Consider the following 521,608-nt stretch of genomic DNA (forward strand, 5'->3'; position numbering starts at 1 on the left):
AAGCTTGAGAAGGGAATTCACAAATTCTGTTCTGGGCATAAGTTTGAAATGCCTATTAACTATCAAAAAGATTCATCTGATGAAATATTTGAGTGATGCTGAGAGTCCTGAGCTCAAGAAGTGAAAACTGCAGGTAGGAATTTGAGAGTCTTTGGCTCCCAATGATGTAGGTGGTACTAAAAGTCATGTAACTGGATAAAATGTCCTTGATATGCAGGGTAGACAGAAAAGAAAGCCACCCAAAAGTGATTTCTTTGTCTCAGATGTTATGGTGGAATAGAATAAATTCCTGCTAACATGATCTGCTTAAGACTGTCACAGTTACCTTATTAATGTGATTTGTACTTTTCTGCTCAAAATAGTCAGCAATTCCTAAAAAAAAAAAAAAAAAAAATCAAACATATTTCCTTTCTAAGTCCTCCATATACAGGATCAGTGCTTGGCTTAAGGATTCACTGACCACTTTCCATGTGATGGACATTATGAGACAAGATTTGGTGACTACACAGATTAAAACAAAATTTTGTTCTCATCCTTAAAGGGCACACCCAGTTTACATTAACAGTGTATGTGTGAATAGGAGACAACAGAACTTTCTAGAAACAACTAGCAATACAAAGTGTAAAGCTAAAGGATGTTAAGATGCAGAGGAGGATGGCTAACTGGGACTAATTCATCACTGAAGCACCAAAAAGAAGACAGGGACAGCTCTGCACAGGTGTAATTATTCTGGTTGTTCAAACAAGGATAGGCCTAGAAAAATAAATAAGTAAATAAATAAATAAATAAAAACAACTAAAAAGAAAAAGAAAATGTTGGAGGGATGGTGAGGAAAAGCCTAACCCATAACATGGCACCTCCTGGCCTCTAACTGGTCAATTTCTTTGATGTTTGCAACTTCATTTAACTTTGTTATCCTTTTAAGCACTGGTTATAAAACATTACTATATCAATTTACTGACATGCAAACTAAAGGACATTGACACTTAAGTGACATATCTAAAGTTGTGCCCAAATGCCAAATCTATGAAAAACACCTTTTTGAGTACTATATTTCCACACACTGGTTGCTGTGCAAGACCTTTTAATTTGATTCTCAACTCTTGTCATCATTTAGCCACCATTTAATCATTTTAATGAAACATTCCTTGAGAGTGCTTCTCAGGGATAGATACATTAAAATCAGATTATTATTATTATTATTATTATCATCATCATCATCATTTATTTATTTATTGGGATGGAGGGTCTTGCTATGTTGCCCAGGTTGTAAACTTGTGGGTTCTAGTGATTCTCCCTTCTCAGCCTCCAGAGTAGCTGTGACTACAGAGGGGCACCACCATGCCTGGCTTATTATTTTTGCCAAGAAATAACAGATCACAAAAAACAATAAAATACTAAACCAATATGATCAGAACAAATGTAGTAGTTTGATAAGATTATAGTGTGCCGCAGTCTGACTGGGCACAAAATCACGAGCCACTCAAGCAGGAACAAACATTATTTCCAAAACTCCCGCGAACACCATGCACGTGGCCTTCTTCTGGGACACACCACACCAACCAACCGGCAATCCCTCCTCCGGAAATCCCTCCTACCGCACTTCCCCAACCAATGGGAACTCTCTGGGAGTCCCACAGAGCTCCAAAGTAGCAGGCTGAGGCGGACAGCAGGGGTCTAATATCCAATTGAATGCACATCTTAACATAATCATTATCATCTCAATGGCTTGCTGGCATCACCTTTCAACCAAAAATGCCATGTGTCATTCCTACTGGCTATGGCTCTTAGCAATAGTGTATAGGGTGGGAAGAAGTGTATAAAATATCTTCAAACTATGTATCTTTGACCTCCCCCCTCCGTGAGTAAGCAGATAAAGACATCTTTAACTAAGGAAGTGTAGTCATGCCAGAAACTCAGTTTGGAAGCAAGGAAGGAAGAGGACTTTTAAAAGTGGTTATTAGTGATTTATGGGCTTCTCTGCTTATAGAAATGTTCATTTTCAAAGCTAAGCTCAAATGCTAACCTTTACCATGAAGGTGATCTCATGCATCAGTTATTCTTCACCAATTCTTTAGATCAGTTTAAGCAATGCTTTGAAAGGGAAGCTGCTTTCAGGCAGCTGGGAGATGAAAAAAGCCCCTCAGTAAACAGCAATTGGTTCTCCCTTGAAATCACCAGTCATTGGGGATTTTTAGAATAATAAACAAAGAAAACCTTCATTCCATTTCTTTCAGCAAAACCAAGAAGGTCCATTTGGTGTTTTGTACCATGCAAGAAATGGAAGCAACAAACAAGATGCCCTGTTTGAGGGAGGATTAGGTCTAATGAAGAGTCTGAACTGTACAATGTGATCAACTCACGCCATGGAGGAAGCACAAGGTCTAGACAGGTGATTAGCTCTGCCCTACTTATTCTCCAATACCACTGACCTCATCTACATTTCGTCATCATTTCAATCCAGGTATATTTGGGTTCTTTGAACATGCCAAGAATTCTTCTACCTCAGGGCCTTTGCACTTCCTAATTCCTTCATTAGTCTATTCACACAGGAATCCACAGGGCTTACATCCTGTTTTCATGCAGGACGCAACACTTATATCACCTCATTAGAATAACTTTTTCAGACTACTCGATAAAAATTTGCACCATCCCTCTTCATCACATTTCTCTGGACCTTCTTATAGCTTATTCTTCATAATTCTTAATATTTTTGTTGTTGTTGTTGTCTGACTCTCAAAAGAATGAAAGCCCCAGGAAAGGAAGGACTTTCTTTTTTTTTTTTTTAACCCACTGCTAAATCTATGTAATTTTAAAGAGTTCCTGACTCTCAGTAGACTTTCCACAAATATTGATTGCATAAGTAAATAAATGGGAAGAGATGAAGTGGGATTCAGGAAAGATTTTACAAAGGTAAACAGAATTTAGAAGAATGTAAGGAATTGCTTTCAACAAAGTAGGTAGAGGTTCATTCAAAGATAGAGAATTAAAACCACATGGCTTGTTTAAATAACAGGAGATGGTGTGGAATTGGTGGGGTGTAAACACTTCCACCTTTTCCTTGAGGGAAAGTTAACTGCTTACCACCCTCTGTCTTTCTCAATAAACTGAGAGCTTTTTAAGGGCAATCCTGTTTTACTCATGTCTTTATTTTCCACCATCTTAAACATAGCAGGTACCAATAGACTGTGGAATAAAGAAACAATATTTATTCATTAGAAAACACACACAAAAAAGTCTGTTCATTGATTTGTACAATCAAAATAGATTTCTTTCTGTTGAAAAATGAGTATCCCACTTGAAATTTGTAGAATTAAGGGAATATTAGAAATATCTAATTCAGCTTTCTCACTTTGTAGGTTGATTACCCAAGGTCATACAACCAACTAGTTAAGAACTGGAATTCCATTTTTAACACAACCAATGTCATCTTGAGGCATTATTTATTAAAATAAAAACTACCCATTCTTATGATCCAGCTTGAGGAAACACTTGGATAAAACTTCAAGAAACCACAAGGATCTTTATTGTAGGATTTCTTTCTTCTGGCAAAAGATTTGAATGCAATCATGTGCATCAATAGCAAAGTAGCCATACTCACTTTGTGATAGCCATGCTACAGATTTTTATCAGCTTAAAAAAAGACACATACTAGGACTGGGGTTGTGGCTCAGCAGTAGAGCACTCGCCTAGCACATGTGAGGTCCTAGGTTCGATATTCAGCACCACATAAAAATAAATAAAATAAAGATTAAAAAAAAAAAGGCAGGGGACATATACTAAAATTAAAATGATCTTCAAGACTTTAGTAGGTCAAAAAAAAAAAAAAAAAAAAAAAAGAGCAAGTCGCAGGATGTTAGAGTACTACACTATGCCTTTTAAGGCTCAACTTCAAGTTCTTCCAACAAGACACCTGAAGTAAATGTAAGAAAAATTTCAGAACAATGCACAACAAACAAAAGGGTGACCTCTGAAGTTGAGGGTAGTGGATAAGGCGGTCTTTGACCTCGACTTCAATTATTATTATTTTTTAAACAAGGAGAATGTATTTTTCATGACAATTTTTCTTCGCTTGGCTTTTTAAATTAATTTTTCGAGACACCAAATGTAGATGATTTCTTCTCTAGTGAGCAACTTTGGCCCGACAGGTGACAGTGACGATTCGGTATCCTGCGTGCAACATGTCAAGAATGAAACAAAAAGCCTTTAGGAAAACTTAAGTAACTAAATGGGACATCAAAGCAAACAGAAGCAGACAGAAAACAAACAATGGAGTGGCAAAAGCCCAGAGCGATTGGAGGGAAGGCTGGGGGAGGGGAACCAAGCGGACGCAGGACGCCCGCGAGAAAGCCACGCCGAGGACGCCGCGGGCCTCCGTCGGGGCGGGGCCGACTGCATTGCGCATGCCCAACCGGGCCCAGGTGCAGCCGCCGCGGAAGCCCAGCCACCTAGAGACGCTGCGCCGCTTAAGTGCCGCTGCGCGTGCGCAGGCGGGCCGGCGCAGGAATCTTCATCTTTGCCGCCTTCGCCACCGCCTTCCTTGGATTTGAGTCTCGTGGTTTTTTGGTTCGCTCACCTCTGGGTTCGCGCCTGTCTCGTGCCCCGGGACAGCGAATCTGGGGAAGGGGTTGGAGGGGGCTGTTGATCGCCGTCTTTAAATTGTGAGCGGGGGCGGCCATGTCGGCCGGCGAGGTCGAGCGTCTAGTGTCCGAGCTGAGCGGCGGCACCGGAGGGGATGAGGAGGAAGAGTGGCTGTATGGCGGTACGGAACTTCCTGTCCCTGTCTCTCTCCCGGGTCTCTCGGGCCTCCCCTCTCTCGGCCCGCAAACGGCTGGCCTCCCGGTCCCTCGCGCCGCCGCCGTGGGCCTCCCTGGGAGCCTGTCGGGCCTGCCGAGGCCGAGCGCGGCGTGCGCGCCCCCAGCCCCGCGGCCTCCTCCGCGCAGCCCCGGTCCTTGACCCCCTGTGCACCACCGCGGCGGCGGAGGACGTGGGACCCGGGCCCAGCTCGACTGTGAGTCCCGCTCGTCCGCCTCTTCCCCGGGCCTCCAGGCCGCCTCGCCTCCTCTCCCTTTATTCTTGATTTTCCTATCGATTTTGGAGTGTGTTTGGTGCATCTCTTGGTGCCTTCTTGTCCCTTGCTTTCAGAAACAGTCATTCTGTAATGATAGCTAAATAAAGTTAATGCTGTGAAACTAATGTCTTGTTTCTTGATGGTCAGTTTGTATGGAATGCACCTGCAAGGGTACCTCCTTGTCTGAAAATCGTACTTTAAAATTATCATTTAAAAGACAGGAAAAAAAAAGAGATGGAATGAATACATTATGGCCCACAAAGAAAATCTCTGTCTCCTGTGTTAAGGTGAAGTTTTTCTTTTTTAAGAGATTACTCTTTAATCCACATCATAGAAGTTCATGACCCTTGGGTTTATAATTTCCGGTGTCATCTCATGTATTTTCTTTCTCCTCAAAATAATGCATCTTGTACATTTTGAAGTGGACTTATTTAACATCTGGTTTTAAAAGTCATAATCCTTGTCTGGTAGTGACTCCAGATTTGAAACCAAACATTTATTCCTTGACTAAAAGGTAAATTCTCTATTGTTTTAGAAGAGTGCATTAAATCTGCATGTTGGGCACCATGCAGCTCCTCAATGATGTAACTTTGATAAACTTGTAAAAAAGTACATTATCTTTGGTGGAGAGATTTAGCTTTAATACTTTGAAATGTGAAAGTGTGGAATTTCTTTTATGAAGATCTGGAAATCTTCAGTACCTCTTAAGCTTATTTTTATAGCAGTAAAGTCTGATTTTTTTTTTTCCATAAAAGACGTATCTTGTTTAGTGATTATAAGGTGATCTAACTTTGGATATGCTTATAGGCCCATGGGACGTGCATGTGCACAGTGATTTGGCAAAGGACCTAGGTTAGTGCTTGTGATGATCACTTCAGATTTTCATAATACTGCTTTCTTTAAGCTTGGTTTATTTATTTATTTTATTTTATTTTATTTGGTAGACGAAAATGAAGTTGAAAGGCCAGAAGAAGAAAATGCCAGGTTAGTGAAATTTCCTGCTGATGCTTGTACAGATTGTGTGCTAAAGTTGTTCTATCAACAAATTGTCAAGATTGTTATGATTATTGGCTTGACTATAACATTCTGACTAAAGGTTGGAGGATATTCAAGACATAGTCTTACACTAATTCCATCTTATTTGCTAGGATAGTTTTTAAAGTTGGGATTTGAATACGTTTTAAATAACTTTTAAGTGAGCTTAATAGTGGTGTACACAGCATAATCACTGCACTACTGAGGAAAATACTTTAACATTTAAAGAAACTATGAAAATTATTGCTTTTATAATATTTTTAAAAATTTCAATGTTTTATTTAACTTCAAAATAGAATTGACTAATTTTTGGTAAGGTTGATTTTCTTTGTTAAATTATCAGGAAGGTATAAATAACATTTGTAGAATATATTTGGGGAACAGAAATTTACTCCAAATTTCAAAGCACCTCATGTAAGTACATGGTTATGCTGACTGTACTCTGACAGTACCTTAGTACTCTAAATCATGGAGGGAATAGTTTTAAAAAGAGCACTTAAGGAATATTTGGATTTTAAAAATACAAGGAAATAACTACCCAGTAGGATGGCTATAAAACAAAAAGATAAAACAAGTGTTGGTGAGGATGTAAAAAAATAGGAATCCTCATTGTTCCTTATTAAAATACCTCTGATGAGATTATAAAATGGTCCAGTTACTTTGACAGTCTAATGGTTTCCTCAGTGAAACAAAGAGTTACCAAATGATCCAGCATTTCCACTCAGAAGGTAAAATATACATCCACACAAAAACATGCATGTGAGTGTTCATAATAACAGCCTTATTCTTTGTAGTCAAAAATTGGAAACAATCTAAGGATCCATAAACTGATGAAATGATAGGTTAAATGTGTGTGACAGTGAAAAGAAATGAACTATTGATATATGTTACAACACAGAAGAAATTTCACTTCTGTGAAACATTATAGCAAGTGAAAAAAAAAAAAAAACAGTCACAAAGGACAACATGTTACCTGATTCCATTTATATGAACTGTTCAGAATTAGCAAATCCATAGAGACAGGAAGATTAATAGTTGTAGGCTTGGGGAAAATGGAAAGCAACTGCTGATACACAGAATATTTCTTTTGGAGGTCCATGCACATGTTCTAGAGTCAAATAGTTATGATTGCACTGTGAATACGTTAAAACTCATATAATTATACCCTTTAAGTGGATAAATGTGAATTATATCTCAGTAAAGCTGTATAACAAAAAAAAAAAAAAAAAGGATAAGGAAGAAGTGGAAGTGGAAATAGTTTAGGAAGAGCTGAAATTACAGTTTTTCCTCACCCAAATATACCCCTATATTTCATTCAATTTGTTATGTGAAATTTAATCATTTAGTTTTGAAATTTATGTATTCAGCTCAATTTCAAATCCTATTCCCAACCACAAAATTGGGATTAATATATAGTTATGAAAGTGATTAAATATTTCTTTAATTAAGGAAGCAATTAGTTGATTACTGGGTATAGAGCTGTAATCAAATATAGTCTTCATACCATTGTTTTTTGTTCTTAGCTGTAATTCTCAAAATTTCTTTTTGAACTTTAACTCTCTAGTATACAGCTTGATAAAATTTATTGAAAGAATCCTACTTGCTCTTAGTGTCACTATTATAATTTATTCATATTCTTTATTAAAACTTCATTTGGAGAGCTAATGCATTTAATTCATCCTGTTGGGGATGGGACCTGACCATTTTAATGGTGGTGGTTAATTAAAACTTCTGAGAGAAGTCCCTCGAAGAAAGGAGTTCTGCCAAAACTAGTATCTAGCTTGGTACATCACTGCATTGTTCTTCCTAGGTCCCTTCTATTGCAGTTTGCCCCCACTTCTTTGTGACTGGTTCATTGCTGAAGCCTCTGCCCTTAAACTATTACATTACACTGTCTCTGGTTCTGTTATGTTTTATCTGTCCAAGTTTTGACTGAATATAGTATCCTGTTTTGTGACACAAAAAGCAAATGAGTGTTCTCTCTCCTGTGCATGCATGCACACACTTATATACACCAGAAAAAAACAAGTAACACTTATGTCTATTTAGAAATTTATTTAAGCAGGAAGTGGATATACTAATGAATTATAATGGAAATGTCTTAGAAATGCTACTAATTTTTTCTGGGATTTAGATCAAATCATTTCACTGCTTTGTGCTTTAGTTTTCCTATCTATGAAGTGAAGTGGTGGCTTGTTTCCACTGTTGAAATCATAATTATTCAATTACAGAGTATTGAAAGTGTTATTTGTTGGTTAATGGTCATCTTGAGTCTCTTGACAGTGTGTTTTATTGTTACATTGTATATAGTTTTTGTTGTGAAAGGACAAATTCAAGTATTAACTGTCTATATAAAAGACTAGGCCTAGGGGCTGGGGCTGGGGCTGGGGCTCAGGGGTAGAGTGCTGGCCTAGCATGTGCGAGGCACTGGGTTTGATCTTCAGCACTACATAAAAATAAATAGAATAAAGGCATTGTGTCCAACTACAAAAAAATAAAAAGACTAGGCATGGGGCTGTTAATAATATCACATTGGAGGACTGTCTTGCATGAAGATTAATTTTTTTTAATATTAGAATTTTGGCTTTTATATAACAAAGGACATATCCAATAAGACTGATGAAACAGGAAACCAGGCAGATATGTTATATTAACTGGATACTAAGAGGTATCACAAATTGAATTTCATGGGCACGAAGGAAAAGGAGAAATTATTACACAGCTCTTGGCAGTTATGATATTACCTTGCACATGAAATGTACCATAAAGATTTATGATAAGGAAAGTTGATTAAGTGTGCTTCATATTTTCAAAATCTAAAAATTATATCCCATCATCAAATTGTAATTTATTAACAAATTATCGAGGCATTTCCGTTTCCTACTTCTGTTTTTCTTATTGGTGGTTGTGATGAGGGATTACACCCAGGGCTTTATGATTGCTAGACAAAACTTTAAGCTACACACCTAGCTCTTTAATTGCTGAGTACTGTTTTATGCAAGATATTAAGAATAACCCAGAATAAGACAGATTTTATGATCCTTATTCTTATCATCTATTGGAGACATTAATTTAGAAAACCTTATCAGGCATTGTGTAAAAATATTAATATAATGTATCTGTATGTTAGTATAATCTCTCTGTTCTTGAAAAACAGTATCTGACATGTACTTATTTTATCTGTAGCGCTAATCCTCCATCAGGAATAGAAGATGAAACTGCTGAAAATGGCGTACCAAAACCGGTAACATAATTATAAGGCTTTGAGATCCATTTACTTTCCTGTTTATAATTTTTATCAGTAACTTCACAATTGACTTAAAAATAAAGCCAGCATTTAACATAATGTGCAGTATCTTGTGTGATTTGGCCTCTCCTTGCATCTGTTACTTCATCTGGTACCATCAAAAGTATATGTAGGAGTTAATGAGGAGAATAAATAGTAGGAAGAGACTTCAGAGGAAATAATAACATGCAAAAGGCTTGATGGTTATTGCTTTCAAAGAAATGAATAATAGACTACCTGAATAGATAATAATTTGATTTTTTTTTTCTCTCAATTACTTTACTTTTTGGCAGTGCTGGGGATTGAACTCAGGGCCGCACACATGCTAGCCATGCACTTTACCACTGAGCCACATAGTTTGATTTTCAAAGCAAACATTGAGTCTCACAACCTAAGTTTATTGTGAGTTTTTAGCAGTGCCTTTTTTTTTTTCTTCTCCATAGATGTGATGGTCCCTGACTTCATGCCTATCAAATTGGTATTTTGGAAGGTCTTATGAATATTTGTACATTATATTAATATTTTGCTTGGGTGATATGCTTATTTACTGTTATGTAACTGTGGACTTAATAGTCTTTTAGAGCCATAGTAAAACCTTTATAAGTGGACCCACTTTAACTCAGCGGAATAGGATGTTCCCTCAAGCATCTTTAGGCAAGAGCCATTTTAGGTATAAATGAATGCCAAGAGTAATCCAGCTGCTCCTGTACTATTTGGTACTTTTTAAGCTTGACACTGAATCTTAAAATTATTTTCCTTTTATTCATATTTTTGTTAAGAATACTTTTTAAGGGGCTGGGGTTGTGGCTCAGCTAGAGTGCTCGCCTAGCACATGTGAGGCCATGGGTTCGATCCTCAGCATCACATAAAAATAAATGAACAAAATAAAGGTATTGTGTCCAACTACAACTAAAAATTATTTTTTTTTGAAAATACATTTAAAAAAATAATTTTGTGGATCTCTTATTTTGCCTTAGATTCTTTTTATAAGAAGGGCAGTCATAAATAGTAAAACAAAAATGAGTTGTTATTTGCCAAGAGAAGGTGATGCTGAAAAAAAAGACTTTTATTGTACAGAACACCAAAGTTATAACTGAGTTGAAATACAGATATCAGCTTTATAAGCTTGTAACTTTTTTCTCTAAAACTATATCTCAAACAGGATGGTTTTATTTGTAGTTATTAAAACAGACCAAGTAAAAATAGTAAAATAAAAAAAATTTTGTTGTAGACTATTGAATGTACTTTTAAAATGTTTATGTTGGTTATAGAAAGTGACTGAGACAGAAGATGATAGTGATAGTGACAGTGATGATGACGAGGATGATGTTCATGTCACTATAGGAGATATTAAAACAGGAGCGCCACAGTATGGGTAAGTTATTTTTAATTAGGTAATATTTATGTGAAAGCTGTATAGCAAAGATATATGTGATTATATCAAGTTGTCAATGGTTGATTTCACTGTTTTACATTTTCTATTTTAATGTAATATGAAGGAACTCTTGTTACAATTTTACTGTGAAGATATTTCTTTCCTAAAGATTAAGTTAATTAGTTACATGGAAGCAGTAGTTTTGATTCATGGCATTTAAAGTATTTTCATAAAAGAATTTGAATGCTGTGAATTTGTTGGCTATAATTGGAAAATTTTGAATTGTAATTTGGCATTAATTCTTTCATATTATTACTTATCCAAATCTTAATTTAGGTTTAATTTTTTTTGTCTAGTAAAAACTGTATCGAATGATTTTATTCTTTTATTGCTGAGTAATATTCCATTGTGTATATATGCCACATTTTTTTATTCATTCATCTATTGAAGGGCATCTAGGTTAGTTCCACAGTTTAGCTATTGTGAATTCTGTTGCTTAAACATTGATGTGGCTGTGTCCCTGTATGCTGTTTTTAAGTCCTTTGGGTATAGACCAAGGAGAGGGATAGCTGGGTCAAATAGTGGTTCCATTTCCAATTTTCCAAGAAATCTCCATACTGCTTTCCATATTAGCTGCACTAATTTTTGCAGTCCCACCAGCAGTGTATGAGAAATCATGGCATTTGCAGGTAAATGGATGGAGTTGGAGAAGATAATGCTAAGTGAAGTTAGCCAATCCCAAAAAACCAAATGTTGAATGTTTTCTTTGATGTAAGGAGGCTGATACATAGTGGGATAGGGAGCTGGAGCATGGGAGGAATAGACGAACTCTAGATAGGGCAGAGAGATTGGAGGGGAAGGGAGGGGGCATGAGGTTATTAATGATGGTGGAACATGATGATCATTATTACCCAAAGTACAGGTATGAAGACACGAGTTGGTGTGAATATATTGTGTATACAACCAGAGATATGAAAAATTGTGCTCTAAATGTGTAGTAAGAATTATAATGCATTCTGCTGTCGTATATAAATAAAAAAATCAAATGTATTTCTTTTTGTTTTTTGTAATTATTTTTCAAATTAATTATCCATTATATTTCACAAACTGGACCAAGTAAATGACTGTTCCTGACTCATTGAGCACATAAGGAATATGAAAGGATTGAAAGAGAATGCTCTAAAGTATAGATTGAGATTTTTAGTTACGCTGGTAGAATTAAGAGTCAGTATTGTTTGTTTTTCAGATTGTCTACATAATATGATTACTAAAGCTTGTACGTTGGACACATAAAATAACCAAATTAATTTTACTTTAGTTTATTAAGCAGCCTTATCTGGAATCTGTATCTATCTATATACTTTATAATACTTGTTCAGTAGAGCCATTTTTTACAAAATCTTTAATTTCAGGAAACTTGAATGTTGAAATTCAGTAATTGTCATAGATAGCTTTGCATTATGATAATAGCTACCTATTTGGTTTAAAAATCTTAGCAGCTTTTTAGGAAACAGGGTAGAGAAGAGACTCAACTGCTTATATTAATGCTGGAAAGTCATTCCCACTTGAGAAAGTAAATAATTACCGGTGGACTGTAATACAATACTAGTAGGTCTTTGTTCTAGTACGTTTTTACTATCTGCATTATGATAATCATTGTATATTTTGTAGATTTTGTTGTATTGTCTTATTTGTAAGTTAAATCTGAGTAGCAGTTTTTGTTTTGTATTTGTAAGATAAATCTGAGTAGCAGTTTTTTTTTAATATTATGAATGTGATCAGTTTTCTTTTTTAGTAGGAATTGCATGCAAATATTAAATGTACATATATTTTCATAGTACTTTATCAGAACTTTATTCCTCATAGTACTTCTTAGTTTCATGAATTAATAGTTATGCTTGTATATATTCATCACTTTTAGACAATCAACTCATTTAGAGTAGAAATTATGTTCTATGGATTTTCCTTTTCCTCACATTACCTAATATATAGTAAGTATTCAGTAGATGTTTGTTGAATAAATTGACACTGTCTCTAGATTTTTTCCCCCTGCAACATTTGATGATGAAAATTTTCAAATATTCAAAAACCTGAAGGAAGGAATTGACCTTTGAACATTCACCCATCACCCAGATTGTACAATGTACACTTTTCAATGTTTACATTAAGTCATACATGTTTCTGTCCTTTATCTATTTGTTAGTCCACTTATTTTAATGCATTTCAAAAGTAAGTTACAGACCTTTATGAAGAGTGCAGTTTGCTTAACTTTAGTATCTGGAAATATAATATTATAAGATGAAACTTAAACCAGTTTAGTATTGTCCCTTAAACACAAATTGCCTTTTAAATTTGCTTTTAAGAATTCAGTGCACAAAGTATTATTTTCTTACTGGCTTTCTTTCAGTTTTCAAGGGAAATATTTCTAGATACTGAAATAAAGCAAAGTAGAAAGTAAAAAAAGCATTTTTTAAGGTAACATGTTTTTGTTACAAGTTCATTCTACATATAAATAAAGTTTAAAATAAATCTAAAAATTAGAATACTTTATCTTGTAAGGGAAAATAATTTGTTGGCATTATGTAAAGTAATATAGAGAGTGTGCCAACATTAAACCATCAGTGGTTGATTCCATTGTTTTTACATTTTCTATCTATCATGATACAAAAAAAAAAAAACTCTTGTTGAAGATTCACCATGAAAAATTTTCTTTCCTAAAGATAAAGTTACCTATTTAGGTAAGGAAACAACAATTTTTGATTTCTAAATTTATTAACTGGTGATGGAAATACAAATTTAATAGGTTTTTTAAAAATTTTCTAGAAGTAGGGAGGAAGACAGATAAGTAAGCAGATATTTTCAGTGCAACATAATGCTGAAATAAGCACATAATAGTGATTTGAAAGCTTTGAGAGGAGAGTTGCTGAAAGCCACAGGTCTTGAAGAGATGATCCTAGAGGTAACAATTGAACTTACTTGAGTGATTCTTGATAAGTTTTAGAAAGAGGGCACTGCTAATAAAATAAACAAAGTAGACTTAGAGGAACTATATGGTTGGAAGCTAAGGTTGAGGAAAGGGATGGTTGAAATGTCCTTTGGAAGGAATTAGGATAGTTTTGCCCTGCCCTTGTGAAGCCTGTAAAGGTTTTTAGGCAGGCAGAAAATGTGAAAAGATAAATCTGAGTAGCAGTAGTTGGGATGGATTTGATAAGAACTTGGCTAATGTACTTGTCCAGGTGAGGTGATAAGCCAGCAGCAACAGTATAGAGATGAATAGGAAAGCAAAGTATATTTGAGTGTGATAAAGAGAATTACCATGATTTACTGGTTGGTTGTGGGTAAATTAGAGACCAATGACTCAGTAACTTAAAGGTTTTTAGAGTTGTTAATTAAGTACATATGGAAGGATCAGGTTGAAACACACTTATATGACATTAACTTTGAAGATTCTTGAGAAAATGCAAGCCCAGTGGATCCAGCAGTTGGTGTAGCCTGAGACTTGTGGGAGTAGGGACATGTATAGATTTGCTTAAGTGCAATTTCCCCTACAGCTAAGCTCCTTTGCACATAATGATTTAAAGACTTGGTGGCTTAATAAAGAAAAGTGATGTTTTAAGAGGTAAAACGTAGGAAACAAAGAAGTTCATTTATAAGTTCATTTATTGAACACTTATGGGTAAACCTCTTATAAATGTTTTTCCTGTAGCAGACCTGTTAGAGGATAGTTTAAAGACAATCCTTGATATTTGTGCATTAGTCTTTGACTAGAAATTTTATACATCATACTGTACATAAATGATTATATTTCTAAGCTACCATTACTGTGCTGAACTTAGATTGTTGAAATGTAAGCATCATGAAAACTGAAACCACATTTATCTAGCTCCTCATTCTCCCTCTTTAACCTAAAATCAATTGGGCTTATTTTTATGCTCAGTAAACATTTATTAAATGAATTGATCAGTTAAAGAAGATTAAACATTGCTAATTGTTAATGATAATATTGCTTGAGAGTAACGGTTTAATTTGGGCTACTTTATGCTTTTTTGCATTTATATCAACGGAGCTACAATTATTTGTGTATATTATTGCATTTGGACTTTTTTTAAAAAATAAAAACCAAAAATAAAACTGCTAATGTAACTAAACCCAAGTTCCATAAATTTAGTAAATTGGAGACAAAGATGCAGATAATTATTAGGCAGATCAAAAGATATGAATCATCACAAGTCGACTTGGTTGAGCCTGTGAGGGAAAGAGCACCAAATTAAATAAACGGTGAATACAATGTGAAAAAATGTATCATTTAAGATATTATCTATAACAAGAAGTCTTCCTGATATCTTTGTTCAATATGAATCTCTACAGTCTCTTCTATTCCCTTTTCCTTAATCTCCTCAACTATATGTAAGTCTGTTTTAGTTGGTATATTTGATATTTCTGCTTATATACATTTCATGCTTTATATAGAAAAGGAAAAAATTGTAAACTTACCTTACATAAATTTTATACAAGGTTTATAGGGTCTGAGAGACTGGGCCAAAGTTATACAACTAGTAGTTGATAGAACTTGTATTTGAATATGGGTTAATCTGACTTTTTATATCACATGTGTGACTACATTTCAAAAGGTGCTGTTCAATAATTTTTTGAAATGTATGCATTCATGTAACCTCAACCCAGATCAACATATGGAATGTTAGAAGCATCCCAGAAATTTTCCCCTTTTTCCTTCTCAATCGTTAACCATACCACCACCAGCAGACCCTGTTCTGCTTTTATCCCAGTCTTTTTTTTTTTTTTTTTAATGGTACCAGGGAATGAATTCAAGTGTGCTTAACCACTGAGCCACATCCCCAGCCCTTTTTATTTTTTGAGACAAGGTCTCACTAGGTTGCCTAACTGCCTTGCTAAGTTGCTGTGGTTGGCTTGAAACGTAAAATCCTCCTGCCTCAGCCTTCTGAGACTCAGGGATTATAGGCGTGTGCCAACATGCTGGGGCATACTCATTTTAAAATTCCATATAAATGCACTCATTTTTATGACAAAATATGTGAGCATTTGAAAGAGGTTTTATCAACAGTACAAAATGTGGAAAGCACTAAATTATTTTATTATTTTATTTTCATTTATCTTATGACCACTGGCTTTAGGAACAAGGTGGAGAAATTTCACTCTATCAGAATTGCTATATGTTAAATAAAACTAGGAGACAAGAGAATTAAACAAAGGCATATAAACTATTCTTTGCTTCCCAGCCAAATTTCTGGTAAAGTTTGCAACAATAGGATATCGACTTAGTGGCAGGGAAACTTTTGAGATGGAAACAAATCAGATATGTACGAAAATTTTTTCTGTATCTTTTCTTAAGCAAGTGACAGATTTTTAAATTATTATAAAGTGTTTTCTAAAATGTTTTGAGTCTGTCAGCTTATGTGGGTACATAACACATTAAATATTGGTGTGTGTACTTTGTTTCTCAGTATAATTTTTATTTTGTTTTTTAGGAGTTATGGTACGGCACCTGTAAATCTTAATATCAAGACAGGGGGAAGAGTTTATGGAACTACAGGTAAAATTTATATTTGCAGTTGTATCAGTAGGAAAGTAAGTCACATTTGCAAACTTTTTCTGTAAAGGACCAAATGGCAAACATTTTAGGCTGTCCTGACTATATAGTTGTCATTTATTTTTTCTTTGATTTATTTTACAACTTTTAGCAAAAGTAAAACTTTTCTTTACTCCCAGGCTATACAAAACAGTGATTTCAAAATGGAAATTTATGTTATGTTACTTCCTATTAGTATAGTAATTCCTTATAAGTAATAAGTCCCAAAGTTTTTCATCCAGTTAATCTTATAGTTACACCATAAAGCTTGAGGTCATCTAATTTTTTTTTTTTTTAATGGTGAACATTATTCTAATGTTTGTTTGGAACTTTTGCCATTTTTTTTGTGCCAGGAGTATAAAAAGGTGCTAGTGTTTTCTGTTGGTCTATGGTATCTCCCATGTTCTTGCTAATGTAGCTCCTTTACCATTTTATATTTCTGTGAAATAGGAACAAAGGTCAAAGGAGTAGATCTTGATGCACCTGGAAGCATTAATGGAGTTCCACTCTTGGAGGTAGATTTGGATTCCTTTGAAGATAAACCATGGCGTAAACCTGGTGAGATTATTATGTGTTATGTTGATTTCAAAAAATGTATTGTTTGATGTTATCAGTAAAGTATTTTTGAGCATCAACTTAGGTTATTGTTTTTTCAAGGTTATTTTTATTGTGTTAAGCAAATGATGAGTAATAAAGACTTGTATTATTAAATTTGCCTGTGGTCTAGCATAACTATAAATGTTGACATGCATGTTTATTATAATGCCAAATAATTTTGGTCAAAATGTTTTGTAGTCTTTTTGTTTTATGGTGGTAATTTTGAGAACTAGTAGAATAGAAGGGGTGGTAAGACTGCTAGAATGTTAAAATTTATGTTTTAGTACTTCATTGTATTTTTTTTAAAAAAATATTTTTAGTTGTAGATGGGCACAATACCTTTATTTATTTTATGTGATGCTGAGGATCAAACCCCTTGCTTCACACATGCAAAGCATATGCTTTACCACTGAGCTAGAATCCCAGCCCAGGTCATTGTATTTTTGCTGCTGTATAGCATTTAAATATTTGCACACTAAAAATATTTTTTGTCTTTAGGTGCTGATCTTTCTGATTACTTTAATTATGGGTTCAATGAAGATACTTGGAAAGCTTACTGTGAAAAACAAAAGAGGATACGAATGGGACTTGAAGTTATACCAGTTACTTCTACTACAAATAAAATTACGGTAATTAGTAAATATTCCAGAATATGCCTACCTTTTTTACTGTCCCACTTTTACTCCCCAAATAAGTCACATTTTCCCTATGAAGGTGGTTAAAATGCTACATGATAGTTTAAAATTTTCATTCTCTTCCCTGTTTCTCTTCCTTTTCAGAGTTTCTTATTAATGATTATTTTTGTTCTTAGTTTCAAGTCACAAACTAGCTACAGCTAGTTTGTCTTTATATGGCCTATCAATTAAAATTTGTGTGGTATCTTAATGGGGAATATGTTATCTAACTTAGGCCGAAGACTGTACTATGGAAGTTACACCAGGTGCAGAGATCCAAGATGGCAGATTCAGTCTTTTTAAGGTGAATTTTAGTAAATTATCCTTGGTTGCTCTCATTTTTTGTTCTTGAGACTGCTCCATACCACTACTGAAGGGTCAAATTTAAAGTAGAAATAGCTATCTTTTTTCCTAAACCTTCAGCTTCCTGGTGACTTACAAATTTGCTGATTGTTGTTTTATCTCCACTTTTGCAAGCGTGTGAATTTATAGCCTGTCATTACTAACAAATGCCAAGTTAAACTATTCTTCACTGTATTTTGTGGTTTTATTTTGAGTACAGCACATGTTTATTTATAGGAGGTGAAAGTTCATGGTAACAGGGTAAGCTGTCATTTTGTTTTGTAGCTCATGCTCTAAGTTTTATAAGCAGAATTAGGCTTATTTTTCCTAATTTTCTTTAAAAGAAAAAAAAAGGTAAGAATAGTGCTATGGTTTTTTTCTATCTGTTTGACACTGAAATTGTTGGTGTGATGTCTCTTGTAGATCAAGGTGTTTTCAAGAGTTTTACACATTATCTGAGAGTCTCTAAGATCTCAACAAAAGGGATAAAGCCATTGATTTTTAAAATTAATACTTAAAAGGAGTCGGTTTATGTGAGAAACTTGAAGGATGATATTACCACTTTAGATATCAAGTCTGTCTTCTGGCTTCTCCATGCCATGGTAGGCTCATACCCAGTTCAAAAGTGAATATTATATTTTCATACTTGAAATTCGGTTGGGTAGTCTTTTCTTCCTTTCCCTTAATATTTGATTCTTAACATTGGGTGTCAGTGTGATAAAGATTTGGAGTGGCTTTTAGACTGGCAAAAATACTTAGGAAACTTATGATCTGCCTATGGAACTCTGCCCCTTTTGAGACTGCAGCGCTGTCTACCAAAATACTGCCTTATGCAATGCGTGTGCTATATCTGCAGATGTAGTTGCTCTGTTGGGCACAGTTCTGTATAGAGAATCAAATTTTAAATTTACATCCTACTATGGGTAAGTATTTGGTTCTTGTTCTGTTGCAAATATTTTGAAAGTACTTGATAAGATCTACCATATTTTAAAGGGTCATCAGGTTCTTTTTGGTAATGTTGTCTACTTAGGTATTGAATATTTTGTTATACTTGATTATGACGATGAGATAGAAAAGTTGTCTTAATTACCTCGATTGTTTGCAGTGGTGCTTTTTTTCTTCTGATAGAAATGAGACTTGTTATAAACTCAGCTTCTGGGTACTTTTTCATTTCTTTTATGGTAGACTTTTAAAAACAGAAAAAAATTCATAGGGGCTGGCTCTTATGACTCTTACAGATGGAAGCCTGCTGTTATATATTTTATTCCCAAGAAACTTGGTATTATGTTTGCATCCCATTGTTTTTGTAGTAATGCAGTGTCCCCTTCCCCTCACGAATACTAATGATTATGCTTATGCTTGTGTTAGTTATTTATTTTTTTTCCTGAATAGTTTGTTTTCTTCAAGTTGGTTTTTGATGTTATTATTGACTTCTGACTTCGACTTTTCTCAAATGTTTATTGATTGTTGGCCATTCGCTTGTTTAAGAGTGGGCTGCTAAAAGTCAACTGGAAGTTCCTGTAGGATTAAGTTTTTTTCATGTTAGTATCTTTAGATTGTTTGCTTCCCCCCCCCCCCCCTTATTTTTGTGATAATATGACTTTTCAGAGAAGGCATTCCAGTATTGTGCCTAGAGGATATGTGCCTGGTTGATTCAGATCTTCTGGGAGCTGGAGTTGTCAGTTTCTGAGCCTTTTGGGTCCTGCCATGTCTGATCAGGATGTCTTTGCTTTCTTTTAGCAACTCGGCATTCAGCTTTCTGTTCTGCTCAGTTACTATTTTCCTCATCTTTTTTCAAAGTCTTAAATGTCATTGCTGTCCCAAATTTTTTGTTCTTGTGGATTGAAACAAATTGTGATTATTTATGGCTTTGCCCTTTTCCTTTATTCACCCTAACATTATTTGGTAAATGTTTTCCTAGGTTATAGGAAAAAATATTAAAATTTTTTTTAGTTCTAATTAGTTATACATAATGGTAGAATGCATTTTGATACATCATACATGGAGTATAACTTCTCATTCATTTTATTGTACATGATAAAATTTTTTGATAGTTATAATTTTTTGCATAATCTACTATTTGAGTATATCACTGTTTTCTAGGTTTCTTTTTTAAAATATTGTTCATATTAAACTTTTATAAAAATGCTGTAACGGACTAAAGAAACATTCAAAAAATAATTCCCAAACTTTGGTTCTTGGGTAGCATCATTTGGGTGAATATTTAACTTTTCTGGTGTATAGATTTTAAATGAACTACCTCCCCAGCCCTTTGTTTATTTTGAGCCAAGATCTGAGTAAGTTGCTCAGGCTGGTCTTGAACTTGTGATTTTCTGCCTCATACTCTGAAGTCACCCAGCCAAAATTACATTGGTTATAAACTCCATATCTTTTGAAGGAATTTGAGGAAGTGATATTTAAACTAAGCCCCAAAGTCAAACATTTATTAGAGTTCTTATTGAACACCAGATACTGATCTCTAGTTACTTTAGATACAGATTTGTTATACATAGTCCATGTCTTCAGAGATCCTGTAAACTGGCAATAGACAGTAATCATAAACAAAACAAGATACTTTCAGATAATGATACTAGTAAGAAATTATGGGGAAAAAAAATGATTGGGAGTGGTTAGGGAAGGCCACTCTTAACGAGCTAATTGAATAAGACAGGAATCCTCCTATATCTGAAGGAACACATTGCAAGACCTTTTGGGTATTATAAAAGTTTCCATACATACCCAGGATAATGTTTAATGTGTGAATTAGGAAGAGCTAAACAATAATAAAATAGAATGATTATAGCAGTATATTGTAATAAAAATTATGTGAATGGCCTCTCTCAAAATATCTTACTATATTGTAGATCTTAGTAACTTCAGAATACTTGTTTTTTCTTTGCTTACTGAATCTAGAACATTTACCTTTTCATTTAATGGAAGCACTTTACAGCTTCTCTTTGCATATCCAAATTGCCAGTATCACTACTCTTGTTTTGGGGGACTATTATTGAGTAAAATAAGGGTTAGGAACACAAGAACTATGATACCACCAAAGTCTTTCCAGTGTTCCAGACAGCTAAATGTTTAATGTACAGGTAGCACAGACAGGATGTACTAGACAAAGGGATTATTCATATCCTATGTGGGATGAAGTTAGAATGTTCAGAATTTTATTATGCTACTGTCATTGCACTGTTTAACTTACAAATTGTTTATTTTGGAATTTTTCATTTAATGTTTTTGGTCTGCTTTTGACAAGTGGTAAATGAAAATACAGAAAGTGAAACCAAAGATCTGAGATAGGGAGGCTACTATTCTTGATTAGAAGGAGAAATCCATGAGTTCTATAGAGAGAGCATTCCAAACAGAAGGGACATGTAGTATAAAAACCCTGGGAGGCTGGGGTTGTAGCTCAGTGGTAGAGCACTTGCCTAGCATGTGTAAGGCACTGGGTTCCATCCTCAGCACCACATAAAAAAATAAATAAAAGTATTGTATTCAGCTACAATTAGAAACATTAAAAAAAAAAAAAAAAGCCTGACAAATTAGTAGCTTATATGTTAAAAAGGACAAGAAAAAAAGACCATATGATTGGACATAGTAAAGATCAGTTGGGGAAGAATAGAGGAAAACAATGTCAGAGTAGTAAACAGGGCCCATGCCAAGTAGTCCTTGTAGGCTGCCAAGACATTGATTTTTTTTTTCCCCCCTAGTTGCAGTAGGAAACTTGGACAGTTCTGAGCAGTGAAGAGACATTAGTTGATTTAAACTTATATTTTAATAGATTGCTTTGGCTGTGTATGGAGGATGGATTTTAGAGAGGTAAAAGTGGTGAGACAAGTTCATGTAGCAGAATGGCTGAGATTATATTGGTGGGTTTGACTTTGGGGGCAAATAGACATGTTGGGCACTGTTTAGTATAATAAGTGATCTAACTGTAAAAAAGCAAGATTTTTTTTCACATAATGACCTTTGGAATCAAATCAGTGGTTCAAATATATTAGAGTCAAATATCTAAGATTCTCTTTGTCTTTTCCTTTGGGAAAGGTCAGTGATGCTGAATTTAGATGGAAAGAGGACCATAGAATTTAGGGCCTAAGATATACTGTGATGTTATTTAAGTGGAGGGGGCTTTATAATAAATGGTGGGATTTTTGTATATGTTGTAAAGGTTAAGTTGACATATTGTACACTGACATGTAGTTAATACTTAGGTGTTTGTTTTCCTTGAGTAATTTATGATAGAAATGTATGATGATAGAGCCATTTGTTTATATGAGGAAGACTCAGATAGGATCAGATTGGGGAAAATCAATAGTTTTTTGGCCAAGGCATCTTCGAGATTTCAATTAGACAAGTCAGATGTTGCATATAAATTATTTGTGTTCATTAGCACTATAATGTCAAGTCTGAGTATTCCTGACATCCCTAGACAGAGCAATGCATTTTTTTAAATTGTTTCCATAGCATCTTTTGTCTGTATTTTTCATAGCATTTATATATTGCATATTTTGAGGTCTGTTTTTCCCTGAGGTTTGAGATACATTGTATTTTTCTCTGATGTCTCAGCTTCTGGTATATAGTATGTGTTTTGTGGTTAATAAATGGTGAATGAATTATGTTCTGTTTTCCAGTCACCAAATCCTATCAGTTTTACTTATCACATGCCTGTCAGTTCTACTTCAGTTTTTCTGTCTCCATTGCCTTAGTGTTGATCCTTATCTCCTTAGGATCAGTACATTTTAAATAGACGTGTTGGGTGCTATTTAATGTAATTAATAAGTGATCTAACTGTAATGGCTTAAAGCAAGATTTTTTTTTTCCACATAATGACCTTTGGAATCAAATCAATGGTTCAAATATATTAGAGTCAAATATCTGAGATTCTCTTATCTTTGCCTTTGGGAAAGGACAGTGATGCTGAATTTAGATGGAAAGAGGACCATAGAATTTAGGGCCTGCGATATATTGTGATGTTATTTAAGTGGAGGACAACTTTGATTAAATTTAATAATTTGATGATTATTTTAAGATAGAAGTTGAGATAAAAGCAAAAGAGCATAGACACCAGTCTAAAGGAGTATAACTAGACCATATTCAGAGGATCTGATGGAAGCAGAAAGCATGGGCAGACATGCTTTAATAATAATAGACAAATAATAGACTAAATGGATACCTGGTTTGGAAATAAGTATAGAGACTGAAGAAGTATGAAGGAGACAGAAGATTGATGATAAGTTTTTAGATCTATAGAACTGGCAGATGGTGGTACTGACAGTGTGATGGGAAAATTGAAGAAATGGTATGGATTAGGGGCAGATTATTTGTATTTATGTTGCAGCAAATCTAAATAGAAAATGGTCAGAATGGCTAAAATGGCCACTAATTGTTTTGAATGAGGGTAGTGAACACAGATGGAAAAAATTCTTCAAGGCCTTTCTTGAACTCTGACAATTGGAGTTATACTGAGTATTTTGAACTCATTTATTGTATATCAGAAATAATTTGTGAAAGTTCCAAAGAGTTTTAATTTCTTGAGTATCTATGTGACAAAATTAATATTTTAGTAGTTGGAACATTTTGATCCCATAATCCATCTTGATGCCTTTCACTTAAGACTAATAAAGAAGTTAATTTTAATAAATATTCAGCCATAAAAATTTTTATATGTAACTTCATATAACATTTATAAATTTATAAATGTTATAAATTTAACATCTTAAGTATTTTGTGTTTTATATTAAATAAATAAGCTAATATTCTTGAATGTTTTTGTTTAAAGGTACAGCAGGGCAGAACTGGAAATTCAGAGAAAGAAACAGCACTTCCATCTACAAAAGCCGAGTTTACTTCTCCTCCATCTTTGTTCAAGACTGGACTCCCACCAAGCAGGTTAGTAGAAGAGTTGTAACTCAATTATTGTAAGGCATTGGTGTCTTTTATATTTAATTTGTGCTATATTAAGTATAAAGTTAGTTTCCCAGTGTTCTACCAACAAAAACTGGAACTTTGTAGTTCAAAATGAATTCTTTGTGAAAATATCTTCTGGATGCTATTGCATCTGGAAGAAGTAAAAGAAAACCTGGGTAAGCAAGAAATGAAGCACAGTATAAAGTTATGTGTATATATAAAGATAGTAATCTTAGTAAAGGTGATAAAAATGATCTTGCTCTTGTCCGTGTATGTTATTTTTAAAGATATTTGGCTTCCTACATCTAAGGGTTTTGCTGATCTTAGTAAAAGAGGTGGTAGAAATTTCATTCTAGACATCTTTCAAATTAAAAGCATTTTTTTCCTCTTTGATTTTAGTGCCAGTACCTAATTTTGTTCCTTTAGTTCACAAAGTGCAAGATATAACTTGCAAACGTGGAAAATGTCCTTTTTACTCAATTGTGACAAATGTTTATCTGTTTCTCCATTACAAGGATAAGGGCAAAGGATAGGCTAAGGCTTGAGAAGTTTGATGATGCTGGCAGTTTAATCTTAGGTTAGATAAACATGTCTGAAATCTGGGCCTGGAACCCAGCAATTTCTAGTTCTCAGCCAAGTTACTTACTATTTGTGTTACTTGTTTAAATTTATTTTGTACAGTTTTCTGTTTTTAATTGTATAATTTTTTATTGTCAAAAAATATTATACTTAATAATATACTAATGCAGGAAGAAACCTTATGGGAGCATATAGTTTAACCCTTAGGTACAGATTTTTTATTTTAGCCAAAATTACATATCAGAAAGTGGTCCAAAATTTTTATGGATTGTCATTGACACATTCAAATGTGATTATTTAAACTAAATGCAATCTCATAGATTGATAAGAACTTATGATAGCTAAAGGATATTGATTTTTGTAATTCATAGTATTCCTTTAGATCTTCCTCTTTTTTTTTTTAAGGGAATCAATTTTCATTCATTGAGTTGCTGATGATTTGTAGTATAGTGTTATGAGCTTGGAATATGGAGTTATACTTCAAGGGTTCAAATTCTGTGTCTGAAACTTAATAGTTGTTTGTCTCTGGGCAAACTCCCACATCGTTTTAGGCTTGGATTTCCTAATCTATAAAATACTATAATAGCACTTCCTTCATTACATAGCTGTATATGTTAAATGCATTCATTTATGTAAAGTATTTCAGAACAGTGTGTGGTACGTAGAAAATATGCTGTTGATGTTTGCTGTTTTAATTAACTATTTAAAAATAATTAGCAGGTTTTCTGTACATTGCTTTTTGTTTATTATTTAAATTTAGGTCAGATTATATAAGACCTTATCCCATTATAAGAGCTTTGGCTTTTCCTGTCATTGAAATAAATGGGAAGCCATTGTCAGATTTTGAATGGAATAATTAGATAATCTTATTTAGGTGTTAATTTTCTGTTGAGCTGCTTTACTGTGAACATCCTATAGAGTAATTAAGGGAGGAAATGGTCCAGTTGGGAAGTTAACAGCAGTTATTAAAACGAGAGAGTTGTGATTTGGACTAACATGATAGTGGGGAGAAATAGTCAAATACTGGCTATATTTCAAAAAGTAGACCAGTAGCCTATTTTGATGGATTATGTATAGATTTTAGAGAAAAATAAATCAAGCATGAATACAAGGTTTTTGCCCTACTCAAGTGGAATAATGGAGTCCTTTTTATGGAAACAGAAAAGATTACTGGAGGAGTGACTTCAGAAGGGGACGACTAAAAGTTCAGTTTAGGGCATAATAAAACTGAGATGCTTTTTCAACATACAAATAAAAATGTGAGTGGGAAATCGGATATGTGGGTTTGGAGTACAGGGGAGGAGTATTGGCTAGAGATATCAACTTGAGATGAACACTGTTCAGTAGTAAATGAAGCTATGAAATGGAATTTGAGCATAAAAGAAGTATCAATAGAGAGTAAGAGAACAGAACTTTGAGGTATTCCTGTGTGGATTAGAAAAATAAAGGAACTCAGAAGGGACAAATAAAGAATAATGACTATTGAAGAAAACCCAAAGAAAAGGGTGTGTTTTAAAAAGAAATGATCAACTACCAAAAATTAAGAAAAGGAAGATTGAGAATAACTATTAGATTTTTATATGTGAAGGTCATTGGTGATCCTGACTGGGATCACTTTCAGCCATTCAAGGTAAAGTTAAAAGACTAGAATGGACTTAAGAGAAAATGGGAATAGAGGAGTTAGAAAAAAAATCTTAAAAAAATTTCAAGACTTCTAATTTTTTCAGTGGGGGCCAGTGCCAAGAAATGGAACAGTATTTGAAGGGAAGTGTGGCATCAGGAGGTGTTTCATGGTGAAAGTCATTGGAGCATTTTGTATACTTAGGGGTTGAGTTACTAGAGGAGAAATTGATCATGCAACAAGTGAGAAGGGGTCAGTTGTTGTAACACAGTCCAGAGGGCATGGACTATAACATGCTGAAGTTATCCTTAAGTAGGAGCATGGACAACAGACAATTTACTCATAACAGGAGAGAAAGTAGGATACAGGGCCCCATTGCATGTAAGTAGGTAGATAATGGAAATGGGAAAAGTTATTTCTCTCATCTTTTTCAAGTATGTGTTGAAGAGTAGTTAGGGTTCTAAGTGTTGAACTCGCGGGTACTCTGTAACTGAGCCACATCCCTAACCCTATTTTATATTTTATTTAGAGACAGGGTCTCATTGAGTTGCTTAGTGCCTGTCTTTTGCCAAGGCTGGCTTTGAACTCATGAACCTCCTGCCTCAGCCTCCCAAGCCATTGGGATTACAGGCATGCGCCACTGTGCCCAGTGTAGCTAGAGTTTTCTCACAGGAGTGTAGGTTGTACCAGGTAAACATGTACTGAGCAGGTACTCAAGGGGTTGATAATAATGATGGACCATGGATCTAAGTAGAGATGGAGACAGTAAGGAGAGATGGGAGAACACAGATGGGCAAGGAACAAATAAAAAGTAGGTAAAGAAAGAATGGAAAAATTAGCAGGCCCATCATGACTAAAGAAAAAGTGAATAATTTATCTCTGCAACCTGTAGAAACTAAAATTACCTCGCATATCAATGCTGTCACTTTTGTGTATAAAGGACACTATTTACTAGAAAAATTGCTTTCTGGATTTATCTTCAGTTGACCAAAAGGATATTTTCTAGTCAATGTGAAATATTTTTTAAAAAAATTAATATAATTTTTATTCATATTTGTGGAGATTGGATAAAATCTTTGAAAATAAAATTTTATTAACTTTAGAGAGAAGAGGATAATTTAGGTGTTAATTTTCTGTTGAGCTGCTTTACTGTGAACATCCTATAGAGTAATTAAGGGAGGAAATGGTCCAGTTGGGAAGTTAACAGCAGTTATTAAAACAAGAGAGAGTTGTGATTTGGACTAACATGATAGTGGGGAGAAATAGTCAAATACTGGCTATATTTCAAAAAGTACACCAGTAGCCTATTTTGATGGATTATGTATAGATTTTAGAGAAAAATAAATCAAGCATGAATACAATGTTATTAAAACATAGTAGAGGCTACAAAATAGGCATTTGAGTAATTAGCTGCACTGTTGATGTAATTTCTATATTTCCATTGCTAAAATCTTAGATTGCCTTACAAACTTATAAATGTTGATATGCTTGCATAGAACCTTATTAAAGAAAATTTTTGGTACCTTATCTGAAGAAGTACTGGGTTTCTAGTTTCTTATACTGCCCAGCAAATTGTTATACTTTAGTGAAAGGTTAATATTTAATATATTAGAAATTCTGCTTGATCTTCAAAAGATTTTGTATTATTTACCTCTTTTGAAGTACATACATACAGAAAAGTGACATTAACAATTTACACCTTAGTAAGTTTTCACAAACTGATCATACTCATGAAAATCATTACATAGATCAATAAATAGAATATTACCATTCTCCTGAAAGTCCCTGTTTTACCTTCTTCATTTTTATTTTCTTAATATTTTTTTACAAAAATTCAAAATTCCAAAGAGTTGGAAGAAAAATACAAAAAACTTCCATATACACAGATTCACCAGTACTAACATGTTGTCATATTTGCTTTAATTTCTAAGAAGTGTTTTTCTTCTGAACCTTCTGCATGTTAATTGTGAGCTTTACTTCCCTCTATCCCTAAATATTTCTGCATGTTTTCCTTAAGAGTAAGGACATTCTGTTACATAATCATAGGGCACAGTTATCAAAGTGAGAAAATTTTAATAATAATTGTATCTACATAGGTTATAAATTTTACCAATTATTCCAATAAGCCCTTTATTGCAGTTCTTTCCTTTCCTCCTGGAGTTAGAATTCAGTCTGGGATCATTCATTATATTTAATTCTTTTATCTCTTTATTCTTTTCAAATCTGGAAAAGCTGTTCAGCCTTTCATTATTTATATTGTGGTATTGAATTTTAGAAGAGTACAATTCAGTTGTTTCACAGATGATCCTTCAATCTGGGTTTGTCTAATGTCTCCTCATTATTAGATTTAGGCTTTGCTTTTGGCACAGTAGTAATATGTAAGTGATGTTGTGTCATTTCCAGTGCATTACTTGGGGATACATGATATCACTTTGACCCGTTATTTTACTAATGATGATAACCATCACTTACCTTGTGGGTGGCACCCTTCAGATTGCAGCACTGCACAGTTGCTGTTTCCCCCTTTGTATTTAATAATTTTGTGGAGAAACTGGGTGTAAATACCTCATTCCTTTACAGACTTCCCAAGAATTTTAGCATCCATTGATGGTTTTCATTTTAATCAGTTACTACTGTATTGGCTCAAATAGTGATTACAAACTATTATCTAACTATTTCTCTTCATATTTATTAGTTGGCATTCTACTTTTAAAATGAGGTTTCCCATCTACCTCACTTACTATCTCTTCGATTTAGTAATTCTTTTTTTATGTGTAAGAGAGCATGTATGTATGGCTTATAAAGAAGGCTTTTTTGTATATGTAGTGTATAAAGTGTATGTATGATTCATGTGTACTCTAATTCATTTTGATGCTCAAATTGTACAGGTTTAGGTCAGTGGGAGCTCTCTTTAAATAGGCTTCTGTAACTTTTTAACGTGTCACCATTTTTTTTTTTTTAATATTCTTTATTATTTGTCATTACTAAGACGTTCCAGGCTTACCTTGTACTTTCCCTCAAGAAGCAGTCATTTATTGAAGGCACTCTCTACCTCTTAGTGGGAAATGGTAATTAAAAACAAAGACCAGAGTGCTGGCTATGCTTATTGTACTGAAGAACCATTATTTCCAGGCCTTTTCAGTACTCAGGAAAAAATAATTTCAATATGAAATTGTCTGTATGCATGTTCTTTTTACAAAATTTTAATCATGAAATTATATTTCTTTTGCATTTAGTTCAACCCCAGAGTTCCTAATTCTCTTCTCTTCACCTATTCCATGTTACATCTCCCTTTTCTCACAGAGAGAACTTAGATCTCAACAGTTTTATAAATTTTCATTTGATTGATGTTCAAGTACACCTAAAATAGATTCAGAACTTCTCTACACTTACATTACAAAAAGCAAACCCAATAGGTAGAGTTCAAGATTAGTTTGCATTTCTTTTTTTTTTTTAAGACTGAAGGTGAATAGTCAAAGTATTGCGTTCAAAAATATCCTTCAGTGGTTATGTTATTTAAAATATAATTTGTTTCATTATATATGTTTTCACTTTTTTAAAATGTTTTTTTTAGTTGTTGATAGACCTTTATTTATTTATTTTTATATGTGGTGCTGGGAATTGAACCCAGTGCCTCACATATGCCAGGCAAGTGTGCTACTGTTGAGCCATAGCCCCAGCCCCTAGGTTTTCACTTTTAGCATTTCTTTTTTTTTTTTGCATGGTTACTGATAATTTTATTTTTTGCTTATGTTAAATATTGAAAATAGCTTCAAAGACAAGAATATCCAAAGGTATATAAAGACTTTGTCATTCTTGTTTTATTATTATGAGATTTCATTCCATTTTGTTTATGGTTTGTTCTTGTGTCCCTTTTTACATAAGTAAGCATATATATTTTGCTAGTTTCTTTGCATGAGCATTTTATTAGACTTTTAAAGGGCTGGCAAGAGTGTAAATAGCTGAACTTTTTATAGAGTATGTCACTGGGGGATAAAATTAACTTTGCAGTTTTACTGTGAAATAGTTGTTACTTTGAAATGGAATTTTAATAAAATATATGTATTTAGTATATCGGTTCTAAATACATATATTAGTGTATATGAAAATAATTAGTATTATTCTTAACTGGTTGCACTAACAATACCTATATCTGTTATTGAAAAATGTAGGGAAGGAAATACCAAAATTTTGAATAAGATTTTGTGAAACTATAGAAATTAATGTTATTCATTCATAGTCACGGAAATTTATTTTTTGATAATTTATTTTAACCTGAAACAAACGCTTGGTACTTTTCTTATTTCTACATTTTGACATCATGCTATGTTGAATATTTCTAAAAATATTCTTGAGTTATAATATATTGGTAATACTAGTATTTAGATGTCCCTAGTAGTCTTAGTTCCACAGCAGGTATTTTATATGACTTGAAAAGGATGATACTATAGGAACATGTTAAAGAACTTTAGCAAAATCATGTCAAGGAAAAAAAGAAAGAAACAGTACAAGGGGGGTCAGAGACAACAATATGTAAGAAAAAACATAGAAAATTTATCTCACCAGAAACAGCACCTCTTCTCAGTCTCAGACAAGTACTGCCTCCAGAAAAGCCAATTCAAGCGTTGGGAAGTGGCAGGATCGATATGGGAGGGCCGAATCACCTGATCTAAGGTAAGGCTATTTTTAAACATTGGATAATCCCTGATGTTTGGATCATCAGTGTTGTTTTGTCTCATTAGTAAGATAAGAAATTTCGATTAGTCTACCATATTTTTACCCCCCATATTATGCTTTTTTAGAGTATAGTTAAGGGTTTTTTAGTTACCTTATTAATGAAGACCTAGCATGTATCTTGCCACTCATCCTTCTGGCTTTTTATAATACATAATAAATTGTATTAAACCACACTAAAGGGTGGTCAGTAAATATTTTACTCTCCCCCTTGCTGCAGGTTATCTCTTCTTTTTCATATAATATCCTGTTAAAATATTCCCAGGTGCTTTTTACCACCTATGGAGTAAAATCTAACCTTTGAGACAGTATTTAGAGCCTGTAAAATTTGACTCCACTTAAATCTTTTCAATTTTTACACCCAACAGTAGTGTATAAACCTCTTATTCCATTAAGTGGGTCTACTGTCTGTCCTGGTTTGTACTATTTTCCTTATTGTTATGCTTTGATGACTTACCTCCATAGAATTTTGGTTTGTTTTCTAAATTTTATATTTACAAAGCATATAATCTTTTATCATTTCTCTGAGCCTGTGAAATAGAAGTATAACTTTATTCCTAAGGGATATAATGAGAAGCAACTGTGTTAGTATGTGAAAATGCGTTACCAATATTAACCAGCCTGAGAGATTATGCTTCAGTGCCTGAAATGGGAATAAAGACCAAGATAGCTTCCAAATATAACCATAGAAGTTTTAAATAACTGTGGTATTGTAAGGGTATTTGTTTTTGTTACAAATTATTAGACTTTCTTTCTATACAACTTATTTTTTAAAGTACTTTTTGTATCTTATGATGATGGCTTTGAATTAAATAGTTTCATAACACCTTAAAATAAGCAAAGGGAAGAAACAATTTGACTTCTTAGATTTCTTTTTCTATGGAGTCTTAATTATATATTTCCCATGAGTTGTAAGAATTTCTAGTCAATTTACTTTAATAGAATTTCCTGTTAGGAGAGAATAAGCTTAGACATTGTCAAAAGTAGGTATTCCTCTCAGTAAAAAATAATTTGACTATAAAGAGTATTAAAACTACAGTTTAGTAACTAATACAGATAAAAATGTGTTATCTGTGTTTTCAGTGTAGTGTTACCTGTGTTGCTTTAGCAGGTTAAAGAATGAAAATTTATATATCTTATTTTAACAGTACTTTTTTTCATATGTATTGTATACTAGAAATGAAAAATTTCCAGAGCTGTTTTAAGGAAAGAAAACTTTAACAAATGTGGACATGAACTTTTTCACACTTGTCATCTCTATGGAATCCAAAGTGTTAAATGCTCACTAATATAATTTCTCTGTTACTAACTTTATTTAGTGCATGGAGAAATACTTGGAATTGTCTTTAAAGTGATCAGTAACATCAGTAGCCCATTTAATTAGACAATAAGAATTTTAGTTATAAAATTATTATGCTATTGATAATGAGCCATCTTTGTATATAAAGAATAAAATTTTCTTAACAATTGTCTCATGGCTAAGTATTGGATTTGGATCTTAGGTGTAGTTTTGTCAGTAACTCCCTGTGTGAATTAAGTAGAGTCTCTAAAGTCTATTTCTTCATTACCACTGTGTAAAATATTGGGGCTAGACTATGTAATCTGGAAAGCTTCTTCCTTTGGTCCTGAAATTTTTCTTATTTTCTGGTTAGTTCCTGGTTTATGATGAAATAGAAGATCTTGGGAATTAGGGAATTTGCCCCAGTTCACAGGTAGTTAAGCAGCAAACCCTGGGTTAGAATCCCTTCACTGTAGGCAAGTTATCCTTTGTAGGCAAAGTGTCATAGGAATACATTAAATCCATTATTTTTTAATTTTAAAGTTTATATTTTTTTGTACTGTTTGAACATCTGAAATTTCTTTTATATCAGTCATTTACTTAGAATTTTAAAAATTTTGTTTCATTTTTTATATAATATTTTATTTCTTGAAACAATTTGGCTGGTTTATGGGAGAATATTGGTTCTCCTACCTGAAAATGATGCATCTCAGTGCTTACTCTATGTAAACTTCCTCCACACTCCCTTCTCCCCCTTTAAAAAAAAAAAAAAAACAACTTTGGAAACAAAAAGAACCTCTCCATTCTGACTTTGTGATTATCTTGGGAAATATATGTAATAGGAAAGTGAATACTGTATTTTCAGTGCATTTTTTTGTATTTTTGAAAATTCCAAAATCCCTAAGTAAGAGCTGTTTTTCTCTTTTTAAGCATTGTATAAGTGTGTGCATGTGTATGTAGAGTATATACACTGTATGTGTATACACACACACTTAATGTTAAAATAGAAAGCTAGATTTCAGCTTTTTTTTTTTTTTTTCTGTTTTGTTTTATGTGTGTATGTGTTGTGTTTTTTTGGCGGGGGGATGCCAGGGAATTGAACCCAGGGGTGCTTAACCCCTGAGCCACAGCTCAGCCCTCCCCCCCCCCCTTTATTTTATTTTATAGTTTTTAGCTGTAGTTGGACACTTGCCTTTATTTAATTTATTTTTATGGGGTGCTGAGGATTGAACCCAGGGCCTCACATGTGCTAAGCAAGTGTTCTGTTCCTAGACCCCCTTTTTATTTTTTAGGAGCTCTGTTCCTAGACCCCCTTTTTATTTTTTATTTTGAAACCAGGTCTTCCTAAGTTGCTTGAGGTCTTGCCATATTGCTGAAGGTGGCCTTGAACCTGACATCCCCTTCCTTAGCCTCCAGAGTTACTGGGATTACAGGAGTGCACCACTATCCCCAGCTCAGCTCTTATATTTAATGTAATTGAGAAATGTGGACTTTGAGGCATTGCTTAAATCTGAAGGTTGAAATTCTTTTAATAAGCTACTATATTTGAAGCCTTGGACTTCTTACCTCACACTAATAACTCTTAATTTGCATAACAATGTTTTTCAAACATTTTAAATAGTATTCTTTAAGCTAATTTGGTATCTATAACAATGGCATTTTATTAAGTTTGCTTCATAAATTCAAATTTGTAACACTTAGAAAACCAATTAGAAGATTGGAGCACTTTTAGAAAATAAACAGAAAATTAAAATTCATATATTATCATTGATTGTTGGCTATAACCTACCCTAATATCCAGTTTATTTCTTGTTTCCATTTTATAGTATCAAATTCTTTTAGATAATGAATTTCAAATTCTGTTTTTTTTTTTTTTAAACGCTTATGTTCCTGTATCAGAATACTTTTTACCTGATTGAGATTCTTCAATGAGGATTGGTAAAATTGCTTTTCAGTGTTGAATCACTAATATATTAAAACCTACTTATACCTTGTATAATAAACAAGCACAAAACTTGTAATAAAACGGGATGTTTAATGCACATTATGTCTAAAAAAATCACTTCTTCATCTGTTCTTAAATACCTATTTTATGTGTCAATGAGACAGACCTTAGTGTATTTGAGCACTCTGCATGCTTCTATAATTTATAGCTTATGAGATTTTATGTGATTGGATGTATGAAGGCCTTTGTTATTTTATAAAAAGTTTCCTGGAGAGCTGTGATTTTCCTTGTCAGTGATAAATTTAAAGGCGTGAATTTAAGCATAAATATTGCAGGTAAAACTTTATTGCAAGCTCTGTACAAAAATGAATAAACTTGATTGCATTAATGAACACTTTCATGCCTTCCAGTGAGTCAGTTTGAACATATTTCATCTTTAAGCATTCAAGGCCTTTTGTTTTGTTGTAAATAAAGCTTAAAAAGTAACAATATTTCACTAATTCAGGTCCCAGAAAATTAGCGTGGAAATTATTGGTTTTTGGAAGAAGGGGAAGGGCATACTGAGTTGGGAAAGGCATACTGTAAAGGAGTATATGGAACCTGAAACATGGTACTGCAATTTTAGTATGCAAAAGAGCCTTTTGGCTCATCATAAAAATGAAGTTAATTGAATTTATGCCTCATTTGCAATGTTTTTCTTTATGGCTGAGTAATACTCCATTGTGTATATATACCATGTTTTCTTGTTCGTTCCTCTGTCAAAGGTAACATAGGTTGGTTCCATTACTTGGCCATTGTGAATTGTGCTGTTGTAAACATGGACGTGATTGCATCCCTGTAGTATGCTGATTTTAGATCTTTTGGATATATACTAAGGAGTGGGTACTGTGGATAGAACCTGGGACCTACTATCACTGAGCTACATTCCCATCCCTTTTTAGTTTTTATTTTGAGACAGGGTCCACTTAGTTCCCTGGCTGGTAAGGAATTTTTGATCCTGCTGCCTCAGCCTCCTAGGTTACTAAGATTATAGGCATATGATACCACACCTGTAAATCACAGGTTTTATCCATCTCTTTTAAAATTGGTGCTAAGAGGAAATAAATCACACCTCCTTGAAGATGTTTTAAATTCTGTGATTTGTATTTTGGATGTATGTTATTTTTCTAGTTAGGATTTTTGTTTAATAAATCCATCTGAACACTAGAAAATATTAAATTTTCTTTACAAAAGTATGTAATGAGTTTCACCTTATGTTAATTAATAGGCCTTGATAGTATGACTCTATTGAGCAGTAAAGCATTAAATATTAATTTTCAACAACTAACTTTTTTCAAGAAGAAAATCAAATGCCTGTTGGTCTCTTCTTTGAATATGTTCTTTATGTTGTAGTCTGTAGTCTTCACTTTGACTGTTTGTTGGAATTACTTGGGAGACCTTAAAAAAGTATTGATACTTAGACCTTAAAAAAATATTGATACTTGTTTTAAATAGTGTGATGTGCACTCTGGGCATCATGGTTCTTTCTTTTTTTTCTTCTCCATATTTTATTGGTGCATTATAGTTGTACATAATGATGAGCTTTGCTGTTACATATTTGTACATACACACAATATAACAATATAATTTGGCCAGTATCACCCCCAGCACTCCCCTCGCATCAATACTTCCTACCCTTTAATTCCTTTCATCCTCAAATCTCCCTTTGTTTTCCATGAGATCTGCCCCCAGTTTTCTTTTCCTTTTCTTCCCCAGCTTATGTATATCAGAGAAAACATAAGTCCCTTGACCTCTGGGTTTGACTTACTTTGCTTAGCATAGTCTCTAGTTCCATCCATTTTCCTACAGATGACATAATTTCATTTTTCTTATGGCTAAATAAAATACACACCATATTTTCTTTATTCATTCATCTGTTGATACACACCTAGTCTGGTTCCATAGTGTTGCTGTTGTGAATTGTGTTGCTATAAACATGGGTATGAATGTATCACTATAGTATGATGACTTTAATTCTTTAGGATAAATACTGAGGAGTGGTATAATTGGGACTTAATTATGGTGGCCCCAAGCCTAGTCTCTTGAGAAACCTCCATACTGATTTCCATAGTGGTGGTACTAATTTACAATGCCACCAACAGTGTAAAAAGTGTTCCTTTTTCTCCACATCCTTTCAGCATTTATTATTATTTCTATTCTTGATGATTACCATTCTGATTCGTGTGAGATGAAATCTCAGGGTAGTATTAATTTGCCTTTTCCTAATTGCTAATGATGTTGAACTTTTTTCCATATATTTGTTGGCCATTTGTATTTCTTCATTTGAGAAGTGTCTTTTTAATTCATTTTGGGCATAAGGATTCTTAAAAGCTCCCCAGATGAATGATTCTGATGTACAGGTAAATTGAGAATCATTTTAATGTGAAGACTTAATTCTGGCTGGGCATAAAAATTAAGATCAAATGCTGGCTGGGCATTTTGGATTTTGAAGTAAAATGATAGATTTAGCTATAATGAACTGACATTTGCATGGCGTTTTATAGCCTCATTGAGTTCTTTATGGGCTTTTCATTTAATTTATATTCTCTGCCTCTTTGGAAAGTCTTTTGGTTGGTAACCATTATCAGGTGAATTATGCTGCTGGAAGCAGAGTGCTAAATAATATATTTGCCCAAAAGAAATCCTATATATAAAAATATTTTCCCCATTTCAGGCTTTTCCCTCCATTTAAAATGTCCTTGCTTCTCATTGTCTAAATCCATCCTATTTGTCTTTCAAGGTTCATTTCTTTCCTACAGTAGCTTAAAAAGATGTTACACTGATTTCTGTGCAGAACTGTACAGCCATATCTTTAAATACATGATCTGATTTAGACATCATGCCAATTGCATCTGTCTTGGGAATATGAAAATACCACATTCTAGTTTTTCCCCTAGAGAATAGACCTCTGTACTGTCTGCCACTCAATTCTCATTAGAAGCTCTATTATGAGAAAAATAGATTTCCATAAGAATATGCGATTCATCCTTTCTTTTAAAATAGCGATTCTCAACTTTTCCTTAAAGTAATAATCTTTTTGAAATTTTGCTGCAAACCATGGTCCCTTGTTTGAAATTTACATATATACACATGCATTTATTTAGGTTCAGGGCCTCTTGATTCTTCTTAGAGAACCATGTGTGCTAGTTAGGAACACTTGCTATCAAAAACATAGTAAGTCCTTAGATCAAGCCTGACCATTCAGAGGAATAAATACTCAGACCACATTGTTTTGCTTGCTTTTATTTTAATTGCTTCTTATTGTTATGCTTTGTATAGATAGCATCGAGGAAGATTTTGAGAAATAGCTCCGAGATTTACTTTTGTTTTGTTGTAATGTTGGAAACTTCGGAGCTTTTCAGAGAATGGAGTTACAATCCATTAGTGGTTATGAAATCAATTTGGTAATTCCTACCAATATATTGTTTATTTTGCTTTTTTCCTCTTATATATAAATATTAACATTAAATTAGAGTTGATTTTAATATTTTTTCTTTATGGTAAGCATTATCTCGTGAAACTTTTTCTTTAGGTTTTATATACTATCATTATGTTCTGAATTGCCATGCAAAATGTATTTCTCACTATGTTTTTAAAAACTCTTCAGCTCTCATACTTTCTCTTAAGTGGACTCAAAGACCAAAGTTTTTCTCCTTATTATCATATATATGGAAATAATAATATTTATTATGAGGAATAAACATATGTAAAACCCTTATAGAACAGTGTTTGTCTAACAGAGTAAGTGCTTAATAAATACTGCTATTACCAGCAAAAGCAAACTTCAGAGGAAATGATTTTTTATCTTATGTACATTAAAGATTTTTATATCAAGGATGTTCTTTGCTTTGATTGCTAAAAATAAGTAGCTCAGAAATCAAATTATGGCAAAAGATTAACAATTAACCTTTTTACTATCTTTGCTTGGCCCCAAGTTTTCTATTAAAAGTTTTTGTTGCATCTCTGCAAGCAGCCCTTAAACTTTTTCTGAGATATCAGAATCATAAAAATATGATATTTTAATTTAATTCCATTATAATTTTAGAGATATTTTCATATTCATCTGTTCCGTGAAGCAAGGTAGAAACTCTTGTGAACTTTCATTACCTGTTTAAACCGTAGACTTGACTTGGATATCCAATGTAGTTAGTTTCTGTCTTAAGATTTTACTAGATGGTTGAGTTCAATTTAGAGAAGAGAATTGTTATAGTGGCATTAGCTATCTAGCTTATTGAACAAGTTTGTAGACCCCAATTCAACCTTTAGTACATCTTAAGTTATAGATTTCCTCATATTGAAGCTCTACTAAATGTTTTTATGCAATGAAATAAAAAGCTTTCCTTCAAGAACTTTCATAGAGGGCTGGTAATATACCTCAGTGGTAGAAGTCTTGTCTAGCATGCCCAGGATTTCATCCCTAGCACTAGGAAGGGGGAGAAAACGTTCATGGGATAATACAGCTCAATATTGTTTTCCAAATTATAACATCATAATAACATCAAATTTTTAAATTATTTGTGTTAAATATTATTTGCTTTTGGTAACTTAAGTATATGTTGTGTACCTGTCATAAGACATTTGCAAGTAAATTTCATTTATCATTAATTAAAGGTAAATCTGTGAATGGTAAAAATGCCTGTGCAAAGAGGTCTTAATGAAAATGTAGGAAATTGGAATTTTCTGAACTTCACTGTAGGAATATACACTTCTTAAGAATGCTTTCTTGTATCCTTTTAGAAATAGTATCTGCCGTTTTGAATTTTTAGTAATCAGGCCATTTAAAGCTGGTGGGGGGAAGCGAATTTCTCTGACCATATTTAAGACAAATTTTAAGATGAATATTCTTGTGTGTTCCAGGTTTTTTGAAAACCTAAGGCCCTTAAAGATCGGTGGTAAAAGACAGCTAATTGAAGTCTTTCCCTTTAACAGAAAAGTTGAGAGTCATGTCTAGATTTGATTTTTATTGCTTTTAACAACTTGGGAAATTCCAATCTAAATTGTAAACGTAAACACAGTTGGGAGAATTTGGTCTTGACAGAAATAAATTTAAACATGGAAAGGGGACAAATTCTGCAACTGGGAACAGGAAAGAATAGGAAATGAAATAGTATAGTGAATATACAAATTTTGACAATGAAATCTAGGTATCAACAATAAATGATGAAGGAAATCCTGGCTCACTGCATACCTGTATCGGGTAGGATGTTAGAATCTGAGAAGTATATGTATCAGAGCAGATGGTGTGTACTTTGATGGGAAGTTGTGGCAGGCGTAGAGTTAAAAGATTTAGGATAAAAATTGGAGAACTTTTCTTTTTTTATATTAGAGGTGCTTGGAATTTTCCTAGATGTGAATGTTAGGATGGTTCCTCAGTTATATTAGAGCATATAAGTTAAGTGAACTCACTCTTGGCTTTTGAGACCATAAGGGAACCTAGGAAGTTAGGGATCCAGGCATAAAATTAGGAAGACTATAACTTTTATTTAAAATTGTAGAGAAGGGAAAAAATTGGCAGGAGATGGTATTGACTATGTACTTGATATTTCAGGTGTCATTATATACTGGTAGTAATAGGGGTGTCTTTATTTTTATGAGTAAAAATATTATTTGTATAGCTAAACTGTGAAACCAACCTAGATGCCCTTCAGTAGATGAATGGATAAAGAAAATGTGGTGTATATATATATATATACATATATATATATATATATATATATACACAATGGAATATTACTCTGCATTAAAAGAGAATAAAGTCATGGCATTTGCAGGTAAATGATGGAGTTGTAGAATATAATGCTAAATGGAGTAAGCCAATCCCAAAAAACCAAATACCAAATGATTTCTCTGATATAAGTATGCTGATTTATAATAGGGATTGAGAGGGACAACATGGGAGGAATAGATGAGCTCTAGATACGGCAAAGGGGAAGGGAGCAGGCATTGGGGTAGGAAAGGCAGTGGAATGCGATGGACATCATTACTCTTACTCTAAGTACATATATGAAGATCCAAATGGTGTTTTTATGTTGTGTACAACCAGAGATATGAAAAATTATGCTATATATGTTTAATATGAATTGAAATGCATTCTGCTGTCATATATAACAAATTAGAATAAATTTTTTAAAAATTATTTGTGGAGTGTGTTAAGGTTCATTTGAGATAGACTTTTGCTGATCCATTATTTCCAGAAGAATTTTAAATTTCTCAAATGGGAATTATTTTACCAGAAGATAATATAGCTCAAAGGAAAGGGTTTTAGGCATTGAGATCTGAAAGATTACAGGTTTGAAAATTACTTTTGCCATTTAATTATTACTTGGTGACTTCACTCTCAGCCCCAACTTTATCATATCTAACTGTACAATAATTTTTAAGTTGAGGATTTTTATGAGGTTTTTTTTTTTTTTTTTTTTAAGAGAGAGAGAGAGGGAGGGAGGGGGAGAGAGAGAGAGAGAGAATTTTTTTTTAATATTTATTTTTTAGTTTTCGGCAGACACAACATCTTTGTTTGTATGTGGTGCTGAGGATCGAACCTGGGCCGCACGCATGCCCGGCGAGCGCGCTACCACTTGAGCCACATCCCCAGCCCTTTTGTGAGGTTTTGGTATAACAGGTTAGGCATTCAGCAAATAATAGCTGTTGTTTATTATTAATCATTTTAGGAAGCCAACCTGGTCACTGGAAGGGTCTGTGGTATTTTTAATTGCTTCACTTTTCCTAAAATGTTTTAAAGGTGGAATTGTTTAGAACTGAATGATGAAAGAGAAATTCCTCTACTTTGTACTCACTTCTCATTGTCTATACCTGCAAGTAATTTCTGTGTCTTCTTAGACATATATACTTTTAAAAAAATTTGTTCAAATTAGTTATACATGACAGTAGAATGCATTTTGACATATCATACATAAATGGAGTATAACTTCTCATTCTTCTGATTTTACATGATGGTCATGTAGTTATATGTGCACATAAGCATATATACTTTTATGGAGTCGTTCCTCAACTATACAATAGCTTTTAACATTTTATTTTTAAAAATTTAACTTACTAGGTTTTCCTATTAAATTGACAGCATTGCTTTGTGGTAGACTATTTCCTCATATACTCATTTATTTAAATTTCAAAGGGATTGTAAATAGAAATAAAAACAGGGCGGACTTTTTAAGTATTTGAATTTTTCTATCTAACGGCAAATTATCAGTAGTGAAAAACTGGTTTTCTAATGCTTGAATATATTATTAGGGATAATATCCTCTTGTATTGAAATGAGCATTATTTCTTTTTAAACCTTTTTTAGGGAACTTTAAAAGTTGGTGTTAATGGAATTAAGATATTTGTTCAACAAATTTTAATTAAATATGTCTAGCATTTGCTATCTGATCCAGTTTCTTGAGCATGATTCAGGTGGAGACTTAAAAGATAGAAGAAAAGCTATACAAATACTTAAAATATAACATTATGGTCATTGCTGGATATTGAGAGCTAATTCAGTGAAATTCTTTCACTGTTTTTATTTTAAAAATGTATTGCAAAAGGTTTTAGTTTTATTTTTCACTTAATATTTTGATTATTTTTCAAACATATAATTTAGGAGAAACTGAGTTGATCTAATTTTTATGTTACAGGAGATTACCTGGAGCAATTGATGTTATTGGTCAGACTATAACTATTAGCCGAGTAGAGGGAAGGCGACGGGCAAATGAAAACAGCAACATACAGGTTTAGTATTTGAAGATCAATTATATTTTAACTGAGGGATTATAACTGTATAATAATTTATTTAATGAATATTCATAATACTGTGCTATGTGTTAGGTGCTTTACATTCTAGAAAGAGATTGAAAATGTGGAACTACTCACCCTTATAATTATTACAAAAGCTTTTCCATTTAGAATTTATAATCTGTGGGTCTTTCTTAGTAAGGTTTTTCTTTTTCCTTATTATAAACAATATATATTCCTGATTAAAATTTTGGGAAAAAAATCAATAATTCTATTACCTAAATTATGTCACATTTCACATTCTGGCACAGCTCTTCCTTATTGCTAAGCAAAATTGGGATGCTATTATTATTACATTTTCGCATGTATTTTTTTCATCTAAAATTATTTGTATTTTCCCAATATTAATCTTAAAAATATGAATTAATATCTTTTTATGAAAGCTTTATTGTATGTGCCATAATTAATTTCATATGACATTTCTGAGGGAAGCAGAGTTTCTTTGTTTCCAAGTGGAAGAGTGAAATGAAATGAGTTACGAGTAAATTGACAAGTAATGTTAGAACTTCAGTAATAGACTGCCAATTGTTCAGCTTGGCTGTGCTTTTTCATTATTTGTTTGTTTCTTTTCAATACCTTAAAAAATGTCAAAAGTGTTTTGAATTTTAATCTCTAATTAATTATGTAAAATATTCTTTTTAGTATTCTTAAATGTAATTATTTCTGAAATGAAAAGTAGCCTCTTTTTCCTTCTTCTATCATTAAAATGCCATGACTTCTTAAAATAATTCTGTACCTGTTTTAAGAAATGTAAGTTATGAGTGTAAGCCTTACAAAAATTACTGTATTTCAGTATACAAAAACTTAACAAAAGAGATTATATGTTAAATGATATGCTTTAGTTAACCAAGATTCAAGAAGTGTAAATTCTGTTTAAAAAATAACATAAAAAAATTGCTATTTTCCAAACCTATTTGAACTTGAGAATCCTTTAGGCAACTTGTTAAAAGTCCAAATTTCTAGGTGTCATTTTGCTTGCCATTGTATTTCAGTAAGTTTGGAGTGCTTCTGTTGGTGCATGACTCTTAACCTGTTTACACAGATTAGCATTTTGCCAACACTGCTTTATTTTTCAGGAATGAACTTTAGTTTAAATTCATAGGGCTTACATGAAAAAGTAGTGTACATGTATTACTGTCTGTTACTTGCAACCTGTTGATGGATGCTTTGCTTTGCAACCCGGTTATGATGATAGGCCCTGATATGGTGAATTTCTGACTTGCTGCCATGTTAATTTCTCAGGGCTAGTATCTGTATCTGAATGATTATGTTTCCTTAATTTGAACCTTTTAACTTTGGTTGAATAACAAATATACTTGCTACTTTGTATTTACAAGGTTCTTGTTTGGAATGTTTTTATTGTTTCTTTTTCTTTTTTTTTTTTTTTTTGTAGATAAACATAATACCTTTTTTTATTTATTTTGTGTGGTGCTGAGGATCAAACCCAGTGTCTCAAAAGTGCTAGGCAAAGCACTCCACCACTGAGCCACAACCCCAGCCCCATTAATTGTTTCTTATTAAAAGTTTCCTTGGTGCCAGGCATGGTGATGCATGCCTGTAATCCCACTGGCTTTGGAGGCTGAGACAGAAGGATCCAGAATTCAAAGCCAGCCTCAGCAATGGTGAGGCTCTCGCTAAGCAACTCAGACCCTGTCTCTAAATAAAATGAGAAGTAGGGCTGGAGATTTGGCTCAGTGGTTGAGTGCCCTGAGTTCAGTCTCTGGTACACTCGCACCTCCCCCTGTCCCCCAAGAGGTTTTCTTGGTGATAATCTACTTACTTTTCCTAGGCTTTCAATATGAACTTTTGAAAAATGAAATGCAAATGTTATAAATGCATATCATATACATAGAATTATCACCCCCCCAAAACATATATGTATATGAATTAAACTACCTTTTATTTTATTTCTTAGATTAAATGAAATTAATTTATTAAGATTAATCTTAGATAAGAATATTTAATCATCTTTCTAATGAACTATGCTTTAATTTTAGGTCCTTTCTGAAAGATCTGCTACTGAAGTAGACAACAATTTTAGCAAACCACCTCCGTTTTTCCCTCCAGGAGCTCCTCCCACCCACCTTCCACCACCTCCATTTCTTCCACCACCTCCAACTGTCAGCACTGCTCCACCTTTGATTCCACCACCAGGTAAATAGCAAAAAAGGCATTTGACTTTGAAAGAAAAATAACCGTGTTTCTTTTAGAAGTTCACAGTGAAAATATATATTTGAAAATAATGTTTTGATTGATTACATTAATATAATAGATACATTTATTATCTTTAACAGATGCACATTGAAACATATATATATATATATATATATATATATATATATATATATATATATATATGTCTTGCTATTTTGGCATAGCAGAAACAATATTCTAAAATAGAGAAGAACATACAGATACTAAGATTGACCCCAAAATATAGTGATCCCCAAACTAAAGTTGCTAATAGTGTATGTATAAATCCATACTGAAATGTAAACCATATATAAACTTGTTTTGAAAAAAAAAAAATTAAAGATACTTTCACAATTGGAGTAGGTCCAAAAAGTTTACATCCTGTGAAGATATTATAATTAAAATTTGTCTGGCAGTCTTCTTTCTTTGTGTGCTGGTTTCCTTTTAGGAGACTGCTACTGGGTACCAGGTACCTGGTATTTACTACTTTTAAACAGAAAAGTAATTTTAATTTTTTATTATATTTTTAACTGCTTTAGATTATTAAAAACCCTTTCAGTGGTAGTAGAGAAAAATTTTACAATCCCCAAGCTTCACATTTACTTGTATTTTTGATCTTTCATGCAGTGACTTTTCTCTTTCTTTCTAGTAAGTTTCAGTTTTTGTCCTTTTAGCCAACTTTATTGAACAAGATTGATAGAGATTCTAATTATATTGTTCTTATAGAAAGTGCCAGTAGTAAATGGTAACAATGCTGATACTAATCAAAATTACATGGCAACATGTATTAGAATTTGCTATTAGTAAAATCAATTTATACTAGACAGAGTCATATACTTTCACTCACTTTACATTTGCCAGAGAGCTGTTTTTGCCTTGAGATGCTAATTGTAATCAGAGCACAGAACCAAAGGGTTTGCATAGGCCTTCCCTGATATTCTTCCCTTGACCTCTGAATGTCAGCTGTGCCTTCTACCCTTTATTCTCTTACCACCTTTGATTTCCTTCCATCCCTCAACCCTCAGAAAAGTTGAGAAAATATTACAAAAAATGATTCGTGTCTTTTAGTGAATCTCTTTTCTCCAAATAGAGGAAAAGAAGACCAGGATAGGTTAGATGTGCTTATTACTCCAGACAACCTAGTTTCTAGAGTTCAGTGACTTTCTTATTTAAACAACTGAATTGAACTCAACAGTTATGAATTGGAATGAGACCTATGATTCTTGGGTCTTACTGTGCTGAGAACTAACCAAATGAAAGGGGACTTAGGTGATTCATACTTAATATGATTCTTAAATGAATCTTTTGTCCTCTGGAAAAAAAGAGATAAAGTGTACAGTTTTGAATGTATTTGATTAATAAGACAAAAAATAATTAATGTTTATGATAATGGTTCTTATGCTGAATTGCTTTATAATCTTAAACTTTAGGTACTAAAGGGGATTTGAAATAATTTTCTTAAAAAATTTTTAACTCTTTAAAATTTTACTTATTTATTTTTAAACTTTTTAATTATACATGGACACAATATCTTTATTTTGTTTATTCATTTTTATGTGTTGCTGAGGATCGAATCCAGTGCCTTACATGTGTGAGGCAAGCGTTCTGCCACTGAGCCATATCCCGGGTCCTAAAATTTTATTTTAATAACAAATAATTCTACATATTTGTGGATACAGCATGATTTTCACTATGTATTTACATTGTGAAATGATTTTGAGCTAATGAACACAGTCATCACTTTATATATTCATATTCTGTGGTTTGAACATTTTAAAACCATTTTTTTAGCAATTTTAAAACACATTTATTAACTGGTCACTATGCTGTACGATAGATCTCTAAAATTAATACTTTCCTGTTTGATTGATACTTTGTACTCCTTGAACAGCTTCTCCCATTTCCCACCCTCACCTCAGCTTCTGGTAACCTCCATTCTTCTCTCTACTTATATGAGTTTACTATTTTTGGATTTCACATATAAATGAGATCGTGTGTATTTGTCTTTCTGTGCCTGGCTTATTTCACTAAGCATTGTGTTTTCCAGGTTCATGCATGTTGTCACAAATGATAGAATGAAAGAAATTTTCTTATTTATTAGCTAATGGTTTGTCTTCAGATGGCTAACATTTTTATATGTTCAATATTAGCTATTTAGGAGAAAAGTAGTAAGAATTGAAGAAAAAATAAATACTTTGCTAGTATTAGAATATTCAGAAGCTTTCTATAGGGTATTGTTGATAGGCATTGGATTATCTAGAATTGGCATTACTGTTTTTTCAAAACCACTCCATTTTTTTGCCATGTAATTTGTTTATAAGAATAAGAAATCTTTTAGATTGGCCAAGTACTCAAAAAAAAAAAAAAAGAAATCTTTGAATAATGTTTAGGTTATTGATGACATTATGCTATAGAATACCATTATCTTTTTTGCGTAGTCTGTTTATCTCCTGAATATTAATTCTCAGCTCCGTGCTTCCTATCTAGATTTCCATTAATGCTTATTTTTGGATTATGTTTCCCTTCAGTACTGTCAGTATTTAAGGAATATAGATTCAAGTTGAATTCTAATGCTGACTTGCATGGTGCCATGCTAGAGGTGGGGAGAATGTCAACTTTTATTAAAACTGAATATTGGTTAGTTGAGACTATCTGAATTGCTCCTTATTTTTACTAGAGTATGGGTTGTTGGAGAGAGTATAGGCTATTATTTTCATCTGTTTTTCCCTTGGTACTAGTCATAATGTCTTGTGTACACATCATGTTCCCTAAATGTTAGCTAATTAACAACATATTTATTTTTTACATAACACCAGAGGTGATTTTCAGATTAACAATTAGTACATTCAGTCCAAATTTCCACTGGCTCTCAACAGCAGCATGGCTGCATAGACAAATACCAGCTGAATGTAGACCCTGCTGAAAGCTATCAAGTTGCTCTTGGCCACAAAACCACATAAATATACCATGGTCTGTAGTTTGTTGTAATTTAAATCACCTTCAGGCTCATAAGCAGCCAATGAAAGAAAGCTGTGATTCAAGAGTCTTTTAAAAAATATTCCCTTAAAGGAATTTTTCTTAGAGAAACTCTGAGTTTCCTTTTTTGGTTTCTTTAAAAATATTGAAAAGAGGAAAAATTTGACAGGGAGATGGTACCAGGGATTGACTTCAGAGATGCTTAACTACTAAGCGACATCCCCAGTCCTTTTTATTTTTATTTTGAGACAGGGTCTCGCTAAGTTGTTGAGGCTGGTTTTGAACTTGTGATCTTCCTGCCTTACCCTCCTGGAGTCTCTGGAATTACAGGCGTGCGCCACCCACCAATGGGAAAAATCCTTTGAGAAATGATTTAAATGTGTTTTAATGTTGACTTTGTTAATGTTAGATTTCTAATGCATAACTTTAAGACTAAATTTCTATATATGATAAGATACACAGAAGTGGTGTATTACATCCATATTTTAGTTTGCTGCCAGTTTTGTTTTTATAAGTAGGGTGACTATACATACAAGTTTGCCTGTAACAGACCTACGTTACACATTCTGTCCCACCATAGTTATTGCTGTTAATTCTCAAACATGTCCTCATTTGGAGGACAAAATTTATGGTCACCTCTGCTTGGAGGTTTACAGATATAACTCATCACATAACAAAATAGTTCTTTTTTATTTTTATTATTTTTTTTAATTGTAGATAGACACGATACCTTTATTTATTTTTATGTGGTATTGAGGATCGAACCCAGTGCTTCACATGTGCCAGACGAGCACTCTACCACTAAGCCAAAATCCTAGTCCCCAAAATAGTTCCCAACAATTATGAGATGAGGAAACAACTCTTAGTCAAGATTTTTACTGTCAGTTGACAGAGATGTATTGCCTCTTCTCCCCATAAACACATATCAGCAAACATGAAATCTTAATAGTAAACAGGGAGGACAAAGTATTTCTGGCCACAATAGATTTATATGAAGATTGGAGGAGATTTTTGTATTAGAGTACAACAAAGATGAAAAATACCTCTGGAAATATGGTTCCTTCCAGCCATACTGACAGTAGCTTGAAAGTAAATACTGGCAAATTATGATCTTCTGTTATTTTCATTTTCGAGTGAACCAGAAAATAGAACCTGTTTTTAAGTTGTTTTTTTCCCTTCAGAAACACATTAGAGCAATTTTATGCTTTTTTTCTGAGTAATAATAGAAATATATCTATTCCTTCCTAAAAGAACATATTCTGTGTATTATCTTATTTGATTTTAGAACAATTATTTCTGATTTTATAGATGAGCAAACTGGGGCTTAGTGAATTTAAATAATAACTAGAAATAGAACCAGAATTCTAATCCAGGCAGTTTGCTGGAAAGACTGTTTTCTTTCTTAACTATATTGAAATGGATTAGTACCTCTCAAAGATATTATTTATTGGCTTATGTGTATTTACAGCAATAATGTTAGGGACACCTCACTACCCCTTCCCCAAGCACTTCCATGATGTTGAAATGCATTCATATATATTTCTGGGTAGGGAAATAACCAGAAATTAGTTTTACGTTTTGTTTTTAACTTCAGTTAACTAAAGTTTTATTATTTGCTTGATTTGTGTTAATTTGTCTAAGCCTAACTGAATAAGCAGCTTTAAATTCTTGTTCATTAGAAGAAATACTATATAAAACTGAAAGGATTGATATCATACATAGGCTAGGTGATCTGGTTTATGTTGTTTATTTTAACCATTTAAGAGTAGAGGTCATTGTGTAACCATCACCCATCACCCATGATCTATATCTAAAACTTCTTCATCCCCCCCCAAATTTTTGTGACTTTTAAACATTATCTCCTCCCCAACTCCCACCCCCCCACCCCTGAAAATTCCCAGTCCCTGTTAACCTCTATTGTAATTTCTGGTCTCTCTGAAATTGTTTACTCTAGTACCTTATATAAGTTGAATTATAACAATGTTTGTTCATCTGTCTCTGGCTTGTTTTTGTTTCTAAAATAAAATAATTTTCATGATTTGAACTAACTGTATTTATGGTAGGCTATAATGTAGGCTTTTAAATGTTAATTTACTTCAGACATTAGTGTCATATATTTGTTTTTGATAATGAAGCATATTGGAGGGATAGAAGGCAAGGTTAATTTGACGCATTTTTTGTTGCATTAACTAATATTAGGACTATTCTTGAGAACAGTGGAAACAGAGCCCAAGAGTAGAATTCTTAGGAGTTGACAAAGGCTCTTTGTAGCTCAACTATTCTGAATAACATTTTATCACTGATTTAAAAGCTGGATGTGGAGTTTACTTGTTTATGTAGAATTCAAATATTAAAAAATTCTACATTTTAGAAGACATTTGATTCCTTCCTAAAAGATTGTTGTCTTATAGATCAGTATCTTACCTAGTCATTGAGTACTGCTAATTGTATGAAGTTAAAATTTTTGTGCCTTAAATATCTTGATTTGGGGTTCATCTGAGATGTTTTCTGCATTTTCCAAAGGTCTGCATTCTCTTTACATGATTTCTTTCTTACTACTATGGTTCTTTAACATTATAAGCATTTCCGAAACTTTGGTCACACACTTCTTTGAACTCCTAAAAATTACTGCAGACCCCAAAGACCTTCTATTTATACATGTTGTATCTGTTTTTTTTTTTTTTTTTGTATTAGAAATTAAAACTGAGAAATTAAGGTATTTATTAATATAAAAATACCTATAACCCATATGTTAACATAAAGAACGTTTTTAATGAAAAAGTAGTAATTTTTTTCTTAGAGCAATTAAAAAATCCTCTAGTTAGAATAAGTGGTTTTAAACTTAAAGAAGTTTAAAAGTGGTTTTAAAACTTTTGTAAATCTCTTACTATGTGACTTATTAGAAAAAGTGGGGCTCTCCTATTTGTTTCCTGCATTAAATCGATAGTGACATCACAAGTTCTATAGCCTTTAGAAAACTTGACCACACATTTTTAAGAGAATAAACATTGAAGGCAACATATTAGTATTTTTATGAAGGTAGTTTAGACCTGAGGAAGATCTCAGAGACCACCCCCTGAAATTCCTGGACAAAATTTTGGGAAGTGCTGCTTTGGCAGAAGGTTGGCTTACATTAGATGAATATTATCAGCACTCTTGAGTTTTGTACTTTTAATTGAGAAGTTGTTTTCTGGATGTAGCATTCATTAAGCTATAGTGTGATAGCTTTTGATATTACCCAACAGATTTCATATTAATTGGCACTATTTGCCAGAATTACCCTTGAAAAAAAATTTCTTGAAATCTTTGAGAACTGTATTCATTTTCTCTTTTGTTATTTTGCTAATTATATGTAAATAATAGTATTTTTTGAAACAATTAAAATTAACTGTAAATTTCATGGTGATTACAAGCCTCTTTAGGATGTTGGTTTTTCAATGTCTTTTCCCCCATTGATGTTCCCCTTATAATAGTTATAGTTTCTTCATTTTATAATATAAAATTATCTTTTTTTACTTGTTTGATATGCTGGCAACTTTTTGGTTGCTTTAAGTTTTGTGACCACAGCATTTTCTAAATACATTTTTTCTTGTAATTAAATCTTGAATCATTAAGAAATGGTTTAGGGTATTTTACACTTGATGTTTTTTTAAAAGAGTAGTTAGTAGATGGTGTGTGTGTGTGTATCTTATTTTTACAATCATGATATATAGAAAAGCATTTCTTACAGAAGGTGGTATCTTGTCAACAGCCATACTACCTTGAATGTGCCCAATCTCGTTTGATAGAAAGTGGTATTTAAAAATTTTTATAAATCTGTCTCTTCACTCAATTTCTTTGTGCATGCTTTCTGAACTTGATGTTTGTGAAGTAAAATTGTGGCTTTAAGTGATCAGGGTTTTCTACTCCTTACACACTAGTGCTGATGGTATTTGAAATTTACTAGTGAGAAATAGGAAGCAGAATTCATGTTATTTTGCTATTTTCTTTATTTTGAACTTTATTAATAGAGAAAATATAGTTATTATATTGTTTGCTGTGTCATGAACCACCCCAAAATGTAGTGACTTAAAACAACATAGGGTTATCAGCTTTTCTTAGTCAATAATATAGGAATAATTAACTGGGTTCTGTGCTTCACAGTCTTTCAGACCTCGCAGTCATCTCTGAATATTTGGTTAAAGAACTGTACATGTAGCTTACTCACTTGTTTATTAAAAGGAGTCAGTTTTTTTCTAGCATGTTGGGATGAGAGGGTTTCAGTTCCTCACTGTCCGTGGGCCTCTCCAGCATGACAGCTTACTTCATTAAAGCATGCAAACTGAGGTGGCAATAATAGAAAGAGTGTCATCAAAATAGAAGCCACTGCCTTTTATAATCTAGTTATGGAAGCGATGTACTATCAGTTTTGCTATTTATATTTCATTCGTTAGAAATAAGTCACAACATTCAGCCTACACTCAAAAGAAAGGGCATGAATATCAGTGATTTTACAAAGGAGAATATACCAGGAGACAGAGATCATTGAGAGCCAAGTTAGAAGTTGCCTATCACAAATTGATGAAGGAATACATTAAGAATGAGCTTATTTATAGACAATCTTTGTTCAGTTTTGTGGTGGTTTGGGGGTGAAAAAAGAGAAACTGCAGCCCATATTAGTTTTGTGGGAATTTTCAGTATTGGTAAATTCTTCTTAATATTATGTTTAACAGGATTAACTGCCTTTCTGTTTCCTTGCCTTAATTCCCCAAGAAAGATTTCAGGTTTCCATGTCCTAGTACTCCACTTACACATTTCGGAGTGTATATTATGAACTAGAAAAACTAAATCATCTTTCCCCTCTCCCTCCTTCCTTCTCATTGTTTGAGAATGCTGGATAGTATAGGTTGTAATATGGTTTTACTCTTTGTATCACATGTAGATGCTTTAGTAACAATTTACAAATATATCTAGTAATTGTTACTAGATATATTTAATCTATTTTGAGTTTCTCAGCAGTGAAATTAGAAGAGAAGTTTAGAATCTAATCCACTAATTCTCAAAGTATGGTCCCAGGTCAGCAACATGATTATCTCCTGGGAAATTTGTGGGGATTCAAATTTTCTGGAACCACTCTAGACCTACTGAATCAGAAATTCTAGGAAAAGAGCTCATCAGTGTTTCCAGGTGATTCTGATACAGGTTGTGATTTCAGTACAACTAATTATTCCTTTCATTAGAGTTTGAATTACTTTTCCAAGAGGCTTTGGTCAGTATTAAAAACCTTATTTTTACTACTGTTAAATAAGGATTCTCAGGAAAATAAATATTTTTTTCATACTTATTTTACAGATAAAGGATATAGAAAAGAAACTCAATAAGTTTTTCAAGTCTGTTGGCTAGCATAGGCAGTTTGTGTGTTGGCCAGGAACGTGGAGGTGTTGAATGGAGAAAGCAGGGATTTCTTTTTTTAATTTATATATGACAGCGGAATGCATTATAATTCTTATTAAACATACAGAGCACAAATTTTTCATATCTCTGGTTGTATATAAAGTATATTCACACCAATTCATGTCCTCATACATGTACTTTCGATAATAATGATCATTACATTTCCACCATCATTTCTAACCCCATGCCCCCTCACTTCCCCTCCAACCCCTCTGCCTGCCGCGTCCGGCCAAGGGAGCCGAGTCCGGCGAGGGACGGCGAGGTTAAAAGACACACAGGACACCAAGGTTCTTCATCCAGGAGTCAATAATAATCTTTATTGCTAACACACCTTTTTTTATACCCCAAGCAGCAGAAGTGGAAAACTACCCAAAAGCAGGAGGGAGGGGGGAGAAATTTAGTTTCAACATCTATTATTGTCAGGTACCGAAACCTCCCTTAACAATAAGTCCATCAGACCAGAAAAGGTCAAGGCATTCCCGTGGGATACATATGTCTCAGACGGACAAGCAGGAACAGAAAAACCGCAAGTTCGCCATGGCCTTGTGAGCTGGCCACACTGGCATGCAGAACAAACTAGTGGAGGTAGGGCTCCAGGGGCCAGGGTGGACCTGCTGCCAACATCTGCCCTATCTGGAGTTCATCTATTTCTCCCGTGCTCCCTCTCTGTATCCCAGCCTCCTTATATCAAATGAAATCAGCCTCCTTATATCAAAGAAAACATTAGTTATTTGGATTTTTGGGATTGGCTAACTTCACTTAGCATTATCTTCTCTATTCTGTAGTTCCATCCATTTACGTGCAAATGCCATGATTTTATTCTGTTTTATTGCTGAGTAATATTCCATTGTGTATATATGCCACATTTTTTAAATCCCTTCATCTATTGAAGGGCATCTAGGTTGGTTCCACAGTTTAGCTATTGTGAATTGTGCTGCTGTAAACATTGATGTGGCTGTGTCCCTGTTTTTAAGTCCTTTTGGTGTTGATTGAAGAGGGGCATAGCTGGGTCAAATGGTGGTTCCATTCCCAATTTTCCAAGAAATCTCCATACTCCTTTCCATATTGGCTGCAACAATTTGCAGTCCCACCAGCAGTGTATGAGTGTACCTTTTCCCCCATATCCTCGCCAACATTTGTTGTTGTTTGTCTTCATAATAGCTGTCTTTCTGACTGGAGTGAGATGAAATCTTACAGTAGTTTTGATTTGCATTTCTCTAATTGAAAGCAGGGATTTTTGAGGTGGATTTTTGAGATGAATTTCCTCTCCCTTACATTATTTATCTTGTGGTTAACAAAAATCAAATACTAAATAGTGATTTTTAAATGAAAATGTTATTTGCACAATATTGTATCAGATAATAAACTTAGTTGTAGTTTGAAAATGTACTTGATGGTTGTTAAGGAATTAGTTGTATAATATTTCAACTTTATAATCCTGTTTCAATGAACATTTACCAATAAACATTGAAATAAAATTTCAGGCGAAATGGAGGTCTCACAGATAGAACTTTCTAGAGTTCATGCCAACTTTTTGATGTATATAGGTATTTTTTTAAATCTATATAAAACATGATTTTTCTTTGTACTTAGTTCCAGTTGACTTTTTTAAAAAAATCTGTCCTATGATACTACTAAGATGAAACTTAACGGCAAACTGTAATTTTAACTTCCTTAATTGTATATTTAATTCAGTTATATGTCTTTCATCTTTGTTTTATGGGCATTTCACAAAACTTGAATGCTTTTCAATCTTGAAGGGGCTAACTAGTGATTTCTTGATTTTTCTGCACAAATTCACATTTTAGTAAACTGTAGTAAACACTAACTGAAGCGATACGTGCTGCTCGCATATTATTCAGGTAAAGTTATTAGGTTCATAGTATGACAGTGGATGGCTGAGTTTTGTATAGTCTTTTATTTCACTTACCAAAGAAAGTAAATTTAAGTGGGGAAACTAGGATAAAAAAGTGAAGTACAGTAGTGTTCTAAAAACTCTGTACTGTTCTAAAGAGAATTATGTAATAGTATATATTAAGAGCATTTGATGCTTTGTCTTCCTTATTTTTCCATTTAGTTTGGAATCTGGTACTCTGTTAGCTTGTCATTGGCTGCTGGATTCTTTTAGTTCTGTGATTTGGGAGCAGCAAGGTAACCTCATGATGGATGAGAATTGTCATTAACTGTGGGTTAGTTTGGTAGATTGTGGAAGCCTAATGATTTTTGAAACATGGGTGTCTTACCTGCCATTTTTAGTCTTGTTGATTTTTGTAAGCTTAGCATATCCTTTGATTGCATAGGTGGTTGTATCAGGTTGAATCAGGTCTGTATTTTAAGGCCATTTGCTGTCTTAATATCTTTTTCATATAAACCTCTTATTCTGATAAAACAAGGGTATCACAACATTATAAACTAAACTATTAGTAGGTATCCATTTTCAATAAAACATCTGAAAGTGATTCTGTTTTCATTTTTTTGCATGCATTTATTTAATGAATTTGATTTCCCCCCATCTTTTGGACTAATTTTGATGTAGTTTTTAAGATTTAGTAAACCACTCTAATTGTGTTGAATTTATCTGTGGTATAAAGCTTTTTCATGAGAAAGTTGTTTTAAATTTTTTCCTATATTTCTACTTAGAAATCTTACTTTTCTTCAACTGAAAGTAGTTACAATTTGCATGCCACATAAATTGCCTTTCTTGTATCTCTTAAATTTAAAATGCAGAATTTAATTTTAGTTCTTAGTAAATCAATTTTACATTAGGATTTAAGGGCACATTTGGCCAATATAATCTGAGAATATTCACATATAATTTATTAAAGTTTATAATGTGTGCAAATAATGAGTTAGAATCACTATATTTGATGACACTGTTAGAAGTAAATCATCCACATTTATTTTAATGTGCCCATATATACATATATATACATATATACATGTACATATATATTAATTTGCTATATTCCTTTTTATATTCCTACAAAACAAGGAAAATATTAAATATTGCCCCACTCCTGCCAATACTAATAAAACATTTCATAGTAAAACGATGTCTCATCAACTTTATATTCCATTCATTTGAATGGCCCACATTGAGCTTTACAACAGTAAATAATATTCATAATCATCAGAGTTGTCTTGCACTTCCTATAGTATTAAAGAAGCTCACTGATCAGTTTTTCTAATAAAAGATTAAGGTGCTAAGATCAGTCATTGATTATCGAATTTAGTTAGAATCAATATTTTGGAGTTTGATATTTGTGTATGCACAAGGGTGCTTTTTAACTTATTCTTAATTTCATTTGTGATTACAGCTAGTGGGGGAAATTTTGTTATCCAGTTGGTAGAATGGGTTTTCATCAGGGAAGTTGGATGTTATACTGAATTGTTGGTCTGCAAGAAAACAGAATTCTTTTCTTGAGTGACTAAGCCAGGATAATCAGGCAAGGGGTTTTATTTCAAAGTTTGTTTTGGTGATGGCATAAATACATAACAGGTTCTGAAATCCAGTTACTATATTAAATTTCATCACTTGTTTTTTAGGTATTCCAATAACTGTACCACCTCCAGGTAAAACTTTTTTCATGTTTTCTCCATCATTGTTAATGAACATGAAATTTCAAGCTTATAGGAGGGACAGTGTTGATGCAGTTAGAATATGAATAGGCTATTGGGATTTCAAGGTCCTATTTTCAGCTCTGCCTTTGCTTCATTCCCGTTTTAAGATACTTAGTTTTCTTATACCTACCTGTCTTACCCATTTCTGTAGAAATAGAGATTCTGAGAAAATTCTCTCCTTATCAATTGGTGAAGAAAACAGTATGGGATATAAAAAAAAATTTATTAAAAGTCTTTTTAGATTAATGACATTTTTATATGATGAAGTGACTATAAGAGAAGAGAAAAATGATTTATCTTGACTTTATCACGGTTTCTGATTTCTCTACCCTTGTGGCATAACTCGGTATCATGAGAAAATATGTTGTGAGTCACACAGCAATTAGAAGGATTATTAACTGGTCAGGTGGGTGTTCTCAGACTGGTGATTTGTTGTTCATTGTTAGAGTGGTATGGTCAGTAGGAATTTATGTGTAGCCCAGTTTTGTTTTGTTTTTTTGGTCAGTTATTTCTTTTTATTTTGTGAGAGCAAACCCTATTAGTAATCATGTTTAGTAAGTTCAGTATTTTAAAAGCCAAAGGATATAAAGAAAATGACAGGTGATATTGCTTGGGTCTAAATTCAGAATGGCCTAAATAAACGGAAGTAGTGAAGTTGAGATTGCAAAGGATAGTGTAAATATTTGCATATGTGATAGTCACTGATTGTGTATGAATGTGGCTAAAAAAGACTTATCAGAAATCAAAGTAATTGGTGTGTCTTTTTAGTTTAAAAGGCAATGTGATTGTGAGGCTGTGTAACATAGGATTGTGGACTCTAGGACTAATGTGGCAATGGCTAAACTTTTGGTTATATTGATACGTTTTATAGAGAAGTTATAGACCCTAAAATTGTATACAGTGGAAAGCATGATAAACTTGGAAGTAGTTTAAAGCAGAACGAAAAAGATTTACATGGAGTTTTGAGAAGGGATAAGATAACAGGGATTCATTTTTACATAGACTATTAAAAAGGAGGCTTAATGGAAGAGTTTTCAAATATGTAGAAGATAATAGATAATATGACAGTAGAATACTTGTCCTCATCAGGACAGCAGATGAATTGTGTGAGGAATTTCAATTATATAATCTAATGCATTTCCTAATAGTGAGAGTTGTTAAAACTTGGAAGGAATTGGTATTGTAAGTTGTGGAATCTTAAAGTCTTTGTTGTGATGCTATATTGCCTATCTGAATTTGAAAGTGTAGAGTAGATTAACTGTTAAAATCCCTTTTAGCCATATTATCCGTGGTATTTCACTTAAGTATTATAAATTATTGAGAATGCAGACCTCATGATATAAAGGTGCAAATTATTTTCCTCCAAACAAATCAAAAACTCCATTATGTGCCTTTCTTTGTTAAGTAATTTGTTGGGGTTGTGCTATTTAAAGCATATTTAATGGCGGATGTTCTCAGCTTTAAGTAGTTATATATTTACTGGTAAGATTTGATTTAAAGTTACACATTTTTAAAGGAAATTTTTATACATGTAGAACTCAAGCTATTTTTTAATAGAGGTAAATGCTATTTTATTTGCTTTTCTTCTAAAATATTTCAAGTATAATATATCTGATGGCAACACTACTACTGTTGTTTATATGGAAAAGGTAAGGCATTGAGACTAACTCTCATACTCACAAAATGGGCTGTGTGTGGTGCTGAAAATAAGACCGGGTGTCCTGACTCCCAGTTTGTGTTCTGTGTTAGGCCAGACTGTATATGGAAGTTTTTATTGCTCCAGAAATCTGTTTATAAGTTTAAGCTCCATTTTTTTTCCTGTCCATTTTAACATAGAAAAGCACGTTTATGTCCCCAGAGAAATTTAGTGGTACTCAGCAACTTTGTTTTGCTCTTTACATTAAACATATATTTTGTTAATTTATTTTTTATTTTTTTTGTCTTATGATTGAATGTTTCAGGTTTTCCTCCTCCACCAGGTGCTCCTCCTCCATCTCTTATACCAACAATAGAAAGGTAAATCATTATAAATACTGTAAATTTTTTATCATTGTGATTGCCTTTTGACAGAGAATCACGTACATGTCTTGGTAATATTTTCAAAGATAATTTTATAAACACAGCACCTGCCTTTTAATTTATAAGATGTTAGACCTACAGCCTATTATCAAAATAGGGCAAAGGAAATGAAATCATAATATTTTGAAATAATATCTTTGGTTTCTGATACATTGGTTAAAGAAACTGCTAGATGGTTAAAAACTTTTGAGTATCATCAGTTTTATGGGAAATAGAGTTTATTGGAAATAATGAATAATGCCTATCTCTTAAACAGTTTATATCACCTGGAATGCTGTACTGAAGAATATTCTGAGTAATATTGAGTCAATATTGTGTTTAACAGCAGAGGGTTTAACAGTGTATTTAATAACATTGAAATCACAGTGTTGCCAGGCAAATTTCATAATCTTATTGAGACTTAGTTTCCCTTTTTACTATACAGATTGATAAAGTTGTGAAGATTGAAGCTCTAGCACAATTCTTGGCAGATAGAAATCATTCAGAAATAAACATCTAGCATGCACAAGTCCTGGGATCAGTACTCAGTACTGCAAAACAAAAAATAGGTGTTAGGCTTTTTGAGGTTAAGAGCCTGTGTTTAAGTATTTATAAATAAAATTATAGCATTAACATATATCAGAGTTGAATAAAAGTTTTGCCAGGCACAGGGCTGCATGCCTGTAGTCTGAGGTATTCAGGAGGCTGAAGCAGAGGATTTCCTGAGCCCAGGAGGTGGAGGCCATTCTAGGCAATTTAGTGTGATCCTGTCTCAAAAATTAAGTTATAATTTTACCTTGCTGTTTTTCCATTTGTACCAAACTATTGAAACTAATTTGCAACAGATGTAAAAATACATTTTTTTCCCTCAACAGCGGACATTCCTCTGGTTATGATAGCCGTTCTGCACGTGCATTTCCATATGGCAATGGTAAGTTGTTAGTCACCTAGATTCAGATTCATAATTAGTTGCCCATATTTAATTTGATTCAATAAAGTACATAACTATTTTAAAGCAATAAAAATGTGTTTCTGTGATTTAAAATAACATCTTAAAGAGAAGTGAAAAAAATTATCTGAAGAAATAACTAGGTTAAGTATCTGCCAGGTTACTTAACAAAATAATTTTTATTTATTTGTTGATTTAAACTTTGTTTATTTGTTGACTAAATATTTGTTGATTAAACTTTTAAAGATTAGTAAACAGTAGCATAAGAGATATTTGTACCTTTTCCTAAAAGGACTTAGGATTTGTCACAAATTTGTCTTGTATCCTTGTATGAGTCATAGTATCCATCTAATATTCTTATTTTTCCCCTCGCTACTTTAATTTTTCTTGTAAATTATCTGTAGGTCTTCTTTTTTGTTCATGTGTAATGACTTTATTCAAGTTTTTTTGATACCACTTTATTCATTTATTTTAAAAATGCTGTGCATTGTACTAAATTTTAAGGCTACAGCGAGACGTGGTAGTCACTCTCATCAATAGACTAGAAAGGGGATGGCTTATTAAAAGTGTCATGGGAGTTTGGTGGAAGGGGTCTTGCACTCCAGAGGGGTGTAGTAGTAGATGATTTGACTTCCATGTAGTTCAAATATAGGGGATGTGAGAACATGATAGGCTTCATGTAGGGGAGTACAGGCATGTCTGAGAGATGTTACACATTTGATTCTGAATGATTGTAATAAAACAAATGTTGCAATAAAATAAGTCACACAAAGTTTTCAGGTTCCTAGAGCATGTAAAAGCAATGTTTACACTATAGTTAACAGTCTATAGTACACTATAGTAACAGTGTTCAATAGTATTATGTTTAAAAGAACCTTGATTTAAAAATACTTTATTGCTTTTGAAAAAGAAAGAAAAAGAAAAAAATCACCTGAGCCAAATCTTAACATCTTTGCTGGTGCAGGGTCTTGCCTCAATGATGATGACTGCTATTGGTAGTTGCTGAAGGTCGGGTGGCCGTGGCAATTTCTTAAAATAAGACAACAATAATTAATTTAGTCTTCCTTTCAGGAAGAATGCTTTGTAGCTTATGATGTTATTTGATAGCACTTGATCCACTGTAGGACTTATTTAGAAATTGGAATCAGCCCTCACAAACCCTGCTGCTGCCTTCTCAATTGCATTCATGTACTATTCTAGATCTTTTGTGATTTCAACATTTTTCTCAGCATCTTCACCAAGAGTAGATGCCATCTTAATGAGGAGCATTTCTCATGCATTAAAAATTTATGATGAGATTGCAGTAATTTCATCACATCTTCATTTTTTGTTTCTAATTCTAATTATTTTCCCATATTCATACCTGCAGTTACTTTGTCCACTGAATCCTAACCCCTCACAGTCATCCAGGGAGATTGGAATCAGCTGCTTTCTAATTGTCATTAATGTTAATATTAACCAATAAATCACAACTATTCTTAATGGCATCTAGAATGGTGAATCCTTCCCAGAATTTCAGTTCATTTGCCCAGATCTAGCAAAGGAATCACTATGGCAGTTACAGCCTTAGGAAAGGTATTCCTTAAAGAAGCTTGAAAGTCAGAATTACCCCCTTAATCCAAAGACTACAGAATGAAAGTTTTGTTAGAATGTAGGTAAGCAACTCAGAACTCTTGATATTTTGAAAGATATATTTTGTTTTATAAGGAATAGGTCTTCGTGTGCTTAAAATAATCAATAAGCCATGTTTTGCTGCCATGCAGGCTTTGTTGTTTCATTTACAGAGCACAGGCAAAGTAGACTTAGTGCAATTCTTGGGCCCTAAGATTTCTGGAATAGTAAATAAGCATTGACTTCAACTTAAAGTCATCTACTGCATTAGCCCTAATAAAAAAGCCCACCCATCCTTTGAAGCTTTGAGGCCAAGCATTGATTTGTTCTCTGCAACTATGAAAATCACAGGTGAATCTTCTTCCATTAGTAGGCTGTGTTTAGTTTACATTCAAAATATGTTGTTGAGTGTAGCCACCTTCATCACTGTCTTAACTAGATGTTCTGGATAACTTGCTACAACTTTTGCATCAGCACTTGCCACACCACCTTGCACTTTCATGTTATGAAGATGGCTTTTTTCCTTTTTCTTTTTTTCATTAAATCTCATGAACCAAACTTTGCTAGCTTCAAGCTTTTCTTCTGTATCTCTTTCACTTCTTTCAGCCTCCATGAAGAGTTAAGTCCTAGCTCTAGGTTAGGCTTTGCTTAAGGGAATATTACAGATGATTTGATATTCTTTACAGACCACTAAAACTTGCTCCATGTCAGCAATAAGACTAAAACTGTTCTCATTATTTGTGTTTACTAAAGTTTCCTTCAGGAACTTTACCTTTGCATTCATAATTTTGCTGTCTGGTGCAAGAGGTCTAACTTCTGACCTAAGCTTTTGATGTGCCCTCCTTCACCAAGTTTAATTATTTCTAGCTTTTACTTGAACACTTAGAGGCCAATTTAGTGTTATTAACTGGCCCAATTTCAATATTTTGTCTTGGGGAAGAGGGAGGCCTGTAGGAGAAGGGAGAAAGATAAAATAGGCTGGTCAGTTGAGCAGACTGAACACACATGTTTGTTGATTAATATTGCTTTATTGGTGGAGTTTCATGCCTCAGAACAATTATAGTAGTAACAAAAGCTTATTGATCACAGATCCCCATCATAGAAATAATAATATTGAAAAGTTTGAAATATTTTGAGACTTACCAAAATGTGACATGGAGACATCAAGTGAGCTCATGGTGTTAGGGAAATGGTATCAATAGATTTGCGTGATGGAGGGTTGCCACAAATCTTCAATTTGAGAAAATATCCACAAAGCACAATAAAGCAAAGATCACTTAAACAAGCTTTGCTTGTATAGCCATGCTGTGGAGCTTGGACCTCTTAGAGCATTGTGAAGAGCCAATTAGTTTTTTAAGCTGAGTTGTGAAATTACGAGATTCACATTTGAAAAAGTTCCTTTCTGCCTGTTTACTGTGAAGAAATTGTGGATTTATAGGGTGTGTATTAAGGTTGGGATTGACAAGTGTTACCTTCTTGGATTAGGAGGAAAATTAGAAGTTGTTGAGTGTGTAGGTAGGTCAGGGTAAAAAATAACTTTCTGTCTACATAGATGACTCCTCTAACAAAAGACAGATTAATAAGAGAAAAAAAAAACAGGTATGCTTCATGTGATATAAGATACCCAGGAAATGAGTAGTTCTCGGAGAGGTGACTTAAGAAAAAAAAAAATCTGGCATAGATTGGCATCTACAACAAAGAAACGGAAAATTTTAGAGAAGTGACAAGACAAAGGATCCAATGCTGGGAATGCAGTATATATAGTAGACAAAGGCTAGTTGGTCGAGATTGTTATATAATTTACTCTGGTGTGTTCTCCAGTGTGATAAGGGCTTAAAGATATCTGTAGATCAGTGTCTTTCTTGGTAGAGAGGGTAAGAAGGACACCTATGCCTTTTGTAAAATTTATTTCATTTCTAAGCAAATGGGGGAGGGCAAAGAACTTTTCTTTTATCTGCTTCTCATTTACATTCACCTCAAAATAATCCTTAAACCCATTTATCATTGCCTCTCTCCTTTTCCCCACTGTTTTGTTTCTCTTTATTTATATGCTTGACCTCTGTTACATGTGTCGTCAACCACTACTAGGTAGAATATTAGTGCATCTTTGTTTTGTTTGGCTGGACATGCACTTAGAATATTTACATTCTGTCCTGGAACCCCAGTTACCTGTACTCTTAACAGATTTTTTATTCTAAAAGCTGAAAAATAAATAATATTCACATTGTTATGGCTCTGTAAACTTTGGGCACTGCGGAGATAAATTATAACACCTAAGCCCCTCAAAGGAGATAGATCTTATAGCAAGTATGTAAACTCATCTTTTCCTTAATACTTCATCAATTGTATAAAGTCATATTACATCTTACTTTGGTTGGTTCATAGTTGGATCATAATTTTTTCTACCTCAAGTACATAAAGATATTCTTTAATGCTTTTATTTCTTCAAAAAAAATGTAAATTTTGTTTTTCAAATGTAAGTCCTTAAGCCATCTGGAATTAAAGTGTCCCAGCATCATTTATTGAATAATCTGTTCCTCCTGGGGGACCTACAATATCATCTTCATATATCAGATTTCCAAATATGAATGAGTCTGCTTGGGAGCTTTGTAGACTATTTGGCTAATTAAATTGACTAGTTATCTACTAATAATGCTATAACCTCTTAATCACAAGTTTCATAATGTGATATCTGGTGCAGCAATATTTATCTTCCCTACTCTGCTTCGTAAGTATTATACTTTTCCAAGTTCCTTGAAAATCTCTGTTGTGGTTTTGATTAATAATTAATAATTAATAACATTAATATAGTGTTATTTGTAACACTGTTCGGAGCAATTTGATTACATTAACTTACATTAATTCACATAGTCCTGACAGCCTTTAAGTAGATAGTACTGTTATCTTCATGCTTCATATGAGGAAATCAAATACCAGGTTAATTAATTTCCCTAGATCGACATAACAAATGGCAGTGAGAATTTGAATTCATATAGCCTGGCTTCAGAGCTCTTGCTTTTACTAGACTATATTAGAATTACATTGGTGCTATAGATCATTCTGTGTAGAATTCAAACCTTTGCAGAAGTGCATATATCCCTCAGCGAAAACTCTTCATTTATACAGATCTTCCTTAATGTGTTTTGATAAGCTACTATAATCATATCTGTACACCAGCATATTTTGGATTAGATATAGTCTGTAGGTACTTAATACAGAGTTGCTTCTGCAAATGGTATATACATTTGAACCACATGTTCTATTTATGTTTGCTTGAATTAGTAATAGAATTGGTTGTTTTTTATATTTATCTTGTAGGCATTTACCTTGCTTAAATCTCTCCAATCTATTCAGACAGTAATATCACCTATAGATCATGACAGTTTTCTTTTCAGTTACTTATTTCCTTATCCTCACCCTCCTATTTTTTTTCTTTTTTTATTTATTTTTAATTATTGTTATGTTTACTACTAGTAGTAGTAGTTGTAGTAGTTGTTGTAGTAGTAGTAGTAGTATTTAACTTTTGTTGTTCTTATTCTGAATAGGACCTTCCATATAATGTTGAAGTACTAGGAATAAAATTATCCTTTTTCTCTTTAAATGCCTCTGGATTTTTACTATCATGTTTTTAATGGAATCATATCAGATTAAGAAAATTTCCATCCTGTCCTACTTTTCCAAGGGCTTTAAACTGTAAATGGATTTTGAATTGAATCAAGTGCTTTTTGAGATGATTATAATTATTTTTCTTTTCTGATCTGTTATTTTGAGAAATTAGATTTCTGTGTTATTCTAATATTAAACTACTGTTGGTTGCTATGATTAACCTAACTTGGTTGTGATTGATTATCTTCTTTTGATTAAGCAGTAATTGCTAATATTTAGAATCGGGGCGTCTAAATTCGCGTAAAACTGACCTATGATTTTTCTTTATCTGTATCAAGGTAAACAAGCCACATGGGAAAAGTTAGGAAATAATCTCTTCTTCCCTCTATTTGGATAATATTGGAATACTCTATACCTTATAAATTATTGGAACTCACCTGTAAAAGCTATTTGGCTTTGTGGGAAGATTTTAAATTATTGATTCAATGTCTTTTATGGTTATGAGATTATTCAAGATTTCTTTTTCTTCTTGAGTCATTTTTGTTTGCTAAAGTTTTGTTTTTGTTTTTTGTAGGAACCCATTTCAGCCATGTTTTACACAGTGCATTGTTATAAAGTATATAATGTTCTCTTTATTGTTTAACTCTGCAATATCTAGTTGGTAGTCTCTTTTGGTTCTGATATTGTTTATATGTTCTTTTTAATCTTGTTAAATGATTGTCATGTTTTTCCTAGTCTTCAAAAACCACCTTTCAGCTATTTACTTTAATATGGTGAATTTTTATTTACTTGATTTCAATTCTCTATCTCCCTTCTATTGGATCATTTTATTCTTAAGTTTGTAGGTTGGAAGCTTAGCTCATTAATTTTCAGTCTTCTCTAATAGTGTTTTAAGACTAGATTTCCTTCTAGAACAGTTTGTCTTCCTAAACTTTCTATAGATCATATTTTTTTGCCATAGGTTTAGTTTATAGCAATTTAAATTTAGGAATTTCTGTAACTGATGTGATTCTGCAATCTGTGTATGGGGTGAAGGTGGGAGTTCATAACCCACTTGAATCAAAGTGTGGAATATGATATGTCAAGAAATTTGTAATGTTTTGAACAACCAACAATAAAAAATTAAAAAAAATAAATAAATTTAGGAATTTTTTGGACCCATGAGTTATCAGAAATATGTTTTTAATTTGTAATGTATGGATGTTTACCCATAACTTTTAGATTTGACTTTTAACATAAATTGCAAGGTAGTCAGAGAATATGGCATTTATTATTCTTATCCTATGCATGTATATTTTAAAAGTTTCTGGGTGCTTGAGAATAAGTACTTTTTCTTAAGGTTAGTATCCTATGTCATGTTCATTAATTCAAACTTAATATAATCTTTATAAACTTTTTTGTCTGCTAACCTAATATGTCGATAATTGAAAAATTATCTCCCATGGATTTTACTATTTCTACTTGTGCTTTCATCAGCATTCATTCTAAAATTTAAGGTGATTTTGTTAGAACAAATTTAAACTTTCAGGGATTTTCTTGTTGGTGAATTGCATTTTTTCATGTAATCATTTTTTCTTTCTCAGGTAATGATTTTTGTATGAATCTGCTTTATCAACACAACTAATCATCTGGGAGATTCAGAGGGTTTTTTAAAAGTATAAATCAACAGTTTTTATCTTTGAACTGATGAATTCAGTCCCTTTTTATTATTGTGATTTTAAGTCTTTTGAATTGACTGTGTTTTTTGGTTAATTATTTAATTTCATTTTTTCCTATATTGTTTTGAAATAGTAAATTTTTTCTTATTTCTTTAGTGGATCCTCTGGAAATTTATTATGCGTAGTTAAATGATAGCTGAATCCCCTTCTTCATCAATAGAGACCTTAGGACACTCTTCTGACATTCTATTGTGATTCATTGTTATAAAAAAAATGAATTTTTAAATTTTATTCTTAAAAAAACTCTACTATTGGTTAGCATATTTTATTTGTATATATGATTACCATTTATTTGTTCAATTATTTCCTCCTCTGATTTTTTTTTAAATCTTTAAAATTTGTTTTAATTAGTTATACATGACAGTAGAATGCATTTGTTCACTTTGATATATTATACATAGATGGGATATAATTTCTCATTTTTCTGAGTGTACATGTTGCACCCTCCTTTGATCTTACAGCTTTCTAGAGTAACTTCTTTTACTAATTGTCTTGGATCTTTGTAATTCACCTTTTTTTTCAAAGTTTGTCTAATAGTATATCTTGTTTTCTTGAAGACTTTTGATACTGTTTGCTTTTTTTGTTTTATACATACCATTGTTTTATTCTTTTTTATTTATTTTTTTAGTTGTAATTGGACATAATACCATTACTTATATATTTTTATGTGGTGCTGAGGATCGAACCCAGGGCCTCACACCCAGGGCCTCACACCCAGGGCCTCACATGTACTATGCGAGCACTCTACTGCTGAGCCACAACCTAGCCCCATCATTGTTTTATTCTTAAAATATAATTTTGTTGAGTATACCTTTGTAGAATAATAATTATTTTCCCTCAACACTTTGAAGATGCTCCAGTGTATTCTGATTTCTACTTTTTATATTGGGAAGTTTGTGGTCTAATTCTGATTCCTATTTACCTTGCCAAATGAATGGACTTTAAGATTTATTAGGTCTTTTGAGATTTGTTGCTAGATCTTTATTTAATATCAGGGGTATATGCCATTTGATATTTCTCTTTTAATCTTGTGACACGTTTTTTTGGGGGAGAAGTTTTTTTGTTTGTTTGTTTGTTTTTTGGTCTTTGTTTTTCAAGTACCATAACCTTTGTTTTTAATTACTGTGGTTTTCTTTTTTTTTCCTTAGTTGCCTTTCCCCATCTTACTGGTTCTGCTCCTTCATGGCCTAGTCTTGTGGACACCACCAAGCAATGGGACTATTATGCAAGAAGAGAAAAAGACCGAGATAGAGAAAGAGACAGAGACAGAGAGCGAGATCGTGATAGGGACAGAGAACGAGAACGCACCAGAGAGAGAGAGAGGGAGCGTGATCACAGTCCTACCCCAAGTGTTTTCAACAGGTTTGTTGGGTGTGCATGAGTTTGTACGTGCATATTTCATTTAATCTTTCAAATTAGTATTTGGGGTAAGGAAGTGAATTCCAATTAACTTGGAGAAAGGATGCTTGAAAAGTAGTTAATAAACCATTTAAAATCGGATCTGTTCCATGCTTACAGGCTTCCCATTACTTAGAGCAAGTCTTCAAATTTATTTGGTCACTTATCCCTTAAAAGAATTTCATACCTCCTTGCAAATTTGGATCTTAACCATTTAAAATTTTAGTTTAAATAGTTGACAGTATATTACAAATATACCTTCCAGTACATTGTAACTTCCAGTGTATTATAAATGTTAATATTTAAAAATAAAAGTGTCACTCTTTTAAATGTGTCCCATGGATTAAAAATATTGTGGTTTGCCAAACACTATCATCCATTTTTAAAAAATGAATAGATTCTCTTTAACAGTTGGAAATTTACCTTGTTTTTTTATGCTTGAATTTTCACTTTTGTGTCACTTTTCCCAAAGAATGTTTAGTCTTAAAAATTTTTAAATTAATTATCCTATCTTTTCTGCAATATATGTGTGTAAATTAAAATATTTAAAGCAGCTTTTTTCATGACCTAGGTATCTGAAATGGTTTTTCAAAAATTTATCCTGATTTTAATTATTATTTTCCTTATTATAAATAAATATACTAAAAACAATGTAATGGAAATATATCCCATAAATGTGATGGAAGAACTTTTCCTCATCCCCAGTTAATATATGTATTCATGAATGAATATTATTATTGTTAATGACTAAATGGTCTGTCACTAGCTTTTTTTTTTAATATGTAGAGGTAAGCACTAAGAAGCCTTGTTTACATATATTAGGGCAGTCTAATTCAGTGTGATCTCATCTTAACTTGATTATTTATGCAAATATCCTGTTTCTAACTAAGGTCACATTCACAGGTACCAGGATTAGGACTTGGCTCCTATTTTTCTAGGGCTTGCAGTTCAGTGCCATACATATGGTCAGTAATAAAGTCTTTCACTTTCTCAGTTTCTTGTAAGAAGTGGCAAATTTATTAAAAGACTACCAATTATATTTGTTAGTCTTTCATTTAAAGACAGTGTAACTTGTTTAACTTAGAAATGGTTGGGAAGACCAAAATACTACTAATTTTAGTACATATTTGCTAAAATATTGTTAAAAAGGAAAACAGTGTAATATGTGTTAAAGATTTATTTTCATGAAAACCTTGGAACTGCAAATTTTCCTCATTTCACTTACGGAAAAGAGCTACAATGCAACTTAATTGGAAAAAGATATTTCTCACTGTCCAGCCAACCAGTTCACAATTTCTGTCAGAACAAAGTCTGGCTTCATTTTTCTGTTCAGATAAATGAGTTAATCTACATTGAGTTAATCTGTGTTCACTGTCAAAGATGAATGCCGTTGTCACAGAGCCCAAAATAAGATGCTGAGTACCAGCACTTAGTTTTGCTTTGCTTCGCTTCTGCTTTGTTTTGTTTTCCTGGGACTATCCTCCATACGGATTTTTTTTTTTTTTTTTAATTTCTTCACTACTGAATTTAGAACAGCTCAGGAGGACATAAGCCCAAATACTCCATTTTGTACTATTTGGCATTGATAGGAAGAGCCAAAGCGCTATGGAAGTTTTATGGTTCCTTAAATAAAATAGTTCTCACTGAAGTTGATACTTTAAATTAAAAAGAGTTAATTTAAAGTGTACTTGGTGGTTTCTGTAAACTGGACCACTATATGATGGTAAAATTGGTGAAAGAAACGTCTTTCTTTTCTAAAAGGATAAGATGGTGATAGAGAAGAGATTGCTAGAGAAGTGGTTAGTATCTATAGGCAATTGAGAAAGTACTTTTACCTCTAGAGTATACATATTCAAAAGTAAGGAACTTAGTGCAAAAATTTAATATGAAAGAAGATTGAAATGAATTGCTTTGGTATAACTCATATTTCTTTGCATAAATATGCTGTATTTTGAAGATTTGAGGCTAAATTATTTTATTTCAAATATGCACATGCACAGATGTTACTGAATTTTTTTTGAAACTTAAAAAGTGTTAATAATAATGCCAGGCGCAGTGTCACACACCTGTAATCCCTTAGCAGGCTAAGACAGGAAAATCTCGAGTTCAAAGCCAGCCTCAACAAAAGCAGGGTGCTAAGCAACTCAGTGAGACCCTATCTCAAAATAAAATATAAAATAGGGCTGTTGATGTGGCTCAGTGCCCTTGAGTTCAATCCCCAGAACCCACCCGCCCCCCCCCCCCCCCCCCCCCGCCGCAAAAAAAGGTGTGTGTGTGTATGTATGTATATGTCTACACACACTGTTAATAATAGTTAAAATTAGGTAGGGAATTAGGAGTCATTGTTTACCTAAATTTAACTAAAAGCTTAAGGCCAGACAGGCAAAAGGCAAAGGAATTTTATACATTCTAAATCATTCTAGGAAAAAAATTGCCCTCTAGAAAAGCCGCATGAAATATATTAAGTAAAAGCCGTTTGTTTCTGAAGACTGACAGAAATATCTAAAAAGCAGTGTGGTATGTAGTATGTGTTGCATTATAAATTACAGGGTCATTGTTTTGAAAATTATAGGCCAGTTTTGACATCTGTTTTTTAGGCAGCTTAATTGTGGGCCAGAAAGAAGATTGGTCATTCTAGAGTGTTTCAAATGGCTCTAATTATTTCCAGACCCAGAGAAATGTTTATGTTGAAGCCACTTACCAGAAAAGGGATGAAAGTAGGAGGGTCTTCATATTTTACCTATAGGACCAATGCCCCTACGTTCCTGTCATAGAGCTGTGTCTTCATAATCTAAAGGCTATAAAGCTAACAAGAGTTAGTTTTAGGATAAGAGGGAAAAGAGAGGGATACAAATGACAAATTATGAGATAATTGACCTTAATTATTTTTATGTAAATCTAGTTGGGAGTCATTACAAAGACAACTTCATTTTTTGAGAGGGTTTAATTATTATATACATTGGCTGTGGTGCTAGTTTTTCTACTTCAGAGATAAGCAATTCTTACAGGGCCAGTAACCTTTATAAAAAATATTCTGCTTCTGAAAAATTAACTATTAAATCCACCCCAAACTCCCATTTATTGAGTGACTACTCTTATACCAAGCACTTTATTATCAAATGTGCAAAAATCCTGAAAATGATTATTGCCAATTTTACAGGTGAGGAAACCAAGGTTTAGAGAGTTTTAGTTATAGCCTGGGTCCCTCGTTTAGTAATTGCTAGTCAGGATGTGATCTGGGTATACTCTGCCATATTCTTTACCCTGCCTGTCATGGCTTGTTGCCTTCTAGTTGACATGTTTCCAGCCTTCCAAGTATAAAGCATGCTTAGGAAAAAATAGATACATATATGTATATACATATGCATATGTATGTAATGTGCATTTTCTATTATTAAACACTTTGAAAATTTAATATGTCACAGATAATTTGGTAGCAGTGTGATTTGGCATTAAACCATACATAGCATTATTGGAACATTACTTTTGCTGGGAGAACACAGATGGCTTGTTCTTTTATATGGCTTATACTTTGACCTGATTTCATTATATCCCACCAAGATTCTTGAACATTGCAGTGCTTCATGAAGATTAGTAGTTTGTATTAAACATATTTCTACAAACTAAACCTCTTGGATACAGTGTTCTAAAAGATAAATTTATTAGATTAGTGGACTAGAGGAAGGAGATTGAAGGGAGGTAGGAGGTATGGGATAAGAGAAGAATGGTGGAATGAATCTTACTTTACTTTGCTATGTTCCTAAGAATATACCACAGTGAACCTCACCATTCTGTATATATCCACAAGATACTAATTTTAAAAACAGTGTAAGTAAGTAGCAGGAAGGGGAGTAGAGTAGAGGGAAGGAGAAAGAAAGGGAAAGGGGGAGTACTGGAGACTGAATTAGAACAAATTATATTCCGTGCTTTTATAATTATGTTAAAATCAATCCCAATGTTTTGTATAGCTAAAAAGAACCAATAAAAGTTTTAAAAAGATAAATTTTTAATGTGAGAGAATTTACTGATGTTATGTTGTAGAAAGTTATGATTTCTATGTCAACCTCCCCACCCCACTCCCTAAAAAAAGAAGACTTGAAGGATAAGAGAAAGATCGAGTGAGGAGTGTCAGTTAAAAGACATGAAAAGAGTGACAGATCTGGGAAGGAAAAGAAAAACTACTCTTTAACTCTGGCCATCAGTTCCAGTTTCCAGTTTATGTAATTCTGTTTAAAATGAAGAGCTGTAGCTTACACTTATGAATTCAGCATTATTAGCCATGTGCAAACAAACCCCCACCCCTAAGAGTTGTAGTATGAAATAATTGGGAATGCCAGAATGCAGGTATGTCCTGTCTTCATGTATTCTCTATGGGTGTTATAGAAGTTGGTTTGATGTCTCTGTTCTTCATATTTGTACCTCTCTGCTAGTCGAATGTATTTTCTATAATTGATAAGCCAAATATTTAAGATCTGCTTTCTACCTTGTAGGCATTGTGAACCATATATTTTTAGAATCCTTACTGTGTGTCCAGGACTTTACAGATAATGTAGGAATTTTGATTAGAAATCTGATATATACAAATATGCTTTTAATTCTAAATGGAGCAAAAAGAAACTTGCTAATTAAAATTTAAAGGAGTTAATAGTTCCCATTTTTTAAAATAAATACAAAAGTATTACATGAAATCTATGTTATAACATTTATGACAGCACAGAATAGACATAATGTGTAATTATCATATTTTGTATTCTTACATTAGATCTAGTACTAATTTGTGACTCTCAGTTCAACAAATACTTATTCCCCACCTACCCTGTGAGATGCCAATATGCAGGTTTCTGTTGGACTTCAGAGTCTCTTCCTTTGTAATATGCAGTAATGAAGAATAAATAGTCCAGTGTCAAGAAAACTTGTTTCCATTTCTGTTGCAGTGATGAAGAGCGATACAGATACAGGGAATATGCAGAAAGAGGCTACGAGCGTCACAGGGCAAGTCGAGAGAAAGAAGAACGACATAGAGAAAGACGACACAGAGAGAAAGAGGAAACCAGACACAAGTCATCTCGCAGGTAGGGAATTACTTTGAAACCAAGATACAAACTTCAAAAAGTAAAAGCAGATATTTCCAAATATCCAGTAGAGTACATGTTCCTAACTGGAAGACTGAGGATATTCTGTTGAAATAGTTGTTTCCTCATGAGCTTCAACAAAGATTTTTAAATCTTAACACAACTACATTTAGTAAACAAAATCCATAATTTACATGGAATAAAAATAATCATGAGAGAGTTGGGTTTATTACATTATCTCATTCCAAGGGGGGGAATTTTCGTTTATGAAACAATTCTTAATAGTAAGTATTATTAATCAAAGTAATGTTTGTTTTAGAGAAAAAAGTTAGGGCTTATAGTTGAAAAAAAATCATTAAATTTTAATACCTATTGTTTGCTGAAAATCAGCCTGATAGCATTGTACTTCCTGTTTTGATAAAGTGCTTCCGTTGCCAATTTCTATTTAGTCTTTCAGAATAAAGTAAATGGGAATCTGGGATATTACCAGTGAAGATGCCCCTATAATGTAATCTTCATGAAAGTCTCATCAAAACTGATTTCTTTGCAAAATGCGTTTAAGAGGGAAAGAAGGGGTTAAATTATCTTAAACCTAGTTCTGAATTATGAATTCACTTTAAATGGGTTGATTTTTGTCACTACTTGTGTTTTTAAACATTTTTAAACACAACACTCTTGTTTTTCTTTAGTAATAGTAGACGTCGCCACGAAAGTGAAGAAGGAGACAGTCACAGGAGACATAAGCACAAAAAGTCTAAAAGAAGCAAAGAAGGAAAAGAAGCTGGCAGTGAGCCTGCCCCCGAACAGGAGAGCACTGAAGCTGCACCTGCGGAGTAGGCACACTTTTCGCCTTTTGTGTATATGAGTGCCAGAAATAGAAACTATAAATCTAGTTATTTTTCTGGATAATGTTTAAGAAATTTACCTTTAATCTTGTTCTGTTAGTATGGAAAGTTTAACTTTTTTCCCAAAATAAACGTGAATTTTTCATGTTAAGTTAAAAATCTTTGTCTTGTAATATTTAAAAAAAATAAAAGACAGCTATGACTTTATATTCAAGAAAGTAATGTGAATGAGTCACTTAGCAGGGAATTTAAAGAGCTTTCTTTAGCTTATGCACATACACAGTAAGTACCTGATGGAGGTCAAGGATCCACTTTGGCCACAGGCTTCTTGTAAATGCATCACCAGTCTCATAAGAGGTCGCACTGCAAAGGCATTAAAAGGCCCCCCTGAGTCTTTAACATTACTGCTATGGCAGTCCTGCTTAAGCATACTAAAGAACTTGTACACTTTTTTTATATTATAATTTTTTATAACAAGTTTTCAGCATTATAAATTTGTGTCCATGGTAAAACTGAACCGGATACTTTTATATCCAAATTAATGAAATCTAGAAAGCATTTGGGTGACCTGTAAAGTAACTTTTCTCTGTGTAGTTTTTAGCAGGCACATATAGATACTCGTCACTGTGACACAAAGTTGAATTGCCTCATGGCCAGCTCTGAGCCAGGGTCAAGCCGGTTTCACCTTTCTTGAGGTGTTTTCCAAGGCTTATTGATAGAGTAGTATGTGGATTTTTTAATACCATTACTAACTATATTGTGAATAAAAATAAACTTCATGATAGGAGATTTAGATTAGTCATTTCTTGTTAAAACTAAGAAAACAAAAGTGAAACAGAATTTTAGGGATAACTTTAGAAGGCATTTATAAATTGTGGTAACAACTTGGTGTTTCAAAGATAGAATTACTGGGATTTTTTAAATGGATGATAATAGAAGTAAACAATAGAATCAAATACAAAGACAACTATGATTTTTGAAAAATATTTTATTTCTCAGTTGATGAAATAAATGTTTCTGAGCAATGCATTTTTTAAAAAAAAATCCTCTGGCTTTTGAATTAAAAATCACCATATACACTCTTTCTAAAACTAAGTATGTACCAGATTTTTTATTTAAATCACTGATTTGAATTCAGTGGGGCATATAAACCATTTCATTTGGACTTTTTAATCAAGTGTAAAAATATAAACTTAAAGTTGTAATGATAAATCTTCCACACTGAATTAAAAACTATTAATAGTGGTTTTTATTTTGAGAATATTCTCTGAGGTGTAACTGGCTTTCATTAGGTCATTTTTTTTTTTTTTTTTTTTACATTTTTACAATGTATTCTTTAAATATAAAACTTGATAAATACATTGCTTCAACTTAGCCTATTTGTGATTTTTGTTTTTCTGAAGCCCATCATTGATTTTATAAAAAAGTGCCAGGCCAAGAAACAATAGTGAGGGTAATTCTTCCTTTAAGTTCTTTCAGCATCCTTGCCAAGCAAGCATGTATCATGCCTGATGTACTTCTACCATTGACAGCAAGAAGAATATCACCACATCTAAAACAAAACAAGATAGATTATTAATATTTTAGTCCATTGCTTAAGTTTTTATTGGTCCTAGTTTTTGCTATATCTGTTCATTTTAATTACATATTACTCTAGTTGAGGATCCCCCCACCCCCTCAAATTCTCCAAACTCACTATTCATTCAGCTTGTGTTAGAAGGGATGCTAAAAGTACAGGAAGTTGCAGTACTGGGACCAAGAGGGCGTGTAATTTTGAATTTCTTAGAAATTAAATGCTACACAATGTTTAATTTCTTATACCCCCCCCCCCACAATAAGTACAGTACCTACATACTTTGTTTCAAATGGGTCCTTACTTTTGCATGTAGAAAACAAAATATATGAATGTAAGTTTTTTGTTAAGTAGTTGTCATTACCTAATTCTTCCATCATTGTATGCTGGTGTTCCTTCAACAATGGATTTGATAAAAAAAGGTTTGTTTCCATTGTATTCTTCATAACCTCCTACAATGCAGAAGCCCAGGCTTCCAGCTGTGTTTCTTCGTAATACAACATCTTTACAGTTATATAAGTACCTGAAATAGAATGTAATCAGTGTATCTGCACAGTTAAAAGTTTTAACTGTTAATAATTGTGATTTCATCTCCCGTTCTTTTTATTGGCATTTTTTTTAGGCCAAGTAGCACTGGAGAGGTCCCATTCAAATTCTCTCATAGCCCAGTCACCTTCATACCTTAAGCCAGCTCTTTGTAATTGATTCTCTGTTTTCCATAGCTGAAGACCCTTAAAAAAATCACGTGTTATGTTCAGTTTTTATGTCTTCTGGGAAAGATAATCATAATTCTGACAAGTTTGAATATGCATTAGTTGAGTATGCCTGAATCCTTATTGATAAACCAAAGTGAAACATTCCTGTGAATATCTTAATTTTATGTACTTGTGGATATAAATTTTTAATGAAGGCAAAGATCCTTTGAGTAAATGATTATTATCAATGAGAAAAATTTAAACTTACACTAATTAATGAAGTTCTGCAATTTTCTTGGTCTTTGAAAAATATTAGTTGATACTAATTTAAGCTCAGAAGCATGCAGGCATGAAAAGAATAGAAATTGAGGCACATTTAAAGATTATAGGAATAAATCATATTGGAGGAAAAACAACCTGGCATAAACTGAATTAGAAGTTATCAAAGGAATGGGAGAAGGAAAGACCACATCTTTTCTGTAAATGACTAGAATCCTCAAAATAGAAAATGAAATTAAAGAGAATCTTTTGCTATTCAGTGCTCATCAGATCAGTGTTCACATATGTTCAGGCCAGGTGCAAACTGTGTTCCAGTTACCATAGAGACAGGTGTGTCAGGAGCTAGAGTTTATTCTGAAATCCCCCTGTCCACCTTGTGTAGCTGTAGTTCCAGAACTGGTCTGACAGAAAATTAGCATTTTCATTTTGATAAAAATCAAGGTATGAATGTTTTGTTTATAAACTGTACCTTAAAATATTCATTAACTGTTTTTTGACACCAATAAAAAGTCTCTTGTAAAATATTTAATGAAGTTGGTCATTACATGTGCTACTGACCTTGCTTGTCAATGTAACCTAACACTTCATGATGTTGCTGACTTTCAAAGGCTTTGGGATTGGTTTGATGGATACTTTTAAAATGTGCTAAAATTCAACACCATACCCAATTTTGATTTGTATCCGTTGTCCTACAACATTTACAGTAATTGATTTTGTTCACCAAGATGACAGCAAAAAGTATGAGTGAATTTCATTAAGTGAGAAAGATGCCTTTTTTGTTGTAAAATATTTGCTCTGTTTCATAGTAAACCTTGATATCAGTAGCCAATTCATCCTATAAGAGCTGTGGTCTTTGGGTACACATCTAAAAGAAAAAAATTTTTCTTAGTTGTCAGTGAACCTTTATTATATGGTGCTGAGAATTGAACCCAGTGCCTCACACATATTAGGCAAGTGCTGTACCACTGAGCCACAACCCCAGCCACTTTGGATACACATATTACATAATGGTCAATGCTCAGTACAAAGCAGGTAATCACCTGTTCCCCAAACCCCTAGCATTATACACCAACCTGGGTGGTTGTGTGCAATTTTGGGGAGAAAGGAAGCTCAGAAGCGTGCAGGCATGAAGTGAATGGAAATTGAGGCACACTTAGATTTTAAGGATAATTCATATAGAAGGAAAAACAAATACTTAGATCTGATTCCAAACAAGCTTGGGTGATTTCTCTTCCAAAGTCATGAACTATTATCTGTTTTAACATTTCCTAGTTGTGATTCTTTAATACACACACACACGCACACACAAACAGAGCACTACTTGAAACTGCAGTGTTTCTCATTCTTTTGTCTGCTGCTTATGGTTGGTTGGTTTTTTTTCTTTAAGTATCTCCTTGGAAATTATTTGACCCTTAAGGAATATTTTATTCCATACAAATAAACAACCATCTAAAACTTAACATTTTCAACCTTTTTTAAGTCACAAGTGTGTTTATTTTTCTGGACTCCTTCGAAAGCAGGTGTCTTCTTGGGTCATTTTTCAGATGTTTGACATTTGGATATTGCCATTCTCTAGATACTGGGAGTATATTGGTGAATAACACAGAGATTCTTGCAGCATTCATTCATCTAGGTATCAGGTTAATAAGTTTGTTTTGTTTACAGGGTTTTCATTTGTGTTGTCTAGTACTTACCTTTGTTGTATGTAGCAGCAAGAGCTCAGTATATTAAGTCCTTTCTAGTCAGGCCCTGGTTAGTTGATACTTAAGGGCATTGTTTTCTTAGGTTGCATTATTTTACTTCCCAGTGGAGAAACTGGTAGCTGGGTTTTTTTGTTGTTTGTTTATTTTTTCTTTTTCTTTTTTGTAGTTGAACAGCATGCCTTTATTTTATTTTTATGCAGTGCTGAGGATCAAACCAGTGCCTCACACGTGCTAGGCAAGTATTCTATACTGAGCCACAACCCCAGCCCCTGGCAGCTGTTTTTGATTCAGTGGTCTTTGGGATTAAGCAACTTTACCATCTGAATATAAATATGAGCTTTTTTCCTATTCTGAATTCAGTCTCTAAATTTAGGGTTAAGACATGACATAGTATAAGGAATAACAGGGACTTCGGTCATTTTTTCCCAGTGAGAAAATATGATTACCTCAAATATAAATTCAGCTCTATTGAATAAATTGAGTATGGGGAAGTCTCAAGTGGCTCAGGAAACTCAGGAAGCTAAGGTTTTTCTAAATTTTTATTTTCTAAATTTTCTGTATTGTCCTATATGCCAATTTATTCAATAAGACACTTGAGAATACGAGCCTGGGTAATTCATGGTGTTAGAATAGCAGAGATTGGAAAGACAGTGAGTGAATGAAGGATATTTATTTGGAGCTTGCCCTGAGTGCAGGAAATTCAATCTATAACCAGTATTTGCCTTTTAACAAAACAGTTGCCTTTTAACTTTGCTACCCCTGTTTGTTCAGAAAGGTTTTAACTTTTTAGCTTGAATTGCGTGTAACCATTACTAGTAACTCAATGAATTTGAGTGTACAGTACAGAGCCTCCTATTACTGATTAACTTTGTTTATCCCAGCTTCTGAAACAGCTATGTCTCAGCCAGTGGTGAAGGATCACCTTTTGTTTATTTATTTTTATTTCCAGCTCACATTTTTATTATATTTCAATGTAAAAGTATTTCAGTGAATCTAAAACAGAATGAATTACAAAAACAATAGTTCACTTAAAGTGTTTAACAGAGATTTACCCATGATTTCTCAAGTTTTCAAATCTGAATGAAATTAAACACAGGTACACTAAAATAGGTTGGAAATAACCCAGAATTTATATGTTAATATTATTACTATATTGTCATATGCTATATTTTTATTCTTTTTAGGCATACATGACAGTCAAGTGTATTTCGACTACATACATGGAGTATAACTTATTCTAATTAGAATCCCATTCTGTTATGTGCTATATTTACGTTTTTATGGGCGTTCCACATATTGGACAGTGGGACAGAAAGGATTAATATAGATGACCATTGTTACAACTTTTTATTAACTCAGTTACTTTCCAAAAGTTATGAGAGAAATAGTATCCATATTGAATGCCTTTGTGCACCCCTGGAACAAATGTATATAGCATTTTAAGTATGAGATCACCTTATTACTAGGTTGTCTTAAGGATGGTGCTACTTGCAGTGGATAAAGGATATTCGAACTGTATTTTTACTACTGTACTAGAAAAACCAGCCTCAGATGTGTTCATGAGAACAAGAAAAAAATCTAAAGCAATTTTAGTAAGCTTGGATTTTAAAGTTGAATAAAAAAGATAAAGCAGATGATAATTTAACTTCAAGGTTTATCCATTGACAGGGCTGAGGGCTGGGGCTCTGCGGTAGAGCGCTCGCCTAGTACATGTGAGGTGCTGGGTGCGATCCTCAGCACTACATAAAAAGTAAGTGAATAAATAAAATAAAGTTATGTCCAACTACAACCAAAAAAAATTTAAAAATTTATCCAATGATAGTTGTTATAACAATAAAAAATTAGTTTTATCTCTCAGATGATGTGAATTTTAGATTCATGAATTTCCTTTTTATCAGTTTTCTGAAAAATCTATAATTATCAAATCTGTAAGATGTTTGACGATAACATTTTGCAGATGTGCAATATCAAAACTTACCTCACCACCTCATTGATAATTGCTGTTAAATTACATCATGACAATTTATGGAAACTATTCTTCTAAGCTTCTAACTTTCATTTGCCCTTTGATCTTACTGGCCATTGAAAAACATCTTGAATTTCTTCCTTGCAGGAAATATTAAGCTCAGTAAAAATACCAAAGATAACCTGGCAAATAATAAAGTTTGGCTATCCAGTTTACATCTTTAAAAGGTGGAACTAGACTGACTTTCTAGCTTACAGAAAAAAAATAAAGGTTCAATCTCTGGTCCAAATATTTTTGAAAGAACTTTTCTTTCTAACCCTCTTATTCAGAATGTGATAACTGTTCTTTATGATTAGTTTCCTTATTTCATAATAAAGAGAGTAAGTTAGAATCTAATGCATTATTAGCCTTTACAGAGCTCTCGGTTGTTACCATATCCCTGAACACATTGTTCAGGTCAGCTGACATCTTTTCTCATAGCAGAGTTTCTCAAAGGAAGCATTGTATCAAGTACATTCATTCAGGTGCAGGTTCTTTAATCTGGGTAAAGACTTCAGAAAGTTTGCCAATCAAAGCATTTGCACCAGCAAAACATAGTTCTACCTAAAATGTAAACATCCAGTTCACTGACAAAAGTAAACTTTTGATGGTGGTATATGGTTCAGTTAGTTATGTTTATTGCCAAAGAATTTTAAAAAGAATTCTCACATCACAATTATGTTTAAAGTTTACACCTACTAAAAGATTTACCAGCATAATAATGCCTGTGCACCAATGAAAATGAAAAATATGTTGGAAAAATAAATAAAATAAAATAAATAATAAAATCATAAATAATAAAATAAGTAAAATGAAAAATATGTTGCTGGCTTTATTCTTCTATAAGTTGGTTTTCTATAATGGTTTTTAGCCCCCAGAAAATGGTACTTTTTCTTTGACCACAGATTCACCCAATGTTTCTAAGCATACGGCTAGTCTTCACAAGTTCCTTGACAATATATTATACTTATTTAAGCTTAGTAACTCAAAATGCTACTTCTTGACTTTTTAATCTAATACCTTTTTCTTTCAAAATTTATTTTGGTTTTGAACTTATTTTGTGTATAAGTGGCATTTATTTATTTCATTGCGTCATCAGCCAATACCTCTGTAAGTAAAGTGGTTTTACCATATTTCTAACAACCTCAGGTACAAAATTAAAGTTCCATAAATAAGTAAAAGTAATATGCACTTTGCCTTTATTTAAAAAAAAATCACTTAGATCATTTGAAATTACTTTTACCATTTGTTTTCAGAAAAGTTATGCCTTGTCTTAACAAAAGTCCAGTGAAACATGATTTATAGTCAACTAGGAAATTTACTTCCTTAATTTGGCTCATAATATTAAAACACGTTTGATTTTTAAAAATTCAATGATTGCAAAATTAAAATCTTATCATCTCACAGGTTTTTTCAAAGATTTTGTTAACAACTGAAAAATTAAAGTTACCGTTGGTGGTAGGGTGGGGTCCTGCTTTGCCTAACTAGTATGCTTGCACAAGTTAACTCACCAAGCAAGTTCAAGATGAGTTTGCTGGTCATATGCCAGAATAATTAGCCATGTCAAGTTGCTATAAAAATTTCCAAATGACCTCAATTTCTGCTCTTACCAATAATGTAGTTTGTGTATCAAGCACTGGTCTCACCTACTGCTCTAGATAATTTTTTGAAACTGTAAAATACTTAAGAAATATTATGCATTTCTTTAAAAATTTCTCTAGATAATTTTTTGAAGCTGTAAAATACTTAAGAAATATTACACATTTCTTTAAAAAGTTATTCTTAAGGAAAAATGTTAGACTAAGATTCTGCCTAAACAGGAGGATAAAATTTAAAATTCTTTGTTAGATAAATTTTACTGTAGTATCTGTTCATCCTTATTTTTATCATTGCCAGTAATGACTACTCCCCAAATTCTCATTTCAAGTATTCCATTCTGACCCCTTCTGTGATCTTTCCAAACTGTTTACTTAGTGCCCCATTCTTACAAATGTTTGATTGCATTTGGACGGCTGCCTACTATCGTCTAGGTAGTTAAGAAAGGGCTCTAAAGAGATGCCAGTTAGTCCATCACCTGAATCCCAAGAAGTAGGTGAAGCATGGCAGAGCATTCCAGGAAGGAAGAGTCTGGACCATTTTACATTTAGGAGAAAACAGAATGTGAACTAAAACTTATAAGAAGAAACAGACCAGGAAGATGAATTAACCTGTGTTTGAGATAATCTGTAACAGGGCTAAACTTGGAAATGCTATCTTAAGTTTTCTTCTAGTGGTTTTCTCATTATAAAAAATTATAGCCTCTTATTCTTAAAATTATATTCAAATATTGTATGCCAATCTATATTCAGTATTTCATATTAAAATATTTTGGGGGCTGGAGGTGTAGCTCAGTGGCACAGCATGTGCTCAGTTGTTTTTTTTTTTTTTTTTTAAGAAAAACCATCTTCCAGATGGTTCTACCTTGTTTATTTTCTGGTTTCCATGTTCCCTTGGCACTCACTTTGTTCCAGATTATATAGAGTATGCAAAACTGGATTCTTTCTCACACAAATCAGAAGGTTCTGGTGTCCTGTTAAACCTAGTTCACGGTCATAGCAGGGAAGCAATGATGTTTGGAACCAGGAAAAGATGTACCACGAGCCATCCCCAAATCTGACTATGCTCAGTCTTCTACCACACTGTTTTGAAAATGCTTTTAAAGCCAGCATTTTTACAGTGATGTGTTTTGACCTCTGAAACATATTTTGGACATTTCCTTGCAAGTATTTCTATTACATCAATTTTGGTTGTGAGACCTGAGCTTTAATCATTTAAAAGATTGAGCCAGGGCCCAACGACATTGTTCTTTAGTAAGTTAATCAGATTAGTAATAGACATTATTACTTTATAAAATACAACTAGAGATCATAATACATGCATGGAAACACACTGAATTCCAAAGCAACAACCATGAAGATAGGCGCTCCTACAAAGTTGTGGTCTCCAACTTCTAGTAATTCTTGGAGTCTCTACTCAGTTCCTTCTTCTACGTCACCTGGCCACAGTCTGCTTCTCTGAGGTTCTCACACTTCTCTCGCTCACAAGTTCTAGTCACAGTCTTTTTGCTATTGCTGGTCTATGCCAGGTCGGTTCTTACCTTTAGCTTTGGTGTTAACTGATCTCCTGTGTGGAATACACTGCCATGCTCCACATGACTACATGTGTCAGTGATTTGATGTTCACCCACAGTGTCCTAAGACCTAGGTGTAGGTTTGGAGAAAATGTACACCATTAGATAATTCTGAGGGTTGTGAATCTGCCAGGCAGATGGTCCAAAAGGGTGGTTAAGAAAGGACTCTAAAGAGATGCCATTTAGTCCATCACCTGAATCCAAGAACAAGGTAGCTATGTGAAACATGGCAGAGTCTTCCAGGAAGGAAGTGCCTGGATCATTTTACCTTTAGGAGAAAATAGAATGTTAAATGTGGAAAATACTGATTAAAAAAAAATGGTTGCAGCAAGTGTCCAAATCTAGTGGATATTTTCCTGTTCTCTTGGTGTCCTTCAAGGCTCCCCTTTCCACAGTCCCCCTACTCAGTAGACCTCAACATTCCCTAAGTCCCTATCCTGTACTATCGGGCCACCATGATCAGGAGCAGAGCACGTAGGAGCTTAGCACGTACTCTTACCCTTGAGCAATGAAGGTGTGGAACTGGCTTCCGCTTGGCAAGGAAGTGCAGCTCTGGGAGTGGGTGTCCCCCAGTGGGACTGGGCGACACCCCCTGTTTGCTGTAACACAATCCCTTGCCTTCTTTAGGTGGAATATTCTCAAATGGCTTCTCCCAATAGATGGGAGAGTTTCAGGCATGCTCTCTTTCTTTTGCCTGCCTCTCTTGCCTCCTTTGTGGGAGCTGAGGTCGAGCAGCCGTCACTGAACCCCCCAAAAGGTATTTTCTGTCTTGGTGTGGTTATTTAGTAGCCGATCAGGTACTGTGCCATCTGCATATTGATCCTGCCCCGATCTAATTTTATCTTAGACTTTCCTCCAAAGTGTGATCCCAAAGTATGTGCCTTTCAGGGAAGATAAAAATAATTTTCATAGTAGATATGATCTGCCTTTTTTACTCTCATTATGAGCACACCAATAGTATTTTCCAGATGGTGGGTGATATGACAAGAGACTGAACACAGAAGAAAACACAAAAATCCAGTTATCATCTATTACACCAAGCATTAAGAGGTCTTCAAGTAACACAAAACAATGCCACTCTCACTAATTTTTTAGAAAATATTTTTCTCATAAAGGTGTTATTAAAATATCCCTTAGACTTATTTGTAGTAAGGTAAATATGAGATACACATAAAGAAAAACTCTTTGTGATAATAAATACCTTTTTATTTAAGAGACATTTATGTATGTCTTGTATGTCCCACTCAAAATGTCCTGAACAACTACTATCCCCTCATTCTTCTCTTTTCTTTTTGGAACTAGGCATTGAATTCAGGGGCACTCAATGACCACTGAGCCACATCCTCCTATGTTTGTATTTTCTTTAGAGACACGGTCTCACTTAGTTGCTTAGACCTTTGCTTTTGCTGAGGCTGGCTTTGCACTTGGAATCCTCCTGCCTCAGCCTCCAGAGCCACTGGAATTACAGGCATGCACCACCGCACCCAGCCTCTCATTCTTTCTTAATGTGACAAAATAATTGCGCTAATGGCCCTAATTCTTCATACCACCTTCCTTGTGTCTATGATAGTTTGTAGTGTCCAACTGCTTTGTTTCTAGCTTGGCTATAAGAGTATCAGTGGGATGTTTGCCTCAGCCAGCCAAAGCCTAGACATCCAAGCATGGCCAGATAGGATCACCAGCAGTGCCATCCAAATGACCCAAGAACAGAGCATAAATATATGTGCAAGCCAGTCAAGATCAACCAAGCCTAGCCCAGGCCAGACGAACCCCCTAGACTGATTGATAATCAAAATGATTCTTATATTCTACCAAGGGTTTGCAGCTGGTTGTTATGTAGCACAACTGTGAAAACAATTGGTATTCCTGCTCTCCTCTTTTGGTCATATCATCCAACAAGATGACACAGACCACCCACTCCAATGTCTTGTCTAGTTTCCTAAAGTAGCATGTGTCTCGCAAGCATCCATGAGTTTATGATAACTTTCACAATTCATTATTTTAAATAATTTATGATGACATTTTGTTATTTACTTCATTTGGTTTAGAATAAAGTTCTTGAAGGTCATTCCTAGTATACAGTAGATTACTTTATTCTTTCATTCAACAAACGTTTGTTAAGCATAGCCACTTAAAGACCTTCAGGAATATTAAGCATTCTTTTCTGTTGGAGGCTCCACCCATTATTATAGCAAATGTCTTAAAAGAGAATTTAATATCTCATATTAAATGTAGGTAGGTTTGGGCTGGGGATGTGGCTCAAGTGGTAGGGCGCTCTCGTAGCATGCATGGGGCGCTGGGTTCGATCCTCAGCACCACATACAAATAAAATAAAGATATTGTGTCCACTGAAAACTAAAAAATAAATATTAAAAAAATTCTCTCTCTCTCTCTTTCTCTCTCTCAAAAAAAAATGTAGGTAGGTTTGGGGCAGATATTAAAAAAATACTTTAAGAAATAATTTTGCTCTTGAAATGATTTGGCCATGAATAACTAACTCATTTGATTTTTGATTGATAATGACTTACTAATAATCATCCCATAGGGAAGGTGATGGGGTGGGGGAAGTGACAAGAAATTTGAGGCCTAAACTGTGAGCAATGACAAAAGCTATACAGACTCTTCTGGGGCTGTTATAAGAAACACCAGGTAAATGACAAAGACTGTGTCATTCATATTCCTCCAGAACTGGCTTTATGGTAGAGAAAAAAACAAATGACATAACTCAAATTATTAAAGCTAAACATAGGCTTAACATCCTATTGGGAATGCTCCCCAAACTTATTAGTGCACAGTGCTTAAAATTACATAGACTTCAAAACAAAACTGGTTGAACTTCCAGCTCTGCCTTTTAATAGCCACACAACTGGGCAACTTAACCACTCTGAGATTAGATTATGTTTAGTGTCAGGATGCTCTTAATATCTAATTCACAGAACTGATGTGAGTTGTCAGTGAGTGAAAAATGTAAAACATGATGCTCTTGGAAGAGTGCCTGGCACACAGGAAGCATTAGCCACCGGGCCTCTTTGTTAGTACTCCATGACACGGCTGTGCCTGACAATGTCACTGTCTCACAATCGAATGTGAAAGATTTTTGGCTAAAAAAAAGAGAATCCCTGATATCTGCTGCTTTGCTAGTCACTATAGACAATTGTGATTAAAATGCTTTTAAGAGTTTCAGAAGACTAAAAGGTTAAATTCTAAGGAAGAGGAGAAATGAGTTAATGCATATTTTTATCATACTAGTTCAGATGAGAGCATGAATTGAAAGCCTTCCAGATGTGGGTCACAGGCCTTGAGATCCAACAAAGAAGAAATCAGAAAGCCGTCAATGTTTTCTGAATCGCCTCCTATTGGATGGGAGCTGACAACTTGTATAGCTGGGAGGCAACGTCACTTCTGGCACACAGTGCTCTCTCAACAAGGGCACTATTGATAATGCACATTTGCCTTGAGCTTTATCACTCATTTTTATGCTCTCTGCCACCGCCTGTATCTTACAACAGTGGCTCAGCAGAGATACTTGCAGCTCATTGTGCCAATGTCACCTTCTTCTGTGTATTCTGTGTATCTAGCTTGGCTATATCATGAGGACATGATATACCCGAGGACATGATATACCTGAGGACATGACTGCAATGCTTTTCCTGATTCAAGACCTGCAGACATATTATGTTTTCATGGAGAACCTTAGGTAACTGGCTGAACCACACAATAGGGAAAAAAGCTATGTAAGAGTGTATATGCTACCACAGTGTGTGTGTGTGTGTGTGTGTGTGTACACATACATACATGGACCAGACTCAGCAAGTGACAGCCCAGCATACTACCTGAATTTGTTAAGAAAGCTTTATTAAAACATAGAGCCATTCATTCACAGATTAAATATGGCTGCTCTTCAGCTACAACAGCAGAATTGAGTAGTTGTCAAGAGACTACACGGCCCCCAAAACCTTAAGTCTCTGGCTCTTTTCAGAGTCTGCCAGCCTCTGACATAGGCTCTCCCTGGGAAAAGTTCACAAGAAATTGGTAACACTGATCACCTCTGTTGAGTGGATCTGAGAGGACCAGAGTGGGAGGGAGACCCACTTTCCACTCCCCCCATACTCTTTGAACCCTCTGAGTTTTGTACTGTTTATTATATTACTGCAGGAGAGACAGGAATGAAGGAAACAAAGACTTTCCAGAGTCCTGGAAGTCAGTGCTGTCTGGGCTGGCATTACAGCACCTTCCCTTCGGCTCTCCTCTCAGAGGAAATGAGCAAATCCAGCCTTAATCCAAGGCCAAATGACAGAAAGCGAAGAGAGGAGGCCATCACTGGGCTGTATTTGGAGAGAAAAGCACTCCACACGGACCTGCCTTACGAGAATGAACCACGGGGGACCTTGACTACATGACAAAATCACTTTCAGACAAAAACTAAAACATGACTGAAGATTCAAGTTTCAGAAACTTTTTTAAAAATAAAAATTTTTTGAAGTATTACTCTCTTCTACTCAGCTTCGGCTGTAAAATGTTTCAAGATTTAAAGTGTCAATACCCGGTTTTCAACTTCTAAGCATTTTTTTAAAGTGTACTGTTTTAAATTAATTTATCATATCGTGAAGGTTCAAAACGAAATCTAGGTCAGTTTGTATCTGAGGCAGGGAAGCTTTTAACATTTAAAAAAAAAAAATGAAAGGGACCTATCTCCAGCCTCAAGAAAAAACATTCTAAAACCAAATATCTTCCAGTATCTTGCTTTCACTCATTTAATCCTGTGCCAGTATGTCATCTTCAGCAACTCTAATATTTGATATTTAAGTCACATATTGGAAATCAGTAAGGTCGTCTTCTGAAGGTCAGTGTTTACTCCAATGCAGGTGAGCAAACACTGGTTTATCTGTCCTTTGCATATTTAATTTCTGTACAGAGCTATTTAGTGGGGTGTCTCAAACCTCTCACTATGTGAAATGACTTCATACTTCACTTATGTCCCACTAAAATGACAACAGAAAGCTTCTAAAATGCTTCTCAGGAGCAGGCACTAAGGAGGCATGAGCTGAGAAGCATCTCAACCAGCAGATGCTTGGCTTCTGGGCAAAGGCGAAGTGTTCTGCTGCTTGTTGGCTTTCTGTATTAAAAAAGGCTTTATGTACACCCAGGGTTTGTGTATTCCTGTGGCCAACTGAAAGAGGCAGTGGCAAAGCCACAGTCAGCCTCCATACAAGTTCCTGGGAGTGCCAATAGCAGATTAGGCAAAAGTGAAGCTTCCTCTGGGCAGACGCAGCTCAGCTCCCAAGTGTGTAAATGCAGACTTGAAGTCTACTCGCTTGTTAGAGTCTGTAAACAAGTCAGGATGGCGCCTGGCAAATGTTAGAGTCTGTAAACAAGTCTGGATGACGCCTGGCATTTTGCCAGGGGAATGTTAGAGTCTGTAAACAAGTCTGGATGGCGCCTGGCATTTTGCCAGAGGGAGTGGTTTGTGAAGTAACTCCAGCGAGCCATTAAGTGTGGAGATTCCTTATTGGTTGACTGATGTATCTAGTTTATGCTAATTAAGATAAGCTGTGTGGAATGTATAAATACCTCTGTTGTCCTGCAATAAACGGCTCCCACTCCTGCTGTATCAACGTACACAAGTTGTTCGTCACCCCCCAGGCTATTTTGCCACAGCCCGATTGGTGGCCCGTTACGGGGAGCCCCGGGACACTTGGGGGTAAGTGACGAAAAAAAAGCTGCCTGTCCATAGATAGGACGGGAGCAAATTTGCTCATCCCTAGGCAGATAGGGCGAGAGGAAAAATGGCCATTTTGAGAAAATGGAAAAGAGTGATACAGTATGTTTGTGTCTTGTTTTGTCTTGAAATGTTGTATTGTCTTTGTGACGAAAATATGGAAGGGGTGTTAAGTAAATTACTAAGGGAAGGAGGCACCCCAGTGGAACCAAGAGCAGTTAGGGCATGTGTTGATAAGAGCCCAGGAACTCTAGTCAGAAAGAAAAAGAAAGTTCAGAAGAAGAAGGATTATCAGGAAAAAAGTTGCAGCAAAAGGCTATTACTGAATACTTTTCGTTACCGGAGGGTGCGTGAATTGGTGTAGCAGCCTCCACGTGCACGAGCCAGTCATGGCGCAGCAAGGACTTTCCAAGCAGCGGCAGCCGACTCTTCCCTGCCCCCCACCCGGGGAGCGGGACGCCACTGCGAGAGCCCAAATCCAGGCACAGTCTCACAGGCTCTTGCTCCCTGTGCCCGGAAGCAATTTGAGACCGGGACTCTCCCCAGGGCCATCTGGGGCTGCCCGGGATGCTACAGCCGCACCAGCGTCCCTGATGTTTGGTCATTTTCAATGCCAATAACTAAGCTATAATGGTTCTCCCACACCTGGAGGCTGATGAATAATGAGCACTATTAAGGCTTATTTCAAATGTAAAAAACCTTGAGATAATGTACTAAATTGTTCAGAAGGTTGTTTTCTTAGTGGAATGCTACAGGATTTTCTTTAGCCATCTGGAGTTCCTGCCTTCATCCCAGTGCCAGTGAAGACGAAGGTGAAAGAATTTCCAGTGTTGCTGAGAACCGGACGAAACTTCAGATCGAGCTAAATGCCTGCAGAACTCACCTGGACTGTGATTTAAGCTAGCTGCCTGCAGAACTTACCTGGACTGTGATTTACCTGGACTGTGAGTTAATCTATTGAGACACTGCTTTACCTGGACTGAGACAACAAACTGTAATCTACAACAAAATGTAACTCGGTATCTTTGCTAACAGTGTCATTGCTGGTATAATTTTTCCAAGGGCTTCTTGCATGGAGCCATCAATTGGCTTGGTATTGTGGCATTGTGTATCCTCCCCTTCTGCTTGTAGCAGATTGTTTGTGGTGTTTGTGTAAAAACCACTATGGTCGTTATTTAAATTAAACAAAAGGGGGAAAGTTAGAGTCTGTAAACAAGTCAGGATGGCGCCTGGCATTTTGCCAGAGGGAGTGGTTTGTGAAGTAACTCCAGTGAGCCATTAAGTGTGGAGATTCCTTATTGGTTGACTGATGTATCTAGTTTATGCTAATTAAGATAAGCTGTGTGGAATGTATAAATACCTCTGTTGTCCTACAATAAACAGCTCCCACTCCTACTGTATCAACGTACACAAGTTGTTCGTCAACCCCCCCCCACACACACACTATTTTGCTGCAGCCGGACTGCCAGCCAGCCGGGCTGTGGCACTCGCTCTTGCCTGTCTGCTGAACTGCTTGTTGCATGAACAACATATACAGATGTACATGGCACCTCTGCAAATATTCAGTGTGAGTGCCTGACCATGTTTGTGTATCCAGACCTCTGTCCCTGCCTTAGGATCACTACATCGTGCATTTTCAGTAACCAACAGGAAGACAGAATTATTTCAAACAATCCCATAACCACGACTAGGTCTCATTAAGATGCTAGTGCCATGAATCAGCCCAAGAGAGTGAAAACAGTGGTTTAAGAAATGGAATCATTTTTCCCCCGTCCCCAGAGGGATGGACTGTTGAAACTCACCGTGGTAATTCCAGCCACATGACCCAGGATGGGGCCCAGTCACCGGGTGGGGTCAGGTTGTGGTTGGAGTCCAGGGCGGCTGGGTTGCTTCCATCTTCTGGGGGCTCCTGTTCTTTGACTTCCAAGGCTCTGAGTACCACCGAGGAGGACGTGCTTTTCAGTAAGGCAACCGCCTCGCTCCTGCTGACTTCTGTGAGCTCAGTCCCATTGACACTCAACAAAATGTCACCTGATGGCCAAACAAGCAGAAGCCATGTTTAGTGAGTGCAAACAGGGCCCATCTGCTTCAAGGGCAAAGGGACAAGGATGTGGGACATGCAGAGGGCATGCGTGTATCACTTGTCGCTGGCGTTGATGTGAGGCTGCTCCTCACAGAGCGAACTCCCTCCGTACTCTTTGAACAGGGGAGCAATGCTGTTTGTTTGGGGTTATCTAAAGACTATCTATTGGCGTTTGGCCTTTGCTTTAAAAATCAAAAAAACCTCTACTTTTCATTCTTTTTGTTTGTTCTTAGCATAAAGCGGGAGCTCTTGGCCAAAGCTCCAGCAACGCTCAGAGCCTGGCATAGAGCCCAAGCCCAATAAATATGGAAAGACCAGATGATAAGAAGCTACCCCTGATGGCGCTGGCAGAGGAGTCCAGAGCAGCTAAGTAAGACAGGGTCTGGACCTGCGCTCTTAGGTGGAAAAAAGAGTGAACGTTTCTGCTGTCTGTCGAGGGATGCAGCTAAGCACCTATGTGTGCAGGACCATGTCCATACACCCTGGGTATCGTATTCCAGCTCGTATTCCCTCAGTGATTCACTTCAGTTGGATTGCGTTGTTCTGCACGCAGGCTCTCGCAGAAAAGCCAGAGAAATGAAAATACAAACCTTCCCTATTGTCATTTTCTATTCTTTCATCTCTCCTGTTCTTCGGCTTCTCTTCTTGATCATCTTTTTTTTTTTTTTTTTTTCATACAGAATAACCACAGCAGGAGTCAATAGGTAAGGAAATACAGATGGAAAGGCCTGGAGTCCTTGCTGATGTGTCAAGCATCCTTGGCATGGCCGACTGAGGTCTTAACACGCCAGCCCCCGGGGTTCTCAGGCTGAGCAACTGGTCTTCAGAAACTTCACATTTTTCTCTCTTACCGCTTACCCTTCAAAGGTGGAATTGTCCATCCACCTAAGCTACCCCTTTGTGGGCATTGACAATACTGTTACCCCTATGTACTTGTAGAAGTAATTTTTTAAAAATTTATTTCTTTCATACGTGATAATAATGGAATGCATCACATTCATAACTATCCATTCACAGCACAATTTTTCATAACTCTGTATATGAAGTATGTTCATGCCAAATTATGCCATTATACATGAGCTCTCTTATTGATTTTTTTTTGCCTTACAATTCTTATTATACCTTTATACCATCATTTATCATATCTCTGTATATAAGGTATGTTGACATCAAATTCACATCTTCATACATGTATTTTGTATAATGATGACCGTCTCCTTCCAACCACCACCTCCCTTCACTTAAAGTAGCCCAGGAAATGTGTGATGAAGGAGGGTGAAACACTTTTTCTCTAATGAGAAAACACCTAGTGCAATACCGCTAAATCAAAATCTACCAAATAATTCCTCTTATCCAACCCATAAAATGGAACAATTCATGAATTAATTTCGTCATAGGATCAATCCAATAAAGAACCACTTAGAATGAACACAACCATTTTATATAGGTTTTATATATATTAGGATATATAACCAAATTATATCCTAGAAGCAACTGCCTCATAACGACAGCCATTGCCTGTTCGTTCTTGGCACAGCCTGGTGGTTCTAGCTTTACCGGCAGGCTAACCGGCTCCTAACAATCCCTATGGACAAAGGAGTGAACCCCGGTCCAGCTGCTTTGTGCCAACTAATCATGGTCAGCCCCTAACTGATGTCCTAGCCAGATCCCACTCACATTGTCTTGGTAATTCTTGAAATCAGTAACCTAGCCTAGCGAGCTTTAATTTCCTCTTAGAGCTCTGCCACCCCAGTGTCTTAATTCTCTTTGCTTTTTACCTGTTTTTATTCTTCCATCTCTGCTTATGACTCCTCCAGGTTCAACGCTGATGACGTAGATAGGCAAGTCCCATTCCCGATGCGATGCTCCCCCTGAAACGGTCATGCCGAGAGATTCACTGGGGTCTTTTCGAACATTTATCACTTTCTCGTGACAGGTGGCTGCAGGATGGAAGGGCTGAAGGCACAGACAGAGAAAAAAAAAAAAACATGGTGCATGTATTCACAAGTGGGTTGTCTTCATGCAAAAATGACCAAAGTTGCATACGTTATGAAAATTGAATCAATACGATGACGGTTCTTGGGATCACAGAGAAAGACACAAAAAAGGACTGTCATTTTGCATCCCTCTACAGCAGGTACATTATCCCAAATTCTATAGGCGAACTCAGAGAGAGTTTCCATTTGAAAAGGCAGTAGTAAAAATGGGGGGACAGCCAGGTTGGAGATGAGGGGAGAAATCTGAGGTATACAAAGTGAACTGTATCTCAAATTGGTCAAGCAAGTCACCCATTCCGGAGATGGTGAGTCAACATCTCAAAAACCCTCATCCTTGATGAATATCAGGAATGTTTTGTAAGTTGAAAAACAAGTGACCCTTGCTTCTCTCTTCTCGGTGCTTACTGCACAGCCTTGTCTGCACTCAGCGAAGTTATGATTAACTGAGCATCGAGGGGTTCAACAGGATGAACCAAAGGAACACCACACAAATGAAATTTTAGTCAGAACATAAAAAACTAAGACATCAAACAAGCCATTATGTCCACGTATGTCCATGTGTCCTGAATCTCCATTTGCTCTCCTAATCCGAGAGAGGTCCTAGGCAGTGATGGAAAAACCCAAGTCTCTCAAAAAATCCTTCACATAGCATTTCTGATCCTGGGGAGGGGAGGAGGAAAGTATGATGGAAATAATCTTTTTTATTTTTCTTTTCTCCCCACTCTTCCTTCCATACTTTGAAGACCTTGCAATGTTCCTTAATGCTGAAAAACAATTTCTGATGAAATAGTTCAAGCAGATTAAAAATAATCATACTGCCCAATACTTGGTCAGCCAAGGATTCATCACTCAAGCTAGACAAAATAAATATATTTAAGAATATTTGCTCTGGATTTTTAAAGTAAAAATTTAGACACCTAAAAAAACTGTATGCAGAATAACATCCCAACCTACCATGCACCCTGCAACCCGAGGTGAAAACCAAAGTTCCGCATATGGTTAAAGGGCCCGAGTCCCCCCCCCCCCACATGCCTTTTCCTCTCCCCCAGAGGTCATCCTACGCCTATTATTCCTTGACTTTCCAATGGACCCAAAGCTTTTCTGTTCCATAAATCCTGGCTTGCCTCCTGTGGTATGTCTTTGAATCATTTATGCTCCTATTTTCAAAATGCCACACTGTTTCTTTTTTTTTTTTTTTTCACACTGTTTCTTAAATCAAGGGAAAAAAAAGAACTTGAGTCAGAACATAAAAAAACTAAACCATCAAACAAGCCATTGTGTCCTTTAGTTTTATATTAAATATGCCACTCTTTTTGTAAGGACATTTCAGAAGGCAGAGAGAACTACACAGTTTCCCAGAAGGCCAGTGTGGAAGTGTTTCCAGGAATTCAGACACAGGACAGAGGGTTGTGGCAAAGTGGGCAGACCCTCCTGGCCTTGCCATGACTCGTGGCAGGTGGCAGGAGGCCTCCCTTCTAGTGGTTTAATGAATTAGAATGTAATATATTCTACTTAATTCAACTAAAAACAGTTAATTATACAAAAAACTTTAGTTAATGAAGCCAATACACCAGTTTTTCCATTTTTAAAAACTGTCAGTTTAATTTAAACATGTTTAGCAGTGTTTATTAGCAAGAAAACATCAGGAAGTTATTATCTAGAAAATGTTTTAAAAGATTGTATTTGGTCTGTCTAGGTTTCTTATTATAAACATGGAATTTAAGGATCTATGGGGCATAGCTGGCTGGAGATTGGGGAAGAGGATGTAATCATATAAACTCTGGAACAATATAAAGCAATCACGCTCTTTAATTAAATTTTTGAATATTGTTTCTGCATACATTGCTCAAAAACTCAATTTATGGATATATGTGTGTATGTATATATTAAAATATACATGTATGTGTGTATGTATGTATATATGGAGAGGTTAAAGTGTGGCCTCTCATAGAAGCTACAGAGAGAGCAGCACAAGTTGGGTTGAGTCACCTCACTTGAAGGGAGGCTGCAGACTGGTGGCCTGAAAGATTCCACCCACAGATCCATTCTGCTTGATCCAGAATGTTTTAAGATTTTTCTGATTTTTCTAAGATAGGACATGTTCTCTGGTTTGCTCCAATCCCCACCACTCCCTAATGTTCCATTCCATGAGCTTCAAGTGTTTAAATCATCTTCCTGGGTCTGTTGTAAAACGTAAACATATTTAAAATAGCAGAGGAATAATCATTCTTTATTTCCAGTCAGACTGGGAATCTTAAGAACCAGAAACCAAGCAAACCTCTTGTTTCATTTCAAAGTAAATGGAAAACAGTCCTTAAACGTAATGACTCTTGGTAAGAACAAGACATGTATTTGGCTTAGACTAGAAATCAGGTCCCCACATGAGGTCTACTGTAAGAGCAGGTTTTAAAACTCTCTTGGCCCCTTCCTTGCTCCTGCTTGGATAGGAGACACCTGTTATCTCACCAATCAGATGATGGGACTCTGGCCCTTAAGTTTTATAGGTGCTACAGTGTTTCTGTAAGTGACAAAGTCCAGAGGTGACACTTTGAAGTAATAAAGTGAGCAGTTTTCCCAAGAAACAGCTCCTTGCAGGAGCAGCGGACATGCCCGGGCTGGGCCTCACCTTGGGAGTGTTGCTCCTCTCGCCTGGGCCTGGGGACCAGTTGCCATTGCTGATCCAGCTGGCTTCCTGAAGGATGTCTGGGCTGTGCTGTCGAACCTGGCGGGACATGACGAGGTGGACGCGCCTTTCGCTGGCCTGGGTGGGAAGACACAGCTGTTAGCCTCTCTCAGAGCTCATGTGGACAGCATCTGCTCTTCTTCTCTAGCTTGGATGATGGGAGCTGGAGGTATTAGCTTTCTGCCCGCCGTGGTCTCAGTGTTTATTCCAACCAAAGCTCATATGCTGAAATCCTCACCGACAAGGTGATGGAATTACATGTGGAGACTTAAGGAATGAGATTAGTGCCATTATAAAAGAAGACTGAGGGAGTCTGCCTTTCCACGAAGTGAGGACACAGTATCTCAATCTTCAGAACTGTGAGGAATAACTTTCTGTTATTTTTAAGCCACCTGGTTTAGTGTACTTTGTTACAGCAGCCAAATGGACTAAGATGTTCCCTCTCTTCTCTTCCTTCCCAGGGCACATAACCCGTATCTCTCAGGAACCAAGCCCTTGTTTAAAAAACTTTAAGCAGTATGAACCCTTGGCAATGAAATTATTTCCATGGTTGTCTAACACCGATCAGCCCAAATCTTTATGACTTTACATTCTTATGTTAATAAATCTCTCTTCTCAGGGCTTTCTCGAACCTCAGGGGTCATCAACTGGATGGTTGTAAATTAGATGGACTTTTTAAGATAAGATTGCTAAAATGCAGTGAGTATGTTGAATGTCAGTATCACAATGGATGGTCATTCAGGCTGAGGCAGGAAGGTCGCATGTTCAAGGCCAGTCTCAGCAACTTAGCAAGGCTCTAAGCAACTTAAAAAGACCCTGTCTCAAAAAAAAAAAATAATAATAATAATAAAAAGTGCAGTGGTGCATGCCTGTAATCCCAGTGGCTCAGGAGACTGAGGCAGGAGGATCATGAGTTCAAAGCCAGCCTCAGCAACTTAACGAGGCCTTAAGCAACTTAGTGAGACCGTGTTTCTAAATAAAATATAAAAAAGGGCTGGAGATGTGGCTCGTGGTTAAGCATCCCTGGGTCCAATACCCAGTAGAAAGAAGGAAAGACAGAGAGAGGAGAGGAGAGGAGAAAAAAGAAGAAAGGAAGGAAAGAAAAAAATCCTACTAAGAATGGGGTCCAAAAAGTAAGTTTGAGTCCTCAGCGGGCTCTTCTTCACCGGGCCCAGCCATCTCCTGCCTAGTCCTGGCCTCTATGCCCTCCCTTTGTTCGCCTGCCCATCTTGCATTCCCTGGTGTTTCTCATCACATAGAAAGCCTGTGTCAGAAGAGAGCAAAAATAACAAGCCTAGGAAATAATCATGAAGATGCTGACATGCAGAACTACGGCATTAGCCAACTGTCGATCCTTGGAATAATAGCTGTGTCTCTTTCTTTGGCCTGTAAGCCTCTGTCATCCTAATAAGGTTATCTTTGGGAACTCTCTGAAGCAAAAATCACTAAAAGATAAGCAGCAGCAAACAGTCAGGTCCAAACTTCAGTCACTGAGCCTGAATCTGCTCTTATCTTCGGGGAAATCCACTGTGGCGCAAGCTCCCGGCAGCCGGTTTGTCTCTAGGCCCACGAACCGTCCCAGGTTCATCTTTGGACAAGGAACAGGGCATGATCTAAGCCCCTCATAAGAACTGAGAACACTGGAGACGTACGCATGGGGTCTTTTTGCCAGGCAAAATGGATGTGGCCAAGGAGCAGCCTGCGAGAGCTATTCAATTCACATTTTCGAACACAGATTTCTCACTGTGTTTTCAAAGGCTGGCTCTGGTATTAAGTTGTTGGCAGGAATAATGCTCCAATAAATAACTCTGGTATCAACTTACTTGGAAATAAATTCTCTGTGAGGCTGGATCTGTGGCTCTCACCAGCCACCTTGTAAATTGCTCACAGAGAGACTATTTGAGGCACTTTCTTTTGTAGTGTTTGAAGATAGAAGGTGGAAAATGGGCTAATGTGTTTGTCCTGGCTCTTACCTCTCAGGAACAGCAGGATTAGGGTAGAGAAACAGCCTGGCCCCAGACTCTTTATTTCTCCCCCACTAGTGAGAATGTGATGTGGGTATGAGAAGATGGACCAGGAGCAGAACAGGGTGAAGGAGAATGCTTCTTTTTCTTTTTTTTGGTACCGGGATTGAACTCAGGGGCACTTAACCACTGAGCCACATCTTCAGCCCTTTTTAGTATTTTACTTAGAGACAGGGTCTCACTGAGCTGCTTAGGGCCTTGATAAATTGCTGAGGCTTTGAACTTGGGATCCTCCTGCCCCAGCCTCCTGAACTGCTGGGGTTACTGGTGTGTGCCACCATGTCTGACAGGAGACTGATTCTTAATTTGATACCTATATAATAAGTACCAGGAAGATGGGTACAGTGGACCTGTTATTTTAATGATAAATAATGGCTAGAGGGCCAGCAATGAGTTCAGGCAGAGAAAAAGTTGGTAGATCATCTGCACATGGAGGTGTTTGCCTCTCACCTAGCCAAGGGCTTTTCTATTCATGTGTTAAGGAGGACAGGAGACAAGCTAGATGTACTTTTGGTGCTTTTTTTCTTTTTATTGATGCTGAAATAAAATGCTAACTAAAATGTATTTAATTCGTGTTGTTTCATTCATTGTCTTTCTTCTACTAGCTTTATAAACTCTCTTTCCTTCTTAAAAAAAAAAAAAGAAAAAGAAAAACACTTCAAATTAAGAGTCACTCCCTTCCCCCAGCATGCTGCAGGGCATCTTTCTATGCAAACAACCTGAAAGGGAGACTCCAAATTGATAGTGGGACCTCAGGATTGTGTTGCTTAGAGTAGGAAGAACAGGGACACAGTTCTCTGTAGAGTGCAGTCTAGGTCCACAGGAGGTTCACCAACTGCATGGCTCCCTGATACAGGCAAGTGATGGCAGGGGTGGGACTTACAGTGTCTGCTGCCTGGAGAGCTGGTCTCTATTAATGTTCCATCCCTTAATATCAGAAGTTTTAAAAAATGATCATCTTTTAAAAAACCAAATTCATTCTGCATTCCCCAATGGCTTCTTTTCTAAAAATCTCAGGCTGAGGTCATCTGGCTCAACTGATTCTCAACATAGGCTTGTGGGGCTGGTTCTTTCTATCCTGAATGGCTGCCCCTTTTAGCTTCCCTCCCAGCAAATTTCAAGAATCATGCTCAGCTCATCCATCTGTGCACACGGAGCCCAGGGGGAGTGGGGGAGCACTGATTATATTTAATTAGAAAGTCACAGATATGCAAGAGATGTCAGACATCATCTAATCCAACATTTTCCCTCTAGCCCATGGTTCGATTTCCCTACAACCTCCTTGCCAGTTGTGACCTAGCTCATGAGTCAATGCCCCCAATGACAGGAAGCTCACTGTGTGCCCATTTTAGACAGCACTAATTAGAAAATTTGCCTTTAGGTTAATCTTAAATTTGTCATTTTCTCCCTTGCCTTTGGTTAGGCCCTACAGGATAACCCCAAATAAATTTCCAAGTGACAATCCTATTTTAAGATGGCTCTCATCGCTCTTTCTTAGTTCTTCTTCTTTCCGGGTCAGTTCTTTCTACTTCCTGCAATATTTAATGTTTTCAAATCATCTCAAAAGTCTGGTGAACTCTGGACTCTAATTATAAAGTTGGGTGGAGGTGGGGTGTTTAGAACCGGGCCCAGAGGCTGAGTTCTACTTTGACCAGTATAGCAAGGTTTTTTGGCTGATGGGCCAGATGCACAGAGGACCTCGTCGATGGAACTCCCACCTTGCATAGAGGATTGTCTATATGTTTCATTGGACCAAGAACTCCATAGATTCCTGTCTTGATCATTATTGATTAATTAAAAGATAACAGACAGGACTGCACCACACAACACATTCTAGCAGCTCGGCCTACCTCTGAAACCGTGGATGGGACACAGGCCTTACATGACAATATGGACAACTAGAGGCATCAGACCCAAATGATAAGCTAGAAAAACAACAGAGTTCAGTCACTCCTACTGACTGCATCACATACTACATACTACACAACAAGGATTGGAACAAGGTCCTGGCCCTTACCCTTCTCTCCAGGGAGCAAGAGAACTTCTGGGGTGGGAGGAATCCTTCCCATTGAGCAAAGAATTGGAAACTTCAGAAATATAACTCGAGAATAAGCTAATGGTATGTGGCAAGTTGATGTTCCCTATAAAATGAGCTTGATGAAACCAAATCTGGTATGTGTGGATTTGTTTAGCATTGAAAATTTTAGCATCTAGCACAGGGCCTGGCACATTATAAAGGCAATTCATGAATGGCTACAGAGGTGGCATCTCTTTCAGTGAATGAAAAGCAATTAGAGTTTGGATGATGAGAAAGGAAATTAAGGAGGTTTGAGGAAAAAGTGGGGAAAAGATTTTTGGATTTGACCAGGGTAGCAAGAGAAAATTAGGATAGCAATTTGGTTTATTTTTTCCAGTGTACTGTAGCTCACCCCCTATTCCCAGAAACACACATCTTTAAGGTATAAAGAAATTAATGATGATGATAGTACAGATGGTGACTTAGGCAGGGTCATATGGATGTCAGTTCCAAACTCAAAATAAGCATTTAGTTCCTGCGTTGCTGAATCTGCTGATTGTTGAGTCCATAGAGTGAACCTACTCCTCTGCCTTAAACACCATTTCTCTTAAAGTGTCTAGAGGTTACTTGCAGGATCAACTCTGTTCCATGGTTTAAAAAAAGAGAAAGTGCATGTGGCCAGTAGGCAGTGGTACACACCTATAATCCCAGCTATGCAGGAGGCTGAGGCAGGAAGATCATAAGTTTGAAGCTAGCCTGGACAACTTAGGGAGAACTTGTCTCAAAATAAAAACAATTTTAAAAGGGTTATGGATGCAGCTCAGTGGTAGAGTGCCCCTGGGTTCAATCCCTAGTCTTTTAAAAAAGCAAAACAAAAATATGCATGTGGAGGATGTGTGTATTGGAGAAAGGGTAGTAAAGTGTCCAGATTCCTTAACATTCAGTGTAGAGCTGTGCCTAAGATTTGCATTTATAAAATTCTAGGTCGGAAAGCTGTACAACTTACCAAGGCACAATTTCTCAAAAAACACATGGAATTTGGAGCTGTATATAAAAATCATTTGGACCTTGAGAATTCAGCTAAAGGAGCTTTAAGAATCTATGTATAGTTTAGTCTATGTGTATTAAATTTACTATAGTACCATGGAAAGACAATTTTAGTAGGGATTGGATTCCATATTAGCTCGGCTGATATGTAGAAGTCACACATAGACCTATCAGGTCTTATTTCACTGGTGATTCTTACTGGCTCCACGGGACTTGAATGTTTAAATTACTGCAAAAGTTTTGCCTTTTCTTTTTTTCCAGGTATGTAGCAGAACTCATGGATTTAGAATAAACCTAGGTAATATGATATTACTTGCCTTCTGGCTTTGTCTAAAGCCCTGTTGTATTCTTTTTAAAAGTCTGAAGTGCCTGGTTGTCAGTTTTTCTTTAATAAAATAACTCTCCATTTAAATATTAACTCTTCTGAAGAACAAAAGCACATGTCAGTATTCATGAAAACCCCTCGTTTTATCATCTCTACTAACGGTTAAGAATTTTTTTTAGTGTCTACATCAAGTCTGGGGTTGTCAAAAGACAAAAGCCACAAGAGGGATGCTCAAGTTTGAAATTCACAATTACCTTCTTTCTTTATTAATTATATACATGAATTATATTTGCTTTCTAAATAAATATGTATACATGAATCTAGAATTGCCAAGAAATGAAAGCATCTCAAAATAGGCATACCTCTCAGAATAAAAGACTCATGCAAACGGGGTGGATGCATGCTGACCTCCTAGGTGTGGGATGTTGAGACTTCTGTTCTTCCTTGTGTCTCAATGCTTTAGTCCATTATTTATTTGTTCTATTATTTTGGTATGACATCAAACAGTTTCCAAAACACTGTCTCTTATATACAGTTAGTCCAATGAGAGTACTCAAAACACTTGAGAAATTAACAACAGTGAAAAACCAATTTGTACTCATGAAGTCAACTGCTCTGTGTTGGACGTTTCTGTCTCTTTAAGGTTTTTCTTCTCAGTGGGGCCTGACCATCTGTCTAACACTAGGGTCTGGTTAACCCAGGCTGCTGCTGAATAAGCTGAGGTCAGGGCTCAACATATGTAAAGTTGGTCAGATTTAAAACAGTTGCGGTCTCTCTGTAATAACTCTTCCCTGAAGTAATGCAGAAAAAAGCAGAATGTGGGGTACTGTGGGAGAGAACATGGTCAAGAGGACATGTTGTCTGGGAATTTCTCTGTAAGGCAAATGTGATTCATGGAGTAGACATACGAGGGCTGCAGAGCCAAGGAATGGGTGGAAATCTGAGTCTCAACCTTTGAAGGGCATTTAGTTTAATCCCCCCAGCCTGGTGTGTGTTACAAGTAACACATAAATAAAATCCATTCTTTAGAAACAGCAAGAGATTGCTTGGCTGAGTTTTTCCAGCATTCTGTTTTTTTCTTCATTTCTTTTCCAACTAGCTTTGCCCTAGTTTTTTTTTTTTTTTTAAAGAAAAACTTTTCCTGCTTATAAAGCACATTGGCTTTGTTTAGTAAGCAAAAGAATCTTTTAGGAATTCCCACTGTTAGGCAAGATTTTATTTCATAAATTAACTTTCTCAGGGAATTTTTTTGCTCTTCTGTTATTAATCTACAAAAGTAGATTGCCACATGCAATCAAGGTTTTTCCAAATAACATGAGTAAGAGCTTTTCCTTTGCCTCTTGCGAAGTACAGTTGGCAACAGATCATGTTCAAAATGTGAGTTCCCTTAATTGACCTGCAGAGGGCGCTAACAATGTAACGTGAAAGAAACCTTGATGATCTCCTAAAAGTTCTCCTTTTGGGAGAGAAAAAATAATGCTAAGAATGGAGTTCCTTGATGGGAAAAATAAAACAGACTCTTTTTCATGCACATGGTCTATTTTGTGTTTTCACCTACTGGCTTATGCAGACTAGAGCCACACATCTCATGCTGACTTATACTTGAGATCAGAGTCAAGAACGGGTGCGTTCCAAGCGCTATAGGGCCAGGAACTGCGTCAGTCTGGTTTGTCACTATATTGCACATCTCTGGGTACACAGAAGCTTCTCAAACAATAATGTGAACAAATCCAAGGAGAGATTATATCTTGGGGAAAAATAGCATGTAAAAGTAGATGCACTTCTTGTTCTCTGGTAAAATGGTTTAAAAACAAGTCCCTGTGAGGTGGAACCCTAACCCTAACCCTAACCCTAACCCTAACCCTAACCCTAACCCTAACCCTTTCATACATTTACAGATTTATAATTTGACTCCATTTTTCAAATTCAACAAAAATTTCAAACCGTAAGTAAATGCTTATTAGAGTGCCTGCTCTTGCCAGGCACTGGGCTAAGTGCTTGGAATACAACATTCCACCATATTATGCCACCCTAGACTGGCAGGTAATCATAAAACAGCTGGTAGGAAAGAAAAATAGGTGAGATGACGGACTCTGTGTGTGACAGGTCCACTATTCTAAGTGAGATTGTCAGGGAAGGCTCTCTGAGAAGGGGAGACTTGAATGAGGTATGGGGGTGAGTCTGACAGACATGAATTTTCTACAAAAGATTCTTCTAGGCAGAGGGACAGCAAGAACTTGGGCTCGGAGGTGGAAAACTTCTTGAAATATGTGCAGAGTGGGAAGAAAGCAATGCAGCTAAAAATGGTTAAACTAAGTAGAGAATACCAGAAATTCTCCCCTTTGCTTGAGAAATGAATCTGGAGAGAGAACGAAAGGCCAGAGTATGTCTGTGTCTGCCCACCATGCCAAGGCTTTGTAATTTTAACCTGATTATCTTGAGAAGGCCCAGAAGGCTGAGAGCAGGAGAGTGGCTTTGCAAAGAAGTCATTCTGCAATTGAGTGCGGAAGCAAGGAGGCTGGTTAAGAGGCTCTTGCAGTGGGCGAGCCTGGCTGATGGAGGCCACGGAGGTGGTGAGAAATGAACTGGGAGAGAAGGATGCTCAAGTACGTGAAGACTCCTTTTGGCCAAGTAACTGGGGAAATGGCACCATTTCTGGAGACTGGAAAGAAGAAAGGGGAGAAGGTTTGACCATGGATGGAGTGTGGAGAAGTCAAGGGATCAGTTTTGGACATGAATTTTGAGATGTCTTTAGACATTAACTTTATTTATTTATTCATGGGTACTGGAGATTGAACTCAGGGGCACTCAACCACTGAGCCACATCCCCAGCCCCATTTTATATTTTATTTAGAGACAGGGTCTCATTGAGTTGCTTAGCGCCTTGCTTTTGCTGAGGCTGACTTTGAACTAGTAATCCTCCTGCCTCAGCCTCCCGAGCCACTGGGATTACAGGTGGGTGCCACTGCCCCTGGCTAGACATTTACTTTAGATACCAAGTAGACATGTAGCTAAGTAAGTGTGGTGGTCAGAGATGTTGGGGCCAGGTAATTTGAATTCTGGTGTAAACCCCGAGAGGATATGCCTCTGGTAACCCTGCTTTTTTCCTCCACCTCCTCCACAGGGTATGAGCTCAGGCCTTCTTGGGCAAATGAACATCCAGGGGGCTGAGCATTACCTTGGAACTGGGACTCCCACCAAGAGCCACTGCTCAGGGCCCAGGCACCAGGTGTGTTTCCTGCCCTCATGAGCAGAGGGAATAGGGCAAGTCCCCATGCACCCTCTGCCCCTGGCTGCCCAGGTTTCAACTGGCAAATATACAATGTACTGCTCAATTCTCCTTGAAGAAGAGGGATAAGCACACACACAACTATGATCAGAGTTGCTGTCCCTTGGAAGAAGTCCATGAGTAGGTGCCAAGGGGAGAGGGAAGCATGAGTGCTTGATGATCAATCAAGTCTTGAGGGCAGCTCTGAGCCCTGCAGGGTTCAGATTCTGCTGCTGACTGTCTATCTCTCTGAGGACAGATCTTTCTGGAAGATTCACATCACCTTCCTTCCTAGAGCCATCCAATGATATTCCATGGCTTTGGGGTTATTCTTGGCCTTAGCCTGGCTCATAATGCTCTCCATGGCCTGGCCCTTGCCTCCCACTTCTTCCTTGTGTATTTGCTGCTATTTTGAACCCACTAGGCTTCAGGTATTAGCCATTACTCTGATGGGACAGAGGGAAACGTTCTTCTGTGTTGTATCTCATTAGAATGATTCTCGCTGCTTATCCACCTAGAGAACTTCTGCTCATTCCTGAAAGCTCCAGTTCAAGACTTTCTTCTGCCACAAAGAATTCCTAGGTAGGCCCATCTCAGCAAAGATCTCTCCAGCACCTGCACCAGCCGGACTTTAGTTCTCCATGGCAGAACTATCACACCATATGACAGTTGTGAAGAGAAAGTCCACCCTGTCAGAGAGTGGGCTCCTTGGGGAGAGCAACACCTGCCTGTTCTCTGCACCTAACCCAGGGCCAGGTTAGCAGTGGAAACTTAATACATGTTTGATAAGTGAAGGGAATGAATGGGTTAGAACCCAAGAGCTCAGAAGAATATCTGTCCCTTTAAGAATAAAGCTGTCAGCTCAGGCAACATTACTGAGATACCCAACTATCTGAAGGAATCTTCAGAAAATTCAAATGAGTGAGAAAAGTCAATCACAAAAGCTTATATACTGTATGATATATCTAAAAAATTTAAAATTCAAAATTACAGAAACGGAGAACAGATGAGCAGTTGCCAAGGGTGAGGAGGAGGCGGGGTAGGAGGGAGGCAGATGTGGCTATAAAAGGATCACTTTCATAAGGATCTTTGTGGGGATGGAAATATTCTGCATCTTGATATGTCAGTGTCAACAGCCTGGTTGTGATACTGTACCAGGGTTTTGCAAGATGTTAACACTGTTGAAAAGAGAAATGTGGATAAGGGATTCCTCTGTGTTGTCTTTTACAACAACCCAGAATTATTGTTTTTTTTTTTTTTATTAATCCAGAATTATCTCAAAATAAAAAGTTTAATTACAAAAAAGAAAAGGAAGAAAATTCCATGGTGATCCAACCACAGTCAATAAGATGCACACTCATCTAAATGAAATCACACCGATCAGAAAAATGTATTAGTGCACTGTCAGGCTATTGTGAACTCTTTCTTGAGGGAGTTAATACGATAGGCTGTCTTGGAGGTTTCCAGAGGTATGGGAATGACTCCTAGGTCTGCATCTAACACACTGGGTACAAAGATGACTTGACCCTGCTAACCTTCGGTGACCTTAACCTTGTGAGGCTGCAACACACAGCTGCATGCGTTCAGTTGCATCTGGAACAATGCACAGGGAATGCACTAGACCCCAAGGCACATCAGTTGCTTGCATAGGTTCTTACCTGGGCGGAAGCTTTGGCAACCCTGGCCCTTCCACTTAGACTGTCTGAAGGGAGGCACATGCTCTGCTCAAGCTGGGGGGTTCTGACTGTGACCCACCTGAATCAGATGAGCCGCGCTCTCTGGGCTGCCATATCGGAGGTCATGTCCATTGATGGCCAGCACGCGGTCGTTCTCCTCTAGCTGGCCGTGTCGGTCCGCCACGCCCCCATCCAGCACATTGAAGATGAACACCCCAGGTTCGTCCACTTTGCGCACCAGTTTTATTCCCAGCTGCTCCTCGGGGGTGCTTTTGTTGAGAATCACATGGAAACTGTCATCCCGAGGTCCGTAGGAGTCCAACACCTGTCCATTGCTCCTGCTTCGGAACTTCTGCTCTCGCAGCACGGTGAGCCGCAGTACCTGGCAGGGCTGTCGCAGGAGGCGCAGGGCGTAGTTGTGGGGGACGTTGCTGATGTCCATTCCGTTGACCTGGGGGAATGGAGCATCTGCAGTCAATAACCCCTGCCATCACCCTTCCGCAGAGGCCCACGCTCACCTGTTCAGGGCCCTGGGTGAGATGCTGCAACACTAAAGAAGTTAAAGGCCCAGGACCTCAGAAGACCCAGGGTGCTGCTCCCTTAGAGACTTCCCAGGCTCTCCCCTTATCCTGTGTCCAAAAATCCCCATCTTCCCATGGTACCTTTCAGGCCTCTGTGAGTGGGCACCCTCTGTCTACAAACTTGTCCTCACACAGGCTGCCCATTTATTTACTGAGTTCCAACCTTCATTTCTGTTGCCTTCCAAGCTTAGTTTAGCTGGTAGGAGGGGAGGGAAGAAAGAAAAAGTAGGAAAAGACAAAAGAAAAGGAATCTTCCCATCCAGCTTTGTCAAATGATTACATAACTAAACTCTTATTCTTTTTTGTGATTTTTTTCATGCATGCTAAGCACATGCTCTGCCATTGAACTCTACGCCAGCCCCAAACGATAACATTGATGGCCGTTTAAACCAAGCTGAGTTGACATTTTCTTTTCAAAATTCTTCAGTTGGATTTTTCTCCCTGGTCACCCATACTGGAACTTCTTTTTCCCATTTCTCTCTCTCTCTCTCTCTCTCTCTCTCTCTCTGTGAGTGTGTGTGTGTGTGTGTGTGTGTGTGTGAGAGAGAGAGAGAGAGAGAGAGAGAATATATAAATCTGAACGTGTGCACGTGTGCATATGCGTGAGTATTGTTACAAGTGATAGTGCATGTGTGTTTGAGAATGTGCATATGTGCATGAGGGTGTATGTATAAGTGTGTGACAAGTGTCTAAGTGGTGTGCATGAGTCTGTTTCCAAGTGTGTGAGTGTGGTAGTGAAAGTAATAGTGTGTGTGTGTGTGTGAAGACACTAAGGTGCTCATCTTGTCTGTGCTTCCCCCCAGCAAAAATGTGGGGAGAAGTCCTTATACAATTTCAAACACACCAACGTGAAAGGAAGTTTCTGGGCTCCCTTATTGAAAGGCTAGCTCACCTCACCTACTTAAGCTTGGCCCTCCCATTTGTGCCTCTCATAACAGCATGCAGGGCTGTTGCTGCAGCAGGCTTTCTGGTTTTAATTACTCCAGCTCGCAGGTCCTGCCTGGGGGCTGCAGCCCCCAGCGTTAGGCACCTCTCTGGAAGAAACCAATTCAGAGGAGCCCTGCACTCATTTCTTGAGGAGGGGGCCCATGAAGGAGCCACAGCCTTCTTGAATTTCTCGAGTTTGGTAAGATTTCTTGTACTTGCAGCCAATTGTTAGAGGCGCCTTGGAATGAGCTTCGGAAAAACCTTCCTGAGGGACAGTCACCCGTTCTCTGCTACAGCTCCAGAGAAGAGCAGGGGCTCCCCATGCAAACACAGGCCACCTTTGTCCAAGCACAGGTGAGCAGAGTATGGGGCCTGCTTTCCCCATTACACCCAGGCCAAGAGGTCAGGGTTGCCTGCAAAGAGTGCTGGCAGCCCTTTTGCCTGCAAGTGCCAGCTGAAGACCACAAGAATCAAAATGTTTTCTTATGCAGCCCTCCCAGGCAGCAGAGTTTCCACTAGTTGGGGAGGAAGCCATGCAGAGCACTGCAGATTGCACTGCTGGCGGCCCCCTGGGGTTGCTTCCCACCTCAGAGGCCAGTGGGAATGTCAGCATTTCTGCAATAACTGCTTTAAGTTATTTCTCCTCTTCTTCCAATTAGTTTGCCAAACAAACAGCTCACAGTGTGACAAGAGCTTGTCCCTTAGCAACCTAGAAGGGGAGGGATGCAGCCGTTATCTGAGTATCAGGAAGGGAGGGATCCCTCGTCACTTCTGGCACACATTTGACTTCTGTCTGATAAACAACTCTTACTTTATCCTTTCTCCTGAAAAGTCCTCCTTGAAGTCCCTCTCCTCACCCAAGTCTTGGCGGACAGTGTACCCAAGACAACTCACTCCTCCATGTGTCTCCCCTGCAATGTCTCTGAGTTGGTAAAAATAGCTGAGGGATTGTTTTTATTTTCATGGAGAACCATTAAACCATAGGAAATTTACTTTAGAAGAATATCTGGATGTGATTAGATAAAACACAAAATGTTCCATTAATCTGCTCTAAAAATAATTTAAGAAAATATATGTTCCAGTTTTATATTACTTAAATGCTGAAGGAGAAGGAGGGGGAAAAAGAGAGGTAGAGAAGGGGAAAGAAGATTAAAAAGTAGCAGGGAGAAGAAAGAGAGGAGAGAAGGAAATAGAGAAAATAATACAGGAACAGAAATATTTACAAACTGGAAGGGGAAAGAGAGTGAGAATGAAAGACTTTCTCAATTATGATAAATCTCACATGAAGAGTCATATGACAACTATGGAAAATGAATGTCCACATTTATTTTGCTATTTTCTCCTCATCCATTCAACCAACCATCCAACCACCCATCTACCCACCCACCTGTCCATCCGTCCATCCAACCATCCATCCACCCACCCATCTGTCTGGCCATCCATCCACCAACCTACCCATCCGTCCATTCAACCGTCCATCCACATCCATCCATCATCTGCTCTGAAGGGTTTTTATAGGAAGGGCCTTGTCACAGCCCCACAGCCACAGTCTCTACCTTGAGGATGATGTCTCCTGGCAACAGCCGGCCATCTCTAGCAATCACTCCATCACGATAAATGTGTTGGATAATGATATGGACCAGTGGGGTTTCGCTGCCTCCCACAAGTCTGATGGAGAGGCTTTCGTTGGGATCCACTCGATTGATTTTGATGCTGGTAATTTCACCATCTGGAATCAGGTGATACAGCCTTGGAAAGACTGAAATGGGCAAAGATAGTATTTATTTAAGACAACCACCCAGGGGCATTTCCAACCGCTTTTTTTGCCAAATTAAACTGTTCATTGTTTCTCGAGTATGTTTTCTACTTTTGCTCCCTTGGTGCCAGGGTGAGTTGCTCTGCTGGAATGCTTTTCATCCTGGGCCTAAAACCAACTTTTCCTACAAGGCTGCATGAAATGATCCCTTCCAATTACACTCTACCCTGATCCCTCTTTCCCTTGCTCTCTCTAAACATGCCATTTCCTGTAAGCCTTTCTCTCTATTTCTTATGGCATTCAACCTTCTATTACGGATATTCATGCCCCTTTCTTATATTGCCCACTTGACACCAAAATCCTTGAGGGCCTGATTTCTGGCTTCTCCTTGGTTCTGTGTACAGATCTCTGCATGCAAGAGTCTTCTGCTGATATTTACTGGGTGAACAGGAATGGATGAGCGAATGAAGGAACATCTTTTACAGAATGGACTGCAGTGTCAGCACCTGCTGATTTAAGGACAAAAATAAAACAAACCTGCTCTTCTGCCTTCTTTGATCATTTTAAGGATTCTTTCCTCTCAAGACCCGGCTTTTTAGGGTTGGGGGAATCATCAATCCTCTCTGTCAGATGCCACTTTCAATAGTTAAAGTCACAAGAGCTATTTCATAAGTAAGAAGAGTCCAAGGCTTAGCTTCTGGAGGTTCGTCCCTGATCTGCCTCAATCACTGGATTCAGAGCTAAGGAGATTTAATGATTATGTAGGCTGGTGTTTCCAAACTTATTTATTTATTTTTTTTTTAGCTGCAGAATCTGCTTTCCCCATGAAACCTTTAGTAGTTCCCTCTTTCCTACCCCTTCCCATCCTGCTATGACCAGGTAAAGAGAAGCAGCTAAGATGGTGGCTGTACGGCCTTTTCTGCTCCTTAGCTTGTTCCAGCAGAAAGGGGAAGTGAACCAACTAGCTGGGGGCTGCACAGTCAGGTGACCCTCAGAGCCAGGTCTGAACCTGGTGCCCCTGCTGACTGCTGACTGCCTCCATCAGGCTTCCTGGAACCAGGTATTCACAGCCAGGTAAGAAGCCACAGGGACTTGTCCTAAGGAACCATAACCCAGCAGGGGCACACTTTTCCATTTCAGCTTGAATTGAAGTGTATGGAGGAGAAACCATTAAGTGCTGGGACCCAGCCTCCAGATCAGGCAGGAAGAGTGGCTCTCCTGGGTAGCCTGAGGCTGAAGTTAGGGTGCAGAGGGACGAGCTTCTGCCTCCTGCAGCTGCTCACAGCTGTCTTTACCCTGAGAATCTCCTTTAATGTTGTCATCTGGAAAACTGGAACACTGCAGGCCTGATTCTAGATAATCCATTTTTTGTGACTATTTTCAAAATCTATGACTTCAGTCCATTTTTCCTAATAAACCCAACTCTCCAGGAACCATACATTAAAAAAAAATCACAGTTATTTCTAAGTATTACAGAGCATGGTTAACAAGGTAATTTAGTGGCCAGAGCAAGCCTGAGACATTGTAAATGTGTGCCCTTAAACTCCGCTCAGATTTAATTTAATGGAAATGACTGGCTTTGCTATAAAGCAGCCAGTAGCTGTCTTAATCTGTCGGTTCTGGTGCTAACAGTACTTGGGTGTTTGAGTTCAATCAGTGTTTCAGCTACTCTGATTCCGTTAGGTGGGCTACCCCACAGCAACTGTCAGGACATGTCTAGGAACAAGGGAATGGCGAGTTCTTAAAAAAATTATTTTGAGCAAAGAAAGATTTGGAAATAATCATCAAAGCTGCGGATCCTCCCTCCCTCTGTCCTCTCCCTTGCTACCTCATTCCCAACAGAGTTACAAAAACCATACTCCCAAACCTAAACCGCTCAAGGACATCTGTTTTCATAGTCTGAAAGGACAGACCCAGTCACACTCGTAGTAACTGATGTTAATTAGAGCCACACCAGCGAGACCCTAGTGACTCCAATGCATTAAAGTCATTTCTGAACTGTCAAACTTGCATTAGTCTGGAAAGAAAAGAATTTATTCAAAATTGCACGCTCCCCAGAGGACCAAAGTATTTGACAATTATTATTGTTTACAGTGAGTTCATTGTACAGTGGCACTGAGCTAAGCAATTTGAATGGGTACTTTGAGGTCTCATAATAATAGCAGTAGGGTGAGGAAAAGAGGTAAAGTACGTACAAGACCGTAAGAGTCTCAGATTAGTTTGAGCGCACGCGCACAAATACACACACACACACACACACAGAAACAGAGACACAGGAAGAGAACACACACAGGGTAAGGGGTGGTCATAAGTAAGTAAGAAAGAAGGGGCATAATGTACCTCCTCAAGAACCTTCTGAGGGCATAATAAATATGGTGGTTTAGGTTCCACCTTTCAACCCCCAAGAATGAAGGGCAGAATAACTTAGTGGTTATCAGAGTAGTTTCTGGAGCCAGAGGATCTGAGCTAAAATCCTAGTTCTACCATTTCTTTCTTTCAGCTGGGTGACTCTGGCTTAGTTGCCTAATCTCTCTCTCTAGTTTCCTCATCTACAAATTGGGAATGATAACCCTCGTTCCTTAGCATTGTTGTGACATTTAAATGGCTCAGAACTCTACTTGGAACACAGAAAGAACTCATCTTTTATTTAAAAAGCTATTATTATTACTACTCGAAACTTCTAAAATGAAAAGAAAAGAAATGGGTAAGACGGTATTTCTTCAGCTCCCTTTAAACTGCCGAAACCACATAGGATCTACTATCTACCTAATGACTTTCTTTGCATGGATTCTAGAGCTGTATTCAAAGTTCAACAAGATAAGCTGGAACAAGCTACGTAACATCTCTGTGCCTCAGTTGCCTTCACCTGTAAAACAGGGATAATAATAGTAACTTCTTCATTGTGTGGAGGACTGAGGAGATGCACGCAAAACACTCAGAACCACACCTTGTACACAGTTTAATGAGAACAAATTAATATGTCATTTATTTTGTGCCAGCACTCTTTTAAATGCTTTCCATTTATTAACTAGGATTATCATTCTTCACATGCATTAAGCTAGCTCCTTTTTGTTTTTTTAAAAGAATTTAACCTTTAGTTTATTCATTTGTTTTTATGTGGTGCTGAGAATCGAACCCAGTGCTTCACCGGTGCTAGGCAAGCGCTCTACCACTGAACCACAGCCCCAGCCCTCAGCCAGCTCTTAAAGGTAAGGGATCTGACACCTTTCCCTCACCTGTAAAAAAGGACAGCATTCATTTCTGACTTCAGTTACTTACAAGAGAAGGACATTGATCAAGGCGAAAAGTATTTTGTAACCTTGGGAAGAGAAGGTCGGTGGTGACCAGGTTGTCCTCACCCTGAATTACCCTGGGAGCCCACCCAGGTCCAGCCTCCTGGGGGACTTCACTTACCTTCAGGGGCAGTGGGATTTGCAGGATGTTCCCTGCCCTGGTCAGTTTGATTAGCAACTGCACTCCCACTCTTTGTCCTTCGAAGAACACTCAAAGCTCGGTTAATTTTTTTAAAAGATCTACTTCGGATAGTGGATCGCTCAAAGGGCCGTGCTGAGGAAAAGCGAGGTGATAGAACCAGTAGTTAATAGAAATCATCTTTCATGGACACATCTGATAAAATACATGAAAACCTGAACAGTGATGACCTCTAGGTAGTAGGATAACCTCTAGGTAGAATCCGCTTACCTCTGCTTTCTAAATTTTCTACAGTGAAATACATGTGGCTTGTTTTAAAATCAGCTTTCCCCCCTTGGGAGAAAGTGAATGTAACAGCACTTTTCTTGAGCAGGCAGGGAAGGCCCTGGCACTGGGGGAGTGATAAATCATCTGCTCTCCCTTCACCCCCTTTCACCACGTCCGAGTACACAGTTCTAATGACCTGAGGTACTCCTGGTTTCATTTCACTTTGGAGAATTGGACACGGAGTGGCTGCCAAAACTACCAGAACCATTTCCCTTACAAAAACATTTCCAGAATTTTCCACAGTGAGTATTCCGTAGAGGGCAATCCCAAGGAAGGCCAAGAGCCCATTCCCCAACACCCACCCATTTGACTCACCCCTAGTCCGGTTGCTCCGGCCAGAGTCCAAGGGACTGTTTGCTGGCTGACCATCCTCGGCCGTTGACACGTAGGCAGGGTTGTCTAGGCCAGGCTCGTCCATCATTAAGGAGATGGTGGCAGCCGCAGAGACCTCTGGGGAGAGCGCCGTCGCTGTGAGGCTGGCGCAGCCATCTGGGCAGCCATCTTGTGAGCGCCTCTTCCTGTCTTTGGTCAGGCCATAGTGGGAGGCACCTTTACAGCTGAGACAGGAGGAGTGGGGAGGTCAGAAAGGGGTCCCCCCTGTGGTCATTGTTCAGTCAGGCCTCTTCAAACACATAGGCCGGCCCTATGCCCCCTTCCCTTTTCACACGTAGGAACTCAATATACCAACATTGCCACCAAATGGATTAACAACCTGAGAAAACAATTAAAGGGTTCTTATTGTATTCTCCTAATGCAGCCTCTACCCCAGTTGCTGGAATGCAAACCTATGAACATTCTGGTGTCTACGTGACTAGGGTTGGAGGATGGTGATCTTTACCTGTTTGGACTTGGTAATTTCTTCTTGCTGGTATCTATTTTGACCATGAAAGCTCATAGTCATACTCTCACTCCTTTCTTTTGGGTTTTGCTCCCACAGTATTGAACATAAATACAAAGCTCCTCCCAGAATCCATATTTAACTGTCCATGGAAACCAAAGCACCATTGCCACAAAGCCACAGGAGTTTTCTCAGTATCGCTATTCTCTAGGGGCAGGCTTGGTGGCTTCCATTTCTGCCTCTGGGCTGGTCTCCAAGGACCTCCCTTATTGCTCAGAGAGGCTAGGACCAGGGATGTTATACACTGGAAAATGTCATTCATGGTCACATTTTCTAACATTAGGAGAATAAAATAGTTTTTATTTTATTTTATTTTTTAACAAAAACATATTTGCTTCTATCCATCCATTTATGTAAACCTATTTGTTTTACCATCCATTTATGTAAAAAATCAAACAAACTAACTCTGTAAGACCAGTCATTGATGTAATAGGGAGAATTAGAAAGAGAAGATGATCCCTAAGCTTGGGAGTCCAAGGTTTGAGCTGATCTAGGCCCCTATTTTGCCATGACTGCATTTCTGTTGTCACTGGACAAGTCATTTCCCAACCAGAACCTTGCTCACAGGCAAGGTTCTGGTTGGGAAATGATGATGATTTAACTATCTCATTGCACTGTGGTGAGGGTAGGCAGCTCCCATAGTTGAAAAAACAGAAATCATTCCCATGAGTTCCTTTAAGAAGTGGCCATTGGCATGTATTAGACATGCTAATTAGAAGTTATTCTGATCAATTAATTATAAAAAACCCTATTTGATTGAGCTATTTAAAAAAGACTTTTGTGATCCTGTGGGAAATGATGCTTCATTGGAAGAAAAATCCTGGAAAGGAACAGAATCCAATGTTGGTCTACAGTTGATCTGCATGCATGATGTCTACTACCCTTATAACCATAGAACTGGCAGGATAGAAGGCCCTATTGTCTGGATCAGAATCCTTGCCCTTAAATTTACTGAACTGAGGGATGTGGGGCAATTTTTTTAACCTGGTTAAAAAATCTACACTTACTTCTTGGTATGAAGTTTTGTTGATACTGTCTTATTAACAGTTTACCTTGCTCCTTGGAAATGGAGACTATCATGCTAAGAGTTTACCTTGCTAGATACACAGTAAATGTGAATTGTAGACCTTTCCATTATTTAGCTATTTTTAAATGCTTATTTTTTTCATATTGTAACAAGTGTGATTGATGTGGGTACGTGTTTGTTGCCAAGGAGCAGTCACAATATGGATGTCATTGCCTGAGAGTGGCCACACAATCACAGGTGTCTTTCTTGTCATTTCTGCTGTGTTGGCCTCACTCTTGGCACTACAACCCTGAGTTTAACTGCCACTTAAGTATCTTAGAAAAGCTTACATTATGAATCAGCACTGAAATGAAAAGCTACCGTACATATAGAAAGTCTCAGAAACAGAGCAGAGGGGTATACATTGGATATGGATAAAGCAAATATTCATCCTTAGTAGATCTGAAATCCCACATTTTCTTGCAAAGGAAAAAGTAAATGCTTTATTTGCTTAGAAAGACACCTCCAAGGAGATGAAAGGTGATGTTACATTTTGTTATTTAGATCTTCAAAAAGGATCAACTATGTCCTATCAAACAACACAACACAGGGAAGGAGAAGTTGCCAATTCTGCCTTAAAGGATTTCAAAGCACAAGAGTCTGTTGTGAACAATCCAGTCACCATGGGAACAAACATCTTTAAAGATGTTTCAAGATCTTTTAACCAGTGGAACTTCTAAAATTTATGTTTCTTTCAAGCACTTTCAGTATGATGTTTCTTAGAATTAGCATCTTAGCTATGATGAAACATGATTTTAAATCTTAATGGAAAAGAACTAGGATTATACAACTGTGTACCCTCATCTTCTAGAAGAAGAGAAAGGCTGGGACAAGGCCCAGTTCATACTGCTTATACCGCCCACCTGGGAAGAGTTCAAGCTCCTAATTGAGTCAGTGAGATTTTATCATACCGACCAGCTACTTTGGCTTGAAAATATTCTGCTTAAAAATAGCAAAGTGGTTGATATGGGAAATTCAAAAACTGGAAGAAACATTGTGTGATGGAAAAAATAGAAGCCAGTGTGCATTTGAGCAGCTCCCAAGTCATAAATACATGAGTGGAACACTTCTATGCAGGCCAGCAATATTTGGTCAGCAAGGCACAGGAAGGAAGTTCCTAGACTGCTTAGTGGGTCTGGAAACAGCCTTTATTTTTGGGGGGCAACAGTTGCCCTTGACCATATGCCCTGCCAGAGCAGGAAATTAATTTTCCAATTGGACAAAAGGCTGGCAAAGGCACAAGCAAGCTCTTATTGGGGAGGACATGGCATATCCCAGTAAAAGAAAGTGGCATCTTATTCTGTTTCCTGATCACTGAAGATGGGTGAAGCATTCCTAAAAGTTCTGAGTCCCCAAGACTATGCCATGAAAGTAGCATTGCTATTTCAAATTCCTGGGGTTCCAGGAAAGGCAAACTTCATGCAATGGGTAAGGACCTTCCCTTTGGCCCTGGGTCACAGCTGTTCTTATGACTGGGGAGGATGCAGAATTAAGAGTGAAACAGACTCATAAGCTTTGTTTGAAAACAAAAAATAATCTTGTTTAAGTAACTCATCCTTGTGCAATGTTAGCTTGCTCCAACCTCTTGGCTAAGCTGGAATCTAAGGCACAGAGTGATGGATGGAGGGAGCAGCTTTGTACTTACTAATTATCTCTTTTGTGGTGACTAATACTGGGGCCTCTTGATTTACAAGCACACAAGAGGGAAGGATAGAGGAAGAGCTGGTTACCGTTGGCCAGTTCAGGAACATACTGTGAGCCCTGGGTTGTGTTCAAAGCAAGCAGGATTTATGCTCTCTTTCAGTTATCCTGAGCTTGCTAAGTGCTCTCAGGTGGTGATGGCTCTGAACTTGAAGGATGAACACAAGGAACACAGAAAACCACTTTCCAACTGAACCACAAACTCTGGATGTTTGAACGTCCATTAAAACAAGCAATTCGGAACACTGGTTGTCTTGGTGATAATGGAGTAGGGGGGGCCTGCGCTCCTTTATCACAGCAAGCAGAGGCAAATCTGGAAGAAATCTAACCCTAGCTCTGCTGCGATTTTTGTTTCTTTTGTGGGGAGAAAACAAACCCCTTTCCTACAAAATTCCTTGGTCTGTGAATTCACTGTTAAAAGTGAGTTGGAGATGAAGCAGGACAGATTCCAGACACAATTCACAGAGGTCCTGAAGAGTGTCCTCCTGGTTAGGCCAACCAGGCAGCAGTAGCCTATTTATAGGGAATGGCAACCTGCTATGGTGAACTCATCCTCTTATGACAGGAGAGCAAGAGTTGTCCACAAGAAAGTGACCTTCAATACCTTCATCACTGTCATCGGAGCAACTACCTAACCTCCCCTCAATCTAACTTTTATTCTTTCTTTCTCATTTCACTTTTATACCAGATAAACAACCAGTTTGCTCCTCTCTTGGAGTTCATTAATCACCCACTCTGACCTTCCTTTAAACCTGGGCTTGCAAACTCATAGTGCTTTGAGGACAGGAGGGAGGAGGGACTGGGTGGGGACCATGGTGAAGACTGCTATTGGGAGTAGGACCCAGTGGCTACTACAGAGCTTTGCTGATTGTAGCCTTATGAAGGCCAGTCCCGTGCTGCTGGAGCAAGCATTTTGCATGCCAAGAATCATTTTTTAAAAATGTGAAATCTCTCTTGATTTTTAAATGTTGGCCACAAATTCAAAAATTTAAAAAAAACACTGCGTGGTCCAAACAAAACACATATGTAGGAGAGATCTATCTCAAGAGGTGGCACTTTCCAATCTCTGGTAATAAGAAAAAATGGCCAGGTGGGTAGGTTGGGTCCTTTTCTCTTTTCAGTGCCTCAGGCAGCAACACTGCCCTCCTCCTCCTCTACCCCCAATCTCCCTTTCTTCCCACCTGTGTAAGGTATGTGGGTGAGATGTGTGTGTGCCTGCATAGGCGTGTGTGCATGCAGAGGTGAGATGGCCCCTGAGGGCGGCATCCCTTTCATTACCTGCCCCACCCCCATTTCCAGTTCATTCGGAGAAAGAGGCTGAAGTCTCAACTGCTTCACTCCTGAGAGAACGAACAGCTTTCCGGAAGCTAATATTTAACTGTAAAGGGAGACATTAACCCCTTGTGGATGTGCATGTTCTTTCTCTCAGGCAAAGGGAACCAGGATTAGGACACTCTGGAGAGAAGCGGGTTTCCCTGCCAAGAGCTGAGTGTGAGGCTCTTGCTGTTCCATAGAACAGGATGAGTGATTCTGATGGGAGATGGTGGCTGGGGGAGAGAAGCGGCTCTTCTCCATGTTCTCGGGAAGGCAACTGGGAAACAGGCTATGGGAGTCTCAGGGACTCACAGGGCTGGGGCTCAGAGAAGGTCTTCATCAGGGTTCTGGTGACCCCAGAGACTGAGGGTGGGCCTTAGTGTGCTCAGCCCCTAATTCCTTCTCCAGGGCCACTGCCTTTGCCCTAGTCCTCCTGCACCACACCTCCTCCTGAACCCCCTCCCTGTCCCAGGTCTATGTCCCCAATTTCCCACCATCCAGTCCACTGTAACCACACTAACACCATTTCCTTTTACTCATGGGCTTCCCTTGGAAATGTGTCCCACTGCTTGCAGGATTGGGTCTCACCTTCTCATGCTGATGTGGGCCTTTCCTGACCCATTGCGTTGTTCATGGTTTCATCTACAGGGTCCAGCAACCCAGCAGGAGGTTGCAAGAGGAGACGAACATCGCTCACGTCTCATCTTGTAGTCTGCATCATGCTTCACAAATGAGGCCTTGACTACCCTCCCACCTGCTCCCAGCTATCCTGAGGCATCGGTTGCACCACCTCACTTTATAGATGAGGATACAGAAGCCAGAGGGAGAATGAGTCCAAGTCCACAGAGAGGAGCTGGGATCTGAATCCAGAATGTGGGTTCCATGCTTTCTCCCTGGGCCTCTGGCCCAGAGCTTCCCTAGGACTTCAGACTTTTTATCAGAGCACCCACTGCACATCTTCACTTGGACATCTAACAGGCATCTTCAACCTAACACACAACACTCCGACTCTCCCTGCCAAACCAGCTCTTCCCACATCGTCCTTATTTTACATCCTTCCTTTGTTCAGCCCCCAAATCTTAGGCTTGTCCTTGATTCTTTCTCTCTCTTGACACCCAGATATCATCCAGCAAGAGATATCCAGAACTCCTTAAGTTACTAGGCCAGCTTTGAACTTGTGATCCTCCTGCCTCAGCCTCCCGAGTTGCTTGGATTACAGGCCTGTGCCACTGTATCCAGCTCAATATAGAATATGTGAGTGAAAGAATGACTTTCCCTAATAAAAGAATTAACTCAGTTTCTAGACTGTAGAGAGAATCACACGTTGCACAATCCTGATCAAAAAGCTCCAAAATCTGAAGCATTGTCAGCATTGACATAATGCCCCAAGTGGAACATTTTACATCTGAAATGTGATGGGGTCCAGTCAATGCATGTGCTAAAAATACTGAATAAAATTACCCTTGGGCTATATGTATGAGGTGTATATGAAACAAACAAATTTTGTGTTTAGCGTTAGGTCTCAACCCCAAGATATCTAATTATGTGTATGCAAATATTCCAAAATACTAAAAGAAATCTGAAATCCAAAACACTTTTGGTCCCAAGCATTTCAGATAAGGTATTCTCAATCTGTATCTTAACTGGATATTTATATTCATCAGATGACTCAGGTCAGTTGTGCTTCTACCCAGATGAAGTGCCCCTTGGCACTGTACCATCTCAGTGTGAAGTCTATACCCCACCACTGTGGTACTCAGTCTCTGCAGGCTAAGATCCTAACTCATGAATGAGGCCAGATGTGAGATGCTGACCTTCATGGTGAACATTCCTTGAACAATTAGTCCAGGCACATTCATTTTTAAAATTATTGGGGGGAACAATATTTTAAAGCCTAAATATACCATCCAAACAACAGATTTTGTGACTCAAAATTCCAAAGCAATAACAATTATTATACCAAAAAAAAAAAATCTATGATAGGGGAGCATTTCACAGAGAGATTGGAATTTACTAGTCTATAATTAAGTCAATGGAGCCAACCTCTAAAAATGGCAGGCTCGCTCTCTAGGACTGAGGTGGCTTCCTCATCCTGGTGCTTGGGAAGAACAGGCTCCTAGATTCCCATGTGTTTCATGGCCACCGGTCAAGACACATCAACTCTGCTAACTGGTTAGCTCTGGGCAACCACAAGGCTCTAAGTAAACATTGGTTGAATTGAACTGAGTAACAGTCACCCCTTTTAGTGTTCTGTTTGTTGAAATTACCATGTTGGGGATTTCAGGCTGCACCCACATGGCCCTGATAACACATAATTACTTGTGGGTGATTGTCATACCGATGGGCATCTCCCTTTCCCTCAGCAAGATCATCATTATTTCCTTTTCATTTTCATGCACTCCAATCCAAGGCCAGAGAGAGGGGTGGGGGTAGGGGTGGGAAGGGAAAGGTAGATTTTTTTTTTCAGTTGGTCTTCCTTTTGTTCATATACTTCCCTTAAAACTTTCATTGGATTTTATTTGCTCTGGGTTTTAAAACCTGGGACTAAAGAGTAATTATTGCCATATACTGTCCCCTTTGACACATGATGTTGGTTCCATAGGGATTTTTTAAAGTGATACTGAAATATAATTTTGGATTCAATGAATGCTATAGAGAGCCTCCTCAGAAAGATGGTACGGTGAGATGGAAATAGTGCAGGCTTTCAAGTTTAAAATACCTAGGTGGGAATCCTAGGTCTGCCATCAACCAGCTCTGCAAAGTTGGGCAAATTCCTCAGTCCCTTTGTACATCATTTCCCATCTGTAGAATGGACACAATAATTTTTATTTACCATGAGTTTAAAGATTCATTAAAATTGCCCAGCTGTGTAGTAGCAACTCATTAAGCAGAAACTAGCATAATTATTATGCCTTGAGGCATATTCTTAGGCTGCATCTTCTTGAATAACATCTCTTTGGGCTAAGAATATTAGGTGGAGTCATTCTTCCTTGTTCAGATGGCTTTTTGTCCCCTTCTAGGTTATAATCCATGTTCCCTGGGATAGACCCTCATGGCCACTTACACAGGTATCAGAAACCGTACATGAAAACACCCCCAGCACTTGTAGTCACGGGTGACCTGTCAGTTAATAGAAGAAATCATCAGCTCGGCAAGCCCACCCTCTGGGAGTCAGCTTAGATCCTGAGTATGAGTTTGATTCTGAGCAGCCCCTGAGCTGGAGAACCATTGTTTCTCTTACATCACCCCAGCCACACGCTGCCTCCCCTCATTAGCCCCTTTCTTCTGCCTCCAAACCACTGGGGAGAAATGTCCCTAGTGGGCATATATGTTCCCAGTTCTTCTAACCACCTCTGTTTCACTTGCTGATGAACACCAGAACACCAGAAAGGGAAAATTCAAAACAACCTGGAGAGGTATGCGAAAACAAAGGCCAAGTTAGGGGCAGCTGGATCCGCTGTTTCGTAGCTTGGTGGGAAGAGGAGCAGAAGGTGCAGCGTGTCCTCAGGATAGAGTTCACTCAGGTGACAAATGGACCAAGGCCAACTTAAGCAAGCACTTGACTCAGGTTTGCCAAGATACTGATGTTTGCAGTGGAGGTATTATCCAGTGCTGGGCAGGTGTGAGAAACAGCTGGCCAGTCTCTGAACAAGGCCAGTTTCTACCTTGGAGGGTAGAAGGGAGGGAAAGAGGAGGTGAACATTTTTCCAGCTAATGTTAAAGATGTCCTTTCCTATCTCTCTTTTCTATTAGTTTACAGAATTAGCTTCTGTAAGAATCTGTGATTCCATCTGTGATGGTTAGGATGTGAGGTGTCCCAGAAAAGCTCACGTGAGAAAATATAAGAAATGATTGGGTCATAGCCTTAACCTAATCAGTGAATTGATCCCTGATGGGATTAACTAAGTGGTGACTGGAGGCAGGTAGGGTGTGGTTGGAGGAAGCAGTTGATTGGGGGCGTGGCTTTGGATAATGGAGACCTCTCTTTCTGCTGCCTGATCACCATGTGAGCTGTTTCCTTCAGCCACATTCTTCCACCATGTTGTTTTTCCTCATGTGGAGACCTGAGGAATAAAACTGGCTGTCTATGGAATGAGAACTCTGAAACCGTGATCCCGCAAATAAACTTTTCCTCCTCTACAATTGTGCTGGTCAGGTCTTTTAGTCACAGTTGTGAAAAAGCCAACTAAAACCTCATCTCTTATCAAATCTCAACCCACAAATCAATGACCACATAGTTATGGCCAATATTTCCAGTCCACTTATTATCATCTATGGACTAAACCCTGTTTTACACACTCTGTACACATAAATCCATCCAGTCCTCACCCCATCCACTCAAGGGAGATCCTGTTACATGCCCACTTGGCCTATGAGAAATCAAGGCACAGAGGGATGAAGTAACTCTTCCGGGGTCACATGGTAAGTGGAAGGTCTGGGGTCTGAACCCAAGGCAGGCAGAACTTAACTGGGTGCACACCCCAAGATGCCATGTAGACTGATGGCTGATAATTGGGAGGTGATTGCAACATGGGAGGCAGAGAAAAAGCAAGGAAAATTAGAAGCAGGTTATTTATAATTTTAGACTCTTTGCTTTTGATATCGTTTGCTGCCAGTTACTGAGTGGCTGCTATGGGGAACACAGGAGGCACAAGCTGTCAAGCGTGGCCTGTTCTTATCCAGTTGGCATCTTGGGGCCTAGGGTGACAGGCAAGAGCTAACTGTGACCATTATGCTGCCTCTGCCTTCATGTTGGCCCTGTCATCAGGGCCATTTGTCAGTGGAACATGTTGCTGGGTCCCCGTGTGCCCTCGAGCTTGTTTTCTCATTGCCATTCTTCCTCTCCAAAAATAACGTAATTATCTCCAGGATCAGGCGTGGCCTCTGAATCCTAGAGATGGAGCCTTGAAAGGATCCTGTGGTGACGGGGAGGCACAGGGTGACTCCTCTGTGTGATTTATCCATCCACCTCTAGGGGGAGCCCGTTAGTCCAGGCATTGGCATATTCCTGTGTACTCGTAACAGCATCTGCCCTGGTTGTAAACAGTGAGGAGAGGAGGCCAAGGTGACCATGACACTAGCTAGTACACTATTCTCTCTCTCTCTCTCTCTCTCTCTCTCTCTCTCTCTCTCTCTCTCTCTCTCTCTATCAGAGATTGAATCCAGAGGTGCTTATCCACAGAGCCATATCTCCAGCCCTTTTATTAGAGACAAAGTCTTACTGAGTTGCTGAGGCTGTCTTTGAATTTGCGATCTGCCTGCCTCAGCCTCCCGAGTTGCTGGGATTACAGGCATGGGCTGCCACGCCCCGGTTGCTCCTTTGAATCACAAGGCTCATCAACTGAGCTATTGTCTGCTATTTGATCTTTATTAGCAGGCACAGTTCTGGGGCTTATCCTATTAAACACGGCCCCAACTGGGTATATTATCCCCATTTTACAGGTGTGGAAAAATGAGGTTCAAAAAGGTTATGTAATTTACCCCAGATGGCACAATATTAAAGCAAAACCTGAAAGTTAGACACAGCTCTGACTGTTTTTTTTTTAATATTTATTTTTTAGTTTTAGGTGGACACAATATCTTTATTTTATTTTTATGTGGTGCTGAGGATAGAACCCAGGGCTTCACACATGCCATGCAAGCGCACTACCACTTGAGCCACATCCTCAGCCCCTGACTGGGTTTTTATTGCTGATTTAAATTCAATACATATGTCAGGTCTCAACTAACACATATACACACAGGCCTTAACCTGGGTCAGGTTGGTCTTACCCAGTTAATTCTTCCAACAATAACCTAATGAGGTAGGCATGATCATTACCTCTGTTTTGCATATTTGAAACAAGGCATAGGTTAACTTGCCTAGTTAGCATCTAGGATGATGAGCAGTCCCAGACCTGGTTTTTGAGAGGTAGAATTTTTAGTATTAAAATTGGTCAGTCCCAGGCAAAAAACAAGATGGTCACCTTATAAGTGGCAAAGACAGAGTTTGGCATCAGAGTTATGACTCTGAATAGGACACTCTTAACCATGATTCTGCAGTACATCTTCTGTCTTTTCCTATGTTTTTGCTGGAAGATTTAAGAGAAGCAGAAGCTGGTTTTGGAGGGGACCTCATGCACCTCCCCAGCACAGGATTCTAAGCTGCTCTGTTAGATGTTGGGTTCCAAAATGCCATCCCCAAATTGTCTCAGTGCAGCCCCTCACGGCAACCCTGGCTAGTCCAAACCTTACACAATTCCAGAGCTTCCAGCAACTAAAGGAATTGAACCCACTGTTTAGTTTAGGAAGAGCTGAGCTGATAGCCAGGAGCGCCTGATAAATACCAGTGCTGCTCCCTGGGCTGAGGCTGAAGAATTCCAAAGCCGAAACCAGATGTGAGGTTGACAATGGTTAATGAGGGAAGGTGGAGGGCTTGGGCACAGTCCACATGCCAGGTCCATTCTTCACAGAGACGTCAGAGTAGTTCATCCGTTCTGTGATTCTCTGACATCTTTGGGGTCACTGAGTTCTTTCCCTAGACACTTTGGGGGAGGGGAGCAGATAATTCCCATGCTACAGATGATTTGAGTTTTCTGTCAGCTGCCATGGATGGATTCAGGTACGTAGGTGTTGGGGGTGGTCAGTTTCTTTGGGGTTAACCTTTGTTCCCTGCAATTCCTGTTTCCATTCTGAGTGATTGTACTTAAGTTTTTGGGAGGTTGGAGTATCGGGGATTGAACTCAGGGGAACTAGGTTAGTGAACCACATTCCCAGCCCTATTTTGTATTTTATTTAGAGACAGAGTCTCACTGAGTTGCTTAGTGCCTTGCTTTTGCTGAGGCTGGCTTTGAACTCATGATCCTCGTGCCTCAGTCTCCTGAGCCACTGGGATTACAGGCGTATAACAATGATCCTGGCCTGAACTTAATTTTATAACACTTGCAAATGACAGAAGCTTGGCTCAGATCAACTGTGCTTTCCATTTCAGGATTGCTCAGGAAGGATTTTTAGGGTAACTGGAAAGGGTGGCTTTTATGGTGGTGAAAATTTCTAGACATACTATCATTGAGCTTTTCTGATCAGCTTTGAAAGCAGCCTTGGTGTGCAGCTTCCTATAATGTTTGTTGTTTGTTTGTTTTTGAAGCCTTTGTGTTTCTGTAAGGTCTTTACCATCCCAGGGGCTGCTCAGAGTCTGTCCCAGCTCAGTGTGAAGATGGAGTGTGGGGGAAGGTGGTGTGGCACTCGGGAGGAAATCATTTCCAGACGTATAAAAACATTTCCTTCAGTCCTCCAAGAGCATTCCATTGCACTCCTAGGATAACTATGAAATGCCAGAGTTTGTCCAAACCTTTTCAGGACTGGGTGTCAGACTCTTACATGCACTACCCGACACTCGGATATTGAGAAATTGTGTTCTTCCTCCTCTGTGTTTGAGAAAATGTCATGCAAAGATATTCAGCTCCTTTTGCCAAATCTTTTTGCATGAAACAAAAACTCTATTTTTCCAGTCATTTTGTTTGCTAAATGAGCTTCCTCCCCTTTTAAATTTTTTTTAAAAAGCCTTTTTAGTTGTTGGTGGACCTGTATTTTCTTTATTTATATGCAGTGCTGAGAATCAAACCCAGTGCCTCACAGGTGCTAGGCAAGTGCTCTACCCCTGAGCCACCACCCCAGTTCTTCCTCCCCTTTTAATCTATTCAAAACAAACAACCTTCTTCCTCCTTCTGTAAATCATACTTTATTTCTTCTACACTGTGTTGTGTAAATGGTGGGGAGCAGAGTCATGCTTCTCCTGTTGGCAGGAAATGCCAGCTCCATGTTGACTTGCTGGATAACCGAAAACCCCTTCTTTCTCCATCATTTTTCCACCTTTTGGCTACTGTTCTGCTCAGTTCCTTTCATTTGGCACAGTCACTGCATATTTTTGTCAGCTTTTTCGCTGCTGTGACTAAAGGATCTGACTAGAACAACTGGAGAGGAGGAAGAGTTTATTTGAGGGCTCATGGTTTCAGAGGTCTTAGTCCATAGAAGGCTGGTTCCATTCCTCAGGGACCCAGGTGACGCTGAACATCATGGTGGGAGAGTGTGGCAGAGGGAAGCAGCTCACATCACAGAGATCCGGGAGCAGAGAGACGAGACTCCACTCTCCAGATACAAATATATACACCAAATCCACACCCCAATTCCCACCTCCTCCAGCCACACCCTACCAGTTCAGTTACCACTCAGTTAATCCCTATCAAGGGATTAAATCACTGATTGGGTTAAGACCTCACAACCCAATCCTTTCTCCTCTAAACCTTATTACATTGTCTCCCATGTGAGCTTTTGGGGTCACCTCATATCCAAACCTTAACGCTGCACTACATAGGCTTCTTTCAATCAGGCACAGTAACAAACGGTCTCTCTTCACCTCCAATCCATCTCTACCATAGGTCTTTGCCCAGGCTGGACTCTAGTGGCCACCATGCAAGTTCCACCCATGTATCCAAAGCCTACCTCAAATCTTGTTCTCTCTGCTGAAGCTTCACAGTACACCAGCCCCCACTTATCACCTGGGGATACATTCCAAGACCCCCAGTGGATGCCTGAAACTTCAGAGGGTACTTAATCCTATGTATATTATGCTCTCCCTATACATAGATGCCTATGATAAAGTTTGATTTATAAATCAGGATTGGTAGAAGATGAACAATAACTAAAAATAGAACAGTTATAACAATATATTGTGATGAGAGTAACATGATTGTGGTCTCTCTAAACATCTTATTGTATTGTACTCACCCATCTTCTTTTTGTTAACCATGGGTAACTGAAACTTTGGGAAGGAAAACCATGGATAAGGGGTGGGGGGACTGTTATAATCTCTCTCCTCTTGGAACTCATTCATTCATTCATTCTAATTTGTTTTGGGGTACTGGGGGTTAAACCCAGGGCCTTTCACATGCTGGACAAGCACTTGACCATTGATCTACATTTGTAGTTCTTTCGTATATTTAATTTTGAGATAGGGTCTCCCTGCATTGATCAGATTGGCCTCTAAGTTGCCCTCCTGCTGCCTCAGCCTCCCAAGTAGTTGGGATTATAGATGTGTGACTCAATACCTGGCTCATTTCATAAATATTTAAGTGGCTAATAATATCTACTGAATGTGGGACATAGGTTAGGTGCTCCTAAGACTCTTGCTGGGTGTGGTCGCCCATGCCTATATTCCCAATGGCTTGGAAGGCTGAGGCAGGAGGATCGCCAGTTCAAAGCCGGCCTCAGCAAAAGCAAGGAACTAAGCACCTCAGTGAGACTCTGTCTCTAAATAAAATACAAAATAGGGCTGGGGATATGGTTTAGTAGTTGGAGTGCCCCTGAGTTTAATTCCTGGTACCCTCATCCCCCCAAAAAAAGGCTCTGCCCCTGTAGTAGTTAGTAATCTAGCACAGCACTAAGATAGGCAGATAACAAGGACGTGGGAGCTACATAGTCCTCCACTTCCACAGGTTCCACAACCAAGGAGTGCACCAAGTGTGAATCAGATATATTCAGGGGAAAAAAAATTCCAAAATATTCCAAAAACCAATCTTGAATTTTCCATGTATTGAGTGCTACACTGAATACACTTGAATGTACTAGATAAACTACAGGCGTACGATGCTGTAGCCCCCCTGCCTCTGCTGGCATGTCAAAGGTCAAACTCCCTGCAACCACGTCCTGTATGTCTTCTCTCAAGAATAAAGTATTGTTTTACGTGGAAGCTGTTTATAAAATGCTTCATTGGTTACATTAGAGTCAAATAGAAATAGCTTGTTTTGTTCTGATTTCAAAACTGAGGTTTAGGGAAGAGCCAAACATTTTTGAAAATATGGAAAAATAAAAAGAAGAAAATAAAAATAATCCATAATTCCATCCCAAAGAAAACTGCTGCTGCTCTGTTAGTATTTAGCCTTTCAATCTTTTTATATGCCTAGACACGCACATATAGGTGTTTATATTTTTGTATTTTCCTACAACTGGACCAAAAGAAATGCATATTTTTAGAGACTGTACATTTTAAGGTATATTGCTAAGCAACTTGACCATTGTTCTATCAACATGCCTTTTCTATCAAGCAAGGCATAATCTCTGGGTGGGTCTACTATACACTGGTATTTTTGCAAAGTCCCCCAGGTGATTCCAGTGTATAGTCATGTTTGAGAGCCACAATCCTAAAGTGTTCCATCCATCTCATTTAATTGACTGAATTACATACATGTACTTAAACCTAACTGCCCACTGACCAATCACTGCTCTGTGAATTCTTGAAATCATTCATTTCATTCTTCAAGGCTGGGTGACTAGGTGTCCGTGCTCCCAGGGCAGTTACTAGGCTATTTTCCTTATCCCAGGCTGTGTGGGAACTGTTCATAAATAAAGCATGAGGTACTGGGTAGTCCCTCTAGGAAAGAGGTAGAATGGGTGCTTTTTCTTTTTCCCTCAACTATGGGACTACTTGGACTTGGAAAAAGGAAGAATTCAGGCTCACTGCCCTCTCTTCCACTAGAGAGCATCCACTTACCCTGACCTTGGACAGTGCCAGACTACACAAAGCAATGTATTCTCTAAATTACTAGAAGTTGACTTCTGACAGTTTTATTATTTGCATGATACCGTAAGATACAACCAGGCAAATGACCCATCAAGAGGGGCTGATAGGATCACAAAACATTCCCCAAACTTATAGATAGCTCAAGGTGTACATTTCAATAAGCATAATGATGGATTTCTCTGGCTTAAAGCAACCCTCATTAAGGGTTTCATTTTTTTCCATTTTCTTAAATAATTAAAACTTTCAAATGAGGTCTACTGGACCCTCTGCCAGCTCTAACTATAAGCCCAAGATCTGTGCAGGGGACAATGGTGATGCTCCAAGTGCAGCAGATTCTCAGGGAACACCTGTTCAATGACGATGCAGGAATAGTTCAGTAATTAGGTTCTTGATTCCAATTCCTGACATAAAAACTAGTCACTCTGTTCCTGATTCAGAAACCTCACTTAAGAATTGAAATAATTTAGCTAGACATGGTGGCAGACACCTGTAATCCCAGTCGCTTGGGAGGCTGAGACAGATCACAAGTTCAAGGCCAGCCTCAGCAACTTAGCAAGGCCCCGAGCAGCCTTGACATCCTATCTCAAAATAAAAAATAAAAAGGGCTGGGGATATTGCTCAGTGGTTAAGCACCCCTGGGTTCAATCCCCAATACCAAAAAAAAAAAAAAAAAAAAAAATTGAAATAACTTTAAAAAATACCCTCATAATCTCATTTACTTTTATACTCATCTTTACATACACCCTCAAACCATGCACACTAAGGTTATAAACTTCTCAAGGTGGGTAAATGTCTTAAAATACTACTTGCCCACCATGCATATTAGGGTGATTTCTATAAGCACAGTGGAGGTTTTGCACACCTGGTAAAGCCTCTGTCTTTACTATGAACTCTTCAATAGTCAGTGTTTAGTTTTGATTCCTACTATTCTGAATCCTAAACATGGCCATACCTATTGTTTTTTTTTTTTTTTTTAATCACTTGTGGGCTAAAAGTTTGCCTTTTGGGTCTCCACCCATTTCTTTTTCCTTTCACTTTTCTAGGAATTTAATAGCCTTGTGGAAGAGATAGCAAAGAACAGAAAAAGAAAAAAATGTGTAAGTGAAACATAGAGTCTGGCCATCTGCCAACCACTCAATTCATCACTCAACTTACTCATAACTAAAATCTATCACCAGAGAACGCACTGAGATCAATGGGGTCAAACATTTCAATCTGTCCAATTTTTCTAGAAGGAGTAAACAGCATCCCCAGATTTATTAGGGTGCCATGGACTTCCAAGTTGTTCCAGTCAAGCTTTTGCCCATCTGCCAAAAATGGAAACAGGAGATGGGAATGCGAAGCTGCAGGGGATTAGGGCAGTCAGCAAAGACGCAGTCTCCATGTGGTGGATTTTGAAGCTAACATCCTTTGGATCTGAACTCTCCTAGATATTGTAAATTTTTATTAAGATGTTAGACATTTCATTTACTGTGAGTTGTTTATGATAATATAAAACAACTGCACAGATCTCCAACTACATTAAAGAATAGGACCCTCTAGGAACATCCCAAGGAGACCCCAATCTAGGCATGCGTTTATGTTCCTGACAAAGACTAAGGATTGTTCTAGTACTATCCTGTGAATCTTGGAAAAGATTATCTCAAGTCGTGCAAGTTTTCGAATATAAATGTGCACATTTCATTCAAACCCAGACAGTGCTCTGTGGGAAAGAAATTTTCTGATTCACAGGTGAACTTGGAACTATAGTTTGTGTATCTCCAAAAGAAGACAAACCCAGGTAATGGAGACAGGCCTAGGTATATTACAGAAATCATTCTGCATCCGGGTAATTTAAGGTATTTGAGACAGTTTGCAGCCCCTTTTACTTTGCTAATTTTTTCCTAACATACTCAGTGAGGGCTCCACTCTCATTATTCCCCCATCATCCTGCTTGCCTGACAGTGAGAGGATCTGGTTAATTGCAGGAGAGGACTGAGTTTCCACACTGAGAACTAATAGTCAGAAGACAGTTTCTTTTCCATTGATTTAACTGTCATTGGCTGGTCAGCCTTTTCTTAAATTGACCATCAATCTTATTATATAAGACTGACATTTCATATAAGTTTTGTTCCTCCAGAAAACCAGGAGATTTGGACTCCCTGTCTGCGCTCTTAATGTTAATGGTAGGGGGATGTGTTTTCAGAAAATACAGTTTGATAAGCAACAGTCTTATGGTTTAAATTAAATAAATAGTCAACAGGCTTTCACTGGACTTTGATAGCAATATGGTCATGTTCTTGTTGAAATTATGATGGATTTGTAGAGCTAGTGATTGAGAGTGGAGATCACCTGTCTTAAAAATAAATAAAGAGCTAATGGAAGTGGCAGACATGGCCCTCAGTAGAACAAACATTTGTTGACCCCTATACCCTCATCTCATAGATGGTATTTATCACATTTAATACTCACCACTAAATCTGAGGACCAAGGTGGTGCTGTTTTTCATTTAGTAAATAAAAAAAACAATAGATTCAGAGAAGTTAAGTTGGTCATCCAATGTCATACAATAGCAAAGATTTTCCTTGAAGACTCAATTTAATACAACTAGTAGATGGTAAACCAAAATATGGGTAATAAGCCAGTGTGATAGCAAGCCCATGTTCTTTCCATCAGTCAATGTCACATCTTGGGCTCATTCAATTCCTAGAAAGTCAGCTGCATTTCTGAGGAGAACATACGTAAGATTTAAGAAAAGTAAATACAGTTGAGCAATTTGGGTCCTGCACACAGGAGTGCAGCTGAGGAGTTGGGGGGGACTCCCATCCAGCCAGTGCCCTGCTTCCCAACACATGTGCCAGCAGGGGATATGTCTACCAAGAGGATGGGCCCTTTCTTGGCAAAACAGCTCTGTTCATGCTGAAGTATTTTTTTTTTTTACCAATTTCCATGTGATCTGAAGGAGGCCTTGCATGGAAGAAGCCTTGCAGTGTGCAGCTGGAGATTTGTGCATGGTTTTAGAAGCTTCCAGAAAGCTTTTGTGTACTGCTAGGTAGTACTCTAAACTTATTAGCCCTTTGCAACCACAGAGCCTTCTAATATTTACACATGCTCACCCTTCAGTTCCACTCTCATTTAGAATTCCCGAAGCTACTCAGCATGGACAAGGTTCCCCAAGTGACAGATTTTTAAAACTCCTTAAAATCTCTGTTACTTGTTCAAAGTCAAACTGCTGGTAAACCAAGAGAACACAAGCCTAAAACTTCTTACCTCTTTCATTCTGCTTTTGCTTTTCCATGGTTTCAGCCCAACCCACCTTATCTAGCTAACCACACAGATCAAAAAGACATTGGCCCCCTGTCTGCAATTCCAGTTCTCTGGTGGCCTCAGGAGATCTAAGAACTATATCTGTTCCATCTACAAAGTCCACTGGCCATCATCCACCATGAGGAGAGAACTGTAGGACCCGTAGATAGAGAGAGCTCAATACTGCCATTTCAGTGCCTCAAAACTGCTTAAAGGTAGACTTGGTCAAAGAAGGTTCTTCCTGGATCAAAAACATGGCCAGCAATGCTACTGAGCTGTGGCTGAAATGGCAGGCCCTGCCAGGGAGAGCACTCCTGGGGCAGGGACAGGGCTGGGGGCGGGGCACTGGCAAGCTGGGCTGCTAGTTAAAATAATGAAGTTCTTTGTGAGCTCAGCCCCATTTTTGGGAAATACCACCTGAGCAGTGCCAGCCTGTACCCTGTCATTTAATAAAAGGGGCAATTTGCAAATTGGACTCTGCAAATTGCCAGTATCTATCTAATTATTGCTTAATCAGAATAATTACTTGGTTATTGGCACTCCATTTTTGAAAATGCAGGCTATTTGTCTGGAAGCTGCATAAAGGAAAAGTATTACAGCAATTCCTGACTTATAAGAGTTCAAATTAGAGTTTTGGGCTTTTGTGATGATATTAAAAACAAGATGCATTCGGGAGGATTTGGGATTTTGAAGTTTGATCTTTCCCCAGGTTCTCTATATGTGGTCCCGTCTTCTCTTGAGATGCTAGGTGGTGGCAAGCCTCAGCTCTAGTCGCCACGTGATCACTGAGGGAAACCACGGACACTCAACAGTACAGACGGTACTGTACTACTGAGCAAAGACACATAGGGTTTTGCGTGTGGCAAATGCATTCCCAATTTACAATGGGTTATCAGGTTGTAACTCTATCCTAAATTGAGAAGCGTCTGTATACCCTATTTTTGGGACTTTTTAGGAAAGAAAAAATATGTAACAATTTCTGCTATTATGCATCACATTGATCAAGAGGCCTCTTTCTGTTGGTGATACCAAAAACCAAAACCCCCTCATTGGACAATTGCTTCAGTACACATTCCTAAGTATTCATCTCCATGTTCATATAAGAAATTGAATTTTGGAAGTATATAAATCTTGACATAAAATTATGTGTATTGGTTAGTGCATCAACAAGACATAACAACTACTTCTGAACTATCTCCTTAATTCTGAATTCTTGTGTCTGAATTTCCAATCGATTAAGCCATTAACCCCTGAAATGCAACATAACATCCTAATGATTACTTTTAGAAAGAAATATTAAAGCCCAATGAAAGCATTAGCCAAGATGCTGGTAAAGGTATTCTGAAGGAATCCATGGCTTCCCACAGTCCCTGTGATGAGGGGTGCTTCCCTCCAGCCACACCAGCCACCTGCCCTCCTCCTGACACCAGCAGCCACCATCTCAGTGCTTTTCCATCTGCTCTTTCCTTGTCATTGCCCAACAAAAATCTCCCTTTGCATCTTCAAGACCCAGCTCAAGGGTCATCTCTTAAAATCTTTTCGTTAAGCCCCAGGGTAAAAGCCCAGTAGGCTCTCCACATCTGCAGATTTAACCAACCTGGCATTGGAAAAACTCAGAAAAAAATGCATCTGGACTGAACTTGTACAGACTGTTTTTCTCTTCATTATTCCCTAATCAATACAATGTAGCAACTATTGACACAGCAATTACATTATATTAAATATTACCAGTAATCTAGGGATAATAGATATGGATGAATGTATATGGATTGTGTACAAATACTATGCCATTTTATTTTATTTTTTATGTACTTTTTTCCCAGCCACTTAAATTATATATATTTTTTAAATTTTAAAATTTGTTTTAGTTTTACATGACAGTAGAATGCATTTATGCACTTTGATATATCATATATAGATGAAATATAATTTCTCATTTTTCTGAGTGTACATGTTGCAGAATCACATTGGTCATGCAGTCACATATATACATACAGTAATAATGTCTGTTTCATTCTACTATCTTTCCTATACCCACATCCCTCCCCTCCCCTCCCATCTCTTCCCTCTACCTAATCTAAGGTAATACTATTCTTCCCTAGTGCCCTCTGCCTTATATGCTGTTTTATGTAAAGGGCTTGAGCATCCCTGGATTTCAGTATTCTAGGGAGGTCCTGGAACTAATCCATCACAGATACTGAGCAACAACTATATTTTTTCTTTTTGAATCTCTGAACCTCTGACATTTACCAGTTGTGAATTTGTTACCACTTAAATTCTAAGCCTCTTATTGGTAAACATGGTATCTTACAATTTTTATATCTCCAGCAGCTGACTTCAAAGAAGGCTCATAGAGTTTGTAGAATGAATTAAAATACAGAGCAAGGAGCTGGGAATGTAGCTCAGGGTGAGCTTTTTCCTAGCATGTGTCAGGCCCTGGGTTCAATGCCTGGTATCAAAATCTAAATAAATAAACAGACAAAAAAATTCCCCCAATACAGAGCAAATTTCTCTTTGTAAGCTATGCAGTCATCTTTCTGAAGTAATAGAAAATGATATCTAAATCAGGAGTGGGGAATTCATTAATTAGACACCATATACATGGTAGGTGAAAGAAGTTTTCAGACTCCTTTTTTTCCCTAAAGACAAAAAACCCACCCCCCCAAGCAGAAACCAACCCTAATAGTGTTTATAGACATCAACCATGTCACTAAGAATTTTAAAATGCAGTTCTATATTGTCAGCACCAAGATTAACTTCATTTCATCCTGGCATACTAATAACAAAAATTTCAGTTAATGGTACTTTTATATCTACACGTTCAATGAACTAGATAGGTTCAAGGTATAAATAAGTTATTTTTCTAAGTCAAGGATGACTTACTTATCCATTGTAATTACTTCCTTCTAGTTTGGGAATCTGTTTGCCTTTATGTGTTTTCCTAATTTGCAGTGGTGCTCACTATCTTACAGCTTCACAATCCTTCTGAGAGGGGCTGAATCCCTCACCCCCAGAACAAGTTTCCACAAGCCTGGTGCTGACTGGTTATCTCACAGGTTTTAGCTTGAGGCCACTCATGGCCCCACAGGTTCTTGTAGGTGTGCTGCAGCCTCTTTCACACATGGGGTTCATGCATAGGAAATGCTCCGACTCCACTATACTTTCCCACTGACAGATTCGGTATCTTCCCAGACAAATAAGGGAAGAAGGGGAAGGATTTTTCATTGCAGTCCTATTCCTCCCCACCCCTGTCCGTGCTGGGAATTAAACTCAGGTGTGTTACCCCTGAGCTACACCCCTAGTCCTTTTTATTTCTTATTTTGAGATAGGGTCTCTCTAAGATGCCCAGGGTGGCCTCAAACTTGGGATCCTCCTACCTCAGCCCCCCCGCGTTGCTGGGATTACAGGTGTGTGCCACCATGCCTGTCACAGTTCACTTTTTCATTCATTCATTCAACCCCCAAATATTAATTTTGATCCTATTATGTGCTGGGTCTTATGTTTTCTAAGTTAATCTAACATTTGGGATTCAGTTCAATTGTTTTTCCCATCTGTCCCCAAAAGTCCTCATAACAATGCAGAAATTGTTGCATAGCCTTTTGTGTTTATCTGCTAGGTATATTTGCCCTTTGAAAACTGCTCCTCCCCACCTAGAGGAACTATCAGTCAATCACGTGGGCTTGCACGGAGGTGATATACAAAATATTTTAAAAGCAAGTGTATTCTGGGCAGAAACTAGTGAGAGCAGATAACTGATCCAAGCTGGCCTGCAAGTACTTTATCTACCTCTGCATCACCTTCCTTGGAAGAAAGAATAGGTGGGTAGAGCATGTGATATAATCTAGCCAGTCAGGACATCTAAAGAGATTTGTTCTAGTAGGGACATGTGACAGAGATATATTCAATCAGAGTTGGAACCATTTACAGTTGTGCCTCAATATCCTGGGAGACTGGTTCTAGGACTTTCCTCTGATACTAAAATCCATGGATGCTCAAGTCCCTTATATGGAAAGGCACACAATTTGCACATAACCTATGTATATCCTCCCATCTACTTTACATCATGTCTAGGCCACTTACAATTCTTAATATAATGTAAATGCTGTGCAGATAGTTGTCCTACTATATTGGTTAGGGAATAAGACAAGAAAAAAATCTGTACCTGTTTAGTACAGATGTGATTTTTTTTCCCACGAATAGTTTTGGTCTATAGTTGGTTGAATCTGTGAACTCAGAACCCATGAATATGGAAAGATAACTGTATGTTTCAATGGTGGAAAAGAAGCCAGGACAGAAAAAACCTAATCTGTGAGGTGGCAAGGGAGATCCATGCCGATGGATTCCAAGATCCAATGATGTCTAGATGTTTCAGTCTGTGAGACATGCTATCTTTGCTGGCTTATTGGCATCTGCAGCTTAAGAGTCCTGCCCAACACGCGTGCGTGCACACACACACACACACACATACACACACACACACACTATAGCATAAGAAAACTTAAAACACCAAAACTTAGACAATGCACTGACATAATCTAGGAGATGGGGGTGCTGGAACTGGAGCTGGAAACCCCACAGCTACACTGCCCCATGAAACAGAAGAGATTACAGCTGGTTGGGGGTGGGTAGGGAGAAAAAAGAAGGTGCTTCTTCTATGCTCCTCTCTGCTCCCTGGTCCAGAGACCTAGGCAGGGGTTTTCAGTTGAAAAACAGGGAGATGTGGATTTTTAAGACAGCATATTAAGTTATTGCATTCACATATTTCTATACTCGTACAGAGACTGTATGCACAAGAAACAAGAGAATTAAAAGTCAAAGGGAAAAGGGGCAATAATGGCACTATATCCTGAAAGGGATGGTCTGCCAGTAAGGCATGAAGCTACTGTCCTTGTTGACAGGACAGATGCAGGGAGGCTCCAGGAGCAAAGAAGCACGACACCAACAGCTTCACGTACATTGTGAGTGCCAGAACTGGCACTGCAGCATAAGAGTGTGGTACTCAAGCTGGCACTCACAATGAGAACTGGGAGGCTGCAGCAGCACAAGACTCAGTAAGGGAGACCTTCACTGGAGAGGACCTGCCACATGAGGGGATGAACTGGGCTTAACCAATTCAGTAGCTGTGGGCCAGAGGCCACATGAGCCCTGTTGCATGATTACCAAGTTCATGATTGGCAAGGGAACTGGGCACACACTGTCCAGGTCACAGTCTTCAAAGGACTTCCCTAATTTATAGATGGGCAAAGAGGACATGATTTACATGGGGCCTGTGAAAAAGAGCTCAAAGATTAGGAGAAAATGAAGTGCACACTCAATACAGAGAGTCTCAATAGGGTCACCTCCATGTAGAGAACTTTCTACTTTTCAAAGAAATGCAAGAGATCAAAGTTGGCATGTTTAATCGAGCAGAAATTACATGCTTCTCTCCATCTAAAAATGTTCTAAGCTGTTTGCAATTATGAAAATCATTTGCCTTCGTATACAAAAACTAGCAAACAATAATAGTTGTGTTAGAGTGATGTGGTTACAGATACTTGCACTCTGCTTTCCAAAAGACTAAATAATGTTTTAAGACATACAGAAAGACGCTGGGCACTGTGGTGCACACCTGAAATCCCAGTGGCTCTGGAGGCTGAGGCAGGAGGATCATGAGTTCAAAGCCAGCCTCAGGAACTTAGTGAGGCCCTAAGCAACTCAGTGAGATCCTGTCTTTAAATAAAATACAAAAAAGGGTTGAGGATGTGACTCAGTGGTTAAGTACCCCTGGGTTCAATCCCCCATACCAAATTTATATATGAAAACAAACAAATAAATAAAATATACAGAAAGAATAATAAGTAATATTAAAAGACTGATAACTATTGAAAAACTATTTGTAACATGCATAATTAAACAACTAATATATAAAAATATATAAAAAGTATATTAAATTTTAAACTTTAACATATAAAAATATATTAAATTTTCCCTCAAAAGCCACCAATGGCAACTAAGAAATATTGAAGAAATGGACGTGGCAAAATTTGCACTGGATGCCCCTGAAATCTTACAGTTGTGGGCCCCAGCTGGCTCAGACCTGTGTCCTTTTCATATTCTCTACCCAGAGGTCCCTGGAAGAGGCTCACAGAAACAGGCAGTGGTCGGGACAATATTTAGTTTTAGAAAAGTTTTTAGTGTAAATTATTTTAGCTTGAAATTAGTTGTTAGGTTTTGCCAACTCTGATGCTTCTCCACCATGTAAACATATAAGCTCACGGAGAAATGTAAAGAGAGGCCTAGGAGCTAAGAATCATTGTGTAAACTGTGAGCAAGGACTCCATGTGAGACTGAAAAGCTCCACGTTTGCAATACGTTTGAACCGAGTTGCTGTTAAGCCCACCAGTTTTGCACTTCATTTTTCTTGACGTTGGATCATAATTAATGCTCGGAGTTCTAAGAGGGAGCTTGGGACCCTTAATCTTTGGGTGTTGTTGCTCTTTGCTCTATCACAACATCCTGGTGATATATTTATTTCTCTCTTCAGGAATGTTTGGGGGACACAGTGTGGCTGCTTTGCAGGTTAGAAACCACTTTCTGCCTCAGTTGCTCTCTTCTCTGGAGTTCTCCAGCTCTGGTACTGTTGTAAGAAACCCACAAGCCAAAAGCTGACACTGTGAGCATCTATTCAGTCTTCCAATGAGAAACAAGTAATGACATTATTTCTAAGTACAACTGTGCAAAAGCTTATGTCCTTAAGAAAGAGGTGGATCAAGGATATAAATGTCATCAATATATTTAGTGTCCCTTTTAAGAAATCACCTATGACACAAGTCATCAGCTGTAATACCTGGAAGTGCCAAGGGCATCCACAGATGGGAATCGCTTTGGCTGCCTGGCTGCACCCAGGCTTATTTTACACAAAATGGTCATTTCCATAAAGAGCCACACGGAAGGCCCTTCCCTATTGAATGGAGCAGCCCTTCCAAGCACAGTCTTTTGATAGTGAAATTCTCCTCACTCCAGTTGGAAAATAACATCCCCAGTATGACCATTTGGAGAGGAAGTTCCAACCACAGGAGACAGACTAAACAACAGAATTCCTGAAAGCACTGGAATCACTCATGCTAGAAAGGCAGGCATCAGATTGGGCTTTGCTAGGGCCCAGCTTCCACCAGACCACAGGGAGATGGGTTCCTGCAGAGGTGGTCTCACCTGCAGGAGGGATCAGGTCCAGCCTTCCTTCAGGAACACTCTGGCTGCCCAGGTGATCTGTGCCTGCTGAGCTGAGATCTTCTGCATCCTTTCGGGATCCAGAAGATCCCAGCAGGGGTGTGTATGTAGTTTTTGTGGGTTATATAACAACAACATGGACATTACCTTCAAAAGGACCCTGTCATTAAGCATAAGTGCTTCTGAGACACAAAAGCAGCCCACTTAGCAGCAGACAGCATGGTTTTGTTCACTGGGTCAGTGAATTGCCTTCTGGGTAGCTCAGTGGGCCTAGCCTGGGAAGGACAAACTGGGCTTTACCATATTAGATTGCTGTTAATCCTAGAGGTGGCCGCAGAAGAAGGAGCAGGAGCACATGGGAGCACCGAAAGGGAAGAAAGGCCCAGTATGCATAAGGGATTACACTGGCTGGAGGAGCTGATTAAAAATAGAATTCTGGGTCTTCCTCTCCCATTAGGGATTACAATCCCTAAGACAGTGGTTCTCAACCCCACGGGACCTCTGAAAATGTCCAGTGTCTGATTGCCACTACTTGGGAGAATGCTGCTGGCATCTACCCAGAGGCCAAGGATGCTGCTAAACATCCCATGGTGATCAGGAGGACCCTGCCCTTGCCCCAGAACAAAGAATTACAGGATCCAAAATGTCAACAATGCCAAGGCCGACTGCTCTGTGGAGGAGAGGGAGATCAAGTGTCTGTGTTTTCACAAGTTCCCCAGGGTGCACTGAGGTTTGAGATCTCTGCCCATGCCTTGGCAGCCAGCAGCCAGATCAGGGTGAGGGTGGTGCTGGTGGACAGCTGTGTTCATGGCAAAAACATTAGCCCTAAATACAGCATGGCTCGCTTTGCAATTGTACCCATGAAAGTCTTTCACCATGGGACCGTGTGTTAGCACTGGGTCCAGTTATCCCATGCACGAGGGCCAGCATGAGCTGAACAGCTCAGAGATGTCAACTTCACTGCTGATTTTCCCACCAGTGCTTCGACAGCCTTGCTAACTGGCTCTTGGAGAGCATGTGAATCCTCTGGCACATCATGCTTCTGAGTAGGACCTATTTCCAGTCTCAGCTATTACCAGCTGATAATGGAAGAAGGGGAGAGAATTCTAGACCCTGCATTTCAGTCACTTGGCATGCAACAGAAGAAAAAGATGTGCAAATGTTTCCTAGAAACACCTCAACTGTCGTCTAATGCTCAAGAAAGCACCTGTCAAGAGCCAATGATGTGTGGTCTTTTTTTGTGTCTCTAATCACCAGGTGAGTCCTCTGGATGTCTGGGGGCCTCAGTGTCCTTGCCTATTGCAAGGCTTGACCTATTACCTCCCAGTGACATTGCAAGGATCACTCAGAGAATGTTGGGTAGACAGCCTCTTAAGGAATCACAATGAAAAGAAATGATTGCTTGGAAGCAGAAGAGACTGACACCTCAGCATTAACCGGTTAAAATGGAAATGTTTTCCTGCTGATGATAGGAAGTGTTTATCCTTTTTTTGGAATAATTATAACCCTCAGGGCTGGAAGGAATCAGGAGAAACATAGAAGCACATTTTTCTTTCTGCATCGGAATTTAAAGTTTTAGATTTTTTTTTTTTTTTAAGGAACACAAAAGATATAACCATAGTCATGTGAGACCCACCAACATTGCTATTTCCATTATAAATTAAGTCATTTAACAGAGTTATATAGACCCCATAAACAACGGAGACACTGTTTTGCTGTTTGGGTTGCTTGAGGCATGACTCTTTTTGTCCTTTTTGCAAATTCTACTGTAATGGTTATCTTTTTCTTGCAATGTTATTATTTCCATGACATATCTGCATCATTTTATTTAAACTTTTATTTGCATTTATCTGATGGCAAGTTTGTTCCTGTGCCACAAGTTTCTGTTTCTCCTGTTTCTTTGGGGATATTCTTTTTTTTTTTCCTATGACCTTCCTCTTCTGGTTTATGAACAATTCTTCCTTTTCAGTAAGATCATCTCAACATAGCAAGGGGATCTTACGTATGGGATAATAGGACCATGAGCTCTGTAAGAATGGTGGTATATCTTGGCTGCTTTTTCACCTGGATATGCTCAAATGACCAGAGACTCCAGACCTAAGCTCTACAGTGCAGCGTTCTTCTCTCTGTGTTCTTAAGCATGTGCAGCAAAAATTCAGCACTCTTTTTGGGCCACTGACCCCATGCAGGTTGCTATTTGGCCTGGGCACAACTACCAACTCCACATTTCATGCCAGAATGGCACACATTGCTTCTTTAAGGTGACATCTTTCATATACTGGTGGCTTTTTGAATATGTATAACTTGATGGCCTGGGCTTCTGGATTATGTGATTTTATAGGCTATTCCAGGTCCAGAGAGTAGCTAACCAGTTTCACAGTTGATCTCAAGACATCTACAGGCAGAAAAACCTAAATCTTAATGTTGCCATAAATGAAATATTGCCCCTTGGCCAAAAAATAACAAACTATTTTCCTCTGCTTCCCGACAAGGGAACATGAAAAATTAGTCCAGCAAAACAAATGGGCTCACTTTGTTGTAATGAAATTGAACAATAGTTATTTTTATGATTACTTTTATCATTCTACTCCATTAAGGAAAACTTTAAAACACTGTGTTAGGGCTGGGATTGTGGCTCAGCGGTAGAGCGCTCGCCTAGCATGGGCGGGACCTAAGTTCGATCCTCAGCGCCACATAAAAATAAATGCATTATATTGTGTCCATCTACACCAAAAAATAAATATTAAAAAACTGTGTGTTAATATGCTCAGGGTAAACGTTACCATCAATTATGAAAACTATCCCAATCCCTTGATATAGGTTGAAATGAAATATGGGGTGAGAGCCAGGAAGATGGGTTGGGTTTGCTTGGCTCGTGGTCAGCCTGGTCCCTGATCAGAGTAACCAAGGCCATTTCTACATAAACACAAGGCCCTCTATGAATGTACCTTCTACATTCTCAAGGGCAAGTCAGTCTCTCAGTGGGAATCCCATGGGAAATGCGTACTAGAATTTCTTTCAGTGACCAAAGCTCAAATTGATGGACAGATTCCACTACACACTCCTTTGGAAGAGGCCTCTAGCACAAAGGCCACAGCCACCGGAGGTGTCCCCTGAGGAATTTGTAAGAAACAAAACAAAAACAGCCATAGTAAAGCACCCAGAAGAGGTACTGAGTGGAACAGTGCCCAGGCCACAAGCAACTCCTGGCTATAAAGTTTTTCTCTTTATCCTCGAACTTAGTCCTAGAACACAGTGTGTTCTACAAAGGCACACTACAAAAAGGAGTTTGGCAACCCTGAAGCACCAACTCTGGGTTAGATCTCAGGGCCACTATGTTCCCAGTCTGGGGCTCCCATTCCCACAGCACTTCTTTATAAAAAGACGTACAGATACCCAAGTGATACAGCTTCCTCCAGTGAGTGTTCCACAGGCCTCCCCAGAGTCTTTGGTCACTGGAGGAAGCACAATGTGTTCATGACAAGTCACTCCTTTGTGTGTCTGTAATTAGTTGATTCTCTTCTTAATTCTACACTTACTGATGTATCATTTGGTTAAACAACAACACAAAAGCTGTGATCAGCTGCATTCATCACAATATGCTATAGATATTAACATCAATGTGGAATTTCTGCTCCAATCCCGGGATATTTTTTTTCTCTGTTGGTAGCAAAATTCAAATATCCCTAACATGGCGATAACAGTGGTCAGTTTCTAATTACAGGAAATCTGCCTTTTTGTTTATTGCTTTTTCATAGCTTGAGCCATTCCCCCATGCTGATCGGTGAAAGGACTCACCTCTAGAACTGTATTCTTTGCATCCTGGGGTGGTAGTGGGGAAGGTATACTGATTTTCTTGTCAAAGTTAATATGCCTGAAAACATATGATAAAGGTGGACATATTAAAAAAGGGGGGGGGGGAAGACAACTGCCACGAACATCTGGCACCCAGATGAGTCAAACACCCATCAGCTGAGTGCGGTGGTGCATGCCAGAAATCCTGGTGGCTTGGGAGGCTGAGGCAGGAGGACTGCAAGTTCAAAGGCAGCCTCAGCAATTTAGCGAGGCCCTAAGCAACTTAGTGAGACCCTGTCTCTAAATAAAACATAAAAAAGGGCTGGGGATGTGGCTCAGTGGTTAAGTGCCTCTGGGTTTAATCCCTGGTACCCAAAACAAAAAACAAACCACCCATCAAATTATAAAGGAAGGAACTATGAGCATGCCGATATGTGTTTTTTGTTTTGTTTTGTTTTTTGTTTTTAGTACTGGGGATTGAACCCAGGGGTGCTTACCACTAAGCCACATCCCCAGCATTTTTTTTCTATTTTATTTAGTGACAGGGTGAGAACTGGTTGCTTAGGGGTCTTGCTAAATTGCTGAGGCTGTCTTGGAACTCGTGATCCTCCAGCCTCAGCCTCTGGAGCCTCTGGGATTACAGGGGTGCATTACTGTGCCCAGCCCTATATGTACTTTGATAATGGTGAACAGCATCCTTGAAGTCCACAAGTATGATCCATCGAATCTGTTGGCTGAGGCTGAGTTCTAGTCCTCCCTGCATCTAGCCTTGTTTCTGGGTAGAGGAGGGAGGGAAATTAGAGTGTTTCTATGCCAAGTAGTCGGGTGCAGGTTCTGGGAAACATTGATTAGTTTTATTCCTTTCTTAGTTAAATAGATGCGCACACGGGATAAGTACTTACAAAGGAGAGGGATATGGTCACTCTGTTCATTTAGTTCTCTCTCACTCCAACTTTACACAAAACACCAGGCTCTACTGCCAGACTTGGGAGGCTCTTGGTACAGCCTGGGGCCTACACACGTGGACGGCCCTGGGCTCCTTTCTCTATACTACTTGTCCACCTGTCATTGGCCTGTCCCTAAGTCTCAGGGCAGCCTACCCAACCCTCACCCTATAACACCAGGGAAGGGAACGGCTTTGACACTGACAACAGAGAGGGCAGTTTTCCACGCGTTGCTCTCCTTCCTTGTAAACACATAGTCTGGTCCATCCAGTTCCTTCTTTTCAGAAAGGAGGGGTTGTGGGGAGGCCAGGGGAGCTGTGCCTGCACCTCCCTGAGGGAAGTCAGAGTATCCTAAGGCTGGGCAGCCTGTCTACTGTCAGTGGTTGCTTCTCAAATTATTCTCCTTCTGAATATGAAATTGTAGGGGACACAAAGTATGTTAAGGAAATTTGCATACATTTAGTTTCAATCGGCCATTGGCTAAATTATAGATTTCTTATTCATTTATTTGTTTATTTTTGTGGTGCTGGGGATTGAATGCTGGGTTTTGCGGGTAGGTAAGTAGTCTCCCTGCAGCCCCCTAAATGCCTTATTAAAGAGAAAAATTGATAATTACAAAAATGCTATGAAAAGTTCACTTCCAAGCAAAAACCCCAGAACACAGGAAGGGTAATGTGTCACACGCAGGGTGGGCTTTGGGCTGGCTCCTGGGGATGGGACTGCATGCCCTTCCACTAGAGTGGCCAGGAAGCTCCTGGGTTGAGTGGGCCCTCTTGAGCAAACCAGGTCAGCAGCCACAGTAAAACCTCTGGTGCAGTGTTTTCTGCAACCTAGAGCAGCTTTCCTTGTAAAGTTGTGCCACATCTGGGGCTCCACCACCCCCAGGGGGAACCCGGGCAGGAGGCATGTAACGTGAGGTGGGGTGTGAGGTGGGAACCCCAGGCTTCTTTTCTGAATGAATTGGGGTCATCTCTGAAAAACCACTTAACTGCACTTCAGAAACAATGAATCTGAGCCTGGCCTAAATTTTGGAAATGTCAGAATCAATCAGCTAGCTGGCTCTGTCAGGTGGCTTCAGTCTGATGCATGGCATGTGTTTGGTTAAAACCTCCTCCCTGCGTAGCCTGAGTCTCGCTTGATGCATTGGTGACTCCAAAGCTTGATTGAAAGTACCTTCAGACACACAGGTGTTCAGCTCACTGGGGACACTACATGACAACTCAAAATGCAGCAGCCATTAGTGTCTGGTCTCATTATTTTCATGGCCAGGAAAGGCTGAACACGGACACATCAGAATAAGAGCCCTTTTGGAGGCGCAGTGGGGAAAAAAATGGTAACTGAAGACCCTCAACAGGGACAACATGTTCTGCCCTTCTGGAAGTAATCAGAGGAGAAGCCAAGCAGCCGATTAACGTTCTTGCAGTCTTGCACGGCCAAGTGCAAGAGATCCGAAGAGTTGAAGGGGGTCCAGAAAGAGGACTAAATCAACTTGGTTCCACTGAAAGTGAGTCAGGTCCAAGGGCTTAATATGTTTCAAGGGTTTTTGTTTTTGTTTTACTTCAACTAAGTTAAATTTCCTGACTAAAATCCGATCAGTATGCAATCATTCTGCTACATCAAAGAGGTTCACGGTGCTTTACATCGACTGCATGGGTCCAGGGCTCCATCAGCCACCCAGTGGGCCACGAGGACCCCTGCCAAGTGGAGCTGCCAGATGCCCAAGGTCAAGGTCTGGACCAAAGGAACGTCCATGTGTTCCTTTCCTTAAAGATCCCTAGTGGTTGGTTCCTATCCTTCTAGTCCTCTAATTTTACAAAATCTGAGAAGTAGGAAAGTTATTTTGCCCTTTGCTTATAAGAATAATAATAGAGACTATAGTTATTTGCCACTGAGTTCTATCTGGGTTGTTAAAATGCCTAAATATTCCCAATCTTTCTCTTTCAAACAACTTGTTTATTTTTAAGATTTTTAGTACTTTGAAAATATTTTAAAATTCTAAAGTTTCTTTGCTACTAACATGAGCACATGATTTATAAGACTATTCTTTTATTTGAAGAAAATAATCCAGTTCTAACTTGCTGGGTTTATCCCCGTGCCAACCTCTTTAAAAATGGATCTACACTGAAGTCTCAACACCAGGACTATTGTTATCTAAAATCCACACCATGTAAGACATTGCTTACTGCCTATTTCCCAAGTGTGCATTCAGAGGACCGGGACAGTGGCTTCCTGTGAGCTACCGGGGGTGAGGGTGGGGGGTGTTCCCCACAGCAAGGCTGCTCTATCTTTGAAATCAGCCACCAAGTATTTCATTTCAGCTGTTTGTGCCTAGGCATCCTTGGCAAAAGCTGATTTGGCCACACATTTAGAAGCAGAAATTTAATATTTTGGGTTGTTCCAATTGTTTTTGCTCTAGCTACTAACGATACAAAATCTAATGCTATTTGAATAAAGCAAAATGGCATAACAATAACCTTGTTCCTGCTAACAGATGACAATGAGACCACTTGAGCACACGCCAACAGCAAACCCAAGCCAAGTGTCACTCCACCTTGTAAAGACACTTGTTAAGAATAAGAGTTATTGCATTAGAGACAGAGCCTTCTACTGGAGTAGTCATCAACACAGAGTGGCGACAGGTTTAGATGTCCTCACGTACTGGGGTCAAACATTTGTTTTTAGTAAAATAAGGGCATTGGATTAGATTCTAAAAATAAATGGCAGGAATTCATTCTGTGATTTCAGGATTCTCCAGTGAGTGGGTGGAGGTCTCAACCCAGTTAGGATACCATTAGCAACTGAATAAACTTCTGCAACATGCTCTCTAAAATAATGTGGACTTGGCAAGGTCGTGTTGAAAAAGAGGCTGGGTTGAGTAAAACCATTTCTCTGAGGAAAGGTGAATAATTAGTGCCAAGCTGTTCACCTCGTGGAAAGTTCTAGGCTTTGAAAGACTTGACAGTTTCTACAAAGCTGATCTGATCAGCACATTCCATTGCTTTTTTTTTTTTTTAAAGAAATTTATAGTACATGTTTTTTTCATTCTAGTTTCTAACTATTTATATCAAGTAGAAAAAGTAGGCAGCTATTCAGTCATGTGTCAGAAACCCTTAGGATCAAGGAACAGTTCCGAACACTGGAGGCAGGAACAATCAGAGGCCAAGACAATGGGCTGCATCAATTAAGCTCAGCAGAGAAAAACACATGTGTTGAAACAAAACATCTTAACACATTAGCAATAGCTTTAAAATCCATAAGCTCATCCTGAGTCATAAAAAATAGGCCAAACCACTTGATAGAATGCAGATCTACAAGTAAAAGAGGCAAATGCGGGAATTAAAACCCCCAAATGCTAGAACTCTTTCAGAGGTACAAAGAAGTGAAATCTGGAGAATTATAAACTCACATAGATAAGTTTGGACAACAACAAAAACAATAAGTAAAGGAATATTTGGCAAACATGAGCACACATTAGTCAGCTGGACACACAGCCCCAGGGAATAAGAGAATTTGACTAATATGCTTACTGAACAATGGTGTAGTAAAAATGAATAATTATCTCTGAAAAATTACTTCACACTCAGGGGGACGTCCGAAAATTGGGAAAAGACCAACAACATGTGATAGTATGCAGAAGGAAAACAAAGAAGGAAGAGTGAAAAATTATTAGGTAATATAAGTAATCGTTGGTTTAAAAAACTTTAGAATTGTAGGGAAGTAAAATTTTAAATGTTCAGAAAGCCAAGATTGAATGAACAGAGGACAATTTGCATTTAAATTACCAAGACAAGTTCCTGGGATTATCTTGAAGACCATAATACTGTTCTTGATGTAATTTAGAATATTAAAGGATTGGAGGTGGTGGTGGTGGTGGTGGTGGGGTGAACCCCTCATGCAGTGGCTTGGGCAAGATTTTATTTTTACTGTTAGAGCAAAGATACAGAAGGAAGGGGTATTGCTGAAATGGACAGAAATCACGAACCAAGGTGGTATGAAGCCCAGTCATGGGAAGGCACTTCAGAGGCTGTCACAACAATCCACCACCTCATCTATCTCAACACCCCGACTGATGACCTGGGAGTAAGTGTCACAAAATTTATGGATGACATTCAGGTGGGAATACCCCAGAAGACAGGAGAGGAGGTAAAATAAATAAACTGGATTAGACCCAGACACATCTACAATTAGACAGCACATACTGAAAACACAGATAGGAATGGACTGGAGAAATTTAGAAAGCAGCACAATTTAGAGGTGAGAAAATGCAACATGAATTCACACTGAGCAGGGATGCCAGGGAGGCAGGGAGGTAGGCCACAGGCATCTTCTGCTCCATTTAAATCTGCATGCCTCTCCCCTGCTTCTGGAATAATCCAGAAGAGGTGAAAGCAAGTGGAAATAGCAAAGACTAACATTCAAGAGCAAGACCCTTCTACATGTGTCTCGTCTGCTGCTCACATACATCCTGTGGTTGGAAGCCATTATTGGCACCCTACAGATGTGGACCTAGGCCACAGAGTGTCCTGATTTCCCGGCTGCATTGGCTTGTCCTGACATCAGAGGCCTCCACTGGCGCCTCCCATCTTCCATCTGGCACCTGCCCCAATGCCACTTTCTCACCAGGCCTTCCTATGTAACAGCATCCTTTACTCTGGCTACTTTATTTCAAGCCATTTATTTCCATCTGATGTACTATATGTTTTCTGGCCTTCTCTCGGGGGTAAGCCCCAGAGCCCAGAATATGCCCAATATCCTGATATTTCACAAGCATTTGATAAATATTTACTACTGTTATACTCTTCCCAGGAGTGAGTGTTTTTGTTGTTGATGAAGGAGTGTGCTTGCTTTGCTTTGCTTTTCTTTCTCTTTTTTCATTTTTTTTTTCTTTACTACCTAAGTTTAAACTCTTTGTTCAACTACCAGGAGGTTACCTGTTTAGAAAACAAAACACTGAAGACTTTCCAAGAAGTGGAAAACAGCTTGCTGATTTTTTTTTTTTTTTTGATGCCAGTGTTTTTATTTGCCATTTAAACCACCGTTTCCTCATGCTGGCCTGACAGCACCAGAGGTATAGGACAGGGTGCTGGCCTATGGGTGACAGTAGTAGCCAGCAGATTAGGGCAGATGTGGTGAGGTGCTGCATCTGAGTGTCTGTTGTTTGATTCCCAGGAGAATATCATGCAGGTCAGGTACAGTGTTAGATCAAGAAGGGCTGAGGCAGGAACAGTCTGTGTCTTCTCACTCTGGTAAGAATGGGTATCACGTGGTGTAGAGCCCAGGGGAAGCCTCCAGGCCAGTACCAGTGGCCTCTTTCCTTCATTTATCTGTGCAGGGCTGCCTACCTCAGGCCTTCTGTCTTCACCTCCCAGGCCTTTGGCAAAGTTCCCAGGATTCCTGGGGAAGATCTTGCCATTCCCAGCCCTTTCCTGGCATCAGTGTCTGATCTGGTGAAGGTAGCCTGTGGGGTTTGGCTTCCTCCAGTTGTGGCGGATCCTGGCACTTGTCCTCCTGGAGTTCTGGTGCTGTTCACTGAAGGCTGTCTTGGAGGCACTGCTCTGTGCATTGGCCAGTGGAGAGCAGGGCTCTGGATTCTGAGCCAGATGCAGTGGTGGAGTGAGTGAGCCAGGGGTTTCTGCCTTGGGGATCTCTTCCTGTGCAGCCTCCTTAGGGCCTCCACCACTCGATAGTCCCCTGTGCACTCCCAAATGATTTGGAGAGACCACTTCTTGGCCAGCTGGTTCCCACTGTGCTGAAACAGGCCCTGGATCTGCAGCAGGTCAGCATCCTGGAAGATGTGGCTGAGGCCTGCTTACGACCCCGGGCCTCAATGGGGGCTTGCCAAGGGAATGGCTCACTCACCACAGAGGCTGGGGTGCCCATCGTGGGCGTTCTGGTTGCCTGAAGCAGGCTGCACACAGCCCCTGATTTTTTTTTTTCAGAACATTAACTTGCTTCCACTGGACAAGAAAACCTGTTTATGTTTTACAGAAAGTGTAAAATGCCTTTTGATTCACAGAATTCCCTGCCTTTGCTAAATCAAACAATGTCAAAGAAATTGAAGGAGAATCAAATCACTGGATTCTATGGAGGTCCCCATGCCTCAATTGAACCCTGCACTCCAAAAAGAAAAGGAGGGAGGGGAACTTATGTCCAAACAAACCTTAGCTGAAGAGCCATAAATCAGTCACCCTGATGCTTCTTTAAATGACACCAAACAATTGAATGGGATGTTTTTAAAAAATCAAATTGACCCTATTTCTGGTTATTTTGTAACTGAAGAAATAAACTGGAGTCCAGAGAACACTGGGTTTCTTAGTCTCCTTCACTCCCTGGTCATATTTTTGAGCCCCAGACATCACTCCTGTCTAGTAACCACTGGGCTTCCAAAACCTCTGAAGCAGATTATAAGCATTTGGAGGTCTCTTCGTGGAGAATTAGCACTTCTCAGGGGGTCTCATAATTCTTCTATGATGTTTAAAGAATCCTAATTCACTGATGAGTCGAGATGCTGTCCTGAGCAGTAGCCAAAAGTGGGCATCTCAGGGAAGACCCTCCAATAAGTAGACAGCAGTGTCACTGCCGGATATCTCATGGATGTCTTTTCCAAAGAGGAAAGTGCACAGGGAGTGAAGAAAGGAAGCTGGGCTTGTACAATAGCAAGCTGGAAACACAAATAGCTGGCAGAACTATTGCCACCAGCCAGGCACCCACTGGGGCTGCATGTGCATGATAAGTTCTCGAGCGACCTTAAGTTCACTTAAGTTCTCTAGGGACCTCCACGGGGCTGCTATGAGGATCGTCATGATTCAGAAGTGGTGGCAATTGCCCGAAGATATGCACCCAGTGAGTGGCAGAGCCACTGGCTCAAGTTCATGCCGTGATCATACTGCATGTCCCCAGTGACACCTCGGGCCCATCAGGGATTCTAACAAGGGGAGGAGAGACTTCTGTACCTCTGATGGTGACTGGATTCATTTTCTAACAAAACAGCAGTGGTATCTTGGAAGAATTATTTCAGATGCACACACAGTAGGAAGCCTTTGATCCTCTTTAATCTATCAGCAATTAGTCATTAAACCCAAAATGTTTTTGGCTGACCACTTTTTAAAAAATGTCTTTGGGACTTCTTATAGTCTGCTCTCTTAGGTTACTTCAGTGGGAAGCTAACTGTTCAAGCCAAAAAAAGCTCCGTCTTCAGCATAACTTTAACTGGTCAAAGAAACAATCTAAACATTCTACTAAATTATCTACTATTCTAATCTATAAAGCAATTACTTATCTGGTTCATAATCTGTCTCTCTCCGATAACTCTCCCGCCCCTAGCAAATTACAGGTCTGAAGCAACACACACCCCAGTGATGCCATCTGTCACCATGGCAACAAAGTGTGGTGCAGTGGGCGGGAGGGGGGGGGCCTGGTCCTGCAGTCAGGGTGCCTGCCTTCGAGGTTGGCTAGGTCATTTAGGGGAGCTTCCTTCAACTCTCTGAATCTAAGTTTTTCTCATCAATAAGATGGGAATTCACTGCTTTTGCTGTGAATTTATTTATCATCACCATGGCTACTGTTTATAGGATGCTTACAATGCTCCTGGAGTCTACTAAGTGGTCCATGAGTAATATATCTAGTTCTGACCCCCACGAAGCAGGTACTGTCATTAAGAGCTCTGATTTAAGAATGAGAAACTTGAGGTGCAGCTGAGGCTGACATTAATATAAACAGGGTTACACAGCTAGTCAGCCACCAGCCAGGATCTGAACTCAGGTTTAAGTGACTTTAGAGGCTGCATTTTTAATGACTACAAACTAAAGCTGCTTTATGACAGGACTCTGCCCTTCCCCTTTGCTGCAGTCCTTTGTATATGAAACCCTTAGAATCCTGTCAAAACCTTGGAATGCCACATGCAAATGTAAAAGCTTTATTATGGTCAAATGGCCCCAGGTTGCATTTGTACAAAACTGGCCAAAGAAGTGCCATGACACCATTCTCTGAGCATTCCCAGGAGGTCAGACTCCTTCAGGGGACACTCAGCTCCTAATGGGTGACATGCATGGTCACATGTCTCACTGTCTCACATCTATGGCATTGCTTTGCCTAAAGCTGTTAGTTGAAATTTTAACAACTAGCTCCAGTTTTATTGCTTCCCGAGGTCACATTTCATACAATAATGAATGCATTAACATTGTTTCCAATAAAACATCATGACTTGTTCAAGGTCACATAGCCTAATACTGATAGAACTGAGTCATTTGAGTACACTACTGTGCCTCAGGTTCTTCACCTATAAAATGGGAAGTTTGGTCTAGATCACCTCCAAGGTCTCCTGAAGCTCTAAATAGCTCTGGTTCTGGACCATAGACTCCACCTGCCAAATGACACACTGGGCTGAGACTTCTTCTTCAAGTGGAGGAAGGGGGAAGCTGGACAGGAAGGAGGAAGTAGGAGCCACAATGTGAGGGTAGCTAGAAATGAGCTGAATAGCTAAGGAATGACTCCTGGGGAGGAGGGCTGGCAGAGGTAAGAGTCAGGGGCAGGTGTGGTCAAGGCTCCTAGGAATCTGCTGAGCAGGTGTGGACCTTGTTTGTTGCCAAATGGCTCTGGTAAGAGGCCAGACTTCACCTAACACCCCTTTCTCAGCTCAGATAACTTGCCTGCCTCTTCAATGAGAGAGGGAAGAAGGGACTCTGTGGTTTCAGCAATTCCTCTGATTTCTGTCCACCCATGCTCACTGTGGATGAAGTTATCACCAAATTTCATCAAGTCCAAGACTCCATCTATTATAAACTGTACCATTATTTTATATGTCATCAAGATAAAAAAGAAAAACACAAATGGTGTGACCACTTTGCGTACAACCAAAGACATGAAAAATTATGCTCTATTTGTGTAAATATGAATTGAATTGCATTCTGCTGTCATATATTACAAATTAGAATAAATAAAATAAAAAAAGAAAAACACAATCAATTTTCTTTGTATTCAGCCTCCTTTCAGAGATATTAAAGTTTGTCTTAGGACTAATGACATACTTTCTAGTAACTACCGACCATTACTAATAAAACTCACAATTTAAGGGTTTCCTATGTGCTCAACACTGTAATAAACTTCAGATAATTTTATTAAATACTCATGACAACCTGTGAGGTAGGTGTTGTTACTCCCATTTTAGGGCAAGAAAAATTCAGAGGCTAAGTAATTTGTCCCAGGTTGCCCAGCTGGCAGAGACTGTATGAGGGATCTGGGGGTGTCTGCCTCCAGAGTTTGCCTGGTCACTCTTTCACAAGGTCATCTCACCTCCAACCCTGAAGTGGAGGGTCACTTGATCACGGTTGTTCGGGTGACCAGTGGACTCACTTGCTGTCTCGGGGGCCTGGCCCCTTCCTCTCCTACTGCTGTGGGTAGAGCTGCTAATGAAGGAAGCGGGTGGGGAAGGACACACAGCACCTCAGGAAGACTGTTCTGGCTCTGACCATGCAAGAGTCGAATAGGAGAAGAGGGCTTTGAAGGGCACCAGGACTGCAGCGCTGCTTCTCTAGGGTCTGTACAAGAAGGACACAAGGGGAGTCAGAAGGAAAGTTGAAGTTGAGACCTGAGAGCTCTGGCAGGAAGCAGGATGACTTCAAGACTGATGGCCATGGGTCCAGGTTCCGGGCATGTGTAGGCCCCACCCAGAAGCAGCAAGGGGAACTACCAGTTATGGACTCTTCTTTAAATGAAGGTTTTAAATGATCCAATATTTCAGGTTTGGCAAACCTGGCTCCTCCCAAGCCCACCCCTGTGCCATCAGGGGTGGTGGAGAGTGGGGTGGCCGTGGAGAAAGCAGATGGGCAGAGAGGGACAGGCGGGCACATAAAATAAGGATATTCCTTTTTTTCTCTCCTGAAAAGGGAATATGACTAAGAGAAAAGGATGTCTGTTCCTTTGGCCCGCAAGTTTTACTTGGCCTGTGAAAGTGGGCCATTTCCTGCCCCATTCCTTCCAAGACCAACTCCGCAGACTGACAGTAAGAATGTCCTCTGTTAACATGGAAACCCTTGTGTTCCTACGCCAAGAGTTCAGAGGGCTTGTTTCTCAAGCAGCAGTCTCCAAAGTGTCAGGAACCGGGGGAGACTTCACTAGAATGCTAACAGCTTTTTCTCAGCCTTTAAAAACACTTTAATGCATGTCCTATAATGGATATATTAATGCACCAGTACATGTGTGTAATTTATAGATAACTATACATATGACAAAAATATAAGCTATACATATGTATATGACATACATAAATCAAGACTGACTATATATATATAATACATATGAAATATGTATATGTATGGGTAACTATACCTAACTACATACAAATACATAAATATACACATGACAGGCATACAAACAGGTAGCTTTATTGATATAGGCTTATGAGAGATAAACTTGGGGAGATAAAATCACTCTAGGGAGAAGACACTTCTCCGTTGTCTTTAAGTCCTCCCCTGAAAGCACCTGGGGACAACGTCATCAAAAACACTCACCTCAGGTAAAACTGCAGTTAAATTCACAAAGGCTTTAGTATTCAATGTTTTCATCTCTCTCTCTTAATCATTCCCTCAACTTGGATGTTAAATTAAAATCATTGTTCTATTTTTCTCTTTCAGTTTCTAGTCTAGTATTTCCAGTTTTCCAAAGCTGGATTCCTCAAAAATCTAACTCCAGATCTTGTCCGTGTCAGTGGCATACAGAAGAGAGAGGAAGAGGGGGAAAGAGACTTAGAGCTATGCCAACCGATTGCAAGATCATATTTGGCACACGTTTCAAACAAAGCGTAGTAAGAAAAATTATGAGACTATAGGGAACTTTTGAACTGACTGGTTATTTGATATTTAAGTATTCAAATTACCTTGTTCTGGGTTTGAGATTAGCATTGTAATCACACTTCTTAAGAATCTATCCTTCAGCGATTAAATGCTGGAATTTTTGCAATTTTTTTTGCAAAAATTTTGCAAAATTTTTGCAAAAAAAATGATAGGATGAGTCTGGCTTCAAAAATAACTCAAAGGGACATAGATGAAATAAGATTGGCTGTGAAGTGGTAAGTGTAGAGATGGTTGTAAAATACTTGGGCATTCATTATGCTTCTATTTTTGTATTGTTTGGAATTTTCCATTATAACAAGTTAAAATAAAGAAGAAAATCAGTCAATCAAACATGAATTGATGAGACTTTTAAAGAAACTCCAACCTTGCCCCTTCACCTGACACAGCCACCGGACTAGACAGGAAACCATTGGCCACACACAGGAGACAGGGAGTCAAACTGCTGGGTTTTGATGGGGGTAGGAGTTTTCCAAGGGAGAGCATTTTAAACCAGAAAGTGAAGAGTTTGGAACTGGAATTGCCTCCCTGCTGGCAAAAAGGAACTTGTTGACTCTGAAGGAGAAAAAAAAAAAAAGACCTTGAAACAGGATCACAATGCTCTTTGGACATCAAAGAGTCATTACAAAGCAGCATTTTGATGAGTTCAGTGTAAATAATCAGGAACATGCAGCTTCAATTTCCTTCAAAATACACAAGTCTAAAAAGTTGAGGGAAAATGTCCCATTAAAACACGTGCTGAACCGAAATACTTCCAAAGACACTGAGAGTCACTGAACCCAAACGAGCCCTGGCTTTGTCCCCCAAGACTGGACCTCAGTCCTGTCTTTACCCCATTTCCTCTGTAAACTCTACCTCTTCCCTGATCCAAACTCGACTTCAGGTGCTCAAAACATGACAAGAAAAATCCAGAGATCTGTAGCATTTTTTTTTTCCCTATTCAATTTTGGCAGAAAAGGAACACATTCTTTGAGACTCAATTTGGAAAACATTTACCGGCAAATCCACAAAGCTCCCCTGGTTTGTGTGAACTTTGAAAGCATCGGGGTTAGCACAGTGAGACAAAGTGGGAGGAAACGGTGCTGAGGTAATCCCACTGCATCCCTCATTAGTCCTCCTCTCCCCGGTTCACAGAAGAAAGAAGAAAGAGTGCAAGGACGCAGAGAAGCCCGTGTGGCTCTCCATTAGGATAAAACGTTCAGAACAGGCGCTTCCCTGGGGATGATGTAGTTTGCGGCCTGACACCTGACCCAACTCTGGCTAGTTTTGCTATAAGGCCTTGAACTAGAAAAGGAAAACTGAGAAGCTAGATTGCCTAAAGAGTGACATATAAAAGGTGAGCCATCTTCTCACCTGAAGGCCCAGAATGCCCCGCTGGGTTTGATTTAAGGCTCTCTTTGACCCGTGAGCCCCAAAGTAATGTCCTTGTGCATGAAATCAGTACAAATTGCCAGAAGTGTGTTCTGCAGGTTGGTGTGAGAAAGTCCTCCTAGAGAGAGGTGCTGGGTGGTTGGAATCCTTGGCCCTAAGACACTTGATGAGTGCTGCGTGTCCTGGCTCCTGAGGCTGACCCCAGTTTGCAGGAAGGATGCACACAGAGCACCCCCCACAATTCCTGCTGCTCTTGGCAGTTTCTCCCGGAGTCCTCATCCTTGCACTGCCCTGAATAATTCAAGCAGAATTGGAATCACTCATTTTCATTTTCTGAGTACAAAACTCCAGTGGGAAGAAGCCATCCCCATTGGGAACTGTGATGACACAGGGGTCAGGGAATAAAGTGTAATTTTTTTGTCTCCAGATTCTGGCATGAATACTTTTCATAGTGATTCCACTTACAAACCAAAAATATTTATCCGACTCTAAGCTAGGTAGATTGCCGGCACTTCCTGGCTTCCCAAGTCACACAGCTAGGCAGTAGCGCTAGTTTCCGAGACTGGTGATCCTCCAGCAATCACGCTGAGCTGTACTGTAGATAAGCAAGGCCCAGCTTACTGTGTATCCACTCAAAGCTCATTCAGAGCCTGCCCATTAGGCACGAGCAGGTCACAGTGCCCACAGAAATGACAATGAAAAGTATTCTCAAGAGTGATGAGAATTAGAAATTTGAAAGGTGAAGGAAATATTTAAAAAATTATATTTTTTGTAAATGGCTTTCGTGGGTTTTCTGGGTGCACCATGAAATGTATCATATGCTGCTCCCCATCCCAATACCAGTGTTTTCCCCATGGATGTTTGCTAAACTAAATATTTAAAAGTACAGGAGATACTGACCAGGGAAATGACAATCTTACTTACTCAAGTACAGAGCTGCATTCTGAGACATTAAGCTGAGGCTAGCTTGGATTGTGATGAGCAAGATCCACTCTCCCTCCCATAGAAACCAAACCAGAGTCTCCATTATCACAGCTTGCAATGACTACAAATTGGCTAAGATGTGAGGCAAATTCATGTCACTCAGTTCAACCTAACTAATTGAGTGCAGAACTTGGCATGTGACAATCTCTCAAGCCCTCCTAAGAACTCACCAGATAGAGTGGGAAGACCATGCCCAGCAAGGAGGACACACTGAGAGGAGCAATAATTTTCAACAGGAAGTCAGGATGCTGGCATCTTAGCTGGAGGGAGGGAGTCTTGAAATCTAGGGCCAAAGAATCACCTGGGGAGCCCTTTTGGCCTGGTAGTGGTGAGCCCCATATGAGTCACACAAAGAGTTCAAGGAACAACATGGTGGCCCCACCCCTAAAGACTGTAATTTTAGTGGGGTTTAAGGTACAAGAATCTGAATTTGAAAAACAGACTCAGCCCCAATTCTGATGGAAGTGCTCCTCTGAACCTACACTGTTCTAAGGCCTTCACCTGCAAGTTTTCATGTGCCCGGCCCTAAGTAGGCCAGAAATACGAGGAGGTTCATTTCCTGCTTTCTCTTTGGGATCTAGGAAATTCAGAAACAGAGCTGGTGGAGACTGGGGGTGAGGGCCTCAAGGGTGAACGAGCCGGGCCTTTTCCCCATGGCATGCCCTGTACAAAGTCTGGAGCATCCCAGGCTCCTGACCCTTACTTGACGGATTGGGACTCCATGCCAAAGACTCTAGTTTAGACTGCTTCTGTCAACTTACTCTCCTTTGGATCAAGGCACCAGGTGACAAAGGTCATGTTTATTGAAGGAGCTGCTCAGGGCCATAAACTATGGGCCCTCAAGGCCAAATCAAGCATGCAGAAGTGACCTGCTGAGTTGAAATTATCTTAATTTGAATTTGAATGAGATATATATATATATCTCCATCAACCAAAGGCCTCACCATCTCTTTTGTCTTATACTTGAATGATTCACATTTTAAAATATTTTTTGCCTGCCTCCTGCAGGCATCTGAGTTTAAGAACTCTGGACTGCAGGATGAATTTGAATCTGTTTCCTCCTAGCTTCAGTGTTCTAGCTGGATCCCAAGGAATGAAGCTGAGAGTGTCTTCTTAGACAGAAGGGAAAATGCAAGAGGGGTCTCTGGCTCTGTAAGCACAGGGGACACAGGGCAAGTTTCACCCAAGGTCAGGGCTCAAAGCTCAGATGAAAAGAGAAGGAAGCCTGGCAAATCCACTGAGCTCTCCTGCCTTCAAGATCCCAGTGGCCCACAGTAGGTAAGAGAAAATCTCTCAACTCAGGGACCACGCAGCCCCATTTATTCTTGAAGTTGTTTTTCAAAGCTTTGGTGGCAATTACAACCATGCTCAGCCTTTCTGTCAATGTTGTTTATGCTGCTGCTGCTGAAATGCTTTCCCTTTTACTCTTAATTCTGCCTAATCTAGCTCCAGTTCAAATCCCAAAGATCTCTAGGAACTGGAGGTGGACAATCTCCACCTCCTCTTCTCAATGGACTAGCTACTCTACTTTGAAAAGGCTTATCCCTTCTGCCTTGGCTCATTGTTTCCATTTCTTATGTGTATAAATTTCATCTCTTCAATTCGATTGTAACTCCCACTGAGGGGGTGGATACAGCACCAATATTCTTTAGAGCCACTATACATGAAATGTGTCATTGATTCACCGATTTGTCAATGATCACAGCAGCACCAGGCAGAGGCTTCATGGAATTCCCTCACCAAGCATCCTCGGCAATTGGAAACTTCTAAGAAAGTTCTGTCAAATAAATTTGGGAGTACTGTCCTGGACAATTCCCTAGCATCATGCTTTCGGGGTCACATCACAATTTAGACCTGGGTGTTCACTCAGTTATTCAGCAGAAAAGTTCCCTTTGATTCATGCACTTGCAGAAAAGAAAATTGTTAAGGCAAGATAAATTCTTTCTTCCATGAGGCTATGAAACTGGAAGTAACTAAATGGAAAGGCCCTGCGGTAGCAAAAGATTGAATTCGCCTCTAGTCTCCAATTCCTGGAAAAAGATATGCCCACCAGAACTGTGAATGCTACCTTATTTGGAAAAGGGTCTTAGCGGTGCAATTAAGTTGAGGATCTCAAGATAGCATCATCCTGTAGGCCCTAAATCTGATGACGAAAATCTTTGTAAGAGGAGGAGACATAAACAGAATTGGACAGGTGCAGATGGAGGTGGAGAGTAGAGTTAGGCAGCCCGAAGCCAAGGAATGCCAGAAGCCACCAGAAACTGGGCTGCAGGGTTAGATTCCCCTACAGCTTTTATGGCAACTGTGGGCCTGCTGACATGTGGACTTCAAGCTTTTGGATTTTAAAAGCGTGAGAGAAATATCTAGACAACCAGCATGTGGTGATTTGTTACAGCAGTCTTTGGAACCAACACAGCAACTAACAAGGGTGGTGGAGGGGCATGGGAATGGGAAGGACTGCTTTGGTACTGGACTGCAGAGATCCATACTTCAGCATCCTTCAGGAGAGAGGGAGGAGCCTTGTCATTATCCAGGTAACCCAGTTAGCATGTATTTCTAGAAAAGCTTCCATCGTGGCATCATTTCCCCCAGATGTGCTCATGATTTGGGCTTCAGACACCTTCTCTTTGAGAGTTCTTATCTAAGGTGCACTGGAATTGTTTTCCAATAAGGGGACCAGATAATGCTGAGAGGTAGAGTCCCCCAAACAAATGAGCTGTCTCCAAGGACCTATCTCTATTCATCAAGCATTTATTGAGCAGCTACTGTGCTAAACAAATTGGTTAGTCTAGCTAATTACAAAAGAGGCACTGGCTGTCACCACCCAGTCACGGGTGGCATCACCATCTAAATATGACAAACCATGTGTTTCTAATCAGGGTTCCATGAACTCTGTTTAGAGTTCCTGTTTTCATTTGCCCACTGACTCTCATTTATACCAATTCTTGCTATTTTCACCTGCCTGGTTAACAAGGAGGAATACATCTTTGTAAATGCTCCAAACACCGAGGTACACACAGCAATACGTTTTTACGTGATCCCTTGAAACTGTTCACCCCAGTCTGCAATCCTCTTTCAAAGCTTACTAACAAAAGGAGCCAGAAAAATGTTTATTTTAGAGAATGGGGACATGAGCTATTTCCTCTCATAAAATGGACATCAATTGTGTAGAAAAATGTCTTTGATTTGGAGATGTATAGTGAAGTATTTCAAGGTGAAATGTCATGATGGCTACAATTTACTCCAGACCATTTTTTTTATCAGCAAAAAATAAAATATATGAAGCAAATGGAGCTAAATATTCATCATTAAATTGAGGTGATGGGAATATGGGTGTTCATGGCATCATTCTATATTTCCCATGTGTTTAAAATGATCAAAAATAAAAATAAAATGGATATGTGTGTGTCTTTCAATCATCTGTCTATCTATCTACCTACCTACATATCTTATACATAGGGTTTTTTTTTCCTTTACTGATATACCTGTTCTCAGGTATGGAGACCCATGCATGGCTCAATAAAGGGATCATGTCCCCAACCTCTAAAATAAATTTATATTTTTATTTATTTCTGTTCTCAATTACAAATACCCTATGGAAGAGGGAGAGCTATTCATGGCAGCTCTGTTCTTAACTGCTACTTGGGTTCTATTTATGGGCAGAACACACATCTATTGAGAAAAAGCCGACTATGTAAAAAGCTGCGTTGGCACAGAAGCAGAAAAAAAAAAAAATGCTGTGCTGAGAAAGCACCTCGCCCAGGAAGATGGTGTTTTCCTTGTTAAATCACAGTGAGCGGCCAAGCTGCCGGAGGGGCATCATGCTCGAGCGAGTCCAGTGGATGGAGAATGAATTCCTCCAAACGGACAAACCAGCCAGGAGCAGACTCAGGTCCCACCCCCGACACCCCGACACACAAACACAGGCAGGCAGCAGGCAGGCTAAGAGAGGGGACTCACAGTTCTGAATACAGGAAGTGCAGGTTGCCCACATTGTCAATGTAGTTGGCAGGACTGAGCCAGGGCAGGACCAGCAGCAGGAGCGCCTTCATCTTCCCAGCAGGGTGCCGCTTTCTTCCTGCCACCTTCCCTCTGACAGCTGCAGGGCCGTGCCAGCCCAGCCCCTTTAAGCAAACCTGTTCATGTCCCCACAATCAGTAGATCATAACGAATCTGACTTAGAGCCTTTAGATTAAGCGACGCTATAAATCATGGGCCTGTAAGAGGATTATGTCCTCTGATTCTCAGATGAGATGATGGGAGATCGGAGGGACCCACCATGGTTGGCAAGAGGGCTTAGGCAGAGAGCAGGCAGGCTGATGCCCGGCAGAGGGCCCAGCCCCCCTGCAGGATGCGGACTGGTTCTTGGGGAGCAGCTGGTACATTGACATCACTGGCCTGGAGCTGCCAGGCTGGGGGTGAAGCCGTGTCGGAAGAGGGCAGAAGCATGGCATATTCAGAGCCCACAGTGTGAATGAGCAAAGAATCAAATCTGTCCTACAGTCTGCCAGAGCAAGACAGCGGAAGAAATCAGCATCTTTGGAACACAGCCTGGAGGGCCGCCGAGCTCAAAGTGAGTCTCAGACACTGCGACACAGGAGTGGCTCAGATACAAGCCAGCTCCCCCTCCGGAGCACTGCCTGTCTATCTAGAACTCGTATTGATGACATTTTACCAACCACCATCCTGACTACACTGATGTGTGTAAGGGGTGGGATGCTCCCTTGCCACTTTTAAAAATTGTCTCTGTAGAGGAATTGAATCTGTCCTTCTCTTTGAGGAGGACAAGGGCCTGACAGGCATGAAGTTCTGTCCAAACAACACACAGGTTGCTGTTCTCCTCCCCCTCCTCCTCTGTAACAGGATGGAGCTCTGTCACAAGCTGGATGACCATCTCATTGAAGCTCCTGAGTCCCAGTGACCTCGTCTTTGTAATGGGACTAATAGTACCTGGTCCAGCAAGGACTGGGCCCCATCATCTCCTCCAGCTGTAAGATCTGCACTTGGAGCCTATGGAAGCTGTCCTACCAGACTTCATTGCGTGTCTATGTTCTGGAATGACACAAGGCTCCCGGACTCCCCTCATTCTGTCCCATATTTAAGAAGATTAAACTCCATTTTACCACGTTGAGGCTTAAATCTTAATAGAGATGGGTCACAGGGACAATTACACTAATGACAACCGAGCAATCCCAGCAAACTACCCTTGATAGGAAGAAGACTAGAGAAGTCTACAGGATGAGACCAACTGCCATCAGAGTGTAACTAGAAATTTGACATTGAGGTTCTGCAAGGACCTGAGGCAGGAAACAAAGAATTTAAATATAATAGAGCCCTGGTTGGTGCAGATTTAACTTCTATAATTTAGATAAAAGATAAGCAACCTTGATAAAGCGTGACGTAATAATTTATGATATTGTTGAGGCCCAAATTTGAATGGTATTCCAGTAAGGCTGGAATGCAAGTGTGAGTCAGAGATGGTAAAAAACAGTAAAAAGGAAGTCAGGTTTGGTATTTGGGTATTAGAGTCAGAGAAGCTTGAGCTTCTGCCACATACTAGCTGTGTGACACTGGGTAAGTTGCTCAACCTCTCTAAACATCCGTGTCCTCCTCTATAAAAGAAAGACAATAATAACAGCACTAAGTCAGAGTATTGGTATGAAGGTGAAATGAGATTATGCCTGTAAAGAACAGAGTCCTCACTGAATATTGTTATTAATAGTTATTAATACTAGGGAATGAGCCTAGCTGGCAGCTCTTCACGTATCTCCAAAAGGCTTTAATTATTCTCATCCCTTCTTTTCCTTCTATATTATTAGGAACATGACATGTAATATAGTCTTTTCCAAAAGTGGAGTTTTACAAAGTTCTGGGGACATGCTCTTCTTGAATGTCCAGGAGCTAGTGCCTAGCTCATAACTCACAGGTGACTTGACCTGAAACACAGGCTGCGCACTTCATAATGGTTTTGGGTTGTACCTCTGGCAATCTTAGACATGTCTAAGATTGAACCATGAACGTCATGGTTCCTGATGTTCAATAGGTCCTCTACAGAAGAAGAGAGTACTCATCATCTTGCAAATCAAGGGGATAAAACTAGTTAATGAACATGGATGCAATATAAGTATTAAAGTATTGTTTTCAGTTGTTATTTTACATCACTCTGCAGCCACTGCTGATTGCCTATCCAATATCTCATCTCTCCTTCTTTCTTATAACAAAACCAGGTTTTGTTCACTGTAGCCCCTCTGCAATGGGTCATGTGACAAATATTAGCCAATGAGATACAAGCAGAAAATACTAAGTGAGGCATCCCAGAAAGCTATTTAAAGGAGTGCCTCGGTTTGCACATTGGGTGTTTTTCCTTTCCTTTTGAAAATCATGAGGTGACAAACTTGAGGAGGGAAACTTAACTGAAAAGCAGAAAGAGCCTGGATTCCTGGTGGCAACATGGCTACCTCATCCTGGTCCTAGGCTTTCCACCACAAGACTTGTGTTACGGTTTGGATGTGAGGTGTCCCCAGAGCTCACGTGAGTGACAATGCAAGAAGGTTCAGAGGAGAAATGATTGGGTTAGGAGAGCCTTAACCCAATCAGTGAATAAATCCCTGGTGGGATTAACTGAGTAATGACTAAAGGCAGGTGGAGTATGGCTGGAGGAGGTGGGTCACTGGGGCATGGCCTTGGGCTATATATTTGTATCTGGCCAGTGGAGTCTCTCTGCTTCCTGTTCAAGATGTGAGCTGCTTCCCTCGGCCACTCACTTCTGCCATGATGTTCTGCCTCACCTCAAGCCCCCAGGATTAGAAACTGCTGTCTATGGACTGAGACCTCTGAAACTGTGAGCCCCCAAATAAAATTTTTCTCCCCTAGACTTGTTGTTGTCAGGGCATTTAGTCACAGCAGCAAGAAAGCTGACTAAAACACTTGGTGTTACATGAGAAAAATAAAACCGCTACCTGGTTAAACCCATATAACCCGGATACACCATCACCCACCAGATGTAATCCCAATTGGCACAATACCCTGGGACTAAAGCCCCACCTTCCAGTGATCATAATCCAATGATCACGGAGTGCTCTCTGGCTTCCTTGCCAGTAAACAGCCCCTACTGTTGTCCTATTTATCCTTAAATGACACCTTGGACATCACCTACCACCTCCTGTTTTCTTATTTCTTTCCTTTTCACTGCACAGGGGTGAGGTAGAGGCCAAGAGGAGGCTGGGTTCATGGTCAGAAGGTGTGGTAAGCATGTGTGCCGAAGCACAATAGTCGTGCAGGTGTTCAGCCAGGCTGAAATGACTAAGACTCGCAGTACACCAACCTGTCCAGGGGCGATTCTTCCCTAGAATTCTTCTCCTCCAAGTGAAATCCCCCCTTGCCACAGAGCTGCCTGAGCCTGGCTTGTACTGAACACATTTCAGAAAAGGGCAAAGGTCAACGCAGGTTCCAGGCAGAACTTTGGAGAAGAAACTCCCAGGACATTGGGTGCAAAGTTAATCAAGGAAATGTTCCCAGAGAACCTGCAGCCAGGTGTGTCTTGGGCCAATTACATCACATTTCCATCCCCCACTCCTTTCAAAACACTGAACAATGATCTCTTTATTCAAGTACTTAAGGATGGTCAGCTTTATTATCTCTCATTTTTTAGAGAGTAAGAGAAATTGAAGTGCAATGTGACTCGCCCTATGAAACAACCTAATGTCTGTGCATTTTCAGCTTCTTTACCTTTAAAAGGTCATTTCCTCAGAGGCAGAAATCATGGCTTTGGTAGATTTCTCTTTCATCCAGAGCATGGGCTAGTACAGATCATTGAAAAATATCATATATGCAGATGACGGTATTACATAAGGCAAATATGGTCCAGGGCCCAAGATGAGCCTCAGTCAAGATGGAGGAAGGAAAAGCTTTGCCACCATGCTCTGTCTCACTGATGGTCTGCATCGAGAAAGATCTGCTGGCCGGACCCTCCATACTGGCCCCACTACATCCCTGGCAGTGTGCTTTGGTTAGGAAGCTGCCATTCAACTCAACAAAGTTATCAACCTGCTGGGAATTCCCTGCAGAAGACCCATGTCATGGGAGTCTGTAAGCTTCTAAGAAGGTAGAAGTCAACAGAATTTGCCAGAAGATTCCAAATGCTAGCTCATATGCTCAGGGTTACTCCCAGAGAAGAGCTCTCTAGTGTGAAATTGGAAAGATTTGTCCATGTAGCCCATGAGCCATCCAGCCCAGGCCGAAAAGTTCTGCTCAGGATTTATATTCAACTCAGGTTCTAAAGTAGGAAGACAGTACTGTTTATAAATGACATGAATCCAGGAGAAAACAGGTAGAATTTGTTTAAAAATACCATGCTGCCTGCCCACACCCCAACTCAAGCCTGTTGTTGGTCACTTTCAGTTAGGCAGAAGAAGTAAGTTCAAGAGATCTACATTAACACTGTTAATGCTTTGTAAACTTGAAAATTGCTAAGAGTAGATTTTAAGTGTTTCCATCACAAAAATAAATAAGTTTGTGAGGTAATGCATCTAAAGAAGCGTGATTAAGTCACTGCACAATGCATATACATTTTATAATATGGTGTTGGACACCATAATTTGTATTAGTCAATGAAAAAAATAAACATTGAAAACTTATTTACTGAATAAAGTGATATTAAAAAAAATGTAAAATTTATAAACAAAATCACACGTGTATGACAATACTCCTAGCAGATTGGAAGCTTCCTATAGAAAAGTAAAGAAGATGCAGGTCCCCTGGGCACCTCCTAGCTTCCCAGTTCAAAGGGCTGCAGAGGTATTGATCATAGCCCCCTTACTCTCTCCCCTAATGGAGGAAGAGGTGGTCAAGGCCCAAGAGGGATCCAGAGTCAGGTTCTAGATGATCTCCAGATTCTTAGTTCTTGCCAATGAAGTGTCCAGGGACTAGAGGGGTGGGGGGTGCATTAAGTGTTTGATGACTAACACACAGGGTATATTTTGGGAAATGCTGGCTTTGACCTACTTAGGCAGCCAGAGTGTGGAGAGGTTCAAGAGTAGGTGTTGAGGCCTACACCTATTTGAGGGAGGAAGAGCTGCCCGGGGACCTGTGAAGGACTCTGGCCACAGCTCAGAGAGGTGACAGGATTTCTGTCAGTTTGGGGTTCCTTCCTCACTGCTGTTTTCCTGATGTTCACATCATTATCAGCTGAGCTGCAGCTGGGCAGGGCTCCCTCCCAAGCTTCCCTGAGGTGTGAGGGTCATGCTGCTGTGTGGGTGGTGAATGCTCTCTGCTCGGCTGGGGGCAGCTGTCCTCTCTCCCTGGAGCCCCACAGGTATCTGACAGCCTCCTCCCAGCCTCTGCCCTGGCCTCACTCTCAAATCCATGTGCCATCTCACCCCTATTTTTCAGCCCACTCTCAGCCCAAGTCAGCTCTTGAGAAGGGATGAGGAAGAGCTGGGTTTTCACTTTCTCCCCAGAAAAGGCCTCCATTTCTTTCCTTCACTCTCTCATAACTCCTGGAGTGGGCAGAGTGACGAGCCCCAAAGGTGTCCACCTTCTGATCTCACAGGGCGGAGGGGACCTTGCAGAAGTGACTCAGTGAAGGAGATGAGGAGACTACACTGGGTGATCCAGGTGGGCCCCACATGGGAGGTGGGAGGGTCAGGGTCACAGATGTCTTGACAGAAGCAGGGGTCAGAAAGAGAAACAGGAAGACACAGTGTGGCTGGTTTTCAAGATGGTCGAAGGCGCCACAAGCCGTGGCAGGCAGCTGGGAAGCATGAGTAAAGGAATCCTTCCCTAGGGCCCAAAGGAAAGCAGCTGGGCCAACCCCTTGAGGTTGCTCTGGTAAAGCCAGTGCTGGACTCCAAACCCTCAGAACTTAAGCTAACAAATTTGAGATGTTTTAAGTCACAGATTTATGATGAATTGTTACAGCAGCAACAAGGAACTAATACCACTGCCCACACAAATATGCAGGTTACAACGTGTCGGGAATGGGATGGGGTGTGGGTAGTGGAGCTCCATCAGGACTCTCTCTCCTCGTGCTCCTCACTTTCCCACCCAGTGTGGTCCTGGTCTTGGCCTTGTGTGGACCAGCACCTGACAGCATCTATTGGGTGCCTTCACACCTAGGCAAAATGTCCAGCAAAGGTCACAAATAGACCCCCTTCCTCCTTCTCCTTTGGCCACTCTTCTTCTGGGGAATCAGGGAGGTGGGGTATCCTAGTCTACACCCCAGCGTTTGCAGATAGCCAGCTGTCTCCTGCAAACCCAAGTAAGAAGCATTTGGCTCAAAAAATGAGTTCACTGGCATAATTAGCATGGGAAACATGAGCTAAGCATCATGCTCAGGTCCTTGCTTTTGATACAAATCTTCATGTTAGAGAATTTATGTATGACCCAAAAGACAAAGACACATCTGTGACCTATGGCAAATGACCTTTACAAGAATGCCTGCACCTGCCCTTGCTCTGGTCTCGGCAGAATCCAATCCAAGATAAACACCAGGCACCAAATTTCCTCTTACAAAATGATTGTGGTATTATTTTCACCCTTGATTAAGCACCCTCAATGTCCTAGGAGAGTCCCTCATGTGGAACAAAAATCAGGGCCACCTGCCCGTGAGGCCATTCCCACAAGGACTGCCCAGAACATGACAATGAAGTGGCAGACAGGTGGAGTAGGTGACGCCAGCCACCACCAGCAGGAGCAGCTGTAAGTCTGCCACCAGTGTGGGCTCCCTGGCCCTAAAGTTAGCAGAACCTGTCACCTGGAGGGCCAAATTTTATCTTCTCAAAGAACAGTTAGGCATTGTCAATTCTAGTGTAGAGGAAATTCTAATAGTCCTGGGTGAAACTGGGAGATATTTTTCCCCCTAAGGCTAAAAAAGAAGAAGTCATGCCCACCCGAAATCTTTTTCTCAGCAGCTCCTTCCAGTATCTTTCACATTTCAAAACATAGACATGAAGCAAGCTTGTCCTGAAGGACAGTAATATGTGTTTCCATTTCTGTGAGGTACTTAAGGGCAGTCAAATTCAGAGAAAGTACAGGGGCAGCTGCAGGGTCCGGGAAGGGCAGAACAGGGAGTTCTCATTCAGTGGTGCAGAGTGGCAATTTGGGAAGATGTGAAAGTTTCCAAGATGGACGGTGGTGATAGCTGCACAAAGCACTTAATGCCACTTAACCGTACACTCAGTAATGGTTAAAAATAGTAAATTTTATGCTCTATATACTTTAACACAATTTCAAAGAAAAACTATAAACATACATACACACAACACAACTCTCCATGTACCATTTCTTCACACTGATTCTCAGCCATAAACACCTAGAATGTTTCTTATTTTGAATGCATCTTTCACTGGTTGCAAACAAAGTGAGGAGCAGCATCCCATGGAGCACCCAGCGCCCTGGAAGCCCCGTCCCTCAGGAGACAGAGGAGTCCCCACTGCATCCCTTCAGATGAGTTTGCAAGCTAGCAAAGGGCAGGACTGACCTGGTTTGGAAGTGGTGCTGGAGATCACAGCGCTGCAGCACCTCTGAGCAGTGCTCTGTGAAAGGGCAGGTGACCAGCAGTTTGTTAAGCAGCTTGTTGACCAGGATGCTGGACTTCTTGCAGTGCTGCAGGACCACAGGCTTGCGATCCACGGGACAGAAGTCCTTCTCCACTAGGAAGTTGGTGAGGCACACGGTGCAGTAGGTATGTCCACAGGGAGTGTCCAAAGGGTCCAGCAAAGCTTGCAGGCAGATGTGGCAGATAAGGTCGTCGTCCACGTCTTCAGAGTAGGTATAGAAGTGGTTTTCCTCGGGGGAGTGGGCTTGGCCACACACCACACATAGCGGGTAAGGGCTGGAATCCGGGTCATCCACGGAGTCTGGCTGGATCATGGTCAATTGGGGAACAGCTGGACCGTAAATCCAGTAAAACAATACTTCCTCAGGACAAGTCAAGATCTCCTAGGTGCCATCTGCAAACCTGGAAGAGAACAAAATGGTTCATATTTGCTTCACAACACACAAAACACTGATGCTCAGTGTGAGACCCTGCTACCAGTGGACAGGAACTCAGGCCTAATCCAATCATGGAGTAGTGTCCATTCTGTGACTGACAGGCAAGTGGCCTTGCCTTGATGGGCCTCAGTCTCACCCTCCACTCCAACGGGACTGACATGTATCAGTAGCATCCTTGTGTGGCCATACTAACGATCACCTGGTAATATCTGTGAAATGTCTGTGTAGCTTAAAAGAGATAAACTTGAAGAAATGTAATGTTAATGAAATTAAATACAAAGTGACATAAAATTCTCTGTCCCAACAGGATAAGAAATAAAACAGTTAACACTGAAGATTTTCTCTTTAACTTTTCCCTATCTTTCTCCAAAACTCAGAAACTGTGGAAAATCAGAACCTTCAATAAATCATCAGAGAAGAAAGAAAAGGTGCAGGGTCTTTTGCATTTTTACTAAGGGAAGAGCAGTTTCCTTCTGCATGCATTTCCCTCCCCCTCTCATCTGCCCAGTTGCCACTGGTGAAGTGGGTTCTGGACATATGGCCTGGATTCAAATCCCACCACTACTATGGGCCAGTGACTTCAGCCTCTGATTCAACCTCTGTAAAGTGGGAATAATAAAGTCCTACTTTCTAGGACTGATATGAGGACTAAACAAGATCTGTCTCACAAAGCTCTTAGATTGGTGCCTGGCATTTATTAAATGCTCAATAAATATTAGCTACTCTTCTTACATGTATTCATTACAGAATTCATTTTTTGTGTCTTCACTTGACCTCTGTTGGACCAGAAACTGAAAGCTACAGTTCCCATAAGGGGTCTTTTTAGCTTTGTTCTAATAGTGCTCCTCTATTCAATTATATATATTTTCAAATCAACAGAGTACCAAAAGAATGTGCATTTTCCTCTAAATTAGACTGGGCCCCCCAAATAACAGAGATTTTCAGCATGTTTGATTTGTGAATAGGAAGTCTCATGGATAGTCAGTTGATGAATATTTTTTCAAGCACCATCTGTGAGCTTGGTAGTGAGTTGGGAGTGAGACCTCAGAGAGGGGCATGAAGGATGGGTGTGCTCTCAGGGAGTCCCCAGTCCAGAGGAGAAATGGACATACACAAAAGTAACAGAAGCCCAGGGAATACCAGGCCTCCGGGGCCACTCTCATGACAAGTAAGAACCCAACCTCCCTCTCACCCCCAAGTCAGCCTTCTTCTTTTCCAAAACTAAATAAGAAGACCTTAAACTTCCTACAAGAACATGAAGACACATGAGTGACCTAAATGGAGACTAGCTGCATGTGGAAATGGCGTGACAACATAAACTGTGCTATATTTTTTCTCTCTTCCAAATAAAGTCTGAGGTTGTTTGTACAAACACCGCCTTATCTCAGAGAGAAACTACATCGACTCCAAACTTTCATTGAGTCAGCTTTGTTGTTTACATTTTTGAACTGCACTAGGATGCCTGGAAGAACCCTCTGGACAAGAGGTTGAAGTAAAATGCCCCCAGTGTGAAAGCACTTAAAAGGCACAGCATTTTATACAGTGTCAGCCGGGACCACCGGCCACAAAGACAGGGGCTTCGAGAAGGGATGAAGTTTTCAGTCAAATTTCTTGGGAGCCTCCACAGCTGCTATTTGTCCTCAAGGCTGCTAGAAGGTACTGGAACCTCACCGGAAATGCTTTCAGTGACACTAGGAATAGTTAAAAATAAACAAGAAAATGGAAACAGGCCACCCAAAGGCTATCATTCACAGATGGTGAACGGAAGCTCTGGAGCTTGTGAGGGTTTTCTGGAAGACCTTGGTCACATACTCCCACGTACTCCCGTCCTGTCTGTCCCTTCTCCTCTGGCTGTTGGGAAAGTCTGTAAGAGCAAATGGGCCTGTAACTCCGGTGCTATCACTGGAGACATAACTTCACATTTCTGAATCATTCTTTTATCAATGAAATGGTGGCTTGAAGCAGACTTTTAGTATTTAAACTATTCTAAAAGGTGTCAGATGCCTCAGCTTCCTCAGGAGAGTGGAGGTAGAAGGAGACAAGGAGAACCCTTGGCTTGGATGAGCATCCTCCAAAGGTACACGTGTGAAGGGCCTGTTCTCCGGGTGCTGCTCTTGGGAGGGGGTGGAGCCTTCTGGGAAGTCACTGGGTGTATGCTCCTGAAGGACAAGGTGGGACCCTGGCCTCTCTGTTTCTTGGTTCATGATCTGAGCAGTTCGCATGCTCCCATCATGATATGCCACCATCACCAGAGGCCCAAAGCAATGGGGCCATGTGATCTTGAATTGGAATCTCCAGAACCATGAGCCAAAACAATGCGTTTCCCTTTGTAAGTAATTGCCTCTGGTATTTCATTCCAGTGATGCAGAGCTAACTAATAGAGCACTTCTCCCCAGCCAGGCTCGGCTCAGCTTGTATTTCATTGACATATTAATACTCCTCATAATATTCTCTTTGAGGACTGGGGTTGTAGCTCAGTGCTAGAGCACTTGCTTAGTATGTGTGAGGCCCTGGGTTCCATCCCCAGCACCACATAAAACTAAATAAACAAAATAAAGGTATTGTATCCATTTACAACTAAAAATTTAAAATTTTTTTCTTTGAGGTTTAAGAAATAAAAATTGTAACCCACCAGACTAGTGTAAAGTACCTTTCAGAAACAGGATGTCTGGAATCCACCCCTTTCTTTTTTCTTTGCTTCCTAACAGTTTTTTGAGCATTTTCCATGAGCTGGGGACTGTGTTAAGGGGCCTTATTATATTATTTAATCCTCACAAACCCCCAGAAGTTTCTGTTTTTAATTTAACTGACAAGGAAACCAAAGTGTGGTACATAAGCAATTTGCCAGTCACACCCAAAAGGAAACCAAACAGGCAGGACTGTCTTCTCCCTCCACTTTCTGCTTCTAACCATTCCACCACTTCATCTCCCAGCACCTTTCTTGACCACTCAGAACCCCAATAGTGTAACTAATTCAATGCAAAAGGTCTCGGAAGTCAGAAGGTTTTATGTCTCTTTAGGCCCCACTGCAAGTAGATATAGGGAAGATGTTGGGAGAAGAAGATTCCTTGACTCTACTGAGCCCTGGAATGTCTAAGATAGAATGAAGGGAAGGGGGAGAAACATGGCCTCAGCCCCAACTGCAGGCCTTGCCTCTCCTCCCTTCCCCTTCTCTCCCTTCCCCTCCTGTCTCTTCCTCCTCTTTCTTCCTCCTTCTTTCCCCTTCTTCCTCTCTCCTTCCTCTCTTTCTTTCTGTTTCTGAAAGCAGTTGAAGGCCCTGGCAGTTACCCATATGGTAAACCAATTTCTTAATGTATTTTTAATATAAACACTGATGCATAGATTTTCTGAATTTACTCTAGACTAAATAAAGCCTTTTGTGAATCAAAACAGATGATGAGGAGATCGACTGAAGCAGCAGTTTGTGCTCTAAAGCAAAGAACTAGGTAGACGTTTAAACAGAGGTCAATATCATTTACCTGGCAGTTCATCTTTCCAGTTTCTATCTTATAAACACAGATGATGTCGCATGTTTTTAGACACAGAGGAGCCTTGCTGATGAGTGGAGAGGAAATGATCAAAAATCACTGATGTAACAAGTAAACTATTTTCCACCCCAAATAGTAAGAGAGAGGGCCTGTTGGCTTTGAGACCATCTCAATTTACTCGATGTGTCAGGCTGCAGCACTTCTGGCCCTGGCTAAAGGAAGCAGAGAGACTGTCACGGGGCTTTCTGCAGTTTAGAGTGAGGCAGAAGAGCCTATGCCAACCTCAAGTGTGTGTGTGTGTGTGTGTGTGTGTGTGTGTGTGTGTACGGGGTTGTACTTTCAGGGTTACTGTGCCTTCACAACTCTCTCCCCACCCTTCTAATTTGGAGTAGGACAGAAGCTGAAGGTGATTTTTATAGAAATGTGTCATCAAAGCCATCAATGTAGTGCTGAGAAGTGCCAGGAAGAAGCATAAAGAATACAGGTGCTTCCTCCCATCATTTCGGGGTCTGATACCTGGACAGAAGCCTGGTTTTCAAACTCTGAACTTCCTGGCTGTCTCAGTCATTTTCTGCTGCTACAACAGAATACCACAGACTGGGAAGTGCCAGAGCAAGGCACCTGTGCCTGGCCAGGGCCTCATGCACCAGAACATGCAGACAGGCAAGAAAGAATGCGAATGGGGACTGAACTTCATCCGGTTATCACCAAGCCCCTCCAGAGAGACCAGCCTTGGCCATTCCTGAAGGCCGGTGTTCATGACCTTCTCGTCTCTTACTACTCTCACAACAGCACTTAAATGTCAATGTACATTGAGGGACACTCAAACCGTAGCCCTGACTGACAACAAAGGTGCATACCAGAGCAAAAGTGAGTTGGTGCTGTCTGCAACCTAGAGGGTCCCTGGAGATTGTGTGGAAACTATCACTTGCACTAAACAGATTTAAGAACAGCCTTTGAAATATAGCCTGCCTGATAGGAGAAGATTTCTGTATAAGGTCCTTTAGAACAATGGGGTCCCTGGGGTGCTACGGTCCTGCGAATTCTCCTTTCAGTACATCTTGACTATAGAAAATGGTTATCTGATACAGTTGTCACTGATGATTTCGTATTTTCCTCCTATTGAAAAACCGGATTTGACCCTAAAGCTTCTCTGATATTGTTGCCTGAGTGCTCATTTCCGACCAGTAAAGAGGATTCCATATTGTTCAAAAGAATCCATCCCCCCACACTGATGGCAGCAAGTCCTGCTTTGGTGCTTTAATGTATTAAAAATGAAATATTGTAGCCATAGACTCTGAGTTGAAAGGAAATTTTCAGGGATTATCCTGAAGCAGGTCTTTCTTACTTCATAAAAAAGACTATTCTGTCTTTGGACAGTCCTAGTGGGGGGAAAAGTTCACATATTGGGCAAAGTTTTGCCTCCATATAACTCCCCCACCGCCCTCCATGAATGAGTACCAGTGTTATTCTAAGTCCTGAAGTATTCCAACACCCATCGCCTGCCCTCTCCCAGGCTGATCAGCCCTACGTTCATCCAACATTTTTTCAGGTTTCTAGATTCTACAGGCACCCTGCACTAGCTCCCTGACTTATCAGTGTCCCTCCCACAAGGCATGGGTAAGGTGAGCTCCACAACCTCAGGACACACCTCGGATTCCTGTGTCTGATGACAGCCAGCCGAGGCTCCACCTGCCTGCTGGTACCAGTGGCACACCTGGCTGCTCCTGAGTGGGCCGAGCAGGATTCTGCCCTGAGGCCTGGAGGAAATGATTCCTGGCTACAAGGGACACAAAAAGAAAATATGTGTGTACATGCCCCGCATGTGTGTGTGTGTGTGTGTTAGTCAACCCTCTGTATGGGAGGGATACAGATTCATGGATTCAATCAACAATGGATGGAAAATACTACAGAGTTTTTATGTCAATTCTAAACACGTACAGACTTTTTGCCTTATCTTTATTCCCTAAAAATAGAGTATAATGACTTTTTACATAGCTTTAGATTGTATTAGATATTATAAATAATCTAGAGATGATTCAGCATGTACAGAAAGATGTAAGAAGATTATATGCAAATATTGTGACATTTATCTAAGAAATTTGAGCAGATTTGGGTATTCTCAGGGTCCTGGACCAATCATCCAGCAGATATTGAGGTCAACAACTTCTCTACTTATCTACCCATGTGTGTACGTGCGTACATCCATCCATCCATACACACACATCTTAAGGGTAATAAAACAGAGAAATGTTTAGATTTTTAAAAGCAGAAACAAGAGCTATGAACACAGTTTAGAAAATGCAAAGATATTTGTGGTTTAGGTGGATTTATATAAACACAAAAAAGTATTCAATGGCTAAACAGTTTAGTATTGGAATCCACAGTGCATCCTCATTCCCTAGAACAAATGGAATTTGGGGAATTTGGAGCACTCCTATGTGTTTGTAAGCATTCCTTAATTCTGATAAATCTCATTCCAAAATGTACTGACATGATAAACAGCACAGGAAAACAGAACTGGAGACCAAGTCAACAAACAGTCAACTACAGATTAGTTGTCCCACCCAGAGCACAAATACAGATTAATATTCACAGTAATTCAATAACAAAAAGAAAAAGTTAAAAAAGTGATAGGTCAAGGGCAATTAATGGAGAGTAATAGGAAGAACTGGAAGCCTGCAGCTCTGAACACCTCTTCCAAAATAAGAAAAAGAGAAATCGATACACAAATATTGGAAAAAGAAAGTGTCTGAGGAGGCAGGCTAGTCACCCTGGTCCATAACAATGTTCCCTTCCCCTTTTCTGCTGGAAAGCCTTGCTTATGGCAATTCCTCTTTGCTATGAAAAGCATGTTCAGAAAGATGCACTGAATATATTCCAAATAACAGACACATTTTTCCCATTAGTGCTGTGCTACGCCAAACTGCAGTTTGAGGTGAAAGGAAAAAAACATGTCTCAATATACATGTTTGTGTGTCCTTCTAAAAGTTATTTTTTCCCAGATCATTAAAGTAGTTGAAAAAATGAGGGAAATAGGAAAAGTAGATATATTAAAACATGTAACTTAAAGCTTAGACATTTACTTATACTAAAAACAGAATTTTTAAGATAGTTTTACTTTCCTGATTTGAAAAAGAAGTAAACTCATCAATATTTTCAAAACCTACCTCCTCTTTGCTTATCTCACTTTTGAGGACATGCCATGTTGGACAATTTCTCTTGACCAAGCAATCATCTTAAATATTTCCATTTTAAATAACCTTACCTTATGAATCTTCTCCTTACTTTTTAAAATTTTATTTCTTATTTTTGGTACTATGATTGAACCCAGGAACACTTAACAACTGAGCCACATCCCCAGCCCTTTTATTTTTTTTTATTTACAGAGTCTCATTACATTGCTTAGGGCCTTGCTAAGTTGCTGAGGCTGGTTTTGAACCTGCCATCTTCCTCCCTCAGCTTCCTGAGTCTAGGACTACAGGTGTACAACACCACACCCAGCTTGATCTTCTCCTTAAAGTTTTGATCTGTTGTTCATCATTGATTTTTTTCATTAATTTTGATTTTTAAAAAGACTTCATTAAAATCATGATTGAATTTTTTTAGTAACTTCAATTTTGCATCCCAAGGGGTCACCTGGTTTGCCTCACCTTAACCATGACATTGTCGCTATTAGTTTTAGAATCCCAGGTAGAGAGCATAATGTGTCAAAACTGTAGCTTGGATCCAGCTGGGATATCAGTCACCTTTATGGGTCTCCACATTTTCCTTTCACCTGACCTGGATGCCAGCCAGGTGCAATGTCAAAAACCACAGAATTGCCACTGCTTCACAGATGTGCCACTAAACTTTAATCATCGTCTAACCTGATTGTGGTTCCACCTTATGGTTACACTTGACAGAGATGCCAGGTAAGCAGTTTGCTGAAGGGTTCATGAGGCAGAGGGAATGACCCGCTTTAGGACCCTTTGAAAGAAGGTGCAATCCAAAGCCAGGTGCCTAAAAAGATCAAGGAATAACTGGAGCTGTGTTTCATGCATATCTGAGAGCCCGGTCATGAAATCAACTGTTCTCTCTGCCAGGATGCTGCACAGAGCACAACCCTGGACACACAGTGTGACTGCGCAACAGTCATGTTTGCTTTGTCATTTTTTGACTTCAAGTTGTTCAAAATCTTTTAATCCCTTCAAACAACCTAAGGTTTTACAGTGTGTTTCAAACACACACAGACTAACACTATCCCAGATGCTTTCACAGGTAACTGTTACCTTCAAGAATCTGAGTTTAGCAAGGCCGTGGCACACACTGGTAATCCTAGCAGCTTGGGAGGCTGAGAAAAGAGGATTGCGAGTTCAAAGCCAGTCTCAGCAAAAAAGAGGCACTAAGCAACTCAGTGAGACCCTGTCCCTAAATAAAATACAACACAGGGATGGGGATGTGGCTCAGTGGTTGAGTGTCCCTGAGTTCAATCCCCAGTACCAAAAAAAAAAAAAAAAAAAAAATTCTGAGCTTAAAGCTGGGCATGGTGCTATAACCCCTAGTTCCAGCCATTCAGGAGGCTGAGACAGGAGTTTGAGACCATCCTGGGCAACTTAGCAAGATCTCATTTCAAAAAAGAAATAAATAAAAATCTGAGGTTACAATTTGTTGTTGATGATACTTTAAAATTCGGATGAAACTCCTTGGGTCAGAAAGATTGAATAGTTGGTTTCATACTGGTCACTGGGTCTGTACCTCAGTGCAAAGATCAGAATTGCAGAAACATTGTCCTGAGCACAAATATACCTGTGCAGAAACACACTGGTCAGTACCAGTAACTTCTTTCCACAGTGTTCTGGTCTCTGTAAAATAATTCACTAATAGTTCAGTAATTCAGGCAAGGTCTGTCACCACTGCCCTGGCCCTAAACGTAACTCCTAAATTATATGATTTGAGGGAAAGTAATTACCAAAGTTAGGGTTAACTATCTTTTTCTACCAAACAAGGTAAATTTAGAATTATTTTCTAAATTTTAGATAAATTTAGTAAGACTTGAAGGTATCAATACCGTGCCATTGACTTTTTTAAAAATAGATCTTTGTGGTTATACATGGTAGTTGGGCTCATCCTTAGGAACAACTTTTTTTTTTTTTTTTAAATAAATACCATTTGTGAGCTGTTTTCCTAGTTTGTAGACTCATACATAATCAGGAAGAATTAGATGCTTTAGTGATCTGCATAAAAAGGGGCACACAGCCAGGAGCGGTGGCACATACCTGAAATCCCAACTCCTCGGGGGGCTGAGGCAGGAGTTTGGGGTCACCCTGGGCAACTTAGTGAGAACCTGTGTTACGTTTGGGTATGAGGTGTCCCCCAAAGCTCCCTTGACAGCTGTAACCTAATCAGTCCATCCTAGTTTGAATGGGTTCACTGGGTGGTAACCGTAGGCAGGTGTGGCATGACTGAAGTGGGTGGGTCGCAGGAGCTGGCCCTGGCAGGGGCCATCTTCCTGGGGGCCCCTTCTGCCTTTCCCTCTTTCAGCTTCCTGCTGCCATGAATGGAGCAGTGCTCCTCTGCCACGTGTTTCCACCCTGATGTTCTGCCTCATCCTTGGGCCTAGAGTCATGGAGTCGGCCTACCATGGACTGAACCTCTAAAACTATGAGCCATGATAAACTTTTTGCCTTTAAGTCATATTTTGGTCAAAACAATGCAAAGCTGATTAAACACCTTGTCTCAAAATAAAAAGGGCTCGAGATGTGGCTCAATAGTAGAGCACCCCTGGGCTTAATCTCCAGTACCCACAGGAAAAAAGAAAAGAAATAAAAAGGTCATGCACGGGATATGAACTGCCTTTGAACCAAGAGCCAAGGTTGCAGTGGTGGGGAGGGGCTGTGTGTGCATGTTGAGAGGACATGTGCACTGCAGAGGAAGATGGGGAGCAGGTGCTTACAGCCTGCTACAAAGGTTGTGGTTAGCTTTGTGTCTGCTTAACATCTACATCCATGGCCTCAAAGAGAGAATAAGTGACTCATTAATGAGATGTGTTAATGACATTCACCTGCATAGTACTTCAAATGCTAGAAAGGACAGCAGAAAAAAGGAGGGGGGATATCTTTACGGTGATCAGAATTAGGTCAGGAAATTATAGGAGAGTTGAACTAAAAGGAGACAATGTAACACATCTGGAGTCAATAACCGAGAATACAGATATTCATAAAGTGAGAAAAACAAGGGAAGTGGTTAAGCGAAAAGACTCCCAAGTGACTAACCAATCAGATACGAGTTTTAGAAGCCAGGAAACACCTTTCAGAAGTAGGTTGGAGAAGAGCTTCGCCTCTCCTGTTGGATTTTACCACCCTCCCCTGGGGTGTCATGGCGCACCCTTCATTCTTGGATTTGTCTGTGAAAGCTCTACTGGACAAGATGTCCTTCTATTTCCTAGCCTATAAACATGGTGAAAGAGCCAACAATAAAAATGAAGGCAGAGTGTTTTACACTGACCAAGCACTCTGTCCACGCAGTCAGCACAGGACCCTGGGAGGAGCTGATGTCAGAGGAGAAGCACTGGAAAGAAGCAAGCACACTGGCCTTCTTCCCCTCAGGAAGTACTTCTGGGTTTTTAAAAATCAGATAACTAAGTTTTATGGAGAGAAAAATGAGATGAAGAAAGATATTTGAATTCTCAACGTCTTCCTGCTATTTCCATTATACAGGTGTTCACTGATCACCTAGTCTATGCCTGGCATTTGTCTTAAACTCAGTGGAAGCTTCCAAAGGGAGTTCAATTTCAGCTTTACTGAGTTTAAATCTAAGTAGGAAAATAGAGCTTACAAACCCGGAAAAATGGTAAAACATTACAAATGGCAACAGGATGATCCGCCGAGGTAGGAGCCATAAATAGATAAGCTTTGGAGATGGAACAAGAGGGAGGCCCGGAGTGTGGCCCGGAGCAGCTAAGGAAGGTTCATAGGAAAGGTTATAAAGGAAAATGGAATTTGGACAGATGGGAAGAAATCTGAGTGAGTGCAGAGACCTGAGCAAGTGTAGCACTCAAGGAAGAGGAGTGTACCCATTAGTGTCCGGTGTCCACATGTGACGAGTTGAGCTTTTAAAATTATTTACTCAGCAGTCATAGGATTTTGAGTTAGGTAAGGATCTTAGATTCTTACCAAATGGGGAAATGCTCTTCCAAAACATCTAAGGGATGACCTACCAACTTTTGCTGACACACTGTTGGTGATGGACGTCAGTTTCCCAAAAGCTGGATGCTTCCTTCTTGTTACTCTGACCTTTGGCCTGGTTTCTGCCTTTCAGCATAACATCTGTCACACTGACTCCCTCAAATGTGACAGCTGCCCCCGTCCCCCGGAATTAAAGACATCATTTGGTGGTTTCTCCTCTGTCTTTTCCTTTCATCTCTGGTCCTTCCAGCTGATTTCCTGGGTAGTCAAGTAGTAGAAAAGGATTCTAGTTTGTTAAGGTTCCCTTTGAAAACAAGGCTCCTGGAAGTGAACCATAATTATTGTGGTTTGGTGGACTCAGAATTAAGGAGAGTGATCACTTCCTTAACCAGGATTCTACTCACTTACTAATGCAACATGGTCATTGCTGATTTTTCTCAATAGAGTTGATTAGAAGAGCTCATTAGGTCTTAGAGTTCAAAACCCCTCATAGAAATAAATGATGGCCATGGGGAAGGCTGCCTATTCTAACTCTTCTTGCCTGTACTTTGCATCTTCCAAGAGGATAAAAACAAATCTCTCCATAAATAGTTGGAGGGTCCCATATATATGGATATAAGTTGGAGGATAGAGTGGATAAAATAATGGCCCCTCTAAGTGTATGTCTACATATTAATCCCACAATTGGGAATATGGCTTATTGGGGAAAATGGGCCCTTGAAGATGTTATCCACTCTAAGATCTTGAGAAGAAATCATCTTTGATTACCTAGTGGTCCCTAAATCCAACAATAAATGTCCAGATGAGAGACAGAAGAGGAGACAAATGGAGGAGAAGGGGATGTGAGGACAGGCAGAGATTAGAATTATATAGTTGCAAACCAAGGAATGTCTGGAGCCACCAAAGGCTGGAAGAGGCAGGGGAAAGTTCTCCCCCCACAGCCTTCAGAAGAGGGAGCTGGGCCCTGCTGACATTTTGATTTCAAACTTCTGGCCTCCAGGACTGAAAGACTAAATCCACATTGTTTTCAGCCACCAAGTTTAAGGTAATTTGTCATGGCACACCTAGGAAGCCAGTAGAAGCGGGGCTTGTGTTTTTAGGACATTCCCACAGGAGTGGGTGAACCTTCCCAATGACCTTCTCCAGCCCTTCTCAGGATGCCTTAGGGATAGGGAAAATATTTTGAGATGGCAGTCACTTAGCTACGTAACTTAGGGATAGCAGCTCTTCTCTAGCCCTAAAAGGTCATAATTTCCTAATAAGTTAGAATACACTAACTAATAAGTTAGAATACAGACGTCTTCAGTGATGACTGTCAGGCCGATTTGCAAGGCCTCAAGGCGTGAAGGGCCACAGAGGGATGGCCGGGTGTGCTCGTGTTATGGAAGACGTAATCCAAGCATGACAATGATACTTAATGACGAGTTTGAAAACACCAGGTGACTCACGCATTACCATGAGCATGCAGGAACCTCAACATGCAGTGTGCTATTCCAAAAAAGCCACGTGGCTGACAAAAGTAGTCATAAGCAAGTTATGCAAATCATCTCGACAGATAGCAGTGGCATAGTTAGACCTCCCCATCATACATGTGCAGTGGCCAAGCTCTGTGCCAAGAGGCTATTAAAGAAAATTCTTGGAGAGTTTTCACTCTGCTGTGGGTGAAGTCTTTTGTGTGCCTGTCACAAATGTATCCAATACAAGAAACAAATAAGAGTCATTTGAAAATAATGGTGGAATTTAAGTCTACAGGTTCCAAGTCATATTCTTGATGTCAACAAACAAAAAGGTGGGTCTGGGATGTAGCTCAGTGGTAGAGTGCTTACCTGGTGTGACTGGGGTTCCATCCCAGCACTGCTAAAAAGAAGAAGGAGAAGGAGGAAGAGGAGGAGGAGGAGGAGAAGGAGGAGGAGGAGGAGGAGAAGGAGAAGAAGGGGAAGGGAAGGAGAAGGAAGAGAAAGAGGAGGAGGGGGAATAAGTGACTGTTATTTGGGATAGAACCTGTTGCCACCATAAGAAGTATACTAGTCAACCTACCATGTCAAGGAACATGGCTCAAGGGACAAGAAGAACTTCTTTCAGAAAGGTACAGGACAAAGCACAGGGAGACAGAACAGGAATGAAGGGGCTGTCATAGAAACTGCACATCTCAAGTTCACATATCATCTCATCTACCCTCTTTACATGTGCAGTGTAAGGAATTCCTTTTTAGAATATAATATAAATTAAAATAATAATTGTTACTTCCAATGAGCAATTTATTGCATGCAAGATACTGTGCTAGGTACATGGCATGTATCTTCTTATTTAATCCTTGAAATAATTTTGTGAGATTCCTAATAGATCCCTCATTTTATGGGTGAGTGTATGTGTGCTGAAGAAACACAAATATTCTTTGTCATCCATCCATCCAACCATCCATCCATCTATCCATCCATCCATCTGTCTGTCCTTCTGCCCATCCCTCTACCTGGCAAACACATACCAAACACTGCATATACCATGAAATTGTCACTTTCGGCGACCAGAAACTCAGTACCCCAAAAGGCAACCTGCTATACTTTGGACAACTCTAATTCATAGAAAGGTCTTCCTCATGCTGATCTGAAATTGGCTCTGTTTAACTAACCAATAGGTCACCGTGGTGTCCTTGTGCCACACAGAATGAGATAGGAGGAAATAACCGATGTAGGAAGTTTACCAGAGTCAGTAACCACTTTCTGTTCCTGATTTGAGCTCAGTGCAGTTTTCTGTACTTAGGAACTTTCATGGTTTTCATGGCAAACCTCATTCTTTGGGGACAGTAGATGGTTAAATCTCATTAACCCACAAAGAGTGACACACAGTCTGCCCTACAAATAGTTTTGAAAGGCCATTGATAGTTTGGAGGTACTGTCAGAGGACAATAAATGTGCCACCCACGTAAAAGTGAGTCTATGTAATACCAGTACATAAATAGCAAGAATAGTTCCATAGTACCAGGAAGTCCAGGGATACCGAGGCAGTGAGGAACCACATTTGAGAGCCTCCCTGACTTGTCCTCTCTCCTGGGAGCATCTTACGGATGGCCTTTTGAGTGGCCAAAGTCCTAGCAGACCTTATTTTTCCCACCTTAAGTGAGGAACTCAAATACAAAAAGGAGATCATGGCCAAGGTCAGGTTGAAGAGGCTCTGGGAGGTGTGAAGCTGGGAATCATGGCAGCAGCAGCTGATGATCACCATGTCTCACATCACAGATCCTACTGTCTACTGGTCTGCAAAAGCCCAGCTCTGTAGCTGGCAGCTATTCTACCCTAGAGAGCCCAGGTAAAGAAGATAATCTCTGTTAACAGGTTTTCCTTCTAAGCCTTTAGGAGAAATCCATTTTTTCAGTCTTCGGCCCTCAACTTATTAGAATTTCCATCATTACATCCAGACTTCAGCATGATTAAGAAGATTGTTATTGTAGCCAATGTGACATTCTTTCTGTAATAACATAACAATAGTTAACATTGACCAAGCATTTATATGCCAAGCACTGCACATGTAACTGTTTTAATTATTTGTCACAACAGCCTTGAATTTGCTAAACATTTAATTTACCAGATGATCAAACTGAGGCAGAGATATTGAGTACCACATGGAGGCTAGTAATTACATGGCAGAACTGGATCTTGAACCCAAATCTGATTCCACTACTAAGCCATGCTTTCAAGAAAATAATGCATGTAACAGTTAACCTTCCATCAGGTACCATTTACATATTGCAATTCATTTCATCTTTGCAATAACCCTATTTTGCTGCTGAGATAAAGCAGGTTAGTGAACCTGTTCTAGCTGGGGATGTAGCTCAGTGTAGAGCAATTGTCTATCATGCGCAGGTGGCCCTGGTTGGATCCCCAGCACCTAACCTGTCCCAGAGCACACAGGCAGCACGTGGTGGGATTGGGTTTTGAGCCCAGGTGATCTGATGCCACATACCAGGTCATTATTGTAGAGCAGGAACATTGCTCTACCTAGAATTTAGATGAATATGATTCCTATTTCCTAGAGAGGCATTGCCCCCCAGCTCCAGTCAGTCTGACCCACTTGCCTAGATGGGAAGCCCACCTGGCATCTGTTGTAAGGACCAACAGGGCTGTGAAGCACCTCATCTTAGCATCCTTTTTTGGGGAAAGATATAGACAAGGAAACTGATGGTCAGGGAAGTCAAGGTTCTTCCCCAGAGTCTCCTGAGCAAGATAGAAGTACGTTCAAGATTAGAAGCCACTGTCCTTGGTCCACTACCCCCTGGCTCTTGAAAGATGGAAACCTGTGTTGTTCTTTCTGATAGGGTGAGACCAGGAGAAACCCCCAGGGCCCTGAGAATACCCCTGTTCCTATGCAACAACTCAAGGTCACTGAAGGTCACAGGATATTCCACTAAGGGGGCACCTAGATCCAATGGACCCTGGAACCTCTGTTACACAATACAGTACAGGCTTCAGCCCTGCTGTCTGTCCCCTCTGGCTGCCATCGGCTTATGCAGGCCGGGTAAAGGGTGTTTATCTGCAAGATTGGAGGCGACCAAGTGCCCAGTCCAAGCTGAAGATAGCACAATTGAAAGCAAACAGGGCTCCCTGCCAAGTCAGATTACAGCAAATGACAGTGGCACATTTCCCCCTGAAGGCCTGTAGAGAGCCCATATTTTGTGTGTCTGTTGTGAGAGCTGTGAGGTGGGGAAAGAAAGGAGTAACTAACTTCCCCAAAGCTTTGCCTAGGAGACCTGGGAGACACTGGTGCATGGCTCCTGTAGGTACTCACCTCCACCTGGTTTAATTTCTCCAAACTATTCACATTGGAGTTAATTGCTTCCAATTAATCACAATGACAAGAACCACCAAGGTTCCTAACAATTGCGACCACAGGAGATCTTTTAGCGCAGTAGACTGGACCATCTCCACATACCCAGGAGAGTTCTTTCAGGAAAGATGGACCCGCCTTTATTTGGCACTGGCTCAGCCCCAAGCACTGGTTGCTCTAAGCTCCTCATATTTTAGTTACCTCCTTTACTTCCCCTGACTACAGTATATACAAGGGATTATTCTCTCTTGTCTTACTGAGGAAGAAACTGAAGGTCAGAGAAGTAATTTGCTCGGAGATATCAGAGGAAGAGATTTTTCCATCAGGCTTTATGTCCCTTGATCTAAGGGGTGAAGTTAATATAGGAGATTAGGACAGAATTCAGGTATGAGTTTTCCAACAAACCAGCTACATTGTAGATGTTCTGACTCTGAATTTCAGTCTCTCATTTTTTCCCTTTCTCCTATCAGGGGGCATAAGGTCCATGGCTTTGATCTTCAGTAGCCAGAGATGCTGACATAGAGTGAAGAGGTGATGTGTTTAATCATAAGTTAACTATTGTGAAAAGAACTAATCAACCATAGTAAACCAGAGGGAATACAAGGTTGTGGAGAGATTCAGGACTTTCCACACACATTTTTAACCAGAAGGTACAAGACTCAGATCTTTTTCTCTCTGCTGACAAAGCTCTGAATCAAGTAAGAACATTATTAAGGTACAAGCAGCAGTCTCCACCCAACACACAAGTTCAGGGCACAGAGGTCAGTGAAAAAAGCAATCTGAGAGGCTGGAGTTGTGGCTCAGTGGCAGAGTGCTTGCTTAGCACGTGGAGGCACTGGGTTCGATTCTCAGCACCATATACAAATAAATAAATAAAGTTATTATGTCCATCTACAACTAAAACATATTAAAAAATAAAAATAAATAAAAAACAAAAAAAAATGTGAGCTTCCTAGGAGTAGGAGAGAAATTGGCAACAAGAGCGGGGCAGATTCTTAGTGGTAAGAAGCAACTGTCTGCCTAAGATGAAGATTTCTTAACTTGTTCCAATTCACACTCTTGGAAAATTTACATGTCATTCAAATTTCTGGGTGGATAAATAGTAGGTAGTATAATTCCTAATAGATTTTTCCCCTTTGCAAGCCTACTTGTTAACTTAAATCTCAGAAAAACGGCCTGTGAAGGAATCCGGAATGAAGAGCCTCACAGGTTATTTCATTCCCCAGGTTTCCCAGATCACCCCAGTAGGGAGCTGGGTTTGGAGATGGTTTATTGGCTTTCACTAACAACAGAATAGAGTTGTCAAGGGCTGTCCAGTGTAGAAGGAGTCCAGGCCACGTGATCAGGATGAAGAAAACAAAAATGGATCCTAGCGATACAATTACTTTGAAAAAGTCAGACCCTGGCAGAACAAATCTCCTCTATATATTTCCTATTAAAAGAAAAAGAGAAAAAGCAAAAGTGTTCCCCAAAATAAAAAATTAGAACGGAAGCTGTTACATCTTTGTGGCCTTGAAGGGATAATCTTTATTTTAACCAAAGGTCAACAGACAGCCAATCTGAGTCTGAAGGTAAAGATTCTGATCTAGATGGCACAGTATTTTTGTAAAAAGCACTCGTTCTACAAAGAGCAAAGAATCCAGTAGATCTTTTCTGAGAAGAAAGGGAGGAAAATGGGAGGGACGGTGCCTTTTGAGTTGGTCACCAGAATTCAGGTACAAGCAGGTGTCCGAGGAACATGTTGCACAGGTTTAGATCTCAATTGTTTTTGAGATGAACACAGAAAGCTAGGCAAAGCCAAGCGAAAAGAAGCAACTGAACTTTTTCAGCCCTGGGGCCTTCCAACCTCCATTAAACGGGATGAACAGGTCTGCACCTTTGTGCTAAGTTTCAACAAAAAAGTCTCTACTCCACTCCTTTCTGGGATTTAAAAAAAAAAAAAATCAGATCAGCTTCGCAGACAAGCAGAGGCTGGATTAATGATTAGGAGAAACAAAAAGGATTGAATACCTGACCTGAAAGAACTATACTCTGCAACCAGAACGTCAAGGACATTGTCTCCTCTCCTCTCAAAAGAACTTTACCCAGGGCTAAGGCAATCAGCTTTTATTCAAATTCACCATTTAGTTCCCTTCCATGCCAGTGGTCTAAACACCAAAGAGAAAAAAATGGAGTTTCAGCTCACCTTTTCAAATGTTTGGGGCTCTCAAAATAGCAGTCGCCAGGCAGCTCCCACCCCTTGTGGCTGAACGGCAAAGCTTCTTGGGCTGCCTGAGCTCTGACCAGCCTCAACTTCAGTGTACAGGTGCCTGGAGGAAGGAGGAGGGCATTGGCTGGTCCAGAGCAGGAAACGTGTGACATCACAGGAGCCAGGACAGATAAAGCATTGCTGAGACCTTAGCATTGAGACATTCAGTAGGTCCCGCCCACCTATCATTTACCTGAATACCTGCAAGCAGGTAGGTGGCGTCTCTTAGAGGACAAATGAATCAGTTAGAGCAATTTGCCAGATGGAATTTACTTTCTTTCCTGAGCACAGCACGTGTCCAGCCCCATGTACAGATATGAACTTAGACGCCTGATTTTTTTTTTCCCCAAGCCCTCTTCACTCCCCACAGCAGCCAACACAGAAGTTAAAAGGGAAGTTTAACCCATTAAGTCCCAAGTTTTCAACTCTGCAAACATAATAGTTATTTTGAAGTTATGATAAGTGGTATATTTGTGGTTCAATTTAAGTTTTTACGGGTGTTCCACACCTGGGATGCTGGGACAAAATGGGTTAAATACTGAAACGAGACAGTGATTTAAAAAAAGAAAGAGAAAGAATATGGACTCCTTAGAAATATCTGAGGTTGAGCCCCCAAAGCCTTTTGGAATGCCATCTATTTAAACCCTGAGTGATTCTCTGTTCCAATATCAAGACAAAGTGGAGGTGACATTTCAAATTCATTGCTTAAAAATCTAAATCTGATCATTGTCAGCAGTTCTAAAGTCATTTCCAAACACTTTTTCTCTAAGCCATGCCCCCCGCCCCCCTCACCTCAAGCACTTCAATTCCATTTTGGGGGGATCTGTAAATCTTCAGTCATTCCTATTTGGGCTTGCTGGGCAGTTACAGTCACAGGGCGGTTACAGTTCACTGTAAGCCTGCAATTAGGAGCTTTTGAAATGATTCAGATTTGAATGATAGTGCAGTAATAAGGCGATGTTGTCTGCTGCTAGAGCCAGGAAGGAGGAGTCAGAGTTATTTCGGTCCCAAGCTGTGTGTGACCGTCGGCAAGTCACTGCTGCTTCAGCCTTTCCAACAGGAAAGGGAGGCTAATGCTTGACTCAGCTGGCACCTGAGCGGCAGCCAGGAGGAATCCCCGCTGTTAAGCCCTCTGGCATCTGAAGACGACTGTAAACAATTCCTATCATCCTATTGAATCATGGCCCATGTCTATGACCGAATCTAGCATCCCCGCACAATTTATTTACTCTCAGGAACGTGCTGCCTGGGGGGACCTGGGGACTCAACCTCCCTGGAGGATGGTCTGCTTGCCCAGAGAGATTTTGCCCCTCCTCCTGATCTTGGAAATGCTTTGCATCCACGTGTTTTAATAGTGTACTACCTAGAGGTTTGGGGGCGTTGGTTGGCATTTTACCTGGGGGAGGAGTGAAAGAAGAAGGAAACTTGGGAAGAGGTTAGGAAAAGGAGTCTTGATCCCATCCCTGGGTTTCCACCTCGGCTGCAGCCAGTCATTCAACAGCTGATAAAGCAGTGGAGGAGGGGTGCAGGAGGAAGAGAAATGCTGGGGAGGGCGCGGGGTGCATGGTGCACCCTAGGCTCTTCACCTGCAGGGAACTGGCTCCCCACCTCCCCAGACAGGTCTAAATTCCTTCTCCACCTGGGAGCTTGGTGCCTTTTGAGGGGAATTGGAAGCTGAAAAAACAGACAGGGGCTGGGGTTGTAACTTAGTGGTAGAGTGCTGGCCAAGCACTTGTGATGCACTAGGTTCCATCGCCAGCACCACATAAAAATAAATAAGTAAAACAAAGGTATTGTGTCCATCCACAAAAAAAAAAAAAAAAAAAAATTAAACAACAACAACAAACCAAACAAGTTATTCATGCCTTTATCTATTAGAAACTAAGGTTAGTTGTGGCTGTGCCTTTAATATGCAAATAAAAACAACCAAGAAAAAGACTGAGGCAGAGAAATTATTTTGCTTGCAGATCTTTTAAAAAGGGAAAAGTATCAGCCCATCAAAACAAAGACTTGATCTTTCCAGTGACCTAGAGTCCCTGGGAACAGAGGGAGGGATGGGCAAGCCTGTCCACCTGCTGAATCATCTAGAAGGACAGGCCTCCAGCAGCCAGTGTGGTATCCATTACACTGCGGCTTTTCAGAAGGTTGGGGTCTGACCTGGGAACTGGATATCAGGCTTAGGTTCACAGCACTGGCCGCAGGGAGCAGGGGAAGTGAATTTTCAGGAGGTGACAGTACATAAAACTTCACAAAAAGGACTCAATACTATGGGGTTTTATTTAATACTGTATACCAAACCCTAGCTGTCTGCATGTATGGTCTGAGGAAAGAAAGGAGGGGAAAAAAGAATGAAAATGGAGAATAAGCATTAAACTTGGAGTGGAGCTCCCAGGTAGTGTCTAAAGGAAGAGAAAACACTGGGCTGTTTCACACATTAGCCATCTAATAGAATAATCTCAGTAGTTATATTTCTAAAGTACTGGGGAAAAGGTGAAAATAATAATCATAAAAGCTAACATTGAGTAAGTGTTTGCCAAGTTCATTTTTGTTCCAAGCACTTTGCTCGGCTGACCATCTAAATCAGGTCCTAGTGCTACCTACGTTCCGTAGTTAGGGAAACCGAGGTCTGGATAAGCTGAGAATTTGCTTCTGGATGGTTTATGCAGCAAGAGGCAGAGCCAGAGCAGTTTAAAACCAGGTCCTTATTAACCGCTGGAAAGAAAGAGGGGAAGGTTCTGGTTGGATGCCCACTGGACAAGGTCTGGACCCTCCCTCCTTCAGCGTCTGACCTATCCATTGTTTGGAAAGAGATGTCTTGTAGAAGTAGGCCTGGGAGTGTCCTTTCTAGGAAGAAAGTCTGCAGTTGCAATGCAGTTACAACTAAATTAGTAATCTGCTTTATACATCGAGTGTGTCTGTATAGGACATATATGCATGTGTATACTTATATTTGAGAAACACCATTATCATTCCTGGGAGCATTATTGAAATCTTTTTTTCTTGGTACCAGGGATTAAACTCAAGGGGCGCTCAACCACTGAGCCACATCCCCTGCTCCTCCACCCCCAGCCCTCTTTTGTATTTTATTTAGAAACAGAGTCTCACTGAATTGCTTAGTGCCTCCCTGTTGCTGAGGCTGGCTTTGAACTCACGATCCTCCTGCCTAAACCTCCCAAGCCGCTGGGATTACAGACGTGTGCCACTGTGCCTGCCGAAATCATCTTTTTTATGGCCTATCAAACCAACCCTAAGAAGTAAACCCAGTTTGAAGGATCACTAGAGAATGACCAGTTGTAACTCTCTATGACATCTTTTATGGCCATTTCTCTCTATAATTTTAGCAGCATCTTTAAAATTTGAAAATTTTGCCAGAACTGCCACAAGATCACTAGACTGCATCCAGTTGAATAATACAATACAATGTTAAGCTAAATTCCATTATCAACCTTACCAGGCTGAATGGTTTAGCCCAGGGTTGGCAGACGGTAGACACACACTGCTTCATTCCCTCCTCCCCTGCCGCTCTCATTGTCATTGCCAAGGTGCTCTGGATCTCAGAGGTTAGCTCTGAACTTTCCAGCCACATTTCCAGGCGCAGTGGCAGTTGATATTGACCCCTAAGATCAAGCCATTTACTATCCCTAGTTTGACAGTAAGCGGGAGGGATAAACCAGAGGGAAGGCGTTGCTGTTGCTGGCGCCATGTTGCTGGTCCATGAGCAGGACCTTGGAGGATGTGGAGAAAGCAGAGACCACAAAGGACTGCAGGCAGAGTCGCAGTGTTCAAGTGGGGGGCTGGAATGATCCAGGCTATGTGTGCTGGCAGAGCTTGTGCGTGGTGGGGAGGAAAGGAAGGTGAGAGGCCGCTGGGCCAAAAGGATCCACTGGGCACTGAACTTGTTCAGGTGAGATGGGACCAGATTATCAAGAGCCTTGACTGTGGAGTTTCTCATGTCTTTATATCACTCTAGGCTGCTTTTCTCAGGAAGGAGGGAGAAGGAAGGAAGGAAAAGAAGGGTAGATGGATCTTAGGGTAGTTTCTTAAGAAGGATGGTGTTTTCAGGGTTGCGCCAACGTCCATGAGTTTCCATTTCTGCTACCCCATGGTCTTCTCTGTCTTTGCTGCCTCTGTATCTTGGAAGCAGTGTACTTCAGAGAGGCAGGTGGGAAGCATTAGAAAGCTCTCTGAACTCAAGGTTGGGCCCGTTCTACTTAACCAGCCAGCTCTCTGGCTTTTGGATTAGTTTGAATGCCTTTATGCATCTTGACAGGGAAATGGAAGGGGAGGAGGAGGGCTGATTTCAAAGCTCTTTACTTCTAGATTCCCACAATGAGCATTGGCACCGTCAAGGATTCCTCCTGGCAATGAACCTACTGCTAAGACCATACCTCGTGATTCGGGAGAATTATTGAGCCTCTGTATTGCTTCCTCCCCCGGCCCCAGCCTATTTATAGAGCTGTCTAAGATGACTGAACGCCACAACAAAAATGAACATATTTCGTCTGATTTTAATAGAAGTTATCTCTAGAAAAAGCCTCAGTTACATAATTTCTGGAGATATTCAGCATTATGAGATGAAATTGCTATATATACATTGCATCACATAGGCCTCAATTTTGAACCAGCTCAGCTCCAAATCTTTCATTGGCTAATTACAAGTGCTTAGCATGATGCACATGAGCACATCTCAGAAGGGCAATTATGGGAAATAATAGTAGTAATCATAAATATCAGCTGATGTGATAGCTGCCATCTGGTTGTGTGGCAATGGAACAGATTCCGTTTCTCTCACAAACTCACAGCGCATGTGTTGCCTGGTTTGCACATGCGCCCCTAGAGTACCTCTGGGTCCATAGCTTAGGAAGAGTCAATTGTCTGGTTCGTGTGCTCTTGTGGGGACAGGGAGTATCTTGGGAAAATGAGAATTCATTCATTTATTGGAGATGGCATACGTTTGTGAATGTTGACCTTGCAGATATGTGGCCAGCACACTGTTCTGTAGTAGAGGGAAAAAAAAATGTCTTCTTCGTTGCTGTCTCTGTAATCATCATTAGACCTCTATTTTGTGACAGCTGTAAAAGTCTTTATGTCTGTATGATCTCCTTCCTCCTATAAACCAGGTGAAATATTCTCAAGCAGCTTTTTTGGTGGTGGTGGTTGATATTTTGAAGCTTGTCGTGTCTTGTTTCATACATGACTACTTCAATTGAACCAATTCCACACATAAAGAAATAAAATGTCCCTTCTCTATTAACTTTGACCTAAGCCTAAGCCTCAGAACTTCCATATCCTTATAGATAACCCCTTAAACAAACATCCTTAATCTCCCCAACTATAAATTACCTTAATTCTTCTTGAGCTACCCATTCACAGACTTACCCCTTAGATCTTGTTACCCCCAAGTCTACCATCTCAAAAGCAAAGAAATATGAGAATGCACTTCTCTTCTGTGTCCTCTGTCTGACCCAGTTGAGTTTTTCATTCCCATACTCAAATTTTACCTTCTCCTCTGCATTGACTATGCTGTGTGGATCTTGGACCCATGGAGGCTACCAAGACCCCATCTTCCCTGCCATGTTCAGATCTCAATTCCTTGCCACATTCTCTCCTTCCTAAGGACTTGGCAAAACCATGTCACCATCCTTCTCTCATCCTAGAAGCATGGGGATCAGTGCCACCATATTTTTTAAATTTAATTTTTATTTTTTTAGTTGTCAATGGACTTTATTTTAATTATTTATATGCAGTACTGAGAGTTGAACCCAGTGCCTCACACAAGTTAGGCAAGTGCTCTACCACTGAGCCACAACCCCAGCCCGCCACCATATACTGATGCTATGCAGTGGCAGACACACTTGTCACTCCCCTTGGCAATCTACCCAGGTATATTCCTGGTCAGTCCCTCTTCCCTCTCTCTCAGTAGTCACTTACCCTCAGTCCTCTGCCTCGTCTCCATGCATGGCTCCTCAAGGTATGGGCCCTGGATGCCAATCAACCTCACCCACATGTCCTAATCCTTTCCATGCCCAGAATAGCAGCCCCCTTGGCCTAGGAACACCATGTTAGCTGAAGCACTCCCCTGTCCCCATTGCATTGTGCCCATTGCCACAGGGAAACTGTTTGCTAAGCATACTGCCTGCTCCACCCTTTGCTCACTCTGCCCCAAGAGTCTCTGACTGGTAACCGGGGAAAAGCAACTGGGCAAGCTTGGTTTTGCTCCTCCTCTTTCTGTCCAGGGAGTGCTCCTGAGTTTTCCCCTGTTGCTCCAGGGGCTGTGTCTTTCCTGTTGGGAAGCTGCCTTGCCAGAGCTGCTCAGTTGGGAGCCGTCTAGCTCTGCTTCCTCGTTCTATGCTGATTCTCCAATTTAACCATTAGCATTTTGAAGGTGATATTTTGGCCTCTATAATCACCCTTCTAATTTTTCCTCAACCCAGATGGAAAAGAGGGGCAGTGTTCATTGGGGTTCCCCTGGGCTGCCTCTAAAACCTGATTGTGGCTCCCATAACAACCGGGCTGTCTCTTCTAGGCTCCTTCCCATGCAGCACCATGGTGACAGCGTTCATTTATCATTGCCTGGATAGTTATCATGCACTTTGCCTCTTACCTTACTGAATCTTGGCAGAAATCCCATGGACGGTGTTATTAACAGAAGAAGAAATTGACTCTTTGAGAGGTACTGTAACTTGTCCTACATGTCTGGCTGGTTCCAGGCAGACATGAGGCTCTCTCCCAGGCTGTTAGGAGTACAGTCTGTGCAACTCCTGCTCCATCTCAGAGCTCGACTCTGATGCGCTCTCCCCTGTGGAACCCTGCCTGACTTCCCTTCACAGATATTGGTGCCTGTTCTGTGCTCCTGGCAAACTCCATTTGAGCAATTATTTGACTGCTTCTAGTTTTTTAAAGACTTTCTCCTCTCTAGACTGCAAAGTAAGGAGAATAACTTCTTCTGTCATTTTGGGCTTAGTTCAATACCTGGAAGGGACATTGGATGACTTTAACAAATTTCAGTTAAAAGGACTAGAGATGGAAGGCTGGGGATGTAGCTCCGTGGTAAAGTGCTTGCCTACCATGCAAGAGACCCTGGGTTTAATTCCAGTACCACAATAAATAAAAAAAGACAAACAAACAAATAATAAAGAACTAAAGATGAATACCAAAGAAAAAAATGAAGGAAATACACATTGTTACATTAAATCCTGAGTCTTTTCCCAGGAATCAAGACCTATATGTTTTGGGACGGGAGCTATCACATTTAATTCTCACAGTTACACACAATAATCCCAATATTATTCACACATTCACTCACTTAAACAACAAATGTATGAGTTGCCTCCAATATGCTAGTTGGTGTCAAGGATAAAAAGAATTTGACTTTAAGGAATTTATTTCATAGTCAAGAGATTTATAGACAAATGAAGTGCAAGGTGGAGATTACCATGACAGAGGAAGGTTGCAGATGCAGTTACAGGAGACAGGGGGCCAGCTTGCTTCTTCTAATTTCAAGACTCCAAATTGTTAAAAAGCACTTGCCTGAGATCACCCACCAAGTCAATGGCAGAGCTAACGTTTGAGCACAGGCTGCTAGGTGGTAGATCCATCATCTTCCCAGGTCCCCAAACAGTCTTGCCTTGACCCTTAATCATGTAGGGCCACACAGAGAAGAAGGCTCATGAAAAGAAGGATCTCTATCTTCTTCTGGTTTTGAAAGTTCAATCACCCCAAAAGATCTAAACTTTTTAGGGTATCATGGTTCAAAATAATGTTAGAGGCAGGTTCTCTGAGTAGGTACAAAGACCAGCTAGGTCATAAATTTGGTTTCTATTTTCATGTCCACAGTCAAGGTTGGCTGGCTTCTTGACAAGGCTTTGAAAAATTTCTGGGCTGTGCGGTGACAATAACAACTGAATACTAAGATGAATTAAAGTCCTTTAAGTAGAGTTGGCATCTCAGTAGACCTTTATTTAAAAGATGCACACTTGAAGCATTATAAGTTTCACTTTTCATTCTACTTTTGTATGTTCAGTCTTCAGTAGAAAATAACAAATTGCTATATTTTTATGTCAACCATCCACACACCCCCTGGGCTTTATGCTGTTTAGTAGAGGACTCTGTTCAGGTTTAAAAGCACAAGTCTTCAAACATTTTCCCAAGGGGGTTGAAAATTCATAAAGTGACTTAAGGACACATACACACAAGAAATGTTCCCAAGGAAAGTAGTGGAAAGGGTAAAAGCAAGATAGGAACTGCATTGCTGGACCACGTGGGGGTGAGACGTACAGGAGAAGCCAGCTTTCTTGGTGGGGAAGTGTTTTCCTTCCAGTGAACTTTCACTTCCATGCAAGAAAGGGCAGGGCCTCCAAGACAGAAAACACACCAGAGAGCCCATCTCCACGGTCCTCCTGAGTGGAAAAATTGAGGAAAGAGAGAATAATGAAAACCACTCACCAGTAGTAGGTAGACGGCCTCTCAGTCAGCTTCTGAGCAACAGGGTCTCTGCAAAGGGAAGCTCATTTGACTTTTCTCCAATCATGAGGCATGAAAACACTCCTTTTCTAATTTGGACAATTACACTGGATGGAGAGACCTCTCTTCTCAGCCCTTTTAGAGCTGAATTCTTCACTGCCAAGGAGAACCCCAATAAACAGGTGCTAATCCATGGTGAGGTGCTCAAGGCAAATAAGGTTAGGCCTCTTGGTAGCCATTAAGCCACAGCAAAATGGAGCAGTGGGTGTGGACTCAGGGAGGGCTTGTCCTTCTGTTTCTGATAACTCTGGGCCCAGAAGTAGCTATCTCCTCCCAGTATGGAAGCTGAACTTCCAGTCTAGAGCTTACATTATCACCAAGTAATGAATACTTTCTTTGCAACTGTCCTTAGTCCATTATAAGACTGTGGGGTATTATTATAATGTACCTTCTCTGGAGTCCCCCGTTATTGAGTAGCTCAACTAATGTTGACTTTCACTGCAGTCAAGGGACCACAGTATAGGTGAGAGAGCAGAAGCTAATTCCTTCTGGGATATCAGAATACCAGAGAAGCAGCTTGTATTTTGTATTAAAATCCATTCAGCTTGGTCCACTGATAGCATATGGAGGGTTAAGAGCTAGATGCAGTGTTATTAACCAGTACAGATAGTACAGGCCCCAGATCTCCAAGTTCCTTGTTTGTGATGTCTTAATTTGAGCCTTTGTCGGTATCAGTGCCAGCCATCATCCAGGGTGACCAGACTGGTTCTTCCGGCTGCAGCCTTCCCCCTAAGATAGCACAGTCCCCTCCTCAACCACTTTCTCTTAGTCTGCCTAGGAGGTGGACTGGAAGGACAACCCTGACGAGTCCGCCGCAGTTGTACTCACGCCCCCAGATTGAGTGACTCTCACTAAGATGCCTCCCCAGGGTGACCAGTCCTTCTGAGTGATTAGACTGCACCTGAACATATACCGTTCCGTCGGTTCACCCACAACTCACAGCAGTTGTGAGTACACATGAGTGTGGCAGCAAGCAGGTGGGGTCCTTACTTTTCAGTACCATGTAGCCATGGGGTTTTGGCAGAGAGGACAGCAGTTATGCTAAGGACATCCCCTCCTCATCTCAGTTTCACACACCAATTCCTTGGAGCCCCAAGGTGGGTGAAGGTCTGGGAGGTTCCTGGTTTGCCTTCAACTCATCTCAAGGTAGCATCTTCTCTGGAATGAGGAACCAGGAACCGCATACCAGGGTCACTGACAGGCCAGTCCCCACTGACAGTCATACGAAAGCCAGTCTCTCCCAGCTGGGTACCACTGTTTCTGCCTGTCTCTCACACCCGTGCCTACAAGTCCTCCCACTCTGTGGAATCTGTAAATAGGCTGCGTTCTTCACCCCTGCTTGAATGGCTGCCACCTCCCATGAGCATCGTTGTCCTCCCTTGGAGAAGATCACACAAGATTTCATAGAATAGCAGAAGTGGCTCCTCATCACGAAGCCTTAGAATTCTACTGATGGGATAGAGTAAGACATGGAAACTGGGGTCTATCGATGCTCCTGCCCAAAGCAGTGTGAGACATTCCCCTCCAAAGTGTCATGGGGATTGGGGCCAAAGGTAGCCAGTGAGCCCTGCTGCCTGTGATCCAGACACCACCCTAGGATTTAGTCCAGGTCCCTTGAGCAGCAGACACCTTCAGGAGATAAAAGACCTATGACTTGATTAGGGAAAATAACCTGTATGAGCGCCCTGGGTTATGGCGTGAGAATGGCTGGAAGAGCTGTCAGACTGCAATTCAAAGCCAAGGTCAGTGAAGGAGGAAGAGGAAAGGTTGGGTGGAAGTGTGCTTGGGCCACAGGGCTTTCAGATCTACCCCGATAGATCATCTCGCTCTATTTCAAAGCCAGCTAAACCTGAAAGTCTAGAAAGTTGACAGCTTTCTTACTTTTTCGAGTGTGCCTTAGCACTGGCTGTGTGTATGAAGCTCCGAATCTGCTTTAGATACTAAAAAAAAAAAGGAAAACAGGCAAAAAATTAGCAGAGACAATGAGAGGACTCATCACTTGTCACTTTTTCTGTAAAAAGGTCCTTTCCATTTGTAAAATGCTAAAAATCAAATGATGCTCTGATCAACAAAATTCTTAATGATCAAAGAAAACATTTTTCCAATAGGGGAAGCACAGCCATGTCACAGTCAAGGCTGCCCAAATCTACTTGTGGTTTCATGAATTTGATGGAGAATAATTTACCCAATTGATGCTAAGTCCATTTGAAGTTGATGATAAGCTGCCGAATTTTGTTCTTACCCTTCATAGGAAAAAAATATTATTCTTTCCCCACTGACACACTAAATATACACTAGAAGCTAAAGCTGCACTCTATATTTGTCTTCTTATCACGAGTATGTACTTCCTGCACTGGATGATGTTTGAAGAAAGAAGAACTGAGACCAAATGAGAAGTGACATGTCTTTAAAGTCCTTATCCTTACAAGATGCTTAAAGTAAAGAGCCCATGCTGAAGTGGGAGTATAGAGGCCAGAAGGAGGAAAAGGAAATAGCCCAGGAACTTACTGAAACTGTAGTGAAGATTCTGAATTCTCCTAGGTGGTGGTATTGGGGGTCAGGCCAAGTTTTAACTAGACCTCAAAGGGTGTGCAAGGTCATATCTGATGTCTGGAATATACTTAGGCTCCGTTTATTTGTTTCTTGTAACCAAAAATCAATTATGATACCAGCCCAAAGTGAGAGACAGACTAAATTTTCTTTTATGTAATGAACTAGAAGGTAAATCCCCCAAGTCTAAGGATTTGTGCTCATGTTTGATTGGGAATTAGCCTTTTGGGTGGGAATGGCAGGTTACAGGTTAAGAAGAGAGGGTGCTGGGGCAGGAAACTGGAATAGAGGCTGCTATGCATGCACCAGATTCCAGGAGTGACATGCTACATTATGTGCCTCTGAATTCCCCTTCCAGATTAATGGAGTGGTTAAGTTTGTGATGTAAGTTTGTTTCCTCTCTCTTGAGTGATATTGGCTCCACCCATCTCACTCCGACACAAACTATCATTGGGTCCTGCATTCTCCCCTTGGTTATCCTACACCCTGTGTTGCACCTTGAAAATGGTCCCTTTCATAAGCTGTTTTCAATTACCTGACAAGGGCACCTGCTTCCTGCCCAGATCGAGACACTGGCTCAAAGACACACCCAGTCCTCTTTCCTCTGTTCCCAGGGCTTGTAGGAAAGCTGAAAATCCTGCTCCTTTTGTGGCCAGCAAATGTATAGATGAGATTAGAATCCGGAGAAAACTCAAATAATGGTCAAACCAACGACATCATTGTATCAAAATAAAAGTGTAAAAATAAAATCAAAAAAATAATAAAGAGAAGAAATAAAATTAGGTACGGTTGTCCTTTAGTATCCAAGGGGGCTTGGTTCCAGGACCTCCTGCAAATACCAAAATCCATTATATGATGTCAAATCCCTTATATAAGATGTTGAAGTATTTGCACATAACCTACCTACATCCTCTTCTATACTTTAAATCATCTCTAGTTAACTTATAATACCTAGGACAAAGTAAATGCTATGTAAATAGTTGTTATACTGTATTTAGGGAATAATGACATAAAGGAGTGTACATACATTGTTATGGTTTGGATGTGTAGCTTCCCCCCAAAAGCTCATGTGTGAGACAATGCAAGAACATTCAGAGGTGAAATATTTGGGTTATGAGAGCATTTACCTAATCCGTGAATTAATCCCTTGATAGGAATTAACTGAGTGGTTCCTGAAGGTGAGTAGGGTGTGACTGGAGGAGGTGGGTCATTGGGGATATACCTTTGGGGTACATATTTGATGAGCTGAGCTTGGTTTCTCTCTCTCTGCTTCCTGATCATCATGTGAGCCGTTTCCCTCCACCACTTTCACCATGATGTTCTGCCTCACCTCAAGCCCAGGGCGATGGAGACCCGAAGATACTTTTCTTCCTCTACAATTGTTCTTCTCAGGTCTTTTAGTCATGGCAGTGAAAAAGCTGACTAAAACATACATAGTTGGTACAGACTTAATTTTTTTGAACATTTTCAATCTGAAGTTTATGGAATCTGTGACTTTAGAACCTGCAGTTACGGAGGGCCAGCTGCACATCCATCCACCATGTAGTAGTGCCTCAGAGAACATGGCCTTGCCTCCCTCCAGCACTGTGCACCTGTAGTCAAGTTACCAACGACATCACTAAAGCCGAATCCAATGGTGATTGTCAGCCTTAATCTACTGCTTCCCCTTGCACCCCACTCCAGCCACACTGGCTTCCTTGCTCTTCCCTGCACATGTGAGGCGCACCCCACCATAGGACTTGGTAATGCCTGTTATTTCTGCCTGGACTACTCTTCTCTAGATGCCCACATAGCTACTCCCTTTTGTCCTTCACTTTTATTCAACAGGGCCTGTCATGACAATGTATAACTGCAACCTACCCTCTTATACGCTAGTGCCGTGTACCCTTCTCAACTTTTCTTTGTCTCCTCAGCAGTTAGCACTTGTAATACACCATGTTAACTGCTTCTTTGTTATGGGTATTGTTTATCACATCTTGAGATCAGGTGTCTTTGTTTGACCCACCAATGCCTAGACTAGAATGTAGAACAAAGTAAGTGTTCAATTAATATTTTTTGAATAAGGAAATAGCAGAGACTTTCCTATTACACTGAAACACACAATTTAACTGCATGCTGTTAATACGGTGAAATAAGGGTACAGACTTAATAATGGGAAGAAAAGAGGCACATGCAGAGGTAAAGAGATCTGAAACATAAAATTAACATCAGCAAAGGTGGAATTTAAGTGTAAAATCATTCAACAGAATAAAAAGAATAAAAAGAGGATATTTGGGCAAGACAAAAGACACTTTTTAATAAAGAAGATATAATGATCATAAAACTGTGTACATCAAACACCAAACATCTAAGAGGAAATCATGAACTCAAATAGAATTCCATGCCATGTATGAGTTTGTCGGGACAAACTCAACTAATATGTACAACTATTAAGCTCTAATAAAAATAAATAAATGAGTAAACAAATGTACCTGGAGCATAAAAACTCACCACTGTTGTATATTAGATCTCTAGACTCATTAACCCTACCTGTAGAAAACAAAAACTATTAGAAATATAATAACAGCTTGATTTTTTAAAAGTATAATTATAGTAGGTAACCTTAGAATGTCATTAGAATAAACCTGAAGCGGTGAGCAGGAGATTAGATAAGACAGAGATAGGCAAAATTAATGGAAGGCAATTGAATTATCTATGAAATGTTGAAAGAAATGAAAATAATTTAGAATCAAATCAAGTAGCAAAAAGATGAATCTAAAAAAGTGATAAAACAACCTCCCTCTCCCCAAACCCTGTGGTTTTCACACTCCTCAGAGAATTGTGGGAGAATACAGGAGACCCAGATCACAAAACCAGTGAGACTTAGGGTCCCCATTAGTATATAGAGAACAAGCCGCCTGGACAGCTAACTGCCATACCTAGAATGAGCATGGCATTAATTCTCACATATTCTAGTGACCAAAGGAGTCATAAAGGCCACCAGATTTAGAGTGATGGAGAAAGAGACTCTACTTGTAGATGGGGAGTGGCACAGACTCCTGACAGAGTGTGAAGGATGGGAAGAGTGGTATGGTACTCACTTGAAAAATACAATCTACTGCAACAGATGATTGGAACACTTAAAAATAAATTTTAACATATTATCATTTTAATTTGTATAAATTTAAGGTGCACAACCAAAATGTTTATATATATATATATATATATATATATATATATATATATATCTACATAGTGAAGTGTTATGGTTTAGATGTGGTGTCCTCCCCAAAGCTCACAGGTGAGACAGTGCAAGAAGGTTCAGAGGAGAAAGGATTGGGTTGTGAGGTCTTAACCCAATCAGTGATTTAGTCCCCTGACTAAGGATTAAGTGAGTGGTAACTGAAGTGGTAGGGTTAGCTGGAGGAGGTGGGAATTGGGGATGTGGCTTTGTGGTATATATTTGTAGCTGGAGAGTGGAGTCTCTCTCTCCCTGCTTCTGGATGATGGTGTGAGCTGCTTGCCTCTGCCACACTCTTCTGCCATGATGTTCTGCCTCACCTTGAGCCCTGAGGAATGGAGCCTGCCTTCTATGGACTGGGACCTCTGAAACTGTGAGCCCTTAAATAAACCTTTTCTCCTTTACAGTTGTTCTGGTTGGGTCTTTTATTCATAGCAGGAAAAGAAGCTGATTAAACCATGAAGTAATTACTACAGTTAAGTGTGTGTGTGGTACAAGTACCTAAAATATACTCAGCAAATGTACAGTATACAATACACTATTATTAATTACAGTCCTTATGTTGTATATTAGATCTCTAGACTCATTCGTCGTACAGAACTACAACTTTGTACCTTTTGACCTACATCTCTTCATTCTCCCCCTCACTCACACCTGTTACTCATTCTACTCAGTTTCCATGTATTCAGTTTTTTTTCAGATTCCATATATAAGTGAGATCATGCAGTATTTTTCTTTTTTCTGACATTTCACTTAGCATAATGTTCTCCAATTTCATTCTTGTTGATGCAGATGTTAGGGTGGGTGTGTGTGTGTGTGTGTATACCACAATTCCTTTATTCATTCATCAAGCAATGGATACTTTGGTTGTTTCCATACTGTGACTTCATGAACAAAGCTGCCATTAACATGGACATCAGATAAATTTATCAGGTGATGACTTCATTTTCTTTGGATACAACCCCAGGGAAAGGATAGCTGGGTCATATGATAGTTCTGTTCTTTCTTTCTTTTTTCTTTTTTTTTTTTTTAAGGAGCCTCCATAATATTTTCCATAACAGTTGAACCAATCTACCTTCCCATTAACAATGTAGCAGAGTTCCCTTCTCTCTACACCCTCACCAACACTGTTATCCCTTGTCTTTTTGGTAACAGCCATCTAACAGGTATGAGGTGACCTCTCAATGTGGCTTTGATTCTGTTCCCTGATGATTGGTGATGTTAAGCACCCTGTGACCATTTTTGTGTCTTATTTGGAGAAATGTCTATTCAGGTACTTTGTCCGTTTAATAAGATGGATTTGTTTGTTTGCTTTTTGCTATTGTGGTGTGTGAGTCCCTTACATGTTTTGGATGTTAGCCCCTTATCAGACACATGGACCATAAATGCTTCTCCCCATCCACAAGCTCCCTTTTCAGTTGGTTCATTGTTTCCTTTGCTGTGCAGAAGCTTATTAGTTTGATGTTGTTCCATTTGTTTATTTTTGCTTTTGTTTCCTGTGTTTTTGTTATTCTATTAAAAAAATCATGTATACAGGAAGACCAATGTCAAGGAGCTTATGTTTTCTTTCAGGTGTGTCACTGTTTCAGAACTTATATTAGGCCTATAATTAATTTTGAATTGACTTTTGTGTAAGTATGAGTTAAGAGGCCAATTTTATTTATTCATTTTTTTGCATGTGGATATTCAGTTTTCCTAGCACCATTTATTGAAGAAAATATTCTGTCTACATTGTATCTATCTTCTTGGTGCCCCTGTTGAAAATTAGTTGACCAAATATGCTTGGGTTTATTTCTGGGCTCCATACTCTGTGGGTCTTTTTTTTCAAGAAAACTAGTAAAATAATGTGATATATTAACTTTATATCACATAATTGATAGTGCAGTTAAACATGTTAAAGAGGTTTCATAACTAGGTTGTAAAATTTCCCTTAAAAAAGATTATATTTTCTGCCAAATTTATAAATTTAATAATATCTTTAAATTTAAAAGCTAAGTAATTATTAACCTCTTAGGATGTAAAAAGCTGGATAAAGCCTCACTAACACCACTGTACACTTCAGATCTTTGAAAGCAGTTCAGGGAAGGTGAGTTGCAGGATGGAAAAGGAGCATGCAGGATAATCTACAAAATCATAATTTTTCTTGGGTCCACTAGAGAGCTGAGGCTATAGGAGCAAGTAGCCTGAAATCTAAGGAAAATTTCAACATGCAAACTAGCTTACCCAAAGCAGAACATGAGAGAACAGATGTGCCAGGCACGGTGGCGCACACCTGTAATCCCAGCGGCTCAGGAGGCTGGGGCAGGAGGATTGCAAGTTCAAAGCCAGCCTTAGCAACAGTGAGGTGCTAAGCAACTCAGTGAGACCCTGTCTCTAAATAAAGTACAAAATAGGGCTGGGGATGTGGCTCAATGGCAGAGCACCCCTGAGTTCAATACCTGGTACCAAAAAAAAAAAAAAAAAAAAAAAAGAGAGAGAACAGATGTGCTATAAAAGCAGGTATGAAAAACTTGTAATGAGTTTCTGAAGCTAAGTTTAGAAACTCTAGAGCCCCAATTACAAGGGGAAGTCACATCCACATACAAGCTCTTCTCATAACAGAAGACATCAAGCCAAAATTCATCATTGATTCACTGAACTTTTTTTTTTCTTTTTTCCTATAGGGTATTGAACCCAGGGGCACTTAATCACTGAGCCACATTTATTTTTTATTTAAAGACAGAGTCTTGCTAAGTTGCTTAGGTTCTCACTAAATTGCTGAGGCTGGCTTTGAATTTGTGTCCTGCCTCAGCCTCCCAAGCTACTGGGATTATAGCATGTACCACCATGCCTGACCCAATTCACTGAAATTTTGAGAGAATACCATGCAGGATAAATCCCTGCCTCTCTACCTCATGAAAAACAATATTCTTAGACACATCACATTTAAACTGTTGAAAACCAAAAATGAAGAAAGAAGATAGATGGCAATCAGAGGAACAAAAATAGCAGATTTGTCAAACTATCAAAGTCAAAATACCATGTAAGAATATCTTTGAAGTGTTGAAGGGGAGGAAAACTGTCAACCCCAATTCTGCACTCCGTGAAACAGTCTTCCAAATAGGAAGGGAAATGAAGGCCTTTTCAGACATGGACTGAGAGCATTTGTTATCATCAGACATGCGTTACAAGAAATCTTCAGGGAAGTCGTTCAGGCAGAAGGAATGTGCTATCAGACAGAAACCTAGATCTACATAAAGAAATGAAGGACACTAGAAATGGGAAAAATGAATGGACTGCCGAACTCAGATCGCTTAACATACTTGGGAGTACTTCTCTACTCCAGACTAATGACACAGGACAACTCATCTTCCCCGAACTGCTTTCAAAGATCCAAAGTGTACCAACAATTGCTACTTATGTACAACTTGGCAGAAGACCTCTCAGTCAAGAAAGAGTGGGGCTGAATTTACTGAAGAACAAAAGGGTGGTCAAGTGGAAGAAAATACATAGTGAAGATAAGAAAAACTCATTGAAGTTAGATGAGCATTGAAAAATCTACTTTAAGAAAAAGAGATAAGGAAGAACTAAATTTTACAATTTATAATTTTAACAACTTAAAATGTAATAAAAAATAAGAATAATATGTTTTAATCTATAAGCCATCCTTGAACACACCAAAAACATTTCAGTGACTCAATATATCTCTTTGGACTGTGTTGGAATGTTCTGGAGAAAGAAAAAAAAAGAAGGAATTGACTAATTCTTTTTACTTATTTAGTAATTACATAGCATCTTCCATGTGCTAATTCCTATTCTAAACATCTTACGAATATTAAATAATTTAATGCTCACAATGACCCCATGAGGCAGATACTATTATTTATATATTTATAGATGTGCTCAAGGTCATGTATAAAGTCAAGATTTGAAAGTAAACGTTTTCTATGAAGTCCTTACTTTTTGTTTGTTTATTTAAGATGAGGCTTTTGCTAGCTGCTCAAGCTGTCCTCAAACCTGTAGGTTCAAACAATCCTTCGGCTTCAGCCTCCCAGGTAGGTTAGATTGCAGGCACGTGCCATGCCCCCTGTCTGAAATCTTTATTTTAACCTATGTGCCGTGCTTCTTCCCACACATGACAAATAAATAAACTCCCATATTCCTGCTACAAAAATTTGCATCATTTTCTACATATCCACAGAGCATTTAAAAAGACTGACCATGTACATGACTATAAGGAAAATGCAGCAATTCCAAATTTACAAGCCAAATTAAATACCAAAGAAAAGTGTAAAGACCTCAGTTTATGTTATGTGATCAAAATTCCATAAGTAAAAAAAAAAATTTAAAGCTGACAAAAATAAATTGAAAGTTAAATACTTCAAAAACATTCAGCTCAAAGAGGAAATATAGAAATTACTGATAATTTCAAAAACCATAAAAAAGAGAACTTTGTAACATTCTCTAGGAATCTGAGAACGTTCTGAAAAATTCTATAACCCAAGTGCTTGCCTATGGAAAACTTCAGATGAGAAACTAAATCCCCATCCTAAAAAATCAGAGAAAAACAAGAATGATCGATAAAGGTAAAAGCTTAAATTAATGAAAACAGGAATCAGAACATGTAGTAGAATATATGAATAAATTTAAAATTTTGTTATATAAAAACATCTAAACACGTATACATATCTGTAAATAGGCTTAACTTTTTAAAAAGGGGAAAAAGCAAAATTATAAATGGTCAGGAAGCAGAAAGAACAGATATTAAAATGACTAAGGGTATTAAAAATAATAAAATATTAAACTATGACAACGAACTTGAAAACTGGAATAAACATTGGAAAAGAAGAAGTAAAACTATCTACATTTGCAGATGATATGATTGTAAACCTAGAAAACCCAAAGGAATTTAATAAAAACATCATTAGTCCTTCTCTACTCTAGAAATTAGGGGTGGAAAAAATGTATTTAAAATGATGAAAACCAAAAAAATTCCTGTGAAGTGCTTACAAATAGATGCAATAAGAAGGAAATTAACAACAATAACTTATTCCCCTTATGTGCAAAAGGGAAAATGAAGAAATGGAAAGAGGTACCATAATCTTGGATGGGAAGACTCATTGTCATAAAAGTATTAGGTTCCTCAAATTGTATGTGTGTTTCACTAAAAATGACAAGATATGTTTTTGGTTTATTCATTTGCTTTTGGTAATTGGATAAAGTGACCTTGAACTATTAGAGAAAAAAATTAAATACCAAAGAAAAAGACAAGTAAGTTTGGAAAAATAACTAGAGATGGGCAGGGGACTTGCTTAGAAATTATTAGAACCTTTATAAAGCCACTGTATTATAGTAAGTGTCTTTTTAGATTCCAATTTTATCGAATATTCAATGATGTAGCACAAATATATGAGTGAAAAATATAAAAAGATAAAGTAAAGCAAAGCACTTACAAGGAAATCTAGTAAATTATATGTACTATATGGAGGCAGAAAAAAATCTTCCTAATCAAAACTCTGAGAGAAAAGACAGTTATGTTCAACTATAAAAATTATAGCTTTTTCTGTAAAAATAACATAAGATACAATAGACTACAACAGATTTGAATAAAATATATGTAATCCAGATAACATGTGTTTGCTTTGGCAGCACATATACTAAACTTGTTTTGCAGATAATAACAGTGATACGCAATAAATAATAATTTGATAATAATATACAATGATTCACTATAATTTGACAAGAGAAACAAGAAAGAAAATAGAAAAATGAGCAAAGGATATGCATAGGCAACACCTAGGAAACCAAATCCAAAGTGACCAAGAAACAAGGAAAGGTTGGTTCGTGTTTTTGTTTGCTTGTTTTTTTTTTTTCTTTTTTTGCAAACAGCTTATAAAAACTAGAAAATGCCTCCAATAATAGATGGTTGAATAAATCATATATCTATATGATATAACAATATGGTCACTGGAAAGAATGAATTAGCATTTGCTGGTTGACATGAAGAATTTCAGAAGGTATTGCTTGCTGATAGGGTGCACCATGCAGAGGAAATGTATATTCTGGTCCTATTTTTGTGGACTAGACAGATCAGAAAGCACATGAGTGTGTCTGTGCTTGTATGTGTCCATACACCATTATATGGCTGTGGGCAGAAATAGGAAATATACTCACTAGATTATTAAGTGGGTTTCTGGGTAGGTGGTGGGTTGGGACTTGAAATGTGAGGAAGACAAGAGGAAGCCCCAAATCAAAGTGAATAAAAAAAGATAAAAGGGAAAGTAAACAAATGAAAAGACCACCCATGGACTGAGGTTGTGGCTCAGCGGTAGAGCACTCGCCTAGCATGTGCACGGCCCGGGTTCGATCCTCAGCACCACATAAAAATAAATAAATAAAATAAAGATATTGTGTTCAACTACAACTAAAAAATAAATTAAAAAAAATGAAAAGACCACCCATGCCTGCCTGTACTCACATACCTGTGCTTGAATTGATCATGCACCTGCATTTATGAAAATATATGAAAACATACAGAAATGACTCGGCTGGTTCAAGGGACTCTGACAGCTTATTAAGTTCCGGGAAATTTTCGGTTGCATTTGTAACCCTGAACCTACACATTCTTCAGGAAAGAATTTCTGACTGTGGGATTCTGATACTTTATTCTGGGACTTTCTCTCCCATGACTCAGTGTTTCATCCTGGACACAGCACTGAGGAAAGCATCTGACACCCCTCTGAAGTGGGTGTCCCTTTGGGCTTTCCACTTCTGCCCCTTCTTGTCCACACTTGCTTTTATGAAGTGACCCTCATGTTAACCTTTCTAGGCAGAGCAAGGCAGGCCTCGTCAGGCATGTTTTCTAAGAGTATCAGGCTGCGGTTCTTCCTTGTGCACACTGGAGAAGAGGGGCTCCACAGGGGGGCACCTGGGAAAGTGACCCTTGCTCGTTGGGCTAGAGGTCTCAGATTTTTAGGGTTGTCTAAATTGTGAAATTCTTCAGGGTCAAATGGAATAAAACACAAGAAGCCAAGAACCCTAACTGGAGATCCCTTTAGTCAGCCCACGCTGTTTGCAGCTCAGGAGTCCTCTCCTGGATGCAGACAGAATGTTCGCTGGGTCCACATTCCAGGCTCCCAACCCTCCTCCTCCAGCCTCCTTGTGGTGGAGCAATTTCCTTCACTTCAAAGGAAGCTCCAGGTGCTGGGAAGACTCCAGGGGTGTGGCCCAGCCTCAGAATCTGGCTCCCTCTCTGTACTGAGACATGTATCCTCTTCCTTTCATCCCAAATTGACTTTTGGAGCTATTCCTAAATGCATGGGTCTGCTTTTGAACTCTGAGAGTGAGAAAGAAATGTAGTTTTCCTTAAGTTATTGACCCTAGTTTTGTCATGACACTTCAAATTAGGTAACTGCAGAAAGAACCTGGAGGGATAATTACACATGTCACCAAAGAGAAAATGCCACAACGGAAAGGGTAATAAGTAGGGTGTGGGAGATTTAGTGTAACACCTGGTGGTTTGTTGTGCAGCAATGGTTAACTGACACTGTGTCCACCCCTGGGCAATGCAATGCGTCTTTCCTCAACTAAAGGTGGGACTTCTTCTGACTACACGGGCTGCTGTTGGGACAGTGGGAATTCCAGAAGCTTTGCATCTTCCACTCCTGCCCTCTTGAGACCTTGAGATTACCAAACTGTAAAGACGCTCAGCCTAACCTACAGGTGAATGAGTAATTGTAGGAAGAGAACTGAGGCTCTAGCCAACAGCCAACACCAACTCCCAGACACGGGTAAGCCCATCTTGGACTTTCCTCTGTGGTGATCACAGGCAAAACCTTTAGCTCACCAACCCACAGAATTGTGCCAAATAATGAATGATAGTTATTTGAAGGCACAGAGTTTTGAAGTAGTTTGTAAAACAGCAACACCTGATTATTACAGGGGCATGAGCATTTTAATTTAGTATCTTTATTTTTCTAGTTTTCCGTGTAAAATAAAGCACATTTTCTATTTTTTCCCCCTGAGATTTTTCTTAGAAATCTAGGAAAACATATTCCCTACATGGTCACAAATAATTCCTTTGTACTGTGCACTGCAAAGCTCACAGGAGACGGAAAATTTGCAAAAGCAGAACAGCATCTCATTTCTGCTCTTGCTGTCCCGTTCCCTGGGCAGCAGTGTACGGCAGTGGGAGGTCAGCATATGTGGACCAAATTAAGCATTTCACATGACACCTGTGTTGCTTTCATCCCATTTCCTGGGTACTTGAATATGTCACAAAATGGTCTGGTTGTTTAGCTTACCTGGCCAGCTCTGCAGATGTTCCCTGTTGCCTCACTTCTCTATATCCGTGGCTTTCTAAGGACCCAGCCTGGAAAAGGAGAACATTTTTTCAGTTAGTGAAGAACTGAGCTCATTAATCAAGAGAATAGTGGTTGTAGTAAGATGAGTGGTAGCAGCTAACATTTGTTAAAACCTGATAAATATGCTGGTTGCTATGCCATTCATTTTGCATGAATTAGCTAATTTAGTCAATTAGTTCTTTGTCATTTCCATGAGGACACTGAGGCACAGATGGGTGAATTGATTCTTACTGTTACCAGGCAAAGCCTCAGCTCTTAGCAAACACCCTGGCTCTAAGTGTAGCTCGCTGTGAAGACACAGAGGTTTAAACTAAGGAATTCCAAAATAGTCACTTATAAAAGTCCCCCGGCTAAAATCACCCATGTTACAATCTCTTAAACTTTTGAATGTCATATGTACTTCCCATTAATCAAGAAACAAAATATTGAGCATATAAAGCCATCTGTGTCCGAGCCGGTTACTATAGAAAGTTATACAATAAACTATAATACAAAAAAAAAAAAAAATCATCTGAGAATCTTGGTTCTAAAGGGGTTTATACTATTTTGAAGAGACCAAAGTTACAAAATGAAGTAAGCAAAGAGTAAGACAGGATATAATAATTTTTTTTATAAGAGCAGAGAGATTTTGAGATCTTACTTCTTGCAGGAAGAATCTAAGTCATATTTCAGGTTTTCCTTTCTCTTTCTTGGAGCAAAATCACAGATTTCATTTTTGGATGTCACGGCACTAGAAGATGTTTCAATAGGCCAAACTAACCTGTGTTCGCAAGTAGAGTAATCTCCAGAAAAGAAAATTTACTTTGGGATTTAAGATGATCAAATCTGATTACTTCTCAAGAGGCTTAGAAACCCAAAGCTGTAAACACAGCTGGGGAAATACTTGAATGCGGGTCCATAAAAACTCCAGCAAATAATCCATCTTCCTGGCTCATGACTTGGACACTACTCCATGTACATGAATCTATAGGAAAGCAGTAAATACTTTTATACAACCTTGTTGGTGAGGAGAAAAGAAAAATGTATAGATTCATGCCCATCCACATCATCTCTGTGCAGACTGTAAATAGCTTCCTTGTTTTAGCTGAGGTAAAGGCAAAATGTTGTAACCCAGGAATATTGTCTAATCAAATCTATAAAAATTGGATGTGTCTTCTCAAAATTTAGAGTGCTGACAGAATTATCTTTGATTGGATGAAAGTAAATGTTCCATTTGTTGGCCAGGAGTCAACAATAGAAATTGAGCCAATTTTCTTTATGCAGAAAAATTTTGACTGATCAAAACCTTTATTTTTTTCTGGAAGGCTAAACATCTATATATCAACAGTTATCTCTGGTAGAAGAATTAGGACTGTTGGCTATTTACTTGTCTTTACTTATTGGTGTTTTTGACATTGTTCGGAATAACATCTGCTGTTTTTATAGTCAAAAGATATTACGATTTTTGTAAAAGCAACCACCAACCTACTTAATTTTCTTACTAATAGACATTTTTTTTCATTCTAAACCATTTAAGTAAATTACCTCTAACTACTTTGCTTATGAAATAAATCTTTGTCTTTGACTCATTTTTAAATAATTTTCCCTGCTAGGAGAGTTCTTATGATCATTGTATCTAGAAATACATGTCAATGTTAATGATATTTTGATGCAGGACTTGAGTCTTGGAAAAAAATTTACTCAGAAGAGGAAAGAAATTATGCCTTAAAAATTTCTTTTTCAGATGACTTGCTGTGTAGTTCATTAGCAAGAGACACAAAAAGTACTTTCTAAAATAATAATGGCTCAGAACCTTGCTCTTTGAGATAACAAGGCTCTGTTTTCGCAGGTGGCCTTCCACTCAAAGAACAAAAACTGGAAACATCCATTGAATTGCCCTGTTTACATGTGTTGAGTCATGCTAATGGGACAGAGCTCAGGGAGCCCCGGGTACAGAGCCCTTGTGTGAAGGAAAGACCAGCCTCAGCTTCACCACTCCCAGACGCCCATACTTTTCATGATGTCTCTCCAAAGACACCTGATCTATCGGGGAGGACATTTTAAGCAGTGCTGCCAATAGAAAGATAATGCAAATCATGTACAAAACTTAAAATTTTTGCTAATTACATTTTAAAAAATAAAAATAAAAAGGCAAGCTCATTTTAATATTATATTTTATTTAAATATATCCAAAATAGAATCACTTCAGTTTAAAAGTGTATTGAGATGTTATATTTTATTTTGTAAATGCTTTTTAAAAAATTTTTCTTTAACACTTTTAACATCATTTTCTTTGTAAAAGAGCTCAGGACACACATGGCTGGTGGGTACCCTAATGGGCAGTGCAACTCTAAGATGAAAATGTTATAATCAAGCAGGATTACAGGATTTTTTTTTTTGGTACCAGGAATTGAACCCAGGGGTGCTTAGCCACTTAACCACTGAGCCACATCCCCAGCCCTTTTTATTTTTTATTTAGAGACAGGGTCTCACTAAGTTGCTGAGGCTGAATTTGAACTTGTGAAATTCCTGTCTCAACCTCCTGAGTGCTGAGATGACAGGCGTGACCACTGAGCTCAACTTGGATTATAGGATCTTGAAATCATTTTTGTACTATAATTTAATACTATAAAATCAATCCTGTTAAGCATAAACTCAATGGTTTTTAAATTTTGCACAAGCTCAATGTGTAAAAAGTCATATAGACAATAAAATAAACATTTAACCAGAACTTAACTTCCGACTAGAATTGTTCCATTAAGTTCCAGTCTCTAAATATTTTTTGTTTAATAAGTGTCATTTTCATCAGAGTCCATCGCTTTTCTTTGTTGAGTTCAGCTGTTTTCTCTTTCTTGGCTTACGTTTTCAAGGATTTCCATCAAACCTTGTTTTGATACCTTCCCACTTAATTGTTTCTCTTGTCTTCTGTGTAAGATAATTCTCTGCTGCTTTAGTTTTGTTCAGGCTTTATAAGTTACTTAACTTGGCCTCAAACTGACTTGTCTAGAATTTGGACGAAGACACTGTTTCCCAGAGCTTTGCTTCCTGTTATACTCCATCACAGGGATCCGCTGGACTGCCTGGGCACCCCCAAGTTGGGGAAAGCAGCACTGGCAGTGTCCTTGACCTATGGGGCAAGCACCTGCCACCCAATTTGGTGGTTTTAGTTTATTCACAAGTCTGTGCCACCATCACCACTATCTAATCCTAGAACACGTACATCGTCCTCCTTCAAACCCAAACCATTAACATCACTCACTCTTCCTTGCCTCTTTCCCCAGCCCTGGTAATCCCAATCTGTTTCCTATCTCTATGGATTTGTATGGAGATGTTATATTTTATTTTATAAATGCTTTTTAAAAAAATTTTTTTTAACACTTTTAGCATCATTTTCTTTGGAAAAGAACTCAGGACACACATGGCCGGTGAGTACCCTTTTCATATACATAGAGTCAATGTAATCTGTGGCTTTTTGTTCCAAACTCCTTTCACTTAGCATAAAGTTTTCCAGTTTCATCTATGTTGTAGCAGGCATCAGGACTTTGTTCCTTTTTATGGCTAAATGATATTCCATCGTATGAATATATACCATGTTTTGTTCAGCTATTCATAAATGTATGGGGCTGTTTGGCTACTGAGAATTACTTCTATGAACATGCATATAAGTTTTTGTGACACTGTATTTGCAATTCTATATAGCATACACGTAGGAGTGGGGTTGCTGGGTCATATGATAATCCTATGTCGAGCTTTTTGATGAAATACCAGACTATTTTCCAAAGTGGTTGCACTGTTTTACATATCCATCAGCAACATATGAAATTTCCAATGCTCCACATCCTTGCTAACCTTTATTATTGTCTGTCTTTTTTATTATAGCCATACTAATCCAAGGTCAGCTGGTATTCTCATGGGTTAAGAAAATATAAAAACCATGGTTATAAAACACAAGAGGATCATATACTATTCCTAAAGATTTAAAAGATTAGGAGCTAAACTCACATTTGCCCAGTCTATTTGTTAAAAACAAACAAACCACCTTGAGGCTTTATGCAAAAGATTTTAGTCTCTCTGTTCCATTAGCAAGTGTGGCGAGTGGTTTTAGGAATGTTAATTAATACCGATTTATAATTACTGAGTTCTTTACCTATATTAGCTCATGGAATCTTCACATTAACTTAGGGGGTAAGTAATATTTCTATCATCTGCACTTTATGTATGTGTATTCTGAGGCTTAATAATAAATAGCTTAAAGTCCACACTTTTAGCCTTATTTATTAACATCCCTTGGCAGGAAGTTATTGAAGGTCTCCTTTAGACCAGTGGTTCTCAAAGTGTTGTTCCCAGGCCAGCAGCAACTGCATTACCTGGAAGGATAGTAGAAATGCAAACTCTTAGACCCCACCCCAGGTGGGATCTATCATCCTGAGCTATAACAAGCCCTCCGGCTAACTGATGCAGGCTAGTGTTTGAGAAATTTTTTTTCCTAGAACAAACATAACATAGACCAATGTTTATAGAAAAACTGTGGGGCAGACCCAGTATAAGGTGTTAGGTACATTCAGTTTGAGCATTCAATACTGAAAAAGACATAGCTGTCCCTCAGTGTTTAGATTCATGTGACTTTGACAGATGAGTGGATCAGTGTTAACTTGGAGGGTAACACATTCTAAACAAAGCTGTGCATGTGATGACCCACCCAGGGAAGGCTGAGTAATTTTCCCTGTGGAAATGACTTAGGAGCATCCAATAAACTTGGAAAGACAACATCGGTTTGAAGATATCAAGTATAGTTGTTGCCACTGTTACTTCCAAGAGAGAATCCAAATTCTACAGGGGGCCTTCAATACATTGTAACACTGTAAATGACTCCAGCTGATGTCTCTGCCTGTGTCTCCCTTGTAGTTCCCTGTTACCCCAAGTGTGGTGCACAAAACCCACTGACATCACCGGGAACCTATTAGCTTTGTTAGTGAGGCAGAATCTCAGAGCTTGCTTCTGACCTAGGAATCTGAATTCACATTTAACAAGATCTCCAAGTGACTTGCATGCATATGAAAGTTTCAGAAACTCTGCTCTGGGGACTGGAAACGATTCTCAATTTTCCAACCTGCCAGATGATAGCACTGTGTAGAACCCTGTGCTTGGGATATCCTACCCAGGACGTTTGACAGAATCACACAGGAAGTTAAGAAGACTGGGAGGTCACCAGGGGTGAAGGAGAAAATCTAGTTTCTACTTCTGAAAAATTTGCATTATGATTTCTTATTATATTTTGGTTTACCCAAGCCCACCTCAAAGGGCAAAGGTGGTGACATGAGACAAGGTCTGGGTTGACAGCTGAGTCCTAAGTTGCATGCTGATCACAATGAATTGCTTTGGGTCTCTTTCATTTCAGACCCCTGGATCGTCTCCTCATTCATAAATGAAGGAATTGGAGTGAGTGATCTTGCTATATGCAGCCGCCCCCCTCACCCCCCTGCTTACATATACTCATGAGTCTTTTTAAGCATGAAAATTTGAAGATTTTTGGTATGTAAGTCTCTTTGGAAATGAAGGTTTTATTTGAACAGCCCTCTGGAGATTAATAATCATTTCTCATAATTTTATAGGCAAGTTGCACTGTTATGTTTCCCCATACATTTTTTTAAAATCACTTATTGTATATGTAGTGTTTCATGAGAAGGAAATGATTAAACAGAACCTGCCTCAGGTATGCCAGAAGCCAGGAAGAGTGGATTTTGATCACAAAAATTGGCATTTGCAATAAATCCAATTCTATTCTGAGTGATTAAGTTCTTCAGAAAACCTATTGACTTTTCAAAGAGTGCGTGGATTAGAAAATACTGACAATTTTCAAACCATCAGCCTTGCATGTTAATGCCCCGGTGTCGCGGGAGGGAACAGTGCAACCACTGTTGGCACACACTGGGCCTCTCAGCCCTCGGAGCGTGGCCACCTGATCAGCGTGGAGAGACCACGGCTCCCTGTTTCCTCCACCACTCTCCTGCCCCTGGCCGGCAATGGACCATTATCTCTGATTCTGAAGAGAGCAACTGAATGCCAGGAAGGAAGCTTTCCAAATCAGTATCAGAAACAAAATCCTCTTCTTACAACAGGATACGGTAAAGAAAACAAGGGAGGAAGTTCATGAGAGGGAAAGGTTTAAGACTGTAAACGAAAAATACTCGGGAGAAAAACAAGACATCCCTAACCCCGTGCAGTTTCTTGTGTTTACAGGGAAAATATCAATTGCTGGAGAGACGAGAGGATGGGAGAGACTGACATAGGGTGCCAGAAAACGTGGCTCGTCTGTGTCACAGGACTTTACGATCTGACCTGTGTGCCTAGGAGTCACTGGTGTTTTCTTTCTCAATTTCATTTCTCATAGAAGAAAAATATTATTCTTTGGGAGGGAGTTTTAATGAGTGAATACAGTTGCACAAGATAGGTGGAAACAGATTGTCCTTTCATTAGCCAGAGATGAAAAGGAATGTTTTATGGTGACATTTAGCTGTAAAGAGCTTTAGTGACTTATTCTAGCTTGGGGTTGGAAGAGATTTCAAAATGGTGCTGATCTCATCACTAAGAGGGACCATCCTGAACTGATCACCTGAATACATTTTACAACTGGAATCTGCAGGGCTGACTTTGTCTCAGTTATACCAGAGGATGGAGTGTTTAATGAATGCAGAAGAGACTCAACTCCGTATTGCATGAAGGACAGAAGATGAGAAGAGAGTCATGTGTATTTATCATATTTTTGTCAAGAGTATTGGGATTTCCTGCTAGGAAGAGGGTTATGGTAGAATAAAATAGAATTTTAACCAAGCCTCAATTGTAGTTACTTGGATGTGTTTCATTTTTTTGTGAGAGGTACAGAATGTATAGCTATCAAGAGATTTATGTGTAGGTCTCATATAATCCTGATACAACCCCATGAGATAGGTTTATCACTATTCCCATTTTACTGAAGCCCAGAGCAGTTAGTAGCTCGCTCAAAGCTGCACAGCTAACAAATAGCCAAGCCAGATCTGTGTGTACTTAGACCTCAAGTGCTAAATTTCGAACTTCTTTTAGTTTAAAACACTGGCTTGTGTTCCAAGATCTCTATATAGGTATGTTTTTCTGATTTCTAAGTTACTCATGAAAGCTAAGCTCTTCATACTATCCTTGCTACTCATCTCTGCAATCTGGGCTCTCAATTATTCCTTTGCTAAAGCTGCTCTAAGGGGCACTTGACCACTGAGCCACATCCCCAGCCCTATTTTGTATTTTATCTAGAGACAGGGTCTCACTGAGTTGCTTAGCTCCTCACTTTTGCTAAGGCTGGCTTTGAACTTGCAATCCTCCTGCCTCAGCCTCCCGAGCCTCTGGGATTACAGGCATGTGCCACTGCACCCAGCTGGGATAATTCTTAATTTGACTCTTTTGTACCTTTTAGTATTATCTTATTTCTCTTTTTCCCAAGCGATGTTCTCTTTAGTTGCGACTCCCCTAGATGCCCTCCCACCTGCTGAGACTGACCTGGCATAGGCATTCATGCTTTCTAACTGCCAAACTTCACGGACTTTCCTGGGACCCCTCACCTTGACCTCTCTGCAGCATTGAGTCTTACAGACCTCCCACTTTTTGGAGGACTGCACGTGCATATTAAGCACACAGAAATTTATTAAATGATTGATTAAATAAAATATTTAAACTTTTTCTGAATTCCTAAACAAAATGTATATATGGGTAAAGGCCAGGAAAGCTTTTTCTCTTTTCTTTTCTTTTTCTTCTTTTTTAAACATATAAACATGATTTTACATTTAAAAAATACTTATAAGAAAATGTTTCCAGGACTGGGGTTGTGGCTCAGTGGCAGAGCGCTTACCTCGCACATGTGAGGCACTGGGTTTGATCCTCAGCACCACTTAAAAACAAATCAACAGAATAAAGATATTGTGTCCATCTATAACTAAAAAAAATTTAAAAAAAGGAAAATAATTCCAGTTAAAGGAAACTGCTCAGCATTGCAGCAACAGCTCTCTTTTGTAGAGTAAGGAATTAATTCAGTTGTTCTAAAAGATATATATATTTTAAGGTTAATATTTGAGAAACTTGCAGGCATATCATGTAATAATTAAATCAAAGTGAATCAAGGACCTACATGTAAGAGAAAAAGCTATAAAACTCATGGGAAAACAGAAGAGAAAATCTTCATGACTTTGAATTAGGCAATGGTTTCTTACTACAACACCAAAAGCACAAATAACAGAAGAAAAAAGCAACTGGTTTTCATCGAAATTAAAAGCTTTTGTGCTTCAAAGTACATCATTGAGAAAGTGAAAAGATAACCCCTGTAATGTGAAAACATGGACAAATCACACATCAGAAGAGGGATTATTTATATTAGAATAAATAAAGAACTGTCACAAGTCAAGCAAAGAAATAAGCTGTATTAGTCCATTTTCATTGCTACAACAAAATTTCTGAAGCCAGGTAATTTATAAAGAAAAGAGTTTTATTTAGCTCAGAATTTTGAAGGCTGACCATCCAAGAGTGGGTGGTCCCATTCATTTGGCTTCTGACGAGAGTCCTCTGGGCTGTGACACATGGCAGGTGGCATCACAGTGGGAATGTGTGCAAGAGGAAGGGATCACACAGCAAGACTAGAAGCTAGAGAGAAGGGAGGGGCCAGTCTTGTTCTTTTATAACAACGCTCATTGATATTTTCTGAGGGCAGATTTCTGCAATGAGATATCCCCCAATGAACTAGTCACCTCCCACTAGACTCCACCAATGAAAGGTCCCGCCACCTCCCTATAGCACCACACCAAGGACTAAGCTTCCAACATATGAACCATTGGAGGACTTACTCAATTATATCCAAACCATAGAATAAGCCAATTTTAAAAATGGGCAAATGATCTGAATAAATATTTCTCCAAAAAAAAAAAATACACAAATAGCCAATAAATTCATGAAAAGATGCTCCATATGATTAATTGTTAGAGAAAGGTATATCAAATGGAGATATCACTTGATACCCACAAGGATGGCCAAAAAGAAAAGGAAAAAAGGCCTTTGGGAAAACATTGAGGAGGTTCCTCAATATCTCAGAATAATTGAGAGCAGGGACTCAAATTGATATTTGTACACAGATGTACATGGCAGCATTATTCATAATCGTCCAAGGTGCAAGCAACCCATATGAGCACTGATTGATGATTGGATAACCAGTGTGGTATATACTCACAATGGAATCCAACTCAGCCTTAAAAAGGAAGGGCATTGTGACCCAATGAGCATATTATGCTAAGTGAAAAAGGCAGTGACAAAAGGACATCTAGATTGCATGATTCCACTTACACGAGGTCCTTGGATTAATAAAATTCATAGAGACAGAAAGTAATTTTCAAGGGCTGAACCAAAGAGGGGCAATGGAGAACCACGGAGTGGGCCCAGGGTTGCTTTTTGGGGGGATGAGGTGTTCTGAATGTTGATAGTGGTGATGGTTGCACCGTCTTTTACATGAACTACAACCCACTGAGTTGTATATTTTACTCAGGTGAACTTTATGCTGTGTAAATTATAATTCAGTATGTCTTTGTACAAAGGTAAAATGAATAAATAGAGGTTTGTGGCCTGCAGACTAGTATTCATTTCCTCTGTCATTCAAATTCTCGTTGAACACGCTGAGCCAGGGGCTGGGCGAGGTGCTGGGCATAACGGCATTTTGAAGCCACCCGCTTCAGTGCAGAGACCAGGTCACTGGGGCATCAGCAGCCATATGGATAGTAGAAATTGGGGGGCAGCCAAGATAGAAAGTCTTCTCTTCTCAGTCAAGTGTCATTTCTTCACATTCTTTTGGCCATAAATAGGCAGGCCAGAGAAAGGAGACGAGCTCTCCGTCAGCTATCTTGTGATCCTCAGTTCCTTAGGGGCTTTAGAATCATGAGAACTAAAGTCTTGAGAATTAAGTTCCCTTTTGAAATCTAATAAGAACCACACCAGGTGCCCATCTTTAGCATGAGTCTGGAATGGAAGTGGATGCCAGATGACAACAAGACCTCTGGGGAAACTTTATCCTTCATATGTTTTGGACAAAACAGGCGTGGCACGTGAGGGCTTCTCCTGTCCCCTTCAGCTACCTTTGCTCCAGGTACACTCACTGGGGTGCAGCGGGGCTCTGGCTCAGGATGCTGGCAGCTGTTCCCAACCTTTCTCCCTCAGGCTAGCAGTGTCCCGGGGGAGAAGGAGAGCTTAGCTAGGGACAAGACTTCCCCAGATGGTAGATGGGGACCAGATCTGTGTTTGCCTAGGAGTCTCGCTGTCCACTGGAGTCTCGCCGTCCTCCGAACTCTCTTTTCATGTCCTTGAAGGTACAGGGTGGACCTCAGCATGTATTTATCATCCTTCCTGATAGATGTAAATTGCTCAGGAACACATCTAAGAAAAGCCCTGTCAAGTGTTGGTAAACTGATTTGAGCAATCCTTTTGAAAATGTTACTTTTTTTCTAGGTAACTTATATGGACTCCCACATCATTTCCATGAGAATTGCGGTTAATGGTGGGAGACTTTTAATTTTAAAAAAATCATATAATTGTTCAGTGAAAGCACCCCTTTTCTGTGTTCAGGTCAGTCCTGAGTCAGACCTATGTAGATGGATGCCACCATCTGTATACATTTAACACTCTGAGCCGCACTGGATCCTTGAAGCCTCCTTTTCTATCTATCAGTGCTCCTCAACGAAGATCTAAAAGTTCTTGGTGCACATGGGAGGAGGGATTATTAATATTCAGAATAAATAAAGAACTTTCACGAGTCAAGCAAAGAAATAAGCTGTATTAGTCCATTTTCACTGCTACAACGAAATTTCTGAGGCCAGGTAATTTATAAAGAAAAGAGTTTTATTCCGCTCAGAATTTTGGAGGCTGACTGTCCAAGAGTGCATGGGTCCTCACCCTTCCCCTTAGGTAGGCCTCCATCTGCACTCCCACTGGGTCAAGTGGAGCCAGGTTTATTTCATTATGACTACGGAAGTCTGTGAGGGAAACTGCGTATCGGAAGCAGCCAGACGCAATCCTGGGTGTCTGTTTACAACACTCCAGCTTCAGAGGCCTCTTCAGGTTTCCAAGTAGGAGAGAAAGTGAAAATCACTAGAAACCAAATCATCTCTGGAATTTCTATTAGGCAAAGCTTGGAGGCAGCCATGTGGTTGGAAGGTTGGGAGTGAGTGGAACTTCTGTCCCTAAGACAGTCCTTGGGGCATGCACCCAGGGTAGGATGTTCACCTGAGCTGATAAGGGGGTTCCTGGAGGTGAGAGCGGCAGCTGAGCACCCCTTCCTGCCCGGCCATCCCTCCATGCATCCAGGACTGGACACAGGATGGGAAGTTGTGCCTAAAAGACAGAACAATGGTGACAAAGTCCTTTCAACCAAGAAACAGACTGAGTTTGGGCCGACTCTCCCAAAGGGGCAGACTTTCAGTGCTTACTTAGAGTTCGCTCTGGCTCTTATACCCTCACTATGACCGTGTCGTCTGCCTTCTGAATGGTTTGCCCACTGGCTTGTCTACACCACCAGCCGTTGCCCTGCTCAGAGCTGATCAAAACCATCAGCAAAGCCATTTGCCTCAAAGATGAGGCAACAGCGCTGAACTGGAGGTATGGGACGGGCTCAGACCCAGGGCATGGGAGAAAAGACACCCTTTCTCACTCAGTGTGTGCTCCATCTTTGGGGTGGTAGGTGTGGCGGTGTGGTTGGCCTGCAACTCAGCTCAGCAGATGTCACCTGAAAGACACTAGGCCAGCATCTTGGCTTAATAGAGCCTCCCTTTTGTTTTTAAATATTACAGGTACATTTCAGATTTTAAAAATGGATGATCCTGTTTAAAAAATAAAGATCCTCTGTATGTACACACAATAAAGACCATAATTACATCTGTTTTTCTCATTCCTCCAAAATACTAATCCATTGAAAAGTCAAAATCTATACAATGTACCTGGACTATTTCTTCTATTTCATTGGTGCGTGTGCACACACACACGTTAATGCTACATAGTATTTCAGGAGCTTGTGCTTAAAACAGAGGCTTTAATGGGCTGGGGATGTGGCTCAAGCTGTAGCGCGCTCACCTGGCATGTGTGCGGCCCGGGTTCGATCCTCAGCACCACATACAAACAAAGATGTTGTGTCTGCCAATAACTAAAAAATAAATATAAAAAAATTCTCTTTCTCTCTCTTAAAAAAAACAGAGGCTTTAAAATTAATAACAAGGCACAAAAAACATTTTGTCATTTAGAATTGGGTGCTTATATAGTCAATCTTAATTAATTGTGGATTTCATAGTTGTGAGTTTGACTTCTCCATAAAACTTAATTGTAACTACCAAATCTATATTCATGGTGATTTTTGTGGTCATTTATGGACATGCCCAGAACTGCAAAAATTTGAGTCACCAGATGCACACATTCCCAGCTGAGGTTGAACAAGATGACGTTTGCCTTCTTGTTTCAACAAGTGGCCTTTTTGTTTCAACAAGTCGATTTAGAACCACACTTTCACATTTTTGTGCTTTCTGTTCATGGTGACATCACCTATTACCCGCTGCCTGCCTCCCCCGCCTCTGCAGCTTCCCCTCCTCCTCCTCCTCCTCCTCCTCCTCCTCCTCCTCCTCCTCCTCCTCCTCCTCCTTTCTTCTTCTTCTTCTTCTTCTTCTTCTTCTTCTTCTTCTTCTTCTTCTTCTTCTTCTTCTTCTTCTTCTTCTTTTGTAGTACTGGGGATTGAACCAAGGGATGCTCTACCACTGAGCTACATCCCCAGCCCTTTTTATTGTTTATTTTGAGACAGATTCTTGCTAAGTTGCTCAGGGTCTTGCAACTTGTGATCCTCCTGCTTCAGTCTTCTGAGTCACTGGAATTACAGGTGTGTACCACAGTGCCTGTCTGGTGACTTGTGCTGAAGAGCTGTCTAGTGTCCCAAAGTAAAGAAGGCTGTGAAGTACCTCACAGAGCAAATACATATATATTAGGTAAGCTTTGCTCAGGCATGAGGTATAGTGCTATTGGGTGTTTGATGTTAGTGAATCAACAATATATATTAAATAAGCTGTTTTCAATTACACACATAAAACAAGGTTATTACTAGATGGTTGATTAAAATGTGACTAGATGCTTACAGTTCTCCTAGGAACAATGGTTCAGAATTTGCTAATTTAGTGTTCACAGAGACATAAGAGAACTCAAGTATCAAGAATTTACTGAATCACATCTATGAATACACCACCAGTGTAACTCTGTATCATGTACAATCAAAGGAATGGGAAATTATAGTTCCTGTATGTATGACATGTTAAAACACACTCTACTGTCATGTATATCTAAAAAAAATTTAAAAAGAAATAAAAAAATAAAAAGAATTTACTGAATCAGGCTTAAAAGTAGAACAGAAAAACAAGAATAAAGCTTAAGAACCCTCTCCCAGGTTGGGTTAGGGTCTACTTGCTTGTAGAAGCCAGCTGGGGGAGACCAGTCTGGGTGAGCCTACAGGGCACTAGCCAGAACTTTTCAGTGGGTTCCACTGGCCAGAAGTGTGGTCCTATGGACTGGGTCAATCTGGGATGTGTGTGTTCCAGACATGGTGGGGGCAGGGCAGAGGGCCATGGAATTAAGGAATGCAGTTTCTTGGAGACAATTCTAGCAGCCAATGCTAGTCTTTCTGGCCTTGTGTGCAATGAGGGTGATGGATGGTTCTTCTAATCAATTGCAGCTTGACTTGGAAAAGAGTCAGGTGGGCCACTGAGGGGAGAAGGTTGGTACTGGGCATGTCTAGGGCTGCATTATCACAGGACTTGCTCAGTGTCAGGGTAGCTACCTGGAATTGACTGCTGCAATGGCTGAGGCTTCAGAACTGAACTGGGCACTCAGAGTGGGATTTCCAGTGACCACCAGGACAGCGGCTCCTTCTCCTCTGGTTTCCCATCCTTCCTTTCCCTTCACAGTCAGAGGCTGTAGCGGGTGTGTAGAGAAAGCTGTTATCATGCACGGCTCTCCTTTGCTGACCTTTGGCCTGCTGCTGCAAGTGCTGCTGCAAGTGACTTACAGCCACTGCCTTCTTCCACACAGCTGCTCCTTTGAGGTATCACCCCCATCGCCATCCCTCTTCACCCTGGCTAAGCGGGACAGCCCATAGGCGATAACCGACTGATATGGTGTACAGAAGTCTGCTCCCTCATCTCAAGGCAGGATGAATTCTCAGGTGCAATTCATGCTCCCTGGGATCAGGCTAAACCTGGCCCTGCAACAGCTATCTCCTTGCTTGGAATTGTCCCCTGCTCTGTCCTGCTTCTGTCACATCCTTTCTCCTGCGAGTACTTCCTCAAGAAACACTTTGTACAAGAATCCTTATCTCAGACTCTATTTCTAGATAAGCGAAGTCAAGTAGGTGATGGGGAGGGAGGGGCAGAAAAAATATGAACTTTGAAATCAAATAGATCTGGCTTTAGACCCAACTTCATTAGGGATTAGTGGCAGGAACCGAAAAAGTTAGCTGGATTCCATGAGCCTTTGTTTCCACCTTCACATATATGCAGAAGGACCACATATCACTTGCAAAGATGTTGTGATGATAACATTAAATGTAACAGGAAAATGGATGTGAAAATCTATGGCATTGGATAGGGATGCAGTGATGTCAACCTGCCCCACCTCCTAGAACCTGAAGACCCTCCCTCCCAGCTTCCCTCTCCAATCTCCCCGTGGGTCCCCCTACACAATGATTTTTGGAGTCTTGCCATGTCCTCCTTCTTCTCTTGAGTGTCTTCCTCTTTCTATCTCCCTTTCCCAGGGTTTCTTTACCTATTTTTTGCACTGCTTTTCATTTCCTTCGGCCATGATGAACTCAGAAAAATGCATGTCCATTCTGTGGGGTACACACAGGGAAGCTCCATGAGGTTATCAGTTTCTGTAGGCTCAGCAAAGTTAGGTTTGGGTTCATTTTCGTAAACAGGACTCAGGGGACTGGTTTGTGGCTTTTCCTGACATAGTGTTTAGCCAGGGAAGGATATGCTATTTTCCTCACAAGATGAAAATCAAGGCCATTAAAAACCAATCATAGTGGTGCTTGACATAAGAGCCCTCATCAGTCTTCCTCATCTGAGCCAAATGGTGGCCCAGAAGGGAGCCCATCCCCACAGTCAGCACATGAGACAAGAGTTTACAGACTCGGCCACAAACTGGCGGTGAGACCCTGGGGAGATTGCATCACCTCCTTGAGGTCCAGTATCTCTATCACCAGAAAGGCTCTACAGTGAAATATGTGCCAGCTACTCCACAAGGGACCTGCTGGGATTCAGAAAATACTATTTGGGAGGCACCGGAACCCAGTGCAGAAACTGGGAACAATACATTTGGATACTAATATTCTTGTTACGAACACCATGAAACCATTGCAAATCACTCATCAGGTCATCGAGCATATTGTTTTATTGTCAGCTTTTTCACTGCTGTGACTAAAAAAACAAAACGAGCACAATTGTAGAGGAAGAAAAGTTTATTTGGGGGTTCATAATTTCAGAGATCTCTGGCCATAGACAGCTGGCTCCATTCCTGGCTCACATGATGATCAGGAAGTAGGGAGAGACTTCACTTGCCAGATACCAAATATGTACCCCAAAGCCACGCTCCCAGGGACCCACCTCCTCCAGCTACACCCTACCTGCTTTCAGTTACCACTCATTTAATCCCATCAGGGGAATTAATTCACTTTATTGGATTAAGGCTCTCATAACTCAATCATTTCTCCTTTAAACCTTGCATTGTCTCATGCATATAGCTTTTAGGGGACACCTCACATTCAAACTATGAGAATACTGTGATCTACATCCTCTATGGTAACACCACGGAAAGGGTGGAGAATCTGAAAGTCACACATTAGCCTTATGTACCCAATATTAGCCACTCAACTGGATTTTTATTGTAATTATTTTAATCACAAGCCCAGTAGAACAGCCTGAGATAATTAGCACTTAATGTCTGCCCATCTCTGTTTTCCATTCTTCTGGCGTTGATACTCCATTTCTTCTGGAGAGCTCCTCCTCCATCCCCTGGTCTTAGTGCCACTGACAGGTGTGACATTGGCCAACCAAATCACCACCTTCCATGGCAGAAGGTGGGTGCAGGACCTGGCCTCAGGAGACCATAGTCCATTTCTCCCTGGTCATGGATTGGCCCCAAAGGTGGCCGATTGACTCAGTCAATGATTCCTTCTCAGCATGTTTGAGCTCTCTGACTTGTAACCAAGCAAGTTAGGATCTTTTCTGTCCCATGGGTTGGGATGGGAAGAATGATACCAGTTCCCTATAAAGTACAATAGTGCAGTGGCCAGATGCTAGCGGGGTGGGAGTGGGATTGGTGGGGGTTACGCGGGGGGGGGGGGGTGGGATCAGTATTGTTGGAACCAGGTCCCCTCCTCTAGACTTCCCTGTTTTGTGAGCCAACAACATCCCTCTGTTTCTTTAATCAGTTTGAATGAGCATTACCTCACATAATTCACTATAATGTTTAAAAGAATCTATTTTTTAAAATATAAATTTCCATTAAGATAGATATTCTCCTTCCTCAAGCATCTTATAGTAAAGAATATTTGCCATTTGAATAGAATGAGTCTATTCATCATTAATACATTGTAATTATTCAATAGTATTACAAAGAGACATAGGACTGATACCTGATAAGTTGTTGATTATTTAACGTAAAATCTATGTATTGGGAAGTAGGGGCATGATTTGATACATGTTCTGTTAACTCATCTTAAAAAGCCATCTTATATTCAAAACATTGAAAACATCCAAGAGATTAAAAATGGCCAAGTATTCGTCTTTGGGTATCTCAGGGTTTAGCCTACTACTTTTCATATCAAGGAGACTGTGTCTATGTAAGTCAAGTTTACATTTTCTCACATCTGTTTTATATGCACATATATATCTAGGAGTACTTCTTGTCCTAACTGCAGCTGGGAAGATATAGAAAGCTGTAAATATTTATGTGAATGTGCATAAAACAGCAGTGTGGTCTGATGTGGCCCATGTTTGGGGACTAGGAGTATTAGATTCCACTTTTGGCTGCATCACTAATTCCTGGTGTGACCTTAGGTCCGTCAACTAGTATCATTTACGTAAAGGAGATACTAATATTTACTGGCCAGCACTCTAAAAGCAATAACCTCCGAGGACAACGCCTGCTATTCAGAGTGGAAATCAAAGAGGAATCTCACAGAGGCCGCACATCTATTACTTTATCTTTCTTTCTTTTTATATTTCTAAGGAGGAGGAGTGTTGTGGCTGAAGGGATACAGCATCCTCGACAGGCTTCAGGGAAAACAAAGCTTGATTGTCTCTAACATATTAGCTTACAGCTGCCTATGCATGTCCCTGTGGTTAGGACACAACATGACCACAGCAGCCAGGTTTAGAAATGTCCCTCAGAGAAGATCATGGGAGAAATAAATGATGGCAAAGGAATTATGATGGCATTTGAGACTCTAGTTAGACCTTCCTGTCCCTTAGAATACAAATTGGGGGCTTGGGGGTGTTGCCCCAAAGTGGAATCTAATTGCCTGTTTTATGTGAGGCCCTGGGTTTCATCCCCAGCCCTGGAAAAAAAAGAAAAATGGAAAGAAAGAAAGAAAGAGAGAGAGAGAGAAAGAGAAAGAGAATGAGAAAGAGAAAGAAAGAGAGAGAGAGAGAGAGAGAGAGAGAGAGAGAGAGAGAGAGAGAAAGGGAAAGACAACTTGAGCCAGAAGGATTTAGTGTTAAGCTGATTTTGTTCCTCATCTTGTGACCTTAAGCAGTTCATTTCACCTTTAAGTATAGGTTATTTAACTGTAAAACAGAAAAATAATATTACCCATACTTAAGTGTGTTGAAACCATTACACAAAATGTCCAAGAAGCACCTGATAAACTCTGGTTTTCTGTCCTCTCCCATTTGCCCTCTTACGTGGAGAGCCATTTGACACAAGGACAGACAGCAGACAGAGCCACCTCCATACTTTCCTCTCTGAGCAGACTCTCAGCACCTTTCAGTGCTGCACTCCTGGTGAGCCTACCGTCGTGTGTCCACATTGGACTCTGAAAACATGTCTTGGATCTATTTTGTCTCTTTCCATCAAGGAACGAACAACCACATACCAGGAAACATGTTCCCCTGAACTTGAAACATTTGGAGTGAAGGCACTGGAAGCTTTTTCTCCTACATGGAACCCAGGTGTCCACCCTCCACCCCAAAGAAGCAGCAGTAGCCTCCGAGGTGAGGATCTGGGGATCACAGATGGAAGATTCTTGAGCTGCATTAATAATTAGGACTGGGTAATGGCCTCAGTTGTTCACTTTCCTTTACTGCTGCGAGGACAGGATATAGGTGAAGGCAGTTCTACAAGAGGAAACCCAATTTGTACTGGCAAAGAATCTCGTAGTACAAAGAAGAGAATCCCAGGAACTAAACCACGGGTAGCCTCATGGTCACTGAGCCATAGTCCTGGGGAAAGCACAGCCCTGCCCACCCTCCCAAAATTGTGTTTTGCTTTTTTTCTAAGTTCTGGTTTTCAAATTGCTTTAGGAACTTCTTTCCAATGACCAAAATTTTATGACCCACTGAAATAATTTGTTTGTACCAAGCCTTGCCTGAAAAACATATAATCTGAATTAGCAGAGGTCAGGGCACAGCCCTTATGAAGTTTTCCGAAAAAACTTGAAAGTGAAAGAGTGAGCTCTCCCAGTCAAAAGTAAATACTCATAAATAATAATTCCTTTGTTAGCAAGTGCTCTGCCCTGTACATTTCTTTTTGCATGTTGTTGACTTTTTCATGGCCCTGTGAAGCTGCAGCATTGTTAAATCCACACAGCATCCTGAGGGAGCATCCCTAGTGCTGTATTTCATCACTTCTATGAGACCAAAGGGTGGACCGTGCATTCTTATTTTATGTACCACCCAGAAAGAAAACAAAATGCTGCCATTTAAATGACAATGCATCACCAGTTGCAAAACAAAGCAAAACAAAAACCTCACAGAGTTTCAGAGAGGTTCAAATGGGAAATAATGAGTGGCTTAGAATTGATGGGATACAGACTTTCTCCTTTGCAGATGAGGACATTTACGTTGTGTTCAAGGTCAGGACTGCTGATGGGGTCTAGACCACCACTCAAACTCAGACAGACTTCTTCCCAGATGGATTCTGCTCAACCAGAACTAGCAATTTTGATGCTGATCTTGGGAGCAAAACAGAAGATTCCCATCACATATTCCAGAAACTAACACTTTAGAAGAAAAGATTTTTTTACTGAGACATGGCAGCCATCCTGGTAATGACTTTAATAAGACAAGACAAGCTGTTTTCCAAGGGAAGTATAAATAACCACCTGCCTTCTGTCTTCATAATATATTGTATTTATACAACACAGGTATGATCAATGCTTATTATTTGCAGATTCCATAGTTTTAAATTTGCCTATTCAATAATTCTTTTTTTTTTTGAGGGGGGTATAGTGATTAAACCCAGAGGTACTCTACCACGGAGCCACATTTACAGCCACTTTTATTTTTAATTGTGAGACATGGCCTCACTAAGATGTCCAAGCTGGCCTTGAACTAGTGATCCTCTTGCCTCAGCCTCCTGTGTTGCTGAGATTACAGGTGTACATCACTGTGCCAGGCAATAAAATGAATGCCCAATCAATCAATACTCAAAGTGCTTTTGTGGTCATTTGTGGACAAGCTCAGAGCAGTGAAAATTTGACTTACCAGATCACACATCCTCAGCTGGGGCCCAACAAGGTGACCTTAGCCTTCTTTTTTCAGAGGGTTCTATAACAAGGGCTCTTTTTGAGGCCTACTTATTGGCACATTTTTCTCATTTTTGTGCTTTTAACTTGCGATTTCACTGTTTCAAATGGCCCTTCAGTGTAGTGCTGAAGTGTCTAGTGTCCCAAAGCTTTAAGAAAGTTGTCATGTGTTTTAAGGTGCAAATATTTACATTAGATACCTTCCTTCAGGCATGAGTTACAGTGCTTTTTGGACACACGTTCAATGCTAAAGAATCAATCATGTGTATTGATAAGGTTTCTTCAAACAGAAACACACCTAAGACAAGGCTATGTATTGATCATTTGATGAAAATGTGGTGACCAGAGACTTGTGGTCACTCAGCCTATTTCTCCCTAACCAGAATTGGCTGCATTGAAGTGCTAAAGTGTCAAATGGCCTATTTCTTTTGTTTTCATCTTATAAGCGGTTCATGATCATGACCACAAAACCCAGTGGAGGAGACAAGTCAGAGGAATAATCAGGAGTTATATGTATATTCACATGCTAAGTGAATAGCATGTGAATTTTCTAGAAGTCTAGACCCCCCACCCCCCACCCCCATGCCTTACTCTGCTTACATGAAAATCGGCTCAATAACAAGATCTAGAAGGAGACACAGAGACCTGACTGATAGGATAGTGGTGGTAGAAATATAGATTTTTAACTTTCTTTTGTTACTTTTAACTCTTTGGAGATTTAGGTGTTAAAACAAGAGTGTCATACAGGTAAGGAAGCAGCTCCTCATGAAGCAGGTTTGGGGAAAGCAGCCCAGAGAGTCACAGGGAGGTGGCTGCACATCTTTCTCCCCCGGCAGTGCCTTTTTGGCTGCAGAACAAGATAACTCCATTACAGAAGCAGCCTGGAGATTTGAGTCAACCTTTTAGCCTAATCTTTGCAAAAACCATAGGAAAAAGTGAGAAGGAAGAGGAGTAAGAGAGACAGTCTATGCCCCTGGTGCTTTCTGTGGAAGATGGAGCACTGGTAAGTGCATCAACAGCCACACGCCTCTTTGCTAAAATATGAAAGTTCCGGGTGCTTTTGTTTTAAACCTTGATGTGATATTAACAATAAAGAACCGTCAATTTAGGGGAAAATACTGCAACCATAACCCTAGGAAATACATCCCTGTAGGGGAAGCCTTGACAATGTCAAGGAAACAACCAGTAAGACTGCTGTTATAAAAATACTGAGACTTGCTGGGGTGCAAAAGAAAATGCCACACAGTATCTTACAGAGAGGGTAAGGACCTCGGCAGGTGGATTCTTTCCTTGTGTCCAGTGAACTGATTTTCCCCAAATTGTGCACTGGCTCCTTCTCACAAGAGTTTTGAAAGCAGATCCAGGTTTCAGGTTTGACTCCCATGAGCTATGCTTGGACAGTCTTTGTTTTTCCCAGTCTGGTCGGCACTCCTTCCGGGGCCTCCCTCAATCCCTGGCTGGAGCTGAGCCCTGGCTGTTGTTGGGGATGAAAAGGTATTGGAAGCCCGGCTGCTGTAATTGGAGCTTGCACCTGCAGAGCCCGGCTTTGGAGGCAGCACCGATTCTGTTTCTTCAATGAACACTGAGATACTGCACGGGTTTTTTGGCTTGAGGCTGCTGGAGGGGATCCAGGTTGCTGGGCCACCTTCTCTGTTCTGGGGGAGTGGGGGCCACCCTCTTCCCTCTCCAGGAGGGAGGGATCTTAGCCATGCAAATCCATCGGGTGTATTTTGATCTCTTGCTTTTGGTCCCAAGAGGAGAGTTAGCAGATAAAAGGTGCCCTTCAGGAACAGTGAGCCCTAGCATAGTAGGGCTCTCACCCACCAAGGAGCAGATGTGTTGTTTCTGAGTTCCTCACACTTCCTTAACAATTGCCAGACAGGGCTGAGGAGTGATGGCCACAACCCTCAAGTTCATTCAACCCAAGGAGAGAGAAATGGTGGAATTTCTTAAGTGGACCAAGTGACTATGCCTCTGTCCCTGCTCCTAACACACAGGGCTCCATCCTAATGCACATATTTAATATCACAGTCCTAATGAATTTTTTCATACATATATACCCATGAAATTATCACCACAATCAAGATAAGGAGCATATCCATCACCCCCAAAAGTGTCCTCCTGGTCCCTCCACCACATCCCCAGGCAAACACTGATCTGGTTCCTATAACTCTAGGTCGTCGGCATTTTCTAGAAGTCTACATAAGTGGAATCAGACAGTGGGCATCCTTTTTTTGACACTTTGGAGACTCATATTGTGTGGGACAACACTTCTCACAGTGGGGTAGTATTGCATGGTGTGGACACAGCATAGTCACAGTTATTCAATCACCTATGAATGGGCATTTGGGGTGTCCCCAGTTTGGGGCTACTACCAATAAAGCTGCTGTGAAAATATGAGACTTGCTGGGGTACGACTCTTTGGACGGGGGTAAGTTTCTATTTCTCATGAGTAAATATTTAGGAGTGCAATGGTTAGATCCTATGGTAGGCTTATTTTAATTTGTTCTCATAGAATTTTCAGCACTGATCAGAGCATGTGGGGAAGAAGCTGGGAGCCCAGGGCCTTGTAGCCCTGTGCATTCCCCATGCGCCTTACTCTGCTTACATGATGCAACGGGGCTCATCCAAAGTCAAGACTGGTTCAGGCCACTTTCACGTTTTACAGCTCATGAGAGATTAACAATCAAAGAAATCTCAAAATAGAGATATGAAATGATATATTTTAAATGTTCATTTGGAACAAATTAATGATTTTGAACATATTTTTAAAATTCAGCAAGCATATAACATTGGAGGTTATGTCAATATTTTAGATTTGAGACCTATTCTGGGGCCTGGGATGAATGGCCTGGTGGCCTGCCACTGTCACCTTATGATAGGCCACAAGAAACCAGCACCACACAGTCCTTCTCACATAGCCTCTATACTCCTAAAGTCATATCTGGCATGGGTATTATAACCCCTTGTGCTGGGGGTGGGGGTTGTCAAATGAATGCACAGGTATGGCCTGGAAGAAAGGACCATCTCCAGAAGGTACCCATTTCCTGTCCAGATGGTAATCCTGACCCTGCAGCCTTCTGTGGGGACTCTTGCCCCATCCACTTACAAGTTGGTGATACCTGAGGCTTGCTTGAGGCTGGTTGGAGTCCCAGTCTTTTCTGTCAAGTTTGAGACCAAAATGCTGCCATGTCTAGAGATCATTCTCCTTGAAGAATTACCAAAGACTACCCACTGCTGCCCAGGAAGCTCCAACCCCTGGGGACTTTGACCATGGCCTCTGAGGAACTGTAATCTCCCTTTGCCTCTGTGTGCAGGGAGGATGCTGGTGCTCCAAGTGGGTGATTTTGTGCTCCAGAGGCCATGTGACATTGTCTGGAGACATTTTTGGTTGTCAGATGTGGGAGGAGCTACTTATATCTAGGAGGCAGAGGCCCAGGGTGTAGCTAAACATCCTACAACACACAGGACAGCCTCCATGTCAGAAAATTACCCAGCTCCAAATGCCTGTCCTGGGAAAACTAAATCAGGTGGCACCCAGAATGGACAGAGTGTGACTGATGCAGAGAATGAGATGGAGTCTATGTTCACTAATCAGACAAGGGCTGTGGGATAGAGAGTCACAAAGCCTAAGGGGACCGAGGAATCAATGGCTTGAGACCTCACACCATCTCCCATTTCCCTCACCTCCTTCTGCCTCCTAAGAGCTTCAGAGTGAAGCAGATCTGGGTTCAAACCCAGGCCCACTGTTTTGGACAACTTTCTGAAGCTCTTTGCACCTCATTTTCTTTATCTGAAAAATGGGAATAACAACAGGACTTTCCAGAAATCTGAGGATGAAACTCGTGAAACCAAACAGAGCTGAGTTTGGGGTGCCCGGCCCACAGTAGGAACTCCACAACAATTAGCAAGATTCCACGAATCTGGCACTCACAGAACATCAGGCACCTGCCAGGTGTGTTTCCTAGCCACTCAGCACCAGTTGGTGACAAATTTTTATTTGTCTACTAAAATGTTTAGAGAACTCGGAAGTCTTAGTAACAGTGACCCCTGCCCTTCAAAAACAAAACCCAATGGGTAAGTTGAACTCATTGTTTTGCATTTCATTTTAGTGATAAAAGAAAGAAATGGAAAGTGATTTAAGTACTGTGTTGATAAGTGCCCATGAAAGAGTTTACAGTCCATGATAAGAAATTTACAGGATGAAGTTTGTCAGAAAATATGGCACCATCTGTGACTCTAGCAGCAGATCCTCGGATGACCATGACTGCCCCTTTGCAGGACCTAGTGGGATTCCACATCAGGTGCTCAGGAGCCTCTCAGGTGAGGCAGATTAATTTGATACCTGAAGGGCCTGTTGCCAGATGGAGAAGCACAGACCTGTGAGGCTCCTGCTAGGGGGAGCTCCGCCTGGGTATTCTGGGAGGTCGTTGTTACAAACCCAGAGAACCAGTTCTGTGAGGTTGGCTCAAAGGGCATATTTAACCAGAGTGACAGAGAGGTGTGGCAAGGGGGTGGAGGAAGTCTGGGAAGGGATTATAAGCAGCACAGTCAAAATGCTGTCCTCTGTTTTTAAGAGAGAGAGAGAAATAATACCTACCTGCCGTCCTGGCCCTCAGACAGCTGCGGATTGTTGCCAACAGGAGGGGAGTGAGCTCACAGAATCTCCAGAGAGCAAAAAGATAACCCAGGTCAAGGCAGCACCCAGGCCAAAAAATAAGGGCAAAAAAAAAATTGGCTTCACTGTCTTTGGCGTATGTGTTTTCTCTTGGGACAGGAGCACATTTGAAAGTGCACATTTTCTCTGCACCTGGAGATATATGATGGCCAGAACACAGTAGGAATCCAGGGGAGAGGCTTCTTTAGCAATTCTGGGGAGGCTTAGGAAACTGGAGCCATGGGAGAGCTACTCAGGAACATTCTAGAAGGCAGTTGAGATTTCCTGGCCTTTGGTCACCAGCCCAGGCGTGTGGCAGAGTCCTCTCATGCAGCAAGTGAATGAATAGATTTAGTAATTTCCTTCCTTTACGTGGGTCATTGGCATTTCTCCTCAGGGCTATTCCAGAAAACAAAGGAGGTTTTCCTTACTTAAATCAAAAGGTCAAGGGCCACAGAAATTGCTTTTTGGTAATAGGCTGGCACTAAGGCGTGCCACCAAGAACCTTTACTTTGTCCCTATCTAACCATGGAACAGGGCACGGTGGTGAACGCCTATAATTCTAGCAGCTCAGGAGGCTGAGGCAGGAGGATAGCAAGTTCAAACCTAGTCTTAGCAATTTAGTGAGGCCCTAAGTAACTTAGAAAGACCCTTTTAATTTCTCAAAGTAAAATATAAAAAGGCCTGAGGATGTGACTCAGTGGTTAAGTGCCCCTGAGGTCAATCCCATTACCAAAAAAAAAAAAAAAGAAAGAAAAGAAAAGATTTATGGAAGGAAGATGTTTGAGTGACAGGCACTCTGTCCATTCTTCTAATGCTCCATGAACTGTGAATTGACATAGCAGGAGCTAGCGGTTTGCTCTGCATTATCTTGGCTTCTCAATGACTGCCCACCAGGTTTAATTAGGTGGGATGTGCCCTCCTCATCTCTTATCTGTGGACACTGGAGAGAAAGCTTGCCGCTTTCCTTCTCTAATGCTTATTTTAGTGTCCCAATAAAGGGGTTTTGGAAGAGTGATTGAAGTGATGGGACATATGCGTGTGTCAATGAAGGTATTGATCACTCTTTTACTCAGTTCCCTTTGTAAAGTCTGATGCAGCCAATTCCTATTCTCAGTTTAGGAGAGAAGAGCTTTATACCTGGAAAGGGGTGGCTTTATGGGTGACATCACTGCCCATAACTTCCGCTGCACATATCTTCCTTTTGCTCTCGTTGACAGGAAGCTCAGTTGAATCCAATGCCCAACTATATCGATTGAGAAGACTCTTATGTCATCTCTGCTGGGTTCTTATTTTTTCTGGCCTTATCAACAATCTCTAATTTGCCCTTATCCTAATTCAAACTCTTTTTTATATATATTTGCCATATTTTATTGCAGAACTCCCAGACTCAAATTCCCCCAACTGCTGGGCTGTTGAATAATTGAAGTGGGTGGGGGTACTGGGCATAGTGGGGACTGGCAATCTGGGAGAGGTCTTCCCTCACATTTTACTAAAATAATGTTGTCCCCTACCCTATTTTCAACCTCTACCCCTTAGCCCTAAGTTATTCATGACATTTATAATTCCCTTTATTTTTCTCATTATCTATCTACTTGGTTGCTGTCTATTTCACCTCTGCTATACCCCCATACCTAGAATAGTGCCTTGCACAGAATTGTCACCAAATCTCTTTGCTGAGTGCATGAATAAGTGAATGAATGTAGGGACAGTAGGGCTGGATTTTCTTGTTTTAAAAGAATTCAAAATTTAGATTTTTATATGAAATTTCCTAATTTTTTTTAGATGTTAGTGGATATTAGAATTAAAAAATTAAAACTCTGTGCTGGCCAGAAATGGGCCATGCTAATTGTGTGGCCTCAGTTCTCCTTTCTGTCCTGCAGTTGTTGCCTCAGTCCCTTTGTAGAATGAAGTGGAATATAAACAAATGAAAACACACATCTGGTTTAGGCTTTACAAAGCTCCATCACTCACTATTCATTTTTTTTTTCACTTGTTGTTTCATTATTGTTCTAATTTAGCATGAATCAATTAAGATGCCTCACATGGAGATGAAGTGAACGTGTGTGTTTAGAGGTGGAGAAAGCTCAAAAGACTAGGAATGGAAACACCATATGACCCAGCTGTACCACTCCTTGATATTTATCTGAGAGAATACTATAGCAATATATGTATACCCATGTTGATAGCAGCCCAATCCCCCATAGCCAAGTTATGGAACCAGCCTAGATGCCCATCAAAGGGAATGGGGATGGGAGGAGAGGAGGGAAAGGGGAGGTACTGGAAATGAAATGGACCAAATTAGGTTATATGTGTATATCAGAAGGTATCCCATTATTTTGTATTATTATAACACACCAACAAGAATAAAAGAGGTGCAGGAAGCTATATGAGGCAGGAAGGCTCTGGTAGCCCAGGCTGGACTCCTGGCCAGGTAACTTACCTGGAGGAGGAAAGGATCCTGGCTCCATCTCCTTTCTTCTTCTTGGACCAGAGTTTAGGCAGATGCTTTACCTGCCATGGCTGTGCCCTCACATTCAGTTTCAGCCTCATGCTGGTTTATTTCTACAAATTTTTATGTAGAACTGGGTTATCAGGGTGTGGGTTTCTTAAAATCCTCTCATATACCACCTGACATCCATCAAGAACTACAGCCTGAAATATTTCAGTAGCACACTTATGTGCTTCACACCTACACTAAAAAATAAGCCTGTGGCATAATGTATCTTCATTTCTGTACCTTCAATAGGATGCCACCTTAGGTATTTGGAGGCAATCTCCTTATAGTTAATTGGTGGAATGGTCTGGTCTTTGTGATTTAACACAAAGTGTCTTAGCTAATCTTTAAAGGAAGCACGACCAAGTTCTGACCAAGACTTTATATATATAATTTTTCCCCTAAAAGAAGAGCCTTAAAATAAAATTTAAGTATTATAACATAGGTCTCCACCTATGAAATATTCTAGGAAATACTGAGATATGGGAAGTTTATAAATACTAGGACTCTTTTTCCTCCTACAGTTCTCCTAATCATCTTCCCCTAAATCATTGATCCACCTTTTTAATAAACAAACAAACAAACTACAACCAAAAAACACCAATCCAACTCATTACCATTTTTAAATTATGGTAAAATACACATAACATGAAATTTGCCATCTTAATAATTTTTATAAGTGTGCAGTCAGTAGTTAAGTACATTCACATTGTTGTACAACCATCACCACTGTTTCTAGAACTCTTTCCAGTTTGCAAAACAGAAACTCTGTTACCATTAAATAATAATTCCCCATTCCCCCAACACATGGCTCTTAACCATATTCTATCTCTATGAATCTGACTACTCTAGATGCCTCATGCAACAGGAGTCATATAACATTTGTCCTTTTGTAATTGGCTTTATTTCGCTTAACATAATGTCCTCAAATTTCATCCAACTTATGCCAAGTGTCAGAATTTCCCTTAAAAAAATGTATTTATTTTTAATTTATTCTACTTAGTTGTATATGACAGCAGAATTCATTTCAATTATCGTACAAAAACGGAGCACAACATTTCAATTCTCTAGTTGTATATGGTGTAGAGATTCCTTCTCTTTTAAGGTGAAATAGCATCCCATTGTATGTATATATTACATTTTGTTTATCCATTCATCTGTCAGTGGATACCTTTCCTTTCACCTTTAAGCTAATGTGAATAATGTTACTATGAACATAGATATACAATCATTGGTTTGAGGTTCCCACTTTCTAATCTTTGAGTTATATACCAAGAAGTGGGATTGCTGTGTCATATGACAATTCTGCTTTTAGTTTTTTGATGAACTGTCCTGTTGTTTTCCACAATAGCTGCACCAATGTACATTCCCACCAAGTGTGCACAGAGGTTCTAATTTCTCCACATCCTTGACAACATTTGTTTCTTTCTTTTTAACAAAAATTATCCTATGAGTGTGAGTTGGCATTTCTCTGTGGTTTTGATTGGTGTTTTCATAATGATTAGTGGTGCTGAGCATCCTTTCATGGGGGTCTTGCTCATTTGTATATCTTCTTTGGAGAAATGCCTGTTCAAGTCTTTTGCCCATTTCTAAATTGTTGTTGTTGTTGAATTGTAGGAGTTCTTTATATTCTGGATATTGATCTCTTATCAGATATATGATTTGTAAACATTTTCTCCCACTCTGGGTCACCTTTTCACTCTGTTGATTGTGTCTTTAGGTGCACAGATGTTTTTAATTTTGATATATCATTGGCATTTTCCTCTTCCTCTTTTGGCTCCCCTGGTTCTCAGGGATACAGATTGTAGGGAAGAGAAGACCACCACACAGCTCTAATAGCAGGGCTAAAAGGCCATGCTAAAAGACCACCATGGCCTACTGCAAATAGACTTTCAGAAAAGTTTCAAGAATTATAAGGCTCCTTGCCCTTCCCACAGATACACTCATGATGCAGAATTGATTTAGCAATAATTCTGCTTTAAGCTTTGGGGTAGCCTTGGTGGTTGTTATTGGGTTGTCAGGAAGATCATGACCGTTACTGTTGGCCCAGAACCCACTGAGTGCACACAAAGGCCACCCCTAACAATGGGAAACCAATAGACGAGAGGTCTCCTGAGCATGCAGGGCAACACTAGGACCATTCAAGGCCAAAACAATGAAAAGGTTATGATGCCCCACTCCCTAAAGAAAACCAAGAAGTCATAAAATAAGTCCAAAATTTTCTGATTTTTCAGAAGACAATGATTTCACAGTTTCTTTTGAAATACTCAAATCTATTTTTTTAAAATTTCTTTCTTTTAAATAATCTGGGTTTTTTAAAATTATTTTTTAATGCTCCTGCATTGCCAGTGCCCTAACCCATTTTGATCCACCTGTTGGAAAATCATATTAATATCTAATATTGATCATATGCTTCATATGCTGTGCATTCTGTGTGTACTATGTAGAAGAACTTATTTAATCAGGTAAGTCCCATGAGTCATCACGGTTACAGCCTCCAATTTTCCAGTGAAGAAAACTGAGGCACATTAATTTGCCTAAGATCGAAAAGCTAGTAATAAGTTGCAGAACCAGGTTGGACCCGGAGAGCTCGGGTCTACAATGCAGCCTTTGACCTGGTGTGCATGGTCCACCTGGACCAACTTGTCTGTCCAGCCCCTGCCCTTGCCTCTGGCCCTGGCACTAGTCACACTAGTTAGCTGCTGGAATTTACCACCCATTTCTCCCTTTTGCCCTTCACACCACTCCCTTTGCCTCCCTCTGGCCCTCCTTCCCTGTTGATCCTGACCCATCCAGGATTCCCCTTGAGCATCTCGTTTCTCCCCCTGCATTTGGGTTAGGTGCCCTTCCTCAGTAAGACAGCTCTCATTGCCTTTGGACATGTGGAATTGTCACTGACTGCTTGTCTACTGCCTAGTAGATGGAGTGTCCCTTAAGAATGGAAACCCTAGTTTTAAATCTCTGTGTCTAGCTGGGTGCGGTGGTGTGCACTTGTAATTCTAGTGGCTTAGGGGGCTGAGGCATGATCATGAGTTCAAAGCCAGCCTCGGCAGCTTAGCAAGGGCCTAAGCAACTTGGCAAGACCCTGTATCTAAATAAAATACAAAAAAAAAAAAGTAGGGGGGAACTGGTGATGTGGCTCAGTGGTTAAGTGCCTCTGGGTTCAATCCCTGGTACAAAAAACCAAAAACAAAAAAACTCTGTGTCTCAATGTAGAGAAAACAAACACCTGGTACTAGTGCTTCATTGCTTCATTAGTACCTGTTGTTGAGCAAGGGAGAGACTGGGCAAGATCTTGGCAGAATAGAAATAGGAGCAGTGATCGCAGAGAATAATTTGTTCCCTGAAAATGTTGTTGCTACCCTAAGCAGACCCTGAGCAGCCTGCGTCCTTGTAAATGAGAGCAGTACTGAACGGGATGGGATAAAGGGTGTGAGCTCACCTCTCCAGGCCTGGGGCCAGGAACACGTGCCCTATATACCTGGAAAGACAGCTCTGCCCCTCAAAGCTCAAAGATAGGAATGACATAATACAGATCCTTCTCGGGGTTACATCCTGGCTAATCCATTATAAGTGGATAATATTATAAATTGAAAATGCACCTGATACGCCTGACCTTCTGAACATCCTAGCTTGGCCTAGCTCACCTCAAATGTGCTCAGAGCACTTACATTAGCCTAAAGTCAGGACATCGTCTCTCACAAAGCCCATTTTATAATAACATGTTAAATATTATTGAATATGGTACTGAAAGTGAGAAGCAGAATGGTTGTATGAGTACTGCAAAGTACGGTTTCTGCTGAAAACATATCACTTCCACACCATCCTAGAGTTGCGAAATTGTAAGTCAAACAATCATAAATTAGGAGCCATCTAATACAGAGGATGGACCACAGTCCTTAAGGTCATTATGTAGGGTCAAGCAAGGTAGGCACCACGCAGGAATGGTGGAGGGATATAGAGGCCCAGACCAAGCGTCAGAGCCTAAGCAGGGAAGGAGGGCATCTGTGTGGGGACGAGGACGGGGCTTGTGCCAGCTGTAGGTTTTTGGGATCCAGGGCATAAACAAATGAGCAAAAATATTAAGCAATTAAATGATTAAATATATGAATATATCTTAAATTATATAAAATAATATATAATGTATTGTGATGTATTATAAATTTATAATATAATCAAATATATATATAATTGGAGTCTGGTTCCAATAAATGTTAAAGAAGGGAGTTTTCATGGAAATCTTCTCCTTTGCTTTAAAAAAAAAAGGAAACTAACTTGCAAAGATTGTAAAAATGTATGCAATCCCAGTAAGATTAATTGTATTTATATAACATGGAAAAGGAGAAAACAGAATGAACTCTGTGCTGTTGTATTGGACTTGGAAGGACCAAGAATGCATTTATGGTTTTCAATACCTGTAGATCACTATGGAAATGAATATATATGTGAAGAGAAAACAAAGATAGGATTTGAAATCAAATCTGTGTAGCACTTCTTGCTGTTCTATGCCACCTCCCTCCACATACTGCCTCTGCTGTGAAATTTCCCACCTCCCCACCACAGGTCACCAAAGCCTCCAGCCCAGCTCTCACACACTTGGTGAGCCCCCCAAGCCCCCTCCATCTCCAAACATTCATATCATGCTGCACACAGCTCGTTGCACACTACCTCACATGTTTTCATCAAACAGAAGGCAGGGCTCCTCTTATCTGTGTTCCCAGCCTCTCCTTTGCAGCCACACACATGCTCATGGTCTTGCTGTCAATGTTCACCCCACAGACTCCTCCCTGAGGACATGTGCTGATCTGAAATGCTCTCTCTCAATCTACTCTCCTCTCTGTGCTAAGACCAAGCTTTGAAGAGCCCCCACCACCTCTTTGGCATTCCTTGGGCATAGAGCTTTCACTGTGACATAGGACCCAGTGTTGGAACAGTGTCTCTTCTTGCAACAAGAAAATCTAGTCCTGCAGAAATGAAACAAAATGTGCCTGTGAATATGTTTTAAAAACTAATGAAGAATAATGTTATATAAATACAATTAGCCTTACTGGGATTGCATACATTTTTACTGATCTGTTTTGCAGGTTAGTTTCCTTTTTAAAAAAAAAAAAAAAAAAAAAGCAAAGGAGAAGATTTCTATGAAATCAGTAAGGAAAAAAAAAATTGACCTAAAAAGCGCTATCATCTGGAGGACTTCCTAGTGTTTTGAGGAAGGTCCCTACTAGGTGTTCCTCCCCAACTTGGGGGTGGTGTGCATGTGTGTCGGATAGAGCCAGGGTAGGAGCCTGGGCAGGGGCAAAGTACTCTGAAATTGCCTGAGATTCCACCTGGTGGGGGAACCAGGCCCTCTTACCTTTGCTGGGTAGTTTTTCAGTGGTGTGAGGCCTCTGGGACAATCCACCTGGGAGCTATTTCTCTGGCTCAGCAGCAGATCAGGAAAATTCCCATCTCTCTCCTGAGTCCCACCTTCTGAATAGGCATGAAAATCCCCCTCCTCAGAGTTCATTCAATACATCCCCTGCACTAATGAAGACGTGGGGAGCAGATCCCCAATCCTGAGAGCAACCTGTGGGCATCCTCCAAGGAGAGCACACCACAGAATGGCACTTGTTAGCATCAATGACAAATCTGGGCTGGTTTGGATGGACAGAGGCTCCCTTTAACTTCCTCTTTCTCTTGCCAAAAGCCAGGATGGTTTGTTCACCTTTGGGCTGCCAAGTCAGGCTTACCGCACCCCTGGATGTTGTTTTCCTGCAAGCAATGGGAAAATGAGTTTGCAGCCAGGGAAGGGAAATCAACAAGGAAATAAACACAGGGTCACTGTACCTTCAGGCTATCATTAGGCCAGGGACATGTTTGTAGCGGGACCAGTTTCTAAATAAGCAGGAGCTGCTGACCGACGGGCCCCAGAATCCTGGGCATTCTTATATTTTTGAATATGCAAAGAAGTGTGCACTGAAAATTGTATCAGACAAACCAAGCAATTCTGACTTTTTCCTCACACCTTGCCAAAACTTTCAAAGGTTTTCCATAAGGCAGTGTTGTCATAACTGAACATTGGCCACTGTTTGTAAACAAAAAGAAAGAAAAAAACTAACATATTTATGGCTAAGACTTTGTCTAAGATATAGAATTATTGTTTATATAAGGGTTTCTTCTGCTCCCTCTTTGACAACATCACCCTCAGCAGCAGTAACGTCTTGGCTAACAGTTATTAGACATTTTACTGTTTTCCAGGTCCTGTGCTAATTATCTGTATTATTTCATTTACTTCCCAATGCCATCTTAGAATGATCACCCCCATAATATAGATGAAGAAACTGAGGGTGGGAGGGGTGAAGTCACTTGCAAAGTGACCCAGCTAGTTGAACATTTACACATGGCATTTCTGGAAGTTTTGTGCTTTTCCAAATCTTGCTTTTCCTAGTGGTTGGCTTAAGCACTTCTGGTGGCTGACAGTTCCAGTGATTTGCCAAAAATTGTGCTTGAAAAACTGTTAGCCCTGGCAAAGGAATTCTTTTCCATCATGGAAGTAGGACCCGTGTCACCCAGGTACCCACTTTGGCCTCTCTAATCACAGCTGCTGCTGCTGACTGCTGGGTCTCCACCACAATTCTGAATTCCACACGTGGACGCTGCAGATCCCTTGGCCTCTGTGTGTGTTTCTGCCATGGCCTGATGGCTAGTTTGTCCTTTTGACTTTAGGAATCTAATTGTGACAAGATTCTTTTAATCAATAATCCACGGAATGGATTAAAGTAAGTCCCACCTGGAAACTTCAGCTTGCCAAGGAGAAGCCTGCACATGTGTTCTCAGTCCTAAGGGCCAACTTTGACTTGTTTTCTTTATTGTCCTCGTCTGTACTTCCAATTGTGAGCAATTAGCTCTCCTGTGCCGTGGCCGTTACCCAGGGCAGCTGGCTGCTGGTCAAAGACAAGTAAAACAGTCCTTTAGGAGGCAAAGTGATGCCCTCCAGTGGGACCCAAGTTACCATTTGCATAAATATGCGAGTTATGACATTAGAGAAGTTGTCCCCCTGGTCACCTTGGATTTGGTCTGGTGGAGCTTTGGGATATTTTGCCTTAAGGCCACACAAGTCTTTTAACTTGAGGTTGGTGAGATATTTTTTCTCATTGGAGACTAAAGACTTATGTACTGAATTTAGGGTAACAAAAAGGAAGATCAGAGGGAGGTTGGGCCTTTAGTTTAGATGCTATTTCACTTTTCTTTCCAGTGTTTTACCGCTAAGTGCCCTCTCTAGGAATGTTTATGGACTCTGATTCTGGAGATTTTTTGTTTGATGTTGTTTTAGTACTAGGGTTTAAACCCAGGGGCACTTAATTACTGAGCCACATCCTTGGTCCTTTCAAAAAATATTTGATTTAGACACAGGATCAGGGTCTTGCTAAGTTGCTTAGGGCCTTGCTAAATTGTTGAGGCTGGCTTTTACCTCACTATCCTCCTGCCTCAGCCTCCTGAGCTACTGGGATTACAGGCGTGTGCCACAGCGCCCGGCATAGTTTTTTGATGAGGGAAGGCAATATATATCAGTCACACGCACCTCTTTAACCTTATCAGATGAAATGAAAGAACAAAATGTGGGAAAGGAATGGAAACTGTCCACCTAATGGAAACTATCAAGTTCCTCATCTGCTTCACAGCTTCTCATCACTGGAGAACAATGACAGGAGATTTGGGGATGCTGGATGTTTGGGGTTTTCCATTCAGAAAGGTAAAGGACATGGATTTGATTTCTCCTTCCTCTCCTGTGAGCATCTGGATAGGTACTGATTGATTGGGTTCCAAGACTCGAGTCCATTCTGGGAAAGACAAGAAACACGCACACTTCCAAAAAAATGTTTTTTTGCACGATCATGTAACCAAGGCAGCTGACTGTTTAAAACTGGAAACGGAGAGAAGTCACGGATGAGAAACAGGACGTATTAATTTAGACTTACAAATGTGCCCTTTCCAAAGCCAGAATTACTCACTGCTGGCAGTCCTCTGCATGGAGGCCAGAGTCTGGTCAAACTCCATGGCTTTAGAGTGTCACTTCCACTTGGAGTGGGACTTTCCAGCCAGTGGTAAGGCTCCAACTCAGCAATGTCCAGATGCAACTAAAATCCTAATCATGAAGGAAAAGCAAATGGTTTTCGCCCAGAAGGCAAAATGGCCCCTTCTTAGAGGGTCTCAGAAAAGTGACATGCCCAGCTAACTGCACAGAAAATTGGTGTATTTTGAGGGAGGGGTATTAAATCTGGGAAATGCAAAATCACAGAGGAGGCACTTCAGTGTTCCAGTCGCAAGAAAGAAATCAGAACCCAATGGACTGGAGATGGGGCTTAGCGATAGAGTGGTTGCCTAGCATGCATAAGGCCGTAGGTTCAATCCCCAGCACCCAACACCCCAAATACCACCATTACCACAAAAGAACGCGAGCTACCTTTCTCTCAGGCCCATTGTCACTCTTATGTGAAGTGTGGGATAAAAGTGGGTTTATTATGATAGCAGGTAGAAGTTGATTTATTTGAACCATTATGGACGAATCCATTTCCTTCTCCACTTTAAGCCTATGGCTTGGTTTACCTCCCTATAGCTGTGGTGTGATTGGCTGTGAGGTGTGCAGGGCCCCATGGTGGCTCCAGATACCATCTCTGTCCCAACAGCTCCCATATGGGTTTCTCTGGTTCAGAGTTCAGAGCTCCTTCTGAGTTTTACGTGCCTCGCAGGACCTCACCGTGATCTCAGACTGCACACCCACCCCCCAGCCAATTCCCCATTTTCTCTTCTTGCCCCTCCTCCTGTGTTCCCATCATGGTGCAAGGCCCTCTCATCCACCCAAGTGCTGCAGCCCGTTATGGTTTGGTGCGAGGTGTCCAGAAAGCTCACATGAGACAATGCAAGAAGGTTTGGTGGAGAAATGATTGGGTTATCGTCTAAGCCCAATCAGCTGGTTAATCCCTGATGGGATTAACTGAAGTGGTAGGGTGTGGCTGGAGGAGGTAGGAATTGGGGCATGGCTCTGGGTATATATTTGTATCTGGAGAGTGGAATTTCTCCCTCTGCTTCCTGATCACTGTGATGTGAGCTGCTTCCCTCTGCCACCCTCTCCCGCCATGATGTTCAGCCTCACTTGAGCCCTGAGGAATGGCCTTCTATGGACTAAGACCTCTGAAACCATGAGCCCTCAAATAAACCTGTTTTCCTCTACAGTTGTCCAGCTCAGATCCTTTTAGTCACAGCAGCGAAAAAGCTGACTAAAACACTCCGACTCATCCTACACATGTCCTGATCCCTCCTGCAAACTTTAGAGCAACTTTGACCACTGCCCTAACCCCACAGCCACATGGTCCAGCCTCCATTCTCTTTTACCTGACTTCCTGTGGTCCTCTCCCAATGGGGTCCCTGCTCCCCTTCCCACCCCTAGTCCCTCTGCCAAATCCACACTCCACATCCCAACTGGACTAGACTTTTAAAAAGTAATTCTGATTCTGCCATGAGCCTATCTGAAGGCCTCAAACCTCTCCATCGTACTCAGGATATGTCACCAGATCCCTTAATTGGCCCACAAGGTTTGGCATGAGGAGCCTCCGCTGGCTTCTCCAACACCACCTCAGTTCCCTCCCTGCTCAGTGCAGTGGGGCTCTGGGCTACCTGCTGGTGGCCTCTTACACACCCCCAGCTTTCCTCATCTCCCAGCCTTGGCTGTTCCTGGGCTGGTCTATTCTGACCTCCACCCCACCCACACACAAACTCTCTTCCTGCCTAACTCTCATCTTTCAAGCCTCAGCACCAATTTCATTTCCTAGAGATACTCCCTGCCCTCATTTCCTTTGTACCACTTAATATGGCTTGTATGTGTATTATTTATTTGTCTATTTGCTTAGTATTGAACTTACAGTTAACTAACCCACACCTACCCCTGCACCTACAATTAGGTTTCCTTCCATGAAGGAAGGAAGAGGGTCTGTTTGGTTCACAATTGTCTGTCCAGAACCTGGTATATAACAGGCTCTAAATTTTTAATATAGAAATGAGTAACTGAATGAGAAAATCTTTTATCATCTCAATTTCAGTCATTTAAGGAACTTGAGGTTTTTTTTATACAGCTGTTGAGAAGAACTTACATCTTGTTTAGATGCAGGTACAGAAATGGAAAATTAGCAAGTAACTGCTGTCTTGGAGAATCTACCCAAGGCTTCTCTTCCAAAATCCCAATTCAGTTGTTCCTGGAAGAGTTTTGTTCCATGGGCCAGAGAAGGAGAGAAGGAGTAGCGAGAGCCCCAGATGGTACACGCTATGCTAATATATTTCTGGTTTTCCATGTTAGATTTTGTAATTCATTATTCAGGAAAACAATAGGGCAGAGGGAAAAATTGTACTGGTATAAAAACTTTTAGTGGCCCACTTTGGGAAACCAAATATCAATTTGCTTTGGAACATCAGTTTATGGGGGGGGAAATGTGTTCCAAATTCTAACAACTAACATACCCATCCCCAAATCACTCAGAACAAAAACTGAGCAGAGTGTTTGTCTGTTTTGTATTTCATATGAATTTGCAAAAATACAGTGACTCATCTCCCAGCCACACACCCCCAACTTTCATGTTAATTGGGGTGCTGGTTAACATATGTTGGACAGCATTGGGAATGCCTACAAGATAATTTATTCACACAGGGATTATATTTATTTGGGTTGAGGCAGAGCCAGGAAACATTTATTTTCTTGTCCATGTTAGGAAGGGACTTCCTGTATAGGAGGGTGGTGCAATAGGGAACCACTCTTTTGAACTCTCCAAATTCTGGACTTGCTCCTCCCTATAGGAAGAGTAATGAGATGAGGATATGAGGAGTAATTGGTGAGAGGAGGGGTTTCTGACCAATCTGAAAGATTAGGAGTCATTGGCCAATCTGATTGGTGAGACAGGGGAAGCATGTTTTACCAGGTGCTATACTGAAAAAGCAAAGACCCCCTTCTGTCTTCTCTCAGATCCTATGTGCCTGCCATGTTTGGTGGGCAGGGAAGAGGAGGAGCCTGACCAGTCTCATCTCCCTATTTTAAGTCAGCCACCTATTGACAGGGATGCCAGGCCAGCTGAGACATGTCTCTGTTCTCTTGCTTCCATTTCCCCCCCTTTCACTCTTTGGTGCATTATCAGACCCTTATGGATCCCAAATTTCAGAGAGAGCAGGATAAAGCTCAGAGTCACTTTTAATCCAGTTCCTCAGAAGGCTTATATAATATTGAAAATCCCTGATTCACTTTTTGTTCTTGTCCTCAACCAGAACGGGACTCCCCAACCCCAAATCAACAATCAGTAATGTGGATTGTACTTTCAATTGTTTTTTTTCACAAACAACTTTACTATTCCTGTGTGTAACATGTTTGTGAAAATAGATCTCACACTGGAATTAGAAAGTACATAAGACAAGGGCTTGCCTCATCTGCAAAATCAGTGTGAAAGTCTTCCTACATTTTAGATTTTTTTCAAGGAAACTTAGGCAAACTCCCTCAGGAATTTTATATTAAATGTCTTTACCATTGAGTCAACCCAATTGAACACACACCCATGTGAACTGTAACTCTGTGGCTAGAATTTCTCTACTTTTGTCAACCTTCTAATAGTTTTGTGATGCTTGGCTCACAAGAATTATTCCATTGTATCAATGAAGGGAACCAACCCTAGAAGGATGTGAGTGGCTTGCTCGAAATCACAGTGTGTCTTGGAGCTGGTCATATGGAGCATATGGAAGCTCTCAAACCTTCTCTCTGTGTATCCCAAATTGCTTGCAGTGGCTTCAGTTTCCTCCTGAACATTTCTTGGGAAAGCTTGACTTGCAATTTCTTGGGAAACAGTCTTTTTCATATTTATACACCTAAGATGCCCACCTGATCCTGTCTTGAATGGGATTTGGGGGCAGATGTTGAACTAAAAGCAGTAGGGAAAATTAAAAGAAGTTGCTGCATCAAGGAAAATCTGATTTTTATTTGCAATTCCCCTAAGCTTTTAATCAGAATAGGAAGAACAGGTTTGAATTTCTCCATTAAATCACAGATTTTAGGGCTGAGGCTGTGGCTCAGCGGTAGTACACTTGCCTGGCATGTGTGAGGCACTGGATTCGATTCGTAGCACTGCATATAAATAAATAAAAATAAAGGTCCATTGACAACTAAAAAATATTTTTTAAAAAATTACAGATTTTAGAAATTTTAAGCAATTGGTGTATAATCCCTAGGGGTTAGGAAGATGTCCTCTTTATATCATGTTTCCTTATTTCATGCCTTTTAAATTTTTATTTTCTTTCTTTATTTTAATTAATTGTGGTGCTAGGGATCGAATTCATGCCTTTTTCGAAAGTTAGACATTTCCCTTTGAAGGGAAATTGCCTTTTCCAGGACTCTGTGCAAGGCCATAAGATTAAAGATCGTGCATCCTGTAAATAATCTCAGAGACCCAAGCTGTTGTCTATTAGGCCAAAGCTAGTGCCTCCTTGAGGATTTTGTTTCCAGCCCTGAAGATGCTGTCAACACCTAGTAAATCAGTTAAAAAAAAAAGCAATAACAAACATTATAAATAAAAAGAACAGTGTGAGAGAAAATGCAGGCTTCTTGCCCTCCAGGAAGAAATTTATGGATTTATCTCAGACTTTGGGGGAAAAAAACCCCCCACAAGTTATCAAAAGGGTAATTATCTCTATTTACAGAGGATGAGAGCCTTTAGACTCTTTATTTTGAAAAGAACTTGTCAATCACACAGATTAATTGATTTGGTCCATAAAATTTTCAAAACTTCATTGCAATGAAAAGTGATTGGAAAATGCATAGGAGCATTTTGTTTTAAACACGGTGTTCTCTAAACTGGGTTAGACAGCTGAGCCCCATTTTGTGTTTGTTTTTTCAAACAGATCCTCCATGTTCTAAACTAGATCCAGCTGTATGTTCTAATTGCACTGCAGTGACTAGGTGGGATGTTGACTTTTGGGGAAAATCTCATTTAATAGGAAAACGGGTGCCTGAACCTCACGGCAGTTGAGCGAGCTGTTACTTCTGTCCCGGCATGATGCTTTGCCCAAGTGTGTTCATGGTGGTAAACCAAGCCTGAGCTGATGTTCTAAGCATGTCCTGCAGTTACAGGAAGGACCAGATGCCCTCTAACGACTCTCAGATGAGTTGACCTTCTTCCCAGCATAAATACACACATGCAAGCAAATGTTTCAAAAGATCAAGAGAAATTATTTTTTTTGTTGTTTAAAAAAATTGATAAGTAAAATATCATCAGTGAAAAGCTTCAAACAAGTATGAAAAAAAGCCTAAAGAAAACAATGTGAATCTGCCTTTCCTTTAGCATCCAACAACAACCACACACACACATACACACACACACACACACACACACATACTTATTCCCATCCTCTGGGAATTATCTCTCTCATTAATCTCTCTGTGCTACCATTATTTGCCTTGTATTCATTATCTAGTGTTACATAATAAATCATTCTAAAATTAGTGGCTTAAAATAAGACTAAACATCTACTACCTCTCACTGTGTTCTGTGGATCAGGAATCAAGGAGCAACTTCACTTTTGCATGGCCTGGTGTGGGACTTCTGCGAGGCTGTAGCCAAGTGTCAGCAGAGACTGCATCACCTGAAGATTTGACTAGAGCAGGAGGTCCTACTTCCGGTGGCTTGGTCACACACCCACAGGGAGCCAACTGTTGGCGGAGGCCTGGGTTCCTTTTTGTGGGTGTTTATCCATAGGCAGCTGAAACTCCTCTGGGAATGAGCCTGACTTCCTGCAAAGACTGGTGCAGGAGAACAAAGTGGCAGGGGCAAAGCCTGCACTGACCTAGCCCCACAAATCACGCATCCCTTCTACTCTTTTCTATTGGACACATGGGCTAGCCTGGGTTCAGTATGGGAGGGGGCCACAGAAAAACACAAATCCCAGAAAATGAGCATGATTTGCAGATCATTTGGGGTGATGGCTACTACACAGCTCCCATTAAGAGATGGAATCTATCTCCCCGCACCTTGAATCTGGGCTAGCTTTACAACTCGCTTTGATCAAGAGAAAACGGTGGGAAAGACATTGGGCATCCCCAGCCAAGGGGGATTTGCGGGTTTCACTCTCAGTCTCTTGGGGGTGTAGCTGCCGTGTAAACAAGCCTGGATTCACTTCCTGGAGGATGAGAGGGCAGGTAGAAGACAAAGACCAGGCAGTTCTAAGGAGGCCCCAGCAGTGCCTGCTTGGGCATCATCATTGAGCCCACCTCTAGTCGAGATGAGTTGTCCTGTCTGAGCCCAGCTCAAATTGCACACAGAATCAAGTATGAGCAAGTATGTGATTGCTAAATAGGACTTTGGGATGTTTTGTTACATGGCAATAGGGAACTGCTACAACGTGATAACGTAACACACTGTGGGCATCTTTTTGTAGCAGTATCTGCAGTTCTCGTTCATATTTAAAAAGAAAGTATTAATATGGAAATTTCAAAGTATGAAAGTGTCACAATTATGTAATCATATTCACTACAAATGCACATTTAGATATGTCTCCAGAATGTTTTGCTAATGTAAACAATGCCAGATGGACTTTATCAGTTACTTAAATTCACAAAAGTGGATTTACCAGCTCCAAGGGATTAGCGATACCTTCAATTATTTTAAATGTCAAATTGAACTTCAAAATGGTTGTACCAATTGCATCCTGCTGACCATATATCTAACATTAGAGGAAAATCTTAATAGCGTGTTTATGTCCTATTTTTGAATTTGCCTCACTTGGAAGCCAGGGGCTGGGGAAGCAGCTGAGAGGCTAGTCACACTAGCGTTTTCTTGTAAGCTATAGTGAGAACAGACCCAGAAGCTCTGTGGGGAGACAGGGTGAGTTTGTGACGGGGGTGATGAAGGCTTGGAGGAGCTGGCTCCTCTCCTGGGATCCAAACATCTTATGGCCTCCGAGTGTATTTAGAAATAATAGAAAAGGCTGCCAAGTAAAAGCTTTGTTTTTAAAAAATAAAAGCATGACTGTAATCGCATTAAATCTGAAGCATTAAAGATAACAATAATGATTAGGAGCTTAGAAAAATTTAATATTAAGTCCTTAAATCAAATTTGTCCATCAATTATTTTAGCCAGAGCATTTGGAAGATCCCCGGGCCCCAGAACCCCTCTGTGATTCTAGATGTGCAAATAGTAATGACACCTAACAATCACTATGTAACAAATACTATTAAAAGGGCTTTATATATATCATTGCATTTAATTCACATAGCAGCTGAAGAAACTAGGGCATTGGAATAGCTAAATAACTTGGTTAAAGTGCAGTGATGGTGAGTAAAAAGAGCCAGCATTCTGATCACTTGGATCCTAGTCTAGAATTTGTCAATTGGTACTTGACCGTATAGTTTACAAAGACCAAACCCCGTATCTCAGTGAATCTGACTCCTAAATGAGATCAAGAACCAGTCCTTGAATGCAATGAAGGTTACCAGGCAAAGAATGCAAATCTCTGCCCCTACAGCTTTGAGGGTGAAGGAGGCAGAGTTCAAGGCTAGCTGTGTGCTAATTTTAGAACTGCAGAGCCTGGAACACAACCAGCCAAATCCATGGGAACACCATGGGGAAACAATGCCTTCCAGATGCTTCCAGTAAGGTGGGACATGGCAGGTGAGAGTGGACAAGATTTTCTCCCAGACATTTGTTCATTATTCTTTACAAGCTTTGTCCTTCAAGGAAAAAAAAAATTAGATTGGCGAGAATTTGGGGACGGTGTGTTTATTTGCTTGTTTATTTATTTTAAAGCCTCTTTATATCAGTTTTTTCACATTAAAAATTAAAGTATCCTCACCGAAGAAAATATTCCACCTTACTGGAAACAGCTGGAAGGCATTGTTTCCCGTGGTATTCTGTTCGCATGCCTTTGGCTGGTTTGTGTTCCAGGCTCTGCAATTCTAAACTTATCACATGGCTGGCCTTGAATTCTGCCTCCTTCACCCTCAAAGCTGTAGGGGCAGAGATTTGCATTCTTTGCCTTGTAACCTTCATTGCATCCAGAAATGAATACAGGGACAGGGATTGTCCCTTGTCCCTCTATTCCCAGCCCCTTGTCAGCTCCCCTCTGACCCTGTAGCTATCTTGCCTGACTTGTAGAAGTAGCCATGGCACCTCATTTGGTGTGTGCCTTTCTATACATGTGTGTGTGTGTGTGTGCGCGCGTGCACACACACACACACACGCAAGCACACAGAAAGAGAGTAGATTATCTTAAAAGAAAAATCCATTGCTGTTCAATCTGGAGGTGATCAATACTTTCTGCTACCATGCCAGAACATCTGAGAAGTATTCAAGGTGAAAAAGAGAGAAAGAGAATGGGGAGGGGAAGGGAGAGAGAGAGATAGAGGGAGAGGGATATGGGCTAGCTGAGTGTGGTGGTGCACACCTGTAATCCCAGCCACTCTAGAGGTTGAGGCAGGAGGATCATAAGTTCAAGGCCAGCCTCAGCAACTCATCAAGGCCCTTAGCAACTTGGCGAGACTCTGTCCCAAATTAAAAAATAAAAAGGGCTGGGGATATAGCTCAGGAGTAAATTACCTTTGGGTTCCTTCGCCAGTACAAAAAAGAAAAAAGAGATGGGCTTATGCTTGGGATCCCCTGTTTGAGTCCCTGGATTCTCTTGACTCTTCAATACCAATTTGAATTAATTTCAATTTACATAAAAAAACATGTGGCTAGGGGTTACATTGGACAGCATGGTCTAGGAGAGACCTGGAGGAAGAAACCTGACAGGGAGAGCCATGGCCCCAGGTTCTCCCACCTGGTTCTCCTTTCTAGGGCTCTAGCCCTGATCCATGGGATAACTTGGATTCTGCAGATGACAACTGTTAGATATAGGCACACTCATTGGAGGTCAAGAGAGAGGGGACGATAGCATCTGCCGTAAAATAAAAATAGATTGAGTCTATTTCTTTGTTTTTATAAGGACAATCACATGGCCAAATTCTGTGCTATAGTCATGTGTTGAGTCAAAGAAGGAAATCCCCTGCCTCAGTATCTCAGGCCAACTTACTGGTCTCACCCTAAGTGACTCAGGGACATCTTGTCCATTCCTGGACCCAGGATGGAGCAGCTGGTTAGCATTTCTCTTTTTGCTCTTTCCTTCCTTCTCACTGTGCTAGAGTTTGAACCCGGGGCCTGCTACAGGCCAAGCATTCGCTGTCTCACTGAGCCACACCCCTGTCCCCATTTCTCTTTCTGGATTGTATCTCAAAAAAAAAAAAAAAAAAAAAAAAAAAGTTTCAATCTCTATGTTTGTTTTTTGAGCTTTTTATGTGAGGTCTTTGGTAATCACAATCGGCCCTAAAGAGCTCTTTTTGCCTCAACGGGCAGGGAGCAAATATCTGGAAAGTCTGAAGATGATTTTGTGGGGAGTCAAGAGGTACCAAACAGCCTGTTCTTGGAACCAAAAACGGTGTGATGTGTACCTGGCACCCTCTCATCCAAATCTGTGTGCGTCTGATTTTCTTCCATCTCTTCTCAAATCTTTGTGTGGCCAGAGGATACTAATTCGTTTAGTCGTGTTGTAACTTTCAGGTGTCCTTGAGGCAGCAAACATACCTGAAGGTAGTAGATACATGTGGGTCTTTGTTTCTCAAATAAAAATTTTAAAAAGTGAAAAAAAATCTCATTTTTTAAAATTAAAAAACAATTTCAGCCCACTATTTAAAAATGAAACAAAGATGGGGATGGTGGCTCACAGCTGTAATCCCAGCTACTCAGGAGGCTGAGACAGGAGGATTGCAAGTTTAAGGCCAGCTTAGGCAAGAACTTGCTTCAAAATAAAAAATAAAAGGGGCTGGGGAAGGTGGCTCAGTGGTCGATTCCCACCAAAATAAATAAATAAAATAAGTATTAAAAAAAAGAAAACAAAAGTAGAAAGAAGAAAGCAAACATCACCAAAACCTTCATCCAAAGATCACAATTAGTAATTTTTTTTTTCCTTGAGATGGGGTCTCACTAAGTTGCCCAGGCTGACCTTGAACTTATGTCCTGCCTCACCCGTGTGTGTGGGATTGCAGGTGTACACCACAGCACCAGCCCAGTTAATAATACTTTGATGACTATTATTTCAGACATTTTCTCTGCATGTGTGCACATGTATCCATTCTTAGGTCTGCAGCATCTGGAAATGGTGCAAAAGAAAAACCTGGGGCCATGGCTCTCCTTGTCAGATTTCTGTTTCTAGAAAGAAGGGATAGTTGATCACTCATTAACTTGGTCTAGAAAATGGTTCAGAACATTGCCCTGTTCCTCTTCCCACTATGGCCTCCACACTCTTTTCTACACCCTGCCTTTTCCCCAGAAATCCCAGCTCCATCTAGAGGCCCAGGGCCCTATCCTGCCTCACCCTGTGAGGGTTTCTGTCCTTACTAAGCAGATGGACGTGCAATCTTCATGCACCCCAGGGAAATCCGCTGTGAGGGCTGTGCTCATCATCATGTTCATCTCATCTTGGTGACACTTGGCCACCAAGTAGCCTGTGTTAGTCAGCTTTCTGTTGCTGTGACACAATATTTGAGATAAACAACTTAAAAGGAAGAAAGGTTTGTTTTAACTCATGGTTTCAGGCCATGGTCGTTGGTTCCTTTGTTTGGGGGCCTGTAGTGAGGCAGCACATCATAGAGGGGAGCCCATGGTAGAGCAAAGCTACTTACCTCATGGTGACCAGGAAGCAGAGGGAGAGAGGAAGAGGCTGGGGTCCTAATGATCCCTTCAAGGGTGCACCCCAATAACCTAACTCACTCCCCTAAGGCTCCACCTCCTCCTAAGGTCCCACCAGCTCCCAATAGCTCCAGAAGCTGGGGACAAGCATTTACCACATGGCCTCTGGAGGAGTTAGGATGTTACCTATTGTAGTGCCCCTGCCCAGACATTTCAACCCTTCTCCACTGGGAAGTTGTGAAACAAGAGTGTGACTCACTACAACACTTCAAGGGTAGGGAGGGGCATCAATAAAACTTGATTTCTATCATAATTTTCTGTCAATCAGGCCAGACCCCCCTCCCTTTAAGCCTTGGTGTTTTCATCTTTAAAATGAGGATGGAATTGCTGGCAAGATAGGGTTAGATACAGATGGCGATATAAAAAAGGCCGAGAGAAAGACAGATTACTAGACAAGTGGCTGATTGTTTCCCAAAAGGTTTCTGAAGGTATCCACACCTGATGTTCCAGATCGGGTTCCTGGCTTTATCAGTCCGGAATTTGGATTATTAGTTCATTCAGATAAAGCTCTGGGGTAGGTACTGGTGTTGGGAAGAGACTCACGTTATCAAACTCACGATAGAATAAAAGAATGCACTTTTGTAAACAATAAGAACTATGGCTTGTCTTGTTAATTGGAAAATTTACAGGGAAAATAAATTATAAGTTGAAGATTCCTGGGTGAACCACAAACAGAGCCAGGAATTCGCTGGGTGATCTTAGTGTTAATATTATCTGATCGTGATAGGGCAGCTATGTCCCCCATGGTCACGGTGCTGCTGCATGGGCGGGCTGGGGCACATGGCTCAGGGCAACCTCTCAGCTCCTGGCTCCCTGCCCAGAGCTTGCCGTGCTCAGACATGAATATATTAGCATTTCTCATTAGGGGGCAGCAGAGCTCCTACCTAGATTATCTAGGTAGGGCATTACTTTTATTGGAAGCCACTGGGCGTTGTTATCAAAAAGGGTGCCATCAAGAAAGTTAAGAAAATATAGAATTAAAAGGTTTAAAAAAATTATCCTATTCCTCAGAGGCTTTGAACGTGAGTGTGTTCAAGGCTGGATTCCAGTGCATAACAAAGCAGCACTCACCCGACCTTTTCTGCTCAGCTTCTCTGCAAAACCGGGTAACAGTACCTCCCCCACAGGGGTATTAAGGGGTAGAAGTGAGTTAATAGGTACAAAGAGCTCAGAACAGTGAGTGCATGGCACAAATTGAACTCTATGTGTTTGCTATATCATTGTACACTGAATTTTAGATGACTTCCACACCTGCTTATACTATATATATGTACACCCAGAGACATATGTGGTCCTTCTCTGTGCTTTAAAACTTTGAATAAATGGAATTACACCCAGCTTGTCAGCTTGCAACTTACTTTTCCCTTTAATGTTAAGACTGTGTATAATATTGATATAAGTATTTAACATTGATGTATTTCCAGTTTATTCATCTATATTGCTATAACAGATTCCACTGTATAAATCACCACCACATAATTATGTATAACATGTTGAAATACATTCTACTGTCATGTATATCTAAAAAGAACAAAAAAAATTTATTCCAAAAAATTAATTATTCTCATTTTATTGGGCATGTAGGTTTTTTTCTAGTCTTTGCTGTTATAAATAATTATATTGAAAATATTCTTGTGCATGTCTCCTTGTAGGTTTTGCATTTGATCTGCCGGGATGAATTCTGTGGGTTTTTTTGCAGTTGAATTCTCACAGAGTAATCTTATTATTAAGTTCTTAGGGGGATAATGGAAATTATATAACATACTGAAAACGCAGTGCCTGGCTCAGAAAAAGGTGCCCTGTTATCCCACACACTTTCATTTGTCTTTCCCCATCATAGCCTAAACCCCAAGAAGAGGAAATGGGAAATCTCGGCAGGTTATTTTTCTCAACAGCTTTCAGATCTTGAGGCAAGTTGTTTGGTCTTTGGGCCTCACGCTTGATCATTTGCAAAGTGAGCTGTTCTCTCTCGGGTCTTTCCAGACTTCTGTCTGTATTCTACAGGATCTCAAATGGTGTTGGGGCAGAGAAAGCACTCAGTAAATACTTGTTGATTGAAATGGGGCCAAGGTGACAAGATGCACTTTTAAATAGCTGTTCCATGAGTGTCAGAACAGAGTGTTCTCCTAGAGTACAGGACACAGAGACTCATAGAAAGCTTTTGGGAAACCTTAAAACAGGGAAAGTCCCCCAAAGCAGACATTGGCTCAATTATCATAGAAGAAACATCAGGAAATTGCATAATTTTGTAGGAACCAGATTAAAAATGCTAGCGGAAGGGGACATTCCATCTTCAAGAGACACAAAGCAGGAGGCAGGACCCAGTTGTTACTCAGAGAGAAATAACATAGGAATTCAACAGTCTCTAAACATCCTCTCCCCCATGAATGGTTTGCTGTCTTTGAAGATTTTAAAAACAAGGACAGAAGGTTATCACTTCCACCAGCAGACAAAATGTTCTAATGTCCCCATCTAAAAGTTCTCTCCTTTGACCTTGAATTCTCCTCCTAGGACTCCCATGTTGGACCTCCTCACCCCTGATCAGAGCACAGAAGGGTCTTTTGAGATAATAACGCATCCAGGTCTCCCGTGGACCCATATAAAGCCTTCCAATGTAAGAACACACCAAGCTCCTGCTGGGGACACTGAGTAGAACCAACACTCTGCAGAGGAGTCAAAGAAATACTAAAGAGAAGTGGATAAGGACAGACAGACCCAAACCAAGATATGGACACGATCATACCAGAAAGTAGAACATTCCCAACCGTGGCTAAGACGGCTGGTTGTCTCCAAACATCTCGTCTTCCCTCCTGAGTAAAAATTTAAGCCGGAGTGTTTCATTGCTGTGACCAAAATACCTGACAAGCACAACTTAGAGAAGGAAAAGTTTATTTTGGACTCATTGATTTCAGACGTTGTCTGTGGTCAGCCGACTCCATTGCTGGGGGCCAGAGTGGGGTGGAGCATCATGGCTGAAGGGAGTGGTGGAGGAAAGTTACTCAGCTCTTGGAGGCCAGGGAAGCAAGAGAGAGAAGGTAAAGGGGCCACAGGGAGGATGACCCCTTCCAGGACATGCCACCAGGGACCCTCCTCCTTCAGCCGTGCCCTACCCTCAAATGGTTACCCCCCAGTCCATTCAAACTAGGATGGACTAATCATGTTATAACTCCCCTAATCCAATCATTTCACCTCTGAATATTCCTTTATTAACAAAAGAGATTTTGGGGGACACCTCATGTCCCAACCATAACAGCCAGGTTCACAGATGTTCACTCAAAAAAATCAATTTCCCAGGCTGCTTTGCAATTAGGTGTGGCCACATAACTAGGATCTGGCCAATGGAATTTGAGTTAAAGTGACTGATGTGTGCAAATTTCTAGCACTCAAAAGGAAGAGGGTGTCTTCTGCTGACTTCTTCTCTGCCTTATGGCTGGAATGGAGATCTTGTGGTGGCAGCTAGAGTATCGCTCTTGAGTCATGTTAGGAATTGAGCTGTGTCCTCACCAAACTCAAATGTGGAAGCACAAATACCCAATGTGACTGTGTTTGGAGATGGGGGTAGAAGGAGGTGATTAAGATGAGGTCACAGGACTGGTGTCCTTTAAGAAGAGGTACTGGCACCAGGTTTGTGCACTCAGGGGAAAGCCTGTGTGGACAAGTGAGAAGGTAGGTGTCTGCAAGGCAGGAAGAGAGGCTTCACCAGGAACCAACCCTGCTGGCACCTCAGCTTTGGGCTTCCAGCCTCCAGAACTGTGAGAAAATAAATTTCTGTTGGTTAAGCCACCAAATCTGGGCATTCTATTATGGCAGCCTAATGCAGGCTCAAGATGTGATGACAAGACAATAAAATTAGAAAGATCCTGGGTTTATGATGATTGTGACATTACCATAAGAGCCCTTAGCCCCCTTCCTGAGCCTCTACCCGACAGTACACGAACTTCTACTAAGTCACTGTTATTGTGGGGTCTTTACTAAAACAGCCAATATAACACAGCAACCCTCCTGGGTAAAAGAGGCTGGGTGGTTGTTCTGGTTTGGATATAAGGTGTCCCCAGGAAAAGCACATGTGTTAGGCAACATAGCAAAGTTCAGAGGTGAAATGATTAGAGTGAGAGCTATAACCTCATTGGAGGGTTAGTCCATTTGATGGATTCATAATTTGGATGGACTACTGGGTGATAACTGTAGGCAGGTGCGGCATGGCTGGAGGAAGTAGGTCACTTGCGAGTGTGGACTTGGACTATGTCTTGTCCCTGGCTTCTCTCTCTCTCTCTCTCTCTCTCTCTCTCTCTCTCTCTCTCTGCTTTCCAGCTTTACCACAAGCTCAGCACCTTTATTTCACTGTTTTTGTCCTTCTGCCATGAGGTTCCACCTTGAGCCCACAGTAATGGAGCCAGCTGACCTTGGACTGAACCTGTGAAACTGTGAGCCCAAAAGGTACTTTCCCTTGTCTAAGTTGTTAAGTTTTGGTTATAGCAACAAAAAATATGACTAACACCATGGTCAAAGTGAAATATCCCTTTATTATATATTTGTAATTAGTCATAGTGTTTAATTTAACTCTATAGTAATATCAGTTAATAATTTGTCCATAGTGAAGTAAATTATTTTCAAATATATCCTTTTTTTTTTGTCTTGCAGCCTAATTAAACCCCTAACTAGGTATTTATTACACAATTATTTGGACTGAGATGATATCCACTAAATATATGTTCACTAAGCTGGTATATGACAGGGATGTTCTGGAATTTTCTGTAGCTACCTGCCCTTTCATCTTTCATTTGATTGAACAGGAGATGGTACTCAGGATTTAGAATGTCTGCCTGGAGTAGGACAAATGCTATAGTTTGAATCTAAAACGTTCCCCCAAATTCCATGGGTTACAGGCTTGGTTGTCAGCTTGGTACTATTGGAAGGCAGTGAAACTTTTAAGAGGTACAGCCTAGAGTGGAAAGAAGTTAGGTCGCTGCAAGGGGGCGTGTCCATGAAGGGGATATGTGACCCTGGGCACTGCTTCTCTTTCTTTTTCACTTCCCAGCATGTGCTCCCACATAACATACATGCTGCACAGGCCTCATGCAGCAGGGCCAACCAACCGTGGACTGAAACCTCTGAACCCATGAGTCAAAACAAACCTTTCTTCTTCCTAGGTTGAACATCTCAGGGATTTTGTCATAGTCGCCGAAAGCTGACAAACCCTGACAGGTAACCATGTGTTTGCAATGCTTCTGATCTGTAGACTTGCAGAGAGATGAAAACCACAATCTACAAATGTTATCAGAAAGCTCAAAAAAGGATGTATGAGAATGGAAAGGATTTTGTGTTGAACTTGATTCACTCTATTCGTTAGTTAACTGTAATAAAGAACTCAGGGTTTAAATCAGTTCCCCTCTTCAGATGAACTATGTAGAAACAGATGCTAAAATTTACCCTTAAAATATCTTAAATGTAACATAGTTAATATTATTGAAATAACTTTTTGAAGTTGATAGAAGGGATATGTTGAGATAATTTATGTTTGGGTGTATGGAAACCTTCCTATATCATGAATCTGAAGGATGGCCTGGCGGCCTGTGGGATATTTACACAGCACACATGTGTGTGTGTATACAATACACTTACGAACCCTCTGCATCATTTGTCTTCCACTGCTCAAAGTCCTTTTCAGAATCGAGCTACCTCTGCGTTTGCTTCTTTCCTGTGACATTTGCTATTTCTCTGCATCTGGCCCAGTTCCTTTCCTCCTGGTTTACAATAACCATTCCCCTGGTTAAAGATGTATGGATAGCCACCCGCTCTGACTCTTAATAGTGCTCTTAAAATGGATGGCAGTCTTTGCTAAGAATTTTAAGGATTCACAAAATCAAATATAAACTTTCCATTTGTCAGTCCCAGAGTGTGGGAACCTGACCTCTGAGATACAGGCCATATTTTATTCCTCCATCTTAAAGAAGTTCCCTTTCTTCCTTTTCTTTTCTTCCCCCACCCCCCCTTTTTTTAATCTTGAGATAGGTTCTCACTAAATTGCTGAGGCTGACCTTGACCTCCAGATCCTCCTGCCTTAGCCTCCCGAAGAGCTGGAATTACAGATGTGCACCATTGTGCCTGCTTGTGCCTCGATTTCTAATTGAATGCCAGGCATTGTGTTTGGAGGACAGTAGTGACAGAGATAAATGGAATTCATGCTCCTCCTCTGTCCAGCTATTAGTGTGGAGGAGTTGAGCTAGATTTGGGCTTTGCTGTTGCTGTCATTACCTTCTGAGAACAGTAGCCTTTCAGCTCCTCTGGTGCGCTGTCTTCAGCCTTTCTTAGTGAGAGGCTTTGGATGCTAGGGTAATTTTTTCTGTGACCACTATACCCTCAGGTGCCAGCTACCCCTGTTTGTGCCATAGAGAGTTTCTCATTCTTTACTCCTGCCCCTGATCTATTTCCCCTCCCTCCCTCCCTCCTCCTCCTTCCTTCCTTCCTTTCTCTCTCTCTCTCTCTCTCTCTCTCTCTCTCTCTCTCTCTCTCTCTATTTCTTTCTTTCTTGGGATTGAACCCAGGGATGCTTTCCCACTACTGAGCTACATCCCCAACTCTTTGTATTTTTTTTTATTTTGAGACAGGGTCTCACTGAGTTGCTTTAGGGTCTTGCTAAGTTGCTGAGGCTGGCCTCGAACTTGTGATCCTCCTGCCTCAGCCTTCAGAGTCGCAGGTGTGTGCCATGGCACCTGGCTATTGCTTGTTTCTTGATGCTAGGCTCTTGAATGGGTGACAGTGGGGGAATCCTCAATTCTCCTGTGTTATGCGGCACTCCTGGTTTAGCCTCAGTCTTAGGCAGGGACTGTGTGCCTTGATCTTGAAATTAGGCCTCTCCCCTCACTGCCCATGACCGCAAATTATGTCTTGTAAAGTGTATACTCCTGGGCAGAAGGTTCCCCTGCACCCACCCCAGGGGCATCAGCCCTCTGCTTTGCCTTGGTGCAGGATCCTGGGTCCAGGTGGTTCTCTTGCCCCCTCCTCTCAGGGAGGACGGTTTTTGTTTCCATCTTCCCCCAGAAGCAGTGGATCTTCACCTTGTTTCTCGGGGGCAGGAAGGAAGCATGAATACTGTCACCCCAGAGGCAGATGGGGTTTCTTGAGCACAGAGACTTTTGTGGTATGTCACCCAGTGGCTCAAGAGTTCAGCTGTGTTTGACAGAGGGCTGGGGACAGCATGTGGAATTTTCCAGTTCTCCAGTGGAATGAAACCCCTTCTTTCAGGCCAGGGGCACTGAGGGGTGCTGTGGCCACTCTCCTGTCCTGTCTTCAATCTTCAATCTGGTGTCAGAAGCAGGGAGAAGCTTGAGAGTGAGAATTCGCCTTGTGTCTCCCTCTCGGTAAACAGGCCGCACAAGGTCTTCAGGAATGTCTGAAGAACTTCAGCTCCTCTCTCCTTATGTCTTTGGCAGCCATCTTTCCTCAGTGTGCATTGTCAGATGGAAACGCCCCACGGAACTCATTTCTCCTGGCAAAGTCCTGTCACTTATTTGGTTGTCTGGAGACCTCCGTTCTCTGAGTGCCTCAAACAAGTAACGATTGTGTGGTGATCTACAGAACCCTGCTTCCTCCCTCACTTCCCGCGTCATCTGTTCCCAGTGTCAGCCAGACTGATCATTTAAAAACTCACATCAGATCATGACATTTCTTTGCTTGAAACCTTGCAACCAGTCTCTACCCAACATCAAATCAACGTTTTTAAATGCTTGACAGGGTTCACGTGATCTGCTTGTTGCTGTGCCTTCCAACCTGACCACTTTGCAATGGCTGCTGCCTCTCTCTGAGCTGCATAATTACCCCTCCCTTCCCCTTTGGGTCTGTGCTCAAAGGACTCTCTTGACCATGCTATTTCTATTGCTGCTCACCCTACTCATAATTCTAATCCTGCTTTTTCTTTTTCCTATCATATTTATCACTTTCTAGCGTACTACATGACTTATTATTGTCGTTATTATTATGGTGCTGGGGATTGAACCCGGGCCTCGCACATGCTAGGCAAGCACTCTTCCACTGAGCGACATCCCCAGTCCTTTTATTTTTATCTTAAGACAGACTCTTGCTAAATTGCCCAGGCTGGCCTCCAACTTGTGGTCCTCCTGCCTCCTTCTCATGGAAAGCTGGGATTATAGGTGTGGTCCACCATGATTGGCTCCTGATTTACTTCTTTATTAAGTCTTTTTGCTTCTTTTCTGTCTCTTTCTGTTGGACTGTGAACTTCAAAAGTAGAAGAATTCTTACTTGTTGAATAAATGCTGATGGCAGTGTTATCTGTGGCTTGGGCTGCTGAAAGTGACCTATTGCTGGGATGGCGGCAAGTAAATGCTGAGTTTGTGACTCATGAGATCTATCCCATAATGCAATATGCAAAACTAAAATCCACATGCATGAAAGAAACGTACTCATTTTGCAAGCTCACACATCGACAAAGATATGTTCTAAACACACTGGAAGGGGTGCTGGTAGGAAAGGGCAATGAGAACATGGAAGGGAGATAAAGGGAAAGAAAGAAAGAAGAAGGAAAAGTGGAAGAAAGAAAGGGACTTCCCAAGGACAAATTAAAATAATGCATCATGAGCTGAGAATGCAAAATAATTTGACATTAGGCATGAAAGGTTTAAAAATGCACTTCAGAACTTTTGCTAACTCAAATTGCTCTTTCCTCCCTGAGTCAGAACAGAGGTTTCCTGTGGTTTCCCTTCTCAGGTGGGGAGCCTGCGGTGTAGACAAAGTAAATTATACAAGAGCTGAGAGTAAGAGACCAGGCTCTGGCCTCAGCAAGGCCACGTTGCACTGTCTGGAGTGACTGATGGCAGTGCCACACAGCTGCCCAGCCTGCTCCTCGGTGTGTTCTCCTCTCTCCCCTCCAACAGATAGGTCTTCTGTCTCCAGTGTAAACTCTGTTTTCCTCCCTTTTCCGTCTTCCACTTATTATTGTCATTATTATTATGTTGCTGGGGATTGAACCCGAGCCTCGGTTAAAAACAGGTTAAAAATAACCTGTTTTTAATCTGAAATGGAATTCTCAGTCCTCCCTTTCTTTTCTTTTGGTACTGGGGATTGAACTCCGGGGCACTTAACCACTGAGCCATATTCCCAGCCCTTTTTTTTTTTTTTTTTGTATTTTATTAGAGACAAGGTCTCACTGAGTTGTTTAGGGCCTCACTAAGTTGCTGAGGCTGGCTCTGAACTCACGATCCTCCTGCCTCAGCTTCCCAAGCTGCTGGGATGACATGCGTGCAACACCACGTCTGGCTCACTCAACTTTCTTTTTTGCTGCTTAAGATCAGTTACGCACTCTGAGAGTGTATGTAGTTACTGACATGCGTGGAGCAATGAACACAAAACAAATTTCAGAGTAAAGAGCCAACCTGCATGGGCCCTGTCCTGTGTGGTTCATATATTCTGGAATCTTCCTGAGATCCAGCTTTGCATTTCTCTGAGACCCACAAATATTTATTAGGAAACTCTCCTATCTGCTTGGGACATACAGTAACACTGTGCAGGTCTTTTCCTCATCCAGCTCACAGGGAGTGTGTTTTACATCAGCTTTTTTAAATATCCCCAACCCTAAAAGAAATGATTTACTACCTTTCATAAAGAGGTGCACAAGGAAGGGACTTCCCAAGGACAAGAGGATGGCAAGGAAACTTCAGCTGCTTAGGAAGAAGGAGCCTGGCTGGGGCTGGTCCTCACCTGCCTAGGAGCTGCATGCATCTGAGAGGAAGGGAGATGGGGCTGTGGGCCTGCTAGTTTCATGTGTTGGAAGCTCAGTCCTCAGTGTAGCGATGTTATGAGGTAGAAGGACCTTTAAGAGGTGGGGTCTGTTGGGAGGTTATGACTGGCCCCTCCCCAGTCCCTCTTAGCTCTCTGTTAAGCCGGGAATCTCTCTCTTCCATATACTTTGCCATAATGTGCTTATCAGAGCTGAGATGATGCCAGCGTCATGCCCTGGAGGAACTGAGAACTAAATATTCTCTTCTGTATACCCAGCCTCAGGTGTTTCATAATAGTAACAGAAAGCGGACGAGCACAGTGCCCTTCAATAGAAATACCCCAAAAGGTCCCTGAGGAGCTATTCCAGCAGAAGAGGAAACTGATGTTAGAATTGAACCAAAGGCCTTTGAGGGCAAAGCTGATGTAAGAAATGCACTCACTCAAGAAAGGAGTTAGAGGGTCATCAGCACATCTCCCTCATGTGGTACTTACAGAGCAAGTCTTCTTGAGGTTTCAGGATAGATGGGCTAGAAACATATGAATTCCATTCCCCTAGCATCTCAGATGTCTTTCACAAAGAGGGGGAAACTGATTTGGATACATACACCTGAGGTTACCCTTAGTCCCCAAACCTCCTAACATATTTTAAGCCATTTTACTGATTTCAAAAAATAAAGTCATTTTCTAGACAGGAAGGAACATGTTCTTAGCTTGAGTAATAAATAGTAGGCATTCCACCCTCCTAGGTAAATTTTCCTAGGTAGCAAGTCTGGCCAGGGCCCCAGACACCTGCGGCTTGGGGAGAATTTCTAGGAACTGTGGGTCATTACTGGCAGGTGCTTCTTCCTATTCCCATGAGCTTCTCACTCTCATTCTCTAGTAAGTTGGCTACATGTGTCCCTTATGACAGAGGCAATGTTCCTGCAGAGAGAGGAGGTGAGAAGGTATTCATTTGTTGAAAGCCATTTTCTCATTTATTTATTTACTTATATAACAAATATTTATCCAACACCTTCCTGAGTGCTGCTGGTTGCATCTTTGGTGTGATAGACTGTATTCCTTGACCAGCACTGCTGTAACTATGTTACCCAAAATGGGCGGTTTGAACAACAGATGCATATCATCTCACGGTTTTGGAGATCAGACGTCCAAGGTCAAGGTGTTGGCAGGGTTGGCTCTTTCTGAGGCATGTAAGGGAATCTCCATGACTCTCTCCTAGCTGCTGGTAGTTTGCTGACAGTCTTTGGTATTCCTTGGTTTATAGAAACATCATCCTGATCTCTGCTTCATCTTACATGATATTGGCCCTGGTGTGTGAAGCTGTCTCCAAATTTCCCCTTTCAATAAGGACACAGTCACAGTGGGATGAAGGCCCACCTCAGTGGCTTCCTCTTGACTTTATTACCTCCTTAAAGACCCCACGAGGTCTTTAACTTACCGTGGTTCCACTCAGAATTTCCGATTGTACAATGATGCCAGAGTGATTTGCATTCAGTAGCAGCAGTAGTTTGAAGTTTGAATTTTGAAGTTTTCCTAGACTAGTTTAATACAGCTGGACACTCATGGTGTTGGGCAGCATCAGGGAGCACAGCTCCCAGGCAGCCACACCATCATGAGGGGAACCACCAGAATCCCACAGTGCTCTGGGTGGCTAGCGAGGATGTTTGGTAAGTTACGGGCATTCAATGCATTTTTTTTTCTTAAAATATTTTTTCAACTTATGATGGATTTACTGGCTGTAACCTCATCATAACTCAAGAAGCACCTGTAACTCCAACTAAGGTCATGTTCTGAGGTTTGTGGGTTAGGATTCCAACATATAAACGTGGGGTGCACACAATTCAATCTGTAACATGGGCCAACCAATATCAGATTGGCTGCTTTTCCCTTTTACCCTTCCTTGAACTGCAGGAGTATAACTCCTCTGCACAGCTGTGTTTCCCCAAACTTGGGAGCCAAGAGTACCCAACAATGCTGCAGGAAATAGAAATTCTATCTAGGAGGTGTAGGTGGACCTAGAGATCCTTTTAGTAAAGAACCTACTTGTATTTTGATTCAGAAAATTAGATGGTTGTGAGAAGTTCCCAATCCTCTTTTAAGACATAAGGTAGAAGCATGTACCTTGGCAGGTGTTACTTCAAGTGTCCAAGGCTGACATCATTTTTTTGCATTATGTAAAATACGATTTGAATTGTATTCTCTTTCTCTGTAACCAACAAACTATTATAATTTGGTCTGGGGGAACAAAGGTAAGTTGAACAAAATTAATGTTACCTACCAAATGGCAAGAAAAATATTCTGAAACTATAATTTTTACATTTCTTTAGCTAATGCTACACATTTGTATCCTATTCACAGAATCAGGGAATCAGAGAACTTTAGAGCTGAAAATGTCTTTGGAAATCAACTCTTGGAAACTTTGCATTGAACTCAGGAAGCAGTTAGCCAGGAGAGAAGGCTTCTTCAAGGTACTGGCCATGCTAACAATTCCCACGTGCCCAGCATGCTAAGCACTCTCTGTAGATTGTCTGGTTTTCCCACATGGTTGGTAAGCTGAGAGGGGAACACAGGGACTTGTCACCACCACGTGACAGTGGATTCCTGGTAGAGGCGGGGTGTGCAGCCAAGCCTACTGACCCCAGCCTAGAGTTTTTCCACTTTCCACCTAGCTTTCTGTCTTGCCTGACTCCCAGCCCAGCTATGCATACACTGTTGGAACAATCTCTGTGCCGTACAAACCTAATCAGAACTGTTTTTTTTTCTTTTTACAAATCTGCAATCATCTTCTCTTACCTACCAAGGTTAATATTCAATGTCCACGACAAAAAAAAAAAAAAAAAAAAAAAAAAAAATTCTACTCTTGTTTCTTACTCTTGTTCCCTTGCATCTACTACAAAGCTTTTCAGCCAAATTCAGTTCCCAGCTCATCTCTGAAAGAAGCCTGTCTCTTCTGCCTTTGTAGATGCTATTCCCTAGACCTAGAAGTCTATTCCCTCATTTTCCTTTAGAACAATCTCAAAATTCCTCTTTGTACTTTTTTTTTCTTTTGAAGGTGGAAGTGAGGCAGAGGGGGTTTTTCTGTTGCTTTTGGCTGAATTTTGCTAGAAAATGAGTTTGTGGAGATGTATTTCTGCAGTAGTATTCCAGCAGGGTTCTCTCAACTCCCAGCTTCACAGGAGTCAAGAGGCAATTGTGAGGAGGAGGCAATGTGGAGTCCAGTCCCACTGCAGCCTTCTGACTTCCTACCTTCATGGAAGAGGTAGTTGTTCCCTTAACTGGTAAGTTCTGCAGTGTCCTAGAAGTCTCCTGAAGGCTCGACTTAGACCATGCTCCACTAGCACTTCCATTGATTCTCTCTCTCTCTCTCTCTTTTAAATCTTTTATTGTTTTTTTAAAATACGACAGCAGTGGAATGCATTCCAATTCTTATTACACATATAGAGCACAATTTTTCATATCTCTGTATATAAAGTATGTTCACGCCAATTTATGCCTTTATACATGTACTTTGTTTTTTGTTTTGTTTTGCATTATAATTCTTGTTTCTTTGACCACCTGCAAACCTTCACATTTTTCCTAAGACATTTCTTAAATTTACCATGTAGATTTAGATAAAATCACAAAGCCAGTGTTGCCTAACTTAACACCCCATATTTATTTTTTTGCATTATGTAAAATACGATTTGAATTTTATATAAACATAAATATGGGGTGTTAAGTTAGGCAACACTGGCTTTGAATTCTGGCTCTGCCAGCTCTTACCTGGGCAGCTCCAGCCTAATTACTTGGTCCTTCTGAGCACCAGCTTCCTTACCTGTGAGCACTGCAGCACTCATACATGGAGTAACTTTCCACTCTTCTGAGCTGCCTCTTGATGATTTTTATCAGGCTGTAGGGACCTCGTGAGTCACTCGGAAAATACCAACCACAGAAACCAACATGTTCACATCTGCTACTCAGGCCTCATCTCCCCCACGGAGCAAGCTGGAAATGCTGACGTGTCCTTCAGTTCTCCTTTTGCCACAATTTGGGCAGCTATGGCCCCTTTGATTTTGGATGCAAGGCTGTGAGTCACCCTTCCCTAGTCCAATTCCCTACAGAAAGAGATGATTGGAATTCTAACTTCCCAGCTCATTCTTCCTATGTTCATAGATGCTTACTCTCACAAGGCCCCCTGGGGGTCATGTGGTCCAATCCTCCCAAGGAAATCTGTGGTGCCCTGCTAAGGACTTCCCTCCACTGCCAGCCTCACCAAGGGGCATCTGGCCCCTGCTGAATGTCTCTACCTTGTCCCAGGGCAGCCTGTTCTGGGTTTTGACAGCACAATCATTATAAAGTCCTTCCCAATCTTTTCAGTCTGTCTCGTTTCTGGGAGGTTCACCACTTAGGAATTTTAACTCCCAGCACAGGATGGGATAATGCAAGGACTGTGCTCCTCAGAAAGCTAATCTAATTCCTTATATTTATCCTCAAAGATGTCAGTTTGGGGGGATTTGAGGCAATTCCTCTTCTGCTGCTGCTATCTCCACATGGGCTAGTGATTTCCGTATGTTTTTAATTAAGCACCTCCATCAGCAAATAATCTTCAGCATGCATCTCTCAACATATCTATTTTTATTTATGTAATTGAATATATACTGTGTATACATGTTAACATTATATAATTAGTGACATAAAATAGATATTAAAGGACATAAAAATGTGAGAAGAAGTTCAAATATTTTTGAACGAGATCGTCTTGCACATCCATTGAACTGCATGTATCTATCTTCTTTGGAAAACATTGACCTCCATAGGATTTCCCTCACAGCATGGAGGCTCCTTATATTTTTTTGTTCACTGATGTATCCTATTGCTTAGAACAGTGCCTGTCACACTGGACATTTCTAGGAATTTTTTTTTTTTTTTTTTTGCATCATAGAATGATTCCCAGTCATAACATTCCTGTTCTCAAATAATATTACTATGCTATTTATAGCATAGGCTCTTTGTGTCTATCAAACAGCTTCAACTGGATCTCCTTAGCAATTTCCTTCCTTTCTTCCTCCCTCCCTCTCCCCCCGACCCCTCTCTCTTTCTTGTGGTCTGAGGGTTGAACCCAGCATTCATGAATGCTAGGCAAGTGCCCTACCACTGAGCTACACCCCCAGCCCTCTTTAAGATATTTTCTGGGACAGGTTCTTGCTAAGTTGCCCAGGCTGACTTCAAACTTGCAATCCTCCTGCCTCAGCCTCAGCTGTGATTACAGGTGCGCACCACCACACCGGGCACCATTTGGGTTTCCCTGCATGCTTCATGATTGCTGCTGTCTGGCTAAACTGGTAGGAGCTAAACACACAACCAGGCTGATCAATCATACTTTCTTTATTTAATCTTTATTTTTTTGAGACAGTCTTGCTAAGTTGCCCAGGCTGGCCTTGAATGCATGATCCTCCCCTCAACCTCCAGAGTAGGTGGGAGGACAGGCTACCGGGCCCAGCTCTGATCTCACTTTTAATTAAGGGCCCTATATCTTAGGGGCCACTATCCACTGCCTGACAATCCTAATATATCTGTCTCCAACCTCTTTTCCTGACCTGTGACTATGACATGCCTTCTCCTCAAAATTCCAACATGCTTCTACTTCCTCACTACTACCTGAAAATTTAGCTAAGACACCTGGAGAGGATTCCTGTTGATAAGATCAAATCTACCACACTCGAAGCAATTGAAGTCCTATGTTCCACATTTCCCCAGTAAGTAGCATTGTCCCTGTTCCTGAGAGTAGCCCTACCACCCTTGTACATGCTTCCATTTTCTATTCCTCTTGCTTACCCAAGCCTATTTTTCTATTTTTTTTCCAGCATTGGGGATTGAAGTCAGGGGTGCTTTACGTCCAAGGTAAAGCCCTCCAGCCCTTTTTATTTTTATTATTATTTTTAATTTTGAGATAGCATCTTGATAAGTTGCCCAGACTGACCTTGAACATGCAATCCTCCTGCCTCAACCTCCTGAGTAGCTGGGATTATAGGTGTTTGCCACCATGTCTGGCTCACCAACAGCTTTGACTCCTACAATTCACCCACTTTGTCCTGCATCGCTAATGTCCCCCTTTCTACTGATTAATTCCCAAAAAGAACACAAAATAAAATCCCCTTGACCTTTGTCCCCTTCAGCTCCTACCTCATCTCTCAGCGCTCCTGCAGGCCAAGATCTTTGAAGGAGTCCTCTCTAGTCCATTGTCACGTTCTTGCCTCCCATTCTTTCTTGAGTTTTGTCACCACCCCTTGGCCAACATGGCCCATGATTACCATCTAACTAGGTCCATTCTCTGCTCTTGCTTTTCCAGACCTCTCGGCAGCCTGTCACACAGAAGGTCACTTCCTCCTTCTCCAGACAATGTCTTCACTTGGTGTTCAGACCACTCTTTTGATTACACGATCATCTCCACTTGGTTGCCTTTCCCTTTCTTTTAAGCCTGATACAGTTGGGTAAAAAGAGACAAAGCATTTGCTCTCAGGAAGCAAAGGGGATCCAGATATGGTGGCGCATGCCTGTAATCCCAGCCACTCAGGAGGATTGCAAGTTTGAGGCCAGCTTCAGCAACTTAATGAGACCCTGCCTCAAAATAAAAAATAAAAAGGGCTGGGATGTAGCTCGGTGGTAAAGAGCCCCTAGTATCAATCCTCAGGACAGACAGACAAACCAAAGAAGAAGAAGGAGGAGGAGGAGGAGGAGGAGGAGGAGGAGGAGGAGAGGAGAAGGAGCAGGAGGAGAAGCAGCAAAGGGGAGGCAGGCATGGTGCATACCTGTTATCCCAGCTGCTCAGGAGGCTGAGGCAGGAGGACTGCAAGTTCAGGCCAACCTCAGCAATTTAGTGAAACCTTATCTCAAAATAAAATTATAATGGCTAGGCCTGTGGCTTAGTGGTAGAGTGTTTGCCTGGCATTCAGGAGGCCCTGCATTCAATCCCCAGTACTGCAAAGGCAAAAAAAAAAAAGGGAGAAAGAAAGAAAGGGAGATAATGACACAGGATACTAAGTACAATGGAATCTAATAATTGAGGGAGTTAATTTGGAGGCTCAGCTTCGGAGCTGCCATATTGAATAGGATGTCAGGGTTGGCCCCACTGTGCTGACATTTGAATCGAAGCCTGAAGGAGGGGGGAGATAGCCATGTGCATTTCTGGGTATGAGCAGGAACTAGATCCTGGTTATGTTCTAATCCCTAGCACCCAGCACAGTGGCCAACTCCCCGCCCAGCAGGCCTTCAAAGACATTGAATAGATGTGTGAATTGAGTTGTCCAGTTAAGAAGCTAGACTCTCTTTTTGTAGGGCCAGAGTTTGTGGGATTTCATTTCTATTGGGTAAATTTTGTTTTCTGCTTTTGCTAATCACATGGCCCTGGGGCTACATCCTGAAGACCATATGGGCGTTTTCACAGGGGTGGGCACAATCAAAGTCTGACAAGAAAATTTTTTTGAAATTACAATTGGACATATGAAACATGTTTTTCAAAAAATAAGCAGAAATTGCACATTTCTCTAAGGCCAGTTTTGCCTTAGGTACTCAAGCACCCAGAACCCAAGTGCATCTTAGGATGCAGTCAAAACACACTGGGAATCTACATCAGGTCTCTCACCCCCCAAACCTGTCTTTCTGGTTCTAATTTGAAGATCAAAATATGAAGGACATTTAAAAAAATATCCCAAACCATGTTTGGATAAGATCATTGAAAATGACAAATTAGCATGCAGATTTATTTATTTACTTTTTATTTATTTTTAAGAAAGAGATATGTAGAGGGAGATGTTGGGGGGTAGACGTTGAGTTCTTTCAACTCTGGAAAATTGGACTCCCAGAGTTGTTGAAAGTCCTCCTAAGATAATATTCCCAAACGCTTGGCACCAAGCTTGCCGTCGTGTGACGCTCAGGAAATGCTGGTCCACACTTTTCTACAATAATTCTCCAGACTGTTAGTCAGCGTTCTGAGTGTTCTGGGTGTAGGAGGCTTCTCATGATGACAAGATCATTTTTCTCATATGGAAACATCAGGGCTGCAATATGACATTCCTGGGCCCCTTCCTCCATAACAATATCAATATGAGCTTTCTTTTTGATATCACTTTAATGATTTCAGCATTGTGTTTAATTTTTATTTTAGGAAAATTTTAATGGATTTTTCATAGGTCATAAAAATTTCATTTTTTTTTCTGGATTGAGACAAAAATAAAAATTTTTTTTTTTTTAACATTGAAAGTTCTTTTTTTTTTTTTGGTCCTATTTTTAAAAGATACAAAACCATGCACTCCTAAAGGCATGGAGGGTCCTGTGCTTAGTGGGTAATTGATGGCAAGAGAAACCAAAAAATGAGGAGCAGAGTGCAGCCACTTGAACTGTTTGAGAAAGGGGTCTTGCTTCTAAGGGGAGGTTTCTCTGTCCTCCAAATGGGTTTTCCTGGCTCTTTGGCCTTTCATTTTTCCTTCAGAGGGTTAGTGAAGGGAGGAAAAATATAAAATTTGTCCCTTGCAACTGAAGGTAAATAAAACAGCAATCTGTGATGGGGTTGGTAATCTTCAGCTAAGGACAGCAAAGGACTTGTCTAAGGAGGAAATCACATGTTCCCATCCAGGCACACCCAGGCCTGGCATAAGACCTGTCCCACGACCAGTGGTGATGTCTGCACACAGCCCTGAGACTGGAGACCCTTGGGGCCTCCAGGCAGATGAGCAGGAGTCACCTCTCAGGAGGGCAAAGCCAAACTGAGAACCTCCGCCTACTTTGGGGGCAGGTGACCCTGTACTATTACGGAATATCAAAGGGATGACTAGTGGGACCCTTAGCCACTTTTCCTACAGTACTGGCCTATCTCCTGCATCTCTCGTGGACTCTGTGAATTGGTGTCCCAGGGACACAGGGCAGGAACCAGTGCTGCTGGAACTGAGCGGACAATGGGAGCCTTTTCTCAACTTTCCCAAAGGTCCCTGGGTGTCTCTTGGGCTTTTGTTTCTGTTGTGATGCTGGGTGGAACCCAGGGCCTTGCGCATGGTGCTCCACGGCTGAGCCCCACCCTCGTCCCCCTGGATTTCTCTTCTGTCCTTGGAGGATGAGCCCTGGTGGCTCTCTGCTGACATTCTTCCTCACTAAGCGATTTCCCCAGTATCCTGGGCATACACTAGATGAGGAAATGAAGAAATATGCTCCTCGGTTTTTGTCTTTTAATTTTAATTTCTTTCTTTTATTAATATTTATTGACAATAGGCATGATGCTCTTTCATTTAATAAATGATTATTGAGGACCTACTATGTGCCAGACACTGTTTTAGGCACTTGGAATATAGCAGTAAACAAAATTAAAATCCCACCCTTGTGGAGCTGACATTTTAGAGGTGGAAATAGTAGGAAACAATGCCACAACATCACAGCACCACAATATCACAGTGCTACAATATCACAGCACCACAATATCACAATACCACAATATCACAATACCACAATATCACAGTACTACAATATTACAGCACCACAATATCACAATACCACAATATCACAGCACCACAATATCACAGCACCACAGTATCACAATACCACAATATCACAGTCTGCTATTTCTAAGGTGGCAGTGATAGGCGAGGCACTGTTATTCTATACTGCTAATTAGTTGTTGCATCATGATTTAATGTGTGCTAAAATGTGAAAAAAAAATCATGCAACTTACAATTGGTTACATGTGGAAAATAAATCACAGTATAATAGAAGGTGGTTACAAAAAAAAAAGGAAGAAAGCAAAGGACATTTGGGAGGGGAATGGTAATATGGAACAAAGACTTGAAAGAAGTGGGACCATTAATTTAATGACGACTTGAAAGAACAGCGTTATTATTGAAGTATAATTTACACATCATAAAATTCATCCTTTTAATTATATAATCCAGTGAATTTTAGTAAATTTATAGTTATGCAAGCCTTACCAAAATCCAATTTAGAACATTTTATTATGGTAGGGACAGTTAACATGAGGTTGTCTTTCGTAACAAAATTCTTAAGTGTCCAGCACAATACTCTTGACTAGAGGCACTGTGCTGCCAAGCAGATCTCCAGAAATTCATCCTCAGGCATGCCAGGAACCTTGTACCCTCTGTGTATCTATGCCACATTTTTTTAATCCATTCATCTACTGAAGGGCATCTAGTTGGTTCCACAGTTTAACTATTGTGAATTGTGCTGCTATAAACATGGATGTGGCTGTGTCCCTGTAGTATGCTGTTTTAAGTCCTTTGGGTATAGACTGAGACATGTATAATACAAATTGTAATGCATTCCACTGTTATTTATTTTTTTTAAAAAATCAATTCAAAAAAAGAAACTTAGTACCCTTAAGTTTTCTATGTGTCCCTTCTCCAGCCCCCGGTGACTACCATTTGCTCTGCTTCTGTGTTAACTTCAGATCCCTCATGTGAGATCACACGGTATTCATATTTCTGTGCTGGCTTATTTCACCTACCATATTGCACTGTCCTCTGGGTTCATCCATGTTGTCACAAATGGCAGGATTTCCTTTCTTAAAAATGACAGAATTTATCCACATATTCTTTATTCATCCATTCATTGACGACCATTTAGGTTGGTTTACCTCTTAGCTGTTGTGAATCGTGCTGCAATAGACACTGGGATAATAGTCTCTCTTCTAAGTCTTGATTTTTTAAATTCTTTGGAATAAATACCCAGTTGTAGGACGGCTGGGTTATATTGCAGGTCTATTTTTACTTTTTGATGACCTTCCATGTTGTGAGCCATAGCAGCCATACCATTTTATATTCCTACCAAGAGTGGTGTGTCAGGTCCCCATCTCTCCACATCCTGAACCACACTTACCTTTTACTGTTTTGACCATGGACCTCCTAAGACGCGTGAGACGGCATCTCCCTGTGGTTTTTGATTGCATTTTCCCCGTGATAAAGTGAACTCGAGCATCTTCTTTCCATCTACCCATTTGAATGGTGACCACTGAATGGCTGTGACCTCCAGGAAGGCAGACATAATTTGCTCACCCCTTGTCCCCAGTTGTTATCGTTGGCGTGTCCAATTGGGGTCCAGGTCCTTGGTGTCCCAAACAAAGAATGGAGCAAGACACACACAAGTAACAGGTGAAGTGCATGCAAATTTATTGAAATTGGAGGTGAGGTTAGTGCTCCATGGAGTAAGAGCAGAGAGCACTGAGCAAGAAAGTGGCTCAGGGCCCCAGTGTTTGGGAATCAGTGTCTTACAGGCCGAGCTGCGAGGTGTTCTCTTTCCTATATGGACTGGGTGGAAGACCTTACCCCATTGGCTCCCATTGGTTACTTTATGATACCTGATCAGAATATTGTCCAATTTTAGAAGACCTAATTAGAATACATTTAAAATATCCAACCTGTGGCGTGAGTTGTCATGGTGACAAGTCCTCGGGGGCCAGACTTGTCATGGTAATGGGACTTACAGTAAACAGGGACATGACTTGTCTTCTGTCCCAGTGGCATCTTTCTTTTACCCTGTGTCTGCCATCTTGGTGTCCTTGAACTACCTGGCAAAGTGTCTGGCACAAAGTACAGGTAGGCACTCAATACATATCTGTTAAAAGAGTTTGCTATTATATACTGTTATCGTTGAGATATGAGATATCCCCCCATGAGCTCACGTGTGAGACAATGCAAGAACATTCAGAGGTTATAAGAGCCTTAACCTGATCTGTGCATTAATCCACTGATAGGGATTTATTGGGTGGTAATTGTAGGCAGGTAGGGTGTGGCTGGAGGAGGTGGGTAACTGGGGTGTGCCTTGAGGTTTATATTTTGTCTCTGGTAACAGAGCTTTCTGTATTCTTGTTGCCATGTCCTTAATGGCCTTCTATGCCACACCCTTCCACCATGACCTTCTGCCTTACCTCAGGCCCAGAGCTGTGGAGTTAGTTATCTCAGGACTGAGGCCTCTGAAGCTGTAAGGTCTTTTGGTTACAGAGAAGAAAAAGGTGGTTAAAACACAGGCACTTCACAGATATGTTATTTGGATTCTTAGCAAATGCTCAGAGGTAGACATTATTGCAGCCCATTTTACAAGTGGTAAAACTGAAGATCAAGAAAGTTAAGTAACTTGGCTCCTGCACACAGCCAGACAGGGAAGACAAAGGAGGTGAACCCAGGTCTTTCAGATATTGACACACAAACCCCTCTCGACATCGCCCAGGCTCCTCTGCTTCTTTCCAATTTAATATCCTTCCTGTGCAAATTGGGACCTCAGGCAAGCAGGGTCTCTGGATAAAAACCAGACTCACAGAAACCAGGATGAAACCTCTGGGAACAGAAAGCCCAGTCCCTGCCTGGGAAATGCCACGTTTTGCAGAGTTGCAAGAAGTTTGGCTTGTTATTTCAGATCTCTAGTGTTCGCTGCCTTCACTTCAAAATCCATTATATGAGTAAATTACAACTCCCTGTCCCCAAAGAGAAGATTTTTATTTAAAAACAAAACAAAACAACTCTTTCCTTGTTAAACAGTTAAACTGGCAGTACAACTATTAAAAATAAACTTCCTTTGATATTTCATAAAGCATGAGGCCAGATAACAATGGATGTGCAAATCTGCTACATCTTTCTAGGATTTAGTAAAATATCCCACGTATAGAAAAACATCTTGTATAAAACCTGTTAAGTCAGTATTGGCTTAATTCACAACTACATGTAATTGGGAACAACTGTTTTTCTTCAGCCAACTGGCTACCCTATTGTTTTTTGGTAAGAATAATAGAAAGTCCAAATTCTATTCCCCAAGAAAGCTATGTTTCATATCAAATCTTGACAAGGAACCACAGTGAACTGAGATCTCCTTCTCTACCTCTCAGTGGGAGCATTGTCAGTAGTTAGACAAGGTCCCAAAAGCCTTGAAATTCTGCCTTCAACAAGGATAAATTAAACATGGTCCTATGAACTAACCATTGGCAGGGGTCAGAATTCTCAAGATCCAAAGGCCTCTGTGGTCTTGCTTCATTCATACCTTGCTCAGGGGAAAGTCCAAAATGAATCCTATGAACCAATAGATCATTATTTTCCATTATGTGAGTGAGTAGCATACCAGTGTTGACTTTCCTGCTTTTTGAGTTGCTATGAGATAAGGGAAGAAGTACCCACCAGCCACAGGCTGGGGGAGCAGGTCATGGTAGTAGTTCTATGGACTGAATTGTGTCCCTCCAAATTCATATGTGGAGGCCTTAGCCCCTACTAGTACTATTTTTGGAGACAAGGCCCTTATGGAAGTAATTAAGGTCAACGAGGTCGTAAAGTCAGGACCCAGGTCCAATAGGATTAGTGTCCTTTTAAAAACACACATCAGAGTTGGTTTTTTTCTCTCCGCCTGTACAGAGGCCATGTGAGGGCACAGTGGGGAGGTACCACCTGCAAGCCAGGAAGAGTCCTCCCGAGTTAGGCTCATACCCTGGCTTGGATGTCCAGCCTCCAATATTTCTTTTGATTTTTTTCTTTCCTCTTCCCCTTTTATTAGTGCATTATAGTTATAACAAAGTCATACATACATGGAATTTTATTTACTCCATTGCAGTCTCTCGTGCTCCTTCCCAGCCTCCAGAATTTTGAGAAATCAATCAATTTCTGTAGTTTAAACCCCCTTTTGTTATGTTCTAACAGACTAATACACATAGATTGGGGGTAAGGTGCTATTGATCCAAAAGGCATAAGAAGGAAATTTTTACATAAGAGAGATGGAAATATTCCATATCTTGATTTAAGGAGTAGTTACACAATGAATATCTTAGACAAACTTATCCAATTGTCCATTTCAAGATCTGTACATTTTTTGTGTATGTCAATTTTACTTATGTTTACTAAAGGCCTTTTAATCCCAGTCTTTCCCAATGAATCTGTTTTTTCAAAACTATCACAATATAGGGGCTAGGGTTGTGGCTCAGTGGTAGAGCGCAAGATGCTGGGTTTAATCCTCAGCACCACATAAAAATAAATAAATAAAATAAAGGTAGTGTGTCCAACTACAACTAAAAAATAAATATTTTAAAAAATATTACAATATAGTCTTTTACAAAATTTTAAAAATTTATTTTAATTAGATATACATGACAGTAGAATGCATTTATACACTTTGATAGATCATATATAGATGGAATATAATTGTCCTTTTAAAAGGACACTAATCCTTTTGGACCAGGGTCCTCACTTTATGACCTCGTTGACCTTAATTACTCCCATAAAGAGTATACATGTTGCAGAATCATATTGGCCATATAGTCACATATTTACATACAATAATAATGTCTGTTTCATTCTACTATCTTTCCTATACCCACATCCTCTCTCCTCCCCTCCCATCACTTCCCCCTCTACCTAATCTAAGGTAATGCTATTCTTTCCTAGTGCCCCCCCCCCACCTTATTGTGAATTAGCATCTGCATATTAGAGAAAACATTCGGCCTTTGGTTTTGTGGAATTGGCTTATTTTGCTTAGCATGTTATAATATCTCTAGCAATTAGAGAAATGCAAATCAAAACTATTCTAAGATTTCATTTCACTCCTGTCAGAATGGCAATCATCAAGAATACAGCAACAATAAATGTTGGTGATGATGTGGTGAAAAAGGTACACTCATACATTGCTGGTGGGGCTGCAAATTGATGCAACCACTATGGAAAGCAGTATGGAGATCCCTCAGAAAATTGGGAATGGAACCACCATTTGACCCAGCTATCCCACTCCTTGGTTTATACTCAAAGGACTTAAAATCAGTATACTATAGTGACACAGCCACATCAATGTTTATAGCAGCTCAATTCACAATAGCTAAACTGTGGAACCAACCAAGGCATCCCTCAATAGATGAATGGATAAAGAAAATGTGGTATATATACACAATATAGTCTTCATGCCTTTGAGTAGATCCAGTAGACTGGAAATGAATGTTTATTATTTATCTTGTATGTGGGTTCTGTATCTGTGGAGTCAACCAACCACAGATAGAAAATATTAGAAAAGAAAACCAATTGCTTCTCTACTGAACACACATGTTACAGACTTTTTTTCCTGGTCATTATTCTCTAAACAGTACAAGATGACAAATACTTACATTGCATTTACATCTCTAGTGATCTAGAGATGATTTAAAGTACACAGGACGGTGTGCACAGGTTATATGCAAACACTATGCCCTTATATATAATGAACTTGAACATGAGTAGGCTTTAGTATCCATAGGATCCTGGAACCAAGCACCCCAAGACACCAAGGGATGACCGTGTTTATATATGTTTTGGTGTGTCATAAGTACCTTGGGGATTAAGCAACTTACCCAAAACAATAACTCCCAGATGCAGATCTGGGTTCAGACCTGAGCTCACAGACTCCTGCCCATCATCCTCTGCTTCCCACACCAGACCTGACTGCAAAGCTGCTCAGCAAATGGCATGTGCAAGAAAGACACCTGGAGCAGGGAGGCCGCAGCTCAGCCAGGGCACCTTGGAGTCAGGAGGCAATTCTGGGTGAGGTACCTGAGTCACCATCTCTGCTGATTTTGCTGCAACTTATACTCTACCATCCCACCCCTCAGAAAGGAGCTGAAGAGAAGGCAACTGCAGAGAGCAGCCTGTAAGGATGAAAGCAGCTCCAAGAGAGGAGCCACACAAACAGCTGGGCAGCCGTGCCAAGAACAACAGGAAGCTGGCGGCCGCACCCCTGCTAGTTGCAGTGCTGGCCTGGAGACCCAGGGTTATGCGCTCCAAAGGGCCTCTGCAGATGTTACATAAACAAAACCTCCATTGACTCCAGTTCTGGGCCTGGCCTAAAATAGCCCTGGGGCTGGACTCCACAGCCTCTCGGTCAGCCCTCATGGTGGCAAGCTGCTTCCCTCTGTAGACCACGTGTGCAGACACACTCTGCAGCATCCTCAAGAGACTGGGGTCCTCAAGAGGCCATTTCCCCCGGGACAACCCAAAGCAGAGCGGGTTTGCTTGCCTTCCCTGGACCGTCAGACATAGGCGTCCCGCTAAGACCCTGGATGGCTAGCAGCCAAGGGACACGTCTCCTCTCTCCAGGGAGGCAGGAAGCTGGACTGAGGCACAGTGGGTTGAGCAGTTTTTTCTCTCTCTCTCTCTTCCTTCCCTCTCCACTCTCCTCCTTGGGTAGAATGGAGCTTGGAAACCCCAAAAGCAAACTCTCCAGGTAAGAGCCAAGGTATCCATGTCAGGGTTTCTACTTGCACTTGATCTAACAATTGACTTCTTCTGAGCTCCTGTAAGTCACCCCAACTCCATCTGTGCTTCAGCTCCTTCATTCTCAGAAACTATTTCTTCATGACCATCTGGAAGCTCACAGATCTGTGCCACAGCATGGGGTCACTCTGGGCTTTGCCACTTCAACACAGGCTCCTGGAAGCTATTATCTTTTCTCCTCAGCTGCCTGCACTTCCCCAGCATCTTAACTGATAAAAAATAACAAAAACAACATTCGCAACTAAAAAGGTATTTGATGGGATACTAACTATGTGCCTGATGCTATGCAAAGCATTTGATTTTTTTTCAAGTTCTCATTGAACAGTCCTGTGAGATTGATACAATTATTAGCTCCAGAGAACAGAAGAGCAAACAGAAGTTTAGAAAAGGAATTGTCAAAGTTGCCACAGAGGTGGAACCCCGATGAGAGTCTGTTGGACTAGTTTCCTTGTGTTAAGCATCACATCACACAAAAGACGGTAGAGTTTACAGAGCATCTTTTCCACTGTCTTCCTTCTGTTCAAAGTTCAATCTGTTATATCTGACATCATCAGAGTTAAACATATCTAACCAATATTCACTGAATATGTTCTCTGGACAAGATGCTATTCAAGTCTATATCAGGCCAAAAAAGGCAAACAGAAAGGAGAAAGTGTATGATATATACTAGGTGAATGTTTAGTTTGTGTTTTATCAATAGTTACACTTTGATAGTGAGAGGGCCTTGTGTTTTCCTGGGTTAGATTCCCAGACCAGTTCTCCAGCCTGGAACTAAAGTTTTACCAACCTAAAGGAGAGAAGATGAGAGGAGCAGTAGCAATATGGAGAACAAGAGGATGCCTCAGAGGCCCACACTCGGGTGAGAGGCCAGAACCACGCTGTGGGGATCCAGCAGGGGCTCACCATCTGTGGAACCCGGGCATTCTGAGAATTTGGGTTCCGATCCTGATTTTCTGTACTCTGGGGCTTTCTATAAGGTTAGTTCTAGGATGACCCCTTCTCTGCCATTCCCCTTTCCTGAGTTAAGGCGACTATGCTCTTAGACTGAATCAAATCAAATCAAAGCCTTGGTGTGCCACAAGAAAAAAAAGAAAAGAAAAGAAAAGAAATCTTCTTCTGTGGGTTCCCACGGATTGAATTTTTACTCATTTGCCTTATTCACCTATCTACCCATCTGTTCATTCATTCCAGAAATATTTGTTAAGCCTCTACTCTGTGCTAATAACAGGCTCTGGAGATGCAGAGATGCATTTTTAAAATAATGGAATATGATCCTTGCCTTCCAGGAGTTCCAGTTCAAATGCAGGAAACAGAAAAGAAAACAGTTTGGGAGCAGAATGACAAGGCCAGCGATACATGTCATGGCAGGCTCTGGAAGCCTGGGTGAAGCCCCTGACCTGGCCTGTACACCAGATGCTGCTAGCCATGTGCATGCCCACCTGTGCCAGTGCCGGGGGAGGAGGTGAGTGGACACAGATGAGGGCCTCCAGAGGAGGTTGCCGGGGGACAGATATTTCCTTCTCTTGAGTCTCCTTCCATGTTCCTGGCCTCTTGCCCACCCTACCCCTCTTCATCATAATCTTCCCAGGAGACAAGAGGAATGACTTATCTGATTGGAGAGTTTGTAGTTCGGGAGAAGAAGCTGGGGCAGGGTGACTCAGTCCTTCCCTGGTGGGAATTGTTTCCTTCTGCTCCTCCATGCCATAAACTTTACAGGGGCCGGCTGTTGTGAGAAGGTGCTGCTTGTGGCCAGGTGAGTGAGTTCAGTACAGGAGGGGGATTCTGCAAAGTCCCTTTGGCTTATATATTTAACACCATATCCAACAAACCAACTTTTATCAGTATTATCTGTTTTGATCTCATTTGCCTGATTCCTGTGGCGGGACAAGAAAGGTGCTATTTATTGGGCTTTTTTGAACCCAAATGCAGATGATCCTCTGTGTTGTACACAAGTGGGTGAGGCTCCCTGTGGAGCCAGGGCTTATCACGCTGGCTCCACAGAGAGCAACCTCCATTCCACAGCTAAATGACCTTGAGCTCTGTAGAGAGGAAGCACATTTTCAGAGACTTTCCTCCCTCATCCCCTGCTTTGGGGTTCCTTTCTGACACCGCTCTGCAGCAAGAGAAGAAAAAGAGCATGCAGAATAAGAGCCAGGCATGGTGGTGGACACCTGTAATCCGAGTGACTTGGGGTGTTGAAGCAGGAGAATCACAAGTTCAAGGCCAGCCTGGACCACTTAGGCAGATCTTGTCTCAAAATAAAAAAATAAAAGGACTAGAGGTATGGCTCAGGGGTGCCCCTGTATGGTCCTCTTAAAAGTATGTAGCAGTTCTACAAAAGATCATGAAAAGTCTTTGGTCCAATTCTGAAGGTCCCACTAATGTCCCAGGAAAGAAAGACTCAAAACAGCTGCCTGCTCTCATCTGGGGAACTCTATTTTGGAAGGGCTCCTTTTGTAAATATGTTCTGGCTTATTTTTATGGAACACCTTTGCCCTCTTGTTTCTGGTGCTTGTCGACTTCCTGTGGAGCTGTATTTAGGATTATATTTGTCCCTAGAAGAATAAGCTGGGATCATATCCTGGCTCCTCTTAGGTGGCGAGTTCTATTCTATGGCATGATTGTAAAAGCTTCAGAGTAACTAATAACCCAGTAGAGGGCGCTGTTTTAAACAAATTCCCCAGCTGATGGGCAAGACAGTCATCTGAGCAGGTGGCCCAGTGTACACTTTGGAAGCTCCAATTATTAATGGGGTGGTTGCTTGTTTAAAAGCCCTGAGCAAAGCATTTGCAAGGTGGTATCTTGAGTTTTGTGGGCTGCCTGGAACTGTACATCTTGCTTCCATCAGCAGAGCTTGGTTTTGGCCTAAAGTATCAGTGCCACAGTTAGCCTCGCAGATCCCGTAGGCTGGCCCGGACTCGAGCATGGTGAGGGAGATGAGCAATTTCGCTGACATTGCACATGCACACACCGGACAGCGTGGCTCATGCTCATGGTCTGCAGAGACAGATCCTGTGTCAGAGGAACCTATAACTTAGTGGGTTTGTTAGTGACAGGCTTTGAACAGTGGCCAGGAAGGAAATATAGTGAAGGAGAATCTTGCAAAAACATTGGGGATTGTGTTCACCTAACCCATCCAGCTCCCTGTGGGCCCTCAGACCAGACCAAGTTGAGATCCTGGACAGCCCTTGTTATGGTAAAGGCTTTTATTAAATCAACCTCTATGACCAAAGCAATTATGAAATGTGGAAAGCGTCAAGCAAAAACAATAATAACCTGTGTGTGGGTGTGTGCTTTTGTGTGTGGGCTTGTCTGAGAAGAGAAGTTACTAAAATCGATTGTGAGCCACAAAGGATACCGATGGTAGAGAAAAGAGCTAGCAAAATTAGCATCCTTAAGGACTCAGTATTTGTCCACAAGTTAAAAACACAAGCAAACCTGTTGGGAAATGAGATGGAAACCAGATGGTATGTGAGATTTGACATGTACATCAGTCATTTGACATGTACAGCTGCCATTACAAAGTACCATGGATTTGGTGGCATAAAAAACAATATTTATTTTTCTCATAGTTCTAAAGGCTAGAAGTTCAAGACCACAGTTCCATGTGGTTTATTCTATAGAAGGTCACTCTCTTGTTGCCTCTGTGTGTTGTCCTTTGCACACAAGGCCCTGGTATCTTTCTCTTCTCATAAGGACATTGGTCACATTGGATTAAACACATTCTGAGATATTGGGAGTCGGCATTTCTATACATGAATTTGGTGGTGGGGGTGGGACATGATTCACGGTATAGCACCACGCATCTCTATAAGGTTGAAGAAATTGTGTTGATTGTAGTAAGTAATGCCAGTTGTTATAATTAATGAATTCTGAAGTCTTAGGACTTGACACAATTAAAAATGTATTTCTCACATCCAATCAGCTAGAGGCTGTGGGATAACAGGATTCAGGGACCCAGCTGCCATCTTCAACACATGCAGTGTCCAAGGGTACTTTGGCATGAGGAGTCAGAGGAAAGTGCGGAGATGGCACAGCATTGCTGGTGGCCTTGACCCAGAAGTCACACATCACTTCGATTTAGGTTACTTCAGCAAGAGCTAATCTTACATGCCTACCTAGAGGAAATGGCCTAAGGAAATCTAAGCCTAGGAAGGGGAAGTGGGTTGGGTACACATCTAGTTATTCTTTGCAGTAATAAATGAATGAATGAATGACTTTTGACTCATTTCTACACTAAAGATGAGGCAGTTTTTGGGGACATGAGGCACTTGCGTCAAGTAAATATGTTTGAGGATAAGAGCATTAAGAAATCCTTTGAGATTCTGAAAACCATGATAATTCTGTTGTTTTTTTTTTTTTCCTTTGGATATTAGGGATTGAACCCAGGAGTGCTCTACCACTGAGCTATATCTCTAGGGCTTTTTACTTTTTATTTTAAGACAGGGTCTCCCTTAGTTGCTGAGGCTGGCCTTGAACTTGTGATCCTCCTGACTCAGTCTCCTAAATTGCTGGGATTATAGGCATGCACCATCATGCCTGGCTTAAAACTGCTCTTCAGTGGTCCTCCCCAACTTTTTTCATGGCACACACAGGAAATGATAATTCCCGTATTGCATGTTAGACGCTATGGATGAGATTATTCAAGATCAGAAATATGGATCAGGGGCCCTATTTACTCTAGGTGGCTACCTGATATCATGAAAGCTGAGGATCATATGCCAGCAACTTCTTTGCTATTGTACTGCAGCTCACAGGTGTGGAAGCTGGTGTTTTGAGAACAAAGGCCATGACATATGGCTAAGATGTGCAGTGCATTCTGCTAAGACCAGAGCTGATGCCACTCTCATAGGATAAAACAGAGAGGGAAATTAGGGGCAGCAAAAGCCAGAGAGAGTAGAACTGCCCTGGAGGATTTGACAAGATGACAAAGTGTTGGGACCACAGATTTTCCCTTTGTCCGGAGTCCACATTAAGTATGGGAAGGCCTCTCTAGTGAGCCGGACTCGAGAGCTGAGCTATCATTTTGCTATATTTGGAACAACTCTTCCTTCTTTCTCCTGCATAATTAATTGGAAGGGAATTACAAAGGGAAACCAGACAAGGAAATTAATATCCTTCAGAAGACCCAGTGAAGGAGAAGAAAATAGAATGTAGATCCTCTAACACTTTAGCTTAAGTTCCAGATTTAAAAAAAAAAAAATTATACATACATCTTTGGTTTGCTCTAAATGTTATCTACTGTGAATGAACAAACATTTAGACTCATCTATAAATGACTCCGCTAATGCTTAGACCTTGTAGGAAAATGTGGTGAGAACATAGTGTGGCAGGAGGCAGAAAACCAATTCAAAGCTCATATGCTTTTAACAAACACTGCACTAAAAGACGTCACCTTGCATCCCTCTGATTATTGTTCCTTCAGAGAGTCTTTGCAGTGTTATTAACCTTGGCCATCTTCAATTACACATGTCAGATAGTACTTAAAACTGATGTAGGGTGTACTTTGAGATTAAATGGCATTTTTGCCTAAAAACCAACTCTTTCACAGAAATTGTTCTTGTTTTCCACAGAAATTATAAAAAATAATTTGGAGAAATTGTCTATTAATATTTTAAAAGCAAGAAAATAACTTCCAGGATAATAGCCAAACCCTCTCTCATTTCCTTTCTCCATTTTCATCAAATATGGGAACGCTTAACCACACAGGAAGAAGTTGGTGGATTTGGAAAGTTGCTGAGTTCTCTTATTTGAATCAATCCACATTAAACACAGGCTGTTGTTTTATTAGCAAGCGAGGAATAGACATAACTCAAGCTGAGGGCACATGGAAGAGAATTTGGTTCCGTAAGGTCCAGCAATTCTTGAGCAAATGAATGATTCTAACAGAAACCCAAGGAGAGAAGGATTCCCTAAGATTGGGTAGGGCCAACCTGCTGATCCATTAGTTTCCTACAAGATCTAGCCTTAGCGGATCATTGGTTACTTACATCACTAGGAGTGCAGAGATGATATTAGATGGTTCAAAGATAAACCTAATTTTAGTAGCAATGTATGTTAATAAAAATAGATCCAGCATTGTGGCAAGGCCCTGAGCTTGATCCCTAGTCTCTCTCTCTCTCTCTCTCTCTCTCTCTCTCTCTCTCACACACACACACACACACACACACACGATTGTTATTATTCAGGAATTCTGCATTTGTGAATTCACCTGCTCATGGAAATGGATTTGTGATTTCAAAGCTGATACTAGCATCACTTTTGTCTCCACCCATAGACATACACAGAGCAACAGAAACTTAATGATCCATCGTGCATCTTCCCAGTTGAGGTCCAAGGAGAGAATGCTGTCCGAGTTTTTAGCTCTTATACTGCAAATAAGTGTCTCAATAAGTGGTAGGTGTATTTTGCTGTTGTTTGTTTCTGGGTTTTTTTTTTTTTTTTGCATTTTTGTGCTTTTGGTTGGTGATCTGCTATTTGAAGTGCCCCCCCAAGTATAGAGCTGCAGTGTTCAGGTGCTGACCAGTGTTCCCAAGCACTAGACGGCTGTAATTTTCCTTGGGGAAAAGATATGTAAGATATGTGCTTCACTCAGACATGAGTTACAGTGCTGTCAGCCCTGAATTCAGTGTAAACAATTTGTATTCTGTAAAGTATCTTTAAAGGAAACACATAAAACAAGGTTATGTATGGATTGATTGGTGAAAATGTTGAGACCAGGGGCTTTAATTCTCCTGGGAGCAATGGCTTAGTATTTGCTAATTCAGTGTCTGCAGAGATTTTATTGAATACAACTAGCATGAATGAGAATTGACCATGAAAAGCAGTGGAGGTCTCTGTGGTAGACACAAGAGGCTCCTCCCAGAGCTGTCAAGAAGGCCTTGAGCCCGGCCATGGGGAATGGGTCAGCAGTCAGCTCCCAGCTAGGAGGGTCCCTCTCAGCTGCAGAAAGCCACCGTGCCCTAGGTCATCCTCTTCTTGGGTCTCGGCTGCCCTACTGGGTGCAGACTCTCCTTGCTCCAGAACTTCCCCCCTCCTGTCTGCATTGGCTTCAGCTTCATGGGGCTGCACTGAGTTCTGGCTTTCCCTCTGCTCATTTCTGCCTCCTCCCCATTCCTTCCACGGTGCTGATCTGTAACCACCATCTCACATCCGACCTTCATGTCACCTTCAGCCTCTGCGGAAGCCAATCGCGGTGGTGGTTCATTGGCTGGGACACAACACAGAGAATCACCGCAGAGACCCTTCCTCTCCTGCCCTCCACAGATCATCCATTTATTTGCTCTCATCTTCCGGGTTCCAGGCTCTTGGTCTCTAACCAGATGCCGACACCTGCCCCAGTCCAAGGCCACTGCTAAGGCTGGGTAGAGGCTGGGTGCTGCTCCAGGATCCACTGGAGGACATGAACCAAATCCAGCTGAGGTTCCCATCACACCCATGGGTCCTAGAGAGGGGACGTGCTGTTTGGGAGAAAGGGTCCTAATCCTAATTGGCTCCTGGAAGCGGTGCGGCTAGACACGATGGTAGCCGTCCCCGCTCCCCTTCCCCACGTGGTCTGGATCTTCCCTCCCGGCTCCTGCTCTCTGGACCACGGCTGTCTTGAGCAGTGGTGGCTTTTGTACCCGCCCCCAGCCTCAGCATCCTCTATCATCTGGTCTCCTCACTTGGGCTGTCTCATCCCTGCCTCAGACACTGAAAGCTTTAGAACTCATGAGCCGAGGACAAAATCACTCCCTTTCAGATACAGCGCTTATGCCGTAAAGCCCTGTTAGAGATAGTGCCCACCCTGCCCCTCCCGGGCCCTCTAACTCATGCGTGTGTCCTGGGTGCTAAAATAAAGCCCATGGGGTGGCTCCCTGGGAGGCCCTTCCAAATAGCTGAGAGAAATTTATAAAAATAATAGCTCGTGTTTACTGGGCCTTACTCCCTGTCAAACACTCTGCTAAGAGCTTTCTTATATTTTATTTCATGGAATCCTCATAACACCCTGAAGAGGTTGGTATTCATAGTCCCATTTAGCAAGTGAGGAAACACAGGCTTGGGGAGGTTAAGTAATTTGCTTCACCTCAGGAATCTGCAGAGGGGGCTGCAGATGGGCTTTTATCTGACTCTAGAGCTGCAGTGAGCACTCTGCAGTCAGAGGAGACTCGGGCTCAGCCTGAAGGGACAGGTTCTGGCTGCCAGAGAGCATAAGAGATAGCAAGCACAGGCAGAGGGACAGTCCTCCCGTGGCAGGACGGAAATGATGCTCTCTTTTCCTCTTTAAAGAACTCAGCTGAAGCCCCAGATTGAGCTGGGATCAAGATCTGAACATTCGAGGTTGGCTGGCTTCATTTTAACCATGTACCTAGTAATTTGTCATCATTTAAAGACCATTTCCTCTGCACCTGCATTCAAAAGGCATCCAGGGCCCAATGTTGTAAGGAGGAATTCCGCAGACCCCCTGATTTTCTCCTTCTCGACCCATGCATCCTGCTTCCAACAATGCGGTTTGTGGAGACCCTGGCCCCTGAGGCTGGAGGGTGGGAAGGAGAAGTGAGGCCCACCACTCCCTGACCAGTTGGCCTTTTGACATTTCAGAGTTGGAGGTGAAACAAATGATTGAAATGACATTAAAGACTGAACTGTGCTGTAATTTATGTCCAAACGTCCAGGAGAAACACGAAGATCCACAGTTTTCAATGGATCTCTGCTTGTATGTTTTGTCCCTCTTTGAAAAGACAAGGAAGACATTGAAATCCTGTGCCCAGAGTCTTAGGGCTGAAACTTGCTATGGTCAGCATAGTGACAGAAAAGATCATTCTGGGCAAGATTCTTTTTCTTTTCTTATTTCTCCAATATTGGTCAAGATGGACAATTGTTGTGGATAAACTTATTCTTATGTGAATAACCTGATTTATTAGCATGTCCGCTAGAGACCCACATAGGGATGTCGATGACATTCCAAGTTTGACCCAGACACCCCAGCTTTCAGTCTGTCCATCTGGCATGCTGGGTGCAGGAGCTCTGGATCTCTCCCCTTGGAGATCCTGGGATTTCTGAGGCCTTAAATTTCTAGCTCTCGCTTCCTGGTGCTCAGCGTGCTGAGCCTGCTGGTCGCTTTTCACTGGTGAGGCATCCCACACAGGTCCAGCTAGCTCTTAGGACTCGCCTTCCCTCTCGAGCGTCTTTGGAATATACTTTTTCCTGTTTAAAAGAAGAGGTTAGAAAGGCAGCAAAACAGAGCTCATCTCTAAGACTTTCAACAGTGGAGCTTGGAGGTTAAGATGAGAGAAAGGAACAAATCTGGATCAAATCCTGACCTTGGACAAATTCCTTGATGATTTCCTCCTCCTCCTCCTCCTCCTCCTCTCCTCCTCCTCCTCCTCCTCCTTCTTTTCTTTTGGTACCAGGGATTGAACTCAGGGGCGCTGAACCACTGAACCACATCCCCAGCCCTTTTTACTTTGAGACAAGGTCTCACTAAATTGCTTAGGGCCTCACCAAATTGCTGAGGTTGGCTTTAAATTTGTCATTGTCTCACCTCAGCCTCTTGAGTTGCTGGGATCACAGGCCTGCACCACCGTGCCTGCTTCTTGACTTCTTTGTGAGCCTCAGTTCCCCATCTGTAAAATGGGTATAATCATATATGCCTCATTCCATGGTTGTGTGGAGCCCTTCGGCACAGAGAGGCACTCCATAGATGACAACTGTAGGTGCTAGTAAAATAGAAATTCATTGTCATCACAAACTCTCATCTAGAAGTCACATGCAAAAGGCCACCTGTTATATAATTCTATTTATATAAAATGTCGAGAATAGGCAAACTATAGGGACCGAAAGTAGATCAGCAATTGTCTAGGGCTGGCAGTTGCAGGAATGGGGTTTGGCTGTAGTAAGCATGGATTTTATTTCAGGGTGATTAAAATGTTCTGGAAATAGGTAGTCGTGATGGTTGTACAAATTTATGAATACATTAAAAACCACTGAATTGTAGACTTTAAAAGGATGAGTTTTATGTATGTGAATTATATCTTTTGAAAGTTACATTTTAAAAGAAAAATCTCTTAGGCTATTAAATCATGAACTTTGAAGCTACTTTGTTTCACAGACTCTCTACTTCTGCAGTCCTGGAAGAAGAATTAAATGTCATCTCATTGGAAGTCTAACTCTCTATAGATAAATCATTTGTTATATGAAGATTACACAATAAATGTCAGCCTACCGCCATTTTGGCATTGGTGGAGATCGTAACAGAGTTCTCTTGGCATTCTCTGTGAGACTGCTGAACAACCTAGATTTATGGGCATAAAGAGCCAACCTACCATTCCTAAATCAAGAGCATCTTAACTCATCTGGGAAATATTCCAGGTGGTAAAGGAGAAATTTTCTCTCCAGGATGGAAAAACAAAGGCAGGGAAAAGAAATTAATCTTTTGGACTAATGGTGACTATTTGATGTATCATAGGCATTGATTGTAACTGAAGGTGTGTGTGTGTGTTATGGGGAGATAAGTAAGGGAACCTTGCTAAGAGGAAAGGGGAGCGTTTGGAATGAGTTGGTATGTATTCCAAAATGGCTTAATTCTGGAATTTCATTGAGCCCATTCAAGGCTTCCAAAGAATGATCGAAAAAAAAAATGCAGAGTGTTTTTGGATTCACGTCTCAGACAGGGTTGTCAGCACTGTTTAGGGATGATTTCTTTTGGCGTGAATAAGGTTTCAAGATTTTGATAAAAAGTTATTTCTTTGCCGTTTGTAGTGTCCATATAAATTTGTGGTCTTTCTTTTTTCTTAAAAACATGATTAAATATGCTTTAAAGAATCAAAGACTTCTGTCTGGGTTTTGAATTTCTTCCAGATTTACTGCTGATTAATATTATATATGTCAGGTTGGGTGTTTTTTTGTTTGTTGTTTGTTTGTTTGTTCAATAGTGCCAATTGAGATTCTTTCAAAGAAAATAAAAAAAGGTTTATTAAAAAGACAATCATTTGTGCATTGCATTATAACATCAAGATACTTATCAAAATCTTTATCAGGAACACTTTATTTTTAAAAAGTCTTTCTTTGCTGGAACTGCTAGGTGGAGAGGCGAGAGGAGAAGCTGAGAGAAAACATAGAGCAGGAAGAGAATCAAAGAGAAGGTTCATATTAATAGTTTGGCACGGACTAGCTTGGACTTGCTGGGCTCTTTTTTGATCTTTGTTTTTAATGAGAATGTGATGTCAGGTGAGAATTCACTGAGACTAAATGCAGTACATACCATGTTATGTGCCAAGAACCTTTAAGAGACAATGAAAGATGACCTGAAGAGCAGGAAGATGACCTGAAAATACAGGTCAGGTCAGCTACCAAGTATTGACTGTTTAATTCCAGGGCCAGGTGCTTGACTGGGAATTTCATTATCCATCACAAAACCCAGTGAGGTCTTTGTGATTGAGCCCATTTTATAGATGAAGAAACTAACACTCTGCAAGATTAAATAACTGAGCCCAAGGTCAAGTGACTTAGGTTTGTCTAAAATGTGAACCAAGTCCATTTGGTTCATGCTTTTGACTATGCCGAAAAGTCTAACAGATAGATCTGCCATCTTGAAACTGGGATAAATCCCTCTTTCCATAGTTACCTGCTGCTTAATTTCTCTTTTCTTAGAGGCGGGCTCTTTTCTGAAGCTTAGTAAACCATTCCTCCTAGTGCCTTCCACCCACAAGTGAGGCTGTCGCCCAGATCAGAACCTGAAAGGTATTCCAGGTGATCCCTTTTCCTCATTCAGCACATGGAGAAAGTGAGTGGCAGAGATTCTGCCCCTTCTCTTTCCCGAAACCTGTCTTCTCCAAATCTACACCTGCCACGATAGCTCAGAGGCTCACCGTTTTGCTGTGCTACTTCTACCAGCCTCCTAACTGGCCTCCCTGCCTCCAGTCTTGCCCCCTCCACACCATTCTTCCCAAGGTGCTTTCATTCTTAGAGTGATTTTAAAAATAGAAAAAGAAAAAAAAGTGAAACCAACTCTGTTGGTTCCTTACTAAAAGAAATGTTCACCCCCTTTACATTGTTTTAAGAGGAAATTCAAATTTCGTAATATTTCTTCGATGATTTTACCCATCTGGCTTTATCTTTCTAGGCTCATTTACTAAGTGAGGGAAGAAATCCCTCTGGATCAAGATTAGATTTTGTTGTAAGTGACAGAAAAATAAAAATAACAAGGGCATAAACTTTCTAAAGCTGATTCCTTTTCTGCTCATCTGGAAAATATCATCCATCATCCAAGTTTTTCCTATATTATTTTTCCACTGTCTTTACCATGTACCTCCCACCTTATCAGCCACCATGGCTGCCTGAGATCAGCTCCCAGGTCCACATTTTAACCCACAGGAAAAAAGAAGGATCAAAGAAAGTCTTGCCCTTCTCTTTATGGCCCCTTCCAAGAAGTTCCACTTAGAAACTTCTGTAGAGTCCCCCTGTAACATTGTCACATAGACACATCTGCTGCAGAAGAGGTTGGGAAAAGTAGTTATTGTCTTGGACAAACACTGTGTCCATCAAAAAAATGGGGATCCTGTTACCAAGGAAACAAGGGATAAAGAAAACTGGGGGCAACTGGGAGCCTCTGACCCTTTCCGCTCAACTGTTGGCAGTGGCCTCTGCAAAAGCAGATCTGTGTGCCCTTGGTGTGCACGACACCCTGTCTGTACCTCCCTAAGAGCACAGATAATACACAACACATGTGGATCCTGTGCGCCTCCCCATTAGTCAGAGCATTTCTCGAGGGCACAGATGACTATCTGGTACTGACGTTCCAGGTTTTTGTTTTTATGTCTTTAAATAGACTGATGGGTTAGCTTAAATGTAGAAACATAACCAGAGATGTCTGAGAATGTGGACACAGGTTAGAATTCTTTATAAGAAACATGCACTGCTGGTGAGGGGAAGAAACAAAGGAGAATTTTTTTGCACCAAGAGGGGAAAAAACCAGAAAAAGCAACGTGCATTATAAGAGTACCCCACTACTCGCCCAGAGACTCAGGCGGGGACACTGGATCTGAAACCAGAGTTAGAAGGAGCAAAGCATGCGTGTGACAAGCTGGGGGAAGAGCCTTGCAGGGGTCAGCGACAGCAAGAGCCTTGAGGCAGGAAGGGACATGACATTTTCAAGGTCAAAAAGAAGCATTATGGCTGAAGAGTGGTAAGCCGAGGGGTGGTGGTGAGGTTGCTTGGGACTGCATCATGTGAAGGCGGAGGTCTCAAGTGTGGCTCTGGAGCAGACACCCTGAGTGACCAGGGCTCTACCACTTACTAGCTGAGACGTGGCTAAGTTACTTATTCTCTCTGTGCTTTGGTTTTCCCACCTGGTTAAAGAAAGGTCTCTTTCTAGTGCGGTTGTTAGATTTCAATGAGTCAGCACATGTGAAGCACTTGGACCAGTGCCTGAAACAGGCAGACAATCAACAGGTCCTTGACACCTGTCCTGACAGGTGCTGGTTTCTTGCTGTGCCAATTTTTGTTAGTATTTTCCTTTGTTTTCTTCTTCTTCTTCTTTTTTTTTTTTTTTTTTTAATTTTTCTTCTCTTCCTCTTCTCTGCTGGGGATTAAACCCAAGGCCTTGCACATGCAAGGCAGGTGCTCTACCACTGAGCCACACCCCAGCCCTGAATCTTCCCAATATCTTATACCCAAGCCCATTATGCTCCCATTCTGCCCAGCTCCACAGACTATTAGTTTCCCAGGATTCAGTTTGACTACATAGAACAACAACAAAACCCTCAAAATATAGCACTTAGAAAACTTAACTTTTCCTTGAGTAGAAACTCTAAGGTAGGCAAGCCAGGGCTGAAATGATGGCACAGGGGACATTAAAGATGCTGATCCTTCCATCTTCCTTCTCTCTTATCTTTATCTCTGGCTAAAGACGGTTGCTGGAGTAAACCATGTGTCCACATCCAACAAAGATGGAAGGTAAAAGGGGATAGGACAAAAGGGCGTACCTCTTTTAAACATGTTTCATGAAGCCTCATGCAACAAGATGCTGCCATCACATAGGCCAAAATTATCTGGCCACACCTAACTAGTTCAGTGGCTATCAAATGTAATTTTTTCCAGCCTAGCAGATTGCATGGGATTCAGTTGATAAGAAAGAAGAGAAAAACATTTATTGGGATGAACCCAGTTTCTTTCCCCTCCTCCAGATTCTAATCTAGCCTCTCCTGCTTTGTCTCCTAGGCTACTTCTCATGGGCTCTCTGCCTACAGGGTTCCATTCTTCAACCCATTTTACAGAGGAGCAGGGATGTGGTCTGAGTGTTAGGGACCCTCCAAAATTTGTATATGGAGACTTAATCCCCAAGGTGACTGTATTCAGAGGAGCGGCCTTTTCAGGAAGTAGTTAGTTAAACCTGGAGGGCAAAGTCCTACTGAAGAGATTTAGGAGCCTTATCAAAGAGGCCTGAGGGAGCTTGTTTGCTCCTTAATCTTCTGCTCAAGTCCCTTCCTTGACCTGACATGTCCTTCCTCCTCCAGCAAAACTTCCCTTCCTGAGCTCTGTGCACCAGCCCAGTCCCACCCTGTACCTCTCCACTGTAAACTCCATAGTTGTTCATCCGTCTCTTCCCAGCACCTATAAGGATGCCTAGCTTCTAGTCAATGCTCAGTGACTCACAGTTGAATGGATCAGTGGATCTATATAGATATAGATATATATTTGTCATCTCTATGTCTTTGCTCATGTTTAACTCTCTAAAGTGATCTGCTTGATATCTACATGACAGGCACTCAGCCAGCCTTCAGAAACAAACACCCCTCCTCTGGGAAGCCTCTCCCAACCTACTTGCTGGAAGTCACTTTCTTCTTCTCTTAATTTCTGCAAAATCCTAGTGCTTTTAGGAATCACAGGGTTCCTAGGCCTTCTACACTCTGAAAGAAACCAGGTTGCAGAGGACTCAACAGGCCTGGGAAGTTCTTGACAGATTTGGTGACAGTGTTTGGAGGGGAGTAAGAGAAAAGGTAGATAGGAAACTACTGAAGCTGTCCTAGCAAGAAGGAATGGTAACTTTGGCTCAGGTGTTGACAGGGAAGACGGAAAGAACTGAATGGATCTGAGAGGTTATCGCATAAAATCAGGACTTGGTGATGTAATGGACAAGGCAGTTGGAGGCAAGGGAAGGGAGGATCAAAATTAATGCTTTACTTAGTTGCCGGTTCATGTAAGAGGGGAACAGTCCCATCACTGTCGGAGTGATGAAGCTCTTAGGGAGGACCATGCTTTGGGGTTTAGTTTCAGTCGTGTTGATTTTGAAGGACTTGCAGACATTTGTGTTCAGATGTCAATAAAACGGTAGATACATGGGTTTGGAACTCAGAATAACATTCTGGGCTGAGGATACAAATTTGAAAATTGTCAGAACTATCAGATGTTGAAACTGCGGTTTTGATATGATTATTGAATACTGAGAGACGCAGGGAGGAGAAGAGAAGGAGGATTGTGACCAAGTTCAAGGAATCCAATATTTAAAAATCAGAAGGAAGAAAAAAAAAACCTGAACCTGGAAGAAGATAGGAAGGAATGTCCAAAGGCCTTAAGAAAAAAAATCAAATGACAATTGTATTAGAATGATATAAAAAAATACCTATTTGTGTAGCATTAGGTACGTGCTGGGCCACCTCTGAAGGGATCACTTTGGAGATCTATAAAGCCAGGTAGGAGGAGACTCCCTTCGGATTGTTGGTGGGGAGAAAAAAACTATGATTTTAAAAAAAGTAGATGGTGAACCTAACCGTGAACTCTAAGTCAATGCTGGATTCAGTGATGTGGATGTTAAAGATTGTCCCTATGATAATGAGACACAAGGATTTATAAGCTCTTTGTCTCATGAATGTGAAGAATGAGACCCACAGACACAAAGGGTGAGAGCAAAGTTACAGGGTTATTAAAGTAATAGAAAGTGGAGCTTCCATGGTGGGGAAGGGGTCCCAAGGAGGGTTGTGGCCAGGTGACTGTTGTCTAGAGGTTTATGTGATGATGTTAGAGAGGAGCTAGGTGGCCTTGAAGACCGCAGGCTAGAGATTTTAAACAAGTAGGTCTGTGAGTCCAGTCACATCAGGTCACCTGTCCCAAAGGGATGTTGATTCTGTGCTTTGCCTCAGGGACTGGCTCAGGAGTTCTGCACACCTCCAGGCTCCAGAGGAGTCACGGGGTCATGAGCTGTCTACTCCATTTGTGGTCAATGGCAGAAATGCAGAAGAAACATGCAGCCTGAGGAGGGGCCCTGAACTCTGTCGCCTAACCTGTCTCTATCTCCTGCTCTCAATAAGACTGAAGAATAGCTACTGGATGGGGCTATATGTAGGTCACGGGTGTCCTCAGGGAGAGACAGAAGTGGTGGGGACTGTTAGGGTTGGAAGGCAGGTTAGAGGAGCTGAGGATTAGAAGAGAAGGAAATGGAGGCTGACCATGGTGTGGCCTCACAGTGACAACGGTCCGCCTTCATCTTCTCCTCCTGCACCCACAGAGGGGCACCATGGGAGCCTCATTTACCCTCTTGATACTCGCCCCCAACAAACTGACCCACAAATGGAGGCAAGGAAGAGGAGATACAGTGTATGAAGTCATGCCTCTGCTTTTTCCTGCATCCCCAGGGCAGCTGGTGCTTTGGATTTATTTGTTTTGACAGAGGCCATTCCTTCTATATTGGGCCTCTGCATGTGTGGGGGTTTGGGTCATTTTGGTTTTTTTCAAGCAGGAGTACTGGGGATTGAATCTGGAGGAGTTTGACCACTGAATATAGCCCCAGGCTTTTTCTTTTTCTTTTTAGATACAGTCTCACAAGTTTGCCCAGACTGGCCTCAAATTTGTGATCCTCCTGCCTCAGCCTCCTGAGTTGCTGGGGATTATAGGCATGTGTCACCACACCTGGCTTCTGCATGTGTTTTGTGTTTGTGCACCTAAATGACTTTTTTTTTTTTTTTTTAACATCATGGAGACCTTTGAAAGAATCGCCTCTGCAGTTCAGGGATGTTCTCATGTGGCTGCGGAAGATGAAGAGTTTCAGGATCGAAGGTGATGTCACTCAGAGAAAACAAATTCCCTGTGCGATCCAGGAGAGACCCGGCAGTGGAACACACAGCTCCGGGGCTTCTGTGCATTTGGGGGGCGAGGGGAACTGGAGATAGAGCTCTTGAGCTGTCCTACTTTCTGGGAACATTTGAGAACACGGTGTTCAGATTATATAGGTGAGAGTGGAATGCAAGAACAGTAAAGGTTGATAGCTGGATTTTTTCCCATTAAAGTCAACCTATCCTAATCACTAGTGATCCTTACTGATCCAACTTTCAAACTCTGTTGGAATTTAGGTGACTAGATCCTAACAACAAAAGGTGAAAAATACAAATATTGACTACATAACCTGGGCTTTACAGAGGTCTTGAATTTCAATTCCATCATTCTTCTGGATCGGTCATTGTCCAATACCAAATAATGCAAGACACAAACATAATTTCAAAATTTCCAGTATCCTTTCTAAAAAACTAAAATGAACCAGGCACAGGATTGCACGCCTGCAATTCCAGCAGCTCAGGAGGCTGAGGCAGGAGGATCGTAAGTTCAAAGCCAGCCTCAGCAACTTAGAGAGGCCTTGTCTCTAAATAAAATATAAAAAAGGGCTGGGGATGTAACTCAGTGGTTAAGCACCCCTGGGTTCAATCCCTGGTACCAATAAATAAATAAATAAAATTTAAAAAATGAAATGAGATTATTTTACAAATATATTTTATTTAACCCAACATGTCCAAAATATCATCACTTTAATATGCAACTGCTGCAAAATTTATTAGTGTGTTATTTTACATTCTTTAGTACATACTAGGCCTTTGAAACCTGGCATGTATTTTACATTTGCCACTCTTCCTGATTCAAATTAGCCCCAATTCACAGACTCAACGGCTGCCTGAGGTTAGTGGCTACCACAGTGAACAATACAACTCTGCACAAATTCCCAAAGAATCACGTACAAAGACAATCCCACTTAATCAGAATGTGGGAAGCTCATTTTCTCTGAGCACATATTATGTGACAGCCACTGGCTCCCATGTCCTTTACTCCTCACTACAGTCCCACCCCATAGATGCCATGATTTACCCTTTTATGAACAGGGAAACTGAGGCTTAGACTGGGTCAGTAAATTGGGCTCCACTTTCGTATGGAGCCCAGGGTTTAAGCTCAAGCCTGTGCTTCTCCTAACATACAATGTTGCTGCCTTTGGAAGCACAAATAATCAGTGAAGACCCCCCCACGTCCTCATGCACATCACGATATTCAGACAAGACACAGGTTCACAGTAGGAAGAGCCACTTCAGGTCACAAAAGAAAGGGAAATTTAGACCATAGCCAACTCCAGTTCTAATTACATAATGGATGTGTTGACCAACGAGCAGATCTTACTGAGGGCTTTTCTAGTCTAGTAATCATGATGGAGGGGAAAAAGGAAGCACATAAAATGACTGGTCCTGACCCACTTGTGCCGGCTCCCTCCTCTGCCCTCCCTTCCCTCCATCACAGGAGGCTTTCTGTATCTCCACATGCCCTTTGCGGCCTCCCAGTTCTGCCCTCCTGTTGTGCAGACTGGGAGGTTCTCCCTTACCCACTCCCCCACAGTAATTGACTTCTCCTCCTTCAAGGCCTGGCTTCAATGTCCCTGCCCACAGGAAGTCCTCCTGACACCCAGGCAGAGCGGCCATTTTGCCTTCTTGGTTTCCCAGCACCTTGTTCATCCTCCTATCAGAGCGAATATCACACTGTTGCTCCTAAATTCATTCCCCTCAGAGCCTGGGCTCCAGGTCGGCCTGTTCAACTGTGGAGCAAGCCCACAACCCAGCCCTCAGCTAGGGTCTCTAGAGCTAAGGTCAGCTTAGTTCTAGATAACATTGTCTTGAGTCCTGATTTCATAGATAAGGAGGCACTCCCTGAGGGCTCGCCACATTCTGGGGGAAGTTTTTGTGGTCTTATGGCTGATTCTGTTCTTCCATCTTAACTTTGTCACATTTTCTTTGCTGCACATCTTGTATTTCTTTGCTTCTCAGCACCCACATCACTTCTCTTGGACAGTCCTTTACCCAAAACAATCATGAAAAGTAAGACATTTTACTGAAGACCAAGAGATCCCAAGGAAGGGGGCCATACCACAGAGCAAACATCCTAAAATCAGGAATTAGATCTCTCTGGAACCCTACTGCCCACCTCCCAAGCAACATCCCTACCTCTTATGCACCTTCCAGGTTCTCTCTCTCTCCCTTTTCTGCCACCACCCTACTTCCTCCTCTGTGCCTTCCTGTTTTTTTTTTTTTAAATGATTTTTTAGTTGGACACAATACATTTATTTATTTATTCATTCATTTATTTATTTAATGACAGCAGAATGGCATTACAATTTTATTCCACACATAGATCACAGTTTTTCATATTGCTGGTTGTATACAAAGTATATTCACACCAATTTGTGTTTTCATACATGTACTTTGGATAATAATGATCATCACATTCCACCATCATTTAAAACCCTATGTCCCCACCCCTCCCCTCCCACCCGTCTGCCCTATCTAGAGTTCGTCAATTCCTCCCATGCTCCCTCTCCCTATCCCACTATGAATCAGCCTCCTGATATCAAAGAAAACATTTGGCCTTTGTTTTTTGGGGTTTGGCTAACTTCACTTAGCATTATCTTCTCTAACTCCATCCATTTACCTGCAAATGCCATGATTGTATTCTCTTTTATTGGTGAGTAATATTCCATTGTGTATATATGCCACATTTTTTTATCCATTCATCTATTGAAGGGCATCTAGGTTGATTCCACAGTTTAGCTATTGTCAATTGTGCTGCTATAAATATTGATGTGGCTGTGTCCATGTAGTATGCTGTTTTTAAGTCCTTTAGATACAGACCAAGGAGAGGGATAGCTGGGTCAAATTGTGGTTCCATTCCCAATTCTCAGAAGATGATGTACAATCAATCAATCAATATATGAAAAAAATGTTCATCATCACTAGCAATTAGGGAAATGCAAATCAAAACCACTCTAAGATTTCATCTCACTCTAGTCAGAATGGCAGCTATTATGAAGACAAACAACAAAAAGTGTTGGTGAGGATGGGGGGGAAAAGGTACACTCATACATTGCTGGTGGGACTGCAAATTGGTGCAGCCAGTATGGAAAGCGGTATGGAGATTTCTTGGAAAACTGTTTTTTTTTTTTTTTGCCAGGTGCTAAACCCCAACACTCCTCTCTCATTTTCTCATGTAGAAGGTGTATCTTCCTTTTTGCTTGGGGTCCTCCAAATACCAATGTCCTCAGGGATCCTCCAACACAAACACCTAGCAAAGTCTTTTCCCCAAAAGACAGTTTCCACTTAAGAAAAAATCTTAGCCAATAGTTAAGGTAATGATTACACTATTATTGTCAAGAGCAGGGGTCAGCAAACCTTTTATGTAAAGAGTCCAACAGTGAATAAAGCTATAAGATTTCCAGCTACTCAACTCTGCCATTATAGCAAAAAAGTGGCCATTACATAAATGAATGAGAATATCCATGTGCTGGTAAAGACTCACTTATAAAAATAGTCAGGGCCCACAAAAAATAAAATAAAATAAAAATGAAAACAGATGGGAGTGGGGAGACAGAACTGGCTCACGGCCATAGATTGTCCAGGAGCAGGATTCCACTTTTTAACTTTTTATATTTTTAATTGCGGATCCAGAGAACGAGTGATGAAAAGCCCTGCTCCCAAAGAGCTTAAAATCAAGTTGGGGACAATAGGTTGGAAATGTGAAAAGGTCACTGACATTGACGGGCATGATGGCACACACCCGGAATCCCAGCGACTCAGGAGCTCAGGCAGGAGGAACACAAGTTCAAGGCCAGCACTGGGCTACATTTTGATGAAAGTTTCTTCATGTGATGTCAATAAAACACAAATGACTTCAGGGTAGTATTTGGGGAGAAGATCTCTTTTTGGTGAGTTAAGTTCCTTTGCTCTAAGGCCAGCAGTCATCAAGGACAGGTGTCAACATCTGCAGCCCCAAACTAAATCTTACCCACCGCTTGTTTTTGTAAATAAAGTTTTATTGAAATACAGACACACCTGTTGGTTTACCTATTGTCACTATCTGCCAGAGTGGAGTAGTCTCAATAAATGTGTAGCCCACAAAATTGAAAAATATTTGCTATCTGCTCCTTTATGGAAAAGATTTTTTGACCCCTGACATGGGACATTTGCAATGTGGGATTATTCCAGCAATGATTTTGGAAAGGAATCCAGGTGTTGGGCTGTCACTTTCTGAGTGTGGCATGGACTAGTTATTCACCTCTCAGATTTTAGTTTTCTCACTTGTAAATAGAATTAATGCCAATTTCACAAAGCCACTGTGGCTGTTCAGTGAAACAACATATAAGTCACTGAATACAGTGCCTAACCCACACAAGAGTATTATTCTCCTTTCTCCTATTTTTCCCTCCCCATTCCAACTGTTTGCAAAATAATACTGCATTCATCTGGGTTCAACTATTGGACTAACTTCTGAACAATAGCAATGGCAGCTCAGACAATATTAAGACGGGCAGAGGATCACACATAAAGGATATAGAGATTCTTTTAAAGTGAACTTCAACAATGTTGCTAAGTTAGCTTGTTGCTCTTTTGTTTACAAGTGGCATGAGACCAAGGCAAACTGGTTTTGGAAAAAGAACATTTATTGGTTCATATAACTAAAATTTCCTGGATTGAATCTTTGTCCATGGTGGGTCCAGACACTCAAATCACGTCATGGGGAATATGTGTTCTCTTTTTTCCTCCTCCTGGCATGTTTCTTCTCTGGAGCAGCTAGACTTAAGGCTTAGAAGTCTACAAACTATAATTCTAGGACCAACTCCCACCCAAGGACTGTTTTTGTGCAGCGTAGGGCTAAGAAAACTTTTTATATTTTTTGCTAGAAAAGAGATGGATGGTTAGCAAAGCTGAAAATAATTATTATCTGGCCCTTTACAAAAAAAAAAAAAAAAACTGTTTACTGACATAGCAGCTCCAGTACCCAAAGAGCTATTCTTGTTCATTGTTTCCAGTAAAAGACCAAGACTGCCTTCCTCGACTTGGTTTCCCTGTGCTTTTTTTCTGGAATTGTTCTCATCTGTCTCAAATATCAGGGGGAACTGGATCAAGGGCTCTGTGGTTCTCTCTTTACTGCCCTTGAGTTTCAACCTTATTGACTTAATTGTTCACTCTCAAAGTTCTATTGGGTACAATCTGCTAGACTTTATGGTGGCTCTTTTGCTCTTATACTTCTTTCTTACCTTCAATCACTGTAAAGATTCTGACTTTATACTCTGTCTCATCTCTGAGCTTGGGGAAGATTTAGATCTTCTATTGCTCTGCCTGCTGGCATTGGCTTATATGTTTGGATTTTTTAAAATCTTGGATTTCAAATTCATCTTATTTGATGTATAATCCATGGGAGTCCCAAGTCTCTGGTTTGAGGGCATCTCCCCAGTGCTTCCTTTATCAGAAACTTTGGGTACATTTAAGAAACTGTTTCTATGCTAACTTAATACCCAGAGGTCTCCAGCACCAGATAGCGATTGCAACTTTAAACTCCACAGTTAGTGAAAGGGAATTTCTTTCCCCCTCCACTCAGAGCTCACACGAAGGAATGGAAACTTCCTTGTCATTTCCGTGGTCTTTTTCTTTTGGGTGGTAGAGGGTGGGGTTGGTGGTGGTAGGACTTTTTCCTTTTACCCTTTCACTAAGGGTAACAGCATTTTGTGGGATATCAATTCTTCCTTCTGACCCAGATTGACCATTAAATCTCAAACTCCTTGGTTTGTGAGATCATCCAAAGCCCCCAGGTAGCCCTGGCTTCAGTTTGCTGGTTATACTCTGTTTTTTAGTTTCCATTTCAATTTTGGCTTTTGGGATTTCCTTTTCCTTCTTTTGAGCTCAGCTGGACATTTAGAGGGAAGCTAGTTCTAGTTTGGACTGCTTTTCCAGGTGTCTCCTAGCAGGAGGTGCTTCGTGTAATGCAATCCACCACATTGACCAAAATGGAAATGCCATTAGGCCCCTGAGACCCGCATGTAACACTACACCAGCATCATCTGCCACCTACCGACACGTTCCTCTCCACTTTTATCACCTGGAATAGCAAGCACTGTGTGGGGTGCTCACAAGAGATGCATAGGAAGACCACTGGGAGGGGTTCAGGAAGGCAGAGGGCGCCTGCTCCTGATGGTTCCTGCAGAGGTACTTGCACTCCTGTGCGCCTGGCGTGGAGGTGCTGTGGGGCAGCCTGCAGTGGAGGAGCAGGCACTCTACAACACACTAGCTCAATTTTTCTACTTCCTAGAAAGGTCACACTGGGCCAGCCCATTGAATTCCTCATTTCCCAGTATGTGAAATAGGGTTAGTGAAGGAACCTGTCTCAGAGGGTTCTTGTGAAATGAGGTAATATACAAAGGGCCCGCAGAGCAATCTGCTCTGATCAGATGTCAGCCTTTGCGAGCAGAAGGGTCAAGACCAGACCTGGAGAAGAACTCTGTCTTCTCAAAGCTCTCCCTTGCAAGATTAGGTATAGGGACACCAAAACCCATCAGGATAAGCCTGCCTCTCCCAGAAGTAAAATAGGGAAGGAGGAGGAGAGAGAAGGCTGAGGTCCCCTTCATAACTGAAGAGAATTTTGGCCCCGCATTCAAGGGGAGGGAAAAAGCAAGATTCTAAGAAATGTTCGTCAAAATGTGGTTTTGGGTGAGAACGACTTGAAGTTTGTGTGTCCTGACCCACAGAAGGGTCTCGTGGGCTTTGCTAGACTCAGAGAGGTCACCCTTTCTTATGGAGGCTGTAGGGAAAACAAGCAAGCATATTGACCTTCAACCAAGGTGGAAAGGGAGCTGGGAGGAAGTCAGTGATCTCTGTCCTTTACCACCTGGAATTGTCTACACCACCATTAGGCACCCTTCTGTCTATTTCTTATCTGATTCTTAAGTATTGAAGTACCACGTGATTTCCTTGGGAACTCCTCCTCCTCTTCTTCCTCCTCCTCCTCCTCCTCCTCCTCCTCCTCCTCCTCCTTCTTTTGGTAGTACTAGATTGAATCCAAGGACACTCTACCACTGAGCTATATCCTTAGCCCTTTAGAAATTTTTTTTTTTTATACAGGGTCTCTGTAAATTGCCTACATTGACCTTGAATTTATGATCCTTCTGCCTCAATCTTCCAAGTACCTGGGATTATAGGTATGCACCACTTGTGTCCAGCTCTTGGGAACATCAGGAATGCTGGAGGACTTTACTCTCACAAGAACAAAAGACCATCAGTAATTGTTAAGTACTTTTAAGAGAAACTTAAGCAGAAACAACATGCAAAAATGTCTGTAGATTTTAAATGCGTTCCTGCTAGAATCAAATTGTAAAAATTGAGTATTATAAAAAAAATTTGATTATAAGAACTGTCATTTGTGCTCTTGTGTTTTTAAGCGGATGGTTTGGCACTGAGGAGCAGGCGTGTGCTGATTAGGAAGTGGTCCTTGGGCTGCTTCCTCCTGAAACGTGGTCTGGACCCTGGGAATTACTTTCTCACTCAACAAGTGCTTTTTCAGCAGCCTGGGAGGCAGAGAGAGGTGATTCTGGCCAGAAATCAGCAATGGTCCATTTAATTTTCTTTAAAAGCTACATAACATTTGTAGGAACGATTATCTATCAGCTTTGAACAAGAATTATGTAGGATTCAATTAAATTCCATTTTTAAAAACTTGCCATAAAACTAGCTGTTTTATAATTAAAATCATTTTTCTGCTCTCTATATATTTGGGCAAAAATAGAAAACAGTTCACACAAATCATTGTGATCTATATTCTTCCTGTGTAAACACACTGAATCATTTAGTTTTTATTTATGATTTTTTTCTTTTCAGAAAGCCAAAATCTGTACATTGTGACAACTTTGAAGGCTTCTCTGCTCTAAGCAGTGCAGAGCTAGAAACCATAGGTTGAAGGTAAGAAGAGTACTCCTTGCTTAAAAAGGTAGTAGGGGATCATTTCAAACACTGACAGCTGTCCATCCACTGAAGGCTTTGACAAGGAGTAATCTCCCCATCACAGAGAGCAGCAGAAGTCAGCATCAGGAATGCTGTCATTAGGTTTCTGAGTTAAATGTAGGATTAACACAAGACGCAGCCAGGAGTGGTAATGCATGCCTGTAATCCCAGCTACTCAGGAGGATGAGGCAGGAGGATTGTAAATTCCAGGCCAGCCTGAGTTATTTAGTGAGATCAGTCCCATCACCAAACCAGACCAAACCCACAAGATCCTACATCGTCCAACCTTAAGACTGTATAAAAGCTGGGTGCCGCAGTCTGGCTGGGCACACAATCACGAGCCACCACACAGCTTGTAGATTCAAACAGCAACTCTTTATTCCCGAACTCACACCAGCCGTCTACAATCACGTTCTGGGGAAATCCACGTTCTCTGCCCAAATCCACGTTCTCTGCCCAAATCCACCTCCACTGGGCTTCTATCTCCCAAAATATACTGTCTGAATCCTGTGAGAACTCAAGGGGAACTCAGGCAGCAGGATACGCCCTATTCCCGGGAGGAATAATCTTAAACCTTAAACCTGGAACCTAAACTGGGAACGCCTTAAACACGATTATCTTAAAACCGGGAACACCCTAATCTGCCTTGGTCCTTGAGCAAGGTCACCTACATTCAATGTCGCTGCAACATGTCAGCAACATGGGGTACGCTGGCAAGGAAATTGTCATACCTACTTGGCTAATGGCTCCCAGCATCTCCCCCCTTCTGATTAATTAAACAACAAGCAATGTGGCTTAAGGACCGTGCCTGGTAGGTTGTCCAATTCAACATATGGTTCTTACCCGTCATCGGAAAACTGACCTTTAGGCGTCAGCCTCCTGTCTTAGGTTGATACCACTGCAATTGAATCATACCCGTCACTGACTACCGGTCCAGCATACAGCCATACTTGTGGATAGGTCTATGCACCAGTGGGGGGGTGAGGTTCTTTGCCTCACCTCTGTTGGCCCCCAAATTTGGCCTTGGTGCCAGTGGGGGAGTGAGGTTAATGTGGCTTATGGACCGTGCCTGGTAGGTTGTCCAATTCAACATATGGTTCTTACCCGTCATCGGAAAACTGACCTTTAGGCGTCAGCCTCCTGTCTTAGGTTGATACCACTGCAATTGGATCATACCCGTCACTGACTACCGGTCCAGCATAAGCCATTGGCCCCCAAATTTTAGACCATCACTAGCAGAAGGGAGGAGGATACAGAAATGCCACGACACCAAGCCAATTGATGGCTCCTTGGGAAAAATTGCATCACTGGTGACACCATCAGCAAAGATATGTCAGCACTACCACAATTAACATGGGGTGCGCTGGCAAGGAAATAAAAATTGCATCACTAGTTAATCACTGTCGCAGATGTAAGAATGGCCAAGCTGGAGTTCTGGATATCAGCTGTTATGGATTTGAGTCAAATCATCTTCTTTTCCATCTGTAGAAATTGTTTTAGTTAATCTCTCTGGAATCCAAATCGGCTGTTCTCCCTGTGGAAACACACAAACAAAACCCCGACTCCAGACAATCACTGGGTCAGGACCTTTCCATTGTCCTGTTAGAATATCTTTCCAAAGTACCTTAGGCTTATGTACATTTTTTGGATACATATGTCTTTCCGCAGCACTAAGTCCTTATGAATCCAAATTTAAAAAGTTTAGTGTAAAAAGCATTATTTTAAGTTTATCTTTGGGGGATATATACCCCCTTCCAATTCCCTTTTTGCTTTAATAAGTATATGTCTGTATCTAATAGTTGTCTTAGCTTTTTGCATTTTCTATCTGTAATACCTTACTTGATATTTTCAACCATTTTTTCTTATTTCTATCTTCTAGTTTTTTTTTTCTAAGGTTTATATATTTACCCTTAGTTGCTTATTTTCCTCCTAGTTTTTTTTTCTTCCTATTTTGTGGGTTTAAAATTCTTGTCTTCCTACATTTTTTATCTTTCTACATCTTCTTTAACTTTTCTTTTTAACTTTCTATACTTCTGTCTTTAAAGTTTTTCACTTTAAATTTTTAATCTTCTTTATCTAAATATCTTTTATCCTATTATCTTCCCATTTTTTTAAAGTAATGCCTTTAAGATTAAGCTTCTTTCCTCCATCATGAAGGCATTTTAACCACCTTTAATTTAACCTTTTAAAGCCTTTTAATTATCATCTATACTGTACTTTTAAATGTACTTTTTCACCACCTACAACTTCACTCTTTTAAACGAGGCTTAGATTTTGTTTAAATCGCTTCAATGTTAGTTTACATGGCTGCCCTTCAACCAAAGGCTTTTTTTTTTAAACTCCATTGAGAAGCTTTGTCTCAATCTGCCATGTACAAATACCTTTTTCTTCTTTTTTCCTTTCTCAAGCTTTTAAAGTAAGTCTAGTTTCCTCAAAATCTTTTTAAATGGCATTTTACAACTTTTTACTTTACCACACAGATTATCACTCATCTAGAAACATTTCTTTTTCCTTTAACCTTTTATATTAAAATATATTTCCACATCTTGAATCTTTTTCTATCTCTTTTTTAACCGTTAACCCTTTTTATAAATTTACATTTTGAAACAACTCTTATAAAATTTCTGATTTAGACAAATTACTCCACTTTAATAAGATGAAAGACTTTCATGTTTTTTATGATACTATAATACTATAATTGAAACCCAACTGAAAATTTTTCTACTCTTTGTATATAAATTACACATAATAGAATCTTAACTCTTAGTAACCTTGTTTTAGCAAAGACACAGACACAAAGCAATATTAAACATTTTTCCATTTGCCAATTTATGAAAACACACATAATGTTTAAATATATTACCTTATGGAACTTAATAAGTAGCACTAAGTCCTGATGAATCCAAATTTTAAAAGTTTAGAGTAAAAAGGGTTATTTTAAGTTTATCTATGGGGGATATATACCCCTTTCCAATTCCCTCTTTTTGCTTTAATAAGTATGTCTGTATCTAATAGTTGTCTTAGCTTTTTGCATTTTCTATCTGTGTAATACCTTACTTGACATTTTCAATCTTATTTCTATCTTCTAGTTTTTTTTTTTCCCCCAAAGATAAACTTAAAATAATGCTTTTTACACTAAACTTTTTAAATTTGGATTCATAAGGACTTAGTGCTGCGGAAAGACATATGTATCCAAAAAATGTACATAAGCCTAAGGTACTTTGGAAAGATATTCTAACAGGACAATGGAAAGGTCCTGACCCAGTGATTGTCTGGAGTCGGGGTTTTGTTTGTGTGTTTCCACAGGGAGAACAGCCGATTTGGATTCCAGAGAGATTAACTAAAACAATTTCTACAGATGGAAAAGAAGATGATTTGACTCAAATCCATAACAGCTGATATCCAGAACTCCAGCTTGGCCATTCTTACATCTGCGACAGTGATTAACTAGTGATGCAATTTTTATTTCCTTGCCAGCGCACCCCATGTTAATTGTGGTAGTGCTGACATATCTTTGCTGATGGTGTCACCAGTGATGCAATTTTTCCCAAGGAGCCATCAATTGGCTTGGTGTCGTGGCATTTCTGTATCCTCCTCCCTTCTGCTAGTGATGGTCTAAAATTTGGGGGCCAATGGCTTATGCTGGACCGGTAGTCAGTGACGGGTATGATCCAATTGCAGTGGTATCAACCTAAGACAGGAGGCTGACGCCTAAAGGTCAGTTTTCCGATGACGGGTAAGAACCATATGTTGAATTGGACAACCTACCAGGCACGGTCCATAAGCCACATTAACCTCACTCCCCCACTGGCACCAAGGCCAAATTTGGGGGCCAACAGAGGTGAGGCAAAGAACCTCACCCCCCCACTGGTGCATAGACCTATCCACAAGTATGGCTGTATGCTGGACCGGTAGTCAGTGACGGGTATGATTCAATTGCAGTGGTATCAACCTAAGACAGGAGGCTGACGCCTAAAGGTCAGTTTTCCGATGACGGGTAAGAACCATATGTTGAATTGGACAACCTACCAGGCACGGTCCTTAAGCCACATTGCTTGTTGTTTAATTAATCAGAAGGGGGGAGATGCTGGGAGCCATTAGCCAAGTAGGTATGACAATTTCCTTGCCAGCGTACCCCATGTTGCTGACATGTTGCAGCGACATTGAATGTAGGTGACCTTGCTCAAGGACCAAGGCAGATTAGGGTGTTCCCGGTTTTAAGATAATCGTGTTTAAGGCGTTCCCAGTTTAGGTTCCAGGTTTAAGGTTTAAGATTATTCCTCCCGGGAATAGGGCGTATCCTGCTGCCTGAGTTCCCCTTGAGTTCTCACAGGATTCAGACAGTATATTTTGGGAGATAGAAGCCCAGTGGAGGTGGATTTGGGCAGAGAACGTGGATTTGGGCAGAGAACGTGGATTTCCCCAGAACGTGATTGTAGACGGCTGGTGTGAGTTCGGGAATAAAGAGTTGCTGTTTGAATCTACAAGCTGTGTGGTGGCTCGTGATTGTGTGCCCAGCCAGACTGCGGCAGCTGGGCACGGTAGTGCATGCCAGTTGTCCTAGCTCCTTGGGAGGCTGAGGCAGGAGGATCACTTGAGCCCACAAGTTGGAGACCAGCCTAGGCAACAAAGCAAGACCCCATCTCAAACAAACACATTTCTATGATCTTATTTTTTTAAAAATGCTTTTTTCATTATATTTGAAAGTTTTTAAAAAAAATATGTATCCAAATTTATTTATATGATCCTAATATAATATATATCCTAATTTAGTTTTCACCTTTAGAGATAAATTGAAAACTGATTATTAGAAAAATGAAATATCATCATGTGTTTTAATCAAGCACAAAGCAATGGAAACACTGTATAACCTTTAGCCGGCTACAAAACTCTTGCCAATACATTGGGTTGTCACCTCTACAATAAACCTATATTATTTGGAGACCAAAAATCAAATTTTAGAGAAATTAATTTGGGTTAATCAGTTTTATGACTCACTTATAAAACTCACTTGGTCCCATCTTCCCTCTGGATTCTTCTTCTTCTTTTTTTTTTTGCCAATTAGAACTTAATTTTTATTTTTCAAAATGATTCCATTTTTCAGAGCCACTTTTTTTAAAAATAGATTTAGGGTTAAAATATAGTCAATTCTCTTTCTCTTTTTCTTATTCTTACAATTCTCCACAAAAGGATCTTTCTGGGTGGAGCATATTTGTATGTTTATTTTATTTATTTATTTTATTATTAGTTGTTCAAAACATTACAAAGCTCTTGACATATCATATTTCATACATTTGATTCAAGTGGGTTATGAACTCCCATTTTTACCCCAAATACAGATTGCAGAATCACATCGGTTACACATCCACTTTTTTACATATTGCCATACTAGTGACTGTTGTATTCTGCTGCCTTTCCTATCCTCTACTATCCCCCCTCCCCTCCCCTCCCATCTTCTCTCTCTACCCCATCTACTGTAGTTCATTTCTCTGCCTTGTTTTTTCCCCCCTTTCCCCTCACTTCCTATTATATGTAATTTTGTATAACAATGAGGGTCTCCTTCCATTTCCATGCAATTTCCCTTCTCTCTCCCTTTCCCTCCCACCTCTCGTCCCTGTTTAATGTTAATCTTCTTCTCATGCTCTTCCTCCCTGCTCTGTTCTTAGTTGCTCTCCTTATATCAAAGAAGACATTTGGCATTTGTTTTTTAGGGATTGGCTAGCTTCACTTAGCATAATCTGCTCTAATGCCATCCATTTCCCTGCAAATGCCATGATTTTGTCATTTTTTAGTGCTGAGTAATACTCCATTGTGTATAAATGCCACATTTTTTTAATCCATTCATCTATTGAAGGGCATCTAGGTTGGTTCCACAGTCCAGCTATTGTGCATTGTGCTGCTATGAACATCGATGTAGCAGTATCCCTATAGTATGCTCTTTTAAGGTGAACCTCATATACATGTATTAGTTGATGTTTTGAAAACTGGAGGTTGCTTTTCTCTGACTTTATAATATAAAGAGAAATATAAACAATAGAGATTTCTGAAGAAAGATGATGAATAGAGACTCACCTCCCTCACTATTTAAAATATGAATAAAATTAATGAAAACCAGCAGAAAACAACAAAAAAGAAAAGAAAAACCAGCATCAGCAAGTGGATAAGGTATAACCTAATGCCACATTCTGTAAAAAGAGGAAGAAAAGGAGAGAAAGGGGAGATTTTAGAAGAGTCCAGTGTCCAGCTCTGGATTCATCCTGGAAGCCTTGAATCGCCAAAATCTTAAAAAGTTCTACCAACAGTTTCAAGTTTTGAAAGAAGCAAACCAGCAGGGCACAGGGCTTCTCCTGAATGCTTTGGGTTCTAGAAGAGGCTTGCAAGAATATGAAATTGACATGCTGAGCCCCAAACAGGAAATGATGAGACAAGAGAATGATCTGGGGGAAAAAAATGGCTAATTCAGTCCTATGGAAACACATTAAAAAACAAAATAACATTATTCTGGAACAGAAAAATAAGTAAATAACAGCAAAAAAAAAAAAATAGACACAGCTCAAAGTAAAATTACACAGAGAAAATGCTTAAATGCTTGGAGGTAAATAATGAATGCTAAAGTAGATGATCTACAAACAGGCTGGAGTAAACATGCAAAGTGTGAAAATAAAAGGAAAACCATGATGAAAGCAACAGTGAAAGAGCCTTTCAAAATGGGGTCTGGAGGCCATTCGTGGAGCAGGACTTATGCACGTCTCAAACTGCTGCCTGACATGTTGATGGACAATGAATTTCTGCACATGAGTTCACCTGACTGCCACATCCGGAAGGACCAGTAACAACACTGCAATGCATTTGAAGAGGTTACTGGACTCCAGTTTGATGGACATTTCTGTTCTGATCGTATATCCTTTTCTTTATCTTCTTCCATCACCAGCCCCTGCACTTTCTCCACACGTCAGTAGAAGTTTCCTACAAAGGAATGTTTATTGCTTTGTCATAAATAGCACTGCTTGCCTATAGAAGCTCTCACCTCCCTGACTTCTTGGGAACACTGATTCAGAATTCTTTGAACCAGTGTCTCCCAAATTGCAATTCTTAAGACCTCAAAAAAAGTCCTTTCACTTCTGCATTTTCTGAGTTTGAACTGGTTGACAAAAGGAAAAAAAAATACGGAAATGGCTCTGACTAAAGGAGAAATGAATCTGCAGACAGAAAGGGTACACCAAGACCCAGGAAAAACAAACACTAGATGATTGATTCTGAGACACATCCTCATTAACTTCTTAGATTCCAAGGACTTAACATAGAAAGTTCTTTTGCATAGAACATAAAATATGAAAGAAGTTAATTAGGTTGGCTTCTGACTCTGATCATCTATACTCAACACCAGGATACAAAGAAGCACCATCTAGAATTTCCAAGAGAAAATGTGTCTCAGGAGTATTTCACCCATCCAAGATGGAGTCTTGCTAAAAGCAACAGATAAAATATTCTGACCCACCAAAGAACTCAGGGAATACACACCCCTGGGTCTTTCTCGAGGAGAATTGTTCACTGATGAAACCCAGACAATTCAGAGATTTTAAAAAGTAGTAAAATTGTTGGGAAATGAAAAATTGAGGCTAAAAAAATTTGTCATAAACATATAATTCATTTGAACCTGAAACTGATGATATTGTGCAATTATGAAAGAAATGTTTCCCCAACAGAATGTGAATATTTTAAACTGTGATATTGTAAAAACAGTAATAGAGCCAAAATTGAGAGATGAGGGGTGGGGAGTCGGGAGGAAGCACAAGTCTAAAGATTTACTCATCCTTCATAATTGTGAGTCATTCAATACCGTCTAAAATTGAAACATGTTGCTAAAAAAATGATTCCAGCCTTTTTAACATTTTGCACAATTTTTTTTTTCTTAACCTTACTTCCCCAGGAGGGAATCTCTTAATTAATCACTTAATCATATCTCTTGTGGCAATGAATTAGAGAGCAAAACTCCTTCAATTTTAGTTTTGCTTTCTTAAGGTTAAATTCAAGTAATAAAAAATCTATTATTTTATTTTAAAATAGTGTGTATAAATACACTCATATTTTTGTGAAAATATTTCTGCCTATGTCTATTTGTATTTCTTTCTTTCAGTCTCTCTTTGGCAACCCCCCACCCTGCACCCCACCCCCACCCCCATACCCTCCCTCCTGGGCCCAGCCCCTTTCTTGATGTTCATTTCCTTCCCCAAGGCAGCTGACAGACTTCAGGGGACTCTGCCCAGTTCCAGCCCTAGGGGTGCCAACATGAGTCTGAGGATAATCCCATTTTTCCTTGTCTCAGGGAACTCAGGTTGGAGCTCACCAAAGTGTGACATCTTCCTGTTTAGAGTCTGGAATGGGCCAGGGAATCTCGAGGGGAGGCTTGGTGGAGATCTCTAGGGAAAGAGTGTCCCCAGCTTTGACAGGAGGGTCATCACCAGAAGCTCCCAGCCTCCCTTCCTCTCCCCACCTCTCTCTCCAGATTTGGTAGTTTTATGGTGCAGACTCCATGGCTGCTGCAGACATGTTTATTGCCACAAGTGAAAGCAGACTGAGACTTGGGCCCCCACGCACAGGGGGGAGAGTCCTGGAGAAGCAAAGCTGGATTGGCCCAACTTGATGATCACCCGGTCTCTGGATGTCAGTCACACGAATCAACACATTTCCATGTGTTAAAGCAATTGAATCTAGACTTTATCCATATTTTTGGAGCTGAAAACATTGTAATTGGTACATTTGCTTAGGAAGATATGCAATATCATTCACCTGATGGTAATCATTTTGAGGTTTTTTTTTTTTTGTTTATTTTAAAAATGATTCTTACCTTCAGTCTAGTCTATTGCTTAAATATTTTATAATGAATATAAATCATTTTTAAAATGAAAAGGTCAGTATTTTTATACATTAAATTAGTAAATACGAAAGTAATATGTCCCCATTGTAAAAAGGAAACAGAAAACAAAAACCCAGGCAACTTCTCTGCCAGGTGCCTTAAGAAGAATTAGAGAGAAAGAGTGTTCTCTGATCAGAAAATATAATAACGATGATTTTATTTTATATCCTGCTACTTTGCTGAATTCATTTACTAGTTCTAGAGTTTTCTGGTGGAGCTTTTGGGGTCTTCAAGATATAGAATTATATCGTTAGCAAATAGTGCTAATTTGAGTTCTTCTTTTCCTATACGTATCCCTTTAATTTCTTTCGTCTGTCTAATTGCTCTGGCCAGTATTTCAAGAACTATATTAAATAGAAGTGGTGAAAGAGGGCATCCCTGTCTAGTTCCAGTTTTTAAAGGGAATACCTTCAATTTTTCTCTGTTTAGAATGATGTTGGCCTGAGGCTTAGTGTAGATAGCCTTTACAATGTTGAGATATGTTCCTGGTTCCCTAGTTTTTCTAGTGTTTTGAATATGAAGAGGTGCTGTATTTTGTTAAATGCTTTTTCTGCATCTGTTGAGATGATCATATCATTCTTATCTTTGAGTCTATTGCTGTGATGAATTACATTAAATAAAATCAATAAAAAAAGATGATTTTAGAAATAATCAACCTCTTAGCCATGCTAAGAAGTTTACATGGGTTATCTCATTTTATTTTCACAACATATCTAAAAATATGTTTTTCCATTTGACAAACAAAGAATGGTACATCCTTCTGCAATTGCCTAAAACTCCTTTGAAAAGAGTCAAAGTCTTTAACCGCATAATTAAAAGGTTCATAACAAAAACATGATGAAGAAAATGAATATGCATATGAATAATGTTACTCAACAAGTAAATGGGGGTAACAGAACTGAGTTGACTGTTTCAATGTTACATACCTAGCAGTCAGCCTAGCACATAGCAGGTGCTCAATGAACACTTGTGGAAAGACAGAGAGAAAGGGAGGGAGGGAGAGAGGAAAGGAAGAAGGGGGAAAGGAAGGAAGGAGTATTGTGGGTTTCTCCCTGATCTGCACACGGGATCTTTCTGCAAGTTGATGCCGCCATTAAAAGGTCAGTACACATCTTCCTCTTCCTTGGTCTTCCCTGTGAGCTGGCAGGGAGACACACGATGTCAGGAACTTGAACTACTGTCTTGGACCGTGAAAAGAAGCTGCATTTTGAGAATGACAAAGTAACAAGATGGAATCCTAGTTAAGCCCTGATTGAAGCTCTCTCTGGACTGTCTCCCAGACTTATGTTTGGTACCCGGTGGGGGTTGTCTGTCTTGTTTAAGTTGCTGTATTTTGAGGTCCCTGAAACAGCAGCCTGCTTATTCTTGACTGCTTGACTAGTCAAATCCTAACACATTCAAATATAGACCATCGTTATAAAATCATTGACTTTTTAAACTTATTATTTATTCTTTTGAAACACTAGATTTTTAGAGATTCAGCTGGCTTGAAGGAGTTTATTTGGTCATCTATTAAAAACCTCAGGGCACTCTGAGACCCAGGTATTGTTAAATTTAAGGGGTAATGTATGGCTCAGTCTCGCCCGTGGCTCTGCTAGTCTCTGTTTTGTGCTAACTCCTACTCAGGACCTCCCTATAAGTTGGTCCCTGAAAGCTCCTGGCTCCTGGTATTTTTGGAGACAGCGGTTTCAGTGGGACAAAACTCCTTATTCCCAGGGTTCCATGAGAGTCTCAAAACTGACTCTGATTGGATCAGGTGCCCATCTCTGAGCCAATCACTGTGGGCCTGTGGTTCAGGCCTGGGGCTCTCATCTGCTCAGCCTGGAGCTTTATAGGAGGCCTGTGCTTTGAGAGTGGGAGAGATGAGGGTCCCCAAAGGAAGTTCTTGGCAGAAAGAAAAGGATGAATGTGGCAGGGGACAACTCCAGCTGTCCACTGTGATTTATTTATTCCTAATTCAACCAATATTTACTGAGTACCAAGAATGTACCTGGCTTTGTCTTTGGTGTTTCCTGAGGTTAAATTCAAGTAATATTAAATCTATTACTTTATTTAAAAGTACTGTGTATAAATATGCTCATATTTCTGTAGAAAAATTTCTGCCCATATCTGTTTCTTTCTTTCAATCTGTCTTCAGCACATACACCCCTTTCTTAATGTTCAGACCCTTCACCAGGGAAATGGTGACAAAGCAGACGAATCCCCTGCCCTCTGTCCTAGTCCATTCAGGCTGCTATAAGAACACATCATAGGGACCAGTTGGCTCATAAATAAAAGAAGTTTACTGCTCACAGTTCTGGAGGCTTGGAAGTCCAAGAGCAAGATGCTGGCATATTCAGTGCCTGGTGAGGGCTAGCTTCCTAGTTCAGACAGCACCTTCAAACTCTGTCCTCACATGGTTGAAGGTGCAAAGCTGCTCTCTGGGACACACACACACACACACACACACACACTCAGGATTGAACTCAGGGTAGAGGCCACTGAGCTACATCCCCAGTTCTATATTTAGTCACAGTCTTTCTAAGATACCCAGGCTGGCCTCAAATTTGCAATCCTCCTGCCTCAGGCTCTTGAATCACTGGAATTACAGGCATGTGCAACTGCACCTGGTCTGGGGTACCTTTTATAAGGGCACTAACCCCTTCCATGAGAGCTTCACCTTACCTGACACTTATGTCCTTAACAAAAAAAAAAAAAAAAGTGTATCTTTTTCTGGGACATTACAAAACTAACTAGGGACTCTAGAGCAATCTTTCTCTTTTTTGCAGTGCTGGGGATTGAACCTGAGGCCTTGTACATGCTAGGCAAAGGCTCTACCACTGAACCCCCATTCCTGGTGTCCCTAAAAGTGATCTCTAGGCTCATAAAGAATGATTTGGACTTGGATGCTGTGGGGAGAGTGCAAAGGCTGGGTGGGGTTTTGGTTGTAAGGTTGAGAAGCTCTAATCAGGAGCCAAGAGAAAATCGACTTGACATCCCAACAGCTCGTACAGAGAATCTATGCATGTGGGTAGGGAATCATGGCATTCTAAGGAGGACTCAGTTACTATCTCCTGCCACCACCTCATCTTGTAGCAGACTTTAAAAGGCTGGAAGAAACACACTAGTCTGACATATGGGCACCAATTAGACTTTTATAGAGTCAAGGAAATAAAATGCTAACTACTACAGTGGCTCCTGGTGAACAGAGCAGGGTGATTTGTCTGCGGGGAGGACAGAAGCATTTGCCACAGCCTCCTGTTCTGCATGACGCTCTGTACGGTGCCAGCTTGTTGTCTTGACAAATTTATTTTCCATAGCGCTGGAACATATGCTTATAATTGGAAGAACGGAGGCACTGGAGATAAGGAGGAAGTTGTCATTGAAAAATGAGCCCACTGACGTTGTTTCCCAGCCCCGTATTTCAAGATATGTCACTTGGTCTCCAAAAAGTGACTCAGAGTCAACAAAATTGATTCAGAGATTGGTGCAAACTTGTGACACAGGCACCCACCATATTTTAAGTGACATATCAACATTGACTTTGTGTCCCATCTCCTCAACGCTGGCCCTATTTTCTCCTACCCAGCTGCCATAACTTGTTGAATAGTGACCACCAGAAGGTTTTAATTTACTTAAGCAAATGTCTGGGGAAGAAAGCAAATAAAAATGTGGTCTTTTGGTGGTGGTTGAGAAGGTGTGGGGCCATAGACTGGGGAAGAGCTGAGAAAAGGTCAGCAATGAATTTCATCCTCGTCCAGTATTCAGTCGGGTGTTTGGGGTGACCTGTTAAGTCCTTTCAGACAGAAGGGCCTGCTTCACAGTGGGTAAGAAACTTTTGTGCTTGTTCTTTGATTTAACTCCTTAAAACCAAACCAGTCTCTCATACATGTGTTTATAAGTTTTGTTCTCTCTCTCTCTCTCTGAGTCTCACTTTTCCTCCTCTGTGGAATGGGGTTAATAACAGCTTTTGGTGTGGTTAGAGGATTTGATGATATATTCCATAGAAAGCACCAAGCCCCCTGCAGGCATAGACAGGGTACAGGAGAAGGAAGCCACCCACAGACATGTGGTGCCATGTTGGGGGGGGGGGCGGCTCTTCATGTTGCCTGGACTGTAGTCCTTCTGCAGATAGGTGTCCTAGGCTGCGATGTCACCAGGTTCATCTCAAGAGCCACCCAGGTGTTTGGGTGACAGGATCGTTCAGAGCAACCACTTCAAACCTAGACAAAGACAGCTCCCCCTGATAACCAGAGCATCTATCTGTTTTCCAGCCCCAAAGAGGCCATTTAGATAAAACAGGCAAGTCGGAGATGTGCAGTGGCTGATAGTGACCTAAAATAGGCAGATCCAAGGTGAAACAAAAGCCCTCTGCTGTCCATCAGTGTCAGCAGCACCTGCATGTGAAAGGTGGGTGCAGGGGCTTCCCCTAGGAGGCTGGAGCCAGTCTCCAGAGACAGGCAGGGGGTTAGAAGCTGCTCACAGCTCCGGCCAGCGTCTTACATGAGGCGCCTTGTCCTGCAGCCTCGCTCCACAAATGAAGAAACTGAGGTTCAGAGAGGTTCACTTGCCCCACAGCCTACTGTTAACCTGGAGGCAGAAGGAAGAAAGGGAACTCAGGTCTCCGCCACTGAACCCAGGGCTTCCTGCGTCTCCCAGCCTGGCTGGAGCTTGAGAACAGTTTTTCTGGGCAAGTTTAGAGCAAAGGAGAAGGGAAGTGCCACCAAGCAGAGAGTTGTCAAAGAAGAAAGAGAAAGGGAAATTCTTTTTTTTTTTTTTAATTTTAAGTTTAAAAGTGGGGGGGGTATTTAATTTTACAATCCAAAATTGATAGGTGCTCACTAAAAAAAATGCTAGACCGTTCAGCACTACAGAAAACAGAAATGAACAATTCCAGGCTTCTCATCAAACCCAGCCTTCCCCAGCCCACTTTTCCCCCAGAGGCAAAAATCTGTTAATAATTTTTGGTGTAACTTTCAGACACTTTTTAGACATTTACAGTGTTTGTATAGCCTTTTTAAGAAACTCAGATGGGGTTATCCAATATATACTGTTCAGCAATTTGCTTTTCTCTTTGTTTGTTTTACTTAATAACATACCATCCACAGTTTTGGGTGTCAACGCTTGTAGATCCCATTGTTTTAAGGGGCTCTAGTGTGTCTCGCCATGTGGGCGAAGCATGATTTATTTCACCAGTTCTCTAACACCAGGCCTTCAGATTGCTTCTAGCATTTTCCCACTCATACAACCCACTGTTTTCTGAATGCTGTTTGCATGTACCTTCTTGAATTCTAACTGGAGTAGAGCACCCATTTGTGCAGAGAACAGTTGTACTTTTATCATGAGTTGCTTGCTTTTATCTTTTTTAAAATTTTTTATTTGTTTTAATTAGTTTGCTTTTATCTTTTTGTAATTTTCAAGCTTTGCTTTTACTTTGTTGTTCTTTTTTGGCTTATAATCGTGTTTTTTTGTAAACTAAATAAATTAACATGAATGTCAGGTCAATTTCCTAGTTTGTTTGTCTTTGGGCTTTGTTTGTTTGGCCAGTTTAAATTTTTGCATGGTTGAGTTTATAAAATCTGTTCTTTATATCATCTTGGTATAAACCTCCTCCTCTATGCACCCCTGCCATGGTGTACTGTGCCACCACAGACCTGAAGCCACAGGGCCAACTGGACTAGAACCTCTGAAGCCAAGAGCCAATGTAAACCTTTCCTCCTTTAGGTTGATTACCTCAGGTATTTTGTCATAGTAACAGAAAACTAACAACTGTTTACCTAAAATACCAATGTTTTCACAAATCAAATTCCTATTTATATTCAGATTTTTCTCTGAACTCTATTTTGTTCCATTGACCACTGTGTTCAAAGTACTCGATAGTTCTGTTTTAAATACTATAGTTTTATATTGTATTCTTAGTTTCTACTAAGGCTAGTCTTCACATAATTCTTCTGTAAAATGAAGTTCTTTTGTTTGCTTAAAAGGACCCTTGATTATGGCTCCGAGGAAAGACATATTTAAGGATGAGCAATGATTGTATTTTATTAAAGCTACCCCACACATATTCTTCAGGTTTTGACCCACATAAATTAGCAAAGTCTTACAATGTTTATAAGATCTTTCCTCCTAGGTTATAATGTGTTCCTGAGCCTTGGAGCCTGATACATTTGGAACTTTGTTATTGCTATAGTAGGGGCAGGGGGCAGCTGTGGGGGGTCATGGGAACAATGAGCAGCTCCTTGAAGCCTCCTGTCCCAGTGAAGCTACCACAGGATTTGCCATCAGGGAAGGTGGGTCTCAGACACAGAAGGACAACGAGGAGGCTGAGTAGTAGAAGTCTTGTCATGTAACTTCCAACCTGACCGTCCCACTCCAAGGTCCTTGGACTCTTGCCCTATTCAATGCCTTAACTTTTACACATGGGACTTGGTGAGGTTGTGAACTCAACTGACATTGCAATTCTGAAAGCCTCCCCTTTAAATTCTGTGTTTAATTTCTAAAATATCAGCCTTTGGCCATAATAAAAAAAATTCTTTTAGGGTAACCATGGAAATTTCTGGTCCTGAGGCCATGACTTGAATTGGGAATTTAAGGATTTTAATTTGTCCTTTGCTTTCTACAAATGTTTCCGTGCGATCTGAAGGATCCATCCGACACCACAGGGGCCCCACCAAGGGGCATTTGCTTCTGTGCAAATTCACCAAAATTACCATGGCTCAATCAATTGCAAAGCTACTCCATGCCCTGGAGAATTAACATCTATTTGCCACTCAGAAAAATACATCCCTTCACTTAAACCTAAAGAGATGATCAAATTAACACCAAATCTCCTGGTTGAGGCTCTGTCTTCTGGAACACTCCTGTCAGCAGGAGACAGATACACATCAGTGTTTGAACAGGGAAAATTTAATGCACAAAATTGTTAGCTATTAAAAAGTAGTTAACTACTTAAAGAGAACTAAGGAATTCAGGCACAGGAAAAAGAAGCTATTACCTCTAAAGTAGAAAAAGTATAATGAAAGAACAGAGAACATGAAAGAAGACCTTTTTCAAGTTCAGCCCTCAGTGGGAATGGAGTGGCTGCAGGGAAACATGTACCTACCTGTCAGTGTTGGGGAAATCTGCCAGAGAATTTGGGCCCAGATGGTCTGCAGGAACAGCTTGCTAAGTGACTGAGAAACTCACTGGACAGCAGGGAGCTGCCAGTTGGGTACCAAAGGACTGGGGCTGATTTACAGGAAGCCACCTGCAGCCATGCTGGTTGGTGGAGCCTGTCTTCTGGAGGTAGACTGCTGGGTTCAGGAGAAACTGGGTGAGAGTGAGTCTCTCTGCTGGCAGCTGTACCACAAGAGGAAGAGAAAAAGCACACCAGGAGTGCAGAGAGGAGCCTCTCCACATATTGGCATTTGAAGTCAGTCATGTTGGCAGCTCCAGTGTTTGTGGTCCTTTTTCAGGAAAAGCTCATGAGCTGCAGGATTTTGCCCATGTCAAGGATAACGCAGGCCTCCCGCTAACACAGAGGGTTCGAAATATGACCCCAGATCAGCGCCACCTGGAAACTTATCAGAAATGCACATTCTAGGCCCCCATCACTGACTTCCCAGGATGGAGCCAGGATCTGTGTTTTAACAAGCCCTTTAGCTGTTTGAGATGCAGGATAACATTTGGGACAGAGTTGAAGTAAAGTGTTGGCTTTTGCACATTTACAGTCAAAGTGAACTTGGTGAGACATGGAATCTAAGCCTCAGTCTCCTCATCTGTGACATAGTGCCTTTATGTCAATCATTTATAGGCTTGCAGTGAAAATTAGAAAATCAGTATATAGGGCTTGTAAAAGTGCAGGTCACATAGGACTCAAAAATTGTTTTTTTGTTGTTGTTTTTGTTTTTGTTTTCTTTTTCCAGGAGTAGAGGGACTTGTGGTTTTTGTTTGCTTTTTAGAGATGGGGATCTTGCTATGTTTTTGAGGCTGGCCTTGAACTTGTTGGCTCAAGCAATCCTCTTGTCTCAAGTCTCCTGAGTAGCTGGAACTACAGGTATGTACCACCAAACCTAGGTTAAAACTAGTGTTTTTAGAGAGTTTAGTATAGTAAGTACCAGACATATAGTAAAAGTATGTGCTTAGTAACAGTAGCTAGTAAAGGTTCAGTGGTAGTAATAGCAGTAGTAATACTCCTTAAGACCTGTATTGAACCTACCTTGTACTAGGCATGCTGGTGAGCCCTCTACCTCTGTTTTAATGGTTCCAACAGCTGTCTGAGATAAATATAGCATAATTATTACCACTTTTGGGAACAGGTACAGAAAAGTTTAACTTCTTCCTTAAGATTGTATAGCTATACATGATTGAGCAAAGATGCAGAAACGGGCATCCTTCCTCTCTCCTTTCCTTTTCAGTGCTGGGGATTGAACCCAGGGCTTCGTGCATGCTAGGCAAGCACTGTACCACCGAGCTGCAGTCCCAGTCCTATTTATTTATATTATTTTCAGACAGGTCTCACTAAGATGCCCAGGCTAACTTTGGGGAAGGAGGAGAGACTATGCCATTTTATATTATGAATTTTAAAGAGAAGCCCCCCTCCCTTTTTTCCCTGAAAACAGAGAATATCTTCTTGTACAATTTGCAAAGCAATGATAAGCAACGTTGCCTCCAGATTGGGGTTCCCTGGAGCGGGGAGAATGTTCAGTGGGAGCCCAGGGCTGGGGTGGACCGGGCTGGGTCTATGCCTTTTCCACTGGTGATGATCTGAGAGAGAGAAAAACAGAACCTGTCAGTTTCATTGGAATCGGTGCCTTCGGGAAGTGCCCAGCATGACAGATGAAAGTGTCAATTAGTAAGAACTTAGAAATTCTTGGCAAACTTGAGCATATGCAAAAAAAATCTAATCCCAAGTGGGCCTGGGGAGGGCAGGGAAACGCACAGGTCCTTTTAGCCTGCTGACCCAGCACGCTGTGGATAGCAAAGCTGATGCTCTTCCAAAGAGCCCAGGCCGCAGCAGGCAGGAATTGGAGAGGCTGTGCCGGAAGGTAGAGAAAGGGGGCGAGGCTCCCCCCCCTCCTTCCCTCTTAGCCTGTACGGATGCACCTGGAATTTGGCCTTTGGCAGGTGCAGAGAGACTTCAAAGACTACCACTGTTCTAAAGATGTCAAGGAAGAGCAACCACAAAAGACTGAGGAGCAGAAGAAAGGAATTTTTAGCTGTGAGGACAATGTGGGCCAATGACTGGCAGGCAGTGAGACCCATTTGCTAGAGTGTGAAAGGTGAGCAGGAGAGGAGAGGTTCAGCTGACCCGTATGTGTTACATGCCTACTATGGGTCAATTACACTCCAAGTTTTGGTGAAATAGAGATAAATGAACCACAGGGGTCTCTTGTCCTGGGAAGTTGCCAGTCAGATGCGGGAGAATTGTAGACAGATAAATTACCTAGAGTGTAAAATGGGGCATAAGAAGATGTCCTGAGAACACAGATTGGGGTTATATAACTCAGCTTAGGCCCCAAAGAAATGGTATCGTGAAAGTCTTCTCAGAGGAAGAGATTACTGAGCTGAGTCTAAAAAAAAAAAGAAGAAGAAGAGGAGAAGGAGGAGGAGGAGGAGGAGGAGGAGGAATGTGCCAGTTAGCATGGTTTTGCTGCATATTGCAAAAACTTGAAACCAACAGCCTTACATGATAAGGGTACTTATTTTGATACAGCATTTAGAGTTGGTTAATTCAACAGCTGGACAATGTTATCAAGGATCTGCTTCTTCCCACATCTTTGTTTTGCCCTCCTCTGTGTGTTAGCTGTGTTCCCAGATCACCATCCTCATGGTCCCAAGATGGCTCCAGAAACATTGGACAGCATCTGGGAACATCCATGTCAAGAGGAAGGAAAAAGGTACTTTTCCCATTAATCTTTCTTTGAGGGAAGTAAACCTTTCCCAGAAGCCTCCCACAGAACTTCTCTCACATTTCATTGTCCAGAATGGCTGTTCATGCTCACACCTAACCCAGTCCTTGCAGGGCAACCAAAGGGAAAATAAACTCCCTAATTAACTTAGGCCATGAGGATCCACCACCCAGGAGAAGAGTGTTTATCTAAGCAAAGGCAGTAAGGGCCCAGATTGTAGAGGCATTACATGAATTCTATTTAATAGGGAAGAAGTTAGTAATAACCCCTCTTTTTTTCTTTAATAGCTTCATTAAGTGATGACTGACATATTAAAATTTTCATATACTTAAAGTGTGCAATTTGGTAAATTCTGACAAGTATATATACTTGGGAGATCATTGTCACAATTGAGGTCATGAACATGACCTTGACTGTTTTAGTCAGCTACTTCCCCGCTGTGACCAAAAGACCCAACAAGAACAATTGTAGTGGGGGGGGGGGCTTACTTGGGGGCTCACAGTTTACTTGGGGGCTCACAGTTTCAGGGGTCTCAGTCCATAGATGACAGCTCTATTGCTCTGGGCCTAAGGTGTGGCAGAACATCATGGCAGAAGAGTGTGATAGAGGAAAGTCACTCAGAATATGACCACCAAGAAGCGGAGTAAGCAAGTTTTTCTCTTACCAAAAATAAGACATAGGAACTTCCGGATCCTAGAGCCTAAACATGGACGTGAGCCTAAGGAACTTCTGGATCCAGGGGCCTAAACATGGACGTGCGCCTAAGGAACTTCTGGATCCAGGGGCCTAAACATGGACGTGTGCCTAAGGAACTTCTGGATCCAGGGGCCTAAACATGGATGTGCACCTGAGGAACTTCTGGATGCTATGGTTTAAACATGGAGGACTGAGGAACTTCTGGATCTGGGGGCTTAAACATAGACGTGCACCTAAGGAATTTCCGGATCCTGGGGCCTAAACATGGACGCCTGAGGCACTTCCGGATCCGAGGGCCCAAAGATGGATGTGCACCTGAGGAACTTCCGGATCTGGGGGCCTAAAAATGGATGTGCACCTGAGGAACTTCCTAATCCGGGGCCCTAAATATGAATGCCTGAGGAACTTCCGGATCCTAGAGTCTCAACATGGACATTCAACTAAGGAACTTCTGGATCCGGGGCCTAAACATGGATGCCTGAGGAACTTCCAGACCCGGGGGCTTAAACATGGACGTGCACCCGAGGAACTTCTGGATCCAGGGGCCTAAACATGGACGTGCACCTGAGGCACTTCCAGATGCTTCGGCCTAAACATGGATGTGCGCCCAAGGAACTTCCGGATCTGGGCGCCTAAACATGGACGTGCACCTGTGGAACTTCCAGATCCGGATCCGGGGGCCTAAACATGGATGCTTGAGGCACTTCTGGATCCGAGGGCCTAAACATGGACGTGTCCCTGGAACTTCTGGGTCCTTGTGCCTATAAAGGGCAGGGTGTGACTCTCAGAAGGGACATGGCCCATGAAGGGGAGCTGAGTATGGGGCCTGTTGGGGGGCAGACTGAGCTGTAGCACCCTGAATTTGAATGTGACGGTGGCCTCACTTCCCAGCCTTCCCTTGGGTGTCACTTCCTCCCCTTCCAGGTGGTGCCAGGGAGGAAGTGAGACCAGATGCAGGGGCCAGGTCCTAAGGAGGGACACCGTCTTTCTCCTCACTTAGCCAAGCACCCAGCCTGGCTGGGGACAGGGACATCTTGTGACATTGGCTGCCTCCTGCATCCCTGCCCCAGGATCTCAGGGACCACAAGTGGGGACAGTTGTTGACATGATTCTCCCCTGGCCGCTGACCCTCAGCCCTGGGGTCTGCCCAGGGAGAGTGCTGTCTCCCAGAGGGTCGGGGGCCCCTGTGACCTGCTGCTCCTTACCCACCATCATCCTGGGCGAGCACAGTTCAGGACACCAGACGCTACCGAAAGTGACATCTTCTGGATGAGTGGCTGGGGACTTTGACTCTGTCCCCATGTCTCAGACACTGGATGATCCCTCCCAGAGACAGAAAATAACCCCACACTGCCCAAGACTTATTTTTAAGCTTTAGATTCTGAAACTTTCCTGCTGCCACCTTCCTTGTGAAGCCAGTTTTTCAACAGAGACAATATTCCAGGGGAAAATAAAAACAAAACATGGAGTCAATCAAACCAAGCTGACACATCTGGTCCTCCAAGAGAAATCTGGATTGGAAGGAGAACAGCCATTCTCAACTGGCGAAATAGTGAAGTTCCCTTGTCCTTATTTTGTGTAAGCAAAATAAATACTCTGATGTTAACTCATCAAATTATTTTTGATGAGTGCTTGGCTCATAGGAAAATTGATTCTGTTTTATGGAATGAAGTGTTACCTGATTTTAAAATTAAAAATGAAGCCAATAAAAAAAAGAACTTATGGGGTGCAGGTGCTCCACAGGAGCTTCAGAATCCCTTAAAGCCGTTCCCTGAGGTCTGAAGACCCTGCCGTACCCTCCTGTAAGATGCTCTGCCCTCATCACCCTCTCCCTGAGGGCAGCTGTCTTGTCCTCTCTGGATGCTCCTGGTCTGCAAAGAACTCCTCATCTCTTGCACCATAACACTGAGCATTGGGGGTCATGGTAAGGACCTAGGGGTGCAGTAATAGGAGTCCTTGAACCCCGTTCCTGTTTCCCACATCAATGCTACAGCCCCAAATTCCCATTTTGTTTAATGTAAGCCTGTACGTTAGAATAAATTTTGTTAAATAAGTGAATTTTAAAAAAAAGAAGACATAAACTTCAAAGACACCCCACAGACCCACCTTCTCCAGCCACACCCTACCTGCCTACAGTTAACCACCCAGTTGATTCCTATGGGGGATTATTGCACCGATTAGGTTAAAATTTTCATAATCCAATCATTTCACATCTAAACTTTCTTTCATTATCTCACACACGAGCTTCTGGGGGAACACCTTATATCTAAACCATAACATCCACAAAAGTTTTCTCCTCCCTTATGTAACTTTCCATCCCTATTGATGTGTTTGTGTCATCTACAGTTTTTACAAATGGAATAATCATGAGGTATATACTCTTTGTCTAGCTCCTTTTGCTCAACAATATCAATTTAAAAATCACTCATGTTTTTGTATTAGTGGTCCATTTTTTTTTTATTGTTTCACAGTCTTCTGTTGTAAGGTCGTATTACAATGTGTTTATCCATTCACCTTGGATAAACTGGCGGGCATTTGGGTTATTTCTGGTTTGGACTATTACAACTGTAAACAGTCATGTAGAGGTCATTGGATAACCAAATGCTTTTATTTCTCTTCAGGGAATCTCTGGGAAGAAAATGTCTGGATCCTATGGTAGGTTCTTGTTTAACTTTTTAAGAAAGTATAATTTTTTTCCCAAGTGATTATGCTTCCCACCAGCTGTGTCTGAGCTTTCCAGTTCCTCCATATCCTCACCATTTGCAGGGTCAGTCTTAATTTTAGGCATTCTAGTGGGATCAGCAACTCCTTTTTTAATATATTAATGTTTTGTAACACCCCTTCTATGCTTCTAAACTAAAATTGACCATTATTATCACTACTACCTGTAATTCACCATTGGAAAAAAAAAAGACAAATGTTTTTATATGAAGTGGAAAAGAAATAAAAAGAAAACGATTTCTAATAAAATAATACATGTGTTAGTGTGTGGATAAGGTGGTATAAACAAGAAGCACAATAAAATAGTCACCATTCATACTTGCAAGCAGAATCCCGTGGATGATCTAGTGACAAACACAGCTTCACCCAGGTGTTCCCAGCAGTGACACCAGAAGCAACATTCTCTCTGCCATGTAATGTTTCAAAATAGTGAACAACTTTCCTTCAATTCCAGAAAAAAACAAAGTGCATTCTTCCTTGGTTTTTCCAGTAACTGAACATGTGTAAACTTTAATGTTCATTAAAACTATGGAAAAATCATGCTGTGTTTACTTATAAAATAAAGTTAGGTTCTACAAATCTTTACTCCTCACACTTCAGATAGAGCCCTAATATCCAGAGTATACAAAGAACTCAAAAAATTAGACAATAAGAGAACAAACAACCCAATCAACAAATGGGCCAAGGACCTGAACAGACACTTCTCAGAGGAGGACATACAGTCAATCAACAAGTACATGAAAAAATGCTCAACATCTCTAGCTGTCAGAGAAATGCAAATCAAAACCACCCTAAGATACCATCTCACTCCAGTAAGATTGGCAGCCATTATGAAGTCAAACAACAACAAGTGCTAGCGAGGATGTGGGGAAAAGGGTACACTTGTACATTGCTGGTGGGACTGCAGATTGGTGCAGCCAATTTGGAAAGCAGTATGGAGATTTCTTGGAAAGCTGGGAATGGAGCCACCATTTGACCCAGCTATTCCCCTTCTTGGTCTATTCCCTAAAGACCTAAAAAGAGCATGCTACAGGGACACTGCTACATCGATGTTCATAGCAGCACAGTTCACAATAGCAAGACTGTGGAACCAACCTAGATGCCCTTCAATAGACGAATGGATAAAAAAAATGTGGCATTTATACACAATGGAGTATTACTCTGCATTAAAAAATGACAAAATCATAGAATTTACAGGGAAATGGATGGCATTAGAGCAGATTATGCTAAGTGAAGCTAGCCAATCCCTAAAAAACAAATGCCAAATGTCTTCTTTGATATAAGGAGAGTAACTAAGATCAGAGTAGGGACGAAGAGCAGGAGAAGAAGATTAACATTTAACAGGGATGAGAGGTGGGAGGGAAAGGGAGAGAGAAGGGAAATTGCATGGTAATGGAAGGAGACCCTCAGGGTTATACAGTGGAGGGGGTAGAGAGAGAGGAGGGGAGGGGAGGGGAGAGGTGGGGAGGGGGAGGGTGGAGGATGGGAAAGGCAGCGGAGCACAACAGACACTAGTATGGCAATATGTAAATCAATGGATGTGTAACTGATGTGATTCTGCAATCTGTGTATGGGGTGAAGGTGGGAGTTCATAACCCACTTGAATCAAAGTGTGGAATATGATATGTCAAGAAATTTGTAATGTTTTGAACAACCCACAATAAAAAATTAAATAAATAAATAAATAAATAAAATAAAGTTAGGTTCTAGGTACAGAAACAAAAAGATTTTTTTTTTTAACCTACATGAACGTCCAGTGGATCATTAGGAAGTCATATGATAGTGTATGAAACTTTTAAAAATCCAGATGCTATTGGCACCATTTGACTATGGACTGTAATTTATTGATACAAACTAGAATCGCATCGATGCTGAGTTTCCTGAATGTAACTTCTGCAGTTATATAGGGGAATGACCTTGATGCGAGGAACAATAAATCGAAATGTGGAGGGATGAAGTATTATGGTATCTATAATTAACTCTCGAATGACTCTGCCAGAAAAAGAGTCAGAGAAGGAGCTAGAACTGGGTACCTTTCCACTTAGTTGACAGCCATTACTGGAGGGGACCCCAGTGGTGTGCCCTAATTTAGGGATCAGGAGAACTTATGGGCTTTAGAGCTAAGCAGAAATTACCTCCTGTCCTGGAGCATGGTGCCCAGATTAGCAGCTGCTGGGGCTTAATAGAAACTCAGGCCCTCAGGCTCTGCCCCCCAACTTCTGAATCACAGTCTGTGTTAACAAGGTGATGTTCACATACACCAAGCTGGAAAGTACTGCCTTGGACTCTGGATTTTCAGCTGTTCTCTCTGGGCAAGGCTCTTGAGTGGTGGGTGGGGAAAGGGGAACCACCTTTATTCCTGCTCCAAATGGGTTCAGCTCCTTGAGTTCCACTTACCCTCTGGATTGAAGAAAAGGTTTGAAACACGTGAAGCCCGCTCTGCAGCTCTCTGTTACCAACGAGAAGTGGAGGCCCACAGAGCTTATGTGTTTCTGGGGGAGTCAGAACTCAAGTCCAACCATCCAGCCCAGAGGGAAGTGCTCTTTGCACAGGGCTCTGGCCTTGTTTTTCTCAAAGACACAGGGAGAGGCTGGCCCAGGCCACGTTGCTGTCCCTGAGCCACCAGGCCCACAGGCTAGCCTTGAGGCCTCTACTCAGCCGATCCCAGTAGCAGGGAGGACTTATCAGTCTCTGACTTATTTCTTTGCGGAATATTTTCCATAGCCCTTGTCACACTCTATGCATGTGCTGAGGATTTTATGCATATTAACGTCACTGAAGTCCCGTGACAGCCTGTGAGTGACCAAGGTGCAGCAGGGTTCCACCTGTGGTAAGTGCAGGTGACTTCATCAATGAGCAGCTGTTGCCTAGGGTCCTCCTCAGAGTGGAATTTTGTCAGTCTTCAGTGCTAAAGCTGGGTGCCTGTGTGGAAAACAGGCAGATTCAATGAGGGGCATGAGAGTCCCTTCAATTTTCTTCTGGGCTGGTCTTTCTGACCAGGACAAGGCTGCTTTGGAGACTGGGCACAGAGAGGACACCGTAGGTGAGGGGCCAGTATGGTCAGGCCCAGGCTGCCCTGGGAAACAGGGTTGTGGTCTGTAGATCCCTGCAGCCTAGCTCAGTCCTGGTCTGATGCTGTGCTGCTTTGTAGACTTCTGAGCCATTAACAGGTACTTAAAAATTGGCCCACTAATTAAAAAAGAAAGAAAGAAAAGAAATTGGCCCAGACCACATAGGCTTTTTTTTTTTTTTTAAATATTTATTTATTTATTTAATTTTCGGCAGACACAACATCTTTGTTTGTATGTGGTGCTGAGGATCGAACCCGGGCCGCACACATGCCAGGTGAGCTTGCTACCGCTTGAGCCACATCCCCAGCCCCCACATAGGCTTTTGTAGGAGCCCTGACCTACCATCTCCCTAATACAACCACAAAATAGCACCCCACCCTTGCCAAATTCTGTGCAGGTCCAAAGAATCTCTTCTTTCTAATCTAAACCAGAATTAGCTCCAGAATCTGGGATGGATTTGTTAAATTTCTTCCAGTCACTGGTGCAGGGGGCCAACATGATGGCCATCTTTCCCAATGCTCTTACCTCCCAAGGGCTGCCTGAGATGTTTTGCCCGCAAAGTCCTTTTACAAATTATCATCTACCTCTTAGGCAAGCTGTCTTTATTAATTCATGATCTGAGCATTATTGATTCATTACTTAGCTTTGTGGAGTGACTTCTCTTTAAGAGGCCAGCAATTAATCACTTCTCCCTGCTCCAAGTCTTGATTTCACTTCCTTTTATGTTTTTACACATATGCATGAGTTTGAAATAGTGAAACGACCCGAAAGGATATATGAAACCCCAAATTGGTCTTTTATATGTTCAAAGAGGGTAGAAAAACCAATTTAAAAGGAAATATTTTCATCTAATTGGAAATGATTGTGGCCTAAGCTTCATCTATTTGGACACAGCCATTTCTCTGCAGGGCCAGGACTGGGCCTCTGGGGGAGACAGGGCAGCTGCCACTCAGACCAGGGCAGTACTTAGATCTATCCAGGCCCTGTTTTCAGCTGCCTGATTAACACAAACCTAACAAAAGCACCAAACTTAAAGAGCAGGTTGTAGACTGAATATTCTTCTGTTTTGAAATTTTCTGCTATTATTTAGTAACTAGGGGAAAAAGAGACATTGAAAAGTCCATTCATACTATCCTCAAGGACTTTTTAAATGTTAGGTCCTTTATACTTACTCTAGATGTATCATGATCAATCCGAGATCATTCCAATTAGCTAAATTTAAAACTCTGAGGATTAGCTAGCTGAGACCTTTCTAAGAATCTCACCATAGGGCCAAACTGTGTTCACTCACTGTGCATGTCTCAGGTTCATGTGGTGAGGCCCAGTGCTCACTGAACCTTGGTTGTGCTGTGTTATGGGCTGAATTGTGTCCCCCATAATTCATAAATTGATGTCCTAACCCATGTACCTCAAAACAAGACTGTATTTGGAGATAGGACCTGTATAGAGGTAATTAAGTCAAAATGAGGCCATTAGGATGGGCTCCAATCCAATATGACTGGTGTCTTGATGAGAAGAAGAAATCTAGATACAGAGAGCTTCAGGAGATAGACCATGTGAGAACCTGGGATATGATGGCTGTTTACAAGGAGAGAGGCCTCGGAAGAATCAACCCTCTGACACTCCATCATAGCCTTTCGGCCTATGAACCATGAGGAAATAAATTTCTGCTCCTTAAGCCTCTCAGTCTGTGGTACTTTGTTATGGCAGACCTAGGAATGCATATATGCAGCTTTCTTTCAGGTCCTAAATTTACTATTTAAGTCAAGGAATAATACACTTGAGAGTAGAAAGTTGTATGTGTTGATGGTGAATAGAACTAATCTAAGAAGAGAATTTGGAAACCTTGAAAGGCCACAGAATGAGCTCATGATTGTCAGATAATCAGATTGTTCTCAATGCCTTGGTCACTGGCCAGGTGAATGTCAGACCCTTCAGACAAGCTTCTTTTCTTACAGGTCAAGATGAGACAAATTATGCATGAGCTCAGAAGTCTTCTTTGAATTTCCTGCCCAGAGAAACTGAAGCACTATGGAAATGGGATGCTAGGAAAAAACGTGGTTCCATGATTGAATAAAAATATGTATGTATCTCAAACTGGGCTTGTTAGGTTATTTAATGTGAGCTACCATAATTGACACTCCTCAAGACTGCAGTGTCTTCACCTGGGAAAGTTTGTCATCCTTTATACAAAACTTGATGTGGCTCGGCATGGGTTTTCCTCCAAGTGGTGACTCAGGGATCTAGGAATCGTCCGTCTTGCTGCCAGCTCAACATGGGGCTTTCAAGGTCACTATGGTAGAGGAAGAGAGAAGGAGAAAGAAGGAGGCTATACATCAGCTTTTAAATTCCTCAGCCCAGATGTGACACATACACTTATGCTCCACAGGTTCCAGGGAGGCTGGGAAATGTAGGGGAGCACATAGAATACTTGGCAGCTCAGATGGTGTCCACCACATTTTGTGAACTTTCTTGATGTATGAGATGCAATGTGAAGAATGTTATGTAGACTGTCTTGCTTGATCTATTTTTTACATATGTGGAAACTGAGGCTTAGGGGGATTAAGTTGCTCAAGGTCATAGGAATGTAAATGGTGGAACCCACCTGGAGACTCAGTTCTATTTCCAGAAGTCCATCATCCCTGGATTTGATGGAAAATTTTGTACTAACACCTCAGAGCCCTTAACTTTAGTTTTATTTGTCTTCTGAATCACTCCAAAAACTGAAGCAAAGATGAGAGGCCAAAATCCTGAAGTACTTGAAGTGATCGTCTACCCTGTCCCCTGTTATCTGGGTGACCTGAAGATACAGAGGCTTGGTTTTAAGATGTGGTGTGGGATTTGTTTTACTTTTAAAGTTAAAAGATTTTACCAAGGTAGTAATTCGTCACCCCTGTGCTTTGATTTACTTTAAAAGGAAGATGTTGAGACATCTCACACTCCTTTAACAGATTGTCCCTCAAATGTCAAAGAAATAAATAATGGAGTAAAGGGATGGTGCACAGCCCACTTGGTGGAATTTTCACAGACACCCCAGAAAAGAGGACACTGCCCTCAAGATAACCTGCAGCTCATAAACTAAGAAGAACTGTGGGATGTCAAATGGTCTAAAAAGATCTGAAAAAAAATATCAGAGCAAGGGAAGGTCACGAACGCCAAACAAATCAGAGCCCCCAAACATTGATCGGAGCCATGCCCTCACCTCGGGGCCAAAGTTCCTTCTCTCTGTCCACTTGCACTGTGATAAATTATCAATTTTAAATCATGGGTCATCTCTAAAATACGCTGTTTGGTTTTGCCCCAAGACCTAGGCACCGTTGAGTTATTGAGTTTAAACACTCAATAACTTCACTAACACCATGATTTTACTTTGTAAAAATTAGAGACATGCTCATATGACTCAAAGCAGAGTACTTCTGACCTCTGAGACTTGCCCTTGATTTGACCTTGTCTTCAAGAACCTTCCTGGAGACAATAGGGAAACCTCAAATATTCAGACTAATTGCGTGGTGGGGGAGGATAGAAACCAGATGAAGGTAATGGAAAGTCTGAGTTATAAAAGAGTATAATAAATACCATCCTATTTTTTCCCAGTTACATTCAAAATCAAAGTGTTGTCTTAAAAGGCAAAGGATAGGTATTCCCAAATATCTGTTCCTGCACTGGTGCCAGTCAGCCGTTTGGGGCCCTGTTTTTGCTAGTTTGTAGCAAAATGAGATAAACCAGACCAGAGTAATTATTTGTTCATGGGTTAAATGTATTCAGCTTTTAAATCCTGATATTATTTCATTTCTACCTTTTATTTTTTAAATTAGTCGTTCTTTAATAAAATGCAAGTGGAATATATCTTTAAAAATTCATGTAGCAAAGTTGAAAAGTTGACAACCTTCTGTCAAATTCCCATATGTTTAAAAAATCGCACTCATCTATAGAACCTGAAAATGATGGGCTCAGTGTCTTTAGGGATATAGCCTTCTTATGAAAGAGTAACAGGTTGTTAATTTTTTTTATGTCAATATCTTTTACGATGGAGGTAATAGAAGTGTGGAAGAGCTTTCGTTGTTGTTTATAAGGTTTTGTGGTCAGTCAGACCTCAGTTCCAAACTCGATTGCATCATAACAGTGGTGAGACCTTGGGAAAGTCATGTGATATCCCTAGACCTCCCTTTCCTCTTCTGTAAAATGCGAATAACAACAGTACAGCGTCTAGTTCTTAGTATTAACATGAGAAGTCAATGAGAAAGTGGATATGAAACAATTAGCACATTGACAATCCTCAGTGGATGTTAACTATTAGTATTATCAACATTATTAATATTATTAATAAATGAATGGCTGCTTGAAATGTGTACACTTAGCAGCTGTTCAGTATAAACACTTTCCTTTCTATTACCAGTTTGCCAGGCAGACTCTGTCTTCTGGATCAAACAGATCCGGCCCTGTTACATGTTTTCAGACTACATTATGTCAAATTGTGAGGCTTTTTGGCCCCATTTGTCCCCCTCCACAAAGAGAAGGAAGAAAGCCCTTTCTGCTCTCCCCAGCCCACCTTGGACTCTCTAGAAACAAATGCCCTTTAGGTGCCCTTTGCTTTGCTCAGAATCTGCAGAGACACTCAGGAAAATTGCGGATAGATGTTAATGGTAGCTCTTGTACTGTAGCTATGCACAGACTCTCAATTGAGCTTAGGGACAATGTTTGTGTGTGACATCATTTTATGCATGAGGCAATTAACATCAAGATGGTTGAAGTGACAGGGAGCAGTAGTGTTATGGAGGAAGAGAGTCAAGGCTGAGAGCATGTTTAAAGCCATATTTCTTCTAAATAACAGTGCCCTGTAGAAACACTGAACCTCCTCTCAGTACACACATGCACATGTCCACCACCAAACCTGGAGGGAGAGTTAATCTTGGGGTTCAGGCTAAGTTTTCTTCAATGTTCGGCATCCTCTTCCCCACTGAGCCCCACCCTGCCACTTTTTGGGCATCTCTTTCTCACCCTGCCCCCACCCCACCAACATTCAGTGACCTCAGATGGTTCCATTCCAAGCCCTTGTCATCTGTTCTCATAACGCCTTGTACTCTTTCCCCCCAGATCTTATCACAGTTAAAATTTTCTCTTGTCCCTTCCAGACACTAAAAACTCAGAGGGGCTAAGTCTGATTTTGCCTAGTACTGTGTCATCATGGGCCTTCAGTAAATGTGTTTTGGGTAAATGAAGGGATGGAGGGATGGATGACATACCGACACTATTAGCTTTATTCTATGGAATTCAGAGATTTGGGTCTTTTGCTACTTTTTGCCCCACCAAAATGCATGGGTCCTATTTCCCATTTCCTATTTCTTTGTTCTCTGAGTCTTTTTAATTTATTAAACATGTTTGAATAAAGGTTCTCCAAAGTAATGTTATGTGCATTTAGCAGGAGACTTTAATCAAAAAAAGGTCTACTTGGTAACCCTTCAGCTTAGCAACTGAGGAACCACGCAAGTGTTTCAGGGAGGGTAGAGTGGAGGCTGAAGAGTGAGGCTTCAGGAATCAGACTCCAGTTCCACATCGGGTGGCCAGGTACCTCAGTTTCCTGCTGTGTAAAATTGCAGTGATACTCTACAAACCATAAGGTAATTGTTAGAATTAAATACGATAATCCATCCAGAACCCTAGAACAAGGCCTACCTAGCCTGCCTCAATGAACGTTAGCTATTATACTAACTCCTGCCTTGTCTTTTTGCCCCAATCCACTTACCTGGTTTGACCACATACTCCATCGATCAGATATAAGCATCTTTCTCCAAATCCAAGCCAAGAGTTGACTAGCCACCATCGAGCAGGCCCACAGACTGTGTCTTTGCTTGAGGCCTGTTTTTCAAATTGCCACCATGAATAAAATGTCCTCTGGATTGGTGACTTTGAGGAGGGCAACCCACAGTAAATTCTGTTTTTTTTTTTTTTCCCCAGTTAGCTGTATGAAGGAGGTGGATTTCCTGAGCTGAAAGCCTATCCAGGGAGCCCGGATGTGAGGAGAGGAGGACTGGCAGACCTGCGTTCCTTTCAGGTTTGGGCCATGAAGGCCCATTCCTAAGGCAACACTCGCACCACCCCTAACTTTTGGCCCCAGAGTCACCTACGAGCTGTCCTGTTGTCCTCTCTCCCTCCGGGGCCCTCTTTCCCATTTTCCCAGAGCGTGTTTACCTTCGTGACAAACTCATATCTCATTACTAATGGAGGCTCAGGGCGGATGAGCAGCTGCTCTTTCTCACTTTGCTTTACAAGACCTCAAAAGCCTCCATTAAACTTCTTGAACAAAAGTGTCCAAGGGACTGCGGCTTACACGCCTGTCCCCTGGGAGGTCTTATTTATGTGGAAAGTAGAGGAAAACAGAAAGCAGTCAAAGAAGGCGAAATCCAAGGATCAGACATGGATTCTGTGATTGGAAGCCATCAGGCCCACAGAATGGTGTCTTCTGCCCTTTCACGGATGCCTGGGGCCCGTATAGGCCTAGAGAGGACTTGCAAAAAGCCAGAGGAGCTGGGGTGTGCAGGGGGGGTAAAATATTGGACAAAATTCCAAATGTCCTGGAACAATTATCTCAGAGCTTTTCCAAACACATTCTGCTCCTTGGAAAACAGCACACACCAAATCAGAGCCCTGGAGGATGAGATGTGTGGAGGTAGCTTCTCTTCCTAGCTGTTTAGAAACCCGCCTGACCTCCCTTCACCTGGTACTGACTTGAGAACAGATGACCCGAGAGCAGGCTCTGGGCTGGCCACCCTGAGAAGGTTCAGGAAAACTCTGTGTAGTGAGCCTGCTTCAGAACCAGGAAGATGGGAAGCTTGCTCTCTCTCTCTCGCCTCCCATTTCTGACATTTGCCCTATTTTTAACCAGCTCTCCTACTCTCTTCTGAATTTCTTCCCTCACAGAGCAGCTTCACCAGCTGCTTGAACATAAAACTGTACTCTGATCCTTGCACCTGGTAGGCACTTGGTAAATATTTGTTCAGTGAATAAACCGTTTTGTTTTGTTTTGTTTTTTCCTGAGAGGACCCATTATTTGTAGAAATTTATTTCGTCTTTCTAAACCTCTCTTATTCTTATTGCTTAATTTTATCCTCAAAACACGTGTCTCAGGTTGACCACCCCTGGGAAAAAGGCACAGGGGCATTAGTGAGGTGCTCTTGGTCAAGGTCATCCAGGCTCAGCAGAGAGGCTCCTGGTGGGTTTCTCAGTGGTCTTTCCACACTGCCACGGAGGCCCCACTCTCAGGATAATAGCTGCCATTTATTGAGCAGATACTATGTGCCAGGTACCAGGCTGAGAGGTGAACATGGGTTATCTCCTTTTATCCCATGCTTCAACCCTCTGATAGAAGTACTATTATTATTTCCATTTTACAGAGGAGGAAAATAAAGCACAGAGAGAGATTTAAGTAAGAGGGATGCAAAGGTCTATGGTGAATAAATCGTTCAACTAGAATGATCCCAGGATGTCTGGCAAGGAGTCCAGGCACTTGACTTCTGTAAAATTACTATCTTAAGATGAACACCATGTACAATTACCTGCCAAAGAATTTTTCTTTAAAGGAAAAAACAGGGGAAGAAGAAATGTTTACTCCCAAGGGATGGCTCCCAGTGGTGAATTTACGGGTACCGGGGGGACTCTGAACAGGGCTGCATGGACACTTCTCTGCCCCCAGTCATTGAAACGTATTTGGCTGGGATGAACTTGGTAGGGAAGATCCAAATGCATTCTATTTAAAGTAAAACTTTGGGGAATGCTGCCCAATTTTTACTGATCTTACTTAATCTCTTTTCAAAGAGATCATCTACAAAAAAAATAATTTATTTTTTTCTCAAGGTCCTGTGGATTTCACTAGCTCTCTCCAACTTGTGTCTCTGCGCATTTGGTTCTGTTCTGATTAACATAAAGAGGGTAATATTAGCCTTTAGTTCATATTATCTTCCTCAGTGATAATACATTTCCAAAATAGGAGTCTCCTAAAAATAAAAGCAACAATATTCTCCCTGAGTAGTTAGAGAATCCCATCACTTCCCTCAAGGTGTTACAGGTATAATCCTCATTATTGCGAAAGTCAATTTGGAGGGGATATTCTTTTAATGCTTTCAAAGGAAAAGAATATTTCCTGCATATGTCGGTATTTTTAAGGTAACAAATAGAAGATACTTAAATAAAACCACCTTAAGTAATGGAGGAGATTTCTTGGTTTATTTAACTAGGAAATTCAGGGGGTGAGTGGGCCTGAGAAACTTCTAAGATGCACAGGACGCCATTTGCTCCATCTTGTGTGTGCGCTCTCTCTCCTTTTCTGCTCTCCTCACCTTTCTCTGTGTCTCTGGTATTTGGGCCTCTTTCTCCCATTATGGCTGAACCTCTAGCATGGACAGAGCAAAGTGAAGAAGAATCTGGCCTCAGATAGCTTCAGGCATATCCCTCCTAATGAAAATTTCCAGAGGAAACCAAGGGTCCCTCCCACCATCTGCGTCAACAACCCTGAGGAAGGATCCTAATTGGTTCCTGGTAGTTCAAATGCTTAAATTCTGGGCCAATCAAGGAGGCTGCTGGGGGTGTTTTTGACTGGCTGGACCCATAATATCCTTTCCCCCATTATTGGGGTGAGTAAGTGCTGAGATTAACAATCCTTCTAGAACCAAAGGCAATGGGAACAGGTGCAGAGAGGTAGAAGCTGTAACTGGACTGGCTGTGATCATATGTGACAGTCGGACCAAAAGCCCAGTGTTAGGGTCGACTCTCACACAGACTTATTCATTTGAGCTAAATAGGAGATTTTAGTTAGAAATACAATAAATAATTTTATTAGATTGCCAGAGCCTACTTTCCCAATTACACACACACACACACACACACACACACACACACTTATTGAGCACCTACTGTATACCAGAAAGACACACAAGGCTATGTTTAGCAAAGCACAGGCTCTTGTCATGTATCAAATGTGTGACCCTAGATGAGTTACTGTTCTTCTCCTGTCCTCAGTATCTTCATTTGTAAGGGAAACAATGGTATTCCATATTTCAAAGGGTGACCAGGAGGATAATTGTGTTCATAGATGTAAAGCAGCTGGGATGGTTCCTGGCACCCAGCCCATGCTCTAGAAGTACCTGTAAGTAGTACTATGACGTGGCCTTGGTAAGTTAGACCACATCTTCAGGCTGCTCCTCTGTAAAATGGGAATGATATACCTATATCCAAGTCGGAGATCAAGGTAAGAACAACACATGGAAAGCACCAAGCATATTTCAAACAAACAAATGTGGCCTCTATAAGGCAGAAATGTATTTGTTTTACAACTGCTGGCCTCATTCCGGGACCCTGACCATGAAGAGAGAACCCAGGGTATGTGAAGAGAGAACCCAGGGTCCGTGGGACACCCTGTTGGTGATTCTCCTCCCGCTGTGTGATCCAGTGCTGCTTTGGAGTACTCAGCAGTCCCCACATGCATCCAGTTGGTTGGTTTCCTACTCATGGTAATGTTAACATTTGATCTAAACTGAGGACTGAACTCAAGGGTGCTTAACCACTGAGCCACATCCCCAGCTCTTTTTATGCTTTATTTAGAGACAGGGTCAAGCTAAATTGCTTAGGCCTTCATTCAGTTGTTAAGGCTGGCTTTGAACTGGTAATCTTCCTGCCTCAGCCACCCTCCCCCCCAGCCAGAGCCAATGGAATTGCAGGTGTGTGCCACCCAGCCCCTGGCAAGTCAATATACTTTTGATGATGGGAGGGGAAAAAAAGCAATTTCTCACGATTTAAATGATAGTTGACTCTTCTCTGTTCATCATTCATATTTCCAGTTCAAAGCCATAGACACTTGTTTGAAATTTTAGTCTTAACTGACCCAATAGTCCCTAAATCACAGTCAAGAGAACTGGTGACAAGTTAACCACAAGATAACAACAAAGAAGGGACCCACCTCGTCCTTCAAGTTTTTAAGGTCCTTTGGGAGAGGACCCACGGCTGTCTCCTGATGCAGCTGTGTCTTAAATAATTTCAAGTAGCGTTTTATCACTCTGTCTACTTTCTGATGGCAAATTACCCTTCAGTGTCTTTTCTCACAAGCAGAGTCTGGCACTAAGTTTTTAGGCAAAACAGTGAGATAAAACAAGACCTTAGCCATGTTAGAAAGTTTTGTCCAAACCAACAGTATTCTCTTATGATGTCTTTTTATTTTTTATAATTGAAACACCAATTATTAGTAACAATGAAAGATAGATAAAATGGGAATCTTGGATCAGAAAGGGCAAAAGTTAGGCATAGGTTTTGTTTTAATAGCTTTATTGTATCACTGGCATATAATCAATGGCACACATTTAAAGTATCAACTTTGATAAATGTTGATACATGTATAGACCTGTGAAACCATCACCATAATCAAGAAAAAGAACCCCTAGGGCTGGATCAGATGGTGCATGCCTGTGATCCTAGCAGCTCAGGAGGCTGAGGCAAGAGGATTGCAAGTTCAAGGCCAGCTTCAGCAATTTAGCAAGGCCCTGAGAAACTTATTGAGTCCTTGTCTCAAAAATAAATAAATAAATAAAATAAAATATGCTGAAAAATAAAACATGCTGGGGATGTGGCTCAATGGTTGACCACCCCTGAATTCACTCCCTGGTACCAAAAAATAAAAGAACACAAAGGGCTGGTATCATAGCTCAGTGATAGAGTGCTTTCCTAGCATGTGTAGGGCCCTGGGTTTGATCCTCAGCACAGGAAAAAATCTCTCTCTCTCTCTCTCTCTCTCTCTCTCTCCTCTCTCTCTCTATCTCCATCTATCTGATATATCACCCCCAGAAGCTCCTTACAGGATTTTGATGTCTCTTTTTCTTCCTTCTAAAATATGTCAAGTTTTTTCCAAGGTAAAGAAAGACACTGTTTCTTCAAAAATAGAAGCAAAGATTTTAATACACATGGGGAACCTAGAGAAGAGCTGGGAGTGGAGTCACAACTCTCTTATAAAACTGACTTATTCATTTATTTATTGGCAGTACCGGGGATTGAACCCAGGGATGCTTTATCATTGAGCTACATCCTCATCCCTTTTTATTTTTTTATTTTGAGACAGGGTCTCACTGAGTTTCCAAGGCTGGCCTCAAACTTGCGATCCTCCTGCCTCAGACTCCCTGAGTCCCTGGGATTACAGGAGTGTTCCACTGTGCCCAGCTTAAAACTGACTTTTAGTTCTAGGAGGAAACTAGCCACCCTTTGGATAGAATATCTGTTTTCCTAACTGCAGCTCTGCTATGAAGGGACTTTGACGGGGGATGAATTGTTCTTCAAGGATTTCTGAGCACCCCAGGAATAAGGCTCATCCAACTTGATGGAGCTTTGTGAGGGCTTATTATTAACAGATGGAGAAGCCAAGTACATGGGTCCTCTTTCCAGAGTCACTAGGCAAGTCACCAGTGAAGTGACATAGATGGCTGTGAAGATGTTGTCCCTTGACTTCTAAATTCATGAGACCTAACAGTCCCAGATAAAGTTCAAGACACATACTCGGAAAAAAAGAAAGATGAGATTAAAGGAACCATTCCTCCCCTCCTCCCCACCCCCGAGTCAGTGCAGCTTCTGAGCTGGATCTCTTGTGAAAGACGAAAGAATCATGAAACGTTTGGCTCAGCGGGAGGAATGAGTGTTCACCAGATTGTCTTGCAAAATGCAGTGCAGGAAATTATCCATCAGGTGGGAGAGGATAGCACTGCAATTCCATCCAGATGAGCCATGATCAGAAAAATGAGAGGGCTAGATTGAAAAATGAAAGAAAGAAAAAACGAAATCAAGTGGGATGAGAGGGAGGGATTGGGGAGGCTAGGAGCATTTGAAAATATGCCAACTCCATGTACACCTGGACTTCAGAGTATTTTCTTCCCCTATTAGTCTATCTCCGTGCTCTGATTCACGTCTCCTAAATTCTTTGGAAGACCAGGAGTGGGTTAAAGGGAGGAGGGCATCAAGTAATGAGAAGACAGGGTGCCATATATCACTGTTGAAAATGGACTCAACGTTACCAAATCTAAATAAACACCCTTCATCAGACGTGAAAGGGATAGGACCAGTTCTGAGCCTCTTGCCCTGAAAAAGCGTAAAGATCCCAACAGGGAATCTTATCACCAGATTCAGAATTCAGAAGGAGGTATGAAGCAGTAGAATGTAACCATCCACCAGACAGGATCAGGAAGACAAACTGGGCCCACTGAGCTCCAATTGTCTTTCTTTCCTTTCCTTTCTTCTTCCATAAATGCTGATAAAGTGTGTGCAGAGACTGGAGATTCAGGAAACATTATATTTCCAAATAAGTGGAAAACTGACTGCACTGTGTAGGAAGAGACCTTTCCCTTAACGCTGACCTCGTGAACAAGGTTAGCTCAACCTGGGATTTACTTGTTTGGGCATAAATTTCCCAAGCCTGCCCTTGCAGGCAAGCTTGCTTATTGCTGCATCCGGGACCCTGCCTGAATGAAATGGGCTCAGAAAGTAGCTGAGGCCTGAGGCCAAAAGAACCCCCCCTACACTGAAATTCACAAGGCCAGGCCTGAAACTGGTATCCTTCCTAAACCATTTCTGGAGCCAATAAGCTCCCTCTTTGGTTTAAGTCCATGGAGACAGGATTCTCACCATCTGAACAATATTTCTGATACCGACAGATTCTCATGAGCTCTGAGCCCATTGGCAATAAGCCACCGGTGGAAGAATCCGGCCTGTGTGTCTGGGCTGTAGGCCTGACTCCAGTACTGCTTTCAAATCCTGGGCTGGTGGCTTTATCAATGTGGGCTCATCCCATGGAAGAGATTGCTGGAAGAGAAGAAATCTAAATGTCTCCTCTTAGGCCATAAGTCACAGCTCTGTGATAACATTGTGTCAACACTTCAAGTTAATCTGAGGTTCTGTCTCCAACCGCCACCTCCACAACCCAGTGACAGATGACACTGATTTATTTTAAAAGTTGAAAAGCAAATCAAAAGGACCACAGTATATGCTTCAAGGAACCAGCAGATAGAGCAAGACCAGCTCTAAAATATCATGATGATGTAGATTCCTCCGGAAGTGTGTTAATGAGGTGAATAATGTATTAATGCATCAACCATTGTAACCATTGTATAGATTAGTAACAAATATTTTGTTTTAAAAAGGTCTGCCCCTCCAGTTTTGCTGAGCTAAAGTAAACGAAGACCCTAGTTATGTCAACAGATGACAAAAGTGTCCAGAAGTGATGCTTTCTGCTCAGAGGAGGGGGCAGAGAATCTGGTCACACCCCACTTCTCTTTCATCAGATTTCCTCTATGTACTTTGATGAGTTAGCAGTTCTCAGGATTTCAGACTCAGGCATGGAGTGATGTTTCGAAAATCCAAATGGACCATACCATTCTCCTTCCCACCCTCCATGGATTCTCGGGTGCTTTTGAGATAAATTTCAAAGCCATTGGTTGACATATAAGCCCTTCGTGATGTGAGCCTTGCTTTGAATTCCACATTGCAGCATGACCGCCCGCCCCCACCCCTCCTCTTCATGCACCTTCCCACACGGGCTAACTAGGTTAATGTACAAACCACTGAATCTCAGCCTGACCCCCACAGTGGAGCAAATGCTTTCCATGTTGGCTGTTGGAATGCAAGTAGTCCTGCAGGACTAATTAGACGGAGGACAGCTCCTGGGCTCTTCTGGCCTTACTCTGTGCTCAGGCTTCCTCTGTTCTGTGTTTATCCACCATGGCGGAGCCCTGCAGGCTGCATTTCATAGGCTCCTCTGTCTCAGGTATCTAGCTGGTTGGGTTAGGCCAGTGGGAGGTGCTGGGCATGCAGCATAGAGTAGAAAGGAGGGAAAAGTCCAGGTATTTCTCTTCTTGCTGTCTTGGGGAGCTTCGGCAGCATTGCTTGTCTTCTTGGTAGTCACAGCTCTCGCTGTGCCAGAGATGGTGGTGGTGGATTCCTGCTGCGGCCAATCTCTGCATGGCCTTGTCATCTGAGCTCAACTCGCAGCACCTCTCTCCACCACTGACCCAATCCCCTGCTTTAAATTCTCTGTGTGGTAAATGCGTGAAGAAGGGTCCATTTTCCTGGGAACTGGCTGATTTGGGGTAGCATGCTCTCGCTCCCAGGCCCGACCTCTGCTCCAGCTTTCCCTCTGCTCTGCCTCTGCCTGCTCAGCCTCCAGGTGAACTCCTGCTTTTTCTGTAGGACTCTGTCCTACCCTGGCCTCCTCTTTGAAGCTGTCTCAGTTTCTCAACCCACTTCTTCAACCCGCCTCTCTTATAATAAGAGGTTTACTCTTGGAAAATTCCACTAGAGACCTGATTTTCTTAGAAGCAAGCATATTCTTTTATTCAAACTATCTCAAGCCTGTCATAGAGAAGATGCAAGTATTTATTGAATGAATAATAAACACATATTTAAAGAAGCATTTCAAATCCAGATAAAAATCATTGTACACTGTCTTTGCGGCAGAGGCTGTAAGTTACCCACTCAATAATCGTGTCAGCCTCCTTTGTGCTGTTAACTGAACCCTAATTCTACCTGGAGGGTCGCTGACCCTGGCTCTAAGAAGTGCTTGATTTCCCAGCATCCATTGCAGCTTGAGGTGCCCACACAATAGTGCCATCCACTGAATGAGTGGAAGACCACTGGGGAGATTTCCAGAAAAGCTTTGCTGTCCTGATGAAAGGACAAAAACACAATGGGGATACCACTCCTTCTTCTCACCCTGGTTCTTCCATGCCTTGAATATTGATGTGATATCTGGAGCTATTGCAGCTAACATGAAACTATGAGACAATAAAGTGAGGGGGGATAGCCAACACATTTAGAATATCAAAGCAAAATTTAGAAAAGGTGGGGGTCTCTTGTGGCATCATTGGATTTCTTGACATGAGAGAAATTTAATAATTTTAATAAAATCAATAAAATTCTTTTTAAGCTATTATTTTCAACATTCTGTTACTTGCAGTCAAATCCATTTCTAATGGATAGAATGTGTTATTTTGAGACAACATATTGTCCCTTTTTATCATCTTAGACAGTCATAGATTCTCTCATATCTGTGATAAATTTGGAGACCCCCCCCCAAAAAAAATAGTAGAATGCTAGGGCAAGATGGCTAATTTTATGTGTCAATTTGGTGAAGTCACGGTATCCAGCTATGTGGTCAAACACCAAACTAGATGTGCAAGTATTTTTAGATGCAATTAACATTTAAAGAAGCAGCCTTTAGGTAAAGCAGGTCAGTCTCTTTAACGTAGGTAGGCTGTATCTATCTAGTCAAGTGAAGGTCTTAGGAGAAAAGAAGAGTGAGGTCTTGAAGAAGAGAGGATTCATCCTACAGACCGACTTCGGATTTGAGCAGCAGTATCGTTTCTATCCTGGGTTTTCAGCATCCTCATCTGCTGTACAGACTTTGGGACTTGCCACCACCACAAATATGTGAGCTAGTTTCTCAAAATCTTTTTCTCTCTCATGTTCTCCCTGTGCGCCTGTGTATACACACACACACACACACACACACACACACACACACAGCTCATTGGCTTTGTTTCTCTTGAAGAACCCTGACATTGGGTGTAAAGAAACTCAGGGCAAGAATGACCTTTTACTAGGAAACAGAGATCCCTGGAGATACACCTTTGTGGAAACCATTAAGAATTGTTATCCCCAATTTTGTTAGCTTCCAATTTTTTTTTTTTTTTTTACCTCTTGCTATTTTTGATAGAGAAAAATTGGAGGTGACCTCACTGTCTCTTTTGATCCAGGATCAGCCGACCTTCCTCCTGAGCTCCACGTGGCCAACCTCAGCCCTCTGCTTTCCTCCCCTGTGGAGCCCTATCGGTCAGAGCCTGGCCCACTGGCTGTCAGCTTTGCGAGCCTTTTTTCAACTAAACGCAGAGGGGAGTCTCCTGGCCATGGGGTTCACATTTACTGATGCCAGTCCAACATCCAAGGGTTTCTTTGTTGCTGTCAGAGTGAAACCCTGTCCTCTGCCACCTAGAATAAAAGGTTCAGGATGAGAACAAATTGTCACCAGAAATGAATTACTTCTGAAATCAGAGTGTAGTATTTTAGCTTGTGAGTGTCTTGCTGGGAAATGACAACATTTCTGAGCTGTGGATGGAAGGCTGTATTGACGTGCAGATGTTCGCCTGGGCTCACTTGTTCTTCAGTGAGGTTGCTCACTCTGAAACAGGCTGGCTCGGGAGTCCCAAAGAGTGGAGGCTCACTCAGGCCTCCAGGTTCACTTTAGATCCTTTAGCCATTGCTCGTCCTCCTGCGGCCATCACTGCCATCCCCTCCTCTCCTGACAGTGTCAGAGGAGACAGGAGCCCCACTTGTTCTCAGATATCTTCTGAAGCCTTGCTGATGCAGGTGGGTCATCTGTTCAGAAAAACTTGGCCTCATTAAACCTTCATCTAGCAGGGCTTGCCAAGTATAGCCCTTGGGCCAAATATGGCCTACAGGGCCTACTCAAGTTTAAATTTTTTTTTTGTATCAGGGATTCAACCCAAGGGCGTTTTACTACTGAGCCACATCTCTAGTCCTTTTCATTTTTTATTCAGAGATAGGGCCTTGTTAAGCTGCTTAGGGCCTTTAAGTGGCTGAGCCTGGCTTTGAACTTTCAATCCTCCTGCCTCAGCCTCTGGAGCTGCTGGGATTACAGGCGTGCACTACCACACTCAGTTTAAAAAATTTTCTTAACATATAAAAAATATGGGGCTGGGGGTGTAGCTTAGTGGTAGAGCTATTGTCAAGTATACATGAGGCCTTGAGTTTGATCCCCAGCACTGCAGAAAGAAAGAAAGAAGAAAAGAAAGAAAGAAAGAGGAAGAAAGAAAGAAAGAATTATTTAAAAGAGAATAAAGAAAAAGGACATGTGAGGGACACACATGTAACTTACCAAGCCTAGAATATTTGTTTCTGGCTCTTTCCGGGGCTTGCTGGCCCCTCTAGGTACTGGAGGCGGGAAGGCCTTGGCAGTGGCATTGCTGGCCTGAGTAGGGAATGGAAGGACTTTGTGGTGTGGACTTTGGCCAGTGCTTTTCAACATAGAAAGGGAAAAAGGAGATGGAAAGATAAGTTCTGGAAAGTTCAGGGCTGAATAACTTGTCATCAGGAAACGGATGCACTGATAGATGCCAGTGGCAGGGAAAAGCCTGGTGACTTTATTATCCAAGATCCTGTTGAAAATTAACCACCAGGTGCTTCTGTTAGCAGGTACTTAACTAGGTTCTGCTGCCACCCTCATCCCACATAACCCCCACGAGGTAGGTGTAGGTACTGCCTTACTTTGTGAATAAGAAATCAAGTCGTAGAGATTGAATTGGTCCAAGACGCAGAGCTGGTCAGAGGAAGACGCTGGACTCCAATTCATGTCTGTCACCCACATGTAGCCCCACCCTACATTTGCTTTCCTGAAACACAGGACATGCAACATCCCATGTTTTCTTCCACAGCTGGTTTTCTTCTACCACTGGTGGAAGGCTCCTGATCCTTAAGCCAGCTTACCCAGGCCTCTCTGCCCTCCTGCTCCCCATCCTTGAGCTCCAGGCCTCTGCAGCCCACTTCCTGTCCCACTGTGGGGCCCGTGTGGGGGTGGAGGGAGACAAGTCCAGTCACTGAGCCGTATTATGCAACCATGTAATACATCCCAGTCTTTGGGAAGTTTGACAAACTGGGAATATGTGTTTAGATTTCTAAACTCAGAGACATTTCAGAGCAAAGAGGACCTGGCTGTGTCCTCCAGATGGTTACAAATGGTTTTATTCTTGTGTTTGGGAGAGTTGCAGCTGCTGCTGGAATACAGCTGTTTTCAGAGTCTGGGAAGGGGAATGTGCGGGGGAACGTCAAGGTCCTGGGGCTGCTTCTTCCTCCCTCTGGGAGGGAGGGTGCGTCGCTTGTGAATTTTTGATATAACAACACACCCATCAGGTTCTAGAAGAACTGAGTGAGGAGGTGCAGAGAGTTGAAGGCTCTTTTCCTGCTCAAGGCGAGCCTGCAATGCAGTGTGTCAATGAGTATGTATTAGGTTCCTGTGGTTGCTATAACAAGTTACTACAAATGAGATGGCTTAACTTAACAGAAATATATCCTCACAGTTCTGGAAGCCAGAAGCCTGAATTCAAGTTGGTGGCAGGGCCATGTTCCCTCCAGAGACTCTTGGGGAGAACACAATCTTTGCCTCTTTCAGCTTCTGGTGACCATCGGCCTTCCTGGACTCATGGCTGCATCCCTCCATCTCACCTCTAAGGATACCTTTCCTCTTCTGTCTGTCTCCTCATCTGTGTGTCTCTTATAAGGACACTTGTCATTGGACTTAGGACCATCCAGATAATGCAGGTCTCATTTCAAGACCATCAGCTCAATTATATCTGCAAATTCCTTTTTCCCAAATAAGATCACCTTCATGAGTTCCAGCATTAGGATGTGGACATATCTGTTAGGGTCTCCATTCAACCCATGCAAGAGAGAATTAGTGTGGGAGAGAGAAATAGACAGGCCCCAGGGCAGGCAGGAAGGATTTGCTCACACAGGAGTCTGCCATCAATATAGCCAGCCCTGATCACATTTTTTTTTGCCCCAGGGGAAATGCATTATTTCCAATTTGCAATTAGTGGTGTCAAAGCTACAGCGGCTCACACAGCGCAGGTGCTGACTTATGTTCATCAGGTAAAGAGGGGTTAAGAGACAGACGGTCTAAGACTACGATGCTGCTCCATTATCATCTGGGACCCAGGCACCTTCTGCTCCTTGTCTATACATCCAGATTTAGTTCCAAGGATTCCATCCTTAAGATTACCATGTGGGTCAGCCAGGTGGCCAAGGCTTCAGCCATCACGTCTACATCTCGGGAAGGAAGAAGAAAGAGAAGTGGGAAGAGCAAATGATGTATGCCTGCTGAGCCAGCTCATTTCAGGAACTTTATGGAGTGCACAGTGCTTATATTTCATTGGCCAGAACATAATAACTCCTAGCTGCAAGGGAAGCTGGGAACAATTCGTGTGTGTGTGTGTGTTTGTGTGTGTGTGTGTTTGTGTCTGTGTGTGTGTGTGTGTGTTATAGAATCTAGGTGCACTGCTCTACTGAATAAAATGGAGGCTTGATTAGCAAGGAAGGAGTGAAGAATCAATTTGGGGAGGCAATTAGCACTGCCAACTCCAAGGGCCTTACAAGCCATGGAAGTTTTAGCATCCATGTGGTAGACTCAGAGAACACAGCGGACCCCACTATATGTAAAAATAAACAAACTCGGCTGACATTGTCTGAGCGCTCACCCTGGGCCAGTCCCCGGTTCGTTAAGCTTCCCAACCACCCTTTGAGGTCAATCTTCTTACAGCGCTGTCGTTTACAGATTAAAAAAAAAAATCACTGAGACTCAGGGAAGTTGAGCCATTTGCCTAGGTCACCTATCTAGGAAGTGACAGAGTCAGGATGTGACCAGGTCTGTCTTCCACAGCCCAAGCTCCAGGATTGTCACACCTCACAGCCACATTGTGGGGAGACTTTCATGAGAACCGTGGGGGCACTTGGCTAGCTGTGGGCACAGGGACCACTGGGCACTTCTGCAGGGGCCCTGTCCTTCTCTTTCCTGCATCACCTAGAAGGAGCCCTGATGTGGCATCTCCCTGGGTTGTGTTCCTCTCCTCTAAAAATGTCCCCTTACCCTCCCCACTGTCTACTTAGCTCAGGCCTCCCTGGCATGTGTCCTAGTCCAGGTGCCCTTTACTGACCACTCGGATAGGCACATGGTGGGGAGTGGACTCTCCAGGCTGGGCACGCTGGCCATGTGGCCCCGGCCCCACACGGACCTCTGCTCCTCCACTGCGCCTGGGCATTCTGCTCCTGCCCCACCTCCACACCTTTGCACCTACCAGTTCTGCTTTCTGGGATGTTCTCCCTTTTCTCGGCTTAGTGTAAACTTCAGCTGTTTCCACCAGCCCCAGAGCAGGCGTCCTTTCAGCTGGACGCCTTCCTTCCCTCTCTGTGCTTGCTGTCTCTCGTCCCCGCCCCGTCCTGGTGTCACTGAGCCTCACTAACTCCTCTCTGCACAGCTCGCTTGGCCTTGGGTTGCCTCATGGGGTTCCTCCTTTTGGTGCACATGGGGGTTTGCGTCTTTTAGGACATGTGTGTTTCAAAGAACTGGAGGCATCTCATTCACCTTGTGTCTGCTGTTCCCCAGAGCCACCATCCCCTTCACAGCCACCTCCCTCCCTCCCTGCAATATGGCCACATGCCTCAGAGCACTGGCTCAGTGAGTTCTGGACTCACTGAAGGGTGCTTGTGCGCTCTCTCTCTCTCACACACACACACACACGCACACACACACACACACACACACACACACACTTAGTCAATTCAGTTGGCCAGGAGGCAGAGCACGGGGAGGGAAGCAATCAGCTGAGCAGGTGCAACTTGTCCTGCCGTGGCTTCCCCTTTGCTCCTGGGTCCTGTCTGAGGCCCAGCAGCTGCAGCACTTTGAGGATGGGGTTCTGCCGGAGGTGGGGAAACAGCACAGGGCTTGCTCGGTCACTGTCCTTTCGACCTTGGCTCACCCCATCCAGCAAGAGGAGCTTACACTAACAATCCATGTGTTTCCACATGTGCGACTGTTTCCAAACACCAGGCTCTCCTGGGTTGACCTGGACTCGGCCTCGGAGAGCCTACATCCTCGTCTATGGGGCAGAGGTGAATCAGTGCCCTGCTTCCTCTCGTCCCTGAAGGCCATGTTTCTTGAACTTACCCAGGTGGCTGACTTCTGCCTCTCGTTACCACCTATGAAAAGGCTTCCAACAGAGTGAACCCTGAGGTACCTTAGCAAGGACATAAGACCAGCAGCAGAGCGTGGCAGAGGCTCTTCTGATGCTGAGCAGGGAGGCTGAGGCCCGGGCCTCCGGTGGGCTAGCTGCCTCTCCCCACCTTCTGCTCTAGGCCTCTGAATTAGCTTCAGAAATCAGTATTGGAAGGAATAGTTTCTTGAACACATGAACTGGGTTGATCCATGTAATAACCCCCTTAATTCTTAGTGGCCTCAGTTCTAGTATTAATGATTGTTCAACAGTTTTGGAGCAAGCCCCACACTCCACCCCTTTAAGACTCTTTCTCTTCCTGCAGTGCTGGGGATGAACCCAGGGCCTTGCGTGGACTGGGCAGTAGATCTACTACTGAGCCACACCCCCAGCCTCCCAGTCCATCTTAACAAGGAGACAATGGAGAGCTGACGTTACCCTGAACTACACCCATGAATCTGCTCTAAGGCTCCAAATGCTCCTGTGATTGAGCTACAACCCACAGCTGACTGAAAAAGGCTTATGTCAGTAGAAACTGAACTCTATGGATTAGATACGTGTCCACATCCACCGTGGGGTAGGCGTCGGAAGGGTCAGTGAGTGTCTAGGGGATCAGGAGGTATCTCAATCCCTCCAAGGGTTGGGCTCGGGAGTGTCTCAGGCTCATCTTTGGATGCCCCCAGTCCCCACCCCAAGTCCTATAGATCCTTCCTTTGCAGAAGCATCCCCACTCTGTCCCTCATCGGTGCCACTCCTGGGGAGGCATTTACGTCCTCACACCTGGATGGTGGGGAGGTCAGAAGCCGTACTGCCATCTGTCTTCAAAACCCTCACCCACTCACACCCTCTCCTCCTCTCATTCTTATATCATCTACCCCTTTGCTCTGCCTAATTTGTCTTCTCTCTCTTTGTTTTGAAGATCAAGTTACAAATCTCAATGTAGAGCGCAGTGAAGTTTTACACAGGTATAGACCCTTACTAACATCACACCTTCTCAACATGGAACATTCCAGCACCCCAGAAAACACCTCTGTGGCCCTTCCTAGCTGGTACCCTTCTTAAGGTGACCACTGTTCTGATCTCTACTCCTGTAAGTTAGTTGTGGCTATTTTTTTTAAAGATAATATCCATACATAAGGGAGAACTACTGGATCAAACTGCAAATGAACGGGCACAAAGAATTCTTATTGTATGATTGCATTTACGTGAACTTGAAAAATGTTCCAAGGTCGCAGCTGGATGCCTCAACCACAGAGAGCACTGAGCTCCAGGTATGTACTGGTTTTCCCTGTGCCTACAGACCTATGATAAGGTTTAATTCACAACTTAAGCACAGTAAGAGATTAATAACAACGACTAATAATGGAATAGAACAATTATAACAATACACTGTAATAAAAGCTTGTGTTTGGGGCCATTGTAAGTAAAATAATAGTTCCTTGGACAAAAACTTTGCAATCTGATAGCCAAGGGGGCTTCTGGGTGACTGATGGGTAGGCAGCATTTATAGCATCACTACACTGGAAGGAGGAATGATTCGTGTCCTCAGTGGGAAAGAGCAGAATGGTGTGAGGGACTTATCACATTACATAAAGCTTATGAAATGTTTATTTCTGGAATTTTCCATTTAATATTTTCTGATCACTATTGACCATGGGTAACTGAACTCACAGAAAGAGAGCTATAGGAAGTGGAGAGTACTGTACTTCCTTCACTCAGGTTTGTGTCTTCAAGTTTCATCTACATCATTCATAAAACATTTATTTTTCTTTGCTGTGTAGCATTCCACCAGATGAAGAATATGCCACCAGTTATTTATCCACTCCCCTGTAGGTGGTCATTTGAGTTGTTTCCATTTTGGCAATCACAAATAACAAATAAACTACTACAAACATTCCCACCCAAGTCTGTGTGCCCTTATGTCTTTTCCTATCCAAGTTCCACTCAGGTTTTCAATTCCCTCCCTTTCCTCTTCTTTCTTCCCCTCAGCGTACACACCCAGCCAGAACTTTTCTAACTTAAAAGAAACACAAAATCCTTGAACCATAATCCACATATGGACCCTCCTTCCCATCCCTTCCCTTGTTCACTGGGTTTCCCTTTGGGCGTGTGGTAGATTGCCATCTCCATGTCTGCAGTGCCCACATAGACACGTGCCTCATGCAGCCATTCCTGCACGCTCCTGGGCCCTCTCCTGACCCTCCGCCCCTTGCACTCCCACATGATGCACGTCCTGCATTGGGGCTGATGATGAAATGACTCCCAGGCTGCCCGTTGTACTCCCCAGCACTCAGTCTGCAGACCCACCCCTCTCGCCCACTGACTGCTGGTGTTCCTGCCATCACCTCTCTGTTCCCTGCAGACAATCAGCTGCAGACAATCTCCATTTCCTGAGTCCCTCTGTTTGTCATTTGAGCCTTCTTTATGGCCGTTAGCACTGTCTGCCTCACACTCTCATTACTTGGGAGTATGTTCCAGTGCCTGCCAGGGCCCGGAGTCTCTGTGTGCATGCCCTGTGCCTGGGTCACCCTGAGCTGCCCCAGCACACATCACAGTGGGGGCCTGAGATGACTTCTTATTGAATGAGCACTTCCTCCCTTTATCTGGATACACCACCTCCGAAACACATCTGAAAGGTGGAGACCTAACGCACAACACGGAGAAATCTACCTGGCTGAGGCGGTCAGATCTGTCAGCCTAGTGGCCTGGAGTGAGCGAGCTTATCCATGTGTGGGGACCTGTGGGGGACACTCAGGCCATGCAGGGCGGGCTGGACTCAGGTATGCAGGCAGCTTCAAAAGCCCAGCTGGCCCTGACTCAGCCTTACTGACGATCACAGTCCTTAGAAGAGCAGAGAACAGGCAGCACCCGCCAGGCATCTCAGGGACCCAACTGGCTGACAGCAGCCAACTCAGCTCTGCAGAACTTCCCTGTGAGGCCTCCCAGTCTGTTTCTTATCCCAGTATTTTCACTAGCTGCTGACAGATGGTTTTTCTCTCTGATTCTGTCTGTGTGCCTCGGGGTGGGATCAGAAGGGGAACCAACTTTATCCTCCAATTTTCCTCTTAGTCTTGAAATGTGACCAATATAACCAAAGCCACGATTTACCGAAAGTCAGGTATGTGTGACATCACATTTGGACGCCAAACACTATGTTTTGTCACCATAGAATAAGCCTGAGGCTCTCTGCCCTCCAGCCTGGAAAGTCGTGCCTGGCCGAGGAACAGCGACTTCTTTGTAAGACCCAGGTGCTGGCACATGCACCCCGCCCAGGGCCACCCTAAAGCAGGCTGTGAATGACCTGATCCTTTCCAAGGAACACGGCTGAAAGGGCAGCATCCTGGTTTGTCCAGAATAAGCATTTCAGAAGAAAGGTGAGTTCAGTGAGTTCAAATAATCCAGAATATTGTTTGTCCAGTGTTCTGAATATCAATCTTGGTTTTTATCCTCAAGGAGGAGAAAGGATGGTAAAAATCTGCTTGAGAGGTCGTCCTCAAGGTGAGGCCGGTAATTAGGAACCACTGACCTTTCTGGGAGGAAAAAGAAAAGGATCGTTGGGTTTTTGTTTAATATCTAGACTAAATTGTTTAGAGCAGTTTCAGGTTCACAAGAAATTTGAGCAGAAAGTACAGTGTCCCCGTCCCTCCCCACACACAGCCTCGCCACTGTCAACATCCTGCACCAGCGATGACATTGATTACAATAGACGACCGACGGTGACAGGCCATGATCAATCAGTGTCCACAATTTGCACTAAGGTTTGCTCTTGGTGGTGAACAGTGGGCTTTGACAAGTACATAATAATATGCGTCTATCATTTCACTACCGTACTGAGGTGACTGTCCCCAAATCATCCACCTGCCTGCTCTTCACTCTTCTCCTCAACCCCAAACAACCACCGAGATTTTTATCGCACTGTCTCTTCATAGAGTTGGACTCACACAGTAAACAGGCTTTCTTCTTTGCTTAGTAATGTGCATTCATGCTTCCTCGTGTCTCTTCAGAGCCTCAGTATCTCATTTCTTTTTAGCACTAAATAACCTCCCACCATTAGAGGTAGTGTTCACACTCACTCGCCTGTTAAAAGCCAGACTCTGGCTTCCAGAACTTCAAGAACTGTTGTTTTCTGTGTGGCGATTGTGAATAAAGCTGCTATAAACATCCATAAGGAGGTTTTTGACTCATTTGGGTTAAAAAAAAAAATGATTGGTTTTGAAACAAACATGACAGACACTATCCCTCACACCCACCATTATAAGCAAACTCAGCACAATCAGAAGGATCCCACACTCTGTGCAGGAATGCGGGTTCCATGTGCTGAAGCCGAGGACACAAATCAGGTGCCTCTGCCCTCATTCGTGGTCCAATTGATCAACACATGAAGTTCCTAAGAAACACAACCGAATTCAGCATGTGCTAAAGGAGAAATTCTGAAATAAGGGGGTGGAAGTTGAAGAGTTACCCGGACTTCAAACTAAACAGAGGGAAAGAAAGAAAAAGTGGGACCTCTCCTGAAAGTTAGTCCCTAAGTCGCTGAGTGACACAGGAAAGCACGGGCAGCATCCTGGTGTCCCCCCTGCCCTCCAGCTTCTCACTCCCAGCAGCCTCCTCCGCCCAGCAGAACACACTGTCAGTCCTGGGCACCCCCATGGAAGAGAGGAGGGGGCCTGTGAGCCAAGTAACATGGACAAGTCAAAGGGCCCATGTCCAGATGTAAATGTGTTGTCCTGTGGACTGGGCCAAATGATGGTCCCCCAAAGGTATACCCATGTCCTGGAACCTGAGGATGTTACCTTATTTGGAGAAGGCATCTTGCAGATGTAATCAACTTAATGATTTTAAGAGGAGGAGATCATCCCAGGTCATCTAGATGAGTAGTGTCCTTTTTTTTTTTTTTTTTTTTTTTTTTAGCACTTTTTAGTGTAAGTTATATATGGTTCCTTCATTCCAACATCTTCTCAGTTGTCACTTCTTTCTATTTGCCCTTTTCCTTTCCCACTTGGCAAGGTTTGGCTTTCCGTTCTAGGATCTTTTCGTGGTCTTTGTCCAGGTTTAGCCTGGCTATTACAACATTGCTGGGGTGAATGTCCATATGCACAGCTGTGCAAATGGACTTTTCCCACTGCATCTATTCAATAGAGATGACATGATTCTTCTGTAAACCTGGACCAGTGTCCTCACCCAACCTGAACTTCATCATCCTCCTGGATGGGTGTAGATAGAACCTTGTGCTTCTGTCTCAGCTCTTTGGAGAGGGGAAGACATTATCTTCCTGCGAATGTGGGAAGGTGCATTGAAATGTCTTTTGCAGTTTCTTGTTTCCATCAAAAGTCACAAAAGCATTGAACTTCATTTTGGCCGCAAAAGGGAAAAGGTCTACGCATTTCTTCTGGTTTTGTAAGTTAACTGAGTAATGTCCTTATAAGAGACGCACAGAGGAGAAGACACAAGTAGAGACAAAGTGACCAGAGGCAGAGAATGGAGTGGTGCCACCATGAACCAGGCCCCAGAAGCTGGAAGAGGTTGAGACCAGCCTAGAGAGGGCATGGCCTGCTGACACCTTGATTTCCGGCAGAACTTCAAGAGGATTTCTCTCTATTGTTTTAAGCACCCTGTTTGTGGTGATTTGTTACAGTAACCACAGGAAAAGAATGTATCCTCCTATGGACATTTTCATTTAATAAACACGATATATTGATTGATGATAATTGTATTAGACACTGTCACTGCCCCTCACCATCTGAAACCCCACCCAATGTTTTGGGGTATATTGTTTCACTTAGGTGCAATGATCTAGGCTATGAAGTTCTAGTCTTTGCAGACAGGCACTGGCGGGCAGCAGTGCTCGGGCAAGGAGTGGCTGCAACCTGGCAGCAGAAGCTGGCCCCGCAGCTGCCACTCCTAGGAGGCTGATCTCACACCAGCTACTGCCAGAGAGGAAATGAGTGTTTTCCGTAGGGCTCCACTTAATGTACAGTGGCTTAAAATGGAGCCCATTTTAAATGCATCATCTGGTTTAAATTCATGCACTGAAAAGGATAAATACCATCCCCCTCAGAACATCAAAGCCCCCATCATCTTTTCCTCCACCCCTAGATAATGTAAAGTCTTTTTGTGTTTCAGAAATGTTCAAACCAAGAGTCCTGACAGTTAAATCTGGAAAAAAAGCAATTTTCACATGGGATCTTGAAATACTCTTTTTATAAGTCAACCGTTCCTGTTTTCTTGTAAACTGTGAGCACTGGTTTAGTTAATACGTACTGTCAATTAAACCTGATGCACAGAAATGACACTTTGGAATTCCCTGGTGGTGTGTTTGGGATGAGTGTTTCACAACCTGGCTCCTCTACCACGTAGGAAAGAGGAAATGCTTCTTAATGTTTGGAAACATAATTCAACCACGTTAAAAACCAGTCTGGGGTACATTAAGCAATCAAGAGCTTATTTGCTATTCAGCCCTCATAAAAAGATGTTTGCCACTGTCGGTGTTTTCCCTGGACGAATCATTTCTGGAAATCAAGAAGAAACTCACCTCTTTCCTTTCTATTGGTGCATTATAATTATACATATCATTGGGCTTCAATTTTTTTGTAACATATTCATACACGCACACAACATAATTTGGTCAGTTTCATTCCTCAGTACCTCCCCTGTCCCCTTCCTCTACCCTACCAGTCTGTCTTCCATTTTCATGAGATTATCCCATCCCCCTTTCTTTCCTTTTTTCTCTCGATTTCCACATAGGAGACAAAATATATGATTCTTGATTTTCTGATTTTGGCTTATTTTGCTCAACATAATGTTCTCGAGTGCCATCCATTTTCCTGCAAATGACATAATTTTTTTAATCTGTTTTAATTAGTTACACATGATGGTATAATGACCTTGACATAATTTTGTTAAGAAGAAACTCAACTCTTGAAGAAAGCCAGGGAGAAGTTAGATGGCATCTCCTTTCACTTTGTAAAAAGGAGGAACCATTCTAATTTGCCCTCAGCCAAAATGCTGAAGTTGCCATCTCAGTTCCTGCAGGGGAAACAATGCCCAGAGGACCCACTTTCCCTTCTACTATCCTGTGATCCCCATAACAAGGCAGATCACCAAGGGCTGCATCTTTAGTTCCTGGTCAGACATAATGAGATTTATTCCCAAGTGTTCAGATTCTGATTCACTCTCTTTAGAGGCAAAAGAAAGTCTGTTTTTCCTCCAACCTGAAATTACCTTGCAGGACTTTGGGTCATTAGGGAATCCAAGAATTCCTCCATGAGAGCCCAGTATCTGTTGATGTCTTCCAATATATCTCAAGTAAATGTGAAGCCTTTCTAACTGGATTGAGTGACATTTACAAGGGGCATCTGGGTAGGAAGCAGTAAATAGCTTTAGGAAAGGGGCAGGGTTATCTTGAATTTGTAGGTCTTGCAAATATTTATGCAAGGTGCTAAAAAGTAGCATCTTCTCTTCTTAAAATTATTGGCCAAAGTGGGCTTATGACATTACTTTGAAAGTAAATATTGCTGCAACATTCTAAATAGATTTATTAGGCCCGTCACCAGCAGCCAAATATTTATGTAAGCTCTGTGGGTTGAAAAGGTAGTTTAAGGAGACTGTTTTAACTGCAACTTTGTAAATGTTTAAGGTAACATCCTGTCTCTTTGAAACCTTCCCACCTAGCCATATCATCATATTTATAATGAAGAGACAACGTACTCAGAGTGATGCATTATTTCCTGCCTTCCAACATTAGGCTTCTGTCCTTTTATCACAGCTGAACAGAAACAAGAAATGGTTTCAGAGAAAGATCCTTCCATGTACTACCTGGGGAAACGTCACCAAAAATGTTAACAGTTGCAGTCAAGAGAGGGAGAAAATAGAAACTTAAGATGTAAAAAAAAAAAAAAAAAAAGGAATGATTTTAAATATTATGAATAAGTCTTGCTTACACACACAGATGCATTTAAAGTCTGCATTCATCTTTTCCCACTTTTTTATTGGTGCATTATAGCTGTACATAATGATGGCATTTGTTGTTACATATCATACTTGCACACAATATTACAATATGATTTGGCCAATCTCACTCCCCAGCACTTTCCCCTCCTCCCCATCTCCCACCCCTTAGTTCAGTTTCTCCACTGATTTCTCTTTGATTTTGAGGGGATTCACTCCCAACCTTTTTTATTTCCTTTTTCCTCTCTAGCTACCACATGTGAGAAAAAAAATATATATATGACCCTTGACCTTATGAATTTGACTTATTTTGCTTAGTCTGACAGTCTCTACTTGCATCCATTTTTCTGCAAATGACATCATTTCATTTTTATTTATGACTGATTGCGTATATAGACCATGTTTTCTTTACCCATTCATCCATTGATGGACCCTAGAGTGGTTCTGTAGTTGGGCTATTGTGAATTGTGCTGCTGTAACATGTATCAGTGTAGCAAGATGACTTTAATTCTTCAGGATAAATTCTGAGAAGTGGTATTGCTGGGTTATATGGTGGTTCCATGCCTAGGATTTTTTTAAAAAAATTTTAGTTGTATATGGATACAATGCTTTTATTTAATTTATTTATTTTATGCGGTGCTGAGTATCAAACCCAGTGCCTCACATGTGCTAGGCAAGCACTCTACTACTGAGCTACAGCCCCAGCCCTCCATGCTTAGTCTTTTAAAAATTTTTTATTTGTTCTTGTTAGTTATACATGACAGCAGAGTGTATTTTGACATATTATAATACATGGAGTATAACTTCCCATTCTTGTGATTATGCATGATGTGGACTTTAACTGGTCGTGTATCATATAGGAACATAGGACAGTTATGTCTGATTCATTCCACTGTCTTTCCTGTTCCCCTCCCCTCCCCTTCCCTTCATTACCCTTTGTCTAATTCAATGAACTTCTATTCTTCCCTCCCTTACCCCCTTATTGTGTGTTAGCATCTGCATATCAGAGAGAACATTCCTATGCCTAGTCTTTTAAGGAGCCTCCATACCATTTCCATAGTGGGTTGAACTGATTTTCAGTTCCACCAACAGTGTAAAAGTGTTCCTTTGTCTCCACATCCTCTCCAGCATTTATGATTATTTGTATTCTTGATGACCGCCATTCTGACTTGTGTGAGATGAAATCTCAGTGTAATTTTGATTTGTATATTTGTTTTGATTTGTATATTTTAAACTAATCTATTTTGCTGTACATGTGCCTCAGTAACTACTAATGAAGTTTGGTCTCCAAGTCTGGTCTAGTTGTTAGAACAAACTGTGTGTGTGTGTGTGTGTGTGTGTGTGTCTAGTTGAGTGAATTCTGGGCTTTACTAAGCTCGGATCAGTCCCATTTGCTTGTGATCATGTTGGTCTCAATATCAGATTATGATACATCAGCAAAGACTCTTTGAGTTGCAAGTATAAGAAACCAAACTCAAATTAGCTCAAACAACAAGAGCCCTGCTAGCATTGGCTAATAAAATAGAAAAAGCCGGGGATACAGCTTCAGGTACAGTTGGATTCAGATACTGAGCACTATTGCTAAAATCCTTTGCTCTACTTTCCTTTTGATTGGCCTTGCTCAGACAGCTTAACTGCTAGAGTAGACATGATGAGCAGCCACAGCTCTGGGTTTTCATCTACCAGCTTATTGCACCACAGACAGAAGCTTGGCCTACACCAGAAGACATGTCTCTTCTCAACAGTCATTGTGACTTTATGTGGCTTACCCAGAACCAGGGACATCATGTAGTGGTCATGGTCAGCTGTGATTTACCCCATCAATTGAAAAATCAGAAGGTGTAGTTATGAGGGGAAAAATTAATGTGAGTGAAGTAACGGAAAAAGGGGTTTGGCTAATGGATGGGGAAAGACAATCAAAACGAACCAAACTCAGATCATGAAAGACTAATTGGTATGTGTGTTGAGATATTGCTTAGAGACCAGAAGCCACCTGTGAATCTTGTAGTCAGTGACCTGGCCAAGACCTCACTTCATGCAGGGAGAGGATGAGGAGGTCAGCAAACTCATTCATTGGTGAGTTTACAAAATACCCATCGCTGAATATTTCTCCAGATCTGCCCAAACTTGCTAGCATCCAGAAAGGATTAACCTAATACCAGAGTTAAGGACTAGGACAATTTATCCCCAAACATGATCCCTCTTTCTCTTGAGCTGCATGTGAAAATTCAGATTCCTGGACCCCCTCGTCATGCTCTCTGGGTATGGGCTATGTACATTTTGATAGGCTGGATATCTGCATTTTAGCATGCTTCCTAGGAGATTTTTTATGAACTGGTTTCCATGATAAAATCTGAGAATTTGGGCGTATGAGATATACGCTTCCACTTTTTCCATTTGGAACTTGCTTGTCACTTAGCAGGTGTTAAATACACAAAAGGCCACGGCCCCACATTATGACTAAAATATGGATAGGGTACTTAGGAAAAAAAAAAGGTTGGTGTCGAATGAATTATTGGCCATCAACTTTTCACCTCAAGAACCACCTTCTTGTCTTGACCTCCAATTGGCAGAGTATATTTTTGCCTCTTGACTCTGAGTTTGGTCATGTGACTTGCCATGGCCACTGGAGTCTGGACAGATGTACACGATCTCAGACAAGACTTAGACCTTCAGTATGTCCCACTTGTCCTCTCACACTTCCCACAGAACCCAAGAGAAGCTTGCCCTGAAATGAGTTGCTGCATTGCATTCTGAAACCAGAGTACACACATTGGAAGCTTATCTCCCCAGGTAAGTTCAGCAGGCCCACTAGTTAAAGCAAAGCCTTCCCCATAAGTCAAACCTACTTCAATGGACCCCAAGATTGCTGACAGATTCATAAGAAAAAGCAATTACCATTTTAAGTCACTGAATTTGGGGTGATGTGTTGCATAGCATTGTTGTAGTAACGGCTACTAGCCAGTGTATTCAGAGGTTGGAAATGTCTTTGGGGGATTGGTTAGGTTGGGTTGGGGCTGATCCCCTACTTGTACTGAAAAAAGCAATTTGGAGGACAAGCAGTTGCCACTTCACTAGGAGGGGTCTTTTTCGGGTGAAATGTGGCTAGCTCCACCCAGAGGAGATGAGAATGAGACCTGTGTTTACTAGTTTATTTGTTTGTTTGTTTTGGTACCAGGGATCGAACCAGGGGTGCTTAACCACTGAGCCACTTCCCCAGCCCTTTTTTATATTTTACTTAGAGGCAGGTTCTCTCTGAGTTGCTTAGGGCCTCACTAAGGCTGAGGCTGGCTTTGAACTCATGCCTTAGCCTCGGAGCTGCTAGGATTACAGGCATGCGCCACTGGGCCTGGCAGAGACCTGTTTTTACTGTTGGCACCATTGCTGTCGATAACAACTGGGTGCATCTACTGTAGGCCAAGTGCAGAATGGGAGTGCAAGAGGCCTGAGAAGGGCCAGAGCTCTAGAAACGTGGCCACTACATTGCGGGGCTATACATGGCTCTTGTTTGAAAGATCATCTCAATGTGTTGACTCAGATTGTCAGATTTCTCTTGGGGATCCATATAGGGATCCATATAGGGAAAAATTCTCCCTGATTCTACCTGCCATCCTAATTGTTACATCCAGCAAGCCTTCAGCACAGAGGTTCCCAAGGAGCCAGAAGTAGGAGGATGACCTTACCGTGGGTGACCCTACAATCTCTCCTCACTGCTAGTTCCTGAGGGTTTCAGGTTAGCAGAGCCAAAAACTCACTTGATGTATTAGGTACAATCAAATGCTCTTTCCTCCCTGGTGCCCCTATTCTCACGTCCAGGTTGAGACTGCTCCCCAGGATCAACTATACAATTTACAGGGCTAGATACACAATGAAATATCAGGAGCAATTCAAAAATTGAATTACAAGACAGAACCATAGGCCATTAAGCAAATGTGGCCTCCTCTGAGCATGAGGCCCATTGTGATGTCAGGCCTCCTGCCCAGGAAGCTGCCCTGCTGCCCACAGAAAGGTAACTCAGCCAGTGCCTATGCATGTGTTAGAGGAACCACCAGCAGAGTCCACTCCCGGGTACAGAGGGCCCCTCCGTTGATCACTCGGCTAGCCTCCAGGGTGCCAACTACTTCCAGACCTCCTCTGAGGCGGTGGTTAAGCCAGTAAGGGCCAGCCCCAGGAAGCAATCGGGGTTGCCTCCTGCCAGGCAACTCCAGGTGCCCAATGACAAGGGTGGGTGCCACGGTGACTGGGAACCATTCTGCAATCCCAGCACCCCGCCTGCTGGGCTTTTGCTCGCAACCATTTAGAAAACATTTCTGTGAGCCCCCCAAGGTGCTTAAAATGCAGTCCAGACAAGGCTGTGGGTTTGAGCGATCACAGCTGTATTTAAAGATTGCGTAAGAGAATCACAGCAGCTTTTCTACAGAGGCCAGGAGACCTGCCCGGGGCTCAGGACCGCACGGAAACACTCGTGCAGGCTCCATGAAGGTAAGAGAATTGCCCTAAAGCCTCGAGAGCTGCAGGGCTCTGGGATGCGTACACGCAAGGCTGCTCATCACGTGCAGACATTTGGCCAACAGGCCTTCCTTTGAAGTCCTGGCAGAGCTGGGGCAAGCTCTCTGCTGGAGAACATGTGGCTGTCAGTGGGAGGAGGGTGGAATGGAGGCCTGTCACTCCTCCCCCAAGGTGAAGCTGCTCCTTTGTTTTCCCTATAGAAATGCTGCTAACTCAAAAGCTCTGAAGGCTGCTCTACTCTTTATTGTCTTCACAAAACTCAGGACAGTGCTTAAAGCCATGGAGAAAAGGGCCTAGTTTGTATGCTTCTTGTTGCCCTTGAATGAGATAAGAAGGAGGATGATTTGGGTAACGGTGGGCATGGTCTAAATCAGTGGTTCTCAAAGTGCGGTCCCCGGACCAGCATTATCAGTGAGCTGCAAACTCTTAGAAATGCAGATGCTAGAACTTGCTCCTTACTGCAACATGATACCCAGTGACCAACCTCTCTTCTGCCCTCCTCAGCCTCCAGTAACCACAACTGTATGCTCAAGTTCAATGAGATCAACTTTTTGGATGCCATATGTGAGTTCTGGCTTATTTCACTTGACATAATGTCCTCCAGGTTCATCCATGCTGCAAATAACAGGATTTCATCCTGAGGGTGACTACAGTTGACAATAAAATAGCAAAATGTTTCAAAATAGCTCAAAGAGCGGATTTTGAATGTTCTCACCACGAAGAAATGATAAATGTTTCAGGGGATGAATATGCTAATTACCCTCATCTGATTATTACACAATGTACACATGTATCAAAACATCACATTGTATTCTATAAATATGAACAATCATGTGTATCAATTTTTTAAAAAATGAAATACAGATTCTAGATGTCTCTAAATCTATGAAGCAAAAACCCTGAGGACCAAGATCAGTAATCTGTTTTGACAATTGCTCTTGGTGATTCTGATGCACCCCTGGTCAAAAATAGACCTTCATTGCCTTCATGTTAGTTTGCTAGGCATGTCACAATGGAATGCAGCAGACTGGTGGCTTATACAACAGAAATTGTCTTTCTCATGGTTCTGAAGCTCAAGGTGCTACAATTGTTGCTTTCTAGGGAGGTCTCTGTCCTTGGCTTGCAGATAGCTGCCTTCTTATTGTGTCCTTGTGGGGCCTTCCTGGATGCCATAGCACCCTGGTGTGGCTTCCTCTTCTGTTGTGGACACCAATCATGTTAGATTAGGGCTCCACACTTGTGGCCCATGTTGTCTGAATCCCCCTCCTTAACAAACCTGTCTCCAAATAGAGTCACGCTGAGTGTTAGAGCTTCGATATATGAGTTGGGAGGGACCCAAGTAGTCCATAACCGTCCACTCTCATATCACTAGTTTTCAACATTATACATTTTTAAGGACTAGAATAACACACAGCCGTAGATCTGGCAAACTTCCATTTGCCGGGTACTGTGCTAAGTGCTTTGCATGAGTATCCATTACTATCCCTACTTGGCCATTTGGGAAATAGGCTTGGGGTTGAGTTATTTGCCAAACCTCACAAATGATGGCAAAACCAGGCTCTAAACACCAGAAGTCTGGCTCCAAAGTATGAGCTCTTAACCCCTAGACAGGTAGTAGACGCAGGTCTCTATCACCATTCTTATGTGTTGCTGTTGTTGTTATCAGCATATTATGCATATTTTTATTCTTTTATATAGCTGTATAATATTACATTTGTGGATATGCCTTCATGTAATCAAACATTCCTCTAATGTTAGAAATCTAGGGTTTTTCCTAGGCTTTAGTTTTTGTTTTGTATATATTTAATATACTATATGATGTTTTGATATACATAGTAAAATGTTTACTACTCCAAGCAAATTAGCATATGCATCATCTTATATGGTTACCCGTGTGTGTGTGTGTGTGTGTGTGTGTGTGTTAAAAGAACCTAAAATCTCTCCTTAACAAATTTCTGATATGCAATTCAATAGTACCAACTCTAATACTGTGTTGGTCAGCTTTCCATCGCTGTGACACAATACCTGAGAGAGTCAATTTAGAAGAGGAAATGTTTATTTGGGCTCACAGTTTGACTGTGACAGTTGCAGCCCATGGTCGGTCAGTTGGTGCCTTTGTCTTGGGGCCTGTGGCCGGCAGAGCATTATGGCAAGGAGCGCATGGTACAGCAAAGCTAATTGCCTCATGGGAACCAGTAAACAGAGAAGCATTTGGGTCCCAATATTCCCTTCAAGTGCATTCCTCTAAGTGCCCAGTGAACCCCACTTTCTAAAAGTTCCACCATCTGTCAACAGTGCCATGGGCAGGTAATAAATGAAACTTCAGGGGATATTCTAGACAAATTTTACAGTCTTCCTACAGTACATTAGACTTCTAGAGACTTCTCCTACATAACTGCAACTTTGTACACTTTGACCTTCTTCTCTTCTCCTCTCCCCCAAGTCCCTGGTAACCACCATTCCATTCTGGGGTTTTTTTTTTTTTTTTTTTTTTGCGTTCAACTTCTGTTTATTTCAGATTTCACATGTAAGGACATACAGTGTTTTTCTTTCTGAATCTAACTTGTTTTCACTTAGCATAATATCCTCCAGGTTCATCCATATCACAAATGGCAGGATCTCTCTCTTTTTTAAAAAAGCTGAGTAGTATTCCATTGTTTACATATGCCACAATTTCTTAATCCTTTCACTCATCAATGGACACTTAGGTTGATTCCATATCTTAGCTATTGTAAATAATATTGCAATGAACATGGGGTACAGATGTTTCCATGAGGTACAGATTTCATTTACTTTGGGTATATTCCCAGAACAATGATTGCTAGGTTCATATAATATATCTTTACTTATTTTTAATTTTTTTAAAGATAATTTTTTAAAGATTTTTAAAGATAATTTATATGGTTACCAACTATACAAGGGTTCGCCTTTTTCCCACACCTTTACCAACACTATCTCTTGTTCTTTTTTTTTTTGGTGCTAAAGATTGAACCCAGGGCTATTTGAATGCTAGGCAAGAGTTCTATCACTGAGCTGCACTCCCAGACTATCTCTTGTGTTTTTGATAAGAGCCATCCTAACAGGTGTGAGGTGACATCTCACTGTGTTTTTAATTTGTACTTTGTGATAAGTGAGGTTGAGTGCATTTTCATATGTCTACTGGCCATTTTTATGTCCTCTTTGGGGAAATTTCTATATTAGTTCTTTATCCATTTTTAATTGAATCATTTGGTTTTTTGCCATTAAGTTGTGTTGAGCTCCTTATGTGTTTTGAATATTAACCCTTTATCAGATATAAGGTTTGCAAATATTTTCTCCTAGTTTGTAATCCGCTTTTCATTTGGTTTGATATTTCCTTTGTTATGTAGAAGCTTTTAGTCTGATGTAATCCAACTTGTTTATATTTGCTTTTGTTGTCTGAGCTTTTACTAAAAGCCAAAAAATTATTAAGACCAATATCATTCAACTTTTCCCAGATGTTTTCCTATAGGCTGTGTAGTAGAAAAAAATTTGCTAGTTCTACATTAGCTACTTGTCCTTTTTGAGAACTAGAAGAAAATAAAACACAAATTAAGCTTAATAACACAGAATCTGCCAGCTGTATTCCAACTGCTTAATTAAATGGGACTCAATCACAAGGTAGTCATGTTTATTTTATCCACAGCATGGATAGAACATAAGAGAGGAACTCTCCTTGGCTCTTCTGCTTTCTGAAACAAGAAGGGAAAAGACAACACCAGTGAATTTTCCAAAACAATACCTTTTTGGGGGGGGGGGGGGCGGGGAGCAAAAGAGAAACTAGTTGCAAAGGATCTAGAGTAGGAAATTCCCTGCACAACAGTTACAACATGGCAATTTCAAGAGAGACATAAAGAAAGGTGGAGTCAGACTGCTTCCTAGGTTTAAGAATCCAGCATCACAGATTGTCAAGGATTATGTCTTATGCCTCAGCTCCAGCAAATCCAGTAACGAGGTATACTAGAGGAGAAAGACCTGAGTTTCCTCCAAAACAGATTGCTACATCCCTCCCATTGTGAATCCCTAAAATAACTCTGCTGTGCCTTAATGAGACATGGTTGGGATGGAGGATGCTCACAGTAACGATATTGTTTCACATGTACCTGTAGCACTTCAGCAACTATGTCCAAAACAACCCAGATACAGAACCACAATTTGGTTCTGTATCTGGGTTGTTTGGTGTGATACAGTTCCAAATAGGACTTAATTGAAATATAGAACCATCTCCTTCTTTATAATGGCAGCTCCCATTTATTAACAACTTACTGTGTGTGAGCCATTATCCTAACTGAACAGTAAAGGGAATGGGAACACACACCAGTTACTGCATAGCTTGTTTGTTCCCAGTTATACTGTTGGTAACTGAAGGCACCAGAATTCCTACTAGGCCATCTGTGCTAGAGCCAGGGCTTTTACCCAGAGTTCCACCTCCTCTCAAATGCAAACTGAAAAGAAATTTGGTACATACAGAAGTGTGTCAAACACTTCTACTTTAACCAATAACAGAAACCAGGATCTGAAAGGAGCCACAGAAGTTCACCTGGTTTGGCCCCTTGGCCACAATCCAGAGACGGTGTCACCACCAGTAGACGAAATGGCCAAGGTTCTTAGGAAAAACAAAACAAAACCTGACCAAGTTTATTCAACCAATAAATGGTGGCTAAATCAACAAGCATGTATTAAGTGTGTGTTCATTTTACTGAGTCTTGTGGATCATAAATCAGAGGAAGTTCCAGGAGCTTTGTGGGGCCTCCTCACTGGGGTCTGTTTGGACCACCCCAAGGCCAGGATCGCCATTCTGTGGGAGACTGGCTCTTACCCACAGGACTCCCAGGGCCTGGCACATAGTTTCTTTGCTGGTGGTTGTGCTGGCCTGGGCCCATGGGTAGCTGGGAGGCCTCTCTGTACACATACCCAACCCTTTCCATGGCTCCTTGCAGCTGAGAACAGGGCTGCTGCCAATATCTAATGGAATACCCACCCCCAGAAAGTAGGGCTGTAGGCAGTGGCCCTTGTGGGCATGGCTGGGTTATGGGACATCTACAAAGAGGAGCCAGGACAGACACGACCTTGGAACCAAAGAACCATCTCTTGGTGGGAGACCATCTCTTGCTGCTGTTTGGCATGAAGTGAAAGGTCTGATGAGGACACCAATGTGTACTTGAAGTGACCTACTGAAGAAACAAACCTCTGCTCCCTGGAACCAGACTGGCATCCCTCCTAAAACGTCTAACGGCACATGTGGTCTCAACTAGCAGTGCTGGGAAAGGTGAGTGCCTGGGACACAGGGAGTAATGACTCAGGCATGTCCTGCAGGCCCTGAGGAGGGGAGCTGGAGATGTGTCATATGCTAGGGGATTTTGTATGAGAGAGCCTCTTAAAAGGGTGAGGTGACCCCAAGAGAGAACCACCCAGAAATCAGAGACCTGGGGTAGGAGGCAATCTTAGCTAGTTGAAAGAGGCCCCTCCTCAATGGACATTCAGATGGGAAATCTTCAGTGCTGAGGGTTCCAAAGAGCCCAGGGGCCAAGCCAACCTTGGGGCACACAAAAACAGAGAAGGCCCTAATGCTGACTTTACCCATTTTCTCTTATTCCTCCAAACTCCCCACTACCAACACCCAGTCCTGACCCCGAGAACAAAACTGGACCTTCCAGTAGTGGAGGCGGTGAGGAAGGGAGAAGAGATGACCAGGTCCTTTCTACAGAGGCAGGTCAGAGCTGAGGGGACAGAAAACATTCTCACTGGATAATTTTAGGGTTTTAATATGGGACAGGACTGGACTTGTAATATTTGAAAATGACCAAGCATCCATAAAATCTGAGATTTTACTCAATGGGTGCTGAAGATGAATTCAAGTCCTCAGAGTTTTTGATGGGTAAGAACTGGAAAGGCAAACATTGCTTTCTGGTTAGAATTTTTGATGTTTATTTCACTCAATCATATATAAACATCTCTCTCTCTCTCTCTCTCTCTCTCTCTCTCTCACACACACACACACACACACACACACACACACACACACAAGCACACACACCTCTCTTTCCAAATATTTCAAAAGTACGAGGAAGTCCAAATAGGCAGGTTGGTGCTGGGTGGTTCAAAGATGGGGTGGTGTTACAATAGTTGCAGGAGCGTCAGGTCCACCCAGATTGAAGGTTGGAAGTAACCAATGCCAAGGTTATTTCTTGGGTCCTTTGTGAAGAGATCCTGGCCAAATGACGTCAAGAAGGTAACAAGAGCACAGAGGATGGGGGATGGTGTGTTCAGGCAGAAAACTCCGTGTGGTCGATTCAGGGCCCAGTGCTATTTTGTAGCAGGTGATCAGGTAATTCCATTTCTTCTAGTGGACATTTTGTGGGCTGTCTCACATTGTCCCTGGAACCATTAGGACATACAGGTGGCATTTTCAAGTAGTAAGCATTTCCATCACCTAAGTGAATTTATGAGTAGGGAAAATCATGAAATAATACTCATAAAATACAATCAAGTTGCCCTCTCTTAAAAGACTCCATCCTTCACAGAGGAGAGATTTTGTGTAGTCACAGACAACTTATTTTCTACTAGAGCCTGTTTCTAATAGAATCATGTGTTCACTTTTTGTCACTGTGACCAAAATTCCTGACCAGAACAACTTAGAGGAGGAAAAGTTTATTTTGGCTCATGGTTCCAGACCCTTGGTCAATGGTCAGCTGACTGCATTGTTCTGGGCCCCAGGTGGGGAGAATGTCATAGCAGCAGAGAATGGTGAAGGAGAACCACTCACCTCATGGTGGCCAGGAAGCAGAGAGAGAGGGAAGGGGCCACAGTGAAGCTGCACCCTTCTAGGGCATGTACCCAGTAACCCCCTCGTCCAGATATGCCCCTCCTGCCTACAGTTACCACCCAGTCAGTCCATTCAAACTAAGATGGTCTGATTAGGTTACAGCTCTCAAGATCCAATCATTTCACCTCCAAATATTCCTACATCAATACAGGAGCTTTTTGGGGATACCTCATATCCAGACCATAATAAATCTCTAATTCAAGATGGTAGACATGTTTAATGAAGCAGAATCAATGTCATTTTCTATAGATTAACATACTCATACTGGAGTATGGGTTGTCCTTTGCTTGACTTGGGGGTTTCTTTGGAGGATTTTTGGTAGTCAGCTGTAAAAATATGCTATATATTTTAAGCACCAAAAATTTTTAGAGTGCACACATAGTCCTAGAAAAAAGAAAAAAACTATGATCTTAAACACTGTCTCAAACTTTGTAATGATACTAAACCTTATGCATCATTAACACTCAAAGACCCCCAAATACAGAGTGTTAAATAAGATGGGAGTTTTCTTCTCTCTTATATAAAAGTCCAGAGTGAAGCAGGTGGTCTTGTGCTGGCAGTTGGCTCAAATCCATGGCTCTTCCAAGCATCTAAGTTTGGGCTCCCTACATGCCTCAGCATGTGGCTTCACTTTTGAGTTCAAGAATGTAGCTCCGAATGCCACTGATACCATTGCCCGGTGGCTAGAAGATGACCCAGATGTTGCACACATCATACTGCCTTAGCCCCAGTGTGGCCACAAGTCTGCATCCAGCTGCAAACAAGGCTGGGAAATATGGTCTCTCACTAGACACCCATGTGCCCAGCTGGGACCCAGTTTTTCTAAGTGAAAAACGAGAGATTGAATATGGAGAGTGACAGGGTGGGGTTGACAGGAGTCTTCTCTGTGCCTCAGCAATTGCTGAATGAAAAGATAATTTCATTGGACATTTATTGACTGCTTCCTGTGTGCCAATGTTCTAGTTTACCCTAATTTTCCAGGAAAAAAGGCCTTGTGATTGTAAAACCTTTAAAAGGAAAATCCTAACCTATCTACAAGTAAACCAAATTCACAAGTAGGATCATTGCTTATGTATTTTTTTGCAGGAAATTATGCCAGAGGCAAAGTCTTCTCTTTTCACTGGGTGTCAACAGAGTTAAAATGTTTTGATCCCCCACAGGTGATATGGCCCTGCTGAGCTCGTGGGGGTGTACAGACCTGGTGCCATATTCACTAGGTGCTTGGAACCAGACCATTTTGTTCTGGCAGGAAAATTAATGCCAGGATTGCAAGTGGTTGTCACAAGGGCTTTGCTGTGTGTCACTCTCTCCTCATTCTCCTATTGCCCAAAACAAACACTCTAACGTTGTCCTACGGAGAGAGATCTAGGCTAGGAGGCAGGAGCTGGAGGTGATAGTGGCTCCGCTCCTTAACAGTTGTGTGACCTAAGGAAACAACAGGACCTAGGTTTCTGGTCCATTCATTCTTCTGGCAAGCATGAATTGTCACCTGCACAGCAGGCTCAGTGCTCTGTCCCTGAAGTTGTTCTCCACGTCCTAACTTCTTGGATCTTCACAATGCCGTGGGTAACCTGGCCTCAAGAGACAACACAGACTCGGCTATACCCACGTCACATATGTGACGAAAACACACATTGAGGACATTGGTGTTTGTGGCAGAAACTGCTGATTATCTCCCAGTATCCATTCTTCTGTTTTTTTCCTATTGTAATCGAATCCCTGATTGTGAGTTGGACGCGAGGCTGCCCCTTCAATTCTCTCTGATAGCAACTAAGTATGGTCATGCAACTAAGTTCCGGCCCGTGGACTGTGGAGAGAAGCTTCCAAGTCTTTTCTGAAAATTAAGAAGAGTTGTGTCCTCCCGTTCATTTTCCCTGTTTCTGCCAGCTGGGATGTGTGCATGGTGGTGAGTCATCTTGGACCTGTGGAGGAGAGTGACACCCAAAGATGGCAGAGAAACAAGATGAAGAAGCCTGGTACATACCCAGCGTTACTATTCTATTCCTCTGTAGTAACTCATCCCCGACTGTAGTGGCTTCAAGATTCCTGATCTCACAAATTCTCCTGGTCAGGAACCAGGTGGTTCTCTGGTCTCTGAATCAGGGTCTCTCATGAGACCACAGTCAGGGGATTGGCCCCAACTCCTGCATCTCAGCATTCAGTTGGGGGAGGACCTATTTCCCAGCTCCTTCACAGGGCTGTTGGCAATCCCAGATGGCTGTTGACCAGGGACATCTGTTCTTGGCTAAGTGATCCTCTCCACAGGGCAGGTGATTCCATGGCAAGTGGCTTTCCACTGAAGGATCAAGAAAATGAGTGGGAACAAGACAGAGCAAGGGAGAGACAGGAGGATGGAAGCCAGTCTTTTCATAGCCCAATCTCAGAACAGACATCTCATCACTTACACCTGTGCTATTTGTTAGAAGAGAGTTATTGGTCTTACCCACAGGCCAGGTCATGATGCAAGGCCATGAGTTCCAGGAGGAGAGGATCCTGGGAGCCACTGGAGAGCCATCTGCTGTACATCCTGCCACCGAGGAGTGGCTTCTTGTAGCTGGTCTGCTGAAGCTACAGCATGATGTGAAAGTGAAATAAATAACGAACCGTCTTCTTTAAAGACGGGGTCTGCATCTGAGCAGCCAATGTGTTCCAATCAATTTGACTCTTCTATGGAACATTTCCCCAACTTGTGAGGACCCTAGAGCAGGTGTTTTCTGGAAGATCTGCCCAGCTATATCCCTTTCATCTTCCACTCTGCCTCACCTCCCCTTTTTGGAGATTCCCATGATCATTTTTATAACTACTTGCCTCCAACTAATTGAAGAAAGGGTCAACAGACAAGCCAAGGTAGGCTAAATCCTCCCTGTGGGCATTTGGAGTTAGGATCCAGAAACCCCTATGAGTGTCCCTTGAGAACTGGACTCCAGGTGAAGCTAGGACTGATTGGATCTGCTTGTGGGAAAGCGAGGAAACCCGTTTGCAGAGAGAGAAGGAAGAGGCGAATGTCAGAGAGTAGGCTTCCAAATGGACTCAGTTCCTGGCTTCCTGTTCTGGGACTTGCTGGAGTCCGTTTCAGCCCCCATCCTCAGCTGTGTGAGATATCTCTGCTCCATTCCAGAACTGTCCTTTTTGCTCCTCTCCACACCTTAATAAAGACTCAACCAGCTTGAAAGTAAAGAGTCTCTGACTAATAAACCCCTTTGCTTTGTTGAGTCCCACACCCAACGCCATTGCAGCTCATGGCATCCTGGTACGCTCTGCAACACCTCTACCAGGAAAAACAATAAATTCTTGCCTAAAAGCACATGTGATGGGTCATCTTAGCTCACCCAGGAAAGAATCGTGCAAGGAAAAACATTGCATTGATATATGTCTGTATGTCTGTGAGGTGAGTCATTGCTTTGTTGGAGGTCAACAGGAGATGTCTTCGTGCAAATAGGTGACAAAGAATCAAAGGAGTCATCTTTTCTTGCTTCAGCTCCCTGTTCACTCACATGCTGCTTATCTAGACTGTGTGTCCTTGTGTGAAGTTGTAGAAAGAGCCCCCCAAATCTCTGAGCAGTCCCCAGCTGGTTCCCTGGAGCAGCTTTGCTCTTGCTCCTTTTGAATTCCCTGATGGCACTTGAAGAAGCAGTCTGGGCTCTGGGAGAGCATCTCTCTCCACACATTCCCTCTGTGTGCTACTTTCTGGATTGTTTACTCTGGAATCCAGGCCAGGGTGCTGGGGATGGGTTGTATTTCTTTGGTGGAATTCTGCACTCCACTTCCCAAGTCACACTCTGCATTCTTTCGATGCCTCTTCCAAACTGGTGGTTGGTTTTGCAGCAAAGCTATTGGCTGCACAAGCCCAGGAAGAGTCTGTCCTCAACCTTGTCCTAACAGTTGACCCTCTAGTGTGGAAGGGGCCAAAGTAGGATATAGTAAACAGGAAGACGGCAGGCTTGGCCTAGCCTGGCCTGGCCTGGAGAGCAGGAAACATCAGCCACCATGCTCAACCCTGCCCCGGATCAAAACCTTCTGGGGTACAGCTCCTCCCAGGCTGGTCCAAGGAGTGTTCTCAGCAGCTTGGGATTGTCAATACAGCAGGACAAATTTGTCCTAAGACACCAACTCAGGAATTTTTATGGTTTCTGAGCCTGGTGTGATAGATGGATAGACAGATGGAGGAGAAGAGGACAAGCAAAAGTTAGAAAGGAAAGAATGGTTGAGTGATGGATGGGTCCACTTTTTTCTAAACAGCTACTTGCCCCCATGCTACCTCAGATCCCCAAACCTTCCTGTCTGGGCTGTGTTTTTCCATTGGTATAATTTCTAACATGCTATACTTCACTTTCAGAGTTAACCTGTATTAGCTTTACGTGACTGTGACCAAAAACCCAAGAAGATCAACTTAGAAGAGGAAAAGTTTGTATTGGCTCATGGTTTCAGAGGTTCAGTCCATGGTAAGTCCATTCCATTCCTCTGGGCCCAAGGTGAGACAAAATATCATGGCAGAAGGACATGGTGGAGGAGCCCTGCTCTGCTTGCGGTGGCCAGGAAGGAGAGTGAGAGAGATAGCTGGAGGGGCAACTGGGAAGAAGAACCTTCCAGAACACACACCCAGTAACCTACCTCCTCCAACCACACCCCACTTGCCTACAGTTACCATCCAGTCAGTCCATTCAAACCAGGATGAACTGATTAGGTTACAGTTCTCACAATCCAATCATTTCACCTCCCGGTATTCCTGAATCAACACAGGAGCTGGGGATGGGTTGTATTTCTTTGGGGAATAAATCATACCTGAACCCTAACACAAATCATGGTAGAATTCAAGCTCTGTGAAGGCAGGAGGCTTTGCTCACTAACGGATCTCAGAGTCTAACAGTGCCTGGCACATAGCAGGTGTCCAGCAAGTATTTGCTGGACAAATGAATGGATGAATGGGTGGATTTCCCTAGTGATGTTTTGCATGATTTTCTTACTAAATTTCTTTCTCCATTTTCCTGCTGCTCTTCAAACTGAGAATGTCCTCTCTTAACCCTACCAGTCAACCCCACTCATCTTTCAAGTGCCAACACCAATGCCACTTTCGCCGTACAGCTGTGCCATTAAAAGCCAGGCTCTTGCAATCTGTATATGGGGTAAAAATGGGAGTTCATAACCCACTTGAATCAAAGTGTGAAATATGATATATCAAGAACTATGTAATGTTTTGAACAACCAACAATAAAAAATTAAAAAAAAAAAAAGCCAGGCTCCCAGAATGCAGATCCCTCCTCTACTGCTTCTGAGGCTCCCTGGTGGCCAGGTGGAAGCTCTTGACTGCATGCTCAGTCTCCTTACCTAGTGGGTTCACTGTCAAGATGAAATAACATAACGTCCAGGACATGCTGAATTCACATATGCCCCCTGGTATTCCCCAGTTGAGTGCCTTCTCTCCCTTGTTTAAGCATCTTTTTTCATTGCGACTCTCTGAAGAACTCTTGTTTTCTCTTGTGTTCTAGCTGTTCTTGCACATGTGGTATTTTCCTTCACAGAAGCTTCTCCTGACACAGAGATTTGCAAATGCAGATTTTGGAATCATGTGCCGGACTTGAACAGAAACATCGTAGCACAGGAGCAAACATTGCTGAGATGGTTCGGGGAGAGGTTCCTATTCTGAGGATGGGTTGGGCACTTTGGGAGGGCTTGAAGGACAGGACAGGGTGGTGCAGAAACACAATGAAAAACAAAACAAAGCAAAACTGTGCAACATAGCATTTCATATCATGAGCTGCAACTTCATAAGTTTTCCGACCAGAGACCAGGAGTAGAAGTCAGCCCTCCCCTGTGAAGCAGAAGCCCCCATTTGAAGGGAGCAAGAGGCAGTCCCAAGCAGAAGGCCACAAAGGGTTGGTATCTGAAGAAAAGGACCTGCCCCTTTCTGTGACAAGGATCCTCTGGAAAGGCATTTGTGATAAACACGGCTGTGTTTTTGCAATCTGGCTTTTATCCCTTCAAAGGTTCCTGAGCTAGAGGCAATTAACAGAGCTGGGGAAGCCAAGAAAGTGCACTGTGAATATAAACAGGTTGACAGGACATTTATACAGCAGCATTGAGCAGAGTCCCTGATCCCCAGGGTGGCGCAGGTCACTGGGAGAGTCTGAGACTGAGAGATGCCTTCTTTTGTCTTACCACTGGGATGAGTTTCCTCCACCAGGCATGAAGGATCCTGGCTGGGTTCCAGGAAAGACTGGAGGACTGGCTGGGATTGCAGAGTAGTGATGGACAAAGGAACCTCCACATTGCTCCCACCCAGGACCACCAAAGCTCCATTACAGGGAGCAGAAGTCACCGTCTCACTTTTCCCCCTCAACTTTCCTAAGATGCAATGGACCATCTCCAGCCCCTGGTAACCACCATGTCTTCTTCCACGAGTTTGACTATTTTAGATCCCACATGTGCAAGAGATCATACAGAGTCTGTTTTTCTGCATCTGGCTTCATTCACTTAACATAATGTCCTCCATGTTTGTCATGTTGTCACAAATAGCAAGTCTTTAAACCTGAATAATATTCTAGTGTGTGTGCGTTATTTTTTTTTTATCCATTCATCCATTTGTTTATCCATTCATTTGTCAACATTGAGGCTGTTTCCACATTTTGGCTTTTGTGAATAATGGGACAGTGAACATGGGACACAGGTTAATGATCAGGGAAAGGCACATCGAAACCCCAACAATATATTGCCTCTCACCTGTTGGAGCAAATATTGTCAGAAAGACAAAAGATAACCAGTGGGTGAGGATGCGGAGGGAAGGGAACCCTGCACACTGTTGGTGGGCATTTGAATCCATACGGGCTACATTTTGAAAAGCGGAATGAGCTGACCTGTGCTCACTGGATATACATGGTCAGGATTTGGGGACGATGGAGCTGATCCTCTATCTTCTCTCTCCCTGTGCACCAGCCAGGCTGGATCTTTGCCCTGGAAGAGGGTTATAAAGGTCTCAGAGAATACCATGTGTGTCCATGCCTCAGGGACAGGCTGACCCGAGATCCAGCAGGGGCTCTTCCATCTACTCACTGTCTTGACAAGGGACTGACTTCTCCAAGACTTTTTTCTCTTTCTGTGAAATGGAAATAAAGTGAATACGCCCTCACTGGGATTGTCTTTAGGAATAATAATGAAAGAAGCACAATCCTAGTGAAGGAGGGCCTCAGACCATTACTGAGACATGAATCCATGTTCTGGGGTGGAGGTGGAGGGGCCCCGTGTCAGAGAAAGGAAAGGAGTTTTGATCTTCCGAATCCAAGTAGAAGGAGTGTCTGGAATCCCCACACCAGGCTTCCCTGTTTGAAAAGAGAACGACAACTTGAGAGAGGATGGGTCTGTTCACTATGTTGACCATAGGGATGGTTTCAGAGTCGTATATGTGTATCAGAACGCATCAAAGGACGTATTTTAGGTGTGATTTATTGTGTTTTATCATATCTCAATAAAGCTGTTAATTAACTTCTAGAGCAGCAACAAAAAGACCATAATAATAGTGACTTTCAGGCAGATGAGTACCTGGGCACGCAGGTGGGTAAAAACACCCTAGGAGACAACACTGTTCCCACGCGACTATTCCTCTAGCTTTCCCTTATACCTTCCTTTCTCTTCCCCTTCATCTGTCCAGATCCTTCATCTTATCAGCCCCAGATCATATCCCACCTCCTCTCAGAAGCCTCCGGAGATTGCTCTGTCTCACTGCAACAGCATCCCTACGCATGGCCTGACCCCCGCACACCATCCTTTCTCAGATAAAGCCTTGTGACAACTCGTGTGCTCGTGTTCCGTTACTTAAGTCGTGTAACTTGTCCTGTGTTTGTGACTATGGGAAGCTTTTGGAGAACAGGAGACATCTTTTGTGTCTTTGAGCACATAGCGCTTGATGACCATTTCCTGACAGATGATAAAATTCATAGTTGGAACCCCTAGGCTCGACTCGCATCCCCATAGGCTCTGAAGAATGACCCCAATGCATTGGTGTCAAAATGAGCAGGCCATCTGCAGAGCCTTGACCATTCAGCATTATTTCCACGGGAGGATGTTGCTGAGCTGTATTCCTTGTATAAATCCACAATGGCTTTTCACTCACATCTGCAGGCTCTACGACTTGAAAAACCCAGATGCCTGGTTTGATGGCAGCAGACTTTAAAACATACATTCCCGCTCTTTCTACATGTGAACAGCATCCTTCTGGGTCCCAGCCAAGTCTGGGCCCCAGGATGCCTAGGGCTTGGGAACAGCTCCCCAGCCACCCCAGCAGCAGCCCTGATCCTGCTCCATTATCCTAAGCCTCTCCTTGTCTGTTTGCTTGTTTTCCGTTCTCCTGGAAGTCTAATGGCGTCTGTATCACATCTCCCAGAAAACGAATGACATTTATAACCCCTTTCTGCTCCTGCAAATGGAGGGGTTATCTTAGGAGTCCTCCCATCCCTGCTCTGTGAGTTCAGGCAGCCTCCTAGCCGTACCCTTGGCGTCAGCTCCAAGGCTGGTGCTTTGGCAGCCAGGGAGCCTCAGACCCCAGCCTCCACATGAGGCCACAGCTGAGAGTTAGCAGGACAGCTCTAAGTATCCTCTTCCTGTTCCAGAGGGCTGCTGGCAGGTTTCTGAAAACCTGCAGCTTATTTATGTCTGTAGTCCTGGGCTCCCTGCCACACTCGTTTCGGACGAGAGTAGCCCTGCTTGGTATTAGTATATAAGCTTAGTTTGGGCTGCTCCTCCCACCCCTGCTGCCATGAGAGTAAGAAGCTGGGCTGTGTCATGGCCAGCTCCGGCCAGGGAAGCAGTCACAGGGTTCGCCTTGGGAAGCAGCGAGGAGTGGTTTGTTTTTCTGGTGTCTAACGGAAGACAGAGAGCAGCTAAAAATACAGGAATATTTAGGAGGAAATGCTTTTCCCCCAAAACAATCTCTTGTGGTTTTGTGTTTCCCTGAAATAATAGTTCTTTGCTGGATGAATTGTTGACACTAGCATTTCCTAAGCTGGGTTCCATGGTTTCAACAGGTGTTTCTCCAAAAGCAAAAAAGTGTAGGTAGAGTGTTCCATGATCAAAATGGTCCAAGAAAGAAAGGTCTGGAGAACAGAGGCCCTAGGCCCAACTCTAGAGACTGGGGAGAGAGAACTTCAGAGTCTGACCTGATTCAGACCAGGCAGAGAGGAGCCGGGTTGCAGAGCAAAGAGACCATCAAATTAGAAAATAAAAATATCCAGGGAGAAAAGACTTGGAGTCTGGTGTCATGAATTTTTACTTGAATTCCATGAAAATGTCATCCTTTCTTATTGTCTTCAGGGGAAACATTGAAAGCAGCCTTCTCATCTGTCTCCTTCAAAGCCCATAATTGCCTGTGCAATAGGAATAATAATAATGACACACATTTCCATGCACACACACATGCTTCTTCCTTACTAGGAGAGCCTGATTTTTGTGTAGGTGTCCCTTCCAACACACCTTGTGGTAAGGAAAAAGGACCCCTCACCCTACCCAGTAGGTGGATACTGGTTAGTCTAAGCTAACCATAGTACAGTTGGCCCTCTATAGCCTTAGGTTCTACATCCATGGATACAAACAACTGCAAATCAAAAATATTCAGAAAAATATCACATCTGTACTGAACATATACAGACCTTTTTTTTTGCCATTTTCCCCTACACAAAACAATATAACAACTATTTATATAGTATTAGGTATTATTATTTTTACATTTTATTAGGTATTATTAGTGATCTAGAGATAATTTAAAATATATGTGTTTTATGTAAATACTATGTCATTTTATATAAGGGACTTCAGCATTCTTAGATTTGGGTATCCTCGGAATGTTCTGGAACCAATCCTCAACAGAAACCATGGATCATTTGGGCCTGGTCATGTCACACTCAGTGCTAACAAACGAACCTGGAAAGAAATCCTTTCAGGGCTTCTGGAAAGGTTTTTCTCTGTAATAAATAGACATCGACACAGGGGAAGAAATGGGAAATGCCCAGTTCTTTCTGGAGTGTGGTTTTTCTTTTTCCTTTTTATAGGCGCATCATAATTATACCTAACAGCGGGATTTGTTGTTACACATTCATACATGCAACAATACAATAGGACAATTTCATTCCCCGTCCTGGGTGTGGTTTTTCTGCATGAAACTTTAGGAACTTCCACAACCATTGTGCAAGTTGGCAGGGAGAGAGGGACATCTGAGTCCTTGATGACGGAGGTGAGTGGCCAAATTAACCCTGGAAGCACTCACTCCTCTCTGTCCTTTATTCAGTGACATGATCAACTCCATTTCTGCTTAGGTTGCTTTTAGTTAAGTCTTCAGTTCCGGACAGTCAGCTGTTTCATGGTGAAGAGTCTTGCCCTTGAGAGAACACATCTAACAACTTGATCCATGATGAACCCACCCCAGTCCTTGGCCAAACTCCTGGCTTAGCCCTTTCTGATTATCCAGTTTGATGTTCAGGCTGCCCCTGAACAATGCCCTCCTGCACCTACCCACTGTTCTCTCCTTCGTATTTGTCTGTCCCCTGCCTACTGACTTCAGTCATACATTTACCATGGCACATGAGTCTGACAGCTTTGGGTTTCATCCTGACTCTACACATTTGTTACAGTCTTTATAAAAATAATTTCACTTCTCTGAACTTATTTTCTCACCTGTACATCAGGAAAAATACCTCATCTCTATTTTAAAAATTAAAGTGAGGATAATGAAAAGAGCTTACCACCATGCCTGACATCCAGTAAGTGGTCTGTCAATCATAGTCTGAACAATGACAATAAATTATCTTCAATTAAAATTAATAATTACTTTGGTTGGACGCAGCGGCACATGCCTGTAATGCCAGTGGCTCGGGAGGCTGAGATAGGAGGATTGCACGTTCGAGACCAGCTTTAGCAACTTAGTGAGACCCTGTCTCAAAAGAAAAAAATAAAACGGACTGGGGATGTGGTTCCGTGGTTAAAGGCTCCTGAGTTCAATCCCTAGTACCAAAAGAAGAAAAGAAAATTAATAATTGCTTTGGATTGACTATGCTTCCCTAATTCAGATTGGTCATTTGAACAGTGTGTCGGGGTTGGGGGGGGCATTGCTATTACTTAATGAAGCCCTCAGTGAGGAATGGCAGTAATAATGCACTGCCTTATAATTTTATATTTTTCTAATTATTTTTGTTACTTTGTTTACTCCCCCCAAAGAATCCTTTTTTTTATTGGTTGTTCAAAACATTACAAAGCTCATGACATATCATCTTTCATACATTTGATTCAAGCGGGTTATGAACTCCCATTTTTACCCCAAATACAAGTTGCAGAATGACATTGGTTACACATCCACGTTTTTACATAATGCCATATTAGTAACTGTTGGATTCTGCTACCTTTCCTATCCCCTACTATCCCCCCTCCCCTCCCCTCCCATCTTCTCTCTCTACCCCATCTGCTGTTGTTCAATTCTCTCCCTTGTTTTTTTTCCCCTTTCCCCTCACAACCTCTTATATGTAATTTTGTGTAACAATGAGGGTCTCCTTCCATTTCCATGCAATTTCCCTTCTCTCTCCCTTTCCCCCCCACCACTCGTCTCTGTTTAATGTTAATCTTTTCCTCATGCTCTTCCTCCCTGCTCTGTTCTTAGTTGCTCTCCTTATATCAAAGAAGACATTTGGCATTTGTTTTTTAGGGATTGGCTAGCTTCACTTAGCATAATCTGCTCTAATGCCATCCATTTCCCTGCAAATTCCATGATTTTGTCATTTTTTAGTGCTGAGTAATACTCCATTGTGTATAAATGCCACATTTTTTTTATCCATTCATCTATTGAAGGGCATCTAGGTTGGTTCCACAGTCTAGCTATTGTGAATTGTGCTGCTATGATCATTGATGTGGCAGTATCCCTATAGTACGCTCTTTTAAGGTCTTCAGGGAATAGTCCGAGAAGGGCAATAGCTGGGTCAAATGGTGGTTCCATTCCCAGCTTTCCCAGGAATCTCCATACTGCTTTCCAAATTGGCTGCACCAATTTGCAGTCCCACCAGCAATGTACAAGAGTACCCTTTTCCCCACATCCTCGCCAGCACTTGTTGTTGTTTGACTTCATAATGGCTGCCAATCTTACTGGAGTGAGATGGTATCTTAGGGTGGTTTTGATTTGCATTTCTCTGACTGCTAGAGATGGTGAGCATTTTTTCATGTACTTGTTGATTGATTGTATGTCCTCCTCTGAGAAGTGTCTGTTCAGGTCCTTGGCCCATTTGTTGATTGGGTTATTTGTTATCTTATTGTTTAATTTTTTGAGTTCTTTGTATATTCTGGATATTAGGGCTCTATCTGAAGTGTGAGGAGTAAAAATTTGTTCCCAGGATGTAGGCTCCCTATTTACCTCTCTTATTGTTTCTCTTGCTGAGAAAAAAACTTTTTAGTTGAAGTAAGTCCCATTTGTTTATTCTTGTAATTAACTCTTGGGCTATGGGTGTCCTATTAAGGAATTTGGAGCCCAACCCCACAATATGTAGATCGGAGCCAACTTTTTCTTTTATCAGATGCAGAGTCTCTGATTTGATATCAAGCTCTTTGATCCATTTTGAGTTAACTTTTGTGCATGGCGAGAGAAAGGGGTTCAGCTTCATTTTGTTGCATATGGATTTCCAGTTTTCCCAGCACCATTTGTTGAAGATGCTATCCTTCTTCCATTGCATGCTTTTAGCCCCTTTATCAAATATAAGATAGTTGTAGTTTTGTGGATTGGTCTCTGTGTCCTCTATTCTGTACCATTGGTCCACCCGCCTGTTTTGGTACCAGTACCGTGCTGTTTTTGTTACTACTGCTCTGTAGTACAGTTTGAAATCTGGTATCGCTATACCGCCAGATTCACACTTCCTGCTTAGAATTGCTTTTGCTATTCTGGGTCTTTTGTTTTTCCATATGAATTTCATGATTGCTTTCTCTATTTCTACAAGAAATGCCGTTGGGATTTTGATTGGCATTGCATTAAACCTGTAGAGGACTTTTGGTAATATCGCCATTTTGATGATGTTAGTTCTGCCTATCCATGAAGAGGGTATATTTTTCCATCTTCTAAGATCTTCTTCTATTTCTCTCTTTAGGGTTCTGTAGTTTTCATTGTATAAATCTTTCACCTCTTTTGTTAGGTTGATTCCCAAGTATTTTATTTTTTTTGAGGATATTGTGAATGGGGTGGTTGTCCTCATTTCCATTTCAGAGGATTTGTCGCTGATATACAGGAATGCCTTTGATTTATGCGTGTTGATTTTATATCCTGCCACTTTGCTGAATTCACTTATTAGCTCTAGTAGTTTCTTTGTAGACCCTTTTGGGTCTGTTAGATATAGTATCATATCATCCGCAAAAAATATGGAACGCTTTACAAATTTGCATGTCATCCTTGCACAGGGGCCATGCTAATCTTCTCTGTATCGTTCCAATTTTAGTATATGTGCTGCCGAAGCGAGCACCCAAAGAATCCTTTTAACTCTCATTGTCATTCCCATCTAACTGAAGCAACTGAGGTTGAAGAGAACCTAATCAGTGCCTTAGCTCACATGACTGGTGTCTTGTTCCACCACTTGGATTCCTCTTCATATCCACACAGCCCACCACCCTGGACCCTCTTACCTTCCAAAGTTTTGTGATTGCCCTCTGTGGCTACCTAGATTGGTCAGTTTCCTTCTGTTTAGTACCTTTCATATTAATATCCCTTGCAAATGTCCAGTGGTTCTAAGAGTCCCACTCGGCTGTGGGAGAAGAGGAGATGGCCCACAGCCCAGTGTTCCAGCACCCTCTATGAAGACTGGCTTGGCAGCTGCAATGAGTACAAGCAGCTCCTGGTTTGGGCAGTAAGTTGGGTGTTCACACGCTTCTTAGCCTTTCTTTGTTTACCCAGGGGGTGAGACGCAATGATAACGAGTCTCTAATGAGGCTGCTGTGACCAGGAGTGGACATGTGCTGTTCAAACTGTTTAACTTAATTTCCTGGAATGTCAGCAGGGTCCACTGTGTGGCTGTCAAGAGATGCTCACTCAGGCAGAGCATGAGAGATTTCTATTCAGAGAAAATAAAGATTGGTTAGAAACTGAATTAAAAAATCCAAATGATTGAGTTTAATGATTGACTCAATAGCTTGGGAATATTGATCAAGTCAATTCTTAGTGGTGTTCTTATATGTGATGGTCTCAATTGCTCCTTCCTGATAACTGTCCATGCTTTTAGAAGCTTTTTTATTTATCTTCATTCTTTTCTAGCATCTTCTATGGTCAACCCAATGTAGGCATTTAAACATGAAGTTCTGGTTTTCTGTGGGTGTTCTGCAGTATTTAAACTGAGGATTGAGAAGATCCTGTTCAGGGATCTCTGGAATGAGTGACTCTAATATCTCCCCATTGAATTAAATTAGTCTTTACCCCATTTCTATTGCCAGGATCTAACTGTGAGCATTGGTTGGATGTCATGTTATCCCAAAGTTCTACGTGCCTGAGGTACTGGACTGCTTGTGTATCACTTGTGTTCATTTACTCTTTCAAGGTTCCGAGAAAGAGCATGACCTCTTTGATATATATTATTGTTTAAGGAATATCTCAGTCTAGATCCCCCAGAGGCAAGAATTTGAGTACCAATAGTTTATTTAGGGGTTAACCATGGAAGCATCAGTAAGGAACTGGAGTAGTGTGATATTGTGAAATATATATTTGGTGGGCTTCCCCTCCTCCCATTTTCTGTCCTAAAATCCTTGAAATTTTTAAAGTGATAATTGTCTTTTTGTATGTTAATGAGTTGACTGATAGCTGAGGCCCCTAGGAAGCTTCAGGATGGGAGCTGGTCACAGAAAAGTCTAAGGCAGCATTAGAGGGTGAGTCTTTCAGTCCTACCCCAACCTCTGGGGAAGGGAAAGAGGCTGAAGGTTAAGTTGATCACAGTGGCCATCAGTGTAATTGATCATGCCTAATATTGAATCCTCCATTAAAACCCCAAAGGACAGGGTTTGGAGAGCTTCCAGATGGCTGGACACATGGAGGTTGCTGGGGGATGGCACTCCTGGGAGACGATGGCCACTTTGCACCCCTCCCCCCATATCTTGTCCTGGGCATCTCCTCGTTTGTATCCTTTGTAATATCTTTTATGATAAATGTAAGTGTGTTTCCCTGAGTTCTTTGAACCACTCGAGCAGATTAACAGAAAGCAAGGAGGGGGTTGTGGGAACTCCAGTTTATAGCTGGTCCATCGGAAGCACTAGGCTAAATCATGGGAACTTGCAATAGGCGTGAGAAGTAGGAGGCAGGCTTATGGGACAGAACCCTCTTCCTGTGGGACCTGATTCCAGGTAGATAGTGTCAGAACTGGATTGAACTAGAGGATGCCAGCTACCATCTACGGCAAAATTATAGATCATTGGTAAGAGAGTCCCACATGCTTCTTGGTGACCAAAAGTCACAGAACTCTTCTGTGTCGGTTGTTGAGTGAGAAAATCGAAACAAACACTTTGGTGTTTTCCCTGTACATTGTGAGAAGAAATGAAACACAAAAGGTAAGGAAGCCATTAAAGAGCGTGTTACTGAGCAGGTTATCACTGGGAGCAACCAGAATGCAATCTACCGAGGAGTTCTGGGGAGACGGTACAGAAGGCATAGAGTTATCCCAACCCAGGGTCTAGGAAACTGGGGAACCCAGCCACCATAAACATCTCCTTTATGACATTGATTGAAGGGTGATTTCCAGGGATTTTAACTCTTTGGTGTTTCTGATGTCCCCTGCGCTCAAGCTGAGCTTAACACTGCAGTCAGGAGAACCCTTCATGGGAACTTGGCAGATGTTCACAGCAAATGGACCCAGGTATACAGAGCAAGCAAGGTGAAGGTCAAGGGAAGAGGTGAAGGTCAAGGGGATATGGGTAAGGCACCAACAACATGTGCTGGTAGATTATTGTCCCTGTAGTTCTAGCTTTTGAATTTTCTTTCTGATCTTAGGCACTTTTTTTTAATGGCCCTTGTCAGGAGAGTAGAAATATCTTTACATTCCACCACCACAGCGATTTCTGATGCTATAGCTCTAATCAGCTCTTTGACATTAGATCATGACTTAGAAGACTACGGTGAAACACCTCTCATAAAGTGTTAGTGAATTAAGAGAACTTAAATTACGAGTGAATTAAAGAAATGTTCCTGTGGAGTTTCAAAGATACTATGTAAAGTTTTTGTTGGCTACAGAATCTGTGAATGGATTATTGATCATTTAACACAGTAGAATAACATAGTGTGTATGTTTTTCTTCTCCAATTAGATATACCCATTGAAGATCTGACATAATCTTGAATGTACAATGTTGTTCAAGTATTTGACAAAAGAAAATTATTATTAGTTATCTTCATCAAGTACACACAAGAAAAGAAGTTCAGGTTACGAGAACTGTGCTCGTAAGTTCAATCCATGGTAGGCCAACTCCATTGCGCTGGGCCCGAGATGACCCAGAACATCATGGTAGCCAGGAAGCAGAGAGAGAGGGGCAGTCGTGAGGAGCGGGGGGGGGGGGGGGGGGGTCATGGAAGATGCACCCTTCCAGAGCTTGTCCCCCTTGCAGAGCACACCCCCAGTGACCACCTCCTCCAGCCACAGCCCTCTTACCTACAGTTTTTACCCTACTACCCATTCAAATTATGACAGACTAACTAGGTTATAACTCTCATGATCATTTCACCTCTGAATATTTCTGCATTGACCTAGGAGCTTTGGGGGGACACCTCATATCTGAAACATAACCAGGACAGTCCTTATCACTGAAGAAGACAGGCTCAACACAGAATGAAAAAGATATTGAGAGAAATTTCAGAAGGGAATTTCTTTCCCCTGAAAGAAAGAACGATTAGAAGATTATATCGTGGATATCAGTTAAAGATGTTGGATGGAGCACATGCTTTAATGTTTACTGCCTCCTGTGATACCACTAAAATAATGGCATAAAGATGAAAAAAAAGGCATAAATGTATAAGAACAAAGAATTCCAGAGCAGACAATGCTGCCCAGTTGTGGAAGCCAGAAAGCAGATGGATGAATAGTTACTGATCCAAGAAACTTAAATCCTGTACAGAGAGAGTGGAGACGATTTATAGCAAAGAATCCACAGATGCCACATGCTTTGGAGGCATCAAGCTTTTCTAGATGTTAGGAGAGCAGTGACTCTGGAACAGGTGGTATTGAGTGAAAGTCTGTTTAAGAAGCCATTAGTTCCCTTGTACTCCTTCTCTCATCCCATGAGCCTGGTGACAAGCTCTCTTTTACACTGGAGTGAGACCAAGAATGGCCTTTGGAAAACGGTAAATAGGAAGGTCAAATGAAGATTTACTGGATTTTGAAACAACTAGTCATCTCCTCCTACATGGCTCTCAAACCAATGGAGACCAGGTTTGTCTCTTCCATGCAGAAGATTGGCAGAAGCTTCTCTGTGGAATCTAATCAAGTCACAAGAAAAGACCTAACAGTCTTAGTGCCCTCCCCAAAGAAACATGGCCTCTCCAGGTCACCCTACAGCAAGTTCATAGTCAATAACTCCACTAATGGGACGTGGTGGCTCATGCCTGTAATCCCACTGGCTCAAGAGGCTGAGGCAGGAGGATCACAAGTTCAAGGCCAGCCTCAGCAATTTAGTGAGGTTCTAAGCAACTTAGAAAGACCCATCTATCTCAAAATAAAAAATTAAAAGGGCTGGGAATGTGGCTCAGTGGTAAAGTGCCTCTGGGTTCAACCCCCTGTACCAAAATAATAATAATAATAATAATAACAACAATAATAATAACAACAACTCCACTAATCCAAGAATTTCTCATCAGCATTTCAGTGCCCAACTATTTCATGTGAGCATGCAGCCAAGTAGGTGTGTGGGGAAGAGCCTTAGATACAAAAGATTAGGAACAAAACCAATGAGCCTCCCTTCACTTGAGATGGAGCCCTCCGCAAGTAAGTCAGAGGAAGCAGAGACAACGAAGGGGGAAGAAACAAAGCTGCTGTTCATATCATCAGAAAAAAAGGTGGCTCACCACGAAATAGGAGCAGAAAACCTCTGACATAAAGAAGAGGACTTAGAATTTCAAGGGAAGATCTCAGAAATTTTTAAAATTTCAGAAAGAAGAAAGAGAAAAAAAAAAGAAAAAAAAATTCCAAGAGTTCCAATGTCCAGGCCTTGCACCCTCCAGCTGCTAGGAAGGCTGGCTGCGGCCTTCATCCATCTGATGTGGCCATCACAATTCCTGACGAGATACACTTCTTGCAGTTCTGGAAGCTGGGCAGTCCAAGATCATGGCACCAGCCTCTGCCTAGACATCTGGCTTGGGCCTTCTTGCTGCATGATCCCACAGGCAGAGCAAGTGTGCTTAGCTGGTGTCTCTCTTCTCTTTACAATGCCATCTCCGGGCCCCACCTCATGACCTCATCTAATCCAATTGACCACCCTCAGGCCCCACCTCTACATATCCTTAACATGGGAATTTGGGGACTAAGTCTCAACACATGAACTTTGGAGGTACATTGCCTGCCACAGCAGCTGCTAAGGGCACCCAGCTCCCCTCTCTGGAGAACAGCCTTCAGCCCAGCAGAAGCTATGCTTTTTGGGGGGTTCCACCCACCACTCTGCTCCTGCTCAGAACTCACAACCAATGACCTACTGACTTCAAGGTTCAAAAGTTCAGTCACCTTGCCTTCAAAGGGGGACAACTCTGTGGGACAATTCTTGGTCCCCGGTACCCCCTCAGTTTGCCGGGAAGCTCGACTCCAGCGGAGAGCCGTTCTTCAGCTCCTTCCCAGGCCCTTCATGCTGCCCTCACCTCCCTTCCCTTGAGATTAATCCCTCAGTTAATCAGGTGCATTTCAGTTCTATTCAGTCTGTGTCTCAGGGGCCCCACTTAAGGCAACAGGGGGTAAACGGAGGGTTCTAAAAGCTTCCAGAAAGCAAACGCAGGTTTTATACAAAGGGTCAAGAATCAGAAATGGAGTCTGCCTTCTCAACACCAGAAGCTAGAAGTCGATGGAGTGATTCCTTAGACTTTCTGGAGAAAAGGGACTGTGGCCTAGGACTCCACGTGCAGTACTTGAGATAAAGGAAGGCAGGGCTTAGTGGGCATTTTCAAAATCCAAACAGGGGACCTCCTCTGCACTCTTCCTCCTCCTCAGCCGTGCTCCAGCAAATTGAGGAAATAAACCAAGAAACAGGCCAACATGAACGCAGGGGAGAGGAGCCTAGGAAGGGAGAGGTGAAGGGAACCTCTGAGGAAATAAGGAAGGTCATCCCCAGAGGACAGCTGCGAACAGGCTGCAGGGTCAGGGTCAGGCCCAGCAGGTGCTTCCTCAAGCCTATGAAATCTCATGAATAAGAAGATGTTGAGTTACTGGGCTCAACGAGACTTGGGGAGTACAGTGGTGACCTTGGACAGCTTATGTAACTTTTCTGATTCTTTAGTTTCTTGTTCATAAAACAGAAAAACTGGCAGTTGCTTCCTTATAATTTCCCAGGAGGATTTAATTAGCAAACACAGTTCCCTTGTGGGGAGGAGGGAGCACTGGATGTGTTTGCTGGGCTGTTTCATCTCTGCAAAGGCAAAGACTGGACGAATAGGGAACACAGTCATATTTTGGTATAGGTGGTTGGGGAATTATGATATTAGGATGGTTATAATTGTGGGCATTTCTTAAAATCTACTTTTAACATTCTTGCATTTGGAAAAAGTCATTTTAGTTGGGCACGATGGTACGTACCTGTAATCCCAGTGACTTGGGAGGCTGAAACAGGAGGATCAAAGTTAGTGGCCAGCCTGGGCAATTTAGTGAGACCCTGGTCAAAAACAATGAATAAACAGAAAGGACTTGAGATATAGCGCAGTGGTAGAGCAACCTGGTAACACAAAAACAAATAAATATTTAAAATTTTTAAAGGCATTTAATTTTTAACATTTCATTGATTGAATGTTATAGTTTAGATATGAGGTGTCCCCCAGAAGCTTGTGTGTGAGCGCAAAAGTATTTAGAGGTGAAATGATTGGATTATGAGAGCTTTCACCTAATTAGTGACTTAATCCTCTGATAGGGATTAACTTGGTGGTAACTGTAAGCAGGTAGGGTGTGGCTGGAGGAGGTGGGTCATTGGGGGCGTGCCTGGTGGGTCAGTATGGGGGTGAGCCTTTGAGGAATATATTTTATCCTTGGTGAGAGCTCTCTCTCTGCTTCCTGGTGCCATGTTGAGCTGCTTCCCTCCACCACACTCCTCAGACCCTGAGGAACAGAGTCAGCCATCTATGGACCGAGACCTCTGAAACCATGAGCCCCAAAATAAAGTTTTCCTCCTCTGACTATTCTTGTCGGATCACAGTGGCAAAAAAGCTGACTAAAACAATGAACATTTCCCCAATTTTTTTTTTCCTGGCTTGCTTGTTAATGACTTTCCAAGCAATGATATACTGAAAGAGCCAAAGGAGGGTGTGCACCAATAATTCATAAAAATCCCATTGAAAAGACACTCAGAAAAATAGAAACACCACCAAATGTTTTGAAAACAATTATGCTCATGAAAATACTAATGGCAGAGGACCTTTTTTTTTTTCTATTATTAAACATTTAGAAAAGATTCAGTTTCCAATAGCAAAGAAGAGTGAATTCCATTATAAGATACTTAAGAGAATCTTGTCAACACTAAAATTAAGACTGTAAAGGTGATATAGTCACAGTGCACATGGAACTGTGTAGAATACAAGGTTTAAAAGAAAGCTATTTCCATGTGTCTTGAAACAGAACTGAAAGTGCATGAGAGGTGGATTCTCTTCTCTCAGGTCCCCTTCCACCTCCATTTCTTGGAACTTCTTATTCTAGTCTGTTCCAAAGCAGACAAAACCATGGCTCAGCTCCATCACTTGAGAGCTGGCTTCGAAACATGAGGTGGGTGCCGGGGGGACACAGTGCAGCCCTTTCACATGGGAAGAGGGGCCACCACCTCATGCTTTCTCCTTGTGTGTTCCAGTCAAGCCCACACTTGCAAAAAAGAAAAATCTGGGGAAATTTATGTTGACACTCGGTTCCACATCTGGAAATGCTGAGGTCAGCTACGATCCTCAGTGTTGTGGTCATTCTCTGCTTGAGCAAAACTTCAACACACCTTGCAGGCAAGTGCTTTTCTTTCCAGAGACCCAAGACATTCCAGTTTCTCCTTCCAAAAGCTGAGTGGGTTTAAATGTTCAGGCCAGAGTTTTCACTTGGAAAAGTCCAGAGTTGGGTAAATCTGCTACCTGTTAGGTTCTGGTGGTGAGAAAACATTTTAAATAATACTCCCTAGATTAAATACACTATTTAGAATTTTGTTTTCTCCAAAGACTTGATATGAGTTTTAGGAACTGATTAAACATGATAATTTACATCCCATGCCTTCTGCCTTTCTGAGGGGAAAATGTTAAAAAGAAACAAATGGAAGTTCTTTGTGAAGTTAGAAAACCCTTGCAAAAGAGACGAGAATTAAAGGAAAATTTTGTTACTTTATTTTACACAAAAGACAAAGGTCAGCGAAAAGAAATGGAAGTAGAACCTACTGCTACATAATATTTCCTCTTTTCTTCCTATTTTGTCCAATTTGTCTTTCTATAAAGGGGAAAATCACTGTTTATTTATGCCCTGGCCTAGTTAGAGAAAAGGGAATTGGGTGAGAATATTGTAACAAGTGTTTAGTCTCCTTGGACTTGATTTTGTCAAAGGAGACAAAATAGCAGACATGTAGAATTAACAAGCTTAGCACACCACTAAAATTAATAAAATTGTATTGCATTAGGGATTTTGTTAAGCAAGTAGAGTTTAGCTGCTCTTATCACCAAAAAGTGACTGAGATGACCGACATGTTCATCTGCTCCACTATATCAACCATTTCACTAACCATATTTGCCCCACAACATCATGCTGTGAACCTCAAGTATGCACAATACAATGTATTGGTTTTATTTTAAAAAGTTCCTGTCCATCATTAACCGCTATCTGAAAGTGCTCTACCATATTGCCACTCCCACCCCTTGTTTTTCAATGTCATAATACCTTAGAGGGCAGTCTCGATTCTGCTGACACTATTCCTTCGAGAGTTCTCAGCCCTTAGCTCAAGCAGCAGTGCCCCATTAGACCTCGGCACAAATGTTTGTTCACGTGGCTCCTGACTCAGCTCTGTGTGTGTGTGTGTGTGTGTGTGTGTAAGATTAGTGGTGAGGGTTACTCTTAATGTTATTGTTGTTGTTTTATGAAGCATCTTAGTGCATACTGGCTTTTTCTATTTTAAATAGTTTTATTAGTGCACTACAATGATACATAACAGTGGGGTTCATTTTAACATAACCATACTTGCATGGAATATGATTTGCTTCTTAGTGCCTATTGTGACTGAGCACTACAAATGATGGAGAAACACAAAAGGAGACCCTCTGTATCACCCTGTGCCAATCAGATAGTCCTAACTCTGCAGGCAGGACAAGCCCTCCATGCACTGTCCCCCAAGAGAAGCCATGGGGATCTGATTCACCGCGGCCAATGAAATTAGACCACCCCTGAGAAGAGCACATGTGGGTCACACAGGGTCAAGAGATCCTCGTCAGATACAGACATCCAGGCCTCATGTTCTGTGACATGGTGCTATTCAGGAAAGCTTTGAAAATCTGCTTTTCCTAAAGTGCATCTGACACTGGGTAAGTAAATACACTATAAAACCTGAACATCTGACTCAGCACCTTAATGTGGAATTTCCTTAGACCTCATGTTGACTGATCAAAGAAGCAACAGCCTGAAAGTTAAAAACACAGACTCTCGGGCCTGTCTTTCTGGAGCTGGATCTCTGCCCTGCCACTTACTAGCTGGGTAACCTCAGGCAAGTGACTTAACCTCTCTGTTTATTTTTCTGTAAAAGGGAGATGCCAGTTGTACCTACCACATAAGATTGTTTAAGCACATTTTCAAAGTGCTTAAACCAGGGCCTGGAAAGTGCTTGGGTTTGCAGGATTAAATTAAGTAGCTATGCAGAAACAATTTCATTCCTGTTTCCATATGTTTTCTCATCCCAGGATTCTGTTTGATTTAAAAAGTCATTGAATGTTTCTTACTTGTCAAAGATCTTTTATCCTTAACTTTCAAATTAAATTTATGCAGGTGGGACCAGCTTTGCCATTGGAAGCAGGAGTGCTGAACAGACATGTGGTGGCTTTAGGTTAAAATATTAATTTAATGTTCAATAGTTAGAGACTTGGGAAAGTCTCTGCGCTTCCCCAAACTCAACTTATACAGCAGTAAATTGGGAATAATGTGAACCTCTCAGAACTATTATGAAAAGCATTAAGTTATGTGTGCATTTAATCTGGTGGAAAGAAATAGGTCTCTTAAGATCTGGGTTCTTTTTGCTTTAACCTTCCTGCCATCAACTGGTTCCCTTAGAATCCCTTAAAGCCTGCTGGGCTCACTGTTCATAGTAGATTCTAGGGATGTTTTCTGATGTAAACAGTTAAAATTTTATTTATTTATTTATTTATTTACTCATTCATTCATCTTTTTGGGTACTGGGATTAAACTCAGGGGCACTTAAACACTGAGCCACACCCCCAGGTCTTTTTTGTATTTTATTTAGAAACAGGGTCTCATGGAGTTGCTTGAGGCCTTGCTAAATTGCTGAGGCTGACTTTGAACTCACAATCCTCCTGCCTCAGCCTCCCTGAGTTGGCTGGGATTACAGGCGTGTGCCATTGCGACTGGCAAAATTTTATCTTTTTCAGGGTTTCTTGCTATTAATTTTTTATCACATGTGTATCTGCTCATTCCATTTGGAGCAGCCTTTCTATGACTCTTGTGAGATCCAAAGAGTGGGTGGAAATGATTTGATTGTTAAAAACAGTTTAGAATAGTACAAGTCAGGAAAATCTTCCAGACCTGGATGTTACTCTTGAAGATCTATCAGCAAAGCTAAGATTCTTTTGCACTTTTGTTTGCAAAGCTCCATACCATTAGGTAAATGTCATGCAGAACAGCTTGTCTATTTCAAAAGAACTTTTTTGCAAGGTGAACTTTTTAAGATTATATCATTTTTTTCAAATTTAGAATTGCAATTTAAAATGTGTCAAACTTACCCATGACATTCAGCTGCCCAACGTCTGTCTTGCATATGTTCCTTCTTAACATGGATTATTTTTTTTCTCCCCAATGTCAAGTTTAAGACCCCAAATCCTCCTTTAAAACCCATTTAAAATATTGAGCAAGTTACTCTCTACAGGGTTTGCTGGTGCAGGGCCGCCTGTGTTTGTTTTTACAAATGAATTGCTGTTCCCGTTACTTCACTCTGAATATTTCCTTGGAGAATTGACCAAACCGGCACACTGTCCCTCCTGGAGAAAAGAATCCAGTAAGTGCTCTGTGTGTGCCATGATGCACTCTGTCCCAGACACACACACAAATCATAAGCTCTGGGACGCGGAGACCTGGCCCCTTCCCCACAGAGACACGCTCAGCCACAGAGGCACCAACGTCCTCTCAAAGCACAAAAGGGGTCTATGGTTACTGATTTGGATAATTGCCCCTCAAAAGACCATGTGCTAAAGGCTTGGTCCCCAACCTGTGGCACTTTTGGAAGGTGGTGCAGACTTCAGGAGGTGGTGAGGTGGGGTTGTGTGGGAAGTCTTCAGGTCACTGGGGGAAGTCCCTTGAGGATAGTGGGATTCTAGTCTTCCTCTTTTTCAGATTCTAGCTGTGAGGGCAGTGGCTTTATTCCCCCGCCCCCCACCTGTGGTCCCTGCCATGATGTGCTGTCCTTCCACAGCAATGGGGCCACCCTACTTGGACTGAAGCTTCCAAAAGCTCAAGCCATGATAAACCTTTTCCTTTGCAGGGTGGCACAGTACTGAGGATCCCACCCAGGGACACTTTATCACTGAGCCACATCCCAGCCCTTTTTATTTTATTTTTTATTTTGAGACAGGGTCTCACTAAGTTGCTGAGGGTCTCCCTAAATTTCTGAGGCTGACCTCCTGTGTCAGCTTCACGTGTGGCTGGAATGACAGGCATGCGCCACCACATCCAGCACACACATTTTCTTTTCAGAAGTTCATTGTGTAAAGTATTTGGAATGGAAAACTAATACAGTGGTAAAAGCAGGCTAGAGAATCTTTGGAAATTGGTTTAAAGACATGGTGAAAATCACAGTTCTTGAAATTGTAATGTTCCTTCACATAGATAATAGATAGATAATCAGAGACCAAAGTTTATTTAGGAAAGCAGAGGCACATTAGAGGGAGAATACGGACCATCTACAAAGTGAGAAGCCTTTGGGGTAAAGCAAGGAATACACAATCAAGAAAAAATGTGATGCCTTCACAAGTATATGAATAAGTCCAAGTTCATCACTTTGTATGCAATGAATATGTGCAACTTGTCGTGCATCAATTATACCTCAAAAAAGCTGTTTTTTATTTTTTTTATTTGTGCTTTATAGTTGGACATAATATTGAGGTTCATATTGACATAATTATACAATTATGGAATTTAATTTGCGGCAATTCAGTCCCCAGTCCTTCCCCTTTCCCTCCTCTCCTCCCTCCCGCTGTTCCCAATAAAGCTTCTTTAAAAAAAAAAAAAAAAAGTGAGCATGCATGTGATTATGTGTGTGTGTCTGGTCCCTGTCTATGTGATCACACTCCCAAATCAGACGGAGGATTTAGGATCATCTGTCACTTGCAATATTTACTCTTTCTCTTCACTTTGCTAGCACAGATTATTTAGAGTGAGTTGGAGATCTGCGGAGGATGTCTGTAAGAAAATGGAACAAAGTGGACGTGCAGCAGAGGTTGGAAGAAGCCAGCTGCCCACCACGTGCATCTGTCCAGCCTCCAAGCTCTGCAAAGAGAACTAACTACAAAGTCAAGCTATTTTCAAGCTAATTTTAAGCTGATTCAATAGCCCCTCTTTCTCTTGCAAACAGTCTAGCCACACGAGAAATGGGTCACAAACTGCAGATTTGCAGCTTGGTTTCAGTTTTTCCTGCCTACTCCCCCGGGTCCCTCCACACCATGCTTTCTGAATTTCCCTGGGCTTCAAATTCTCTAGCTTGTTGCCTTCCCTTGCCAAATTCTCCCTGATCCCAACTGCAGCCTTTGCCTAGCTGACTGTCCCTCATCTTTTATGTGACGGTCAAGACATCCTTTCTTCCAGGGAATCTTTCCTGAGCCCTCCACAGAACTGGGTTGGCCGACCCTTCCCTGGCCTCCCTAAGCAACTGAATACACACTTTGTAACATTCCCTGGTCGCCACTGTGATTGAGTCTGTTTATTGATCTGTGTCTCCAACCAGACTGCAAACTCCACAGAGGAAGAAACTCTCTTTCTTTTGTGCCCCACGGTCTCCCCAGAGCCCAGACCAGGACCTCTAATGTGACAGCTGTTTGATAAATACTTGTTAAATAAGCGAATCAGCCTGTCAGTGGGTCAATCTGAGCCTTATTACAAGGTGTAACAATAAGAGTCTAACACCAAATTCCCAAATCCCCAATTTTCATCTGCCAATCTTTCTGACGAATGACAGATTGCAATCCAGCGACTCAGTCTCTGAAGTCATCTTCTTCAACCTGCAGGGGTGCATGGCAGGAGGGCAGCCTCTAATTGACAGAAAGAACGTACAACTTCACATCTCCTGATCTGAACTTGTGGGCCATCCGGTGAGGGCTAAAGTTTGTTTCCTCCTCATTTGATTTTATATCTAAAACATCAGATTCATAACAGCTTAACTGGGCCAGTCCTCAGCCTTGCCGGGAAACCCGATTCCCATCTTTGAGAATCTCACTGACATTTTTTTTTTTGACTCATTGCATAATAAAAGACAGATACATATGGTCACACTCAAGCTCAACGACATGCATTTCTCCACTATTCTTTTACTCACTGAACTGAAATCTTACCCCACTGCCAAATTCGTATTCTAATAGGATGACAAGGAGCTATTTCCCTAAAGCAATCATGAATCAGTGTGTGTCAGACAGAACTGCACCACAACGCCCTTCCTGGTTGGAAGACAAACCTTGTAAGCTGGACGGTTTCAGAGAAACAAATTACTCCTGGCTACAAAAAGAGATGACTGTGTAGTTGACCAAGAAAAACACAGAAACACCCCTTGGAGATGAATTACTTGAAATTAGGAGGCTTACATTCCTGGGGCCAGATAGCAGGGCTATTTCACCCCCTTAAGACATGATGCTAACGTTAGTCAGACATTTCCAGGATTTGAGCTTTGTGGGGAAATATGTTGACCCCGTGGCAGAACACTGCTCTCAGGACACATCATAAGTATAGCCACAGCATAATAAGGCTTTGGAAGAGAATTAAGCAAAGGCTGTTTCTACAACCCTTGCTACCTCTTTAATAACTGGAATTGCAGGAAGAGTGTTTTGGCAGTAGGGGAAGCTCAAGAATGGGATTGTAAAAAAACTCCCACCCACTACTGTAGGATGACTGATGACTATATGCTTTACCCTTGACAGTTCTTTGGTTTATCCCAAACTCAGCAAGATAATATGTTTCTTCTGAACAACGGCTTGGCCAGCTGTCAAAGCTCATAAGTTGCTCTCTGCCATAAGTGCATAAGTTAGAGGGTGTCAAAGAATGTAGAGAATGACCTGCAGGGAAGGCTGGTATATTAATTAAGGTAACACTAGCCACAACTGCAAAATCTCCGCAGTCTTATACGGAGGAATTTTTAAAAGCCAATCAGGTGGGAGATGGGAACACAGGGAGGTTACATTCTGAGACCCAGGATAACGGAGGCTCTACCTTTATCATATGGCTTCCAAAGTCACCCTTGGCATGAACATCCAGTTGGTCTATAGATGAAGATGGAACATAAGAGATTGTATGGTAGGGTTTTTTGTTTTTTTTAAAAAATTATTTGTTCTTTTTAGATATACATGACAGTAGAATGTACTTTGATATATTATACATATGTGGAATATAACTTCCCATTCTTGTAGTTGAACATGATGTGGAGTCACACTGGTGCTATGTTCATATATGAACATAGGAAAGTAGTGTCTGATTTATTCTGTCTTTCCTATTCCCATCCCCCCTCCCTTCCCTTTATTCCCCTTTGTCTAATCCAATGAACTTATATTCTTCCCTCCTCCACCCATATCATGAGTTAGTATCTACATATCTGAGAGAACATTCAGCCTTTGTTTTTTTAGGATTGGCTTATTTCACTTGGCACGATAGTCTCCATTTCCATCCACTTACTGGCAAATGCCATAATTTCATATGGGAGGTTTCTATGGGCCAGGACTGAAAGTGGCAAAAAGGCTTTTCCTACAGATTCAGGCACTTGGCCCCTCATAACTGCAAGGGAAGAAAGGCAAGAGGACTGGCTGTGTGTACAGGAGGTAAAGGAGACATGTTTTGGTGAACACAGACCATTCTTGGTCACTGTCCAACACTTGAGTCACCAAGAGTCCATTTCTCTTGTCTTCCCACATCAACAACAAGCTTTTCCTCTCCTTAGGGGGGATGACTTGAAGTTCCACTTTAAACTCCAGAACCTCTACAGAATGCAAACCCCTATGTCACCTCCACACCCTTGTGATCCAGTCACCTGTAAACAACACACACAAGCACACATGCACAGGCACATACTACTCAGTGGGGAATAGAGAATAACTGCTTTGAAAACTCATTCACAAATAGGAATCACAGTGAACACTCGGCAGTCATTAGGACACAGCAATGATGGAGTCCTGCCAGGCAGGTATCATGAAACCCTTCTCTGTGGGTAGGATTCGATCCTAATTCCACTAAGAAGAACCTTAGATGGAGGTATGTTATTTGCCATGACCCACGGCTCTCCCCTCTGGGACATTCTTCCTTGTCTACCGTCACCTCCTTGGTTATACCTGAAGTGGACATTGGAAAGTATGCCCTCTTCAGGGGTGGCTCAGTTGTCAACAGTTGTTCCTGCAGGTTGCGATTTTGAGGTCTAAATGTTTCAAGCTTCAACTAGAAAAGGTTTTTGTTTTTAGGTACATGATTCTTTTTTTCATATTTCTCTGGAAATAAAACTTCCTCAAAAACATACCAAGGTTCCTATATGTTTCCAGTCTCTTCCGTATGTTAGTTCCTAGGAAGAATTCTCAAGTCCGACAGGTGTCTTTCTTGATCTCATTTGACTCTCTCTTAATGCAGTGTTAACAAATTTGAAGTCATTTGGCTTGGATAAGAAAACCACACACCTAATCTGATCTTGCTGTAAATCTGAATCTTAATGGGCCATTATTAAATTTTTTCTCAATCTTATTTCTTACTGTTTGGAGTCTAGATATAGATGAGTTTTTGAATCTTTTAATACCCCAAGTATCTGGACTCTACAGGCTGCTTTTTATTTCCTCTCAAATCATCAAATCCTTGCCCGAACAGATCTTTTCTGATACTTTAGTAAATGCAACCAGTCACAAGGAACATGCATACTGTTAATATTCTATTTCCCACTGTTTTTACTTAAAATGAAGGATTATAATTATTATTTGGTCTTCCTGCTACATGAGCCAGGCACATGCTTTGCTACTACAAATCATGGGTCCTGGAGTTGGCTAACTTTCCAACCTCCAATATCACTACCTACCATCCAGCTACTAAAACAATGTCACTTAATGGAATATTTAGTCCATTTATATTTAGTGCAGTTAATGATATATTCTTGTTTTATCTATTATTTTGCCATTTACTTTATATTTGACACATTTATTCTTTCCTTTTCTCTCTTTTCCTATCTATTTTTAACTCTTTTGATTCCATTTTATCTTAATAGTGAAGCACATCTTACTCTTCATTTCAGGATCACTTAGAGGTGAAAAATGTATCACAAGCTTTTTGCTAGTAAAAATGACTATTTTTTACCATTTACCATATAATGCTATAGTTTTAGGAAGCTTTAATTCCAGTTATACCCTTCCCATCTTTTGCATTGTTTTCCTGTATACTGATCTCTCTCTCTCTCTATCTCTCTCTCTCTCTCTCACACACACACACACACACACACACACAGAGAGTCAAACTATCTTCTGTTTCACTAACAACATCTGCTGTGTCTAATTGGTTTTTCACTCATCTAATGAGGTCTTAATTTCAGGTTTTATGCTTTGTATAATCTAATTTTATTAGATTTATTTTATTCCAAAAAGCTGTGAATTTCACTTTGATCTTCTATTTCTCCCATGTTTCCCTCTATTATCTCAACTATAGTAATCATAGTTATTTTAAAGCTCTTGTCAGCTAACTCCAATGGAGATCTGTTTCCATGATCTGTTTTATCTCTTGATTTTTATTTCACTGTGCTGCCCTTTGGCATGTCTAGCAATTTTTTAAAGAATTATATAAAGGACATTAAATATAAAAGATTATATAAATCCTTCTAGTAGGAAAGATTTGAATCCATCATCAGACTTCCTGACAATTGAGATAATAATCACATTTGTGTATCTGTTACTTGCAGCCAAAGTATTCTAACTCATGCAAATTTAGGTACATGAGGGAGAACATGCGGCTTAGAGGCATGTGCCCAGTTCTTCCTATCAAGGAATAATGAGAGCAACACAATTAAGAGCTGGCCATCTCCTTAGTGTGGAACTGATTCCAGATGAACTGGCCTGTTCCCATCTAGGTAAAGTTCTGTGCCCATGGACAGGACCACTTGTAACTGTACCTGAAATTGTACCAAGCACTTCTGGATTCCCACACTGCAGGTACTGGCCTGGGAAGAACTAGAAGAGGAATTACACAACAAAAAAGGCAAACAGAATGCCTGCCAGAAGCAAGGGTTTGAGACCACCTGTGTCTCGTTATGGGTTGTGACTCATTAGACCAACTGTAGCTCTCCTTTGCCTAATTTTTTCCACAAGAAAATAGAAAAAATTGCAGCCAGAGAGATGTTAGATGATACCTTCCTGTGCTCTCATGGTAGGATGTTTCTTTATTCTCTGTATCTTTCCATTCTTAGCCAGATGCAGTTTTGTCTGACCCAATACTAATCAACCCTGAAGTGGGAAATTACTTGTGCTGTCTACGTTCTCACGTCAGACAGTGGAAAATTGGAGATTGGTGTTCTCAAAGAATTCTTTAAAAGTCCAGAATCCAGGCTGCATTGGAATATTGTAGGACTTTCAGATGGATCTTCATAAATATAGGCACTTTCTAAAGTGTCAATTTGATAAACCTGGTATGGTGGTGCACGCCTGTAATCCCAGCAACTCAGGAGACCGAGGCGGGAGGATCACAAGTTCAAGGCCAGCCTCAGCAATTTAGACCTTCAAAATAGTATAAAAAGGACTGGGGATGGACTCAGTGGTAAAAGTACCTCTGGGTACCACACCAGTATCAAAAAAAAAAAAAAAAGTCAATTTGAATAAGAGCTTCCAAATCAACACTCATATTAGGTGAGTTTTGGCATCCCTATTTTACTGATGAAAATGAACTTTTTTGCTGATACAAAGAATTTGCATTAAGTACTCATCAAAACAGGCATGAACTGAACTAAGAATTAATAAAACAGCAGCCCAAGTGCAGTAATGAATGTATAAACACGTAGTATCATTTGGGGGAGGCTCTGGACACAGGCTTGGCCCTCAGTTGAGGGGGGCACCCTTGGTCAGCCCCAGATCTTTTGCCCTGAAGAAACACAGGCCCAGTCTCCAAGATCTCCCATTTTCCAAAAGACAGCAGCATTCTGAATGTTTTTGTGCAATTGAAATCTTATTGTTAAGCATTGGCAACTACTAAAAAGTTTTTCAGCTCTCTGTAGCCAAACAAAATACAGCTGTAGGCTGGAGTCAGCTTGTAGCCGCCTTTTGCAAACTCCAGTGTCTGTCCTGGGTGGCTGGGAATCAGTTTGGGTTCTTTTGTTCTCTTAAAGAAACATGGCTCCTTCAACCAGAGGCCAGAGTGCTTTAAATGGTCATTAAGGGTTCAATACTGTGGCCTGACCACTGCCCACCTACCGTCCCTGAGAAATGCAAACATGCACGACGTTACTCCTGGTAACATGTGTGCATAACATGTGAAATCACTCTCCTGTGAGACTTGAGGGTCCCAGTTGACATGGGGGTGCCCAAGGAAGAAGATCCAAGAGAGAAGGAAAAAGGAGAAAGACCATGAGCTCACCCTGCTGAGTGCTGCCCACCCTCCGAACTCCCCCACCGTCCCCTAATTGCTGGCTCTTGTCTGTTTTCACCATTCAGAGCCCTGAAGCCCAGCATTCAGAGCCCTGGCCCACCATTCTTCATTTCTGATTTCTCTCCTCTAGGAGATAAGGACGACCCAGGGCCCCTCGGTGTGTTTTACATCAAAGGCTGCTAAAGGGTCCTGACAGGCTGGATGTCAGTGCTGTAAATAAACCATTAATCACCCTGCCATTTCATGGACACACTCTTCCCAGAGGGCATGAACTTTCTCCAGGTCACTAATATAAACCACATCTTCCCCGAGCCAACGGGGGAGGCAGGGTGGACGTCAGAGCTCAGAGAGCAGCTCCCTCGCTGGTACACCAGTTACTTCCCTCTTAAGCCAGCAGGTCACTGCTATGGTCCCAGCAGATTGTTAATAGTCTGTTAGAAACGAGATGATGGAGATGATTAAACAAAAGTAGTCACAGCTTTGGGGAACATGTGCACTACAGGACAGCCACTTCCACCTCCTCTGAACTCTTCACCTCTAGACCAGGTACCAAGAGAAAAGCCACAGGGACCCAACGGGACACTAATGATTTTGCCAAGGACCCAGAACAATACCCTGTTGGCAGACCTCTGTGGCCTGAGTTCTAGGAATCAGAGCCCAGGAAAAAGACGTGAAACGTTTCCCAGAACAGGGCTTCTCCTCTGAGACGGAGTTAGGATCACCTGGCCAATGCTTCTAATTTTGCCTAGGTTACCCAACAGAGGCCACACGTTTGCTGAAGATTCATTCACTCATTGAGCTGCTTCTACAAACTGACGCTGCTCAGGGCCCAGTGGAAATTTTCTTTGGGCATTTTACCTGTTTCTTGGGATCCGCAGTCACTACACATACTAGTGATAAAGCGATAGAGAACATAAAGGAGGAAGGGGGGTGTCAGCAGTGGGGGGTTGAGTGGAAAGATAAGAGCATTCCTTGTCCAGGAACCAAACATGGTAGCAGGCACTGTGGGGGAGGGGTCGTGACCAAAGCAGCAGAAGGAGTGGTGACTATGTGGGAAGGACCCCAGGGCCCACCTGGAGAGGGGAGTCAACATGACAGAGTCCTTCAGAAATTATGAATCTTAACATGGAAGCCCAAAGCCTGAGGTCTCAGAAACACAGCAGAGATGAGAGCAAGCTATCGTAAGCCAGGACAGGCTTCTCCAAAATGGTGAGTCTGGGCAGTTGGGAACAAACTCTGCACTCACGTTTCACCAGGAGATCAAGCTCAGCTCCTTCCCACCAGGCCTCTGGGAACAGAGAGGATTTGGTCCAGGGCTGGATCCCCTACGCAAGTTGTCAGAAAGGAAAGCAACACAAGGTTCCAGACTTCGGTCAGAGTTGGAAAGAAGAGCAGAAAGATACGGAAGAGGGCTTCACACTCACTGGTTCCTCCAACCAGAATATGACTATTGTGTCTTTGCTCATCTGGCTGGTTCTTGTTAACTAGACCTTGGCTGCTCAGCCCTGCCCCTCCCCCCACCTCCCTATGGTATATTGTCTTCAGAGCACTTCACTATTTGACATCTTTTGTTCCTTTAGCCATTTAAGTGACTGTTTTATGGTTTTAACCTCTAGAAAGTAAGCTTGATTGACATGGAAACTGTTTTTGTTCTCTGCTGTACCCCCATTGCTAAAACGCCACCTTGTCCATGGTAAAACCTTAACAGGTACTTGTTGAGTTAATGAGTTCAGTGCCTACTCTGGGCCAAGGACAATGCTAAGCTTTTTAATGTAATAATGTGATGTCATGTTTAATTCCCAAAACAGTGCCATAGGTAGGTATCATCATACCCATTTTATAGATGAGGAAACTGAGCCCCAGAAAACCCAATTAATTTACTCAATATCACATAGCTAGTAGGCAGCAACTAAACCCAAATCTGCTCAACCTTGAAGTCAACATGTTTTATATTTATTACTTTCTTTCTATGGAGAAAATAGAAAGTAAAATCAGGAACTTTAAGGATCCAAATCAAGTTAAGATTCACATGACACAATTAGAAAATCAGGAAATGGATTTGGTTGTTTGGTGATGGCCAAGAATAATAGGGGTCAAGACCAGCTCAGGTAAGGACCCACAACCTGCTCATGTTCACCTGCTGAGACAGGGGAGAAGGCTGTCACCAACAGAAAGATGAGCAATGGGCCTTTACTCATCCACCTGTGCCCAGAGGCTAATACAGCCAAGCACAGCTCCAAGAGAACCAGGGCTGGGTGACATCCCGACATCACTTCCTCCCCAGAGTTCCAACAAATGGAGTAGAAGCAAACAGTGGGGAGATGACATGTTGAATACATGACTTTGGTCATGCCTCAGGTAGAAAGGCTAACACACCAATCCCCAAATTATTCCATGAAATAGAAAAGGAGGGAACCCTTCAATCTCATTGTATAAAGCTAGTATAACCCTGGTACCAGAAGCAGACAAAGACACATCAAGGAAAGAAAACTTTGGGCTAATATCCCTTATGAACATAGACACAAAAAATCTTAATAAAATACTGGCAAGTCACATATAAAAACATTAAACCCATAGTGCACCATGATCAAGTGGGGTACATCCCAGGAATGCAAGGTTGGTTCAACATATGGAAATCAATAAACATAACTCACCACATCAAATAGACTTAAAGACAAAAAGCATATGTATATGATATATAAACATATAAAACAAGGTTGACCTGAGCTGGCCCATAATATCCAAAAGAGGAACGGTAAATAAGGTCACCACTGCTTGAGCTCCAGGATATGGCAATGGTTGCTGAGAAAGACCCTGAAAGTCCAACAGTCCTAGTACCAAACAGCAGGATAATCATTGTCAAAGTCAAGGTGGTGGCAGGGGTTCCCCATGCCCTGGATGCTTGTCATCTCTACTGCAGAATTATATGTGGCTGCCACTTGAGTGAGTTTGCTGCCATGAAATGACAGAGCCAGCACTGGCCCTCAGCATTCACATCAGGGGCCAGCCATCTGCATCACGCGCTTTGCATAGAAGTAAATGTACAGATTCCCATGATTCCTTGTAAAGGTGTGTGACAATAGCTACCATGTACTGAGTATTTATTGTGTGTCTGATATTGCAAGGCAATTTATATAATCTTTAATGCATAAGCCTATATTATTATTTTCACTTAACAAGTAAGAAAAATGGAACTCAAAGAGGTAAAAGAAAAAAATTCCAAAGCCATAAAGAGTGAAGCAAGGATTAAAAGTGAGATACATCAGATTTCAAACCAGTACTCTTTCTACCCTACTAGAAGTTACCATATTCAACCCACACATCTGACACAGCTTTCACAATTCATGAATGAAATGAGAAAAATAAGGACAGTATCATACTTACCTTAATTCTGCATCAAGTACTTTAAGAAAACAATTGCTTAATAATATACCCAAGGAGAAAAAAAACCATGATAGTGCATATGTTTATTTACAAAATCAAGCTATGGCTGAATAAAACTCCTTTGTGTATATACCACGTTTTCTTTATCCTTGCATCTGTTGATGGATACCTAGAATGGTTCCATAGTTTGGATATTGTGAATTGTGCTGCTATAAACAGGGATATGCATGTAGTTCTATAGAATGGTGAAAGAAAAAAATGAAATTATGGCATTTGCAGGAAAATGGGTGGAACTAGAAGCCATTATGTTAAGCAAAATAAGCCAAACTCAGAAGGTCAAGGGTCATATGTTTTCTGTCATATGTGGAAGCTAGAGCAGAAAAAGAAAAAGAAAGGTAGGGTGGATTTCATGGAAATCAAAGGTAGATTAGTTGAGGAAAGGGTCCAAGGAGTAGGAGGAGGGGGTGGGGGAAGTGCTAGGGAGTGATACTGGCCAAATTATATTGTTATATTGTGTGCATGTCCAAATACATAACAATAAATCCCATTATTGTATACAATGATAATGCACCGATTAAAAAATGTATAAAAAAATCAAGCTGGATGATGATTTCAAAATTGTAGTATATGACAAAGGCATATCTTAGAATTGAAGAATAAGGAACATGTTGGTATAAGATTCTAACTCTCATAACTTAAGAACTGTACATTATTGTGTTTTATGTTATTCTCATTTTAGGGTTTTACCCCTTTCTACAAAATCAGAGAATAATAGAGGATAGTTGCTTTTAAAAAAAATCTATACGAGCAAAAGTAAAAAATACAAATATTTTTGCAGTTTTCCTTTTACTACTTGAAAATTTCAAATGTTTAAAAACCAATACTCCACATGCTAGTGTTCCACTCCCAATGACAGATGTCACAGGCTGTGAACTTTTAAGTAAAATCAACCCATAAAAATGCTTCGCTTTGGCCACAACAGGTTTGAAAATTTTGTGCTAACTACAAAACATTTTAAGTAGGAGAATATATATATATATATATGTAACTCTGGATTTCTGACTTTCTGTTAAAATTCAGAGTTGGGTTACACTAGGTCCACCTGGAATGTAGTACCTGTGGAAGAGGTGACTGTCCAGTAGGGCATATTCTGTGCCACTTCCTGTTGTACAACATCTGCACAGATTGCAGCAATGATGACCCCTGTGTGCCCGTGCCTCTTGGCACCCACGCCCTTGAGTGGTCCTTTTTTACACTCCTGTAACTGGGCTGGCCTGTGAAACTAGCTTCAGTCAATGGGGCAATAATACAGCCAGAAGCTTAGACACAGATTTTTGTCTTCTCTGGCTTCTGGGAGCCTTAAGACTACCAAGGAGGCTGTGGACAAGAGAGACAAAGTAGTCTGGCTAGCGACCTAGCAGGACCCCAGAAGGTAAGCCACCAAGGACTGTGACCATGTGAATGAGCTCAGATAAGATCAGCAGAAAGACTACCAAGCAAACCCAGCCCAAATTGTACTATTAAATGATTGTATGATTGTGTGTATATGTATGTATACATACATATATATATACATATGTAATTACATATATATATGTAATTTTATTGGTGCTTTATAATTATGCAAAATTGATGGATTTATCATGATATAATCATACATGCACAACAAAATGGTCAATTTCATTGCCCACTTCCTTCCCTTCTTGTCCCCTGTTCCCACTCCCAATACTCATCTTCTACTGGTCTTAATCCACAACAAATCAATTTTGAGATGTTCTGTTACAACCTTGCTTATCCACCTTAACTCCTCGATTGGGAAGGCATTGAAGTCTGTTACTCCTTAAGATATCAAAACTTGGGCTGGGATTGTGGCTCAGCGGTAGAGCTAGCACATGCAAGGCCCTGGGTTTGATCCTCTGCACCACATAAAAATAAATAAATAAAGATATTGTGTCCAACTACAACTAAAAAATAAATATTAAAAAAAGATATAAAAACTCACTCCACACATATACATGTACACACACACACACACACACACACACACACTCATACATACACAATGTATAGGCATTCAATTATTCAATAAAAGCAGAGAATTTAAATTGTTCACTTAGCCCTGTGACCAGCACCTGGCACACAGTTGGCACTTAATAAATATCTTTTGAATGAATAAATGAATTCACAGATGTTTTGCAAAATGACTTAATTTAAGATGTACCCCAGAGGTGGTCACCCCCCCAGGACTTAGGCACTGGAGGAATCTCTGAGATAATCTCCAGGTGGTGTTGGGACTCACCCAACACCCATTGCAGCTGGACCCCGGGCTTCAGACCCCCTGCTGTATCTGCTAAACCAGTTTGGAACAGCAGCACATGTGAGCCAACTCAGTGGGGACTGAGGTTTGACAAGACTGGTAATAACAACCGATTTGTCATTTGCATTTAGCTTTCCACTGGTGTTGACAGAGGTCTAAATGGCAAGAGGACTTTCCTACCAAGACTGAAGGAAATATGATGTAGCTGTGGGTGTTGGCTGAGGGGCCGCCAGCCTGAGAGCTGGATCCTATTTACTCACTGAGCGAATTGTGACTGTTATTTTTCAAGGGATTAAAAAAGGAATGCTAAGGGAAGGAAAACACAAAATATTCTGAACACGCTGAAATGAACACTTAACCTTCTTATTTTACCATAAAAAATCCTCAGCAGAGTCTTGCCTCCTGCCTTTTACCACGTTCTTGTTCTTCTTTCTTCTCTCAAAAACAAGAGGATATGCATTAAATTAATCAAAGACTGTTCTGGAAAGATACATAGCAACCTGGAAACTATCATGATGGGAGGAGTGGAAAGCAACCTGGCATTACAAAATTGGAAGCCCTAGGTTTCAGTGCAAAAGCTGCTTCTTGATTACTTGGTAACTGAAGCCATCCGTCGACCTGCATCCCAGCTCGCTTTCTACGGGATGGTGGAAACAATAGCCGTCTGCCTGTTTCACAGAGCCTTTGGGATTAAATGAGATGATTCAAGTAAAAAAAAAAATGTCATTCAGACATTAATTGCTGTCAAATAAAAATGGTAGAAACAAATACAGGAAGATAAATAAAATCCACCTAAGGCCCTCCCAAAATGGCACCCTGGAAGAGACCAGAAGAACCAACATCTGACCATCAAGGAAGACAAGAGAGGAATCAGGGCAAGATTAACAAGGTGGAGTCAAAACAGAAAGATATGGATCAGGCAGGTACTGTGAACAGGAATGGGACATAGTGACGCTGGGGATCTGCCATGGTGGGCATTGAGTGAACAGCTGCTGTTCTTACCTGCATGGTGTCCATTCCTCCTCCCTGGCTTTCCCACAGCCTGGCTGAGCTTCCCCTAGGAACAGACCTGTTGGAATCAGGGTCTCTTTGTGCAGAATGGAAATCCACTGGAGTAATACAAGAAATGAGAACTATTAGAACTGCCACGTGATCCATCAACCCCAACCACTGGGTACATGTGCAAAGGAAAAGAAATCAATATGGTACAAAGATTATCTTTACTCATAGGTCTATTGCAGCATTATCCCCAATTGCCAAGACATGCAGGACATGGAAATGCCAAAAGTGTCCATCAATGGATGACAGGATAAAGCAAAGGTGGTATACATATGCATTGGAGTACTATTGAGCCATTTAAAAAAAAGAATGAAATCCTGTCATTTGTGGCAACATGGATGAACTTGGAGGATATTCTGTTAAGTAGGATAAGCCAGGCACAGAGAGATGAACAGCATAGGTTCTATATGTGGAAGTTGAAAAGTTGATCTCATAGAAATGAAGAATAGAACAGTGATTACCAGAGCCTGGAAAGGGCACAAGGAAGTGGGGATAAAAGGAGCGCCCCAATGTTCTATAGCACAATAGGGTACTGATCATTGAAAACTGAGTACTTCAAAATAAATAGTAGAGAGGGGCTGGGGGTATAGCTCAGTTGGTAGAGTGCTTGCCTCACATGCACAAGGCCCTGGGTTCAAATCTCCAGCATATATATATATATATATATATATATATATATAGAGAGAGAGAGAGAGAGAGAGAGAGAGAGAGAGAAAAGAGAGGATTTCAGATATTCCAGCAAAAAGAAATTATGAATGTCTGAGGTGATGCAATACCAGTGACTCTGATCTCATCACACACCACACACAGGAATTAGGTTGCCATACTGTGCCCATAAAATAAATGTACAATGACCACGTGTCCATTAAAGATTAAGAAGAAAGAATGGGAGGTGCTTGCAGTTGAATACATTCCTTAGGAACCTCCTAAAGAGGCCACCCACGAGCCCTGCTGCCGAGGTCTCCAAGGCCACTCTCTCCAGGCCTTTCTGAGCCCTGACTGGTCAAGCCCGTCAAATCTCCCTCGATGGGATGAGCCACAGAGACTCCTTCCAATACTGTCCATTTTGGAAGGGGGTTAAGTTGACCAGAGTTGGTTTCTGCTGCAGGTCAGGACACAAAGGAACACAAATGGTCACCCCTGGTTCTAGGTTTCTCGACTGGGACAGGCGACCTTCATCTCTGCTTGCTCCTGGGCATGTTGCCCTGCCTAACCTGCTTGTTCCTCTGAGTTTTCTGACATAATCTAAGCTACCACTGGGCCTTGAGCAGGGAGGTATGAGGAAGAAGAAGGCTGGGCACCCAAGGCTGCCTTGCAGTGGCCGCTTCAAGCAAAGCCAACTCTGAAACCTGAGAACAGAGAGGTGAGCAATGACTCTCCCTCGTATCTGGTAAGGCCAAATTGTCATTAGAAGGTCATGACCAGCTTTACATTCCACAACTGTAACCCAGTCTGAGGACAGCCACAGTGAAAGAAATAGGGCAGCCCAAGGATATAGTTATGATCATGGCCTGCCTGGGCTCAGAGCTTTGTTCCTGCCTGTGGTAAGCAGTGTGATCTTGGAAAAGTTACTTAACTTCTCTGTTCCTCTTTTACTCTGTAAAATATAGATGATGGTAATATCGGTGCCAATTACACACTGTTGCTATTGGTTAATAGTTTGGTATTTGTAAAGGCTCTTATAATCATATTTGGCACATAACAAGAGCTACATAAGGGTTTGTTAAAACAAATAATAAAGGTTCCCCCTGAAAGGGTTGTGGGTTTGAGGTGGATTTGTCCAGAGAAGTCGGAGAGGGAGAGGGAGAGGGAGAAAGACAGAATTCTTCTCAGTAACACATGTGATTTTTGCCAAGCTACTCACATGCCATTTTACACTAAAAAGAGAATTGAAGGAAATCAGCAAACACGGCCCTGTGTCATGGGGTGTGGGGGTCAGTTACATCAATGGCCCTGACTTACCCTGTCTGAGAAGAGGGAAAGGGCCCCTTCGAGAGTACTGAGGCACTGGTCTGGTGGTCCGTGTAATGGCGAGCAGTCTTAAAACACAGTCAGCAAGGAGGGGTCACCTCTGCAGGTTGGCAGCTCGGGGTGTTGTCAATTCTTTGTGTGTCACTTGATAGGGTCAGGCACATCTTGGGGGAACTATCCATCTGATCTTACCATCTATGATGCTTTGAATGACTTTGTCCCTCCAAAAATTCATGTTGAACCTTAATTCACAATGCGACAGTATTGGGAGGCTGGCTTTAGGGACAGGGTTGGGTCACAAGCCTCACCTCCATGGACAGGTCTGACTGCCTCTTGAAAGGGTTCTCCAGGGGAGTTGGCCCCTGCTGCCCTACTGCCTTCTGCACATGATGTTTCTCCCCTGGGGAGGACACAGCCTTCAAGCCTCCATCTTGAATGCAGAGAGCAGCCCTCACCAGACACCAACCCTGCCAGTTCTTGACCCTGGACTTACAGCCTCTAGAACTGGGAGAAATAAATTTTTGTTCTTTATAAATTACCCAGCCTGTGATATATTGTTATAGCAGCACAAGCAAACTAAGACACGGTCTCAGCCGCTGACTTCCTGTCTCACTACATAATGGAACACCCTCTTTCCTTCCCCGGGGTGGTGGGTGTACAGGTGCTTAAGTGTGTGATGCGGACAGCCACCAGTAGCTTGCCCAGCTACTGAGGAATCGCCCTGATTCAAAGTCAGCACCTCCCTTCCCAAGGAGCACCAAGTTCCAACTACCACCCAAGGGAGGGAACAACCACAAGCCCAGTTCCTCTGGAATTTTTTTTAATGCATTTTGAACTCTGCTCAGTGAAGATAGATGATGGTACAGAGCAGGAAAAAAAGATAAAAGAAGGAAATATCACTGATAATCCAAGAGATGACTAGTGAATGGCTAGAACGAGAACTGCTCTTGGCATCAGGTTCCGTTTAATTGTTCCTGTTTAGCTAGAAGGTTTGTGGTTCAGGCTGTCGGCAGTTCTCCTCTGTCTGATGGTTCTCCCTTGTGCTACGTGCTGAAAGATGCCTGGGCACAGACTTTCTCTCCACTGACTTGGAGGTGAAGTGGGGACCTGCCAATGATGGGACAAGCAGGGCTTCCGTTACTCCCTCCCCACGCTGTCCACCCTGTGTCTCCAGAACCTTCCCAGACCCCACACTCAGCAGGCTCATTGGCCACGGCCTCGCGCACCACTCAATATCCAATTATCCTGACATTCCTCTCCCAAAATGTTTTTCCATTGGCTCCCCAACCAGGGTCCATGCACATTCCCAGTCTTCATGAGGGTGAAGACCTCCATAGACCCTAGGCATTCTTATTTCTGGAGGCCTCCCCCACATCAAAGCAGACACCCCAACTGCAAACATAGCCGTCATCAAATGTAATTTCCATGTAATAACAGATGAGTTGCTTCACAATCGGCTGGTTGACATATGATTACTTTTTGTGGATATTTAATTAAACATTGTAAATTGTAACATTGAAACTTTCTTTTTTTGTGTGTTTTCTATCCAGAATTTTTTTCAAGGATAAAACATGAGATTTTCCTTTGGAAGTCTTGTAGGCCTTAGATACTATGCCTGTAGTGGATAAAATAGCCTCCTTCAGTCAAGAACAATCACTAGAAAGGTACCCATTCCTTTGTAGTTTGGGAAGCTAAACTGTGCATTTGGAAATGGTAAAATCAGGCTGTGGGGTGGTGCAGATCTCAGGGTGAATTAACCTGAATATGGTACAGAATACAGCTGATGAGGTAAAGATCACAGATCCAAATTTTATCAGCATCATCGTAGATCATTATTAGGAGTCCTATTAGCCGCTGCTTATTAAGCACCGCTTGATGGATGTTTTGTTTAAGTCATCTCATCTAAGCTTAGAACTCCATGCAATAAACCTATGTGCAATTTTCTATGAGTCAACCAAGACTGATGGAGTAAAGAGAGGCCCAGATGTATTTGACCACAGGTCCAACTGACTCCAAGGCACATGTATTCCACTTGCCCACACTGCCTGACAATTCCCTGTACTAACTAAAATCGTCAGGCCTAATAGGGCCTATATGCATCTGTGATGGTTGATTTTATGTGTCAACTTGATTGAACTATGTGGTGCCCAGCTATCTGGTCAAATGTTAGTCTGGTGTGTCTGTGAGTATGTTTCTGGATGAGCTTAACATTTAAATCGATAGTTTGAGAAAAGCAGTCTTTACTCTTATTCTGTCTAATTTGGGTGTCTCTCGGCCCATCTGTTGAAGGTCTGAATAGAACAAAACAGGCTATCTTCTCTGACTAACAGAGAGTTCTTTTGACCTGACAGCTTGAATTGAGACATTAACATTTTTCTGCTTTGGGATTCAAATTCATTGGCTCTTCTTAGGTCTCAAGACTGCTGACTTTGGACAGGAACTGGTCACCAACAATCCCTCATCTCCAGCTTGCCAGAGGCAGACCTGGGGATTCCTCAGCCTCCATATTTATCTGAACTCTTTTCTTATAATCTTTCTCTCTCACCCCCTCCCTATTTCTCTCTCTAAAATAAATAAATAAATATGTATATTATGCTATATTATATTTCTAAGTAGTGCCCTAATACAGTACCCAAATCTTCAGCCTCCTCATGACACATTCGGCTGAGGGACTTCTGCAAACACTCTATGTCAGGCAGAGTATATAGACAGCAGTCTCCAATGTCACCTTCTTTCTCCTTTTAGGAAAACAACCAAGCATTAACCACCACATTATTATTTTATTTTTATGCAAATGAACAAAGAGAGATGCTTGACCCAAACTATAGTTGATAGACTTAGAAGTCTTTCTACTTAGCCCAGCAGAGATGGGATGAAACAGGATAGCAAGGGGCAGGGGAGGTGCTCATTGTCTCTCTTGGGAGTTGGCATCTGTTTTGAGAACTGCTGCTATTTTGTCTGTCATCCAGAGGGCAGGATCCTAGTAGAAATGGCAGGTAGAGAAGAGAGCTCTTGTTTGGACACAATTCCTTTGCAGACACCATAAACTGCACCCACATCCACCATTGAATATAATTTCTGCGCAATTGTGTAATAGATGAGTTGAGCTGCAGTTGACTAATGGACATATTGTTTTTATAGACATTTAGTTAGATGTACTCAGTTGTGGCTTTCAGCTCTTGTATTCAGAGGATAGGTGCAGAACTTGGGACGAGCTGCTGCATGTGGGGAGTGAAGAGGTCTGCCGTTGGCCACTTGACAATTAGTCCCAGAAAATCAAGTGCTGAGCCCCTTTACTCTGGGTGGGCAGGTGCTCCCGGGGAGAGAAGGTTATCAGCACGCAGCAGATAGCTCTTGTCTGGTACTGAAGGGGGGAATAGCTTGGCCTAGTGACCAGGATGATGGTCCCTGTTTTCCACCCTGAGACAAAGAATCTAATGGCAAAGAAAGAGGAAGGCAGCTTGCACAAAGTCACCCGATTAGTGAGGATGATGAAGAGGAAGAGGATTAACTTTTTTTTAGAATAATTATTTTATTTATTGATAGATTTATTTACTTTTATGTAGTGCTGAGGACAGAACCCAGTGCCTCCCACATGCTAGGCAAGTGCTCTGCTATGGAGACCCAGCCCCAGCCTGAGGAGAACTATTTGACCAACTCATGGTCCCCAGGAGGCACCTTCTGTCCATTCACTATATAAGGACATATATTACTCTGTGTTCTCCTCCTTTCAGGACTGAGGATACCAAGTCTCACAAAATTGATGGCCCCCGTTGCCATTTCTAGTGGGTGGAGATGAGATTTGAACCCACATTAGCTTAACTCCAAGCCCAGGCCTCCTGTTTTAGCAGTTGGAAAGAGTTTGGAGTCTTCTTTTCTCTCTTTCCCTTATCTCAGCAAGTGAGACAGCTGAGCCAACCTGATTGACGGCCCAGCAGCCACACTCTCCCTCAAGAGCTCTGGATCCCATTATCCCTGAGTTGCTGGTTAGTGGAGAAGCATTTTTTATAGGCTTCTGTTTTTCACTCTGACTGTCACGATGGTTACCCCAGGTTGACATAACGCAGCACTCGCCGGTTTAATTGTTGGGAACCTTGAAATTACCCTCCACTCCTTTCCAAGCCCGTGTGCATGGGCTCCCAATTGAAGACTGGGCTGCTCTACCTCCTCCTTGTGTCTCCCTGCCCTGGCCGCTCCACTCTGATCTGGGCAGACTCCGCTTTCAAATGCACTTTTGCCCTCCAACTGCTGCTCTCCTGCTCTGCCTGAAGAGGACAAGCTATGGCCACATTCGGGTGTGATTAGTTAGCTTCACCCACTGTCTCCTGTGTTTATGGCTTCCTGCCCAATACCAAGTGACAAACGGTCATCCAAAGCCATGGGCTTGACCCCGGGTGACCTGCTGCTTGATTGTCTTCTTCCCAGTGCACGGGTCAGTGGACAGAGACTCCCACAGCTCTGGCTCAGCTGGTAATTGAATTCTGTGTGAATTCGTGGGCCAGCAGGTAGAACTGGGGCCCTGGGCACATTAATGGCACAGGTTAGGAGCAGCCTACTGCAGCCACTGTTTAGAGCACGACCCTCAGAATACTCACTTCAAATAAAGGGCCTGTGTTTGAGGAACCCTGTCATTGTACCCAGTGCCAGGAAGGTACAATAACCCCTGAGAAGGATTCCTATCCCAGGGCACCCAGACCTCTTCCACGAGCACTTCCCAAGCCTCGGTTTCTTTTCAACCTTCCGTCTGGCTTCCCTTAGATGATGGCCTCCAGTTCCACCCATTTCCTGGCAAAGGTTTTTACTTATGTTTTGAATTTGCACACCACATTGTTGTTTTTTAAAACAGCCAACTGTCTTTTAAGGAGACCTAAAGCTTCTTGGAAAAACACCCAATGGGGATGAGGCGGGTGCCGCGTCAGGGCCCTGGTGTGGCATGTGGCAGCTGACTCCAGGCCTGGTCTCTGCGGGGTCCTGCAGCACTGAAGCTGTGGGGCTCTTGGAGGCAAAGCTGGGGACAAGTTGCAGGTCCCCTTCACCAAGCTGAGCCACCTGCTCAAGGACCTGAAGGTCACGTTCCTGGAAGAGATCCGTCTCTTGTCCCTGCGTGTCGGAATCTCAGGTCACTCATGCTGATCCGCGGACTGGGTTCAAAGGGGTTGTGGTTATCAGGGACTGGAGCCGTCATGTGTGTTTGAGTGTGAGGTTCTCCAAGGAGGTGACCTCCAACACCCAAGAGCCCATCACCCTGGCCAGGCTCTCCTTTAGCCCTGTGCAGATCACCACTCCCACAAGCCCCTCACCATCCTTTGCAAGGTGACAGGTGCTGCAATTCTGCCCTGATGAACCTCATCCCTGCCCACAGAAGAACTGGCACCAACCCAGCCCCTGTGCCTGAGAGGCTGCTGCTGCTGACTGGTATTGAAGTGTGCTAAACCTTCAGAGGCTGCACTGCTACTCTGGGGAACTTTGCCAAAATCACTTGTGTTAGTTAGCTCTTCATCACTATGACCAAAATACATGACTTGAGTGAGAGGAGGAAAGATTTATTTGGGTTCACTGATTTGGAGATTTCCATCCATGGTCCACCAACTCCATTGCTTTGGATCTGAGGTAAGGCAGAGCATCATAACAGAAGGGCATAGAGGTGGAAAGCTGTTCAGCTCAGAAAGCAGAGAGAGAGAGAGAGAAATGGGGTGGGCCTGGGACAAGATATGACCTCCTAGGTCATGCCCTTGTAACCTTCTTCTCCCAACCACACCCCACCACCTCCCAGTAGTCCATTCAGTTATCAGTAGATAAATCCATTGACGAGGTCAGAACTTTCATGAGCCAATCACTTCATAGAAGTCCCACCTCTAAATATTGCTGCATTGAAGACCAAACCTTCAACACAGGAGTATCGAGGGGACACTTCATATCCAAAACATAACAGCACTTTTAATGCCATCTTCCAGACCTGACCAATGACCTTTGGTAAGAGGTCGCATCTCTCCTTATCAGAAATTCACCCACCATCTTGCAAATCCCACAGCAGAGTGTCCTGCAGAGGCCCCAGGCTCCAGCTGTGACTATACATAGGGCATTTATATAAGAAAAATAGAGTGGATCAAACCCATCCAGAGAGATGAGTGAAAGAGACCTAAATATCAAAATCCTCCTCTGTTTACCCAGACAGCTCCCATTCCCAGGGCTCCTCATTTCTTTGTGTCTATCCTTTTGCTCTCCGGTCCCATTTTCCTTCTGCCTAAAAGACTCGACTTCCTTTAACATTTCTTGGCAGGCAGGACAGCAGCTGATGACTTCTTTCAGATTTTGTAATCTTCAAAGAGTCTATTTTCCACCTTTGTTTTTAAAGCTTTGTTGTCACTGTGTTTTGTTTTTGCTTTTGCTGGGTACAGAATTCCAGCTGCCAGGGCCTTTGTGTTTCATGGTTTTAAAGGTAATTGCTCCACTAGCTTCTCACTTGTATGTTTCCTACTCTGGCAACTGCTGTCCTCCTTATCTTTGTTTCTTAGTATGTATTTCTGTTTTTCTCTGGCTACTTTTAATAGCCTTTAACATGGGTTTGGATTAACTGGATAGTTATGTCCCTTGGCGTAATTTTCTTCATGTTTCTTGTGCTTCAGGTTTATAGTTTCCATCAAACTGGAAATATTTCCTCCATTATTTCTTCAAAATCTTTTCTCCTACCCTTCTTTCTTTTGAGAACTCCAATTCCACACATATGAGGTCACTTGAAGTCTTCCCACAACTCCTTGATACTTCTTTCCAGTTTTCTACGCAATGACTTATTACATAAAACATCATAAGAACAGCAACAAAAGGAAAAATGGATGTATTGGACCAAGTTTGTGCCTTCAAGGGCCCTAGTAAGAAGGTTTTGAAAACACAGCCCATAAGTGGAAGAGAATATCTGGAATTCATATATCCCATCAGGATCGAGTGTCCGGAATATATAAAGAAAACTTGTGGCTGAACAATAAAAAGACAATCTAATTTAAAAATGGGTTATAGATTTGAATAGACATTTCTCTAAAGAAAGTAAATACACGGCCAATAAGCACATGAAAAGATATTTCACGGGATTGACTAATTAGAGAAATGCAAATCAAAGCAAACTCACTTCACACCCACTTGGTTGGCTCCAATAAAAAATCATATATCACAAGAGTTAGAAAAGATATGAAGAAATTGGACCTCTCAGACATTGCTGGCAGGAATGTAATATGGAGAAGCCACCTTGGAAATCAGTTGGGACGTTACACAAAAAATCCAACATAGGCCAGTCATGGTGACGCCTGCCTGTAGTCCTGGCTTCTAGGAGAATCACTGGAGTTCAAGACAAGCCTGGGTAACAGAGCAACCCCTTATCTTAAAAACATTTTTAAAGGAGATAAGCAGAATTAACATTTGGCCCAACAATGCCACCTATATCCAAGAGAATTGAAAATGTATGTCCGTTCAAAAACTGGTATACAGATGTTTACATCACCATTATTTGTAACAGCCCCAACATGGAAACAACCCATATTTCCATCAACTGATGGATAAACAAAATGTAGCAGATCCATACAGTGAAATCAGCTGTCAAAGAGAATGAGGTACTGAACGAGGTGCTATAACATGGATGACCCTTGAAAGCCTTATGTCTAGTGAAAGATACCAGACATGAAAGACCACAAGTTGTATGATTCCACTTGTGCAAAAGGTCCAGAATAGGCAATCCATGGGGACAGTAAATTCTTGATTGTCAGGAGCTGAGAAGAGGGGGAAAGGATTTCCAGTAAGCAGGGGATTTCTTTTGGGGGTGATGAAGACAACCTGGAATTACAGTAGTCTCCTCTTATCCACAGTATCACTGTTCATGATTTCAGTTCCTCAGACAACTGTGATCCAAAAATATTAAATGGAAAATTCCAAACACAAACAATTTTGTAAGTTTTCAATTGCATGCAATTCTGAGTAAAGTGATAAAATCTCACACCATCCTGCTCTGTCCCTCCAGAATGGGAATGATCTCTTTGTCCAGCTGTATACTTCACCTGCCTATTAGCCACAGTAGCTGCCTGAGTTATCAGATTGACAACAGGGTAGCTTGTGTTCAGCAACCCCAATGTGAACTGTTCCCCTCTGCCACACTCTCCCCCATGATGTTCAGCCTCACCTCAAGCCTGGAGAAATGGAACAGTGTTCTATGGACTAAGACCTCTAAACCATGAGCCCTCAAATAAACTTTTCCTCCTTTAAAATTGTTCTGGTCAGATCTTTTAGTCACAACAGTGAAAAAACTTGACTAAAACTGTCTTACCTACCCAACTCACCTAAGCTTCTGGGACATCTGGGGTGGACCTCACATGTCATGATGGTTTCCACTCCTTGCATGATACCTCTGGTGACTGATGTAAGAGTGTGGACTCCGGGCCAGCTTGCCTTGTTCAAATTGCGCCTGCACCACTAACTAGCCCTTAGTCATGGGAAAGTCACTTAACATTCATGCATGCCTCATGCCAGGGATAACAATACTACTTACTCCATGGTGTTGATGAAAGGAATCAATTACTTAATGTATTTAAAGCATTTAGAATAATACCTGCACACAATAAGCATTATATACATGTATATATACATGAAAGTGTATATATATATATATATATATATATATATATATATATAACACTTTGCATATGTATTAGATATCTTTATATCATAATATTGTGTATTATTCTATGATAGTAGCAATTATTGAACCCTGAGCATGTACCAGGTACTGAACTGGTACTTTGCATGGTTTTATGTAATTCTCACCATAAAACTAAGAGAAAGGAGTTCATACAACAAGTAGGTCAGTAAGCATTTCTTCACCATATACCTGGTCTCAAGTCGATACTGGAGTCCAAGGAAGTCAAGTGAGCTATCTACCGTCATAGAGGTAATGACGGGGAAGCCCAGCCTGACTCCAGAATTTGGGCTACTGCCCACCAAGTGCTGTGGCCTTCCATGCCAAAGCAAGTCACCACATACACATACAGGAGTATGTAGGAGGGGGCCCAGGGAATCCAGCATAGGGCTTTGGGGGCCACCCTTTAAACTAGGCATCTGGTCATCAAAAAGGCAGAATGTGTGCATCCCCAGCCTAGAGGAGGCTGGTGGGCTGGAGAGAGGAGAGCAGAGGGCTCCTGTGATGGTGTTGTGGCTTCCAAGGCCCGTCACTCCAGGAGCACTCCCGGGAACACGAAGCTGAGCCTGCAGCATCTCCTGGTAGACCAGCAGCCACCGATTCTAGAGGCCCCACGTGGCACCAGGAGAGCAGAGCCCCACAACCAGGCTCAGCTGACAGGCTCACACAAATCTTATCAGCTAGTCACCCAGCCCCCTTCGTCTCTAGAGCAGATAAATCCTCTGTCTCTTTTCCTGGTGGCTTTATGACCCAAAGCTGCTGGATGTAAAAGAAGACAGAAATTTAAACAGATCCAAGAGGACCAGGAAGAGTGGCTCAGACCCTCGGCCTCCCGTATCCTGAGAAGACCCTTGGCCTCAACTCTAAACCACTCTACACTGTCCAAGGTTCCCCATGTCCCCTTCCAAAAGTCTGAAAAACAAAGTCCCTCATGGGCTTTTGCTCCAGCCACCCTTCAAATACCGAGAATGTTTAAATAAACACTGTCACTGTGCTCAGATTTCAAAGTGGGCTTTCCCAGCCCCAGATTATCACTTAGATGACTGTCCTGGTTCAGAGCAACGGCTGCATATCTGGCCTCTGCCGTGCTGTCTCTAATTCTCTACTCGGCCCTCTGTCTCCAAAGAGAGAATAAAAGATAGGAAAAGAAAAAGAAAAGACTAGGGTTTTTGTTTTGTTTTATGGAAAGCACTGCTTTATTTCAGAATTGTGGCTTTTCTCCCTCCTAAAATTTCTTCTCATGACTCTACCCCATCTTCTAAAGGATTTGCTGAAGTCATTTACTCCACATTAAGATGGAACCTATGCAGAGAGGAGGGAAGAAAGAGAGATAGCTAAGTGAGTGAATGGATGCAAAAAGAATGAAAGAGTGTGTGTGTGTGTGTGTGTCAGGGCTTAAGAATAGTAGGTAGGGAGGAAAGAGGGCACTAAACTCCAGGATTATTTTTCTATTCTGCTTTCACGAAGGGAGGCATCACCAGTCTGGCTGTTTAATTAAATCATAATCACCTTTGGTTTTCATTTAATCTTTACTTTCACGGCTTTGGATGGGCACCAAGATTGGAAGTCACTGTCCCATAGGTCTATGTATCTTTTACATTTTTAAGTTTCAATATGATTAGAGCCATGCTGAGCTCTTACTAAAATTCTAAAAATTGGGTGAACCGTTTAAGATCACAGCACCTCAGCGCGGTGACATTTTTTAGTCCTCATTTCCTTTTCATGTTGTTAAGTTATTTCCTGAATGTACAGGTTCTGGCCTGACCTAGAACACAGAGAGGTCGGTCTGGTTAGCCCTACAAGGCAGTAGAAGGGCCGATGGCAGATGCCAAGAGGAACAGTCCTGTCCTAAGACAGTCTGTGGAAAGATTGTAGACTTACTTGGAAGTCAAAATATCTGGACTAGCTGGGGTGCAGCTCAATCGTAGAGCACTTGCCCGGCACAGGCAATGCCCTGGGTTCCCTTCCCAGCTCCACAGAACAAACAAGCAAAAACCCAGTTCTAACCTTGTCTTGATCAATTGCCAATCTGACTGGCAAGTTCAGGTAAGTCAAGTAACTTCTTTGAATTTTAGGCATTCTCCTCTCTAAAGATGGCAGAACCCATCTTATTTGCAGGGAGGATTAATGACAGCAGGTAAAGTCGGTGTTCGAGATTTTCCCTCAGGGTTCTCTCAAGGTCTGTGGTTCATTTTCTTTCTCCCTTGCTTCACCGGCTATCTTGCTAAATGGAGAGGCACCATTTCCCACCAACATTTGCGCCTCTGAGTAGCATTCTTGTATATCAGATCAAGAGACTCAATTTTCTTTCCTAAAACTCAGCACATTCATTGTTCTAACAGGGAGCAGCCACGTGGAAGAATTGATAGCAACAACCATGACATTTCTTCTGCATTGGGCTAAGCCCACAGCATGCCTTGTAGCAAGAATCCCTAACCTCAGCACTATCTGGATTTTGGACCAGATAACCCTTTGCTGTGGGAGCACAGTTAATAATATATATCTCAAAATTGCTAAAAGAATAGATTTTTAACACTCTTGCCACAAACAAAAAGACAATTGATGAGGCGATAAATAGGATGAGTGTAACTGAATCTTTCTACAATGTGTACATAGATCAAAACATCATATTCTACTCCACAAATACATGTAATTATTATTTGTCAATTAAAACTAAACTCAAATCTAAGCCAGGCATGGTGGTGCCCTCTGAAATACCAGCGACTCAGGAGGGTAAGGCAAGAGGATCACAAGTTCAAGGCCAGACTTGTCACCTAGTAAGACCCTGTCTCATAATATAAAATAAGAGGGCTGGGGATGAGGCTCAGTGGTAGCGCACTACTGTGTTCCTCCCCAGTAACAAAAAATAGATTAATTAGTTGATTGATTAGTTAAAATCTAATTTGAGACAATTTGTGGATTACCTCTCCGCCCTCCCCTCCTGCTGCCCAGTTCGACTCTGCCCAATCCCACATGCATAGGAAGATTGTGTACTGCTGTTATTAGTCCCACTCTACAAAGAGCAAGGCCTGGGAGGGTGTGAATTTCCCAAGATCACAAAGCAGAGTAGCTGAGCAAGGAATTGAACCCCAGCCTCCATTCCAAATGGGGTATCATGACAACTCTTGCAACATGCTTTCCCAAATAATGAAAATTAATTATCATCCTCACCTTCAGAAAGATGCAGATACATATTCTGGCCCATAATTAAAGAGGGACTGTGTGCTGCAGTACCGTACAGAAGGGAAACCAAATGGGGTGAGGGAAGGGACAGACTTTACCTTGACCCAGGACTGTAACTCCCTCAAGGCCAGCATCCCCTTTCTATTTTGTTCTTCATAAAGTCTGCACTGTCAGATATAATGTCTCCCAGGTAATCTGAGCTCAGTAAGAATCCATTCATCCAGCCATCATTTATAGTGTTGACCTGGTTCTGGGCCCTGGGCAACAGGCTAGGGAATCATAAAGAGCTCAGATATTCTCTCTGGCCTAAAGACACTCACAGTTCATAGCAGTGACAAGAAAAAAAGTTGGCAGGTGCCATCATGATACACTGGGCCACTGGGCATTCATTCAAAATGAATTCCAACAATAAAAGAAGACCAGGTGTCTAAAAATAAGAAACTGTTAAAAAGTAACAGAAACATGCATAAGGTAGAGTTCCGTGTAAACATTTGCAGAAATTTATGTCTTTATATAAAAATGTGAGCCAATATGCTTTAGATAAATAATGCAGACTAAAAATGGCATGTAAAATATGCTCTTCGTATACATCTATGTGTTAGTCAGATTTCTGTTACTGTAACAAAATACGTGAGATAAACAACTCATAAGGAGGAAAGGTTTATTTTGGCTCATGGTTTCAGAAGTTTCAGACCATGTTCCCTTGGACACTTGGGTCTGTGGTAAGGTAGTATGTTATGGTCGGGGGAGGACATGGTGGGACAAAACCATTCACCTTATAGCAACAAGGAAGTAAAAGGGAGAGACAAGTCCTCCTCCAAGGACAAGTCCCCATTGACCTACCATTCTTGCACTATGACTCATCTTTTAATGCTTACAAATAGAGCCAACCTGGGAACCAAACCTTTAACCCTTGGGCCTTCAGCACTTTCTAGATCTAGACTATAGCAACCTGCAATACAGATCATCTAAATGCAGAAAGAAATGCACCAACATAGAGCAGAGACTGTCTCTGAAGGGTAAGATTAAGCATTGTTTTTGTGGGTTTCTCATTTGAGCTTATTCATACTAATTTTCAGAAATATCTCATTTTACTCCATTAAAGTTAATCTTACTTATATCTACAAAAAAAGCCACAATTCTCAGAGGAATCCTTGTTCCAATGTCGAACCAAAAAAGAAGTAATAAAAAAATTATGTAATCAAAAGCTCTCTACCTTCTATTAAAAGAGTGGAGAGTGGAGGGAATGAAACCTTGAAGGGTGGAGAGAAACACATCGACATGTGACAGGTGTTGTCCTTGGAGAGTGATTTTTCTTTTTTCTTTTTTTGTCTTTTTTTGCTTGTTTGGTTTTGGTACCATGGATTGAACCCATGGGCACTTAACCACTGAGCCACATCCCCAGTCCTGCTTTGTATTTTATTCGGAGACAGGGTCTCACTGGGTTGCTTAGGATCTCCCTAAATTGCTGAGCCTGGCTTTGAGCACTGAGAGATCCTCCTGAGCCACTGGGATTACAGGTGTGCGCCACCTGGGGAGTGATTGTTTTTGATCTCTAGTTTACAGGCAATTTTTTTTTCAAGTTTTCTACAGAGGGAATCGTCATTAAGTATTCAGTGAACAAGCAGGAACTACCTGAGAGATAGGAATGAGGGAAAGGTTATGATGAATCTTTATTAGTGTTTCTAGGAAATGTAAAGGCACCTGGGGGTGGGGGGATATTTTGGCCTCAGACTCCCATAAAATGTGGATTTTTCCACCTAAAAGGGATTTAAATGCCCTCCCCATTGCCAGAGCCAATCAGCCAGGACAGAGGGGCAGCAACACCGCCATCTTCACTCAAACCAAATGTTGATTAAAAGTTAGTACTGAAAGCTCTTTGTTCAAGAAATATGAACTCACAGTCAAATAACTCCCCACAGTGAGTACATAAAGCTCAGTATAACCTGCAGCACCCCAAAGACGCTACACGGTCTGAAACAAAGTGGGATCTGCCAGGGTGTCCTCAACACTGGGGATGAGATTCATCCTGTCCTAGGCCTCTCTTGGAAGAGCCATTGGCCCTTGAGTGAGGAGCAACTGGAAATAGTGCATCATTTAAATATCAATAATTTTCAACAAAACTTTTTTCAGTTTCATAAAGTCCTTCATTAAAGAACCACTTCCGGAATGATTAGCTAGTTGCTTTAGTGAATTGGACTTTACATAACAATAACCATCAAAATTCCAATGCCCAAGTGAGAAAATTTAAAAAATAATAACCACCATCTAGGTTTGTATTTTCCCCAATCCCTTTACATTATGTATTATCTGAGCATATTCCCAGAGCAACTCCGTGAAGCAGGTAACATTGTAAACCCTGTTTTCCAGAAAAACAGCCTTTAAAAGATGACAGAATTTCCCCAAAGCTACTCAACTAAAACGTGAACATATAACTTGAAATTGGAACTTGAATCCAAATGTCTGTAACTCCAACACCCACACTTTAGCCACCAAAGTAGGCCATAAAGAACTTTTTTAAATCTGTAGTTTCTTTTGGTACTTGATTTTAAGATATTGTGTCTGAATATGCTATATGTTATACATGATTTTCTTCTTTCATTGAGGATAAAATTTAAATCAACATGGAAAAATGATATGTGCAGAACCATAAGCACATATTAATTTTTAAGGCCCATTCTAAGTCCTTTTTAAAATTAACTCATTTACTATTTATTTATTTATTTATTTTTACAGTGGTAGGGATTATAACCAGGACCTCAATGATGCTAGGCTTGCTTGAGATCTGAAATATATCCCCAGCTCTCTTTATTTTTTTATTTTGAGATAGGTCCTTCCTAAGTTGCCCATACTGACCTTGAAATTGGGGTTCTCCTACCCCAGCCTCCCAGATGGCTTGTAATATGAATGTGTGTCATGGTATCTAACTTAAAATTAATGCATTGGATCATCACAACCATCATGTAAACTAAGACTAAGTAAGGCAGGTAGGAGTGAAATAACTTCAAAACCATAAGGAAAAGGCAGATCCAGGGTTTGAACCTAGGCCTGTCTGATCTCAGAGTCCATGCACTTAGTAGATGCTCCATAGCTAGAATTTACACAGCAATATACACACAAACAACAATGCCAGCCTAGGTAAGACCCGCCGAGTGAGGAGTGAAATGCTTTTTCACACCATTATTAAATTAAGCACTGTACAGGCAACAAGTCAATGGTCCACGAACACCCATCTATTCCAGAACTTAATACACTGCAGGCAGATGGCACATACACAAAACATTGGGTTTTCTTCTTTTTTCAAACAGCTGATTCAGATTGAAGACTTTAGTGATGTACTACAATGCCATCTCCAAATTCTGTTTCCTCCTTGCTCTATTTTCTTTCAAAAAAGTTTTTCACTTATCTGTCCCATTGGAAAAAAAAAAAACTCTCTCTCTCTCTTTTTTTTTTTTTTTTTTTTTTGCTTTACACTACTGACATTACAAGGAAGATAAAAATTTAAAGAGAAATGAGAGTTAACATCTTATGTTCCACTTGATTGAAGTGAAAAAGCAAAGTCACCTTGACCTTGGCCAGTCATCTCAGATGGCAAGAACCTCTTAGTTGGAAAGACTGAGCCAACCACGGGAGCTAATGAACATGAGACCCAGAATTCTCTCCCCTTGGGAGATCCTTCTGCATTTGCCTAAGTGTGTGGGAGGACTCAGCCAAATGTCCCTGGGTCTCAATGTCCCTGCAGATTACTGAACTATGAACTGTCACTGAAGCATCTAATAATTACACTTCACCTTGTTACCTTGCAGACTCCACATGGGGACAGGTCTTAAAATGACCTCTGTAATTAGACAGACAAAAAATTATCATAGTTCAAATAAAGGCAGAAGGAAGTTCAAATTTCCATCTCTCTATCGTTTCACCCAACAGAATATCAAAACACCAAAATGAGGATACTGCCTGCACACTCACGGCGCCACTGGCGGGAACAGAGGGGCTGCACCGTTCTGAAAATGACCTGGCGAGGTGGCTCCAAATTCACAGCACTCAGCATTCACTTCAGTTCACTTTCACTCAGCATTTGCCCTTCTAGAAATTAATCCTCCAGACACGAGGACGTCATTACATAAGGATATACGTGCAGCACCTGTTGTGTGGAATACTAAGCAGCATTTTATTTTATTTTTTATTTTTCTTTTTAGATATAATGACAGTAGGGTGTATTTTGGCATAGCATACACACATGGAGTATAACTTCCCGATCTTGTGGTTGGACATGATGTGGAGTTACACTGTTGTGTGTTCAAATACGAACATAGGAAAGTTATTTCTAATTATTCTACTGTCTTTCCTATTCCCCATTACCCTCCCTTCCCTCATTCCCCTTTATCTAATCCAATGAACTTCTATTCTCCCCACCCTCACCCCTTATTCTGTGTTAGCATCTGAATATCAGAGAGAACATCTAGCCTTTTGTTTTCTGGGATTGGCTTATTTAACTTAGCATGATAGCCTCCAGTTCCATCCATTTACAGGCAAATGCCATAAAGTCATTTTTTCTTAATATTCTATTGTGTGTGTGTGTATCACATTTTCCTTTTTTGGGGTGGGAGTACTAAGTATTGAACTCAGGGGCTCTCAGCCACATCCCAACCCTATTTTGTATTTTATTTAGGGACATGGTCTCATTGAGTTGCTTAGCACCTCGCTGTTGCTGATGCTGGCTTTGAATTCAAGATCCTCCTGTCTCAGCCTCCCAAGTCGTTGGGATTACAGGTGAGTATCCCTTACCCAGCTATATACCACATTTTCTTTATTCATTCATCTATTGAAAAGCACCTAGGTTGGTTCCACAGCTTAGTTATTGTGAATTGAGTTGCTACAACCAGTGATGTGGCTGCATCACTGTAGTATGTTGATTTTAAGTCCTTTAGGTATAAAACCAGGAGTGGGATAACTGGATCATGTTGTGGTTCCATTCCAAGTTTTCTGAGGAATCTCCATACTGCTTTCCAGAGTGACTGCACTAATTTTCAGTCCCACCAACAACGTATGAGTGTTCCTTCTCCCTCACATCCTCGCCAACATTGTTACCTGTATTCTTGATAATTGCCATTCTGACCAGAGGTGGGATCTCAGCATAGTTTTTTAATATTTATTTCTTAGTTGTAGTTGGACACAATACCTTTATTTTATTTATTTATTTTTATGTGATGCTGAGGATTGAACGAACCCAGGGCCTCCACATGCTAGGCGAGCTCTCTACCTCTTGAGCCACAACCCCAGCTCAGCATAGTTTTAATTTGCATTCCTTTAATTGCTAGATAAGTTGAACATCTTTTCATTTTGTTGACCGATCATATTTACTCTTCTGTGAAGTGCCTGTTCAGTTCCTTTGCTCATTTATTGACTGAGCTACTTGTTTTTTTGGTATTAATTTTTCCAAATTCTTTATATATCCTGGAGATTAATGCTGTGTCTGAGGTGCAGGTGGCCAAGATTTTTCTCCCGTTCTGTAGGCTCTCTCTTCACGTTCTTGATTGTTTCATTTGACTAAGCAGCAATTTAGAAAGAATGTGTTAGATCCACATGGATTGAACCAAAGAAATTTCCATGGTACATTTAGGGGAGAAAAACAAGATGTGGAAAAATAGACATAGCAGGCAGCAGAGGCCAGGCAAAATAAAAATTTGAGGAAAATATTATAATCTAAATGAAAATACAGACCAGACCATAGAAAAACTCCCTCTGTTTCATCAAGCATAAAGTGGATATAGTAATAATATACATGTCTCAGAGAGTTAATATGCAAATTAAGTAAGTTAATGTATTTAAAGGACCTAGGGAAGAGCCAGGTGCATAGGAGTATTATATTGTGTTATTCTTAAATTCTATCTACAATACTGCAAAGGTGTGCATATCGAATGAAAACAGAGATGTAAATGGTAGAAGGTGATAGAGGTACACACACATTGCTTTGATCTTTGATTAGGTGACAGGATTGTCAGCGTAACTTAGAGATTTATTTTCCTTTTTTTCCTCCCTCCCTGCTTCCCTCTCTCCCTTTCTTTCTTTCTCTTTTTCTTTCTTTCTTTCTTTCTTTCTATATTTTAGCGCAGTTCTGAGGGTTAAACCCAGGCCTCATGCATGCTAAAGCAAGCACTTTTCCACTGTGCTACATCCCCAGTTCTTTTTATTTTTATTATTATTATTTTTTTTTTATTTTGAGACAGGGTTTCACTAAGTTGCAAGGTTGGCCTCAGACTGTGACCCTCCTGCCTCAGCTTTCAGTATAGCTGGGATTACAGGCAGCTAGAGATTTGGCACATGTGGTGAGCCGTTCCTATAGACCGTGGCCGCCATTAGAAGATGGCGCCGGCTTCCACTGTGGCCTGTGATAAACAACTCCTTTTTTGGAGAGTTGGCACGTAATCCCTTATCACCCTATGAGAAAGCTCCACGTGGCAGCTTTGCATTGGGGCTTGAGATGCTTTATTAAGGCTGGGAGGGGCATCCGAGAGAGAGAAGAAGAAATATCAAGGACCTGAATAAACTGCTGAAAGAAGATTCCTGAGTTGCGTCTTCCTTGCGGGCAAGGGGTCGCGACAAGTGGTGCCGAAACCCGGGAATCAGAACTTTCAGCAGTCAGGGGTGGTGCACCGGTTAGTCCCAGGTAAGTGGGATCCGCGACCAAAGCGGGGTTAGTCCCAATAAGTGGGATCCGCGACCAAAGCGGGGTTAGTCCCAGGTAAGTGGGATCCGCGACCAAAGCGGGGCAGCTCCTCTGTAAAGAAAGAGAGAGCATTACATTTTATTGCAGCTGCACTGTGTACTTTCGCTTCTACTTTCGCTTTTGTTTTTTGTGCTTCTTTTGTTGTTGTGTCATGGGTGCCGCATCTTCAAGTCCGCTTCTCCTGGCCCTAGATGGCCTGTTACATTCCAAGGGCCTGGAAGTGAAACATAGTACTTTACAGAGATTTTTACAGAAGATAGATATCGCTGCACCGTGGTTTGCATTTTCGGGCAGCCTTACTGTACCTAGTTGGGATAAATTAGGCAAAGATCTTGACTTTGCTCGTGAGCAAGGCACCTTAGAGGGTGGCGTTATACCACTTTGGAAGTTAGTTAGAGGATGTATAACAGATGGTAAATGCCAAGAAGCTGTGAGTGAGGGCCAGGCCGTTCTTGAACAACTATATGAGGAAAAATCTGAAAGATCACATAGTGAAGTGGCAGAGAGTATCAAAAGTAACAGTAGTGAGAAGGCAAAAGAGCCTGAAGATAAAAATAGGAGAAGGCTCTATCCAGACTTGACCGAATTAAAAACGCCTGAGAACACAAGCGACTCAGAGAGTTCTGAGGACCTTGATATATTGTTACAACAACTACATAAGATAAAAATGAAAAAGAAGAAAAAGGAGACACAAGGCGCGCATGCCTACTGTAAGAAGGGGGAGGGATCTAATATTGGTCAACAGAATTCTGAGGACGAGGAAGTTGAAAATTTAGAAGAAGATATGATGCCTGTTGCCCCACCCCCGTATGTGGCAGGGAGCCAAGGTTCCGGGAGGTCTTTTCATGCGCAAGTTTGGAGGACAGTTAATACAGATATGGGACTTGCGTACCCGGTGTTTCAGGACAATAATAGAGGAAGATATCATGAGCCTTTAGACTTTAAGATAATTAAAACCTTGGCAGAATCTGTCCGCACTTATGGCATAGATGCCGCTTTCACTCTCACTCAGGTGGAGGGACTTACTAGATTTTGCATGACTCCCTCAGATTGGGCTAGTCTAGTCCGCTCTTGTGTTTCCCCAGGGAAATATTAGGAGTCCAAAGTTGGCTGTTTAATGTTTCTGGCAGTACCCAAAACTCGGAGCGAGGTAGGAGGCTTAAAATTTTTGCAAATAATTCACAATTATCTAATGCTACATTACCCTCCGCAGCAGTCTGTCTCCAATCTCCGTTTCTGTTTCTTTCGGCTAATGATACATCACAGGGGATGCTTAATTGTTCTAATGTTACCTGTCTCTTATCTGAGTGTTGGAATGGTTCTTGGACTGTAGCAGTGGTTATGAAAATTCCAACTTTTGTCCCAATCCCAGTCACTGCGGACCCAGATAAATTCCCCATTGTTGAGCTACTTAGAGTCCGCGGGGATTTTGGAATTACGGCAGCTATAGTGACAGCTGTGGCGGTATCTGCTGCTGCAGCAGTTACAGCTGGAGTAGCCATGGCCAGCCAAGTACAAACTGCTGCCACTATTAATCAGGTTATTCAACAAACATCCACTGTACTTGAATCTCAAAGTAGAATTAATCAACACATTTTATCTGGGATTTTGGCTGCTAATCAAAGGATAGATCTGCTTCAAGCTCAAGTTGAGGAATTGTCTGACCTAGTACATTTGGGTTGTATTGATCAACGTGCACATTTATGTATAACCTCTGTCAGATTTAATGATTCCAGAAATGCCTCCCGCATCATCGGAGAGTATCTATCCGGAACCTGGTCCTTGGAAGCAGAAAACTTGATCCAGTCTCAACTAACTCAGATTGCTGTTTTGAATAGTACCCGTGTCGAACCAGTGACTTTGGGTCAATTCACCAGTTGGCTGTCCTCTGTCTTTTCCTTTTTTAAGGAATGGGTGGGAGTGAGCATTTTGGGGGCAATGTGTTGCTTCGGTGTTGTACTTTGTTTGTGGCTTCTCTGTCACCTTAAAGCTTGCCATGCGCAAGAGAAAGCTATGATTGTACAGGCTCTTGCGGCCTTAGAGAATGGCATTTCTCCACAAATCTGGCTTGCACATCTTAAACAGTGATTTCTGGGCATGGCCATTGCACCCCAAGTTAATTTCACATTGCACTGGGATTGGCGTGCCCTCTTTCCTATGCTTTCTCAGTGCTGAATAGCCCTTGCACTCTGCAGGTCTTGTTACCATTGCACGCAGATGGGTTTCAGGACTGGTCTTTCTTCTCGGCTACAGACTCTTTACCTTCCTCTGGGGCTTAGGGATTGTGTTGCCAACTTAAATTTTGTCATCATTACCAGGCTACCTGTGTTATCCTACTTCTCACCGTCGTCACGATGCAGGATGCGAGGCAAGGCACTGCACTTGAGTGATCCCTCAACGGACCTCAAGGAAAGCATGTCCTATTGCATGCGGGTTTGACGTCCACGCCCCGCCCTACGAAAAAAGGCGTCGGCTGATATGGGACCAGGTCTAGGGAAGGGCCCTCCTTAGGACTGAACCATACATTGCAGCCATTTCTGCACAGTGGGATAGGACCTCTACTTTCGCCTGCATTGTTTTATAAAACAGAAGGGGGAACTGTGGTGAGCCGTTCCTATAGACCGTGGCCGCCATTAGAAGATGGCGCCGGCTTCCACTGTGGCCTGTGATAAACAACTCCTTTTTTGGAGAGTTGGCACGTAATCCCTTATCACCCTATGAGAAAGCTCCACGTGGCAGCTTTGCATTGGGGCTTGAGATGCTTTATTAAGGCTGGGAGGGGCATCCGAGAGAGAGAAGAAGAAATATCAAGGACCTGAATAAACTGCTGAAAGAAGATTCCTGAGTTGCGTCTTCCTTGCGGGCAAGGGGTCGCGACAGGCACACACCCAGCTAGAGATTTTTTTTTGTTATTATTATTATTTGCAATGCACCTTTTGCCCTAAATTACTGTTGGGAGTGTGGTGGGTAATCTCATCTAACTCAGCGTCCACATGTGAAGAAGGGACCATTTCTCCCCCATAAGGCAAGTGGGTAAATTTTCCTGTCCTAATTCTAAAAACCATTTCTCCTTATCAATATCAAATCACTGCTTTAGTGTTGTACTCGGAAAGGCCATTCACCTTAGAAGGCCTCCCTTTGATTACAGTGAACATATATTTAGACTCTAACACCAAGACAGTTTATAGAACAAAGGGGCTGTTTGGAGAATTTGCAGAAAGCCATAAAAGTTAAATCACACTTATTTATACATTTACTAAATACATGACTTTTATTGAAAAGAATGAACTTCCATGAAATTGGGACTGCGCTGGAGAGGCCAAGAGGAAGAATGGCCGTCTGTCTGGGCAAAGCCTGCGGGGAGTCCACATCCCTCCTCACGTCTCTGCGGAGGCCTCGGGATCATCCTATTCATAAATCTCAACATATTTGAGGACACCCTTCAACTTTATCTTGGGACAGAGTGGCCACATTCTGCTGGACGTGGCCCAATCTCTCTGGAGACGGGCCATGGATGTCCCATCTGGAGAAGGGCCCGGCGGATGCCAAGTCCAGAGAAGGATCGTTTCCGGAGGCTTCTGTGCTGTATGCCTAGTCACATAAATCTTTGTCTTCGTGTCAGCAGAAGAGCCAACAGGCAGGCTCCTCTCTGAAAGGAATCTTCACATTCAAAGAGCAGAGGAAACCCAAGAGTTAAGAGTCTTTATGTGCTAGTGGTAGAAACTGGCTGTAGAACCAGAGAGGCTAAATTATAAAGCTTTGGCAACCCTCAGCTCTCTCTACGTCATTTTCCTCTGGGACTAGATGAGAAACAGCTGGATGCTGGAAAAGAAAAACCACTGGAAAAAATCACGCTGCTTGACAACCCTTCTCCCAGACCTTCCATGGCCGATTCCTGGCCCCAGTCTCAGCTCCGTAGTCACCTCCGCACTCTCTCTCGGTGACACTGGACCCCACTCCCTCCTCTCAGACATATCAACCTCTTCCTCATGCACTCAGTGCTACTGGGAATTCTTTTATTTACTGGTTCACTACCTCTCTCCCCACCAGAATGTAAGCGTCTTGAGAGCAGAAGCCTGGCTGGCCTCTCACGGTCAAGTCCCACTGCTTAGAACAGTGCCAGCACATAGTAGGTGCTCAACACATGCAGGTCACGTGACTTAAATGGGATTGAATGATCATTGTGCTTTTCTACGTCTGATTTTCTTTTTCAATGTCTCTTTAGTAGATACAAATTTAGTTTATGATCATTGAAACAATATTTATCTGAAAAAAGGAAAAATTAGTCAATCTGAGAACCTTAGCAGCTTAGAAAATCTAATTAATGCCAGTTCCCTTGGGTTCTGTAAGGTGGAGGTTTTGTCTTTCTCATTTCCATACATCTAGCATCCAACACGCAGCTTGGCCCACGGTTGGCGCTCCATAAATAGGGGATCTGTGTGGCTCACGGGCTTGGCACTGGGCTAGTCCATTCATTGTATTTTTCATGACCTGTCTCTTTAAATCACTACCACAACCCTGTGAAGCTGACATTTTACAGATGATAATGTAAGTCACATTTTACAGATAAAAAAAAAAAAAACTAAGGCTCAGTAACTTCCTTATGAAAAATTCACATAAGCTGGGTGCAGTGGTGTACCTCTGTAGGCCCCAGCAACTAGGGAGGCTGAGGCAAGGGGATCATAAGTTGGAGGCCAGCTTTGACAACTTAGTAAGGCCCTAAGCAATTAAGCAAAACCCTGTCTCAAAATAAAAAAAATAAAAAGGACTGGGGATGTGACTCAGTGGTAAAGCAGCCCTGAGTTCAATCCCCAGTACCAAAAAAATAAAAATATCAAACACTTGCTAGTAAGAGTCAGAGCTGATGTTGGAATCCAAGTCTGTCAGAGGCCAAAGTCGCCTGATTGCTGCTCCTTACAGTCCCCCCAAATTTCCATAATACAAAGCTACTCCACAGCTATTTTAAGTGGGAAGATAGAATCCGTGATGCTCTGGCCGGCCATCTGCCGACTCCAACTGTATCCAGATTACCATCCTATCCAGGATTGAGTAGTTGTTCACAAAATCGTTCTTGGTTGGAAGAAGAGGGAGAAAGGAGGGAAAGAGGAGGGAAGGCAAGGACAGCCTCTTGCTTGGCCTTAGGAGGGGCCCCTTGGCACCACAGAACTACAGACTCTGCTTCCAGCCTCCATGACAGGAGCTGCTGGCATCTAAGGAATCCAAACCGCCCTCCCTGCATGTCTACCTACCTGTGGTACCTCTGGGCCCACCAGCATTTCTGCCTGGCATTCGAGGCCTCTAAAGGAGATCCAGGAGCTGGTTGGGTTGACACTGTGACCTGCTGGGGAGGGAAGGAACAGAGGAACACAGCCCTCGGTGAAAACTCCCCAGTCCCTCTCCTACCTCTAAGAGGAGACTGCAGGGCTCTGGGTGTAACTCAGTGCCAAACTGCTGGCTGGCTCTGCTTAGGCAAGGCCTCTCATGGGAAGCAGTGTGGCAATTCACTATATTTCTCCGCCTCTTTCTCTGCAGGTGTGAGCTGGGAGGATCTCTGCTGGGTTTCACTGTGTAGAGTTAGGGTGCCACCAGGCCTGGGCACGTAGGAGGCATGCCATCTTATTTGTTAATGTATACACTCTGGATCTATTCATCGAATGCAGCTCACAGTCTTATTTGCAATTCCAAACTCCAAAAAACTTCTGGACACCAAAAGATTTCCTAGAAGTTGGCAGCAAGCTCCCTGGACAGGAACTCCTGATCCAAACAGATAGGAGGCTCTTTCAAGTCCTTACTGATCTCCCTCAATGTGAACATCCATAGACTCTGCAGGTTTCAAAGCCGATGGGCAAGTGGGTTTGATTAGGGGATCCCGCCCCAGACTCTGCCAGGGTGTTCTGTAACTTAGTGATATGTACCATATGACCTTTCTAAATTCTGAAAAATCCTGAATTCCCCAAACATTTGGCCCAAAGGCTTCAGCTAAGGGGTTTGGAGTTGCATCTGCTTTTGGTAGGCATTGTAGGTGCTGAGAACATTGTGGTGGGGTAAAGTCATCAGGGTCATTGCTACGGGATTTATTTTTCAGTTAACCAGACAATAACAAGGAAGTAGATAAATAATGAGAGTGAAGGTTTGAAACAGACCAAGCCAAGAGAATGGGATCAAGATGTGATGGGAAAATCAGAGAAGTCCTTGCTAAGAAGACCTAAATGAAGAGAAAGAAGGAGCCATGTGCAGAACTGATTTCAAGGTCCATCATTGACTGTAAACCTGTTAGGGATCAATGGACCATGCCCATTCCTACCTGAGAGCCTTTGCACATGCTGTCTCTTCTGCCTGGAAAAATAAATCACTGAAGCTTCTCAAACTTCAGCTTTGCTTAGGACTGCACATATCTTTAAAGGGCCAGGGCTGGAATAAAAATCCAAGCTTCAACATATAAAATCACATTGGAGATCTGTAAGAAAAACACCAACTTGTAGAGGAGGTCCTCAGGATCTCAAAGAAGCTCTCTATGAACCATAATGGACCACAGCTGCTATCACATCACAGTTTCTCCTGTCCTGAAAATGAAGACTCAGCCCAGGGCAGGTTCTCTCTGAACCAAGAATGTAGTGTTCTCCCAGAAAAGCTGGCGCGTCTATTGACCTGCCCAGCCAAGTCCCATGCCCCCTCCACCAGGGGCTTCAGTTTCCACACATGAACAGACACAACCCAGGCACCCTGGGGATCCTAGGCATTGTTCTCCAGCAACTGTGAAGCCATAGTCCCTCCTAGGAGCCAGGACCCGCCCAGCCAAGAGGGTTGCCAGTAAGCGCCCGGGCCTGGGTTGTTTCACCATTATTGATGCCGTTATTGCGGGTTTCCCTTGGTCTTCCTGTTTAAGAGACCGTGGGGGCTGCGACAGGGGTGCCATCATGCCTGGAACGAATGCGCCTTTATTGCGGACTAGCTCGGTGATTCAGGGCGCGCCAAGAGCTTGGTGATAAAACCCTGCGAAGGCCGGGCGGGATGCCCAGGAGCATGACCAATCGCCGGATGGGGGTTATTGGCTTGGACGTTTTATTGTGCCATAACATCCCTCCTTTCAGCTTTAGATGTCAGCAGCAGGCAACAAGCTTGATGACGGGCTTGGCTCTCCCGGGGCTGCACCGCGCCCCCTTGGCCAGCTTCTCAAACCTAGTGCACATGCATGAGAACACTTCTTTCCCCAGGCAGGAGCACCCCCTCTTGCGGGGCAACGCTCTATTTTCCCCATTTCAAAAAGATGCTGTTCTCACTAAGGGAAGGGAGAATCGATATGAGAACTGTAGAGAAGAGTGTCAGACATAATAACGTGTCCTTTTCTGCTATAAATTTGCTCTGCCTCTGCTGGGGGAGGGATCATATTCTAAATCAGTCCCCTTCAGTCTCCTTCACAAGATCTCTAAGAAAGAACCCGCTTCATGTACCTGCAAGGGGCTTGTCGATGCCTCTTCTGTGCTCTGTCCAAACTCACCTGGTGTTCTCACCTGCTGTCACTTCCCTGAGCTTAGAGATGTGTCAGCGCTGTCACTGCCATACACAAGCATCCATTTACAAAAATGCTCCCCCCCCCACACACACACACATCGTCTGAGAGGAGGGCTGGAAGGGCTCTCAAAGAGAACCTACCAAGATCTGGTACCTCCTTAGTTTAGCAAAACAGTCTTTGGGCCTTCCTCTTAAAGGACAACATTTCCCATACTTTTTCTGCCTTTGTTGACTTAGTGAAAGTCAAATCAGAAAATCTCTTTTGTCAGACGGAAGCTCTCTGCTAACAATTTGGAGAGCCTCCATGCCTAGTTGACTGCCTTCCCCAGGACCTGCCGCCTCCCCCAGACACCAGCAGCTTCAGGCTTCCCACTTATTTATTTGGTGTTGCAATGGTTTGGGCCATTCTGTGGGACATGTCCCTGGGCACTGGGACTAGGAGTTAGAAGGGATTCCTAGACTAGCTCTATCAGCATTGATGTTTGACAGATTCCATGTATTCCTGGAAAGGCCACCTACAGTCATCACACTGTCTGGGTGCCTGCTCAGACCAAGCCAGGCCTGGAAGTGAGGACAGCGGCTTGGCCCTGCTTGGCCCTGCTGATTCCGTGCTCAGGGGGCAATTGCAGAGGAAATACGGTAACTTTCCGGTCCACCCAAGACTACCCCATGGAGCCTCTAGCATGCAGCACTAGAGACTTTATGAAGCAAGCATGTGTCAGCCTGGCCCCTCAGGGACTGCTGGGGTTGAAATGTTTTCAAACTGTAGTCAGAGAAGAAGCTGCAGATAAGAGGAAGAGAGATCAGTCCCCCAGCATGATGCCTTCACTTAGCAGCCCCCAGGACAGTTTGTAAAAGGCCAGCCTTTCCCAAATGAAGGAAATAAACTTTTAGTTTCTATTTCCAGTCTGCATCACAAATTAACCCTGTAAACTGGCTTTTCCCCTAGCCTTAACCCACAGCTCAGCCCTCCTTCCTCTAAGCCTACCCGGGAGAAAGACCTCGGAGGAGGAGAGTAGGGAAAATTCCAGAAATTACTTTTTGGCATTTCATGTATATTTTAAATTAAAAAAAACCTACTAGGATTTTTATTTTTAAAAACCCCTTAGCTTTTGCAGCAAGTGTACATTTTCTCATTAATAAATAGAAACTGCCTTTCCTTCCATCAGCCTGTGTTGGACTCAAAGAATAAAACTTCCAATTTCATAAGGAAAGTGTATTAACCCAGTACTGTCCTATTTAAGGGGCAGTCACTAAAGATTGTGCTCTACAAGTAGTCCCCAGGGACTGTAGACTTTTCTGTAACTTGTTTCCTTTCTTTGCCGCCCCGCCCCCATACACTGGATAATAATTTCTCAGTATTGAATCTTTTGGTGTCAGTATTCTCAAATGATTTCAATACCCTAACCATTCCTAATCTGGCCACTGTGGTATTCTGTGCAATTAAGTTGCTAAAGACAGGACAGAGCCCTTAGTTTCAGATTTCAGCTTCATGTGTCTGAATAGAAGCCCTCATGGGGACACACATTCTTACCACTGCTTTGCTAAAACATTTCCCACTTTTATCTGCCTGATTCTATACACATGGGCACAAGCCAATGCAAATGGCCCATCAAAGGCACATAGAAGAAAGATAACAACTAAATCAACCTATTTCCTGATTTTGCTCTTTGATGGGTATTTTCCTACTCTTACATCGACCTTACCTCTGATCATTTGAGAGCTCTCATTGGTGAGAGGGTATCAAGGATTAGAAGAGTCCTGACATTCCTTTTGGAAAGGTAATATCCCTGGCTTGATGAGATAGGAAGGCGCAGTAGCATTTTCACAGGGCTTTTCAAAGGGTAGTGGAAGTGGAAGAGTTCCCTGGAACCCCTTCCCAGATCGTGACTTTATCTAACCATGTTTTCCAAACTGTCAATCAAAGCGCATAGTCTGAAAAGTACAAGTTCCTTTCTGCATAGTGGAGCTCAATAGATCTATCCACAGAACTGTCCTAGTAAATAAAAGACAAAGAGTTGCTGTAAAGGGAGCTAAAGTCGAAGAACGCAAAACCACATGAGGCAGATTCCACACTCTGTTTGCTGGAGTTAATCCTTCCCTTTCCATGCAGAACACCATCTCTGTTATTGTCACCCTGATGTCTAGTTGAGCACGTAGCAGATGCATAGATATAGATTGTGATTTATTGATGGGCTGCATCCTCACAAATATTATTTTTAAAAACTTTTAGACCACAGTAAATAACTTGCCTTTGGGCGCAAAGCCAACAGGACCCTAAACTGTAACCCTAAATAACTGTAACCCTAAATAACTCTAAACTGTATCCCTCTGCCTTTCATCCCGGATGTTGTCTTCATCCCCTTTAAATGTGAACACATTTCCACAAGAAAAAAATTAAATGCAAAGTGTGATTCAAGGCAAACAAAAATGAACCAATTCATTTTTAATTTCTAGTTATGAAATTTCTACTTATGCCTATTTAAAAATGTATAAATTGTTCCACAAGCAAATGCCTTTCCGCTGCTAACATTGCTTCCAGAGACCCAAGCACAGTGGCACTAGATTCAGTTTCCAAAATCCCTTCCTTTGCATCTCACACAACACGCTGAGGAGAGTATCATGACCAAATTATTTGCAAAGAATTCCTCAAGCTGCTCAGACAAAAGCCTTCTCTTCCAAATGAGCGGTTAGTAAACGTGAGAGGTGATCTTTTCCGTTAGTGCTGACATGTCACTTAGTGCCTGGGGTTTTATCTTGAGCTCACTGGGTAATCCAAACGGAAAAGGGAGACCTCCAACAATGGAGTCTCTTTTCAGTTTGACTTCTACTTTGGGGGGGCCAGCACTGAGCAACCCTCATGAAATGGTATCTGGTGCAAAGTGGTGGCCTTGGGTAAGCTGAAATGTTTGCGATGCCAAAATAAAGATGTTCACAGAGCCGAAACCTCCCAGTCATACAGAGAACAACCGAAATGGAAAGACTGGCCAAGGTTTGGCTCAGCAAGATGGAGTTAACTCTTTGTCTGTCTGACACCCTCTGAGAATGTGGCAGAAACCCAAGGTGGACGACAGGGGGCAGTGTTCGCTGCATCTTTCATCCCTGCTCCGCTTTCTGCATTTTATCGAAATGCAGCTGAGCCAAGAGAAAACTATGCCCAGCATTTCATAACACAGGAAGTGGGGAAGGAGATTAGATATTGGGCTCTGCAGTCACCACAAAAGGAGCACGGCGCTTGTAAAAGTCACTTTTTGTTTTTCCTCCTATGCAAAAGCCTGACCATTGGAGAGATGGGGGATTTTGTTTTTGTTTTTCAGTCTGATTGGCTAAATCCCCCGTTGAACATAACAAAAATGCATGTCCTGTTTTTCCAACTATCACAGGTCGTCAGGACGGATCATTTAGTTCAGACCGTTCGTTTTGCAGACGAGGACCAGATTTCTACATTTATCATTCGCTGCTCTTTGTGCTCAGATTTTATCAGCATGTGGGGAGGGAAAGTCGGATTTCGCTCTTGGAGGTATTTAGAGAATTTGCAGTCATTTCAAAATAAGATCCATGTGTATGCTGTGCATGGAAAAAGCCAGGTCCCAAAAGAGAATGCTGTCCTCTGTCCTGGTTGTCATCATGTGGGGTTGAACTTGATTCACATTCTTTACAAAAAGCTTACCATGGATGTGCCATTACACTCCATAGCAAGGATTGCAACCCAAGCACCCAAAGGTGTACCGTTCATTAAGGTACCTATCTATCATTAGCTAAAAATACCTACCGTCTTCTCTTTTGGAGAAGGACTCCCTAAATCCAGAGTGATTCCCTTCTTCCTATAAATATTTTTGAGCCCCTGATACATATAAGGCTCTGTTGTTAGATATACAAAGGTGACAAGCTTCTAGCCTTTAAGAAACTAGCTGGGTGGAGGCACGTGCCTATGATCCCAGCAGTCCAGAAGGCTGAGGCAGGAGGATCCCAAGCTCCAGGCCAACTTCAGCAACTTAGTGAGATACAAAGCAATTTAGTCTCAAAATTTTTAAAAATAAAAAGGACTGGTGATGGGGCTCAGTGGTTAAATCCCCCTGGGTTTAATCCCTAGGGCCTTAGTAAGTTGCCTCAAATTTTTGATCCTCCTGCCTCAGCCTCCCGATTTGCTGTTGATTACAGGTGTGCACCACTGCACCCAGCTCTCAAATTGTTCTTAAAAGAAGAATCAGACAAGGCCCTAATTAGCCATAATGCAAAACAGAATAGAGTCTGTTTGAAAGAAAAATACAAGCAAATTGCAAAAGAAAAGATTATATTCATCTAGAGCCAAGAACTAAAAGGAAAGTCTCATGAAGGAGTGAGCCTTGGAGCTGGGCCCTGAACCCCTGGTAGGTTTCCAGAGGCACACAGATGAGCAGGGAAGGGAAGCCCAGGCCTGAGCAAGAGCCAAGGTGTGGAAGACTGTGGGCCAGCTGGCGAGCACAAGCAGTCCAGTGCTCGTACCTGAGAGTGGAAGAAGTTGACGAAAAGGGAGGAAATGCCCCTTGGGAAGGACGCTGTCATCCCAGCGACTCAGGAGGCCGATGCAGGAGGATTGTAAGGCCATCCCAGGAGATTTAGCAATAACCTAACTCTAAATTAAAAAAAAAAAAAAATTAAAGAGTTGGGGATATAGCTCAGTGGTAGAGCAACCCTGGTTTCAAACCCAGTACTGAAAGAAAAAACAAAACAAACAAAAAATGGCAGGATGTACCAGTTAAAGCCACACCATGCATGGCAGGGCGCAATAGCACATGCCTGTAATCCCAGCAACCCGTGAGGCTGAGGCAGGAGAATTGCGAATTTAAGGCCAGCCTCAGCAACTTAGCAAGGACCCCAGGCAATTTAGCAAGATCCTGTCTCAAAATAAAGAGTAAGAAGAGCTGGGGATATAGCTCAGAGGTAAAGCACCCCTAGGATAAATGCCCAGTACCAAAATATACAAATAAAGCCACACCATAAGTTTCATTATCAGGCCAGTGAACTTGAGTTCAAAGGGAAATGACAGAAACATAACTGAAGTTTTTTGAGCCAAGCAGGGTCATGATTGGAGCCAGTGTTGGGAAAGTTCATCTGACTTTGTAGAGATAGAGAAGAAGGGGAGGAGGCTCATTAAAGCACAGTCACAGCAGAAACAGATCTGACGAGGTCTTTTGGTCACCCCTGCACGAAAGGAAAGACGAGGAGCAATGGGGAGGCAAGGTTGGGTGGCCCAGTGAAGACAGAGGAGTGAGGTTTGAAAGGGTCGTGAACAAAGCGCACGGGGCATGGAGGGAAGGTCAGGACTTTGGGTTTGGGAGTGTGACACGGACACTGCAACAGAAGAGCCTTGCAGAGGTGTCCCAGGAACCACAGAAGACCAGGACTGGTGTTCACAGAGGGTCAGAAGGATACCTGCAAATGTAGCCTGGGAGCTGCCCAAAGGTAGGCATTCCAGAAGACCATCTTGACACCCCAACAAGAAAGGTCTAGCAAAGGTGGCCATCCGCTCCTCCAGGTACCATACTGGTGGTTCAGCAGTGTGGGTTTTGTAAATCTTGTCTGGTTTCCACTTGTCTCGATAATGACATACAGTGGCTTAAGAAATATAATCCCATAAGAAAGAGAGTAGAATGAGTCACACATCACTTTTCTATGTTCATATAAGAACACGTGACCAGTGAAACTCCACATCATGTATAGTCACAAAAAAAAAGGAATCCTAATTAGATAAGTTCTACTCCATGTATGTGTAATATGTCAAAATAGATTCTACTACATCATAAATATAGTCCCAATATAAAAGCAAGGATTGACGTTAAACATGAGTTTGTCCTCCTGAAAGAAGGAAAGGGAATTCTTGTTTGCTTAACAAAGCAATTATTCCTATCAAGGTGTTTTGTCATTGAGTCCCACTAGAAGGACCCTGAAAACATTTATTTAAACATGATCTGGCTTTTATAAAATCCATTGAAACAGCTTTAATGGAAAACCTCCATTAAAAACTCAGGTATGTCATTATTTCAGGCAGACTAGCTACTTTATTCTTGAGTAAATGGAAACAATGTTATTGCAAGAGAAGATAAGACTTTAGATGACAGTATGGTGTGTGGAAAGTTCTGGAATCAGGTTCAGATCCAGCTGGGCCTCTTACTCTGTGAGCATGAACACATTGCTTCACTGCTCTGGACCATAGTGTCCATATCTCTAAAACAAGAAAATAACAGAATGTTCTACCTAACGTTATTGTATTACATAGGGTCATTTTTATGAATTGCTTTGCGCAGTCTCTGACACAGAACAGGCAGATGAAGGGCTGAGGCTTCCTCATGGTCCACTGGGAAACCTCTCTGGTCCCATAATGATCATCTCTTCCTTGTCTCCTTCCCTGGGCTTCCTCCCACCTGTATGCAGTGACATGGGGTACGCCATCTCCCAGGTTCTGATTCTTTCTCAGAGCTTGGGTCTCTTGAAGGTTTTCTTTATCCACAACTCATCTGGATGATCAAGAAGGCAGGCCCTGCCCCTAGCTAGAGGGCAAGCATTGCACATCTGACCCAGGGAACCAGGACCACTAACTTTAGGGGGCTCTGAATTCCAAAGGGTGCCTGCCACCACAGGACCAGACAACGGAGCCTTCCTGACTCCCTGTTCTCTTGGCTTCTGGGAAAGGTCACACAATTCCCACAATCTTGACATTATTGAGCATTTATAAGCTGCATAGCACTATTCTGGGTTCCGGTTACAAAATACTCTCATGATCAGCATTTTCTTTTATCTCCACCTCCATGATGAGCCTATAGGGAAATAATCAGGCTGTTAAGAGCATGGACTGGTGGGACCAGATCTCAGGTCCAGACAGCACTCCTGAGCTGGGCAGTTACTCATTCTTTCTGTGGCTCAGTCACCTCCCCTACAAAATGGGGTTAATAAGAGCATGTACTTCCCATGAGTTACTGTAGAGTTTAAATAAGGTAATAGACCTGCAGGAGCCCCTAGTACAGAACCTGAGGCACAGCCAATTCTTTATTTTTATAAATTTTTTTGTGTGGTACTAGAGATTGAACCCAGAGGCACTCTACCACTGAACTACATCCCCACCCCCTTTTTAATTTGATCCAAGGTCTTGCTAAGTTGCTCAGGCTGCCCTCAAACTTGCAATCCTCCTGCGTAACTGAGATGACAGGCATGCACCACTGTACCAGGCTTATTTTCTTTATTAGTATTTCTGTTTTGTTTTGTTCTGGATTTTTAGTGTTGAAGATTAAACCCAAACCCTGTGCATGCTAAGCCTACTCTGTCTCACTGAGCTGCATCCCCAGTCTCACAGCAAGTACACTAAAAGTACTTTACCCATTCTCCTCCCAGGAGAAAACCATACCTCAAGATCATACCTCTTAAATGACAGAGCTAGACCTTAACCTAGGAGTTCACTCCATAACCAGGACATGCATGATGACATCACAAAGTCAAAATAAAAGCCTCTTTTTCACTACCTTTTACAAAGACTTTTCACATGAAGCCATCTCGGTCTGTCTCATTCCTCTTCTTCTCTCCAAAAAGTTAAAGGTCAGGTTGTACAAAAATAATTGTGTATTGCAATATCTAGAGCTTGCTCTCCCCCTCTCCTGATCTCGTCCATTCTGCCTCTCACGTCTGAAATCAAGTCCTCTGATAACCTCATTATTTCCATTTATCTGTTTAGCAAATACTAATTGAATTGGCATCCTATTAGGCACCAGATGAAATGACCACCCCACCCCAGGTGATAGTAAACTAGTTAAGTTCTTGTTTACCAGAAGTAATTGAGTTACCAAAGAAAATTATGGAACATTCTCCTCTTTCAGAATAAGGTTGTTTCTTAATCAGTTGCCCATCTGGCTAACTTTATCTAGGAGAAAAGAGAGCAAAGACCGGGGACAGATTCTCAGCCATGGGGGTGGGAGGGGAAGGCTCGTTTTTTTGGCAATTTGACCAAGACCCCAGAGCAGAGCTCAGAAGTCCCCAGACGTCCTCCTCCCATGGAAAGCAACGCACATCAAGGCAGGGAAGAGTCCAGGCTTGGCAGGATGGATGAGATTGGCATCCCAGCTCTGCCTCTCCCAAATGGCGAATCTCAGACAAGGTTCTAAGATTTTTGACCTCGCTTGGCTTCCTCATGAGACTCCTCATGCAGTTGTAGTGAGGATAGAAGTGGTAAGCAAAATGCTCAGCATGGAGCCTGACCTGGTTCCAGTAACACAAAGGCAAACTCTCCTCCTGGCTGGGGAAGACCAGGCCAGCCTAGCTTCTACTTCTACAGGGCTGCAATCTACAGGGTTCCAGAAAGGTCTGAGCCAGGCTTTTAGCTGCTAACTAGTGGACCAGGCTGTCCACCTTTAGATTAACAATGCCACCAAGCTGCTAATGCCATCAGGTAGCCAAACATTTCTACCTTGTCCATCTTTGCCTATGGTCCAATCTTAACAGTCTCCAAAGAGAAAGCCAGATTATGTCATTCCTCTGCTCCAAACCTTCCAATGGATATCTTCTTCTTCTTGCAGAATAAGTCATAGTTATTAAAAAGGAAGTTTGTTGCTAACCCTTTCTCCAGACAGACACAATCCTGCACCAAGGCTGCAATGCTTCCTGCTATGGACAGCCTGTGCACTGTACTGAGAGGCCACTTCACCTCTCATTTCTTCTCCTGCTCTTCATCCTCTCTGATCCAACTGCACATGAGTTCTTTGGATACCCCATGGGTGCTTCTGACTCAGGGCCTTTGCACTTACTGTCCTCTATGTCTAGAGTCTCATTCTCTAGGTATCCTCTGTTTTGCTCCCTCACTTCATTCCCTTCTCAACTGCATCATCTTTGGGTAAGGTCTTCACCATTTCCATGTTTAACACTGCAGCTCTGCTCCCTGGAGCGGACTTAGTCATATTCCCTGTTACTGCTTTATACTTTCCATAGCTCCTATCACCATTGAGCCTATTATATTACCCAGTGCTTCCCCCGACTGAAATAGGTTGCCTGAGGGCAGGGAGTTTTTACTGTCATTCACTGCTGTATCTCCAGTGCCCTGGGATGTATCAGGTTAATGAATGAATTGTCTTGAGAACAAACCAAACAGCCAAGGAAGCCTCAGCTCCTGCCTCCAGCCTCAGAAGCTGCAGAAAGCCTTGTCTGATTGCTGCTGCTGACTCCCTGAGGCTGGAGCATGAGGCTGGCACTCCTCAGAAGCATCAGGCCCAGTGAGGCTGTGCATCTTGACAGGAGTCTCCCAGGAAGCCCTGGAATGTAGAAGGTGCTCAGTGGACATTGAAATGAGTCAATGGCCATGTCATCCTGTGGCTGAACTGAGTCGCTGCCCATGTGACACAAAATGATTCTCCCTGCAGCAAGGTAGAAAGTTGGCAGTCACTTAACTTGAATGCTAGCTCTTTCATCAGATCCATAGAAACCACAAGGCACATGTGGCTGATATTATAGGGCTGTTGTGAAGATCAAATGAAGGACTGTGTGTGGTGGAGACACTGCACCTTCTCCCATGGCCAGTACCCCTTCTTTCATAATAATACAGTTGTGAGCAGTAATAGACTACATTTCCCAACCTCCTTGGCTGCTGGAAGCAGCCATGTGATTTAGTTCTAGCCAATGGGGGGTGAGCTGAAGGGATGTGTTTATTTTCAAGCTCTTGCCCTTAGAAAAAGGGCTGTGCCTTCATTCTTCTTCCTAAGCAGAGAAGATTGTGAGCCAGCTTGGGCCATGCACAGCCCTTAGTCACTTCAGGAAGCAGAGCTGGTATACAAGCTTAGGTTTGTACATGAGAGGGAAATAACACTTTTTTAAAGTCACAATTATTTGGGGTCTCTGTCTGGGCAGTTAAAATATAGCCTTGGGGCTGGGGTTGTGGCTCAGTGGTAGAGTGTTTGCCCAGCAAACATGAGGATTCAAGCCTTAGCGCCACCTAAAAATGAAATAAAGATATTGTGTCCACCTACAACTAAAAAATAAATATTTTTTTAAAATATAGCCTCATTCATCGCTGCTACAAAAAGCACTTACTGAGCATCTATTGTGTGATGGGTAAATATAAAGTGCTGAGATTGAGGCAAAATGGTTGAAGAATCAGACGGGCATTCAGCATCTGCAAGTCATTGCAACACAAGAAGTAAGAGCACCAGTGGAAGACTGAGCAAAACTAACCCAGCCCGGGCCTGGTTGGGTCACCCAGACAAACGAGTGTACTTGGGCAGGACCCAGCATGTTTCCCCCTCACTCACACCTATTGATAATCTGTCAGCGTGTGGGGACTGGATTTTAGATGAGCATGGATTTGAGAAGCCCTGTCGTTCGTGAGACCTAAACTATGAGTAACTTTGCCTGGGATCCTGTAAAGACAAGCAATCTTCCAGTCATCATCAGTACAGGACTCTGGACTTAATTTGCCTCTTTGACATTTACAAAGCACACACAGTATTTCAAAAAGGCACATACAGCCAGGTATGGTGGTGCACGCCTGTCATCCCAATGGCACGAGGGACCCAAGTTCAAAGTTAGCCTCAGCAACTTAGTGAGGCCCTAGGTAACTTAACAAGACCCTGTCTGAAAATAAAAAGGGCTGGGGTGTGGCTCAGTGGTTAAGCACCCCTGGGTTCAATCCCCAGTACCCAAAACAAACAAAACAAAATAAACCCACACATATACTTGAATGTGCTTGGCAGCACTATCCACAATAGCCGAACCGTAGAAATAACCCAAATTCCCATTCACAGATGAATGGATAAACAACTTGTGGTATATTCATGCAAGGGACATTCATTCATCTCTGAAGTAGAATAAAGGAGTGATACATATTTTAATATGGAGGAACCTCAAAACAGCATGCTAAGCGAAGGAAGTCAATCACACAAAACAAATACTGTATTGCTATATTGTGTGCATGTATGAATAGGTATCAACAAATGTCATTGTTGTGTATAGATATAATGCACCAATAAAAAATGTGGAAAAAAAATATTGTATGATTTCACTTACAGGAAATGTCCTGAAAGAAACAAATCCAAAGAGACAGAATGCAGGTGACTGCAGGGGCTGGCGTGGGGGGTACTGGCAATGATAAGTACACATTTTTGCTCTGGGGTCAGGAAAATATTTTTGAAACAGAGGTGGTGGTTGTACAACATTGGGAATGTATGCAGTGCCACCAGTTGTTTGCTTCAAGGTGATTAATTTCATATTATTCGAATTTCACCTCGAGAAAATTTTATCTTTACCGAAAAGAAAAAAAAAGCCCATGCACATATTTGTTTGTGAAATCTTTACATACAACCTGCAAGGTAGATATTAATACTATTGTTCTCACAAGAAAACTGATCCCAGAGAGAGTAAGGGGCCCCATTCAAGGTCACACAGAAATAAGACTTGAAGCTGGGGTCAGATGAACTTCAAAGCCTTGATTTTCTGGCTGGGCTTGGTGAGGCACACCTGTGATCTCAGCAACTCGGGAGGCTGAGGCACGAGGATTGCAAGTTCCTCAAGGTTGAGTGTGGAAACTACAAAGTTTTCCCAGGAGAACCGCAGAGGGGTGGGGAGGGCGGGGTATGCTAAAGGACCGAAGCCAAGGAGAGAAAGGGTCAAGGCAGAAAGGCTGTGGGGTGTCTTCAGGGTCTTGATTGAGTGTGCCCAGAAATAGGCCTATTGAACCTCTTGGCTGCTGGTACACTGACCTCTCAATTCCTTCTTTCAGAGGGCAGCCGGGGACATGGAAGGGGTAGGGGTGGGAGTGTGGATGAAGACTTAGAAGATGCCAGAACGAATATCCTATTTCTCTAAAATGTCTTCAGTCTGACTCAGCCTGCAGCCCTTGAGTGACTGGAACACAAGCCTGTTTTGAAGAACAACACATTCCAGCCAGGTGCCGTGGTGCACACCTGTATTCCCAGCGGCTGGGGAGGCTAAGGCAGGAGGATCGAGAGTTCATAGGGTCTCAGCAAGATCAAGGCACTAAGCAGCTCAGTGAAACCCTGTCTCTAAATAATAGGCCTGGAGATGTGGCTCAGTGGTCGAGGGCCCCTGAGTTCAAGCTCCAGTTCAAAAAAGAAAAAATGAGCATGTTCCAGGTGCAGCCCCCAGAGGGTGGAAGATGGTGTTCCTCAGAGCGGGGAGCAAGGTGGGAGGAGAAGGAGGTGATTGGGAGGCTGGTGGCGGAGAGAGATGGAAGGAGGAAGTGGCTGGGTGACGCCATAATAGGGCTGGTGAGTTCAACATGTTTAACAGCTTGGGGTGGGGGTGGTGAGCACAGGAGAAGCTCAGGGGAAGCCTTTGAAACGCCACCCCCCCAGCAGTTTTCCCAGTGTCTCCTCTTTGTTCCTCTTCAAAGTCTATTAGCCCCGTGTTGGGGACAGGGGGCCCCCGTGGCCATCTTAGTGTAGCTGAAACCTGGCTGCAGGGGATCAAGCCCACCTTCAGTGTTAGGGCTCTGGGGAACAGCAGATTGGACTCCAGGGAGACTGCCTAGGCAGAGTCCTTTGCTTTTAAAAAGTCCTTAATGTTGCTGTCAAAGCTTCTCCATCCCCGTTCCAAGTAGCTCAGAGCCCAAGTACCCAAATGGCAGGGACTTCCTACCTGGCTGCTGCGTGGATGGGCGGCCACTCAAGCCACTCAGTGCTGTCCGCACCCTTTCCCCTTAGGAAGACCCCAGCTGGCTCCTCAGGCTGTCAGTGGGGCACTTCACCCCAGGGAAGAGGAGGCTGGAAGAGGTGAACCTGCAGAGAAGCCAATGGTCTCATCCTCCATCGGCTCAATTAACTTGACCCTTGATGAAGACCCCACAGTCCCAGGGGAATGTGTACATTCGTCTCAGCCACCCAGGCTCACAGCTTTACAGGCACCACCCAGGTCCTTGGGAACAGCTCAGATCTTGGGGCAGTTTCAACTGGTACTGAAGCACCACGGGCCAATTCAGTGAGTGAGGAGGGTGACATCTGCGGGGAGATGACATTCAGCTGCATGAGATAAAGGCCACTGGATAAGCATTTCGTCAGACAGCTCAGCGCTGATCCCTTTGAAGGGTTCTCTCGTGCCTGGTGTTTTAAATACAGTATTAAATATGAGTAAGATATTTATTGGGGAAAAAAAGATGAAAAGAATTTAAATTAAATGGAATACCAACAGATGTGTGTGTGGAAGAAAATAAGATGGAGAATGTTGGCAAGTGCATAATAAACGGAGGAAATGATCGTCTGGATGTTGTTAAGGTCTCCAGAAGTTTCCCCTCAACCTTCATGTGAGCTTTCTACAGGGTAGTGGTTAGAAGTTCAGGCTTTGGAGGCAGAATGTCTAGGTTCCTATTCCTGCTCCGCCACTTAGCTGTGTAACATGGAGCAAAGACACAACCTTTCTGGACCTACTTTCCTCCTTGGGGAAAATGGAATAATACAACTGTGTACCTGACTGGTTGCTCTGAAGGTTTGTGCAAACCATGGACATAAAAGAGTGGCCGATCTGGTCTATCACCCATGCAGGGCTGCTACCTTACATGTTCATGTTTTAAAAATAATAATAAATGAAATATTTCTAGGCAGAAAGAATGCTTTCCCCTCTGAAGACCCAAAGCATCTCCCTTAATGAGTCCCTTTAGCTACTAAATATATATTGAGTGCTCCCTGCCAGGAGCAGATTACTGCCTCAAATACGTGGGGGCTGTGAGAGAAAACATACCTACAGTGTTGTCCTGACCTTTTCTGTGACAGTGTAGATTGCTTTCTAGATAATTGCATCTTTAGTCCCAAACACTGCCACAGGAAGATTGCACACATTTCAACCAGGAAGATAGGCTCAAGGCCCACTGTTAGTTCCTCAGCTCCTAGCAGGAAAGTACGAACAGAAGACACAATATTAATCACAGTAGCAGCAATCATGGTGTTTTCTAGGGCCCCATTTTATGCAGACACTGTGCTAAATGTCTTACATTTATCTTTGTATCCACTGCTACTAAATCTTCTTGGCTTACCCCAGGTGGCAGACGCTTATTAGCTCCATTTAACAAATAAGGAAATGAGTCCAGAGTAGTTAAATAAAGGCATCCCCAAACCAGGTTCCAGGCCAGGCCTGTCTGGCTCAGAGTCCATTCCTTCCAGCCCAGAGTGCCCAACTAGCTCTTGATCCTTTTCCCTATAATCTCTGAGACCAAAGCAATGCCCTTCAGGACCTAACCATTTCCCCAAGTTCTCACATCTACTGTAAATCTCATCTGATAGGACTTGTGCTTCACTCAGGCCTTTCCTGCATTCCTAGTTATTGTTGTTGTTGTGATTAGTTATACGTGACAGTAGAATTCATTTTAACACATACACAAATGGAGTGTAACTTCTTATTCTTCTGGTTGTACATGATGTAGAGTTACACAGTGTTGGCAGCAGGTCCACCCTGGCCCCTGGAGCCCTACCTCCACTAGTTTGTTCTGCATGCCAGTGTGGCCAGCTCACAAGGCCATGGCGAACTTGCGGTTTTTCTGTTCCTGCTTATCCGTCTGAGACATATGTATCCCACGGGAATGCCTTGACCTTTTCTGGTCTGATGGACTTATTGTTAAGGGAGGTTTCGGTACCTGACAATAATAGATGTGGAAACTAAATTTCTCCCCCCTCCCTCCTGCTTTTGGGTAGTTTTCCACTTCTGCTGCTTGGGGTATAAAAAAAAGGTGTGTTAGCAATAAAGATTATTATTGACTCCTGGATGAAGAACCTTGGTGTCCTGTGTGTCTTTTAACCTCGCCGTCCCTCGCCGGACTCGGCTCCCTTGGCCGGACGCGGCAATTGGAGGTTCCCACCGAGATCCGGAAAGCAGGGGTAAGCGGACGGGGCTCACCTTCTAAGAAAGAAGGGGGAGGATTGGTTTAAAGATAATTTAAAGAGACAGGGTACGTACCATGGGTAACTCAACAGCGAAGGTTCGTCTGGCCAACGAACTAAAAGAGCTGTTAAATACACAAGGAACAGGAATAAAAACTAAGACTGCAACCGAATTCGTTGAAATTATTGCCCAGGCTTGTCCTTGGTTTCTGACAGGAGGATTTCTTAATAATAGTGACTGGGACCTGGTGAGGCATGACCTTCAGAAATTATTGAGGGACCGGGGCTCGGATAGTGTCCCAGTTGCCACCTTTTCCTTATGGAGGTTGGTAAAGGATGCTTTATTAACAGATAAAGTAAAGATCAAGGATCAACTTGCTGAATGTGAACAGGCCCTTAATCAGGTGCAGGAGGAGCAAATGGTAGAATCCTTAAAGGATGAGGGTCCTCTTGAGGACTCGGGCTCGGGGGGTAAGAAACGCCTCCAGATTTCTAAGCCCGAAAAGGATCCTGAGGACCTCAGTTCTCTCTCTGAGGAAGAGGAGGGATTAGAAAGGGAGATAGAGGAACTAGAACATCGCCTTAAAAGGGCAAATGTGAGGGTGCCTAGGGCCCCCTCAGTTGCCGCACCTCCTCCCTATAATCCTGATTGGAATGAGGACGCCCCTACTAGACGGGCGGGGGTCCACTGGGGTTCTAGAGCGGCTCAGGTTTTTCCAATGATTGAAAACGCCGATGCTGATGGACAGCCGGCCAGAGCCCATGTCCCCCTAGCCTTCAAGGACATAAAACAGCTTAAGGAGGCGGTCATTAATTATGGACCTCATGCCCCTTTCACATTGACCCTCTTCGAGTCCTTCTCAGCCAGTCAACTGATACCCAATGATTGGCAGCAACTTTGCAGGGCTGTGTTATCTGGAGGGGATTTCTTATTGTGGAAAAGTGAATACCATGAAAGGTGCCGCGAGCTGGCTCAGATTAACCTGAATGCGGGCCATCAACGGCGAAATGCCGAAATGTTAACAGGAACTGGGCAGTATGCCACCATAGGCCAACAAATTAGTTACGACCCAGGGGTTTATGCTCAAATAGCCTCAGCTGCGGTCCATGCCTGGAAAGCCCTGCCCGTTTCTAAGACTGAAGCAAAAATTTCCAAGATCTCTCAAGGGCCCTCTGAACCTTATTCGGACTTTATAGCCCACCTAATGCAGGCGGCTGGAAAAATATTCCCTAATCTGGAACAGGCTATGCCACTTATTAGACAACTGGCATATGAAAACGCTAACACTTACTGCCAAAATGCTATTAAGTCCTCCCAGGCCAAAAGTATAGATGACATGATTCGAGCATGCAAAGATATAGATGGGCCTCATATTACTGGTCAGGTTTTGGCTGCTGCCCTTAAGACTGGAATGCAAAAATCTGATAACAGGGGAACCCGCTCTAAGACTGGAATGCAAAAATCTGATAACAGGGGAACCCGCTCTAAGGGGTGTTTTAAGTGTGGGAAAGAGGGACATATAAGGAGAAACTGCCCGGAAAGGAGCGAGGGTGCTGGCAGAGTGATGCCTAGAATTTGTCCTAGATGTCATAAAGGAAATCATTGGAGCAGTGAGTGCAGGTCAAAATTTGACATCCAGGGTAACCCAATACCGTCGGGAAACGGGAACAGGGGCCCGCCGCGGGCCCCGGAAGCCAAAGTGTACGGGGCAGTGCAGGGACAGAACAGTGCCCCAGGGAGTGGGCGTCTCCGCCGCCTCCCACTGACCAACCCCTTTCTATCTGGGAACTCCCCAGGGGAACACCAGGAAGCGCAGGGCTGGACCTCAGTTCCACCTCCCGAGCGGTATTAACTCCCCAAATGGGACCTCAGATGCTGCCTACTGGGGTTTTTGGACCCCTGCCAGAGGGGACGGTGGGACTAGTGTTGGGACGAGGTAGCGCACCTCAGTGGGGCTTAAAGATTCTTACGGGGGTTGTTGATGCTGATTATCAGGGAGAAATAAAAATAGTAGTAGAAGCTACCCAAGGAATTGTTATTCTTCCCCCCGGGGAGCGTATAGCTCAATTGCTGCTGCTACCCTTAGCTTCCATTCCTGGGCACACCCTCCGTGGGTCCCGGGGCGACGGCAGCTTTGGCTTCACTGGAACTCCCCAGGCCTTTTGGGTAGCTCATTTGGATTCGCGTCCCAACCTGACCATTGAGATACAGGACAAGGCTTTCAAGGGAATACTAGATACGGGGGCGGATGTCTCTGTCATTTCTGAAAAACAATGGCCACCTGCCTGGCCCCTCCAGAGTCCCTCGGCCATATTACAGGGGATAGGACAGACCCGACCAAAAAGAAGTGCTTCCTTTTTAAAATGGAGAGATGGCGAAGGACATAGTGGCCATTTCCAGCCCTATGTAGTGACTGGACTCCCCACGAACCTTTGGGGGAGGGACTTGCTTCATCAAATGGGGGCTATTCTCACTACCCAGACTTTGAAAGGAAATAATGACTTTGTTAATGATGCAATGCTAGACATGGGATGGATCCCCGGAAGGGGACTAGGAAAGAGACATCAGGGCAGAATATCACCTGTGGATCCAGCGGAACAGGTTACCCGGCGGGGAAGAGACCAGAGAGGACTGGGAAATTTATCCTAGGGGCCACTGAAGTGCGGCCGCCTCTACTGTCCATTACTTGGTTATCAGAGGACCCTGTGTGGGTAGAACAGTGGTCCCTAACTAAGGACAAATTACAGGCCGCTTCCCTATTAGTTCAAGACCAGCTTAAGTTAGGACATGTGGTGCCCTCTACCTCCCCTTGGAATACCCCTATTTTTGTTATACAAAAGGGGTCTGGGAAGTGGAGACTTCTTCAGGACCTACGGGCTATTAATAAAACTATGCAACCCATGGGACCCTTACAGCCAGGGCTACCCTTTCCTACTGCGATCCCAAAGGATTGGCACCTTATTGTCATAGATTTAAAAGATTGTTTCTTCTCTATCCCCTTAGACCCACGAGACCGAAAGCGTTTCGCTTTTTCCTTGCCTTCCATAAACTTTAGGGAACCTTACCAACGGTATGAATGGACCGTCCTACCTCAAGGGATGACTAATAGTCCTACAATGTGCCAATATTTTGTAGCTGAGGTTTTGCGACCCTTTCGACAGCAGTTCCCACAGCTCTACCTCATTCATTATATGGATGACATCTTACTGGCAGGGCCCAAGAAAGAAAGACTTCTTCAATCTTATGAAGTCCTCCAATCCCTTCTAAAAGGGGCAGGGCTGGTCATAGCACCCGAAAAGGTGCAGTTTCAACACCCTTACAATTATTTGGGATACATCATTAATAACATAGGAATCTTTCCCCAGAGACCCCAGTTCCAGATAAATCAGCTCAAAACTTTGCATCAGTGGCAGACATTCCTCGGAGAAATACAGTGGCTGCGCCCGTCCTTTCATATTCCAACTGGAGAGCTCAAACCCCTGTATGACCTCTTGCGAGGAGATCCTTCTCCTACGTCGTGTAGAGTACCTACACCAGAAGCCTTACGAGCACTGAGGCTAATAGAAGAGGCTCTGCAGGACATGCAGATTACACAGATAGATTATTCTCTGCCCTTGTCATTTATAGTTCTACCTTCTAAAATTACTCCCACGGGAGTGTTCTGGCAAACGGGTCCCATTTATTGGGTCCACTTGCCGGCTTCTAACCCCCGGGTATTGACTCCCTTTTATGAGCTAGTTATTAACTTAATTTGGAAGGCTAAATATTTGGGTGATGCATTGTTTGGAAAAACCTTTGACATACTTATTCAACCTTACACTCAAGATATGATACACAAGTTACAACAAGAACATGACCTTTGGTGTCTTTTCCTGTGCAGCTTCAAGGGTCAGATTGATAATCACTTCCCTAAACATAGACTTTTGGAGGGCTTTAAAAGGTGTCCCATTATCTTCCTGAAGATTATGAAAAGGGAACCTATTCCAAAGGCCCAAACTGTATATACAGATGGGGCCAAAAATGGATTTGCCGTCGTTTTTGATGGATCTCAAATTCTCCGACAACCTGTGTCAGGTCAGTCGGCCCAAAAGGCGGAAGTTGAAGCTTTAATCATAGCTCTCAAAGTCTATAGTTCTATTCCTCTTAATGTATATACTGACAGCTTGTATGTAGCCAATCTGGCTCTAGTCATAGAAACAGCATCATATATTGGAAAGCAATCCACCATCACAGAACAACTACAGGTAGTTCAGCTTCTCATTTGGGCTAGACGAGATCCTCTATACATTGGCCACATCCGAAGCCATTCAGGGCTCCCTGGACCTTTGTCAGAGGGCAACGCAAAAGCAGACGCTGCTACTCATGCTGTTGGCCTTTCCTGTGTGACGACCAAATATGACAAGGCCTTACAATTCCATAACAAATTTCATTTAAATGCACAGTCTTTACGCTTCCATACAGGATGTTCACGAGACCAGGCTTTACAGATTGTCTCATTATGTCCAACCTGTGCACCATTTATTCATTCTCCTTCCCTTGGGGTTAATCCAAGAGGACTACAACCTAATGATGTCTGGCAAACTGATGTTACACACTTCCCTAGCTTTGGTAAGCTCTCCTTTATACATGTTTCCACTGACACATATTCTGGCTTCATTTTTGCCACCTTACATACTGGAGAGAAGGCTAAGGACGTAATCAGTCATCTTCTAAAAGCCTTTTCCTCCATGGGCACCCCACGATGCCTCAAAACCGATAATGGTCCCGCATATGTAAGCCAGGCGGTTCAACGGTTTTGCACCCAATGGGAAATTAATCATAAGACTGGAATCCCTTATAATCCACAGGGACAGGCTATCATGGAACGAGCCCATCAACACTTAAAAACTTATTTACAAAAAACAAAAGAGGGGGAGATATACCGGAATTGTCAGGGACCACAAGCACTTCTAAGCATAACCTTATTTACTTTAAATTTTTTACTCACTGACACTGGAGGGCGCACGGCTGCACAACGCCATTTTTCCCCTCCCACTGTACAAGATGCTCAAATAAGGTGGAAAGATTTATCCACCGGAAAGTGGCAACCCCCGGCTCCACTCTTAGCTAGAGTGAGGGGAGCTGTATGTGTTTTTCCCCCAGGAACTGAGAAGCCCATTTGGATCCCGGAGCGCTGCACCAGACCGGTGAATGAAAATTCAAGACAAAATGAAGTTCCCAAGATGGCTGATCCTGCCGCTGTTGTTCTCACCCCTTCAAGTGAGTGCCAAGACACACCTCATGAGCTGGACCCCGCTTATGGCATTCCTTCTGGACAGGTTGGTTGAAGGAGGGCTTGACCCCCCACCTGGGAATATTCATGAATATCTTTTTGGAGCCCCTTGTGAGTGTAAGGGAGGGCCCCGGCACTCGGCCCCCTCTGGTTATATCCAGAGCATTGATTGTGGGACTAAAGTAGCCTATATGGCGGCTGAACTCAATCAAAACATCGGAGGATTTGAGCAACCAAAATGGGTATGTGTTAATAAGCCCGGACTTGTTGTCCCTAATCCGACCGAGACTCTTGGAAGCTGTCCCGCCACTTGTCATTACACCCCGGCAATGCACATCTCCTGTTATACATCGGCCTCAATTTGTGTTAATAATCAAGGAAAACAGTATTTTGAGGCCATCCTAACTAACACCCGTGGAGAATGGGGGACCACTTATAATTATATTCCTTTTCTTGGTGACCGGGGAGGGGAAGGCATCACGACTCGGTTAACGGAGGCGGGATGTGAGGGCGTCGTGGGTAAACCTTCCTGCTGGCCCATGCAGGCCCCCATCGGAGTCTCTGATGGAGGGGGACCCACTGATGCTATCAAACACCTTCAGGTGATTAAGCTTTTAAAGCCGGAGATCCCTAAGCCTACATACCACCCCTTGATATTGCCCAAATCCCAGCTTCCTGATTTAGATGCCAATACATTAGATATCCTAGAAACTACCTTTTCTTTACTTAACAGTTCCAATCCTACCCTTGCTGGTGATTGCTGGCTCTGCATGACGGCAGGTGCAGTCATGCCATTGGCGGTTCCCATCAATTATACCATTGATGATGACAACACATGTCAATCTGGGCTGCCCTTTAAGGTGCAGCCTCTAGGTGGTTTTATGTCATGCCTTCTGGGCATGATGCAAAATAATACCTATGATGTTGATGTTGGAATCTCTTCTTTTGGAAACTGCTCATTAGTAAAGAATTACTCCTCACCTACTCCGCCCATTTGTCCCCCTAATGGTACAGTCTTTATGTGTGGTGGAAATTTAGCTTTTCCCAGGCTCCCAGCAAATTGGACTGGTGGTTGCGTTCTCGCATTACTGCTTCCTGATATCACGGTTATCTCAGGAGATGAACCCCTACCTATTCCTAGCCTAGACATCTTAGTTAGAAGACACAAGAGAGCTGTGCAGGCCTTACCACTCCTTGTTGGCCTTGGAATAACCGCTGCTGTGGGCACAGGCACGGCGGGATTGGGTACGGCTATACATTCTTACCGCCGCCTATCTCAACAGCTTATAGATGATGTGCAAACCCTGTCGGGAACCATTAAAGACTTACAAGACCAGATAGACTCTCTAGCAGAAGTAGTTCTTCAGAACAGGTGGGGTTTAGACTTGCTTACTGCCAATCAAGGGGGAATTTGTTTAGCCCTTGGGGAGAGGTGCTGTTTTTATGCTAACAAATCTGGAATAGTTCGCACAAAAATTAAACAACTCCAAGAAGACCTAGAAAAAAGGAGGAGGGAATTATTTGAGAACCCTCTCTGGACTGGACTTAATGGATTTTTGCCTTATCTTCTTCCCTTATTGGGGCCATTGTTAGGCCTCCTTCTAGTAGTGGCAGTAGGACCCTGCATTGTAAATAAGACAGTACAATTCATTAAGGATCAAATTAATATCTTAGCCTCTAAGCCGATACAGGTTCACTATCAACGCTTGAAGATGGATGATCGCCCCTCTGAGATATACTTCAGACTGATCCGAAGATGAGTGTCCTCCTTAAAAGAAGAACTCCTGCCATATCTTTTCTCTATGCATACCTCTCCCTCTTGCCTTCCTGCACTAGGATCTTTGCTGTCTAATCTCTCGGTCCAATCACATCTGCCATTCGGCGGTGACGGTCGTGGGTTCCGTAGGTGGAGACGGTTAAGCGTTCACCGCAATAATGTCTTGATGGGTCATAACACCTTGAGCTGATCTTGTAGTACCCAGTGACGGGCAACTTTCACGCTTGCTGTGCGACCTAAGCCAGGGAATTGGGGCCTTCCCAGAGACGGGTAAGCATCGCAAGGGCTGTGAACGACCTAAGACAGGGGCTACTTGATTCCCACTGGCATGCAAAAAAACAAAAGAGGGGGACTTGTTGGCAGCAGGTCCACCCTGGCCCCTGGAGCCCTACCTCCACTAGTTTGTTCTGCATGCCAGTGTGGCCAGCTCACAAGGCCATGGCGAACTTGCGGTTTTTCTGTTCCTGCTTATCCGTCTGAGACATATGTATCCCACGGGAATGCCTTGACCTTTTCTGGTCTGATGGACTTATTGTTAAGGGAGGTTTCGGTACCTGACAATAATAGATGTGGAAACTAAATTTCTCCCCCCTCCCTCCTGCTTTTGGGTAGTTTTCCACTTCTGCTGCTTGGGGTATAAAAAAAAGGTGTGTTAGCAATAAAGATTATTATTGACTCCTGGATGAAGAACCTTGGTGTCCTGTGTGTCTTTTAACCTCGCCGTCCCTCGCCGGACTCGGCTCCCTTGGCCGGACGCGGCAACACAGGTCACGTAATCACATATGCACACAGGGTAATAATGTCCGATTTAGTCTACTATCATTTCTACCCCTGTGCCCCTTCCCCTTCCTTCACTCCTCTCCATTTAATCCAAAATACCACTATTCTCCACACACACTTATTGTAAATTAGCATCCGCATATCAGAGAAGCATTCAGCCTTTGGTTCTTTGGGATTGGTGTATTTCACTTAGCATAATCTTCTCCAGTTTTGTCCATTTACTGGTAAATGCCATAATTTCCTTCTTCTTTAAGGCTGAGTAATATTCCATTGTGTATATATACCATTGTTTATTTATCCATTCATCTGTTGAAAAGCACCTAGGTTGGTTCCATAACTTAGCTATTGTGAATTGAGCTTCTATAACATTGATGTGGCTGGGTCACTGTAGTATGCTGATTTTAAGTCCTTTGCTTTCCCTGCATTCTTGACATACCCACTGCCACTCTTGGTGATCTCATAGGGTCTTCCTCTTCAGCCACTTGCTTTGGTTTGAATGTGTCTCCCAAAAGACCATTTGTTGGAAATTGAATCCCTAAATTCATTTTGTTTTGTTTTGAAGTGCTGGGGACAGAACCCAGGGCCTCACACTTGCTAGGCGAGCGCTCTATCACTAAGCGACACTCCCAGCCCCTCAAATTCATGTTAGTGGTTTTTGGAGGTAAAGCTTTTGGAGGATCAAAGGATCAGATAATGTTAAGAGGGTGGGGCTCACGATGGCATTCATGGCTTTGTAAGAACAAGAAACAAGACTGGAACTTCCCTGCTGGCTCTGTCTTGCTGAGTGACGACTTCCACCATGGTATGAGGCAGCAAGGTCTTCACCAGATGTTGAACAGGTGCTGAGGCCATGTTCTTGGGATTCCCACATCCAGAACCATAAGCTAAATAAACCTCTCTTCTTTATAAATTATCCAGACTCAGGTATTCAGCTGTAGCAACAGAAACTGGACTGAGACACCAGTGGTTTACAACCTGGGAGTTTCCCCCAGGGGGAGACTTAGCCATATCTAAGGATATTTTGGAGCAGAGGGTATGCTACGGGCATTAATGGGTAAAGACCAGAGAAACTGCTAAATATCATGCAATGCACAAAACAGCCCCCCACAACAAATGATCACCAGGCCCTAAATGCCAGTAGAGCTAAAACTGAGAAACCTAAAAACAGAACTCTCAGTTTCTGTGCCTGAGTCCATTGCTACTTGAGTCTTTCCATTCTCAAAGTCACGAAAGCTCACTCACAAGTTGTCCAGATCTAAACCTAAGAGTTTTCCTTAATGTATTCCACCCAGCTACCCTTTGCCACCCTCTTTATCCTGTAGTACTGGGGATTAAACCCAGGGCCATGAGTATGTGAGACAAGCACTCTACCCCTGAGCTCCCTCCCCAGCCCTTTTAATTTCATATGGAGACAGTCTTGCTAAATTGTCCAGATTGGCCTCAAACTTGCCATCTTCCAGAGTAGCTGGGATGGCATGCTTGTACCACCATGCCCACCTCTCTCACCCTTTGTCATGTAAATTTTTAGCTATTACTATGAAAGAAATTCAGTGGTATTTGACTCACATCTCTCTCCCGATGGGGGATGCGTAGGCACATCACAATATCCATTTACTCCATCAACACTTGTTTAACGGGAGAACATCAAGAGCTCAATATCCTTATCAGCTGTTACTGGAACCCTGGGAAGTCTCCTGACTTCTCACACTTTCACACAAATACAGTCTAGCACCAATGGGCAATTCATTTGATAGTGCCAAAAAATTTTGCAAAACCTCTAAAGACATGTTTAAAATAAAAATTTAACGGCATAAAGAAAAAAGAAAGCCAGAGGACACAGAGGCAGAGTTCCTCGCACAATAGTCATTGGAAACTCAATCAGTACGCAGGTGGTGTGGAGGGCGTTGAAGCCTGTTTGGGTCTTTGTCTCCAGGTTGCTAAGAGTCTATATGCACTGTAGGAAGAAAAATAGAGATTACTTAATCAACACCCAGAACCAGTAAGTCTGGTTGAGTGCTGGTTGCCCCTTGACTTCTCAAAAGGGTTTTTTGCCTCTTGCAAATCTACAGAGCAGGCACTGTGGGACCACAAAGACCATCCCACTAAAGAAAGCCAAGAACTCCAAAGACGCAGCTTGTAATTCTCCTGCACCCCCTCTAGAAATCCACTCAGGAGCTTTTTTTTCAAATGGCCATCCAAAGCCTTTAGACAGAACATCTCAAGAAATGATCCCAGATGCAACTCTGCCTCTGGACCCACAAAAATCATTCCAATGGATCCAGGATGGTTAAGGAGAGTGCTCCGTATCTAAGTGACACCTGACAGTGCCCAGAAGGCCAGCCACAAACCATACTATGGAATAACTGTGACTCCGTGTCTTGGGAGTGAGCTGGGTCTTTAACAGGACTAAGCATTCTTCTTCAGTGGTTCAACTGTGGAACCATGGATTAGAATCCCAGATTAGGTTACCCTGAGTACGTCACTCCAACTGGAGAGCATCTTTTTTCTCATTGGTAAAATGAGGATAATGATACAGTACAGAGTTCCCATGGAGAAGTAAATAAGCTATTAGATGTAAAACACTCCTGATTTACTTTACACAAATATAGCTGTATGTATGGTAGTTAGAATTTTATTATTATTATTCTTTGGCTAAGAGTTTGGAACAAATACACACTTAAGGTATAGGAACTAATATGACTTGGTCCTAGGTGAGACCTAAAAATCTTAGGTGATCCTATAAAACTCTGAAATGCTGGGATTCTTCCCAAGGTGTATATTTGGCCTGGGGTTGTACCTCAGTGTAGAGGGCGGGCTTAACATGTGCAATGCCCTGGGTTCCATCCCCAGCACCAAAGCCAAAAATGAACAAGCAAACAAACAAAGTGAAGATTGTGTGGGTTGGGGTTGTAGCTCAATGATAGAGTGCTTGCCTTGCATTTGTGAGTCACTGGTTTAGACCCTCAGAATCACATAAAAATAAATAAATTAATAAAGATATGGTGTCCATCTACAATGACAAAAATAAATTTAAAAAATTTTAAAAAGTGAAGATTGTGTACAACCATTAGAAAGACAGAGGCAGAATAAGGGTATGGCTCAATAATAGAGAGCTTGCCTGGCATGATGGAGACCCCGGGTTCCATTCCCAGCACTGCAAAATAATAATAATTGAAAGAAAGTAGCAGAAGGAAAAAAATCAGAAGTTCCTCTTACCAAAAGGAACAGGCACCCACTATTTGCCATGCACTCTGCTAGACACTAAAAGGACAATAGTGAGTTAGTTAGAGAAAGTTCTTACTTTTCTTAGTGGTTCTTAGAGATTTTAGGGTCACAGGCACCTTTGGAAATTTGACTAATGTATTTATACTTTAATGATGAAAATCAAGAGCAGCCCTAGTTGCCAGCCCTGTTACTCCTGCTCCAGTTGCATTACAAACAGTCGAGCTCAGCTGGACCCAGAGAGTCAACTGGGAGTGAACCGTGAACTTCACCTGGCATGGCGACCACACCCACCTGGAGCGAGGTGCATCCTGCCACCTGCAAATGCTCTAAGGAAGGTGGAGTGTGCACCAACGAGGCCTGAGGACCATGATACGATTTCCACAGGATGAGCTAGAAAGATAGGAGCTTTGCATTATGCTCTTTTGTTTTTTAAAAGAAGTAGCAGAGATAGCTAGAGAGGGACACAGGGACAGTGGATCTCTACGGTTTCTCCTTCTCTGATTATAAAATTCTGCTTCCTTTTGAAGCCAGTTCCAAAGGTTTCCTTGTGACAGGAATCTCTGCAGTTTAACCCCTACCTTCCCGTGAGCCTGGCTCAGGGTGACTTTCCCAGCCCATTCCTGACTTAGAGGAGAACAGCCCCAGGCTGCATGGAGGACAGGCCTGGCAGCGCCCCTGTTTCCAGGTGTGAGTGTATTTGGAGACTGAGAGGGTCACTCCTTGACACTTCCTGTTTGTGTTGGAGACTGACCACAGGCTGGCCGAGTTGGAGGCATAGTTAGATGGACATTGCAGGCCTCCTTCCCCCACAACCTCCCAGCTAATCCTCAAGCCTCCACAACCAGGGGCCACCTCCCCTGCCTGCACACACTCCCTCTCCCCTGGCTGCCTCCTCTCCACCCTTGGCCTATACCTTCCCTCTGCCGGAAGCACCATAGCTGTCCACACCAAACTGTGACCTTTGTCCTCCTTGCCACCTTTCCAAATGCCCAGGACAGACCCAGGCACTCCCTTCACCCTTGAACTTCCCTCTCCTGGGGTTCCCAGTGCCCCGTGTGGTATTAAGTCATGCACACAGCGCTCCTCACAGGTTTAGCTCCTGGAGGGCTAGAGATGTGCTCCAGTTATTTCAATTTCTGGGTGTAAGAGGGAGAATCTCAAAAAACATGGAATAAATAGGTAAAAGTAATAATTTCAGACTGACACAAGTCTGAAATTCCTAACTGAAATTACTTTTCTATAAGATTGTAGAAAGACTTTTGATTTGTTTTGTTTTGTTTCGTTTGGTACCAGGAATTGAACCCAGAATCATTTAATCACGGAGCCCCATCCCAGCCCCTTTTTTAAATAATTTGTTTAGAAACAGAGTCTCGCTAAGTTGGTAACACTGACTTTGAACTCACGAGCCTCCTGCCTCAGCCTCCCAAGCTTCTGAGATTACCCGGCCATGGAAAGACTAAAGATCATTTTAACCAATTCAGTTCGTTGCCCTAACTCTCACCTTTCTACCTTTGCTGTGTGACATTGGGTAAGCTACTTAAAATGTGCCTCAGTTGCTTCCTCTCTAAAAGTTAGATAATAATAGAATAATAAGTTTGTTCCGTAGGGTGGCAGTGAGCATCCGCTGTTGCTGGGAGCCATTAGCCAAGTAGGTATGACAATTTCCTTGCCAGCGTACCCCATGTTGCTGACATGTTGCAGCGACATTGAATGTAGGTGACCTTGCTCAAGGACCAAGGCAGATTAGGGTGTTCCCGGTTTTAAGATAATCGTGTTTAGGGCGTTCCCAGTTTAGGTTCCAGGTTTAAGGTTTAAGATTATTCCTGCTGGGAATAGGGCGTATCCTGCTGCCTGAGTTCCCCTTGAGTTCTCACGGGATTCAGACAGTATATTTTGGAGATAGAAGCCCAGTGGAGGTAGATTTGGGCAGAGAACATGGATTTGGGCAGAGAACGTGGATTTCCCCAGAACGTGATTGTAGACGGCTGGTGTGAGTTCGGGAATAAAGAGTTGCTGTTTGAATCTACAAGCCGTGTGGTGGCTCGTGATTGTGTGCCCAGCCAGACTGTGGCACGCTGTTAGTGTATGCTCAGTACTGAGAGGAGTACTTAGTATACAGTAAGTGCTCAATAAATGCCAGGGCTTATCATCACCAGCATCAATGGGAAGATAGCTGGGAGTGTGGCTCAGTAGTAGAGCACTTGCCTGATTGTGTAAGGCTCTGGGTTCCACCCCTAGCATCACGAAAATAAATAGATAGGAAAATAAATAGATAGATAGATAGACAGAAAAATCACTAAAGAGGAGAATGTGACAATGAAACAATAAAACACTTTTTTTTGGGGGGGGGGGCGGGCGGGGGGGGTGGAGATAGAGGGGCAGTTGCAATTGCATTCTGATTCCCTGAGACCTGAAAAGTCCTGGCCAAGAAGCCAAGCCAGCAACACAGGAGAAGTGACAACACAGGACAAGACTGGCTTGCCTTGGCTTGCTGCCTGCGACCCTACCTGTCCCAGATGCACCGCCCTCTTGCAACACATGGAGCCCTGAGCCTGCACTGGGTACCCTCTGTGAGGATGGCCTCCCCCAGCCCACCCCAGCTGCAAGGAACCTTCTCCACTGGCTCAATGGCTGAAGGAGCCCCTGAGTGAGCTCCCCCACCACACCAGGGAGGTTGTCATGGGCCCTTGGAACTTTGTCCTACCTATGGGGCAGGGACAATATGGTAAAGAGAAAGCCACCGACACTTGCCTTCTGACTGTGGAAGTGGGAATCACTGTCATGCTTTTCCTTTGGAGTTTGGAGGGGAGAAGTCCCTTTTCTTTCTCTCTCCCAACTGCTGAGCCAGCTCCAGGCTCCGAGCGTGGGGCTTGAAGACTTTCTTTAGATGGATAACTCTGTTGGGAAAGGGGACCCTTAGGAAAGTTCTGCAGGGTCTAATGTCAGGATTCTTTATTTCATTTATTTTTTTTAATATTTATTTTTTAGCTATAGGTGGACACAATATCTTTGCTTTATTTTTATGTGGTGCTGAGGATCGAACCCAGTGCCTCACGTGTGCGAGGCAAGCCCTCTCCCTCTGAGCCACAACCCAGCCCCATGTTTCATTTATTTTTTAATGTAAAAGTTTTTTTCTTTTCCTGATTACAAAAGTAGCAGCTACAATTAGGCCTCTTTCCATGGGTTCCATATCTGCAAATCCAACCAATGGCAAATAAAAATATTCAGAAAAAAATTTCATCTGTACTGAACATGTGTGTTTTTTTTTTTGGTCATTTATTATTCCCTAAGCTATGGCGTATAATAACTATTTCCATAGCATTGCATTAGGTATTGTAAATAATCTAGAGATTACTTAAAGTATATAGGAGGACATGTGTAGGTGACATACAAATATCACCCCATTTTATGTGGGACTTTAGCATTCACAGATTTTGGTATGGTAGGGATGCATAGTCCTGCAACTAGTCCCCTATAGATACCAAGGGAGAACCTCACTTGTAAAAAAAAAAAAAAAACTTCAAGGAAAACAAGTGTATAAAACAAGATATTCCCTCTTCCACTCAGCAATATCTTCCTTGAAAACTATAAGCAAATACTTCAGACATTTTCTTTTTATTTACACATTTTTAAATAGGAATACTAGACAGATGACAGATAGACAAAATAAATACAGACCTGCAACTTCTTCCAGAAGATAATTTAGATACTTTAATTAGTACCTCATTTTGCTTAACATTTGAAAAATTCATTTAACCATGCAATAAATATTTATTGTTCACCTACTATGCACCAGATACCATGCAAGTCAATGGAGATAAAGCAGATATTCATAAATGGATTTTTTTTAAAAAAAGTTATAGATGGACACAATACCTTTAATTAATTTATTTATTTATTTTTACATGGTGCTGAGGATTGAACCCACACATGCTAGGCAAGCACTCTTATCACTAAGTTGTAACCCCAGCCTCTGGACTCTTTCTTTCTTTTCTTCCTCCTTCTTCTTCCTCCCCGCCCCCTCCTTCTCCTCCTCCTCCTACTACTACTACTATTCTTCTTCTTCTTCTTCTTCTTTTTGGCTTTAGCAAGGCATACTGTAATAAACATCTTTTTACATATGTCTTGGAGTACTTGTACAAGTACTGTAAGAAAAAGTCCTAAACATTTGAGCTGTGGTTGTGGCTCAATGGTAGAGTGCTTGACTGGCATGTGTACTGGGTTTGATTCCCAGCACCATAAATAAATGGCCCATCAACAACTAATATATAGATATAGATATCGATTTTAAAGTTTAAATATTTGCTTGAAATGTGGTTCAGTGGTAGAGGGTTTGCCTGGCGTGCAAAAAGTGCTGGGAGGATGAGGAGGAGGAGAAGAAGGAAAAAAGAAAAAAAAAATCCTAGAAGCCAAATTACTTTCCAAGACCAAAACTAAAAAGGCATGACAATTTATATTTCTACCTATAAAGTGTGAAATATATTTTTGTATACAATATACATCTCAGTCAACAACAAATATCATTCTTTGCATGCAAGGCCAATCTCCAAGATGAAAATTTACATCTTTATAAAATTACTCTTAGGATTGACTTTTTTTTTTTTTCAACTGGGGATTGAACTCAGGGGCACTCAACCACTGAGCACATCCCCAGCCCTACTTTGTATTTTATTTAGAGACAGAGGCTCAATGAGTTACTTAGCTCCTCCCTAAATTATTGAGGCTGGCTTTGAACTCTCCATCCTCTTGCCTCAGCCTCCCAAACCACTGGGATTACAGGCGTGCACCACTGCACCCAGCACTGTTCAATATATTTTTGAATTGTATTTCTTAGTGAATTGCCTGTTATCTATTTTTCTATTATTTAGAATATCAGATTCTCATTGACTTGTTGCAACTTTTATATATTATAGATCTCAAATCCTTTGTCATGTATATTGCTGATATTTTCCTCCAGTTTGATTATCTTTCAACCTTCTTTTATGGTAGGCCTTCTTGAATAGAAGTTTATTTTTTTATTTTTATTTCTTTATTTATTTTTTTATGGTGCTGGGGATTTAACCCAGGGCCTTGTGCATGCAAGGCAAGCACTCTACAAACTGAGCTATATCCCCAGCCCAGAAGTTTAAATTTTTATATTGTCAAATTATCTTTTGCAGTTTTAGTTTCCATGTCATGCTGAATGACTTCTTTCTTATTCGTGGATCAACAGGCTGATCCAATTTTGATTATGGAAATGGAGTCTGTTCTATGTGGAATATTATGCTGTGTTTCCTTTATGAGGACAGCTATTGTTTGTTATTGTTTTCTTTTGTGGTGGTAGGGATTAACTCAGGGCACTCTACCACAGAGCTACATCCTCAGCCTTTTTACATTTTATGTTGAGACAGGACAACTCACTAAATTGATCAGGCTGGCGGTGAACTTGTGATCCTCCTTCCTTAGCCTCCTGAGGAGCTGGGATTACAGGTGTGCACCAGCATGCCCAGAGAGACAAGCTGTTTTTAAATTCTGTAATTACAATTTAGAACTAGACCAAATTATCAAAAAACATTAGGGAAAGAATGCAAAAAACAACATCCACTTAAAAATGGATATTTACTTATTGCTTTTAAATACATGGTTTGTTTTGTACCTGGGATTGAACTCAGGGGCACTTAACCACCAAGCCACATCCCCATCCCTTTTTATTTTTTATTTTAAGACAGGGTCTTGCTAAATTGCTTAGGCCCTTGCTAAGTAGCTGAGGCTGGCTTTGAACTCACAATCCTTCTGCTTCAGCTTCCAGAGCTGCTGGGATTACAGGCGTGCACCACTGTGCCTGGCTAAATACATGCTTTTCTAACTACAGAAGTAATCGATATTTATTACAATGGAGGATTATATAATCGTACGAGAAATAAAAGTTTCTTTCATAATGCAACTCCTCTGAATAAGCACAGTTCATATTTTACTACTTTTCTTTCTGGTTTCTTTCTTTCATATTTGTTAATAAAGTTGGTTCCATGCTCCTCTGGAATAGGCTTTTTTCACTTCATATCAGATTGTGAATTGGGGGAGGTGAGTAACCACTGTATCCTCTATTACAACCTAAGGCTGATTAATCTACCAGTATCTTTTTTTTTTTTTTTTCCCTTAAGGAGAGTCTTTTAACGTGATAAGGGATACACCCAGCTACCTTTGATTAAGCACCTTTTGGCCATCCTTTGATCTTTTTATCAACTCACCCTTGCTTTGTTTTTCGTTTGGGTTTGGTTTTGTTTGTCCCAGGCAGTTGCAGAGCCTTGTCATCTTGGCAAGGTCTCTCTGCCCTCCATCCCCCTTTCCACACGACCTTCCTTGAAGACCACCGTGGAGCCCCGCTCTGAGCGCCCTTTCCGGGGCTGAGGGAAGGCAGCCTTTGCTCCCTGCCCCTGGAGTCTCTCTATCCTGACCTCTCCTCCTCTCCCCATCACACCGCAAGACACCCTTAGGTTCTGACGGGTCTCTGACTTCTTGTGAGTAACTCCCCAAGTACTGGTTCTGAATTTCTGTCGCTCCACCGAGGGTCCTCAGTCGAGGCAAATCCCCTACCATTCCCGGACAGCCAGATCCGCTGACTTCGTCGCCTGGTGGCCACGAGAACGGAGGGACCGCAGCTAGAGGGCGCTCACATCCACGCATTTTGGAGGACTTGTGAGAGGCCCAAGATGTTTTCCATTAATCTTTAATCTTGGGTTTACAGTCTTGGGAGGAGCCAGACCAATATACTTAGGCACATGAAATAACAGCAGGGAAACTGTAACATGTGAATTTTTCAAACAAACTAACACATAATGAGTACAGCATGTTAGGTGCTGTTCTAAACCCCTAACAGCACCCCCTAAAAGGCACTTACCCTCCTTTTCCAGAGGAGGTACTAACAGATTTAGTCTATTTCCCAGGGTCACAGGTTGGGGTGGGGGTGGGGGCTGGGGAGGCGGAAGTCAACTCAGGCAGCCTGAACCAAAGCCACACTTACAATGAACTGGCTGGAGATAAATGCCAAGAGACAGACATGGAATTAATAGTGGAACTGGGAGTATTGGGAAACTACACTATTTATTTTCCACACAAAGTTTTGTATGGTCAAAATTATTTCCAAATCACAAACTATCATGGCTACTTTTTTTTTTTAAGTACTGCATATTGAACCTGGGACACGGTATCATGGAACCACCTCTCCAGCCCTTTGTATTTTATTTTGAGACAGGATCATGCTAATTGTTCCAGACAGCCTTTACCTTATGATCCTCCTGCCATGGCCTCCAAGTAGCTGGGATTATAGGCATGTGTCACCCTATCCAGATACATTGCACATTTTTTTCAAGGGGGAAAATACCACAAACAGCAAAATCTAAAAAATTATATACTGTACCTCTATTATTCTCTTTTTTTCCCTACTCATTTGAATGCATACTTTTTGTATGAACATCTCCTCATATGACAATTTTGCAAAATCATTATCATAGACAGAAGAGAAAGTAATCCAAATGTATTTTTAAATGCCATTCTAAAAAAAAAGACAATACAATGGTAAGAAAAAATGCTATTATATTGGATTGAGCTACACAACTGTTTAATCAAATTGCCCTTAAACTATGTATAATAACTTGTGGATGAATATGTGAGTGTTTTGTTCCAGGAACACTTAGATTGCTTTGCTGAGGTTTTAGTGCTTTTAAATGTCATTGTTTCTGATATTGCCAGAGTTCATCAGGATAAGGTGAATCAGATATGCTAAGATTGATTCAGTATGTTGGTAGACATAAAAACGCAGCTTGGCATGCACAAAAACAATACTTCGCAGTTTAGAATATTGCTATAGTTGCATGCTCTACAAACAAGAATTCTAATCAATTCTGTTTTACTCTGATTCCTATTTTAAAAGTATGGTAAATGTGGTGCATCATTATTACATACACTGCATTCTTGAATATCTTCCTGAAGGTCATTCTGTCTTGATGAGACCTCAGTGAGAACCAAATAATCCACTCATCATTTTATGCATCTGATGACTGCAAGAACATTCCATAGATGGCCTTTGCGGACTATGCTTTTTGACCCTGGTTCTTTTCCATCACCCACACATTTCCAGTGTCAGGCTTTGCAGGATATATTTAAATCTCAGTAGGACCTGAGATGCCCATGACTGTTCCCTGAGCATGAGTGTTTTGGAAGCCATGACTAGAGAGCAAATCACCATTTCTTAACTGTCCATAGAAGTGAGTGTGGACCACATAAGTAGATCTCACTGAACCCCCAGAAAATACATCTCTGACTCAATCCCTCCTTAGCTGGCATCCCCAAGGTACCCATGGCCTCTCCATCATCACACACCTCCTCAAGGAAATTGATGGACAGGGAAACAAAGTGGGAAGAGAAAACATCCTTAGCCGATTGTGGTTAAAATCTGATTTTACATTTATGCCTAAAGCTTATGACCATTCGGGCTCAGGCAAGGGTGCTTCTGGGATCTTGGGAGTTGTCTTTAGCTCCAGGAGATCCCAATGTTACGCTTCTTCACTTTCCCATAAATCTGCTCTCACTGTGGTGGAGATGGTCACTGCAACAAGAGTTGTGATCGGGGAGAATGGTCAAGGAAAACATCACCAGGAGGCAGCGCTGGGCAGGGCCTTGAAGCAGGGGAAGGATCCAGTAGACAGAGGAGTTGGACGGGCCTGAGCCCCAGATTCTGCAGTCTGCCAAAGTAGATATGCATGTATGTGGATGTAAAATGTGTTCTCCTGCCAATGAAAACATTTTTCCATCACTGGCTTAGAGCTACCTAGTAAGAGCCAATGGCAATACATTTACACATCACCAAAGAATGAGGAGCAAACTTTCTTCCCGGACCCTTCTCCCCTATCACAGTCAGCAGATGATCACTCCTAAGCCAGGATCAACCAGAGCTACAGGAGTTTGGCACACGTGTGCACCATCCGCCTCCTTCCAAGAACAATGGGTTCACACTGCAGACCCAGGGGAGGCCAAGCCCGGGAAGTGGCCTGAGACACAGTAAGTGAAACTGGGAGAATGTTCCACCTGTTGGAGGGAGAAGAGAGGCCCACCCAGTTCTCACCCAGATCCCCACCCCACCCCTGCTTCTCTTGTGACATTACATCCCAGGGACTAGGCAGGGAAGAGGGAGGGGGGAGTGTTTCCTGCCAGAGGCCACAGCCACCCCTGTTTGGAAGGCTCGGAGTTGATCTTGGCCATGTTCTTCTGCCTGTGTCTTTAACATGCTGCATTCAATTCTCACTTTTGTTCTGGAATATCAGAGAAAGGCTCCCAGCAGGCCCTTGAGGGTGAGAGGACTCTTTGCAGGATTTTTCAAGAAACTCTGAGGTCAGTTCAGGGTCAGGCAACAAGAGCTACAACCCATGGGCACTGCCCGCCACGCAGTGAAGTCATTTTGTCCACCCACTTTTGTTTAGCATCGACTGAATGCCAAGGGCACTCTAAGAGCCAGGGTAAAGCTTTGTGTTCCCAAGTTCTCCCTTCCAGACAATAAATGTGATAATCTTCATTTGGTTTCCCGTAAGTTTATGTCTGGGAAAGTTGGAATTTCTCTCTCTCTCTCTCTCTCTCTCTCTCTCTCTCTCTCTAATACCAGGGATTAACTCAGGGGTACTGGACCACTGAACCACATCCCCAGCCCTATTTTGTATTTTTATTTAGAGACAGGGTCTCACTGACTTAGTGCCTTGATTTTGCTGAGGCTGGTTTTGAACTCGCGATCCTCCTGCCTCAGCCTCCTGGAATTTGTCTCTTTTACCCAAATTCCACATCAGTTCTGGAGCTCGGTGGTATTAGAACCGAGGTCAGCCCCACGGCATGGCACCAGCGATCCTGCTTGCTACCAAGCAGCCCTCCTGCTCAGTGGAGGATGGGCAGAGGGAAAGAGGGACAATTAAAAACAATCAATGAGCACTAGGTTAAATTAATTTCAGACTCTGGTTTAAAGGAGGAACCTAGCCAGGTGTGATGGCGTACCTCTATAATCCCAGCAACTGGGAAGGCTGGGAAGCAGGAGGATCACAAATTTGAGGCCAGCCTCAGCAACTTATCAAGACCCTGTTTCAAAATTAATAAATTAATTAAAAGGGCTGTGATTTAGCTCAGTGGAAGAGAAACTCTAGGCTCAATCCTCAGTACCACTAAATAAATAAGAATCTGAAGTGCTTTCCCCCTAATTTTAATCTGTATAGGAAAACCATTGGATAAATAATTCTTGTTTTCCCTTTATTATGTTCACATAATTGTACATCAAATTATTGTCTGTCTGTAAGTCCAATTTCAGCTCATTGCCAACCCCACTGGCCTGCCTCTTCATCATTGCTCTCACCTGCATGGCCAGATCCATTTCTCCTAAATCTCACCTCTGTCCCTATCCACCTCTCACCAACTCTCTTGCCCCTCTTCTCTGGGAGATGGGAAGAGAGCATCACCTCAATCCCCCGCCCCTTGATGATCTTGCATTCCTTGACATAGAAAATGTCACCACCACCCCTTGATCCTTTGGCAAAGAAAAACAATATCTATAGCCCTGGAATATCAGAAGTGTTCACAGCCGGAACTCAAAATGGCTTTGTTGAAATAGCAAATTAAGTGCAAAACCAAGTTATTACCAACAAGTTTCTCCATAAACTACTCAGTACTCTATGAAAATGATTCCAATTCCAATACACACACACACACACACACACACACACACCTCTGCTGTTGTGCAATCTTGTTCTTGTTTTTCAGATTGGGTCAGCTAAAATTGTGTCAAGTAAAGCTCAGCATGGTGACCTCATCCGAGTTACTTGCAAAGTAAGAGCTATTCATATCATTGCCTTTGTTTGCTTATTCATTTTTGCTGGTGCATTATAATTATACCAAACAGTGAGATTCATCTTGCCATGTTCATACGTGGCTATAATAAAATTGCTTTTGTTTTATTTTGTGGGGAAAAATGTAAGATAGGGTGAGAATATTATCAGAGCGACAGATTCTAGAATTTGAAGCCATGAAGGGGAAAACAACTAGATTAACAAAATTATTTTTAATTGGCAATTTGAGATTTTTAGAAGTGCAAAGAACATATTGTGCATAATCAAATCATATATGAATTTATTAAACTGGGCTTTTGCAGAGTGTAAAAGTTTGATTTAGTACAATAACATTTATTTTGACCTTATGCAGATTGGAAGACAAGATAGACCCTTGAAACAGTTCTTTCAATCAATATTTTTTAATATTAAAAACTCTAAAATTAATCTGGATGTGGTGGTGCACACTTGTAATCCCAGTGGCTTGGGAGGCTAAGGCAGGATTACGGGTTCAAAGCCACCTTAGCAACTTAGTGAGGCACTAAACAACTCAGTGAAAACCTGTCTCTAAATAAAATACAAAATAGGGCTGGGGATGTGGCTCAGTGGTCAAGTGCCCTTGAGTTCAATGCCTGGGGACCCCCATCTCCCCAAAAAACCTCTAAAATTAAGATATTTCCCCACTGTACTATCTATATATATAAAAGGAACAGATGTTTTTTTAAAAAAAAAAAGAAGTTCAAAGATATTTCGCAATGACCCAATGCAAATTTGGTCTTCTAAACTTTTTGACAAGAGTCTGTGTTGTTCAGCTGTCACATGAGATCTGTCTCCTGAACTCACCCATCTGTGCGCCCTCCTTTTGCATGAACCTACTGCAATTTAAGGAACTCAATGCAAACAGGGTTACAGAAGTGTCCATGGAGCCTATGAAATCCTGGATAACTTTCTCTAAAGCCAGGTCTGTGAGGGATGGGAAGGTACCTATAGTGTGTGCCCCATCCAGAGAGTCTTGTGCACTGGGATGCTTCAGAAACACCTCATCGAGTAGACCAAGCTGGAGTGGAGCCCAGGCAGAGGACCTTTAACAGACTCTCTGGATGCCACCAAGTCTGAGAAGTCCCCATTAGGCTCAAGGTTCCTCCAAGGCAGAGAAGATCTTCACCCATGTTTGTGTTGGGGGGCTTGGCACTGTGCCAGGCATGTATTAAGGACTTGATCAATATTTATTAAATTGATCATAATTGGTATTAAATTCCAGTTGGAATTTAAAATTTTAACATCTTTTTAAAACAAGAAATAAGTAATTGAAGTAGTTTCCTAATCTTAGCCCACTCCCCAAAAGGATACTCTTATTAAATTGAACTCAAAGAAAGACAAAAGTCATGAAAAAAATTTTCACAATTTTCACTGCTACAAATTCAATTGCTGTCAGGAATCACTAAAACCAAGATTCTTTTATGTTGCCTAAAGCAAAAAAACATATCGCTCTTTCACAAAAGCCAGAGGCAGCAAAGAAAAAAAAAAGTTCAGACTTTTATGATATGGAATATTTAAAACTGAAATCCAGACCTGGGGAGGGAGCTCAGGGGTAGAGCACTTGCCTAGCCTGCCTGGAGCCTTGGGTTCAATCCCTAGCACCGCAAAAAATAAAATGAAATCCACCTTGTCATTGAACCACACTTCAGTTCCTTTCTCTCCCCTGCTCTCTCTTGTTGGAGGACTTTCTCTTGTCCCTGCCTGTATCATTCTGTCACCCTCTTCAGCTGTCACCCTGGCTCATCTTCTTGGAAGCAATTGATGAATGAAGGACTCAAATGGTCTGAGTGGGTTGTGGAATGAATGAAGCTAGAATGGTAGAGAGAAGACGAAGAGAAGGTCCAAGGAGGCTCCCTGAGGGACCCCGGCCTTGAGTGTGGATTGTAGCTGGGTAGAGAGTAGAAGGGGAGAATCCTAGACTAGGAACCTGTGAATGATTCAGTGCCCGCTATAGGTTGGGTCTTAAATGTCCCCTCAAAGGATATATGCTAAAGGCTCGTCACCAGCCTGTGGCACTGTTGGGAGGTGATGGAAACTTTTGGAGTAGGGTCTGATGAAGGAAGTGAGGCCATTAGGATTGTGCCCTTGAAGAAGACATGGCGCCCCTGCCTCACACCTCTCTCTTTGCTTCCCAGTGGCAAGAGGTGAACAGCGCTTCCACCAGGTACTCACACCATGACGTGCTGCCTGACCACAGGCCCAAAGCATCAGGGCCAAAAGACCCTGGGCTGAAACTTCTGAAATCAGGAGCCAAGGTAAACTTTTTCTCCTTATAAGTTGATTATCTCAGGTATTTTGTCTTAGTGATAGAAAGCTGATTAACACAATGCCCTTAGAACAGTTGCTGTTTGGAGGATCACAAGTTCAAGGCCAGCCTCAGTAATGGAGCAAGACACTAAGCGATTTAGTGAGACCCTGTCTCAAAATAAAAAATAAAAAGGGCTAGAAATGGAGCTTAGTGGTGAAGTGTCCCTGCATTCAATCCCTGATATCAAAAAAAAAAAAAAAAACACAGAGAATTCTTAACAAAAATTCATAATTATGATGGTGATGTAAGAACACAGACTCTGCAGGCACACTGGTTTCCAAAACAGAATAAATATACTGCTATGTGTCTTTGGGCAGCATATTTCTGCTCTGTGCCTCCATTTCCTCATCTCAAAAATGGGGATAGTAAGAGTCAATGTGAAAATTAAACCAGTATCCCGTGTCCTGTGCAGTCATTATTATTTGGCTATAACCTTCGTCCTTTTTAAAAGTATATGAAAACAGGCACTTACAACTTAGTTTGGGGTAGTAGGCAGGATAATATGAGTAACTCATAACAATGTCTCTTTTCTGTAAATCTGATTATTTTTGCTTTTGTTTTTGAGCAGGACATAGTTTACAGATACAGTCATCCCTCTGTATCCAAGGAACATTGGTTCCAGGCCCTCCCCCCGTGCCAAAATCCTCAGATGCTTAAGTCCCTGATATAAAATGGCATAGCATTTGCATATAACCTGTGCACATCCTCCTGTGGACTTTAATCGTCTCTGAATTACTATACCTCGTACAACGCAATTGCTTTGTAATGCATTGTAAATGCTTAAGTAATACATAACTATATTACTTAAGGAACAATGACCAAAAAAAAGTCTGTGCATGTTTATAACAGATGCAGTTTTTTTAAAAAAACATTTTGAATCATGATTGGTTGAATCCACAGATGCAGAACCCATGAATTTATTTATAGAAAGGGGAAAATATTTGTTGAAACACTTTGCCAAGTGCTTTACCTAATTACATTAATTAATTCTCACAAAGCCCTATGACAGCTCTCTGATCTCTATTATTACCCCTGTTTTGAGAAAACTAAGGCTAAGAGGGGTTAATTAACTTGCCCAAGGTCCCACAACTGGTAAGGGGCAGATCAAACACTTGAGCTCACGTCTCACTTCAGTTCTTAAACCCTTTTGCTGCACCATGAAATAAGCAGAGAGCTTCACACACGGTTACTGCTGTCTTAGCGGGTGGTTCAAACTCTGTTGGCCTGCAGAATAAACCATTCCCGAACCACTCTCAAACCCCACCCAGATGACTCACCAAGAAACCAAATGACAGTGTCATTAGAGAAGGTCATGGAAACACTCAGGATCTTTTCAAACTGCCCAGACAAATGGAGCAAGCTCTGGGGGATGAGGAAAATCTTTTGCTAACTTGGGATGGCTGGTTGCTGGGATTTTGCTGCTGGGTTCTGGTGGGCTTAGGATGCATTTACTGGGCTCCCAGACACAGCATCTTGGAGCTCCTGTCTTCAAGCCAGACAAGAATGAGTTGCAGGTAATTCATCCACTCGTCAAACAATGCAACCTCCATTTGTCTACCAGTCAAATGTCACACAGATTGTGTATTCAGCAATGGCAAGGGCTTTGAGGTCTTGGTCCATCCTGGCTCATAAGGTCCCACTCCCTAGTGACATTCCAGGGATCTCTGGGGAAGAGTGACTGCTCCAGGCCCCAAAGAAACTTGGACTTGGATAATGTCCAATATCTTACAACCAATCTCTTTCTCTTCTTTTTTGGATGTTTAAGAATGTGTTAATAATTCCCCAGAGAAATTGGCCAGGATTACCTAGTCATGACTAATGAAGCTGTCATCTGCCATCCCTCCCCGCTGTTTAATAATGCCTTCCAAAGAGTGCTTTATGAAGATGGATAGTATGGTAATGCTGCACCCAAGAAACTGGCACAATGTCAATGAACACAGAGGCCAGCTTATTTTGCATGCCACTCTATTTTTCATTATATTTCACAATAACTTGTTATTAAATGAAAATGAATTTGCCATTAGGGACTAGATACTATTTAATAACCACTCAGTCATGTTTCATGATTTAATTTTTTTTTCTTTGTAACTAGAGCAACAGCCATGTGAGTAGATGTCACACCAGATTAGGTGAGGTTGGATTTTTCTAGAACATTAAAAAAGAAAAAAATTCCTAACTATTTTATGGAAGTTCATCATTAAAACTTTGTGTGATTTGAAGCTTGCTTTGCAAAATTTTGACTTTGAATTGACCATTTTAAAGAAAGTAAAAGTAAGGTAGTTTCTCTCCATGTGTAATATCAAAAATGATGTGGAATGGTGAGAGGAGAAAGATTTGATTAGCAAGCACAGTGGTGTTTCCTATAGGGGCCAGGAGACTTTCCAGATAGCAGACTCCTCAGCATCTCCAAAGAATCTCATTAATCAGTTCTTTTTGTTGTTGTTGTTGTTGTTGTTTGTTTTGTTTTGTTTTTTGTTTTTGTGGCATTGGGGTTTTAACTCAAGAGTACTCTGCCACTGAGTTATTCCCCCCCCCAAATATATATATATATATATATTTTTTTTTTTTTTTAAACAGGTTTTCACTAAGTTGCTGAGGCTGGCCTCAAACCTGCAATCCTCCTGCCTCCCAAGTAGCTGGGATTATAGATGTGCACTGGACTAATCAGTAGAATTCCTTTGCAGTAACAAATAAAACCCCAAACTTCAGTGGCTTAAAATGATGAAGGTTTTTTTCTTCTTGTGCTGCATATTCATTGCCTGTCATGGGTTATCTTGGAAGATTCATTGATCAAGTACCCACTATTTGGAATGGAGACAGACAAATAGAGCTCTGGAGGGTCTCATATAAGCAATTAAAAACTTGATCTTGAACTGATCACATGGCCCAATCACAAGGGAGTAGATGGAGCTGTGTTAGTCAGTTTTCCATTACTGTAGCAAATGTTTGAAGTAAATCAACTTATAAAGACAAAAGGTTTATTTTAGCACAGTTTTGGAGTTTCTAGTTCGTGACTGAGTGGCCCTGGCTCTCTGTGGGTCAATCTGATGGGAGCACATAAGAGAGCAAATCACTCACTTCAAGGCCAGGAGGTGAAAAAGAGGAGGAGAAGGGGCTGGGTCCCCTCTTCCCCTTCCAGGGCACACTCCCACTGACCAGAAGACCTCCCACTAGGCCAACCTGTTAAAGTCCCCATCACCTCACAATTGCACCACACTGGGGACCGAAGACTGTACATCAGGGGCCTCTGAGGGACATATAAGATCCAAACAGCAACTGGGGCTAAGAATTACAATCTTACTCTGTACTCAAAAGGCCACAGCAGCATACAGAGTATTCCTCGATTTTAATGAGTATTAATGTGAAGGAAAGTGAGAGCCTTATGATCTGTCCAAAAGTACAGCAAAAAGTTCTTGCCTCTGGAGAAGCCTCCACTTCCCATCACACTCCTCCCTGGGCTCACAGAGGTGCTATACTTGTGAAGACAGGCATTGGGTCACAGGACACTGACAGGTCCCTCTCCTGCCTCTCCAAGGGACCAGTCAGCCCAGGACTTGTTGATACCACATGATCTGCAATTTTAGTTCATTTCAATTAAGTTATGTGTTTGAAAATTACTTTACGAATTATAATTACTATTTAAAGTTCAGCTGCACATAGGTAATTAACAATCCCTTTACCTATACAAATTGCAAGTTGTCTTTGAACATAAATGTGTGTGTGTTTGTGTGTGTGTGTGTGCATGCACATGCTGGAGATTGAACCCAGGGGGTTAGGGTCTTGCTGAGTTACTTAGGGCCTCAGTTACTGAGGCTGGCCTTGAACTCATGATCCTCCTGCCTCAGCCTCCTGAGCCTCTGGAATCACAGGCATGCACCACCACACCCAGCTAAACATGAACTTTTAACATAAAATGTCTTTGCATTTTTTAAACAAACTTTATCAGGTCTGAGCTATTGCACTAAGTAGTTATTGCCTTCTTTCAAAAAAACGGAGACTTCATCATTTACATATAACAATTTTCTTTTTCTTTTTTTTTTTTTTTCCCCCCCGCAGTGCTTGGGATTAAACCCAGGGCCTTGTGCATACTAGGCAAGTGCTCTACCACCAAACTACACCCCCGCCCTCTATATAAGGATTTTATATAAACTTTGCAACTGGATGGTGAACTCAAAAGAAATGGTATAAATTATTTCAAATGATGAATCGAAAAGAAATCATATAAATGGAAGAGCTGCTCAGATGAGTATCCTGTGGAGTACTTTGTATAAAGAACTGTCCTCACTGAAGAGTGAAATTAATGGCTGTTTCCTTAGAGAAGAGCAAGCATTTTCTAAACTGTCTCACCAGAACTTTCCCTGGACCTTTGGTCTGGGTTCCTCCAGAGCCTGTCCTGAGACACGACAGCCTGAGTGCAAGCGGACGGATTTTGTACATAAAATTTTGGGGGTTCTTCTCCAATTATTATTTTAAGGTAAATTCCCAATGGAATTATTAGGTCAAAGTATATTGACGTTGTAAAGGTTTTTTAGATTAGTCCAAGGGATCACACTAAATCCACTCGCAGCCATGAAGTTGAACTGTACCTGTTTCTTGTGCCACTTCAGTGACTTCATAGTTAAATTTTGCCCTTGTATTTGGGCTCAAAGATTTTGACCTCTCTTCCCTGAAATTGGACAAATACACAATACTATTTCCTTCTTCTCTTTGGGGGTTTCATTCTTTACTTTAAAAAATTGTTTTCTCTAGTAAATACTTCTTCACCTTGGATCTGTTTCTATTTATCTGTTGTTGTTGTTGTTATTATTATTATTATTATTATTATTATTATTATTATTATTCCAGGGATTGAACCCAGGGGGCACTCAACCACCGAGCCACATCCCCAGTCCCTTTTTGTATTTTTTTTAGAGACAGGGTCTCACTGAGTTGCTGAGGCTGGCCTTGAACTTGCAGCCCTCCTGCCTCAGCCTCCCAACCCTCAAGCCTCAAGCCTCTGGAATTACAGGCATGCACTACCACACCTGCTAGTTTTTATTTTTATTTTTATTTTTTATTTATGGATTTATTTCTGTGCAAAAACAAGTAAAATATGTATTAACTATTAAGAGCTTCCTGTATTTGGCAGTGTAATCTCCTGTCCCTTGGAGTATTTTTTTTTTAAAAGGAAAATTTTAAAAAAAATTACAGAGAACAATATATCATTACCTATCACATAATTATTAAAAAATGCTAACATTTTAACATAGTTACCTCAGATGTGTTTTTTAGGAAGAGAAATAAAACACAAAAGATTGATTCCAAGTCCCTTATGTGGTCCCCAGCTCACACCATTTCCTACCACACCAGGGGTAGCCATGAATTGAACAAGGAACCTTTCCATATATGCTTTAAAACATTGACTTCATATATATTTGTCCATAAATAAAGTTCTGTATTTTTTGTGAGTTTTCACTTGTTCTTTCAGATGAATTTTAGAATTATCTTGTCCAAATCCCTGTAGACTTCCTTTCAGGATTTTTATTGCAGATATATTGCTTTGGGGAGAATTGACATCTTTATATTATTAGTTTTTCCCTCTAGGGACAAAGTATGTTTTTCATTTATTCAAGCCTCCATTATATTATGTACCTTTGCAAAATATTTTTATTTCCTTCTTGTAGGTCTAGCACATTCCTTGCTAAGGTAATTTATTTTCTGTCTAGGTAATTTATGATTTGTGTTGATGTCAAGAACAGCATTTTATTTTTGTATTGTAATTTCAAACTCATTATTACCGAGATAAAAGAAAGCAGCTAACTTTTTAAATTTGTATTTAGCAACTGGCCATATCACTGGATTCTTATTATATCTAACACTGCAACTTTTGAATTGATTCTTTTGTGTTTTCTTGGTAGACAATTACACATTATGTATAACACTAAAGATTTTTAAATAATGATAATTTAGTCTGCTTCCCACTGACACACTTTATTTCTTATTCTTATCTCAATGAATTAGTTAGGACTTCTGGAACAACATTAAATTGTAATAATGGTAGACAGTATCCTCATCTCATTCCTGATCTGAAGAAGAGTGCCTCCAATATTTCACATTTATATAAAGTGTTGACTGTTGTTTGAGACAGCCTTTATCGTGTTTTTCCTTTTAGAATAATGAAGGGCTTTTCTTTCCAATCTGTACATATTTGCAAAGATAGAGTGCCTTAAAAAAAAAAGAAAATTTCTTACATTTTGGGGTAATATTTTAGAAAACTGAAGACCTAGCTCTCTCCAGCCTCTCTCTGGATAATTATTCATTTTATTTCCTTCTTGTAGGTCCAGCACATTCCTTGCTAAGGTAAGAGCGTAGTTCTGGCTTTGAAATTAGCTAATGATTTTAGTTTGATCACATTCTCTCACTTCTCTGGGCCTTGTTTTCCTTCCATAAAAGGGGGAGGAATAAGATGATCTCCCCTCCCCCCCAAAAAAAATCTATTTCAAATGTTTTATGAGTTTAAGTCCTGTTTTAATGAAAACTTAATCTTTTAGTCAAATAATAAATTCTTACACCTATTAAATGGACAGGCTGAAGATTAAAAGCCTAGGCAGAGTGCATAGGCTAATGAATCAAAGCCAGGCATGGTAGCAAATGCCTGTAATCCCAGCTACTCAGGAAGCTAAGGCAAGAGGATCTCAAGTTCAAGACCAGCCTGGGCACCTCTGCAAAGCCCTGTGTTAAAATACAATAAAAAGGACTGGGGCTGTATTTTAGTGGTAGAGTGCTTGCTTGCCTATCATGCACAAGGCCCTGGGTTCAATCCCCAGTACTGGGGGGGGGGTGGGGGGGTGGGGAGCTCAAGATAAGCAGACTATGAAACCTACATTAAATTCATAGTTAAAGTCCTGAAAATAATTATTACAATGAGGGAACTAGATGGAGAGGGGAGACCACTCAACAGTAACACAGGGGGGCCCTTCAGCTCATAGCCTGGGGCAGACACAGGAGCATGGGGGAGGGGCAGTTTTTGCAGTTAGGCCCTTACTAGGAGGTGGTCAGGGAAGGGTTCTTATGGTCCTCACCTCCATTCTTTGATCTGGTCACTGTTCCTTGTTGAACCAGGTGTTTTCAGGATTCCAGTCCCAGACAACGATTTCCTTTCTTTGTATGATGATGGAGTATTGTCTGGGGTTTAGGTCAGACTGAGTCAGAGTGACAGTGAGGTGACTCTTCCTCTAGGAAGGAGGATATGTTTCAAAATGGTGGTGCCTGTGTTGAGTTCTTCCTAACACCACCTATTGAGTACTTTTGATGTCCCAGCATTAGTGTCCCTGGGACACTTGCAGTACAAACTGTTGTTTATAACAATTCTATCATTTCAGAAAAATTGTTTCCCCACTTTATAGATGAGGAAACAGGTCACAAGGTGGGAACAGTGTAGGCTAGCTCACGAGACTAAGTCCAGTCCAGCTTTCCCCCAGATACCTTCCTGCCTGTACTGCTTCATCTTGAAAGCCTAACTCCAGATAGCCCTGTCCCCAGCACCACCAACCCCCATCCCATGAAGGTAGGATTTAGGTGACATCAATCAGCTACTTTGGCCAGAGATGTGATTTTTTTGTGTCGTGGTTTGTTTTGAGATGAGTTCTCGCTTGCTATGTTGCCCAGACTGGTCTCAAGCTCTTCTCAGTCCCAGTGATCCTCCTGCCTCGATCTCCTGAGCAGCTGGAACTGCAGACACACACACTGGGCCTGGCTAAGGTGTGGTTCAGAAGTGAAAAGAGGCAGGGGGAGGGCCACAAGCAGCTCTGTTCTACACACCACTGGCCACATGTGCAGCTTTGGACCCTACAGCTCTGGGAGTGACTTCCTGAGTCTCAGATCACAGTGAAGGCCGGGGACCCTGGGAACCCTGGACAGCAGTTCACTGAATCCTCAAATCCCTCTCTGCTTAAACCACAATGTACACAGTTTCTGTCTCCCACACTTCAGCTCCCCTGATCTAAGAGGTGAAATCTTCCTTCTCTAAATAGGAGAGGCATGCAGGATCCTGGACCAGACATTGGATTTGGATCAGGTGACTTGGTTTCTAATCCCACCCCTGATGTTTAGTAGCTGGGTGACTTTGAAGTTTCTTTACCTTCCTTTATCTTTGAGGTGAAGGAATACAGTGTCTCTTCTGGCTCTAACATTCTACCATTATCACTGACCCAGAAGAAAAGTAAACACCCACGATGCAGATTACCTGTTCTACGGGTCACTGGTCACGGTAAACCACAGAGCTGACACTGGCAAGGCTGTTTCCCAAGTCTTGGATCCTCTTTGCTTAACCCATTGGGCTGGATGCTCTATGGTGGGCGTGGAATGCAGATCCTCCTCCAGATAAAGACTTGAATCATTGGATCCTCTTGAACACTGTGGGGGGCAGGGTCGTCACACGGTGGGGGAGGGGTGACACCGATTGGACTTGGCATCATTAGGAAACCTCTGAGCAGGCCAGCTGAGGGTAACAAAGCCTGTGGCTGCTAGAGATCAAGCCAAGTAAAAGGTCAGGAAACTGGAAAATCAGGACAGAACCACCAAGAATTCGGGGGCGGGCAGAGGTCAGTCACAAGTCAGGGATAGAAGTCAGGGAGTCTAGCCTGGGGTCAAGGAGCCGACCATTCATAAAGCTCGGGTCCAAGCCAGGAGAAGGGAGGGACAGGCACACAGGCCCCACCAGTGAGGAAAAAGAATTCAGAGTCCAAGCAGCCAGGTCAGGTGACAGCCACATCCACAGGACACCTGCCTGCTCAACTGTCTCAGCACCCAGGGCTGGAGGCCTTTGTCAGAGTGGAAAGACACTCCGACACGGTGGTGGCATCAAATTGACTTAAATAAGACCTCAGGGGTCATCCCACAGAACAAACCTGGTCTCAGAACAGATGTTTCCACAACCTTCAGCCCACATCAACTCTCATGCTGCCCTTTCTAAATCTGCTTGCAGATAAATCCTTTTCATCAAGGAAGTTGACAAAGAAATTCATAATAATATAGAAATGACTGAAATAACATATTTTGTTTCCCTTCTCAGAGGTTGTTGCCTTTATTTATATTTTTTTCCAGTGCTGGGGAGGGAACCCAGGGCCTCCAACATGCTAGGCAAACACTAGGCAAAACCGCACTGATGAGTTTATGATATCAGGGAAACAGTCTGGTGTAGGAATAGGGTTAATGGATCTTGCCCTGAGGGATGTCCAAGTGATCCTCATTATTCCCAGGTTCCATATTTGTGAACTTGGCTCCTCAGTAAAATATTGTAACCCCGAAAGCAACGCTTGGCAAGGACTTCGTGGTTATGCACAAACTTACACAAACTGGCAAAAATATTTAATTCACCCAGGGGGCCTGGTCCTCAGCCCCTGTGAACAGGCAATGTTCTGCCATCTTGATTTTACCACTCCTACCCTAAGCAAGTGGGGGTCCTCTCCACGGTCTAGGTAGGGTCAGATTTTTGTGCTTTGGCAGATTTCACTATTTCAAATGCACCCCCCCACACACACACACACACACACACGTTGGTGCTGCTGTACTGCCTACTGCTCCTGAGGACAGGAAGGATGTGACATACCTTACAGGAGAAGTGCAGAACTCAGGCATTAGGGAAGCTCCACTCAAGTCGGAGCCGCAGTGCTGCTGGCCTCAGGTTCAATGTCAATGAGTCAACAATACATATTAAATAAGCTGTCTTACACAGAAACGCACATAAAACACTGTTATGCCTTGACTGATTGATGAGAACTGTGACGGAGGCTCACAAGTCCTTAACCCTCTATTTCCCCCAGAGCTGTAGTTGGACCTTTTCTAATTCAATATTCACAGTGACTCTACGGAATACAAGTTCCTGAATAATAGGAATGAACTGTACTTGGCCTGTGCCCAAACGCTTGCTTTTCCTAACCGCCTTCCTAGGGAATGCTTGTAGGGTCCTCTTATATGATTGCCACAAATAAATAATAAAAATCCTTGGAAACATTTTTCAAAATCTTTGTCCTTAGCCTGTTTTACAGGCTGGCCCCAGTCCTCCTGGACAAGCCCTGAGTGTGCTGGGCCTCTAGGGTTGGATGTGCTGCTGGAGACTGAGGGAAAGGGAGCTCAGGAGCCATGCTGCGGCACCCTTCTCACCGGCCCGTGAAGAGATTCCTGACGTGAGTCCAGGGTCCTGAAGGGGCTCCTGGGATGAATAACCTCACTTGAACGCTTCCGCAGACTTTCTGCACTGACTCTAGGCAGGAAGCCTGGTTGGGACAGAGGTGGGTACCAGAGGTTTATAGTGGGGTCCTCACTCTACTCCAGCAGATGGGGCGGTGGGGGGGGGGGTTGATTCAGTCACCAATGGAGGAAAATCTGTCTCTTACAAAACTATCCTGACTGGAACTGGAATCTGAGGACCCTCTGGCAAGACAAATTCAATGACAACAGGAGACAGAGCCTTTCTGATGGTGGGGGGAGGGGACACGCAGCATGGATGAGAAGCCTGTGTTGGGGCCTGTGCTGTGAGGCCTCATGGGCCATTTCTCCCATGTTTTTCTTTTCTGTGAAGTTGGGGTGAATCTCTTTTCATCATTCACTGCTCCAAGGGCTCTTAAATATGACATATTCTGAACGCCACATCCCAGGCACATATTGCTCCCAGAAAAGAACCCAAAGTCTTCTCAGGAAGGAAGGCCTGTCTAGGCCTGCACTGGCCTGGCGGGAGCTTCTGGCCTGGCCTCCCCAGGGCCTTCCCCGGGCCTCCCTGCTGTTCAGCCTTTGAGCCGCCAAGCCCTTGGAGGAATCTGCAACTGGGGACCAACCGGGGTCACACGCCTTCCGGTTTTCTACTTAGTGACACGCTTTCTCACACAGGGGTCAAGAGTTAAGGCCTCACAAATGCATCCTTGTGATGAGCTGCTAGAAATGTTTTCTTACTCCGAGTCCTTTTCTTTTCCCTCGAGACACTGAGAGTTTGAACCTCAGACCTTTCAATCCCTCGACAGACACTATAAACCACAAATGTGCTCCATGTTGAAATGACTTGCAAGTGACCAGCATCGTCTTCTCTGAGCCGGCTCCTCGGGCAGTCTGCCTGCGCCATGGGGAGCGCAGAGGGGGAAGCTTCCTCTGCCCTGGAGGGCTCGGGGAACACAGCAGCTCTGGCCTGTGTCCTCAGCAGGCCTCTTCCCAGCCCCCAGCCTGCCCACCCCCGGGGCACACCATTCTCTGCCTGTGTGTGGCGGCCTGCTTGGTCAACCTCCTCTAAGAAGCCTGCCTGAGAGTCTCACTCGGCCTGTTGCTGTGAGGCAGGGAAGGCCAGCTGCTGCTCCCCAGAGAAAATGGGAGAGCTGTACCACTGACCAGCCACCAAAGAGCCAGGTGTGGCCAGGCTGTGTCCCACCCCAAAGCCAACACATTTGGAGCTTATCATAGTGCACATTTCCTTCTCTCTTTTTAAAATACATTAATTGTGCAAACATTTTTGGCATGTTAAAATGTGTGTGTGCACTTGTGCATGCACACCAGGTTTGGGACTCTATTTTTGGAAAACAGCAAAGTTTGAACTTACAGGAGGGTAAGTGAAGGAGAGGGAGAGGCCAGGCACCCAGCCAGGCAGGTGAGGGCACTGACTGTCCTCTATCAACCCAGAGCCAAGAGCTCTTTCTTCCAGGACCTTCTTCCTAGATGTTCCTCCCTTTGTTTCCTGAACCCCAATCTGCCTGTCACCCTCCCGGCTGCCTGAGCCTTGGGCTTCCTAGTTTTTCCTTTGGGGGTCCTGGATCTTGCAGGGGGTCCACAAATGCCCCTCATGGGTCCCTGACACAATGGAGGCTCCCTTCTCTCCTAGGTTCTGCTCAGGCTCTAGCCACCTGAAACTCTGTGTTCACAGCTTCTGCCTTTCGAGTTAAATTTAACAGAATTTGTTTTCTTACAAGATGCAAATGTCCTCAGGGTGATCTGGCACTTTAAAAATTGTGATTATGATTGTGAATATGGTGATCTTATCCAAACACCCAATGAGAATATTTCAGAAAGCATTTTCATTTTTTAATGAGATAAATTCTATTTTCTAGAATCTTTATGTGCATAAATCATAAATTGCACAATTTTTGCTACAAAAAAAAAACTATAGAAGGAAAGCTACTCCTTTCCCTGCATCCTGCCCCCACAACCACTTTGCAGGATGGATGACTATGATTAAGAGTGTGTGTTCGTCCTCCGGGGGGTTCTTTAATGTATGTGTACATGGTCCTGAGCTTGTGTGTCCTTTTCAACAAAAATAGCACCACACTTTGCAGACTGCTGTGGTAGTTGGTCTTTTTTTCAGTCCCTGCATTAGAACTTCCTGGAAGAAGTATTTTAATCAATGAATATTATGTAAACAATTTTCAAAAATGACATTTCATTTACTACCCATTTCATATATCACCTTTATTTGTTTTTATGGTTCCTGGCCTTTACCAAGAAGACTCAAATTATAGGAAGTCAGGGATTTTTTCCAGGGCAGAGTGGCCCATGAGTCCCCTGCAGTTAAGGTCATTTTTCTCCATCTGTAGTATCCAATATAGTGGCCACTAGCCACCTGTGCCTACTGAGCACTTGAAATGTGCCCAGTGTGACTGAGGAACTGAAAATTTAATTCACTTAATTTTAATTAATTTAGATGTCAACTTAAATATCTATGTGTAACTAGTGGCTACTGTATTGGATGCTGAATATCTAGATTTGGGATAAGTACTATTCTATACCTAGAAGAATGATAGAAAGAAATTTCAAAGTCAGACTTTTGAATTTAAAAATTGTGACTATGATTGTGAATATGGTGATCTTATCCAAACACCCAATGAGAATGTTTCAGAAAGCATTTTCATTTTTTTTAATGAGATAAATTTTATTTTCTAGAATCATTTCTATTGGATGCTGTATATCTAGATTTGGGATAAGTACTATTCTATTCCTAGAAGATAGAAAGAAACTTCAAAGTCAGACTTTTAAATTCCCTATTTCTTTCCACTTGCCAGCTGTGTGACATTGGACAAGTTACTCAACCTCTCTCAGCCTCAATATGCTCATCCATAAAACATGTTAATAGAAATATCTTTGGGTTGCTAGAATTCAGTGAGTGGACATTTGTAAAGCAACTGAACCGGCGCTTCAGCACATAGTAAGTGTTCAATACATTTTATATACATAGTTAGTTTCTGAGAGTAGGAATAGAGGAGGAGAAAGACAAAGCTTGAGATGGAAAGGGGAGAAGACCGGAGAGAGAACTTGAGTTGAAGAAAAGGGTGCTTTATTCCCTCCGTTGGGTAGATGGATGGTGCTAACAAACCACAACAACCTCTCAATATTGCTTAGACTTCACCTTGACCAGTCTTTCAAAGGGGAGGCCAGAAGAGTGAACCAGAACATTCTGTCTGCAAAGTGAACTCCTGTAGCCCTTGATTAAATTCCCTTTTCCCCAGAGGGCCCCTCCCCCACAGGACTGCTCATAGTCCTAGGACCCGCTTGATCCCTGCCTGGGGCCAGGCAGGACAAAGGCCTGCTCAGGAGGACCACCAAGCCCAGGTGGCTGCTGGCCCCCTCCCCACTCGGTCAACAGCAGACAGCAGGCACAGTGTTCTCGGGCCCCCAGGGCAGGGCCTGTCCTGCAGCGTTTTTTTTTTTAAGGCTAATTCCAGCAAAGGACAAGAAAGAAGAATTGAACTTTGTCACAGAAGCAAGATGCTTGCGCCAGAGCAAAAGCAGAGTCTGTCCAGTTGGAAGTATAGCGGGATTATTTCATCAGGCTGTTTTTTCCTGATTCAATCAGACCACCAGCCCTTCACACTCGGCCAAGAGGGCCCGCGGCTGGGACATGTGGAATGTGTTTCTCTGGCCTGAGATGCCACCCCAGGCAGCAGAGGCCCTTGGCCTCTTTGTCACCAACCCCTGCCTCAGGAGGGGTTCATGAATGAATGACAGGCTGTTGCATGAGTCTTTGAAACCTATATTCCAAAATGTATGTTCTCTGAACATAAAGCTTCCCATGCGTTAGCATTTAAATCAGAGGAATTTAGTATGTGACTGCTCTGGGGTCTGCATGAATTATAAAGATTTCCAAAAAATAAATGCACCCTTGGGAAAAGGCACCCACCCCAGGTTGGCCATCAGGACACCCTCCGGCGTAAGTCTTGACTTCCTTTATTGTAAAATGTGGGAGAGACACAGCTGACCCCAGGATCCCTCAGACCCGTGTGTCATAGGCAGCCTGGGCTCCCAGGGCGAGGCCATCCTCTCCACCCAGTCGCCATTTCCCAGCCAGGAGGCCACCAGCCAGCCCTTTTCAAGAATCACAGGATACTGTTGCTCTTGCTGCAGCTTCTAAAAGGGCCCATTAGGCCAGTGGCAGGACAGAAGGGTCCCGGCAGTCTTCCATGGGAGCCAAACCCATCTCTCCAGGCCCCAGCGACAGTTCCAATCACCTCGGTGGCTTTTGAGGGGGGATTTCCATTCACAAGCCCCATTCAGAGGCTTTTTGGAAGTCTTCTGTCTTGGTGCAGTGAAGCAGGCTGCCTCTTTTCCCACCAAATGTCCCAAAGGGAAATGACATTCACCAAGAATTTGGACAAACTTTTTTAGAAGAAGAAACAGTGTGAACGTTGCCCAGATCCTTGTTACTTAAAGTGTTTGAGAAGAAAACTGCAGGAAGTGGTAGATTCGGGACATAAAGGACATCATTGGCCTGCCTTATTATCTCATTTTTCAGTGGGGCTGACAGGACAGCTGCCTGTTATTACAGAGCGCACCAGGAAATAGTTAGCTGCCAAACAGAAAAAAACGAGCAAGGATTAGCGGCCCCGTTCATGCCACACAAATAGAATTCTTGCACCTGGTAGTCATGCAGTTAGATTTATCATCTTCGTAGGGTATGTTACTTAAATCCCATTTACAAAGAAACAAAACAACCCAAAAAGGTGCCTTAATGTCATTGTAATTATGATAAGTATTAGTAACCATTTTGCAGTTTTTAGTCTCGATTAAATTAATTGGCGGTGGCTTTCATTTAATCGCACTAATCTCTTATTTGGTTTCTGTAATGTTGTAAATTTACTATTCAGTGTTGTAAATCTAAAGTGTTCTTAAAAATGAAAGATCAATAACAGTTTAATCCCCCGGAAGGCTGCTACGGTTGATGGTGTTGTGTAACAATAGAGATCTCTTTGCAAGGTGGCCGAGAAGTGACATTTCAAAGAAAGGAAATCATTTCCTTCTCGGTTTCATTTTGCAGCGCAGGAGGGTGGAGGGGGTGGGTGGGGGACCAGCGATCAGGAGCCCAGAGCCAGAGAGGTGGCAGGTCACAGGAGGCTCTAGTGGCCTCCTGTTTCCACCAAAAGTATATCTGCTTCTCTCCTGTCAAGCCCCAGAAAAGAATCAAGTAAGAGGAAAAAGTTGGTCTTTGATCTCATGAAATCCACCCCTAGTACCCCTAAGGGAGGTGATTGGGTGGTTGAAGTGGAGCCCTCCTGGATGGGGTTAGTGCCCTTATTAGAAGAGATACAAGTGTTCTCTGGGTTTGCTGGCACCTTGATCTTAGATTTCCCAGTCTCCAGAACTGTGAGGCACAAGTTTGCTGCTTAAGCCACCAGCCTATGGCAGTGTGTTACAGCAAACTGATATGTGGCCCCTGCTAGGGCCGCTCAGTGCCATTCCCCTATGTGAAGAAGGGTCTGACCCGCAGGAGCCCCTCCCAGGCTGACAGATCCAGCTTAACAGGGAGGCCTCAACAAGGCTGGGGAGTGCTAGCTCTCCAGGTGGGCAGGAGTCAGGGACAGAAGGAACCAGAAAAGGGGCACCTAAAAAGTTTGAGAGGGGAACTGCAAGACTTCAGCTGTGACTAGGACTGGAAATGGTCACCGATGAGTGGAGGAGGCTGGGGATCTTCTTCTTGCAATAGAGAACTGTTTGGGATTAGTCCCCCAGCATGGGGGTGGATGAATCTGAATTAAAAGAAGCTAAAGGGGAAGATTTAGGAGACTGTCAGGATGCCCCAAGGAGAAGACAGTGAACTGCACAGCAAGAGAGGAAAAGAACAAATGGGCCCAAGACCTTTAGGACTCAGCTTCCACAAGACACCCGTGGATACAGAGAGGAGGGGCGCGAGTCCCACTCAGGCACTCAGGTGAAGAGCAGGCCATTACTGAGCATGTGGGATTCAGTAGAGCAAGGGAATGAGGGAGGCTTGATTAGCTACACCGGGCTGGTTTGAGGATCTCTGGGCTATGTGGGTCAGTAGCTCAGCACAGAGTCTGATCATTTGGGCTCCTGTGTGACCTGGGGTACAGAGGAGATGGGGAATGGCAGATTTGGTGGCTTCATTAGAGCTCTTCTGCACTTATCTGAGTAGAGACAATTGAATCCACTGATTGAGCAAAATCCTGAGGACAGTTTGTATTGAGAATAAATGTAGGTAGGCCAAAGATCAGGGTCAGAGAATACCGTTCAAGACCTGTGGGATAGGGAGGAGCCAGCAAAAGAGAGCGGTGGTCCTACCGCCAGGGCACAGCACGCTCATGAGACGTTAGCCACAGATCACCTGCCAGGCAGGCTGTGTGTCTGTGGGAGTTGACAATGATCATCCTGTTGAGCAGTTTTGTTGGGGGTGGGGACAGGATGGGGAATCCTGGGTGGGGAGGAGCAAAGACACTTAACCACTGAACCACATCCCTGGCATTTTTTTTAATATATATATATATATTTTTTATTTAGAGACTGAATCTCACTAAGTTTCTTGCTTAGGTCCTCACTAAGAGGCTTGCTTCGAACTTGAGATCCTCCTGCCTCAGCCTCCAGAGCTGCTGGGATGACAGGTGTGCACCACCATGCCCTGCTGCAGAGATCTTTTGCTTGCTGTGACTGTAATGGAAAGGAAAGAACCAGAGACCTGCAAAGAGAGTGAAAGGTCTCCATTTAAAAGATGACAAAACCCCGGATCACATGTATATGGCCTTAGAAAGGAACCAGGAGAGACAAGGGTGACAGAATGGAAGGCGCAGGTGCAAACCTTTCCTCTGTGTAAGAAAGGACGGCTGGGTAGAGCAACCTGTAGCCTCAAGGTGTGTTTGCATGGCGCCTGTCTCCTCTGCTGGAAGAGCTCCTCTTTGCCTCCTGTTCCCTCACCTCCCACGCACATCCTCCACGACCCCCAAGAGCTCTTTTCTCTGAAGATGCCCGATTGCTCCAGGATGATGTTTCTCTTCTCAGAACCTGGACACTTCCTCTGCTCTTTGCTCAGGGGACAAAATGTTCTACCTTGTGTTGTAATTATTTGTAATCAGGATGCATCCCCATTACTAGAAGTTCAGCTCTTTGCGGGGAGGACCCAAGCCCTCTATCATTTCCATGCCTCCCAACTTTCCAGAACAGTGCATTCCAAACACTAGGGTTCAATAATATTCTTTAAAAGAAAGAGAGCATAGCCTGAAACTCACTTTAATCCCTGCTAACTTCAACCACTTTCTGCCATCATCTGTTTTTATTTTCTAAAAATACAAATTATTTTCATTTTGGTTTGAATAAAAGGTACTGGAGAGATAAATCTACTGTGATCAAAATCAGATATAAAAATATTGAAATGATCTTTGGCACCCAGAGCAAATGATATAACCTCTTAGAGCATGTTTTCTTGATCAGTAATGTGAAAATAACAAGAATACCTACTTTACAAGGTTGTTTCAACCATTATGTGAGATAATGTATGTGCAGTGATTAGCACAGTGCCTGTCATACAGTTAGTGCTTAATAAACAATCAATGTTACTATTACTAATAATGTAGTTAATAATAATAACAGCTATTATTAGTCAACCAAATAATCTGTGAGGTCTATTCCAATTAACTTCTATAATTCTTTCTCCATTAGTGCATATGATTAAGAGTAGGCCTTATACATAGAATATGCACACATTTTAAATATCTTAAATATGCACATATTTAATAATATACCATAGCCATGGAGTTAGAGTTAATCCTACATTTGACATTTAAAGTAGGGGAAAAAAAGGCAGAACTTAAAGCAAACAGAAAGTATCCCTTCTGTTTCATCATACACATTTCTAATTTGATTCGTGGCTACTTTAGCTCATTGGTTTACAAAATTGCGTGAGCCTTTAGATTGTACAAGTTGCTCTGGAAGGTGCTGCAGGGGAATATGAGGAAGAATAAACCACAAGCTTTGCCCTGGGGTGAAGGGAAGATACACTAATTGCAATACGATGTCATATAACAGGGAATGGGCGGCCCTCCCTATCTACAGGCTCTATTTTCTCAGATTCAGATAGAAAATATTTGGAAAAAATTTGCATCTGTGCTAACGTGTATGGACTTTTTCTCCTTGTTATTGTTTCCTAAACAATAAGTTTATTTATATGACATCTTCTCTGTATTAGGTATCATAATTAACCCAGAGATGCTTTAAGGTGTATGTGAGGATGTGCATAGTAATATGCAAATACTACACTATTTTATATAAGGATCTAGAGCACTCTTGCGTTCTGGTATCCTGGGGATCCTGGACCAATCCTGTGGGACTGAGAGACAAATGTACTCAAAAAGAAAAGTTTCGGAAGGGGAAGTCTTGAGGAGAAGGGAAGGGGACACAAACAAACCCCCACCAAGCACAGGGATTTTGCTTTTATCTCCTGGATTAAGAAAAAACTTGCTGTTTGTCTACGTTTCCTTCTGTCCTTCACATAGCGGGAGAAAGGGACAGACCTGACAACATTAAGCATCCATAGGGCATTCTATAGACCAGTGTCCAGGTAATTTCCACTGTTCAGCCTGCTGGGTTTCTCAAACCCCAGGGGCAAAGCCATTTCTACAGGAAGAATGGCTTTCTTTTCTTCTCCCACCCCCCCATCCCCCATCCACCCCCCACCCCCACTAAGTCTCAGAACAGCCAATGGAATGAAAGTCTCCTGGTGGAAAAAGGCCTAAGTCTGGGCAGTCTATGGAGACCAAAGCGTGTAAATTTGGTTGTCTGGATGTTTGGGTCCCAAAATATTCCCATCATCAGAAAGACAGCCTTGTGCTGTAAGGAAAATATGTTCTTCAAAAGCTCAGCATCATTTTAAAATAGAATTTTCCACCCCATGTGCAATCTATAATCCTGGCCTGAGCTCTGAGCTTCCTGAGAGGAGACAGTGAGCAAACCCTTGGGATTCTAATGACACAAAGGTCAGCAGCCATCATGGAAGAGCTTTAGCTGGGGGTCAGGGGTGGCTTTGCCACCTCTTCTGCCTGTGACAGGATTCTGGAAGGGACCACCCTAGAGGCCACTGTACAGTCCGCTGGCCGGGTATCTACAGATTGTGGACTGGAGAGTTTCATAAATGAAGCTGAAAGTTATGGCTTTGAAGGTCTGCGTGAGAGGTGAGCCCATGCTTGTAAAAAACATTCCTGGCTTCAAAATATCTCTAAACTTATTGGGTACTGCTGACAATTTGAATTATTTATGTCAACCTAAGTTTGGGGTCTTTCACGGGAACTTTTAGAGCATATTTGAGACAACTTGTAGATATTTTGGGTTTTTAAATTTAATATGAATTTATTAAAGGAACAAATTTTAACTAATTCTAAAACCTAGTTTTCCTTAAGTCTTAAAGTTCAACATAGAAATCTTATTATTCTATTTACAAATCAAAAAGTTTAACCATCAGTTTCAAGGGGATCCAAGTTCTGTCAACTAAAGCTTTAGGAACTAAATTCTCTTAAATGGTCTCGTTAACGTGTTTAATGAAATTCCCTTACAAATTTCAAACTGTATTTATATTTTTAATAAACTGAATCTTTTTTAGGACTTCAGATACTTCTAACAAGCAGAACATTTTCAAATATTTATGTGACGGTAGGAAAATGAAATTATAGCAACTCAAATTCTCTGCAGCATTCCAAAAGGCTTTTAAATTTTTCTTAATATCTTTATACCTCTAAAAATATACACTCTTTAAGCTGAGATCACAATTCTCTAACAGATTAAGTTCTCTTTTACAAATATTTGAAATACCAAACAAATACATATTATATTTGTAAAAATCTCTCCACAAGTTTACACAGAAATGCTAACCCTATGGATTTGGCTTACTCCACTGTCTCCCTAGCTCAAAGCCTGGAAAGGATGAAGACCCCTTCAGAAAGGAGTTTCACTAACCCACACCAGTGGTGGTCCCTACTACAGTAGGACAAGCATCCATTTTGGCTTGAGGTTGTTGGCTGAGGTGTGAGATTCATTACTCAGACCTTATGGGCATCTTTCCCTAACTCAATCAGTATGAGATTTGGTTTGCTCCATGACAATGATCTTCAACACAGTAAACTCTTTTCATCATTACCATGAGCCAAACCAACTCCAAGTCCATGCCCATTACAAAGTGCTGGTCTCTTCCAATTTTAAAATACATCCTTACCTGGAGTATCTATAAGCCTGACACTGCCCCAGTTAGCTTACCACTTTATCAGCCAAAATAATTTATTTTTTTGCTTGATTCTATTCTGAATGTGTTTCTCCTTCTTCCATTCTGGCTCTTAGAAATATTTAAATGACATCCTACAAAATTCTGCATCTCTCTCTTCCCTTTCCCTGGCTCTGCCTATCACTTGATCAGAGTGATGGACTCAAACCAACTGGTCCCCACAAAATGACCTGAAAGTTGACTCAGGTGCTGTTCCATTGCCCCATAAGTCCAACTCACATATAAAGTATATGTTTTGTTTGCTCCAAAAGTGCTGCAACCCGATTCAGAAATAGCAGAGCAATTGAAGTGGACCCAGGCTCTGTAACAGGGTCTCTCAAGTTGCAAGGTACATATGAATTTCATTCAAGTACATATTTTAATGTAGGTTCTGACTGGGGCTCCAGACTCCTCACTTATTTATTTATTTATATTTATTTTTGGTACTGGGGATTGAACTCAGGGGCATTCAAGCACTGAGCCACATCCCCAGCCCTATTTTGTATTTTATTTAGAGACAGGGTCTCACTGAGTTTGCTTAGCACCTTACTTTTGCTGAGGCTAGCTTTGAACTCATGATCTTCCTGTCTCAGCCTCCCAAGCAGCTGGGATTACAGACGTGCACCACAGCGCCCAGCCAGATCTTCACTTCTAACAAACTCTGCAGTGATGCTAGTCTGTTAGTTCTCTGAATGGAGAGGCTCTGCATTGTGGATGATATACGAGCTGCCTAGTCAATGGGGTGTCCAATTTCTGTAACTTATGCACCCAAACATCTAGTTTTCCTTCACTCTCTTTTTCTTTGGGGTGAGGAGGAAGATACTGAGAATTGAACCCAGAAAGAAGTTCTTTACCACTGAGTTACAACCCCTGCACTTTTTTTTTTTTTTTTTAATTTTGAGACAAGTTCCCTCTAAATGGATGAGGCTGGCTGGCCTTGAACTTCCAATTCTCCTGTCTCAGCCTCCCTATTCTTTGGGATTCTTTCTCTTTTATCAGTCATTGGTCCTCAGCTCATTCTTATATTCTGCCTCTTTCTTTCTCTATCTCCCACAAACGCACACCCCTCTCTGGCCCTTTTTAAAATCTGCCAGTGAAATATAATACTTTAGTCACTTGAAAAGTACTTTCCATGCAGAATTGGAAAGAAGGTTCCAGAGAGGACTATCTGGGATAGCCAATATAGCTATGCACTAATAATAACAGTTACCATTGATTGTGTGCTAATCGCATGCCAATCGCAAGAGCTCTCATAATAAAACCCAGTGAAACTGGTATAACTGTCTACTTTATTAAGAAGAAAGGACAAGAAAACTGAAGCTCAGAATGGTTGGGTAACGCTATAGGTCACTGAGCTAGCACATGGCAGTGAGGTAAGTGTCCATACATTCTGTGAAGCTCATGCCACCAGGCTGGCCCCGTGACGTGCCCTGACTGATAGAATGTAGGGGAAGTGACTCCCAAGCTTTGAGCCCTGAAGGGTGTTCAGCTGTTGCTCTGGCCCTGTGAACACTCACCTTATAAACAAAACCAGGCTCACCTCCTCGAGGATGAGATTTCATGGAGAGAGGCCCAGGTATCCCAGTCATTCCAGCCAAACCAGACGTAAGAAGCCAGTGAGGTCACATGGAACCAACCACCCCTCCGTGATGTGATTGAAACCCCTGTGTCGTGGGCAGAGACCAGCCATCCCAGCTGAGCAGCCCTGAAAGGCTATGCATAGAATCAGGAACAACAACAACAAAAAAATACTAGTTTTTGTGAGTCTCTAAGTTATAGAGTAGTTTGTGATAGAACAGTAGATAGCAAGCCAAGACTGGGATTCCAAAGAAGTGTGACTCTAAACCTCTTCTGACCCCAAAGCCAGGGTCCACCAAACCCTAACTCTCGCTCCATCACTAATATGGGTAGTGTTCGTTTCCCTGAGTTCTGGCTCCAGGCCTGACATAACCTGTGTGTCATTTCTTATTTTCCTCCACCATCAATCACCAGCCTTGGATTGACTGACTATCTTGCCCTCTTTCTTTTGGGGTTGCAGATCAAGCCCACGCTTTCTATTTTTCTTTGAGCTGCCTTCCTCATCAACTGTATCTGGAGTTCTTGTTTGGGTCCTCCTTTGGTTTCCCAGTCCATTGTTAATAAATTTTAACATTCTGAAAAATTTTCTGTGGATTTTGTTAAAATGCAGGTTCTGGTTTAGGTGTTCTGGGGTGGGACCTGAGACTCTGCATTTCAATAAGATCCAGGTGACGCTGATGTGCCAGTCTGAGGATCATGCCTTGAGCGGCTAGGTTTCAGGCTACTCTGTGGAGCAATGATTCTGTTGTTCCCCCATTCATAAAAATAATGATCAGATAAAGAAAATGTGGGGTGTATATATACACACACATGGAATAGTACTCAGCCTTAAAGAAGAATGAAATTATGGCATTTTCTGGTAAATGAATGGAGCTGGAGAATATTATGCTAAGTGAAATAAGCCAATCCCAGAAAAACAAAGGCTGAATGCTTTATCTGATATGCGGATGCTAACTCACAATAAGGGGGGTGGGGAAGAATAGAGGTATTTTGAACTGGACAGAGGGGAGTGAAGGGAGGGGAGGGGAATGGGGGTCAGAATTATAGTAGAATGGATTGGACATTACTACCCTATGTGCATATGCGATTACATGACCTGTGTAACTCTATATCATGTACAACCAGACGAGTGAGAAGTTATACTCCATTTATGTATGATGTGTCAAAATGCACTCTACTGTCATGTATAACTAAGTAGAACAAATTTTAAAAAGTCATTAATATAAAAATTAATCATGATCCAGTCAGAGCCAGTGAGGATCTTGGCTGGACTCTGCAGTCAAAGAGAGAGGCTCAGCTATGCACCTACAGGGGACCTTCACTCCTGCATAGGAGGGTTTCGAAGTCCTGAACAGCTGTGAACCTACCCTGTTTAACCCAGGCAACAATGTTAAATAGAGGAAAGGAGAAAAGGTAAAGACCCCATTTTCAAGGCATTCATTCAATAATTCACCAAGCACCTATCCCAAATACTACGGGGTGGTATCCAGGTAGAAAACCCAGGACCTCCTATTTTGTGGACATGTGACCCTAAGCAGATATTTTGTAAAGAATCTTTCACTAGTCTCCTGTCTTATCTAGTGGAAGTCTTTGAGCTTTGAACATCATGCTGACTGATGGAATTTGTTTATAACAAGCACTTTGAGTTTAGGGTCAATGCTACATCTGAAGTTTGAGAGCGTGGTTGGTGTTTAGCTATCTGTATACAGGGGAGTGATGTGTCTTTAGGAGTATGTGCTGGGGCGGTCCACACCATTTCTTAATAAGAATCAGGGATGCATACATGTAACCCTGTACATAGGGTCATACAGATGCCTCATTTGATCTGAATCCACAATCTTTCCTTAGGGAATCTAGGCTCCCAGAGGAGGACATTCTGGGGCTCCTTGGATAGATACCACTATGTAGTGCCTGGCCCAGAAGCTTGATAAATATTTGTCATATTGCCAAATGAATGCCTTGGAAATAGAATCTTCTTTGTACTACTGGGGATTGAACCCAGGGGTACTCTACCCCTGAACTACATCCCCAGTCCTTTTTATTTTTTAAGACACTTAGGTCTCCCTAAGTTGCTCAGGTTGGCCCTGAACTTATGTTCCTCCTGCATCAGCCTCCCAAGCTGCTGGGATTACAGGCATGTGCCACTGTGTCTGGCAAAATCATTTTCCTTTATTGCTTTTCTTCTTTTACCTGCTGAATTCCCCTAAGACAAGTGCTGTCTCTTCCTCATCAGATGTAGGACCTCCTTTGCCTGGAGACCTTTAAGCTGCAGGAACAACCCCACCTTCCTTGGGCATTCACACAAGCCCGGGGTGGGGAGGAGAGTCATTCTCAACTCCTCTCACCAGCCATGGTCCACCCCATTTCCTTTTCCCTGGGCCTCAGCCAAACCTGGATGAAAACTGTCTTGGGTTTGCAGTGCCAAGGTCTGTCTCTGAGACAATGAACTCTTATCTTTTTTTTTTTTTCTTTTGTAGTTGTAGATGGATAGCATGCCTTTATTTTATTTGTTTCTTTTCTTTTTCTTTTTTTTAATGTGGTGTTAAGTATTAAACTCACATGCTAGGCAAGTGCTCTGCCACTGAGCCACAACCCCAGCCCCAACTCTATCTTTAATTAGCCTAACACAGGTAAGCCCCTGAGAAGCAATGGGGCCTAAGACAGGTGGATGGGACATGCTTGGGACACTACAAGGATGCATGTGACAATGGAGAATATGCAGTGTTAATATGCAGTGTTACTCTGGGAGCATTGAGGGAGGTCACTCATCCTAGTCTTGGGAAGGGTGCTGGGAGTGGGAACAGAAAAGTCTTCCCTAAGAAGCTATCACCTATACTGTGTGTTAAAAAATGAGTAGCATTTAGCCAAAAGGTGAGGGAAAAGGAAGGAAATGGGTAAAAGAACATCTTGATATCTGGAGAAAAGTCACTGTGTAAAGTAAGTTCAAGGAACAAGAATCAAAGTCAAGTCCAGGTGGCGATGGCAGTTGGATGCATGCAGCAGATTACTCTACATTTCTGTTTTGAGAAACAGAATGCTCTGTTTCTGTTCTTTGCACTTGGTCTTGCTTGTAGAGACCGAATTCCACACTGGGAGGCTTCCCTGGGGAATATGTAATTACACAATACTGGGCTGATATGAACCTCTGCTGCGCCTACAAAGGAAAGATTTGCTGAGCCACCAAAAGCAGGGAATGTAGTTCATTTACTTTAAGAACACATTTTTTAGCATTTTATAAGCACATTATATGCAATGATATTATGCATTCAATTAAAATCTGCCTCATCTAGCTATCTGAGCAAGTTGTAGCTGAAGATCTGCTGGGAAATACTTAGTTATTAAAAAATAAAATTTAATGCACAAGATCCCATGTTCAATCCCCAGTGCCACAAAAAATTAATTAAATTACACAATGCAGATTTTAAAAGATACTTGTATTAAAACTTTATTAAGTTATCTGAACTTCTAATCTATCTGACCTGTGACATTTCACCAAATTTGATGGATGCTAAATTTCCTGTGGTTGACTTATATTTTTCTTCAGCTTTGAATATAGAAAGGAAAGTTTCTTAATTCTTCTGTTAATTTCAGTTTAAGTACGACTAGAAAAAGTTCAATCAAAATAAGCCCATTTCAAAGGAACTGAACAGGCACTTCACAGAAGAAATATAGTCAACAAATATATGAAAAAAGTGTTCAACCTCTCTACGGGTTAGAGAAATGCAAATTAAAACTACTCTGAGATTCTATCTCACTCCAGTCAAAATTATCAAGAATACAAGTAACCATAAATGTCGGCAAATATATGGGGAAAAGGGTACACTCATACGTTGCTTATGGTACTGCAAATTAGTGCAACCACTCTGGTAAGCAGTATGGAGATTCCTAAGAAAGCTTAGAATGGAACCACCATTTGACCTAGCTATCCCACTCCTCAGCATATACCCAAAGGACTTAAAATCAGCGCACTACAGTGATGCAGCCATGTCTATGTTTGTAGCAGCTCAATTCACAATAGCTTAGCTATGGAACCAACCTAGGTGCCCTTCAATAGATGAATGGATAAAGAAAATGTGGTATATATACACTGTGGAATATTATTCAGCCTTAAAGAAGAATGAAATTATGGCATTTGCAGGTAAATGGATGGAGCAGGAGAATATCATGCTAAGTGAAATAAACCAAACCCCCAAAACCAAAGGCCAAATGTTTTCTCTGATACCAGATGCTAACACACAATGGTTGGGGGGCAGGGGTGAATAGAAGTTCATTGAATTAGACAAAGGGGAATGAAGGGAAGGGAGCGGGGGTGAGAATAGAAAAGACAGTAAAATGAATTGCACATAACTTTTCTATGTTCATGTATGAATACGCAACCAGTAAAACCCTACATCATGCACAACCACAAGAATGGGAAGTTATACCCCATGTATGTATGATATGTCAAAATATATTCTGCTGTCATGAATAACTAAAAAGAACAAATAAAAACTTAAAAACTAAGCCATTTATTAATAGAAAATTTAGGCCTAGCCTCTTTATCCAAGTGTCCTATGAAGAATAGTGAAACAGTTTGTTTTTGAAGGTCCAGCAAATACTGTTGATTTACTTTTTAAATTTAGTGCCCAAAATTATAAAATAGCAAAACTGACCTGTAACTACATGACACCTTATAACCCATTTAATATGAACATGTGTAGCTTTCCATTAAAGACATATTAGTGTGTTTGATTACATAATGCTTTCCAAACCCTTGGTGTGAGTGTATAGACATGTACCACATAGCACTTCTACAGTCTGCAGAATTCTGGATTAAAGACAGGTTTGTGGGGAGCGGGGGGTAGATAAAGTATTATGAGTCCCGAACAATATTCCACATCAAACACAATCCTGAGATTTTAGTTGTGTATTTTTACCACCTCAACACATTCCACTCTGGCCTCACCTCCCATCTCTCCAGCATGCTCCTTCCAGCACCCCAATTTTCAATCCTTCTATACTATGGGCTCCCATTCCTTGGTCCTTGCCCACTTTTACACCAGGTCCTATTTTTCTCTCCTGAACTGACTGACTGTGTCAGTTTTTATTAATTACCCACTTTAGAACCCCTCAAACACCTTGCTCTTCTGTGGCTTGTCACACTTTCTTAGCAAAAATACAACCCTGGAAAAAATCAACACTTTGCTGAAACTGGAGTGGTTGATAGGTCTGGTGTAAAGCTTTGACTTGCAGACTAGTCTCGTTTTGAGTTCCTGATCATGAACTCTTAAGAAGGGAGAGGATATGAAAGAAAACGAATACTTTTACACTGTTGGGAGTACTGTAAATTAGTACAAGTACTATGGAAATCAGTATGGAGGTTCCTTAAAAGACGAGGCATGGAGCCATCATATGATCCAGCTATAACACTCCTCAGTATTTATCCTGAAGAAGTAAAGTCAGCATACTACAGTGATACATGCATACCCATGTTTATAGCAGCACAATTCACAATAGCCAAGTTATAGAAAACATGTAGGTATTGGGGGCTGGGGATATAGCTCAGTTGGCAGAGTGCTTGCCTGGCATGCACAAGGCCCTGGGTTCAATCCCCAGCACCACAAAAAGAAAAAAGAAAACACGTAGGTGTCTATCAACAAGTGAATGGATAAAGAAAATGTGGTATATACATGCAATGGAGTTTTATTCAGCCATAAAGAAAAATGAATTATATCATTTTTAAATCATTTATAAAATGATATAAATTATACCATTTGCAGGAAAATGGATGGGACTAGAGACCATCATGTTAAGTGAAATAAGCCAAATTAAGGTCAAGGGTCATGTTTTTTCTCACATGTGGAAGCTAGAAAGGAAAAAGGAAAAGAAAGTGGGGGTGCAGGGATCTCATGAAAATCAAAGAAGGATCAGTGGAGGAAAGGGACCAGAAAGGGAGGGGGAAGTGCTGGGAGTGATATTGGCTAAATAATATTGTTATATTATGTGTATGCAACAATAATTCCCACCATTTGCTTGTAACTGTAATGCACCAATAAATTTTATTTTTTGGAAAGAGAAAACATAAAAATAAAAAAATAATGTGTACATGCCTGTAATCCCAGCAGCTCGGGAAGCTGAGGCAGGAGGATCTTGAGTTCAAAGCCACCCTCATCAAAAGCAAGGCGCTAAGCAACTCAGTGAGACCCTATCTCTAAATAAAATACAACATAGGGCTACAGATGTGGCTCAGTGGTTGAGTGCCCCTGAGTTCAATTCCCGGTATCAAAAAATAAATAAATAATAAAGTGGATCTTTAATGCTGCCTGCATTCATAGTCCTGCTTGGGACCACAACTGCCTTGGGTTTTAGAAGGATTTTTTTTTTTTTTTTTTTTTTTGGAGTATTGGCATAGATTTTACTGGTTGAGCATCCCTAATCTTAAAACCCAAAATCTGAAATGCTCTGAAATCTCAAACTTTTTGAGAGTCATGGCGGGACAACAGTGATCGAGAAATTTCGAACTTCAGATCATTTCAGATTGTGGATTGGGGGTTGGGAATGCTGAACGGTATGTTCTCCTAGTCCCTTCACTCCTCCATTACCCTGTAGAACAGTTCATACTTTTTTCCCTCCCCAGACCCCTAATAACCCCCTTTCCCACTTCCTCGCAGCAGATTACTCTACATTTCTGTTTTGAGAGAAGCAGAAGAAAAGTCGCAGATTCCCATTGCCGCATCTACCCCCTGCCCTGCCCTTTGCCTTTCTGCCGTGGCCCCATCCCTCAGCCCCTGTCACCTACTGCAGCCCCATCCCTCCCGCCACTTGTTCTCCTCCCTCCTGCATCATTGATTCTCCTGTACCAGATCATTCACTCAATGGACGATCACACACAGACCTGCTGTTATATCTCCCATCACCACCTACCAACCCACACCAGCTTTAGAACTCAGTCAGATGGGCTCTCCCCTTTCACACCGAGCACTGACAGTAGCCTCCAGGTCCCATACCACCTGACCTGCACTGACTCTCCTCTGCATGCCACACCAGATCCTCAGATCTTTCTTGCCAACATGGCTGGCACAATCCTGCCTCTGGCCTTTGTCCTGGCTGCTCTGTTTTCCCTGAGTGTTCTGTTTCTAGAGGTGCAGAAGGCTGCTTCCTCACCAACTTCAAATCTTTACTCAAGATTCCCCTTCCAGGGGCCCTCCCTGCCCACCCCATGGAATATTGCTCCCCATTCCCAGCCACCCACATCCTACAACTCCACTTTGAACCTCTTACCCTGAACTGCTATTTCCTTAGCACATAGAACCTCTAACATATTACATATGTTGTTTCTTATACTTATGAATTTTTTGTTTGCTTCTCAACCCCCTGCGATGCCTAGACTTGTGCAAATGTCACAAAAGATAAGGATCTTCATTCTGTTCACTGAAACACCCCAAATGCCTAGAAAAGTGCCCAGCATGTAGCAGACTTCCAGCACATGTCGAACACATGAAATATTTTACTTAAACATCCCAAAAACATAAATTGGGTTTTATGTTATTTTATATAGGAAGAAACTGAGGCTGAGAGAAGTTTTTAAAATGTGCTCTTGGTCAAGCCACAAGAAAGGGACACAGCCAGGAACCCAGTCTTCCTGACTACAGTATGCTTGCCAAATGGCCACTCCATGTGACCTCCCCAATTGTGCCTGCCTCATGGTTTGGAATAAACATGTTAAATTATATCCACAATAAATAAACCACCAGTCATTGCTTTAGTATGTTCCCTTGGGATACATGACAGCTTGGTAGTTTTGATCTAAGCTCAAATGCTACTCAATTTACTTAACTAAAGGGAAACAGACCAAAAACCAGTCTATTCCCAACCAACCAAAGGGGTAGATGTTCATTTGTTCATTTATTCATCCAGCCATTCATTTATTTATTGAGCACCAAGATATACTGTGAATCTTCAATTTGAGTGTAGTCAACAAACCAAATTTCTCTTCTTCTATCATCCAGAAGGAAAAAAAATGTCCACATCATTTTGGAAACAAAGTTCATAGATAAAAGATGATCATTTCTTTACATGGTAACTAATGAATGCCACCCCCCCCCCCCCAGCCTCAGAGGCATGCATGAGCTGCATGGCGGATGGTTTGCTAATTCTGAATAGCTCTGTGCTGGAATTTGGAAGGAATGTGTGTAGAGCTCCAGATGAAGCTCCTTCAGCTTCAGGGACCATTTTAATTAAATTAATTATCTCTAGAAGAAACACTTAGAGCTGTTTAGTCCTAAACAATAGGCACTTGTTCTCATTTCTAATAGGAGTCACATTGTTCAGAGAGTCCTCTTGGTGAGCTGAGGACAACACCATCACCAGATACTTTAGAAAAGCCCCCTCCCTCGTGCCCTGCCCCTGAGTCTTGTGCTCTGTCCTCACTTGCAGAGGACCCCAGGACTGCTTACAATTTGCAATTCCAGGCAAAAGGGCCCTTAGATACCCCCTCAAGGATCAAGGGTCAGGCAGAGCCTCCTCTGTGTTCTGTTCTCTCCCTTTCTCTACCACCTCCTCCTAGGATGTCCTTGCTTTCAAGAACTCCAGGCTGATTTTTTTTTTTTTTAATATTGTACACCCAGACTCTGCAAAAAAAAAAAAAAAAGAGGAGATTTGATCTGACTCACTTGTGCCATTCTATCTCTTCTTTTTGCAATTGAAGTGCACAAGAAAGAAAATAAATCAACAACCTCACTCCTCCATCTCATTCCCTCATTCTCTGCTCTTCACAGCTAGCCAGGTTCCCCAACCTTGCCACCAGGAACAAAAATGCAGGAAAGTTCTCTTTACCTTCAAAATTCCCTTTTCAGGGGCTGTAGCTCTGTGGCAAAAAGCTTGCCTAGCATGCTTGAGGCACTGGGTTCAATCCTCAAAACTACATAAAAATAAATAAAATAAAGGCATCTGTCCACCTACAACTACAAATTTTAAAAAACTATATATTAAAAAAACACACTCTTCAGAGCTGTGTGTTATCTTTGAGGGTGCATTATTCCTTTGTGGAAAGGCTAAATACTTACTGGAGTTTGTTTGCTTTTATTTTCTAAGTGGGGTCTCACTATGTCATCTTGCTTCTCCTGCCTCAGCCTTGAGAAACTGGAACAATAGGCAAGCACCATACCAGCTTCTGCGTGGTGGCACACACTATAATCCCAGTCCTCCAGAGGCTGAGGCAGAAGGATAGCAGGTTCAAGGCCAGTCTCTGCAACTTAGCAAGACCCACTGCAATTTAGGGAAACCCTGCCTCAAAAATAAAAATTAAAAAAGGACTGGGAATGTAACTTGGTGGTAAAGTGCTCTTCCAGTACCAAATAAATAAATAAAGTAAATAGTAATAAATAAATAAAGTAAAATAAAATTCCAATAGAAAGTGAGACTGCTGGAAATCTCTGTGCTGTGCTAAGCCCCCCTTCCCTCTTAGGTACAATTAACTTTATTTAACTCCCTCCAGTCCTTAGCAGAGCGCCAAACAGTCATTCAGAGAAGGGGACATTGACCTCCATTTTTTGGTGTCTCTGCTAGTGAGTAACCACTGGACATAGCAGAGAACACTGAAGGCAGTCAATAAATAAAATGGATTGGTTGACAGTGGCAGTATTAGGGGTTCCGGGGTTAGTTTACTGAAATGAATACAAAAACAAGCATCCGGGCTTATAAAATTAGCTTTACTAACAATACTGTGCAATTGCTTTTGGAAAAGATGGTTAAAAGCCCAGGCCACAGGCCAAACAGATTCCCACCAGATTTGACTATCTATAATTAATGTTTAGCAAGTAGGACATGGTCTGCAGCATCGTGATAATTTCACTCTGCTTTAACTAAAGTGACAAATAATAATGACACTCAGAATTACCTTTAATTTACTTTTGGTACATTCTAATTCAACAATAATGGGCAAATAATTTTAAAAAGAAGGAAAATGGGTTTATTTTATCTTTCATCATTATTTAAAGAAAAAAAGCAATTTTATTGTAATCAAAATCTCATGACTAGGGACGGGAATGTGGCTCAGTAGTAGAGCGCTTGCCTAGCATGCTCAAGGCCCAGGGTTCAATCCCCAGTACCGCAAAAAACAATCTCATGACTAATTATTAATATTTTTTTACCTTTCTTTTTTAACTCCCATCCCATTTGGCAAAAACATTGTTTTAAACACATCCCCAGATTCCAAATCTTTTCAACATCATTTGTTTGCAGATAACAATCATGTGGACAGACCAAATGCAAATGACAAATTTTACACAGTTGTTCTAATCTGCTCTGGTTCTATGTATTTCATACCATAACAATATTGACTAAAACATTTTCTCCTATAAGGCAAATGAACAGTAATGCACCACTGTAATCTCAGTGACTGGGAGGAGCAGGGAGGGGACTGAGGAAGGAGGACGGCAACTTTGAGATCGGCCTGGGCAACTTAGCAAGACCCTGTCTCAAAAATAAACAATTTAAAAGGTCTAGGGATGTAGCTCAGTGGTGAAGTACCCCTGGGTTCAATCCCCAGTACCAAAAACAAAAGAAAAACAAAGATCCAGTAAAAATTTCAGCAAAAATACATGTCATTTAGATAGAGAAACTTTAAGTTATGAACTGCTAAACTTTAATTTGACTCACAAGTTACTTGTTTCCTAAGATTAACTGTCTTAGAATACAGACGACTTTCCATATTTGAAAACAAAGTTTGAATAAGGAGAAAAAGGAGAGGTAAATAAGAATAAGTAATCAGTATCTGATTCCCCCAAACTTTTAGGGGGAACAGTAGTGGAATGAACCCAGGGCTTTAAGCCTATGTGCTCTACCACTGAGCCATGTTCCCAGCCCCCACTTTCCACTTCAAATGTTCAGCAGGCTTTACTTGACACACATAAGTTTTATATTAGAAAATGCATTCTGATTAAGTTCCATTGTTTCACTCACTTGGTTTTTTTTTTTTTTTTTTTTTTTTTTAATCTACCTTACAGAATTTGAAGATTCTTCTGTGGTTGGGAAGGAGAGTGCTGTACGCTTTGTCTCTCAACTATTTTGGACAAACTTGAAGGGCAGAAATGTTCGTGCTGCTTTGATTTCATGTGTTTCCCCTCATAGGACAGTCTATGTGTGGTCTAAAATCATGATCTATCACATTTACATATTTTCAATGTAGACTTGAAACCTTTGTCGCATCTCTCTTCACATCCCACATACCAGTTAGCCTTTTATCAACCACATCAGGCAAGTATATTTGTTTGCTTAAATCAAAGGTAAACCAAATGCTCAAGTGTATGGGAAGAGATTTTTAAAACAAGACACTGTCTCTATTTGCCATTTTTGCCTATATTGATAATTGACTGATAAACTTTGATATTCATTCAGACATTCTCACCCTCCTTCTATTCTGAAGGGGTTTGATATGTTTGTATGTGGTGCTGGGGTGGAACTCAGGGCCTACACACACTAGGAAAGCACTCAAACCCTGAGCTACCCCGCCGAGCCTTATATGAAAGGGTTTGGAGACTATTTTTGCATTATCAGTAGCTGGTATAGGTGAAAGAAGTTACAAGTATTTTCAAAGTAAGGAATGAGTTGTGAGATAAGAAATGAAGTATGTGTGCTGGACACACACAGCCTTGGGAGAAACAAGGCACATTTTCCCAAGGTCAAAGTTGAATGGCAGGAGCCTGGGGTATAGCTCAGGGGTAGAGTGCATGCTCAGCACGTGCAAGGCCCTGGGTTCCATCCTAACACATAAAGAAAGAAAGAAAAAAATTGGCAGGTGCAGGGTAGGAAAGGGAGAGCCCAGGAGTAGGAGATCATTCTGGGAAATACAGGAAATCCTATCTCATAAAGGGGGGCAGGAAATGTTGAAGGGCAAGAAGAGTTTTATAATAAAACAATATGGTTACAAGATTTATTTATTTATTCAGTCAATCAATATTTCTGGAGTGCCTCTGATGTGTCAGGCAATGCACCTGCTCCTGGGAATGTAGTCCAGGGAATTAAACCAACCAGAGTAGGCCTTCAATTCCAGGGAGCTGATATGCCAACAGAAGACACACCAAATGATGGAAATAGGAAGGAGATAAATCCAGACAGTGAAAGTATAATGAAGAAAATGAAATAGGATGATGTTCTAGTGATGGGTGGGGAGAAACAGCTTCCCTGCACCTGTGGCATCTGTGCTGAGACTCATGTCATGAGAGGAGTCCATCAGTCCAGGCTGGGATAACACCGGACAGAGGCTCTGAGGGAGGGCTGGCTCTGCCTTTTTGAGTAACTGAAAAAGACAATGCAGCCTGACAAGGGTGGGTGAGACACTGGTGGTGGCCAAAGCCAGATTGTGCAGGAAGTTGAAGAATGGTTCAAGGCTATAGTGGTAATTCAGGTAAAAGCCAACAGAAGATCATAGAAACAGACAAAAGTGAAAGCAACGAATATGGAGAGAAACAAATGTATTGACAATGCATTTTTGAGGTTGAGTGAGGGTTATGAGAAATGGAAAGAAAATGAAAGTTCTCGTTTTTGTCTTAAATATCAGAGAAAAAAGAGAGGTGCTATAATATGAGCAAAGAAGAACGAACAATTTTCACAGGGAGAACCTTTTTGTTTTTGCTGTGCTGGGGATTGAATTTAGGGCCTCAGGCATGCTAGTCCTAATGCTGAGTCACAGCATACCAAACTGTTTAAATTTTTAACTTCTTGTCTCCAAACTATTCAAACTTGACTCTACCACTGAGTTCCATTCCCATCCCCTTTTTATTTTTTTTACTTTGAGACAGGGTCTCCTTAAGTTGCATAGTCTGGCTTCAAACCTGTGATCCTCCTGCCTCAGCCTCCCAAGCAGATGGTATTACAGGTATGCACCACTGTATCCAGCTGCTTTGGCCATTTTGAGTGTAAAGTCCTTTTGTTGTTCAAGTAGAGAATGGTCAAGTGACATTTGGGGATCTGAATTTATAGCTCAGTGGAAAGGTCAGAGCTGGCAAGACAAATTGCATACTAATGGTGCATAAGCCATGGAAGTATATGAGATCAATACAACAAAAGAAATGCAGAAGTCTTAGGCCTAAGCCTAAGGTATAAGAGGGGGAGCTGGAGTCCATGGATGAAGCAAGAAGCAAGCACTCAGGAGCACATAGTGTCAGAGAAGCCAAGCCCAGACAATGCCTGCAGAGGATGGACTGGCTCACTGTGAACATTGGACAGTAACAGAGAAGTGGCACAGGAGAGGTGAGTAGCAATCTGACAAGAAGTTTTGGAGGGGTGGGGAGAACATAAAATGACAAGTCTAACAGGGACCTGCATTCATGATCTAGCAGGGAACATAGACATTTTACAAATAACTACACTTAATGAATATTTAAGTTCAGTTGTGATAAACACTATGAAGGCTGACCAGTGCAATATTTAGATAAAATGGAAGTGTGGGAATGAGTAGTTTTTACAAACTGTCCTTTGAACTTTTGCAAAAATGTTTAATGAATGTGTTGTTAGAAGTTTAACATTTTGACTTATCTTTTTCAAATATAAAAAAATACTAACTCAAAGTCAAAATCTAAAACATAGGACAAATATATTGATACAGAAAAGAAGGAAGTACTGATCAATAAAGTGGAAGCAGCACTGCTATGGTAATCTAAAAACTAGACCAAAGGGGCCATTATGCTGGAGTCAGAGTGCATGCAAGAATTGGGCTCAAGATCACAATTACTTTGGGACCAGTTCTTAAACTTAACATTATGCTAGGCATGGTGCCAAGTGATGAGAGGGGAAGAGCAGCCCTGGAACATAGGAGCTAGCTTGTTATCTAGCGGCTGAGCCTTGGAGTTCTCTTATTGAACATAAATTTAATCTCCCAGTCAAGGTCACTCTGTAACCTTGATGAAATGAGACAAACAGAAAAGACTTCTTCATATCTTGTCTAAGTACAGACAAAAAAACATAGTCACAGTGCAAAGCACAGCAAGCCTTTTAGCACCTAACAGGAGTGACTGCTGCTCTTGACCAATTACAGCTTTATCTTCAGTTCATTTCTCCTACTGCCTGAGTATGATCCATTAAGAAACCCAATCATAAAATTACCCCACTTCCTGAGAAAAATCCAAATCCAGTGCAAACTCTAGCTTCCTTGAATCCTTCCCAAAGCACACAATGTAAGTTCAAATCCTACAGCCAGGCCTTTCAGCACCCATGATTCCCCAGGGCATGTGCTGTAATTTCAACAAATGATAAACCCAATTTGGTTTAATTCCTGTGTGCTCCTGGGATTGAGTGCTTTGTCAGTAGAACATAGACGTTATGATGTTTAATTCTTATAGCTATTTCTTGAAACAGATGCTATTTAAAATCCATTTTACAAATGAGGAAATAGAGGTATAGAGCACTTCAGTAACATTTCCAAGGTCACACAGCTGGAAGATGTCACAGCCAGAATCAGATTCCAGGTTTACCCCCACCTCCCCCACCCTCATCCCCCCCCAAAAAAAAGATTCCCCTATGGTGCTCCAGATGATTATCCAAAATCGTTAGTAGGCTAGTCTTCATTTTAACAAAGAGAAAAGCAGTTTTTTCTACCCCTCTATTCCTTCTATCTTACCCGTTATTTGGTGTTATTGCTAAACAGTGAGTTCTTTAAGAAATTGCCATGTTGGCTCTACAGATTAAATCAGGCTAACATTGGAGTTTACTGTTAAGGTCAGTATGAGCTTTATTAATGATCAGGTCCACTCACATGCTCAACAACCTTAAGATTAGAATTGAAATTTCAGCTTGACACATGTCTCTTCTCCCATTATTGGCCTTAATTTCTTAAGGTTTCTTCGTGATTCACTAATTTGATAGATAATTATTATGTACCAGATCATCTCTCCCTATTTTTGTCATGCAGAACACCTCAGTTTTTAACACATCTTTACACCTCTGCCTTCCCATGTGTTAAACTTCAGCTGGCGACTTTTCCTCCCAATGCAAATCATTCTGCTTCTTTGTAGTCCCACCACGTCCTGTGCATCCCCTCACCAAATTAACCTGAAGGATGACTCCACTAGAACAATTCAAGTGTCTCCAATTTCATTAGTGACATACTTCTAGCAGTGATTCAAGAAATCTATGTAGATCATTTATTTAATAAATGGTGCATTAGCCATGATTGTGACTATTCATTTTTAGATTATTTTCTAAAACCTATTGTGGATTAAAATACAAATAACTAGATTTCATTTTGCTCACCTAAGAACAGCCATTCAACAGGTCATTAGATTATGTAGTATATATCATCTTTTGGAAGCAAACTACATTTTTTTCAAGTCTTCCTTTGCTATTCTAGAATACTGGCTATACTTGATTCAGGGATACAATGTAATAACAGCCTTCTTGAAAACAGAAGGAAAATAAATACCAATAACAAAATAAAACAATTCAAAAAGGAAAGATTAGGGGAAGCAAACTCAAGAGACTGGGAACCAGCTACTACTCTTTTCTGTTCCTTTTGAATTAGGAATTTTTTTATTAAATATTTATTTTTTAGTTTGAGGTGGACACAATATCTTTATTTTATTTTTATGTGGTGTTGAGGTACGAACTCAGCACCCTGCGCATGCCAGGAGAGCGCGCTACTGCTTGAGCCACATCCCCAGCCCAGGAATTGATTTTTTATCAATAAAAATACTCAATAAACCTAAAAATGTTGTTGCTGGGAATGACAGAAATAAAGTCATACTGTTATGATTATATTTGAAATAACTTGAGAGGCAACTTGTCTATGTCAGTGTAACAGACACTCCAATTAAAGGATAGGTTTTTTTTAAAAACTGAGCTGTATTTCCTTATTGTTTCAGGAAAAGTGATTAGCTAATCAACTATTTAAAAACTTTTAAAATTGGTAACAAAGAAAACATGCTTAAAATGGCACCAAAATATTAATAATAATCCAGGCACGGTGGTACATGTCTGTAACCCCAGCAATTTGGGAGGATGAAGCAGGAGAATCACAAATCCCAGGCCAGCCTTAGTGAAACCCTATCTCAAAATGAAAAGGCCTGGGGATGTAGCTCAGTGAAAGAGCACCCATATCCGGGGATAGGGTGGGGGTAATAATGTCAGACTTCAGTAATCCTAGACATCAAAACGCTAAATTCTTCACTGATGGATGTTTCTTCAGGAAGAGAATTCCAAAATGATGTTTCTGAGAGTGCTTCAAACATTCAAAAGAAAAGGAAAAAAGAAAGAAAGAACACTCATAAAAGTATTTTTGTAATTTTAAAGCATATTTTATATTTTTACAAAAAAAATTTTTTTAGAAATTTACATCTTTTTTAAAAAATATATATATATATTTTTAGTTGTAGATGAAAATAACACCTTTATTTTACTTATTTATTTATTTGTTTTTATGTGGTCCCCGGGATTGAACCCAGCGCTTCATGCATGCTAGGCAAGTGCTCTACCACTGAGCAAAAAAAATGATCCCCTTAAAAATATATCTTAAGTTGTTGTTTTTAAGATGGTAAAAATTCAAACTGCACAACAAGAAGTTCTGAAATGGGAGATTCTGGTCAAAAGGCATTTAATCAGTAAAAACAATTTGAGATATTTTAACTTACAGTGTTGGTTACCACTTTTCATATTTCTATGACACATAATTTTACTCTCAGAGAATATTTTACCTACTTATGACCAAAAGTCATGATGTCATTATTACTGAGGACAATAGCTAAAAGTAGGGTCTTTCCTGTCATTTCTCAGGCACCTGCTTGTCAGTTACCCCAATTGGCAGCCTGCTAGACAGCCAACTCCCTTGAGCTTTAGTTCTTCATTCCAACATTTCAGTTCATTATATTAGTCAATCACTATTTCCTTCCATCACCCTTCCAAATTCTATTAGAACTTGACAGAACTTCACCCAAAATAATCTATTTGAGAGAATGACAGAGTAGGATTGAATAATTCTATCATGACATCTAGTGAATGTTAACATCAAATATTGTTTTTATATTGATGCTTATTTTCAAGAGGTTACTTTCTATCCACATGGATGTGAAACTAGAATTGCAAGTCTGTGGAGAGCTGTTTTACTACACAGCTGAGCAATGATGCCCAAAGTACTCTTCATTATCCCTAAGCCCTTATTACATAAGGTATACTTCATGGAGCTTAAGTGCATAGATTTATACAACAAGTAGATTTCAATGAAATTAATGTTATGACACATTACAGTTAGTTTAAACTTTAAAAGGGAATCAATAGTAAAGAGATAAAAGGATATAATTATCACATTATTTACTTGTTTGATTGGAAAGTTTAAACAGAATAACCTCACTCTACCCCACGCCCACAAATCAGTATTTGTAGTGCTGTCTTTTAGATTCAAAATGTTAATTAAATGTAAATTTTTTAGCATAAAATTCATGAATGTTTATCCTTTGGTTGCATTGTGTCAGATCTTGTATGAGGCATTTAAAAAATTTTTTATTAGTACCCAAAGTTCCTATTGTCCTTTTCCCTTCTCACCACCACCAAAGAACATGCATTTGATAACCATAATTAGTATGAGGGTAATAAAATATAAAATAATTTTGATTTAGAAAACAACACACTTCTTGCATTTCTTGTAATGAAATCAAGTTTCTGGGTTCCAAGCTATTCATCATGAAAAGAATGTGTTTAATCTGATGTAAAGTTGGCTATCCAGCAGTCTAGTCAAGCTGTAAAGTGTTTTAACTCTGGGTCTGGTAGGCTGCCAGCCCTTCTAAATGTTTTCACACGACGAGTAATAAATAATTAAATGTCTAAGACACAGTTCTCAGGTTGGGGGCAGTAGAGAGAACTAACATTACATCACTAACAGAGAAGACAAGCTATGTTTTAATGGGTGGGACCCACAATGTGCCTTTGGGTGCTCTGGGTATAAGCAATGCTGAGTCAAAACCAATTGTGATGAGACTTTTTAATGTGGATTGTAATTACTACCTTTGAAAGAAAGGAAGATTTTGTGTATAATATTTACTGCAGGAAGACCCCATGTTTGTGATATGCCTAAGGTCATATCCCCCAAGTTTTTGTTCTGCACTGTCACTAACAATCTGTGACTTTAGACAAGTGACAAACTTCCTAGGTCTAAGGTCCTCATAAAATTGGGTTCGAATGGAGCACTGGGGATGTAGCTCAGTAATGGAGCACTTGCCTAGCCTGTGTGAGTCCCTGGATTTGATTCCCAGTACCAACCCCACTCCCACAATTAGGTTAGAATGGAAAGGTAAGCTATTTTATCATAGAGAGTATTCATAATAAACATGTTCTCTTTCTCTCTCTTCCAAATTCTAATGGTGGTAGGGGTTATCGATGTGTTTCCTTCCTTCCTATTCCTCCTTCTGTTCCCTTTTTTCTTTCCTTCCCTCCCTTTCCTTCTTTCCAACCTTCTGTTTCTCTCATTTCTTCCCTTTTTCACCATTCTCTTTCCTTTCTCCCTTTCTTTTGTAGTCCATTTGGTTCTCATTGCACATCCCTGCTTGACACATCTGGGGTTTCTTCCAGCTGAGATTCCACATTTTTTTTTTAAATGAATGGGGACTATGGCTAAGTGAAGAACCAGTGCTGACAGAGAAAAGAATGCACTCCCACATATAATTTCTCTGAAGTTTTCTTTCCTGGAAGTCTAATTGTTGATGGTTTGACTATGCAGTGCTTTTATTTATGGATGACTTAAGTCATCTTTGCTCTTAGTATTAAAGGATTGTTCTCTAGAGTGCTGCTGCTGGAAGGTGGTAGAGCATTTAAGAGGCGGGGCCTACTTGGAAAAAGGTCATTTGTAGGTGTGCCCTCAAAGGGGACTGTGGAACCCTGGTCTCTTCTTTCTTCGTGTCTCAAGCACGAAGTGGGTTGCTTTACTCCCTCCGCCATGATGCGCTTCTTTGCCACAGGTCCAAAGCAACAAGGCTAAAACTAATCATGGACTGAAATCTCCACAACTCTAAAATAAAACTTTTCTTAGTTATCTCAGGCATTTGTTGTAGTAAAACAAAACTAACACACATTAAACAGAATAAAAAACTGATCACTTAAGGCAGAGTGGTTGACTTCTTACTCTTACATTCCACTACAAAATTACCATCCAGCAAGCCTGGAGGTGTAGCTTAGTGCCAGTGGTAGAGCCCTTGACTAGCACGAGTAAAGCCTGGGTTTTATTCCCAGCACTGTAAAATAAACAAATAAAAAATTTAAAATACCATCCATCAGGCATTAGGTATGTTACTACCTAAGACTAAAAAGCTGGATTTGCAGAGCCCATAAATCTTAGAATGCCTTTGGTAAATTCTATGTATTTTTTGAAAATAACTTCATGAGTTTTTGTTACATGTGTGACACTTAGAATAAAATCCCACTGTTCATGTTTTATGTACATGAGCAGGGATACCTACCTTTGTAGGCCACGTTTTCCCAATGTAAGAATGTTAAACCTTAAGGTAACTTAAAAAGTCAGTTCAATACATTAATTCCATCTTTTTAAAAAACTATTTATACAAAATAATGTCTTTATAATCTTAGTTAAAAATTTAGCTGTTTTTCAATTCTTATCACTCTTAACTTTAATATTATCTAACAAAAGACTGGTACCACTAATATAGAAATCTTGACAAACACAGCCAGAACTACCAGGCTGAATACATAAATTTTTCTCTATATTTCCAAAATTCAATCTTTTAGGCTGGAGTTAATTTTGTGTGTGTGCATTGTACTTATATATAATAGTGGGATTTATCTTGACATATTCATATATGTAGATATAGTTTTCTTCATTTCAGTCCTCAGTATGATCCATTTCCTCTACTGTGCTGGTTCTTATATTTATTTTTAGTTGGTATTATTATATGTAAAATGGAATGCATATGATATATTAATACATGCACAGAGCATAATTTGGTAAAGTTTATTCCCCAGTTCCTCCCTTTTGGCTCCTCTCCTCCCTCACCCTTGGTTCTCTGCTTCTACCCACTGCTCTCATTTCTATTTTCACAAGACCCCTCCACACACACCTGGTTTTTTGTTCCTTTTTACTTTCTAGCTTCCACGTGACAGAAAACATGTGATCCTTGACTTTATGAGTCTGGCTTACTGCACTTAGCATGATGTTCTCCAGTTCCAACTGTTTATGGAGTTCCTTAATTTAAAAAACTTTAAAAATATTACAGGGAAAATAAACAAGGATAAATCAAGATTTGGTGATAAAAGACAAAAATTGTCACAAAATTTGGTCAAAATTGGGATTAAATCCACTTGAAGCACAGTGGCTGACAGCATCTTTTGGAGAAAAAAAAATACCGAAAAGAAACAGTAAATATGGGAATTAAGGGTTTTCTTTTTAAGTCTATTTCATGTTTTCCAGAGATAGCAGAATTCATTCATCTTTCCCAGATTATTTGATATGAAGGAACCTAGAATTTATACTTTTGTTTTGCTAAAGTAAATAGCAAATTGTTTTGAAGTAAGCAGTCATTTTTCATTTCCAAATAACAGGTAATAATTGAGATGCTTCATGATCAATTTTTAATTCCTTCAGACTTCTCTAGCATTTTTTCATGGTTTCTATATTATTTTTTTGACATTTCCAATTTAAAATATCTAAAATGTCTTCAAGTTGTACAGATGTAATATTTGTGCTTTTTTTTTTTTTTGTACTAAAGATTGAACCCAGGGACTCTACCACTGGGCTATCTCCCAAACCCCTTTTTAAAATTTTGAGAAAGGACTTCACTAAGTTGCTGAGGTTGACCTTGAACTTTTGGTCCTCCTGAGTCACTGGGCCACAGTGCCTGGCTGTCCTTTGATTTTAAAAATTATGTTCACACTACATAGTTTGAACAATGTAAGCCACAAAAGGGGTAAGACACAGGAGTCTTTAGCCACTTCATGGATTGTACTGGGTGAAGATATTCGAGATGGTCTCTCCTACTCAGATTATTTGGGTTTTATAGTATGAATAGTCTTTGTTGTCCAGAATGTGATAAAAAATAAGGAGCATATAATTAAAATCAATTCATTCTATTTAACATCCTTCTCATCTAGGAACATGTATGAAGATTTGAAATATGCTAGTCTTCAGAACCAGACTGGTTCATGTATAGGATATCTTTACAAGAAAACTTAAGGTCATAAAGTTTAGAAAAACTGTCTTAAGTCATACTCTAAAAAGGACTCAAAAAGAGGAGAGAGCCACCTCTTACCTCCTCAGAAGTGTGTCTCACTTTTTAAATGGCCCTCCCTATATTAGTCAGTGAGGTAATCCATGTGCCAGCCCTGGCTTCAAAAGTGGGTGGTCTTTGCAAAGGGAGGTGCTCACTCACTCTACCTCTGGCCAGAGCCAGTTCCTGCAGCTGGACTGAGGGCAGCCCAACAGACTGCACTCGGCACATTTCTTCATTTCTCACTTGAGTGCCCTTCTTTAGTTCCTTTTCAACTGCCCACTTTATATCGGCTTCATTACACCACCGCTCCATTTGTAATGTAAATTGGGAAACTCGGGGAAGTTTTTCTTTTGGCCTTGTCTACGGAAGAATACCAAGAGGTATTCAAAACGTATTAACACAAATCAATGGCACCAATAAAAGCAAAATCTCCTTAGCAACATAATCTTGATTGCAAAAGGAGAACTGAGAGCATTTAGCAGAACAGTGGCCCACATGGAATACGCATTTGTCTGGAAGAATCCAGCACAAAGCCTAAAAGAGAGATTTTGAAAAAATCCAAAATTAACTCACAGGGAACAGTTACTCTTTTTTTCAAAAGTACACAATTGGCTACATTAAATCTATCGTGTGCTTTTGGCTCAGCAACATTGTATCACACCGCTTTGCAAACTGAAATTACAACACCCTGCATGCTTCACATGAGTTACAGGGTGTTTTTTGTTTGTTTTGTTTTTTGAGTTTTTTTTCCTTGGTTGATTTCTTTAGTAAAGCAAACAAAAAAGTCTCAAGAAATATTCATCTCACACACAATACAAAGAAAATTGAATGGATATCTAACAATGTATAAGACTATAGGTACAAAGGATTGGGCTATCTTACACTTTCTCTGATGGATTCTAAGACAGTAACTACTGCAAGCAGTAATGGCATTTTTTGCTGGAGTCTCCACTTGTGGAAAAAAAAAAAGAAACAATACACTTCAAAGAATACTCACATTTATGTTAAAATGAAAAATGTGAATAAAAGAATAGAAATACAAAAATAAATAAAATTTCCTTTTGAGTTTTTAAATGTTTCATGTATAACCAATTGTCATTTAACTAAAACAATACAGGTAAGGTAGGTAAAAACATCTTTAGTGTCTACCGCAGATGTCTTAGTCAACTG

The 521,608-nt window shown here is 41.4% G+C and overlaps 2 protein-coding genes, 1 non-coding gene and 2 pseudogenes across 23 annotated transcripts; 1 reads left to right on the forward strand and 4 right to left on the reverse strand.

Moving 5' to 3' along the window:
• Window positions 1-4,438: 4,438 nt before the first annotated feature.
• On the forward strand, window positions 4,439-76,434 carry Fip1l1 (factor interacting with PAPOLA and CPSF1). 16 transcript variants are annotated; one of them, XM_027938181.3, is made up of 19 exons: window positions 4,439-4,762; window positions 5,879-5,923; window positions 6,016-6,055; window positions 9,293-9,350; window positions 10,664-10,767; window positions 16,275-16,339; window positions 16,826-16,933; window positions 17,471-17,601; window positions 17,882-17,950; window positions 23,771-23,880; window positions 30,665-30,772; window positions 41,727-41,820; window positions 43,881-44,037; window positions 56,032-56,058; window positions 58,068-58,122; window positions 59,040-59,095; window positions 67,197-67,410; window positions 72,381-72,518; window positions 73,208-76,434. In XM_027938181.3, the coding sequence occupies exons 1-19, from the start codon at window positions 4,678-4,680 to the stop codon at window positions 73,353-73,355; spliced, it is 1,812 nt and encodes a 603-aa protein (XP_027793982.1). In that variant the 5' UTR covers window positions 4,439-4,677; the 3' UTR covers window positions 73,356-76,434. The 16 variants fall into 16 exon arrangements, with proteins under 16 accessions (XP_027793982.1, XP_027793990.1, XP_027794020.1 ...); XM_027938189.3 differs by lacking the exon at window positions 56,032-56,058; XM_027938219.3 differs by lacking the exon at window positions 30,665-30,772.
• Window positions 74,780-241,584, reverse strand: Lnx1 (ligand of numb-protein X 1). 6 transcript variants are annotated; one of them, XM_027938160.3, is made up of 14 exons: window positions 241,285-241,584; window positions 208,914-208,981; window positions 194,784-194,831; window positions 186,276-186,399; window positions 168,101-168,580; window positions 112,965-113,206; window positions 112,305-112,457; window positions 108,691-108,893; window positions 105,706-106,077; window positions 95,213-95,347; window positions 92,368-92,545; window positions 90,309-90,537; window positions 75,301-75,459; window positions 74,780-74,915 (listed from the first exon to the last, which is right to left on the reverse strand). In XM_027938160.3, the coding sequence occupies exons 5-14, from the start codon at window positions 168,490-168,492 to the stop codon at window positions 74,780-74,782; spliced, it is 2,199 nt and encodes a 732-aa protein (XP_027793961.2). In that variant the 5' UTR covers window positions 168,493-168,580; window positions 186,276-186,399; window positions 194,784-194,831; window positions 208,914-208,981; window positions 241,285-241,584. The 6 variants fall into 6 exon arrangements, with proteins under 6 accessions (XP_027793961.2, XP_071470383.1, XP_071470382.1 ...); XM_071614282.1 differs by lacking the exon at window positions 241,285-241,584 and adding an exon at window positions 240,600-240,661; XM_071614281.1 differs by lacking the exon at window positions 241,285-241,584 and adding an exon at window positions 209,614-209,743.
• On the reverse strand, window positions 148,852-149,299 carry LOC114095097 (arginine vasopressin-induced protein 1 pseudogene; annotated as a pseudogene).
• Window positions 241,585-356,749: 115,165 nt separating the features above from the next.
• LOC114095106 (large ribosomal subunit protein uL24-like) lies at window positions 356,750-357,160 on the reverse strand (annotated as a pseudogene).
• Window positions 357,161-384,469: 27,309 nt separating this feature from the next.
• On the reverse strand, window positions 384,470-384,576 carry LOC114100974 (U6 spliceosomal RNA). Its single transcript, XR_003584188.1, has one exon. It is a non-coding gene; the product is annotated as a U6 spliceosomal RNA (small nuclear RNA).
• Between the last annotated feature and the right edge of the window lie 137,032 nt (window positions 384,577-521,608).

Source organism: Marmota flaviventris, chromosome 7 (genome assembly GCF_047511675.1).
Source record: "Marmota flaviventris isolate mMarFla1 chromosome 7, mMarFla1.hap1, whole genome shotgun sequence".
In the NCBI taxonomy this organism is placed as follows: domain Eukaryota; kingdom Metazoa; phylum Chordata; class Mammalia; order Rodentia; family Sciuridae; genus Marmota; species Marmota flaviventris.

Bases quoted from the DNA above. Each gene is read 5' to 3' on its own strand.
- Fip1l1 (XM_027938181.3), top strand. From the start codon at position 4,678: ATGTCGGCCGGCGAGGTCGAGCGTCTAGTGTCCGAGCTGAGCGGCGGC. The intron at 17,602-17,881 runs GTAATTAGTAAA...TATCTAACTTAG, and splicing joins CTACTACAAATAAAATTACG to GCCGAAGACTGTACTATGGA. The intron at 30,773-41,726 runs GTAAGGCTATTT...TTTATGTTACAG, and splicing joins GCCGAATCACCTGATCTAAG to GAGATTACCTGGAGCAATTG.
- Lnx1 (XM_071614279.1), bottom strand. From the start codon at position 168,492: ATGATCCAGCCAGACTCCGTGGATGACCCGGATTCCAGCCCTTACCCG. The intron at 108,894-112,304 runs GTAAGTGAAGTC...TGCCCATTTCAG, and splicing joins AAATCCCACTGCCCCTGAAG to TCTTTCCAAGGCTGTATCAC. The intron at 95,348-105,705 runs GTGGGTCACAGT...CTTCCCACCCAG, and splicing joins GCGCGGCTCATCTGATTCAG to GCCAGCGAAAGGCGCGTCCA.